Genomic DNA, 536,187 nt, shown 5'->3' with positions numbered 1-536,187 from the left:
TGATATCGTCATTGAGAGATAAAAGGATGAGTCGATGATAACTGTTTTTTTATCGCCCTGTTTTTTTCATGAGTACATGTACATAAGTGTATACCTATGTGATTATTTTCTACGAAAGCATTAGATTTTCATGTACTGAAATACGAATGAGATGTGGTATGTTTTCGAAATATTTCATCATTTGGTAAGACTGACCAAAAAACAACAACAACAATAAAAACACCCAGTGAATCGATTTCAAAATTTTATCCAACAGAGTGAAAAATTATTGTGGCATGATAATCGAAAAATGTGATGAAAATTTGAGTTATTCGAGCCAACATCGATGTGAATTTTCCTCCACCCTCTCTGCCCCTTTTGAGTTGGTCCTCTATTTTTTTGGAGTTGTGATTTTTCAAATTTTTAGAAATTTCGAATACCTTCTCTCCCCCTCCCACCCTACTCCCAAACAACAGTAATATCTTCAGATTATCACTCGAGTTAATCAAATTGCCAAATCAGGTAAATTTTTGGTGTTTTCAAAAATTTCGATGCCCAGAAATCCCAATAAATAATGAGCTGTGTGAGAGATGGACAATTTTCTCTGATTATGTACATATAAGATTCGCTTTCCTTATAGTCGGGGACCCCGCATAAGGATCTATTGCACCCCCCCCCCCGTCGATCCACTGGGACAATTTTTTTCTTAAAGGGGAAGTTCTAAGAAACATTGTGGTGGTTTGGGACGTCTTTACTTTGAGGGAGACGTCGTCAAGACCAGCGTGCATATAATAAGCCCAGGGAACCTAAACTTGCCCGATATCCTTGCGAAAGATATCAAATTGCAGTGATGTTGAGACACCTCATAAATGATCATAAGACCGCTAAATGTTCGTATGATTTATTCACTTCTCTGGTATTACACACGCGAAGATTTATAATAAAACACACTACACATTATTGAATAAAATACACTTGTAGTATCGACTACAAGCGGAAGCTCTGAACTTGCTACCTTACGCTAGCACCAGTGAAAATATACCTAACGAGCTTTCAAAGCTCGAAGCTCGGAGTGGCGCATCTCGAACTAGCTCGATAGAGTGCACTACTCATAAGCAGTGCTGCCACTCCGACAGGAACACAACTTCCCTCTAGGTGGAAGCTGCGGGCGCATCCCCTACCGGTACATATGCCCCGCTTCCATTGAACAGCGTGGACATCGGAGATGCTGGATCATTGAAGCCAAAAATTGGCCAATCGGACAACGGACGGTAGGGCCCCTCTGCCCCGCTTCTATGAACCCGCAGCTTCCAAGATGTTGAATAGCTAGGTTCTTCGGCATCCATCCATGACTTCCAACAAGTCGAATTTTCAATTTTTTTAAACATCTCTGCTGTTTTTTCACGGCACTAGCGACTTAAAATTACCTTAGATGCAAACAATTTGTCATATAAATATTAAAACAGGTTACATCTTAGTCGCTAAAGTGCTACAAAATTCACAAACACAAAATATTTACATAAAAAGCAGAGAAATGTACAAATTCAAAATAAATAAAAAATGAATCAAAATCTACAATTGTGCAAAAAACACGCGCTGAGCTGCGTATCAACTGGTTCGAAGTAAGGCCAAAACTGCGCCAAAAGCTTTGCCAACACGAGATCGATGAATTCTTCTGCTGGAGCAATTAACAGGTACTTTTTTAATTAATTACGCGTTCCGAATCGTATTTCTTGATGTTAAACTAAACAGGGACTTTCTTCTCTTTCTACAGCAACTTTCCCGGATTCAATCAGCATCGAAATAAGCTCACTGGAGCCAAACGGGGATGACTGTTTTCACCAAGGGCAAACGATCCAAAGTTCATTGGTAATTCCAATTGATCAGAGATGCCGGAAAAATACTCCGATAACCGGAAAAGCATCAGAGAAATTACAGGTACGTTGAATCTTGGTTACGATTCATTTTATTTTCTCTAACATGTTGGCGATATTTTTCAACCTCTCTGTTATCAGCAAGCTGACATTTTTCCAAATTGGAAGTTTTCGGAGCTGGAACCGGAATCCTTTTTTATCATCTCTGCTGCAGTAAGTACCCTATTTACACATCTCTATTTACGCGTACAAAGTGATCTTGTTAGCTTTAGATCGCGTCGCGTTTGTTTTCTCTCGTGGTGTGTTGATTCAGTGCCGCGTTATTGTCACAGACAGCTAGTCGCTCGTTGCTATGTCCACACACAGCTGGGAATATTGGGCTATTCCCACGGACAGCTAGGAACATCGCGCTCTATTCACTGACAGCTGGCCAGTTGCGATTTTTCCAAGTTCAAAAATTGCGATTTTCTCTCATTTTTTCGCAATTGAAAACCTTCTTGCGCCTTTCTCGACCTGTGATCGAACCTGGATTTTGAACATCTCTATTTTTTGTGAAAAATTACTCGTTCAAAATTCCCCAACACATGCTCACGCGATTTTTCAACTTCTCTTGGAAAGAAAAAAATTTACAATTATTTACAAAAAATTCTAAACCTATGTGAACTAATAGTTACGATTAGTCAAAATAAATTAAAATAAAACTAGTCATAAATTAAACAAGACTAAATTTTATCCGAAGTGCAACTTTGAAAAAAGAAAAAAAATTCTAATAACAAAATGAATAACAACGCTTAAATTAGCACTAATTCCCAAACTATCGCGAAAAATACACAGTACTACTTAATCTGAGCACATCAAATCAACGAATGAAAGCTCTAATGCTACAGTTGTGTATCGGAAATTCCATAACAATAGATGAGTTTTTCAAAATGGCGATTTTAAAGATAAACTTTCACATAGCTAAAATTATCTTACTTTTAATCTCATCAAAAATGTTGCACTCGGAGATGAAAGTATATTAACGCTACATGTATGCTAAAAGTAGTTGGCCATGAACGTAACAAAAGCTCATTTCTCACTTAGTTTGGCCTTGGATTGATATTTCGTGAAAGCTTTCACAAAATATGCACGTTCGAAACTTTCCAACATCTCTAAGTGAATAAAATTCAAGGTCTTTTTTCGCTTCTTTTTGTTACGAGGATTATCAAGGCCATCCGGTGCATTTTTATCTCGCAAGTTGGAGCTTTCAGCGTTGGTAGGTACCTGCTTCGTTCTCGAACGCGTTTCATATCTCTCCCGCGCCGCTTCCCTCTTCTCTTTGTACTCCTCTTCGTCCGGAAACGTTTGTTTGAGACAATCTTCGAGCTTTTTCTCTAGGAGGGGGGGAAGCTTTTTTCGTAATCTCTTTTTTATCTCGCGGAATTCTGCATCATGTTTTGTAACATCTCTTTTAGGTCTCTCTTTTTCGCAATTTTGGCGGATTTTTTCCAGGGTTTTTTCAGGCTGCTTTCGCGAACCTCTTGGTAAATATTCCGGATCTCTAGGGTCATCGACCTCCTCCTCATCAGTATCTTCTTCTTCCATTTCAGCATTCTGATTTGTGGTTTTTTTCTTCGAAAAATCTCTGATTTTTTCCACCAAATCTCTGTTGTCGAATTTTGATCTCTGCTTTAGGTCATTTTTGAGCTCTTCCAACTGGTTTTTATTGAGGTATGACGTCATTTGGCGAGTGTTAACGATCTGCTCGTCGGTAGGGTCAGCTACATTTTTGACCATGTAACAATTGCTACCTACATGCTGTTCGACTGTATATGGACCATAGCGTTTTTGAAATAGCTTTTTTGAAAGTCCTTTTTCATATGATGACAGACGATGAGAAGTTAACATGACCAATTCACCATTTTCAAAAATGGTAGGGGGCCCATGTAATTTATTGAAAGCGACCTCATTATTTATTCTCTGCTGCATTCTTTTTTCGCGAATGAAATTCACTAAAGCCTGCTGCTGGGTCATATTTTCAATATTCTCATCAACCACTTCTTGGGTATATACAGCCTTTCTGGCCAATTTGTCAGCTACGAAATTATTATGATCGTATTTTCTCGCCCTTACATGTCTCAATTCGAACTCCTTGAATTTTTTAGAGAGTTCAATGACCTGCTGGAATGCTGCTTTGTGATGAACTGGTTTTTTGTTGGTATTTTTCCAGTTATTTTCTACCCATCTCTTTGAATTGTGATTTACCACAGTGACCAAGTAGTTAGAATCCAAAAATACTTTGAGCTTCTCTATCTGGTTATTTAGGGCAATTTCCATCGCTTTTATCAACGCAATGATTTCTGCCAAATTATTCGAATTTTTGTATTCTGGGTGCACAACTCTTTCCGAAACATTGAAGTCTCCACTAGGTGTCCAACTGATTCCGATACCCGCTATTGCTTCATCTGTGCCATTTTGAGAACAAGCTCCATCCACAGCTACCCAGACAAATCCTTTCTTGTCAACAATGAGCTTTTTTGGATCCATTTTGAGTTTTAGAGCTTCTTCTGACATTATAGATGGAACATTATTGGCACGTTGCTCTTCTCGTAATTTACTCAATTCAAATTTGGCATTTATTCCAGTGTTGGGCACTGGCAAGTCTTGAGCCAAGTTATCATGGATTCCCCAAACTTCGTTTGGCTTCACTCCGAATTCGGTAGGTGTGTTATTTATTTCATTTTCCACCTGTTTGGCATATTTGTGCCATCCATGGTGAGTATAATCGAAGTCCTCAGCTGATTGGTTGATTTTTACTCTCAGCCTGTCGCCAATTATTCTCATTGTTCTTTCCACTAAGCTTGATTGTGGATTGTACTTGGTGGTGTGGCCAATTTTTACACCATAGGATTTGAGCAAATCATTCCAGGTATCACTCACAAACTGAGTACCATTGTCAGTGATCACTTTGCGCACCTTGTGCCCCAGTTTCTTTATCTCTTCGAGTATCTCTTTCATCGCTTTTGAGACCTCTTCTTTGGTTGCCACAATCAGGGTTTTGAGCCACACTTTGGCAGTAAATACACACTTTACTACTAGCATGTATTTTGGGTCCTTGGCTTTGTTGGCGATCTGGCCAATTAAATCAGCTGACAAGACATCTGCTATGCCATAAGACTCAATTTGAGCATACTCTAGCTTCTTTTTCTGCCCAAAATTCTTATTGTGCTTGCAATCAAGGCATTCGCTTGTGGCCAATTTGGCAGATTTTGGCACATTTGGCGAATAATACATGCGTCGAAATATCGAGTCAATTTTGGCAGCTCCCACATGACCATATAGATCCATCTTCTCTGATTCGATACAGTATTTTGACACCTTCTTCTTCTTCCAAAATGACATATTTTTTCTTGAGCTGTTTCTTTGCTTTTCTCTGCTTGGAAGTCATGTCAATCTCGTCTGCTTGAAGTCTCCGAATGACTTTTGACCAATTTTCATCTCTGTTTTGGTACAAGTCCAGCCTCTTAAGACAATCAATCAACTGCTCTTTAACCAAATCTTTGTAAACAACGCCAAGTGGCACCATATGAGTCCAATTCGTGCTGTATAAGGTCAATTCAGGTGCCTGTCTATCCCACCATTTTCCAACTCTTTTTGGCAGGTCATAGACAAGATTGTGACAGTTAAAATGCGTTATCCACGCCGCTGCTTTGCGATGTATTTGAGCCAATGTGTTAAATCGGTGCACAACTGACATTATGTCCTTTCTGACGTGCACAGTATATCCATGAAGCCACATTTCGAGTTTTTTTAATGCATTCGCGAGTGAGTACATCTCTTTCTCTATTATTGTATACTTCTTTTGGTGCTCTTTAAATGTGTTGCTCACAAACAGCACAACGTGATCTACGCCATCTTTGTCTTTCTGGTATGCCACCGCATTCATGGCATCTTGAGTGAAACTCGTTTCCAAGTAGAAATCTGCACCATCAATGGGAGTGGCTAATTTGAATTCTTTACGATACTCAGTTTCCAACATCTCTAATGCATTTTGCTGCTCTTCACCCCACTTGAAGTTTTCTTTCCGGGTCACTTCATAAAGTGGCACTGCTAGCTGCTGATAATCTGCGATGAAGCGCTTGTAGAATCCAACAATTCCCAAAAATGCCATAACTTCTTTTTCATTCTTGAGTTTGAATTCGCCTTTCTTGTTGGTGTGCTTCTTTTTGAATTCATCAAGCTTTTGAAGCTTTTTATTCTGCTTCAAAATTGCCCCAGGCTGGAGTTGAAAACCAAGATGGTTGATGCTCTTTTTGAAAAACTTTGATTTTCTTGGATTGAGCCTAAGTCCATTATCTCTGATTATTTTCAGTGTATCAACCAGTAATTCCATCATCTCTTCGAAAGTCATTGCCTTGAGTAGCACATCGTCTACATACTTCGTTCTGCCTTTTTTTGCTTTCATGATCGTGTTTATCATTTTCACAAATAATGCAGATGACACTTTTAATCCATATGGCACCCTTATAAACTGGTGGACTTCTCCATCTACGATGAAAGCACAATATTTCCTATATGCTTCATGTAGTACCATCTGCCAAAATCCTGCCACAAAATCGAGGCAACAGTACATTTTGGCACGTCCGTCTGTTGTTATAATTCTATCAAGCAATGGAGCTTCATTGTAGTCATTTTCGAGTATAGGGTTCAATTCCATAGGATTCAAGCATAATCTCACCTCGCCATTTTTCTTGATATTTGCTACCAGCGCATTGATGTAAGGTGAGGTCGAAGGTTCAACGATCTTTTTGGCTATCATCACTCTGAGAGCTTCTCTCACGAGTGGCATCTGTTTGTTAGATGGAGTATACTTCGGACCATGGAATCTTTTGATATTCTTGGGATCCTTGAATCTCAATTTCATCGGCGGTCCTGTCCATTTTCCCGGATACTTGCTGAACACACAGGCAAATTCTTTGAGTATGTCAAATGCTTTTTTAGCCTGTTTCTTCGTAATGGTTTCTTCATTTACAGCTTGCTCCAAATCCGATCTCAGTGTTTCCAAAAATACTTCTGGACCATCGTCCACATCTTCAGGCTCCATTTCCTGGTACTTATCAGCTGTGTTTGCTCTTTTGGATATGTGATCAATTTGCTCAACGCTCTTTTTCTTTACTCTGATTCGTCTGAGTGTAATCTTCTTTTTGTACTCCTCCTCAGTCATAAAGTTGAGTGTTTCAATCTTCTCTTGGCCTGGAGGGCAGCATGTGGCTCTTTTATTTTCCACGTCAGTCTTAATTCCAAGTACCTTCATGGTTTTAGTACCAATTATAAAAGTCTGGTTACACCCTTTCATAATGTAGAATGGAATTTTGAGCTCGCATTCTCCAAATTTGAGTTTTGGCACAATCACATATCTGTATGTCTCTACCTTTGAATCGTCAGCCAAACAGCACACAATAGGTTTTTTCAGCATGATATACTGAACACTGTCATAGTGATCTCTGAGCAGGATGTTCGCAGTTTCTTCTGATATTACATTAGGGGTTGCCCCGGTATCGAGCTGCGCTGGGTAGGTGGTGCCATCCATCGTAAGTGGCACTACACACGTGTCAAATTTGTCTTTTTCTTTGAGGATTTGCTCTCTGACTCGAGCCTCAATTTCCTCTCTGCGCAGCGGTGGTTTAGGTGTAATAGGTTGCTGGATTAAATTCACCGAAGTTCCTGCTGTCGGTTGTGCACTCTGAGTTGTATTTTGAGGCACATGTGTTGAATTTTTAGATATACGTGTTGTGTTGGGGGGCTCAGGCGTTGCCCCAGTCACGTGATTGACTGTTATTTTTAACTTCTCTGATGCCCCAGCGGATTTAACAGGTGTTTGCAACGTCTCTGATAAGTTTCGTTCCTCCTCATGGGGGGAGGGGATTCCTATCTTGTTGAGTAGCTTTTGGAGCGCTTGAGGTTTCATGAACTTTTTTAACTTCTCTATCTTCTTTACAGCATCAGCGACTTCCTTTTCGATGTTTTTAGGAATGTCTGAGTTTTTCTTTTCGATCAGGGTTTTCTTCTTTACTACTTCATATTGCAAGCCATCTTCCTCAGTTATAACTTCTCTACTCTCTTCAGTCTGAGTGCCATGTTGCTCAGTGCCATTCTCAGGAGGTTTCTTCTGATGCCAATCGTAATTGTACATTTTATCCATCTCTTGGAACAACTCTGTTTTGCGTGCAAATCTTGGATAATATCTGCCATTTTTTCTGCTCAGATGGAATTTATGCATCACTGGCATCATGTTGTAATCTTTATCAACTCGAAATTGACGCTTATATCGATCTTGTGAGTCTCTTTTCAAGTCCAAAAATAAGGCAGCAGGAGACCACCAAAACGACACAACATCATCTTCCAGTGACTCTAGCGCTCTTCTGTATGCAAAATACTTGTCCATTGATACTGGATTACTTGCAGAAGTTTTTGGCTTTACCAGTGGAAACAGCAAAACAATTTTCTCAAATCCTTTCTGCTTTAAATTCTCCACAATTTGCTTTGCATAATTTTTCACAACACTCGAAGCCATGTCTGAGTAGTTCAGTTCATATTGAGCCAGTGATAGAATGGCTTTTTTCTTCGTAAAGGTGGCTGCTCTGATGGCTGTTTTCAGATCGCTGATGTTGATCTGTTCTTTGAAATAAGGCTGAGTGATTTCAGGCCTTCGTCGTGGTATTATGTTTGCTAAAAATACAGCGAGTGAATCTCCAATGAGTTCAAACTCTTCTTGTGGTAGCTCATGGAATTGCTCCACTTGTGCTAATTTGCACGCGTCAGCTACTCGTTTCCCGACGGCAATCCTGCTGAATCAATCGATCCCTCAGGTGAGGTAGGGGGGGATTGTTGCTCCTCTGAGCTTTCATTCTCTGATGGTGTTTCTTCCTTGTTTATTTGATTAACACCATGTGTCTTTTCCTTCGGTTTTTTATACTTAGACTCATCTTTTCTGTCTTTCTGGTAAGTTTTGGCAGTCTCTGATTTGGTCTGACTTTTGTTTTTATCATAGCTAGGCTTTTTATACTTGTCAGTTGTGCGCTCGCCTTTGTTTTCATTGATATTATTCCGCACTGTTTGTGAATTGGAACGCCTATCAGTGCCGCCAAAACTGGATCGGCGATTCTCTGACCTTTGTTGCACATTTCGAGTCTGAGTAGCAGGCCTTTCTGGTTCAGGTGGTCTCTGAGCAAACTCTTCAACACGAGTCATTCCATTCAGTCTTTTCTCGAAAATGTTGATATCTTGCAATTCAATCTCAGTGAAACGTGGTCTGAGACTGGGTGTCATTTTGTAGTATATCATCATAATGATATCCTCGAATGGTGAATTCGTTGTTTTGAGCACTTTCAGCCATATCATCAATTCTGAGCATTGTGTGGTCGAAGATGTTTTGCACACTGGCATATTTCTGAAGTGATTTCTAGCCTCATTTTGTCTCTGAGGACCCCAAGCACAATCGATGAAATCTTTTCTCAATTGGTAATAATCAGTATTATTTTCTTGCAAATCTTTCCAAGGTGCCATATGAATCAGCTTATCATCAATTAGGACCATTAGGGCATCGCAGTACTGACTTTGGGATACTTGGTATGGCTGCATACGTCTTTCAAATCGGTGCAAAAAGTTGTAAACTTGGTACTTATTATCTTCCGAATATCTTACCCCAAATTCACGTAATCTGTCTGGTCTTATGTTGAAATTTGAATTTCCAAACTTGATTCTATAATTTAATCTGCGTTCTGGGGGGTTGTTTTGTTGCTCATTTGCTCGATCATCGCGTCGATCATTTCGTCGATCATCTCTGTTATCGCGATTATAGTTACTGCTATTACTGCTGCCGTCGAAGCTGTTACGATTGTTGTTGTTATAATCACTGCTTCGGTCGCTATTTCGATCATCTCTGTTATCTCGATCATTTCTGCTGTCTCGTCGATCACGGCTGCCTCGATCGCTGTTTCTATTATCTCTGTTTGATCGTGATTCTCTTGAAGATGATCTATCGCGATTATGTCTGTTATCATTTGTACGATAGCCGTTGTTGCTGCTACCGTTATTGCCACATCTCTCGTTACTGCGGCTGTCATTATCAGTGTTGCCCCTGTAGGGGGCGGGGGACCTTGATCGATCTCTAGATCCTCTCCTTCCTCGGAAAAGATCTGCGCCTTTGCCTGGATTTACACTGCTGCGACTGGCAGTGTTATCGGCATTGATACTGTTTATGTTGTGCACAACTGTAGGCACAACAGGGGGCTGGTAGGGTGGTTCTTCTGGATCATGAAGCTCTGCTACGAAACCGTCAACGTGATCTTTCCATGATAAATATTCTGCTCTTTCGATCTGCATATTTTCTTGATCTTCCAAGTACTGCATTTGGATCTGATGCATTAGGTTACTCATGTACATATTTCTCTCTTTCATTTTATTTATGATGAGCACGTGAGAGGTGAGTACCCGATCAGTAGTTTCCCTGTAGGCTCTGAAGGTTGTTCTCATCTCTGATCTTAGGTCATTGATCTTTTTCTCGTGATCTTTTCTGAGATCTAATTTCATTCTGGCCATTTGAGCGCGTAGCTCGAGATATAGGTGGCCTACATCCTCTCTGGTTCTTGAAATTGCCTTTTCAGAGTCAACTACTCGACTACTAATGGTGTCTTCATTTTTATCATGATTATCAGATGCAGCATAGGCCCATTTTCGAAAAATTAACTCGTCCTGAGACAATGGTGCTGGATATTGCTCATCAGGCTTTTTCTCAATTTTCAAATCAATTTTCTTCTCAAAATTCACAGGATCGAAACTGCAAATTTGGGCCATTTTGGATTCAGCAATATTTTTTAAACATCTCTCTGATCGGTTTATTTCATCTTCGAGTTCATATTCCAGTTCATTTTGGTTTATCGATGCATCAGGATTTTCGAATCCTGTCAGTAGTGCACTGCTTCCAGCCACAGCTTCGTCAGCACCATTCGCATCTATTTCGTCTAAGTCAGTTTTTAGAAAATCCAAATCACCATCCTCGAGTGCCTCCTGATATTCCTGGGAATCGATCCGAATTTCAGCACTCCGCCATTCCCTTCTCTGATCCAAAATGTTCTCGTGCAAGCTGCGCAATAATTTTCGATCTCTAATTTTAGGTGGCTTTGATTTAGGTGTTTTTTGAATTCCTAGTTGTTCACGGCGTCGAAAATCAGCATCTTTCGCAGCATTTCTGGTCGAACGTCTCAGCTGCTTTTTACCGTCATTCTGATTTTCATTTAAACATCTCTGATTTACATTTAAACATCTCTGATTTACGCCGTCACTGTCATATTCTCTGATTTCAGGTCGCAATTGTGTCACACGTGTATCCAAGTTAATCGATGGAAAACTGGATCGTCGCGAATTGTCAATTCCAGGATTTGGAGAATTATTTTCAGCCGTCATCTCATATAGTCGTCGCATCCGTTCAGGTAATAATTCAAGAAATTCATCCGATAAATATTCCAAATTGTTCGTAGCCATTATCGAACTTGTAACTTCTCTGTTTCAGGTACGTGGTACAAGCTTTTACAACGTTCGGCGCTTGACCTTGAGCTTTCGTGTCGAGCTTGTTCAACTGTGCTCGGTTTTTCCAAACCAAAGCTTGTCGAACTTGGTATGAAAGCTTTATTTCTTACGCGATTTTCGACACTTTTTCGCGATTTTTTCGAGAATAAAATCTCACGTACCTGTTCTGATGAACGTTGCGGTCGCCAAGTTGACCATTGGTTGATCGTTGCAGTCGCCTGGTTGACTGGTTGGTCGCCTGGTTGACCAAATTGGACCGAAATTTTTCCGAATAAACGATAAAAAAAATTCGCGATTTCTTCGAATCGTCTCTGTGAGGTGAAACCTCAAATGGAAAACTAGTTTCCAATGCAATAAATTGCAATTTGCGTCTTACGAGCGCAATTGTAGGCTAGGCCTGAGAACACGCGGTGTGCCTCGTTTTCGACTAAAACGTCTCTGCTTGCGCCTAAATATTGCAATAAATGCAATTTTGAAAAGCCCTGGGTTAGAGAACCACGCTTGGGCGCCAAATATGTGGTGGTTTGGGACGTCTTTACTTTGAGGGAGACGTCGTCAAGACCAGCGTGCATATAATAAGCCCAGGGAACCTAAACTTGCCCGATATCCTTGCGAAAGATATCAAATTGCAGTGATGTTGAGACACCTCATAAATGATCATAAGACCGCTAAATGTTCGTATGATTTATTCACTTCTCTGGTATTACACACGCGAAGATTTATAATAAAACACACTACACATTATTGAATAAAATACACTTGTAGTATCGACTACAAGCGGAAGCTCTGAACTTGCTACCTTACGCTAGCACCAGTGAAAATATACCTAACGAGCTTTCAAAGCTCGAAGCTCGGAGTGGCGCATCTCGAACTAGCTCGATAGAGTGCACTACTCATAAGCAGTGCTGCCACTCCGACAGGAACACAACTTCCCTCTAGGTGGAAGCTGCGGGCGCATCCCCTACCGGTACAACATTTCTAGCCCTTGTACTCAAAAAAAAAGTGGCCCTACTTACAAAATGGCTGCCATTTTGATTGGCAGGTCAGCTGAAATCGCAGATTTTGCGTTCCAACATAGGACTTGCACGAAATTTTTCAAACCGTACAAAAGTAAATCGAAAGATCAAGCAAAAATTTATCACCTGACAAAATTTCAAGTGCCAAAGTGCGTTTTTCGATTTTTGGTGAATTTTTGAAGATCAAATTTAGGCCAAAAACGAGGGAAAAATCAAAATTTCGCCACATTGACCGAGAAAGCTAAAAATTGGGATATACCTACCCTATTTTCGACATGCCAAATCGATTGGAAACGGTTTCAACCCATTTGAGTAGTTCTGGAGCCTCCAGCAGATTTTTGAAACTCGAAATTTCCAAAAAATTCCATTAAATTGGAGTTGTAAAGCTGAAATTTATTCTAAAAACTAATTTCAATACACTACGAAGTACTGCAAGTGAATTTCGAGTCGTTATGGAGTCTCAACCGATTTTTTGAAAATTACTGGAGCCTCCAGCAGATTTTTCAAACTTTAAATTTATACAAAATTTCATCAAATGGTGATGGAAAGCTGAAATTTTCTCTACACTTGAATTTTAACATCCTTTGAAGACGACTTCAGCCTTCAGGTGGGTTCAAGTCATTTTGGAGCCTCCAGCAACTTTTTGAAAATTACTGGAGCCTCCAGCAGATTTTTGAAACTTTAAATTTCCCCAAAATTTCATCAAATGGAGACAGAAAGCTGAAATTTACACTACACTTGAATCAGTGGGAACAGAAAGGGACCAAGTCACATTTTTGGAAATTTTTTTTTTCACGGATATAGGGGTTTCAAAGTACGGCGGATCGACTGGTGATGTCAGATTTCCGCAAAACTGCCGGGAAAGTGGTATTTGGGCGCAGAAAAAAGGCGGATCCGCATTTATGACTTTTTTGTAAAATTTTTTTAATTCCTTGAAAAATAACTAACATTTTTGAGAAGACCATTCTTTGAAATTTAAGTTAATCTCTGAACTGAAAAATGATGAAAAAATTAACAACTTCGGCAAAAAGTCTTATACCTCAAGGGGTTTTTGGTCAATTTAAACGAGATAGCAGTCTAAATGATGTACTTAGGCAGCAACAGCGCCGGCGCACGTGAATATTTTTTTTTCCAAACAATGCTAAAAATTGTGTCTTGGGGTCCTCTTTCAATGACCTTAAGCATGTTTACCAAAAATTTTTGATTTTCAAATAAATCAGTTTTTTGTTATTCCTGAAAAGTGCGAAAATGGACTTGGCCTTTTTCTGTTCCCACCGATTCACTTGAATTTTAACACCCTCTGAAGACGACTTCAGGTGGGTTCAAGTCATTTTGGAGCCTCCAGCGATTTTTTGAAAATTACTGAAGCCTCTAGTAGATTTTTGAAACTTGAAATTCCCGTAACATTTTACCAAATGGAGTTGGCAAGCTGAAATTTACTTCGCAAGCTAATTTCAATGCGATATGAAGTCGACTACATGGTGGTTTCAAATGGTTTTGAAGCTTCCAGCTACTTTTTGGAAATTTCAATTTTCCAAAAAGCGCCATACGACCTTTCAAAAAGTCGCTGTAGGCTCCAAAACGACTTGAAATCCACCAGCAGTCGACTTCGTAGCTTATTGAAATTAGTTTGCAGAATGAATTTCAACTTTCCATCTCCGTTCGATGAAATTTTGGGGAAATTTCAACTTTCAAAAATCTGCCGGAGGCTCCAGAAATTTTCAAAAAAATCGCTGGAGGCTCCAGGACTGCTCAAAATGGTTGGAAACCGTTTCCAATCGATTTGGCATGTCGAAAATAGGGTGTATCCCAAATTTCAGCTTTCTCGGTCAATTTGGTAAAATTTTGATTTTTTTCCCTCATTTTTGCCCTGAATTTGAGTTTCAAAAATTCACCAAAAATCGAAAAACGCACTTCAGCACATGAAATTTTGACAGGTGATAAATTGTTGACTGATCTTTCAATTTACCTTTGTATAGTTCAAAATATTTCGTGCAAGTCGTATGTTGGAACGCAAAATCTGCAATTTCGGCTGACCTGTCAATCAAAATTGCCGCCATTTTGCAAGTAGGGCCACTTTTTTTTTAGGACAAGGGCTAGAAATGTTCCTTAGGAGCTGTCAAAAACACTGGTTTTGAACAGTGTCTGTCACTACCACTGGTTTTGAACAGTGTCTGTCACTACCACTGGTTTTGAACAGTGTCTGTCGCTACCACTGGTTTTGAAATGTGTCTGTTGCTACCACCGGTTTTGAACTGTATCTGTCAGAAACACTGGTTTTGAACAGTGTCTGTCACTACCACTGGTTTTAATCAGTGTCTGTCACTACCACTGGTTCTAAACAGTGTCTGTCACTACCTCTGGTTTTTAACAGTGTCTGTCGCTACTACTGGTTTTGAACAGTGTCTGTCGCTACCACCGGTTTTGAACTGTATCTGTCAGAAACACTGGTTTTGAACAGTGTCTGTCGCTACCACCGGTTTTGAACTGTATCTGTCAGAAACACTGGTTTTGAACAGTGTCTGTCACTACCACTGGTTTTAATCAGTGTCTGTCACTACCTCTGGTTTTTAACAGTGTCTGTCACTACCACTGGTTTTAATCAGTGTCTGTCACTACCAAAAGGTTTCAAACAGTGTCTGTCACTACCACTGGGTTCAAACAGTGTATGTCACTACCACTGGTTTCAAACAGTGTTTGTCACTGCCACTGGTTCTAAACAGTGTCCGTCACTACCACTGGTTTTGAACAGTGTCTGTCACTACCACTCTGGTTTTAAACAGTGTCTGTCACTACCACTGGTTTTGAACAGTGTCTGTCACTACCACTCTGGTTTTAAACAGTGTCTGTCACCACCACTGGTTTTGAACAGTGTCTGTCGCTATCACCAGTTTTGAACTGTATCTGTCAGAAACACTGGTTTTGAACAGTGTCTGTCACTACCACTGGTTTTAAGCAGTGTCCATCACTACCACTGGTTTTGAACAGTGTCTGTCAGAAACACTGGTTTTGAACAGTGTCTGTCACTACCACTGGTTCTAAACAGTGTCTGTCACTACCTCTGGTTTTTAACAGTGTCTGTCACTACCACTGGTTTTGAACAGTGTCTGTCACTACCACTGGTTTTGAACAGTGTCTGTCGCTACCACTGGTTTTGAACAGTGTCTGTCACTACCACTCTGGTTTTAAACAGTGTCTGTCACCACCACTGGTTTTGAACAGTGTCTGTCGCTATCACCAGTTTTGAACTGTATCTGTCAGAAACACTGGTTTTGAACAGTGTCTGTCACTACCACTGGTTTTAAGCAGTGTCCATCACTACCACTGGTTTTGAACAGTGTCTGTCAGAAACACTGGTTTTGAACAGTGTCTGTCACTACCACTGGGTTCAAACAGTGTCTGTCACTACCACTGGTTTCAAACAGTGTTTGTCACTGCCATTGGTTCTAAACAGTGTCTGTCACTCTCACTCACTACCACTGGCTTTAAACAGTGTCTGGCACTACCACTGGTTCTGAACAGTGTCTGTTTAGGGCTCCCCCCTTGAGAAAAAAGTTGTCCCGGAGGATCTACCGGGAGGAGGGGGGGGGTGCAATAGATCCTTATGTGGGCTCCTTGACTAGATAACATAATTGATATACTTTGCTCTCATTTCTCAAAATTTTGGTCACTTTTTCTCAAATTTTTACTCATCTTTTTGCTGTTTTTCAGTTATTAAAGTCACTAAAAAAATTAAATAGGGGATTTCATACCTGCCATATGATTTTTTAGTATTAAGTACGTTAATCCACATTTAATATAAGATTTTCCTAATTTTGAGCGACTTTTGAAAACATTGAAAAAAAATCAATTTTTCACCATAAATTCTTGAATTGGTGTCAGATTTTTAAAAGTTTTGAAAAAAATGACCGTTGGTCAGCATGAAACATTGATATTATATTTTGTCAGACTTTTGGAAACTTGAAATAAATTGCAATCAATGCTTCAAACAAAACAACATACTATCTATGATTCAAAATTTTCCTTGCAGACCAGACTTCACCTCCCCCCTCCCTTTGTTGGGTACTCATTTACTCAAATTGCACGCATTTGAAAAGAAAACAGTTTTTACCTTATTTATGTTCTTTAGCTTACTATTAGTTTTTTTTCGAATTAAATCGCTAGAATATTGAAGTGGGATTGAAAAAACATGATTTGCGTAGTTCCTTAAACAATAAAGATAGGTGATTCATGTTACACATCAGTATTTTTATCGCTAACGCCGTGTTTTTTTGCTCATTATTTTCGAGCTGATGAAGTTTAATTTCTTTTTCGTAATTTTAGCTTTACAGAATATTGTTGAAAGTTTTAAACTCACTCACTGTCTATATTCGATTTTTTTTTTGTTTGATTTCAAATTTATTCCTAGTCCTGCAGAGTAAAAATCAAACTTTGAATTTAAATCACCGAACATTTTCTAGTGAGCACGACTCTATTACCTTTTAAAAACAAAATTTAAGTTCAAAGTTTGAGCACATACTTTTCAGTTTCCATTTTGTACACTTTTTCAACAACTTCAAAAACTGCATCAAGTTTCGAGAAATAAAATTAAGCAAAGTAAAGAGCTCTCAGTAAAAAAAAAACAAATCAATGAGAATAAAAATTCTGATTCCGTTTCCGTACAGTTTGCTTTTTTAAAACACCTATGTACATATTATGTACTATGTACCTAGAGGTTCTGACTGAAAATTTTGAGCCCAATTCAAACTTAACCCGGACAAAATCCATAAATGAATTTTTACAGAAAAACTCAAAAAATTGTAAGGATGGAAATATGTTTATCGCCTGTAATTTTGAGCCTGATAAATTTTCATGTAAAAGATTGCAGATGAATGATTCACGTTTGATGAATTTTTCGATGAAATTGAAAGAAAATCGTAAAAAAGTTTGAAAATCAAAATAAAATACAGAGTCGCGAAATACTACATAGCATATTTGATTTAGATTAGAATAATAAAAAATTTAAAAAATAAAAAAAGGCGGAGTCATTGAAAACGAACGAATCAATCGTTGAACGACAAAAGCCCAGTAATTACGTCAGACGCGTATATACCTACCAACAATTTCCGTTACAACTCCCTTCAGCTTCAGTGAACAATGACAGTCCAAAGTCCGCTAGTCCAGAGTCCTGACCCCAGACTAGATAGTGACTGCTGACTGGAATTGTAAACGAAACGAAGCCTCAGTGTTTTTCAAGTCGTGAAGGTGTAAGCATCGTTTAAAGTAATAGTAATTTTTCTTTTGCTCAAGTAACAGAAATTTGATGTGAAACTAGTTCGATTATCCACAATCTACATCTGTACAGGTAATCCGCACTTCACCCGGCAAGGTATTATCACTTCAATTTATTAATTCTATGTCAGAATATTCGTTAGCTTGTCTAATTTTATTTTAACGACCGAATTTACATAAATGTATTATACGTCTGCCACGTAGGTAGATAAGTAGTGCACGTTCAATTCAGTAGGTAATACAAACTTACAAAATTTCATTTCATAGTCGTTTCCAAGTACCTACCTACTGAGTATTGCTTACTCAAGTGAAAATAAAATATGCTAGTACAGGATTTTCCTTCGGTATCAAAGTCTTTTTTCATCATTTAACCAACAATTTTCATACGCAATACTTAGGTACGTAGGAATCAAGAAATGATATTGCATACGCTGTTGCAACTAAAGTACCTACCTATGAATTATCGCTAAAATGTGATTTTTTCATTGTATGTAAGTTGAGCACCTACGTGAGAAGTAGAAAAGTTTATAATACATATAAATTCGATCCTAAGAAAATAGAAGGTTCATTCATGGTATAACAACAAAATCTAGCTATAGCCGCATTTTTATTTTATTTTTTTAAATTTAATTTACGAGTATTTATTTGAAAGCGATCATGACTATGACTGCACCCGAGCACCTGCACTGCAGCATAAAACTTCCCATGACAACGCGTGGAAAACACATTGAAACTCTCCGAGTTGGTTTGTTGAGTTTGAAAATTCAAATTTTCAACCAATTAGGCTGAGGGTGCGGTGCATAGATCGAGGCATTTGTGCGGCGGCGGGTGCAAAGGTCGAATGTAGGGTACTAACACACCAGACATGTCAGACAGCCATTTTGTTCCTTGTTTAGGGAACTTAGCATAAGATTATTCAATAAAAAAACATGTGGTCATGTGGTTGAAAATTTTCACCAATTTGTGCAGAGATGGAGGGGGGGGGGTGCAAAGGTCAAATGTTGACTTACAAAGTACCCATGAGTCATGGAGACTTTGTAGGTGATTATCCACAAACAAAAACATTAATCGTGGAGACTAAAGTATAATATAATATATATATTACTTTATAGTGGAGACATTGGAAATTTTGACAACGTATAGACCTACCCATGAGTCATGGAGAATGGAGACTTCGTAAGTGATTATTTGATTAACGTATCAACAAAAATAGCATGGGTTCGATGTTCGATCTAACAATAGAAGAGTCCCCTCTTGTGTGCATGTTTCTCTCATGTTATCTGACAAATGGCGGTTCAACGTGATAATTTACCGAGGCACTCGATGTATTCGCTAAGTTATCTCTCCTAGCTAACTCATTATTTTTCTCTCTTACCATACAGGGTGCCCAGAAATATCAAGTATGTACCCCTAAAAAAGTTTTCTACTAAAATAGAAAAATACTTCGGTTGGTCACAGTGAATGATAATAATGATAGAACATCAAACATGATTGGTTGCTGGACTGGAGAGATAACATTCCACCAATTGAGGAGCTGAGAATCAAAACTCACATTTGCCACCATAAACGATTTTGAGAAAAACGCGAAAAACTGAGTTAGTAGTGTTGCCAGTTGAAAAAACTTATAATACCAAAATGAATCATTAGATAGCGCTACTAGCACACGATTCCGTGTGTTGGCTGATTTTCACCTAGCCCCCTTCTGCTTTAATATCCAAACAAAGAATGGCAAATGTTAGTTTTGACTCCAAGATTTGCGATCAAATTTTTTTTCACTGTTTTAATTACGACGATAGGGAAAAGTTTGATAACATGCTGAATTTTGGTACTCGGGGGTTTTTTGATACGCTGAACACGAATTTGGAGTGTCCAGGTGAATCCGGTGTACGCTTCCCCCTTTTTTGTGGACCTTAAGCCCCCAAATTTGTTTTTTTGCGTTTAAGTCCGAAAATATGCAATTTTATGCAAAATTTATGTTTTTTGGGTCGCAGAATACGAATTTGACAATATTTTTTTTGTAGGGGTGGGGGATGAGGGGGCGAGGGGGGCGAGAAATTCAAAATTTGATTATAATGATGTGTGATATGTCGAAATGTATGTTTTTGAGGGTGTAGATCACGAATTTGACAATATTTTTTTCGTAGGGGCCAACGGTGGGGGCTGAAGGGTAAAAATGGTTAAAAATTCAAAATTTGACTATAATGATGTGTGATATGTCGAAATGTATGTTTTCGAGGTTGTAGATCGCGAATTTGACAATATTTTTTTCGTAAGGGTTGATGGTGGGGGATGAAGAGGGTGAAAAATTCAAAATTTGACCATAATGATGTGTGATATGTCAAAATGTATGTTATTGAAGGTGTAGGAAAGGTGAAGGGTGGGGGATGGAGAATTTTCTATTGGAGAGCCGTCAAAGTCCCTGGAAGAAAAAAGTAACATTTAAACAAAATTCACCATGATTTTTCACTATAATTGACTGTTGAGGTCGCCGGGGCATTCGGGGGCAAAAATGGCAAATGACATCTTAAAATACACTATCTTCAGTACTAGCCCCTGGGATTTCCCGTGCATCTACGTGCAAAAATTTGATCTATTCCTATTTATGTAGCAGAGTAGGCAAAACACGGAGTTTTAACGTAAATTAAACCTCTATAACGACTTTATAACAACTAAAATTGAGTAAATTGATGAAAATTACTCACTTTCAGTTGAATTATTCATACTTGGTACATTTCGACATATCACACATCATTATAGTCAAATTTTGAATTGTTCACCGTTTTCACCCCCTTCATCCCCCACAATTCACCCCTACGAAAAAAATATTGTCAAATTCGTGATGTACACCTTCAAAAACATACATTCCGACATATCACACATCATTATGGTCAAATTTTGAATTTTTCACCCTCTTCATCCCCCACCATCAACCCTTACGAAAAAAATATTGTCAAATTCGCGATCTACAACCTCGAAAACATACATTTCGACATATCACACATCATTATAGTCAAATTTTGAATTTCTCGCCCCCCTCGACCCCTCATCCCCCACCCCTACAAAAAAAATATTGTCAAATTCGTATTCTGCGACCCAAAAAACATAAATTTTGCATAAAATTGCATATTTTCGGACTTGAACGCAAAAATACAAATTTGGGGGCTCAAGGTCCACAAAAAAGGGGGAAGCGTACACCGGATTCACCTGGACACCCCAAATTCGTGTTCAGCGTATCAAAAAACCCCCATGTACCAAAATTTAGCTAGTTATCAAACTTTTCCCTGTGGAATTTTGCAAACAAAACTAAGTTTTCATCAAAACTCACATTTGCCATTGGCAAATGTTTTTTTGGCAAATGTGAGTTTTGATTCTCAGCTCCTCAATTATATGCATCTATTTCACGTTAAGCCAACCTACATATTATATTTTTAATGAAAAACTTTCTTAGGGGTACTCGATATTTCTGGGCACCCTGTACAGACGTTTCTCTGTAGGACTGATTTACAGGTGTATTTTTCTATTTTTTCACATAAAATCACTATAATTTCAAAATATCCCTCATTTAAGCGAGGTACTTTTGACTGCGCGCGCAGCCAGGAGTTCCTTCCAGACTACACAACCCTCCCTTTTCCCCGTTGCCTGCAAACTGACGTATAGCGCTGCCAAGAGCACTCAGCGGGATAAATTTTCCCTACACAAACTTTATGTACCGTTTCCGTTCCCCTCGGCCTGCGGTTGGTTGTCTTACTCCGCAGGTCCAGTGTCTATAATTCTAACCCTTGGTTTTGAAAGTGAATTTCACACCAAAATGACTTTGATCCAAAAAAACCGAATATGTCACATTATAGAGTGTAAAACGGTATATCCAAATCTGCCATAAAACGATATTTTTTTTTTTGGCAAATGTGAGTTTTGATTCTCAGCTCCTCAATTATATGCATCTATTTCACGTTAAGCCAACCTACATATTATATTTTTAATGAAAAACTTTCTTAGGGGTACTCGATATTTCTGGGCACCCTGTACAGACGTTTCTCTGTAGGACTGATTTACAGGTGTATTTTTCTATTTTTTCACATAAAATCACTATAATTTCAAAATATCCCTCATTTAATTTTAAATCTAAACAAAACAAAACCTTCCGTTGCTATTTTGTTCTCTTACTCCTGCTTTTCAAATCGAGTAAAAATAAAGTGTTCTTTTTACTCATCTAATCGAATATGAGCAAAATTGTTTTTTCAAATTTTCTCTTTTGCGATTGGAATTTTTCATTTTTTGATAATTTTTTTTTCTGTTCTGTAACTCCGGAGGCATGCGTTTTGACAAAATCACCAGATTTATAATTTGCGTACCCGAGAACCTCGTCGACCTTAAAAGGGTTAAGCAAAACACTCTGTGAAAATTCAACTTGTGACGTTTTTTCAATCAATTCTTTTATTTTTCAATAAAAATCTTATTATATAAGGTTGGTATGTTTTTACACGTTCATTTCCTCGCGATCTGACTACTAATCGCGGCTGTCAACATTAAAAAACCCACTGCCACTGCAAAAGGATGCATTTGAGCACGTATCTCGTATACTGACATAATTATTTCCATTTGGATCTACTCCTGTGATCAGTTCCACTGAAAATAGAAAAAAGATGAATATTTATTTTTTGAAATATTTCACCTATAAGTATGTGGTGAAGCCCGAAAAAATCACAGATGTACATACTAAACATTAAAAAAAAACTTACCCGGAACATCCTCCCAATCTGCCAACTAATTGCCGCTCAACATTTGGAAAAAAATATAAGTTTACCAATTTTTCGAAAAATCGGTCAAAAATTAGTATTTTGAGGGGTACGTATAAAAACGTTGCTTTCATGGGTAATGAATGAAGAAGTTTATTATTTTTTGCTTCAAAATTTTATAACTTGATTGATTATTTAAAAAAAATTCAAACTTGAAAAAAAAGCAAATGAGCTCGAATGAAGTGAGGTCAAGAAAGCTTTCAAAAATTCATTTTCAAGAAGTAAAAAAAAAGTTTTTTTTTATGGAGGTAAGGGAGTATTTTTCTGATTTAAACTTCAAACATTTCTTGAATTTGAACAATAAGTTTTTTATATTGAAAAAGAAGAGCAAATAGCCCGAGCAAAGCGAGGGTAAAATTTTTCAAAAATATGTAATTCAAGTTCTAAAAAAGTCAACAAATGAGCCATTTTTAAAGAAAATTTTTGTAGTGTGGACCAAAAATTGAAAGTTATATACTAACACTTTACATTATTCCCGAAACCAATTACTAATCGAACGTATACGTTTACCTACCTATAATTTTTTCATTCTCACTTTTCGTAATCAACACCTTTACTTTCAGTCAACCTAACCTTAAACAATTTGATTGCTGTTTTCATCTCAAAAAAACTTTTCGATTCAAATAAGATGAAACAATCAACCGAGGACAATTATCATTTAAAAAAAAAAAAAAAAAACAGAAATAGTAAGAACTTTTTTTTTACTCATCGTTTATCATTTATTTTTTGAAATACTTCATGTATATGGTAAGTATGTGGTGAAGCCCGAAAAAATCACAGATGTACATACTAAACATTAAAAAAAAACTTACCCGGAACATCCTCCCAATCTGCCAACTAATTGCCGCTGTTACCATTAAAAAACCAGCTGCCACTGTGAAAGGATGCAGTTGAGCACATATCTCGTATACCGACATAATTATTTCCATTTGGATGTACTCCTGTGATCAGTTCCACTGAAAATCGAAAAAAATGAATATTTATTTTTTAAAATATTTCACCTATAAGTAGGTATGTGATGAAGCCTGAAAACATCACCGATGTACATACTAAACATTTAAAAAAAAACTTACCCGGAACATCCTCACAATCTGCCAACTAATCGCCACCCTACTGACAAGAAAAACGCGGTTAAACGCTTAAAACTGAGACCGCGTTTTTTGGCGCGTTTACGTCCGGCGTAATCGCGTAAACGCCGTGCGTAATTGCTTTTATGAAAGACCCCCTGGAGTGTGAGATGGCATAAACGCAGTGCGGATGCAGTGGGAAAACGCGGTCTACTTCAACAAAACCGGTTTCAGGTAGAACATTGTGACAGCGGATTTGAAAAAAGCTAGCGGATTTGATAAAACGCGGGCGTAATAGCTGAAAAGTGAGACTAAACGCGTATTTCTTTGTCAATAGGGCACTGTTAACATTAAAAAACCTGCCACGTATGGTGGAACATGGACTGCCATACCACCGCTCCGTAAAGTGCCATCCGGGTTGAATTGTTCAAATAATTCAGCTGAAAATAAAAAAATGACAAAAATTATTAGAATAGGTCTTCAAACATTTTGTGATTTTATTTAAACAATTTGGTGCCAAAAATGTAGGTACCTAACGTTTCACTTCAATTTTTTGTTTTATTTTCTCCTTATCAATTTCAAAAATTGATGAAAAAATATCACATTGTAGTATAGGTCAAGTTAATTGCCTGAATTTATTTAGGTAGACTAACCTATCTACATATTTTTTCTATGATCTTGGGCTTAAGTGATGAGAGTGGGGAAAAATTGAACTTATAGACGTTAGGTAAGTCCTACCTAACGTAGTAGGTATCTTTAGTAATTCGAATGCTGATTAGTACGTACGTTTTGTAGTGTTACGCGATCGCGTTGTAATTAATCATTTTCTTTTTCTCTTTTTATTTTTTCAATTATGTTTCGAGTAAGAATAAAATGAATTAATTTCGTGTGTTCATTATATTTGAATTTTCGATAATGATTTCGCGTTTATTACGATTGAATCGAGCCTAATTATGGAAGAATAAACCTGTGTCACGTAAGGCAGTAATGGCGGTGCTTAGGCACACGCTTAGATAATGGTGTGAATGTAGGGTAAATTCTTCTTAGATAGGGCTTCTATATAGTCATGGAAATTGACTCAGTCTTAGTTTAATAAATCAAAATTGTCAAGGTAATGTCAGGTTTAGAAACTAATAATTAAATATATCAGGTATGATATTTTATTAGCTCTTAGAAATTTAGATAATCGAGTAAACGATTCAATTTCATAATGTGTTTAACATAGTAATTATTCCTTCGAATAATATTTAATGATCGAATAAATATCTATCACCTAAAAGAGGTTACTATCTCAACTTAACATTTTGGAACTTTGATAGGTATTTACCTATTTGTAAATAGTCCTGTTTGATTAACCCTTTTCGATGATAGGAAATAAATTACTCTCATGTTTAGACATTTTAATTATCTGGAGTATAGGCAGGTTCCTCTTTGTTACTTTCCTGTAAAATTACCCACTTATCCTATTTAGTTATACCAGTCTAACTCCTTACCTACCTATTTGGACACGCCAAACTTTCCCCAAAAAATGATTCCTTCTTAAAATTATTTAATCCTATACCACAGATAATTAAAATTGGCGCCCAACGTGGGGCGTAAGTTTGTGTCAATTTAAGTAGGTAAGACCTACCCAAAAAATTTCCTCTTTTGAGAATATGTGTCAAAATTGAAATTCGAAAAGTTTCGAATGATTTGAGCTTTTATTGAATAAAATAATGAGAAGAATTTATTTCTATGGCCATAAGTAAATTTAGATCAAATTTGTGAGCCTTCTGTCTCCAGTAGAACTGGATAGAAAAAATTCCGCCTGTATCCATGTATCGAGTAGGTAGATACATGAGTTACGTAGATTAGTGTTAAGAAGGTTTTTTCTAGCAAGAACATTGTTAATTGTACCTACTTACGAGCATGAAAATGCATAAACGAAATAAATGTACTTGTCTAGATAAAGGTATATTGTATCGAACGTAAATGTATCTAAAATTGACCTTGAATTATGTGTAAATATATTTGTGTTAGTAGATAATTAGGCCAACTAAATTCTCTCCTCCCCCCAAACGTTTTCGATTGCTTTCGAGCATTCGAGTAAAAACTAGTTATAAGATTATAAGAAGTACAGTTTGAGTTGAAAAAAAAAAAAAAAAATGAAAAAAGAATAAAAATAGCTTCGAGTGATCGTATAGAAAAAGAATTCCTAGAAAAACCAAACTGCTAGAGTATCTATTGTATTCGTGTACTGCGCATATCCTTATCAGAACATGTTCACGTTGTATTCTGTTGCGTAGGTTTAGGCAACAGTATTGTAATATCTTTCGTTGCGTGTGTTTCGAATGCTTTTAATGCGATTTTCTATTTCTGTTTAGCAATTTATTGATGTTATTTTGCGATTGTTTTGAGTAATCGAGCATTAATATTGTAAAGTAATTTGCTATACGTAATTCGTGTGTGAAGTGTGAAATAGAAGGTATCGGTGGTATTCGAGTTCCTGATTATTGTTCCAGCCATTTTACGTTTGTTATTCGTTTTGGTAGTAAAGATGGACACTCCGAAGGTATGATAGGTTTCTAGGAGACCTTAATAAAAATATTACATGTATTATTATTTTCATTTGTTTTCTATGTGTTTTATATGAATATTCGAAGGTTGAATAAGTGTCTAAATTTCCTATGTAATAGGATGGCGCCCAACGTTCGAGTATTTTTGATTCCCTATGCATTTTATTCGATCTTCGAGTATATAGGTATTTGTTATTGTTTGTTATGTTCGATTAGTAGGGTTTGCATTACTTTGTTAGACGTTCCTTGACAATTATTAGGGCTTTAGGGTCTAGTTAGGGATTGTTAGGGAATTAGTTAGGGTTTATTCACACCATTATCGTGCTGGCTTCGTGAGTTTCGTATACTGAAGAAATTTTTCCGTAGTGTCGAGCAATTCACGTGAAGAATTAGAACAAGATTCAATTTCGACTGATCGATTGGTTCCTGATACTTCAATTATCGATCCAACGAATCAAGTTCCGGATTTTAGTCGATTTTCACCCGATTACGACGAGTTATCATCAACTGCGGTATTCGTGACTCCTAAAAAGTCACACAGAAGGTGGTCGAGAAGTTTGCCAGACCTATTGGTTGTTTCTCCCAACAATCTCGAAAAACAGTTGGTTGAGAAACTTAATTCCAAACCTTCTTCGATTAAAAAGCTTCACCGGTTACGTAGTCTACAGCATCCTGTTGGTTTTTATAAAGAGACAAGGTTTCGTAAACGAATAAAGCCTACACACGATTCAACCAACGACGACGTTGCTCCGGTGAAATTTAGCGATTCATTAATTGACGATTTAAACGAAGTTTTCAACGTTTCGATATTTTCTTCCCATCATTCGTTCACCGAATCTGAAGAAGCAGCCAGTTCATCTCGAGAACGTCGTATTTCGATTGATGCAGATAAAATCTCAGTTTGTTCAACAATTCGACGGTCTTCGAGTGAATCGGATATTTCAACTATATCGATTAACGAGTTGAGAGTTTCATATCACCGTTCACCGTCTAAAGTTTCACCAACAAAGTCACCTATAAAAATCGATAAAATGGATCCTACAAATATGACTGTCGATGATATTAAAAAATTAATGGCCGATCACGAAAAAGCTACCAGAGAAATGATGGACTGGAAGAAAAGGGCTAGAGAAGCTGAGGAATTCAATAGTACTCGCTTCAAAAATGCTGATGATACTGGAGGTCAATCCAATGTTACCCAAAATGCTACTTTCGTTGGTATATCTCCAGCACAAATGAATGCTATTTTGATGAAACAATCAGAATCAATGGCTAAAATGTTTGAAAAGCATGGTCCTAAACCTCGTCCGATTTTCGATAATACTCCTCAAGAATCGTGTATCGAAATACCTCAACGTCATTTCAATCTCAATGCTGCAGCTGACGAATTTGAGTACCACATACCTGGTTCGTTGTCGTTAATCAAAATTGATCCAGTGGAATTTCGAAATAATGGCGACGGTTCTGAAGGTAAAGGATTTAATCTTCAACAAATTCTCGAAAATACAAGATTAAAATCCTGGGAAGGAGCAGATGATCATCGAGTAGCTGAAGAATTCGTAGTCGAATTTGAAAAAGAAATGAGACCGTACGTAAAGAATAATAAAAATTACAACATTCTTTTTTCAAATAAACTCGATGGCATCGAATTGATTAATTTTCAAAATCAAATGAATTTGGATGCACCTTGGCATGAAAATGCTAAGAAATTTATTAAAGAATTTTCGAACAATAATGTTTATACATCCGATAATACATGTCTATTTAAAGACAAGAAGAATCCTAATCAAAGTGTAACCGATTTCGTGACATTTTGGTTGAAACGGATGCGTTGGAATCCTTGCGCACCGTCTGTCTGGGTTGCTGAAATGATCGTTGAAAAAATTAAGCCATTTGGTTACGAGTTTCGAGAAGTGTTTAAAGAAAGTAAACCTGAAGATTCCATAGAAGATCTAATTGCTCGTATAACGAAAATGGAACAAGCTGGCTCTAAAGACATCGAAAGAAGAGATATCAGTGCTTCTGCATATTATCATCAACATATGAAATCTCTTATCGATAAGTCTTCAAAGAAAAAGAATAAACACGATAATAAATCTTTTTCGTCGTCTGGTTCCAGTGGTTATCAAAAGCCTAAAACTAATTCGAATAATTCCAACAATTCGAATAATAATCGAACAGCTCAACAGAATCAGCTTTTGAAAAAATTCAAGCCTGGTCAGCTGTTTAAAAAGACGATAAATGCGAAAGATCCTAATAGTGCTGATATGACACGAATTAGTAGTATCGAAGAAGTAAAATTAACTGAGAATGTTGAAATTTACATGTTGACAAATGAAGGCAATTTTGAAAAAGTTGATCCAGCCGACGAGGAAGAAAAGCAAAAAGAAGAAGAACCTGAATGCGACTTCACTGTTCGATTGTGTGATTTAAACATGTAGAAGGAAATACTGACGGTCGTGGTATTCCCTTTAACGATCGAAAACCGACCGCTAAAATTATATCGAAAAAAGGCGATCCGATCAAAAAACCAACTATTCCCGAACCACCACCTGTAGTCAAAGAAAAGTTATACATAATGGGTGGAAGAATCGCTTATATTGGTAATCGAGCAGCGCTACAATTCATGAAATATGTTTGTTTTGATACTTCCAAAGACGAATATATTTTATGTCAAGATAGTCTCACAGTTCCTCAAATCAACAAAATACTTGAGGAAAAAACCTTCGATATTCCATCTACAGTCGATACTGTGTTACTGTCTGTTGGTTTGCAAGAATCTGTCTGGACCAAAAAATTCGATAGTTCAGCATTTTATCATCATTTGAAAAAGCTGGTCATCAATCTTCGAGATAAACACCATTTCAAAAAGATTGTATTTATGTTGACTGTTCCATTACGTGGTCGTGAAGAAGATCTTGAATATTGGAAAACACTTCAAGAAGTCAACAGTAAGCTGTTTTATATCGGTCATAAAGAAGAAGGTTGTCGATTTTGGAACCTTTTCTCATTTTTCGTTCAAAGAAATGAATTATGGCCAAATGAGAAGAAATGGTATATTTATACCTATGAAGACGATATTCTGTATAGTGTGAAACAGAATTTATACGAACTTACAAAATCGAATTCGAAAGAAATCAACTGTGTTTATTGGAGTAATGCATGTTTCCAAAAGCTCCAATGGGAAATGCTGAAATTCTTCCGTGGTCAATGTCAAATCGATACCAAATTCGAATTTGAAAAAGATATCGAAGTAAAGCGGATCCAACAACAAGAAGAACACTTAAGTGGCAGCTTATATGGTCACGTTGACGAACCTGTGATATTCAATCTAAATCACAGTGTCATCGAAGTTCTTAATCCAGTCGATATCGAGTATGTGAATAAAGACGTTTCACCTAAAATCACACTCGAGTTTGGCAAAGTCAAAATTGATGCCTTAATTGACGGAGGATGTTCTCATGTGTTAATTCAAGAAAATGCATACGAACGTATCCTTACAGAACATCCTGAACTTCGAAAAAGCGAGGTTAAAGCTGAAGGTATGGGAAAACAATTTTCCTTAGCCGCTGGTAAATCACATCCTAAAATTACCAAAATGTCATACGTTACCTTCAGTTTTCCAACTCAAAAACCTCGTAAAAGCGTCTTTAATATTCAGCTATTCGTTGTAAAAGATTTAAATGCGGAATTAATCGTTGGTCGAAATCTTCAACGTGAGTTTAAAATGGTGACTCATATGGCTGAAAATCGTATTCAAATTCGAGACCCATCAAACAATACCCAGTTCGACGTTTTCTTCAAAGATAGCGAAAAAAATCCACATCGATTCGAATTGAAAAAAGATCCAAAGCAGAAAGATCCAGTCGAAGTGAAATACATCACCGCGATGAAAACCGAAGAAATTTTCTCCATCAGTGAAAATAAAGAATACGTCATCGATGGTGAATTAATGCTGCGTGTCGACGAAACGGTTCAGGATATCAATATTCCTGATCCTGAAAAAGGTGAGTTAAAAGATAGTATTCACGACAATATTGAAATATTCGAAGATAGGATAGGGTTATGCAATATGTACACGCACACTTTAGTCTTCAAAGGTGGAGTTCTGCCTCCTCCTGAGAAAATTTGGGTAAAAACTCGTCCTATTCCGCATCGCTATGAAGACGGTGTATTTAAAATTATTCGACAATGGATTAAAGATGGTAAAATCGTTCAACGACAATCACCTTATAAACTTGGTCTTGTTTTCGTAGACAAAGGTGGTGGAAAGGTCAGAATATGTATTGATGGTCGACCTCTGAACGAGTACATTTTACGTCATTCTACTGAAGTACCTAATATTTCAAATATGCGGTATAAATTTCGAGGCATGAAATGGTTTACGATTTTCGATTTTAATTGTGGTTTTCAATAGGCCTCGATGAGAATCAACAAATTGTATTGAGCTTTGTCGTCGATGGTATTCCTTTTGTGATGACGGTAGTAGGATTCGGTACAGAAGACTCATTGGCCGCTTTTGTGTACGCGTTACTGCTTGTGTTGAAAGGTTGCGAACACTTCACTGGTGTCTATGTTGATGACGTTGTTGTTTTCTCCAGAACGCTTAAAGAACATCTTGAACACATTCGAATATTCATGGAGAAAGTAAAAAAAGCTGGAATGACTCTCAATTTAAAGAAAACACAATGGTGTAAGAACAAAATTAATTACCTAGGAATGGTGTTTTCTGAAGAAGGAGTTACAGCAGATCCAGCTAAAATTCAACCAATTTTGGATTTCCAAAAGCCAATGGAACTCCGAGGAATGCAACAATTCCTCGGAATGTTTCAATATTATCGAGCTTATATGTCGAATATTAGTGCTCTCTGTGAATCGTTGTACGCTATGACCACGAGTAAAGCGAATTTTATTTGGACAAAAGAAAGAGAAGCATGTTTCGAAGAATTAAAGCAAGAGTTGGCTCGAGAAACCATGTTGGTGTATCCTGATTTCGATAAACCTTTTTATTTATACTCAGATGCTTCAACTAAAGCCATCGGTGGAGTTGTAATGCAAGAACAAACGAAAAATGAGCAAAATTTTATGATGCCAATTGCATTTACATCTCGAGTATTAAAAGGTTACGAAAAGTCCTATTCGATAATGGAGTTAGAGTTGCTCGCTATTGTACATTTATTGGCGAAAAATTACTATCTCCTCGCTGGTAATAAAGTTCATTTGTACACAGACAATATCGCTGTGACATATCTCAAGAAAAATGACTTATTACCGAATCGAATTATCAAATGGCTCCTCTATTTGGATAATTTTCGAATCGACATTCGTCACATTGCTGGTTGTGAGAATTCTATCGCAGATTTTCTCTCTCGATACACTTTTCAGATTACTGAGAATGATAAAAATTTTACGATATTTCTCTTTAATTATATACCACCAAAGTGTCTTTATACAGAGTTTCAGCGATTTCGAGCTCTGCAAGATCGAGATGACCAAATCAGAATGTGGATGAGTCGTGAGCCATATCAAACTTTACTCGACGAAAAATTGAACTTGATTATGATCCAGAATCGTAATGATCGAATATGGCGAATTTACGTGCCCTTCAAACTCCGAAAAGACATCATTCATCACTATCACCACGAGTATGGACACGTTGGCATCACAAAACTTATCAAAATTGTTCGTAGACACTTCGATTGGCCAGGTTTGACAGTTCAAGTTCATCAATTCGTTGCAGAATGCATTCCATGTCAAATCTCATCACGTTCATCATCGAGATTATATGGACCAATCACTCCTATTGTGTCTGAACGATTCAATCAAATACTGTGCATCGATAGTTTTGGCCCAATTCCACCGAGTACTGGAGGTTGTGATTCAGTATTTGTTATTGAAGATCATTTCACCAAATACGTTCGTTTGTATGCTGTCAAAGTGGTCACTTCTGAGAATCTTATAAAAAAAGTCGAAAGTTGGATCACCGAATTTGGAAAACCTGAAATGATTTTGTCTGATAATGGTAGCCAATTTAGTTCACGATATTGGCGAAAGTATTGGAATCATCAGAACATTATGCTTCGATATACATCTCGTTATACTCCAAATTCAAATCCTGCTGAAAGAATCATGTCTACGATTGGCTCCAGTATGCGGAAATATATTAGTCGAAAGCAGAAATCCTGGGCCAGAATCTTACCATCAGTCGAGAAAAAGCTAAATTACACCGAAAGTTTAGTCACCGGTTGCATACCCTACGAGGTGGTAAAAAAGACAGTAGTTCCAGATCCATTAATCGATATCATCAAGAAACGACACGTTCCAGCCAATATCGAAAAAATTGTAGCTGATAATCACAAAAAAGATCGTGATCGAAAGATAGAATATTTCAAGAAATATTTTAAACCAGTTCGATTAAAAGCTGGCGAATTAGTTTTCGTAAAAAATAGAGTCCTTTCTAGTAAAGAGAAGGGAATATCAGCAAAGTTATCAGATTGTTGGAAAGGACCTTATAAGGTTATCGTCGAAAAGAAACCAAACGTGTATGAACTCGAAGAATGTGACAAACCGGGTCACGTGATAAGTGAAAATATTAAACATTTGAAAAAATATAATGCAAGTACAGACGTTCAAACTTTTAGGGAAAAAGTCATAAGCCTTCTTGTCAAAATGTCTGCTGGCCTAGTCTCTTAGTTACTCACAATAATTAATATTGTATATTATATTGACATATAAGTAGAGACTAACCTAGAATTGTGTTGTGTTTTTTCTTTTGTTTTAGATTCATAACAACCGTTTCTATTCGAAGTGTAGCGATCATCACGTTCACTTCATCAAACCTGAATTTATTCCTGACGATCGAATCTTCGAGTGTACTCCAGAAGCAGCAGAATTAGACATAATCATCGAGCGCAAAGATCAGAAATTATTCCCGTTTATTGGCTTCAAATTCGAGTGTCCAATTCGTCATCGAATCAACTCCCAAATCGAATCATTGAGCTTCTCAGAAGCTTTGAAAAGAGCTGCGTTCGAATTCTTGCTCAATAAAGTTCGTTTGTATGTCAATGAGTTTCTGGCATTGACTTTTGGCTGTGACCATTTGCTCGATGAATTTAAGCCAACGACTTTCGATCGTTCGTTGATTCGTTCCTTCTCGACATTCGTTCCAAATGAGCTCCTGGTTGTTCCGAATATGGATGATTTCATTGCCTGCGCGTTCAACGATTTACCGATTTTCATCAGAACCGAAGATTCTACCGAAGCTCCTGAAAGGTCGTCTACCTCTAATTCGAGTTCAAGATCATTGGAAAATTCTTCACAAACGACTTCGAGCATTGAAAATCAATTGAAATCATCTTTAAAAAAGTCAAAGCCGAAATCAGATAAAGATGTAAATTTCGATAAAAAGCCAACTGCGAAAACTCCAGCAGTAGCTCCGAACGTTAAGAGCGTTAGTTTTGAATCGAATCCGATGAATTTATCGTTAAATTCGGGCGCATCTACTTCGAAACAGTCTCTCGCTTCTCCCGATGATTCAACACCAGCAGCGAAAAAACCTGCCACTGAACCGGAGAATATCGAGCCACAATTCAAACCAATTCCACCTAACGCCATACAAGTTGCTCCTGAATACGTAATCGATGAAGACGTTATTCCGATCAATCGTATTCATGCTTTCATTCCCTATTATTACGAAGGAGAGCCCATGAATATCAACTTCGACTGTCCAGCGAGTGCTTTCCGCAATTTATATATCGAATTATGGCGTGGTTTGAATAGAGGGATTTACCAGCAGTTTCATATCATCGAACCTATGATCGAGAGTTATAATCGACGTCAGACGTATGAAATACCCAGGATCGAAACAGAGGCTAATGCATGGAAGAACCATTTGAACCTCGTAAGGAATACTTTCGAAAATGATTCCCATGATGCTCGATTCTTGTATGGTCCAATTTGGAGCTATATTAAATTACGTGACGCTCTCGCATGGCTATTTACCATCTTAGGAAAAGTACGCGGTCAACCTCTCGAAATCATATATGACTCTCGTTTGCAACATTCGCTGGTATCCTCAAAAGCGGTCGACTACTTGAACTGGTCTAATCCCGGTTTAGTAACAAAGAAAGCGCTCGAAGCAGAGACGGTTATTTATATTCCGTGGCGTGACGATTTTCGAGTAAAAAGTAGCTTTTCTGTTAATTTTCCGGTGATCTTAAACCCTGGAATGCCCGGATATGAAAATGACGAGCACATCGTCAATTGTTTCGTCGTCCCTCTCCAATCATATCGGATTTCCGGTGAGGTTCGTGGTACCATCATTCTCGGACGTAATTTCACATCGAATGTTATCAAATATGATGATAATAAAGTCGAATTGAACCTCAAGGGAACAAGAACGAATCCCAGCACTCGATCTGTTCGATGTAAGAAGATGTTACCATTAGTACGAGTTGATGGCATCTTGAATACGTTGAGAATGATGTCACCAGATCAACTTCGTGCAGAGTTCGAGAATATCATCTTGTACATTCGAGCAAAAAAGGCAAAGGATGGAGTGGACGATGGTCGCTACGACGGTTACTAGGTAATCGTTCCTTTTTTCGAATATTTTATATATTGTTATGGTTCCTTTTTTCGAGTATTTTTATTTTGATTTTTCTTTTTGTTTTTTATTTTTCTACCGATTCTGACTATGTACCCGACTGTGACTTTCTGTACTCCTGATTATGACTTATTTTTCTCGATTGTGACCTTTTTTATATTAATAATTTTGTTTAAGTCAGCAGCTGTGATTTATGATTTTATTTCTTTTTATTTCTTTTCGAGTTTTTTAGTTTTTGTTTTTTATCGAATGTTTTGTACTTGTTTTCGAAGATTTTATGTTTTGTAATTTTTTCCAAGGTTCAATTTTTTTCCAGTCTCCTCACTTCAGTTTGCCAGGGGAGAATTTTATGTAGTATAGGTCAAGTTAATTGCCTGAATTTATTTAGGTAGACTAACCTATCTACATATTTTTTCTATGATCTTGGGCTTAAGTGATGAGAGTGGGGAAAAATTGAACTTATAGACGTTAGGTAAGTCCTACCTAACGTAGTCGGTATCTTTAGTAATTCGAATGCTGATTAGTACGTACGTTTTGTAGTGTTACGCGATCGCGTTGTAATTAATCATTTTCTTTTTCTCTTTTTATTTTTTCAATTATGTTTCGAGTAAGAATAAAATGAATTAATTTCGTGTGTTCATTATATTTGAATTTTCGATAATGATTTCGCGTTTATTACGATTGAATCGAGCCTAATTATGGAAGAATAAACCTGTGTCACGTAAGCCAGTAATGGCGGTGCTTAGGCACACGCTTAGATAATGGTGTGAATGTAGGGTAAATTCTTCTTAGATAGGGCTTCTATATAGTCATGGAAATTGACTCAGTCTTAGTTTAATAAATCAAAATTGTCAAGGTAATGTCAGGTTTAGAAACTAATAATTAAATATATCAGGTATGATATTTTATTAGCTCTTAGAAATTTAGATAATCGAGTAAACGATTCAATTTCATAATGTGTTTAACATAGTAATTATTCCTTCGAATAATATTTAATGATCGAATAAATATCTATCACCTAAAAGAGGTTACTATCTCAACTTAACATTTTGGAACTTTGATAGGTATTTACCTATTTGTAAATAGTCCTGTTTGATTAACCCTTTTCGATGATAGGAAATAAATTACTCTCATGTTTAGACATTTTAATTATCTGGAGTATAGGCAGGTTCCTCTTTGTTACTTTCCTGTAAAATTACCCACTTATCCTATTTAGTTATACCAGTCTAACTCCTTACCTACCTATTTGGACACGCCAAACTTTCCCCAAAAAATGATTCCTTCTTAAAATTATTTAATCCTATACCACAACATCATGTTCACTCAAAACCAAATTTAACTCAAATTCTTCAATTTCGATTGTAAATATTTCATATGTACTCATTATTATACTCGTATTTGCTTCAAAATTTTGAAATTCAAATAGGTAGTTATTTTTGTTGAAAAATTGAAAATGAAAAGAAAGCAAATGAGCCCAACCAAAGCGATGGCAAAAGCTCTCAAAAATTAGTATTCCAAGAGACATAAAAACAACAGAATTCGAATGATTTTTTTTTTTGTTGAAAAATCCAAAATTAAAAAAGAAAGGAAAACTGACCAGAGCAAAGCGAGTGCAAAAGCTCTCAAACATCAGTATTTCGAGTGGTGACTATATATTATTTCTAGCAATTTATATCGGGTCAAAATTTGAATCAAATTTGATAGAAATAAATATTTCAGTATTATTTTTGATCTTTTTGATAAAACTTTATTTCCCCAGATAATAATAATAATAATAATGAATTATTAATTTTTAGCTTTTTTTCAATTTTAAAAGTTTCATGTTTCACAGAATTTAGAGGATGAAAGTGACAAAATCACTCACAGGGGTAAGAAATTACAAAATATTAAGTATAATAAACGATATAAAGCTTGTATAAAAAAAAAATTACAGAACAAAATTAATTTAAAAAAACTTACCCCGTACCAAATTCCCAGGAGAATTTGCGTTCGCGTTTGCGTTTAACATATTATTAGCATTATTATTAACGTTCGACATGTTATTATTAGCATTTGACGAGATGTTCTTCAAGTAATTCCTTATTCATTAAAATAAATAAAAATTAAAAGATTAATAATTAAAAAACAACAGAAATTTTTGAATAATTGAGTTATTTCAACTTTTTCGAGCTTTAAAAAAAACTACATAACAAAATTAATTTTAAAAAAAAAACTTACCTGGTACTACATAGATTGCTACTCGTATTAGCTGGTACTAGATCGCTACTCGTACTCGTAGCTTCCGACATTATATTTTCATTTGACATAATTATTTTGTGTATTACTCGTTGAACTGTCAGTATTCAAATGTGCTACACAACATCAGTAGCTCACTGTTTACAGTGATTAGAAGAAACATGTGATTGGACTTTGAACTTAAACTTTGCTCTCATACAATGATAAGAACAAATTATTCCTCCCAGGTACATAAAATATACCTAATTATAACGGTATCACAGAACTATCATTTTAAAAGGAAAGCTATCGCTATCGCTCTCTATTCATGGTTATGATACATGCGCTTTTTCAAATTTTAAGCGCTCAACCAAGACTTTGAGTTTTTTAGATTTTTTCAAAAATTTATCAAATTTTTTCCAATTTTTTTTCAAATTTGCATAAAATAAGATTATTGCAATCGACATTTATTAAGTATCTTCAACATTAATACAAAGCGGACACGTTTTTTAATTCAAATTGATTATGTGAATCATTTTTTTAGTTTTTTTTTCAAACAGTGATGAATTTTTTTTATGAAAAAATTTTCCAACTATAAATTAGACTTCCTGTTTTTTTCAGTCTCCTAAAAAAATTTTCAATGCATAATATTATATGAATGACGTAAGAATATTGAGTTGGTATGTCATGACATGGAAAACAAACTCTGCATACATTTCTATATCATACTAATAACACAGAATATAGATAAAATGCAAAATTATACTGAAATTAGTTGGCTAGAAGATTTATTCTTCTCAAAGATTTGTATGTGCATAACTGAATATTTACTTCAAATAAGTTAATCTGTGATAGTTCACTTTATTCTAAAATTCAAACAAAATGTTGAATTTTCCACTTTGGTAGAACTTTGAGAAGGTTCAGATGGCAATAATCTGAATTTCTTTTTTTGCACTTTAAACTTGATGTACCTAGTAACAAATTGGGCAATCAATACTGATTTTAACTATTGAAAAACGGGGGGGAAAAAAATAGAAAAAAAATGTAAATTATCTATATTATGTAGGTATAAATAGTTCTTTTTACTTGTTTGATTTGGTATTGATTCTAAATATTTTATAGATGAACCTTCTGGTTCATTCCAATTAAAATATGCCTCATCAAACTTTATGCTAATAGAGCCAGATGGGACAGAGTCATCATATGGTGTAATGATGAATGCTGGTAAGGAAGGTACGCTTTTTTCGGCTGAATCAGTCCCTAAAAACAATGTAAACAAAGAACAATTATGAGCATTTTACTAATTTGATAGCATTGTGAAGTGATGAAAATAATTTACCAACTGATGTTTTTAACTCTTTTCTATAGCGTAAAACTATATCACAAACTGTGAATGCATCATACTATAGGGTGGTAATCCAGAAGCTTACTGCTAATGCTACCATGATGAAACAAAAGGCTATACTAGGTATCAACTCGTGTATCTCTGTCTGCATGGCGACGAATCTGTTCCCATTGTTGTCAATACTGCTTATGAACTGAACTGAAAATAGAAAATAAAATGTTAATATGAAGCTCGAATCATTGATTTTACATTTTAGACATAATTATATGCTAAAAATTAAAAAAAAAAAACTTAGCTGGTACCCTACTTCAATTATTTGTGTTTCCTTCCACATTTTGCCGATTATTTGTGTTTTTTTGAGTATCCTTGTTTTCCATTCTGATACTGAAATTAAGTAATGATAAAAATTTATTTTTCAGATTATTAAAAAAAAATATTCAAACTTGAAAAAAAAGCGAACGAGCTCGAATGAAGCGAGTTGACCTCGCTTCAAAAATTCATTTAATTAAATTAAAATACATGCACATTAAAAAATTTAAAAAAAATTACAAATTACTTACTGATTTTTAACTCGTAGGTGAAATACAAACATCCAGTAGAACCGACTATATAGAAAAGTAGTTTTTAACTCCGATGTAAAATACTTACAACCATCTAGCAGAAACAATGTAGCACACAGTGGTTGTAACAAACGCATTACTGAACTTTGGACTTCGCTCTCGTAGTCCGGCATATGACAATAGGAGCAATTGCGCCCCCCCCCCGCCGATCCTCCGGGACAACTTTTTTCTTGAAGGGGACATCCTAAGGAACATTTTAAAGCAAACTTGCCCAAAAAAAAGTTGGCCTTACTTACAAAATGGCGGCCATTTTGATTGATAGGTCAGCCGAAATCGTAGATTTTGCGTTTCAACATAAGTAGGACTTGCACGAAATTTTTCAAACTTCACAAAAGTAGATCGAAAGATCATCCAACAATTTATCACCTGTCCAAATTTCAAGTGCTAAAGTGCGTTTATCAATTTTTGGTGAATTTTTGAAAATCAAATTTAGGCCAAAAATGAGGGGAAAAATCAAAATTTTACCAAATTGACCAAGAAAGCTGAAATTTGGGATATACCCTATTTTTGACATGCCAAATCGATTGGAAACAATTTCAACCCGCTTTGAGCAGTTCTGGAGCCTCCAGCAGATTTTTGAAATTCGAAATTCCCACAAAATTACATAAAATTGAAGTTGTTAAGCTGAAATAGGTAGGTTCAAGTCATTTTAGAGCCTCCAGCGACTTTTTTGAAAATAACTGGAGCCTCCAGAAGATTTTTGAAACTTGAAATTTCCCCAAAATTTCATCATACTGAGATGGAGAGTCGAAATTCATTCTGCAAACTAATTTCAATACGCTACGAAGTTGACTGCTAATGGATTTCAAGTCATTTTGGAGCCTCCAGCTACTTTTTGAAAGGTTGCATGACGTTTTTTTTGGAAAATTGAAATTTCCTAAAAGTAGCTGGAAGCTTCAAAACCATTTGAAACAACCATGTAGTCTGCGAGGTAAATAATTTCAGCTTGCCAACTCCATTTGATAAATTAATGTTGGGGAAATTTCAAGTTTTGAAAAATCTACTGGAGACTCCAGTAAATTTCAAAAAAGTCGCTGGAGGCTCTAAAATGACTTGAACCCACCTGAAGTCGTCTTCAGAGGGTGTTAAAATTGGAGTATAGTGTAAATTTCAGCTTTCTGTCTCCATTTGATGAAATTTTGGGGAAATTTAAAGTTTCAAAAATCTGCTGGAGGCTCCAGTAATTTTCAAAAAAATCGCTGGAGGCCCTAAAATTACTTGAACCTACCTGAAGTCGTCTTCAGAGGGTGTTAAAATTGGAGTGTAGTGTAAATTTCAGCTTTCCATCTCCATTTGATGAAATTTTTTGAAAATTTAAAATGTCAAAAATCTGCTGGAGGCTTTTGAAATTCTCGAAATGTTGCTGGAGGCTCCAATAAAACGACTTGAAATTTACCTGCAGTACTTTGTAGCGTATTGAAATTAGTTTTTAGAATAAATTTCAGCTTAACAACTTCAATTTTATGTAATTTTATGGGAATTTCGAATTTCAAAAATCTGCTGGCGGCTCCAGAACTGCTCAAAACGGGTTGAAACCGTTTCCAATCGACTTGGCATGTCGAAAATAGGGTATATCCCAAATTTCAGCTTTCTTGGTCAATTTGGTAAAATTTTGAGTTTTCCCCTTCATTTTTGGCCTAAATTTGATTTTCAAAAATTCACCAAAAATCGATGACCCAAATTTTAAAAATATTCCAAGATTTCTGATTCAAAAATGCTATTAGAAATTTCCGTAAAACGTGATTCTAATTTTGTCAAGAACTCACAAAAAAATTGAACCCCTCAGATTTATGAGCTTTAAGTTTTCTTCAAAATTTTACGAAAGTCGTCATAAAGTAATTTTGTCAAGCTCTTTTTAGGAAGGCTATGCATAGTTATTCGTAGGGTAATGAAGAATTCCAATTTTTTATATCATATCTAAAGTTATTTCAACTTTTTCGAGCTTTAAAAAAAACTACATAACAAAATTAATTTTAAAAAAAAACTTACCTGGTACTAGATTGCTACTCGTATTAGCTGGTACTAGATCGCTACTCGTATTAGCTGGTACTAGATCACTACTCGTATTAGCTGGTACTAGATCGCTACTCGTACTCGTAGCTTCCGACATTATATTTTCATTTGACATAATTATTTTGTGTATTACTCGTTGAACTGTCAGTAGTCAAGTGTGCTACACAACGACGGTAGCTCACTGTTTACAGTGATTAGAAGAAACATGTTATTGGACTTTGAACTTGAACGTTGCTCTCACACAATGATAAGAACAAATTATTCCTCCCAGGTACACATAATATACCTAATTATAAGGGTATCACGGAACTATCATTTTAAAAGGGAAGCTATCGCTATCTCTCTCTATTCATGGTTATGATACGCACGCTTTTTCAAATTTTAAGCGCTGGACCAAGACTGAGTTTTTTAGATTTTTTTCAAATATTTTTCAATTTTTTTTTCAAATTTGCATTAAAATAAGATTATTCCAATCGACATTTATTAAGTATCCACTTTGTATTAATGTTGAAGATATATCTTCAACATTAATACAAAGCGGATGCGTATTTTAATTCAAATCGCTTATGTGAATCATTTTTTAGTTTTTTTTTCAAATAGTGATGAATTTTTGTTTATGAAAAAATTTTCCAACAATAAATTAGACTTCCTGTTTTTAGGGTGGTAATCCAGAAGCTTACTGCTAATGCTACCATAATGAAACAAAAGGCTACTACCAACTCGTGTATCTCTGTCTGCATGGCGACAAATCTGTTGCCATTGTTTTCAATGTCAATACTGCTTATGAACTGAACTGAAAATAGAAAAAAAAATGTTAATATGAAGCCCGAATCATTGATTTTACATTTCCTGTTTTTTTGAGTATCCTTGTTTTCCATTCTGATACTGAAATTAAGTAATGATGAAAATTTATTTTTCAGATTATTAAAAAAAAAAATTCAAACTTAAAAAAAAGCAAACGAGCTCGAATGAAGCGAGTTGACCTCGCTTCAACAATTCGTTTAATTAAATTAAAATACATGCACATTAAAAAATTTAAAAAAAATTACAAATTACTGATTTTTAACTCGTAGGTGAAATACAAACATCCAGTAGAACCGACTATATAGAAAAGTAATTTTCAACTCCGATGTAAAATACTTACAACCATCTAGCAGAAACGACAATATAGTGATGTGCTACGCAACGATGTAGCACACAGTGGTTGTAACAAACGCATTCCTGAACTTCGGTCTTCGCTCTCGTAGTCCGGCATATGACAATAGGTAGGAGCAATTGCACCCCCCCCCCCGGCCGATCCTCCGGGACAACTTTTCTCTTGAATGGGACATCCTAAGGAACATTTTAAAGCAAACTTGCCCAAAAAAAAGTTGGCCTTACTTACAAAATGGCGGTCATTTTGATTGACAGGTCAGCCAAAATCGTAGATTTTGCGTTTCAACATAAGTAGGACTTGCACAAAAATTTTCAAACTTTACAAAGGTAGATTGAAAGATTATCCAACAATTTATCACCTGTCCAAATTTCAAGTGCTAAAGTGCGTTTATCAATTTTTGGTGAATTTAGGCCAAAAATGAGGGGAAAAATCAAAATTTTACCAAATTGACCAAGAAAGCTGAAATTTGGGATATACCCTATTTTTGACATGCCAAATCGATTGGAAACAGTTTCAACCCGCTTTGAGCAGTTCTGGAGCCTCCAGCAGATTTTTGAAATTCGAAATTCTCACAAAATTACATGAAATTGAAGTTGTTAAGCTGAAATTTATTCTAAAAACTAATTTCAATATGTTACGAGTTGAAATTTACTCTACACTCCAATTTTAACACCCTCTGAAAACGACTTCAGGTAGGTTCAAGTCATTTTAGAGCCTCCAGCGACTTTTTTGAAAATAACTGGAGCCTCCAAAAGATTTTTGAAACTTGAAATTCCCACAAAATTTCATCATACTGAGATGGAGAGTCGAAATTCATTCTGCAAACTAATTTCAATACGCTACGAAGTTGACTGCTGATGGATTTCAAGTCATTTTGGAGCCTCCAGCTACTTTTTGAAAGGTTGTATGACGTTTTTTTGGAAAATTGAAATTTCCAAAAGTAGCTGGAAGCTTCAAAACCATTTGAAACCACCATGTAGTCTGCGAGGTAAATAATTTCAGCTTGCCAACTCCATTTCATAAATTAATGTTGGGGAAATTTCAAGTTTTGAAAAATCTACTGGAGACTCCAGTAAATTTCAAAAAAGTCGCTGGAGGCTCTAAAATGACTTGAACCCACCTGAAGTCGTCTTCAGAGGGTGTTAAAAGCTTTCCATCTCCATTTGATGAAATTTTCTGAAAATTTAAAATGTCAAAAATCTGCTGGAGGCTTTTGAAATTCTCGAAATGTTGCTGGAGGCTCCAATAAAACGACTTGAAATTCACCTGCAGTACTTCGTAGCGTATTGAAATCAGTTTTTAGAATAAATTTCAGCTTAACAACTTCAATTTTATGTAATTTTATGGGAATTTCGAATTTCAAAAATCTGCTGGCGGCTCCAGAACTGCTCAAAACGGGTTGAAACCGTTTCCAATCGACTTGGCATGTCGAAAATAGGGTATATCCCAAATTTCAGCTTTCTTGGTCAATATGGTAAAATTTTGATTTTTCCCCTTCATTTTTGGCCTAAATTTGATTTTCAAAAATTCACCAAAGATCGAAAAAGGCACCTTAGCACTTGAAATTTTGACAGGTGAAATTTCAAAATGGCCACCATTTTGTAAGATGGGCCACTTTTTTTAGGACAAGGGTTAGAAATGTACCTTAGGACTCCCTCTTTAAGAAAAAAGTTGTCCTGGAGGATCGACCAGGGGGTGGGGTGCAATAGATCCGTGTACGTGGGCTCCCCGGATAACATAATAAATATATACTTTGCTCTCATTTCTCAAATTTTTGATCACTTTTTTGCTATTTTTAAGTCACTAAAAAAAATTAAATAGTGGATTTCATGCCTGAATGCAAAATTTTACTGAAATTAGATATTTTGCTAGAAGATTTATTCTTTTCAAAGATTCAGATATGCATAACTGAATAGTTACTTCAAATATGTAGGTGATAGTTCACTTTATTCAAAACTTCAAACAAAATGTTGAATTTTTTATTTTGGTGGAATTTTGAAAAGGTTCAGATGGCGATAATCTGAATTTCTTTTTTTGCACTTTAAATAAGAATAATTTATTTTGGTATACATGGTATATCACACTCACACAATATCCCTACTAAACACTTACTTAATAAATAAATTAAATACCTACTTACCTATAAGGGTGTTTACTCTTTTCAAATCTTCAGACTTGCTTGGTCGGAATTTTCTATGATTGTTGTGCTGGATTCGCCTCAGAGTATAAAAACGTCTGAGGGATGCAACATTCCTCAATGTTTATTATTACAATTTTTCATCACTTAATTTGAATAATTTACCCACAGATTTTGCGTTGAAGGTGAAAATAGCTCATATAAGTTGGTACAAACTGAAGTTGTTGGTGTTTGAAAAATAGATATGATTTTAAGCACTAATGTATAGGAAGAGCATATTTTGTGTCAGTGAGTTGGTTTTTAAAAATATGAACACCACAGTTTGCTCAGTAAATATGGACTTTGTTTAACAGACGCAAATCTTGCTGAAATGTGTTTAAAATTTCAATTTGAAAAGCTAAAATGTAAGTGGGAATGTATTTTTTTGGTTATGAATTGCTGGAAAAGGAAAGCATATATTTTCCAATTTGTCTTAGGAATGAAATTTCTACACTGATGTGAGTAGGTACTTTGTAATATGCATTGAAAATTACAATTTTTTACTTCTCTTTTCATTAAATTTGCCATATGGCTAGAAGAGAGCTCATAGGGTATACGATATACATTGGAGTCTCAATAACTCAAACTCCGTTTACTCAAAAACTCCAGTAACTCGAAGCAAAGTCTGTTTCCCTTCCACTCTCCATAAGACTCAATGTAAAATTCACTTCTTTAACTCAAAGTAAAAGTCCAAAAGCTCGGATAACTCGAAGTAAAATTTTTGAAAAATATAGAAAAACCCTCTCTGAGTTGAACGTTGCCAACGTTTTGCCTCTATGACTCTAATTTCTTGTTGAAAAAACTTGTAAATTCAAATCTCATTGATGCAAACCTCTTTTTCAAACACATCGGAGTTACTTAAAGTACATTTATGTCCATAAACATGTACGTTTCACTCAAATACACAGGTATAATATGTGTTTCCACTTCATTCCATGGTTTAAAAAAACTTCATCTAATTTAAACTTTGCTAACTCGAAATATACCAAAAATGAACTTCCATAACTCAAACTCCAATAACTCAAAAACTCCGATAACTCGAAGTCAACTCTTTCTCCCTTCAGCTTCTAGTTATCAAGACTCCACTGTACATACATTTTGTTGAACAGGTGCAATAATTCTTGATATGTAAAATGTGAAGAGATACCTAATTTAAAGTGTACACTAAGTACACTAGTAACAAATGCTGAAAAATTAATGTGTTTTAATTAGCTAAACATGTTTTAAATTTTATGGCTTTACGGCTACCTTAACTAACAGATACCTGATCTACCTATATACATTTATATAATCTATAACTCATTTAAAAATTGAAAATTGAAACATTTATGTACTTACAATTTCGCTTAAAATAAAGTTTCATTCATAACTAAACTAAAAATAAAATGAGTAGCACATAAATTTTTGGACAACAATGTTTTTTGTTGATAATATGATAATGGGTGAATCAATGAACCCAAATCTCGCCAATATACAGTAATTTATGAACAAGTTCAAATGTCTGCCAGGTGTCTGCAGATGTTTGGAATACATAACTACATATTAATATGATTGATTTGGACTATTTGGAGTATTGCTCCATCAATTCCTAAACAAAAGGAAAAAATAAAACTTGGTTATGTGTACCTAATACCAGTAATATTAATTTAAATACCAAATGTAAAATTAATACCGTCAAGCACAGGCTGAGATAGTTTAGAAGAAGCATGTAGATGACAAATTCATACCCATTTGCAATGAGAATGATTTCTGCTGCAGAGGACACAATTTTTCTTCCAGCTGTTTCACATTTGGAATCAAAATCCACTAGATTTCCCGCCAAATTAATGAATACAATACCTGTTACCAAAATTCACGAATTTACTCAAAGTTGAAACTTACTAATTTATTACTGACTCAGAATTAAGAAGAAAAAAAAACAGTGTGAATATGCTAAATTTAGAGTGCTTAGTAATTGTAAATCAACAGTTTGAAACAAGAAAATCTGTTTAAAACACAAAAAAACAGTTTTTTGTTTCTCAAAAAAAAAACACTTTTTTTTCAACACTGATTAAACCCTTATGTTTATAAAATTGTTAAAGATAATGATCGTAATTATACAAAATTTATTTATGTAAAATATTTGTAAGTCTTCATTGTACATATACCTGATGTCCATCAATGAGTTCAACTCAAGTCAAGTCAAAGTTCTATGGAAGAGCCTATCAAGTTGATGGAGATGTCAATTGATACTCTCAGTAAGCATGCTGTGACATTAATATCACAGTGATGTAATTTTGTGATGATGGCACAAATCCTCCAAATGTGGGCCGATTGTTGCAAAAATTTGCATTTTGACTCCCCAGAACATACCATTCAAGAAAATCAAAAAAAAATTGTTTTTCAATTTTTACTGTAGTTGCCCTATTTTTTTAACCTCAGATTTAGGGTCAAGAGAATCGTTCGCGAACGTTTCAACCCCCACAGTCGGATTCAGCACTCTAAGTACTACTAATATCCGCCATAAAAAAGATATCAATTTTTTGGACACTACTCGTGACAGATCACAATTTAGTGGGTCATTCCATGCCAAATCGGCGGATAAGCACGAAGGGTCTTCGATTTTTTTAAAAATCAGATCATGTTCAGAGGTCATCAAACGATGACGAATGACGCAAACCGGACATTTTTTCGATTTTTTTTTTGCAAAGCTGTGGAGCTTTAAAGTTCGTCAAAATGGCCGAAAATGGAAAATTTCAGTTGCAAATTGCTCCGGTTGTACGTAGTATAGAATTTTGAACTATTTTTCAAATTGTACATAGTACTTTGAGAACATTTCGCACCTCCGGAGTAATAAGGTCACACCTCAAAAAAAATCGATTTTGACATTTTTGCATTTTTGGGGTTTGTATGACCCCCCTCAACCAAAAACAACACTTTGAGTTGGGTAAATTATGTGGATCTTGTAAAAAGCGCAAATGGCCTAACTCAAAATTCCAAAAACATTGCAAGTTGTTTGGAGTTATAAGGGTATATCTCAAAAAACTTTGTACATACATACAAAGTGTTAACAAACAGTTTTGATTGGTTTGAATGTTTGTCATTTTTATTGGTTTGTACCAAATGGAAAATTTTTTTTAAATTGATCACTTTTCAGAAAAATGAATTTGCACATACATAATGACATTTTAGTCTTTTGAGAAAAACTCAAAAACTAAGCACTCTAGAAAAAAACTAACGACATTATATCGATTGGAAATTTATTGAAGAATTCGAGTTAAATTTGGTTTTGAGCGAACATGACATGATAATCAATTTTTAGAATTGATAAGGAGAAAATAAAACGAAAAATTGAAGTGAAACGTTAGGTACCTATATGCATGCAAAAATCACCGATATACAATATACTTACTAAAAATTAATTTAAAAAAACTTACCAGGTACAGATGAATTAAACTTGCCAGGTACAGATGAATTATTGACTGGAGTGTACCTTGAAATACTTGATGTTGCTGGAGCCTCCATTTTGATATACTTTTTCCTGAAAATAAAATTTCATTAAAAATTGTTCAACAGTCAAAGATTAAAAAATTAATGATTAAAAAAAAAAATTTAAATTGAAAAGCAAGTACACATAATATTACTTAAAAACATTGAAAAATTACTTACGTTAGATTTTGATAAAGAGAGACAAGAAACAGAACATACACAGGCGTTACACAATATGGAATATTTATTTTCGATATACTATGCAATGTACAGTGTATGGAGAGATGGTAGGTAGGTACGAGGCAGGTAAACGAGATGATGTCCGCAATATGCAACGAGCTTACAATTTATTCCCCCTTAGAGAAAAAAAATCATATTCAATACAAAATAGCAAATTAAAAAAATTAAAAAACAATTAAATAAGATGAATAATCTAAGAGAAGGTACAACTTGCAAGATAAATATAATAATAAAACATTTTTTTTTTGTTTTTTCAAGCATTTAAAAAAATTTTTTTCATCATTTTTTAAAATAAAAATAAAATATCTTAAATTTAATGGTAACTATTCAAACACAATTATAAAATAAAATCATTCCTAAACTACATCGAACAATTGGAAAAAACGTACCTAGGATAAATGTTGATAAAATACAAAAAAAAAAATACCTACCACAATAAATTTTAGCAAAATACAATTTTAAAAAAATGCAAAACATGACAATAATAACGTAAAATCAATAGAATAAATGCTAAGTAGGCATAATAAAAATGGTAAAAATGTAATTTTTCAATTAAATCAAAAAATACAGACATAAAATAAATGCAAAATAATATAAAAAATAAATAAAAACATTGCAAAAATAGCGGAAAATAATCGAAAACGAATTAAGTAGATGATGGCAAGAAATGCAAATAAAAATAATTTCAAAAATTGAAATGCATGACCAAGTCATTAAAATACATCGAAGGTAAACTTCAAAGAAATAATAATTTGATCGAAATTAGCTTGCAGCCTAATACCTTGCTGGCTTTTTAATCTGTCTACCTAAAGAGGTTGTTTTGGGTAAGTCCAAGGTGACTTTTTTTGATTTGGCTGACGAAAGGGGCTTAGAATCAACCGGAGGTGGAGGAGGAGGATGAGGAGGAGGGGAAGGAGCTGAAGACAAAACTGACGCATGAGGCTCAGCAGCAGATACAGTTTCCTCAGCTGGTAACTCCGAATAAAAACTGACCTTTTTTCTTCAAGATGGTAGTTTTAGCTGCTCGAAGTTCTTCCAGCTTGGCATTGTTGATCATTTTGTAAGCAGGCTTCAAACGATCAATAGATATAACGTCAGATTTACCATCCCTATCAACAACAAAATACTTCCTTTTCCTCTACTTCACTTTAAATGGACCTTCATAGAGTGCCTCATGAACCCGAATCTCGCCAATATACAGTAATTTATGAGCGAGTTCAAATGCCTGCCGGGTGCCTGCAGAGTGCAGACGTTTGGAATACATAACTATTAATATTATCGATCTGGAGTATTGCTCCATCAATTCCTAAACAATGGGAAAAGATAAAACTTGATTATAATTGTACCAGTACTATTTTAAATACTTACCAAATGTAAAATTAATACCTTTAAGCACGGGCTACGATAGTTTTGAAGAAACATGTAGATGACAAATTCATACCCATTTGCAACGAGAATGATTTCTGCTGCAGAGGACACAATTTTTCTTCTGGCTGTTTCACATTTGGAATCAAAATCAGCTAGATTTCCAGCCAACAGTTTGAAACAAGAAAACAGTTTTTTGTTTTTCAAAAAAAAGCACTTTTTTTCCAACACTGCTTACATCCAATGTTCATAAAATTGTTAAAGATAATGATCATAAGTATACGAACTTTATTTATGTAAAAATATTTGTAATCTTCATTGTACAATACCTGATGTCCGTCCGTGAGTTCAACTCAAGTCAAGTCAAAGTTCTATGGAAGAGCCTACCAAGTTGATGGAGATGCCAATTCAACCCTTATGAACTTATACCATTTTGTTTTCTTTTTTCTATTGGCTATTGGAGATTGTTCATCAAATTATTTGTCGGGTCTGTGACCCAAACTATTGTTAACTTGGATACATATCCATTTTCAAGGACTTGTAAATTTTGTCTATTCTTGTACGTTGATGTTTTTAAAAGGCACACATTGAGATAAATTTTTTATTCTTGATTACATTTAACTGGTGTGTTTATCAAATAAGCGAGTAGATTTTGGTGAAGGCATTTGCCTAAAATAAAGTAGTTTTCCTGATTTCTATTCAGTCTACTTCCTATGTAATATTAGTCAAGTCCTATTTCAATACGTAAAGTATTGTTTTTAAATTATTCATTGACACTCGCATAATCTGAATACCTACCTACTTATATTGAATTACTTTTTATGTTGAATTATTATTATTATGGATATTTTTATCTATTTTAACTTGAATCTTATAATTTTTCAGTAATAATTTTGGTAGAACTGATATCATTTATTACTTTGCATTTTTCATGCTTTTCCTATAAATATGAGTACTGTTGTATTTTTTCTCAACTTGTACGTGTTGTTGTTTTTTTTTACCCTTTTCTCTGATGTAAATTTTTGCGATGTATTTGGTTCGAATTAAATGATCTTAGAATATTGATTTGGTCCTGATTTTATTCAAAGAAATGAACATGGAGTAATTGGTAAACAAGTTGACAAAGGTATGAGTTTATTTAATAGGTATTGGTATGGACATTCAAAAAGGGTGTTTTTTGAGAGATTTTTGCAATGTTAAAGATGGCAAATTGTAGCTTAAATTACATACAATGGACATGTGTGAAGTAATTTAATATTAACATGAAGTTATTTTGAATACCTACCTAATCAAAGTGAGTAAATAGGTATCTTTGGGCGTATGAAAATATCGAATATTTTATGGTCACAAAATTACTCTCAAATTCCAACTAAATTTGGATTGGTTAATGTTTTTTATGTTGAGTAGAAATTGAATTTATTTTGAGTAAGTGTGGGTTAAATTTTTCTCTGCTTGACTTTATTGGCAATGTTTTCAATGAGTGGTTGAATTAACTCGTACTATTAATAATGAAAAATGACACCTTCGATGTTTTGTAAGAAATAATATGGTGTAATTTAAACAAGTAGGTTCGATCCTATCTTCTTTTTATAGGTTCAAGACTAACCTACAGTTGTAGGAATGTATCCTGGTAGGTAAGTGTTTTTGAATGTACTTATTATATTTCAGAATCTTTTTTGAAGCGTACACCCTATTTTTGAATTTTGGAGCCTCCTGCAACTTTTTTGAAACTTCAGTTTTTTAAAAAATGCTACAAAATCTGTTCGAATTAACTCTAGCACGTAGGTACTGCGCAGAGTGAATTTCAGCTTTCCAACGACATTTGATGAAATTTTGTCTAAATCTCGAGTTTCAAAAATCTGCTGGAGACTCTAGGAATTTTGAAAAATCCCAGGCATCTCAATTGGTCCTTTTTATAAGGAACTTGTCCTTCATTTTCAATCTTGGTCCTTGAAAGTCCTTTTTCCCCTGAAAGTCCTTTTTAGGTCCTTATCTTCATGATTTTCCCTCGCCTTAAAAAAAATTATAATTGCACCTATAAAAAAGAGAAAAAATTTCGTAAAAGTTGACAGAAAAAATTCAATTTGCATTCAATACAGCTACACAATAAATTAGAATTGCTTCACTTCGATTCCAAAATTGGAATAAAAACTCATCACATAAAAAAAGAAAATGTTAACTAGGTACATTATCTTTAGCTAAATCAATATTCAATACTTACATAGCAGTGATTTCATTTTTCTCATGCTTCGAACAATTCACAGTACAAAAAATACATACTCAAAGCAACAGTTCAAGACAGGGTAGGTATAAGTACATGATGTCTATACAAAAATGTTTAAAAATTTACAAATATTGAGCTTCAATATCAGCTAAGTACATATATTACCTATCGAGAGTCGAAAACGACTCATCGCCAGAAAAGTTATTTTCGTGAAGCTGAATTTTGAAATATAGATGAGACGAGAGAAATGATTTTGAATTCTCATAAACACACACCCAATACCCATCGATTATGAATTGAATTTATGCCAACACTCGACGAAAGTTCAGTAAAAGCCCAACCTCAACTCCAATAATTTACCTACATATTTCAAAAGTTGAAGCAAAGATTTACTTAAGATTTTTATTCACAATGATTGAATTGAAATAACTTTTGAAGTTTTGATACCAAAATTCTCTGACTCATTTCGACAGATTTTGGAGTTGGGATTTTTTTGATTTACATTTTTGGTTTTGCATTTGCACTATTCTTTTGGTAGGGATGGTAGGGATGGATGTTGAGGAGAAAACTGTAAAGAGGGTCATTCCATGTCAATTCGACCTTTTTTTTTGAGTCATGTATTTCGATTTCGCTCAATTTTTTTACAATATCTAACCACCCAGTAAGTAAGAAACCCGCTATCAGTTTGGTCCCACCCCCTCAGGGGGCTGGTGGGGGGGGCTTCCATTATTTTCACATTGTCTCGAGATACTCAACTTCAGCAGCGCATTCCTCCAACACTACGATACTTTGATCAAAACTGATTTCACAGTTTGAAAGAGTATTCAATTTTGAACCCTTTGCGCATTTTTAAATTTTCAAAATTTGAAAGTTCAACTTTCAAATTGTATATACAAATTTCAAAATAGCGCTGTAAGTGGGAGCTACCCGCGTAGTTTTACGCGTTTTAAATAGTGAAAATTCAGGAGTTGGCTGTAGCCTGGAAGGGGATAGATGCGGATTGCGGGTAGACCTAAATTGGACTTCATATTCGTATTAGGGGTGCTTGATTCATATTAAAACCGACACCAATATTATGAAAATAGCTCAACCTTTAATACAGTAAAAATTGAGGTGGGGCAGAGGCACCAGAGGGGTGTGGATGAAGGTAGAGCTAAATTGGACGTAATATTCGTGTTCGGTGGGTTCGATTCATATGGAAACGACACTAATATTATGAAAATAGCTCAACTTTAATACAGTAAAAATTGAGGGGGGGGGTAGAGGCACCGGAGGGGTTTGAATGAGGGTAGCATAAAATTTGACTTCATACTCGTGTTCGGGGTGTTTGATTCATATGAGAACGACACCAATATTATTATATAGCTCAACTTTTAATATAATAGTAAAAATTAAGGTGGGGGCAGAGGCACTGGAGGGGTGTGGTTGAGGGTAGCATAAAATTGGACGTCATATTCGTGTTCAGGGGGTTCGATTCATATGGAAACGACACCTCGCTTACCAAAAACAATAATTTGCACCAGAATCCATTTTTACCCCCTCTGTAAGTTTTTTCAATTTTTGACCACGACCCACCAAAAATTTTTTTTGAAAAAAATATATGTATTTTAGGGGTCAAAAACACACTTAAAAATGCTATTCGCATTTTTGTGCAGAATCATGGTCATCGCTAAAACAGGCAAACAAAGCTAAGAAACGCCATTTTGAGGGGAAAATATGAGAGGAGAGGGGGGGTTGTGAGGATACCTCTTCATCTTCATTAAAAAATATATATTTTTTAGGGGTCAAAAACACACTTAAAGATGCTATTCTCATTTTGGATGTTCACAACATACCAAAAAATTAAAAAAATCGGTTCTCATGGTGCTGAGAAAAAAATTTCTATTGTAATTTCAGAAAAGGGGGGGTTTTCAAAAACGGGGGGGTCTGGGGGTCTGAAACTTTTGTGACGGAAGATGCTCAAGGGTACCCACCTTCCATGCAAATATCAACCCTGAAGCTCTCGGGGGCAAATTCGCCATACTTATCCACCTATAGTAGTCCGGCATATGACAATAGGGGTAATTGCACCACCCCCCCCCGCCGATCCTCCGGAACAACTTTTTTCTTAAAGGGGACATCCTAAGGAACATTTTAAAGCAAACTTGCCAAAAAAAAGTTGGCCTTACTTACAAAATGGCGGCAATTTTGATTGACAGGTCAGCCAAAATCGTAGATTTTGCGTTTTAACATAGGACTTGCGCGAACTTTTTCAAATTTTACAAAGGTAGATCGAAAGATCATGCAACAATTTATCACCTGTCAAAATTTCAAGTGCTAAAGTGCGTTTTTCGATTTTTGGTGAATTTTTGAAAATCGAATTTAGGACAAAAATGAGGGAAAAAATCAAAATTTTACCAAATTGACCAAGAAAGCTGAAATTTGGGATATACCCTATTTTCGACATGCCAAATCGATTGGAAACGGTTTCAACCCGTTTTGAGCAGTTCTGGAGCCTCCAGCAGATTTTTAAAAATCAAAATTCCCACAAAATTACATAAAATTGAAGTTGTTAAGCTGAAATTTATTATAAAAACTAATTTCAATACGTTACGAAGTACTGCACGTGAATTTCAAGTCGCTTTGGAGCCTCCAGAAACTTTTTTAAAATTCCTGAAGCCTCCAGCAGATGTTTGAAACTTTAAATTTTCACAAAATTTCATCAAATGGAGATGGAAAGCTGAAATTTACTCTACACTCCAATTTTAACACCCTCTGAAAACGACTTCAGGTAGGTTCAAGTCATTTTAGAGCCTCCAGCGACTTTTTTGAAAATTACTGGAGCCTCCAGAAGATTTTTGAAACTTAAACCCCAAAATTTCATCATACTGAGATGGAGAGTCGAAATTCATTCTGCAAACTAATTTCAATACGCTACGAAGTTGACTACTGATGGATTTCAAGTTGTTTTGAAGCCTCCAGCAACTATTTGAAAGGTTGTATGACGTTTTTTTTGGAAAATTGAAATTTCCTAAAAGTAGCTGGAAGCTTCAAAACCATTTGAAACCACCATGTAGTCTGCGAAGTAAATTTCAGCTTGCCAACTCCATTTGATAAATTAATGTTGGGGAAATTTCAAGTTTCAAAAATCTACTGGAGGCTACAGTAATTTTCAAAAAAGTCGCTGGAGGCCCTAAAAATACTTGAGCCCACCTGAAGTCGTCTTCAGAGGGTGTTAAAATTGGAGTGTAGAGTAAATTTCAGCTTTCCATCTCCATTTGATGAAATTTTGTGAAAATTTAAAGTTTCAAAAACCTGCTGGAGGCTCCAGTAATTTTTAAAAAAAGTCGCTGGAGGCCCTAAAAATACTTGAGCCCACCTGAAGTCGTCTTCAGAGGGTGTTAAAATTGGAGTGTAGAGTAAATTTCAGCTTTCCATCTCCATTTGATGAAATTTTGTGAAAATTTAAAGTTTCAAAAATCTGTTGGAGGCTTTAAGAATTTTCAAAAAGTCGCTGGAGGATCCAAAACGACTTGAAATTCACCTGCAGTACTTCGTAGCGTATTGAAATTAGTTTTTAGAATAAGTTTTAGCTTTACAACTCCAATTTGATGGAATTTTGTGGGAATTTCGAATTTCAAAAATCTGCTGGAGGCTCCAGAACTGCTCAAAAGTGGTTGAAACCGTTTCCAATCGATTTGGCATGTCGAAAATAAGGTGTATCTCAAATTTCAGCTTTCTTGGTCAATTTGGTAAAATTTTGATTTTTTCCCTCATTTTTGGCCTAAATTCGATTTTCAAAAATTCACCAAAAATCGAAAAACGCACTTTAGCAATTGAAATTTTGACAGATGATAAATTGTTGCATGATCTTTCGATCTACCTTTGTAAAGTTTGAAAAAGTTCGCGCAAGTTCTATGTTAAAACGCAAAATCTGCGATTTTGGCTGACCTGTCAATCAAAATGGCCGCCATTTTGTAAGAAAGGCCAACTTTTTTTTGGCAAGTTTGCTTTAAAATGTTCCTTAGGATGTCCTCTTTAACCCTCCACCCTCAACATGAAAAAATGCCATCAACTAATTAATTTTCCTGTGCCAGAACAAAATATGGTATGGCATTGTGGTATCTAGAGGGGGTGCGTAAAGGTTGCACCATTAATTTCTCATGTTGGGCATTTTGCCTACTTTTTTATTTTAAGGGGCAAACATTTTAGAAAAAAAATCGTATTTTCCACATTTACTGATATTTTATTTTTTTCAAGTTGAAGTTAGGTGGAATCATTTTGACTCCTCACTGACAATTGTGTGTCCATGTCCAACTTGTTTGTGCACAGCAATTTGCCTATCCTTTTAATTTAAGGGGCAACAAATTTCAAGTTTCTGGTCTGTGCAAAAATTGTTCAAAAATTTCTGCACCTTAAAATAAAAAAGTAGGCAACCTTCTGAGTTCTGAACACGGCGAATGAACGGCAGAACATACACGCATATGTACCAGGAATCGTTACCAGGGACTGAAAGCTAGCCGAAAGCTGAAATCCAAAAGCCTAAAAAAGCCGAAAGTTTCATATTTTCCACCAAATTTTGGAAGTTGAAAGCTAGCCAAGTTTCATTTTGAAAAAGTCAAAAGCCAGCTAGAAGTTTCATTTCATACGGCTTTTTACTAAGCTTTTTTTCATGGTTTTCGTTAATGTTTTATTTCTACTAACTGAATTTTTTGAAATTTTCCAAATTAATAAATTGAGAAATTGGGCTTCGATGCTCCGAAGTATCAATTTATCATTCTAAAAATATGAAATTTTTATTCGTTTACAAGAAAAATTGAATCAAAATTCACCACTTTTATTTTTCATTCTAAAATTTAATATTTTTCATTCAAAATTTCAGCTTTTAGAAAGCCGAAAGCTAGCCAAAAGCTAGCCGAAATAATTGCAAACGCCAAAAGCTGAAGCCAAAAGTTTCAGTTTTTTCTTCTGGAAGTTAGAAGCCGAAAGTCAAGTTTCATTTTGAAGCTTTCAGTCCCTGATCGTTACTACCAGCTATCACTCGTTCCTGCGGAGCGAACGCAGGAAGAAACCGGTTTGTGACAATTGTCACCATGTTGAGGGCGGCGGGGAAAAAAGTTGTCCCAGATGATCGCCGGGGGCCGGGGGGGGGGGGGGTGCAATTACTCCTATTGTCATATGCCGGACTAATACCCATCGATTATGAATTGAATTTATGGCAACACTCGACGAAAGTTCAGTAAAAGCTCAACCTCAACTCCAATAATTTACCAATTTCTAAAGTCGAAGCAAAGATTTACCTAAGATTTTTATTCACAATAATTGAATTGAATTGAAATAACTTTGTCATTGAAGTTTTCAGTTTTGATACCAAAATTCTCTGACTCATTTCGCTAGAGTTTAGAGTTGGAATTTTTTTGTTTACATTTTTGATTTTGCATTTGCACTATTTTTTTGGTAGGGATAGATGTTGAGGAGAAAACTGAAAAAGGAAAAGAGGATGCGAAAACTTCCCAGCACGCACCCTGTTAAACAAAGCTCGTTTTTTGAAATTTCAATTTTCGATTTCGGTGTATTAATTTTTTTTTTTTTTAAATAAAAATTAAAAACTTCATTAAAAATGTCAAAATGTTAAAATGAAAATGACAGAATCAAGAATGTACGTGAGTACTGAAATTTCAATTTTCATCTAAAAAAAAAATAAAAATTTTCTAATTCGCTTCGAGTTGTTGAAGAATGTGAACGTCTTTCAACCAAAATAAAATCCTATCACATCACACCATTTTTTGCCAGGCCATTGTGTTTCATTTAGGAGGTTGTTTTTATTCCGGTTTCTTATCTATGGAAGATCGAAGGTGTTGGAACTTGTAAATAGAACTGTGAAGTGACTGAGCTTTAAGTTCAAACGGTCATTGTCTTTATTTATGTCACCGTCTTGATCTCTTGATACATAAATTAAAACTATGTTGAAATTTAAAAGGACCATCGATGTTAAAATATTGAGAATTTCTCGCATCAGCTCCAGAACAAAATAGTAAGTAGATCACTACATACGACTACATCTGTTGATTTCTAATTCTGATAATAATACACCTGATTTTACAGCTCATCCACTGACGACTACCAGTTCATACAAAGGAGTATCGTACCAACTCTCCATTTCCAACAATCTCTACCCCGTTTACCCATTCCCGAGCTGCCTAAAACTTGCGACAGATATTTACAATCGCTGAAACCAATTCTCACCCAGGATGAATTCAATAATACGGAAAGTATTGTGAAGAAATTCCAAACCGAAGTAGGTGCTCAGCTGCATAAAGAACTCAAAGATCAAGATGCCGAGAACAAAGATACCAGTTACATTTCCGAACCGTGGTTCCACATGTATTTGTGTGACAGAACACCTTTACCTATCAATTACAATCCAGCTTTGATTTTCGTCAACCAAGGAAGCAGCTTTTACGATAAACAACTAATTAAGACGTCGAATTTGATTATTTCTTCGTTGAGGTAATTCTAATTATCATACGAGTGTGTTTCAGTTTCGATGAATTTTGAGTTTAATGTGCAATGTTTTGGTTTTTTAAGATTCTATAAATCGTTGAAAGATAATATCTTAGAACCCGAAGTCTTCCATTTGAATCCGAAGAAAAGTGATACGTTGATGTTTCGTAGAATAACATCTATGTTACCATCGGCCATTAGTTGGTACGGAGCGTATTTATTTAATGTGAGTAGTTTTTTGGAACTTCATATTATTACGAATAGAATTATCGATTAATTTATCATCTTTGCAGGCGTATCCTTTAGATATGGTACAATACTCTCACCTGTTCGGTAGTACTCGAATTCCAGAACCTGGTAAAGATCGACTATTTCATAGAGATCATCGTAAACACATTGTTGTGTTGAGAAGAGGACATTTTTACTCGGTTGATGTACTGGATGATAGTGGTACGTTGATTTGAACACTCTGTTATTAAAATTCGACTCGAATGTTTATTTACAAGTGTAATCTAATTTTTTTAGGACATATATTGAGCCCAGAAGTGATCCTAACTTCGATTAATGCGATCTTAAGCGACGATTCAGCTCCGGCGGAACACCCACTCGGTATTTTAACTTCCACAGAACGAAATAAATGGGCTGAAACTCGTAAACATTTAGAAAACATCGGTAACGCCGCCTCACTCAATGTAATAGATACTAGTTTATTTGCTGTCGCTCTCGATGAGCCAATTTCCGAAATACCTAAAGACATTTGCAAATGGTTTTTGCATTCCGATGGCATCAACAGGTGGATTTTTCGTTGTAATTTCTTATACTCGTAACACGATAGTGCTGGATATTTATTCGTTTGTTTTTTTCGTCAGATGGTTTGATAAATCCTTCACTCTCATCTGCACCGGAAACGGAATAGCTGGATTGAATTTCGAGCATTCGTGGGGTGACGGTGTAGCTGTACTGAGGTATTTTCAAGATATCCATAAAGACACCAAAGATAAACCCAAAGTTACCGAAATAACGGAGACTGTTAGTTTACCATCTGAAAGTCATAGTCCGAGAAAACTGAGTAAGAATTGTGATCATTTGTGATTCTAATTTAACTTCTTACAACTCGATGCTGATTTACATTTCGTGTTTTAGATTTTGTTATCGATGATCGAATCAAGAGAGAAGTCGATCTAGCCAAGTTTTCCTATAAAAAAGTCTGTGATTCGTTGGATCTGAACGATGTTATATATGATATTGGTAAATCTCAATGTAAGAAGTTCAAAGTTAGTCCTGATGCAATTATGCAATTATCTTTCCAAGTACGTGTTCTTTTTTTGAAAAATTTTCACTTGGAATTGGTTGAATCTTCTCTTAATTTCTTTTTCTTTTTTTTAGTTAGCTTATTACAATTATGCTAGAAAAACAGTCGCCACCTACGAATCGTGTAGCACTGCTGCCTTCAAACACGGAAGGACTGAAACTATAAGACCTTGTACTATGGAAACCAAAGTAATTTTTTTCATTTCAATTTTCGTTCATCTTTTTTATCGTCGAGTTGTAATTTATTTTTTAATTCGCGAATGTACAGAAATTCTGCGAAGCTGTTACTGCCAAAAGCTTAAGTAACGAAGAGTTACGTAAGATTATCGACGAATGTTCCAAAGCACATGGAAATTTAGTCAAAAATGCAGCTATGGGTACGTGTCACAGTGAATGTTTTTCAATCTTGCATTTTTAACTCGTTACTAGTAATGTATGGTTTTTTTTTCTAGGGCAAGGATTCGACAGACATCTCTTCGCTCTGAGAAAATTGGCTGAGAAGAAGAGTTCGACGTTACCTTCAATTTTTACTGATCTGAGTTATCAGAAAATAAATCAGAATATTTTATCGACTTCGACATTATCATCGGAAGTTGTTCTAGGAGGTGGTTTTGGTCCAGTTGTTCAAGATGGTTTTGGCATAGCGTACGTTTAATTATTCTGGAACTTTTTTATATTCTCATAATTACGAAAAATAATGATGATGGTTTGAATTTTTTTTTTTTGCAGATATATGATAAGAGATGATAGTTGTGGCGCTGTGGTAACTAATTATAAGGATCAGACTGATGGATCTAAATTCAAATCATGCCTTGAAGACGGTTTTAAAACAATTCAATCAGTATTGAAGAATAGTTAATTGTAAATTCGTCTCGTTATTATTTTCTTAAATATTATTGTAGCTACGATGTTTCGTTGGGTTTATACGTTAGTAATGAAGATTTTTACCTAGTTTTTTAATTTTAATCGAATCGATCGGTGTTTTTAAAAAAAATACCTGATACTAAATGCTTCCTATTGAATCATTTTCAAATTAAATTTAAAAGTTTATCAATTTCTGTCACAGTATAATTTTTATTTATGATGATAATGTTCATTTCAATAGGCAGATTTTTGAAAGTATTTTCGGTGCTGTAATTTCTCATTATTTTTTTAAAATGTTTTCTCATTTATGCTGCAACTCGTTCAACGATTTTTTTATTTTATTTTTTTTTTATCTTTTACAAAACTGAATCCAGGGTGATCTATGTTGTGATGTTTGAAAACTTTGTTAATTAATTTTATTTTTTATACCCTCCCCTTTTATTTATTTTCAATATTTGTTATCATGGTTTTTATTTTATAAAGGAATGTGTACCTATATCAAATCTATCGGCGAATAAATTCGTGAAATTATCGACGATGTTTATTGTGAAATTGAAGTACAGTTATTTTAATGTACCTACATGTATTAATCCAGGTATGAAATCCACTATTTAATTATTTTTTTTAGTGACTTTCGTGACTGAAAATTAGCAAAAAAGTGACCAAAAATTTGAGAAAAAGTGACCAAAATTTTGAGAAATGAGAGCAAAGTATACTTATATTATGTTATCTAGTCGGGGTGTCGGTCGGGGAGCCCGCATAAGGATCTATTGCACCCCCCCTCCCGGCCGATCCCCGGGAGAACTTTTTACTCAAAGGGGGGAGTCTTAAGGAACATTTCTACCCCTTGTCGTCAAAAAAAAGTGGCCCTACTTTCAAAATGGCGGCCATTTTTATTGACAGGTCAGCCAAAATCGCAGATTTTGCGTTCCAACATAGGACTTGCACGAAATTCTTTAAACGGTACAAATGTAGATCGAAAGATCAGGCAAAAATTCATCACCTGTCAAAATTTCAAGTGCTAGAATGCCTTTTTCGATTTTAGGTGAATTTTTGAAAATTAAATTTAGTTTTTAGGCCAAAAATGAAGGGCAAAAATCAATATTTTACCAAATTGACCTAGAAAGCTGAAATTTGGGATATACCTTATTTTCGACACCCCAAATCGATTGGAAACTGTTTCAACCCGTTTTGGGCAGTTCTGGAGCCTCCAGCAGATTTTTTAAACTCGAAATTCCCACAAAATTTCATCAAAATGGAGTTGGAAAGCCGAAATTAATTCTGCAAACTAATTTCAATACGCTGCGAAGTCGACTGCATGTAAATTTTAAGTCGTTTTGGAGCCTCCAGCGACTTTTTGAAAATTACTGGAGCCTCCAGTGGATTTTTGAAACTCGAAATTTTCCAAAATTTCATCAAAATGGAGATGGAAAGCCGAAATTCATTCCGCAAACTAATTTCGATTCTTCACAAAGTCGACTGCAGGTGGATTTCAAGTCGTTTTGGAGCCTCCATCGACTTTTTGAAAATTACTGGAGCCTCCAGTAGATTTTTGAAACTTGATATTTCCCAAAATTACATCAAATGGAGATGGAAAGCCAAAACTCATTCTGCAAACTGATTTCAATACGCTACGAAGTCGACTGCATGTAGATTTCAAGTCGTTTTGGAGCCTCCAGCGACTTCTTGAGGATTGCGGGAGCCTCCAGTAGATTTTTGAAACTCGAAATTTTCCAAAATTTCATCAAAATGGAGATGGAAAGCCGAAATTCATTCCGCAAACTAGTTTCGATTCTTCACAAAGTCGACTGCAGGGGGATTTTAGGTCGTTTTGGAGCCTCCAGCGAGTTTTTGAAAATTACTGGAGCCTCCATTACAGTTTTGAAACTTGAAATTTCCCAAAATTTCATCAAATGGAGATGGAAAGCCGAAATTCATTCAGTAAACTAATTTTAATACGCTACGAGAACCCGACTGCAGGTGGATTTCAAGTCGTTTTGGAGCCTCCAGCGACTTTTTGAAAGGTGTTATGGCGTTTATTGGAAAATTGAAATTTCCAAAAAGTAGCTGGAAGCTTCAAAACCATTTATTTCGGCTTTCCAACTCCATTTTATGAAATTTCGTGGGAATCTCAAGTTTCAAAAATCTGCTGGAGGCTCCAGAACTGCTCAAAACGAGTTGAAACAATTTCCAATCGATTTTGTAGGTCGAAAATACAGTACATCCCAAATTTCAGTTTTCAAGGTCAATTTGGTAAAATTTTGATTTTTTCCCTCATTTTAGGCCTAAATTTGATTTTCCAAAATTCACCAAAAATCGAAAAAAGCACTTTAGCACTTGAAATTCTGACAGGTCGTAAATTTTTGCCCGATCTTTCGATCTACCTTTGTACGGTTCAGAAAATATCGGCTATATCCAATCACATCGTCTTACATTTTTAATGTTGAACAGTTGATTTTTAAATTGTTTTTAATGTACCATGAAATGAACCCTCAAAGGAGGTAATACATAAATCCAAAAACACTTAACTACTAGGATACATTCCTACAACTGTAGGTTAGTCTTGAACCTATAAAAAGAAGATAGGATCGAACTTACTTGTTCAAATTACACCATATTATTTCTGACAAAACATCGAAGGTGTAATTTTTCATTATTATAAATACCAGTTTATTCAACCACTCATTGAAAACATTACCAATAAAGTCGAGGGGAGAAAAATTTAAATAAATTCAATTTGTACCCCTACAAAAACCAACACTGTTTTAAACATATCACTTGAAAATAACCATAAAAGATAATGTCATTTTTATACAGCCAAAGATACCTATTTAATCACCTATGATTAGATAGGTATTCAAAATAACTTCATGTTGGCATCAAATTACTTCACACATGTCCATTGTAATTTGAGCTACAATTTGCCATCTTTTACGTTGGTAAAATCCCTCAAAAAACACCCTTTTTGAATGCATATACTAATATTAAATGAACCTATACCTTTATCAACTTGTAACCAATTGCTTCATGCTCATTTCTTGAATAAAACCAGGACCAAATCAATATTCTGACATCGTTTAATTCGAATCACATATATCGCAAAAATTTACATCAGAGAAAAAAGTAAAACAAAACACAACACATACAAGTTGAGAAAAAATATAACAGTATTACGTATTTATAGAGAAAGCATAAAAAATGCAAAGTAATAATAATTTAAAAAAAAAAATTAAAATAAACCGAATGAAAAACAAAGGCTACAAAACATGGAATAGGGGCTCAAACCCATACTAAAATCCTCTAAGCATTAAAAAGTTACAAATGAAAAAAATTTTAAGAAAGAGGAAAAAATATAAGAAATAAGTATAAAAGGTAGAAAATCTCAACAATCAAAAAGAGAATAAATTTTGAGATCAGTTCTACCAAAATTATTACTGAAAAATTATAAGATTTAATTTAAAATACTTACATAGATAAAAATATCCATGATAATAATTCAATATAGGTATACCTACTTAGATTATGGAAGTGTCAATGAATAATTTGAAAACAATACATTACATATTGAAATATGATCTGACTATTTTTACATAGGAAATAAGACTGAATAGAAATTAGGAAAACTGCTGCATTTTAGGCAAATGCCTCACCAAAATCTACTCACTCATTTGATAAACATCAGCTAAATGTAATTAAAATTGAAAAATTAATCTCACAGCGTGCCTTTTCAAAGCATCAACATAATATGTACAAGAATAGACAACATTTACAAGTCCTTAAAAATTGACATTCAAGTTGACAATAGTTTAGGTCACAGACCCATCAAATCATCAATGAACAATCAACAACAGCCGATTTAAAAAAATAAAAATAAAATGGCATAAGTTTATAAGGACTTTAAGCAACACATTAGCAATCATAATGGTCTTCTTAACAACCACAGAGTGAATTAATTGCGGTGAATCAATAGCAGCAAAGAAAAAAATACTTACAGGAAAACTATGGACATATAGGTACCTACACAATTGATGAAAAAAATCAACAAGAATAGATTAGAGAAAATTACAAAAGAATAAACATTGAGGAGAAAAATTAATAACAACAATCAAGTAACATATTTTTTTGTATTAAATAATATTTAGTCATCAACTGTGTGAAAACATATTTTTGGCTCAGTATCAATAGTCATCTCCATTGGCTTGGTGTTGGTAGGCTCTTCCATAGAACTTTGACTAGACTTGAATTGAACTCACAGCCATCAGGTATACAATGAAGATTACAAATATTTATTATAAATAATGTTTGTAAAATTATGATCATTATCTTTAACAATTTGATATACCATAGGTTTAAGCAGTGTTTAAGAAAATAGTTTTTTTTGTGTTTAAATCAATTTTTCTGTTTTTAACTGTTGATTTGCAATTATATTAAAAACGTAATTTTAAAAATGAGGAAAGGGGCAGATGCAGATAAGGTAATACTATCACAGGTATTGTGATAAGGACTATGGGGGTAAGTTAAAAAACGTAGGTAATGAATGCAACTACAAAGCAGAAATACATTTTACGCCACGTTCTATCTAGGTATTTACAATAAATAAACTTCAGCTGAATTATTAAGTAAGTATCTTTTCATATTTGACTTTTTTTAAATTTATTTATTGTGTTCTTTTTACACAGATTTTGACAGATTTTTGAGAATCTGGATTTTGGATGTTTTTTAAAATCTCTTTTTTTCAACACTTTTGAGATTACATTCACCAATTTTTCAAGACCTCGAGCCTTATTTTTCAAAGTAAAATCCAAAATCCATTGTAAGGGGACAGTATGTCTTCACTGGCTAGACAGGGACACTTATCGTATTCGTATTTCTATCAGTGGAAATGTAAATCTTTCATCAATAAGGGAAGTACCAGAGAATCCAATCAAATAGATCAATTCTATAGTACTTTAAGTACTTAAGCAAGTGTATCTGATGCATTAAGGTAAAGTGGTTAAGTACGTGGGAACCACCAGGGAGGTATTTTCACACCATTCCATTTAGGACAGATGTGAAAAGCTCGTAAGTTCATAGAGCTCAATTCCTTCTCAACTCAAGGCAAACAGCTGAACAACCAAGTCAAGAAGGAACTGAACTTCACTTGTTGATTCGCGCTTCACCGTGTAGGTCTGACTGTCGGAGATAATAGGGCCACTCACTCCTATGTAAGTTTAGTGCTTGAGTCTCAGGTCCTCTGCCTCGACATAACTTAGTCTTGGAGAGTAAAAGTGTATGTATTAGTCTAAAGTCTTTCTATTCGCATACCCAACGTGGGCAAAGTGATTGTTTACACGGAAGTAGGTAAAAGCGATCCTACTTACGCCACTATACGATGGAATATCCTTTTCTTAGATATATGTGTAGAGTTTTATTCAGGGTTGAAAACCGTTTGGAACCGCAACCATTTGGAACCACCACAACCGCTTTTTTAGGTCAGGTGAAATGGGAACCAGAACCATCAGAACAGTTTCAAAATTTGGAAAAGAGAAGTACCAAAAGAACAACCATATAGGTATATAAAATGATTTTGTAACAATTTAGAACCATTTAGATCCGATTGAGTTTTTAAAGGAAAGAACAACCAGAGCAAGAACCAGAACATGTTTCAAATAAGAAGAACCATCAGAACCCTTTTCAGGAATCGGTTCTTTTTGGTGCCCTCATCATTAAAACTTTGTTATTCTTACCAAAGTGAAATAAGAATAAGCTAGGTAAGGGGAATTTTTTCAAATTTTCAATTTTTTGTCATTTTTAGGACCTGTAACCATTTGGAACCATTTTTTAATTGGTGGAACAACCAGCACCATCAGCAAAACATCAAAGGAGGAGTAAAAAGAACCACCAGAACCATTTGAGTTTGAGAAGAACTGAGAACCATTTTGGAAGAACAATGGAAAAGGTACCTTTTGGAACCAGAACAAAACCATGTCTGAGAACCTTTTGGGAACTGAAACTGGGAACCACTAATATTCTAAGGTTCTAAGAACCACCACCATCACAACCAATTCAATTTGAAACGGTTTTCAACCCTGGACTTATATTTGAATTTAGACTTAAGCGTAACGTGTTATAATTATTTTCAACAATTATAACAAAGTGCTCGTATTTATCGTGTGTTCTTATTTTGCGTGGTTCGAATTAATACAAGGTAATAACGATCAATATACCGTTTAGACTGGTAATTAATGGTACTCATTCGGCTGAGCTAGCATTGGGTAAGTGTATATTTAAAGTGTTGAAAAATACTGCTTAGGGAGTAATTCTCATTTTAACCTATTAGGCATTTGGTATTATCCTAACCCTCTCCCAGGACCAGCTAGTTACCTATCTAACGATACCCTATTTTCGACTTGCCAAATCGGTAGGAAACCATTTTAACCCGTTTTGAGCAGTTCTGAAGCCTCCAGCACATTTTTGAAAATTGAAATTCCCACAAAATTTGATCAACTGAAGGTTGGAAAGCGGAAATTTACGCTGCAATCAAATTTAAACACGCTATTAAGTGGATTTCTGGAAGGTTTGAGTCATTTTGTGGCCACCAGCGATTTTTTGAAAATTCTTGGAGCCTCCAGTAGATATGTGCTGGAGGCTCCAGAACTGCTCAAAACAGGTTGAAATAGTTTCCAACCGATTTGGCTGGTCGAAAATAGGGTAGGGCACCCTGCCCTATGATGGCGCAGTTCCTAAGACGGCGCAATTCAAATTTCTGGCATCTGGCAGCGCTGATGTAAAAACCAACTGCACCCTGTCTTTGTGCTTCACATTCTTGACTTTTTACTGTAGTCATATTCGCTTGAACAATTACCTTGCGTTCTTGAAAACGTATTTTTCTTTTCTTGCTTAAAAATTCGATCATTTCGAATTTTTGGTGGAAGCTCTTTCAAATTGGTTTCATTTCTAAAAGTGACTGAAAGTATCTTATAATGTGCGAAATTTCATCTACTTTCTAATGCGCTACTCAGTTTTTTCATTAGAGTTCATGTTCATTCATAAATTGACTGAAATTTGAATTTGTATAACCAGTCCTATGATGGCGCAGCGCAAAAGCAGGCGCTTTTCAGCAACAAAAACGGGTAGATTTAGGTGAATCCTGTAGTAGTGTATATAGTGTGCCTAATCTTACATGTTTCTGTTCAAAATATTTTATAAAAAGGTATTATTGCGAAAATATTGAAAAAAGTGGGATTGTCAGCCAAATCACTAAAAAAACTTCTAACAGCCTCAAACACAAAAATTGGGGGTAAATTAGGGATCGTAATACATTTAAAATAATAATTTCAATCGAATTCAAACGATATAGTTACAGTTTTACATTTTAATTGAATTTGCGCCATCTTAGGAATGGTTTTGCGCCGTTGGCACATTTGAACTGATTCACAGTTCATTTGATTGAGACAAGAGATTGAAACCAAAAGTTTTACGTTTCTGGTGGTAAGTAGTAGATAGTCTGAGGGACCTTCCATCAAATTTTTGTCCATTTTGTTTGGATACTTTAGGAGCACCAGGCTTCAGAAAAAAAATTGCGCCATCTTAGGGCCGGGTCCCCTATGTCCCAAATTTCAGCTTTATATCTCAATTTGGTAAAATTTTTTTTTTTTTTTTTTTAATTTTTTTTCTCATTTTGATTTTCATAAATTCACCAAAAATCGAAAAATATATTTTAACTGATCTGGTCATGCTTATAGGAAATTTGACGCAGAATAATTTCAGTCCAATCACTTTTTTTCCTCCGACCCTTCATTTCGGAGATATAGCAGAAAAACGTATATGTATTGACAAACGTTAATGACCTTTTGCGGGGGTAGCAGACATGCTGGGGAGTGCAACTTTGGTCATAATATTTTCGGGTCTATTGTGAATCGAGTTCACGAATTAAATTGTCGATTTTCATTTTTTCAAACAATTTTCATAAAATGGACAACTTTACTCCCTCCTCAGTAAGGGTGAAATCTCCATTTTGGGAAATGCTGAACTGGTCATGCTGATAGGAAATTTAGCGTAGAACAGTTTTTGATCGAACATTTTTCCTCTCGGACCCTTGATTTTGGCAATACATCCAAAAAACTTTTATCAGCAAAGGTTAATGACCTTTTGCGGTGGTAGCCGGCAAGTTTGGGGGGGTGCAACTTTTGATGGGTTGTTTTAGGGACCAATCTGAACAAATAATGTGAAATTCAGCTTTCCCCCAATTTTTTCGAGGTTCTACTAAAAATTTTGCTAAAATGACTGTACTATAAGATGGATGAGAAGAAGTCAGCAGGCGCTTGGGGCTGGTGGACCTTCGGGTTCAGCAGGACCCCTCATGGTCAACTATCACGGAAGATAAAAGGCAAGGCGCATTTTATCAAATATATACCTAATATTACATGTATTTACTTAACTCCACCAAAGAGGATTATAAAGTAAGTAAGTAATTTTTCAATTTTTCAAATTTAACCTTTTTTTAAATTCATGGGTTGTTCCTTTTTAATTACCAACAAAACAACAAAAGCAATAAGAAGTCGATTTTTGGAAAAAGCTTGGCTGAAATCCTCGTAACCAAAATAATTCCAGCTGCTCAAACTCATTTTCCAAGACGAGAAAATGAAAAAAATTTACAATACTTTCAATAGGTAAATTTGACATATTTTTGATACTTAATCTAAATTTGACTATTTTCTCTGACATTTTACCGTTTCAACCATTCTCACGCCAAATGCTAGTCCACTTTGAACGTGATGAGAAGGGGACTGAAGGGACACGTATGAATTGCATTTAAGCCGGTGATCACGTCATTCTGGAGCCTCTGGCGCGATTTTCAATTTTTCCAGAATTTATAATTTGCTCCAGGAGGCGTCGCGTTGAGTTGTGTCTGATATAGTCACCTGTTTATGAGCGAAGTTAGTCAATTTTTCAGCGTTAATTACTTATACAATCCGTTAGAAGAAAGTACGTATACTTACGACAGTGTTTTATTGCTCCAACGTTTGGTTTTTGCTCCTATGAAGCTTCTGTGATGAAATTTTACCATCATTGTGAACTGCCTGGGCTAATAAAATCACGAAAACGAGTAGAAAAATTATAATATTATGACGAGTATTAATTCTGGACAGTTTACTAGAAAGACTGAAGAACAATTTAAACCCGTTTTATTGCGCTAGGAGCTGAAAATCGTCAAGTAGGAACACAATAAATTTGTAAGCTGAAAAAAGTGAAAGTTTCTGTTATTAGCTTATCACAATGCAAAAGAGCTGATAAAACAGAACATAGTGTAGCCGTAGTATAGCCGCAGTGTGGTGTGACGTCCACCTGCGTTACATTAAAACATGGACAACACATTGCAGATATACCCTCCGCTACGCCCCCTCCCAAGCTTCTCATAAAAACCACATGTTGAACTTTGAACTGAGCTATGTTCTGTTTTATCAGCTCTTTTGCATTGTGATAACAGAAACTTACGCTTTTTCTCGGCTTACAAAATTTATTATATACCACTGTACATCTACATGTTACCTCTTCAAGTGCTTAAGTGCATGTTTCGATTTTTGGTGAATTTTTGAAAATCCAATTTAGGCCAAAAATGAGGAAAAAAATCAAAATTTTACCAAATTGACCAAGAACGCTGAAATTTTGGATATACCCTATTTTCGACATGTCAAATCGATTGGAAACGGTTTAAACCCATTTTGAGTAGTTCTGGAGCCTCCAGCAGATTTTTCAATCTCGAAATTCCCACAAAATTCCATCAAATTGGAGTTGTAAAGCTGAAATTTATTCTAAAAACTAATTTCAATACGTCACGAAGTACTGCAGGTGAATTTCAAGTCGTTTTGGAGCCTCCATCGACTTCTTGAAAATTCCTAAAGCCTCCAGCAGATTTTTTAAACTTTAAATTTTCACAAAATTTCATCAAATGATGATGGAAAGCTAAAATTTACTCTACACTCCAATTTTAACACCCTCTGAAGACGGCTTCAGGTATGTTAAAGTCATTTTAGAGCCCCCATCGACTTTTTTGAAAATTACTGGAGCCTGCAGTAGATTTTTGAAACTTGAAATTTCCCCCAAAATGTCATCAGGGTCATCCCATGTCAATTCGACCAACGTTTTTGAGTCATGTCTTTCGATTTTGCTCAATTTTATTTTACATTATCTATCCACCCAGTAAGTAAGAAAACCGCAATCAGTTTGGTCCCAGCCCTCTCAGAAGGGGCGGGTGGGGGGGTGCTTCCATTATTTTCACATTGTCTCGAGGTACTCAAGTTCAGCAGCTCATTCCTCCAAAACTATGATACTTTGATCAAAACTGATTTCACAGTTCGAAAGGGTATTTAATTTTGAACTTTTTAAGCATTTTGAAAATTTCAAAATTGCACTGTAAGTGGGAGCTACCATTTAAAATTCTGAAAAAATTTCCATAGATGTACCTTTTGATGTTTTTTTTTTGAAATATTTACGTTTCGAGATGAGATCTCTTGATGGAGAGGGATCACCCCCACCCCCAATTTGGGGCCAAACTTTCAAAAAAAAAATCTGGGGCATATGATATATCGAATTGTATGTTTTTGGTAACGTTGAACACGAATATGACGTTAGATTTTCGATTGGACCCCATCCACGGTCACCAGCACCTCCCCAATTGGGGTAAAAGTTCAAAATAGTGTTTTTTCGTGCGACACATCAAATAGTATGTTTTTGGTGACGCTGAATACGAATATGACGTCAGATTTTTGATTCGACCCTTCCACGGCCCCCAGCTCATCTCCAATGGGGGTAACCTGAAAAAAAAATGGTTTCAATCGTGTGACACATGAAATAGTATGTTTTCGGTATCGCTGAACACGAATATAGCGGTAGTTTTTCAAATTGACATCACCCATGGCTCCCAGAACCGCCCCCAATTGGTAAAAGTCCGAAAAAATTGTTGGAGGCCTTAGATGGGGTCCAACCAAAAATCTGACGTCATATTCGTGTTTAGCGTCACCAAAATATATGTACTATTTGATGTGTCGCACGAAAAAACCCCTATTTTGAAATTTACCCCATTTGGGGAGGTGCTGTGGGCCGTGGATGGGGTCCAATCAAAAATCTAACGTCACAGTCGTGTTCAGTGTTACCAAAAACATACAATTCAATATATCACATGCCCCAGATTTTTTTCCGAAAGTTTTGCCCCAAATTGAGGGTGGGGGTGCTCCCCCTCCATTAAGAGATCCCATCTCGAAACGTAAATATTTCAAAAAAAACATCAAAAGATACATCTATGGGAATTTTTTCAGAATTTTAAATGGTAGCTCCCACTTACAGTGCAATTTTGAAATTTGAACTTTCAATCTGAAAGTTCAACTTTCAAATTTTGAAAATTTCAAAATGCTTAAATAGTTCAAAATTCAATACCCTTTTGAACTGTGAAATCAGTTTTGATCAAAGTATCATAGTTTTGGAGGAATGCGCTGCTGAAGTTGAGTACCTCGAGACAATGTGAAAGTAGTGGAGGACCCCACCCGCCCCCTGAGGGGGCCGGGACCAAACTGATTGAGGCTTTCTTACTGGGTGGGTAGGTAATGTAAAAAAAATTGAGCGAAATCGAAAGATATGACTTTCAAAATCGCCTTTTTTTGGTCGAATTGACATGGAATGACCCATCAAACTGAGATGGAGAGTCGAAATTCATTCTGCAAACTAATTTCAATACGCTACGAAGTTGACTGCTGGTGGATTTCAAGTCGTTTTGGAGCCTCCAGCGACTTTTTGAAAAGTTACATGGCGTTTTTTTGGAAAATTGAAATTTTCTAATAGTAGCTGGAAGCTTCAAAACCATTTGAAACCAGTGAAACCACCATTTAGTCTGAGAAGTAAATGTCAGCTTGCCAACTCCATTTGATAAAAATAATGTTGCGGGAATTTCAAGCTTCAAAAATCTACTGTAGGCTCCAGTAATTTTCAAAACATTCACTGGAAGCTCTAAAATGACTTTAACTTACCTGAAGTCGTCTTCAGAGGGTGTTAAAATTGGAGTGTAGAGTAAATTTCAAAAATTTTAAGTTTCAAAAATCTGCTGGAGGCTTCAGGAATTTTCAAAAAGTCGCTGGAGGCTCCAAAACGACTTGAAATTCACCTGCAGTACTTTGTAGCGTATTGAAATTAGTTTTTAGAATCAATTTTAGCTTTACAACTCCAATTTGATGGAATTTTGTGGGAATTTCGAGTTTCAAAAATCTGCTGAAGGCTCCAGAACTACTCAAAATGGGTTTAAACCGTTTCCAATCGATTTGTCATGTCGAAAATAGGGTATATCTCAAATTTCAGCTTTCTTGGTCAATTTGGTAAAATTTTGATTTTTTCCCTCATTTTTGGCCTAAATTGGATTTTCAAAAATTCACCAAAAATCGAAACACGCACTTTAGCACTTGAAATGTTGACAGGTGATAAATTTTTGCATGATCTTTCGATCTACCTTTGTAAGGTTTGAAAAATTTCGTGCAAGTCCTATTTTGAAATGCAAAATCTGCGATTTCGACTGACCTGCCAATCAAAATGGCCGCCATTTTGTAAGTAAGGCCAACTTTTTTTTGGGCAAGCTTGCTTCAAAATATTCCTTAGGATGTCCCCTTTAAGAAAAAAGTTGTTCCGGAAGACCGGCCCGGGGGGGGGGGTGGGTGCAATTATTCCTATTGTCATATGCCGGACTATTACCATGGCAAATTTGGGAATAAAAACGTTCCATTGAGTGAGCATGAAGATGCATTGAAAGCATTTTAGAGAGGTTCATTTACTAAAATCATGTTCGAAATTTAATTATGTACCTAATCAAACAAGATAGGTGACACATAATTTGACTCTAGAGAGACATTTTACACGATGGGATTATTCAGCAGACCTTTCTAGACACCTAGACAGGTACCCAAATTTATGTACATATGTACCTACCCAGGGGCGTAGCAAGCGGGGGGGTTGGGGGGGGACGGTCCCCCCCCGGCAGGTTTTGAAAAGTTAAAAAGTTGGCATTTTTGAGTTTACGAGGATGAAAATTCAAGAAGTTGGCATTTTTTACTCAGAGTCGAATATGTATCACAATTAAAGCTAAACCAATCGATATACTTGATTTGCCAACTGAAAACTTGAGAACTTACAAAATACAATTGTCAACTGTATTTTCCACGTACTTATTTAGTTGAAAAGTTGACAATTTTCAATTGTTGAAATTAGATTTGATTTGCCAACTTATTTCAAGTATGTATGAATGTATGATGTAGGTTCATCCTTGATTTGCCAACTGAGTAGGCACCTACTTGAGAGTTGGAAACTAAAAATCGCCAACTTTTCAAGGAAATTATTTATTTTGTTCAAAAATCGGCTATATTCTCATCTAAATTATTAAACCTAAAGCTGATTTGTCAACAAATTTCAAATCTATTTGAGCTTGAGATTTGGAAAGTCAAAATCGCCAACTGTGAACAGTTACTGATTTTCAAAATTGCCAACTTTTTATCAAAATGAATAATTTCCTGTGTAGACCATTAAAAAATTATACTCGTCAGTCGTCAGTCGTCATCCTAATTAATAAATAAAAAAATACTGTGTTGTCAAACATACAAAAAAGGTAAAAGCGCACTCTGTGCGTGTCAAAATATAACTACCTATGTCTACGTAGTTGCAATACGCGATACTTGAACGAAAAACTATCCACCGATCTACTATTTATTACTAGGTATCTAATTAATCAAAATACTACGAAAAAGAAAAGAAAAGGAAAATTTTCATCTACTGTAGTGTTTATTTCAAATTCGAATGTGATTGTGTTGTGTTAACTCAGTTAATTGTTGAGTGTTTACTGCTTAGTGTTTGGAATTACATTCATCGTTGCTAACATCAAGAAAATGAAAGTGAATGCCAAAATTGGCAGACGTGAAAGAGTATTGTGTTTGTCTTGCAATCCGCATAAAGAAATTAATTATGAGTACAAGAAAGAACACGAAAAAAATGTGCACGGCGGAGAAATAGTGAGAATTAAAGTTCTTGGAGCTCCAGATGACATATTCAAGGCATGTAAAATTAAAAAAAAAAAAACTGAACCGGCTACAGAAACTGATGAAATCCTAAATCCGATTAGTAGTTCTAGTACTTCAGCCAAAGAAGTAAGTTTATCACATAGTAATAGGTACCTACGTTCACTAAAACTAATGACAGGGTCAGGGTGAGATGATTACAATTAATTTAGAAAAAATTCACTCCAACATTTAAAACCCTTTTTTGCTTTAGATATCAACGGAGACGCAGAACGAACCTATCACCGGGGCTATAGAGGCTGAATCGACTTCTTGTACCATTAGTAAGATCAATATTAACACTGATGAAGAGACACGTGAAAATTTGAACTCGGCACAGCCGGCACAGGTTTGGAATACAAATTATACTTTTTAGCAATTTTCATCAATCAAAAATTGAATAACCTATAAACAGATATACGTAGGTGGATCATGTTGGCGTTTTTTATTTTTAAATTGTGTTTCAAAAATACTTACCTACTTACATTATTTGAACGCATTTGTTTTTTTCATTTATTTTTCATTTTTTTTTGATAGGTAAGAACAAACGAAAATGATCATAGCGCGGCGGTAACTACGAATCACGAGGTTCATGGAATTGCGAATGCCACTGAAACAATTTCACAAGCTCAACCTGTCTCCAATAATGCTTGCCATAGTAAAACAGAACAGACCAAGGTGTGAATGTTGAATATACTACTTAGATATAGTAATTACTATACAAATTCGTCCATGATGTATAAAAATTGCAAATTATCAAGACATAGAAAAAAAATTTATGTACCATGTACCTACTCATATTACTTGCATTAGGTTATTATGTGCAATGTGCATCGTAAGCAATTTTTGCAGAATTCAATTTTTTATGATTCATTCATAATTATACGTATTTACTTTCAATTTACTGTACACTCTTTCTTATATTGAATTTCAGAAAACAGTTACTAGATGCGATTCTGATTTGTTTGGTGATGAGACCCCCAGTAATAAACAAGAATACAGAGCAGCATACATGGGAAAATTTTCCAATGTCGTGGATTCCATTAGTATCGCTAAAAATTTATTTGCCGAAGTTGAAGCTCTAGACACGCACCACGACTATAATGTTTTGTTAAAACTTAAAAGTGAATGATGTAATCCACGATATCAGAAGCAAATGCGAGTCTGCTTTAGTCACGTGCAGCAAATATTTGGAATACCTTCAAAATGAAGAAAATCATTTTGAAGAAGTTGATTGTGCAGACGATGCTATAAATGCTATAATACCACACGATCCTGGCTTACGTGAACCTATCAAATGTGAAAATCAGCGGAATTACCTTATTGCACTAGGGCCTCATCAGCCTATTTTAAAACCGTTTCCGAAGGATTCACACGATTCTCAATTTAATCCAACATGGTACCAACAATATCCTCATTTAGAATACAGCGTCGCGAAAAATGCTGCTTTTTGCTTCATTTGTTACCTCTTTCCATCTACATCTGATGCGGTACAAAACGGTTGGTTTGCAGGCGGAATTCAAAACTTCAACAAATTTAAAGGAGGTAATCGCGGTGGGAAAAAAAAAGGGAAACTTTGCGCTCATTTCACATCAGATTACCATAAGAAGGCATTGGACATGTTCAGAAATTTCCAGATTACAAATAGACACATTGACGTTGCTTTTGACAAAGAGTATGATCGACTTATGACTGAATCGGAAAGGCGTAAGAATTTCCACATCGAAGTTATCTCTACTCTGCTCGATATTACCAGAACGATTGGGAGGCAGGGAATTGCGTTTAGAGGACACAACGACGATAAAAACGGCAACTTTTACCAAATCGCTCAACTAGTAGCTCGACATAACCCCGTTCTAAAAAAATGGTTCGAAAATAAATCAGAAAAAGGATCTATTACTACTTATCTCAGTGCTCAATCACAAAACGAATTCATACAAATGCTCGCCGAAGAAACTCGAAAAGAAGTTGTTTCTACAATTCAAAAATCGTCGTTTTATACAATAATGGCTGATACCACTCCGGACACGTCACACAAAGACATGCTTTCTCTAATCATTCGAACCGTTGATGACGATGCAAGAATTAGTGAAAAACTGCTGAAAATTGCCGAGGCGCCAGATAAAACTGGTGCAGGAATAGCTCAAACCATACTTCAGATGTTGAATTCCTGTCAAATAGATACGAAGAATATGGCGTTTCAATCATACGATATGGCCGCAACAATGTCGGGTCAGTACAACGGCGTACAAAAAATAATTTCAGACAAAGTTGGTCATGTTGTACCTTTCGTTCCTTGTCAGTGCCACAGAACAAACACAGGCGTTGAACACTGTTGCAAAGCGAGCGTGATAGTAGCAGATTTTTTTAGTGTTCTGCAAAGTTTATTTGTATTCTTCAGCAATAGCACCAAACGTTTTGCTTTCCTTAAAGATGCTCTGAAAAGTGTTGAAAATTCTCTCAAGCTGACTGGTATTTCAAAAACTCGTTGGATAGCTCGTGCAAGTACGATTGAAGCTGTAAACCGGTCCTATGAAGCGATTGTTAAACTTCTAGATGAAATAATAGAAGAAATTCACGGAAAAGTGGACAGTAAAACGAAATCTTTGGCGTTGGGACTGAGTAAAAAACTACGAAGCGCAGACTTCATTATTTCCTTGACTTTCATGAAGATAATTTTTTCCAAACTTCGAAAGGTCACTGAGCACTTGGAAAAAACAGAGCTCAACGTTATGGACGCAATCACCTGTATCAAATCTTGTGTTACAAATTTGACGACGATTCGAAACAATTCGGATGTTGAAAACCAAGTGAGAGCTGGAATGGAATTTTGTAAACGAATGGATATTGATCCAGAACATGATTATGCGACTCATCACCGACCTCGACGTATCCCTACACGTATTGATGCAAATCCACAAACTGCTGTTAATCTCAACATGATGTCTTTTTATAAAAAAGAATTTTATTCTGTCTTAGACGTGTTAATCTTATGGTTGAATGATAATGCGACCAAAGCTATTGAGACCATTCAGCCCCTTTATAATCTGTTTGAAATACCATTAAGACGCGAAATCGACCCAGAGAATCTACAGTTAGTTATTGATATGATGCCTAATCGAGAAATGTTTTCAGATGTGGATTACGTAATAACAGAACTAGAAATGTTGTTCGATAATTGCAATGAAGTTACTTCGGCGGATGAAATTTTAAAAATCGCATGTTCAATAAAAACAGTGGCACCTCTGGCTTTTAAAATATGTCAATTTATGGCCACTGCAGGGTACTCTGTTGCCAGTAACGAAAGGTGTTTCAGCATTCTTAAATACATAAAGAGTTACCTGCGATCTACGATGGAAGATGACCGCCTCGACAATCTTATGCTCATACACTCCGAAAAAGAAGAAATCGATAAAATTGATTTAGGAGCAGTGGCTAAGCGGTGGTATATTTTAAAAAACAGGCGCATTAAAAAAGTTGCTTGTTGAAATGTTGATTTTATTCTTCCTTAGACTTTAAAGTTGTTCTTTATTAATAAAACGTTGTTTGCTCCTTATTCATTATTTTCATTATCTTGTTGGCATTAATCAATTTTGGAGTTGGCAAGTTGGCATTTTCAACATTTTGAAAGTTGTCATTTTTTTAAATTTACCCCCCCCCCCCCTGGAAAAACGCTTTGCTACGCCCCTGTACCTACCTATCTACGCAGATAACTTCAAATGTTTTTCAATGTTATCGTTTTATTTTAAATTTATATCGCACTAATAAAACTTATACTAGACTTTACAACTTTACGAAACGTTGAATTTTTGTGAACTGAATAATTGAAAGCTTATAGGATTTTTTATTATCTATTTTTTTTTCAATTTGATGCCGACATCCGACTTTCATTCTTAATTTTCTTCGTATTTATCAACATAAGTACAAGTAGGTATTAATTTTAGGCCAGAATATAAGTACATTTTTGTTTTCTTTTACGTAGGTACCTACCTATGTGTAAGCTGATATTGAATTATAAAACATGTGTACTTACTGAATTGACGTTTATTTGTTTTTCTAACCATATCATCAATCATCATACATCTTAATGATCATCTTAAATTAAATATTTATGAGCAGTGTGCAAAGCAAAATAAATAGAAACACCTCACATATAAAATAAGGTTAGTAAAGTTTTTCAATAATTTAGTGTTCCTCTTCTGAAGACTCTATACCTATGAATGGACACATCGCAAAAATATGAATTGTGTTAAAGTGGATATTAAAAATAATCGAACGATTTTCGCGAATGAAGAAATTCCCAAAGTAGAATCAGATGAAGACGTCATCGTCAAAGTAGCTTATGCTGGATTTTGTGGAACTGATATTCACATTATAAAAGTAATTGGTAAATTGGTTCTCACTACCTACTCTTACATAACATTAACATTACTTAGATGATTCTTTAATCCAGAAATTTAAGATTTTTAATATGATACCTACTTTAACGATGGTATTAAAAACAGGGAGAATTTACAAACGCTAGAGATGGAGTTATATTGGGACACGAAGTTGCTGGAACCATTGTGAATGTATCGGGAAAATATTCTCATCTGGCGATCGGTGATCGAGTAGCTGTAAATCCTAATCTGCAAGTGATCATTTTAGCTATCAATTTTTAGTATTTTTTCAAGTCCTGAATTAACGTGGAATGAATTTAAATATTAAATATCGCAGGAGTTGTGGAATATGTGTTCCATGTAAAAGGCTGAAGAATAATTTTTGCAAAGGAGGAGGTTCAGAAAACGCTATAGGTATTGTTCAAAATGGAGGTTGGGCCGAATATGTAAAAGCTCATGTTTCTCAAGTAACTAAAATTCCTGATCATTTGTCACTGGAACAAGGTACTTAACTTATCTTCCTTTTTTTTTTTATGATTTGAAATGTCGTGGGAGTTTTTACCTACTTAAGTATTCTTTATTCATCTAACAGCTGCTTTATGTGAACCATTATCGTGCATTATTCATGGACTGGATAAATTACACGATTTGGATATGGGTTCGAATATATTGATAATTGGAGCTGGGATCATTGGAATTTTATGGAGTTGTTTACTGCATGCACTAGGCCATAGGAATGTAATCATTTCTTCGTCAAATGTCAAGCGACGCAACGTTCTATCAGAAATAGGTTTGGAAGTCCACCTTTTATATTCTTAAATTTAAATTACAACATTAGAGTGAGCTCACGAGCTGATGGATCGTTTACCCCAAACCCAAAACCCTGATATTAAAAAAAAAAAAATCAAAATCAAAATTAGAGTAGATAGGTATATGTATACTAGTGAATATTTTGTGGCTGTATAGATTCATTCAAATGCCTCGCCTATAATGTTTTTATCCAATTATAGGATTAGGATACAAATGCATGTCCTGGCAAGAAATCTTGCAATATAAAAGAGAAAATCCCGAGTACATGGCTGATATTTGTATCGACTGCAGTGGAAACTCAGAAGCCATGCAAGCAGCTCTTCCCCTGATTGAAAATGGAGGCACTTTATTAATATTCGGGGTGGCAGAACCAGAAAAAACAATAATGTTGGTATTAAAAACTCATTTTTTCTGTAAAAATGAAAATGTTATACTTATCATTAGATAATGCCTATATCTATTTGCATTTTTAAATTTCAGAATCAACCCTTTCAAAGTGTATTCAAAAGAAATAACCGTTTCGGGAGCTGTCATAAATACACCAAATTCTTTTGAAAGAGCAGTATCGTACATCGAATCAATGTCGAAAACGTTAGTACAATTATTTTTTGGTTATTTTTATTTTTAATTCGTTTTAGAAAACTATTGTTATTATTCGATGACATAAAATCTACTTTATTCTTTATTTTCGACCATTTTTATTTTATGGCAATTTTAATCAAATAGGTAAAAAAGGTACTTCGAGCATTTTTTTTTTTTACAAAAGTTATAACATTTACTCTGCTCTTCTTTTAGGTTTTTTTGGTAAATCTTGATATTTTTTTTATTTACAGAATTCGTAATAACTAATAACTTATTTTTCTTCTATTTTTTTTGTAAATCTGAATTTTTTTTATGGGTACGAATTTTGTATCTTCTTGTTTTTTTTTTTTTTGTAAAAGATGTTTTTTAAACATTATTGTTTTGAATCGATTCGTTCGCCAATGATTCATTATTTATGAATCAATTCGTTCGCGAATGGTTAACAAAAAATGATTCAATTTGTTCGCGAATGATTCATCAAAAATTGAGTAGATAAATCGATTCGTTCGCGAACGAGTCACTCATACGAATCAATTCGTTCGCGAATGATTCATCAAAAATTGAGTGAATGAATCAATTCGTTCACAAACGAGTCACGTATACGAATCGATTCGTTCGCGAACGAGTCACTTATACTAATCGTTTCGTTCGCGAATGATTCGTCAAAAAAATGAAAAATTGAAATTGAGTAAAAGAATCGATTCGTTCGCGAACGAGTCACTTATACGAATCTTTTTGTTCGCGAATGATTCGTCAAAAAAATGAAAAATTGAAATTGAGTAAATGAATCGATTTGTTTGCGAACGAGTCACTCATACGAATCTATTCGTTCGCGAATGATTCATCACAATGAAAAATTAAGTAAATGAATCGATTCGTTCGCGAACGAGTCACTCATACGAATCTATTCGTTCGCGAATGATTCATCACAATGAAAAATTGAGTAAATGAATCGATTCGTTCGCGAACGAGTCACTCATACGAATCAATTCGTTCGCGAATGATTCATCAAAACTTGAGTGAATGAATCAATTTGTTCACGAACGAGTCACTTATACGAATCGATTCGTTCGCGAACGAGTCACTTATACAAATCAATTCGTTCGCGAATGATTCATCAAAAATTGAAATTGAGTAAATGAATCGATTCGTTTGCGAACGAGTCACTTATACGAATCAAGGTCTTCTCACGCTAAATGCGTGAGTGTTGTTTTTTATTTATTTTTATTTTTATTTACAGAATTCGTAACAATATTCTTCTGCTATTTTTTTTGTAATTCTGAATTTTTTTATGGATACGAATTTTGTACTCTTTTTGTCATATTTTTTTTGTAAAAGAGGTTTTTTAAACATTATTGTTTTCAAAGAATTTGATAAAATATTAATTTTGTTGGTTTCTTGGCAATGTTGGAAAATTTTATCGATATTTTGTCCAATTTTTTTTGCAAAATTTTATAAATTCTACTAAAATTGATCATCTTTTCCTACCAAGTATTTAATTTTGGGCGAAAAATTTAAATGAATTGAAAAATTCAACGATCATCTAATTGGTATAGCATTTTAAGAAAAGGTAATGCAATTTTTTTTCATTTTGTTGCAGGTATCTGAAAATTGAAAAACTTGGAATTGGAACTTTCTCTTTAAATGAACATGAAAGCGCTGTAAATGCGTTTCAGAAAGGCTCATTTACTAAAATAATGTTTAAAGTTTGAAAATTGAAAGCAAAATAATGTAAATGCTGTTGAAGAGAACTGATTAAATTTTCATTGTCTGAAACATCGCGAGTTTCCTCTTCTTTTGTGGTTTTGTATATTGTATTGCTTATCTAAAAATATTATTTACCCAAAATACGTATACAGGTCGAATGTGTTTCATTTTATTCTTCCTGGTACTTACTTAATCTGAGGGAAAAAAATTACAAATCGTATCGTTGAAAACAATCCATTGCGTGATTGTGCACATTTTTTTTTTTTTTGTCGAGTTAACTATCAAATATACAATAGGTGAAATCGTAATATTGGAAACATTTCAGTCTGAAAGGTTCGAGCAAAGATGAAGATGAACATGTTGCCTATCTCTGAAATCGCAGGAGCAATAGTTACAAGCAAAACATGCAATATTTCTCACATTTTTGACATAGATACTTGATATGCAAAAAGTCACTTTCTGTGCCACACGATATTATTTTATTTTTATACTTACCTATCTATTACTATTTCGTTTTCTATTTCTTTTTTGTTGCAATAAATTTTCCATCTGCCTATTTCGAAACGAAAAACCTTGAATAGTATCTGAAATTTTTCGCTTGAATGGGCATGAAAATTCGTTAATTATATTTCAAAGCGGTTCGTTTATAAGTTTACCAAGGTAAATTTGGTGCTAAATACGAAAAATCATTTTGTTTGATAAAAAATATGCATTTCAAACAGGTAGATTAGATATTCCGAGTATTTACGTATTTCGATCACCTACATATGTTTCACTGATACTTTTCAGTGTCATTGCTGTGTTTTAAATTTTCATTCATCAAGGTCAGAGCAATAGCAATGGTTAAATTTTACGTCAAGTTGAAAAATTGAGAATAGAGGATTAATATTTATTTACGTACCTATCATTTCGTATTTAATATACTTTACCAATGTCCGATACTTCCATTTTAAATACTGTTCAAGTGTACTTATTTACTTAAGGTAGGCGTGAGTGGTTTGTTTTCTCACACGATAAAGTGATAATGATAAAATACATCGTTTTAAAAGTTCATTATTTCGTGGAAATTTTTTTTTGTAATTAAGGTGTAAACACTAGATTAAAGTATTGATTGAAATCATGTGTGCATACGGTTATTAAATTAATCAACCTATCGTTCCACATTTTGAACATATATTATCACATTTTTCACTCGTGAAAAGGACTGGCAGTGTACAAATGCAATGCAAATAAAAAAAAGTGATTTATTGATATTGATATAGGTTAGCGCAGAGTATTTTAATAATAGTGCCCTTGGTAAGAGCAACTGTTGATCATCGAATTCACTTTCAGTACCTAGTATCATTTTGAAGCGTACCTACCTATTTTATTTAACTGCATCTCGAAATGAATTGCGTTAAAGTGGATATTAAAAACAATAAAACAATTTTTACAAATGAAGAAATACCGAAACCAGAATCGGATGAAGATGTGATCGTCAAAGTGGCCTATTCTGGATTTTGCGGAACTGATTTACATATTATAAAGGTAAGTTTTGATAATATGAGTATGAAAAAAATTATTCTTTATATTTAATTCGTTTGAAAATATGAAATTAACATTTTTTATTGAAATAATTAAACTAAAATAAAATCAATATAAATTTTGAATAGGCAATTGAAGGAATAAGATACTATAGGATAGATGATCTTAGATAGGTACCTTATTCTTAAAACCAAAAATGTGAGTTTCGTGTAATTTTTATTATTCAAAAGGGAGAATTTACAAACGCTAGGGATGGAGTTATATTAGGACACGAAGTTGCTGGAACTATTATAAATGTATCGCAAAAATATCCTCATCTTGCAGTTGGTGATCGAGTTGCTGTTAATCCAAATCTGTAAGTGTTTTTTAAATCATTGCTCAGTTGTCTAAATAATGTTCAGAATTTTACCTTCCTTAAATTGATTTCGAATCTATTTAAAAATCACAGGAGTTGCGGAATATGTGTTCCATGTAAAAGATTGAAGAATAATTTTTGCAAATTGGGAGGTTCAAAAAATGCCATAGGTATAGTCCAAAATGGAGGCTGGGCTGAATATGTCAGAGCAGATGTTTCTCAAGTGACGAAATTACCTGATAATTTATCGCTCGATCAAGGTACTTAAATTTTTATCTCATTATTTCTGCATTTTTAACGCAATTAATCGATGTTATAAACCTATTCTTTATTTATTTAGCTGCGTTATGCGAACCATTGTCTTGCATTATCCATGGACTAGATAAATTACACGATCTGGATATGGGTTCCAATATTTTGATAATAGGAGCTGGAATCGTTGGAATGTTGTGGAGTTGCTTATTGCATACATTAGGCCATAGAAATGTTATCATTTCTGAGCCTAATGCCAGTCGACGAAAAGTAGTGTCAGAAATAGGTTTGTAAAAATACATTCTTACCTCTAATTTGAATCCATCTTTGTACATATGATGGATTGGTGGTCGATATGTTCTAATTTTTTTTCCTAATGCAGGTCTAGGATACAAGTGCATGTCTTGGCAAGATATCCTGCAATATAAAAAAGAAAATCCCGAATACATGATTGATATCTGCATCGATTGTAGTGGAAACACAGATGCCATGCAAGCAGCTCTTCCGCTAGTTGAAAATGGAGGCACTTTTTTGATATTTGGAGTCGCAGCTCCTGAGAAAACAATGATGTAAGATTTCAAAAAAAAAAAAAAAAAAAAAATAGAGAGAAAGTTACTTTAGAGTTTAGATTAACTTTATGCCTACCTAATTATGTACCTACTCAAATTATGGACTGTAGATTTATGTATTATTTATTTTTTTACCATCGTTTATTGCAGGGTTAATCCTTACAAGCTGTATTTAAACGAAATAACCGTCTTGGGAGTTGTGATAAATACACCAAATTCTTTCGAAAGAGCAGTATCGTACATTGAATCAATGTCGAAAACGTTAGTATAATATTTCAGTTTTTTTTTTAGGAACGTCTTAATAATGTTTCTATTGATTATTCATGCGTTGACTTTATTTTTCAGACATTTAAACATAGAAAAACTCGGTATTGGAACTTTTCCTTTGAATGAACATGAAAATGCAGTGAGCGCATTTCAAAAGGGCTCATTTACTAAAATTATGTTCAAAGTTTAAATATTGAATGCACTTCTTTGATTTTAATACGAATTGTTAATTTGTTTGTCAACTTGATTCAATGCATTATATTTATTCAATTTTATTTTGTGTATATTCGTATTTTGTCTTTTCTTTCTGTTTTTTTTTTTTTTTTTCTAATAACAGCCTGTCTATCTACTCTTCTAAAAAAATAAATCCATCGTTTCGCAACCGAAAAATAAATTCCAACTGCGATACTTTTTTTCCTTAATATATTTGATAAAAAATTTAACAAAAGAGAAACTGATAAAAAGTGCAATAAAAATATTCAGTCTTAAAAAGATAACATCAACCCAATGAGAAAACTAGGAATGCAGATGATCAACGTGTGCTTGATGAATTCCCTTCTACCTTTTTGTCGCATGAAAAGATCCTTCAAGTCGTTTCTGTCCCTATCACTAATTTCTTTGTCATTATAGATCCCTTCATAATACCATTGGTCGTTCATTTTCAACATTTGTTTCAAGGATTTTAGAGTCCGTGCACGTCTTCTTCGATACGCCCAATCTGACTGTAAAATTGATACAGGCGAAGATAGATTACTTCTTGAATATTGCAAATATGCCCCAAAGGCTCGAGTATTATTTGATATTATACGTATAATTACCAGTTCGATTCTTTGTTTGATATTTTTCCAGACTGCTTCGAAGAAATCTGAGAAGGAAACCTGAAAAATTCAAAGATTAAAATACCAACAGTACGATTTGTGTAATGGAAATCACGTTCTTTTAAAATGAGATATTTTTCATTTCGGTTTCACTGTTGTGTAAATAATAGGTACCTACATTTGCTCGAGTGGAATGAGATTCATCTCCAGTACTTTCAGTAACTTTTGATTCTTCTGTATTGAAATCTGCTCCACTCTCAGCATGAACCTGATGAAACATGAAATTTAAAACCATTATTACAGATACATACTGTAGTAATCAAACCTCAAAGTCATATCAAATTAGATTTTGGGCTTCACTCCAACTTTTGTAGGTCTTACCGAGTAACGTTTTTCAGTTTCGCGTTCCAATATTAGCAATAGTTCCACCTTTTGCCAGTCTTTTAACTCTGGGTTTTTCTCTATTCCTTTCTTATTCCATTGATTATTCGCTTTCAAAATTACTTTCAATATTTGAATTTCTGCGATACGATCTACTTTTTCATTTAATTTATTCTGTAAAATCAAAATTCAAAACACCATTGATTTTCGCAAAACAAAAATCCTCCAGTAACTGAAAATTTCATATGCAATGATCGTATTTTAAAGTGAATTATATAGTCTTATACTAACAATTTCTGCTCTGAGTATTGTGTTATCATTCTTCATTCGAGTGTATTCTACAAAGCGAATCTAGAAGTTGAAGAAAAAATTATTAAAATGCAACAGCAATATTATTTTCTACTACATATTCAAATTAATAAACGAAATTTTACTATAGGTGGTTTAGATAAATAATCCAAATTTTCCATCGTATAATATCTCCAGCTACTGGATGCAGTTTCACGAACATCTTCTGATCTAAAATTGAAGTCGTGTAGATTATCATCATTATAACATAAACATACCTACATTTATTACATAAGTATACTTCATAATCCGTACTTGTAACGTTTAAGACAGCCAATGCAATTTTCAAGTGATGATGATCGAGCTAAAGCACCAGTCTACAAAACAATAGGAAAGAAAACCGGCATCAGTATAGAAAATTAATTGTATATTTAGGTTTAATTCAAGATAGGGACTGCTTAGATACAAAGATCCATACACATTTTTTCAGGTGAATGGATTTTTGGAGAGTGGAGATTAATAAAATTGATTCGATTTAGCTAGGTGAGTCGAGTTCTTCAATCAGAAGAATATTACTTGTTAAATAAAACGTTTAGCTCAATATTTAAGTGTATAGAACATGAAAAATGCTTACTTTTTGCTGGAGTGCCCTGGTTACTAAAAATTTTCTAGCAAGCAGCATTTTTGAATGAATGTAAAAATTCAAGCTAGAAGAAAAGAACGAGATGAAATAAAATCATCACCGATCGGTTGTTCAACAAAAACGAAATTTGTAACGAAAAAATGTATAAAAAATTTGAAAAGTTTGAAAAAAAAATTAAAAACTTATCACACAGCTGACACAGCTCAGCTGCTCAGCTGATGAAATTAGGGAACTGTAACCCAGGTATGTCGGACGGCCATTTTGTTCCTGGTTTGACGAACTTAGCATTGCAGTATATGGGAATTCGGCAAACTTTAACCGCGTATATCTTCAAAACCGTGCATTTTCACAACTTTTTCATAATAACATTTTTGAAAGAGAATTGAACGAGCTTTCCAATGGTATGCTACATGTATCAATTGTAATACATTTAATTGTTTTGAATTTCAGTCATTTTTCAGCACTTCATTTTTGGGTTAAAAATAGTTTGAAATTGTGTGAAATTCACAGCATGGCTCTAATTCAATGATTACTTTCATTCTATGCCAGAAATTCCGTCATAAAAACCCTGAATCAAAAAACAACAATTTTTTTTCGTGAGGAACAAAATGGGAGTCTGACATACCCGGGTTACAGTACCTTAATGAAATAATTTCGAACGTACCTTGTTAATCCCTTCTGCCTGGTTAAAATCGCATGATTTTTTTCGAAAAGCGACCTCTTACGGTAATTTAATAAACTAAAAAAATCAATTTTTCCAAATTCACCTGGCCTTTCACTCGATCAAAAGTCACCAGCGTCAAGTTATCAAAAAAATTTATCAACAGACTCAAAAATGGGCCCTAGTTTCTGTCTCAAAAAAATAAATTGCGAAAATGTACGTATCTTGTGCTCGAAAGTGAAATTGAATTAATATTCTTTGACGTTTTATTCCCTTCAACAATGTCGAACTATCTGTCTTGAGATTCGCCGCCAGAAGAAATGTCTCGTCAACGACTAGCCGATGAAAATTCGCTGAGATTATTCGAGTTTCTTCAAAATGATCTGAAAAATTTATCCATCGAAACGAAGAAGAAGTTTCCCCATATCAAAGAAGTAAGCTCGATTTTCCTAAATATCAGTGGAACTATTTTGAACTGCGTAGACGCCACTGATGAAATATTTCTCTTCAGTGACGATAGCACATAATTCTCAAGTATCTTTTTGTAATCCGTACGTTTGTTTATCGCTTTCTGTTTTGATTAGGCATGCGAAGAAAGCATTGTGAAATTGAGAGATGCGTCGGTCAATTCGCAAACATCGATTTACCACGTAACCAACCAAATCTTATATCCGATCGTTCAAGGGTGTGAAACCAAGGACCAGAAAATCATAAAAGTAATGTTATATCAGAATCGTGAAGAAATTCAGTCTCATCGTGCCTAATTTCCCTCCTTTTGTTTAGCTATGTCTCGGTATGATACAAAAATTAATCACGCAGCAAGCTGTGGATCATAAAGGAGCTAGATTTATAACGAATACGTTATGGATGCTGATGGAAAACGGTACCGAGGAAGTAAAAGTACTCCAAAGTGTTACACTTCTACTTACAACGAATAGTGTCGTACACGGAGACATTCTAGCCAAAGTGAGTCCATTTTTCACTCCAAAAATCAAAAACTCGAACACGATTGTATTTATAATGACGTGTGTGTTTTCTTTTGCAGAACTTGGTGTTATGTTTTCGTTTATATTTTGGAAAAGATCCGATAGTCGTGAATACAGCCGAAGCTACGGTGAAACATTTAGTATCATTGGTATTCGATCGTGTTTTAACCGAAGACGAACAGCATCAGCCCAGTTCGGATTCTCAAGTCAATTTGGAAGAGTTAAAAGTTCCTAGTAATGTGCCACCGAAAACGTTGCGAAGCTGTGCTGCTGACGCTTATCTCATGTTTCAAGTTAGCAAGCATTACTCATTGCCTACTTCTTGGAAATTTTTTACTTGGTTCGAGATTTTTAACGAGGAATTTTTTCTAGGATTTGGTTCAGTTGGTGAACTCGGATCAACCTTATTGGCTGACTGGATTGACTGAGATGTCGAAAACATTCGGATTGCAGTTATTGGAATCAATGCTGGTGAAATTCCCTTCGGTTTTTTTCAACGTACGATGATTTTCATTTCACGATCTCGAAGGATATGATTAATTTGATTTAATTATCGAAATACTCGTATTTTCAGCATCCCGAATTCAGTTTCTTACTGAAAGAACGAGTCTGCGCTCTCGTTATAAAATTATTTTCACCTAATATCAAATATCGAAATTACGGACCAGCGTTGAACGCACACCAGTCTGGATCGTTTGATAAACCATGTTTTTCAATAAGTATCAGGTTGCTGCGTATAGTTTTAACGCTCGTTGAAAAATATCACAATATTTTGGTAATTTTTCATCATTTATTTCATCTTCTCGCCCATCGATATGACTGATATTTTGTACGTGGATGTTTTAGGTCACCGAATGTGAAATATTCTTATCACTGATCGTCAAGTTCGTTGATCCGGATAAACCAGCTTGGCAAAGAGCAGCTGCGTTGGAGGTTTTGTTCAAGATGACCGCACAACCTGAACTATTACTGTCGTTCTGCGAATGCTACGATCTCAAGACTCATTCCACGAATATTTTTCAAGATATTGTCAATTGTTTGGGTGCTTATGTACAGTCTGTTTTTCTCAATCCGCAATTAGCACCTACAGGCCTCTGTAAGATTTTTTACACCTCTTTTTTAAATAATAACTTTTTTCTGGAAAACGAATAATGGGCGGTTTTTGAATGTATTTCAGCACATCACCAAATCCATGGCCAGCCTCCAGCTACACTAGGAGGTATCCCAATGGGTGCTGGGATTTCACCTCAGCCAGGTTTCGTTTCACGAGGTGTTTTTCTCCCCATATATGAAACGTTTGTCGTCGGTCAAGCCAAGACAATAATGTAAGGGGGTATATTACACTCGTGTGTTTTGAATTTTGAAAAAATTTCCGCATTACAACACGATTAATATTTACAGCTTGGAGTATACCGATAAAGTAGAACCACCTAGTGTACCAAATGGACACGGTTTGGCAGTAGCTTTTGCAAGTTTCTTAGAAATAGTACGATCGCTTTCGACGATTTTAGAAAAAACACCGTATTTGCAAAACTTCAAACGAACGCCCGACGAGAAAGAAACATTACCGTCGAAAGAAACTGAAAACAATAATAACTCGAATAAGTTCCCAGAGAAAGAGAAAAAATTGTATTGCCAGTTGATCAATTCAAGCTGGTGTGGAATTCTTTCGGCGCTTGTACCATTGGTCGAAGGAAGGTGTGGATCGAACATTTCTTTTATTTGGGTTTAGATTAGCTTATTGTATAGATTATTTTCTGCTTGTTTAGTACGGACGAATTGATTACGGAGAATATTCTCAAAGCAATGCAAACATTGGCAAGTCTAGCTGGCCATTTAGAGCTGAACACACCTAGAGATGCGTTCATAACTGCGATTTGTAAAGCTTCTTTACCGCCTAATTATACGCTTGCGGTTCTCAGTACGTTTGCCCCGGTGCTCGGTGAGTGGAATTCGTTCAAAGGATAAAATTCATCGATAATTAAACTGGACAGTGATTATTTTTTTTCTCCAATAGGAAACTCCAATAGTAATGGATTCCCGATGCAAGATGGAAATCCTCATTATAGCCTGGGTTCTTATGGTAATCACGAAATGGATTATAAACAACAGGTTGTCGCTGTCGGTACCCCATTGCCTTCGGCTTCGTTACCTCAAGGTAAATTATTCGAAAAGTATTTCAATTCTGTAAAACACAAGTAATCTAAAACGTGAATTTTTTTCCAGGTGTTCAACAAGGTCCTGTTATGTTGACAGCTAAAAATCTTCAATGTATGAGAGCTCTGTTGATTTTTGCCCATTGCCACGGATCAATTTTAGGCTCATCGTGGCAACTCGTTCTAACAACCATACAGGTTCTTCAACATATTTCACATCGGTATTTAAATTTTCGAAAATTCGTTTCTAATTCGGCTAATTTTTTCGCAGCATTTGGTATGGATCCTAGGTCTAAAACCATCTACTGGCGGTAGCCTGAAAGCTGGTCGATCATCTACCGATGCAAATGCTGTAATCACCACAGCAGTTATGGCAGATTTACCGGTACTTTCGGCGATGCTGAGTCGTCTGTTTGAATCGAGTAAATACCTGGATGATGTAGCATTGCATCATTTGATCGATGCGCTCTGCAAGCTATCTCACGAAGCTATGGAATTAGCTTATTGCAATAGAGTGAGTTGATCGTTCACTTTCGTCGTATCAAAAACGTAAAATGGACATTTTTAAATGAAATTTTGTTCCAGGAACCGTCTCTATTTGCGGTAGCTAAGTTGTTAGAGACTGGTTTAGTGAATTTACCTCGAGTCGACGTGCTTTGGAGACCGCTGACGAATCATTTATTAGAAGTTTGCCAACATCCGCATATTCGAATGAGAGAATGGGGAGTTGAAGCTATTACGTATTTGGTGAAATCCGCTTTACAGCACACTTATCAACCGTGTTTGAGGGAAAATCAGGTAAACAGTTGGGAAATTTCCTTCTTCGATGTAATATTGATATGTTAACTCGAATTGTGATTTAATTCCGTAGAAATTACAAACGCTTCTGTTATCTCCGATGGTCGAATTATCTTCTGTACCTCACGGTGACGTTAGACAAAGACAGCTGGAATGCGTTTTGCATATTTTACACAATTCCGGAGAATTATTGACTCACGGATGGCCTTTAATTTTGAACATTGTTGGAGCTATATCTGAACAGCACAGGTAGTCGATTGATTTCACTGATAATCTGATCGAAACCGAATGAAAATTAATAAAATGAATTTTTTCAGTGAAAATCTGATCAGGATAGCGTTCCAGTGTTTGCAATTAATAGTTACCGATTTCTTACCCTTGATGCCATGGCGCTGTTTACCGTTATGTTTAGAAACTACATCGAAATTCGGATCTCAACCTCAAGAATTGAACATTTCTTTAACAGCGATCGGTCTTATGGTAAAGATTTCACCAAATATACCTTGATAATGATAAGTTGTCCAGCGTGGTATTTTAATTGCTCGTTTCGTTATTCTTCAGTGGAACATCGCCGATTATTTCTTTCAAAATCGAGAAAAATTATGCCAGTGTTTACAATCAGAAACACAAATATTTCCCGAGTGTCCTGGTAACGCTGAAATGCCAGCTTTTGATAAGTTATGGATGTGTTTGTATACGCGTTTGAGTAAGTAGATAGAATTTTTGCAGATTAGCTCGAAAAAAAAATATGGAATTTCATGATGGCATTTTTTTCAGGTGCTTTGTGCGTTGATCCAAGACCAGCTGTGAGAAAATCAGCCGGACAGACTTTATTTTCGACGATATCTGCTCACGGAGGACTTCTCAGTCCGACTACGTGGCATTCGGTTTTGTGGCAGGTACGTAAAGAAGATTCAGGGTTTCAGAATTACGAAGAAAAAAAATTTCTAAAATGATATTTTACAGGTTTTATTCCCATTATTGGATAAAGTTAGAAGTATGTCGAGCAATGCTAGTAATAAGAAAGTAGACGCCGGAGGCAGCATATTAATTCATCATTCCAGAAACACCGCACAAAAGCAATGGGCTGAGACCCAAGTATGTGATTTTGATTTTCATCGTTTTTCTAAAATTTATTAATTTTTGTGGTTTGATGTATTTTTTTTATTTTTACAGGTTTTAACTTTAACCGGAGTAACCAGAGTATTTAATACGAAACGACAACTCTTGAAAACGTTGGGTAATTTTAGCAAAGCTTGGTCGTTGCTTTTGGAATTCATCGAAAACGCAGCTCTCAGCGGAAATAACGAAGTACGAAATCTTTCGTATTTTTTTTTCTAATCTGGCTGAAAAGCAGTTTGAACTCACATTCTAAGCTAGATCGAAAAAGCATGGCCTAAAACCCTCGTAAGCAAAATTTCAAGTGCTGAAGTTCATTTTTGGATTTTTGGTGATTTTTTTTGAAAATTAAAAAAATTAAAAAATACGTTTTAAGAGCGATTTTAAAATTTTTTCATAAAATGTAATTTTTTTTAGCAAAGTGAACTGAACCTCAACAACTCTAAATTTGGATCATTCTAGAGCCTCCATCGATTTTTTATAATTTTATCCAAAAATTTGGATACTTGCTGGAAGCTCTAAAAAAATAAAATTGCGATTTTTTCGAGTTGGGTAATTGTGTAGAGACACATTAGACGATGTCTTGTCCAAAAAAAAATTCGAGTACCTTTTTAAACATTTTATTTAATTTTTTTCATTTTTTTCTGTAATTTCCAAGTTGATAAAAAATTTATTTTTGAACACATTCCTGGAATTTTGCAGTAAGCATCTGAAACAATCAAGACTCGAAGCCCAATAACTATCGACCAAAGTTATAGGTTCTAAGGTTCATTTTTGGCACTTCCAGAACGATTTAAAATTTCAGGAAAACATTTTAAAAATCGCTGGAGGTTCCAGAATGGTCCAAAACAACTATTTTTTGATGTTTGAGAGTTGAATTGAAAAGGAATTATTCACAATGGTTCTTTCAGTTGCTCAAAAAAAAACACTTCACGAAAAAATTTAAAAATTGTCCTCAAACAGGTTTTTAAAAATTTTTCAAATCTTCAAAAATTCTCCAGAATAACTTCAAAAATAAACTCGCGAGTTTTAGAGCATATTTTTTCGATCTAGCTTTGTTTCGTTCAAACCAGAGAGTGTAAATTCAATTCAAAATGTTGTTCCTCTTTGAGCATAATTAATTCGGAATTTATTCAACAGGTTTCTTTGGCAGCATTACGTTCGTTCCAAGAGATGCTATTTTGCAACGAAAAAATGGGCGGCGATGGCGAAAAAGAACCATTGCCCGCCGACATAAACCGTAAAGAAATTTGGGACGCTGCTTGGAAAGTTTGGCTACACATTGCAATGGAAAGTTTGAATAAATCAAACATGGAAACCGATCTGGATTACCCTCTGCAATCATTCTTAGCCGCTTTGATTCAAATTTTCCCATCAGTTTTTCAACACATACATTCCAGGTGATTGGAAATACCTCATTCATTAACGTTGACGATAACGAGTATTTTTAATAACACGTACGTGTTCTTTGTGTTGTAGATTCACAGTATCGGATTTAGAAAAATTATGCGGCGTATTGGAGGCTGCTTCTGACGTACCAATTTATGGAGAAAATTTATCTTGCTATTTACCTACCTACGAAACATCACTGACCCAATTGCAAGAAGGAATACTTAATTGTATAGAATTGTTGCAAGAGGTACCTAATTGATTTTTTGAGTTATTTTTTTGGTCTTGTCGATGTCAATGGAAAGGGTTTGGAAAGTCGAAATGCTCGAAAAGCTATCTAAGGCTCTGTTTTGAATGTACTTGGTAAATTTTAGTCGTCTAGGTTAATTTAGAGTGGAGGGGAACCTGACAGAAAATTTTTCAAGGTCAAAAAAACAAGAAAATCTTTAAAAAATTTTCTTTGCTAATTTTTCTAGGATTCTGATTTTTGAAATTGTACAACTTTTGATTTCCTATCGATAGATTTTTATTAAAAATTTTTTTTGCCTATGTTTACTCCTTCTTACCCCCCCCCCCCCCCCTTGAAAATGAAAACTTGGGCACTAAATTTGAACCGATTTTTTTTTAAATGGCTCTGGCTGAGATGACCTTAGTATCAAAAAAAAAAAAAATTCTATTTATATAAGTCGACTAAAAATATTTTTCATTTACAGAATGCTTTATCAAGTCCTGAAAATATGGATAAATTTATTTGTACCATTTTCAAATTATTATTATCGTTGTGCAAATACGCCTATAATCCTCCTTCGGTCGTATACATGAAAAGTGCCGATCAGGTATGTTTTATCCAAAATTAATCGATGAAAAATATCCAACATGATTTCACTACGATTTGATAATTTACAGAAAGAAGCTATTATGATGAAACACGTGCCATTTGGAGAAAAAGCAATCACTATGGTGGTATCCCTTTATCAACAAACCTGTAAAGCGCACCCAGTCATTAAAGGGAATGTATTAAAACTCATCTTAGAAGTAATTATCCATTTTGAATCGAATTTCCCTCCAAAATACGAACAGATACTAATCGAACTGTCTATACAGGTCTTGCATGTTCCTCTGTCTCGCAGACACGACAAGAAAACATTCAGCACTTGGAAATTAGTCGTGACGAATTTCATGAATGTTCTCTCCAGTGGCATACCACTGGCTAGAAAACATCCTGAAGATTTTGAAAGCATGTGGCCTCAATTAGCCGATTCGCTAGATCAATTATTATTCCCTAAAAAGTACATATTTGCTATTCATACTTCGATTAGGTAATGTTTAACTTTGAACAAATACTAATCTCGTAATTTTACAGAACTACTTCGGTCGACGACTCGGAATATTCTAAAGAACAATTGATCGAAGACGAAACCGTCGATTGCCAAATAATTAAATTCCTCAAGAAGGAAATCCTATCACAATCCAGTTCGGTTCCTAAAGAATTCGTACTAAAAGTAGTAATTTTACTTAATAAAGGATCTATATTGTCACCTTCGCACGATGTTCTAATCAGTAAGATAATTCGAGTAACTAATGTACCTGAATTTTGTTTACTTTTTGGAGTACCTACCTAACTTTGTGTGATATATTAACGCAGAACGTGGTAACGAAGAAAACCTGAGGGAAGAATTCGCTAAAACGTGCTTCGAAACGTTACTGGAGTTTTCCTTATTGAATGGACTGAATGGTAAAGACGCGTTACCATCGAGTTTAGAAAGTATCGGTCCTAATGAAGAATTAACCGGTCATTTGGCCGTTACCGCGTTACTATTTCGGTTCCAAGAAGTTATTAAACAGTTCATCAAGGATGAACATCGTGCTGGAAAGTGTCCTTTGGCCAGGTACGGTTATTTATCTTCGTAGATTGATTTTTTTTTCTACCTGTGAAATTAATTCGTTTATTTTTATTTTTTAGGCACAGACTGTCAGAAATCTCTTTCGTATTGAAAGCAATCGCTACGTTGATTTCTTCTCTGAAAAAAGCTTCAGATAAAGGTAATTTTAGGTCGTGAATTTTAATATTTATTACTAAGTCTGACTCTCTCTCGTGAAAGAAATCTATTCATCTAGTTCGGGACGTTGCGTTATTTATTAATGTACCTACGTCGACACGTGAATAATTTTTCAAAACGTGACCATTCTTGAATTCATCAAACGAACGCTTCATTTGCATTCAATTTTCATTTCCAATTTTTACGCGCAGAATATGTGTGGAAATTATAACGAAGCCAATGTTCCTTTTAATTTGAGATGGTTGTTTCGATGATAATTTATACGATTAGACGTACTTCTGAAGATTTTTATCATCGCCCAAATCTTCAGCTTGAAACGTAAAATGGTGAAATGTGTGTTGAAATTTTTCAATAGGTGACCTTGATTATCCTTTTTATACTATATGGTTCAACGAACCATCGATTTACTGCCACTTTAATTTCACGAAGTATTGCTCTTTTTAAAAGCTCGTATTATTTATCGTCGAGTAATAAAAGCTTTATTCGAGTCAGCTTTGAAAGAAAATTGAAAATTCAAGGTAACCTCGACTTGGAAAATGTTCCATTCATCGTATACAATAATAGTAAAATTACCATTATTTGGTATTCGTGTTCACTTTTTTTTTTATTATTAACGGTTACGTGCGGAAATTTCCTAATCGTCGTGTTTTTCTGTTTTTCAGTCAGCATATCTGTTTGGGAACAAGTGATTAGCCTATATCCGCATCTGATTAGCTGTTCGGTTACAAGTTCTAATCAGATTTCGGAATCTTTGCGAGAAGCCCTATATCAATACCACGATTTATTAAAACCACCTGCTAACTCACCGGTCACGTCACCTTCTTAAAATAATATACGAATTGTTAAGTTTATGGTTGAATATTTTTTTTTTTTCGTTCTCTCTTTGTTACCTCGTTGACTGTTTAAATGTATGTATGTACTTGTGAGATATTTTAAAAATAACGTTATACTTAAAAAGAGTTTTAAAATCTCTCCTTTGTAACATGCCTCGATCGTTATACGTTATCACTATATTGATGGATTTTTAATTTATACATATTTTGAGTCCAAGATTTCACTTATGAACGTTTCCTTCTTCTCTTTATATAAATGCTTGATTATTACCTATAATTTTTACTATTTAAATCTGGTACCTATTTTTAAAAATTTTTTATATACACCATTTTTTCCCTCTCTCTTTCTTTTACCTCTATTGTATTATAGATAAATATAATTTCATGTGATATGTATATTATTTCATTTTTTATTTAAGAATCAAAATTTCAAAAAGAAATCCCCCATAATCGTGTAATTTATCGCATATTTTATTCTATTCGAACGTATCTAGGTAATTATTAAGGTTGTTCAAAATCGTAGACTAGACGTCAACATATCCATTACCTATTTAAAAAAAATCATTCGAATCTCGAAGATTGTGTATGTATTTTCATTCGGACAATATTTAATTCGTGTGTAAACGAGCTTTTCCCAATATTCTTGGGAATCGATCTTAACGTAGAAAAAGTTTAGAGAATTTCGATTACAATTTGTTTTAATTTGCTAGAGCAGCGTTGATTAGTTTATTGATCGCAATATTTGTGAACTCATCTGCGAGAGTTGAATTTATTATTGCATGTTTTAAAGTAATAGTATTGTTTGAAATATTTTGAAATATATTTTAAAGCGTCTAATCGTATTGCCAAAGTTGAGTGTTTTTTTTTTTTTTTTCTGCCTCGTGTCGTTTATCATTGATAATGATAACGGGGCGTGATTTGTGCAATTATTTCACAATGTTAGAAAAATTCGTGTTATTAACATAGGTACTTGATGGTTGATTGTGAAGACTGAAGAGCTAAAGTAATCTAGTAATAAGTAATTAGCGATTTTTCTACCGGTTCGAATGCCCTTACCGAGAAAATTACGTACGTTTATAGTGTACTGGCAACGTTGCTTCTTAATTAATAGACGTAAATTATTATTCGTCGATCGCCAATTTTAATTTAGGTCAAGGATCCTATTAATAATATTATTTAAATAATATTAGCCTATGTAAACTGGTTTGCAAAAAATGCTGACGAAGCGTTTTGATTTATTATTTATTACTCTATTTGCATATGTACCTATCTTCGGTTATCAAGATATTCGTTCGATTGTTTATAATATTATTTTAGATTCAAAACTCTTAAAATTTCAAAGAATTTGAATGTGAAGATGACTTGGACTTGGACGAGTCATTGAACTTCGAGTTCAGAAAGGAATTTCTGAGTAGGAATAAGAAATAATGCTCTATATACTTGCTGAGTAAGTGAGCAATCATTTCATTTCCTTCGATAGAATAATCTGGAGTAAGTATTTCTAAATATTCGCCCTTCTACGTTTTCTTCGATCCTTTATCTTCGGTTTCGAGTTTCTCCTTTATTGCTGAGCTTTGGATTTCGAACTTTCGAACTGAGGAATTATATTTCAAATTTCTACTTTGAAGCTAGGTCTGATTTCGATGCTCGAAAAATCTAGAATAAAATTGAGTAAGTATTTCTAAATATTCGTCCTTCTACGTTTCCTTCGATCCTTTATCTTCGGTTTCAAGTTTATCCTTTATTGCTGAGCTTTGGATTTCGAACTTTCGAACTGAGGAATTATATTTCAAATTTCTACTTTGAAGCTAGGTCTGATTTCGATGCTCGAAAAATCTAGAATAATCTTGAGTAAGTATTTCTAAATATTCGTCCTTCTACGTTTTCTTCGATCCTTTATCTTCGGTTTCGAGTTTCTCCTTTATTGCTGAGCTTTGGATTTCGAACTTTCGAACTGAGGAATTATATTTCAAATTTCTACTTTGAAGCTATGTAGGTCTGATTTCGATGCTCGAAAAATCTAGAATAATCTTGAGTAAGTATTTCTAAATATTCGTCCTTCTACGTTTTCTTCGATCCTTCATCTTCGGTTTCAATTTTTTCCTTTATTGCTGAGCTTTGGATTTCGAACATCGATCTGACGAATTGTATTTCAAATTTCTACTTTGAAGCTACTGAAGCTAGGTCTGATTTCGATGCTCGAAAAATCAATAATTTCACACCCAAAGAGAGTAAATATTCAGCACCGGAAAAGCTCAATCATCGAACCAATCTACAAGCTCGTGGAAATTATCTGCAGCTGTCATTTTATTAACCAAATATTTGAAAAAATTTCGAATAAAAATCTCTTACTCTTCATTCAGCTGTTCGCATTACCATATGAAATACAATAACCTTGCTCCTACTTGAAAGAATTCCCCTTCACTGCTTCGTCCACTCGGTTTCCCCCTTTTATCGCGGATTGAGTAGCGAAAAGGTTATTATCAGTCTTGTGCTTGATTACATTCAGAAATGATCGGTTCGTGAGCTGGAGTTGTTCTAATTTTGGTCCAAATTGCTAATAAATTCCACGATGTATCGTCTCTAGATTTGACTTAATTTTTCCCCAGGCTAAAAACCATCGTCAAAATTTGAACTTCGAAGAAAATCTTGTTTAGTGTGATTTTATAGTAAGTACTTTTGATAAGAATTTTTATTTTTTTTTTAGTAATAAGAATCGTACGATTAGTAATACTAATTGAAGAGGGTACGAATGGTGAATTCGTTGAACCTCTTCAATGACATTTCTCTATTTAGCATCGAGAAATTTGAAAGTTTTCTCGTCGACGTTGTAAATTGATAAGATTATCGATGGCTTACAGCAAGGTGTCAGAATATCGAACGTTTAAAAGCATGGGATTGGGATTTTACGCTACTTAAAAATTACATAAGAATAATTGCATAATGTGTAAAAAAAAAAGGCTACGTTTTGTGCGAATAGAAAATCATCGTAGACGTGAAAAAAATCTTAATTTAGCATATCTTGAAGAGAAAGTATCGGAATTGATAACTTTCTACATGGCAGTATTAAATCCGAACTAATGCTAGAATAGAGTAGTGTATCTGTAGTGATTCGAGGCACGTTTGCCGAATTTAATTTAATAATTTTTGAATTTTTTTTCCACCTGTGTAGTGTTGTAAAGTGAAAAGGATCGAAAGATGCAGTGTCCGTTCTTGAGCAAACTATCTCTTTCGTACGTGAGGAACTATGGATCATCATTAATGAAACTGTATGGTCAACATTGCCCGGTCGTATCGTCAATTAGTAAAATTCATACGCCAGCTGATGATATCCATTCGACTGTTTCGCCTCAAGATGGATCTGGCAGCAGAAAATGCCCATTTTTGGCCGAAGTACAGAAGAATAATCATGTCGTAATGCAAGCTAGTAAAGAGATGCAGGAGGATGTTATCAATTTACATAATGAAAGAGGTAAATTCGTCGTTTAAATGCTTCTCATAAATGCCAATTGTGTATTTAATCGTTGGTATTTTTGATGAAATTTAAGTAGCTCGATTAGGTAGTTAGGTTAACGAAATTCTAGATTTTCTGGTTTTGGTTTTCGTGATGATGATGGTGGTGGAGATGAGAAGGAGCTGGGTTTTTTTGTTTTTCTTCATTCGTTTGGTTTAATGGTAAAGGATGATCTCTGACGATGAACGTGATGAAAATTGAGTAAAATTCTTCGAAGAAGAAGAAGAAAAAAAAAAAAAGTTCGATGGTTGAGAATACAAAATAAATGAATCAAACTTTCTCGTAATAAATTATTTATTCTTCTTCAGGGTGCAAATCAATGCTAAACAGGTCCTAGTAACCTCGACCTTATGAAATCAGTCATTCAATGGAAAAAGAAGCAATTATTTGAAAGTATATTTGCATATCTTTCTACCTGTTGGTCACTTTTTGATGTCAAACTTTTTTTTTTATAAAGTTCGTTTTTTTTTTTCAATTTTAATTTCAATTATATCAATAGTCGAATGAATTCTTAAGTTGGAGCATCGAATAATCAATCAAAAGCACGTTAATAAATTAAAAAAAAAAAAAAATTCCAGTGATCGGTTTTGATTCGGATCAACTTTGAATCATCGAATGATCGATCAAATCTCATTCTCATGCTTTTGTTTTCACAAAAATATACATTTTTTTATCTCGTGTGCAAAACACGATTAACTTTTAACCCTTCGTATCTCGAATCTGAATTCTTATTAAGTTATTACCGCGGAAATTGTCATTAAAAAATTCATCACCTCTTTATCTCATCATTTCACACAAAGAAAAAAAAATGCGATGAATTTGCAGCATCATCTTTTTCTTCATAACATAATCACCTGAGAAGAAAAATAACGTTATATTTTTTAAATATTCTACGGTCACTTTCGAGTTTATCGGTAATTCCCATTTTACTGTGATGTAACCTCGCACTTGATTTCATGCCGGTTTCTTGGAATCCATTAGTATACATTAAACCTGAAACGAAATTGAATAACTATTATTCGTACATATAAATAGGTAGATTCGATTGGCAAATTATTAATTATATACGAGTACATCGGTGCTCTCAGCTCGATCGGATACAATTTTTATTTTAATTAAATGCTTTAATAAGTACATATACGAATCTGCTTTGATAATCGTTCTAATTATTTGCTGATAGGGCGATATTTAAAATATAATTAACTGGGAAATAATGTTACGGTTGATTTAAGATAATAAAGATGAAAAAATTACGATGCGCTCGTTCGGTCGTAATTTTTTCATACTTCAAAGGAGGAATTCTGATCGAGTGGTCAAGTGTGGTGTTGATTTAGCTCGCATGTCAAAGATATAATTATGAACGATTAATAGGTCCCAAAAAATTATTATTATTTTTACTTCCAAAGTAAACTTTGACGTGCCAAAAAAAATTAGCTGTGTTGATTTTAGTAATTTTAATTTTAACAACCTGTTGAGAATAAATGAATCTCTGGTGTGTTTGCAGATAATTTCGCTTACGAGAATTTCTTCGAAGAACAAATTATAAAAAAGAAGAAAGATCATTCGTACAGAATATTCAAGAAGGTTAATCGACTCGCCGATAATTTTCCAGCAGCATATGAATACAGCTGGGGAGAAAATGCGGTCAAAGTGTGGTGTTCGAATGATTATTTGGGAATGTCGTGTCATCCGAAAGTTAAAGCGGCTGTGAGGTGATTAATTTTTTTTTTCGATACGTATGCCTACCTATAGGAATTTATTAAAAGGTTACTGTACAATAAATGGGGTTAAGGTGCCTTTGATTGGGATTTTGGTTTTTGTGCTTTTCCTTTTTTCCCATTTAATACTGTTGAAGTGTTGAATGATGATTTTTAATCGCATCAGTAGTTTTCCATACGCTCTGAGAAAAGTGGGAACATCCTTCCCCCTCCCAAAAAAATTCAGAGATTTTACGCTGTTTTTAGCCAATCGATTTGAAACTTGGTGTGAAGATGAAGATACTTATTAGGATAATAACCTGGAATTTTTTTCAATTATTTTTGAGCCCATTAACGACACTGAAATCGATTTTCAAACATTCAAACCAGGGTGGAGGGGAGTCCAAAATATGGAAAATGGTCAAATAAATAATTTAAAAATTTTTCACTATATTTTCTACTGCTGATAATTTTTTAAAAATTTTTTCGAGTGATGGTCGCTGTTCCACAGCCATATAACTATTTGGAAACGTGTTTTTCCCGCCTAAAAAGGTCAATTTCGATTGAACATTTTTAAAAACCAGAATTTGGATCAAATTCTTTGATTTTTCATATTCTATGTTTTATAATTTTATTTTTAAAAATTGGATTGCACCATTTTGAAAACCCCTGACAACCCTTTTGGGTGTCTTATACGACTGAAATTCATTCTAGATTTTTTTTTCCAAGTTATAAAATAATCACATCTAATGAAAATGGGTTTGAAAAAATTAAACATTTTAATTTTGCTGAAATTTCCTCGACGGTTCCCAAAATGGCGCAATATTTCGCTAATAAAAATCATAAAACGTGGAAAAATCGACGATTTTGGTCCAAATTCAGGTTGATGGTGTGGTTCGACGTCTTTGATGATTTGTTTACGATAAAAAAATTTTCGACCAAAATTGATCATTTCGGGCGAGAAAATTCGCATTTTCAAGTGGTTTTATGGTGATGGAAAAGTGTCCACCATTTGAAAAATTCTGAAAAAATTATCAGTGGTAGAAAATGCATCGAAATATGTAAAAAAAAAATTCTTTTTTTTTTTGAATTTTGGACTCCTTTTTACATTGCTTTGTAGTTTTCAAAGTACATTTTGAGGTCGTTGTTGGGGACATAAAAATGTGAAAAAATTCAGGGTCATTACCCTCGAGAACGAAAAGCAGCACAAAAACCAAAATCTTAGTCGAAGGCAGTTTCACCAACCTCTCTTATAGGCATGAAATTCGGTCACTTAAAAAGTGATTTAGTCACTATTTCACTTGCAAGTCACTTTTTGTCACTAATGGCCAAAAAAAAGTGACTTTGGTCACTTTTTTTTAAAAGATTTGTCGTGTAAAAAAGAAAAAGTGCAAAATTTTAGGAAATAATCAATATTTTTCATGAAAATCTGTCAGAATAATTATTACCTACTTAAAAAAAATTTAAAATCAACTGTTCAACATTAAAAATGTAAGACGATGTGATTGGATGGAGCCGATATTTTCTAAACCGTACAAAGGTAGATCGAAAGATCAGACAAATATTTATCACCTGTCAAAATTTCAAGTGCTAAAATGACTTTTTCGATTTTTGGGGAATTTTTGAAAATCAAATTTAGGCCTAAAAAAAAATGAGGAAAAAAAATCAAAATTTTACCAAATTGACCTCGAAAGCTGAAATTTGGGGTATACCCTATTTTCAACCTACCGAATTGATTGGAAACTGTTTCAACTCGTTTTGAGCAGTTCTGGAGCCTCCAGCAGATTTTTGAAACTCGAAATTTCCCAAAATTTCATCAATGAATGGAGATGGAGAGCCGAAATTCATTCTGCGAATCAATTTCAATACGCTACGAAGTCGACTGTGGGTAGATTTCAAGTAGTTTTGGAGCCTCCAGCGGCTATTTGAAAATGACTGGAGTCAGCAGATTTTTGAAACTTGAAATTCTCACAACATTTTTATCAAATGGAGTTAGCAAGCTGAAATGTACTTCGCAAACTAATTTCAATACGAGATAAAGTCGACTGTGTGGTGGTTTCAAATGGTTTTGAAGCTTCCAGCTACTTTTTGGAAATTTCAATTTTCCAGAAAACGCCATACAACCTTTCAAAAAGTCGCTGGAGGCTCCAAAACGACTCAAGATCCACCTGCAGTCGACTTCGTAGTGTATTAAAATTAGTTCGCAGAATGAATTTCGGCTTTCCAACTCCATTTGATGAAATTTTGTGGGAATTTCGATTTTCAAAAATCTACTGGAGGCTCCAGTAATTTTCAAAAACTCGCTGGAGGCTCCAAAACGACTTGAAATCCACCTGCAGTCGACCTCGTAGCGTATTAAAATTAGTTTACTGAATGAATTTCGGCTTTCCAACTCCATTAGATGAAATTTTGTGGGAATTTCGAGTTTCAAAAATCTGCTGGAGGCTCCAGTAATTTTCAAAAAGTTGCTGGAGGCTCCAAAACGACATGAAATACACCTGCAGTCGACTTCGTGGCGTATCGAAATTAGTTTACTGAATGAATTTCGGCTTTCCATCTCCATTTGAAGAAATTTTGGGAAATTTCGAGTTTCAAAAATCTACTGGAGGCTCCAAAACGACTTTAAACCCACCAGCAGTCGAATTCGTAGCGTATTAAAATTAGTTTACTGAATGAATTTCGGCTTTCCATCTCCATTGGACGAAATTTTAGGAAATTTCAAGTTTCAAAAATCTACTGGAGGCTCCAGTAATTTTCAAAAAGACGCTGGAGGCTCCAAAACGACATGAAATCCACCTGCACTCGACTTTGAGGCGTATCAAAATTAGTTTGCGGAATAAATTTCGGCTTTCCATCTCCGTTTGAAGAAATTTTGGGAAATTTTGAGTTTCAAAAATCTACTGGAGGCTCCAAAACGTCTTTAAACCCACCAGAAGTCGACTTCTTAGCGTATTAAAATTAGTTTACTGAATGAATTTCGGCTTTCCATCTCCATTGGACGAAATTTTAGGAAATTTCAAGTTTCAAAAATCTACTGGAGGCTCCAGTAATTTTCAAAAAGACGCTGGAGGCTCCAAAACGACATGAAATCCACCTGCACTCGACTTTGAGGCGTATCAAAATTAGTTTGCGCAATAAATTTCGGCTTTCCATCTCCGTTTGAAGAAATTTTGGGAAATTTCGAGTTTCAAAAATCTACTGGAGGCTCCAAAACGACTTTAAACCCACCAGCAGTCGAATTCGTAGCGTATTAAAATTAGTTTACTGAATGAATTTCGGCTTTCCATCTCCATTGGACGAAATTTTAGGAAATTTCAAGTTTCAAAAATCTACTGGAGGCTCCAGTAATTTTCAAAAAGACGCTGGAGGCTCCTAAACGACATGAAATCCACCTGCACTCGACTTTGAGGCGTATCAAAATTAGTTTGCGGAATAAATTTCGGCTTTCCATCTCCGTTTGAAGAAATTTTGGGAAATTTTGAGTTTCAAAAATCTACTGGAGGCTCCAAAACGTCTTTAAACCCACCAGAAGTCGACTTCGTAGCGTATTAAAATTAGTTTACTGAATGAATTTTGGCTTTCCAACTCCATTTGATGAAATTTTGTGGGAATTTCGAGTTTCAAAAATCTGCTGGAGGCTCCAGTAATTTTCAAAAAGTTGATGGAGGCTCCAAAACGACATGAAATACACCTGCAGTCGACTTCGTGGCGTATCGAAATTAGTTTACTGAATGAATTTCGGCTTTCCATCTCCATTTTGAAGAAATTTTGGGAAATTTCTAGTTTCAAAAATCTACTGGAGGCTCCAAAACGACTTTAAACCCACCAGCAGTCGAATTCGTAGCGTATTAAAATTAGTTTACTGAATGAATTTCGGCTTTCCATCTCCATTGGACGAAATTTTAGGAAATTTCAAGTTTCAAAAATCTACTGGAGGCTCCAGTAATTTTCAAAAAGACGCTGGAGGCTCCAAAACGACATGAAATACACCTGCACTCGACTTTGAGGCGTATCAAAATTAGTTTGCGGAATAAATTTCGGCTTTCCATCTCCGTTTGAAGAAATTTTGGGAAATTTTGAGTTTCAAAAATCTACTGGAGGCTCCAAAACGTCTTTAAACCCACCAGAAGTCGACTTCGTAGCGTATTAAAATTAGTTTATTGAATGAATTTCGGCTTTCCATCTCCATTGGATGAAATTGTATGGGAATTTCGAGTTTCAAAAATCTGCTGGAGGCTCCAGAACTGCCCAAAACGGGATGAGACAGTTTCCAATCGATTTGGCGTGTCGAAAATAGGGTATATCCCAAATTTCAACTTTCTTGGTCAATTTGGTAAAATTTTGATTTTTTCCCTCATTTTTGGCCTAAATTTGATTTTCAAAAATAAGTTCTTTGAAACGCAAAATCTGTGATTTTGGCTGACCTGTCACTCAAAATGGCCGCCATTTTGAAAGTTGGGCCACTTGTTTTTAGGACTAGGGCTCGTAATGTTCTTTAGGACTCCCCCCTTGAGAAAAAAGTTGTCCCGGATGATCGACCAGGAGGGGGGAGGGTACAATAGATCCTTATGCGGGCTCCCCGAGCTCTAACATAATACATATAATATACTTTGCTCCCATCTCCCAAAATTTTGGTCACTTTTTTGCTATTTTTCAGTCACTAATGTCACTTAAAAAAAATTAAGTAGTGGATTTCATGCCTGAATCTGTCTCTTATTGTACTACAGCCTTGAAAAAAAATAGGGGAATTTTTTGCCTATAGGCTTTGGCCTACGATGCTCGATTATTTTCACTGTTTTTGGATTTATCAATGAAAAAATATTACGAGTAAATCGTAAAAAAGGTCAAGGTGTATAATTATTACGTGAAATAGTATTTCATACGAAATGCTGCTAGCGGTATTTAACCTCGATAAAAGATGAACTAGCTGTGATGTCTAATTACAGAGAAGCTTTGGACAAATATGGAGCCGGTGCCGGAGGTACTAGAAACATCTCAGGAAATTCCCTCTTCCACGAAAAACTGGAACAAGACTTGGCCGCGTTACATAACAAACAATCGGCTCTCTTGTTTACTTCCTGTTTTGTCGCCAACGATTCTACTTTGTTTACTCTCGGGAAAATGATACCTGGTAAAAAATTCTTTATTATTAAAAAAAAAAAAAAAAAGTCCAATTCCTCATACTTGTAATATTTTTAGGTGTTCATATCTTTTCGGATGCTGGAAATCACGCTTCGATGATCCAAGGTATTAGGAACAGCGGAGCTCCTAAGCATATCTTTAGACATAACGACGCAGCTCATTTGGAGGAATTGCTTTCGAAAGTTGACAAAAGCGTTCCGAAAATCGTAGCTTTTGAAACGGTTCATTCTATGACTGGAGCGATATGTCCTCTGGAAACATTATGTGATGTAAATGAACAAAATTTCAACTCGTAAAAATGAAAAAATCGACAAACTGCTAAAAAAACTAGTAATTTTTCAGATCGCCCATAAACACGGTGCCTTAACATTTGTCGACGAAGTTCACGCCGTTGGATTATACGGCGAACACGGAGCAGGTATCGGTGAACGAGACGACATGATGTCTCAAATGGACATAATCTCCGGCACATTGGGCAAAGCTTTCGGAAACGTCGGCGGTTACATTTCCAGCACGAAGAATCTAATCGATACGCTCAGAAGTTACGCTGCAGGTTTCATTTTTACCACTTCCCTACCTCCTACTGTTTTGGCCGGTGCACGAGCGTCAATCAGTATTCTACGTTCGGAGGAAGGAAAAGCCCTGAGACTGCAACACCAAGAAAATGTTCGATATCTACGTACGAAACTTATACAGGCTGGGTTACCTGTCGAACACACCCCTTCACATATTATACCCATTAAGGTAGCTACAATATAGACTCTCGCAACTGTATACGAATAATGTAGTATCTAACTAATCGAAGCGTATTAAAATCTAATCACTTGATTGTACGTAGATCGGAGATGCGAAACTATGTACCGAAATATCCGACGCTTTGTTGAGGGAAAAAGGTCACTACGTACAAGCTATAAATTACCCTACGGTACCATACGGCGAAGAAAAACTTAGATTGGCTCCGACTCCTCATCATACCGTCGAAATGATGAACGTATTCGTATCCGATTTAGTATCCATTTTCCACGAAAAGAAAATACCCCTCAAAGGAATGGTTTGCGATCCAGTAAGTATCGAAATTCGAAAACAATCGAATTACTAATTAGAATCGATTTATTTTAATTCAATTTTCCACCTTGTACTCGTAGGAATGTTCATTCTGCAAGAAACCTATACTCTTCGATCATTACGAAGCCAGAACGCGTCAGTTTTCCGATTTAGAAAAATGTGCTCCCTTTTGCTCATTACCAAATTGTCCGCAGATGGTGTCCTGTGCCAACTAAGGAGTTACCCGAACGATATTAGTTACCCTACGTTATATATCATGGTGAAGGAATATATAAATACATATATTGTTGCATTCAACGAGTTTCATTCTTTTAAAACTTTTTCTCCCCCTTTGATGAAAAATAATTATGTAATCTTATCACGAGTTCATCGTGTAAGTATTAAGCAACATTATTTCGACCTCTTACGTGTACATCACATGCGAAAAAAAGAAAAGTTCGCGTTTTATTCTGTTGTATTTAATTATCAGAAGAAGAAGAAGAAAAAAAAACTATATCGAATACGTAGGTAGGTACGTTTTATAGGTTAGAAAAACACTTCATTCAAATCTATCGTTGTATACAGGGGTGCCCAAAAAAGTCAGTTTACTTTACGCCATCAAAAATCACATATATAATTCAAGAACTGAGCCTCCTAAACAAACACTACTGACACAGATCTGATGGGAAATTTTATCCTCTACAATTTTCTTCCATGTCATTTTTCTCAAGAATACACCGTTCGCCGGCAAAATCAACTTTTATGTCAAAAAATGTACTCATGTAAATTAAAAAAAAAAAAAATTGGGTAAAATTTAAAATTAATTCTGCAGTTAATTTCAGCTATTATAACATGATGCCCATAATTTGATGAAATATAAAAAATGATCAACACGTCAATTCTTTTTTTACAAAAACGTCGGACCTTCGGAGGGGGAGGGCTACCAAAATCAAATTTTGTAAAAATGAAAAAAAATCGAGTGATATGACAAAATGTAGGTTTTTTGGGTCTAGAAACACGACTCAGAGGTCCTTTTTTCCCTCAAACCCTTTAGGGAGGTGCTACCAAAATCAAATTTTGTAAAAATGAAAAAAATCTAGTAGTATGTCAGAATATAGGTTTTTTGGGTCGAAAACCACGAATCTGAGGTCTTTTTTTCCTCTCAGATGGGACCCATCCGGGGCCATTAAGAAGGTGCTACCAAAATCAAATTTTGTAATAATGAAAAAAAATTGAGTGATATGTCAAAATGTAGGTTTTTTGGGTCGAGAAACACGAATATGAGGTCCTTTTTTTCCTCAGTACTCTTGAAGGCCCTTGGCGAGGTGCTACCGAAATCAAATTTGGTAAAAATGAAAAAAAAATCGAGTGATACGTCAAAATGTAGGTTTCTTGGGTCGGGAAACACTGATCTGAAGTCCTTTTATTTTCGCTTTTCAGGGATCGAAAACTGAAATACATTGATTTTTGGTTTTTGGTTTTTAGTTTATAGTTTTTTGGTACTTTAATTTGGTTTCTTAGATTTTTGGTTTCAGTTTTAAGGTTTTTTTCTGCCAATTATCGCATTATACCGCCTAATTGTAGGTACCTAGTATTAGTACTTATTATTAATTATTGCATTCATTTCTACTAATCAATTAATGCAGAAAAGTCAAAACATTACACATATTTTGATGATTTAAATTTTAAATTTTTTATAGGTATTTGGTTTTTGGTTTGTTGCGGACCAGTTGCTCACGTTTCTCCATTTTTGTGGGTAAGCGAAAGGGGACATGAAAAAAATGGAGAAAATGTCGCCCAATCGAGCTGAAAATTTTGGCCTAGAGGTTTTTCAAGCTGCTGATTTCATTGACGGTATCAGTTTTCCACCAAACTCAAGCCCTCGTTCGGAAGCTGTGTGGAGATTCACTCAAATGGCTGAAATTCAATGTTTTTGACAAAAATGTGAATTTTTCAAGAATCGAATTCGAGCGGATGAGTTGGGAATGGGATCCAAGAGGGTTTCAGGGTCGAGGAATTCATTGCGATGATCGGTAGCCTGCTACAGTTCGATTGGAAGCCTCTGCTGGGGCGGTTTTGCACAATGAAAAGTACCAAAAATGCCACTTATGCGTATCTCCCAAGAAAATGAAGGTCATATTCGAAATCGGCGACCCAAAATTAGTCCAAAACCGTCTTTGTTGCGGACAAATCGCTCACTTTTCTCCACCCCTCTTCTGATTCCACCATTGCCCACTAGGGGGTGGGCCGAAGGGGCCAAAAAACCACTGGAGAAAATGTCACCCAAACGAGCTGAAAATTTGGGCCAGGGGGTTTTTTGGGACGGCGAATTCGATGCCGCAAACCGCAGCTCGTGAAACCGCTTTGTTCTCCTGGAAACTGTGTTTGAATTCGCCAGAAAGATGAAATTTCAGGTTTTTGACAAAAATGTGATTTTTTCAAGGACAAGAATGGTTACCAGGGGGTTTTCAGGGTCGAGGAATTCATTGCGATGATCGGTAGCCTGCTACAGTTCGATTGGAAGCCTGTGGGGCGGTTTTGCACAATGAAAAGTACCAAAAATGCCACTTATGCGTATCTCCCAAGAAAATGAAGGTCATATTCGAAATCAGCGACCCAAAATTAGTCCCAAATCGTCTTTGTTGCGGACAAATCGCTCACTTTTCTCCACCCCTCTTCTGATTCCACCATTGCCCACTAGGGGGTGGGCCGAAGGGGCCAAAAAACCACTGGAGAAAATGTCACCCAAACGAGCTGAAAATTTGGGCCGAGGGTTTTTTGGGACGGCGAATTCGATGCCGCAAACCGCAGCTCATGAAACCGCTTTGTTCTCCTGCAAACTGTGTTTGAATTCGCCAGAAAGATGAAATTTCAAGTTTTTGACAACAATGTGATTTTTTCAAGGACAAGAATGGTTACCAGGGGGGTTTTCAGGGTCTAGGAATTCATTGCGATGATCGGTAGCCTGCTACAGTTCGATTGGAAGCTTGTGGGGCGGCTTTGCACAATGAAAAGTACCAAAAATGCCACTTATGCGCATCTCCCAAGAAAATGAAGGTCATATTCGAAATCAGCGACCCAAAATTAGTCCAAAACCGTATTACCGCATTGAGTTCCTCGACCCAAAAAACCCCCTAGGAACCCATTCACAAAACATGAACGCGAATTCGATTCCTGAAAAATTCACTTTTTTGCCGAAAAAATGAAATTTTGAATTCTATCTCGGTTTCCGCGAGAACGGAAGGGTTTCATGAGCTGCGGATTGCGGCATTGAATTCGCCGTCCCAAAATACCCCCTTGAGCACCATTCTGGCATTTGGGTTGGCAACTCTCAGGCATCCCTTCATTTGTGATCCTTCCCGTTGCCATTGCGAGTCTTGGGGAGATTGCCTGAATGTATGACTTTGCACTCGGGCAGCAACGTTTTTGGACTAATTTCAGGTCGCTGATTCGGAATCCGGTGGTAGTTTTCGTGTGCACTGCGGGTAAGTGGTGTTTTGGCGAAATTTCATTGTGCAAAACCGCCCCATAGACGTCCGATCAAACTATGGCTGTCTACCGATTACCGCATTGAGTTCCTCGACCCAAAAAACCCCCTAGGAACCCATTCACAAAACATGAACGCGAATTCGATTCCTGAAAAATTCACTTTTTTGCCGAAAAAATGAAATTTTGAATTCTATCTCGGTTTCCGCGAGAACGGAAGGGTTTCATGAGCTGCGGATTGCGGCATTGAATTCGCCGTCCCAAAATACCCCCTTGAGCACCATTCTGGCATTTGGGTTGGCAACTCTCAGGCATCCCTTCATTTGTGATCCTTCCCGTTGCCATTGCGAGTCTTGGGGAGATTGCCTGAATGTATGACTTTGCACTCGGGCAGCAACGTTTTTGGACTAATTTCAGGTCGCTGATTCGGAATCCGGTGGTAGTTTTCGTGTGCACTGCGGGTAAGTGGTGTTTTGGCGAAATTTCATTGTGCAAAACCGCCCCATAGACGTCCGATCAAACTATGGCTGTCTACCGATTACCGCATTGAGTTCCTCGACCCAAAAAACCCCCTAGGAACCCATTCACAAAACATGAACGCGAATTCGATTCCTGAAAAATTCACTTTTTTGCCGAAAAAATGAAATTTTGAATTCTATCTCGGTTTCCGCGAGAACGGAAGGGTTTCATGAGCTGCGGATTGCGGCATTGAATTCGCCGTCCCAAAATACCCCCTTGAGCACCATTCTGGCATTTGGGTTGGCAACTCTCAGGCATCCCTTCATTTGTGATCCTTCCCGTTGCCATTGCGAGTCTTGGGGAGATTGCCTGAATGTATGACTTTGCACTCGGGCAGCAACGTTTTTGGACTAATTTCAGGTCGCTGATTCGGAATCCAGTGGTAGTTTTCGTGTGCACTGCGGGTAAGTGGTGTTTTGGCAAAATTTCATTGTGCAAAACCGCCCCATAGACGTCCGATCAAACTATAGCTGTCTACCGATTACCGCATTGAGTTCCTCGACCCAAGAAACCCCCTAGGAACCCATTCACAAAACATGAACGCGAATTCGATTCCTGAAAAATTCACTTTTTTGCCGAAAAAATGAAATTTTCAATTCTATCTCGGTTTCCGCGAGAACGGAAGGGTTTCATGAGCTGCGGATTGCGGCATTGAATTCGCCGTCCCAAAATACCCCCTTGAGCACCATTCTGGCATTTGGGTTGGCAACTCTCAGGCATCCCTTCATTTGTGATCCTTCCCGTTGCCATTGCGAGTCTTGGGGAGATTGCCTGAATGTATGACTTTGCACTCGGGCAGCAACGTTTTTGGACTAATTTCAGGTCGCTGATTCGGAATCCGGTGGTAGTTTTCGTGTGCACTGCGGGTAAGTGGTGTTTTGGCAAAATTTCATTGTGCAAAACCGCCCCATAGACATCCGATCAAACTATAGCTGTCTACCGATTACCGCATTGAGTACCTCGACCCAAAAAACCCCCTAGGAACCCATTCACAAAACATGAACGCGAATTCGATTCCTGAAAAATTCACTTTTTTGCCGAAAAAATGAAATTTTGAATTCTATCTCGGTTTCCGCGAGAACGGAAGGTTTTCATGAGCTGCGGATTGCGGCATTGAATTCGCCGTCCCAAAATACCCCCTTGAGCACCATTCTGGCATTTGGGTTGGCAACTCTCAGGCATCCCTTCATTTGTGATCCTTCCCGTTGCCATTGCGAGTCTTGGGGAGATTGCCTGAATGTATGACTTTGCACTCAGGCAGCAACGTTTTTGGACTAATTTCAGGTCGCTGATTCGGAATCCAGTGGTAGTTTTCGTGTGCACTGCGGGTAAGTGGTGTTTTGGCAAAATTTCATTGTGCAAAACCGCCCCATAGACGTCCGATCAAACTATAGCTGTCTACCGATTACCGCATTGAGTTCCTCGACCCAAGAAACCCCCTAGGAACCCATTCACAAAACATGAACGCGAATTCGATTCCTGAAAAATTCACTTTTTTGCCAAAAAATGAAATTTTCAATTCTATCTCGGTTTCCGCGAGAACGGAAGGGTTTCATGAGCTGCGGATTGCGGCATTGAATTCGCCGTCCCAAAATACCCCCTTGAGCACCATTCTGGCATTTGGGTTGGCAACTCTCAGGCATCCCTTCATTTGTGATCCTTCCCGTTGCCATTGCGAGTCTTGGGGAGATTGCCTGAATGTATGACTTTGCACTCGGGCAGCAACGTTTTTGGACTAATTTCAGGTCGCTGATTCGGAATCCGGTGGTAGTTTTCGTGTGCACTGCGGGTAAGTGGTGTTTTGGCAAAATTTCATTGTGCAAAACCGCCCCATAGACATCAGATCAAACTATAGCTGTCTACCGATTACCGCATTGAGTTCCTCGACCCAAAAAACCCCCTAGGAACCCATTCACAAAACATGAACGCGAATTCGATTCCTGAAAAATTCACTTTTTTGCCGAAAAAATGAAATTTTGAATTCTATCTCGGTTTCCGCGAGAACGGAAGGTTTTCATGAGCTGCGGATTGCGGCATTGAATTCGCCGTCCCAAAATACCCCCTTGAGCACCATTCTGGCATTTGGGTTGGCAACTCTCAGGCATCCCTTCATTTGTGATCCTTCCCGTTGCCATTGCGAGTCTTGGGGAGATTGCCTGAATGTATGACTTTGCACTCGGGCAGCAACGTTTTTGGACTAATTTCAGGTCGCTGATTCGGAATCCGGTGGTAGTTTTCGTGTGCACTGCGGGTAAGTGGTGTTTTGGCGAAATTTCATTGTGCAAAACCGCCCCATAGACGTCCGATCAAACTATGGCTGTCTACCGATTACCGCATTGAGTTCCTCGACCCAAAAAACCCCCTAGGAACCCATTCACAAAACATGAACGCGAATTCGATTCCTGAAAAATTCACTTTTTTGCCGAAAAAATGAAATTTTGAATTCTATCTCGGTTTCCGCGAGAACGGAAGGGTTTCATGAGCTGCGGATTGCGGCATTGAATTCGCCGTCCCAAAATACCCCCTTGAGCACCATTCTGGCATTTGGGTTGGCAACTCTCAGGCATCCCTTCATTTGTGATCCTTCCCGTTGCCATTGCGAGTCTTGGGGAGATTGCCTGAATGTATGACTTTGCACTCGGGCAGCAACGTTTTTGGACTAATTTCAGGTCGCTGATTCGGAATCCGGTGGTAGTTTTCGTGTGCACTGCGGGTAAGTGGTGTTTTGGCAAAATTTCATTGTGCAAAACCGCCCCATAGACATCCGATCAAACTATGGCTGTCTACCGATTACCGCATTGAGTTCCTCGACCCAAAAAACCCCCTAGGAACCCATTCACAAAACATGAACGCGAATTCGATTCCTGAAAAATTCACTTTTTTGCCGAAAAAATGAAATTTTGAATTCTATCTCGGTTTCCGCGAGAACGGAAGGGTTTCATGAGCTGCGGATTGCGGCATTGAATTCGCCGTCCCAAAATACCCCCTTGAGCACCATTCTGGCATTTGGGTTGGCAACTCTCAGGCATCCCTTCTTTGGGATTTTTGTACCCATTTAAACAAGTTCCATTTTGGTAAAATAAAAGCCAACACGGACGTGAATTTATAACGTATTTTAATCACACAATAAAATGTACAACGAGCGAGAGAGATAAAAATGGAATAATGTACGTACGATACATTGAGTACTCAGCTGGTATAACTCTCAGCTAGGCGAGTGGCGCGCGCATTTGGCGCAGATAAACATGCCGCTAGGTTACGGCGCAAAACCGCAACCGAACCGCCACAGTACTCCCCCCTAAGCGAGGGACTCGTGATACAATAAATAGAAAAATACATTAAACAATAAAATAAATAAAATTTGAACATTGAAAAAACACAAAATAGTGGAAAAAATAAAAATTGTAAAAAAATTGAAAAAAAACAAGAGTATGTACAAAAATGACTAGAATGTTACACATTTAAAAATTTTCGTGAATACAATTCATCGAATATATACGCCTTTAAAACGGACTTTGCGTTTTGGACGACTTTTCTCAGCTTCAGGATTCTGAGTAGGTTCAGGTTTGACTGTATCCTCGATCTGACTCCTGGATTTGACAACGTCCGGCGCAGGTGCTAAATATGCGGGTTTTAAACGGTCAACAGACACCAAGGTTGCTCTTCCATTCACCTCGATCTCAATCGCTTTATCCTTTCGGCGAATTACACGATGCGGACCGGTGTATGGTGGAATGAGTGAAGTGCGTTGGGTTTCGACACGTAAGAAAACGTGTGTACACGTGTCTAAAGCTTTAGGCACGAAAATAGGAGTATCTCCGTGTCGTCTGAAAGCTTTTCCAACACTCTTCAACGCTGACTGCAGCTTCTTGACGAACTCTGGCGCGTTGCTCAGCTCAGGTGTGTCTTCAATAAAATCTCCTGGTAAACGGAGTTCAGCACCGAATGTAAGTTGAGCTGGAGATACCTCAAGTTCGCTGTTGATCGTTGAGCGAAGACCAAGTAGAACTGCTGGCAGAACGTCCATCCAGGCAGTAGTCTGATGCGCCATCACCACAGCCTTGAGTGTTCTATGCCACCTTTCGACCTTTCCATTGGCCTGGGGGTGGTAGGCTGTCGTGCGTATGCGATTTGAGCCAAGAACAGAGGACATCTTCGTAAATAAGTCCGATTCGAATTGACGACCTTGATCGGTGGTGATGGTTGCCGGTACTCCAAATCTAGGTACCCACTCGCGTGCTATCGATTCTCCAACTGCCTCAGCTGTGATGTGACTCAGCGGATATGCCTCTGGCCACAGTGAAGTTCTGTCGATCACTGTGAGAAGATACTCCTTACCACGTGAGGGAGGCAAAGGGCCGACGATGTCCACATGAATATGGTTAAAACGAGGCACCTTTTCAAAATCACCAAGTGGAGAACGAGTGTGTCGCGAAACTTTGGCTTTTTGGCAGGGAACGCATTGTTTTGCCCACTGCCGGCAGTCTTTCCGTACACCAGGCCACACAAAACGCGCACTGACGAGTTTCGCTGATGCGTTGGCACCAGGATGCGCTAAGTTGTGCACACTGTTGAAAACTGCAAGCCTAAATTTCACTGGAACGAGTGGTCTAGGTTTGGCACCGGATGTGTCGCACAGAATTGCTGTGTCATGTTCTGGCAGCTTTCTAGGCTGAATCTTCAGCTTTGAATCGCCACTCAGCAGTTGCTCAATCTCAGCATCAGCTCGTTGTTCGCGAGCAAGTTCGCTGTAATTGATTTCAGACTCAACGCTAATTGCTTCGATGCGTGAGAGTGCATCCGCAGGGATATTGGCAGCTCCTTCAACGTATCGGATGTCTGTAGTGAACTGCCCAATGTAGTCGAGCTGTCTAGCGCATCTTGGTGGAGCTTTCTCTGAGTGCTGATCGAATGCAAACACTATGGGCTTATGATCTGTATAGATCGCAAATTCTCTGCCCTCGAGATGACACCGGAAATGGCGCACAGCTGCGTAAATTGCTAACAGCTCGCGATCGTATGTGCAGTAACGTGTCTCAGCTGGTGACAGCTTCCGCGAAAAAAATGCTAATGGTTCGAGGACTTCTTCACGTTGCTGCGACAAAACTGCTCCGATAGCTGTGTTGGATGCATCAGTTGACAGGATGATAGGTAATGAGCCATCTGGATGATGAAGCATTACAGCATCTTTCAAACATTGTTTCAGCTCTTCGAATGCGCGCTCAGCGTCCTCAGTCCATACAAGAGGTGTTTTATCATTCTTCTTGTTGGTACAAATGATAGCTTGGACGCGCCGCTGGATGTCAGCAATGTTTGGCAGACAACGTCGGTAGAAACCTAGCATGCCTATGAAACGTCTGAGGCCGGATACATCACTTGGCTTCGGATACGTCGTAATCGCCTCTACTCGGCTGGGAGAGGGGCGAATTCCAGCTGCATCAACGTCGTATCCCAGGAACTCAATGCTATTCTGCGCATACACGCATTTTCCAGCACTGAGTGTGAGGCCAACTTGAGATAGGCGCTCAAGCACTTGACGTACGTGCTCGCGATGTTCCTCCATGGAATTTGAGGCGATTAAAACGTCGTCAATATAAACGTAGGCGAATGGTAGGCCTCTCAGCAATCCGTCCATAAAACGCTGGAAAGTTTGAGCAGCATTTTTTAGGCCAAACGGCATAAATGGAAATTCAAACAATCCGAATGGCGTTATCACGGCAGTTTTTTCAATATCGCCAGGCGCCATCGGAATGTGATAATAGGCTCGCGTAATATCCAGCTTTGTGAACACTTTAGCTCCATGGAGCGTGACATTAAAATCCTGGATATTTGGAACAGGGTATTTGTCCGCGCGAGTTGCCGCATTCAGTGCTCTATAGTCACCGCACATTCGCCACCTCTCTGTGCCACGTTTGTTTGCTACATGGAGAGGGGATGCCCAAGGACTTTTTGATGGACGTGCGTCACCGGAGCGCAGCATTTCTTCAAATGCCAGCTTTGCAGCTTTGTATTTCTCCGGTGGCAGGCGACGAGCTCGAGCTGTGACAGGAGGACCTTCAGTTTCGATGAAGTGCTGAGTAGAATGTGTTACGCCGCATTCGCGCTTACGATTTGGCCGAGTCAATGCTGGAAACTCAGCTAACACCTTCGCAAACTCAGAGCTGTGATCAACGGTGCTCACTGCCGTGGTGCCAATGTCAATAGACTCAATTATACACCCTACAGACAGCAAGGTAGAACCATCAATCAGCTTTGCATGTCGCATATCAGGCAGCAGGTGGAACTCAGCTAAGAAATCAGCACCTATGATTGGTCTGTCCACATCAGCAACGATGAATGGTCAAACAAAGTCGCGTCGCAATCCGAGTGACAACCGAAGTAGGCGAGTGCCATATGTACAAATAGGTGTGCCGTTTGCCACATACAGGTTGGTACCTGACTTGTGACGACGATCCGCGTGTCTTGCTGGAATTACAGACACTTCAGCGCCGCAATCTACGAGGTACTTCGTGTTTGTACCTTTATCTCGAATAAATAAACGGCGAGATCGCATTGCCGGCGCACCATAGGCCGCATTCTGGAGCGCGGCTACTTGTTTTCCGGCGTTTTAGGCTATTGGCAACTGCCGACGCACTTTTTCGCTTTCTCAGCCCAACGATTATGGTACCAGCAGTAGTTGGCGTTTCTCGGTGTCCCAGAACGCTGCCTGGAACGTGAACGGCCATTCTCAGAATCATTTCGCGTACGTGAGCGCGATCTGTGTTGTCTATTTTCGTTGACAAGTGTATTGACAGCTTTTGTCAGTGCTGAGATTTGACCAAGTAACGAATTATGGTCAGATGCTTCGGAGCTCGATGCACTGGTCGCACCTGACGTTGCTACTGCTGCTACTGTAGGCAGACGAACGTATTGAACTGCGGCGTCAGCTGCTTGGGCCATTTTATCCGGGTCAGTAACGCATCCGGCAGCTAAAACAAGTTGAACTGGCTCAGGTAATCTGCGTTTAAACAGCTCGGACAATGTTTCGTTGGTGACGCGACCTTTCGCGAGTACACGCATCTCAGCTAGTAGAATAGATGGTTTTTTATCACCAAGTTGACAACCTTCGAGCAGGCGATTAATTTGCTCCGTATCGGAAGGCTCATACACCTCGTACACACGATCACGTAACGCGGAGAACGGATTCAGCTCTGGTGGATTGAATATTATTTCCTGCACGCTTGTGGCTATATCGTGAGGAAGGGAACCGGCGACAGCCTCGAATTTTGTCTGTTCATTCTTGAAAGTGCCCAGACCTAACCTCAGCTCAACCTGACGCCACCATAGACGAATATTTGTGCCATTAAACGGTGGTAATTCAATACGATGAACTGCATTTACAACCTGCGGCTGTGGCGGAGTAGGCTGCTCCTTGTCCGCGTCACTTTTGGAATCGCCAGGTTTGGTCATCTCAGCTTAGAATGGCCAAAAAAAAACAGCTTAAAAACGCTATATAACACTGGTACTTACGTATGTAATTGCTCAGCTAGACTGGAACAAAATACTCAGCTGACTGGAACAGATGAAACTTTTTACCATTCGAATACCTCCGAGACAAAGGACTGGAAACAGGCAAAAAATGGCCGGAAAATTGCTCGAAAACACCTCCGGAAACGTCAGAATATGCGTGAAAACGTAATAACTGCTCAAAAACGAGCTCAGAAAAATAAAAAACGTCAAGGGTCACCACTTTGGGATTTTTGTACCCATTTAAACAAGTTCCATTTTGGTAAAATAAAAGCCAACACGGACGTGAATTTATAACGTATTTTAATCACACAATAAAATGTACAACGAGCGAGAGAGATAAAAATGGAATAATGTACGTACGATACATCGAGTACTCAGCTGGTATAACTCTCAGCTAGGCGAGCGGCGCGCGCATTTGGCGCAGATAAACATGCCGCTAGGTTACGGCGCAAAACCGCAACCGAACCGCCACACCTTCATTTGTGATCCTTCCCGTTGCCATTGCGAGTCTTGGGGAGATTGCCTGAATGTATGACTTTGCTCTGGGGCAGCAACGTTTTTGGACTAATTTCAGGTCGCTGATTCGGAATCCGGTGGTAGTTTTCGTGTGCACTGCGGGTAAGTGGTGTTTTGGCAAAATTTCATTGTGCAAAACCGCCCCATAGACGTCCGATCAAACTATGGCTGTCTACCGATTACCGCATTGAGTTCCTCGACCCAAAAAACCCCCTAGGAACCCATTCACAAAACATGAACGCGAATTCGATTCCTGAAAAATTCACTTTTTTGCCGAAAAAATGAAATTTTGAATTCTATCTCAGTTTCCGCGAGAACGGAAGGTTTTCATGAGCTGCGGATTGCGGCATTGAATTCGCCGTCCCAAAATACCCCCTTGAGCACCATTCTGGCATTTGGGTTGGCAACTCTCAGGCATCCCTTCATTTGTGATCCTTCCCGTTGCCATTGCGAGTCTTGGGGAGATTGCCTGAATGTATGACTTTGCTCTGGGGCAGCAACGTTTTTGGACTAATTTCAGGTCGCTGATTCGGAATCCGGTGGTAGTTTTCGTGTGCACTGCGGGTAAGTGGTGTTTTGGCAAAATTTCATTGTGCAAAACCGCCCCATAGACGTCCGATCAAACTATGGCTGTCTACCGATTACCGCATTGAGTTCCTCGACCCAAAAAACCCCCTAGGAACCCATTCACAAAACATGAACGCGAATTCGATTCCTGAAAAATTCACTTTTTTGCCGAAAAAATGAAATTTTCAATTCTATCTCGGTTTCCGCGAGAACGGAAGGGTTTCATGAGCTGCGGATTGCGGCATTGAATTCGCCGTCCCAAAATACCCCCTTGAGCACCATTCTGGCATTTGGGTTGGCAACTCTCAGGCATCCCTTCATTTGTGATCCTTCCCGTTGCCATTGCGAGTCTTGGGGAGATTGCCTGAATGTATGACTTTGCACTCGGGCAGCAACGTTTTTGGACTAATTTCAGGTCGCTGATTCGGAATCCGGTGGTAGTTTTCGTGTGCACTGCGGGTAAGTGGTGTTTTGGCAAAATTTCATTGTGCAAAACCGCCCCATAGACGTCCGATCAAACTATGGCTGTCTACCGATTACCGCATTGAGTTCCTCGACCCAAAAAACCCCCTAGGAACCCATTCACAAAACATGAACGCGAATTCGATTCCTGAAAAATTCACTTTTTTGCCGAAAAAATGAAATTTTGAATTCTATCTCGGTTTCCGCGAGAACGGAAGGGTTTCATGAGCTGCGGATTGCGGCATTGAATTCGCCGTCCCAAAATACCCCCTTGAGCACCATTCTGGCATTTGGGTTGGCAACTCTCAGGCATCCCTTCATTTGTGATCCTTCCCGTTGCCATTGCGAGTCTTGGGGAGATTGCCTGAATGTATGACTTTGCACTCGGGCAGCAACGTTTTTGGACTAATTTCAGGTCGCTGATTCGGAATCCGGTGGTAGTTTTCGTGTGCACTGCGGGTAAGTGGTGTTTTGGCAAAATTTCATTGTGCAAAACCGCCCCATAGACGTCCGATCAAACTATGGCTGTCTACCGATTACCGCATTGAGTTCCTCGACCCAAAAAACCCCCTAGGAACCCATTCACAAAACATGAACGCGAATTCGATTCCTGAAAAATTCACTTTTTTGCCGAAAAAATGAAATTTTGAATTCTATCTCGGTTTCCGCGAGAACGGAAGGGTTTCATGAGCTGCGGATTGCGGCATTGAATTCGCCGTCCCAAAATACCCCCTTGAGCACCATTCTGGCATTTGGGTTGGCAACTCTCAGGCATCCCTTCATTTGTGATCCTTCCCGTTGCCATTGCGAGTCTTGGGGAGATTGCCTGAATGTATGACTTTGCACTCGGGCAGCAACGTTTTTGGACTAATTTCAGGTCGCTGATTCGGAATCCGGTGGTAGTTTTCGTGTGCACTGCGGGTAAGTGGTGTTTTGGCAAAATTTCATTGTGCAAAACCGCCCCATAGACATCCGATCAAACTATGGCTGTCTACCGATTACCACATTGAGTTCCTCGACCCAAAAAACCCCCTAGGAACCCATTCACAAAACATGAACGCGAATTCGATTCCTGAAAAATTCACTTTTTTGCCGAAAAAATGAAATTTTGAATTCTATCTCGGTTTCCGCGAGAACGGAAGGGTTTCATGAGCTGCGGATTGCGGCATTGAATTCGCCGTCCCAAAATACCCCCTTGAGCACCATTCTGGCATTTGGGTTGGCAACTCTCAGGCATCCCTTCTTTGGGATTTTTGTACCCATTTAAACAAGTTCCATTTTGGTAAAATAAAAGCCAACACGGACGTGAATTTATAACGTATTTTAATCACACAATAAAATGTACAACGAGCGAGAGAGATAAAAATGGAATAATGTACGTACGATACATTGAGTACTCAGCTGGTATAACTCTCAGCTAGGCGAGCGGCGCGCGCATTTGGCGCAGATAAACATGCCGCTAGGTTACGGCGCAAAACCGCAACCGAACCGCCACAGTACTCCCCCCTAAGCGAGGGACTCGTGATACAATAAATAGAAAAATACATTAAACAATAAAATAAATAAAATTTGAACATTGAAAAAACACAAAATAGTGGAAAAAATAAAAATTGTAAAAAAATTGAAAAAAAACAAGAGTATGTACAAAAATGACTAGAATGTTACACATTTAAAAATTTTCGTGAATACAATTCATCGAATATATACGCCTTTAAAACGGACTTTGCGTTTTGGACGACTTTTCTCAGCTTCAGGATTCTGAGTAGGTTCAGGTTTGACTGTATCCTCGATCTGACTCCTTGATTTGACAACGTCCGGCGCAGGTGCTAAATATGCGGGTTTTAAACGGTCAACAGACACCAAGGTTGCTCTTCCATTCACCTCGATCTCAATCGCTTTATCCTTTCGGCGAATTACACGATGCGGACCGGTGTATGGTGGAATGAGTGAAGTGCGTTGGGTTTCGACACGTAAGAAAACGTGTGTACACGTGTCTAAAGCTTTAGGCACGAAAATAGGAGTATCTCCGTGTCGTCTGAAAGCTTTTCCAACACTCTTCAACGCTGACTGCAGCTTCTTGACGAACTCTGGCGCGTTGCTCAGCTCAGGTGTGTCTTCAATAAAATCTCCTGGTAAACGGAGTTCAGCACCGAATGTAAGTTGAGCTGGAGATACCTCAAGTTCGCTGTTGATCGTTGAGTGAAGACCAAGTAGAACTGCTGGCAGAACGTCCATCCAGGCAGTAGTCTGATGCGCCATCACCGCAGCCTTGAGTGTTCTATGCCACCTTTCGACCTTTCCATTGGCCTGGGGGTGGTAGGCTGTCGTGCGTATGCGATTTGAGCCAAGAACAGAGGACATCTTCGTAAATAAGTCCGATTCGAATTGACGACCTTGATCGGTGGTGATGGTTGCCGGTACTCCAAATCTAGGTACCCACTCGCGTGCTATCGATTCTCCAACTGCCTCAGCTGTGATGTGACTCAGCGGATATGCCTCTGGCCACAGTGAAGTTCTGTCGATCACTGTGAGAAGATACTCCTTACCACGTGAGGGAGGCAAAGGGCCGACGATGTCCACATGAATATGGTTAAAACGAGGCACCTTTTCAAAATCACCAAGTGGAGAACGAGTGTGTCGCGAAACTTTGGCTTTTTGGCAGGGAACGCATTGTTTTGCCCACTGCCGGCAGTCTTTCCGTACACCAGGCCACACAAAACGCGCACTGACGAGTTTCGCTGATGCGTTGGCACCAGGATGCGCTAAGTTGTGCACACTGTTGAAAACTGCAAGCCTAAATTTCACTGGAACGAGTGGTCTAGGTTTGGCACCGGATGTGTCGCACAGAATTGCTGTGTCATGTTCTGGCAGCTTTCTAGGCTGAATCTTCAGCTTTGAATCGCCACTCAGCAGTTGCTCAATCTCAGCATCAGCTCGTTGTTCGCGAGCAAGTTCGCTGTAATTGATTTCAGACTCAACGCTAATTGCTTCGATGCGTGAGAGTGCATCCGCAGGGATATTGGCAGCTCCTTCAACGTATCGGATGTCTGTAGTGAACTGCCCAATGTAGTCGAGCTGTCTAGCGCATCTTGGTGGAGCTTTCTCTGAGTGCTGATCGAATGCAAACACTATGGGCTTATGATCTGTATAGATCGCAAATTCTCTGCCCTCGAGATGACACCGGAAATGGCGCACAGCTGCGTAAATTGCTAACAGCTCGCGATCGTATGTGCAGTAACGTGTCTCAGCTGGTGACAGCTTCCGCGAAAAAAATGCTAATGGTTCGAGGACTTCTTCACGTTGCTGCGACAAAACTGCTCCGATAGCTGTGTTGGATGCATCAGTTGACAGGATGATAGGTAATGAGCCATCTGGATGATGAAGCATTACAGCATCTTTCAAACATTGTTTCAGCTCTTCGAATGCGCGCTCAGCGTCCTCAGTCCATACAAGAGGTGTTTTATCATTCTTCTTGTTGGTACAAATGATAGCTTGGACGCGCCGCTGGATGTCAGCAATGTTTGGCAGACAACGTCGGTAGAAACCTAGCATGCCTATGAAACGTCTGAGGCCGGATACATCACTTGGCTTCGGATACGTCGTAATCGCCTCTACTCGGCTGGGAGAGGGGCGAATTCCAGCTGCATCAACGTCGTATCCCAGAAACTCAATGCTATTCTGCGCATACACGCATTTTCCAGCACTGAGTGTGAGGCCAACTTGAGATAGGCGCTCAAGCACTTGACGTACGTGCTCGCGATGTTCCTCCATGGAATTTGAGGCGATTAAAACGTCGTCAATATAAACGTAGGCGAATGGTAGGCCTCTCAGCAATCCGTCCATAAAACGCTGGAAAGTTTGAGCAGCATTTTTTAGGCCAAACGGCATAAATGGAAATTCAAACAATCCGAATGGCGTTATCACGGCAGTTTTTTCAATATCGCCAGGCGCCATCGGAATGTGATAATAGGCTCGCGTAATATCCAGCTTTGTGAACACTTTAGCTCCATGGAGCGTGACATTAAAATCCTGGATATTTGGAACAGGGTATTTGTCCGCGCGAGTTGCCGCATTCAGTGCTCTATAGTCACCGCACATTCGCCACCTCTCTGTGCCACGTTTGTTTGCTACATGGAGAGGGGATGCCCAAGGACTTTTTGATGGACGTGCGTCACCGGAGCGCAGCATTTCTTCAAATGCCAGCTTTGCAGCTTTGTATTTCTCCGGTGGCAGGCGACGAGCTCGAGCTGTGACAGGAGGACCTTCAGTTTCGATGAAGTGCTGAGTAGAATGTGTTACGCCGCATTCGCGCTTACGATTTGGCCGAGTCAATGCTGGAAACTCAGCTAACACCTTCGCAAACTCAGAGCTGTGATCAACGGTGCTCACTGCCGTGGTGCCAATGTCAATAGACTCAATTATACACCCTACAGACAGCAAGGTAGAACCATCAATCAGCTTTGCATGTCGCATATCAGGCAGCAGGTGGAACTCAGCTAAGAAATCAGCACCTATGATTGGTCTGTCCACATCAGCAACGATGAATGGCCAAACAAAGTCGCGTCGCAATCCGAGTGACAACCGAAGTAGGCGAGTGCCATATGTACAAATAGGTGTGCCGTTTGCCACATACAGGTTGGTACCTGACTTGTGACGACGATCCGCGTGTCTTGCTGGAATTACAGACACTTCAGCGCCGCAATCTACGAGGTACTTCGTGTTTGTACCTTTATCTCGAATAAATAAACGGCGAGATCGCATTGCCGGCGCACCATAGGCCGCATTCTGGAGCGCGGCTACTTGTTTTCCGGCGTTTTAGGCTATTGGCAACTGCCGACGCACTTTTTCGCTTTCTCAGCCCAACGATTATGGTACCAGCAGTAGTTGGCGTTTCTCGGTGTCCCAGAACGCTGCCTGGAACGTGAACGGCCATTCTCAGAATCATTTCGCGTACGTGAGCGCGATCTGTGTTGTCTATTTTCGTTGACAAGTGTATTGACAGCTTTTGTCAGTGCTGAGATTTGACCAAGTAACGAATTATGGTCAGATGCTTCGGAGCTCGATGCACTGGTCGCACCTGACGTTGCTACTGCTGCTACTGTAGGCAGACGAATGTATTGAACTGCGGCGTCAGCTGCTTGGGCCATTTTATCCGGGTCAGTAACGCATCCGGCAGCTAAAACAAGTTGAACTGGCTCAGGTAATCTGCGTTTAAACAGCTCGGACAATGTTTCGTTGGTGACGCGACCTTTCGCGAGTACACGCATCTCAGCTAGTAGAATAGATGGTTTTTTATCACCAAGTTGACAACCTTCGAGCAGGCGATTAATTTGCTCCGTATCGGAAGGCTCATACACCTCGTACACACGATCACGTAACGCGGAGAACGGATTCAGCTCTGGTGGATTGAATATTATTTCCTGCACGCTTGTGGCTATATCGTGAGGAAGGGAACCGGCGACAGCCTCGAATTTTGTCTGTTCATTCTTGAAAGTGCCCAGACCTAACCTCAGCTTAACCTGACGCCACCATAGACGAATATTTGTGCCATTAAACGGTGGTAATTCAATACGATGAACTGCATTTACAACCTGCGGCTGTGGCGGAGTAGGCTGCTCCTTGTCCGCGTCACTTTTGGAATCGCCAGGTTTGGTCATCTCAGCTTAGAATGGCCAAAAAAAAACAGCTTAAAAACGCTATATAACACTGGTACTTACGTATGTAATTGCTCAGCTAGACTGGAACAAAATACTCAGCTGACTGGAACAGATGAAACTTTTTACCATTCGAATACCTCCGAGACAAAGGACTGGAAACAGGCAAAAAATGGCCGGAAAATTGCTCGAAAACACCTCCGGAAACGTCAGAATATGCGTGAAAACGTAATAACTGCTCAAAAACGAGCTCAGAAAAATAAAAAACGTCAAGGGTCACCACTTTGGGATTTTTGTACCCATTTAAACAAGTTCCATTTTGGTAAAATAAAAGCCAACACGGACGTGAATTTATAACGTATTTTAATCACACAATAAAATGTACAACGAGCGAGAGAGATAAAAATGGAATAATGTACGTACGATACATCGAGTACTCAGCTGGTATAACTCTCAGCTAGGCGAGCGGCGCGCGCATTTGGCGCAGATAAACATGCCGCTAGGTTACGGCGCAAAACCGCAACCGAACCGCCACACCTTCATTTGTGATCCTTCCCGTTGCCATTGCGAGTCTTGGGGAGATTGCCTGAATGTATGACTTTGCTCTGGGGCAGCAACGTTTTTGGACTAATTTCAGGTCGCTGATTCGGAATCCGGTGGTAGTTTTCGTGTGCACTGCGGGTAAGTGGTGTTTTGGCAAAATTTCATTGTGCAAAACCGCCCCATAGACGTCCGATCAAACTATGGCTGTCTACCGATTACCACATTGAGTTCCTCGACCCAAAAAACCCCCTAGGAACCCATTCACAAAACATGAACGCGAATTCGATTCCTGAAAAATTCACTTTTTTGCCGAAAAAATGAAATTTTCAATTCTATCTCGGTTTCCGCGAGAACGGAAGGGTTTCATGAGCTGCGGATTGCGGCATTGAATTCGCCGTCCCAAAATACCCCCTTGAGCACCATTCTGGCATTTGGGTTGGCAACTCTCAGGCATCCCTTCATTTGTGATCCTTCCCGTTGCCATTGCGAGTCTTGGGGAGATTGCCTGAATGTATGACTTTGCACTCGGGCAGCAACGTTTTTGGACTAATTTCAGGTCGCTGATTCGGAATCCGGTGGTAGTTTTCGTGTGCACTGCGGGTAAGTGGTGTTTTGGCAAAATTTCATTGTGCAAAACCGCCCCATAGACGTCCGATCAAACTATGGCTGTCTACCGATTACCGCATTGAGTTCCTCGACCCAAAAAACCCCCTAGGAACCCATTCACAAAACATGAACGCGAATTCGATTCCTGAAAAATTCACTTTTTTGCCAAAAAAATGAAATTTTGAATTCTATCTCGGTTTCCGCGAGAACGGAAGGGTTTCATGAGCTGCGGATTGCGGCATTGAATTCGCCGTCCCAAAATACCCCCTTGAGCACCATTCTGGCATTTGGGTTGGCAACTCTCAGGCATCCCTTCATTTGTGATCCTTCCCGTTGCCATTGCGAGTCTTGGGGAGATTGCCTGAATGTATGACTTTGCACTCGGGCAGCAACGTTTTTGGACTAATTTCAGGTCGCTGATTCGGAATCCGGTGGTAGTTTTCGTGTGCACTGCGGGTAAGTGGTGTTTTGGCAAAATTTCATTGTGCAAAACCGCCCCATAGACGTCCGATCAAACTATGGCTGTCTACCGATTACCGCATTGAGTTCCTCGACCCAAAAAACCCCCTAGGAACCCATTCACAAAACATGAACGCGAATTCGATTCCTGAAAAATTCACTTTTTTGCCAAAAAAATGAAATTTTGAATTCTATCTCGGTTTCCGCGAGAACGGAAGGGTTTCATGAGCTGCGGATTGCGGCATTGAATTCGCCGTCCCAAAATACCCCCTTGAGCACCATTCTGGCATTTGGGTTGGCAACTCTCAGGCATCCCTTCATTTGTGATCCTTCCCGTTGCCATTGCGAGTCTTGGGGAGATTGCCTGAATGTATGACTTTGCACTCGGGCAGCAACGTTTTTGGACTAATTTCAGGTCGCTGATTCGGAATCCGGTGGTAGTTTTCGTGTGCACTGCGGGTAAGTGGTGTTTTGGCGAAATTTCATTGTGCAAAACCGCCCCATAGACGTCCGATCAAACTATGGCTGTCTACCGATTACCGCATTGAGTTCCTCGACCCAAAAAACCCCCTAGGAACCCATTCACAAAACATGAACGCGAATTCGATTCCTGAAAAATTCACTTTTTTGCCGAAAAAATGAAATTTTGAATTCTATCTCGGTTTCCGCGAGAACGGAAGGGTTTCATGAGCTGCGGATTGCGGCATTGAATTCGCCGTCCCAAAATACCCCCTTGAGCACCATTCTGGCATTTGGGTTGGCAACTCTCAGGCATCCCTTCATTTGTGATCCTTCCCGTTGCCATTGCGAGTCTTGGGGAGATTGCCTGAATGTATGACTTTGCACTCGGGCAGCAACGTTTTTGGACTAATTTCAGGTCGCTGATTCGGAATCCGGTGGTAGTTTTCGTGTGCACTGCGGGTAAGTGGTGTTTTGGCAAAATTTCATTGTGCAAAACCGCCCCATAGACATCCGATCAAACTATGGCTGTCTACCGATTACCGCATTGAGTTCCTCGACCCAAAAAACCCCCTAGGAACCCATTCACAAAACATGAACGCGAATTCGATTCCTGAAAAATTCACTTTTTTGCCGAAAAAATGAAATTTTGAATTCTATCTCGGTTTCCGCGAGAACGGAAGGGTTTCATGAGCTGCGGATTGCGGCATTGAATTCGCCGTCCCAAAATACCCCCTTGAGCACCATTCTGGCATTTGGGTTGGCAACTCTCAGGCATCCCTTCTTTGGGATTTTTGTACCCATTTAAACAAGTTCCATTTTGGTAAAATAAAAGCCAACACGGACGTGAATTTATAACGTATTTTAATCACACAATAAAATGTACAACGAGCGAGAGAGATAAAAATGGAATAATGTACGTACGATACATTGAGTACTCAGCTGGTATAACTCTCAGCTAGGCGAGCGGCGCGCGCATTTGGCGCAGATAAACATGCCGCTAGGTTACGGCGCAAAACCGCAACCGAACCGCCACAGTACTCCCCCCTAAGCGAGGGACTCGTGATACAATAAATAGAAAAATACATTAAACAATAAAATAAATAAAATTTGAACATTGAAAAAACACAAAATAGTGGAAAAAATAAAAATTGTAAAAAAATTGAAAAAAAACAAGAGTATGTACAAAAATGACTAGAATGTTACACATTTAAAAATTTTCGTGAATACAATTCATCGAATATATACGCCTTTAAAACGGACTTTGCGTTTTGGACGACTTTTCTCAGCTTCAGGATTCTGAGTAGGTTCAGGTTTGACTGTATCCTCGATCTGACTCCTTGATTTGACAACGTCCGGCGCAGGTGCTAAATATGCGGGTTTTAAACGGTCAACAGACACCAAGGTTGCTCTTCCATTCACCTCGATCTCAATCGCTTTATCCTTTCGGCGAATTACACGATGCGGACCGGTGTATGGTGGAATGAGTGAAGTGCGTTGGGTTTCGACACGTAAGAAAACGTGTGTACACGTGTCTAAAGCTTTAGGCACGAAAATAGGAGTATCTCCGTGTCGTCTGAAAGCTTTTCCAACACTCTTCAACGCTGACTGCAGCTTCTTGACGAACTCTGGCGCGTTGCTCAGCTCAGGTGTGTCTTCAATAAAATCTCCTGGTAAACGGAGTTCAGCACCGAATGTAAGTTGAGCTGGAGATACCTCAAGTTCGCTGTTGATCGTTGAGCGAAGACCAAGTAGAACTGCTGGCAGAACGTCCATCCAGGCAGTAGTCTGATGCGCCATCACCGCAGCCTTGAGTGTTCTATGCCACCTTTCGACCTTTCCATTGGCCTGGGGGTGGTAGGCTGTCGTGCGTATGCGATTTGAGCCAAGAACAGAGGACATCTTCGTAAATAAGTCCGATTCGAATTGACGACCTTGATCGGTGGTGATGGTTGCCGGTACTCCAAATCTAGGTACCCACTCGCGTGCTATCGATTCTCCAACTGCCTCAGCTGTGATGTGACTCAGCGGATATGCCTCTGGCCACAGTGAAGTTCTGTCGATCACTGTGAGAAGATACTCCTTACCACGTGAGGGAGGCAAAGGGCCGACGATGTCCACATGAATATGGTTAAAACGAGGCACCTTTTCAAAATCACCAAGTGGAGAACGAGTGTGTCGCGAAACTTTGGCTTTTTGGCAGGGAACGCATTGTTTTGCCCACTGCCGGCAGTCTTTCCGTACACCAGGCCACACAAAACGCGCACTGACGAGTTTCGCTGATGCGTTGGCACCAGGATGCGCTAAGTTGTGCACACTGTTGAAAACTGCAAGCCTAAATTTCACTGGAACGAGTGGTCTAGGTTTGGCACCGGATGTGTCGCACAGAATTGCTGTGTCATGTTCTGGCAGCTTTCTAGGCTGAATCTTCAGCTTTGAATCGCCACTCAGCAGTTGCTCAATCTCAGCATCAGCTCGTTGTTCGCGAGCAAGTTCGCTGTAATTGATTTCAGACTCAACGCTAATTGCTTCGATGCGTGAGAGTGCATCCGCAGGGATATTGGCAGCTCCTTCAACGTATCGGATGTCTGTAGTGAACTGCCCAATGTAGTCGAGCTGTCTAGCGCATCTTGGTGGAGCTTTCTCTGAGTGCTGATCGAATGCAAACACTATGGGCTTATGATCTGTATAGATCGCAAATTCTCTGCCCTCGAGATGACACCGGAAATGGCGCACAGCTGCGTAAATTGCTAACAGCTCGCGATCGTATGTGCAGTAACGTGTCTCAGCTGGTGACAGCTTCCGCGAAAAAAATGCTAATGGTTCGAGGACTTCTTCACGTTGCTGCGACAAAACTGCTCCGATAGCTGTGTTGGATGCATCAGTTGACAGGATGATAGGTAATGAGCCATCTGGATGATGAAGCATTACAGCATCTTTCAAACATTGTTTCAGCTCTTCGAATGCGCGCTCAGCGTCCTCAGTCCATACAAGAGGTGTTTTATCATTCTTCTTGTTGGTACAAATGATAGCTTGGACGCGCCGCTGGATGTCAGCAATGTTTGGCAGACAACGTCGGTAGAAACCTAGCATGCCTATGAAACGTCTGAGGCCGGATACATCACTTGGCTTCGGATACATCGTAATCGCCTCTACTCGGCTGGGAGAGGGGCGAATTCCAGCTGCATCAACGTCGTATCCCAGAAACTCAATGCTATTCTGCGCATACACGCATTTTCCAGCACTGAGTGTGAGGCCAACTTGAGATAGGCGCTCAAGCACTTGACGTACGTGCTCGCGATGTTCCTCCATGGAATTTGAGGCGATTAAAACGTCGTCAATATAAACGTAGGCGAATGGTAGGCCTCTCAGCAATCCGTCCATAAAACGCTGGAAAGTTTGAGCAGCATTTTTTAGGCCAAACGGCATAAATGGAAATTCAAACAATCCGAATGGCGTTATCACGGCAGTTTTTTCAATATCGCCAGGCGCCATCGGAATGTGATAATAGGCTCGCGTAATATCCAGCTTTGTGAACACTTTAGCTCCATGGAGCGTGACATTAAAATCCTGGATATTTGGAACAGGGTATTTGTCCGCGCGAGTTGCCGCATTCAGTGCTCTATAGTCACCGCACATTCGCCACCTCTCTGTGCCACGTTTGTTTGCTACATGGAGAGGGGATGCCCAAGGACTTTTTGATGGACGTGCGTCACCGGAGCGCAGCATTTCTTCAAATGCCAGCTTTGCAGCTTTGTATTTCTCCGGTGGCAGGCGACGAGCTCGAGCTGTGACAGGAGGACCTTCAGTTTCGATGAAGTGCTGAGTAGAATGTGTTACGCCGCATTCGCGCTTACGATTTGGCCGAGTCAATGCTGGAAACTCAGCTAACACCTTCGCAAACTCAGAGCTGTGATCAACGGTGCTCACTGCCGTGGTGCCAATGTCAATAGACTCAATTATACACCCTACAGACAGCAAGGTAGAACCATCAATCAGCTTTGCATGTCGCATATCAGGCAGCAGGTGGAACTCAGCTAAGAAATCAGCACCTATGATTGGTCTGTCCACATCAGCAACGATGAATGGCCAAACAAAGTCGCGTCGCAATCCGAGTGACAACCGAAGTAGGCGAGTGCCATATGTACAAATAGGTGTGCCGTTTGCCACATACAGGTTGGTACCTGACTTGTGACGACGATCCGCGTGTCTTGCTGGAATTACAGACACTTCAGCGCCGCAATCTACGAGGTACTTCGTGTTTGTACCTTTATCTCGAATAAATAAACGGCGAGATCGCATTGCCGGCGCACCATAGGCCGCATTCTGGAGCGCGGCTACTTGTTTTCCGGCGTTTTAGGCTATTGGCAACTGCCGACGCACTTTTTCGCTTTCTCAGCCCAACGATTATGGTACCAGCAGTAGTTGGCGTTTCTCGGTGTCCCAGAACGCTGCCTGGAACGTGAACGGCCATTCTCAGAATCATTTCGCGTACGTGAGCGCGATCTGTGTTGTCTATTTTCGTTGACAAGTGTATTGACAGCTTTTGTCAGTGCTGAGATTTGACCAAGTAACGAATTATGGTCAGATGCTTCGGAGCTCGATGCACTGGTCGCACCTGACGTTGCTACTGCTGCTACTGTAGGCAGACGAACGTATTGAACTGCGGCGTCAGCTGCTTGGGCCATTTTATCCGGGTCAGTAACGCATCCGGCAGCTAAAACAAGTTGAACTGGCTCAGGTAATCTGCGTTTAAACAGCTCGGACAATGTTTCGTTGGTGACGCGACCTTTCGCGAGTACACGCATCTCAGCTAGTAGAATAGATGGTTTTTTATCACCAAGTTGACAACCTTCGAGCAGGCGATTAATTTGCTCCGTATCGGAAGGCTCATACACCTCGTACACACGATCACGTAACGCGGAGAACGGATTCAGCTCTGGTGGATTGAATATTATTTCCTGCACGCTTGTGGCTATATCGTGAGGAAGGGAACCGGCGACAGCCTCGAATTTTGTCTGTTCATTCTTGAAAGTGCCCAGACCTAACCTCAGCTTAACCTGACGCCACCATAGACGAATATTTGTGCCATTAAACGGTGGTAATTCAATACGATGAACTGCATTTACAACCTGCGGCTGTGGCGGAGTAGGCTGCTCCTTGTCCGCGTCACTTTTGGAATCGCCAGGTTTGGTCATCTCAGCTTAGAATGGCCAAAAAAAACAGCTTAAAAACGCTATATAACACTGGTACTTACGTATGTAATTGCTCAGCTAGACTGGAACAAAATACTCAGCTGACTGGAACAGATGAAACTTTTTACCATTCGAATACCTCCGAGACAAAGGACTGGAAACAGGCAAAAAATGGCCGGAAAATTGCTCGAAAACACCTCCGGAAACGTCAGAATATGCGTGAAAACGTAATAACTGCTCAAAAACGAGCTCAGAAAAATAAAAAACGTCAAGGGTCACCACTTTGGGATTTTTGTACCCATTTAAACAAGTTCCATTTTGGTAAAATAAAAGCCAACACGGACGTGAATTTATAACGTATTTTAATCACACAATAAAATGTACAACGAGCGAGAGAGATAAAAATGGAATAATGTACGTACGATACATCGAGTACTCAGCTGGTATAACTCTCAGCTAGGCGAGCGGCGCGCGCATTTGGCGCAGATAAACATGCCGCTAGGTTACGGCGCAAAACCGCAACCGAACCGCCACACCTTCATTTGTGATCCTTCCCGTTGCCATTGCGAGTCTTGGGGAGATTGCCTGAATGTATGACTTTGCTCTGGGGCAGCAACGTTTTTGGACTAATTTCAGGTCGCTGATTCGGAATCCGGTGGTAGTTTTCGTGTGCACTGCGGGTAAGTGGTGTTTTGGCAAAATTTCATTGTGCAAAACCGCCCCATAGACATCCGATCAAACTATGGCTGTCTACCGATTACCGCATTGAGTTCCTCGACCCAAAAAACCCCCTAGGAACCCATTCACAAAACATGAACGCGAATTCGATTCCTGAAAAATTCACTTTTTTGCCGAAAAAATGAAATTTTGAATTCTATCTCAGTTTCCGCGAGAACGGAAGGTTTTCATGAGCTGCGGATTGCGGCATTGAATTCGCCGTCCCAAAATACCCCCTTGAGCACCATTCTGGCATTTGGGTTGGCAACTCTCAGGCATCCCTTCATTTGTGATCCTTCCCGTTGCCATTGCGAGTCTTGGGGAGATTGCCTGAATGTATGACTTTGCTCTGGGGCAGCAACGTTTTTGGACTAATTTCAGGTCGCTGATTCGGAATCCGGTGGTAGTTTTCGTGTGCACTGCGGGTAAGTGGTGTTTTGGCAAAATTTCATTGTGCAAAACCGCCCCATAGACGTCCGATCAAACTATGGCTGTCTACCGATTACCGCATTGAGTTCCTCGACCCAAAAAACCCCCTAGGAACCCATTCACAAAACATGAACGCGAATTCGATTCCTGAAAAATTCACTTTTTTGCCGAAAAAATGAAATTTTCAATTCTATCTCGGTTTCCGCGAGAACGGAAGGGTTTCATGAGCTGCGGATTGCGGCATTGAATTCGCCGTCCCAAAATACCCCCTTGAGCACCATTCTGGCATTTGGGTTGGCAACTCTCAGGCATCCCTTCATTTGTGATCCTTCCCGTTGCCATTGCGAGTCTTGGGGAGATTGCCTGAATGTATGACTTTGCACTCGGGCAGCAACGTTTTTGGACTAATTTCAGGTCGCTGATTCGGAATCCGGTGGTAGTTTTCGTGTGCACTGCGGGTAAGTGGTGTTTTGGCAAAATTTCATTGTGCAAAACCGCCCCATAGACGTCCGATCAAACTATGGCTGTCTACCGATTACCGCATTGAGTTCCTCGACCCAAAAAACCCCCTAGGAACCCATTCACAAAACATGAACGCGAATTCGATTCCTGAAAAATTCACTTTTTTGCCAAAAAAATGAAATTTTGAATTCTATCTCGGTTTCCGCGAGAACGGAAGGGTTTCATGAGCTGCGGATTGCGGCATTGAATTCGCCGTCCCAAAATACCCCCTTGAGCACCATTCTGGCATTTGGGTTGGCAACTCTCAGGCATCCCTTCATTTGTGATCCTTCCCGTTGCCATTGCGAGTCTTGGGGAGATTGCCTGAATGTATGACTTTGCACTCGGGCAGCAACGTTTTTGGACTAATTTCAGGTCGCTGATTCGGAATCCGGTGGTAGTTTTCGTGTGCACTGCGGGTAAGTGGTGTTTTGGCAAAATTTCATTGTGCAAAACCGCCCCATAGACGTCCGATCAAACTATAGCTGTCTACCGATTACCGCATTGAGTTCCTCGACCCAAAAAACCCCCTAGGAACCCGTTCACAAAACATGAACGCAAATTCGATTCCTGAAAAATTCACTTTTTTGCCGAAAAAATGAAATTTTCAATTCTATCTCGGTTTCCGCGAGAACGGAAGGGTTTCATGAGCTGCGGATTGCGGCATTGAATTCGCCGTCCCAAAATACCCCCTTGAGCACCATTCTGGCATTTGGGTTGGCAACTCTCAGGCATCCCTTCATTTGTGATCCTTCCCGTTGCCATTGTGAGTCTTGGGGAGATTGCCTGAATGTATGACTTTGCTCTGGGGCAGCAACGTTTTTGGACTAATTTCAGGTCGCTGATTCGGAATCCGGTGGTAGTTTTCGTGTGCACTGCGGGTAAGTGGTGTTTTGGCAAAATTTCATTGTGCAAAACCGCCCCATAGACGTCCGATCAAACTATGGCTGTCTACCGATTACCGCATTGAGTTCCTCGATCCAAAAAACCCCCTAGGAACCCATTCACAAAACATGAACGCGAATTCGATTCCTGAAAAATTCACTTTTTTGCCGAAAAAATGAAATTTTGAATTCTATCTCGGTTTCCGCGAGAACGGAAGGGTTTCATGAGCTGCGGATTGCGGCATTGAATTCGCCGTCCCAAAATACCCCCTTGAGCACCATTCTGGCATTTGGGTTGGCAACTCTCAGGCATCCCTTCATTTGTGATCCTTCCCGTTGCCATTGCGAGTCTTGGGGAGATTGCCTGAATGTATGACTTTGCACTCGGGCAGCAACGTTTTTGGACTAATTTCAGGTCGCTGATTCGGAATCCGGTGGTAGTTTTCGTGTGCACTGCGGGTAAGTGGTGTTTTGGCAAAATTTCATTGTGCAAAACCGCCCCATAGACGTCCGATCAAACTATGGCTGTCTACCGATTACCGCATTGAGTTCCTCGACCCAAAAAACCCCCTAGGAACCCATTCACAAAACATGAACGCGAATTCGATTCCTGAAAAATTCACTTTTTTGCCGAAAAAATGAAATTTTGAATTCTATCTCGGTTTCCGCGAGAACGGAAGGTTTTCATGAGCTGCGGATTGCGGCATTGAATTCGCCGTCCCAAAATACCCCCTTGAGCACCATTCTGGCATTTGGGTTGGCAACTCTCAGGCATCCCTTCATTTGTGATCCTTCCCATTGCCATTGCGAGTCTTGGGGAGATTGCCTGAATGTATGACTTTGCACTCAGGCAGCAACGTTTTTGGACTAATTTCAGGTCGCTGATTCGGAATCCGGTGGTAGTTTTCGTGTGCACTGCGGGTAAGTGGTGTTTTGGCGAAATTTCATTGTGCAAAACCGCCCCATAGACGTCCGATCAAACTATGGCTGTCTACCGATTACCGCATTGAGTTCCTCGACCCAAAAAACCCCCTAGGAACCCATTCACAAAACATGAACGCGAATTCGATTCCTGAAAAATTCACTTTTTTGCCGAAAAAATGAAATTTTGAATTCTATCTCGGTTTCCGCGAGAACGGAAGGGTTTCATGAGCTGCGGATTGCGGCATTGAATTCGCCGTCCCAAAATACCCCCTTGAGCACCATTCTGGCATTTGGGTTGGCAACTCTCAGGCATCCCTTCATTTGTGATCCTTCCCGTTGCCATTGCGAGTCTTGGGGAGATTGCCTGAATGTATGACTTTGCACTCGGGCAGCAACGTTTTTGGACTAATTTCAGGTCGCTGATTCGGAATCCGGTGGTAGTTTTCGTGTGCACTGCGGGTAAGTGGTGTTTTGGCAAAATTTCATTGTGCAAAACCGCCCCATAGACATCCGATCAAACTATGGCTGTCTACCGATTACCGCATTGAGTTCCTCGACCCAAAAAACCCCCTAGGAACCCATTCACAAAACATGAACGCGAATTCGATTCCTGAAAAATTCACTTTTTTGCCGAAAAAATGAAATTTTGAATTCTATCTCGGTTTCCGCGAGAACGGAAGGGTTTCATGAGCTGCGGATTGCGGCATTGAATTCGCCGTCCCAAAATACCCCCTTGAGCACCATTCTGGCATTTGGGTTGGCAACTCTCAGGCATCCCTTCTTTGGGATTTTTGTACCCATTTAAACAAGTTCCATTTTGGTAAAATAAAAGCCAACACGGACGTGAATTTATAACGTATTTTAATCACACAATAAAATGTACAACGAGCGAGAGAGATAAAAATGGAATAATGTACGTACGATACATTGAGTACTCAGCTGGTATAACTCTCAGCTAGGCGAGCGGCGCGCGCATTTGGCGCAGATAAACATGCCGCTAGGTTACGGCGCAAAACCGCAACCGAACCGCCACAGTACTCCCCCCTAAGCGAGGGACTCGTGATACAATAAATAGAAAAATACATTAAACAATAAAATAAATAAAATTTGAACATTGAAAAAACACAAAATAGTGGAAAAAATAAAAATTGTAAAAAAATTGAAAAAAAACAAGAGTATGTACAAAAATGACTAGAATGTTACACATTTAAAAATTTTCGTGAATACAATTCATCGAATATATACGCCTTTAAAACGGACTTTGCGTTTTGGACGACTTTTCTCAGCTTCAGGATTCTGAGTAGGTTCAGGTTTGACTGTATCCTCGATCTGACTCCTTGATTTGACAACGTCCGGCGCAGGTGCTAAATATGCGGGTTTTAAACGGTCAACAGACACCAAGGTTGCTCTTCCATTCACCTCGATCTCAATCGCTTTATCCTTTCGGCGAATTACACGATGCGGACCGGTGTATGGTGGAATGAGTGAAGTGCGTTGGGTTTCGACACGTAAGAAAACGTGTGTACACGTGTCTAAAGCTTTAGGCACGAAAATAGGAGTATCTCCGTGTCGTCTGAAAGCTTTTCCAACACTCTTCAACGCTGACTGCAGCTTCTTGACGAACTCTGGCGCGTTGCTCAGCTCAGGTGTGTCTTCAATAAAATCTCCTGGTAAACGGAGTTCAGCACCGAATGTAAGTTGAGCTGGAGATACCTCAAGTTCGCTGTTGATCGTTGAGCGAAGACCAAGTAGAACTGCTGGCAGAACGTCCATCCAGGCAGTAGTCTGATGCGCCATCACCGCAGCCTTGAGTGTTCTATGCCACCTTTCGACCTTTCCATTGGCCTGGGGGTGGTAGGCTGTCGTGCGTATGCGATTTGAGCCAAGAACAGAGGACATCTTCGTAAATAAGTCCGATTCGAATTGACGACCTTGATCGGTGGTGATGGTTGCCGGTACTCCAAATCTAGGTACCCACTCGCGTGCTATCGATTCTCCAACTGCCTCAGCTGTGATGTGACTCAGCGGATATGCCTCTGGCCACAGTGAAGTTCTGTCGATCACTGTGAGAAGATACTCCTTACCACGTGAGGGAGGCAAAGGGCCGACGATGTCCACATGAATATGGTTAAAACGAGGCACCTTTTCAAAATCACCAAGTGGAGAACGAGTGTGTCGCGAAACTTTGGCTTTTTGGCAGGGAACGCATTGTTTTGCCCACTGCCGGCAGTCTTTCCGTACACCAGGCCACACAAAACGCGCACTGACGAGTTTCGCTGATGCGTTGGCACCAGGATGCGCTAAGTTGTGCACACTGTTGAAAACTGCAAGCCTAAATTTCACTGGAACGAGTGGTCTAGGTTTGGCACCGGATGTGTCGCACAGAATTGCTGTGTCATGTTCTGGCAGCTTTCTAGGCTGAATCTTCAGCTTTGAATCGCCACTCAGCAGTTGCTCAATCTCAGCATCAGCTCGTTGTTCGCGAGCAAGTTCGCTGTAATTGATTTCAGACTCAACGCTAATTGCTTCGATGCGTGAGAGTGCATCCGCAGGGATATTGGCAGCTCCTTCAACGTATCGGATGTCTGTAGTGAACTGCCCAATGTAGTCGAGCTGTCTAGCGCATCTTGGTGGAGCTTTCTCTGAGTGCTGATCGAATGCAAACACTATGGGCTTATGATCTGTATAGATCGCAAATTCTCTGCCCTCGAGATGACACCGGAAATGGCGCACAGCTGCGTAAATTGCTAACAGCTCGCGATCGTATGTGCAGTAACGTGTCTCAGCTGGTGACAGCTTCCGCGAAAAAAATGCTAATGGTTCGAGGACTTCTTCACGTTGCTGCGACAAAACTGCTCCGATAGCTGTGTTGGATGCATCAGTTGACAGGATGATAGGTAATGAGCCATCTGGATGATGAAGCATTACAGCATCTTTCAAACATTGTTTCAGCTCTTCGAATGCGCGCTCAGCGTCCTCAGTCCATACAAGAGGTGTTTTATCATTCTTCTTGTTGGTACAAATGATAGCTTGGACGCGCCGCTGGATGTCAGCAATGTTTGGCAGACAACGTCGGTAGAAACCTAGCATGCCTATGAAACGTCTGAGGCCGGATACATCACTTGGCTTCGGATACGTCGTAATCGCCTCTACTCGGCTGGGAGAGGGGCGAATTCCAGCTGCATCAACGTCGTATCCCAGAAACTCAATGCTATTCTGCGCATACACGCATTTTCCAGCACTGAGTGTGAGGCCAACTTGAGATAGGCGCTCAAGCACTTGACGTACGTGCTCGCGATGTTCCTCCATGGAATTTGAGGCGATTAAAACGTCGTCAATATAAACGTAGGCGAATGGTAGGCCTCTCAGCAATCCGTCCATAAAACGCTGGAAAGTTTGAGCAGCATTTTTTAGGCCAAACGGCATAAATGGAAATTCAAACAATCCGAATGGCGTTATCACGGCAGTTTTTTCAATATCGCCAGGCGCCATCGGAATGTGATAATAGGCTCGCGTAATATCCAGCTTTGTGAACACTTTAGCTCCATGGAGCGTGACATTAAAATCCTGGATATTTGGAACAGGGTATTTGTCCGCGCGAGTTGCCGCATTCAGTGCTCTATAGTCACCGCACATTCGCCACCTCTCTGTGCCACGTTTGTTTGCTACATGGAGAGGGGATGCCCAAGGACTTTTTGATGGACGTGCGTCACCGGAGCGCAGCATTTCTTCAAATGCCAGCTTTGCAGCTTTGTATTTCTCCGGTGGCAGGCGACGAGCTCGAGCTGTGACAGGAGGACCTTCAGTTTCGATGAAGTGCTGAGTAGAATGTGTTACGCCGCATTCGCGCTTACGATTTGGCCGAGTCAATGCTGGAAACTCAGCTAACACCTTCGCAAACTCAGAGCTGTGATCAACGGTGCTCACTGCCGTGGTGCCAATGTCAATAGACTCAATTATACACCCTACAGACAGCAAGGTAGAACCATCAATCAGCTTTGCATGTCGCATATCAGGCAGCAGGTGGAACTCAGCTAAGAAATCAGCACCTATGATTGGTCTGTCCACATCAGCAACGATGAATGGCCAAACAAAGTCGCGTCGCAATCCGAGTGACAACCGAAGTAGGCGAGTGCCATATGTACAAATAGGTGTGCCGTTTGCCACATACAGGTTGGTACCTGACTTGTGACGACGATCCGCGTGTCTTGCTGGAATTACAGACACTTCAGCGCCGCAATCTACGAGGTACTTCGTGTTTGTACCTTTATCTCGAATAAATAAACGGCGAGATCGCATTGCCGGCGCACCATAGGCCGCATTCTGGAGCGCGGCTACTTGTTTTCCGGCGTTTTAGGCTATTGGCAACTGCCGACGCACTTTTTCGCTTTCTCAGCCCAACGATTATGGTACCAGCAGTAGTTGGCGTTTCTCGGTGTCCCAGAACGCTGCCTGGAACGTGAACGGCCATTCTCAGAATCATTTCGCGTACGTGAGCGCGATCTGTGTTGTCTATTTTCGTTGACAAGTGTATTGACAGCTTTTGTCAGTGCTGAGATTTGACCAAGTAACGAATTATGGTCAGATGCTTCGGAGCTCGATGCACTGGTCGCACCTGACGTTGCTACTGCTGCTACTGTAGGCAGACGAACGTATTGAACTGCGGCGTCAGCTGCTTGGGCCATTTTATCCGGGTCAGTAACGCATCCGGCAGCTAAAACAAGTTGAACTGGCTCAGGTAATCTGCGTTTAAACAGCTCGGACAATGTTTCGTTGGTGACGCGACCTTTCGCGAGTACACGCATCTCAGCTAGTAGAATAGATGGTTTTTTATCACCAAGTTGACAACCTTCGAGCAGGCGATTAATTTGCTCCGTATCGGAAGGCTCATACACCTCGTACACACGATCACGTAACGCGGAGAACGGATTCAGCTCTGGTGGATTGAATATTATTTCCTGCACGCTTGTGGCTATATCGTGAGGAAGGGAACCGGCGACAGCCTCGAATTTTGTCTGTTCATTCTTGAAAGTGCCCAGACCTAACCTCAGCTTAACCTGACGCCACCATAGACGAATATTTGTGCCATTAAACGGTGGTAATTCAATACGATGAACTGCATTTACAACCTGCGGCTGTGGCGGAGTAGGCTGCTCCTTGTCCGCGTCACTTTTGGAATCGCCAGGTTTGGTCATCTCAGCTTAGAATGGCCAAAAAAAAACAGCTTAAAAACGCTATATAACACTGGTACTTACGTATGTAATTGCTCAGCTAGACTGGAACAAAATACTCAGCTGACTGGAACAGATGAAACTTTTTACCATTCGAATACCTCCGAGACAAAGGACTGGAAACAGGCAAAAAATGGCCGGAAAATTGCTCGAAAACACCTGCGGAAACGTCAGAATATGCGTGAAAACGTAATAACTGCTCAAAAACGAGCTCAGAAAAATAAAAAACGTCAAGGGTCACCACTTTGGGATTTTTGTACCCATTTAAACAAGTTCCATTTTGGTAAAATAAAAGCCAACACGGACGTGAATTTATAACGTATTTTAATCACACAATAAAATGTACAACGAGCGAGAGAGATAAAAATGGAATAATGTACGTACGATACATCGAGTACTCAGCTGGTATAACTCTCAGCTAGGCGAGCGGCGCGCGCATTTGGCGCAGATAAACATGCCGCTAGGTTACGGCGCAAAACCGCAACCGAACCGCCACACCTTCATTTGTGATCCTTCCCGTTGCCATTGTGAGTCTTGGGGAGATTGCCTGAATGTATGACTTTGCTCTGGGGCAGCAACGTTTTTGGACTAATTTCAGGTCGCTGATTCGGAATCCGGTGGTAGTTTTCGTGTGCACTGCGGGTAAGTGGTGTTTTGGCAAAATTTCATTGTGCAAAACCGCCCCATAGACATCCGATCAAACTATGGCTGTCTACCGATTACCGCATTGAGTTCCTCGACCCAAAAAACCCCCTAGGAACCCATTCACAAAACATGAACGCGAATTCGATTCCTGAAAAATTCACTTTTTTGCCGAAAAAATGAAATTTTGAATTCTATCTCAGTTTCCGCGAGAACGGAAGGTTTTCATGAGCTGCGGATTGCGGCATTGAATTCGCCGTCCCAAAATACCCCCTTGAGCACCATTCTGGCATTTGGGTTGGCAACTCTCAGGCATCCCTTCATTTGTGATCCTTCCCGTTGCCATTGCGAGTCTTGGGGAGATTGCCTGAATGTATGACTTTGCTCTGGGGCAGCAACGTTTTTGGACTAATTTCAGGTCGCTGATTCGGAATCCGGTGGTAGTTTTCGTGTGCACTGCGGGTAAGTGGTGTTTTGGCAAAATTTCATTGTGCAAAACCGCCCCATAGACGTCCGATCAAACTATGGCTGTCTACCGATTACCGCATTGAGTTCCTCGACCCAAAAAACCCCCTAGGAACCCATTCACAAAACATGAACGCGAATTCGATTCCTGAAAAATTCACTTTTTTGCCGAAAAAATGAAATTTTCAATTCTATCTCGGTTTCCGCGAGAACGGAAGGGTTTCATGAGCTGCGGATTGCGGCATTGAATTCGCCGTCCCAAAATACCCCCTTGAGCACCATTCTGGCATTTGGGTTGGCAACTCTCAGGCATCCCTTCATTTGTGATCCTTCCCGTTGCCATTGCGAGTCTTGGGGAGATTGCCTGAATGTATGACTTTGCACTCGGGCAGCAACGTTTTTGGACTAATTTCAGGTCGCTGATTCGGAATCCGGTGGTAGTTTTCGTGTGCACTGCGGGTAAGTGGTGTTTTGGCAAAATTTCATTGTGCAAAACCGCCCCATAGACGTCCGATCAAACTATGGCTGTCTACCGATTACCGCATTGAGTTCCTCGACCCAAAAAACCCCCTAGGAACCCATTCACAAAACATGAACGCGAATTCGATTCCTGAAAAATTCACTTTTTTGCCGAAAAAATGAAATTTTGAATTCTATCTCGGTTTCCGCGAGAACGGAAGGGTTTCATGAGCTGCGGATTGCGGCATTGAATTCGCCGTCCCAAAATACCCCCTTGAGCACCATTCTGGCATTTGGGTTGGCAACTCTCAGGCATCCCTTCATTTGTGATCCTTCCCGTTGCCATTGCGAGTCTTGGGGAGATTGCCTGAATGTATGACTTTGCACTCGGGCAGCAACGTTTTTGGACTAATTTCAGGTCGCTGATTCGGAATCCGGTGGTAGTTTTCGTGTGCACTGCGGGTAAGTGGTGTTTTGGCAAAATTTCATTGTGCAAAACCGCCCCATAGACGTCCGATCAAACTATGGCTGTCTACCGATTACCGCATTGAGTTCCTCGACCCAAAAAACCCCCTAGGAACCCATTCACAAAACATGAACGCAAATTCGATTCCTGAAAAATTCACTTTTTTGCCGAAAAAATGAAATTTTGAATTCTATCTCGGTTTCCGCGAGAACGGAAGGGTTTCATGAGCTGCGGATTGCGGCATTGAATTCGCCGTCCCAAAATACCCCCTTGAGCACCATTCTGGCATTTGGGTTGGCAACTCTCAGGCATCCCTTCATTTGTGATCCTTCCCGTTGCCATTGCGAGTCTTGGGGAGATTGCCTGAATGTATGACTTTGCACTCGGGCAGCAACGTTTTTGGACTAATTTCAGGTCGCTGATTCGGAATCCGGTGGTAGTTTTCGTGTGCACTGCGGGTAAGTGGTGTTTTGGCAAAATTTCATTGTGCAAAACCGCCCCATAGACGTCCGATCAAACTATGGCTGTCTACCGATTACCGCATTGAGTTCCTCGATCCAAAAAACCCCCTAGGAACCCATTCACAAAACATGAACGCGAATTCGATTCCTGAAAAATTCACTTTTTTGCCGAAAAAATGAAATTTTGAATTCTATCTCGGTTTCCGCGAGAACGGAAGGGTTTCATGAGCTGCGGATTGCGGCATTGAATTCGCCGTCCCAAAATACCCCCTTGAGCACCATTCTGGCATTTGGGTTGGCAACTCTCAGGCATCCCTTCATTTGTGATCCTTCCCGTTGCCATTGCGAGTCTTGGGGAGATTGCCTGAATGTATGACTTTGCACTCGGGCAGCAACGTTTTTGGACTAATTTCAGGTCGCTGATTCGGAATCCGGTGGTAGTTTTCGTGTGCACTGCGGGTAAGTGGTGTTTTGGCAAAATTTCATTGTGCAAAACCGCCCCATAGACGTCCGATCAAACTATGGCTGTCTACCGATTACCGCATTGAGTTCCTCGACCCAAAAAACCCCCTAGGAACCCATTCACAAAACATGAACGCGAATTCGATTCCTGAAAAATTCACTTTTTTGCCGAAAAAATGAAATTTTGAATTCTATCTCGGTTTCCGCGAGAACGGAAGGGTTTCATGAGCTGCGGATTGCGGCATTGAATTCGCCGTCCCAAAATACCCCCTTGAGCACCATTCTGGCATTTGGGTTGGCAACTCTCAGGCATCCCTTCATTTGTGATCCTTCCCGTTGCCATTGCGAGTCTTGGGGAGATTGCCTGAATGTATGACTTTGCACTCGGGCAGCAACGTTTTTGGACTAATTTCAGGTCGCTGATTCGGAATCCGGTGGTAGTTTTCGTGTGCACTGCGGGTAAGTGGTGTTTTGGCAAAATTTCATTGTGCAAAACCGCCCCATAGACGTCCGATCAAACTATAGCTGTCTACCGATTACCGCATTGAGTTCCTCGACCCAAAAAACCCCCTAGGAACCCATTCACAAAACATGAACGCGAATTCGATTCCTGAAAAATTCACTTTTTTGCCGAAAAAATGAAATTTTGAATTCTATCTCGGTTTCCGCGAGAACGGAAGGGTTTCATGAGCTGCGGATTGCGGCATTGAATTCGCCGTCCCAAAATACCCCCTTGAGCACCATTCTGGCATTTGGGTTGGCAACTCTCAGGCATCCCTTCATTTGTGATCCTTCCCGTTGCCATTGCGAGTCTTGGGGAGATTGCCTGAATGTATGACTTTGCACTCGGGCAGCAACGTTTTTGGACTAATTTCAGGTCGCTGATTCGGAATCCGGTGGTAGTTTTCGTGTGCACTGCGGGTAAGTGGTGTTTTGGCAAAATTTCATTGTGCAAAACCGCCCCATAGACGTCCGATCAAACTATGGCTGTCTACCGATTACCGCATTGAGTTCCTCGACCCAAAAAACCCCCTAGGAACCCATTCACAAAACATGAACGCGAATTCGATTCCTGAAAAATTCACTTTTTTGCCGAAAAAATGAAATTTTGAATTCTATCTCGGTTTCCGCGAGAACGGAAGGTTTTCATGAGCTGCGGATTGCGGCATTGAATTCGCCGTCCCAAAATACCCCCTTGAGCACCATTCTGGCATTTGGGTTGGCAACTCTCAGGCATCCCTTCATTTGTGATCCTTCCCATTGCCATTGCGAGTCTTGGGGAGATTGCCTGAATGTATGACTTTGCACTCGGGCAGCAACGTTTTTGGACTAATTTCAGGTCGCTGATTCGGAATCCGGTGGTAGTTTTCGTGTGCACTGCGGGTAAGTGGTGTTTTGGCAAAATTTCATTGTGCAAAACCGCCCCATAGACGTCCGATCAAACTATAGCTGTCTACCGATTACCGCATTGAGTTCCTCGACCCAAAAAACCCCCTAGGAACCCATTCACAAAACATGAACGCGAATTCGATTCCTGAAAAATTCACTTTTTTGCCGAAAAAATGAAATTTTGAATTCTATCTCGGTTTCCGCGAGAACGGAAGGGTTTCATGAGCTGCGGATTGCGGCATTGAATTCGCCGTCCCAAAATACCCCCTTGAGCACCATTCTGGCATTTGGGTTGGCAACTCTCAGGCATCCCTTCATTTGTGATCCTTCCCATTGCCATTGCGAGTCTTGGGGAGATTGCCTGAATGTATGACTTTGCACTCGGGCAGCAACGTTTTTGGACTAATTTCAGGTCGCTGATTCGGAATCCGGTGGTAGTTTTCGTGTGCACTGCGGGTAAGTGGTGTTTTGGCAAAATTTCATTGTGCAAAACCGCCCCATAGACGTCCGATCAAACTATAGCTGTCTACCGATTACCGCATTGAGTTCCTCGACCCAAAAAACCCCCTAGGAACCCATTAGTAGATATAAAATGTATTTCCTGGCACTGGAGTAAGAATTCTTACAATACTTTTTAAATTCAAAAGTATGTGGAAACTTATGTGAAAAATTTCACATAAACCTTCACATAGTTTTTCATTCAATCAAATGCAAAAATATTTACAAAACTTAGATATTGAAATGAAATGCAAAATTTTTTGCAATACTTAAACATTTCAAACAAATGCAAAAATTTCATCAAAACTTGAACATTTCAATGAAATGCAAAAATTCATTCAAAACTTAAACATTTCAATGAAATGCAAAAATTCATTCAAAACTTAAACATTTCAATGAAATACAAAAATTCTTTCAAAACTCATTGAACTGTAAAAATCATACAAAACTTTAACAATTATACCACTAGTTAAAGAAAACGTTATCTCTAATAAAGTGGTAACACAAACACCAACACCTTTATCATAGAAACTGATTCTTTTAACTAATGAATTTTTTCCACTGTGAACGAATTTTTTTGCATTTGAAGTACACCATCTTTTAGAAATTGATCCATTAGTTAAAGAAATCAATTTCAATAATAAAATGAATAACTATAATAAAATGGATAACCAAGCACCTTTAAGAACATGTGAGAAGTGTATGTGTAAAATTACATACAAGAACTATGCCAGACATTTAAAAACAAAGAAACACAATGAAGTCAAGATTAATGTGAAAGAATTAAAGACGGAATTGAAGTGGTATGGAATGAAAAATGTTGATAAAATGAAAAAATCAGATTTGTTAGTGAACAAAGATAAAATCAAGGCTATTAATATTGATAGAGAAAAATTGTTGAAATTATCAGAAAAGAATTTGATCAAATTTATTCAGGATAACAAATTTAATATCAATAAAAAATTGGGAAAAGATCAAATAATAGACAGATTGCTTGATTTTCACTCAAACAAATCATTGCCTCTTCCTAAATGGGAATTTGTGGATGAAAATTTTAAATCAAGACATGCTCAATTTGATATGAAAAATAACTGGGATATTAAAGATATGTCAAAGTTTTTACATTTTATGAAAAAACATGTTAGTTCTTTACTTCAAGAATGGATGAAAAAGCATAGTGGTATTAAAGTGAATTTTTGTGTTTCTGCAACTTATGTAGACACTCGAGATGAAACAAAAATTGCATACAAACATTTGCAAACTAAGAATGATAGAATTACTAATAGAAGTGAATTAACAAATGGAATTTCAACTTTAATGAAGAGTGTACTTGATAGACATGAAAATATCATTGATGAATTAACAGGTAGTCCATGGCGAATAATATCAATCAATAGTTTTAGAGTAAATATAAACAAATATGACCCGCTTAGAGCAAGTTCCTATATTGATCTTCCAAAAATTTTAAAAGATAAGAAAGCAATTATAAATGTTAAAAATACTGATAATAAATGCTTTTTATGGTCACTTTTAGCATGTTTATATCCTGCAAAAGATAATCCACAAGAAATAATAAAGTACAAAGCATATGAGAAAACTTTTGATAAAGCTTTGAAAGATATTGAATTTCCGATGAAAATTAAAGACATAGAGAAATTTGAAAATAAAGTGAATGAATTGAAATTGGTAGAAGGTGGATTATCTATTAATGTTTATCATCATGATGATCGTTATAAAATTTATCCCTTACATATTACTAAAGAAGAGAAAACAAAACATGTTGATTTATTGTATTTATGTGAAGAGAGTAATGATAGAAATACTCACTACTGTTGGATTAAGGATCTAACAAAATTGATTAAAAGTCAATTAACCAAAAACACTCAAAAAATACATTTTTTGTGCAAAAGGTGCCTTTGTCATTTTTACAGTGAAGTTAAATATTTAGAACATAGAGAAAGCTGTAAAGTACATGATCCAGTTGCAGTAAAACTTCCTCTTAAAAGTGATAACATTTGTGAATTTACAAACTATAATCGATCAATGAAAATTCCTTTCACAATAATAGCTGATTTTGAGTGTATACTTAGAAAACTTGAAAAAACTAAAGTAGAGGAAGATGCTAAAACACAAAAAATTCAAGAGCACGTACCAATTAGTTGTGTTTATTACATTTTATATGAGAATGGAGAAATATCAGAGAACATGTTTGAATATTTTGGAAGTAATACCCCTCAAGTATTGTGTGAAAAATTATCAGAAGATGCAGTACGTATTGCTAATGAATACATATATAATTGTAAAAAAATGAAGAAACTGACCAATATACAAAAATGTGAATATAAAGAAGCAACAATATGTCATATTTGTGAAAGAAAATTGAGTGATTTCCCACCTATGATGGAAAAAAATATTAATAAATTGAGAAAAGAAATAGAAATTACTTCAAATATTTTAAAGTATCATGATGATCAAACACTGACTGATAGACTAGAGAAATTAGAATTAGATTTGAAAGAGAAATTAGATGATGAAGAAAAAAATAAAAAGAAAGTTCAGGATCATGACCATATAACAGGTGAATATAGAGGTGCAGCTCATAGTCTTTGCAACTTGAATTACAATGTACCTAGTTTCATACCCGTCTTGTTTCACAACTTTTCTGGTTATGATTCCCACTTATTAGTCAAAGAATTTGCTGGAACTACAGATAATTTAAAACTAATTCCAAATAATGAGGAATCTTACATCAGCTTCTCAAAAGTTGTAAAGTTTCAACACTATTCAGGAAAAGAGGGTAAAATAGAACTTAGATTTTTAGATTCATACAAATTTCTATCTGAACCACTTTCTAAATTGGCTAAAAACTTGGAAATGTGTCATTTCAAAAATTTGAAGAAATGGTTTGATAAGACAGTACCACCTGGGAATGATTCATTGTTCAATTTGTTGACTGAAAAATTGGCATACCCTTATGATTATATGGACTCATTAGAAAAATATGATGAGGAAGAGTTACCATCTAGGGAGAATTTCTACAATTCCTTGAATGATGAGCATGTAGATGAAGAGGAATTTTTACGTGCTCAAAAAATTTGGGAACAGTTTAACATTAAAAATCTAAAAGAGTTTACAATGTTGTACAATAAAATTGATGTACTCTTGCTAGCAGATGTGATTGAAAATTTCAGAAAAACTGCACTTGAAATTTACAAGTTAGATCCACTTTGGTATTATACTACCCCCGGATTTGCTTGGGATTGCATGTTGAAAACAACAAAACAAAAATTGGAATTGATAACTGATGTAGACATGTTGTACATGTTTGAAAATGCCAAGCGTGGTGGAATTTCCCAATGTTCAAATAGATATGAAAAAGCCAATCATAAGTACATGGGTGAAAAATTTGATAAAAATAAAGAATCAACATTCATTCAGTATTTGGATGCAAATAATTTATATGGATGGGCTATGAGTAAACATTTACCATATGGAGGGTTTTGGTGGGCAAATCCAAACGATTTTACTTACAGTAGAATTTTGAAAATGAGAGATAACCAAAGCAAAGGATATCTGTTTGAAGTTGATTTAAGCTATCCAGAAACATTACATGATTATCATTCTGATCTACCTTATTGTGCAGAAAATATTATTGATGAAAATAGACTTCCTAAATTATTCACAACATTATATGATAAGAAGAAATATGTTTTACATTATTTGAATCTTAGACAGGCTCTTGAAGCAGGTTTGAAATTGGAAAAAATTCACAGAGTTATTCAATTCAACCAATCAGATTGGATGAAAGTATATATTGATAAAAATACAAAGCATAGACAAAATGCAAAAAATGAATTTGAAAAAGACTTTTTTAAATTGATGAATAACTCGGTGTTTGGTAGAACAATGATGAATGTGCGAAATCATGTGGATATAAAATTGATTAGTGAAGGTAAAAAATATACAAAGTATGTTTCAAAACCAAATTTTGTAAAATCAACATTTTTTGCAGAAGATCTTGCAGCTGTTCACATGAAAAAAACTCACATCAATTTCAATCAACCAATTTATGTGGGTGTTTCTATTTTAGATATTTCAAAAACATTGATGTATGATTTCTATTATAGGTTGAAGAGAGAATATAAAAATGATGTTAAACTTTTGTATACTGATACAGACTCATTAATTTTGTCAATAAAAACGCCAGACTTTTACAGTGATATGAAAGGAATGATTGATGAATTTGACACATCAGACTATCCTGAGAATAATATATATGGTATTCCTCAAGTTAATAAAAAAGTTATTGGTAAATTCAAAGATGAAATGAAAGGAAAAAGTATTGAAGAATTCATAGGGTTAGCTTCTAAATTGTACTCCATCAAAGTATTTGAAGAAGATGAAAAGAAAAGAGCAAAAGGAGTGAAGAAACATGTAATCAAAAATCAAATCACCCATAATGATTATAAAGAATGCTTAGAGAAGAAAATAACAAAGAGTTTCAAGCAGAAAATTATACAAAGTAAAAATCATAATATTTACACATTTGAACAAGATAAAAGAGGTTTATCTCCATTTGATGACAAGAGATGTATATTTGACAATGAAACTTTACCTTGGGGACATTATAAACTAGAAGTAGAAAGACAGAATTTTATCACACATTTGAAAACTCTCTCTTCACTAATATAAATAACTTTGGTTAAAATTTTTTTTTCCTTATTATAAAATAATAATATGATCAATAATGAAAAGGGGCATCTTAAATTATTACTCTCTCATGTAAATTGGTATGATGTTTCAAGTAATCAGGAACTATCAGAAAATTTAATCAGAGAATTCAAAGACAAAGTATATTGGTTTGCAATTTCAGTTCATCAAAAACTGTCAGAAGATTTCATTAGGGAATTCAAAGACAAAGTATATTGGTTTGCAATTTCAGTTCATCAAAAACTGTCAGAAGATTTCATTAGGGAATTCAAAGACAAAGTAAATTGGGAAGAAATTTCACGTTATCAAAAACTATCAGAAAATTTCATAAGGGAATTCAAAGGCAAAGTAAATTGGGAAGAAATTTCACGTTATCAAAAACTATCAGAAGATTTCATCATGGAATTTAAAGATTGTGTAAATTGGCATTGGATTTCAGGTCATCAAAAACTGTCTGAACATTTCATTAGAGAATTCAAAGATCAAGTAAATTGGCATTGGATTTCATGCCATCAAAAACTGGCTGAAGATTTCATTAAAGAATTTAAAGACCAAGTATGCTGGGAATGTATTTCATGGAGTCAAAAACTGTCTGAACATTTCATTAGAGAATTCAAAGACAAAGTAGATTGGAAAGAAATCTTAGAAAATCAAGAACTATCAGAAGATTTCATATGTGAATTGAAAGATTGGGTATCTAGGAAAAAAATGCATTAGTTAAAAGAATTGTTTTCTATAATAAAATGAGTTCTATTATAGAATTGGATGAATTTATAACAAATACTTTAAGGAACAATATTCAATTATTTCAAGAATCTAAGCAAAGAGTGAAAACATACAACATTGAGGATGGAAATCTTTCTCCAGAAGTTGTGAATGATTTTAAAAACATGGACAAGTTTCAATTTTCAGAAAGCATATTGATGTTATATTTGAGAATGAGAGAAAACTTGATGAAAACAAATGTGAATACATATTTGAATGAAATGAAAAAAATCATTCCTTATGAGATTATGAAGGAAGCTTCACAGAGATTTGGTCTCATATGCAATGTATCAAAAAAAGAGTATTATCCATCCAAAAGGTGTCAAAACTGTGGAAGTACTCGAGAATTTTTCAAAGATCGAGATAATATTTTAATATGCAAAAAATGTTTTGCCGAGGTAATTCACTACAAACATAATTCTAAACCTCATTGCTTCAAGAAACAAAATTCAAACTACAATAGGTTAAGTAATTTCAAAAAGTGTTTGGAGAAATATCAAGGAAAACAAACTGATTTTATAAGTCCAGAGGTTTATATACATTTACAAGAAGCTTTATCTACATTTGGACAAGTGAAAAAATCAACTGTTTTTTATTTCTTGAAAGAACTAGGTTATCATAAACACTATGACGATTATATTCTAATTCATTCTAATTTAACAGGGCAGAAACCAAGTGATATTTCCCATTTAGAACAACAACTTCTAAATGATTTTGAAAAATTTTCCAATCAATTTGATTTGATAAATAGCCATAGAAAAAACTTTATAAATATGAAATTTCTTTTACATAAATTAATGTTGAAAGATGGTCACAATTTTGATCCAGAAGATTTCATTTCACTTGGCAACAAGAGGGAATGTGATGAAATATGCAGAAAAATATTCCTTTCTTTAGGATGGAAATATTCATCTAATTAACTGCTTTGTTCTTTTAGAACACTGTTCTAAAAGATATTACCACTTTTTATAATTTTTTGTAACCACTAAAGCTGTATAAAACTCATTGTTTGGACTCACACATCTGTACGCATTTTGATCTGTAAAAGTTAGATTTTTGATTTCAATAAACAAGTCTGTGGTACGAATTCGCTCATTAGAAATGATGGATTCATTGTTATAATTGAACCACTTATTATTTGACTGAAATTTCTCAAAATTATAAACACATTCAATTTTTGTATTGACTCCCTCTGTTTCCATAAGCAATTTTACCCAAGTTTTTGTCACCAAATGCTGTTGACTCTTTAAATTTTGCTGCGACACTACCAAATAATCATAGTAATAGTTACTTGAAGATTCACCAAATTTTTTTGTTCTAATTCGACACATGTATTGTCCTTCATTTATAACTTTCAAAAATGATACAACCTCAACCTTTTTCTTCGATGTTGAATTCAAATATTCAAATTTATTGATACTTAAACGTTCTGGAATGTCAAAAGGAACATCTTTAAGCCATTCCAGCTGATACACAAATTCTTGTTCTGAAAATGTAACATTACAAAATAGTGTAACCCCATCATTGTTGACTATTTTTTGAGATCTGAAGAATAAATCATGTTCTTGTAAAGTTGATACAAAAAGGGTAAACAGAATAATACCAGCACACTTCATTTTATAATAGGAAAAAAAATGTTTCTACTATAAATGAGCAATAATTACAATTTAGTAAATGAAAATGTTAATATAAGAAAGGAATTGAAGGCAATGTATCAGGCAAGTAAAGCAGGTAAAATTTATAAGCAAGAAGTATTGGAAGAACAGTTTAAGCCAATCATTACACCACTAGAAAAAATTAGAAACCAAATAACTCAAAATGTTCCAGAAACCTTCCAAATACCTTCCCAAAATCTTCCAGAAACCTTCCCACAACCTACCCAAAATATGCTTGAGTGGAATAGTTCTCATGAAAATGTTCTTGGCGAAATAGCAAAACAATATTTACAATTTTATGCTGCTGATGATAAAAAAGAAATTTGTGATACTACTTTTGGGATTCGATATGATCCAGACATTAATAAATGGATGATTGGCAATGAAGAAATTAATTTTAATGGTAATAACATCAAGTTTAAAGGTGGTATTGAATTTAAAGGAACTCATGGTTTATGGCAGTTGTTGACATTAAAAAATCCAGATCCAAATGAGTATGATTCTGAAGATTTAAAGGATTTTTGGAAAATTATTGATAAAACCAGTAGTTATAAACAAAATAATAATCCATCTTCCAGAGTGAAATCAAGTTGTGGAATCAAATACATTTCTGTAATAAAACCTTTACTGGATAAATATCTGAAAAAGGGGGGAGGGTTGTATCAAAGTGATAGCATAGATAGTTATCTAGAAAAATTAATCACAATTTACTCAGAGATTCAAAAAGGATCTTTAGATGGTAAGGCAATAGTACCAATTTTAAATCATCTCAAAAAAATGAATTTGTATGCCAACACATCTGGGGATAAATATATTTATTGGGATAACTTGCCTGAATTGTTTGATAAATTAGTTGTTTTGTATGGTGAAAAGAAAGCTGGAAATTCCAACCCTCATTTAAGAAATGAAATTGTTAGGATTTTGCAAGAACTTAAAGAACTTTGAAAAAAAAAATTTCCTATTATAAAATGAATAGTGACTCTCCATGTAGTAGTGAAGGAAATAATTCTAATACACAAAGTGGGAGAACAAGCTCCCAGCATCAAAATATGAAAACATGTATTTTCTTGATGACGATTCTCTTGAAAAGTATTTGGAAATTTAGAAAAAAAGTGATTAGACGCAAAAAGAAGAAATGATATTTTTTTTTCTGTAATAAACATGAATAGTAACAACTTTAAAACTATATTGAATGACAAAATTCGACAAAGAATTCCCAAGGTGATGTTTGATGGTGAAGTGAAAGAAGGTAGTGGTATGTTGGGTACAGTTGCAAATTGGGCAATAAAGAAGCTTCCATTACCTCCCATGCATTTAGAAGATCATAATTTTACTGGACCCTGGACAAATCCAACTTTACAAATATTGAAAGGAGTTGAACCAAGAAATAAACTGGATTATGCATCTAGGAGACATGATGTTGCTTATGAATTGATGGAAGATCCTGCTGAACTTCATGAAGCTGATTATATATTACAGAGAGAAGCTTCAAATATTGCACGTGATAAAGATACAAGTAAAAAATTGGAAAAACAAGCTCAGCTTGTGGATGCTGCCATGGGTGTAAAAAGGTACTTTGGTACAGGTATGAAAAAGGAAAATTATGAAAAAATTCCTGTCAATTTAGATGAAAAAGAACAACTGTTAATTCTAGAGGGAATAAAGTTAGGGAAACCAATTACTTTAAACTTGGATCACAAACAATTGATTCGAACAAAAAACAGTGTGATGAAAGAGACTTATTTACCAGTGACAACATATCAAAAGAAGGAAATCAGTAAAGCGCGTACTAAAAAGAAATCAGTCAAGATAAAGTTGTCTGCAAAACAATTGGAATTTATCAACACAAATAATAAAACTGGAGGTTTCTTACCTGCTCTAGTTGCTGCATTACCAGCTATAGCTGCAGCATCATCCATAATTAAAAATGGTTTTGATGCCTATAGCAATCATAGAGCAAACAATCAGTTAGTTGAAGAAGTTAAAAAAAGATATAAAGAAGAAAAACCTCTTCACAAACAACTAACTGATATACTAGAGGAATCAGTAAAGTCTGGTACAGGTTTGGAAAACAACGAAAAGGTTTTGCAATTTATAAATAATTCTAAAGATATCAAATTAGCTATGAAGAAAGTAGGAAAAGGATTATATTTGAATCCAACTTCTCATCGAAAACCTGTTGAAGGTGAGGGGTTATATTTAAATCCAGCTTCTCATCGAAAACCTGTTGAAGGTGCTGGGGTTAATGTGAAAGCAAAAAAAAAAAAGAGGAAGGGAGGTTAATAAAAATTCCTATTAAACCCTTATCCAATATGGAACTAGAATTATATGCAAAGGAATTGTGTATACCTTATTTTAGGGGAGTGTTTATGAAAGATCAACTACCAAAACAAATTGGAAGAAATGAAAGCATGATTATCAATTTAGATGATTCTATTGGACCGGGATCTCATTGGGTTTGTTTTTTCAAGAAAGATGATTATATAATTTATTTTGATTCTTTCGGTGAAAGACCTCCTAGTGAAGTACTAAACTATTTTCAAAAGAATGTATATTATAATGTTGACCAAAAGCAAAATTTCAATCAAGTTATTTGTGGACATCTTTGTTTGAAATTTTTAGCTGAGTTCTAAGTATTTTAAGAGAATTTCTCTTAAAATTACATTTCTCTAATATCCAATGCTACATAAATTTTTTCATCACCAAAATCCAACAGATTACCATCTTGATCTACAATCTGAACTACAATTTCTCTGAAAGAATGTGTATTTATTTCATAGTATAAGTAGTGATACGGGATTATCCAATATTTTTCACCTGTTGGAGCTGACCAGGGGTGGGAGTATATTACACCACCTCCTCCTTCTCCATTTTCATAATTTGTATTCACTAAATTACATTTTACTTGAATAGCAGTAAGAGGAAAAATGTCAATCATTCTATCTGAATGATGTGTTACATCTTTTTCTAAAACCCTTTCACTATAACCCAAAACTCTACAAATAGAGTTGGGTACACTAAAGTCAACTTTTTTACCTTCAGATATTATCTTTACTTTATGAGTATATGGTGTTAAATTCATTTTCAATTTATCTGCTGCACACCTTCTCTCTTTAATTGCTTGTAAGATATCTTCTACTTTGTACTTATCTCCAGGAATGTGAATGTAATGACGACACTCTTTATCTAATAACTTATCTAGATGTAAATCTTCCCTTTTTTGTATTATTGTATTTAGTTTATCAAATTCCTTTGCTTTGATTGTACTCTCTAGATTATCCACATCATAAATTCCTTCTGGAACTGTAATCATCTTCTTTTCATCTTCTGAAAGATCAAATCGTATATTTTTTCTCTCAACATTATATAAAGAGTTGAATTTTTTATCTCTTATAGCGTTGATAATATCTGTAACTTCGTAGGCACCTTCTGGAATATAAATTTCCTCGTGATTTCCTTGATCATCTACAAGATCAAACCTGTTGTTATGTTTTCTTACATTCATTAAAGAATTAAAGAGACTAAGAATGAGTAAGCAAACTCCATAGAGTTTATTAGAACACAGATTAACTCTATTTTTAAATATTGTGTGAATGTAAGAAGATAAAGTTTCTCCTTTACGTTCGCCTATTAAATCAAATCTCATATTTATAATACAAAAAAAAAAATCCTAATATAAATGAAGAAAAAACGTATTATAAAAGTAGTTAAAAGTGATATACCTATTGAAATTGAAAATTATGATTACAAGGAGGTGGGTCCACGATATAATAGAAATTTTCCAAATGTAATTCGAGCTGGTATATTTGGTCCATCAGGTTGTGGTAAAACCAATCTTTTAATTCAAATCCTAATGGAAATAAATACATATACCCATATTTATCTTTGCTCAAAAACATCTCATCAAGAAAAATATATTCGATTGAAAAACATAATAGATATTATCAACAGAACATCGCCAGAACAGAACATTGGTTTTAGTACTATATTACCTCAAGATTTGAAAGAACCTGAAGAAATGAAACCAAATTCAGTTATAATTTTTGACGATGTTTTGACAGACCCTCAAGATAAAATAGCAAATTTCTATCTGAGAGGAAGACATTACAATATTTCTTGCTTTTATCTAGCTCAATCCTATTCAAAATGTCCAAAACAATGTATAAGAGATAATTTTAATTTACTGGCAATTTTTATGCAAGATCTTAGAAATTCGAGACACATCTACGATAATCATGTCTCACATTTAGTAACACTTGATGAATATTTGGAAATGTGCAATATTTGTTGGAAAACTAAGTATGGCTTTCTAGTAATTGATAAAGATTGTGATAATGTGAATGAAATTTTTAAACAAAGTTTTAAAGGATTTTTTTATATACAATAAATAAATGGAAGAAGCTAAAGAATTACATGCACCTATTAGGAAAAAATTTTGTAAAAGAAGTATTGTAACCAAAGGTATTGACGATTTATGGGCAGCTGATTTATTAATTATGGACAAATATTCCAAAGAAAATGATGGTTTTAAATATATGCTCAATGTTGAAGATACATTTTCTAAATTTGTATGGATTGAACCTTTGAAGAATAAGTCAGGTAAAGCAGCTACAGATGCTTTTGAAAATATTTTGAAAATCTCAAAAAGAAAACCCAATTTACTTCATGTGGACAAAGGTGGAGAATTTGTAAATCAAACTTTCAAGACAATGCTGAAAAAACACAACATTAAAATGTATCATACCAATAATGAGGAAAAGTCTGCAATAATTGAACGTTTCAACAGAACATTAAATCAAAAGTTGAAAATTTATTTTGAGATGAGGAAGAATTTCAGATGGATTGATATTTTACCTAAAATACTAGAAGAATATAACACAAAAGATGTTCATAGAACTATTGGTATGCCACCTATTAAAGTTGATAAGGATAATGCAGAAGAAATTTTGATGAAATTTAACAAAAATAAACCCAAATGTAAATCGAATCAGAAATTTAAGCAGGGAGATAGAGTTAGAATTTTTGCATATAAAAAAGTTTTTGATAACAAGTACAAGAATAACTGGACTAAAGAAATTTTTGTAGTTGATGAAATATTTCACACAACTCCTGTAACTTATTCTATTAAAGATACTGATGGTGAAGAAATTGAAGGGAAATTCTATAATGAAGAACTTTTAAAATCCAAGTTTTAATAAAAAAAAATTTTTCCTATTATAAATATGATACAAAATTACATTGAAAGTGAAGACTTTGTAGTCTACAGACCCTCTCCACAAGATGACATAAATAAAGGAAATAGTAAAATTCGTATAAGAACATACAATGAAGATGTCATTACCCATCCACATAGAAGTGGATTACTTGTGAAAGGAATTGTTACAGTGACTAAAAATTCTGACAAGAGTGCTGTAGCAGAACTTGATTTGAAAAAAATATCATTTGTTACTAATCCACTACCACATTTATTTTCAAAAATTGAATATTTGGAATGTGATAAAATAATAGATTCAGTTGAAGAGCCAGGTGTGGTTACTACTATGAAAGGAATTGTTTCATTTGGTTCTGATTCGATTTACAATGATGGAGGCTGGAATATCTCCTCTCCAAACTCAAATGTTCTGAACAAATCTGGGTATTTTACTTTGTATAATTCTTTAGAAACACTATTTGGTTATCATGAGGATCACAAGGATTATGTATTTCACGTCCCACATGAATTAAGGTTAACAAAAACCCATCTCAATAATTATAATAATATGTTTCAAGTTGATAGTACTTTTGCAAATGAACATACTATTACTATAAAATTTACAGATGTTGCACTAATAATGTCACAGGTAAAATTGAGAAGAGAAATGGAAAACAAATGTCTAAAACAAATACTGGCTTCAAAAGATTTACCACAAATTTTTAGACATTGGGGATATGAGTTTAAAACTGGTATAACAACAAAAAAGTATACATGTGAATATACTTGTGATGGGAATCCAATATTTATTCTTATTGGGATGCAAAAAAATAGAAATGATAACATCAAAGTGGATAATAGTCAATTTGATTTATGTGGCCTTGAAAACGTTCAAGCTGTTCTCAACAATAATGAACATTATCCTAAAACTGAACTAAATATAAATAGTTCAGAAAATGATTATAATAAAATTTATCAAATGTTTAAAAATTTCAAACTAGCTTATTATGGTAATGAAGGGAAACCAATTTGTTCTTTAAATGATTATGTCAACAAATATCCCATAATAGCTATTGATTGTACCTGCCAACCTGAAAGCATAAAGGAGAGTACCACAAACGTAAAATTAAAATTTAGATTCAAGGAAGCTCTTTCTGCTGATACAGTAATACACATTGTAACTATTTATAATGTTGTTTCTACTTATAACCCTTTCACAAATAGAGCTGTTGTAAATTAATCTTACATCTTTTATGAAAAAATTTTTCATAAAAAAGTTTTTTATTCACATCATTAAAGTCTGACAATATGAATATTACTTGAGTCTAAGTTACATAAAATATGTTCAATTAAGCCTTTTGAAATATTGCGATTTACTATGTCTTTAAGTTCTTTTGGCAGTTTTTCATTTTCTGAAATTGCGCACTAATTTACTTTGTCTTTGAACTCTATTATGAAATTTTCTGATAAATATTGATACCTTGAAATTCTATACCAATCTACTTTGTCTTTAAATTCTCTTATGAAATCTTAGCATCTCATACCATGAAATTCCTCTCCAATCTACTTTGTCTTTGAATTCTCTGATTAAATTTTCTGATAGTTTTTGATATTCTGAAATTTCTTCCCAATTTACTTTGCCTTTGAATTCCCTTATGAAATTTTCTGATAGTTTTTGATAACGTGAAATTTCTTCCCAATTTACTTTGTCTTTGAATTCCCTAATGAAATCTTCTGACAGTTTTTGACGAACTGAAATTCTTTCCCAATTTACTTGATCTTTGAATTCTCTTATGAAATACTCAGATAGATCTTGATATCTTGAAATCTTTTTCCAATGTACTTGATCTTTGAATTCTCTTATAAAGTTTTCTGATAGTGTTTGATATTTTGAAATTGCACTCCAATTTACTTTGCCTTTGAATTCCCTTATGAAATTTTCTGATAGTTTTTGATATTCTGAAATTCCCTCCCAATCAACATAATCTTTTATTAATTCAAGGTGGCTCTTTTCAATAGTGTTCATTATTTATTTTATAATAGAAAGAAAAAAAAATGTCAATTTGTTTTAATCAAATGCAAAAATTTCTCTTCAATAACAACCTCCACATCTGGTGGGTGCATTAGTTAAAAGAATCAGTTTCTATGATAAAGGTGTTGGTGTTTGTGTTACCGCTTTATTAGAGATAATGTTTTCTTTAACTAGTGGTATAATGGTAATGTTGTGATGAAATTTTTGCATTTGTTTGAAATGTTTAAGTTTTGAATGAATTTTTGCATTTCATTGAAATGTTTAAGTTTTGAATGAATTTTTGCATTTGTTTGAAATGTTTAAGTTTTGAAAGAATTTTTGCATTTCATTGAAATGTTTAAGTTTTGATGAAATTTTTGCATTTCATTGAAATGTTTAAGTTTTGAATGAATTTTTGCATTTGTTTGAAATGTTTAAGTTTTGAATGAATTTTTGCATTTGTTTGAAATGTTTAGGTTTTGATGAAATTTTTGCATTTGTTTGAAATGTTTAAGTATTGCAAAAAATTTTGCATTTCATTTCAATATCTAAGTTTTGTAAATATTTTTGCATTTGATTGAATGAAAAACTATGTGAAGGTTTATGTGAAATTTTTCACATAAGTTTCCACATACTTTTGAATTTAAAAAGTATTGTAAGAATTCTTACTCCAGTGCCAGGAAATACATTTTATATCTACTCCCATTCACAAAACATGAACGCGAATTCGATTCCTGAAAAATTCACTTTTTTGCCGAAAAAATGAAATTTTGAATTCTATCTTGGTTTCCGCGAGAACGGAAGGGTTTCATGAGCTGCGGATTGCGGCATTGAATTCGCCGTCCCAAAATACCCCCTTGAGCACCATTCTGGCATTTGGGTTGGCAACTCTCAGGCATCCCTTCATTTGTGATCCTTCCCATTGCCATTGCGAGTCTTGGGGAGATTGCCTGAATGTATGACTTTGCACTCGGGCAGCAACGTTTTTGGACTAATTTCAGGTCGCTGATTCGGAATCCGGTGGTAGTTTTCGTGTGCACTGCGGGTAAGTGGTGTTTTGGCAAAATTTCATTGTGCAAAACCGCCCCATAGACGTCCGATCAAACTATGGCTGTCTACCGATTACCGCATTGAGTTCCTCGACCCAAAAAACCCCCTAGGAACCCATTCACAAAACATGAACACGAATTCGATTCCTGAAAAATTCACTTTTTTGCCGAAAAAATGAAATTTTGAATTCTATCTCGGTTTCCGCGAGAACGGAAGGTTTTCATGAGCTGCGGATTGCGGCATTGAATTCGCCGTCCCAAAATACCCCCTTGAGCACCATTCTGGCATTTGGGTTGGCAACTCTCAGGCATCCCTTCATTTGTGATCCTTCCCATTGCCATTGCGAGTCTTGGGGAGATTGCCTGAATGTATGACTTTGCACTCGGGCAGCAACGTTTTTGGACTAATTTCAGGTCGCTGATTCGGAATCCGGTGGTAGTTTTCGTGTGCACTGCGGGTAAGTGGTGTTTTGGCAAAATTTCATTGTGCAAAACCGCCCCATAGACGTCCGATCAAACTATAGCTGTCTACCGATTACCGCATTGAGTTCCTCGACCCAAAAAACCCCCTAGGAATCCATTCACAAAACATGAACGCGAATTCGATTCCTGAAAAATTCACTTTTTTGCCGAAAAAATGAAATTTTGAATTCTATCTTGGTTTCCGCGAGAACGGAAGGGTTTCATGAGCTGCGGATTGCGGCATTGAATTCGCCGTCCCAAAATACCCCCTTGAGCACCATTCTGGCATTTGGGTTGGCAACTCTCAGGCATCCCTTCATTTGTGATCCTTCCCATTGCCATTGCGAGTCTTGGGGAGATTGCCTGAATGTATGACTTTGCACTCGGGCAGCAACGTTTTTGGACTAATTTCAGGTCGCTGATTCGGAATCCGGTGGTAGTTTTCGTGTGCACTGCGGGTAAGTGGTGTTTTGGCAAAATTTCATTGTGCAAAACCGCCCCATAGACGTCCGATCAAACTATGGCTGTCTACCGATTACCGCATTGAGTTCCTCGACCCAAAAAACCCCCTAGGAACCCATTCACAAAACATGAACACGAATTCGATTCCTGAAAAATTCACTTTTTTGCCGAAAAAATGAAATTTTGAATTCTATCTCGGTTTCCGCGAGAACGGAAGGTTTTCATGAGCTGCGGATTGCGGCATTGAATTCGCCGTCCCAAAATACCCCCTTGAGCACCATTCTGGCATTTGGGTTGGCAACTCTCAGGCATCCCTTCATTTGTGATCCTTCCCATTGCCATTGCGAGTCTTGGGGAGATTGCCTGAATGTATGACTTTGCACTCGGGCAGCAACGTTTTTGGACTAATTTCAGGTCGCTGATTCGGAATCCGGTGGTAGTTATCGTGTGCACTGCGGGTAAGTGGTGTTTTGGCAAAATTTCATTGTGCAAAACCGCCCCATAGACGTCCGATCAAACTATAGCTGTCTACCGATTACCGCATTGAGTTCCTCGACCCAAAAAACCCCCTAGGAACCCGTTCACAAAACATGAACGCAAATTCGATTCCTGAAAAATTCACTTTTTTGCCGAAAAAATGAAATTTTGAATTCTATCTCGGTTTCCGCGAGAACGGAAGGGTTTCATGAGCTGCGGATTGCGGCATTGAATTCGCCGTCCCAAAATACCCCCTTGAGCACCATTCTGGCATTTGGGTTGGCAACTCTCAGGCATCCCTTCATTTGTGATCCTTCCCGTTGCCATTGCGAGTCTTGGGGAGATTGCCTGAATGTATGACTTTGCTCTGGGGCAGCAACGTTTTTGGACTAATTTCAGGTCGCTGATTCGGAATCCGGTGGTAGTTTTCGTGTGCACTGCGGGTAAGTGGTGTTTTGGCAAAATTTCATTGTGCAAAACCGCCCCATAGACGTCCGATCAAACTATAGCTGTCTACCGATTACCGCATTGAGTTCCTCGACCCAAAAAACCCCCTAGGAACCCATTCACAAAACATGAACGCGAATTCGATTCCTGAAAAATTCACTTTTTTGCCGAAAAATTGAAATTTTGAATTCTATCTCGGTTTCCGCGAGAACGGAGGGGTTTCATAAGCTGCGGATTGCGGCATTGAATTCGCCGTCCCAAAATACCCCCTTGAGCACCATTCTGGAATTTGGGTTGGCAACTCTCAGGCATCCCTTCATTTGTGATCCTTTACCTTGCGGTGTGCAGAAATTATGGGTCCGCGCGAGTTTGCGAATTGGAATTTGAAAATGGTGTACCTGGGGGTTTTTTGGGACGGCGAATTCAATGCCGCAAACCGCAGCTCATGAAACCGCTTTGTTCTCCTGCAAACTGGGTTTGAATTCGCCAGAAAGATGAAATTTCAAGTTTTTGACAAAAATGTGATTTTTTCAAGGACAGGAATGGTTACCAGGGGGGTTTTCAGGGTCGAGGAATTCATTGCGATGATCGGTAGCCTGCTACAGTTCGATTGGAAGCTTGTGGGGCGGTTTTGCACAATGAAAAGTACCAAAAATGCCACTTATGCGCATCTCCCAAGAAAATGAAGGTCATATTCGAAATCAGCGACCCAAAATTAGTCCCAAATCGTCTCTGTTGCGGATAAATCGCTCACTTTTCTCCATACTTGTTGATTCCACCATTGCCCACTAGGGGGTGGGCAGAAGGGGCCAAAAAACCACTGGAGAAAATGTCACCCAAACGAGCTGAAAATTTGGGCCCGGGGGTTTTTTGGGACGGCGAATTCAATGCCGCAAACCGCAGCTCGTGAAACCGCTTTGTTCTCCTGCAAACTGTGTTTGAATTCGCCAGAAAGATGAAATTTCAAGTTTTTGAAAAAATCTGATTTTTTCAAGGACAAGAATGGTTACCAGGGGGGTTTTCAGGGTCGAGGAATTCATTGCGATGATCGGTAGCCTGCTACAGTTCGATTGGAAGCTTGTGGGGCGGTTTTGCACAATGAAAAGTACCAAAAATGCCACTTATGCGCATCTCCCAAGAAAATGAACGTCATGTTCGAAATCAGTGACCCAAAATTAGTCCAAAATCGTCTTTGTTGTGGACCAGTAGCTCACTTTTCTCCATTGTTGTTGGACTCCACCATTGTCTACTAGTGGTTAGGCGAAAGGGGACTAAAAAAACCTGGAGCAAATGTCGCCCAATCGGGCTGAAAATTTGGGCTCAGGGGTTTTTCAAGATGCTGAGTTCATTGCCGGTATCGGTTTTCCACCAAACTCAAGCCATCCGGCTGAAATTCAATGTTTTTGACAAAAACGTGAATTTTTCAAGATTCGAATTCGAGCAAATGAGTCGGGACACTCAACCACACATTTTCACGCAATCGCGGTTTTACAGCGAGTTGAAGAAAAGAACTTATGCCTTGTTCACTTCACTTACAATTACTCGCGTTAATTCAGTTAAAAATTAAAATGTAGTCTCGTTTGAGATAAGATATCTCAAGAACGGTAGTACTTCCCCAACCGCTCTCAAGGGGTCTGAGGGAATAAAGGCCCTCGGATTCGTGTTTCTCGATCCAAAAAACCTACATTTTGACATATCGCTCGATTTTTTTTTCATTTTTACGAAATTTGATTTTTCTAGCACCTCTCCAAAGGTTTTGAGGGAAAAAAGGACCTCAGAGTCGTGTTTCTCGACCCAAAAAACCTATATTTTGACATATCGCTCGATTTTTTTTCATTTTTACAAAATTTGATTTTGGTAGCCCCCCTTCCCAGGTTCTGGCGTTTTTGTAAAAAAAAAAAATTTGACGTGTTTTTTTTTTGAAAAGATCATTAATATTTCATCAAATTATGGGGAATCATGTTAAAATAGCAGAAATTTACTGCTGAATTAATTTTAAATTTTTCCCCCAATTTTTTTCATTTTTTTCCCGGCGAACGGTGCATTCTAGAGAAAAATGGCATTGAAGAAAATTGTAGAGGATAAAATATCCTATCAGATCAATGTCATTAGTTTTTCTTTAGGAGGCTTAGTTCTTGAACATGAATATATGTGATTATTGATGTCGTAAACCGACTTTTGGGCACCCCTGTATTTCGCTAATGTGTCATTATATCGAAGTCTAAGGAAATGATTAATGACTAGAATGACTCGCCACTTCGCAGGATCGAATTTATTGACCCGACTGAACGGAAAGGGAAAAGCGTCGTAATAGCATAGCATTTCGTCTTAAGTAAGCGAACTTCTATTATCACTCAATCAGTAGCTAACGTTTAATAGGGTACAAAAACCAACTACGTTTCTACCTCTTTCCTACACGAAAAAAAAACTATCGTTCTATCGTTCTAAAAAAAATATGGAAAAACTTTGCAAAAAATTTACTAAATGACGTATAACAATCTCGACGTTTTTTTTTTGTTTTTAATAACAATACACAATACACCGAAAACGGGCGGTACACAAAATCAAAATTGAACTTAGGCTATAAGTATATCGAAACTGATCAAAATTATAATAAAAATGCTAATTTTTAATCAGTCGAGTATTTTGGAACATATTCGAATATACCTTAGATTAGGGGAAGTTTCGATTTAATAATAAATACGTGAAAGCGTATTCACTTTGAGCTCTTAATTAAGCTGGTAAAAATTTCGTGCTTTCTAACATGGACTTTTCAACAACGAGGAAAACAAAAAGGCTTAATATTTAAAAAGAAAAATTTGTGCACTATAGAGACGAAAAATTACACAGGAAAAAACCTTACAATTCTAAATTGCTATATAAAATATTGCTATTAAGATTAACACAAAAAAATGACTTATTACACTCTCGGGTGATTTAGACGAAAAAAAAAAAACATAAAAGCAACTATTACATATCACATCAACAAAAAAAAAACCGAACAAACAAACAAAATCTACAAAAATATTACACAATTGAGTAAAAAAAAAAAAACACGTCACGATTTCTCGGTAACTAACACAATATATCCAGTATAATATTGGAATGAAAATTTTACTAATGTTCGAAAGTCGCACACTAAGGATAACGAAATATTCGACCGATCGATGGTTGACAAATAATTGACGAACTGGATCATAAAAAACTATATAGAGAATGGATAGTCTTAGACGGATTAAAATTGTCTTGGATAAAATTACAAATCGCAATTAAAAAACGAGTAAGAAATTAATTGACAAAAATTTGATCTTTTCATTACACGTACGATTCTCGAATATAATACGTGCAGGTAACATTGTCGCGCGAATGTGGCATTTGCGACTGTAACATTGTTCCCTATTTTCTTTTATCCGGTAATATTCGTAAAGATCTTGCTCTTAGTCGCATTATAAAAAAGTATAACCAAGGGCACAGCGTTCGAATATAAATAACTAAACGATGAGTTAGAGGAGCTATAACTAGTTCTTTTTTACGACCAACTATCGCCCAGAATATTTTGTCTGCAACGTACGGAGCCGGATAACCAGATGCGGTCGTATCGTCTAAAACTAATAAAGCCACAACAACTATGAATGTATGATCTATATAGGATTTAAATACAATATACAGTCTAAACGACTACGACGGTTTTAATTATACATTACCTCCGTAACGTTTACCATTTCCAGTAATGGCGTTTATTGATAAATTGGTCCTTATGTAACCCGGACTGGCGGTGGTAACTGATATATTGTATTCGGCAACTTCAGCTCTCAACGTATCGCTAAATGCTTGCAAAGCGTGTTTCGATACCGTATATGCTGACCTGTTAAAATAAACAATTTAGGATGAGGCGTATATTTTTTATACGTAACTTCCGGTACTGAAATACTCGCAACGATTCGTTATTGTAGGTATAGTAGGTACCTGTAGGGGATAGCGACTCTTCCTTGAACACTGCTAACAAACACAATGTGGCCGTTTGATTGCTCCATCATCGAAGGCAAAAGTGCTGTAAAAAGTACAGGTGAATTCCATATTAATGAATAAATTCAAATCCGACCAAAATGACGAATGTACGACGAATAAAACTACCACCTTTTGTTAAAGCTACTTGTCCCAAATAGTTGACCAGCATTACTTTGTAGTCAACGTCCGTAGATGTGGAAACAATCAATCCTCGGTAACTCATACCAGCGTTATTGATCAATATATCGATACGACCATAAATATCAACAGCTTCCTTGGCAAAGCTCTCTAAATATTGTAAATTAGTGAGATCAACTGGCAATACGACTGCCGGAAAAGTGGATACTTTCTGTATACAAAATTAAAAACCCATTAGAATATAATATCTCTTCCCGAGTATTAATAGATTATCGAAACCTTACGCCTGGTCTTTTGAAAGCTAATTCGTTTTTAACTCTTTGTAAACTGACTTCATTTCTGGAAGCTAAGATGACTTTACAGCCAGCTGAATGGAAAATATGAGCTAGAGCTTCACCCAGTCCAGAACTCGCTCCAGTTATTAGAACAACCTGTACAGATGAAAATGACATTAAAAAAACTGAATAATGAAATACGACCGAAGGAATACTTCATATACGTACTTTCCCATGCAGTAATTTGGAACTTCTATAAAAAAATACTCTGTATATAAAAAATGTAACGAACGAAGGTATCAGGAAACGTCCAAACCACCAAAAGTAATTAGATCGGAAGATGTTTTGAAGGGTGATTTCCATCTTCGAAAGCATGTCAACCATTGAATCAGTTTTCATTAACAGTGCTGCACATAAACTATCTACTCAGCGGTGGGTTTTCTGTAAATGTCTAGCTTCGATAATATTATACAAGATGATTTTCTCGATCAAATTCATCAATATACCTACATAGGAGAACATACAAACGGATACATTAACTAAATTCGAGTACAATAACACAAAGTGTGCTGAAAAAGCTCAACTTACTGTTCAGTTTCCAGGACTTAGCTGTAAGTAGAATTTAAAAACTCAGCTGCTAACTCTTTTTACTCGATATAAACTACTAAAGGCAGTGCTCTACTAACAACCGAGTGTTAGAAACTGGAAACTTTCAACTTGGAAAGTCAAAGAAAGTGGTAACGAAGGGGTCGAATCGGGCGTCGGGCGGAGAGGTGCTTCGCAAGTTCACAATTCGCTAAATTTTACGAAATTTTGTGCTTTTCAGCCGAATGCTCTTTTGGTGTTTCGAAAGCTTTGAAAATAAACGAAGGAAAATTTCGTTCTTTACGTAGAGGTATCGATTACTCCCTTCTGCCTCTTCATCAATAAAAACACGGTCACTGGAGGGTGCAGGGTGAGCGAAAGAATCATCGTTCGTTCACGATTCACCGGATTTCGAACAGAATCGTTCGTTTTGGGCGAAAACAACGTGAAAACAGGTAACTCCAAAAGCTCGAATCTCGATTCGATTATTATTTATTTATCATTTTTTGAAATGAAGCATTCCATATTTTCCAATCCAATGAGCGAAAAATTGATTTCAATTTGATTAGAAACGATAGTCGTGAAGCTGCAGACTGACAGTAATCAGCGTTCAGCGATAATTGTGCTCAAGTGCAGATAAATGGTAATGTTTGAATTTTATTTACATTTCGTTCAGCTCTATCTGTAGCTCTAGTTATTCGTAAAATCACAAATCCGCATCACTGCCACAGGTGATGGAGCGTTTGTACATTTTTTCGGAAAAAAGTGCGTTTTCTAATGTGTTTTTCAACGTTTGTATTTTTACAGAAATTCTACAGTGAATTACAAACAAATCGATACTTGATGTTTCGCAGAATGACTATACTTACAAGTATAAACCCAGCATGAATTGGTATACTGTAATTTTGGTAAGTATTTTATCGCACTGATAAACCAACATGAATATTGTGTTTTAAGCTCGACAATTTAGACGATAAAAAAGTATCCAAAAATGGTAAAAATTAGCTACGCTTGAGTGGCTTCGAATCGCCTGAAAAATATTTAATTTGTGAGAGTGCCAGCTTTAATTATGTATTTGGATTTTTCGCTTTAGAATATAGTCACGTTGCTTTTGCTGTGTTGTAGGTGTTTCATGTATTGAGACTGAATTTGTGTGTGGCTGCTTTAAGTCCAGTTTGCCCCGAACGACAGTTTTTGAACGCCTCAGGAGCATGTGTCGACTGCACCGTATGCAAACAAACGGATAAAAATATCGTTCTACGGCAATGTACCTCGTTCGAAGATACGATATGTGGATCAATTTCCGATTTGAATATAGATTTACCTGGGATCAAGGTTAAATCGAAGTATAAAAATGATATCTCCAATCAGTACCTAACCATCCAAACCGAAGCCGAGCTGTCCAAAGATAATATCACCGAAATACTGAAAAAACTTTCCAGCCCGGTTGAATCTATGAACGAAGCATCGATGGATGCTTCTAATTATTATTATTACGACGACGACGACGATGAATATCCCGATGAAGATAATAATACCAGTACAGCTGCGATAAATTCTACTTCTAATCTTCCAACGGAGAAAAAACCGAACAGTAAACCTTCCAAGAAAGATGCTTCCAGCTCTGCACCTTCGAAACCGATTCAGACCTTGTATCCGGATCTTCTCAACAACGACGAAGTAACCGTCGTAGACCCTGATACTTTGATGAAGAAACCGAAGAAATTCAAACTCAAAGAAAGCACCGTAAAAATGAACGATCACTTGTTGAAAATCGGCGATACTAAATTCAAAATCGGCGAAGAAGAAAAATCCAACGATGGACGATGGTTGCAGCTATCCCATCCTCATATAGTTAACCGTACAGTCTACTTCGATTTGGCCGCAGAGCCGGCGATAAATAAAAAAGGATCTACGTTCTTCAGCTCTGGAGAAAAGTTAACCGATGAAGAATACGCCAAAGAAATGAGTAAACTTCTAAACTCAACATCAGTGGTGTTAGATGAGAAAGATTCCAACGTACAGAATCATTCCATTGAAACGAATACCCAAGAAGATTACCCCGAATTGAGAAATTTGGACGATATAGATGGTGCTGAAAATGACGACGACGATGACGAGAACGAAGAAGATGAAGAAGATGAAGATGCCGAAGACGATAGTGACGATGAAGACGACGACGAGCCCCTGAACTATAACGATATCTTATCCAATAATAATTCTGCCAGCGTTGAAAAACAAGATTTCGATATGGACGACGATTACGATCTGCAGGAAAGCGATTACGCGGAGAGGCCGTTCAATATGGACATACCCAGCAACGATATCATTGCTGAGCCATTCGTAGAATCTTCGGTAAACTGGCAGATACTGATTTTGGTCGCAGCCATGTCCGCTTGCTTGCTGTTTTTCATCGTTATTAGCGCTTACGTATGCATTTACATGAGAAAAAGACAACATTCCAAGACTACTTTTATAGCAGGTACATAATAATACAGTACTTAGTTGAAATACCAAAATGGATGGATGAGTTGTTTCCTGTTGTAATTAGGCGTATTGAATGAGTTTATTAATAGGGCCAATATTCAGACGAGTTTGCTCGCACATTTTTTGTCTTCCTATTTATTGGTTTGTTTAGCTGGTTGTAACTAAGTAAGCGTATTAAAATTAAGTTTTATGAAAGAATTACATTGAATTACCTTTTTTTTCCGCAGATGTTGAAGATTTATCTGTACGTGTAAACCTTATGCAGCATGCTGCCTTCGAACCGGACGAATCGAGTAATATTAGAAATTACATCACGCAGTTGAGAAGTACGTAGAATGGGTAAATTTTATCGATGTAAAAACTAGAGCAGAAATGGCAGCGTTTAGGTATAAATTACGTCAACTTTATGCTAATATTCGTTGGGTTCTGGTTAAAGATGATGAGTCAAAGAAAATTGTTTTCTAATCATATACTTACACGTTCTTCCTGTCTTTACAATTTTTCGATCGACTAATTTTTTCAAACTTGGCAAGCAGCTTAGTGAAGCCATCCAAAAGCATATTATTAAACTTCTGAATTTTGAAAGCTCATTTTCGCCAACATTGTGACCTTGAAAATGGTTTCCATAAAACGAAACTGGGGATTTAAAAATTTGCAGGGTAGAATATTTTTGATTTTTTCTGCTTTGATCCAGAAATCCGTTGGGTTTTTTGAATTTCTGCAGCACTAAAAATTCAGTTTATTGACTTTTTGTAAATATAAATCTAAAATGTCAAAAAAAGACGTAGATATTTGGAATTTTCGCAGTTGTAGAATACAAGGATGGAGCCTATAAAAATCCCAATGTTCCACAATGAAATAAGGCACAGTTGAATTTCAAATTCGAGGTTTGGTTCCACTCTAATTTCAAGTAAAAATAAACTATTGTAGAATCACTCAAAAGTGACCTTGCGACCTGTCAAAAAGGGTTGAAATTTCGCGAGAAATTCGAATATTTCAACGAAAATGTTTTTTGATCATTTTTGAAGAAATTTGATGCCAAAATTGGTTTAGAATTTTTGAAAGAAATTCACGTGACTGTTCAACGAAAATGTTTTTAGCGGGTTTGAAGAATTTAAAGCTCAAAATTGAGTCCATTTTTTATAATTTCTAAAAATCAAAAATTTCTGTCAACTCTGTTTTGAGCAGTTTTGAAGAATTTTGAGGGTAAAATTGGGCTGTGCATTTCGCTATTTTATGAAGAAATTGTCACAAAGCTGAATAAAATGGGTTAAAATTTTGTCCAAAAATTAATTGGGTATTTTGACGGAAATGTTTACTAAGTAGTATTTTTTTGAGCATGTTTTCAGAAATATTGAGTCTGAAATTTGAGGTATGATTTTTGAAAAATTGTCACGTGTCTGATCAAAATGAGTGGAAATTTTATTGTGACGAAAATGTTTTTTGAGCAAGTTTGATGAATTTTCAGCTCAAAATTGAATAAATTTTTTAAATACCTGGTCATAATAATTCAGAAATCGACCGAAAAAAATCAAAAATCTCTATCAACTTTTTTTGGAGCAGTTTTGAAGAATTCTGAGCAAAATTTAGCGTATGGTTTTTGAAAAATTGTCATGAGATTGATCAAAATGAGTTGAGAATTTTGCGAAAAATTCTCTTATTTTGACGAAAATGTTTTTTGGGTAATTTTGAAGAATTTTGAGCTCAAAATTGAGGTAATTTTCTGGGTGGTTATAATTCTAGAAAATAGGAATCAACCAAAAAAATCAAAAATTTTTATCATTACTTTTTTTTGAGAATTTTTAAAGTATTTTTTAGCTTAAAAGCTAATGATTTTTGAAAAATTGTCACGTGTCTGATCAAAATGAGTTTAAATTTTTCGAGAAATTCGATCAGTTTGACGAAAATGTTTTTGAGCAAGTTTGATGAATTTTGAGCTCAAAATTGAATTAATTTTTAGAAATCGGCCAAAAAAATCAAAAATTATTTCTATCAACACTTTTTATGAGCATTTTTGAAGAATTTTGAGCCAAATTTGGTGGATGGTTTGTGAAAAATTGTCATGAAATTGATCAAAATGAGTTGAGAATTTTGCGAAAAATTCTCTTATTTTGACGAAAATGTTTTTTGGGTAATTTTGAAGAATTTTGAGCTCAAAATTGAGGTAATTTTCTGGGTGGTTATAATTCTAGAAAATAGGAATCAACCAAAAAAATCAAAAATTTTTATCATTACTTTTTTTTGAGAATTTTTAAAGTATTTTTTAGCTTAAAAGCTAATGATTTTTGAAAAATTGTCACGTGTCTGATCAAAATGAGTTTAAATTTTTCGAGAAATTCGATCAGTTTGACGAAAATGTTTTTGAGCAAGTTTGATGAATTTTGAGCTCAAAATTGAATTAATTTTTAGAAATCGGCCAAAAAAATCAAAAATTATTTCTATCAACACTTTTTATGAGCATTTTTGAAGAATTTTGAGCCAAATTTGGTGGATGGTTTGTGAAAAATTGTCATGAAATTGATCAAAATGAGTTGAGAATTTTGCGAAAAATTTTCTTATTTTGAAGAAAATGTTTTTTGGGCAATTTTGAAGAATTGTGAGCGCAAAATTGAGTCAATTTTCTGGAAAGTTATAATTCTAGGAATCAACCAAAAAAATCAAAAATGTTTGAGCTCAAAAGCTAATGATTTTTGTAAAATTGTCATGTGACTAATCAAAATGGGTTAAAATAAAATATGACAATTTCCATTTGTGTTTCCACGAAAATGTTTTTTTTTTTACTTTTGAGAATTTTGAAGAATTTTGAGCTCAGTAGCTTCTAAAATTCTATCAAAAAAAAAAAAAAAAAGAATGAAAAATTCCTAAAAATATTTTTTTGGGGACATTTTTGAAGAATTTTGCGTCCAAAATTGAGTCAAAATCGACCCCAAAAAAATTAGAAATTTCTATCAACATTTTCTTTGGGATCTTTGAATGATTTTGAGCCCCAAGTTGAGTCATGATTTTGGAAATCAACCAAAAAAATCAAAAATTTTCATCCCAACTTTTTTTGAAAATGTTTGAAGTATTTTTGAGCTCAAAAGCTAATGATTTTTGTAAAATTGTCATGTGACTGATCAAAATGAGTTGAAATAAAATATGAAAATTTCCATTTGCGTTTCCACAATTTTTCTTTTTTTTGAGAATTTTGGAAGAATTTTGAGCTTAGTTAATTCTAAAATTCGATTGAAAAAATTAAAAATTCTTATCAATATTTTTTTGGGGACATTTTTGAAGAATTTTGAGTCCAAAATTGAGTCAAAATCAAACCCATAAAAATGAGAAATTTCTATCATCATTTTCTTTGGGATCATTTGAATGATTTTGAGCCCAAAGTTGAGTCATGATTTTGGGAATCAACCAAAAAAATCAAAAATTTTTATCATAACTTTTTTTGAAAATTTTTGAAGTATTTTTTAGCTCAAAAGCTAACGATTTTTGTATAATTGTCATGTGACTGATCAAAATGAGTTGAAATAAAATATGAAAATTTACATTTGTGTTTCCACGATTTTTTTTTGTTTTTTGAGAATTTTGAAAAGTTTTGAGCTCAGTAGATTCTAAAATTCTATTCAAAAAAAAAATGAAAAATTCCTATAAATGTTTTTTTGGGAACATTTTTAAAGAATTTTGAGTCCAAAATTAAGTCAAAGTCAAACCCATATAATAATTAAAAATTTCTTTCAGCACTTTCTTTGAGATTTTTTGAATGATTTTGAACCTAAAATTAAGTCATGATTTTTGAAAAAAGGTACCATGCAACCTTTCAAAATGGAGTAAAATTTCGACCAAAAAAAAGAAAACTTTTATCAACATATTTTTGAGCATTTTTGAAGAATTTTGAGCGTAAACTTAGTCATGATGTTGAGATTTTTGAAAGAGATGCCGTGTAACCTTCTAAAATTTTTGAAAGAGATGCCGTGTAACCTTCTAAAATGAATTTAAATGTCGGCAGAAAAATCAAAAATTTTGAACAAAATTATTTTAAGTAGCTTTTCATGGAATTTTGAGCTCAAAATGGAGTGAATTTGGAAGTTTGTCTCCCTATTGCAGAAATTTTTCATTATTCTTAATAAAATTCCAAAGCATTTTACATAATGTATTTTCTTATATAATTTCCACCCACTTTGATCTTCGATAGGTTCCAAAAATCAACCAAATTTAAAGCTGTTCTGCGATTTTTCAAAAATTGAAAAAAAGTTTTGATAGAAAATTTTTTATTGTCTCCTGAAATTGTGACCCATTTTGATAGGTCGCATGGAACCTTAATTCAAGAATTTATGGCACCAAATTTGTGCTCAAAAACTATCAAAAGTGCTCAAAAAGTGTTGATTGAGATTTTTAAATCAATTTTGATAAGTCTTTGACATTTTTTTCAAAAATCCCAAAAATTATTCACCAATTTTGGGCTCAAAATTTTTTTTTTTAAATGCTCACAAAACGTTTTTATTGAAACATTCAAATTTCTCGGGAAAAATTGTAACCAATTTGGATGAGTCACGTGGCATTTTTCATAAATCCGAAAAATAATGATCCAATTTTGAGATTCGAATTCTTCAAAATTGCTCAAAAAAAGTGTTGATAGACATTTTTGGATGGTTTTATCACACATTTACTTGAAATACCAGGAAACCTGACCGGTTTCGACGCTCAAAATTCTTACAAAAATGCTGAAAAAACATTTTTATTGTAATATTTGAATTTCTCGCGAAATTTTAACCTATTTTGATAGGTCGCAAGGTCACTTTTGCATAATTCTGCAACCGTTTATTTTTACACATAGATGTGGGGGGAGGGGGTTGGTTCTCGAGGTGTGTTTCATTCTAATATTATTTGATTTCTACCAATACAAATTTCAATTATGTCAATTCGATTCTCATTTTACGAATTTTATTTTCCACAGGAGTGAAATTAATCAGCGGAAAACCACCGATATACACTCGGAACTAAATGAAAGAAGTAGGTAATTCGTCATTTCCCTACCGCGATTGAATACGTCTTTTTGTACTTCTTTTTTTTTTTATTAAAAACTTGCCTAGTTTTAATGTTAAAAACGTACATTGCATTTTACTTGCGTTTTCTTGTTCTTACTTTTTTATATTTAATTATTATTTGATTGTTGACTTTTTTTTCCATTTTTAAATATTTGTGATAAGTAATTTGTATTACTTAAATTAAATTGTTACTCGTTATCCTGCATTGATTTTTTTTTAATTTTTTAGAATTATTGTAACCTTAAGATTCTTGCCGCCTGCTGGTATGGTATGATTTTGTTATAAAGATTAGGTGTGTGATGAATCTCTTCTTGTTTCAATCATAAAATGGATTTTTCCTTTTTTCTTTCCTTTTATGGTGCGTTCTATGAATGGAATATGTACGTAGATACCGCGAGTCGAATATTATAAAGGTAGTTAAAGAATGTGTCTATCGCCATATCGTTTTCTTATAAATACTAATATTTTTTTATTTATTGTTTTGTATTTGTTTTTTTTTCTTTTTTTGTATAATCTAACTACAAAACGAAACCAGTATTAGTATTTGACAATCATTGTCTTTGTTTTAATTTTAGCTTACTTATGTTATGGTTATAAGTATTGAATGGCGGTGGGTGGCTTCAACGTGTAGTCTATATAGAGAATGATGAACGAATATAGTTACCTTTTGTAAAATAATCTTATCTTTTTAGTAATAAAATGTTGTGAACCTGAAAGATGTTCAAGTTTGGTTCTGGTCTTTTTATGGTATTGGTGGGAAAATTTGAGAACCAATGGATTTGAAAATGTCTTCTATAAATTTTACATATCTTCAAACCTTCGAAGGAGTATTATAATTTCGATTTGAATATTTTGTTGTGGATTTTTACATAAGTTGGAGTAATCTAAGCTCATTGTTGCGCCACTCACTGCCGATTAATCTATATTTTTATTGATGTTTGCATTGTTGATTTGTTTAATAAAAAAAAAAAAGAAAACTCACCGTCACAAATTAATAAAAAATGTATTATATTTGTCTGAATCGCATACATTTAAAAAAAAATCATAATCATTCGAGAAAAAAACCCATGTACAAAAGAAAAAACATAAATAATAAATCTGAACAGTGACTAATTTTTTCTTTATTGAGCACTCGAACGTCGTTTTTCTTTTTCCGATAATCTCAGCATTCTCTCTCGTAACGTATTCAATAAACTCGTATTGGGCGAAGGATGCTTGGTTTCTTCGATATCAGCATCTTCGGTAGTATTACGAGGACCGAGTAGGTAATGATCTGTGGTACGATTACAATAAAGTCGAAGCAACGAACCCCAATTATTAATATACGGATGAAGACGTTCTAATTATTTCATTATTTATATACGATGTTTATTGTAATGTATTTTTTACTCGCTGAATAATTTGATCGCATGTGGGACTGAAAGTACAAACAAATTGCATGAGTTTGTTATCTTCTACTGAAAATACAACTTTTCTTACAAAAATCGATTGTCTTACCTAATCTTATAATGCCAATTGCTACGAAAAATGTGGTGATATTGGAAATAACGATTTCACGGACTTTCTTCTTCTCTTCTGCGACATCGGCAGAATCGGGAGGCTGTAGTCTCATCATGATTTATACGAGTTGATAAAGCTGCGAATGTGAAAATACGATATTGATTTTCAAGAGAAACGTATCTTAGACCAGAATATTTTCATCAAAGCGTAAGATTTACTTACCCTTGCTCTTTGGACAACAGAATCGGATTACTTTAGGGTATCTAATACTCGTTTTAAACCACAAATTTGCACAATTTTACTCGAAATTTTATGCTGAAATTAATCAAATCCTCAAAATTCATGGAGTGATAACACTTTTTTATCACACCGAAAACCGCATGCGAAAAATTCACACAGCGCATGCGCAAGACCAATGGACATCATTCGTTTTCGAACCATTGACGTAATCAAGAAATTCCATCATGTCATTCAAAATTAAAATTTTTTAGAAAATTTGAATTGAAAATTGACTTATGCTAAATAAATTAGACAATTAATTCGATATTTCATTTCATTTATGGAGAAAAAAGTTGAAATAATTGTGAAACGAATCTGAAAAATGAAATATTCGATGTTCTATTTCAAGTGTTTCTCATCCCCTCCATCACACACATTTTTGGCTGCCTTTCGCATGTGTTTTCGACATGTGGTTGCATGTTTTTTTTTCATTATTTGGAAACAATCTTTACGCCATTTTCAAAGGTTTTAGATGCGATTTGAATGCGTTTGTGTGATTAATTTTGAGTAAAAACTAATTAATGCGGTTGTTCGATTACGAGTTTTAAGAAATTGGTTACGTTCTGTCGATGGTAACCGCATATGGACCTATGTTATGTACCTCCACCTACCGACTGCAGGTATGGTTAATATATTTTCTATTGTGAATAATATGCTTCTAATCGTAGCACTTTGTTGTTGTTGAAATGATTGGTGATTATTTATTGCAGGCGATTCTATACAGATCAATTTAACTACCATTATAATTATTATTTTAATTGCATCATGGAATACCAAAGTCGTTTGCGCAGTACCGGTGTAACGGATGAAGATGCGAGAAGTGCGAGATATGCAAGTCGCCGAGTCCGAGAAGATCAACCTCTCTACAAACCTCCGCAGGCTCAGGATTCCGAAGGGTACGTAATGAAATAGATAAGTTATCGAATACGTTTTGATAAGAATAAAAATAATGGTTTGGACTTTGGAATTTCGTACTGAATAGGTATAAATCAGTTCGCGAAAGTCGAGACAGAGTGACTGCCATTCCCAAGAGTCGAAAACTTCATTCGAGCAGTAAAATCAAATCGTCTTCGCGTGATTTACGTGATAGGATCGGAGTGAGTTTATTTCGTGTTTACCTTTTCCTTCTTAAATCATATGTGGTCGTATAATGTGTTGAATTGTTATAGTCGAAAAGAAGTTGTGAGCCTGAGCCTGACCGTGTGCCATATCAACCAGAACGGATAGTCATCAAACCGTAAGTTTGGTCCTACACTTGGAATTTTATTTATACCTTAATCCAGATATGTTCTACGTATTCGAGCTACGAATTGATTAAGTAAATCATGTTTATCCCTGAATGTGTTTGTAAAAGGAAAATAGAATGCAGCACACCTTTTGAAGATTATGACCCCGAACAAAGCGATTCAAATGAAATTGAAACAGAAGAACGCGATTTCAATCTCAACAATCGAAACGCTAAAAAACCTAATGTCTTGTAAGATTATTTTAGTGTGTAACGAACTTATCATTGTCGACGATTCAAATCATATTTAAAATCATTTGAATTTTTTCAGTATCTTGAAGTACTGTTTGGACAAAAGAACTCAACGTATCATTGCCCGTTTGCAAAACGATTTCCGTATGACGAATAAGTACGTAACATTTTCTATGTACGAGAAACCTAAAATTCCGGAGCTGAAACCTACTCCAGTAACTACTGCTAGAACAATGAACGATCGTTTTAAATGCTTGTTCACTGACCTTTCGCGTGAAATGGATATAAACGCTCAAAATGTTGATCTCACGTAAGAATTATTAAATTTTGAATTTTTCATGTAGCTTGTAATGTTTATTGAATTGTGTGACTTGAGAATTTTAACTTTGAGAATACTACACCTACCTTAGACTGTTGATTTTGCATTTTTTTTTTTCCCAGTATGGAACTCGAACACGGTACTGAAAAAGGAGTATTGGAGACTTTGACTGCTGAAGTTGAAAATGAGCTTTGTAACCCTTGATTCTAAACGTTGTTGTTATAAGTTGGAACCATAAATAGTCATTAGCTCGTATGAAGCATAAGAAGTTACAATCGTGCTCTATTCGTAAGAACGTTGTTCGTTAATATTGTTCGAATTGTTCATTTTGTACTGCTTATGAAATACCTATCGTTTATTTTCATTGAATTTATACTTTTTTAAAACCTTGTTCGTTTTTCATTTTTGAATTAAAATGGTTCGTTGATCACGTATGACTTATGAGTTTGTTAGTATTTTCAATTTATAACATTCGTTATCCTTTTTTTAATTCAATTTGAATATAAAATCAGCAGGTTTTATGGGATACTTCGTATGAACGTTTACCTATCTGTATCTACTGAATTGTCTGAATTGAAAGTATAGTTCTTTCATTTTTATTGAAAGCTCTCATCACTGATAATTGTGTAGTTTCTTGCGAAGTTGATAAACGGTGAGAAAATCTGACTAGATGCATTTTTTGTACAAAAAATAAGTGGAAAAAAATGAAAAATCTTTTAATTTTTGCTTTTTCAATTTTCTGTCAGTGGAGCTGGCGCCAGCCAGAGGAGATGCGCACTTCGATGTGCGCAGCCTTCAGCTTATCAAAATCACCTTCTACTGATATCAGTGAACAGAAAATTTTGTGTGATGAACGTCGAAAAAAATATTGTATTCTTACTTTAATTTGAGATTCATTTTTTTAAACTAATAACTGATCGTTATGAGTATTTTATGGCGAAATATTAGATCAATTTTTGCTACCAAACTCTCATCTAGTGTACGACAAATTACCATGTATCCTGCTCTATCCAAAGAAGCTGTCGAAACTCTGGGGAAAAATCCATATTTTGATAAATACGCCGGAAAACTCTTGGAAAAACAGAAGTACGTGATAATTGCTAATTCTCTTAATTATCTATCAATCTATACTCGTAGAATTGCCAATACTATAACTTGGATTATTATATTTTGTAGAGTTGCTCCGGAAGAATTCAGTTCTTTATTGGATAACTTGAAGAATGAGAAAGAAAAGCAGAAACAGAACGTTGCTTCTGTCGAAGAAACTATAAATCCATTACCTGCCGGTCAGCCACGTCCAGCTGGTTCTAACCCATTGAAGACTAGTACCAAAGTAAATGACTGAAATTTAATTATTAAAAATGTGAAACCATCGTGAGTAAAATCGCTGAATTGGAATTCATTTTTTCCAGACTTTGAACGATATTTTGAAACTTGACAAGGTGAAAAATGAAGAACCACAAGTCATAGAACAAGTAAGAATATTCAATTAGAACGAGCTTTTCATGTACCGATAACATTTCTGTATTTATTTCTTCGATTTTCACGTTCGCAGATGTGGTTAGAATACCATAAAACGAAAGATTCTACCATCGCTGCTTCGGTTCCTGTAAATATATATGAAACTTTAATTCAGAAATCAAAAAAATTTCCTATCGTAAGTTCTCGTAATCAATTTTCGAGAGTTGATTTATTTATTATTAATTCATTTCGTCGATTTTCAATTTCATCTTTTTGTGAATTTCAGTTTCTAGTTGCATTGCCCAGAAATCAAGGATATGAATTTATCATGCTTCAGTTTAATGGAAATGAAGTTCATTTCACTCCTTTGATTAGTTACCAAGTAATTTTATTTCGTCGAACGATTTTATTTATAAAATATTTTATATTATTTATTCATTTTTATGTAATTTTTTTTTTTCGTTAGACTCACAAAGAAAATGCTCCAGGATGTTTGACTTTAGTTTACTATTCTGATTTGAAAGAAGAAAAAAATCTTATATTACTACGCGGTGAATACGATAAAAATGTTATCGTAAGTTTCAAGTCAAGTTCAAACTTCTAAAATGCTCAACGAAAATTCGAAACGAATAAAGTAAAATTTATCTTGATTTTTTTCCCTTTCAGAATGCCATGGAAGCTCAATGTTTGGCCAATCAAATTCAATTATATTACGGTGAAAATGATGAAAAAAGAACTAAATTGATGGAAAGATTTACCAATCATCCGGATGAATTCCAACACATGGATTTAATTGGAGAACTTAACACGTTATCCATTTAATTTTTATATTCAATTGTAGATCAACGTTATCAATAAACGTTGAAATTATTTTTACTACACAGCTGAGTCAGGTGCTTATTTATTGAATAATTTTCAGGAAGCTCAAAAAAAAGTTCGTATTCCAACAATTTTTTAAATATTATACGTAGCATTATGCCTAGCTTAGAATTTCATTTCTTCGCCGAATACGAGAATTTACTGCTAACATTCGAGATGCTGTCGAAGCAGAATAATGCGATAAAAAAAAAGGTTCTAAGGGCATGAAAAAATACGAACTTGACAACGTAACAGAAATTATAATACCTTTTTAGCGAAGGTATGAATGGGATGCTTGGTGAACCGTAATAAGGGGATTACTAAATGAATTATTTAAAGTTAGTTTGGCTATTTCCACTTCACACTTTCGCTATTCGCTATACAACATCTTCGTATCGCGTAAACAATAAACAGATTTAATTTTGAAATATGAATCGTACAGTTTGCTGGAATGGAAAATTTTTGAGCTTAACCCTTGTTTTGTATCAAGAATGGTAAGGAATAATGTACCTAAATTTACGCTTCGTTTCATTATTGATTATAAGTAGGTAAAGTGCAACGTAATGGGGATCTTATGCCTTGAACGAAGTGACTCAGGTAGGTAGGCTTGAAATTTAACAAATCAAATAACGTGTAAATAATAACATATTTTTTTTATATTTAAATACATTTAAGTTGATAGTTATAATCAAATGAACTCACAACAGTTATAATGGAATGAACTTACACAAATAATTAATAATGTTTCAGAAATCTATAGACTAAAATTAAACACGGTAGATTTTCAAACAATGTAAAACAAATAATAAGAAAGCATAAGTCACAAAAAATATTACCTAAAAGTTCTTTTTTGGTTCAACTTATAATAGCAATTCAACTTTCACAAATACTTATACGATACATTAAAAGAGGTCATCTTCATGTACATTTTATGAGGAAATTACAAATATTTGAAAGTACAAATTATTTTTCAATAGGGATCTTACAAAAAGCTGATAACAATAGGTTAGGTAATAACGTTGTACTTATTTATTGCACTTTTGTCTTTGAAATTCGAGTTTATTTTTCAAACGTTTGTTACTGTAGGTACACTTCTTGTACTTATATTTCAAGTTGAAAATGATGGCACAATTATCGCATGAGCATAACTCGATCTGAAAGCCGGTATCACTGGAGAAGAATCATTGGAATTTTGATAATATTGTCTGCTATTTTTAGAAGTATTTTGATCGTGTAATTTTCTCATGTGTTTTTTTAAATCGAAATTTCGACAGAATCCTTTGCCGCAGATGTCACAAGTGAATGGTTTTTGTTCGTTATGCGTATGCATATGGAATGTCAAGTTGTATATTTGGTGGAAAGCTTTATTACATACCGAGCACTTGTAAGCTTTTACTCCTGTGTGGGTCAGTTTGTGGTTTTTATAGTTACCTGAAACAAAATAAGAATATTGTAGTGAGTTAGGACGTTTTAGTAAAAAAATGAAAAGTTTGATCGAGTGAATTAAAATTTATTTGAATAAATTGTTTCAGCTAATGGGTTCCTTTCTACGAAAAGTTTTTTTTGTTTGCTGACTCGGTTTCCTTCTTACTTCACTAAATTCAAAACATGGGCTGATTGGGAAAAAATATTCAAGTTGTCGAAAATAGAGCAATGATGGAGAAAAAAAAGTAAAAATTGTACTCATTGGAAAATAATGATGATTGGGGGGGGGGCTAGTTCTAAAAATCTCCAAAAACCACATACATTTCAAAGTTAGGTAGGTAAGGTACTATTGAAACGTTAACTTTTGTGATTTTTAATTTCTAATGCAAAAAATAACACGAGCGATGGAAGAATTGCATACTTTTAAAACTGAAGGCAGTATTAATAACAAAGCGATGCTAAACTTGCGTGAATTATAATGAGTGTTTGAAACAGAACAAAAATAACACAACAATAGGCCTAACTGAAAATCAAATTCCAAAAACTTAATGCTAATCAAAAAAAAAAAAAAAATGTGAATTTTCTTTAAAATTTGGTTGGTAAGTAGAAACTGGAATCAAATCGATAAGCAAAATAATTGGAATTTAATTATGAGAGTTCATGAATTCTCAGGTGTTTTAAATATCAGAAAAATAATAGTTCTTTCTGTATGAGGGAGGGGGGGAGGGTAAGCTGATGAAATGTGCCAGAATAGGCTCATAATTTTTCAGAAATTGCGTAATTTATTGATCATTATTAAAAATTAATTGAAATACGTAGGTAGAAAATGAAAAAAAAATGACCGAAAAATGACCAAAAAGTTCGTAAAGTGATCAAATATTTTGAAAATTGAAGGAAATTTCGCCAAATTACATTTTTAAAGTGATTAAACTGATATTAAAAATCATATTAATATGAAAAATTACCAAAATTGAGCAAAATTTTGTCACAATTTATTCAGCATTTGTTGAAATGTCACGAAAAGTACATATTAAAAATTAATAAAAAAAAATACGAAAAAAATATCATGAAAATTTTGAACGAAATTTCGCAAAAAATGCTTAAATATCTCATAAATCGCGAACGAATTGATTCGTGTAAGTGATTCGTTCGCGAACGATGAACGAATCGATCCATTTAGTTAATATTTTTGGTGAATTATTCACGAACAAATTGAATAATTTTCTAGTGAATCGTTCGCGAACCAATTAATTCATTTAATTAATTTTTACGTTTTCACTCAGTGAATCATTCATTCATTCATTCATTCATTCATTCACGAACGAATTGAATAATTTTCTGGTGAATCAATCTCGAAAGAATCGATTCACCTAGTGAGTCATTCACGAACGAATTAAATAATTTCTGGTAAATCATTCGCGAACGAATTGATTCGTGTAAGAGATTCGTTCGCGAATGAATCAATCCAGAATCCACGTATTAAATTTTTGGTGAATCATTCACGAACGAATTGAATAATTTTTTAGCAAATCCGTAAATCGTTCGCGAACGAATTATTTTATTTAATCAATTTTTACTTTTTTAGTGAATCATTCACGAACGAATTGAATAATTTTCTAGTGAATCGTTCCCAAAAGAATTAATTTATTTAATTCAACTTTTATTTTTTTAGTGAATCGTTCGCGAACGAATTAATTCATTTAATTAATTTTTACTTTTTCAGTGAATCATTCATTCATTCTATCATTCATTCACAATCACAATACAAACGAATTGAATAAGAATAATTTTGTAGCGAATCAATCGCGAAAGAATCGATTCAGTGATTCACCTAGTGAGTCTGAGTCATTCACGAACGAATTAAATAATTTCTGGTAAATCATTCGCGAACGAATTGATTCGTGTAAGAGATTCGTTCGCGAATGAATCAATCCAGAATCCACGTATTAAATTTTTGGTGAATCATTCACGAACGAATTGAATAATTTTTTAGCAAATCCGTAAATCGTTCGCGAACGAATTATTTTATTTAATCAATTTTTACTTTTTTAGTGAATCATTCACGAACGAATTGAATAATTTTCTAGTGAATCGTTCCCGAAAGAATTAATTCATTTAATAAATTTTTACTTTTTTAGTGAATCATTCACGAACGAATTGAATCATTTTCTAGTGAATCGTTCCCGAACGAATTAATTCATTTATTTAATTCAACTTTTATTTTTTTAGTGAATCGTTCGCGAACGAATTAATTCATTTAATTAATTTTTACTTTTTCAGTGAATCATTCATTCATTCTATCATTCATTCACAATCACAACACAAACGAATTGAATAATTTTGTAGCGAATCAATCGGGAAAGAATCGATTCAGTGATTCACCTAGTGAGTCTGAGTCATTCACGAACGAATTAAATAATTTCTGGTTAATCATTCGCGAACGATTTGATTCGTCTAAGCGGTCTAAGTGATTCGTTCGCGAACGAATCGATCCATGTATTTAATTCTTGGTGAATCATTCACGAACTTGAACGAATTGAATAATTTTCTAGCAAATCGTTCGCGAACGAATTAATTTATTTACCTTATTAATTTTTACTTTTTTAGTGAATCATTCACGAACGAATTGATTCATGTAAGTGATTCGTTCGCGAACGAATCGATCCATGTATATAATTTTTGGTGAATCATTCACGAACGAATTGAATAATTTTCTAGTAAATCGTTCGCGAACGAGTCAATTCATTTACCTTATTAATTTTTACTTTTTAAAGTTTTTTAGTGAATCATTCACGAACGAATTGAATAATTTTCTAGTAAATCGTTCGCGAACGAATTGATTCATTTCATTAATTTTCAGTGGGTCATTCGTCATTCATGAACGAATTAAATAGTTGTTGGCGAATCATTCGCAAACGAATTTGTTCCTGGATTTGGGAAAATATGATGGATTATTGTTGGGTACCTCTAAAAGAATTTCAGATTTTTTGACTGAAAAATTCACCCCCCCCCCCCGGTCCTACTCTCATGGCAAATATAATTAAAAAAAATATCATGAAAATGCTCAATATTATATATATACATATCAAAAAATGAAAACAATTACTGAAAATTTGAAAATCACCAAAAATGAAACAAATTTTATTCGAAATACCTAGAATGAAATTTAGAAAAAATAAAGTAGGCACCTATCTTAAATATTATGGAAGTGACTAAAATGTTTAAAATTGCCAAAAAAATAACTTCGCAAATAATCCTATCAAAATAAAAATAAAATTTGACAAAAAAATTCTGAAAAAAACATCAAAGATTGTAAAGTTGAATAAAATTTACAGAAAAATGAAAAAAAAAGCTGAAAAAAATCAGGGAAAATTGCTGAAAAATTATAATTATAAAATGTCACGATTTATGAAAAAAATTCAATAAATGATTGAAAGCGATTGAAAAATTGCAAAATTCAAGTAAGGTAAAGTGCCCTAATTCCAACCACTTTTTTTTAAATGCATTTTCGGATATCTCCATTTTAATTTTTTTTAAAAGTTGTGTAACCATTTGATAAAGTAACTATTCAAAATTCATTTGGCATTGTCACCTTGTGGAAAAACCATCCCCAGAAAAAAAGAAATGAACTTTAGTGAAAAGTGTCAAATCGCAAATTTTCATTTTTGGGTCCCTAATTCCAACCACCTACTTTTACTATAAAAAAAAGTAGCGTAAATTGCAAAAAATACAAAGTTTATTGATTAAAATACAAAATTAATTAAATCTTCATTTATTATTAAAGTGTCACATGCCGAGATTTGCAAATTTGAGGGCAGTAAAAAACAAAATTTCAAGATTCTCCATCATACCTGAATTTAAAGACTCAAAAATTCATTATGTAAAAAGAGGTGTATCTGACATCGTTTTTCCCCTCAGAGGCCTTAATTTCACTCAACAATGATGACGGCAGCTCTTTTCTCCTACCTACCACTAATTTACTGGGTATTGAAAATTTTTGAAAATGAATTATCATGTTGTACTTGCTGGTGATTGGAATTAGGACCCCCACAGAGATTTGAAAATTGTGAAATTAATGGACCTTCCGTGAGTGGTTCCTACTGATGAATACCGCACATATGTTGAAAACTATCTACTTTCAAGATATATTCATCAAACTTGACGAAAAACTTCGTTAAAAAAATTCCATTGGTATTTTTCTCCGAGCTTCCTTGCAACCGGCAATTTTGAAATGTGGTTTTTCGGCGATGATTTTTTTCCATTTGGCTTTCAGGTGCTGGCGTTTTGTACGTCATCATTTAATCACTTTAGCAACATAATTTCACAAACACCCGCTAGGTAGCGTTATCAACGGACGAGAAATTGAAAGTGGTTGGAATTAGGCACTGGGTGGAATTTGGGCACTTTACCTTAAATAAAATAGGTACCTCTGCCTGACTAATTGAAAATACGTAGCAAAAAAAAATTGACCAAATATTATCGAAATCGAATGAAATTGTGCAAAAATTGGATTGAATAGTAAATATTTTCAAAAATGTTAAATTGGCACAAATCACTAAAAATTACCAAAAATTGAAAAAATTTATTCATTAAAAAAAAAAAAAAAAATAACTGAAAAAGTAATCCAACATTGCAAAACATCGTTTAAACTTCTTGAAAAAGCAGAAAAACATTTGAAATTAAATCACTAAGAAGTAAGAATTGATGCTTTTTTTTTGAAATTCGAGATAAATTGATCAAAAAATGCGTAAAACGTTCGAAATTTACAAAATTTTCATTAGGTACCTGAACGTAAATAAGAAGTAATACCTACCTAACAAAGTAAAATGAATTTTGGCGAAAATAAAATATACTCACTAAAAAAAAAAAAAAAAAACATTAAACAAAAATTTTTTTAAAATCAAATCAAATAGGTACTTAATTTATTATTGTGAAGGCGAAAATTGCTCATATACTTGTCAAAAAATGATTGAAAGTGTAAAATACCAATTTCCAAGTATTTCTCTTACCGATTGCTTTAGTTTCATGGTTTAATTTCTGATCATTTAATAATTCTAATAGGAGGGGCACAGGTGGCAATTTTCCTCAAGCTTCACTTTTTCTTGAGAGGCCCAAAAAATAAAGCTCTTCAGATGAGTAATAAAACGTTAGTCAAGAAGATATTAACTTTCCAGAATTTATTCTTTTTTTTTTTTTTTTTAATTAACAATGTGCTTATCGATTTTATTAGGGTAGGTAGTCGGGATTATTCAAATGATTGCTATAAAAAAAAATACCAAGTACACTAAGTACAGGTCAAGTCAACATTGAAAAGAAAATATAGTTTAGGTATATACCTTTTTGATGGAATCCTTTTCCACAATACTCGCAAGTGAATGGTTTAACACCGGCGTGAATTCTGGTATGGGTATTAAGGGTAGAACTCCTATTGAAAGCTTTTCCACACGTTGTACAGGTATGAGGTTTCTCTTCGGTGTGTATAATTTTATGTCGACAAAGCGTGGATGCTTGTCGGAACCCTTTACCGCATACTTTACAAACAAATGGTCTTGCCCCTGTGTGAACTGGCATATGTCTAGTAAGATTATAATGGGCGTTAAACGTTTTGCCGCAATCTTGGCACGTGTACGTTTTAGGTTTTAAAAACTGCTCGGTACTATTTTTCTTATTATTAACACTTTTATTATCACCACCACCGCCGCTAGAAACGCTCGTTGGTTTTTCATTCTGTTGCTGCGATGATCTTTTCAACAAAGAAATGGAAAATTGATCTAGGTTCTCTTTGCGTTCGTTGCAATAGGTGTTCGTGTCTTCGTAATTATAAGATGAAGACTTGAGGTTCTCGAAATCGAACATGTTGAAATTGCTAGGATAGTAGAATACGAGCGGGTATTGCCATTGGTCGTTTGGTTGGACTACGGAAGGATTGAATTTCTCGTTATTCGTATCGTTCGGTAGCATGTAAGGACATTTGTAGTAGAAACAGTTTTTCGGTTTTTTATCCGGTTCCATTATTCGAGCGATGGAAAATGTGAGAGTTTTCGAATTTATCGAACATTTCGTCGATTGCTTTTTACCGTATTCTTCTTCTATTTCTTTCATCGGTGGTCTTAAACAGTCGATTTGATTCATCGATGAATTAAAAATATCCGGTTCTGGAACAAAATTAAAAAAAAAAAAAAAAAAAAAACGATGAGTAGGTAACTAAAATTCTACAATTTCGACGTAGGTAAATAATAAATTAGGTAGGTATCAAAACAGCAAAGAGTTGAAAAAGCACACATCGTGGAGAGAATAAACCCAGCTCCCTATTTTATTAATATCACGCCACCTTTATAACTGCGCTGCTAAATGCGAAGATTAAAATATAACTTTCTGTATAGGTAGACAGAGAGATAGGTACTTTGGAGTTGTATACTATAATTTTACCAAAGTATCATTTTTAACTGGTGGCGTTTAAACGATTCGCGCTTTTTATCGAGATATTATGTAACAGTTGTGTAATTTTATTTATTTACAAAATGGGCGGGCAATTTGGCGCGAGATCGATGCAAAGGTAGGCTTTTGAGGGCGTGTCTGCTCAATATAAGCAAGGGATTTGCATAGCACATGTTTACTGCGAAACGAAAGTTGACACACAATTTACAACGTTCGAGAGTAATCTTAAAAATAAAGATTGTTTGTACTGTCGGATGCGTCGACTGTTATGCATTGTTTGTTTTTGCTTCTTTTTTTTCTTCTTCTTAAACTTGTCGTTATTTTACGCTGGTATTTTTTTTTTCAAGTTGTTGGGCGAAGGTTTTTTAAAAGAAATGTTTAGGCTTGAGAGGATTTTCTTGGGGAATTTTTTTTTGTGGAAAATTTTAAAGATGAGATCGTGGAATGATTGAGTTATTGGAGCGAGTATGAGAATGGTTTGATGGACCATTCAGGCATGGAAATTGATCGATTCAGATTACCTATATATCTGGTATCAAATAGGCTATTTTGAACTTCTGAAAAATGGTCTTGTAGGCTGAAGAAGTGTTGAAGATGCCTAATTGGAATTTAAGGCAAAAATTTGCTGGGATTTTTTTGAGATTTAAACAGAAAAAAACCATTTTTGTGCCTCATTTTTATTTTTATTATTTTAAGTAATAAAAAAAAAACAAGTATCTAATGAAGAAAAATTATATTGCATTTGCATTTACTTAGATGAGTAATAATTTTTCTGGCATATAGCAAAACAAAAGAGTAAAGCCAAATCAAATAATTTTTCATCTTGGAATGTTTTTTTTTTTTTTTTTTTTTTTTTTTTCAACAAAAATATCTAAGTACGCTATACCTAAGCTTATTTTAGATGATTTAAAAGTTTCTCCTGACAATTTTGAGCGCATTTGTCTCAAAATTACCAGATAGAATCAATTTCTTGCAAGATTATTCAAAACGTCCACTTTTTGGAGTGACCAGTCAGCAAAAAACCATCCCGCATAAGCTTAAGTCAAAAATGAAGTTCGATCCCTTTTTCGTTCTTCAATCTTCTTTTTTGCTCAAATTTTTCGAAATCCTTTTACCTACCTAATTTAAACTAAGACACATTTGTAATTTTTTACCCCAATTAATTTTTGAGAAAAAAATAGAATATGGACTGGGATCAATAGGAACAGATTTTGGAAACGTGTTCTTAAAATGATGAAAGGGATCACGAGTGTAATAAATCTGAGTTTTTAAGGGCTGATTAGGATTTTATTTGGGCCATTTGGAAGCTTTGAGACGCCTCAAACTTGAACCCACTCACTTTCAGATTGGAATGTTGAAAATACATACGTAGAATTTAAAGTAAAATATCAGCTTTCTGCCTAGATCTTGTCCTTCTGCCCCCTCCCCATTTTTTGAAAGCTTGAAAAAAGAAATCTAGTAAATTCCAAAATGAGGAAAGGCGATCATTGTGCCTGAAAGAGATCTACATTTTTTTTTCAAAATAAGGCATCTACGTTCTTTTTTATGGAAGCTAAAAAAAAGTTTTTCGGGCTATTTTATCGAGATTTTTCATCTATTAAAATTTAAAATATTGAGAAAATAATGGTGAAAAATCGCAAATCAACTTGCAAACGTTTTCAAGCAGTTCTATAAAAAATTCAAAAAATTTTAAAAACTTCAAGTTGAAATTTCAGAGTGAAAGCTCATTTTTTCACGATACGTGCCAAGTACAAAAATTGAAAGTCAACATTTAAAAAAGTTTCAAAATTTTTAGTTCAGAGTTTAGACTTCTTCTAAAACCTTTTCAATGCAAATTAATTTTTGGAAAAGGATCTCAGAGTTCGTGGAGAACTCATTGACCTTCAATTTTGACCACGTAAATTGATGATACATTCCTGTTGCAAATTTGAATGCGTCATTCAAGTTCGAGTGGGTATTGGCTTTTTTTAACCAACCACTTCGAATCACTTCCTCCTCCTCCCGCACCTCATTCACCGTTGTCCTTGAATTACCTAGCTCAAAAATACACGAAAGTGAGTTGGAATATTCACGTATTTCTTGGATGCAATGCTTTTTAGTGCCTAACTGACCATCTATTCTAGTCTATTTGATTTTGAAAAAATTGAGTGACTGGAACACATCGAAGAGTAAAGTCAAAAAGAAAATTAACAATTATGTACGTGAATTTCAAACTCAGAATCCACAAGTCACATCATATCGTATTTCAGAAAGATAAGGCCAGAAAATGAGTTTTTTTTTCAAAATTTTGAAAAGCCTTCAATTTTGAATAATTTAATTCTCGTTTTCGAAAAATTGCAGCTCAGTTTAAATCCTTTATTAGGTATTTCTTATTTTGAATTTGGTGAATTTTTTAGAAATATTTCTTACACATTTTTTCGACAAAAAATTGTCTTAATCTTTGGAATTTTTCATGAAAAAAAGTTGTTTAAAATATTCTGAAAAATCTTGAATTTTCAACAATTTTTTTTCATTTATTGGAAATTTTAGATCACTTAAAAGTCCTTTAGTACTTTTTAATTCAAAAAAATATCCATCTAAAATTTCTGAAAATATTCAACCATTTTTAGCCAAATTTTTGTGAAAAATGGCGCTATTTGCGGTAGGTCAGACATTCAAGTTTCAACACCACATTTTATGATCTGGAACCTGTTCTTTCTGATCAAATAAGCTCAAACTTGGGAAATAGGATTTTTTTGCAAGGTATATTTGACCCCAGGAGTTGTGAGGGTCAATGTTGAAAATTACGGAAAGGTCATTTTTTTTGAGAAGCATAATTTGGCCCCAAATTGATAAGAAAGAGTCCAAATTCATACCACTGGTGAGTACTGCCATTGTAAACCATATATCCAAATTTCAGATTCCTAGGTTATCCTCACCTTATTTAAGGTGGAAAAAACTGGATTGTGACCCTATTTTTGCCCGATTTTTGACCCCGCCTCACTCTTAAAATTGAGCTAAAGAGCCTCAATGCCTCAATGTCTATTGTCTAGCATACAATAGGATGGTGCCAGTTGAGGTCTTTTGTAGGTTTCAACCATCCAACCCTATTTGACCCCCCCCCCCCCCGAAATTTTTTTACAAGGAATTTTTGTTTTAAAACAGTTTTTTTTCTTGTTTTAAACGCGTTTAAAATGTGTTTTTAAACACAAATTCATTTGTTTTGGATATCACCAGTCATCAATTTTTAAGGCTCAAGAAAATTGAAAAATTTAAATCAAAAAAAAAATTGGTCTCGAAAAATACAGTTTATTCAATTCTACTTTTTTTTCAACGAGAAACTGAAGAAAACATATTTTTTAAACAGAAATTGGAGTTGAAAAAAACACGTTCAAAACAAAAAAAAAGTTTTAAACGGATTTTTTTGTTTTAAGCATGTACAACACTGTTTAGAATACAATGTTCAAAAATCTGACTTGGGATACCTATACTCGAAAATTATGTTTTTAACTACTCTACCTACGTATCTGAAAAATTTCTCGTTGCAGTTTCCTAATTCAAGACTGACATCTCAGGAAAAATTATTCGACCGAATCTAAGCTTTTCAAGTAAAATTTCCTCAAAATGTAAATTCTGAAGAGTGTAAACTCGAAAGTAAGACAAGTAAACCATACTTTCAGCTTTCAGCTATAGTTACCTACATTATAAATTTGTTGGATGCTCCAGGACGACTAAAAACTACGACCAATCGATTTTGGATTACAAAATAAAGAATAAGTTGAGAACTTTTTTTTTGTAAACGCAAATTTTTAATTTAATTTTTTTTCAAAAATTTGTATCAAGATAGAAAAATTTTAGATCCAAATCGGCAAAAACAAATTAGAAAAATCTACCTTTGCTTAAACTCATACAAAGGGTCATAGAGACATAAATCTGAGTTCACTGGTGCTGAATTCCAAATCTGAAAAATACAAGAAATACTAAAGGCCCCTAGCATACCGTTCAAAATCACCCCCAAAATCGATAGAGGAGGTGGTCGAAAGTAGGGAATGAACCAGATTTCCATTTTCCCTTAATTTTACAAATTTTGATTTTTTTTTCAAAAAAAAAATAGGCCAAATTTGATGTTTTGAAAAGTCACCAAAAATCAAAAAATGAAATTCAACGCCAAAAAATAACCCTGCGGTGATGTATTTTTAGATCCTTTTTCGATTTTTTTCATTCGGGGGGGGGGGGTGTGTTTCTGCTGAAAGACTGTCTACCTTTGTCAGAATCTTTCCAGTCACTGACTTTTTTCAAAATGACGAGGCATTAATTCGAACCTGGCACTTTTGAACTAACAGCAATCAATACTATTTGATTTTTGATCAAAATTTAGAGCTTTTGCATCTCGAGTTGAAAAAAGGCCTCTTTTTTCAATAAAAAATGTTTAAAACACGCCTGAACCGATTAGTTCGACGCACAGATGTCGAATTATTGGTACACAACTTACACATTTAACAAACTCGTCAGCTTGTCACGATGATGCACATATTGTATGCACACATACGAAAAATGAACGATGAGAAATTCCAGCAGAATATTATAATGAAGGCGTATCAGTTTCAATTTCACTAAATAAATGTTTAAACTGCGTTTAAGTATAGCAACAATAGCGTGTACAAAGATTGATACAATAGGGTACATCCAACTCCCTTAGGAGCAGCGTAGAATATAAGCGATTTGTAAACACGTTGATGAGGACATATGGCTTTTATTTACATTAATAAATGGCGTACCGAATCGCCTGTTTTCGCTTCAACGCTGCGTACTAATTGTCGTAGTCTAATGATTTTTGACGTGAGATTTTTTTTATCATCATTATTTATCTATGCTCAGTACACTTGGAAATTAGTGCAGATATTTAACCTGGAATGGAAAAGATGAGAGAAAGACTGTACTGTATCAGGGTGATTGACATTTTCGATTTTATACCATATACGAGTATTGTCACTTTAAAATTATAATTTGGTTCATTTTTATAGTTTGAAAGTCAATCTCGCCCATATCGTGAGACTGCCTTTATTTTTCCCTCTCACATTGGCAGGCTCTATATCGTCTAAATAACGACACAAAATAAAAAAGATGACCTCTTCTTTACACCTAAGGCAAAAAAAAAATACGCCAGCTAGAAAAGCACAGCGTAATACAAGTAGGTAGGTAATTCAAGAAAATACTCGCTGAATAGAAAAGCCATTCGCGAGAAAAAAGACTACCACACTATACGAGTGGATAAGTATGTGCAAAACGTAATTGAAATATAACGCAGAAAACGTCACCTTGGTTCATATTTTTCACCATAGATATAAATATACTCGTAATAGGCTTATATATCCTTCTGTTAATTTCAAAACTCATACTCGCAATAGAAATTGTGAACTGAGGAATGGCGAAACCAGCACCACGTCGAATTAAAAGGAAATAATTTCATTTCTAAGCTCTGTGGTAGTTTTGTCAGCAACGATATTTTGTAAACATTCAGCTAATAGACAATCATGTGCGGTGAAAGTTTCGTATATCTGGGCCTATTACCAGTTATCGAGCTGTAAAGGGAAGATTTTTTCTATTATTAAGACGATTAGATTTTTCAAGTGCGTGCAGCACTTCCATACATGTCGCTTGAACACAACACATACACGCAGGACAATAACAACATCGCCCAGCATCCCCAACCCAACCGCTGTGTATGCTTTTTGCTTATTTAATGCTGGTTCTCTTAGCCGGATTGAATGGAAAATTGAAGCGGATGAAATGGTATAGAAGACGGCACTCAGATTGCTTTTCAATTTTCCTGCGTGTGAATCGTTCGCGTCGCGATGAAATGAGATGATGAAGAGGAGGACGAAGGGGGGAGGGGCAGATGCCTATCGAATGTAGGATTTCTCTCTCTTTTTTTTCATTCTTTTTTATTTGAATGAGATGATAATTATGGTAATTAGAGTTTAGGTATGGGGAATGTGTGGTTCGAGATGAATGCAGTTTACGAGTGATGTGTGCGTAGGTGTTCATATTGTGTTGAAGGATGAATTTTAGCTTTAATTTGGGTGTATTTTTTGAAATGGAAACGATGTGTGAGTGTTTTTGTTTTGACAGGATCAGATTGATAATCTGATTCGTTTGTTGAGTCGATCAAGACTGGTCAGTTTTGAGGTAAAAGTTATGACTTTTAGATAAAAAGTCAAAAAAAAAAATTATGATTTTGTTGATATAAATTTAGGTAGGTAGGTACCGCAAAATATAATGTACCTATTGAAATCACAAAATGATAGTTGAATTTGACAACATTTTTTAAAATGAGCTTCGAGCTTCTCACATTTAAAAAAATTATTTTTTTTATTTATTTTGAACGGAGAAGGTCTGGAACCCCTATAACCAAAATTTCAGCACCTAAATTGATTTTTAGATTTTGGGTGAATTTGTGAAATTTCCAAGATTGACCATTTTCAGTGATTTATTGATATTTAAAAAATGTAGGGCTCCTATTCGTTTAGAAAAAATAGTAATAATTAGCTCTGAAGGCTGAAACTGATATTGATCCTCCCGGACCAAATTTCATTATTTCTGGTTATTCTGGAACCTCCAGCAAAATTTTTGGTTTGTTCAGAAAATTCCTGGATTTCGTAACAGGGCCCAAGAAATTAATTTGGGCGCCTTGAAATCCAGGTTGCTGCTAATTATCGACCTATTTAACAACATTGTGTTCGCATTCAACTGCCATTGTGACAACATCTCTATTATACGACCTATGAAATTGGAACTAATGCCTAGCAATGCTTTTCAAGAAGAATCGTTTCGAACCTCTTGTGGATGCAAATACCGATGGTGATGATGAGGAACCACCAGAAACAAACAAACCACCTAAAATTCCGCCAATCGTTCTATATGAATACAGCAACTACCTCTCTGTAATTAAAGAAATCAACAAAGTGGTCAAAAAGACATACAACACCAAAATTCTTGGGAAATCGCTAAAAGTTCTTCTCACTGACGTCAATGACTTTAGAAATCTCACAAAGATTTACGACAACAACAAAATGAAATACCACACATACCTCTTACCTAAAGATCGCGAAGAAAGAACCTCTGTTGTTATCAAGGACATTCCTGTATCTATTACTGAAGATGAACTCTTAACTGAACTTCGAAAAGACCTACCTGTTATCAAAATCTCCAGACTGTATAAAAAGAATCTCCCAATTCCAGTCTGTTCAATGCTCGTTGAAAATAATGAACTTGGAAAGAAAGTCTTTGATATCCGTCATGTTTTTCATGCAAAAGTTCAGATTGAGGAACGCGGCAGATCAAAGAAAATCATCCAATGCCAGCGATGCCAACGCTATGGTCATTCTAAAAATTTCTGTCGACTAAATGCTCATTGTGTTAAATGTGCCGGTGAACATCTGACCTCTGAATGTCAAATCCAAGAAAACCCTAAATGTGATAACTGCGGAGGATCACACACTACCAATTACTTGACAGCTAATTATAATATAGGTCGTAGAGCTATTAATTTAAGACTTAGACCTAAACTACCACAAGACCTAATGTAAAGTAAGGTACCTTTGTATTTTGTGTATAGTCTAAAAGGACTGACCCAAGTAATAAACCTCTCATCATCAACAATATTATCCATATTTGGGCTTTTTTAAGGCGGATTTTGATTTTTTTTGGCCTGCATTATTTAGGCACCTGTTGGGAAAAATTCAAATATGTACCTATTTACTTAATTGAAAATTTTCTATTGGCGGAGAAATTTTCGAAATTTGTACGAATATTGTGTGTTTTCCAAAACCTGCATCACTCCGAATCATAATTTCACGATTTCGGATGATACTGGAGCCTCCAGCAAGATTTTCAGTTCCTTCAGAAGAAGCTGAAATTGAATTTGGGCCGCTGATGAAAATCCTGGAGTGGATTTTTCTCAACTTGTTCAACGAATTTATTCGCATTTGACCCAAAATTCTTTGGCGGAAACGTTATAAAGTATTTTTCAAAGATAGGTATATTATTCAAGTCTACCTACTTTTAAGCAGCCCAAATTATTCCCATGATAATTGGAAAGCTTTATAGGAACATTTTTAAACTCTCGGAGAATCAAAAATCTTGCTGGAGGATCAAAATTTTGCTCGAAATGATTAATTTGGGTTCGGAGAAGTCGAAATATTAATTTTGGGACTACATATAATTTCCACCATTTTTATTTAATAATAAATCGGTACAGAACTACAGTTATTTTTTTTGAAAAAAGCTTAAAATTGCCTAAAATAATCAATTTTAGATTTTCAAAAATTCACCAAAAATCGAAAAATCAACTTGAGAAGATAAAATTTTAGAGTTATGGGGGTTTCAGATGATGCTTTTTTCAAAAAACGTGGGTTCGTTCAAATCGAAGACGAGCCACGAGTTGTTGCCTCGCCAGTTTTTTAACCAATTTTTTGGAATAAAAAAACTGAAAAAAGTTGTACTTTTTTTTACAAAAAAAAAAAAGGTTTTTGAAAAGAACAAAGAGTCTCCCCTCCCAAAAACTGAACAGAATAAATGGGTGATTGTAATTTTTTTATAAAGTTTTTATTTTTGATATTTATTCCCTCCTCTCTCTCTTACTCAAAAATATTGAAATTTCAGTCGTACGAATTAGTGAATTTTTTCAAATTTAAAATATTCATCAGTTTTATTACTTTGTAGAAAGAAAGTAATATTTTTGAAACGGAGAATCAAGCTGGTTTTTCTTTTTTTTAGTAAAATTGAAGGAAACTTGATTCTCTGACCAAAAATCCACCTTTCAAAATCAAATTTATTTTCTTCCTTCTGATTTGGAGACTTCAGCCAGATTCCAATTCTCTCCAACAATTTTTAGAGGTTGAAAAGCGTGGAAAGAGAAAATCCAAAATCCAAAACTTTCTGGAGAACTTTGAAAACTTCACCATGAAAATTAAAATCTTGCTACTCAAGATTTGCTGCGAAATGTAAACTTGGTCAGAAGGACGAGAGAGGAGGAAATGTTGAAAATAATTACTTTGTACTGTCTGAGCAGACAATTGGCCATTTTGGTCGTTTTCTGATTTTTTTTTTTTGTTTGAAATTTAGCACTTTTGAGATACATAGAAGGGAAATTTTCTATTTTCAAATTCGATTGTCTCATCTTATTCCTCTTCTTTCAACCTTCAGAAAAAACTAATTTCTCCTTATTGTTCGGTATATGGCATAAATGGAGTAATTGCAACCCCCCCCCCCCCAACAGAACTTCTGGAACAACTCTTCTAAGGAGAACTCGCGTGGAATTTTTTGAACTGGACAAAGATATGTAGATTGAAAAAACATGCAAATATTTACCACCAGCCAAAATTTCAAGTGCTTAGGTGCATGTTTCGAATTTGATGAATTTTTGAAAATCAAAAATCAAAATTTTACCAAATTGACCTAGATAGCTGAAATTTTAGAGATATCCTATTTTCGACCCGCAAAATCGATTGGAAACGGTTTAAAACCGTTTTGAGTAATTTTGGAGCCTCCAGCAAATTTTTGAAACTTGAAATTTCCCAAAATTTCATCAAATGGAGTTGGAAACCCAAAATTTATTCTGTAAATCTAATTTCAATACGCTATGAAGTCAACCGCAGGTATATTTCAAGTCGTTTTGGAGCCTCCAGCAACCTTTTGGAAATCACTGAAGCCTCCGGCAGATTTTTCAACGCTCGAAATCTTCATAAAATTTTACCAAACAGAGTTGGAAATCCAAAATTCACTCTGAATTCCAATTTCAACGTTCTATCAAGTCGGCTGCAAGAGGGTTAAAGTCATTTTGGAGCCTCCAGTAACTTTTAGGAAATCACTGGAGCCTCCAGCAGATTTTTTAATGTTCGAAATTTCCATAAAATTTTACCAAACCAAGCTGGAAATCCAAAATTTACTATGAATTCCGATTTCAACATTCTATCAAGTCGAATGCGTGTGGGTTCAAGTCATTTTGGAGCCTCCAGCAGATTTTTCATTGCTCGAAATCTCCTTAAAATATTACCAAACGGAGCTGGAAATTCAATGTTCACTCTGAATTCCAATTTTAACATTCTATCAAGTCGACTGCGAGTGGATTAAAGTCATTTTGGAGCCTCCAGCGACTTTTTGGAAATTACTGGAGCCTCCAGCAGATTTTTTAATGTTCGAAATTTCCATTAAAATTTTACCAAACAGAGCCGGAAATCCAAAATTCACTCTGATTTGGTGATGTTTTGAAAATTTTTGTAGGAAACTGAAATATTACTGGAAGCTTTAAACAGAATGAAAATGATGAAATTCGGCTTTAAAAAGTCGATTTCATCAAACGATGGTACCTACCTACTTATTGCAGGAAATTCAAAGCGAGAATGCATTTAAACTTTTTTTAAAAAATCCATCAAAATCAACAAAATCAATTTGGGCATCTGAATTAAGTTGTGCCTATTTTAGGCCTTTTGGAATTTCTTCTCTTTAAAAACCTGACTTTTATTTAAATCATAGTCGGGCACCCTCCAAATAATTCGCTCAAGTATTAGTACATTTTACTTATACAGAGGGGATCTTTTTACAAAATCTACCTACTTCGATCGAATTGAAAATGTTGGCTCATTAAGAGAGCATTTGACTGATTTGATAACGAAGAAAACAGTTTGTTAATTTACAAAAAGAGCAGATCTTGAGATCAAAATCTGAAAATTGATTTCTGTTTTATAATTTGCCCATCAAGTAGATTGTAACCATCTTCGAACAGATCTTGAGTTTCCAGTTGATGAAGTTTACCTACTTTTCTCCAATGCAATGAAATCAAATGCAGAAAGTGCTGTCATCAACTTCAGCAGCTGAAAATTTAATCCTGACAATTGACATGAATTTGACAATAAATTAAAATTTAAGGTTACTGGCTAAAAAGGTGTTGATAAAAAAATTCTGTCTGTTTTTGCCTCAAATGACCTCTAAAATTCAGTTTTCAAATAGATTCCAGCCACTTTTGAACCAATCTCAAGCCTGTAGCAAAAACTAAATCGATTGTAATACCTTTGGAAAGAGTCAGGATTTTGCTGGAGGATACAAACTGGACCAAAAGTTGTCATAATCGATTGTCGGAGGGGGAGAAGGGGTTGATATATAGAAATAAATGTTCAATCTTTCACCTCAAAATACTGTTTTTGTACAAAATTTATTTTGTGGATGAACGAGTACAGAGTTCTCAATGATTTATCAAAAATCAAAAAATCCATCTCGATATCTCGATGATTTTAAAAAGTGAGTGTGATGATATGACTTTACAATGAGCCAAATTTCAGTTCAATCGAGCTCGAGGCTTTCTAAATGTTTCATAATTTTTTCCAGAAGTACTTTTGATCATAACTAGAACTCGAGCAGTGAAAAATGGCCCATATTGCGAGCTAATTTTGTAAGAAATACACATCCATGTGTACAACTAGCTACACGTATGAAATCATACGTTATATAAGAATCGATTCGCCCATACGTCGCGTCGCTCTCGGTTGAATTAGAAGTCTCGCATTGAATTATTGAGTTTACAAACAAGCCGTCAACATCATACCGAAAGCTCTGTCAACATTCCCCTTGTATCTGAAATCATCCCTTAAACTACGACGCTATTATGACGTGTTAACCAACTTGTCAACATCAACCAGCGTTAGCTGTATCCTCTTTATCCGTCGACGAGTCTATTATATTCTTGTACCACAACGTCCGCAACGCGAGCTGTGAAGCCGATACACATCAATCCCATTTGCAGATTAATAAGCGTCATTTCTGTGATTTAACTTCCGCCTTTCATCCCTTACTATTCCTTCTCCTCCTAACCCCACCTTTGTGACATACATCACGCCAATATAGCCTAGCCTAGCCTGCTTCTCCTTGAATTCTCGATCGTCCGCGAGCGACACTTTTCGCTGTCACGTCTCTTTCTTTTTTTCCTTTTTTTTTTAATGACGATGTTGAAATGACAAAAGTGTTTTTCATTTTTATGACATTCGCTATAACCGCGATGAGGTTAATTTTCACGCGTCATTGATGGTGCTTGGAAATTAACAGGTGTTGTAGTCGTAGATACCTACTCGTATACTTGTGGAGGATTTTCAAATATATAGGGGTGCAAATTTAGACGTTATTGGCATCTCGATTGTTTCATCGATGTCGAGCATTTATTGAAACGTTAATTAATCGAGGATATTGCGTGATGAAGAAATCGTGTCGTGGTTTTTGAAATTAGCGTGTAGCTGGTAAGCTGATGGTTAAGGGCCGGATTTTATTTCAGGCAGTTTATTTTTTTTTTAATTTTCAAACGCACTTTGGATTTTGTGCAAATTTACGGATGGGGTGTATTTTTCACTTTGAGTTGAGTGACCCCGAAAAAAAATTGAGAGCTGAGACCGCCTTCTGTCGTTTCTTTAATAATGACAAAAATTCTTCATTTTTAGAGTATTTGAATGAAATAATAAAGATAGGTACTTGAATTATCAGATAATATTATTTTGAAAAAAATTTGATTTTTTATATTTTATTCAGTTTTGTCAATTTTTTGTTGTTTTTTTTTCATCAAGTGTTTTTCTTCAATTTTTTGATGTTTTATAAAAAGTATCATAAAACCTGAGCTGTGAATTCATTGTTTTCAATTTTGGATTTCTTTAATATAATGGGCACACTTTTTACAAATTTTGTAACATTTTGGTTTTTTTTTAAAATTTTCAGTTTTTTTTTTTTTTTTGAACAAGGTACTTAAACATTATGGATGATTGTGTGAAATTTTAAGTCCCAAACAGATAAACTAATATTCTAGAATGAATGATTCCAACGGATCCTTCAATTTTGATCAAAGGGCAGCTGCTCCTGAAAAAATTAACCAGCTCAAAACAAAACTTGACCGTACTATGGGGTCTTGAGCAGCTCAAAATTATTAAAAAATTGCATGAACTGATGGAAAATCAAGTGATCAGTCATTATCCTGGAATTCTTTACTTCTAGTCATGCTTGAATTCCTTGCATATTTTTGGAGGACCAAATCCTCCCTCCCTCCCTCCCTCCCTCCCTCCCAAAAAAAAACATTGCGAAGTATCAAAAAATATACATCACTCATAATGAGATTTTAGGACATTTCTTTTAAAAATTCTGATTCAAAAAAAAGTTTTCATCCAGGTACTCTTATGTCAAAATTGGTTCCCAAAACATGTTCGTACCTATTTAAAATACGATCTAAAAAAAAATATTCCTGAAGTTGTATTTGCCCAACCGCCATTTTGGAACTTTGAGTAGGCCTCCAAGAAATTTTCAATGGAAAATGATTGGTTCTAATTTAATCTGATCAAATCCGTAGATTTCCTTGATCCTATTTGATTCAACAAAATCTTATCAGATCAGAGTTTTAGTTAGATTAAATCTGTGCAGACCTCATCGTCAGATCCAAACAGATCTTATCAGATCAAAACTTGATCTGATTAAATTTGGTCAGATCAGATTGAATCGAGGGAATGACCGGATCTGATCTGATCTGATCTGATCCAATCTGATCCAATCTGATCAAAAGCTTGCTCTGATTACTTCTGGATTCAGTCACATCAACTTAAATTTCACTGATTGTAAAATAAGGTCCAAATCTGATCTGATCTGAACAAACAGGTCTGATCAGAGCTCATAAGATCCTATTGAGTTTTTTATTGATGTATTTGATCAGCTCTGAACAGATCCAATCCGTTCGAAGCGCTTATCCGATCACTCGTAGATTTAGTCTGATCAAATTTGATCAAGGGAATGTCCGGATCTGATCTGATCTGAACTGATCTGATCTGATCTGATTTGGATAAAAATGTCTGATCAGATCTGATCCTGCCAACGAGGTTTCTCCTATTGGATTTGATTTGATCAGGTCCAAACAGAAAAATTCTGATCCGAACTCTGATCTGATCACAACTAAATTTCATCATTTATCAAATTTAATCAAAGGGACGTCAAAATCTGATCTGATCAGAACAAACAGGTTGGTTGATCAAATAAAATCAGATCCAATTATAGGCAGGTTTTCCCAGAAGAAAATGATTAGATCTGATCAGGTCGGATCATATCTGGTCGAATCCAATCAGATCTCCTTTATTCATAGTAAGTCTACTTAGATCTAAACAGATCTAATTGGATGCAGGAAATATCTGAATCTGATTAGGTCTGATCCAATGTAACCAATCAGGTCTGATCTGATCTGTTCAGTTCTGATTAGATCCAATCAAATCTCCCATATTGATGATTCCGATCAGGTCTGATCAGATTTAAAACCATATCAAAACTTTGATCATGAGCTGATCTGATCAGATCTGGTCATGTCTAATTAGGTCAAATCTGATCCAAAAAATGTCTGGGTTTGATCAAATCTCATCAGATCCAGTCATTTTTCTCTGGGATATTGGATTTGATCAGGTCTGAACAGATCTACGTAATTTCATCAGAACTTTGATCTGATTAAAAGTAAGCAGATCAATTAATTGAATTAAAGAAAAATTGGATGGTCAAATCTGATCACATCTGAACAATCAGGTCTGATCAGATCTGATCACTTCTGAACAGATATGATCAGATCATTTCTGAACAGATCTAATCTGATCAAACAGATCTGATCTGATCATTTCTGAACAGAACAGATCTGATCTGATCATTTCTGAACAGATCTGATCTGATCATTTCTGAACAGATCTGATCTGATCATTTCTGAACAGATCTGATCTGATCATTTCTGAACAGATCTGATCTGATCATTTCTGAACAGATCTGATCTGATCATTTCTGAACAGATTTGATTTGATAATGTCTGAACAGATATCAATCAATCAATCAATCAATCAATCAATTTTATTTATTTATTTTTGTTCAGTTTTCACAACTTTGTCACAAAAAGATGATCTGATCATTTCTGAACACATCTGATCTGATCATTTCTGAACACATCTGATATGGTCATTTCTGAACATATTATCTGATCTGATCTTTTATGATCTGAACAGATCGTATCTGATCATTTCTGAGCAAATATGATCTGGTCATTTCTGAACAGGTATGATCTGATCACTTCTGAGCAGATCCAATCTGATCACTTCTGAACAGATCTGATTTTATTAAAACTATGATCTGATTCACCTAGTCACTTAAAATCGATCATCTGATCTGATCTGATCTGATCTGATCTGATCTGATCTGATCTGATCTGATCCTGACGAACCGGTCTGACCAGATCTAATCATGTCTGATCAGCTCTCTCTCATTGAATTTTATCACATTTGAACAGATTCAATCTCATCAAAACTATGATCTGATTGCTCTTATAGATTTAATCTGATTGATCTTACTGATCTGAACCAAACAGACCTAATCTGATCACAACTTTTGTACTGATTAAGGGAATGTCCGGATCTGATCTAATATGATCCGATCATATTCCATTAAATCTCATCAAAATGGTCTAATCTGATCCAATCCGGCTTCTTCTACTGAATCTGAATTAGGTTTGATTTGAATAGATCTAATCTGATCATAACTTTGATTTGTTTAGATCTGGTCAAATCAGATCCTACGAGTACCACTTTCTAGGGGGATTATGATTCAATAATGTAATCAGGACAGATGTAGGTAATCTTTGCTCCAGGGGTCTGCTCAAAATTTTATGGCGCCGATATGTGATTTTACAATCTGTCATATCAGATCAGTCATTAGGCTTTTAAAAACTTGGAAAAATAATATGTGAGACTGATCAACTTCTGACTTCACTTGAAGCCCAATTTTTCATTCCTGGCGCAGAACCCTCCTTTTTTTCAATTTGGGATTTTGCATGACAACCTCATAGAAGCCCAGTTTTTCATTCCTGGCGCAGAACTCTCTTTTGTTTCTCAATTTGGAATTTGGCATGACAACCGTTTGGAAACTCAATTTTTCATTCCTGGCGCAGAACCCCCCATTTTGTACTCAAGTAGGAATTTCGCATGAAAACCTTTTGTAAGCCCAGTTTTTCATTCCTGGCGCAGAACTACCTATCTTTGTTTCTCAAGTTGGAATTTCACGTTACAACCTCTTGGAAATCCAGTTTTTCATTCCTGGACTCTTTTGAGGCTCTATATGACATTTGACACCTCTAAATAATTATCCCTTCCATTTTCAAGGTCATCAGAGTAATTTACACCAGTGCACTTTCTGTTTACCAACATTTATTACTGATTCGTCAGGAAATCCATTTTCAATAGGAACCTAAGTACAGAAATTTGAAAAAATTAGCCCAAATATCCCAAAACGCCTCGAATGAAAATTATTTTCGACGCGTATTCCACAAAGTTAATCTAATTCGTGATTTTGGAAAATTCGACCTAAAAAAAAGAACCCAGCCTATTCGACGAATTCTAATAAATAAATTGATCTTTACTTAATGGTTAATTTTTTCCCTCGATTAATTTCTTCGTTAATTTTCCTGCTTTTCGAAAAGAACCCACCAAGACAGCTATTCACATCACACAAAACCAAACCGCAGACGAAGATTTAAAATGCAAACAACACGCACTTTAATTTCACGTACGTACTGCTCCTCGTACGTATTATTCGCTTTATCTTTAACACAAATCGAGGAATTAATGGTTAACAGCGTGTTCACCATTTAAACATTACACCGCTATTGTTTTACTTATACTTTGTAAACGAGAAGAGGCGAGCACGACAAAAGGCAGGTAGTAGGGTAACTGGTAAGTAAAAAAGCACCTAAAAAAGAAACTGTTAACTGATTAACAGTTACGCGATGAGGGGGATAAATGGAATTGAAATTTCCAAAAGGGTATTCGTTTAATATGTAAAACTTCGTTCCGGTGTAGAGTTGTTATAATATAGCATCAACCTTTTCGTGAAAAGTACTAAGAACTTGATTATCTGTGGAAATTGATTACTCGACGACGGTTCGGTTTTATTATTTTACTTACTCTTAGGCACGCGAACAACCCCCCCTTTTTGTGTGATATCGCGATAACCCATCTAATCATCAACTTTACCTATTCAATCATTTAAACGGCTTTTCGTAATCGATCGTCGGCAATCTGTCGTCTAAGCGGAAAACAGCCGAGTTTCGAGTACTCCTGTACTATAGTCTTGTATGTACCAGTACCAGTACTCGATGAATTTTTTTCCAAGTTTCACTACGAGAATTTATATTATCGCCATTGAGTACGTATATCTATAGCGAACTCGAGTACCTACCTACCTAATTTTTATGCCAATTTTATAAACCGTTCACTCTCGAGGATTAAGATGATCATTATCGAGTTGAAATGGGTACCTATAGATTGAAAAGCTGCCAGTGATAACGTTGCTTTTCCTTCTGATACTCAAGTTGCTCTTCTGCTGGAGTGAAGAATAAGGTTTTATAAGGTGAAATTAGCCAATATAGAGTTGAAACCTGTGTTATGAACATTCGTGATTCGATTCGTGATATGTGCTGATATCGTAGAATTTAGAGATTTTTTAAGTCGATTTTTTTGTATCATTTTACTGCTTTACGGATTCAAAAGTTTTTAGATAGGAATAAAAAGTAATATTACGCCTATAAATTTTATGTTTGTAAAACTCCTTTGTACGTACCTATAGTAATTTGTCTTGTTAAAATTGAATTAGGGCATCAAAAACCATCAAATAAGTTGGTATAGGTAAGTCAAATCAAATTACTATTTTTCAATTGCTGAACATTTCTACCGAAAATTAAGAAATCAAAATCCAATGGTAATATTTTAAGATATCACGTATCTGTCAAAATTAAGCATTTGAATAACAAATTATGGAATCATAAGTCCCTACTTAATGAGTTGGTGACACGTCTTTCTGGTACGGATTCCCTCAAAATCTAACCTACCTACCTATATCCTTTATCATCCCAGAGTGATTCAGCATAATGGATTCCCAAAAAATTTCATACGAGAATTGGACAAAAAAATTAGGTTGTATTATTTGAAAAAAAAAGAATTTGTGAGGAGCAGGATGCCCATAACTGCCTTAGCGATTATTAGTAAAACTCCCTTTTTGCACAATATTACTCGATCTATTTATAGAGAGAGACTTCGTTACTTGCTCTCTCTAAAATTATATCTATACCTACTAGAAGTATGGGGAATGTGGGGGATTCTCTGCTCGTGGATCCAGCAGCTGTTGCAAGATCACGAGCAAGGCTCTTCACCAGAGTACTGCACGGTGTAGTTAAAATAGCCGGATAACCGCCGGAGCTATTGGCTAATTTAACTACAGGTTACCAACTGCAGTTATTTTTGTCGGCGCGTGCAACCAGCGGTAAGTTAGGTTAATAACTACACGTTAACTGCATTCGGTTCTCTGGTGTCTCATCAATACATTTTGGTGACTCATCAAACAGATAAGACAGAATCGAACATTGCATTTCCGATAAGAACGCGGTATAATCGCAGGTAGTTTAGTTATTTTAACTACAAAATTATCCGCATAGGCTAACGCGGATATAACCGCTTTTGGATGAGTTATATTTGGTAGCTTACCGCACTCGACACGCGACTAACGCAGATAACTTTTAACTACACCGTGCAGGACTCTGCTCTTCACTTAGCACCAGAATCTTGAGCTCTCTGGAGCTAAGTCAATGTTGTAAATATGCATTCTTGCTTCGGCACTGGAAAATGTGAAAGTGCATGGTCCTTAAGACAATGTACCATTTATTGTGTTTAACCCACTTCTAATGTGGTAATTAGTGTTTCCCTGAACATATTGATTAATTCTACTTAATCAATATAGTTCTTTTGGATGCATATTTGATCACCCTGGGCATCAAAGGCATTTCTCGCAATATATCGAACCTCGTGTAGTATGTACCTATCAAGTACCAGGACTTAGTGAGTACATCGATTGGATGGGTAATATGTACAGTGTCTTTGGTAAGTATTGAGAAATACTTATTTGGGCCCCATGGTTCCCTCAATTAATTATAGTTTATTATTAATTAATTGAGTTAGTGGAAGTAGGAATATTATATTTATGAGACCTACCCAAATTAACTCGTAATAATTGTAACTACATCTCAATTATTAGTGACATTCTGATTAGTTACGTATTAGGTACCTACTCACTTGATACGTAAATGGTTGGGATTATTATATTTATACAGGTTGTAAGTGGCAGGTAACGCGCCTGACCATTTCATTATGTTCAACTGTGTAGTTTGTAATTGCCCTCTACATACCTTTTCAAATGTAACTAATATTTAATAAAGACATTTTAGTAGTCATCGCAAATGTGTTTTATTATTATTAGAGTACAGACGTGATTAGTTAGGATGGATTATCTACCCCCATATCATCTCTTGAGCTATCCAGGTAAGTGGTAATTATTCCCCACTTAGGGAATAATTATTGTCCCGATCCAGTAGGAATAAAATACAACTATTCCCACCATCTAGGTAATTCCTGAAGAAACTATATCAAATTTATTTTGGAAATTACGGATTCCCCCCCCCCCCAATAATGACCCAGAGGGAAATGAACGAACAAATTGATAGAATTTTGCTACAAAATCTGAAAATGTTTTCAATTTTTTTTTAGAACCAGCAAAAGAAAAATTTAAACACAGCCATTTCATTCCTTTTTTTTTTGGCAACTTTGACAAGTCACAAGGAAAATTTTTCACATTACCTATAACAAAATTAGAATGAAACAAGGTCAGATGTCGTTAGAGTAGGTACTTATAGTCGATTTCAAAAAATTTTAATTTTAAAAATCTGGAAAAACTTGGTAAAACATTGAAATTTTTAACAACTAAAAAAAATATAAAAATATACCTAGGTACATTCCTGAATTTGAAAAGAAAATTCAATTTCTGATGAAATGGAAATCAGACATTTTGAATATTTGTTTAAATTCTGTTTTGGAATTTTTCACAGAAAATTAGCTGAAATGAGAGGAATGTAGGATACTTGAGCATCTCAAAAATTGAGAAATTATCAAATTTTCAAAATAAAATTCCAAAAATAAATTAAGGTAGGTAGGTGCCAAGTACCTTTTGAAAAAAAAATTGTTAAAAAAAGAGGAATATAATGCTGTGTTTTGAGGACTTGAATTTTTCTTTGTGGGCCCAGCCCCCAGCCTAATGTAACTATTGGGGAATAAATCAAAAAATTTTAAAGAATGATTTACCTATCAATTTGATCTTTTGCTCGCATATTCCTCTTTAAATTTGGCCTACGATTTCCAGACTGAGTGATGACTCGAATTCAATTTTTTTTAAAAAAAACATCACAATCCAATTTTCCAGCTCAACTTTCTCGCATTAAAATCTCGTATCCATTGAGCTTTTGTCAGGACTTGGAAAAAAGTTAGCTTCGATGGGCTTCAAATTTGGAGTTTTTTTTGTTGATAATTTTCGAAAATCACCTACTGTAAGGTATCTAATAAATAGGGACTAATTCAGCGAAAAATGACTCGATTTTATAAGATCTGATCAAATTCAATCGTTTTTATTTCAATCAGAGAATAAAAATACTAATTGAAAAAAAATTGGACCGTTCAAAATCTAACAAAATTTCATCCTCCAAATTTTGACAATTTCTTGAAAATTCAAATTTGACTTCTGATAGTTACTAGAAAATTTTATCTGCTCAAGGTCACTCAATGGCGCCAAAAATAAAAAACTAGAATTCACTCCGAATTACACTTTTGACCTCCACAGTCATGAATTTAAAAAAAATCCCAAAATCGATCAAATTGCACGAAAGTATACAATTTGGAATTTTTTAAACAGAGTTTTTTTCATTCATCAGCCTTCTAATGGAAATCTTAACATTTTACAGGGTGCCCAGAAATTTCGGGTACCCCTAAAAAAGTTTTCTAACTAAATACTTCGGTTGGTCACAGTGAATGATAATAATGATAGAACATCAAACATGATTGGTTGTTGGACTGGAGAGATAACATTCCACCAATCATATGCATCTATTTCACGTTGCCAACCTATATTTTTAATGAAAAACTTTCTTTGGGGTACCCGATATTTCTGGGCACCCTGTATTGTTATACCTTCTCTCCATCGATGAAAGGGGGGGGAAGGAGGGATTCATGACTTTTTAACTTTTATAAAATCTTGAGAATTTTTTGTTCGAATAATATGGGAAAGAGGAAATTCGACGTATTACGCTCTCACAAGTAGGTACCTACCTATGTAGTTTTTTTAAAAACATTTCCTAGTTTTTTTGGGCTTTAAAGTCGATCCGGTAATTTGTAAATCAATGCTTAGGTACGGTTCCACCTTTAATCTGTTCAAAAATTATAATTTACCTACCTACAAAAATAATGTTCCTCGATGTATTCTTCACTTTCATCTCAATTACCTATCAGCATTATTATTGCTCAGAATAGTGTTATTTTTAGGGAATTTTTCCCTTTTTAAAAGGTTCTCTCCGAACGAGAAATTTTTCATCGCCAGATTCGATTTCATCGAGTCAAAATCTTGCTGCTTGCAAATAAGATATCCCAACCCTCTGATAATTTTTTGGACCAGGCAAAGCTAAATTGAAAGAGTCACTATATAGTCAAAATTTCAGATACGAAAGTGCATTTTTTGACTTTTTATAAAATTTTGAAAATCGAATTTGGGTCAAACTAATTTCGATTCTAAAAATTAATTGAGAATAGCTTCGAACCATTTTGAGAAATTTTAGAGCCTGAAGCAAATTTTTGAATGATGAATTTCTCCAAAATTTTCCACAATGAAAATTGACGCTGTACCTTAATTTCAAACCTGCTGCGAATCAATTTGAAATGATTTCACACCATTCTGAACTCTCCAGCTATATTTTGGAAATTCTAGATTTTCCATAAGTGCCATAAAAATTGCCCAAATTAACTTCAGCATGTAGTATGAACTCAATTGGTGCTTTTAGTGACTCACTCGACCGATCTCACAACATTTTTCTAAAATAGATTTCTGCCTGGAAGCTCCAGAACAGCTTGAAACCACTTCCAATCGACTCAGCATGTCAAAATTAATTTCAGATTTTCAATTTCACTGGGAAAAATTTTGTAGAAATTTCAACTTTCAAAAATCTGCTGGAGACTATAACAGAACTACTCAAAAACTGTTTCCAATCGATTCCATTTTTGAGGTGAGAAATAAATAGGTAAGCCACATGAATACTGAATTTCAGCTTTCTACATAAGTACAACAATTTGGTAAAATTTTGATATTTTTCACATTTTCATCTTTTGGACCAAAAATAATTTTTGAAACTTCACAAAACATCGAAAAATGCTCTCTTAAGCCCCTGAAATTTTGGCTGGTGATGGATACATTTTTTCACGCTCTTTCGATTGAACTTTCTCGAGTCCAAAAATTTTCATGCCGATTGGTACACCTCCCTTGTTACATCGTTGAATTAAAAACAGTCTTCTAACCACTCCTTTTCCCTCTTCGGGGGTTCCAAAAATTTGAAAATATACGTACCTAAAAAGTCTTTTTTTCTAATAACATAGGCAAAATTTCATGTCTCAAATTTCGACTTTTCAAAAGGAACAAAATTGTCATCAAATTATGAATTATGGCAATGTACTTCTCATTATTGCCATTCAAGATTCACAATTTCAAATATAATAATGAATCATTTTAGTCCAGCACATGCCAGTAGGAATAATTGCACCCCCTCCTCCCGCTGATCCTCTGGGACAACTTTTTTCTTAAAAGGAGCATCCTATGGAACATTTTAAAGGCAAGTTGTCAAAAAAAAGTGGCCATACTAACAAAAAGGCGGCCATTTTGAACTGTACAAAGCTAGACTGAAAAATCATACAAAAATTCATCACCAGCCAAAATTTCAAGTGCTACAGTGTAAGTATTTTTCGATTTTTGGCGAATTTTTGAAAATCAAATTTAGGCAAAAATAAATGAGAAAAAAATTCAAAATTTTGCCAAATTGACTTAGAAAGCTGATATTTGGGATATACCCTATTTTCAACCTGCCAAATCGATTGGAAACTGTTTTCAATCGTTTTGAGCAATTCTGGAGCCTCCAGCAGATTTTTGAAACTTGAAATTCCACAACATTTTACCAAATGAAGTTGAAAATTCAAAATTAAACACGTTATTGAGTCGACTGCTGGAGGGTTTGAGTCACTTTGGAGCCTCCGGCAACTTTTTGAAAATTTTTGAAGCCTCCAATAAATTTTTGGGATTTGAAATTTCCACAAAATGTCATCAAATGGAGTTGTAAAGCCGAAATTCACTCTGCAATCTGATTTCAACACGATATGAAGCTCATTAAAAAAATTTGCAGTAGATACTGAATAGTTTTCTGTTCGCCCAAATTCTATTTTTTTGACATTTTCTTCCAAAATGTAGGTATAAATACCTATCTACCTCAGTAGAAAAATTACCAACCATAATAAAACATTGATAGGTAATTGATAAAATTCCTGTACTACAATAAGGTGAGAAGGCATAAAAAAAATTCGTACAGAATCAAATCATCTCCTGCCTAACTCTTCGTTTTAGAAGAAATTTCAAAAACTTTCAAACTTTATTGATAAAAATAGTCACAGTGTGGATGTTTTTTTTCCAAATAGATGTATTCAAAAATACCTTTACAAAAATATGATTATTCACCCCCACTTTTTTAAATCAAGTGGCAAAAATATCATTTTTTCGTTATTTTTTCTTGAAATATGTATTTTAGAAAATTGAAGCAATTTTTTGTAAAAATTATTATGGATGTACATGTTTTAAACCTCCACTGCCTCCCTCTGCTGTTCTAAAGTCATGTTCATGGGTCATTTTGAAACTAAGAATTTCCAAAGAATTGAAATCTAGGATAGGGAAAGGGAGGTGGTGAATTGTAATTTAAGAGAACTTGAAATTGAGAAAATAAAAGGCTTCAGGCTGGCATTGTGGAACGAATTTTGCCTAACAATATTAAATAAGTGAGTAAATAGGTACGGTAAATCCGAAATGATTTTAAAAAAAACCACACAAATTAAATCATCCCTTCAACATTATACCTACCTATTAGGACTGTTTATTGAAAAGTCTGTTTTAAAATAGTATGGCCTAGAGTGACTTGATTTGAGTAAAATTCTATTCAAATGTGAGGGAACTGAATAAAAAATGTTGCTTACATATTGAGAATTTATTGACTTTTTACTCAAATTCGAACGATTTTGTTTAGTTGAAATGCTAGATTTCGAGTAGGTAAGTAAGAGAGAAAATGCTCAAGAGGATTGCTATAATTTTCTCGAAATGGCAAAAGAAGTTATATCTCCATCCTGTATTAGGAAATTTTATTTTAGTATGTATAATTCACTCAAGGTGTGATCCTTCAAGATTTATCAATTTTCATTGGAATGTAAGTTTTGAAGAACTCAATGTTGAAATATGCAGTAGAGAAAATCATAGGCAAAGATTATACCTAAGTATACCAAGTATACCTTATTGAGGAGATTGTTTTTGAAATTGATCAAGGAAATTTTCTTTTCAAATGTCTTATTGTGTTTGAAATCCAAAATTGAAAAAACCAATTCATGATTTGAAAGCCTTTTCTGGCAATTTTTCTAGATTTAATTAGATAGGCATGATAAAAAAGTGATTACAAAAGTATAAGATGCTTGGTATTGACATTAACCTGTTGAAAATATGGAATTAGGTAGGCTATAATAATGAACCATAAAAAAATCAAAACTTCACCTCTACCATTAAGTATCACACATTTAACTTACCTATAATTAAAAATACACAAGTTGAAAACAAAATCAAAAATAATATCCAAATAAAACCACAAAACATACCTAATAATACAAAACCAAATCCAAAAAAAGACACCAAAAATACTTACAAAAAGATCGTAGTAGTACGTTGGGTAAAAAGCGAATAAAAAAAAACCACCTCCTACTCGTCGTCGTCGATAAAAAAGCACAAAAATTGTACAACGCTGAACGGCGACGAACCTTTTAGCTGGAGAAAATTCGTCGAAACGAACGACGAAAATCACGCAAAAAGCGATTCGATTTAATTAATGAACAGCGCGAATTAGAGATAAAAAGGGATACCGGTGGGTAGCCCCAGCCCCACTGCTGAATATGCGTTAAAGCTGAAGACCCCGAGATAATAAAAAAAAAAAACTGATACCTCCTTTGCAACGAATAAACTTTTCCAAACCGAATAGATCTTGCGCGTTTCCAAAGATACCGCCCTTTTGGTAAAAGGACGTCGTGTGGGCGTGGAAAATAGGCTTTTGAAAAGTCTCCGCTTTCGCACTCTTGAACAACGCGGAAACAAAAAAAATTCCTATTTGAATTTTCGATATCTTTTTAACAGTTTATATCTATATATTTTTGTAGTATTATAGTATGTATCCGCGTCGTCGTTTATGGCAAACACCGAAAAATGTATTATTCATTCTCGATTGCGATTGTTTTATTCCTTTTAGGGTGATTAAAAAAGGATGGCCGGAATTGTACAGATATTAGAATGCATTATTATCGTGTCGTCTCATTCGCTTCGTACTCGTACCTACCTACGTCTTTTACAAGCAGAAAGTTTTGAATATTTTTTTCTTTCTCCTTTTTCTTTATGACTTACAAGTGTCATGCGCATCTTCTCTCGACGATAAAACGGCTAAAAGAACAAACAATTAATTAAAGCCTAAAGGACTGCATTTTAGCTCTATATAACTTACGACTTCTCTCTTTTGGCTCGGCTCGACGCTGTGAAAAATGGGTAAACCTTTCAGCCAGTTTTTAATTAAAAGTTTTCTTTCGTCGTCGATTTGTTTTTGCTCGTTTCAATTTCACCATCGAGGTTTTCCAAAGTCGCAGGGTTTCGTAAAAGTTTTCGGTTTAGGTAAATATTCGTGCTCGCAAAAAGGTCCATCATGCCAGACCTCCCTATTTCAATTTTCAAAATCCTTTCTCTTCAAAGAGAAATGTTTCGAGGTAGATGATACCTAGTTATGAGTTTCAAAATTGCTTTGCGTGGAAATTAGTTTATAGTAACTTTCTTAACAGCATTCAATGAAATTTTATTGTTTTCCTGCGGCAGTTTTATTTTTAAAAAGCTCCAAGAAAAGCAAATATACTTATCTATCAATTTCTTGTGACAGTACAGCATAGGTATGGCATGTATGGAATAACTGAACCCCCCCTCCCCTCCCAAACTTCCGGAACAACTCTTTTCTTAAAGAGAACATCATAAGGAATATTTTAAAGCAAACTTGCCAAGTTGCCATAAAAAAGTTGGCCCTACTAACAAAATGGCGGCCATTTTGATTGACAAGTCAGCCAAAATTGAAGATTTTGCTTTCAAACGTAAGACTCGCATAACATTTTTCAACTGAACAAAGCTAGATCGAAAGAATATACAAAAATTCACCACCAGCCAAAATTTCAAGTGCTATACTTAGTGCATTTTTCGATTTTTGGCGAATTTTTAAAAATTAAGCCAAAAATGAGAAAAAAAATCAAAATTTTACCAAAATGACCTAGAAAGCTGAAATTTGAAATATGCCCTATTTTAGAGGTGTCAAATCGATTGGAAACGGTTTCAAACAGTTTTGAGCAGTTCTGGAGTCTCCAGCAGATTTTTGAAATTTATTGTCCACAAAACTTCATCCAATGAAGTGGGAACTCCAAAATTCACTCAGCACCTCAACTTAAACACCCCATATTAAGTAAACTGCTGGCGAGTTTAAGTCATTTTGGAGCCTCCAGCGACTTTTTGAAAATTCCTGGAGCCTCCAGCAGATTCTTGAAACTTTTAAAATATGTAGATTTCAAGTCGTTTTGATGATATTTCTCGGAAATTTCTTGTTTCAAAAATCTGCTGGAGGCTCCAGTAATTTTCAAAAATTCGCTGGAGGCTCCAAAATAACTTGATAGAGTGTTGAAATTGGAATTCAGAGTAAAATTTGGATTTCCAGCTCTGTTTGGTAAAATTTTAATGGAAATTTCGAACATTAAAAAATCTGCTGGAGGCTCCAGTAAATTCCTAAAAGTCACTGGAGGCTCCAAAATGACTTGAACCCACTCGCAGTCGACTTGATAGAATGTTAGAATTGGAATTCAAAGTGAATTTTGGATTTCCAGCTCTGTTTGGTAACATTTTAAGGAGATTTCGAGCAATGAAAAATCTACTGGAGGCTCCAAAATGACTTGAACCCACTCGCAGTCGACCTGATATAGCGTTTAAATAGAAATTCAGAGTAAATTTTAGATTTCCAGCCCTGTTTGGTAAAATTTTATGGAAATTTCGAATATTAAAAAATCTGCTGGAGGCTCCAGTAATTCTCAAAACGTCGCTGGAGGCTCCAAAATAACTCGTACTCACTCGCAGTCGACTTGATAGAATGTTAAAATTGGAATTCAGAATGAATTCTGGATTTCAAGCTCTGTTTAATAAAATTTTATGAAGATTTCAAGCAATGAAAAATCTACTGGAGGCTCCAAAATGACTTGAACCCACCCGCAGTCGACTTGATAGAGCGTTTAAATTGAAATTCAGAGTAAATTTTGGATTTCCAGCCCTGTTTGGTAAAATTTTATGGAAATTTCGAACATTAAAAAATCTGCTGGAGGCTCCAGTAATTCTCAAAACGTCGCTGGAGGCTCCAAAATAACTCGTACTCACTCGCAGTCGACTTGATAGAATGTTAAAATTGGAATTCAGAATGAATTCTGGATTTCAAGCTCTGTTTAATAAAATTTTATGAAGATTTCAAGCAATGAAAAATTTGCTGGAGGCTCCAGTATTTTCCAATAAGTTTCTGGAGGCTCCGAAACGACTTGAATCCACTCGCAGTCGACTTGATGGAGTGTTGAAATCGGATTTCAGAGTGAATTTTGGATTTCCAGCTCTGTTTGGTAAAATTTGATGGAAATTTCGAGCATTGAAAAATCTGCTGGAGGCTCCAGTAAATTCCCAAAAGTCGCTGGAGGCTCCAAAATGACTCGAACTCACTCGCAGTCGACTTGATAGAATGTTAAAATTGGAATTCCAAGTAAATTTTGAATTCCCAGCCCTGTTTGGTAAAATTTTAATGGAAATTTCGAACATTAAAAAATCTGCTGGAGGCTCCAGTAATTTTCAAAAAGTCGCTGGAGGCTCCAAAATAACTCGAACTCACTCGCAGTCGACTTGATAGAATGTTCAAATTGGAATTCAGAGTGAATTCTGGATTTCAAGATCTGTTTAGTAAAATTGTATGAAGATTTCAAGCAATGAAAAATCTGCTGGAGGCTCCAGTATTTTCCAATAAGTTGCTGGAGGCTCCAAAACGACTTGAATCCACTCGCAATTGACTTGATGGAGTGTTGAAATCGGTTTTCAGAGTGAATTTCGGATTTCCACCTCTGTTTGGTAAAATTTAATGGAAATTTCGAGCATTGAAAAGTCTGCCGGAGACTCCAAAATGACTTGAACTCACTCGCAGTCGACTTGATAGAATGTTGAAATTTCAATTCAGAGTAAATTTTGGATTTCCAGCCCTGTTTGGTAAAATTTTAATGGAAATTTCGAACATTAAAAAATCTGCTGGAGACTCCAGTAATTTCCAAAAAGCTGCTGGAGGCTTCAAAATGACTTGAAATCTACCCGAAGTTGACTTCGTAGCATATTGAAATTAGTTTACAGAATAAATATCGGATTTCGTCCAACTTCATTTGATGCAATTTTGGGGAAATTTCAAGTTTCAAGAATCTGCTGGAGGCTCCAGAACTGCTCAAAAGGGTTTGAAACCGTTTTCAATCAATTTTGCACGTTGAAAATAGTGTATATCTCAAATTTCAGCTTTCTAGGTCAATTAGGTGAAATTTTGATTTTTTTTCTCATTTTTGACTTACTTAAATCAAAAAATCCATCTTAGCACTTGAAATTTTGACTGGTGGTAAATTTTTGCATGTTCTTTCAATCTAGCTTTGTCCAGTTTAAAAAATTTCATAGGCCTACGAGTCTTAAGTATGTTTGAATTGGAAAGCAAAATCTGCAATTTTGGCTGACTTCTCATGATCAAAATGGCCGCCATTTCATTAGTAGGGCCAACTTTTTTTTTGGCAAGTTTGCTTTAAAATGTTCCTTAAGATGCCCCCTTTTTTTTTAGAGAAGAGTTCTGGAAGTTCTGGGAGGGAGGGGGGTTGAAAAAAATTAATTTTTTCTGACAGTTGGAGGAAGAGGAATAATTAGGTGAGTACCTACCTATGTAAAAAATACGTGACTTTGAAAGCTTATTTTGCGAAATAAACTTCTAAGCATTTTAAATGCTTCCAAATACTATACTTTAAATTTTCAAAAAAAAAAAAAAAAAAAAAATGAAAAAATTGAAAAGAAAAGAGAAAATTTGAATTTACCCATTTGCTGCCATATTTCATAATTCAAACATTCTGTGGTATTTTTGTGGAGGGATAAAAGACGTTTTTCTATGTCCTTGCTTGCGTGTTCTTTTAATTTTGAAAAAAAATTTATTTTTCAGAAAAAATTTCGAATGATGAAGCTCACTCGAAGTAATTTTCAGCTTTCACAGTCATTTGTAGTGAAACCATAAAACAAAGGAATATTTTAGGAATCCCTTAAAAGTGAGTAAAAACAGCTTCAGATTTGGATGAAAATAATTTTGCTGCTTTCATCGTAAGTATACCTATTATTTGAAATTTCTCAGCTGTGTTGAATATTTTGTTGAAATTTCAGGAATACGTACCCCCCCCCCCCTTCACTTCAAATATCGCCATAAAATATTCGAATATGACCATTATCTGAGGTTGCATTACTTATTAGAACGTCTATGAGCTGCCTATATACCTATTTTATGCACTCGTAAGATCATTTATACTGGTTTAATGAAACCATCTGACAAACTATATAACAACCAAGTGAATACCTTGGTTGATTTACTTGGCCTATAGCTATATGAATTGAAAAAAAAAAAAAACAAAAACGAAAGAGAAAAAAACCTAAAAACAAAACCATTAAAAGCTTTGATAAATATTTAACGAACTACGACGATGAAGTACTATTTTCCGAAGCAAAGGCAGAGCAGCTTTACAATTAGTTGGTATTCGTTTGAAAACAGTCGAATGCGTGTCGAGATTTTATCAGCTCTTCGTTCGGATGTCTTTTTAAAAAGATTGAAATGCAAAAAAAGCACATTCTTTCAGCTCGAGCTCGTGTTAAAAGATTAAAAACGTTAACAATCTTGAGTAAATAATGAAGATTGAAGATTTTTTTTTCTTCTTCAGCTCATGCGGAAATACGAGTACAACATACAGACGTGTTTCCGTCTACAGGTTATATTACTCGTATAATGCTTATGATACTGGAATACATACCATAAGACCTACCTAACCCACTACCCATGAAAATTACCCTCAGCAATGTCTCGCCCTGTCTCACGCGTCATCGTCGCGTATTCAACGACGATGATTATTAATTAACGCACAGAAAAGCACAAATAATTAATACGCAGCGTTAAAAAGATCAAAAGAGCGCAATAAAAAAAAAACGACGTCTTGTTTGTAGGAACTTGGAAAAGCGCGTATTTGTTCAATTTGTGAAAATAACAACGTTTGTTGTAGTCACGTTGAAGAGTACTTGTCAAAACATGAATTCTTAAACATTGAATGGCGGTCTCTTTGATATCTGTTTCCCTGTTAACAACGTCTTGGATGGCCGGCCTAAAGGCTCTTAAAAAGCTTTCTCGTTTGGCAATACAATAAAATAAAAAAATTGATTCCGATGATTCTCGCCCCGTGTGCTTGTATGTACTACTACACTACGTGTACGAGTTTCTCTTTTTTCGATGGCTTTTTTCTTTCTTTCAACTTTTTTGCGACGATGACGATTGCGTTGGCGGTACACTTTTGTAGCGTTTTTTTCTTATAATGATGACGAGCGGATTTACATATTTTTTCAAGTTGACTCGTCGGTCGTGATAATTTGAGAGTGTATGACTTTTGGGATCACTTTGACAAAAAAATTTTCTATGTCCTGTTAGATAAAATAAATACCTACTCCTACTATAGTCATCACCATCCACTAAAAAAAAGTTGATTCCAGCGGTGAATTATTATTTTTTCTAAACCATTGGGAAATGATCATGAAAGTTTTGGGTTGCTCGAGCAATAACGGTACTTAGATTTTTTAAAAGTAAGAAGAGTTTACATTCAAGCAAAATTTTTATTGTATGTCGGCAAAATTGAACAAAATCATGCAAAAATTCTTTGAAAATAAGAAATTAGTTAAAATTAAGAATGGTTAAAAGTTCATGAAAAATTGAAAAATTTTAACAAAATATCTAAAAAAATGTCTAAAATGGCAATAATTTTTTTTTCGAATTTCTGATGACTTCTTGGTGACAGATTCACCAGAAATCACCAAGTGGGGGTTTTGTCTTATTTAAGGCGAATTTTTTGAGAAAAATCCCCTGAATGTCCTCAAGGTACCTACTTGAAATGGCGATTTCTTGGTGACAGATTCACCAGAAGTCACCAAGTGAGTTTTCGATTTTTTTAAAGGTAACATAACAATGAAAAAACCACCCGAGTGTCCCATGACTCTTTGGCGAATCCTGGTGACTTCGTGGTGACGGATTCACCAGAAGTCATCAGGGGTAAAACATCGCTCAAATATGGGCACTGCCTGGTGAATCTGTCATCCTAAAGTCACCAAGGGATAAAATATGACTTTTCTGTGTACTGGTGAATTCTGGTGACTTCTGGTGAGTCAGTCACCAGGTGTACAAAATTGTTCAAATATGGTCACAGCTTGGTGAATCTGTCACCCAAAAGTCACCAAGGGATAAAATATGACTTTTCTGTGCTCTGGTAAATTCAGGTGACTTCCGGTGACTTCTGGTGAATCAGTCACCAAGATTCACCAAATGTCACCAGGTGTACAAAATCGCTCAAATATTGCCACTGCTTGGTAAATCTGTCACTCTCAAGTCACCAGGGGATAAACTACATAGAACGTTTCTGTTTTCTGGTGAATCCTGGTGACTTCTGGTGAATCAGTCACTAAGATTCACCAGATGTTACCAGGTGTACCAAATTGCTCAAATATGATCACAGCTTGGTGAATCTGACACCAAAAAGTCACCAGTGGATAAAATATGACTTTTCTGTGTTGTGGTGAATTTTGGTGAATCAGTTGTCAAGATTCCACAGAAGTCATCAGGTGCACAAAATGGCTCAAATATGGTCACAGCTTGGTGAATCTGTTACCCAAAAGTCACTAGGGGATAAATAAACACTTTTCTGTGTTCTGGTGAATTCTGGTGAGTGATTCACCAGAATTCACCAGAATGTGGAGAAGTCGTATTTCATATGCTAGTGACTTTTTGGTGAAAGAAGTGGCCTTATTTGAGCGATTTTGTAAACCTGGTGACTTCTGGTGAATCTTGTGGTGGGAGAAAAAACTGGAAAAACTCAAAAACTACCATAAAACAAAAAATTCAGAAAATTTTTTCGTTTTGAGGTTTTGAAGTTTTTGATTTTTGGAATTTCTGATTTCCTTGAAGATATGAGAGTCGATGATACACAACTTAATTGTAACTAATAACCTCATATCCACTTTGGTGTACTGGATATCCTATTATGCACTCTCCTGGTTCTAATGGATGTAGTCGTGTGTATATAATTAATATCTCTCCAGATTCGTATGATAGCTCAATGCATAATCTTAGGGTCGTATGAATTGTGGACGAGGAATTATTCCTAATTCCCACCGGAATATTTAAATTTATTTATATTTTTGTGGAGACACGATACTTCGTGCAGGTTACGAATACGCAGTCTTAAACGCCAAAATACCATATTAACTCATTCCTACTGTAGAAATACTTACTTTTGTCCTAGATGGAATGATTTACCAAGAATAATAATTTGACAATTTGGCAATCGTCAATAAATAAGAAAAGAACTCGTGTAATAACTTATATATTATAATGCCAAGAGAAAATTGTGGACATTTTGATACAAAATTGTCCTTTTTGATTTGTGTACTTATCAGAATAACTTATCAAAATAAAGGGATTTTTATTGGGAAAGGGGAGAACTTATCAGAATAACTTATCAGAATAAAGGGATTTTTATTGGGAAAAGGGAGAACTTATCAGAATAAAACTTATCAGAATAACTTATCAAAATAAAGGAAATTTGAGAAAAAAAGGAAAAATAAAGGCCCTAAAGTGCCTACCTCTGTACTAAATTGTCAGAAAGCGATCCGAGACAGAGATGAAAATCACTAACTTATCCCCAATGGCAATGGAAACGGTGCTAAGGATAAAGATCGTCTATGGTGACAAAGATGCCCGAGTGGTGGATGTCTGATCCATTTAGTATCATAGGTTTCATATGACCGAATTGCCTATTTAACTCAAACACAAACTGTACTGGATCTAAATTTATCTCTTGGATTGAGCTGCAGATCAATCCAAGTAGATAGGCTGACGACATCGGAAGTTGTAGTACTTACCAACTAACAACTTGTAATGTAGATTATTACAAATTCTTGAAGAACGACTCATTGATAGCTAACCAAAGCTATGGCGCTTGTGCGCCAGTTAGCAAATATTATTCAAAGCTATGGCGCTATTGAACAATACCAACGATTTCATCTCGGATCTGAGTATTTATAGTCTACGGTAACCAAAAATCATGCAGTAGCTGGGTGGGGTAAGTGGCGCATGCGTATATCGTGTCTAGCGGCGCTAACATAGGCGGCCGGCGCTTGTATTACGTCATATTTGCGTATATACGGCGATACTCGTAAAAAACTTGATTGTTATTGGTTAATATATCGGAAGTGGAGGTAAACTTGGTGCCACTACCGGAAACACGAACTTATAATCGTGTATAATCGTCGATATTCGATAATCTCGCGACTATAAATGGTCGTAGGCGCCACCACTACTAAATAGGTTGGGAAAAATGTCGCATTTGGTCACTGACGTAATAAATGGTCATTAAAATGGTTGAATATCCGTTGCTAAGGGAACAGAAAAATATTCATTCGCCTAAAAGACTGGAGAAAATCTATTCTATATAGAGATAGAATTATTTTCTCCCACATTAGGAGACTGAATCATGACAAAATAAATTTCTCCCAGTATATAAATAGCAGAAAAATTCGAAAATAGATTTCTCCCGGCTTAAGTGACAGAAGAAAATTATTTTCTCCCACCAAAGTGGGAGAAAAGGCTGTAATTTTCTCCCACTACAATCTTGATGACTGATTCACCAGAAGACACCAGAATTCACCTGAACATTGAAAAGTCATATTTCATACCCTGGTGACTTTTTGGTGAAAGATGTGGCCTTTTTGAGCGATTTTGTAAACCCGGTGACTTCTGGCGAATCTTGGTGACTGATTCACCAGAAGTCACCAGAATTCACCTGAATGTTGAAAAGTCATATTTCATACCCTGGTGACTTTTTGCTGAAAGAAGTGGCCTTATATGAGCGATTTTGTAAACCTGGTGACTTCTGGTGAATCTTGGCGACTTGTTCAAAACAGGGCTTGAAAACCGGATAGATATCACTCTCGGTTTTGGTTTCCGTTTTATGTTTTTTGAAAAAGTAAAGGTTTTGGTTTTGGTTTTGGTTTAGGTTTTCAAAAATAATATCTCTCTCGTTCCGGACCAGGAGTCACCAGGTCTATTGAATAGCTCAAATATAGTCACTGCGTGGTGAATGGTGAATCTGTCACTCTCAAGTCACCAGGGGATAAAATATGACTATTCTGTGTTCTGGTGAATTCTGATGACTTCTGGTGAATCAGTCACCAGGTGAACAAAATTGCTCAAATATGGCCACTGCTTGATAAATCTGTCACTCTCGAGTTACCAGGGGATAAAATAGAACGTTTCTGCGTAGTGGTGAATCTTGGTGAATCAGTCACCAGATGACACTAAAATACACCAAGGAGTCACCACACATTCAAAAATTTTTTCAAAGGCTCTAAAGACATTCTTGTGGTAATTTCATCATAAAAACACCTGAAAAAATGTCATAAACCCACTTGGTGTCTTCTTGTGAATCTGTCACCAGAAGTCACCAGAATCCACCAAGGAGTCACCAGGCATTCAAAAAAAATGTCAAATGCTCTGAGGACGTCCTTGTGGTTATGCATTCTTATTATTGAAAAAATCACCACAATATCCTCCTGACCCTAGAAATTGTTTTAGAGTGTCCAGTGACTCCTTGGTGAATTATGGTGACTTCTTGGTAACAGATTCACCAGACTTCACCGATTGAGTTTTTCACATATTTATATCAAAAAGTCACCAAAATGTCCAATGAATGACGCTGGAGATGTTTTCGAATGTCTAGTGACTCCTCAAATTCTGGTGACTTCTTGGCGATAGATTCACCAGAAGTCACCAAGAGGTTTTTTTTTCTTTTTTATGGTGAATCACTTTTTAAGGTGTTTCTAGTCTTTTGTCTGACTTTTAAGAAGTCGGAAAAAATCCAGATTAATTCTCAAAATTTACAATTTTGTACTTGTCTTGCTCGCCCATTTCTCAGCAGTGGAGACTTTACCTCCATTTTTCAACTGTTTTAATTACATTGCATCAGATTTTAAATAATTTTTTACAAAATGTTGGCAAATTTTGTTTTTTTACATTGTTTTTACGGCCAATTTCAGTGATTTTAATATGTACCAATTCTACATTTACTTCAAAAATAACAGCATACATTTTTACGTAATAGGTAATATAATCCATTTTCATAAATTTTATATTTTTTCGTTCGTTGTATTGTTTGGTACTTTTGCAATGCACAAATACGTGCTGTGAAAAATTAAAAAGTGAAAAAATTCTTGCGCAAATATTTCTTTATTAAAGGTATAGACGAAATATTTCTGGACACCCTGTATTAAATACACATTCCTTGATGTAACACTTGCAATATTTAAAACTGTACAGTATATACTACCTACCTATGTATGTATTTTATTAATAGCTTTTTGAAAAACATTTAATGTTTTTGATCGGTTTGTCCTATAAATGCATCAAGTATGATTCATGAGCAAATGTGACGCGGCCAGCGATACCATACCATATGTCGGAAAACTTTTTTTTGAGATAATCGCGTTTTCATGGAAAAAGTCAGAAAATATCAAAAAAAATTTTTCTATCAATTCATATACTATGAAGCCTATACTTTGGAATGGGTGTACCCACCGATCTCAAACACGTCGTTTTAGTGGTGAAAAACCGGTTTTACAAAAGTGCTTTTCATAAAAAAATGTCAAAAAAAAAAAAATATTATGATGTAAAACCATTAAAAGATGAAGAAAATCAAAAAAAAAAAAAAAATTTAAAAATGTTACAAAAATAACCCAAACTTTCAAACACGTTTTTCTCAGAATTTTGGTTTTTGAATTTCAAAAAATACGCAACTTTGAAATTTTGAAAATTTGTCAGATTTTAATATTTTGAAAATCTGTTTGCACCATTGAAAAGAGGAAGAAAAACACTACCAGAAACCACAATAAAACGAAAAAAATGTTTGCCGACATATGGTATGGTATCGCTGGCCGCGTCTCAAATACTCATTGAAACATTTTGGCTATAATTTCATATTCTCAACGCCGATCGATAAAGACTAAAATTAGATATACGATTCAAGTTCATGGTACACGTATTACGTACCTCTACCATCTACCTATACCTGCCATACGTTTACGTACCTCGCTACTTACCCATGAATATTGCTGAGTTGAATTGAATTTTATTACAATTTTTTGCCAGTTTGACAATTCACAAAATTTCTACTGAATCGTCAAATTTCACGTCTAATTTCCCTAAAATTTCATCATTTTTTATAACTCAAACTCAAATTGCACCTATTCAAAAGTATCCAACAGCAATATTCTCTACCCCTCCAGAAATGGTGACTATAAAGCTATGCACATGTAGCAGCCAAGCCCCATCCTATACTCAGGGCATGAAAAATTGATTCATTACATGACAAGTTCGCCTAGAGGTAAACGTATCCAGTTATCCACCGTGCAGTCACAACTTTGGTAAATTACAAAACTACTGCGAAAAAAAACATCGAACACGTGGAAAAACACTTGTACAAACAGATCACTTCGAACTTCATTTGTATCAGCGTACAGGTAGATCCAGCTATAGGTAATTGATTAAACGAATTATACGATTGAATTCGATGATGATGTTTGGGTGCGAGTGCGATTCACGTCTACGTTGAGTAATTTTTTACGTATCGTCAAATTTTCCGATCACTGATCAGGATTACGTATAAAATTTACTATTTTCGTTTTTCTCGACGAAAACGAAATATTAGTAAATACGCGACACGACGACGCTCGATGGATGACTCATCACAATCACTTATTACTTTAACGGTACAAGGTACGTTCAAAAATTTAAATTTTTACAGGCATAATCGTTCTTTGATTTAGTACTAAAGTTTCAAGTCTCGTAAAACTACCTACCAGTAGATTTGTGTGTTGAAATTTTTTTTCCCTGGTCAAAATGGAGATCATTGAAGTGAGTACCGACTAAAAAACCGCTTATATTACCTTACGTACGTTTCACCAGCAATGTAGTGAGTAATTTGTGTGAATAGTACGGATAATGATGATTCAAACGTGTGTCGAACAGATATTTCCCCCAAAGTATTCGTAATTTGTTGCATGGTAAAATTTCAGCACAGCTAACCCATGTACGTGAAACATTCGTAATCGTAACTCATCGCGTCAATTCGTAGTTGGTATCACTCGTACTTGGTCGTGCATTAATTTTTTCTAAAAAATTTAGAATGTTTAAAATTATGTAAATTTTACGCCTATAAAAATCAGTGTTTTACTCGTTAGGAAGCTGAGCAAAAAAATGTACAGTATTACTAATTTGATGTTACCATTTTACCCAAACTTACCTACCTATCTCTATTATACTTGTTCCCTATACTCGTATTGTGTATGCAATACCTATCTAGATTTTCACTCATCAGTTTATCACTGATCGTCATTTTCTTATGTACATAACGTCATAATTATTGAAAATGAACTTGACATATTCACCTACTTTTTTTTTCTCTTTTAATCACCCACGCGTAATTAAATACCAACCTACTACGTATATTCTGATTGATTGCAGATTGGTCATGTTGCATTTTACGTACAGACATATTCACGAAATTGAAACGATCACGATATTCGTAATCATTGTAGCATCTTTTAGTATTTGTTGTTTCACTGCTTACCTAATGGGTTTAGGGCTGTGTTGTTTAATGAAACGGTTTAGAAGTAATTATCTCATATTCTATTTTATTTTTCAATCATTTGAGCAGCACTTGAAGAAAAAATTTGGGCTGTAACCCATTTACTTATTACTTTGTTTTCAAATTTCAGACAAAAATACAGCGTACACTTTGACTGTAAATTTTAAAAATGCTATCGGCGGAGCTGAAGAAGACAGTATATTTTTTTCTGAAATTTTACCATCTTCTGATAGTTTGACCAGAGGTTCGTATGATTGGCGAATTCATTTTGATTAAGAATTACAAAAAAAAATTGCAAGAAATGGAACGAAAGGGGGTGTATAAGCATTAAGGATAAAAACCTGACGAGAAAGTTTTTAAAAATAATTCTAACGAAAAAACAACGATTTCGTCGAAATTTTTTTGCGAGAAAAATAGGTAAGTTATTAAATTTGAGAAAAATACCTACTTCAGGCTCATCAAGTTCAATAAGAGTAACCAAAAAGACAATTTTTGAAATTTATTTCTTTTCTCAGAAGAAATATCAAAAAGTAGAACAAGTATAAATTCGAATTTCTGCATCTTTTCTCACTCATGTTCAAAATGAGCCTCAAAATGTGATGGAAGTTGAAATGTGGTCGCAAAAAAATATTTTATTCTCTGATTCAGTCGGACTTGTACCTAAGTGTCCAATCGTAATCCTCCAAATCTGGACCGTTTTGGGGGGGGGGGAGATATTGAACTTTGTGACTTTTGGTGAATCAGTCACCAAATACATAGAAAATTCAAATTTCACTGTGTGGCGATTTCTTGGTGACATAATCACCAAGCAGTGATCATTTGTGATCGATTTTGAACTCGGTGACTTTTAGTGAATCAATGACTAAGAAGTCACCAAAACATAGAAAATTCATATTTGACTGTCTTGTGACTTTTGGTGAATCTGTCACCAAGAAGTCACCCTCACCAAAACATGGAAAATTAATGCTTGTCTATCTGATAACCTTTTTGGTGACAGATTCACCAAACAGTGATCATTATTGTGATCGATTTTGGGAGATTGAGAAAAATTTTTCTAAAAGTGACTCACAATTCTTCTTTGATCGTCTTGCTTCAATGTCCAGGTCTCCGCTCCATATAAGAAAACTCGAAAAACTAGCGTCCTGATTAGTCTCATCCTCATTTTTATGGAGATTTTCCGGGTGGTGGTGGGTAACTTTTCTCAACCGAGACACCGCTGCTTTTCCAAGAGCTATTCTTCTTCTAATTTCCTTGGCTGATGCTCCATCAGCATCCACAAGTGAGCCCAGATAAATAAATCAGTTCACTTTTTCAAATTCATTCAGGGCTTCGGATTCTGGTGGTAAGTATCCAGCTCTATCAACAACCATGATTTTGGTTTTCCCCACATTTATGAGGAGTCCCATGTCCTCACTGACCATCCTGACCCGCCTGATCAGTTCTACCAGTTCCTCTTCATTTGCGGCTATTAAGGTGGTATCATCAGTGTATTGGAGATTGGAGATTTTCCTTCCCTCTATCTTGATGCCACCTTCCCAGTTCTTCACAGTTTTTTGCATGATGTACTTGCCATAGATGTTGAACAGCAGATGTGAGAGTATGCAGCCCTGCCTTACTCCCCATTCTGGCTGAAACTGGTTTGACTCTTCTCCTCCTACTCTCCCATCATCTAGTTCTTGTCATACAGCGATTTGATCAGCTCAATCAGGTGCTCTGGAACTCCCATCTCCTGTAGTATCTCATAAAGCTTTGTTGTCAAAATTGACACAGTCAAAGGCCTTTGCATAGTCAACAAAGCATAGTACCGTCGAGATGTTGAATTCACAGAATTTTTCAATTATTTGTCTGATGTTAAAAATCTGCTCTCTTGTACCTCTTCCAGGCATAAAACCTGCCTGTTCAGGTGGAATCTGCCTATGCAAGTATGCCTTGATCCCCCAGTTGTTGATTATTTGGAGCATCACTTTACTGGCATGTGGAAGCAGGGCTATCGTGTGATAGTTAGCACAATTTTTTGTATCACTTTTCTTGTGTAGGTACCAGAATTAACACTGATTTGCACCAATCTTCTGGCCATTCTCTATTGTGCCATATGTTGTTGCATAACATTATCTGCATATTTTCCATCAACTATTACTGCTACACCAGTGTGTCCGCCAGCCCCTGAAGAGAAAACTAGATTTCCCTCCTGAGATCTGAATTCTCTGCATGTCTTCCAGTGAGTCTCACTGAGGCCCAGCACCATCAAGTTCAGCCTCTTCATCTCCTCTTCCACAATGGCCAGCTTTCCCATCGAATTTAAGCCTTGTATATTCCATGTGCCCACCCTGCTGCACATTTTTGCAATTGGGAGACGATTTAGTGTGAGAACGGATATTCTTAGCTCGTATCACACTTGTCATCTAGGGTTTCTCACAAATTGATTGCACTGGGGTTTTGTGTTGCTTTCAGTGGAGCTATTTATCCTCTAGCGAAGAGAAGTCCATGTCTGTCCCGTTTCTGATATACATATATTATATATAGTACCAAATAACTATTGCTTCTTAATGGTTTATACCCTATTGACAAAATTATGCTGAAAAGCATGCATAACAGTGCGGGATTTTGAACTGGTGTAAAAGCGTGCATTTGCATTATTGCGTTAAAAATGTACATTTTCGCATCCTAAACAGAAGCAATCTAGCAACCAAGTATTTTCTAAAATGCACCAGTGAGTAAAAATTGTTCCAAGTCCAAAAATTGATAACATTTATGCAAAAATAACCTCTTATCTATTAAGCTGAGAGGTGGCCGAGTGAGTTAAGCGGCCGCACATTGCAGGAACCCGGGATCAATCCAGGCACGCGCTGGAAATTTTTAAATTTTTTTTTCAACTTTTTTGAAAAAATTATCTATTAGAATGTCTTAAAAGTCATAATTAATCGGTAGATAGTATTGCAAGTGAATTTGAGCAATTTTTTTGCTAAAATTTCCACACTTTTTGTACATACTTTTGGTTTACTTTTGAGCATGCTATTCACTGGCTGAATAGCATGCAATTTTTTGAAAAAGTCCAAATTCACGCATACGTGTGATATACAAAAAAACATGCATTTCAGCATGTTGTACGCACAATTTTTGTCAATAGGGTAATTTGTATGTACATATTGTATTGTGAGCTATGGACTGAGTAGGTGGCTGGCTTACTCAGTTCTCTTTTAGTCGCCTTTTACAACAAGCAGAGACTATCATGAGAATATTCTTACCCATTTCCATAGGTTATAATATAAGATCAAATGAATCAGTGACCTCAAAAACCTTTAATTGTGAAATCATGCCTTATTTTTTTTGCAATTTTTGAGAATTTGAACTCTCTTGGGACAGTTAGTTGATTTTGGATTTTAAAATACAATAAGGAGCTAAATAATGTAAAAATCAACGTTGGTATTTTTTTTCAAAGTGGAGCCTTAAAAGTACATTTTTTCTCTGTCATGTTTAAAATCGACCATAAAACAGTGTGGTAAATAAATATTTGTGGCATTTTTTTTGGGGGGGGGGGGGTGAAAAATTGTGACTTTGAAAGTGATTTTTTTTACTCCTGTGTAGAAAGTAGTTTCTCCAAACCAGATATTAAGTTGGGTTATGTTTAGGTATGAAAAATTCATTCTCAAAAATTTTGATTATTGCTTCTAAATTGAATTTTAAATTTTTTGAAAATTTTAAAAATAAAACAAAAGTTAAGTATTGAAAATTGAGAATTCTTTACTTATAATTTTGAAGTTGTTATTTCTTCACGAATTTTTGTAATTTTAATACCTCGGTACCTAGATTTCGTGTTGAGAGAAAGTCAAAATACACTTTGATTTCAAAATTTCAACAAGAGAGGCATCTCAAACTGACAGAAGCAGAAAAATTTTCCAACTGGGCGAAGCTATAAATCAAAATAGCATGAACAAATAAATTGCCATGCCAAATCACATTTTTCGATTTTTGGTGAATCTTTGGAAAATCAAATTTGGGTTCAAAATACCGAAATATCAAAATGCCACCAAATTGACCTAGAAAGCTGAAATTTGATATGTTCCCTATTTTAGATCCTCTCCCTTCCTCTGAATTGATTAGCAACAATTTTTAGATTTTCGCTCATTTTATCAGCAGTTCTGTAGCCTCCAGCTGATGAAATCGTCAGAAAAATAGTGTAAAATTGGTCAAGTGGCTCACTTACAGGCATCAATCGCGTTTATACTCTTGCTAAACTTAATGTGGTCCTATTTTTATGACACTTTTTGGAAATCTGGAATTTTCAAAATGCAGCTGGAAGCTTCAGAATGGCTTAAAACCACCTCCAATTGACTCGACACGTTAAATTTTTGGCTGAAATTTGATTTTTAAAATTCACAAAAAATCATGAAATGCACTTTAGCTTTTGAAATTTTGAGTGATGATGTATTTTTAAATGCACTTTTAATTTAGCTTCGTCCGATTTAAAAATTTGTCCACCAGGTCAAGATAGGTATGGTTCCTTTCTTGTGAGAACATCTCGATTTGCAACTACCTACACATCTGCAGTTTTTTGGTTGCTAGATACCTACTTATCTAATTACAATATTTATGAATAAAAATATCAATTTTTTTGGAAAAAATGTTCAAAATATCAAGGATAATGAGGGATTTGACAACTAATTTGTAAATGACGTACACGATCCTTCATAAAAATAAATATACCTATGTATTAATTTTGTTTTGATCTCCCACGCAGGTGGTTCATTAATAAGTTCTCGTACAAATTCCACTACCAGTACATTATCAGAAGGAAGCACAAAAACATGGTTCCCAATGGTAAGTACGTAAGTCTGCTCGTCAGTCATCACACTCGTCACTCTAAACTGCCGCAATTAAAATTTAAACAACTGTAAATGAGCATATGTCGGTACATTTCCATTCAATTTCAGACCATAAAATGTAAAAAAATAGGTTGGAAGCAAAAAGCTGAAATTCCGCCTGCATCGGTCTACCTGAGCGTAAAATTTGTACCACTTGACGAAGAAACAAATCAAAATGGAAAACTCCATATATCTGTCAAGGTGCCTAGCCTTTGGTATTCTTTTTTTGTTTGTGTCTAGGTATTCGTATTGTATTATACTTTTTTTTTTGTCATTTTACAGAAAGTCGTTTCGCTTCCTACTAAAGATTATCCTCGGTATACAGAAGCATATCTTATCTTAGAAGTGATTCGAGCTCAGCGAACGATAAAAGGAAAAACAGAAAATAAAGTTTACGAATACAGGACTCGTAATTTCAGAAACACCAGAGATATAGAAATGGAGGAGCATTTTGTCGTTGAAGCTAAAAAAAATGATATTAAGGTTCATTATTTTTCAACATTGTCGTTATACTTACCTACCTTACCTACCTAAAGCTATACGGAGTTCATTTTAATGATCAAATTCCGTTACCCATCCTGCTACGAGACGTAAAAAATAACGAATACCTACCCAGATCCTACCTATTTTCTCGTGCGTGATTTTTGGATTTATTTTTGCACCTACGTTGAGAATAATTATTGTTTTTTTGGGGCTGATTTTCAGAATCTTAGTATTAATATAAAAGCATACGATCAAGACATTTATACAAAACCATCGGAATTAGCTTCGGCTGTCATTTCGCTGTCGCCCAAGTGTAAAGAAATATGTGTTCGACGAGAAGGTTTGGAACTGATGAGTCATTTGAAGCAGGTTCCCAAAGTACGTCAATATTTACCTATTACATCGTCTTCTACGGGTTCATTTTATGTTTTCATTCGTGTTTGATAGATTTATAATGTTCGTATGGTTTTGTTTTTCCATCGAATCATCGATGCTTGAAGTTTTTCGGAACGGAAGGATGTGATCTGGTTTCCTCTTTTTCTTGGTTTTGATGTTGATTTGATATGCAAAATTCTCCTCCCCTCCCCCCGTTACAGTTGAATCACTCGTTTGCGTCTAAAAAAAATGTAGTAAAATAAGGAGATTTTTAAAATTTTGGTCAATTTTATGAACCATGTTCATCTCCTCTGGTACCATAGTTGAATCCAGCAGTTGAACAATTTTGTATAGTTTTCAATTTTCAAATGACATAATTATTAATTTCAACGAATGTTATAATTTCGAAAGTGTAGCCCAACTTAAGTACATATTTACTTTATAGGCTTACCTATATTCCAATTCGATTTCTTCAACTTTTCCAAGTTTTTAAATCTTTTTAACAGTTTTTTTGTTTTACCCAAAAATTGTTTATTTTGGCCAAAATGTCAAATTTTTTGCCATCACTAATCAGTTTGGTTTTTGAAAATATTTTTATACTTGTGTAATTCATTTTCTTTTTAATTTTCTTTAGAAAAAAAAAATGCTATTTTTCAATACAAAATTCCATTTTTTTAGATTTTTCTGCATTTTGTTTTTTGTTAATTATTAAACTTTTATAAATGTTTCTGTTCAACTAATCACTCCCTTTATCAGAGAAAAACGTTTAAAGATTCACAAAAATAAAATTGAAACATTTTTTTTGATACTCAAGTTTTGTTGTGAAAAAAATTGCAAAGAAATAACACTGCTTTATAGTAGAAAATCTCCAAATTAACATTATGGTAGAGGGGGAGGGGAGGAGTAGAAAGGTTTATCTATAATTTTTTCAAATCTTCAATTTTTTTTAAGGGCATCGATTTTGAATATTTTTTGATTCTACTCGAATTTTTGCAAGTGAAATTGAAATTTTGATAACTCGAGAGAGACCAATTATTCAAAAAGCATTTCAACTTGAATTTCTTCCAATTTCTTCAACTGAATGTACACATTATTTTGTCTATTTCCCAACTTAAAGTACTGCGTACCTCTACCTACCCACCACTTTTTCATTTTTTTTTTTTTTTTTTTTTTTTTTTTTTTTGGACAACAGGTGAACGATTTGTTTTTGTAATAAATGATTGATTGATTGCCTTGATTGGGCTTTAATTTTGAAAACGTTTTTGAAAACTTTGGAAATTTAAGAGATTTGCAAGTTTTGAAAAATTGCTTCAACTCCTTACAATATTTTTAAAAAAAACCTACCACATTTGATTTAAAAAAATTCTTCATTTTTTAAATTTTTTAAATTTATTTTTTTTAAATTTCATTTTGTTAGATTGAACTATTGTAATGCTCAGAATATAAGTACCTACATTTTTTTTTTCACAAGGGAGGTATTCAAGTCAACCAAATGCTTGTTGGATCAAATGAATAAAAATAAACAAAGTAATAATCACATTCCAACTCTTGGACAAATTTTTGAAAATTCAAATTTTGACTCATTTTCCAATAAGGAAAACTCAAAATTAAACTTGATCGGGGTAAGGCTGAAATTTGGTCTATGACCTATTTTGTAACCTCCAAAATCCATTAGTGATAATTTCAAGCCATTCTAAAATCTCCAACGAGTTTTTGGATTCTCTAGTTTTAGAAAAACTGTCATAAAAAAGACCAAAATGCACGAAATTCAGTATTTTTGAACTCAGATCCCTTCGGAGTTCGAATTCACCTTCTTTATGATTTTTAGGTGGATTTTAATGCTTAAATTTTTCAAAAATCGTTTTTTGGACAAATACTATATATACGTATTTATAAGTTTCAGCAGGATGGTGATTTTTACATTTTATGACCTGGAACCTGTTCTAATTGATCAAATAAGATCAAACTTGGAGAATGGGGTTCTTTTAGAAGCTGGAGTTGACCCCTGCCGTGAGAAGGGTCAAAGTTGAAAATTACAGAAAGGTCATTTTTTTGAAGGGGCATAATATGACCCCAAATGAACAAAAAGGGTCCAAAATCATATCATTGATGAGTACCCTTACTGTGATCAACATATCCAAATTTCAGCTTCCTAGGTCATCCCCACCGCATGTAAGGTGGGAAAACCCACATTTTACCCCTTTTTTTGACCCCCTCACCCCTCAAATTTATCTAGGGGGTCCAAATTTTCAGCATACAATGGGAAGGTGCCCCATGAGTACATATTGCAGGTTTCAACCGTCCAACCCTATTTTACCTCTCTCCAGGGTCAAAAAAGTGGGTTTTTGGTCTACGAGTATTTTACGTGTTTTTTGACGTTTGGGAAAGCTTACAGCCCTTCCAAATTGACCTAGAGGGTCCAAATTTTCACAGTACATTGCGAGGATATACCTGAAGTACTTTTTGCATATTTCAACCTTCCAACCCCATTTGATCCTTCTCCAGAATCAAAAAAGTGAATTTTTGGGCTATTTTACTTTGTTTTTCGACTTTCCATCAACTTTTAGGAAAGCATACAGCCTCTCCAAATTGACCTAGAGGGTCCAAATTTTCACAGTACATTGGTAGAATATACCCAAAGTGCTTTTTGCATATTTCAACCTTTCAACCCCATTTGACCCTTCTCCAGGGTTAACAAAGAGAATTTTTGGGCTATTTTACTTGTTTTTCCGTTTGTTTTTCTTTTTTGACTTTCCATCAACTTTTAGGAAAGCATACAGCCTCTCCAAATTGACCTAGAGGGTCCAAATTTTCACAGTACAATGAGAGGATATACCCGAAGTGCCCTTGGCAGGTTTCAACCTTCCAACCCTATTTTACCTCTCTCCAGGGTCAAAAAAGTGGATTTTTGGTCTACTCGTATTTTACGTGTTTTTTGAAGTTTGGGAAAGCCTACGGCTACAGCCCCTCCAAATTGACCTAAAGGGTCCAAATTTTCACAGTATATTGGGAGGATATACACGAAGTGCCTTTTGCATATTTCAACCTTCCAACCCCATTTGACCCTTCTCCAGGGTCAAAAAAGTGAATTTTTTGGGCTATTTTACTTTGTTTTTCGACTTTCCATCAACTTTTAGGAAAGCATACAGCCTCTCCAAATTGACCTAGAGGGTCCAAATTTTCACAGTACATTGGTAGAATATACCCAAAGTGCTTTTTGCATATTTCAACCTTTCAACCCCAATTGACCCTTCTCCAGGGTTAACAAAGAGAATTTTTGGGCTATTTTACTTGTTTTTCGACTTTCCATCAACTTTTAGGAAAGCATATAGCCTCTCCAAATTGACCTAGAGGGTCCAAATTTTCACAGTACAATGAGAGGATGTACCCAAAGTGCACTATGGAGGTTTCAACCTTCCAACCCTATTTTACCTCTCTCCAGGGTCAAAAAAGTGGATTTTTGGTCTATTATATGTGTTTTTTGACGTTTGGGAAAGCCTACAGCCGCTCCAAATTGACCTAAAGGGTCCAAATTTTCACAGTATATTGGGAGGATATACACGAAGTGCCTTTTGCATATTTCAACCTTCCAACCCCATTTGACCCTTCTCCAGGGTCAAAAAAGTGAATTTTTGGGCTATTTTATGTACTTATTTTTCGACTTTCCACCAATGGTTAGGAAAGCCTACAGCCTCTCCAAATTGACCTAGAGGGTCCAAATTTTCACAGTACAATGAGATGATGTACCCGAAGTGCCTTTTGCAGGTTTCAACCTTCCAACCCTATTTGACCCCTTTCCCGGGTCAAATGTGTTTTTCGACATTTAGGAAAGCCTATACAGCCCCTCCAAATTGACCTAGAGAGTCCAAATTTTCACAGTACAATGGAAGGATGCATCCTAAGTGCCTTTTGACCATCTATTAAAAAATTAGTAATTACCTATGAAATTAAATCATCAAAAAAAAAAAAAATTAAAGAGAAATAAGGAATAAGTTAACTTTCTCTTTCTGTAAATTTCATACAGAATGGTCTTGAAATTTACTTTTTCCAGCTTCAACTTCAAGCATCAAAGTTTTTGTAAAATGATTCAGAGTAGGGAGGGAAAAGAAGAGAGGAGAATGAAACTGAAAAGTATTTACTGTGAAAGATTACCTACCTTTGCATGCTTTCTTAAGTTAGTTTTTTTCATTTTTTTTTTTTACAGAATGTTGGAAATATACTTATAGGTCTGAGTTACCTACCAACATCTCAAAGATTATCAGTCAATATAGTAAGAGCTGCTAATCTTCCAAATATTCAAAAAGAAAAAAACACAAGTAAGTACATAATTCTTTAAGACGAACAATCAGCCTATAATTTTTGTTCATTTTTATTTTTAAAAATCCCATAATTTTCATTACAGATTTATATGCACAAATCTTCCTCTTAACCGGTGTAACTGGAAGATCGCTGAAAAGAAAAAAATTAGACTTCACGACTCCAGAAAACGATCCATGCGAATTAAACGGAAACCTATCGTTTGACATAACACCAAATCAATTAGAAAACGTAACACTTCTCATAATACTCTACAAAAAGGTCATTATTCGAATTCACTTTATTCTCTTCTTACACATGAGCTGCTTATTACTATATGTTCGCTGTCGAGTGTTTATCCCCTTTTACAGTACATACACATACTTTCTTTCTGTCAAGCCTACTTCTGTATTCTATACTCGATTTCATATGTACCTACCTATGTATTATTGTGTGGTCACAACGCGGAAAAATCTGACGCGAATATGACCCACAACTCGGTCATAGTCGCCTGGTATAACTAATATCTTAAATGTTAAAAACTGGCTTTGAAAATTCCTAGAATTCTTGACATACCAAATAAGTGGTATGTGCGCATGATTCGAAGGAATATTTCGCAAATCTACCCTAGTTCGAAACCTAGGTGGTGGTTTTTTGCGTAGCGGAAACCGTTATAACGGCATTTTAGCCTCGTTTCTTTTACTAGTATCAGGGTAGTAGGATGTATTCGAGGGTGAATTGGGGCTTTTGAAAAGGCCGCCTTTTTCTCTGCTTGCGATTGGTGTATAAATATACGCTGTGCGGTGGTCGAGGCTTCTGCGTGCTGCTGTTTTATTTCTAGCAAGGGTAACTTTATTCGAGCTTGGCGTTTCAATTCCAATACCTATACGTAATAGTATTTTATTTTTCGTGAAATTTCGCAGCCTGGAATTATGTTTGCTTTTAATTTTGTGGGGATTTTTAAAAATTGAAGTTCAGTTTTTGTTGCTAATTATTGTTGCTGAAATTTTAATGTTTTTTTCAACAATTTCTTTCTTTCAGAAACTTGTTTTCTAATAAAAAAATCACAGTACCTATTTAGCCAAAAAATATTTCAAAACTTGAAAGCATTTTCAATTTCACTCCTCTTTTTTTGCGGGGGGGGGGGGGGAGCATCAAAATTTAGCTTCAACAACGAGATGAAATTCGATCAAAAATTTTTGCACATTGTGTTTCAAATTGAAAAAAACAACAACAACAACGCTCAAAAATGACACTTGTGATAAACTTCTCAAAAAAGGGATGAACTTTATTCATTTTATCAATTTTCTGAAAATTTACCAAGGAGAAGAGGGCGAAGGGAATCGTTTCCGGTACTAATTTTTGAGTTTTTAAAGACAGTTGAAATTTGATTCATCGAGTCATTAGTCATTGTTTGCTACTCTTGAACTTCTCATTATCCTCCCTCTCCCCTTCATCATTGAATTTATAAACATTAAAAATAGTGGCAAATACATAATAATGGGAAAAGTTAGGTACCTTCTCTTGATGGATAAAAGTGTGAACAATGATCTATCGTTAATAAAATTTCAAAAACTGTGTGAAAATTAGAAAAAAAAACACTGAAAATAATATTTTTTTGAAAACGAAAAAAAAAAATAAGAAATAAACTTATGTATTTCTAAAAACAAAAATATTTCATTTTTTAAAAAAATTAATAGATAAGTAAGTAATGCAAAACTTTTTAAAATCGCGCAAAAAACCTCCAAAATCGAGCAAAATTACAAAAAATTTCACTTAAATTTTGAAAAACATCTAGAAATCTCAAAAAATGGTCCAAATTTATAAAAATTGTTTGAAATTATAACAAAATATGATGCAAAAGTTTTCTCAACTGTAAATGATTTTATATAAAATAAGCTGACAATTGCGCAAAACTGCGTCAAATTTGAATGAATTTCGCAAAAGTTCAAACTTCAGAATTGAAAATATAATTTCAAACTTTTAGAAAATCATCCACCTCTTCAATAAATCCCTTTTCAAGTCGAAGGTCCCAAAAAAACTATCATTACAAATTCTACGATTTAAATACCAATAAAAATTTTACAATTTTTATTAGCGAGCCAGTCAAAATCTTCCAAATTGTTTTCCAATCTTATTGAGTTGTTTTGCTGGGATTTTCAATTTTTTTTTTCAAAATTTTGTACTTATACTTTGGAGTTTGATTTTTGTTATTTTTTCCCTCGCCAAATCGAGGATATTGATTGATTTTTGTGCAGCCAATCAGATTCGTCCAAATTGAAGAGTCACCTGCTCTTATGCTTGAAATTGCATACCCAATGTTTTTGCAGGAATTTTTCATTGTGATTTTTCAAAGATATAAAATATTGGAGCACTTTGATGTTAGGAACAGAGAAAGAGGACTCAAATTTCTGGAAAAATTTTTCCCCACATAAGAGACGTAATCAGGACTTATTTTCTCTGTTTTTCCCATCGAAGTTGGAAATTTTTTACATTAAAATCAGGATGGAATTTTTTTCATGAAATTCAAGACAAGAAGTTTATGAAAAATTATTTCAATAGATGGAAAAATGATTTTTTCAATTTAACTAGTGAGTTGGATTTTCTCAGGATTGAAGTTTTTGAAAAGAAAAATTACAAAACGGGAATTATTTTTTCAGTTGAGAAAATTAAAAATTTTGACTCTTAATTTGTTTTTTTTTAAAAAGGTATTTTTAAGAGAAAAATATCTTAGAGAATTTATTTTATTACATTTCAATTCAAGAAGGTACAATTCATTGATTTTTTTATCGAACGTTAAAATCCCAGATCTTGAGTATGAGAAATGAAAAAAAAAATAAGAATAATTCAATATTGTGTTCCCCTTAAAGTGAAAAATGTTAGAACCATGTTAGACCCAAGTTTGACCCAAGTTTTGCGTTCGAATACTGAATTTGTAATTTTTCTGTCGTAAAATTCAAACAAATATCTCCGACTGAAAATTAAAATCGTACTACGAGTGTCAATGTAGAATTGGCAACATTGCGTAATAAAAATATTTCATTTCTGTTCAGCAACCTTGAAATTTTCACGATCAGTTGATTGCAACAGACATTGTCATGTCAGTTCAGCAACATTTTGAAAAATAGTGTTCGATAAGTTGCCTACAGATTTTTGCAGAGGGGCATTTTAAACATTTTATTTTGAATTCAGAGAATTACACAATTGTCTTGAGTTATCAACCTTTTATTTAAGGGCCGATTCCGCATACTTTTTTGCATAAGCAGCAGGCGCTAAAATTCACACGTTGCAAGTTTACTTAATTCAAGTACATTTACTTTCAAGTACTTGATCATGTCTGATCAAATAAATTTACTTGTATTTATTATTTTTCATCGTGAAATGGAATGGATAATCCGCCAATTAATTGAAAAGTCAAGTTACTTGCGGTTGTTTGAATTGAATAAACTAGCCACGTGTAAACTCCAGTTGTCACCTTGCATCTTCAGATCTGGAGATCTACTGAACAGAATTGAATGAAATTTAAAATATATATACTTTGAAACAATTAAAAGAAAATGTCGGATGGGATTTTCATTTGATTGAATATTTTTCGTAGAATTTGAAATTGAAAATCAACGAAATTTGAACACTTTTCAATCGTTGTTCATTCCAAAACTATTCAAGTAATTAAAAATCCCCTCCGACATTTTTTTCTAATTGCTTCATAGTATCTATATTTCAAATTTCATCAATTTTCGTCGGATAGATCTCGAGATCTCAACACTCGAAAATCAGGCGGATCGGGTATGCAATCGTGTATGCGGAATCGGCCCTTAAGTATAAAAAAATTATATTAAATTTACGTAATTTGTATTATTTTTAAAGATGTGACGAAAGAATAAGCCCATCAAAGTCTTAAATTTTCAAATTAAAACCAAAAAAAAAAAATCATGACTTTTTTTCAATTTTTTTTTGTGTTCAATTAATTTATTTTTAGGAATATTCAAAATAAGCACCAAATTTTGGACTCAAATCATGACAGGAAAATGAAACAACTTCACATTTTTCGTTCTTAATATTTTATCCAATTTTTCATTAAGAAAATACAATTTTTTTTTTTTAAGGTCTGAGGAAAGAAGGAGCCCAATCAATCTTGAATTTTCAAATTAAAAAAACTGAAAATTATGAAAAAAAGTTGGAAAGGGTCTAAAAATGTCAAGAAATTGATTTTTCAGGGCATATTTTGACCCCTACAGAACCCAATTGGTTTAAATTTTTGGAATCAAAGTTAAAACACAGTTCAAAAAAATCGTTTTTTTTTCAAAAAATTTTTACGTAACTTATATTTTAGGATTTTACTTCCCGAATTTGGAGTCTTGAAATAAAGATAGGCCCTTTGCTAATATTTTCCATTCAATTATAAAAAAAAAAATCAGCATTCTTGCTTTAGGTGCCCAATGAAAATTCTTAGAACTTTGGAGGGGTTTCTATATTCGATTTTTGGGGATAATATACGTATACCCCTATGGAACCAAATTTTTAGTTCAAATTCTGTGTTTGAGATTGAAACGTAATTAAGAAAAAAAATTGTAATAAAATTGTAGTATTAATTTTATGACCTTTCCTCCCAAATTTGGGTTATCCCGTTTTAAAATCAAAATTGATATGAAACAACTTCACTTTTTTCGTTCTGAATAATTATTTTATTCAATCTTTATCAAGCTCATACAATTTTTGCTGATTTTTAAAGATCTGAGGAAAGAAGGAGCCCGAACACATTTTGAATTTTTAATTTAAAAAATAATATCAAAATTATGCCATTTTTTCATTTTTTTTCTGCGTTTAATTAATTAATTTTTAGGAATATTCAAAATAGGCTCATTTTAGACTAGAATCATGGCAGGAAAATGAAACAACTTCCCTTTTTTCATTCTTAACATTTTATCCGATTTTTAATTGCTTTCTCAAGTACATATTATTTAATTAAGTATTAAGCTTTCACAGTTTTTGCTGATTTTTAAAGATCTGAGGAAAGAAGGAGCCCAAAAACATTTTGAATTTTCAAATTTAAAAAAAAATTAAAATTATGAAATTTTTTCATTTTTTTTTTGCGTTTAATTAATTTATTTTTAGGAATATTTAAAATAGACACCAAATTTTGTACTCGATTACGACAGGAAAATCAAACAAATAAAAATAATTTTGAAAGGTTCCAAAAATTTCAAAAAATTGATTTTCAGGGCATATTTTGACTTCTACAGAAATTCAGAAAAATCTTTTTTTTCAAAAATTTTTCATGTGTAACTTTTAAATGTATCTAATTAAGAAAAAATAACTATAAAAATTTTTTAATAATAATTTTATGGTCTTTTCTACTAAATTTGGATTCCATTTTAAAATCAAAATTGATCCTTCGCTATAGTTTTAAATCGAGTTCGAACGAAACTTATGGTGAACTTTTTCGTCTTCAGGATCAGGACCTTTTTAGACTATAATTTGATTAATTTGATTTAATTAGAAATTTCTCTCAACTGTTACAGAACCCGGACGAATTACCCTTCCAAACGATAGAATCAGCCAGAGCGTCTTTGGATTTCGAGAAAACGCACAAATCTACATCAGACCATTGCTTCGGATCTGTAGCAATAGGCAAACTGGTGAAAAGCAATAAAGGCAAAAAACACTGGCGAATGATGACAATGGCTCCTCGACGAGTAGTCACAATTTGGCACTCTTTAAAATAATTCCTCCGGATAAAAAAAATCAATTGGATTTCTAGACACGTATAAAAATATGTACTCGAAAATATTCGCTTCCAAAAACGAATTTAAAAAAACTTCGAGTACCAATCACTGAATTTCAAACCATCAGAAATAATTTAACGCACACAAGTCGTAAGATCACATTTTTCATTATTGCGAAACACGAAGAACATCTATAAACTATAAGTAGACAAAATAACATATTTAATATAATAAAGAAAAGAAAAAAAAATACACCTAAAATTTTCACTATAATGCTCAGAGCGTATCGTATATAGTCGAACATTTTAGTCTCGTCTCTAAATACACAGTTAAATAGGTATAGTATAATATCGTTGTATAATAAGTAAGATCACAGAATCAGGAAATGAAAACGAAAAAAAACCTCTATCGCGAGTCGAGAGCATTTTTCGCGAAAATACTATCATTATTATCAACAGCTTTTTAAAAAAATTTCTGCGTCATTTTACGAAGAAAATTGGTAACTGAGATGTTATTCATCATTATACGAAGGTAACGTATGCTACGCACGTTATAGTATAAGGCTTACAACTTGATTTTCAAAAAAAATCTTTCACCGAAGGAGAAACACTACACAAGGAGACAAACAATAACAATAATAAAATCAAAAAAAAAAACAAACAAACAAATAGATAAAACAATTAAAAAAGAAAACTTTCTAAAAAAATGATATGATGTTGCACGACGAATTGCACTAAGATAAAATATTATTGCACTATTTTTCAAATTTTTCATCGGTAAATAATATGATTATCACACGAGTTCGTTGAACGTTAATTAATGTCGCCGGAATGCTACCTATATTTATACCTATTATGTAAATTAAATCTATGATTATTTTTTAGTTTTTTTTTTCATCTTCGTAATTTATCAGGTAGGTAGAGATACAACCTACGAAAGGGAAGAACGTAGAGGAATGTTTGTCACAAAAGTACGAGTAACAATATAGAATAATTCGTTGTCTGTTACACAATTATTACGTCATTATTATTATTACCATCGAATATAGTACGTATTTCGTTGATGTATAAATATCTTGACTTGATTGTTCTTCGTCGAAGTCGATGAGGCAAAATTCATCTCACACAACACAATATTTTATATGGATAAATTTTGCATATAGGTGGAAGTTGAATTCAAAAGTCCAATTCTCTGTCTATGTTTTCTTTGCTCCGTCATCTAGAAAAACACACAAAAAAATAACGCAGGATTATAATACATGATGGAAAATGATCTTCTATATAGACACATACGTCGTAATTCTAAATTAACGCACACAAAACAAAATCAAACTCGATTGTCAATGAGCAATGATTTGGGGCTCGGTTTAGAAATATTTTTATGCTTAATTTAGGTAAGTAGATTTTTATAAGTCTATATAGAAAATTGCGTTAGGAAATCTGAATTAGGTACGTGTTGTTATCAGTTTATCAGTAAAGCTCAGAAGGTATTATTTATATAGCAATAGCGTTGAGAAAAGTATCGTAGGTAATTTAGGGCGCTGTATAATAAAGCTGAAAGTGTATTACTCTTACTCATCCATCGTTTTGTTGATTTTTCACCAAATTGGGAGAGATTATTATGAAATTTCAAAGATAGCCAGAAAGAAAATCATGAAACGGTGAAAGGAGGGCTGAACTAGAATTTAAAAAAAAATGCAAGTGAAAGTGTAATTTTTTTGATTTTGGGCGATTCTTTTCAACTGTTTTAAAACAATGAAATAATATGAAAAAAATTTCAAGCGGAATTCAATCACGTATGTTGGTGAAGGGGAGGGAGGTATCATTTGATCAATTTATTTTCATTTTTGAATTGTTTCGTTTATTTAAATAGGTAGGTACTAGGTACCTAATTAATTTACTAATAAATTTGGAAACACAATATTATTGAGTTAGTTCAGAAGTAGGTATAAATGTACAAAAGAAAAGCATCAAAGATTTACAAAGCAAATCAGTAGCAGGAGTGTCAGGGTCAGAAGTACTAACAAAAAAAAATAATTAAAGAACACCCTTTTATGGTACCCCTATACCTACAACGTTTTACAGAACTAAAAATTGAGTCGATTTGATTCATTAATAAGACACGAGTCACCTTTTGAGAGATTCACAGAAAAAAATCACTCAAATAGAAGATACCTAATTTGTGTTTTTTGAAACCCGAAGGAAAAATTCTCGATAAAACTACATTCAAATGCACCAAACCAAAACTGTCAAAATCCCATCGGAAGTGTTCCATGGAAACTAAAAAGTTATTTTTTCAATAATTACCAGATAAATAAAATTTATATTATTTTTTTTTAAATCTTAAAGTTATTTTTCTCGATAAAATTCTTGAAAAATCCAAAAAAGTGTATCAAAAAAATCCATTTTTTTGCAATATCTCTAAAATTTCAAAATTTATTAAGTAAATTTTTTTCTTCTTTCAATTATTTAAAATTCAGATAGATAGGTCAGTTTTCAGAAAATTTATTTTATTTTTTTTTGAGAAAAGGAGGAAAAAGCCTAATTTTTTTTATTAATTTTTTTCTAGACCGAATTATTTTTTAAAAGAAATCGATAAAGTTTTAAATTTTTAAAATAATTATTCTTTACATTGTTGAAGTGATAGGAAAAAGGATTCTCAATGGTTCATTTTACGTATTTTTCAAATTTGGTTGGTGTTTTGGGAGGAATAAGTGAGGAAAATAGAAGGTAAATTTTTTCAGCATTTTTTGACAAAATCATTTTTTTTTTAAATCTAAAAAATCAAGAAAAATGTTTTTAAAATGAAAGATTGTTTTTTTTTTCAAAAAATGCACTTGAAAATTATTTTTTTTTTCAAAAATTTTGAAAAAAATTGAAGTTTTTTCACGAGAAAAGAGAAGAAGTAAGTTCCATTTTTCCAGAATAACTGTTCTAGTCAAATTATTTTTTAGAAATGAAAAATCAACCATTTTTAACAAAATAAAACCTTTTTGAAATGAAGAAAAAATGTGAACATATTAATTTATCCAGTACGTTTCCAGAGACCAAGAAAATGTATCTTAAAAACCAATTTTGTGAATAAAGTAGGTATAAACAGTACCTGAAGATTTTGAAGTTGTTATGAGAGAAGAGAAAGGGTGGAGTTCCATTTTTACTTTTTAGACAAAACTATTTCTTAAAACTAGAAAACTTCTTTATCAAAAAAAATTATAAAATTTAAAAAAACACAAATTTTTCACAATTTTTGTAAATTTTGGAAAAGTGCATCTAAAAATTAGTTCTTCAAATGAAAAAATTCATTCTTCATCAATTTTTAAGTTCTTTTGGAGAAGAACCTGGGGAAGAAGGTTTCATTTTTCCAGCATTCTTTTTTAAACCAGACGATTTCTTAGAATCAGATAATCTTTTCCAACAAAATACATCATTAAATTTAAAAAAAAAATGGAAATTTTTTCAAAATTATCTAAAAATCAATTTTTTAAAATTTAAAATTCATTTTTCATTAATTTTGGAGTTCTTTTGACATGGAGTGGAGAATTTTTCAAAAATTATTTAAAAATCAATTTTTCAAAATTTCAAATTCATTTTTCATCAATTTTGGAGTTCTTTTGAAGAGGGGAGGGGGAAGGTTTTCTTTTCCAAAAATAAAACTTTTAATCAGAGTAAATATAGAACTAATCTTCGAATTTGGAAAATATTTTTCGACCAAATACAAATATTTCAAAATTCAAGACATTTTTTTTTTTCAAAATTAGGTATCTAAAAATCAATTTTGTAAAATTTAAAATTCATTTTTCATCAATTTTGGAGTTCTTTTGAGATGGAGGGGGATTTTTTCAAAATTATTTAAAAATCAATTTCTCAAAATTTAAACTTCATTTTTCATTAATTTCGGAGTTTTTTTGAGAAGAGGGAGGGGAGGGGAGGGGAGGGGAGGGAGAAGATTTCACTTTTCCAAAAATAAAACCTTTTCTAATTAGAGTATAGAACTAATTTTCGAATTTGGAAAATATTTTTCGACCCAATACAAATATTTCAAAATTTACAAAAAAAAAGAATACTTTACTCGTAAATTTAAAAAAAAAGAAAATACAAGCATTTCTCATCAATTTAGAAGTTTTTTAAGGAGGGGAAAGAGAAGAAAGTTCTATTTTTTCAGTATTTTTTTTTCATACAGAAAAAATTTCAAATTCAATGAAATTAATGTTTTTTTTAACAAACTACACTTTAAAATTAAAAAAGGTGTTTGAGATTTGATTTTTCAATTGAAATAAGTAAGTAGGTAATGTAGGTATAGAACTAAATTTTCGAATTTGGAAAATATTTTTCGACCAAATACAAATATTTCAAAATTCAAAAAAAAAGAATATTATATACTTACTACTTAACTTATAAATTTTTTCAATATTTTTTTACGTTTAAAAAGTGCATCTAAAAGTAGTATTTTTAAATAAAAAATACAACCATTTTTCATCAATTTTGAAGCTTTTTAAGGAGGGGAAAGAGGAGAAAGTTCTATTATTTCAGTATTTTTTTTCTCATACAGAAAAAATTTTAAATTCAATGAAATTAATTTTTTTGAACAAACTACACTTTAAACTAAAAGAAGCGCTTGAGATTCAATTTTTCAATTGAAATGAGTAGATACTTTTTTGATAATTTTTTTAGAGGGGTGTAGGGAGGGAGAGAGGGAGATAGGGAAGTATATCAGAGGCGATTTAATTTTTGAAAGATGAAAAATTAATATTATCTTATCAGTTTTTTCAATACCTACTCGTAAATAGGTAAAAAGTATTATTTTGCAATAAAAAATTTGAATTTTGTTTCGAAGAAAACGAGGGTGACAGGAAAGGGGAAGAGAATTTTCCCGACATTTTTTTCGAGTGAGGAAAAAAATTTTCTTTTATGTGTGATTTTGTTTTCAAATTTTATGGTGTGTTTTTCTTCGATGCTTTCATCATTTCCTAAAAGGGCATTTTTCTGAAATGAAGGGGAGGGTGGGGGGGGGGGGTCAGACGACTTCAATTACGAAGAAAATTCACCAAAACCAAAAAAATATTTTTTTAAAATTTGGCTTTAATTATGTTAATGTTTGCTCTAAAAAAAGGCATAAATTTGTTGACAATTTCATCAAAATTTGAAACTGCACAGTCATTTATTTATTTTTTTTGTAGAAAAGGCGAATTGTTCAATTTTTTCAAAATGAGGCTATTTTACTATTCAACTATTCTTTTTTAGTTTCTTTCAAGTGCTCGTAATTTTCAAAGTTTTTCAATTTTTTGGAAAATTACTTCGGTTTTTTGATTTTTTAAATATATTTAGCAAAGTGATTCATAATTTTTCCACTTTCAGCGATGTTTTTTATTTTAAAAGAGAAAAAAAATTAATGAAATTTCAAAATATTCAAATCTTATTAACGTGTCAAATTATTTTTTCTTTTTTTTTTAATTTGAAAAAATTTATTATTTTTGTATACTTATTTATGTTATTTTAACGAAGTATTAATCATTTCATTTAAAAATGTTGCTTTTCAAAGTTTTAAAAATTTTTAAAAATAGTTTCCAAAGTTTTTCAATTTTTTTTTTCAATTTATTTCAATATTAGTTCGATATTAACAAATCCTATAACGATCAGTCAGGAATAACATTTCCTCATAATTTACCCAAAAGGTTTTTTTGAAACAATAAATCGAATGAACAAAATACAAACAATTAAAATAATTTTCGTTATAATAAAAATCTCATTTTTTTTTTTTTAGCAATATGACAGTAGATTAATACCTACAAGAATCTGAAAGCATACCCACAATAATTAAAAGGAATATAATTCCGGACGAGTATAGCAATATTGTACAGCTTACAGCACTCCTTATTGTAATCATTGTTAGTGGTATTCTAAAGCGATCTGCAGTAAGTAATTAAAATGGTACAGTAAATTTCCATTTTGTAGTACACGTATTGTTTTTCATCCACACTACTTTGATAAACCTGTTCACTAATTTAAATCGAAGTAGTCAACTATTTATAAGTAGTAGATTCGTAATTTACTAGCCAGGATGATTTCGCAGCCCTCTAGACCTTCGCATAAGGTCACAATCACAACTACATAAACTTAAGTAGGTTCATTAATCTATTCTGTATAATGTGAACCTATACAATGGACTGAACATCTTAACCATTAAACTGCTCGTCCTCTAAGCAGCCAAATACACAGGTAAAAGATCATTTCATCATCAAAAACCGTCAATCAAAGCGTAGAGACAACAAAGAAAAAGATAGTAGAACAAGCGATTGAATTAATTCGTACACCATTAAGTAGGCTAGGTAGTAGATAAGTAGTATGCAGAGCGTATAACAAAACTCGATAGTAATCATATAAACATGCGAGATAAACAGACAGAATGGAGACGTTTACTTGAAATCCAAAACACGCAAAAAAAGTGGACTTCGCGGTAAACACCCTTCTTTATAATTTTTCGGGTATTTTCTCATTTTTGGAAATTCGCATATAATTTGACGACAAATAGGAACGTAAGCGATCTGCAGAAATAACATAATCGCGTCAACTACGTAGGTACGAGTAGATAGATAGAAAAAATACAGCACGAAAAAAAGAGACACTTGTGCGGGTGTGTGCGAATTACCCCGAAAAATTAAAGCGAAAATATTAAAAATGTACGAGTACGCGACACCTCTTGCTTAATATTGTGCTCGTGTAATAGGTATAGTAAAGTTAAAAGTTAAGTAGGTATAATGCACCTTTTATTTTATAATGCTAAATTACTACCACTATAATGTATAATAATGTACCTATGAACCGGTGCTAGGGAAAATGCAGGTGAGTAATTCCTAATTTCGAGTATAAATAATTATACCTCGTACGAGTAATGCGAGTATAGTAGGTAATTTAAAAATAGGTAAATTAATTTTGCCATTTAATTGGTTATTATGTAAATATAAAAGCTTCGTTTTACCTGTTCCTTTAATTCTGTAAGCTGGCGAGATAAGATTTTAACTAAATCTTGAGTGACTTCCAATTGAGATTGTAAAGTACGAAGTTCGATTTGTTCGCCTTCGCTTTCGTCAGCAGCCAATGACATCGCACGTAATCGAGGGAACCAATCTAGATTACGATCCTGAACATAAAACAATACAACTAGTTAATGATCTTAATGCACATGCGCGCCACTGACCAGCGACAGCGACCGGTTGCATCTACAAAAAATGTAATCTACGTTGGCAAACTAACACGTTTTGCTACTCTTAGGTAAGTTGTCGCGCAACATCTATATAGGCGAGTAAAACCACCCTTCTCAGGTAAGCCTAGATGAAGTTACATTTCCGTTTTCTCGGCAGGCAGAAGGTAACTTTCATCTAGGCTTGAAAATATCAACCCTTCGGGGTGACTGAATCAATGATTCTGAGAATGATCTATATAGGGAGAGGGTTGAAAATCTGTGATCGGTCAAGATCATTGATTATTCAACACTTTCACCCTTGATCTTACTCCTCAAGGATATTCATATCGTGAATAAACCATGCATCAACCCTCTCAGAGTAAGACAGCATACCGTGAAGAGGGTGAAATTAACATAAGGGATGAAAACGAAAAAATGAATAAATAAATGAGCAAAAAAACTCGAAACATTCATGAAAAAAAAAATTAATTTCAGATGTAAAAAAAAGCATTTAAAAAATTCTAAAAACAAGAAAAAAATGTTCAAAAACTGAAATGGAAATTGGAATTTCTCATTAATGAAAAAGTTATTTTTTTTAATTAATTTTTTTTCATGCAAATAAGCCCATGGATGAGAAAAAATGAAAAAAAAATGAGAAAAATAAAAAAGAAAAAAAATTAAAAATAATAAGAAGGAAATAATGATATTTTTTGAATGCAAAAAATTCAAAATAAGTTACAGTTCTGGCGTTGAAAAAATTGATAAATAAAATAAAAAATTTCTGAAAAATTTGTAAAAAAAACTTTTTTTGTTTTTTGAAGAAAAAAAATTTTCACCATAAAAATAATTCTACCAAAGAATAAAAATAGAAGCATATTTTTGACGAATCGATAAAAAATTTAAAAAAACTTACATGTGTACCTCCCCCTCCCTCTCAAAAAAAAAATAAATAAAAAACATAACTTTCCATAAAAAGACATTGAAACCTCTTCATTTCAGATTTTTTTTTGAGTAAAATTGGGCGTTTACAATTTTCAGAAAAACAATTTTCTTTGACTCCCCCTTCTCAGTTTTCCAGATGAATTTTTTCTCAAACTGGATTTCACGCAAAATAGAGGAAGGAAGAAAGGGTGAGAGGGGAGGGGAATAAATTTTTCTCAACATATGAACGGCGAATGTTATCAATTAATTAACAAACTTTCTTGACTAGTACATATTTTTATCGTAGGTCATCTAAAAGTTTCATGGAACTTGTCAAGAACTTCTAAAGTTCAGTTCGTCAACTTGAACTGACCTAAGGTCACTTTTTTTAAAAAGAACTTATGAACGAGTTCATTCATTGCGAACTCTGAAGTTTGAACTGAAATAAACTGAACCATATTTCGACGAATTTCACTAATTTTTTTGCATTTTTGTCAATAAATTTTGCTATTTTGGGATCAAAATAACATTTCAAGTAGAATAAAAAAAATATTCGGTAACATTTTGAACCCAGAGAAAATTTTGAGAGATGAAAGGAAACCGATTTTTCTGAAAAAACTCTGCCTGGTGAACTTCGAATGAACTAATCGTAAGTTTGTGAACTGAACTCTGAAAGAGAGCTTTTGAACAAATGAACTGAACAATTGAACAAAGAACTTGAACTGGAACCCAGCTTCAAATGTAATGAACTTTTAGATGCGTGGGTTTTCATGAGTCTAGGACAGTGGTGAGGGAAGAGGAAGAGGGAGGGGGGAGGAAGTGCGATTTTGAATTTTAAAAACTCGAAAAAATGACAGAACTAGAAAATTAAATTCAAATCAAAAAAAGTTTTAAAAATGATGAAAAATCAAAATGATTACCAAATTGAAAAAAATTAAAATTTCTGGCCTTTTTAACGATCTTTCTCCCATTTCATCTCTTCCCACCGTTAAAATCACTCGAATTTTTTTCCGGATAGAAAATAATAAAACATTACTCGTTCATTTTTTTTAAAAAATGGGAACTTACCTATCCTTCAAAAATCACTTTTAAAAAAACAAGACGTGAAGATATTTTTGCCTTCAAATTTTTGAAATTTCCAACTTTGAGTTTTTGAAGTGAGTTTCAAAACATACTTTTTGAATATTTTTGGCCGATTTCTGGGATTTTTAGTTATTTCTTGGACAGATTTGTCTTTTTTTTTTTTTTTTTTTAACCGAGTACTTCTTGACTTAAAAAATTTGATTTGTAGACCATTTCATTTTCTGAATTTTTTACGAGAAATGGAGTACAATTTAGGTACATACTTAAATTTCTTCAAATTTATGAAGACTTTAATTTTTAAAATTCTCTAATTTTGGAGTAAAAATTGAAAAATAATCCAACTTTTTCAAAAACGCAAAATTGATCAATTTGGATACCTTGTAAAACGAATTTCTAGCTTTATAGCATCAAAATCAAAAAGAAATAAAAAACAAAAAAAAATTTGAAAATTTGAAAATTTGAAGCATTTTTTTACAAAAATGCATTTTTTATCAGTTAGAGAGTTGGACAAAAAAATTTTCAATAATAAACCGTATAAAAAATAAAAAAAAATAATTTGCAATTTCAAAAGCATATTTTACACATTATCATTTTTATTTTTTTCCTCAAATTAATGAAAAACAAATTATACTTACTTACTCATTGTGAAAATAATTCAAAAAAAGGTAACTTGATTTTGAAATTTTATCGAAATAATTAAAAAAATGATTAGACTTCAAACATTGCAAAAAATCTAACCACCCCACCCCCCCCCAAAAAGAGAATTTGAATAATTAAAACCTCAAGCATTTTTTTCATAAAATGAAATTTTTCATCTCAGGACTTGAAAATACAACAAAAGTAAGTATAAAAAATTTATAAAAAATGAAATGAAAAAAGTTGCCATTTCAAAAGCATTACACATCATTGAAAAAAAACTGTTTTATATGTACATTTATAAAAAATAATTAGGTGCTTATGAAAATAAATTTAAAAAAATTCTAAAGAATAAAATTTTGAAATTTCGTTGAAATAATTTAGAAAATGATCAAGTATATTTCAAATTTGAAAAAAAAAAAATGAAAAAGAAATTCGAATAATCGTAGTAAAAAAAAAACAAAAAAAAATTCAGAAAAATATTATGACGTTTCCAGTTTCTTTTCAATTTGCAATTAAACTAGAATTTTTTTTGTAATGACTTACGACTATCGAAATTATTTATCAATTACGTAAAAATGATTAAAATGATCGAATTTGCTAACCAGAAACCGAACAAGCTAAAGCGAAAAAGGGTTAAATTGTTTGAAAAATTAAATCTTAAAAAATAAAAAGAGTTCAATTTGAGACTTTCAAGATGAAAAATTTTCGACAATGAAGTTCGAGTCAATTCAAATCACAGATCTAATCGTTTAAGCTCAACTACGTACCTAGACCTACCTACTACGTCAAGAATAATACAAAACTTCGAAAAACTCACCTTGACCATCGTATAAACGTAGCTCTCAGGTCCGGTGAATTCGGTAGGATCTTTAACTTTCACCAAAACAATGAAATATAAATAATGCCACATGTTATGCTCGTTGACTATATGTTCTTCGAAAGTCACCGTTTTATTGTCAAATGCCGAACGATTCAGTCCTAGAAATGATAACGTTGAAATTAAAATTAATTCTAGCTAAATACAACAACAACAAAAAAAATTCTCTATCTATTTCTTTACGAAATATCGAATAACACTAATAAGCTCATTAAAAACACCACACTTTACGAAGAAAAGATCAAAAATTCACTCGAAATTTCTAAAAAAAAAAAAAATATATGCACCCATTTTCAAAAACTTGTTAAAACTTCATCCTTACCGCAAATAAAACAGGTATTCTTCAAAGTCGACTCTTTCTGTTGCTTTTCATTTCTCAAATCAGCGAACGTGTCGATAATCACACCAAATATCACGTTCAAAACGATAATAATCAGTATAAAGAAGAATAAACAATCGTAGATCACTCGAGGAAAAAATAACGGTTCCTGTAAAAAAAAATCACAACTCAGCATTTGAAAATTCAATAATTCAACGAACTTAATTTCAGATAAGTTACTTACTTCGCTGCTAGGAGCTCGAAGCACGTCACCGATACCTCCTCCGTTTCTCAAACCTTGATTCAGAGTAGTAACTATACACATTCTTAACGTATCGCAAGCTCTTTCTTTCGTTTCACCGTCTACTTCTACGGTTTTAGGATCCGAAATGGATAAATCATCATCTGAAATTGTGAAAATGAGAAAAAAATGAAAAATATATTCGAGTAAGTAGGTACTCGATTGAAAAAATTGCAGCTACCTTTATCGTCGAGATTAAAAGGAGATCCTGAATAAACGCAATCTGTTCTATCTGCTGGGCATGATCCCATGATGGGACTTTGTTGTTCGATTTCAGCTGAGAAATAAACATGATGGATTTGAATAAAATAAACTCAATAACGGAGTAAAATTATAAACCAAGTTTTGAAAAATTCCACTTACGAACTACCATTTCATCGACATCGATTAGGAAATCATTTTTGAAGAACAAGTAACCGACGAATGAGAATATGTATACCAGTATTAGGGCCAGGAAAGCTGTATAAATAATCGACAAACCATTACGAGTGACCGAGTTGATCACATTTAATAAAGTTTCTTCTCTGTATATCATATCCAGTAACTATAAAAATCCAAACACACACAGCGTTAGCATCAAAATCAAGTCTAACATCAATTTCAAGTTGAATTTGCACTTTTTTACTCACAAGAATACAATAAAAGAAAGGATGTAAAACCAGGCCCAATATAACTAACGTGATGTAACCCATATGGTACCATAATCCTTTATCGGTGATCACTTCGTTGATATTTTTTTGGAATGTTCCTTGATTACCGAATATACTAAGAATGTGAACAGCTTTCAAGACAACCTGTAAAATGAAAATAACGTACAAAGCGTTCAGATTTTTCCAACGGAGGGGGTAGTGGGGCTTTGAAACTCGTAAGAACCTACCGTCACTACACCGAGTAACGCCACTGTTAGCTGAGGCCCGAATATAAATATAATCACAGCGATCGTAGTCAGGACAGCAATGATCCCACTAAATGATTTAAATTTTTTCACCGTCGTCGTCAAACCACCCGATACTACGGCGATCAAAAAAATCACAGCGAGCCAAAACCGACTAATTTCTGCAGAGTAAGCGAAAAATGATTACGAACGATCAAATAATCACCGAGATGCTAGTTTTCGTTGCTCTTAAAGACTCACCAGGGACGGTGCTTTGAAACGGATAGAAAAATCCGACGATAAGATTAATCAATACAGCGCAGTAAAATACAATACTACTCCACAACGACATACCGGAACTAACTTTGAATAATTTTTGTTGTCCTGTAACAAAAAATACCTACAAGTTGAAAACCCCGCCGAGCAATCGATTACATATGGCGTTTTAAAAAAATTTTTGAGAAAGTAACCTCTTAGTTTTTTTTGCCATTTCATTTCGTTGAACATATCCTCGGATTTTTCGAAAAATGCAGACACCTTGGAACCTTGGTCGTCGGTTTCGGCCGTATGGAAGACTTTCACTTTGGTGTCGTGCGTTAGGTATTCGCATATTTCTGGTATAGGGAAGACGATCTGTTCGAGAGTTCTGTCATGACGTACGATCTGAAAATAACGAGCAACGAAATGTAAGGTAAAATAGTCGTAAGTTGACACGAGTGAGTAACAAAAAAGGAAACGGTTGAATGGAAATTTTACTTCAATTTGAGCTGTGTGCGTCGCGTAATGTCGAAGAGCTTCGTTCACTTTTGGATCTGGATTCAAGTCGGAGGGTTTGAGCAAAGCTGCGAGATCTTTGTTGTGTTGAGCCAATTGGTGACACAAAATGTAAATATTGTGACCAACCTGTGGGCAAAAAAAAAAATACTCGTAATTGGTTCTCTGTTATTGAAAGCAAATACCGGACAAGGGGTTTAATAAATAGGAAAACTTGCTAATGCAGGACAAAAACAAGACTTCTGACAGGTTTCAATTTAGAAAAGAGGAAGGATTAAATTTTTTCAAACCAAGATTTTTTGGAGTCAGAATATTTCGATTTTCAAAGAGAGTTGGGAAAAATTAAAAGAAGGACCTTTTTACACAGCTGCAGAAAAAAATCAATGTTTTTAAAATGTTTTTGCAAAGAGGAGAAATTTTTTAGAAATATTGGCAAAAATTTGGATTTTTTGACAATTTTGGCAAAAATTGGACTTTCTAGACAGCTCAGAAAAAGTCGATACTTTTTTAGATGCTTTGGTAAAAAATCAAGAATTCTTAGAAATTTAGGCCGAAATAAGAATTTTTGAATCATTTTAACAGAAAAAGGACCTTTTTTGAGAATTTTGGCAAAAAATAGACCTATTAGACAATTGCTGCCAAAAATTGGAACTTTTTCACAATTTTGAACGGAAATGTAATTTTTTGATAATTTTTCCAAGAAGTCGGACTTTTTGACAATTTTGACAGAAAATAAACTTTTTGACAAAAAAACAGCACTTTTTTGACAATTTTGACAAAAAACAGGACTTTTGACAATTTTTCCAAAAAATGAGACTTTTTGACAATTTTATTGTTCCAAAAAAAACGGTCATTTAGACAGTTTTGACAAAAAATAAACTTCTTGACAAAACAAGCACTTTCTTAACAATTTTGACAAAAATTGGACTTTTGGATAATTTTTCCAAAAAAAATGGGCTTATAAACTTTTTGACAAAAAACAGCATTGTCTTGGGAATTTTTCCAAAAAATTGGTCATTTTGACAATTTTTCCAAAAAATGAGACTTTTTGACAATTATTGTTCCAAAAAATTGGCCTTTATGACAATTTTGACAGATAAACTTCTCAACGCCAAAGAAACATTTCTTTGACAATTTTGACAAAAATGGGACTTTTAGACAATTGTTCCAAAAAAACTGTCTTTTTGACAATTTTGACAGAAAATAAACTTTCTGACAAAAAAAGCACTTTCTTGACAATTTTGACAAAAAAATGGGACTTTTTTTGACATTTTTTCCAAAAAATCAGGCCTTTTGACAATTTTGACAGAAATCAAACTTTTTGACAAAAAAAGCACTTTCTCAACAATTTTTACAAAAAATGGGACTTTTTTGACAATTTTGACAAAAAACAAACTTCTTGGCAAAAAAAAAATTCCTTGATAATTTTGACAAAAGTGGCACTTTTTGACAATTCATCTCCCAAAAATTTGGTTTTTTTACAATTTTGACAAAAAATGGGACTTTTAGACAAATGACAATTGTTCCAAAAAATCCATCTTTATGACAATTTTGACAAAAAATAAACTTTCTGACAAAAAAAGCACTTTCTTGACAATTTTGACAAAAAAATGGGGCTTTTTTGACAATTTTTCCAAAAAATCAGGCCTTTTGACAATTTTGACAGAAATCAAACTTTTTGACAAAAAAAGCACTTTCTCAACAATTTTTACAAAAAATGGGACTTTTTTGACAATTTTGACAAAAAACAAACTTCTTGGCAAAAAAAAAATTCTTTGATAATTTTGACAAAAAATGTGACTTTTTGACAATTTTGACAGAAAATAAACTTCTCGACAAAAAAAAATTTCTTGACAATTTTGACAAAAATGGGACTTTATTTTGACAATTTCCCCAAAGACTTGTTTTTTTTGACAATTTTGACAGAAACTAAACTTTTTGACATTTTTAACAAAAGACCAGATTAAAATTAAAAAACCTTTTTAGGCAATTTTGGTTTTAAAAAGAGATGGAATGTTTGTTCTAAAGAATTTGGAAAAAATAGGAGTTCCCATAGACAACTGAATTATTTCTGGATGTTTTGCACAAACCCAAAAAGATGGATTTTTTAGGAGCTTTTTAAACAATTTTGCCAAAAATGTGGGATTTTTGAAATTCAAAACGGTATTTTCGTGCGATTTGAATAAAAATTAAAACTATTCGACAATTTTGGCAAAAATGTAACTTTTTTGAAAATTGAAAACGTTAACAAAATACTATTTGGTCAAGAAAAAAAACGGGATTTTCCAAATTTATTTTGATAAAAATCCTGATTGACAATAAAAAAACAGAAATTTTCAGGAAATTAAGCCAAAAATTATCATTTTTTGACCATTTGACAAAAAAAATCCGGATTTTTTGGGCAATTTTTGCATAAAATCAAATTTTTATTTGGCAATTTTGCAAAAAACAGGGATTTTTAAAATCAATATTTTATGCACATTTCTTTTGTTTTAGCAAAAATAAGAACTTCTTAATAATTTTTCCAAAAAAAAAAGACTTGAAAACTTTGGCAAAAAATTAAAAACAAGGTATTTTTGTACATACATGTTTTATGAAAATCAAAATTTCTCAACAATTTTGGCAAAAATGTAACTGTTTTCAAATTTGAGAAAAATTTAGGATTTGGTCACAATTTTGAAGAAAAGAGACTCGTCTTTGACAATGGCGAAAAATATGACTTTTAAAAGGCAGTTTTACCAAAAAATTCGTCTTTTTTTTAAAAAAAAAAAAAAATTAATTTCCACAATCTTGGCAGGACGGACATTTTTTTTGAAAATGCAGACAGAAAAACAGGATTTGATTTTCTGCATTTTTGTCAAGAAACAATATCTTTTCTAACACTTTTGACGAAAACAAAAACCCAAAAAAAACAAGACCTTCTATTAAGCAATTATCAAGACTTAAGTATCTGTCTATTTTGAAAAATAAACAAGACTTTTAGGCGATTGAGGCAAAAGTTGGCACTTTTTGGATGTTTTGGCAAAGAAGAGCACCCTGGCAGATCAATTTCAAGAATTTATGATAATTTCTCAACATCAAAAACTTGCTACACTTTACTCACGTCTTTCGGAGATACTCCATCGTCTCCATCGATCGATACATCATCCATAATAACATCGTCGTCATCGTCATCCAAAGATTCCTGATGAAAAGCTCGACAGGCAACGTCAACCTAATCAAATCACAAACCAGCATTACACTCATCATTTTTTCTAAACATCAACATCGATTTTTTTTTTTACAACTTCTACTCACCAATTGCTTCGGATTCATGTTATACAAGATCCTCTCAGCGTTCTCGTTATCACCTCTACTCTCCATAATAGCTAGCAATAACTTGGACGCGTTGTTTTTCAACTCCAATACCAAATCCATCCTGGTTCTACCCAAAGGATTGATATCGTTCAATACCAGAGCTGTAATGATATCCAATCCATTGGATTCGTGAGACGCGATACAATTCTGATTATCGTGACACGGTCCTTGGCAATACTCGGTCAATGTCTCCAGCGTTTGATTGATCAACGAGACGTTATTTTCATTAATGTATAATCCGAGTAGACCCAAACCGCCTGTAGTCGATCCGCAAATACAATCGAGAAACGTTAATGTTTCCGAGATCAAATTGTAATTATTTTTGTTGTTCTGATTTCGAAGCAGGTTTTGCAAATCTCTGTTGTGGTTTTCGCACAAGAGTTGCAAAAATCGCTGGATTGGTTTCATCACCAAGACTTTAGAAGATAGTTTGTTTTGTTCGTCTTTATCTTTTTGTTTGTGGTCGAGTTTTTCGGCCAGCATGTCTTCCAGAGCTGAGGTATGGCTGATGGTGAAGTTACTAGGTTCTTCGCCAACTAAAAAAAATTCAGAATTAAAAAAAATTATCGCATAAATTATTCCAAGATTGTACTTTTTTGTTTGAAATATTCACCTGAACATAGAGGAGGGCAACTGGCATATGCTTGGTTCGTTGCCAAAGCAGCTTGATTGAGTTCTTGGCGTAATTCTTCAGTAACTATCGTAGCGGTCAATTTGGCTGAAATTTTAAAAATTTGAACAATAATTAAAATTCGAATTCAAAAACCGATTCGAGATTTGATTGATTTACCTTTCCTACTACGAGACATTCTTTCGATATCTTTAACTGCGTCTTTATCTTCGTGCGCTTTAGCTGCCATATCCGACGTATTGACCGTAACAGTGGATTTTATTTCTTGCTGAGAATCTCTCATTTTATCGTAAAATACCTAATGAAATAATTATCACGATTAAATTCAACGTTTACTCGTCTATCAGAGTATCTATTATACTGAAACGTACTTTGAAAAACGCTTGACTCAAATCGCCTCCTAATAATTTACTATACATGCTTTTCTGTATCACCGGATTTCCTCCTTCTAGTAAAGCAATTCCTAGGGAAACCGCTTCTGTGAAAATGGAAGGCGAATTGACCGAATTTATGACCAGCTCGACGACAAGATCAGAAGCTCCTTCGCTGTCTAAATGACATTGAACTTCGTGTAGAGTTAAACCGGCTCTATTTAGTAGTCTCGCTGAAAAAAAAATCAGATTAATTTACTCTTAATATCAGGTATGTAAATTACGAGGACGAAATTTTTCATAATCATTTCAATAATACCTCCTGGTCCGTGAAATATTATAGTATTTTTTTGAGGACCAACATCGACAGGAGTTTGTCGTACGCTCATCGATTTACCGAAATATCGAACTAATAAGCTATTCCTTAAATGATCACCCTGAAATATCGAACAAATAATTTGTTTTAAAACGCCTTTCATTTCATGCTCGGCAACATGATCAAATGATTCTTACTTTTTCACCATATTCCGAATCTACAGTCATCATTTCACGCAACGTGTTCAATATTTTAACGCATAATTTCTCTTCTTTCTCTTCTAGTAATTTTTCTGTATGAGTGATTAACCTAAACAACGAGAATTATTGTTGAAATATGTCGAATGGCGATTTTAATTCCGTATTTTGACATCTTACTTGCAAATAAATCCTCCATTTTCGCACCTACTCCTGGCATCTGTACCAGAGGGGAAGAGAAGCTCGGGTCTGTAGAGGATATCTACCAGTAAAGATTGCTCAGCCAACATTAAAGGTTTCAACTGATCTTCCAGCAGCAGAACGATGTCTTGGAGACCTTCGATGATACTTCGATCTATTCTCATCAACTGGAAATAAAAATACGTGAAATTAATTCCGATCTGAACCTGATTCGTGTCAAATAGACCAAAAAAAACACAGATTTCGAAGTGAGACGATTTTTACTTCTAATATTTATATTTTTCACTCTCGAGATCTGAAATTTTTATTTTTCGTGAAAAATTCAGTCAAAAAAATCGAGTTTAGGAAAATAAGGACATTTTAGTGCAATTCTGATCGTTGAATACGAATTACAAATTTTATAGGTTGATTTTCTGAGTGAAAAAGTGAAATATTCAACATTTGATTCTTCGGCTCGATTTTCCATGAAATATTGAAGGGATACTCGAAAGTTGAAAAGCCTTGTCATTGTGAAAATAATGAAAATATTGGTAATTTGACTCACTGAATACAAAAATGGAGATGAAATGAACTTTCAATCGAATGGGACCGTCTCTAGGGTGGAAAATACCGTCGAAACTTTTTTTTTGTTTAAATAAAAATATGTGTAAAGGGCACATGTTGGGAGGGGGGGGAATTGTTTTTAGAATTTCAAAATCAATGTAGGAGGTCAAAAAACTAGGAAAAAACAAACATTGAAAAAATTGGAGGCATTTAAACCGGGAATTCATGATATTTGACCACAAAGATGGAGTTACAAGGTGTGAAAATTCTTTTTTTTGAAGCACCCTCCCTTCTAAAGAAGATTGAATTTTACACAAAAATTTCACCATTATAAACAGTATCAGAAAGCTGCAAAAAAAAAAAAATGAAAAATTTCCGATGAAAAAGTTCGTTCAACTTTCAATTTTTGATAACTTAGATGAATGTTTCTGAATCAGATTTAAACGAGCTTTCGAACAGTAAAATAAGTTTGGAGGACTCAGTTTTTGAAAAAGAGCATGCTTTGAAACCCCATAAACAAAATTTCAGCTGTACAAATTGGATTTTTTGGTAATTTTAAAATTTTTTTTGACATTGAATGTTTTTTTTATTTTTTATTTTTATAATTATTCAAGAAAGTGAACCTATTTAGTAAAAATGATGAAACGTTTCCGGTCATTCTAAACTTTCCAGTACGATTATCGATTTTTCTGAAAGGCGAAGAAATTAATTTGAGCAGCTGAAAATCAAATTTGGAGTAATTTTTTGACCATCATCAGGAAAAACTCAAAAATTTTCTGCTCATGAGCCATTCTAAAGCCTTCAGCACGATTTTCGATTTTTCCAAAATTTTTGAATTTCTTCAGAAAACGCGAAAATTAATTTTGGGTGCTAAAAATCGAGTGGTGAATTGTTCTTGATCTGATTAACGAGTTTATTCGCATTTGAGCCAATTTCGATGAAACTGAAACCTCAAGTGTATTTTTTTGACCAGAATACTTATAAATGAGGAGAAAAAAGAGGAGAGAGGGGGACTACAAAAATCCTGCATAATTTTAGAACTCTTCAGGATCTTTGAATTTCTCCAGAAGGCGAGGAAATTAATTTGGGCTGCTAGAAGTTGAGCTGAGGGTTATTGTCGATCTATTTAATAATTGAATCCACATTTGGCTCGATTTAAAGGCGAATACCTCAAAGTGAATTTTTTGACCAAAAATATTTGCAAAGAAAAAAAATCAAAAAATCAAAAAATTTTTTGGTTTGAACGGAAATTTTTGAAATCAGGATAAAAAGCTATAATTTGTCAAAAACAAGCTTTGGATCAGAATTTCATTATTTTGAGCCATTCTGGAGCCTCCTGCGGAATTTTAGAACTCTCCAGGATTTTTAAACTTCTCCAGAAGGTGAGGAAATTTATTTTGGCAGGTAGAAGTCGAGCTGAGGCTTATTGTCGACCTATTTAACGATTTCATCCACATTTGGATCGATTTTCAAACGAATACCTCAAAGTGTGTTTTTTGACCAAAAAATATTTTTTTTTAAAATTTAAAAAATCAAAAATTTTCCATTTGAAGGGAAATTTTATGAAATTTGCACTAATGGCCATATTTTGTCTAAAAGCAACTCTCGGATCAGAATTTCACTTTTTCGAGCCGATCTGGAGCCTCCAGCTCCAGCTGGCAAGCACAATTTTAGATTTCTCCAGGATTTTTGAATTTCTCCAGAAGGCGTGGAAATTAATTTAAGCAGCTAAAAATTGGGTTGGGACTCGTTCTCGACCTGTTTAACGAGTTTATCTTCACTTGAGTCGATTTCCAAGCGGACAGCTCAAGTGTTTTTTTTTCAATTTTTTTTTCTTCAAAAATATGCATGTCAAAAAGAAGCACATTCGAGGTGTCTGCTTGAAAATCGAATCAAATGTGGATAGACTCATAAAACAGATCCAAACTGAGTCCCTACTCAATTTCTCGATGCCAAATTAATTTTTTTACCTCCCGAATAAATTCAAAAAAGCGCTGGAGGCTTCAGAAGGGTTCGAAACGGCGAAATTTGGTTTGTAGAAGTTGATAAAAATTGCAGAACCAATTTTCATCACTTTCATTATATTTTTTTGAAGCATAAATCAAAAAAATTGTACATTTTTCATATTCAAAAATTTTCCAATCATTAAAAAATCAGTTTGGGCATCTGAAATTTGAATTATAAGAATTTCAGACCAAATACATAAAAAAAAAAAAAAAAAACATCGAAATTGAAAAACGTGACATCAAAATCCGATCGAATCGTCATAAAATGACCCACTGGAAACTTACATGAGACGATGTACGTTCGACTTTCGGTGATTTCACAGCCTGTAGCCATTTCGACGTCTGTCTCGAGAGTAACGAGGGCTTCGTAAATATCGCCTGAACTTTGCTTTCTAAATGCGAAGGTATAGCTATCGATCTACCTTTGGCTAAAACAAAAAAAAATCACCAATCAAATGAAAAATCATCTTCCATCACGAAATCAGTACTTCTCAAATTCTCAAAGTCAACTTACCAACATCTATCAACGTTTTTATCGTATTTTCTACGGTGTACGCTTGCGAAGCAGTAATCCAACTGCACTGAGTGATCCTATAAGCGGAATCCAGTAATTGGATGAAAATCGGTTGCCTAGTCTAAAAACACACTCGAATTAATATTCTGAAACTCACTTATCGCCTCATCATTATTGATTAGTTTCATTTTTTTTATTTATTTTTTTTGGTAGAAAAAACTTTACACCACATTGTATAAGAAATAAAGCGTTAATTTCAAAAGTAACCTGTACATAGAAGAGAAACAGAGATCCATCCGAAGCCATAATATTGTATTATTCACATAAACCCGCTTCAAGCGTACCCCGATGAAAGTTATACAAAAAAGAGAAGATGGAAGAGTCAGCATGCAAAATATTTACACTTACACTTACTTGCAACGTTGTACTTTGATCGGAAAAAGGACTATTAAAGAACGTGTTAATCAACATCATTACGCTATTCGTCACGTACGACTCCAGAGCGGTATCAGCTTCCGATCTAGACATCAGATACGCGCTACTGGTCACGTGATTCATGTCGACCAAAAAGCTCTTCTCGAATAAGCTCCACATATGGTTCGAGGTGTAAATTTCTTTCATTTCGACTTCAGTGTCGATATAACAATGGTTCAGGAAACTAATATACGCTTCTTTAACCTAATCAACGGATTGAGGCAATTATTATCTCGAGAATAAATTTCTACGGTGAGTAAATGTATTGAAATTACTTCGGGAATGCAATCAGGATGAGAAACGACAGCTACTATGTCGTCTAGAGGTAATAAACTATGGCATTTGATCTCCGTGTACACATTTTTACCCATTGTGCAGCAGGCTAATAACTTAACGAGTTCTATATGGTACCTAAAATGTAAAAATTTTATTATTTTATTCAAATATTGTACTTGAAGGAGAGGAAGGTGAAAATCTAGACGTACTTTAACGGGCTGTTTTCTTCGGAACCGTTTTTTTCTGTACGCATCATTTCGATGAATTGATTAAACGATGATTTATCGTTATAAAAAATCAGCACATCTTCACCAGCGTTGACCAACTAAGAAAAAATACGGTTTTATTATTAATAAAAAGTATAGAAAAGTCTCCCCTGCCCTCCATTTATCGGTACTTCACGAAACGTACCTCCTGCATGACCATATCTTGACATTTACGTAAAAATTGATTCTCCGCTTTGACAATAGTTTGGAAAAATTTCAAATACTCGACGTGACGACCGTGGGTCTCGATACAATGGATAAAATGCTGTATCACTTTATCGTCTACTTCGCTACAAAGCGTATAATTATCTTTGAAAATACTGCAGACAGTTTCAGCTTCTCGTACCTGTGTAATTCGAAAGTAAAATTATTACAACCTCGAACAGATCAGTGCCTCAGCTTCCATCGATGAATTTTTAAACCACTTACTCCCGGATTTAAAAACAAATCCAGATGTTTGTGCAACAAAACTTGGTTCTGTTGGTTACCCAGACAGAAATTCTGCAAGAATTGATGAGCCAAGCGCATCAATTCGTTCATTCTGATATCTTCTTTCTGATCGTAAGGTACTTGAAGTAAATCCAGCACGATCGTATGAACTCCGACATTCCTCAGCAGTCTTTGTTCGTGTTTTCGCGGTTGTTTCAAACCATTGGGAGCGTAATTAATGCATAATTTATTCATACGGATAAGTATCTGAAATAATTCGAGATTTCAATTAGTCGAATGTGTGAGTCGAAAGTTGAATATTTTATAGAAATGGCTCACTTGTTGAATTTTTTTATACTCTTCGGCTTGATCATTGTGTATGGGAGGGCCGATATCTAAATCAATGGCGGAATCTTGTTTACCGATCGAACCGATCGAATGTTTAATTGATTTGGAGTCGTTGCTTATGCGACTGGTGTCGTCTTCGTCTTCGCGACTGTTTTTACCCAGCTCTTCGTCGCTTTTAGCCTTAAATACCCACAGTTCTGATTTCTCTACCGATTGTCGTAGTACGTCCAGGTCTGATTTTATTTGTTTGTACGATTCTACGTCGCTATCGGATACCAATAGTTGAACCTGGGGGGGGGGGATGTCAAATTGAGTCAAAAAACATTTTCTAATAAAAATTCGTTGAAAAAAAAAAATAATAAAACGAGCAAAATCATGACACAAATTATTTTATTGCATCGAACTTACCTGCTTAAACGCCTGCAAGACTTCTTGACGTTGACTGAAATGCCTAAACAACAAATGTAACGCTCCGGATACCAAAGAAGGATAATCATGCATGGTTAAATGGAGTAAAACCCTCAGGAAAGTTCTACCTCCATACCCATCTAAATCCAACACGACGCACTCTTCGCTAAAATAAACATAAATAAAATCTCGTTCAGTAAATCGTGTTTCCAGCTTTAAAAATTCAAAATTATCGCTCACCTGTTACCGAAGATTCCTTCGGCCTGCATTCCGATCAATTCTAAGTCTATGTTTTTGTGCATCGGAACCGTATCGCCAGCAGTACGTTCCGATTCGTCAAACTCTCGTTTAAAAATCGACAACAAGCAACTAATACGGTAATCCAAACGCACATCCAAAATAAACTACATAAAAATAATGTTAAGGTGCAAACAAAATTCAAAATTAATCACACGAAATCGTTACAGAAAAAAAATCATTCAAATTCAACGCTGCGAAATGAAAATCCTCTAGTCACCTGTAAAATCTCGATTATTTTCAATTTCGTATCCATGACCAAAGGATAGGCTTCGTTTTTCAATAAATTAAGATTCTTGTGTTCGATTAAAGGTGTCGCCGTGTTTGGTCTACTGATACCGGATGCTCCTAAAGTCAAACCAGTCATTACTGCTCCCATATCGCCTATCGAACGTAATACTCCACCTTCGGCTGAAAAAAATACAGCAAAATGTAAACTTGTGTTCGATTTTTCAAATAACTAGAAGTTGAAATTAAATCAATTACAAATAATATCTCCGGTAGGAACCGTTCCTTTGCTGAAATCGTTCTCCGAAATACAATCCAAAATACGAAGTAGTGTTTTAGTCAATCTTAATAAATCACTAAAGCTGTAGAATCCGAAATAGATCAAATCTCTGGCCAGTTTGACTACCTGTGGGGAAAAAATACTCGTTTAATCGCAATATTTTTACAATTTTTAGTAAAATAATCGATCATTTACTTCAAACGTCAACTTATTCTGATGAGGATCGGTAAAACTCCACGTTTTAGCCACAACGTTGAATAAATAATCTTCGACGAACAAAATCGTCGAACTGAATCGCGCTCTGACAGCTTCTTTATTCGGATCAGGGGTTTTATTATTGTCATATCTGCAAAAATACCTCCTTTATCAGCAAATACCTCGATAATTATACAATTTTTTCAGAATTTATCAAACTTACACATTGATAGACATCCTTGTGGGTATTTCCGACCATAAACGAGCATATTTGACCGGAGTAACAGGTTCTTGAGGATCTCTATCGACGTGACAGTGCAACATGAGACGGCAAAACGACGCACGCAACTCGTAGGGGACATTTTCATCCGACATGCATCTAAATCGAACAAATTCGAGTAAATTTACAAATCGATCTCGAGTAGATTTCCTCGTTTGTGGATTTTGAGCTTACTTTAGAATCAAATCGATATCTAAATGAGGAGATAGGCTGTTCAAAGCCAAGTATTGTCGATTCAGGCACATATTTGAAAATAAGTTCAACTGATGTCTGTAGTAATCTAGTAATCCTTGGGCATTTTTATCACCGTGTTTGGAGTCTTTTGAAAGCTCCACGAGAAGTTTACTTTTCTGTAATTGAAAAGTGGATTCGATTAGTGGGATTTTTTTTCCAATAATGAAACTGAATTGATCGTCGATTGGACTCACATTTTTATTACTCCAAACGAGAAGTACTTCTTTCTTTTTTGGATCTCCATTTGAACCATCAGCAGGATCTATTATTCTACAAAAAAAAAACAATAAAATTTACATTAGATGGGGGAAAGAGAGGAAGGTACTCGTAATCATTAACCTAGTCCTACGATGTGATATGTAAATGATACGTGTTCGTTAATTTTTATCATCTTTTTTTTTTTTTTTTTTGAAAATTTGGACCATAGCGAAAAAAAATTGTAAAAATTAATTCGCATCAAACGAATCAAAAAAACGAGGTGAAAAAAAAATATAATCCAGACGTTTACACGCGTTAACGACGACGTAGGTATTCGTTCACCTTCACACAAGCGCCACGTAAATCGAGACATATCGCGTCTCGTCGTCGTGACGAAATTCAAATATTTAATTTGCAATACGTCTCGCATTACGAGCACGCATCGATCGACTTAATTAAACGGTTGAATTGGAACATGTGGAAAAAAGAATGAAACGTGATATGTACCTAGTTTCAATCAATATATCCGAATTCTTCGTACTGAGCACACTTTTACAGATAAGCTCTTGTGTAATAGCTATGGCTTTCTTATTCGATATGCACAAATCGGATAAATAATCTAGAAAACGCGAATCCCAGTTGTGCATATTTTTTCGCACCAGACCGACGAAAGTTTCTATTTCAGCGGCTGTGATATGCTTCTCGAGTAGTTTACGATTATTGTGCAGCAGAGCGGTGATCGTGTCTTCGGCCAAGATATCGTAACCGATTTGTTTCTGCATGAAACCAAAATGCTTGGCGATATATTCCTAAAAAAAAAAAACTGTTAATAGAAGTCCATCGAATGCTTATTTTTTAAAAATCAATTCGACTCACTTGATTTTTTCTGTAATCTTGCTGGCTCACTCGAAGAATTCTGTAGCATAGTCTGAATATATGTTTATAAGCTGCGTGTTTTTGATCATTTAATTCTTCTATTTTAAGAAAAGGTCCATCTCCAGCCGATGTTTCCAGAAAAGGAGCTTGTAATATTTTAAATAACTGTTTCAAAATCGATTGTTCACGAATCAATTTTTGACGATCCCTGTGAAAATATTTCTCGTAAAAAATCTTATTCGTAAATTAAAAAAAAAAAAAAAAAAAAAAAAAAATAGAAGAAAAAAAATCCAACCTATTAGGATTAGCTACAATAACATCCAAAGCTTCCGATTTATTTTGTTCATTTTCCATTCCGGCGATAAAATAAACAATATCTTGTAAAAGATTGGTCACCGCTCTGAAAAATAAACGCAAAGTTGAAAATTAACTAGAATAAAAATTCGTTTCATCGACTAAATCATGATGCAAAATCACTCAAGCCAGCGCAAATAATTCAAAGAATACCTTCGATCGTTATGGGAAATCGGACCTTTTTCTAATTTAGAAGAAATCGAAGCTAAAACTTTACATGCATCGTTAGCAAAATCTAAATCTCTAACTTCAACCGGCGAAACTGGAATTAAGGCAAAAGCTTCTTTATCTTCTTTAATAGGTGCGCAACCAACCTATTAAAGGAAAGTAAAAAAAAACGTCATCACACAATTCGAAAATCAATCACGGAATCAAAGTTCGGTACCTTCGACATGACCGGTTTCTCTTCATCTTTATCGATTGGAATCGAAGTACTGTGAACCCACGAATCGGTGCATAAATGATGTAAACGTACGTAAGATGATTGAGGTACTAAAGAGTCACCTCGAGTTAACGTCGTAGGATCCAATTCGAACAAAGATGCGATCTCGTTCGAATGTGGAACCGATACCAAATGATAAACTGGACTGTTGACCGTAGCTAAATGGAGTAAAAATCACGATTAGTAATTTCAAATCATCGTGGTCGAAGAATAATAATACGTGTATAGTTGATTACTTCGTAGTTTAGCTCGCATAGGATCTTCGGTGATGTCATCGTCGATTTCGGCTGCTAAATAATGACCGGTTGCTAAATGCTTGAAACGAAATAAACAATTCCAATGACCAGCTCCACCTCGACAAGGATCGTGTTGAACGACCTAAATCAGAGATCATTTTAAAATCAGTTCGATTCACTAAATTACATCACAAATTTTGAAAATTAGCTCAGCAACTTGAGAGAAGACTTTTTTGAAAATAAATCTTACTTCAACTTCCCACAAAGCTTTACTACTGGTAGCTGCGGTAGCCGAAGTTCTACCAGTTGTACGTAGAAAAACGTGCTGTTTTTTCTTGTACTCGTCCATGGTGAGAAATTTCTCATGTTCGGCGTGAAATAATCGTATGACATCGCCTCCTTTAAGAATATCGTCAACATTTTCTCGATGTTCGATGAACAATGTTATTTTCCAAGATGTATTCGTATTCAATACATTCACCTATAGAACAAGGTGAAAAATCCAATATAAAAAAAGGAATCGTAAATGAGAAAAATCAACGAAATTGAACAAAAATGAATCGCTCACGTACCTCTTTACATCCGGCATTATCAGGTAATTCGTAATTCGGTGCAACGTGTAACACTTGCTGACCAGCGTTGACCGGATTCAAGATGACTTTATCTCCGAGCACAACGTTATCACCAGTTGATCGGAGTTTGTAAAATGGCAGTATGTAAAACCACGAACCTTCGTTGCCATTGGCATCTAAATATACTCTCATCGCATTTTTCTCCAACGAAGCCGGTAATCTTTTATTTACGGTCAAGTATTTATTGGATTTTAAATGCAATATCTGGAAAGATAATTACGTGAAAAAATCGTCCAAAAGACGTAATCTAGATCAATTACTCGTTGATTAGTTAATTACCTGAGCAACGCTACCATATTGAACGACATTACCGAAAAGCTTCTTACTTTCGGAATCATTTTGCTTCTTTTCTATTTCAGCTGCGTGCTAAAGTACAGTACAAAACACTTTAAAATCCGGTTCTAGAATTCGTAATGAATTCAAATTGACATACTTACGTGTAAACGTTTAATTAGAATCGCATCCGTTGAACCGGAATTCGGTTTAGCTGCCTTCCAAAATTGCTTTTGGGCAGAATATCGATTCATAGGACATACTTTGAATAAACAGTCTGAAACAGACAAATATTACGAACGATTCGTCGAATATAGAAAGAAAAGAGGATGAAATTTGAATACATACCTCTGAATTTCTTCGGAGGACTGTTTAAATCTCCAGCTTCGGGACATACTACCGTTCGATCGTCGACCAACCTGTTGAAAAGTAACGTAACACATTTTACTTTCCAACTGACAGTTGACACAGATAAGTGAATTTTCAACTTACCCCAAAGTACTAAGGAAGCCGCTGACACTGCCTTCGGCGAATAACGATACTATGTCCCCAAAATGCAGAAAATTCGCAGTGCCCATCATTTCATTCATTCGCACACATCGACCACATAATTACGCTGGAAAGTGGAAATCAAACAACGTACAATTAATCATCACTATACAGTACAGCTGAACGAAGAAAATCATCCGAAACTGTACTATTATTACCATTTAAGGCGAAACCGTGTGTACGAAACACGAATTATAAAATATCGAAATTCAATTCGAGAAAACAACACCGAAACAGACACAACAGCTACCTCTCATACTTACTACCGAATGTTATATTTGTTTTTCACACAGAATCAACGTACATATTATACTCGCGTGATAACACGATAATAAATTATTACAGAACGTAAGGTATTTTTTTTTTCTTCTTCTGAGTTTTGTCTTATAATCTAAAGCACTCTGTTTTACTCTACCTTGATCGAAGAGATGGTATAAGATGAGTGTTTACTCTGGATATAAATTTTCGTCTATTGTTGAGTTATATTTTTAATGAATAAACGTTATATAACAAACTGGATTTTTTAGTTTTTTTTTTTTTTATTTCGGTAACCTTGAGAATCTCGGATTTTTACTAATATTATGCTATGGTAATATGCATAAAATTTTCAACCACTACACCAGAAACATACTAGCAGCCTTGAAACTTGAAGAGGTGAAGTCTCTGTTGAAGGTTTAGAAATTCATATCATTATTATATACTTTCTGTAGTTTTTCGAACGTATTTAAAGTATTGAAAATCGCGAAACACGAGACATATTTTGCAGAATTTGTACTTTAATTTTTGGAATCACAAATCACACGTACTCGAATCGTTATCTCTTCTTATCACTTCGCCAATTCAATCATAACAACAGCTAAAAAATTTAAAATGGCAACTTGTATACAGGTCAGAAGAGATTTTTCTCCTCCATTTTTCATCCTGAGTTATTTTCTCAATTTACCTAGCCTTGGAAATAAATTTTTCTTTACCTTTTTTCGAATCTTCGACCAAGATTTAGGAAGCTTCGAACAGCTCAAAGCACAGCATCACGATGATCAGTGTAAAATTTTTTGGTTGAATTAGATAAAAACTGAAACAAGAATGGGGAAATTATGTACATATAAATTTCGTAATTATAGAACTTGTTACAGTAACCATAACAGTCATAAATTGTTGATTTCACTCCCAATTACTCTTCGTAGGAAGTAATGAATGAGTAATCAATACGATGACTTTTCAATGATTTTGATTGTAGGAGTTCCAGGAATTCTGTAGGTACCCTATTTTCAATTTTTCTGATGAAATTATCCAACTCTACGTAGAAATTCACCTACCTATACTTCTACCATCACATTTTCAAAATGCTGATTCTAATTCTATGATACTTTCATTTTCATTTCAAATCACAACAACTGTAGGCATCGTCCAAGTGAGCCAAATGTTCGCCAAAAAAATTCATCTCAATTTGCAACATCAGAACATTTAGAAGAAGTGATGATTGAAAAATGAAAAGTTAAACTGTTGAGAGATAAAATTTCATTTTCATAGAAATTTTAAATGAGTAATGAGTGATAATTACCTATGCTTGTTCATTATATATTGAATAGGCTCGTCTAAATCATGGCATGGCAATGACATATGGTTTTACGTTCGAAAAAGCAATACACAAATTGTATCGCTGAGAGCGAAAATGGGTCATTGAAGCGTAGTAAATCTATAGAGATTTCCATGCTGGATATCTTCCTATCTTCCATGCAAAAAAAATTTCAAAAGTTAGCTGTATAACACATTGAAATTGAAATCCTATACCTACTCATGGGCCTAAGCTTAATTGCAAAAATATTTAGGTATACCTCCTTTTCTAAACTTCAAAATTGGTTCAAAATTCTGAAAAAGGGCCTATGATTTCTAAAAACTGAAATACCTAATTACCTATACAACTATTATACATAGACATACATACCCGAAACAGGCCACCAACAATACGACGAATGTATTCTCACAGAATAGATTGATAACCGAGATGATTAGAATCTGACAGGTTCACTTGAAAAAAAAAGAAGAAAAAAAACAGAAATGTAAATTATAAAATTGAAAATAAATAAAATTAACCACCATTGTAATGTAAAAAAGACGATTTCGGCGTCACCGTCAATTGTAACTACACTGAAAAAAGATTAACAAAATATACCTACCTAGCCGCTTCTTAAAATTCTTATGTTATGCAAACACGATGGAAAAATATTTTTCTCGAAAATTTCATTACTATACACTAGGTAAATATTATATTATAAAGTTGAATTGTTATGTGAACTTTTTTTTTTTGTTTTAAAACGTATGAGAATTACTCGGTAATTATTACGAACAATCGTGGGTTGTTTTGATCATTTTCACGAAGAAAAAAAAATCAACGAAGAAGCGTGTAGTTACTAATGTCGCTAACGTTGGTTTATTATCTCTAAGCCTATGACAAAAAAAAAAAACGAGATGACTAAATTTAAAAATTATGTGGAAACACCGATGACGGTAATAGAACGTCAAATTTGAATGTAGATAAAGATAAGCGGTTTTACATTTTTCGAATAAAAATCATACATGCATCGTGCATTTTGAAAAATTATTATTTGATTAAATATCGTTGTAAGCTTATCGCATCGCTCATGTTTTGATAAGCGATGCGCAATTTTACGAATTTGAAACTAAAGTGAGTTTGATTTAATATAAAAAACAGAAATCAAATTAGATAATGAAGAACGTACCTATAAATAAGTTGACGAGGAAGGTTGAATTTTAAAAATTTAATTATTCAGATGGAAAAATTATTTAAATGGGAACTGGGAACTAAGTACTCGTACAACTTAGTATGTGATTAGGTACCTACCTACTACCTAGATTATGAAATTTCTTTCTAATGATTTTCTTTTGTTTCACTTTTTAGAAATAATGCAATTACGAAGTCATATAATTTGAGGGAAACTAGAAAGAATATTGACTGAAAAAAAGGAATTAAAAACATTTTTTGAAATGAAGATAACTTTTTGAGGAGAAGGCTCTTTTGCGACTTGCAATGAATAAGAAGGGCTTCATGAAAGTTCAGCGAAAAAGTGAACTGAAAGGCAATTGACCAAATACGTAGGTAAGTACACATGATTTGTAAATTCAAATTCCAAAACTGTGGTAAAAATTAAAATTTCAATCAGAATTTGTTCCTGAAGAAATAGGTAAGCTCTTTTTGAAGAACAACAAGAACTAGGAATGAAATGAATATGTAAAGAAATGGGAAGGACGAAGGACACAAAGACTTCATGAAAGTTCAGCGAAGAAATGAAATGACAATATTGAGCACCTACCTATTGACATTTTATTTTATCAAGTGTAGATTGGAAAATAAAATACTGAAGCTCTAATAGAGCAAAATTTCAGTAAAAATTTGAGGTTGAATTAAAAATTTCTCAATTTCATGGATTGCAAAATAAATAAATACATATTAGCGAAACACCCTAGTCCTAGACTTGCTTTGATGTTGATGAGTTTGACCGAAAGGCGAAAATTTTCAACTCTTGACGTCTTGAGTTAAACTTAAATCATTAAATTAAATGTGAAAAATGAAGAATTGAAGAAACATTGCACTCATTTAATATTTTATATCATATCTTCATTTCAAAATTTTTCTCAGGTAAAACTAAGGCGAAGGATGAAACGAAATTTAAATTTTTAATTAATTATAAAAATGTGAGAATTGAAAAGCGCTATCTACATTCCAACTTTCAAAAGATATTTGAAAACAAAAACATTACAGAAATCTGATAACGTTATCACCCGGTGAAATTTTCCATTTTTTAAAAATTTTGTGATGAAATTTGCAATTGTTTTAATACTTAATTTTAAATTCTATTCTTTTGATCGTCGCTAAAAAAATGCAGAGGAATTCGTTCTGGATATACAGAAAAGCCATCGACTTCACTACACAATATAGAAAATTTTTCATCCTAGATTTTGAAGCTACATGCGAGAAACACATCGTACTCGATCCTCAGGTAAATAATCACGAAACACAATTTTCAATTCAAATAATCATCAATCACTCACAAATATTCATCTCAATTTCAGGAAATAATCGAGTTCCCTTGCCTAGCAGTCGATACTCGTGATTTCACAGTCGTTTCAAAATTTCATCAGTACGTGAAACCTGTAAAGCATCCGGAAATTACTCCCTTTTGCACATCTCTCACCGGAATTAGTCAAGTAATATCTCCCCATTTCACCTTCAACCAGAAACTGAAATATGAAAAATTTTTAATTTATGATTCTTGATCCACACAGCACGCAGTCGATAACTCTAAAGAATTCCCTGAAGTTTTGGATGATTTCAAAACATGGCTAAACAAACATTATGGCGAAAACTCCAACGAATCGATTTTCGTCACTTGTGGAAATTGGGACCTGAGGACCATGTTACCGAATCAATGCCAACTTTGTAATTTAGAAATTCCACATCAAATGAAAAACTGGATCAATTTAAAAACGGTAATTAGAACATCACGTTCAAGTATCGAAAAGTAAACAATTATTATTGGGAAACTGAAATGATAAATTTTTGCAGGCTTTCTTTCAAGCTACCGGATATTACCCTAGAAGTCTTTTCGATATGGCTAGTCGACTCGGAATTAAATTAGAAGGAAAATTACATAGTGGAATAGGTAAAATAACATAAAATTGTACAAGTAATGCATTTTAATTATATTAAAAAAAAATATGTATTCTAATATCAGTCACTTTTACATTACAGATGATTGTACAAACATGCGTAGAATAATAAAGAGATTATCGGAAAAAAATTTCGCATTTCAGGAAACGGATTCTTTATGAAATCAAAATTGAGGCCTCCGTTGTGCTCAACTTTTATATTGTATTGTTTTTGTTCTAAAAATGTTTTTGATGTGATATTAAACTATTGAATAGAAAAATTGACAAAATATTGCCAGTTTTTAAAATTAAATTTTTATAAAATGACAAACTAACAAATGAAAATTTAAGAACAGGTTTATAGATCTATGAAAAGAGACAGTGAACGAAGAAAAAAATTAAGTTTTAGCAAATACGTAGGTAAGTACTTTGGGTTGAGATCAAAGTTGACTTAAAATCTAAATAACAATGAAAACATTTGGTTCATATTCAAAATTTGCTGTGACTTTCAAAGTAATAAGATGAGAAAAACTTACAGAAATATAAACGAAAAAAACGAAAACACCTATAGAACAATAAATAAATAAATAAATAAATAAATAAATAAAACGTCAAAAAAAAGAAAAAAATTGGTGAAAATTTCAATACGATGAAAAATTTCACTCATAAACAACGAGAACTTTAAACCAACAGGAATAGAAAATAATAACTACTCTTGCTGCTTGCAGCTGAAAAAAAGCTTAATAAACTAAAAAAAAAAAAATATCAAAAAATCGTCAGTAACACAAAAAAATACAGAAGACAGAACAGTTGAAGATGAGAAGAAAAATAAATAATACTAAAGCTAAGTACAATGAAAAAATAACGAAAAACAAAAAAAAAATCACTCGAAATTATTTGGTATGTAAAACAACAAATCTTCTAAAGTGAAAGGTGACGACTAAACAAAAAAAATCACATTTTGCATTTAATTTAACTTAACATGAAAAATTTATCACAAAACACTGAGTAACGTTTGAATCAGACTTGCAAAATTACTAAATATAGTTAACGAATTTTTTAAATCAAAGGAACCATTGCACGAATTATAGCTAATTTTAAACTAACTTCATTTTTGGTTTTCTTATAATCATAATCACAAAAATAAATCACATAACGAAAAATTAAATGACATTCGTGAAATGAGATCATACGGTTTTCGAAATAATTAAAAAAATCAAAAATCAACTCAAAATATTACTCCTAATATTTTTGTCAATTACTTCACGTTCGCTCAAAATCAACATCATTTTTATACTCTATCTATACCTACCTAAACAAAAACAAGAATCTCAAGCATTAAAATACTCGATCCTTCGCTATAACTTAGAAAAGAAAAACCTCTCAACGTATTTTAAAAAAGCAATATACGATTAATAATATCGGTGAATGGTAAATTGGTTTTTAATTCTTCGGGAAGCTCGTCTTCGTCGGTACGGAAACAAACTTTATTATCGACATGCAAAGAATACCAACCTTTGTATCGAAACTCCTTACCACAATTTTCACACATAAGCTGAGGCTTATGATGAACATTCTCGTGTTTCCTCAATTCACTTTTACTAGCAAAAAATCTAGGACAATCTTCGCAAGAGTAAGTCTTCCTCTTACGACGAGGGTTGTGTCTGTTTTCATGGATACGAAGTAACTTCTCAGATGCGAAATTCTTACCGCATTTGCAGCAGATTAATTTCTCCAAATTCGAAAGCACACGTACGACAGGTTTCGATTCTTTGACAACCACCGGAGGAATATTCTCTTTGTTTAAACTCTGAACAGCTAATTCGATCTCTCGTTGTTTGTATTTCTTCTCGGTAACTGTAGTAGAACGAGGTTTAGGGCTGGATTTGCTCTTCACTTTAACCACTTCTTCAGCCTTGCTACGTTTCGGACTAGATTTATCCTTCGGTACGAAATGTTTCGAATGCTTCATGTGGATATTATAAGCGGTATATTGTTCGTATAATTTATCGCAATATTTACAACAGAAGTATTGCGGGATGATGAAACTATCCGAGCTTTCGAGACTGGCGCTGATCTGCAAAATATGTGTTTCGGTGTTGATTCCATGAGATAGCTTGTGAGTAACCAGACGAGAGTACGTTTTGAAGTATCCGTTACAAAGGCCACAAACGAACGGATTTTCAGTCGTGTCAGGAGCGTGGGTTTCTCTATGCGAATGCAAAAGCGATGGCATTTCGTAACAATTGTCGCAGAATTCGCAACGGTATAATTTATGCAAAATCGACGTCTTGGAATCGTTCTCGCTGTTGTTGTGAGTTTTGACATTATGCTCCAGTAGACGTTCGCTGGAGAATGAGACGAAGCCGCATGATTTACACGTATGGCATTTTTGAAAATTCGTACTATTCCTGGCCGAATGCACCTTCAGATGGATACGTAAACGAGACGCTCGAGATAACGATTTTCCGCAGATATCGCACTGGAATGGTTTAACGTTCAGGTGCGATACACGATGCTCTTTCAGAGTAGCCTGGTTCAAGAAACGTTTACCGCAATCCGAGCATTTAAACTTACGTACGTCGTCGTGGTACATTTGATGCATACTTAAACCAATACGAGTAATGTACGTTTTGCCACACGTGTCGCAGCATAAAGTCTCAGATTCGTGACTGAACCGGACATGGTCGTAGCAGGTCGTTTCGTCGTTGAAAGTCAACATGCACACGTCGCATCTCAACGTCATCGAAGGATCGATATGAGATTGTAAATGGAACACGAGCCTCTTCTTCGAATTAAACTGCCTGTTGCATTCCGGACACACGGTTGTGTGTAGCTGACGACAAGCGTGCTTGGTAACCTTGGTCTGGGTGCTGAAACCCGAATTGCAGATCGTACAACGATAATATTTAGGTTTCTCGAACGAAATTACCTCGTTTTCCGATACCAGAACTGTATTCAGATCTTTAAGCACTGTATTACATAAAGGGCAAGTGTCTTCGGCGCCGTCTACTTCTTCGATATAGGAATTCAATAGCTCTGGCTCAACGGTAGGGCCTCCGAAATACGGAGCTGAAGATTTAGGATTCTTACACAGCAGGCAATTGGAATCGGCGACCATTTGATTCGTATGAGTACCGATGATATGCTTCGTTAAGTCATCGATATCGTGAGCCAAATAAGTGCACGAAGGTAGCACGCAGAAATTACCGCTTTGCTGGTAATCGGCATGTTGCTGCAAGTGGTTGCGAAATTCACCCTCTGACGAATAGCTACCCTGAGGAAGAACACATAACGGACATACGATAGCGACACTGGATATATCTTTCAGCTCACCAGACTGAAAAATTATATGTTTCAGAAGGCTTTCTTTCGACGTATGAATTTCGTAACAAAAACCGCAATCGTATTGATGGTACGTTGAATTGAAATGATTTTTGCAACAATGGTTGGCGAAATTAACCAGTTGCCGGAACTGAATGTTGCAAATATTGCATTGCAAATGGTTCACTCGTTTTTGATCGATTTCGGCGACTTTCTTAAGGTTTACGGATTTGACTACGGTTCGAGCACCGAGGGGACGACCACGTCCGCGAACAGTTTCTTCGTCGAAAGATTCGTCGTTTTTGTCCTGTAAATTGAAATTAAATTTTATAGAACGTGTTTCATTTTAAAATAATTGAGAAGAGAGTTGGAAAAAATCAAATTTCTACGATTGAATAAAAAATAGGGTTATTTTTTGAAATATACAAAAGAAATGCAAATTGAATTAGAGAAATTACGTCTTCGAATTCTGATCTCATAGAACGTAGAAAGCTAGGTACCTACTGAGTGAAATTTTTTCCCCTAAAAGTGATACATATCACACAGAACACTTTTGTACGTAACAAATATTATATTTTAAAACTTAATAAACACACTTTATGAACAATTTATATACTGGTGAAATATTTAATTTAAACAAATATTAAAATACACAAGAATCACTTGCATAGAAAACCTGATGAAAGAATTTATTGGAAGATCAATAAGAAAAATGGAAGAAACTGATGAATCAGTATTTTTATACGAATATTCAGAACCTACTTAAAATTGAAAACTGTATCAGGTAAGTTGGGTTCTTAGAATTGAGGAAAATTGCATTTCAAGTGTGAAATAATTTTATAACTTTTTTTTCTAACTACAGAAAGAAAACTAGCTACGTATTCAAAAAAGTTCTAACTACTGTAGAGAAAGAGAAGAACGGATTTTCGAATAATACCAAGTCATACCATTTTTTCGATTTAGCCAAAATAATATAATAGGAAATTGAACGCAGGATAATACAATACAGATATCCAACAAGATGGATATAAATGCGAAAGAACATAAACAAGAAACAAGTGATTCGTGGCTGTAAAATCAAACAAGAACAAGTAATTAATATATTAAAAATGCTATATTCAATGTACTCTTTTTTTTTAAAAAAGTACGTAGATATTATACTAAATTATTTTACGTTTAAATACAAAATACGAACACATAAAAAATCGTAGGAACGATCATGCATACTGCAACATGTGCCAAGCATAATGACAAATAACAGTCGACTAGGAGAACGAAGAAAGGTAGAAAATAATTTAAATGAGTAAAAAAATCTCCTCTTTGAAGAAAATTACACACAAGACTCGAAAGATTAATTTTATCGCTATTTCTCGAATGCAGATACAAATTAAGCTGTTGTTAGAGCAATTTCAACAACCACTTAGTTGCGATGTTAATCTCATAAATTAGCTTCGATTAAACACTTTTAATTAATAACCATTAAATAATTTATCGTATCGAAGCGCTCATTATGAATTTATTCGTTGGACTGAACTTTCCTAGTCTCTTTTCTGACGGTTCGTATGGAATGTGCTAAAGCTTCGGGGTTAACTCCCCGTTCGATTAATTTACAACATAAATGTAATTGCTCCGGACTCAGACCGGTGTTTAGGAAGCTCGATATTTCGCATAATTCGCGAAATTTCACCGTAGTCTTGTTGGTTGCCGAATTCTTATTCACAGCTTCCATTATGCAAATTGGAATGTGAAAACTTATAACCAACAATTAACGTACGTAATAATTGTCGGCAACGTTACCAAATTCTAACAAATGAATGGTCACCTAACCTGTAAAGTAATAATAATCTAAATTAAATACCTGTTTATCGAGTTGAAACAATAAGCGATTACAAAAAAATTATTTTACACTAGAAAAATATGGACCCTTGGCAGGGACAAAACCGTTAAAAACGTTTCTATTCAAATAATTACCTTCTTTGTAACGAATTTCCCTTCGTACCGGATTTCTAATTTTTTTCAGAAATTTAAGAAATCAGCAAATTTAACAGCCAACAATTTTTTTGAAAATTTGAAAAATCATTATCAAAATCCAACGAGTTGTAACGAAAATGTGTATACTGGATAGCTGCGTTTTGTCGTGATTTTAGTAACTAGCGCTGCATTTGGCGCTTTTTCAAACTAAAGTGAAAAACATCACTCGTTTACGCGCATGCGCGTGAGAAGAATTTTGAAAGCGTGAAAATTTCTTATCATTTTTTATCAGGTGTGAAAATGAGAAATTTCATGGTCGAAGTCTAATAATTAAGAGATAAGTTATAATTTTCTACGATAATTTTCATAAATAAACGTTTTATTTACGTTTCAACGCTGTCGTAATACATGAGCTTAGTTCTGTGCAAAACAAAACAGTAAATATTTTCCATCGCAGCTTTTCAATCAGTATCCGGCAAAATGATTCTAACATCGCGAAAAATCTCCAACAAATTGCATTTCAACAGCCTATGCAAGGTACTATAATATATTATTCTATTACTTGAAGTACGTACACTTTTCTTGAACTAAATTCTTGCTACGAAAAATGCCTCCTTTTACAGAATATTTCACTGAGGCATTTAAGTTTATTAGAATGTAGAAGTAAAGAAATCCTTCAGAAGTTCGACGTGAATATTCAGAAATTCAGAGTCGTGAATAATGCGGCTGATGCAGCTCAAGTACCTGAGATCCTGAGTAAGTTTATCGAACGTTCTGAATATGTTGTAGAAGGAAACACCCAATTGATTGTAGTTTTTTGTTTGTTTTTTTAGAGGCAAAAGAGTACGTTATTAAAGCTCAAGTTCATGCCGGTGGTCGAGGTTTAGGACATTTTAACAATGGATTCAAAAGTGGCGTACATATCACTAAAGAGTTGGTATTTTTTTAATGTGATTATTCGTGTGTTCTTGAGACTAATTTTTCAAGTATTTACAGATGTACTTTTATCACGAGTATTTCTCAAAAAATGGTATTCATGTTGAAAATTCAAGGCTTAGAGTACCTATGCTTACTTATTTGTATTTGTTATTGTTCACAGTCCAAAAGAGATACCTCCAATATTGAATAATATGATAGGATATAACTTAATTACCAAACAAACTCCTAAAGACGGTGTTCCAGTCAAGGAAGTTATGGTTGCTGAATCAGTTGATATCAAGAAAGAGACTTACTTCTGTATTTTAATGGACAGGTTATTGCATCCGTCAATAAATACTAAAAATATCCGTACAACATCGTTCAACTATTTTCATTTCTTTTAGAGCTCACAATGGCCCAGTAGTGATTGCCTCACCTTCCGGTGGAACTGATATCGAAAATGTGGCCGAAAAAACACCACATCTCATAAAAACCATTCCAATTAGTATTTTCGAAGGTATTACAGACAATACCGCCAACGAGATTGCTTCTTTTCTAGAATTCAGTGACGATCTTAAACCAGTTGTAAGTATTTTCCTTTAAATTTCAAATTCGACATTTAGATGAAATATATTTGTTAATCGTACGTTTACTTTGTAGGTGGCTACTCAGGTTAAAAGGCTGTGGGACGTGTTCTTAAGTATTGACGCGGTTCAGGTTGAAATCAATCCATTAGTTCAAACCGGCGATGATAAAATTATCGCTCTAGATGCCAAAGTGCAATGTGACGATAACGCTGCATTCAGACAAAAAGAAATTTTTTCTAAGCACGATCACGCCGAATCTGATCCCAAAGAAGTGGAAGCAGCTGCTCATAATTTGAATTATATTGCCATGGATGGAAATATAGGATGTTTAGGTATTTTACTGAAAAAACCAGTCGAGTTCAGAAACGTGTTTTCGAAGACGTGTTTTAATGTTGATTTTATTCCACAGTTAACGGCGCCGGTTTAGCTATGGCTACGATGGATATTATCAAATTACACGGTGGAGAACCAGCCAACTTTTTGGATGTAGGAGGAAACGTTAACGAAGATCAAGTTCTTAATGCATTTCAAATTCTACTCACCGGTTAGTTTACCTACGTTCTTCCACAAAATGCATAATTTAAAAAGAATTGTTTTTTTACTCGCTTTCTTATTTTTACAGATCCTAAAGTTAAATCGTTGTTAGTGAACGTTTTCGGTGGTATCGTCAACTGTGAAACTATCGCTAAAGGAATAGTTAACGCGACGAAAAAACTACAATTGACAATACCTCTTACGGTGAGATTAGCTGGTACTAATGTGAAAGCTGGTCTTAAATTACTCGAGGATTCCAAACTTCCAATTCAGTTCGCCGAAAATCTCGACGAAGCTGCCAGAAAAGCTACCTCTTTTTAAATGTCTCTATTTATCACGATGTGTTCAGTTTATATTGAGAAAAAAAAACAGTATCTGATTTTTATATTGTTATTTTTACGTAGGTCAGTTCGGTAATCGAGTTGTTGATTGTTGAAAAGCGGTAATTTTTTTAACAAATATACATATTATGGTTTTTCAGTTCTTATGCTCAATTTTTGCAGTTCTTGGTGTCGTTTTTTATGATCTGCAGTAATTTCAAATTTCAATTACTTACCAGCAAATTCTGAAAAAGAGAATTTGAAAAATATTCGTAAAATATTCGGTAGGCATTTCGAATATCCGGAAACAACGGATTTTTTTTTTTTTTGGAAAAGCATTTTTTGATCTAAGAAAACACCAATCCAATTAATTGTGTTTCAATTTGAAAAAATAATTAAAAATTTCGGTCAACTTTTTCATGTAAATTAAGTTGCCTACAAATCCTACGAAGGGGTGAAAATTTCGACAGACAGAAATATCGTACCACAGTAAACATTTAATGATAAATATAATATTATAAGCACAAAGGTGGTATTAATAAGTATAATAAGTACAGATTATTTTTTTTCTCTACAGTAAAACGTAATTCTATAAAGAAATTCTGTATTTAAAAAAAAAAAGAGAGAAAAAAGAAAAAGAAAGAAAATTAATTATAACAGAAAAATCAGTTAAAGCCAAAAGCTTATGCGTTCTGTAACAAGATCTGGCGAAGTTAGGCAAACAACAGACTATTATGCTTTCAATCTCTACATTTACTTTAAAGAACATCGCTTCGTCTAAATTGTAAAATGAAAAAGAAGAAAAAAAAGAGGAAAATAAACAAAAACAAACAAAACCAAACATAAGGCACGTAATGCTTAATGAATACATAAATATTATATAACAATAACAACAACATCAACAATTCAATAACATGTACAAAATACTCAAAATAGTAGTATAAGCTTATGGTTAACATTTTTTATCTTTTGGTTTTTTTTTAAATTCTTGGACTAAATAGAAAAACGTTATGGATTTTTCATTTTTCATTTTTTTTTAAATTTAAACGTATAGTTCAGTTTTGAATTTGAAAGACGACTTTGCGTTAGTTATGTATTTTTTTCTTCTTCGTTGATATAGCAAGCATTAGAAACTGAATCGCGTTTAGGTAAAAGAATTTAAATTTCATTCGTTTAAAAATTAGATGCCGTTAAAATTCTTATAATTTAATACTCTAACAAATTACTTGGCAGGATAAATGGTTCACGAATTGTGAATACGGCATGTGTCGCCTATCCTTCGTAAAATTTACAAAATAACATAACATGAATAAATAGTAAACGGGGTACTATATATACAAACGAAAAAAATACTAATTTACAACGATATAGTATAAATAAATTACAAAATTCAAGCTGTACAAATTATTAATTTATACATGTGCGGTGTGTAAACTTAAAATAGCAGTTCGAAGATTCCATAGGTTTGATTAGGAATACCTATAAGTATGTATTTTTGTTCGATGAGTATACGAATTTTTCGATGGGAGATGTACAAAAAAATACATAATAGTGTTGGAAGTTCATCTCACGAGTAAATAAAAGCTTATGGTTCGTGCTGATACGCATTTTTTTTTTTTTTTTTTACCGGTGAGCGAATTTTTTTCGAGGTAGACGTACCTACCTATGTATCGAATAATATCGTCGTCGATAAAATAAAATAGGAATAACGAGTTCGAACAGTACCTATTGTATGAGGGTTTTCCTTGTGACATATCGTATTAATATTTAGGTATCACTAAATAAATCTATAATCTCGCCAATTTATAAGCTCATCAAAAATACTTAACTAATCTATAGTTAATCGCCGAATATTAAATGTCCATCTCCGTTGGAACACTTGATGCCAAAGCAGGGCTGTTAGACACGAAACGTAAAAGTATCGTTTCGTTTCGGTTGAGCTCTTTGAACCAAACTGTTTCGTTATACCGTTTCGTTTCGTTCCATAAAGTGGTATCATTTCGTTTCGTGTCGTTTCGTTTCGTTTCCTTTCAGCCAAAAAAGTGAGAAAAGCTGACATTTTCATGAATGAATGAAGACAAGAACCCCTCTAGAGGCTCTAAATGGATGAAATTTGAGTGAATTTGACAAAATTTGGCCGAAATTTACAAAAAAAACTTGCAATGAAAAATCAAAAATTGAAGAAATAGAAATGATTCGTTTCGTTATAACGTTTCGTTTCGTGTAATTTTTTTGATTCGTTTCGTTTCGTGTCTCATTTCGTGTCCAGAGGGAAAATTTTCCGTTTCGTTTTGTGTCTTTCGTTTCGTTTCGTTTCGTATTAACAGCCCTGTGCCAAAGTATATTGGGTATGATAATCCTACTCTCATTTCAGCAATTTTTCATAACGTAGCTTCTAAAGCTAACTTTTACTGTACTACGACGCAACAAATGCAAACAAAACTTCGAATAAAATTTAGAATTGCTTTTGAATGGAATAATAATTTGATTGATCGAGAATACACCGAAGAGATTCAAATTAAATTTAAATATTTATGAATCAGATCTTATTACTTTTTCTGAATAGATATGATTTCTTCTGACCAGATTACCATTTTCCGGACCAAATCCTCCCCCTGGCTACCTACGACTCAAGTTTACCTAGTCTTACAAAAAATCAATTTTAAAATTTAATTCACCGTCGATTTTGGAAAGATTAAAGATTTTTAATTCATTTATTTTCATCGAGATAAATAATAAATTTTATCACAATCGATAAGTAAACAATATGTTTTCACCAATAGATTGTATTGTACATCATGATTGATTATAAAGATCACTCAATTCATTTCTTCGCATCACACTCATGCTCATCATAGAATAATATTTCCTCATCTCCTTTGTAAATTTGAACGATCAAACCCTTCTCTGGAAACTCAAAAGAAACAATAGATAAGTACCTAGGTAGTTGATTTTGTTCGCAATGATTGGGATTTAGAACGTCCTACCATTTTCTAAGAGGAAAAAGATTGGATCCATGATTAAGGTCAGATAATTGGCCTCATTTGAGCAGGTCTGACTAAAATATGGGCTGATCAGATCAGATCTGATATCATATCAATCAACCAACAAAAAAATAATATCTTATCATATTATTTCAGATCAACTCAGATCAGTTTGATTAAATCTGATAAGAGTTGTTTAGACTAGAGTTTGATTAGATCTGATGATAACAGCTGATAAGACTGGTCAAAAGTGATAAGATATCATCAGATGGTTGTTCAAATCGGTTTGATTAAAGATCTGATGAGAATGAGATCTGAGATCTATTTAAATTTAGACTGGTTTGACTACATTACATCTGATAAGACTTGTAAAAGTAATGAAGTCTTCTGTCTTATCTTATCAGATTTGTTCAGATCAGTTCAAACTGGTTTGATTAGATCTGATCTGATGAGAACAAACCGATGTAGATTTAAACAGGTTTAATTAAGTAGATTTGATTGGACCAGTAAAAAGTGATAAGATCTTATCATTTAGCTCAGATTCAGATTAGTTCAAAAGTTCAAAGTTCAAACCAGTTTGATTAAATAAGATGTGATAAGAAGAATGATACTGATTTAGATTCATAGATTGAAATTGGTTCAATAGATCTGATAAGACACTTGATATTTTTCTGGACCCAATTTGATCCGACCATGCCTAATCAGATCCAATTATTTTCGAATGGCAGATACCGAACTGATTTAGAAGAAGATTCGAATGGAATTCTGATGACCAAAACCAAAATTAAACTTTCTGTTCCTCCAAGTTGAAATACATTACATAGGTAGAATCTAAGTAGGTACTTAACAAAGCCTTAAAATAATAATTTCACAATAATTATTGCTGTACTTAGGTATGTATTATTTGAACAAAAAATTGCAAATATTTAGCCAATTAGAATTAATTTGTCATTTGATAAAATTATAGGTAGGTAGTATTTTTTTGTATTATCATTTTCAAAGGAAAATTATCGTTGCTATCAGTTTCATTGAAAATGAAAACCGCTGATCAAAATTGGAAATTTAATTGCAAACTTGGTAAGTTCAAACTTCAAAGACCAAAGTTAATTGAAAATTTTTTTGAATAGAATAATTTTCCAGGTGAAAATGGAAAGGAAAAACAATTGGATCTAATAATACTGTAGTAAGATCAAATTGGATCAAGGAAATATCCAGATCTGATCTGAAAAGTAAGTCCTGTAAGTCTGAACAAATCTAATCAAACATGTCACGATTAGATCTGATAAGAATGATTATGATTTTATATGTTCAGATAAGATAATTGCTTATCAAATCAGATCTGCCCAGCCCAGATGGGCCAAAAGTTAATTTCATAATCTGATCAGGATATCAGATCGAATCTCCCCCCCCACCACCCGAGTTTCCAGATTCATTTGTGAATACAACTCCGATCATTATATTATTTCAATTTTTTTTAAATCTATTTTTCAAATTGAATAGTTCAGTGGGAATTGATTGAATCTGATCAGATCCGAACCAGATTAGATTTAGTCAGGTTGTAGTTGTGATCGGATTAGATCTGTTTATCCATGATCAGATTTAATGTGGAAGATCTGATTGGATCTGACCACATCTGCTGATCAGATCAGCATTTTGACCTGATCAGGTCCAATCATTTTTCCAGTCCCTGGGAGTGGGAGACAATAGTTTAAAATTTTCTGAAATTTTCAACGAGTGATTATTTTTTTAAATTTTCAAAACAAAATAGGTACCTACAGGTAAGTATAAAATTCAAGTTTTTAAACAATCTCTAAATTCAAAACATAACACAAAAACAATTCAGCAGTAAAAATATCCTAAAGAAATGCCCCAATAAATAATTTTTTCATAATAATTAAAAGAAAAAAACAAACTCATTCATTAACAAATTATTCTCATCAATCTCGCCCTACTCATACAATAAATCACTCAACTTTAAATCATCACTACAGCGGCTCCATCGACTGCACAGAGAGGTAACATTCACACCGCCCTAGCACAAGGAAAACCCATATTAAAACAAATACGCTGTGACTAGAACAATATAAAAAAATGGTATCGCATTGCCTTATGTTTGCTGAGAGAAAAAACATCCATATTACAAGCCTTCTTAAATTAAAATAACGCTTAAAAGAAAAAAAATTTAACAATTAATTTAAAAAAAAAAAAAAAAACAAAACAAAAATGTTAAATACTGAAAAATATAACATTCGAAAAGCATTAATACGCTAACACTCTTGACTAGACGTAAAAAAATTACCTTTGTTCATTAAAAAAAAAGAAAGAAAAAAAAATATATAGAAGAAAACTGAATTTGGAATAACAATTTTGTCATTATAAATGTTTAAATTACACAAGTAATAAGGGAGAGAGAGTAAAACGATAACAATTAAATTACACGATAATGATAACTTTTATAAAAATAACAATAATATAAACGAAACATATTCGTAATGATAGTAAAAATGAAATGATTCTAAACACGTAATTAATATTTTTTATAAGTTAAAATGTACGTTATATGTATGTATAAACGAATGATGAAAAATATTAAAACGTTCAAATTTTACTTCCGTTAATGATTCGATTACTTGTTCTTTTTTTTTTACGTAAATAATTATAAAGGTAAAATTCAAGTACACATACAATGAAAATTAAAAATAAATACTTTGGCAGTGCAGCATCTCGTAGTCTTGTGTACATCATTGTTGGATTTTTTTTTAAATTTAAATTTTCCCCGATAAAGTACTTTTACACCGAGTTTCATTCATCACGTTTTAAAATACACGATAAGTTATATATTTTAAATGCCAATAGAAGAATTTTGGTGTTAAATTTTCATTTATTTATATACTCATCAAATTGTGCAAAATTTATTATACGAGAATCGTTCGAATGAAAGTTTTTTTTCATTTTTATTCTGTAGAAAAATAAAAACAACATCGTATAATTCTCGAGTATTCAACGTGTGTAAGTAAATGTACGTAGCTTAAATCGTCATAAATCACGACTTTTATTTAACCTCAAAAGTAAAATTATCACAATCGATGCGAACATTTTCATCAAAACGAAAGATTTTTTTGTTTTTTTGTTTGTAAACGGGCATTTCTTCTTTATTCATATCCTCGAACCGTATAACTTTTGGACGAATCACATCATCGACCTTTGCAAAAATTTCATACCAACTTCAGTAATTATAATCTCGTTCTATCGCGAACGAATTCTCATCCTAAGGCTACAATACCAATTTAAAAAAAAATTGCACCGCGATCTGAAAACAAAGCCTGTGTATTGAAGCTGCAGGTTTAAAACGAGGGTAACCGTTGAAAACGCTATTAAAAAGGAAAACATATATCTCTAGGCAGTCGAAAGAATAAAAATCCGGATCTTTTTCCATTTTTAAAATTCGAAAAAAAAAACGCTTAAAATATTAAACGTAATAGGCTTGTATGAATAAAATTGAGCAATTATAAGTATCAACTTATATAATATAAGAATTTTTTTTCACCTCGTGGCACACGCGAATATGAAATTTAAAAAAACGGAGGGGGTACGGTATAAAGAAAGATGCCAACTCGAATTTTATTCATACTCCCCGCTAATTATACAAAAAATTTACAATGATATAAGCACTCATACGTAAACGATGGTGTTCGAGTCCGCTAAAATGAAAAAAAAAAAGTCGACTATAATCTACATTATTTACAAATAAATACATTATATAAGAGGTAACATTAAAATAGAAGAAAAATTAAAATATTTGTAGGAAAAAAGAATCGAAGTTATAAATAAGAAATGCCTGTACTTAAAATTTACAACTATCAAGTACACCCGTAAATAGGTAAAATGTAATACAAAGAGAAATACTTAAAAAGAAATATTAATAAAGGAAGATTATAAACTAAAACAAAAGAAAAAAAAACAAAACAAAAGAAAGAAAAAAACAAAAGTGAATACACGATCGCAATGTACGTATAACCCCTCTACGTCTAGTTTTTTTAAACATTTTTTTTTTAGATCCTAAATACTTAAACTTTACCATGGCACTAATTAATTCATTTTGTTTTTTAAATTTAAATTTAATGGTTACTAAACTCGCTTTTTTTAAATTATAGGTAATTTTTTTTTTTATTTAAAAAAAAAACTTTTTTTTTTCGAATCACTCCCAAATATCAACATTGTTTGCGCCCGAATCAGCGCAAAGAAAAGTCGAAATGCGCATCGGAGGCATTGGAAAATGTGTGATGAAAGTACGATATTTTTATAGGTAGGTATCTATGTAATGAGAATGTACATTATACAGCTGTTTCTGTATGACTGTGTGATGAAAGTCTTTCTACATCTAGTTCTGGAATCATCAGCTCTGAGTCTTGAACGTTATCCACGTAGTCGAGCGAAGACGTTTGCGAGAGTCGTTTGCTTAGCGATGTCTGTTTTCGTAATACTTCGGCCAGCGATTCGCCGTAACGAGCGTCTAAGCCTTGGCGAAATGCGTTAACCACTCGAATCTATCGATGAGAAAAATCAATAATTAGTTCATATCGTAAAGAATATTATACCGGCCAAGTAGGTACCTATATACTCTAGTAAAGGTAGGATACGAACTATAACGACGAGTGATGTTGAATCGCAGGATATAAGGATACATGTAAAGCGATATGATTGTATACATTACAATGTGATTCTATTAAAAGTTAGCCCGATGAAGAGTTACCCAAAGCAGGTAACTTATTCGACGCCTTTGAAAAAGTAGGTAATAATCGCCAGGGTTTACGATGAAGGCGTCGAGTTTGGCGTTTTCTAATAGTCAATTTAAAGCGATTGATGAATAGGTAGGTATGGTAAAGGTAAGGTAAGGTATTAAATAAAGGAATTCAGGCGTCAGCCAAATTAAAAGGATTATACAGGTAGCTAAGTGATATTATGGAATGTGTACATGTAAATGGAGATTGTTTTGCACAAATGTGTCACATAAATTTAAAGCAATTTAGTATGTTGACTGTTCTGTTGATGATATATTTTGTTCGAATTATTTTAAATATTATCATTATCTATTGGTCATCAAATTGATGTCTGGCAATTTATGATTTTTACTCTGATAATTTGAAGTGCACCTCTTTCCAAGGTCAGAATGCAGCGTCTCAAGTCGCAAAATCAGAATGTGTACAACTTCTTAAATTTTTTAAAAACTAAATCCAAATCAAAAATTATCCTTGGGACCTCTTCGAAAACTTTTGAAATTTACTCCAAGGTAGCAGTTGACTTTTCAATACTTAATCAAACGTTGCAAAAATTTGAAAAAAAAAAAAAAATTAGAAATCCTGTTACAAAATTAGGTAGCCAGTAGGCACCTACGTTAAATAAATTGCCTAACCAGTTTGCCGTAAATTCGCATCATTATGTTTTAGACAGCAATAACAGCATGCGAGATATCAGCTTGAACCGAATCAGGTGCTCTGATTTTGCTAAATTTTTTCCACTGTCTTCTTTAGATGATCTAGAATAATTTCTGCCCTAATCGTTCAAAGAGATGGAGGGGTAAGCTGAACTTTGAACGCTTATATCCCAAGACTGCTTAAATTTTGAAGGGGACCAGTTTGCTGAATGTAAAGATCAGAAATGTAGGTACCTTGGGTGTTTTACAGTAAGTACCTTACTTTTTTCAGGTCTCAACAAACAAGAGCTGATAAAAAGGTCTGATCTGATAAGATCAGATCCAGGAAATGCACAGATCTATTTTATTTGGTCTGATCTGATCCAACCTGATTAAACAGATTTCCTTCGTTGGATTTTATTAGGTCTGAGCTTTGATCAGATCCAAAATTTTGATTTAGTTTGTGGAATTTCTGCATTTTTAATTAATTTTTTTTGGTTTTACATACTTATATCATTTTATTAGGTTTGTCATCATATTTTTTGCAATGATTACCAAATTTTATCACATCTTAAGGAAATTTCGATAGTTTCTGGAAATTTTTACTGGTTTTAATGTATTTTTTTCCATTTTAATGCAGTTCTGCCAAATTTTATGACTTTTTCAAAAACTTTAGATACCACATTTTCAAAATTTTGATCAATTTTCCAAAAATCTGATAAATTTTCCAAAAATCTGACCAATTTTCCAAAAATCTGATCAACTTTCCAAAAATCTGATGAACTTTCCAAAAATCTGATCAATTTTCCAAAAATCTGACCAATTTTCCAAAAATCTGATCAACTTTCCAAAAATCTGATGAACTTTCCAAAAATTTGATCAATTTTCCAAAAATCTGATCAATTTTAATTTGATTAATTTTTCAAAAATCTAATCACTTTTAATTTGATCAATTTTTCAAAAATCTGATCAATTTTAATTTGATCAATTTTCCAAAAATCCGATCAACTTTCCAAAAATCCGATCAACTTTCCAAAAATCCGATCAATTTTTCAAGAATCTGATTAATTTTCCAAAAATCTGATCAATTTTTCAAGAATTTAATCAATTTTAATTTGATCAATTTTCCACAAATCTGATCAACTTTCCAAAAATCTGATCAATTTGTCAAAAATCCAATGAATTTTAATTAGTCTGATCAACTTTCCAAAAAATCCGATCAACTTTCCAAAAATCCGATCAATTTTTCAAGAATCTGATTAATTTTCCAAAAATCTGATCAATTTTTCAAGAATCTGATTAATTTTTCAAAAATCTGATCAACTTTCCAAAAATCTGATCAATTTTTCAAAAATCTAATCAATTTTAATTTGATCAATTTTCCAAAAATCCGATCAACTTTCCAAAAATCTGATCAATTTATCAAAAATCTGATCAATTTTTCAAAAATCCAATCAATTTTAATTAGAATCTGATCAATTTTCCAAAAAATCTGATCAACTTTCCAAAAATCTAATCAATTTTAATTTGATCAATTTTTCAAAAATCGGATCAATTTTCCAAAAATTTGATCAACTTTCCAAAAATCTGATCAGCTTTCCAAAAATCTGATCAACTTTCCAAAAATCTAATCAATTTTTCAAAAACCTGATCAATTTATCCAAAAATTTGATCAATTTATCCAAAAATTTGATCAATTTTCCAAAAATGCTATCAATTTATCAAAAATGTTATCAATTTTTCAAAAATGTGGTTAATTTTATAAAAATTTCTGGGTACCACTTTTTCAAAAACTTTGGGCATTACTTTTTCAGAAATTTCATCAATTTTTAAAATTTTGGGTACCATTTTTTCAAAAATGTTATCAATTTGTCTAAAATTTTATCAATCGACAATCGTTCAAAAATGTCAAGTTTAAAAAAATTTTAGGAATCACTTTTTCAAAAATTTTAGGCATCACTTTTTGAAAAATTTTGAGTATTACTTACTTTATAAAAAACTTTATCAATTGTTCAAAAATGTTGTCAATTTTTCAAAAAATTTTAGGCATCACTTCTTCAAAGACTTTGGGCATTACTTTTTCAAAAACTTTATCAATTTTTCAGAAATATTATCAATTTATCAAAAATGTCATCAAATTTTCCAAAAGTTTCATCAATCTTTCCAAAAGTTTCATCAAATTCTCCAAAAGTTTCATCAATTTTTTCAAAAGTTTCATGAATTTTTTCAAAAGTTTCATGAATTTTTTCAAAAGTTTCATGAATTTTTACAAAAGTTTCTCAATTTTTTAAGAGTTTTATGAATTTTTCAAAAGTTTTATAAATGTTTATGACTTTGGAGCGATTATTGATGTATGTTTTTTTATGGTTCTGCCTAATTTTATCAAGTTTTTATTAAAAATTTTTGTAATGTTCACCAAATACCACGTTTTAAAATTTTTTCAATAGTTTCTAGTGACTTTTTATTGATTTTGATGTGTTTTTGTTTTTATTTCTGAACAATTATAATATTTTTAACGCATTTTCATGCAATTTTTGCAAAATTTTTTCAAGTTCTATAATTTTTGGTTATTTTTATTGATCTTGTTGCTATTTTTATTGAGTTGTTATACCGTTTCAATCTTGAAATTTGTTGCGTGATTGGGCATTAATGTCTTCAGTTTAACAGATAAAAATTTGATTGACTTTGTGGTATTTTTTTGTGATTGATTGATTGATTGATTGATTGATCGATTTTTTATGTAGGTATTTATACAACATTTCAACTTGTTAGTGAACTTTCTTTAGATAATTTTTGCCAAATTTTGCCAAAATACCTTCAGTTTATGGTAAGTAATTTTTATTGTAGATTTTTGTATTTATCTACCAAAATTCCTCCAAGTCAATACAGTTTTCACTAAATTGAAAATTTTTATAGAGTTTAATGCTAATTTCATGTTTTTCACTATTTTTTTTTTTTTTCATATTTTTGTATCCTTTTTGTCAAGTTTTGCAACAATTTTTACAACTTTTGTTAATTTTTATTAATTTTAATTATTTTTTCATTTTTTTTTCAGAAATATTATTTTGACACGTTTTGAACTCTTTTTTATGTACCTGTTTTTCTGTCTAAATTTTAGTAAAATTGCATTATTTTTTGCTGATGTTTTAATAATTTTTTTTTTCATGTTTTCAAATTATTTCAACAATATTTCATACTAGTTTACTAAATTTTGTCAAAATTTTACTGAAATTTTTGATTAGATCTGATAAGATTTGGACATTCTATTGATCCAATTTTTGACATCACTGGATCTGACCTAAGAATCTAATCAGATCTAATCAGATCAAAGTTCTGATTGGATTAAATCTGTTCACTCCTGATCAAATCCAAGAAGGAGACCTAAATGGATCAGACCTCATAACATCTGGAAATTCCTCGAACCCAATTAGATCTGAGCAGATCTAATCAGATCAGAGTTTTAATCGGATTAGATCAGTTCATACCTGATCACATCTTATCATTCTCCACGAGACAGATTTGATCTGTTTGTACATGTTGGATCAGATATGATTGGGTAAGCTCAGAACTTGACATTCTCTAGATCAAATTTGATCTGATCAGATTTCAGATCTAATTAGATCTGATCAAATCAATCAGATAGATTTAGCTGAACTAATCAGATCAGAGTTTTGATCCGATTGAATCTCTTCAGATAGGATCAGATCCAATCTGCATTTTCTCCAGGTTTAGGTAGTGATTGATTTTAAACATAAAGTTACGTTAGGTATGGGAAATAAATCACACAGAATGCAAATTTTCCCCTACAATTTTCAGAATCGTCAAATCAACCAACACTGATGAACTTGAGGCTGCTGCATTATAACCTAAAGTAGATGACGTATTTCAATTGAAACACACTTTAGATTTAATTAAATTTGCAAGTTGAAAAAAAAAATAAATGAATGGAAAATCACACGGCATTTTACTGCAGTTTCAGTATAGGTAATCAGGAATTAAGGATTTTCACGTTCAACATCAATAATAAAGCACGAAATAGTAGAATAAAATAATAAATTAAATTTTTTGTACTTCATTTTTAGCATTTCATTCAGTATCAAATCGTGATTTCATATATTCACCACTCCCCTCCCCTCCTATCAAAAATAAACATCGTTTCCAAATCAAGATTAAATTTAAAAACGAAGTACAAAAAAATAAAATACGCATCACATAACTTAATGAAAAAAAAATACCAATAATGAGATTATCAAACCGATTATTTTATTCCAACAAAATAATCGATTTGAAAATCCTTTTAAATTTCTCGACGAAGAATATGTCAATCGTTAGTACGCAACAAAACAAAATACCACACAATAATAATCTTGTATCATGCACAGATCTACCAATACTTTCATAAAATCTGTTAGTAGTGCTTTTACACCTCCACCTGTCAGTTAATATAGGCCTATACCTTTAATACTTAAGCCAGTTAATTGATTAACACAAAAGCTTACCTACTTACGCCGAAAAAGCCAATCTACACTTGTTCTTTTCTGTTGTGTCTTTTTTTTCTTTTCAATAATTCTTTCGTTTTTTGTTTCTTTTTTTTTTTTTTTTAAATGTACAATCAAATCATGAGCTTCACGATGACGACGACGATGGATCATCATCTCACCAAGAATAGATATATAGGTACAAAGCACGAAGCGTGATTATCGAAGCTGTGTAGGTTGATGAAACAGCGTGTTTGTGATGTTCGCCTAAAAATGATCCTACTGACGAAAAAAAAAGAGGATTCGCTCGTTCTATCCTTTTTTTTTTTTTTTTTTTTGGTTTTTCAACAGGGCACTCGCACGTGTCTCGAAATGTAAGTATTTCAGTACATATGTAGAATTACCTTACGATTATATACAAGTACTGAATTAAAATTTATACACTTACCATTTCGCAGAGGTATTATGGTGTTTGTACTTTCAACACACCTATAGGAGAAACATACGAATTAAGCGAAGAAGCATCTTAATGCTCAGTTAATACGTTACAGGAACTCATCTACTTAAAAAAGAAAAAAAAAATACGTTGTTCGCTCACCGCTAAACATTCTACAATAGATTACCAATATAATGTAATTACGTGTATTAAAAAAATTATCAAAGTAGTTTTCTACAGTTTTGTGCCCTATAATCTTATGTTGTAGGTACGAACTCTTAGTAAAACTTAGTACGAGTAGATAGGCTATAAAATAGGCAAAAAAATTGTGTTGCGAGTTGCAATGTGTAAGTGTAAAGTTTTCGGTGGAGTTTTGGGATCTCGATTACGTCGTTGAAGTTTCAGAATATCGTATTTTGTTTATTTTAAGGATGAGAATATTCGAAGGAAATATTTACCTAGTCAAATGATTAATTTATTAGACACCTAGTCAGATTTTGAGTTTTTTTTTCGATGATTTTAATTTTGCAAAAAAATACCTAATTTTACTCAAACATTTTATCAATTAAACGAGCATTATCGTGATAAAAAAAAATGATTCCAAAATTTTCCAAAAAAAAAAAAAAAAATAGTTTGATGAAACATTTACACATTACAACGTTCTTTCGAAGATCAGGAATTACATCCTAAGGCTAATATTTAAGAAAGAATTCCGTAGAATTTCATGATTCACGTGGTAACAAAAAAAGTAGGTACCTAGTTCTGATTTGTCTTATTCACCTATCTCTGTGAAAAATCCCTTATAAAAAAATGATGCCGAATAAATTGCCTAACCAGTTTGCCGTAAATATGCAACTTGAACCAAAAACGAAGTCGAGATCGTCGATTTCGTTCAAATCTTTGCACAAGTTCCTTTCAATGGTCCAGTAAAATAACTTACATCATTCTAGTCGTGATATTTTGGAGTGGGCATAAGATCTTAGGACTAGCCTTGTAATTAGATTTTCGTGCATTTGGAATTTAATTTAAAATGACCGAACTTTGAAAGCTCATATCTCAAAACTGGTTGAACTTGAAGTAAATCTGCTTTTGGAGATTCAAAGAGAATAAAAATTGAAGATTCAAAATCTGTAATTAAAATTTGGAAAATTCGGAATTGAACTTTCAAGGTGAAAGCTCAATTTTTTATGATGATTGCAATAATTGAAAGTTACGTTTTGAAAATTGAACAAAATTATTGTAAAGACATTTTTATTTCCATTAAGCTAAATTCCAAAATGAGATTGCAACTTCTACAGGGAGAAGGAGGAGGAGGAGGAGGAGGGGGGGCAAAAGTGCTCAGGACCCTCCAATTTTGAACAAAATTTGATTTAAAAAGCATTGAAAACGTTAAGTTCAAATTTCGGGTTATTTTTCAACTCAGCCCTTTGACCCTCCCCCCCCCTCCTTCAATAAAGCCCTTAAACATGCTCAAAATCCAAAAAAATCAGAATGACTTGTGACATATCGTTTGTTGAGGTTTCAATAGCACCGAGTTCGAATATCGACTTATTTTTGGAGTACGACCCCTCTGCCCCTCTCTACCCCCCTCCTGATCAAAAAATCGAAATTAGAGAAAAATGGAAGCGTGAAATATCGATTTCCACGAATTTTAAAAAATTGAATTCGAATTTTGGACTATTTTTCATCCTTTCTCTTCAACCCCCTCCCCCTCATATGCCCTTTAAATATGCTCAAAACTCAAAAAAAAAATCCAAATGACTTATGATGTGTCGTTTGTTAGGTTTTCGATGGCGCTGAGTTCAAATATTTGCTTATTTTTTTGGATACGATCTCTCTGCCCCCCCCTCAAGCGTCCCTACTGATTGAAACATTGAAATTACTCGTATAACAAAATTGTAGCGTGATATGTCGATTTGAACTAATTTTGAGGTCTCTGAGTTCGAGCATTGACTTATTTTTATACCTGACCGACCCTTTTGACCCTCACTCCCCCTGAGTGACGCCCTAAAACATGCCAAAAATGCCAAAAATTAATAAAATGACGAGTGACGAGTCCTTCATCAAGGTTTTGATGGCACTGAGTTCAAATATGGACTTATTTTTGGAATACGACCCCTCATTGCCACGCTACAGCTCCCTCCAAATTTGAAAATAATCTCATTTATGGTGAAAATGTGACATGACAAGTAGATTTCTACTAATTTTAGGTCGCTGAGTTCAAAAACTCCACTAATTTTTTTTGTTTTGACCCCTTAGTGTCTTCCCAATCCTTGTTTTAAAAAATTTGTGGAGGGGGACTTTGTTTACAGCGAACTTTAGTCTATTGATTGTTACAGATTTGAAGGCGCTGAGTTCGAATATTGACTTATTTTTTCGATCCGACCCCTCTGAAATCCCCCCTTCTCCTCTCCTTCTTCGATGTCCCAAAACATGGACACTAAAAATAGGAACCGAAAAATTTTTAATAATTTGTGACGTTTCGTTTGCTGAGATTTCGAGTCCACTGAGTTCGAATTTCGTGTCTATTTTTTGAATACTATTCGTCGGTCCCTTCAGCAACCCCCCCTCCATTTTGGAAAAATTCAAATTGTAATCAAAATATGATGTGGCATATCGATAGTCATCAATTTGGGGTCGCTGAGTTCGAATATCTATTTAATTTTTGGGTTTAATTCCTCAATGTCTGCCAAATCCCTTCTTTGAAAAAATTCTCGATGAGAGGAATCCGGTGGATCGAAAAGTTACATCACATTTTTACATTATTATTTTTTTTACACCCCCGTGTAGGGACGGGTCAAGAATATCCTTATGGTACCCTCTGCCTGTCGTAAAAGGCGACTAAAAGAGGACCGGGCAAGCGCGGAGGCCTAGATAGCAGCCCTATCACCGTGATATATCTGGCATGGCTGGTAACCAAGTCAGACGAAAATCAACCTTACTCAAAACTCACAAACAACAGGAAACGGATGGAACAATGGGATCCCAGGCGGAGGTGAACCCCTGGTTAAAATAAAAACGCACGCTAACGAAAGGAAATACAAATTCGGAAACTGGAATGTAAGAGGATATGCAGCCAAGGAAGCAGAAATAAACGGAATTCTAAGCAGCAGAAATATAGACTTTGCCGTGATGTCTGAAACAAAGAAGAAAGGAAGTGGAACAATCGAATCTGGAAATTACATCGTTATCTACAGTGGAGTTGACAAGAAAGCCAGAGCTGCAGGTGGAGTGATGTTACACATACACAATAAACACCGCGAAAACATCGACTCATACAACATATGGCATGAAAGAATTGTATCAGCAAGGATGAGATTGAAAAAAGACTTTCTTACAATAATCGGAGTATATGCACCAGAAGAGGGAAGAGAGGAACAAAGCGAAGAGTTCTACGAGCAACTACAGAAGGCAGTACAAGCAGTAAATCCAGAAGATAAATTGGTAATAGCAGGAGACTTGAATGCTCAGGTAGGAGATAAGCGTGTAAAGACAGTAACTGGTATGTATGGAACAGAAGGAATGAATACAAATGGGAAAAGACTGATAGATTTTTGCACTTTCAACGGATTAAGAATCATGAACACATTCTACCAACACAAGAAAGATCACAAGATGACATGGAGCAATACAAGAGGACAAAGCTCAATGATCGACCATTTCATAGCCAATGAAAATGCCGCAAAGAAATTCTTGGATGTAAGAACATACAGAGGCCTAGAAATAGGCACTGACCATCATTTTGTTCAAGGAGTAATGAGAATGGAAACAACAAGAATACCAGCAAGGAAAAATGAAAAGAAGATCAACACAAGAGCCCTGGATGACCCAACCAACCAATGGCTGTACCAAAGACGGATGAACATCATTAGTCAAGAGATACCAGCAAGCCAGGACATAGAAGAAGAATGGAAAAATATCAAATCCATTGTGACAAAAGCGGCAAAAGAAAGCTTAGGAATGGTTCCTTGCAGAATTGGGGCAAAGCGAATAAAGAATTGGGACAACGAAATCCAAGAACTCATACAAAAGAAAAGGCAGGCATTCAGAAAATTCATGAGCACAAAAAGCGAGGTTGATGGTGAAGAATATCGAAAACAGTCGGCAAAAGTCAAGAGAAAGTCCAGGAAATTACAGAGAGAGAGCTGGGAAAATTTCATCACATTCCTGGAGCATGACACATACAAGTTACGGCCAAAGGTGTACAAGATCATAAGAAGAATTGACACAAATTTTAACGAAAGAGTGGGTTTGCCAAAGATTAAAATCAATGATGCAAAGGAATATTTTGAAGAACTCTGGAGTAATGAAAATGCACAAGATACAAAGATAGAAGATGAAATTGGAGAAATAGAAGACAGAATTTCAATTAAAGAGCTTCAAGAAGCTTTGAGAACAGCAAAAAATGCAAAAGCTCCAGGAGAAGATGGCATACCAACAGAATTGTACAAATATGCAAGTGGTGAATTTAAAAGAAGACTTCTGGAATTCCTAAATAGGATGTACCAAGAAGAAAGGGTACCTGAAGATTTCAAAACAGCAATTGTAATACCGCTGTTCAAGAAAGGCGATATGTCAAACCTGAAAAACTACCGAGGAATAAGTCTACTCAACACCTGCTACAAGATATATGCGAAAATACTGGCAAAACGACTGGCAGAGCATGCAGAAGAAAAGCTGTCAGAAAGTCAAAACGGATTTAGAAAAGGAAGATCATGCACTGATGCAAGTTATACAGTAAAACTACTGATGGAAAAACGGATCGAATACAACCTAGAAACACACATGTGCTTTATAGACCTGGAAAAAGCATATGATAGGGTTAATAGAAAAAAACTGTTTGAAGTCCTAAAAGATGAAGAGATAACATATAAAATGCGAAAGGTGATAAACAGCATATATAAGAACACTAGAATAAGAGTACGAATTGGAAATAAACTCTCAGAACAAGCAGAAATAAACAGAGGAGTTCGCCAGGGATGCCCACTGTCTTGTGTTTTATTCAACATGTATATGGATCACATGGTAAAAGAATGGCAGAAAATGAAGCCAAAAGGAATCAAGACAGACAGAAGACAAGAAATATCAACAGTATTATTCGCAGATGATCAAGCAGTACTAGCCGAAACAGAAGATGACCTACAGAGATCAATGTATAATTTAACAAAGATATCAGAAAAGTATGATATGAGAATATCTTCAGAGAAAACAAAAACAATGGCCTTCAAAGGAAAGGAGCCAGTAAGAAGCAAGATTGTAATAAATGGAAAAATCATTGAACAGGTCAACAATTTCAAATACCTGGGAAACACGATATCATACCAGGGAGAAGTAGATGTTGGTGGAAAGATTGCAAAGTTCCTGAGAGTCACAGGACTGATAAATAGGACCCTGAGAAGCAGTAAGGTGCGAAAAGAAACAAGATTGAAGGTGTACAATACCCTAGCAATACCAATGATGACGTATGGAAGCGAGGTATGGGCACTGAAGAAATCTGATAAAAGAAGAATAACGGCAGCAGAGATGAAGTTCATGAGGAGAACGGCAGGGGTGACTCTCAGAGACAGAGTCCCATCCGAGAAAATAACAGCAGATCTCGGAGTGAAGCCAGTCATGAAGAAGATAAAACAGTATAGGAAAGATTGGAGAAATCATGTCAAAAGGATGGAGGAAACAAGATCACCAAAACAGGTCCTCCAATATACACCAACGGGGAAGAGAAGCAGAGGGAGACCAAGGAGGAAACTCACGGATACCTCAGGCTCATCCTCAACAGGTTCCACACCGCAGCAGACAGGCCAATAGGCCTACCGCTTATAAGGAAACGACGACGACGATTTTTTTTACAATCACGAGAACTTTGGAGGGGAAGTGAGGGACATTATTGGGGGGGGGAGGTGAAGGGAGGTCATATGATCAAAAATTCCAAATTTTTCTTTACACTTTTTTTTAGGTAAAATTCAACAGAAAAATTCTACAAATTTGATGGAATTAAAATGGCAAACAATTTATTGAGCTACAAAACCAAAGGCAAATTTTACTCAAAATTTTACTCGAAAGCTATTGACTCATTTTTTTCATTTTTTAAGGATTTTCAAAGTTAAATTGCACAGTCTAAGAAGTTGAGCGAGAGAAGGGAGAGGAGAAACTACTCTTGGATCACAAATTAAAATACTTTTTGTCCAAATTTTGAATTCTCATTTTTTTTGTCAAAATGGACAATTCTGAGGCGTTCTGCAATTCAAAATTGTAGGAAAATTTCAACCCAAATTTAAGGACTGCCCTAAATAACACTAAAGGGAAAGATTTATGATTTATAATTTGACGTGGACCAACCAAAAATACGAAACTGGAATAAAACACGCTACCCTACCTTGGTCAAATTTGGATATTCAATATGGGAAAGGGGAGAGGGAATGGCCAAATCGAAAAAACGAGTTTATACAATATTCCAAATCAGTGGTTCAAAAAAAAACAAAAAAAAACAAAAAAAGGATACTTTACGTTACATAACAATTCTATTTTCAAGAATTTTGGCCAGAATTTAAAATTTATTTGCCCCTCTCCCACCCTCCCTTTCTTCTAGATCAAAGTCTCCAAAATGAAAATTACATGTCCAGAATGTGCATAAAAATTTCAAAATTTTGTATTTCATTCCTATACAGATTCTCAACTCATTAGGAGGGAAGGAGAGGGGGAGGGGGGAAGGAGAATAAATATTTTTTCAGCTCATTTAAAAATTTCAAGTCGAATTTCTGCAGACACTTTGATTAAAATTTTGTGACGATTAGATTCAAAAACTGTAAACTTTTAAAAAAATCACCGAAGTAAAAAAAATTAACCCTTTACCTGACTTTCAACATAAGAGTGCTAAAAAAAACGTGAATAAAATCACCACAATTTTTCTTATCATTTGACAGTATGAGCTTTCAAATTTTTAAAAAATGAAATCGATGAATCAGTGCAGAAAGATGAGTAAATATATGAATGGATCGGATCCTACTTAGTTCAAGCTTCTTTTCTTGTAAAGAATATTTCAATTTTGATACAGCAATCAAATCATATCATCTCGACAGGATGTTTGCTTGAAAAAATTTCACACCCCTTTTTCGAAAAATTTCTCATCGAATACAGAAAAAACCCCTGGTACATTTGATCGCTATTTTCTTACGTTTAATTACAACATTAAACATTATTTTCAAGTTAATAAAATTCGAAATAAAAAATAAAATTCTATCATTCCACTTCAGGAGTGAGTATTCTTCTTCTCTCCTCTCTTCACATCTTGACAAAAACCACAAACTGGCAACATTTTTACACGAACGTAGCGACAAATAGGAAAAACAGCCATACCTAACCAACTACCTACTCGCTTAAAAATAATAAACAACATAAAAAGGAAAAAAAAACTACAAAAAAATTGGTTTAAAAAAATTCAAAGAATTAGGACAAGGTGTCAATAAAGGCATTTAAAAAAAATATATATCCCAGTGCGAATAATCAACAATAAAGAAAAAGATATAAATTTTAAACGTAAATAACGAATTCATAATTTATTATATAATCAACACATTACAAGTCGAGTTGGAAAGCGAATACAATAAAAAATCGCAAACATTATACAACTAATTTTTTGAAATGAATAAAATTACAAAAAAAAAAGAAGAAGAAAAAGGAAAAAAAGAAAGAAAAAAAAAGAAAAGAGAAAAAAAAGTAACGCTAATATAATATTTACTGCTATATCCTGAGCATACATAAAATCACTACTTTAATAAAATTCTAAAATAAACGGTTAACACTTTTTTTCTTTTGAAAATTTTTTCAATAAGTAAATAGATATTATGTATTGCACAGCTACGTATATAGAGTATTTATAAAGATAAAATTATGATTACGAAACTATTTGGTTTGATCAAAATTTGATTTGATTTTTTTTTTTTGTTTTTTTAATTTGGTCAAAGTGTTAAAACCCATTCTACTTCATCATGTGTTGCAAATTCCAAGCAACAAGATCTACGATCGAATCATTTTTACGAACGAGTCTGCTTCTGTGTAACCGCGAAGGTAATCTGATTTTTTCGGTTTATTATTTTTTTTTAAATTTAAATTATTTTTTCATATTTCTGAGTTTTTTTTTTCGCTCTTGAAATACAACAACAATATACCACTCAATCATACCAAATAGTTAATTTACCTGCAAGCACAGCTACGAATCCGCTAAAAAAGTATAGGTAAATAGAACGGTTTACATACAACACGAGTAGGCTACTATATCTAGATGAGATAGAGGACTTATGTAGAATGGGTTTTACGCAATGATGAATGTTGTGAATAATTTTTCACTACCTGTAATAAGAAAAATAAAAAGGAAACGGGTTACACCTCTGAAAAATTACTCTTCTCGCTTATTTCTTATATATGTAAAACACCATTTCCAGCTTACGAAATATTAAAAATAACGATAGTAAAAAAAAAAAAAAACACAACTAAATGCAAAACTGAAACACAAGTGAAATTTTTCTCAATGGTAACAAATAATTCGAGTTCTTAACGCTAAAAAAAATAAATAAATAAATAAATGCGTACGCAATCATTAAGTCTCTAATTCACACAAGGCGTCAAAATAATAAAAATCATTCGAAAATGGCTCAGCAATCACAATATAGTTTCAAAAAACAAAGCCATAGCATCGTATATAAACAACGCGTTTTAAAAACACTCGAGTAATAATTTGGTCCTTAGTTAATTGTCGATTGTTTTCGTTTTCATTTGGTTTGATTTTTTTTTTTTTTGATTTTTTAAATCGAATTTGTACATACGGAGGTTCAGTTAAAATGAGTTTGAAAATTCGTTTACCTTAAAGTATGGGTACGAATTTAAATTATATGTATGTATGTATGTGCAAGAGATTAATACTTACAAATTACGTAGGTAGTTAAATTTAATAACCCAAGCGCTGGTATCTCGATTAATAAAAGATTAGCTAGTTAAAACGACGAATAATTCGAACAAAAAGTTGTGATAAAAAACGTATCGTATAGAAAATATACACATAGTCTACATCACAGTTCTGCAATATTTATATCTGTATACAGAGAATACCTACAATGTATTCGGTTATTCACAAAAGACCTACTGAGTCGTCGTTTAGAATTATACGAGTAAGTATAGAACTTGGAAATAAAATCATCATTCTTAATAGCGTATTTACGTATCTATAGGTACAGTATTTCGAGATGACTAATAATCTTTGAACTTGGAAAGTATTTGTAATCGAAATTTGATTCGTAGTAGATTTTATTCTTATATTCATTCAAATGAAAAAAAAAAATTGTCAACTTTCAATTCATTGAATCAGCATTCATTCAGGAAGTAGGTACCTATCTAACCAGATTACCAGAACAACTTACCACAGAACACAGAAGGATAAAATAGGTATAAGGGAAATTAGAACATTATACCTAGTTAATAAAAAAAAAAAAAAAAAAAAAAAAAACCTAGTTAATAATCATAACGCATATTTAAAAAAAAATGGTACCTAATAATAAAAATGCAAAAATGAAAGATAGAAAGCAAAAAAAAACTGCATTATTCACTCAAGAAAATGGCAGAGTTTATGAAGGGAGGAGGATCCAGCATTGTAATTAAAAATTGTATGTAAATTTCAGCTCATGTCAGAATCATTGAAGGGCATGAGGGATATAGTTAGGTGAGGGTGTCTTCCCTTCAGGTATACCTAGATCCCCAGAGAAAAACCATACCTACTCAATGATGACCTAAAAAAATTTTCATCGTATTAAAAATTGTTTTTTTTTTAAATTTCAAATTTCCTCTAAATTTTTTTCTCCAGCAGAGCTGACTCAAAAGAGAATGCAAAAATATATCTCCAGCCAAAATTTTAGGCACTCAACTGCATTTTTAGATTTTTGGTAAGTTTTGGCAAATTTTTGAAAATCTGCTTCGCTATGCCAACAACACAACCCTCAACAAGTCAACACCTCAAGTGTCGAAAATATGACCAGTTTTCTGAAATGTCTGGAAGAGGTTAGCGCAAAATATGGATTGCTGATAAATAAAGCGAAGATGAAGATCATGATTGTGAATCAGCCTGAGAACAACTCCCCTGATATCCAGGAAATTGAGGGAATCAAAGTGGTGAATCAATTTGTGTACCTGGGATCCATTGTCGATAACAAAGGTGGCAGTAAAGCCAAGATAAGAGGTAGAGTCATTGACCTTTTAGATATGGACTGCTAGTGGTAAGGTGCACCGGGGCAAGTCAGAATGATTTTTCGCAATTTCAACTTTGAGCAGCTGTTACTCACCTTCTAATGAACCAATATGGATCAAATTTATTATGTAGGTTCCCATAAGGGTTCTTAACCTATGGTAAAAATTTGAGCGCGATTGACACAGTAGCTTTCGCTCAGTGGAATAAAATATAAACTTTCCTGACTTACCCCAATTGGGGGAAGTCAGAACAGGCTAAACTTTGCAGAGGCGTAGATCACAAACCGAGCGTCCTAGAAAAATTGCATAGAAACAAAATTGTAGAGAATTTAATTCTCTTTGAGATCACTCTCATCAGATTTTCACTAGGACGCACGGTTCGTCCGCTATATGCGAAAAACTAAGAAATAGAAAGTCTGTATTTTAGACCAAATTCAAAATAAGTTCAAAACAACAACAGAATACAATTGAACCAATGACATCTAAAATGAAACAGAATCGCGAAAATTTTTATGCCGTGATGAAATAGGGGTAGTACCCTCAAGTCACCTTTAATGGCACTTGGCCAGATATAAACCTCTAGGTGCTAGAGCAAGTTTTCTAACTTACCCCGAATTCCAACTTCCCCCGGTGCACCTTACATAAGCCAATGGTCTTGAACATAGCTCATCAGTTAGTTGAGGTTTGGCTTCTGCGCATGAGGGAATCTGAAAGATGATGTCATACCAGGTGACGATGTTATACCTCCCACACCTCCGTGTAACTATACCTGGATGGTATAACGTCACAACAGAGCTGGCGCATGCACAGATCGCATGCCCTCGACTAAGGCACTATAGCTTCACTCAGGTGAAATCGCTCGGCCATCTTTGATGCAAAATAACAATAGAATTTTTATGAAACGTCACAGTGACGTCACTTGCCAAGCAGCTGTACTGTGCTGTGATTATGGCTGACATCGTCATTTTGCACCAAAGATGGCCGACCAATTTCACCTGAGTGAAGCTATAGTGCCTTACCTCGACTTACTATGTTCAAGACAATAGCTATATGTTAAGTTTATGGGCCGCTAGCAGTCCATATCTAAAAAGTCAATGAGTATAGAGTGCAAATCACATGAAGCACCATGTCTCGCCTAAAGAAGATATGGTTAGTGCTCACCAGGGTTGTTGCTATTTGAATCACGCAAAGAATCACTAATAGAAAAACCGCAGATTGCGGCTCTTTCATCAAGAGAATCACAAAACACAATTTTGCAGTTCTCTGCAATTGCGGTTCCCAAATTTTTAAGATTTAGCCAAATAAATGTGAAATTCTTCGGCCCAGTTGGGTGAAAATCTGCCCTTCTGCCAATAAAAACGCCTTAAAGAGCAGTTTAATTGGCGTTTTATATCTACTTAAAACGCCAATTCACTGGCGTAATTTGAAGCGACTTTTCAGGTTGTTACATTTTCTGCACGGCTTAAGTGGCGTATTTCTGCACGTCTAAAGAAACCAGCTACAAAATATGCTATGAGAATGTTTTGTAACGTGTTTATTTGCGTACTCCCTGAAAAATGTGCACATAGGTAAATGTGGTATTTTTTACATGTGTTCTAGCTTAGTATATAAATATTTATTCTCTTGTTATCATCTGCCCTGATGGTTAGGGTATGAGAGTTCTCATTCTCTGATCTAGAGTCCCGAGTTTGATACCGGGCTTGAGCCAAAAAAATTTTCATCAACTAACAGCAATGGCAGATTTTTACACTTAGGGGCATAAAAACTAAATATGCGCTGATTAATGGGCAGACATATATTGGCGTTAGAGATGATAAATTTCAGGAAATTTATTTTTTGGAAACTTTCAGAAACTTTCGGAAACTTTCCGGAAACTTTATGGAAATTTATTTTTCTTCTATGAATGAGGCACCCCATACCTGTTTTTAACAAATACCAGTTTTAAAATGCTATTGGTCAACTACAAACTGACAAATTTCCAATATTTCTGTTTTTTTCATTTATTCTTATATTTCCTGCAATAAAATGTCATTTGTGTGGTGTTTTATGAATTATAAAATGTGACCAAGTTCAAGAATTCAATGATTTCTTCACAAAAAATAAAAAAACTGCACCAGAGAAATTCTAAATAATGAAGAAAAAAAATGCAGGGATGTAAACCAAAATTTTCAAATGTAACTGGAACTGAAATCAAGCAGAAAATTTTCGGGGAAATAATTTTTAATTTTTTATCCTATTAGCCTTCACTGAAATCAAAACAAAAATTGGAATTGGAACCCTTTGAAATTTTCATTTCTCCAACCATAAACTTGTAACCTTTGAATAAATTTGGTTAATTATGGTCCATGAAATTTGCGAAAATTGAGACAACTCTATTGCCATTTTCTCTCATTAGTCATTGAATAATTGTTTTATTTTAAAAAATGGATTCTTGAATCATTGACAATGCATGTGTGTAAAAAAACAAAAGTACATATTAATGAATTTCTCATTTTTCACATTCTGAACTTTGTCTGGATGGAAATGGATCTGAAGAGTTCTTGAACTTCTTGGAGGAGACAACTAATTATAGGTACATATTTATTTTTGAAAAAATGTGCAGTATTTTTTTAAATTTCAAGAAATTGTCTCAAAATGGTTCATCCGCAGGTTTGTTATTGTTACACCTATTGAAAAAATGATACCAAGTCAAGTATATACGCGTATTTTGAAAATTTCATTCAAATTTTTTTTTAAAAAACCAAGAAAACCATATTTTATTGTTTTAAATGTCATAATCTTGTGGTGTTTGTTTACTGTTTACAAGCATTTCCTTATTATGAATGAAAATGCTGAACTCTGGTGAGTGTGGTGAGTGTTTTGGTAAAAATTTATAAATTTCATAAATTCCCATGAAAATGGAAATTTAAAAATTTGAAAGTTTCCAGAAAATTTCCAGAACAATTTCAAGAAAGTTTCCATTGAAAGTTTCCTCTCATCTCTAATTGGCGTAAAGTTCTGAAATTCCTGCCCACGTTTTTATATTGTGTAAGGGCAGATTTTCACCCAACTGGGAGTTACAGTTGGATTCTTCAATTTTTCCCCTAATTAGTATATAGGTCTAGAACTAAAGTGTAGGTAATGCAAAATTTCTTTTCTTGTTTTGCTCCATATTGGTCTGTTTTCAAAATTTGAAGAAAAAAAATGGGAACTGCTAATGAGAACCGAGAGAAGAACCGTGGTTCTTATGCATAAGGAACCACAAACAAGTGATTCTATTATAAAAAAATCATAGAATCGCACTATTGAGAACCACAATTCTTTTTAGTCTGTGAATCGCAACATCTCTGGCGCTCACCTACATAGCGATAAACCAAGTAACTGAGCAATCAAATCAAATTATTTTGTTTTGGTTGCTCCATTGCTCCAATCACCAAACAGCTTTTGAAGTTGCTAATTGCTTGGTTGCTCGGTTGGCTCACTATGTAGGTGAGCACTTTGATGCAGCAGTGAGCAAGACTCTGAAGATAAGGCTCATAAACGCTCTGGTTTTCTCAGTTTTCTCTATGTGTCAGAAACCTGGACAGTATACACAAGGGAGACGAAGGAAAAATTGATGAGCTTGAGATGTGGTGCTGGAGGAAAATGCTCCAGATCCCATGGATGGAGAAGAGGACTAATGTGTCCATCCTGGGGGAAATCTGTAGGTATCCAGAACAGGTTGTTGGCAGTGGTACTCAGCCGAATTCTCAAACACTTCTGGCATGTCACAAGGGCAGATGCGATGGAGCCCTATTCATTCAAGGAAAGGTAGAGGGAACAAGATGGTGTGGATGCTCTCCCACGAGATGGTAGACTCCATCTGGAAGGCCATTGGACGCAGCTTCCCAGCATACGCTAGGAGCGCCCAAAACATAGACAGTTGGAGGGAGCTGGTGTATCGAGTCACAGAAATGGCGGCTGTTGCATCATAGTCACGATACCCCCTTAGGGGTGAAACGGCACCAAGAAGAAGTGGCCCAAAAATACAAGCAAAAAATCAAAATTCTACCATAATAATTGACCTTTAAACCTGAAATTTTGAGTTTAGCTTATTTTTGACACCCCAAATCGATTTAAAACAACTTCAAACCGTTTTCAGCTCTTCTGGAGCCTCCAGCAGGTTTTTGAAAGTAGAAATTGGAAAGCTAAAATTTAGTTTATACCCTAATTTCAACATGTTGGGTCGAATGGAGCTCATTTCAAGCCATTCTGGAGCCTGTACCCTACTGATAAGAAATACACGGTCAATTGCGTAAAACTGAGAACACGTTTTTTGGTGCGTTTATGCCCTGGCATAATCGCGGTTAAATGTAGAGTGGAATTGTATAGGTATTTGAAAGACCCCCTGGAGTGTGAGATGGCAGAACCGCAGTGGGAATGCAGTAAAAAAACGCGGTCTACTTCAACAAAACCGGTTTCAGGTAGAACAGGGTAATAGCGGATTTGAAAAAAGGGAGAGGATTTGAAAAAACGTTGGCGTAATAGCTGAAAAGTGAGACTAAAACAGGTATTTCTTGTCAATAGGGATAGCCATATTTTGGAAATTCCAGATTTTCAAAAAGGGTCATAAAACGTTATCGGTTTAAAACCACATGTTTCTCTATAGCAACTTTATTATTGAAAATTTGAAAAATTCACTGCAGGTTCCCACGTTGCTTGATGAAAAAAAACTGAAATTCAGTTTATGCCTCTTTTTTGATGATCCGAGTTGACTGAAGATGGTTTCAAGCTGCTTGCTTTGAAACTTTTAGCAACTTTTTGGAAACTCGAGTTTTTGGAAAAAAAACAATTTAAAATTTGTCAAAATGAACTTAGTTAGGCACCTACAAATTCAATCAGTGCATGCTAGTGATCAATTTGGCGATTATTAAGATTGAGCACACAATTTTAAGGTGTTTTTTTGGAAACTGATAATTTTTTTTTTAAATTTCTCGAGGCTCCGCCTCCAAAATGATCTAAACTCATATTTAGTTGACTCAGCAGGCCAAAAAAAGCACCTAATTTTAATTTTCCAACCTCATTAGGTAAAATTTTTGTGAAAATTTCTGATTTCGCTTTTCAAAAATCTCCTTGGAGGCTCCAACAGTGCTCGAAAAACGGTTCGAAATTATTTCCAATCGATTAGGGCAGGGGAAGGGCTCGAAATATGGTACCTACCAAATTCCAGCTTTTATGGGTGAATTTGGGTATCTTTTCATGGAATAAATAAACCTGATTCAGGTAGATAAATATCGAATAAAACAAACATTAACAATATTGGAAACGAATTCGTCAAGTAGGTAAAAAATTATGATAAAAATAGGTAAGTCAAGTATCAAGTAGGAACGACAAGATATAGTATGTAAGATATGTGTAAATAAATGCATGAGATGGCAGATCATAAGATAAGTTAGGTAATAAATATTCATTTAAAAGAAATTACAAAAATAAAAAAAATTAAATGGGTAAAATAATAAAAATGGAAATGTAAATGTGTAAACAAAGAGACTAGAAAGACAGTGGATAAGTTTTTCTCAATTAAAAAAAATCCGTTCGTGTAATTAAACCGAAGCAGCGTAAAAAAAAACTGAAAAAATTAAAAAAGAAAAAATCAAAATCCAAGGGGAGAAAAATGAAATGAAGAATTTTTAAAACGCAGACATAGGTACCAGTATTCATAGGACAAAGAAGATAGTTAATTATCATTTTAATATTTCTGAGAATTGTTATTTTTACGTTTCTTATCTCAAAAAATCATCGTAAAGAAATTTTCAGTTTTCTGTCGTTACCCTACATTCCAAAAACTAAAAAAAAGTAAATTTTGAGTTGATTTATATATATATTTTTTTATCTCTAATCATAATCAATTCAGATTATGAATCTCTTGAGAACCAATTTTTATGGTCTGGGGGTAAAGAATGAGTTATATCGATTATTATTTTTGGTTTCAGTTTCAGATTTTATAACACAATGTAACAGAAATATTGCTTTAGAATAACTGATTTTTGAGAAGAATTTCAGCAAAAAAAAAATATGATCAGGTAGGTAAAACAATAAAATTAGGAGTAGCTTGGGAAAATCCAGAAGAACTTGAATTAACAAACATCAAAATTGATAATTAGCAAGTCACCAGACATACAGAAAGTAATTTTTAAAAAAAGACACAAAACGAGCATATTCAAAATTAAATCCAGTGACACTGGCACTTGAAAAAAAATTAATAAAAAATAAAAACAGCACAAAAAAAAGAAAAACAGCGGAATAAGTCGTTATCTCGAATTAGTTAATGAGTAATTCTGGCTTTTTTCATATTTCAATAAAAGACAAATTTTCACCCATCCTTTTCCTATTATTTCTTATTATTATTATTATTTTTTTTAAATTTCAGGGCTACTCTCCAAGAACAATAATTTTAATTCTTAATTAAAAACAAAAAAAAAAAAAAAATGGAAAAAAAACTTAATATTAACGTAGATAGTAATTTTAATTTGTACTTTTTTTTTCGTTTAAAAAATATTAATTTAATATTGCGAGAGTTACCTATTTGTATTTACAAATTAATTTCGACAAAACTTACGAGTAGATATAAGAGTCAATATTAAACGCTATAACTTAAGCAATAAGTATACGAGTACGTTTAAATTTTTTTCTGTTTTTTTTTTTTTTTTAATTATCATTTCCTTTTTGAAATTTGAGATCAACGTGAAAAAAAACTTAAATAATTTCGTTTCTCAAGGTAAAAGTATATACGAATCAAATAATTGAAATATCTACAGCACGTGTATCGCATTTACCTCTACGAAAATAATTTCGACTGAAATAAAAAATGTCACCTATCAATCTTTCTCATAGGTCACACTATTAATTTCAGAAATACACATTTAGTTATTAGGTAGATCGACAAATCAAATGTGAAATAAGCTCGGTAAAGCGAAATGCATTTATGTATAACTATTACTTCTATATCATGAATAGAAAATACAAATTGAAAAAAAAATATTGCTTTCTTAATAAAATACTTGAAAAATCGCGTAAGTATATACTTAATACGGTAGCTATATAAGCGGTAATTTTCATAGATAATCGAAGCATCTGTACTGATTAAATTTCCTCCGTTAGTACGAGCTTATGTAATATGAACCAAAAAAAAAAAAAAAAATTGGAAATAAAACCAAAAAGCGGTATGGAAAGATAAAGCATCGTGTAAATAAATTAAAAAAAGTATGGGTTCGTAAAATATACATCAATTGATACCTGAATGATTCCGGCAAAGTGTAATAATGTGCCTTGATTTTTCCGATCACATTTACATGCATTTTTATTGCACATTTAGCTCGTTATAAATGTCTCCATTTTGAACCAAAAAAGAAAAAAAAATCACTCCGAATACGGATATTAAATTTTAATAACATTTATGATAGCTTTGAAAATGTCGATAAAATGCATGTAAATAATGCTGAGAATTTGATTAGAATACGTATAAAATATAATGTAAGGAATACTAATGTGTAATATAGTGAAAGATAACGGAGGGGGTAGCTGCAACTATGAGCATATATAGGATACATAAATACATTATGTATAAGATAAAGGGGGTAGGTAAAGGTGGTATAGATTTGGAAATATATAAAGCGAGAATATAATATCGTTATCATTTTATATAAATGTTAAAGTGTCGAATTTTTTTAAATATATCTTCTTGCGTATATTTCTTTTTTTTTTTTTTATTAAATCATTACAAAACTACGCAGACGATCAAACAAATAAGGAAAGAAAAAAGCTTATAACGAGTAAAATAAAAGTGCGTATAGAATATACATACCTGGTTTAACAAAATGCACAAAATTATTCCACAACAAAAAAAAGTCAACAACACAAACAACAACAACAACAACGACAACACAACAACAAAAACACCAAAACACGTATATGTACAAAATACACACACGAGTGCTAAAATACGTAAGTACAAATTTCACATACAAAATTCAGCGTCGGCTCAAGCAAAGAGCTAAGCTAATAAGGTACACACTATTAAAAAAATGGCAGGAAAGAGGACGAAAATATGGTTTTTCGACCAAAAAGGAACCCCAAATTGTGTACACGGGCTCACTTTGAATAATCAAACTTAACGGTTACAACGATTGGTTGACCAGTGTAACCAGCCTATGTAGTAACCGCCAAGAATAATTATATTCAAATGTCAAAATTCAAAATACGCAGTGAGCGGCAAAAAGCGAGCGGAAAGATTTTTTTTAAAAAAAAGAGTGCAGCTTACAGCTTGATCAGTAGAACTCTTGCTGTATGGGACTGGTATCAAACGTTCTTGCAATTCACCGCCTATCACCTTTAAGAGACAGCAAAGGGTCAGAAAGTATTGAGAATTGTGAATAGAAATTATAAAAGAGTGAATCAACAACAAAAAAAAAAGTAAAATAAAATTAAACAGAAATAAACATTAACGAGGATTGTCGAGTGTGCCAAATTTCAAACAACGGTTCACATTGGTATACTGGAGGGAGAGGTTGTTTCAAGGTCATCTACAGGTGACCTGGGTAAGTTGCAGGATGCTTAACCGTACAAGAATTTAGATTAGAATAGGGTCATGTTTTGATTTAAGCCCCGGTAAGTTTTTGAGACAGATCCAGTCTGAATATCCCGTCTAGCAGGTCGTTCTGCTGATTCTTATATTCAAGCGAGAAATTCAAGGCTTCATTGTACTGGGTGTTCGGTTATAAAATGTCGAATAATTTGACTGGAAATACAGAAACCAAACTACTCAAACTAAAATCAGAATGTGGCGCCTTTAATTTTAAATTTAGACCAAAGATGAAAATAACTCGAAAAATAGAACATTGAAGAATGTTCTAAAAAAAAGTTCAAGTTCATATTTTGCCTAAATTTAAAATTAAAAACACTAAAAACTCTCTGAAAAAAAGTCAATCACAACTTCTTCAATTTCGAAGTAGGACTAACCTCAAAAAACTAGCACTTCAGGTTTGCTGCATTTGCAAGCGAATTATTCGACACCTCGAACAAAACACCCAGTACCAAATTGTAAAAGACAGAGAGAAAGAAGAATTAACTGATTTAATACGGAGTAAGAAGATTTACCCAAATCCAACAACTGATCAACTAATAATAATACAGTAGGTTAAATGCACAGACACCTTTCAAGTATAGGTACGAGTATTAAGTCTATGATAGAGAGAGAGAGAGACAGAGAGAAAAACAATCGAAGAGACCAAACTACCAAAGAGAAAGAAGAGTAAAAATTCAAAAGACATAGCAGTCTGAATAAAATTTAGATTTCTCACCAATTTTTTATTATTCTGTGATCAAAATTAAGCTTATCTCTCCTCCAAGTGGCTTTCGACGATACGATAATTCAATTCTGTGACAAAGTAACACAAGTTACACACTAGTAAATAGATTTTCTAGTAAGAAATAATTTCAAGAGGATAATATTATCGATATTCGTAGGTAGGTATTTCTTAAAATGATATCGTTACGAGTTATCAAATTCTGAATTTTTGTGAAATAATTCGTCTAAGTAAGTACCTAATCAATCGCGATTTTAAGAAAAAAAAAACCTTTACCAGTAACCTGGGTCCCACAAGGTTGGGAAAAAGGTGTAAATGTAACCTATCCTTCTGAATACTTTAGTTATTTTTCAAGTATCCTCGGGATCTTTCAAACACTGTTGGCCTCATTTTTGATCCCACATTCCCACTTGTAGTCTTCATAGCACCTCCCACCACCAAAAAATTATTGCACTCTACTTTCAGACTTATTGTAGGTATGATTTAAAAATTTTTCATTTCGGTTTCCAGTTTTTAACTGACTTTTTGGTTTTTATTTTAAAAAAAAAAATAGTTTTAATTTTCCTGGCTTTGAATTCAAGTTTCTTATTGTTTTGTTTCATTTTCAAACAGTCTGAATTCAATTCTCAAATAATTTCAATTTTTTTTTACTTTTTTTGTGTTAGTAAATTTTGATTTATTTGGTTGTAGGTTTCAATTTTTTTGATTTCGGTTCAAGTTTCACATTTTTTGACTTTCATACTCTAATTTCAATACGAATTTTTTTCAATTTTGTACTCTTGTTTTTCATTCTAGTTTTCGCTGTGGTTCATTTTTGTTAATTTTCAGTTTGAGTTCCAGTTTTTTTTTCTCAACTTCAGAGTCAAATTCTTTATTTATAGTTTTCAAATTTCAGTTTCAATTTTTATTCAAATTTACTGTTAATCCTCATTTTTGAATTTAGCTTTTTTCTCTATTCTCACTTTCCCTATTTTCAACTTTCAGTTCGAGTTCAAAAGTTTTTTTTTCAAATTTCAGTATTCATAATTTTTAATTCTCATTTTCAATTTCAATTTTTTTTTTCAAATTTCCAAATTCACTCACTTTTTTAAGCCTTTAGTTTCGGGTTTTTTCAATTTTCAGTTCTTTCATTTCAATTCAAATTTTCTTGATTTTTTTTTACTTTTGTTTTCCATTTCAGTTTTTTCTCACGTTTTCAATTTCATCATGTTTGATTTTCAGTTTTAGTTTGCAGAGTCCCACTTCAGCTTCAACTTTTTTTCCTGATTCTTCAACTTTCATTTCCGTTTTGTTTTTATTTTTTCAGTTTTCGGCGTTACTTTTTTAGCAGCTTCAGTTCCTGTTTCTTTAGCTAAAGATTCCAAGATTTTTTTTCAATTTTTACGTTCTCTCTTCAAAAAAAATTTGAATGCCAGTTTTTTTGAACTTCAATTGTTCCAATTCAATTTTAATTATTTTTTGATTCTTCCACTTCCATTTTTACATTTTCGACAGTTTGAGAGAGTAGCTCAAGACCGCTGTGAGTGGAGTAGGCTGAGAGAGACCTTTGCCCTTGGGCAATAGTTGAATGGACATGTACTTTCTAGTCCAAGTAACAAACAAAAAAAAAAAAAAAAAAAAGTGTTAAAATAATTTGTTTTACTATTGACTAATGTTTGTACTGTCAATTCGCTAATAAAGGTTTGTTATTGTTATTGTTTCTACAAATTTCTACTTTTAAAAATTGTTAATTTTAATTTTTTTAAAAATTTTTAGTTTTAGTTCCAGTTTTTTCAATTTTCAGTTCTTTCATTTCCATTCCAATTTTTCCCAATTTTTATTTGTTTTCTGAAGCGGTAGCATACCGTGGAATAGCCACTATGATATTACCAGGGCAAATTTGCCGTCCCAAATAGCTTTAGTCATTGAGACGTTTGAGAGTTCGTTCACGTTTGCGTATTTTTAAGTCTATTCTGACTTCTGTTCACTCAATTATTTAGCTTGTAAGAGTTGAGATGTTTTTCTAACATTCGTAATAAAAATTGTGTTAAATAACCACTTTATTTTCTATCCCTGCAGATAATTATATGTACCTATTGCACAAACTGTCTCATGCAGTATTGGCGCCCAACGTGGGACCAACTTACCTTTTTTTAAGGTTTTGAGTTTATTTTTAATCTTTAGTTGAGATGTTTTTCCAACATTTGTGATAAAAATAAAATCATGTTAAATGACCACTTTATTTCCTATCCTTGCAGATAATTATATGCAGTAAAAGCCGCTTATTATTATAACGGTTAATGTTATAAATCGCTTAATATTATTAAAATGGTTCGGTCCCAATCTTTTATACCTCATTACATTAAACTTCCATCAGTTATTGTAATAAGAGCATCGGATAATGTTATAATTTTTAACTGATTTTAATGCATTTTTCGCATTTGTATATAATTTTACAATGTTTTCAACACTTTTTCACCCAGTTTTTATCTAATTTTTCTGAAATTTCAGACTTTTTTTTTACTAACATCATTTTTAATACTTTTTTCATAACTTTTCGAAGTTTCAACCTATTTTTAACACTTTTACTCGCAATTTTTGCAAAATTCTAGTTCAATGATTGTATGTATATTTAGTAAAAAATTGATAATGTTCAAACTTTTGACAAAAAAATACACTTTTTTTTCAATCGGTTTGTGTTATAAGTCGCTTAATGTTATTAAATTGGGCTGGGACAAATGTTATAACATTAAGCGGCTTTTACTGTATATTGCACAAACTGTCTCATGCACCCATACAATAATGACCATGCTAATTTTGATGTGAATGTCAACGCATCCACATCTGTCACTTTTGGATGCTATATGTCGATGTGAATTTCGACCCTGTGTCAAGCTAATTGTCGCTTTGTTGACTGATGTTGTTCTGCATTCGTGTCGACAATTGGCTCAACACAGGGTTGAAATTCACATTGACATGGGGAATCCAAAAGTGACGGATGTGGATGGATTGACATTCACATCGAAATTTATGTCGACCTCCTGCTTTGTAAAATTATAAAATTTGAGTTTCAAAATTAAAGAAGTACAGACGAATGTCTGTATAATCTGAAAAATGAACAGACATGCCTTATATCAAAGATGGTGCAATACTTTATCTAAGAGTACTAAACTAATCCATTTTCATGTCGACATGTTGATGTTAATGTTGATGTGAAATTTGACATCAACATCAACATCATATCATCTACAACTCCAAACTGTGGAAAAGTGAATAATTTCATCAATGCCCTAAGAAATTTGTTTTCCTCATTGAACAAGATCATATTTTTGAATGTTTACTAAACTTTTAAACACTAAAACAAAAATTTTAATTCTGAAAAATTGGTCGACATAGTTGTGGGTTGTAGATGTAAATTTTGAGCATTGAATTTTACATACATCTACATGTTGAGATGGCATGTCGAGGTATCAGAAATGATGAGAAAATTTCAAAACTTTTCATTTACCTGGCTTTTGTACAGACAGAAGATTCCTACTAAATAATTAACTGACCACTTTTCCATCATTAGGTATGTTGGAAAAAAAATGTAGTCGATGTAAATGTCGACGTCGACAATTGTTGTGCGGGCAATATTGGCGCCCAACGTGGGGCCAACTTACCTTTTTTTCTAAGGTTTTGAGTTTATTTTCAATCTTTGGTTTCAGTTTCCATTTTTGTATTTTTTTTTTCAATTTCAATGTGAGTTTCAATTGTTTTCTGATTCTACAATTTCCATTGCAATTTTTTCTTTGTTACAGTATTAAAATTTTCAGTCTTCCAGTTTAGGTTATGAGCGTTTTTCCTAAATTTCAGTTTCAGTTTCAATTTTTTGGACTTGAGTTCAAAATGCAGTTTTTTCAATTCCAATACTTCAATTTTTTAAATTTAAGATTTTACTTTTCATCATTTTCAGTTTCAGTTACCTATATTGCTAATTACTGTTTTTTAAGTTACAATTTCAGTTCTTAATTTAAATTGCTGTGTTTTTTAAAGATTTTTTTTGTTTTTATTTTTTTAAATTTCAAGTATAATTTTTTTTCGACTCACCCATTCTCATTACGGTTTTGCCATTTTAGTTTTTCCATTAAGTATCTAGAATTTCAACATCTAAAATAGTTTCTTCTCACTTTCAATTTTGATTTTTTTAGTTTTCAGTTTCACTTTTTGGCACTTTCTGTTTTGAATTCAATTTTTCCAATTTTCTATTTTTTTCAAATTTTTTTTCAATTTTCAATTTCCAATTTTACTTTTTCTTACTTTCAGTTTTTTTTTTTCAAATCCTAGTTTCTTCGAATTTTCACTTTTTCTAAGTAGATATTTACAATTTCAATTTATCAATTTCTTAAATTTCATTTTCGTTTGTTTTAGCATTTAATTCCACTTTTTTGGATCATCAAATTCAATTGTAGTTTTTTCAAAGAATTAGGTCTCAATTCTAGAGCTTTTAATGTTAGTTTGTGCTTTGAGTTTTACTCCTTTAGTCCAGGAAAAATAACATTCCATTGGGAAAAGTGAGGTAGAAAGCTGAATTTTGGTATACAGGTCCATTTTTTGGTGCTGAACACGAATCCGATGAGTCCCCGGTCGTCCCTGGTGAGCTTTCTCCCCTATTGTGGATGTAAGCCCCCCAAAACCAGTTTTTTGCAATTTTCTCCCCCGCATTGCATTTTAGCGAAAAATGAGGTTGGACACAAGAATCTACGTCAAATTTCCGATCTAGTGACATATCAACTTTTCTTCTACCCTCAAGGGGGTTGGAACCACAACCATTCAAAAAAGGGGGGTTCCCTGAAAAATACAAAACGTCTATAGGCGCCTAAGAGGGGTGAAATGGTCCCCAACAGCGTTCGAGTTGATATTAGCATGAAAAGTGGGTACCATAGAGAAACCTCCGCGCAAAAAATTTTAGATCCACACCCCCTCCCCTTTTTGCGGAACCCTCCTTTTTTGAAATTTCAGTATCACTTTCCTCAGCCCCATATCAACCGATTTTGAAAATTTTTCTGGAGGTTATGTATATGCTTGATAGGTAACCCCACAAAAATTTTCAACCCCCTCCCCTCATATTTACCCCCCAAAATGGCGTTTTTTTCATTTTTTTAGGCCTATTAACAATCAAGATTGCGAGGTAAAATTTTGTAAACACGTTTTTTGGATGTATTTTTGGCCCCCAAACATCATATACTATATTAGAAATTTTTGCTTTGGTGCGCCGTGGTAAAAACTTGAAATAATGTATCGTAGGGGGGTGGGGGGTGAAATGGCAATTTTGAAAAAAACAACTATCAATGAGTAGGGTATCGTTTTCATATGATTCGATACCGCTGAGCACGAATATGACCTCAGATTTTTTGCTACACTCACCTACCCCTCTCCAGAGCCCCTCAGCCCCCTCAATTTTCACGATTTTCGAAATATAGTTATTTTGATGATGTTGGTGTCGTTTTCATATGATTCGATACCGTTGAGCACGAATATGACCTCAGATTTTCTGCTACAATCACCTACCCCTCTCCAGAGTCCCTCAGCCCCCTCATTTTTCACGATTTTCGAAAGAAAATGACGATTACAACTATTCCAGCGACGAAAGTTATACCACAGATGATGACATTAGTGATGATGACGATTAAGTGAATCACAAATTAACATTCTTTACTTTTTTTTATGAGTATTTTGTTACCATATTTTTTTCTTGTGATTTTTTATGTAGGTAGTCATTGAATTATAAAATACATACTCATACATACTCAAGTTACAGTTATCATGAATAATTATTATGCCACATGGCACATATGCTCCGCATACCTATACAGTCCAGTACACATACAGATTGTTACGTTTTCTGCGAGGAAAAAAATTGAAGGGTCCACCCCCCTCGAGGGGGAGCCATGTGCTGTAGCTCATTCTACGAGAAATTTTATGTACAATAACAATGAACTTATGTAATTTTCCCATAGCAATGATACCAACATCACCAAAATAACATTATTTCGGAAATCGTGAAAATTGAGGGGGCTGAGGGGCTCTGGAGAGGGGTAGGTGAGTGTAGCAAAAAATCGGAGGTCGTATTCGTGCTCAGCGGTGTCGAATCATATGAAAACGACACCAACATCATCAAAATAACTATATTTCGAAAATCGTGAAAATTGAGGGTCGTGCAAATTGAGGGGGCTGAGGGGCTCTGGAGAGGGGTAGGTGAGTGTAGCAAAAAATCTGAGGTCGTATTCGTGCTCAGCGGTGTCGAATCATATGAAAACGCCACCAACATCATCAAAATAACTATATTTCGAAAATCGTGAAAATTGAGGGGGCTGAGGGGCTCTGGAGAGGGGTAGGTGAGTGTAGCAAAAAATCTGAGGTCATATTCGTGCTCAGCGGTATCGAATCATATGAAAACGATACCCTACTCATTGATAGTTGTTTTTTTCAAAATTGCCATTTCACCCCCCACCCCCCTACGATACATTATTTCAAGTTTTTACCACGGCGCACCAAAGCAAAAATTTCTAATATAGTATATGATGTTTGGGGGCCAAAAATACATCCAAAAAACGTGTTTACAAAATTTTACCTCGCAATCTTGATTGTTAATAGGCCTAAAAAAATGAAAAAAACGCCATTTTGGGGGGTAAATATGAGGGGAGGGGGTTGAAAATTTTTGTGGGGTTACCTATCAAGCATATACATAACCTCCAGAAAAATTTTCAAAATCGGTTGAAATGGGGCTGAGGAAAGTGATACTGAAATTTCAAAAAAGGAGGGTTCCGCAAAAAGGGGAGGGGGTGTGGATCTAAAATTTTTTGCGCGGAGGTTTCTCTATGGTACCCACTTTTCATGCTAATATCAACTCGAACGCTGTTGGGGACCATTTCACCCCTCTTAGGCGCCTATAGACGTTTAGTGTTTTTCAGAGAACCCCCCTTTTTTGAATGGTTGTGGTTCCAACCCCCTTGAGGGTAGAAGAAAAGTTGATATGTCACTAGATCGGAAATTTGACGTAGATTCTTGTGTTCAACCTCATTTTTCGCTAAAATGCAATGCGGGGGAGAAAATTGCAAAAAACTGGTTTTGGGGGGCTTACATCCACAATAGGGGAGAAAGCTCACCAGGGACGACCGGGGACTCATCGGATTCGTGTTCAGCACCAAAAAATGGACCTGTATACCAAAATTCAGCTTTCTACCTCACTTTTCCCAATGACCCTTTTTTTTCATCTAATTTTCCTGGACTACTTTTGAACTCAAGTGTCAGTTTCTATTTTAAGTTATTCCGTTTCAGTTTCACCTTGTTTTAATAGTAATTTTCAGTTTTGATTTCAGATTTCCAACTTGTAGATATTAAATTAAGTAACCTAATTTCTGATCGTAAAATCTATTCACATTGATGTGAAATTTGTGTCACTGAACCACCAAACTCGTACGAATTTTTGATCAAAACAGTACAGTAGCAGAATGTCTACCACATATTGGCAGACAAAAAAAAATACATAAATAATTTTTGAAAATTTTCCTAAATTCTCATACAATTAATCACACTACCCAAAAGCAAGGCCTCCTGTAAAAATTCCATCAAAATCTCATCCTACGCAGGAAAACCCCCAAACAAATTTCCACGCAATGAATCATTATGCCCATCTAATTCAGTACAGAACAGGGGAACTGGGAAGAGATCGCTATTGCTTTGCTACAACGACGACGCGACACAACAACCAACCAACCAACTTTCCATTTATGTTAATAATTTTGCATACTCGATCGTATTTCAGGCGCCAGTTCCTCTAATCCCTCTCTAACACAATAATAGTACATTCTGAAAAAACCCCGGGTCGATAACAGAAGCCGATACCATCCGCCATCATCATATTTTTCAGTCACCAAAATAAATAACTATCTACTCTACGATAGTTCACACGGGTACAGTACACGTATTATTATATAAGTTACACGTACAAAGAGCGAGACAACAGAGAGCGAGAGTGAGAGAAAAAAAAATTATGGCAAACTCGACATCCGTACTTGAAAATCTACGAGATTGTCACATGTTTACAAACATACGACAATAATTATTACGAATTTACCACTATATAATACACAGATAACTACTACTTTTTTTTTTTTTTTAATATCATACAAGTAGATACGAAAACTAACCAACTAAATAGAAATAAAAATATAAGATAAAATAAAAGACAAATTAGAGAGTACTGGTTACGAAAGTAAAAAAAAAAAAAAATGGAACGAAAAAGAAATAGTTCTGGAACAAGTAAAAAAAAAAAAAAAAAAAAAAAACGGCGATAGGACTAAAAAAAACAAACTAAAACAATCACAAGCGTTATACGTTCTTTTTACTGTTTATTCATTTTTTTTTTTTTTTTTTAGATTTGGTTTTAGTTTGATTATATATTTAATTATTTTTTTTAATAATCTGTTTATTAAATCAATGAATACACATTGACGAGGATAGAGATTGTTAGTATTAGGTTGCAGATACCCTCTCTCGTACACATCTTGTAATATTGGATTGCGCTCTTGAAAAAAATCACGGTTAATCGAGGGAGCTTGGGAGGGAAATAGGGGTCGAATACGCTCAAAACGCAGCACATCATTACATCGTACACTGTACCAGAAGACACAACATACTCTTTACATAAAAGCACATTTAAAAGTACAGTCACCTTGTACCCGTTTAAAAAAGAAAAAACAGAAGTAAAAAAAAATTGCCAACATAAACTTAACACATATTTTTTAACAAAAAAAACACCCGATCGATACGTCGTCGTTAATGTATCGTAGTAAAAAGTACTAATAAAGGTGTAGAGAAGAAAACCACACACAAAAACACTTCGATAGTGTAAATCCCCATCACCGAAAGCGTTGTTTTTTTGTTTTAAATACTTGTCTCGTACGGTATTTTTGGTAACGTATAGAACAAATAAGGCGTAGAATGACCCTCACAGTAATGCGGGCGATGGGGATTTTCGCATGGTGGCGTCTTCAGAATCGGGGGACCAAAGGTGGCGGTAATTGTAGACGGATTATATGGCGCTTTCCCGGGGTCCTCATCAATGTATGTGATGTCAGAGAGAGGGCGACTGCGCGTACTGCGCAAACTATGGATAGATCGACGTTCTTCCAGATCTTCCAACGTTGACTTGAACGCTCGTATAACACGAAGCTGTAAAACACACCGCATATAGGACGAGTGAGGAGATGTCCGAATTCATCCCAAGCACACGCGCCCCATATTATAATTGTATGTACAAGGTATAAGAGAGAGTAGAGAGAGAGAGAAAGAGAAAGAGAGCGAAAGAAAAACAGCACTAGGTTGTTCACACACCGAGAGTTAAATGTGTGCCGCAATTTTCAAAATGTGTATTCGATCGTTATTTGTTTTATGGGTAAAAGAAGAATTTTTCGAATAAAAAAATGTTTAAATTTGAAATTAAAAAAAAAAAAAAAAAAAAAAAAAAAACTCGAATACTAGGTAGGTAAATGTACGAATATTATAGGTAACTTAAATATGGTATAAATACGTAGCTAGATAACTTAGCTCGGCTCAGATGCCAACTCTCACACAGGTCATGATTTTATTAAATCTATGGTGGTGCTCGATGAAGATGGTAATAGTGATCACGATTGTAATAAATATACAACACCACAGAATTAATCCATTAATCAAAATATTTCCTTTATGGTCAAAATTACTTTACTTACACACGTCAAGATTTTCAACTACCTAAGTCAAAATATTATCACACACAAATCTAGGCTACCTATTATGTTATCGTTTATGTATTGAATGTGCGATGAAACGATGTAATTTTACGAGTATGTGGTGCATTGTTCGTCATCTCTTTGGTGGATTTTGAAAAACAGAAAAAGAAGATGAGTATTTTTGTAGAGTATACGATGATTGATGCGGGGTAATAAGTGTACGAAATGTATTTGTGTTGTGTTGAGATTTTTTTTTTTAGAAATCTCTGAACCTTTCAATGTCTATCACTAAACTTGAAAAAAATGTTGCTTTGGTTTTTCACTGTTTTTTTTTTTTTTTTTTTTTTTTTTTTATAATACGAAAACGGAAAAGTGAATCAAACTTTATCTTAATAAACCACTTTTAGAAATGAAGATTCACGTTTTTCTTTGATCTTTTTGAATCTTTAATATATTTTTTATGCGTTTCTTGATCCTTAATGAGTAATTTAAATTTTTTCACAATTCATAAATACTCAATAATTTTCTTATTCTTATTAACAAACATTTTTTTATTTCTTTGAAGAATATTTTTATACATTTTCAATAAGTATTTGATCCACTATCCATGATTCAACACTTTTTTTCTTTCTGTTCAATTTTCAATATAAAAAAATGTAAAAAAAATTTTTTCTGAGAAAAATTGATGTTTTTCAATTTTTTGTTGTTTTTTAAATTTGTAATTTAAAAAAAAATATTTCCTAGAGTAAATATTGTTGTTTTTGAAAAACCTGACCTATTCCAATTTCTTTTTTTATCATTTATTGGAAATGCATTTTTTTAATAGATATTTATTTTGTTTCTTTGGTTTTTGAAAAACTTTTCAACTTTCTTCAATTTCAATATTTTTTTTCAGTTTTGAAAATTCTTTTTCTTCTTGAAAAATTTTCCTTCAATTACTAAGTGCATTATTTTAGAAAATTGTATTCCAATGTTGTTGTTGTTGTTGTTTGTTTTTTTTTTTGAAAAACTGTGTCGATTTTTTTCAATTTTTAAGAAATTGATTTTACTTAATTGATTTTTTTGGAAAAAATTTCATATTTTTTTCAGTTATTTGTTTAAAAGTGGTTTTTGAAATCTTGCCTGTAAAAAAAGCTTCCATTTTTGAACATTTCACTGTATTTTTTTCATTTTTAAATCTAGTTTTCAATTTGTTCATTTTTTCATATTTTTGAAAAATGGATTCGTCAAAATTTCTTGTTTTAGGATATTGTATTGTGATTTTTTTTTTGTTCTTTAATTAGAGCGTCTCTATTATTTTTTCAATTCATCGAATGTAATTCTTCAATTTTCACAATTTGAATCGGTTTTTGAAAAAGTTTTCATGTTTTAAAATTTCTTTTTCATATTTCTGAAAAACGGTTTTTGCTTTTCTTGCCCTCGAAAATCGTTTTCTAAATTTTTGGTTTTTGAAAACAGCTTTTCCAACTTTTTTCAATTTTCCGAATTTCTTCAATTTACACTTTTTTTTTTATTCAGAAATGTTCTCTCAAAACTTGTTTTTGAAAATCATGTTCATTTTGAGATATTACATATTTTCTACTTTTCCAATTGTTTGTTGTTTTTATTTAAAAAAAAAATGATTTTTCAATGCTTCAATTTGAATTATGCACCAAAAGTTTAATTTTTTAAATTTTTTTTAAAATTTTAAACTATTTTATTGCATTTTTTCCATAGTTGAAATTGGTTTTCAAATTATGCTTTTTGAAAAATCGTTTCTTCAAAATCACTTGATTTAAAAAATTAGAATTCTAATTTTTAAAAAAATTCAAATTGGACAAATTTTTTTGAAGAAATATCAATTTTTTATGTTTTTGAAAATGTTTCTTGAATGCTGTTTTCAAAATTTATGTTTATTTTGAGAAATACTGTTTCCATTTTCCTAATTTTTCTGCTACTTTAATTTTTTTTAAAAAGCTCCACCTTTTGTTTTTATTTTCTCAAAATGGATAGACATAGACATTTATTTTTTAAAGTGCTTATAACACAGTAATATTTTGGTTTTAAAAGCACTTATACTATTTTGGATTATTTCTTGTGGAAAACTGCATATTTTTTTGTATGTTTTCAAGTCCCATCTTTGAAATATTTTCAATTTTAACTATTATTTTACATTTTTTGCATGTTTTTCAATTTTTTTTCTGATTTTTAAAATATAGACTAATGCTTTTAATTGTTCTTCAATTTTTTGATTTTAGATTATTTTTTTTTTTCAAAAACCTTGATTATGAAAATTGTTTTTCAATAATTCTTTTTTTGAAGAACACTTTTTTGATTTTTCTAATTTAGATCGTTTTTTTAAAATTGTATTTCAATTTTTTTCTTTACGAAAAATGTTATTTAAAATCGTGTCTTCGCAAATTGTTTTTTGCTAAATTTTTTTTTTCAAATTTCATGTTTTAGAATATTGTTATTTACCAATTTTTTTTTGTTTTTTTTTCTATTTTTCCATTTTTAAAATTATCAAAACGTCATAATTTTTTCAAGTATAAATGATTTTTTCAGTTCGAAATGACCAAAAATTTTTCACTGCATTAATTTTTGAACTTTTTTTCTACATTTATCTTCAATTTCTCGAAAAAATGTTGCTTCATATGGAAAAAAACTTCAATTTTTTGTCATTTTAAAAAAAATAGGCACCTGAAATTTTTTAATGAATATGTGTTTATATTTTTTTGATTTTAGCTCTGTTTTTCAAACTCCAAACTTGGGTTTAAAAATCAATAAATTGGGGTCTTGAAAATTAAAAATTTTATCACTATTTCAAATTTCTTCTATCAATTTAAAATTGTGTATGAAGAAACCATTTCTGTCAAAAAATTGCCATAAAAAATGAGCTGATGGTAAAAAATGAACTTTAATCACTTAAAAAAACACAGTTTAAAAAAATTGATGAAAATAAAAAACTAAAATTTTCCAATAATAATTTTAAATTTTAGGACATAAGGAAAAGACTTTCAGCAACCTTGAAAAAGTTCAGCAACACGACAAGAAGACATCACAATAAACGTTTTCTCGATATTTATGATGCGATGCAATATATGTAGGTATTTCCCTCTTAATTCGTGTCTTCGTCATTTGAAATATGTACATCGGTACAATTTTATCAATTAGCGTGTGTTTCATACTCGTAGGTCACAAAGGTTTGTGATTGTTTTGCTCGTGTGTTTGGATTTTCAAAAAAAAAAAAAAAAAAAACATTTCAACACCTAATAAAAATAATTTCAAATTTGATCATTCCTTCATTTTCTCATCAGATTTCATTATCATAATTCTTCAAACTCCAAAATCACCCAAAAAAATCCACCACCCAAACTTTCAATAACAATTTCCACACTTCTAACACAATTTAAGTAAACCTGCTCACGGACGGTTGAAAATCGAAAAAATCATCGCTATACAATCGAACTATTAAACCGATTCATAATACAACATACAGTAAAAAAAATCTATAATAACGATTAAAAGCCAATTACTACTTTCAGCATAATTAGCCACCAAATCTGAGGGGATAATTCTCGTTGTTATACAAGAACGACTACTTATATATTTGTCAATTAATTTTCGGCTCATTATACAACATAATAATCGTAATAATACCAAAAAAAAAAAAAAAAAAAAAAAAAAAAATACATAATTAAATTCTAATAAGGTGAAATTTAAAACGCAACTGACCTGAGTTTGTAAACGCGTTAATCCTCTTATCCATAAAATCTGACCCGCTCTCGGCTTCTTGTCGGCATCCGGGTCGAATTTATCTTCCCCGAGAGCGATAGCCTCGGTATATTGTTCGGGATGACCACGACCCCATCTGGGTAACAAATTATTAGGTACAATATTAACCATAAACCTGAAATCGCCAATACATGCAGTCGTTGTCGTCGTTGTTGCAAAACTTACGAAAGTAATTTTGGTAATTTTCTGGTCGGTATCGTGGTAACTACTTGACTCCATAATAAAGTGCCTACGCCGAAGAATATGCACCACAGCCATTGTTCTAAGGATAATTCCGCAGTAGAAAAAGCTTGACCTCCGAATTGGATGATGACGACCTGTTTTCGATACACAATTTCCACGTAAATGATTTTCAAAAATATTACAATTTGTTTGAAAATGGCTGCCAAACGTACCTGAGATGCTACGGTACCGATCCAAATTGAATAAAAAATAGGATTAGAAAAAAAACCTTCGAAAACGTTACGTTGTCCGTGGATTTTTCGAGCGTTTATTTCATTGAACAAAGTCATCATAACGAATGTATTAAATATTATGGTAAAATGTTGAGACGGCTTAGCATTCGGCTCGGCACCTCTTCCGGTAGGAACGTCCAGCCATACATCACCTAAATCGCAAAAAAGCGAAAAAAAAAACACACCCCAACGTCATTAATTTACTCTAAAATGAACTCAGTTCGTTCTGCAGCAACTTACCGATAAATAATAATGTAAATATGACGGTAATTTGATAAAAAGCTTGACCTATGATGTTTTTCATCATAGTTCTGGAAATTAGAGGTTTTGTTCGACCATAAGGCTTTCTTAGCAATAAGTCTGGTGTTGGCATTTCAGTAGCCAAAGCTAACGACGCCAACGTATCCATAATTAAATTAACCCATAACATTTGTACAGCCTGGAATAGGTAAATTACAACATCAATATTATAACCTATCCAGCTTGGAGAAAAAAAATCACTCCAAAGATACTCGTACCTTTAGAGGACTGTCACGAACTGCGCATGCGCCAATGAACGCGACGATTACTGCAACTACGTTTACAGTCAGCTGAAATTGTAGAAATTTTGCAATGCTGTCGTATACGTTTCTCCCCCACATGACAGCTTTTACGATACTGCTAAAATTATCATCAGTCAATATAATATCAGATGCTTCTTTCGCCACATCTGTGCCGGCAATGCCCTGTAATAAATCAAACAGTTCCATGCGGTGAAAAATGTGAAAATAAAATGAAAAGTGTATGTTGTGAAAATATGTATAGGTACCATAGCGAAACCGACGTCAGCTTTTTTCAAAGCTGGACCGTCATTTGTACCATCTCCTGTTACAGCTACCACCTCTCTTTTATCGTTGGCTTTACTGTCGATCATTCCTTTCACTAAAGTGTACTTATCAGTCGGCGATGATCTGGCAAGTACTCTCAAATGAGGCCATACTTTATCGAGTAAATGTTGCTGAACCTGTATTAGAACAATAATCGAACATTTTTTTAGTCGTATTCGCCAATTAGTAATGATTAAATTAATATTTATCCTCAAATCGCAACGTCAACCACAGAATTAGAAAATTAGATCGAATTGAAATTTAAAATACATAATAAACGCTCAATGTTATGCAATTGCGTATCCTGCTATGAGCAAGATTTTGCCGAACTGGTACTTTGAAGGAAAAGAACGAAAATGGCCAACAATCAAAAGTTGCATACAACATAACTTATCAAAAATTAATGTCTTAGAATCATTTAAATGAGAAGAAATCTAGGTAAGTACATATCTTTGTTTTTTTGATCTTGAAAAACCTTGAGTCGCTTCCCTCCTATCCAAATTGACCTGCGAGGTTGATGCACATTTAAGGATGCACTTGTTAAAATTTTCGATCGTTTAGAGCACATCATCTGATTTTACAATATTTTTTGTACGACTTTAGAGATCTTGGGAAAAGGGCGAGAAATTCTAGACATGTGGGGGGATTTTAAAAAGTTTGAAAAAAATATCGATTTGAGACATTTTAGTAGACTTTTTGGCTTTAAAAATCTTGGGAGAAAAAGTCAATGAATCATTAAATGACGTCAAAACTCTCAAAAAACGAATTTTTGACAAAAAATTTCTTATGGAGTAGGGTATAGCGCTTTAGGAGTCTCAATAAATATTTTTGGTAAATTGGTGGTAATTTTCTGGTAAATTAGCGCTAAATTATGAGTCATTTTTGGTAAAACACTTGTCATTACAATAACGAGCTATTTTTGATAAAATATTGAAACTTTTTGATAAATTTCTGGTAATCTTGGTAAATTATTGGTAATTTTTGGTAATATCCTGGCCTGGTAATTTTGGATAAATTCTTGATAATTTTAAATACTGAAAATCTTTTGGTAAATTACAGGTAATTTTGAGTAAATTTAAAGTTTTTACTTTTTTTGCTCAATTCCAGGTAATTTTATTTTTGGTAAAGCACAGGTCATTTTTGATAGATTACTGGTATTTCTTTGATATATTACCAGTAATTTTTGGTAAATTACATATAATCTTTGGTAAATAACAATAATTTTTGGTAGATTACAAGCAAATTTTTGGTAAATTACAAGCAAATTTTTGGTAAATTACAAGTAATTGTCGCTAAATTACAAGTAATTTTTGGCGAATTACAAGTAATTGTCGGTAAATTACAAGTAATTGTCGCTAAATTACAAGTAACTTCTGGTAAATTACAAGTAATTTTAGATAACTTACAAGTACCAAACTTTTGGTAAATTACAAGTAAAAGTAATTTTAGGTAAATTACAAGTAACTTTTGGTGAATTGGGTACATGTAATTTTTGATGAATTACCTGTAATTTTGGATAAATGATGATTAATGTTTTCTTAAACTATACCAGTAATTTTTAAAAAATAAATTACCAATTTTTTTGGGTAATTACAGAATTGGTAAGGTCAATGTACATATATTTAGGTAAATTAACAGTAAATTATAGTGAATTACCGCTGATTATTTTGGGAAAATTTCTGGTAATTTTGAGTTACCTAATAACTAATATGTTTCAGTTAATTCAAGATGATTCAGGTTGGGCGCCATTTATTGGCACGACAGATTGATTGATTTGAATGACAAGAAATGAGTGTTTTGCATGACAGACGCTAATGTCTTAATACCACTTTTTTAACGACAGAAAGAGTTTTCAACCACTGCATGACAACAAAAATTCAAGTGCATGCTGGTGTATGCTCGACAAATTGAATGAAATGCATCGACGACTTTGGTAAATGAACGACAAAATTATTATAAAAAGGACATATTTATTCACACAGTCCTGATCTTTTATGTGTGATTACTGATTACATTAAAATTCCATGGATTATTGTAATTAAAGCTTCGGTTAATGTTATAATTTTTAACTAATTTTAATGTTTTTTTTTCACATTTTTATATAATTTTAAAATGAAGGGCGGTTTTCCAAAAGTGGATAAGTCAATTTTTTTGAAAATTGAGTTTTTCACGCCATTGTGTTCTATAGGTTGTATCTCACCTATCTAATGCCTAACCTACCCAAAATACCAATTTATTTACTCGCAATTCAGCTTTTCTGTAAGTTGCAGATCGCAATCGTTTTTCCAAAACGTGATAAGTCACAATTTATCCAGTGAACCTTTGAATTCGGTGTTAAAAATATGCGTTAAATTTTTTGTAACTACTGTAATACTTCGTGTTTGTTAAAGTAGAGCTGTGAAAATTGTTTTTTTTCAATACTTAGATGGTACCGTAATATAGGTACTTTTTGTTTTTATTTGATTGCCAAAATGGATAATTTTTGTTAAAAATACAGGTTAAATTTTTTGTAATCAATTTTTTTTGGTCTTCTACTTTTGTATCGTGAATTACAGTTGACTTACATGGATTTGCACCACTGGTTTTATCATATAAATGAAAAACTGAAAAATCGTTTTTCCAAAAGGCGATAAGTCAGTTTACTTTTTCTGCCGCAGAAGCGCTGCGAACTCGAGTTTCACCGTGAAACCAACACGTATGTGTTGAGGTAGACCTAATGCAATGCAACATGCAGGACAGGTTGCATTCTCCAAGTGCATCATGGCTTCAAATAAATGGGCACTAAAAACGTCATTTATCTCAAAATCATGATTTTTGACTTATCGCTTTTTGGAAAACCGCCCTTCAAATGTTTTCAACACTTTTTCACTCAGTTTTTGCCTAATTTTTCTGGTGTGAATTTTCTATGTTTGTCATTCTAGATCTGTTCAATGCTGTCATTTTAATGACCAAAACTGTCGTTAAATTGCTGGGCTTTCCCATGTTTGTCGAGCATTCCTTTTCTTGCAGCGTGAATTTTCTATGTTTGTCATTCTATCTAGGTCTGTCGTTCAATGCTGTTGTTTTAATGACCAAAACTGTCGTTAAATTTCTGTCATTCAAAAACATGATTTTGTCATGGGATTTTCCTTCCCATTCAAGTTTTAATAAATGCTTGGTAATTTTAGGTAAATTACTGGTAATTTTAGGTAAATTACTGGTAATTTTTGGTGAATAACTGGTAATTTTTGGTGAATAACTGGTAATTTTTGGTAAATTACAAGTAGTTTTTGGTAAATTTCTTGTAACTAACTAATTTTTGGTAAATTACTGGTAATTTTTGGTAAATTACTGATAATTTTTGGTAAATTACTGATAATTTTTGGTAAATTACTGATAATTTTTGGTAAATTACAGGTAATTTTTGGTGAATTACTGGTAATTTTGGTAAATTACTAGATAATAATTTTTGGTAAATTACAAGTAACTTTTGGTAAAATACAAGTAGTTTTTGGTAAATTTCTGGTAATTTTTGGTAAATTTCTGGTAATTTTTGGTGAATTACTGGTAATTTTTGGTGAATTACTGGTAATTTTTGGTGAATTACTGGTAATTTTTGGTAAATTACTGGTAATTTTTGGTAAATTACTGGTATTTTTTGGTAAATTACTGATAATTTTTGGTAAATTACAAGTAACTTTTGGTAAATTACTAATTACAAGTAGTTTATGGTAAATTTTTGGTAATTTTTGGTAAATTACAAGAATTTTGGTAAATTACTAAAATTTTGGTAAATTACTGGTAATTTTAGGAAAATTGCTGGTATTTTTTTGGTAATTTTTGGTAAATTACAAGTAACTTTTGAAATTATATCAGAAAATCTGTAAACTTTGAAAAAATCTTGTCTAGATCCTCCCTTAAATGATATGGGGAGGCTGAAATTTGCCATTCGACTTTTTGGAGGGTAATGTTAGTGAAACCAAAATTTTCAGACGCTTTCATCAGTAAGGGTATGGCAAATTTATAGAAGAACTCAACATTTTTTCCAAAGGCCTTCAGCCCACTAAAAATAAGGAACTTTTTCAGAGAGAGTGAGGGGAACTATTGATAAGTAATTGTTGGACAGCAAAAGCTGCAGCATTGAGAATACGTGAACCGACTTGATTCGATCGTCTTTTTGGGCAGAAAATTGATTCTCCATTTTTACGTTTATTAATCTGTTTCAATTTTTCAAATCATAAAAAAGCTAACCTCCGAACTCCAATTTTATTTTTTCATTTAAGAAATGAAGATTATGGGAGGGAAAAGTATTTCTCGAACCTACGGATTCTACTCCATGGGCAGAATTTGCACAGTAAAACTAACAACTTTTGAACCTTCGTTGATTATCAAAGAAATTTTTTCATTAGGTAGGTACCTTATTTTCAGGGGGTTCCAAATCTCGATGATTTTATTTTTCTCATAAAAAATGTCTCGAGGACGTAAAATGTTTTTCGTCGCATCAAAATACAATTTATTTACCTCTGTTATACTTTTTCAATCGAATTTCTGATAAATGAGAAAACAGAATCAAAAACACCAAACTTGAAAAAAATTCCCATTTCATTTTTTCACGATCAATTATTAGTGTTTTAAGCACTCGTTCCATTTTCCCCTCGAATGTGCGAATATCATTAATATTCTTCAGAGTTACAATTCTTACGAACTTGCGAACCTACAGATTTGAAATTTCAACTTCGACCTTCAAACGTCATTGAGAATATACGACAATACGCCCAACTATAGGCATATATCCATCTTGTTGGTAAATCTACGAAGAGTAAAACCAATGTCTGGATATTTTCAAGGTTAAATTTACGGCGATGAAATAAAGCGAAAAAAAAAACAAACGACCGCGTCGATAAAGTTGGTACGAAAAATGTGGAACATTTGGTAAAATTTGCTTTCATTTGGGTGCGACGAAAGTTTGGCATCGGTGCAGTGTAAAGAAAATCTAATCATATTTAATATTTCACATTGGCTGCGTGTTATAATTTGAAAATTTGCCAGAATCACGGCGAGTTTGAAACATGCACCCAAAAAATGTCTAGAAATTATATAAGGTTGACTGTTGCGGAATGAGCCGGAGAAAGGGGAGGAGGGGGTAGCGTCGCATCGCATCTTGTACTTACCTCACCGTTCGCGTCTCTTATCCGTCGATTGAACTCTTTGCCTTCTAAAATAAGACCTTCTTCGCCCGTCTTCAATATACCGCATTTGGAGGCGATAGATCTGGCAGTGTTAATATTATCACCGGTCACCATTCGAACTGTGATACCAGCTCTTTGGCATTTTTTGATAGCGTCCGGAACCTGTGTAGTAAAAAAAAATAGGTATTATTTTAGAATCGATTCAAATATAATCAATTTTGAGAGGAGAGCAATTTAATTCAAGATCTTACTTCAGGACGAACTGGATCTTCGATACCGACAACGCATAATGCTGTTAGATTACTGACTATGTAATCTTCGTCATCCCAATTTGGTTCGGAGTCTATGTGCACCTGATTGATTTCAGCCTTACCAGGAACAAAATCACGATAGGCGATTGAAATGGTACGAAGGCCATCGCAGGCCATAGGTTCGATCACATTTCGAACCAATCTGTCTTGCATGTCTTTGGTGAATTTCTCCAATGTACCATCTCGACCATAGATAAATGAGCACCTAAACACAAACGAGGTATTATTTGGTTGAAATAGCATTGCTTTTTCGCCTGAAGGGATCGATTTCAACTTACTTTTTCAATACGATTTCAGAAGCACCTTTTGTAAATAACCTGTATCCTCCTCCTTGTCTGGGTATAACCGTACTCATGGATTTTCTCACTGAGTTAAACGTGTAGACTCTGGTTAAAGCCTCTTCTGGCACATCGTCTCTCCAAGTTTGATAATTTTTACCAAGAGCTAAGACGAATCCTAATAAAGCGCATTCCGTCTTGTTACCTACTTGTTTTGGTAACTCGCTGGTAGGGTCATCGGGTGGCTAAAAAAGTTCGCATCGTTAACTCAATCTCACGTCAGTCTCCAATAGAAAATCGTTCAATTGTAAATTCATCATCGCTTACCATTATGCGAGAAGTGTACGCTGAATTTAACGATATAGCTTGAACGATTAAATTACCAACGTTTGGTGGTATCGATGAAAATTGCGGCGTTGATTTACTGAGCACTTCGCAAATGTAAGATTGTACTACCGTCATTCTGCCAACAAAAATCAGACGTACGATTAGGTTTTCGAATGGTTTCAGATTTAAGCCTATTTTTGCCACAATTTAACGAACCTGTTTGTCGTCAACGTTCCTGTTTTATCGGAACAAATTGCCGTCGCATTACCCATAGTTTCGCAAGCGTCTAAATGCCTCACCAAATTGTTATCTTTCATCATTTTCTAGACAGAAAAGTAAAAAAAATCGATCAGGTATGGAGCATTGAGATACAAATGTCAACACTGTGGGAGTGGTTTTTGGATTACTTACCTTGACTGAATAGGCCAGCGAAAGTGTAACAGCCAAAGGAAGACCTTCAGGGACAGCAACGACTAATACTGTCACACCGATGATGAAGTACCTGACGAACTCTTCGATGAATTTATCCGACCATTTTTCTCCTTTGATGACGAAATTCTCGACGCAATAATGTACGACGAGAATTATAACGGTCAAAACAGCGATCGTAGAACCTGCAAAAATTCATCATTAGTTTGTTTTTTTAATAAAGAAAATTTTTTTAATGTTTTAGAATTTTTTTAGTATGAATTTATGTATTTCTAATTCTCCAGGAAAAATGATCAGATCTGATCAAACGTTGAACTGATCAGAGCTGATTAAATCTAAGATTTGGCAGCAAGGCTAAAATGAATCCAGAGAATGTTCAGATATCATATGAGCAAATCAGATCTGATCAACAACATCCGGAACTGTGTTGACCTGTTTGATCAGATCTAATCAAAGAGGTTCAAATAACCCAGAAGATAATAACTGCATCTGACTAAGTCTGAGCAGATCTAATCTGATGATACTCTGATCTGATTGAATCTGATTAGGTCTAATATAGAATTAAGGGGATCAGGAGAGGTCTGAAGAGATCTAATTGCATCAGGAGAATGTCCGGATCTAACCAAGTATGATCAAATAGGCGTAGTCAAACTGGTCTGAATAATCAGAGAAAAATGATCGGATCTGATCAGGTCTGAAAAGTTCTAACCTGATAAAAAAACTGATCAGATCTGATCAGATCCGAACAGATCTAATTGGATCAGAGGAATGTCCGGATCTAACCCTGTCTGATCAAATCTAATCAAACCAGTCTAAACAACCCCCTAGAATAATTGGATCTGATTATGATGTGAACATATCTAGTCAAATAAAAATTCAAGTCTGATTGAATCTGATCAGGTCTGAGCAGGTTTAATCTGATTTTATCTCTGATGTGTTGAAATTTGGTCAGATTTAATTGGATCAGAGTAATGTCTGAATCTGATGAGGTCTGATCAAAAGTAATTAACTAATCTGAACAGTTCAGGGAAAACGAGTTGACCTGATCAGTTCTGAACAGATCTAATCTGATCAAAACTCTGATCTGATCAAAACTCTGATCTGATCAAAACTCTGATCTGATCAGATCTGATCAAAACTGTGATCTGATCTGATCAAAACTGTGATCTGATCTGATCAAAACTGTGATCTGATCTGATCAAAACTGTGATCTGATCTGATCAGATCTGATCAAAACTGTGATCTGATCAGATCTGGTCAAATTCAATTCAGCTTCCGCCATTAAGATTTGATCACATATCTGAACAGACCTAATCTGATCAAAACACTGGTTTGGCCGGAGATCAAATTGAGATCAGATTGATCACATCCAATTTTTTTTAGGAGAGCGGATTGGCTGTAATCAGATCTGAACTTCTTTCTTCGGGTATGATAAGATTTTATGTGTTCAGATAAGTACAGGTCTGATCGTGTAATTAGTTCTCCTTTAAAACGATCATTTTCCTGATCTGAATCTGATCAAAACATAATGTCCTACAAGCTGGGTCATTCTTATTCATTTTTTGTCTAAGATGAAAAGTGATGGCTAATGGCACTAGTGCATTTTGAAAAGGATAATATTTTTCATTGATAAAAGAGGGCGTTGACACCACAAACTTTTTTGTGAGATAATCAAGCTTTTTATGGTCACATTTTTTCTTGGGGGCACGCCAATTCTGGAAAGTGGCACGTTCGTAATTTTTTTGTACCCTCTCCCCACCTGCAAACATCCAAAAAATTGATTTTCGCGTTTAAAAAGTTCTTTTTTTGTTCTAAAAATTGCTGCTTTATTTTGCCAAATTTACTTGATAAGGTTCTGTTTTTTTTTTTTTTTTTTTTTTGTAAATTCACTCAAGTCAAAAAGTGTCAATTTTTGGCAAAATAGTCGAGGAATAACGATTTCTGGCTTAACTATAATGCACAGTTGAAAAGTGTCCATTTTTGTCAACATTTTCAAAAAATGCCCATTTTTGGTGAAATTATCAAAAGGGGCTAATTTTTGGCAAAATTGCCACACAGTCCAGATTTTGTCATGAATGCTAAAAAAAACCTGTTTCTGCTCAAATTATCAAAAAAATTACTGTTTTTTATAAAATAAGTTATCAGAGAGTGTCAATTTTTGGCGAGTTGACGAAAAATTTTAATGTTTTTTCGTCAAAATTCGCAGGAAGTAGTTTTTTAAAAAATAAAATATTCGAATGATCGTCAGATCTAAACTTTCTCTAGATCCAATTTGGCATAACATGACTAGATCTAATCATACAGATAATATAATTATGTTTAAATTTATTTTTAAATTTCGAAATTTTTTTAAAATTATATTTTTTCCAGGTAGGTACCTATTTGAAACTCGCACTATTTCATTTTTTATTTAATGCGAAAGCATACTTTTTGAGTTTAGATGTGACCTTAATAAAATACCAAAGGCTGAAAAAAACACCTAAAGGTGCTTTAATTAAACTTTTAATTTTGATAATTGGTATAGCCTTACAAGTAAAAATTATATTACCTACATTAAAAAAAATTTCATGCTGTTCGTATTTGTGAAAAATATTTTAATATTAGTCAATTCGTACCAACTCGTATTTCTGTTCATTAGTTGAAATATACTTTTGAAAAATACTTAATTAAAGTCCAGGGCCTAACTTTTTCATAAACAATTTTAAAATTTTCATTTCTTTCATAAAGTAGGTACCTACCTATTAGGTATTTCTACAGCTAAATTTGATATTTTACGAAAATATATACCTTACGTTTATAGGCAATGGCAATAAATGAATTAGTAAAAATATATTTTACCCGCGTATCCGATTTGAATAGCCAATTTGGTAAGTTTGGCTTGCAAAACGGATTTCTCTTTTCGTTCCGGTTCCTCGGTGCGTTCACTGGATGGAGCCGGAGCTGAACCGTCAACCACTGGAGCTCGATTTGTGCCATCGACGGGTTTAGGGGCTGCGCTTCGTGGATGACTGTTTCCGAGGGCTGCTTCTTCATCTCCTGCGAAATGTTTGTCAATGGCGATGGAATTAGTAAAGGTAGGATAGGTTTGAGGTGAAAAAGACTTGATATAGTTTGTACTCGTTGGAGCCATGTGCTAATTTTGTGAGGAAAACTCAATCCTTACGGATTATTTCGTTTCAATCTGAATAATTCGAATAATTTTGTGAGTAGGTATAGGTACTGGATGTTCTGTTGATAATTTGGCATAGATACTCGTAGATGAAAAAATTTCATCTGTTTGTCTTCAGCCAGTTTGATTGAGACAAAAGCAAATTTTTCACCTTGTTGTGAGAAAGAGTGACGAAAATATTTACTTCTTGAGTCATTTTACTTTTCAATAATGTTCTTTAATCATCTGTAAGTATTGCTCAGAATCAATTTCTAATCACTCTTACTTACTTTCTAGTAGATGTTTATCTTAAAATCAACTCACATATCGCTGTCAAATACAACTGAGAAATCACTACCTTACTTCAATTCTGAGGAGCTCAATCAGAGATCTGAAGCGATTATTGAGGATGTTGATGTGGATGACTCAAATGCAATTTGTTGTGAGTTGAGTACGGGGAAAATCGAATTATGAGGCCAGTTTCTCCCTAAAATGATGTTATGCTTAAATTGAGATATGTTTTCTATTCACAATAGACGCCAAGTGTGTCATAATGTGCTCCATGTGAAGTTTTTTAATTTCCCAAGACTCAAATAAAATTTTCCTTTGTCTCTTAAATTGCATACTTGGCCTCTTGGAGCTTCTACAATCTCTCTTTTTAGTAAAAGTCCCATCCCCTGACTTAGATATCCACCTTGAAACAGCTCTTGAAAGTTGCACAAAAAAAGAGAAAAATTTGCATTTACTCAAATCTCTGTTGAAACCTAAACAAAACTAAGCATCAATGAGAAAATGATCGAATCTGATCAGGTCTGTACATATCAATCCGATCAAAATTCTGATATGATCAGATCCGCTCAGATCTGATTGCATCTGAAGAATGTATGAATCTGATCAGGTCTGATCAGATCTGTTGGGGATCTGGCCAGATTCAATCAGGTCTTACCTACTGGATCTTCCTGAGGAAAAATGGTCGGATCTGATCAGATTTGATCTTATCTGATCTGATCATGATCAGATCTGATTAGATCTAATGAATCAGATGTCATATACCGCGGATCTGATCAGGCCTGATATAATCTGATCAATAAGGTAAGATCAAATCTATTCAGATTTCACCCAGGGGACTTGATCAGGTTTGCTAACATCTATGCAGTCAGGCAGCTCCCATTATGGATCTGATCAGGTCCGATCTCATCTGATCTAAACATGATCAGATCTGGTTACACATAGTAAATCATGTTTCCTCTGTCGGATCTGATCGGGACAGATAGCATCTGATCAATCAGGTCCAATCAAATCTACCTATTCTGATCGGGTTCGATGTGATCAGATCCCCCATTGGATCTGATCAGGCCTGATCTTATCTGATCTAAACATGATCAGATATGGTCAGATCTACTCATCAGGTTTCCTCAGCCGGATCTGATCAGGTTTGATGCCATATCTGATCAATCAGTTCTGATCAAATATATTCAGATCTGGTTCCATCTAATCAGATTCTCTCCATTGGATTTGATCTATTTAGACCTATTCAAATCCAATGAAAACCTTGATATGACCAGAGATCAGATCTGATGCCATCTGATCAATCAGTTCTGATCAAATATATTCAGATCTGGTTCCATCTAATCAGATTCTCTCCATTGGATTTGATCTATTTAGACCTATTCAAATTCAATGAAAACCTTGATATGACCAGAGATCAGATCTGATGCCATCTGATCAATCAGTTCTGATCAAATATATTCAGATCTGGTTCTATCTAATCAGATTCTCTCCATTGGATTTGATCTATTTAGACCTGATCAAATCCAATAAAAACCTTGATATGACCAGAGATCAGATCTGATCCGATCACATCTGATCCAGTCATTTTCCGCTGGGTAATCCGGTCTAAATAGATTTAATCTGATCAAATTTCCAATCTGATTAAGTTCAATTCCATCCATGAAATGCCTTGAATACAATCTGATATGATCCAACCAATCATTCCCTGCTGATCATAGACTTGAAATATGGCATACAAGTACAACTGTATCCTCCTTACAAAGATCCATGACAGTTGAAAGATGGGCTCTGATCAGGCTTGCTCAGACCGAGTTGTTTCTTGAGAACGTTTGAATCAATCTGATCTAATCAAATATGATTCCAAATGTCTCAATAGGGCTGATCAGATTCAACTAAACAGATCTGATCACTTTTTTTTGTTTTTTGAAGAAAATACATATGATTTTATTTGCCCAGGGAAAAATGATCGGATCTGCTCAGGTCTTGACCGGATCTGGTCTGATCTGATGAGATTTGGTCAAACAGACCCAAACAGGTTTGATGAGATTCAACCCGCCCTGAACACAACCATTCAGATCTGATCACTTTTTTCCAAGTAGACATGAGTTGATTGGGTCAAAGCAGCGAATTTCAAGACCTGATAAGATCAGTTTGAATTCAGCGAATGATCGTCTCTGATCTGATCAGATCCGAATCAGATGCTATCACTTTCTTGGTAGATATTACTTAATCTCATCAGATTGACAAATCAGATCTGTACAAGTGTGGTCCATATTTCCTGATTTGATCAGATTTAATTTTTTTTCTCTTGGAAAGCCAAGATTTAATTTTAAAGATATTTATTTTGAAAATTCTGGCAGATTTTGATGACTTTTTTTTCATTTTTTGAATGAACTTGTAACAGGAGCAAAGAGTTTGGAATTTACACTATTTTTTTTCAGAGAGAAAAAAAAATTGAAAATGGTTCGAAAAATAGTTGAGCCAAATTTTGTTGTTTTTTTTTGAAGAGAGCCCGGTCCATCCAAACTCGTTTCGGCTCTTCCAAATTTTCATTCCAAGAAAACCCATTTTCAATTTCCACATAAGCTAATTTTAAAGTCATTTTAATTTCTATAAAGTCCACAAGGTAATTAAATTTCATCCACCTATTCTAAATATTTACAATTGCAAGCTGCCCCTTCAACGCTCAATTCAGGCAACCCAATCTACCCTAGTGTAAATCCAGTTGCCGCATTACCGGACAATTTATTCACACCGTTCAACAGAACACCCTTCATACACATACCAACAAAATTGTAATTATTTCTCCACCCTACGTTATACACTCTCTTTTATAAACATTAAACCCAATCTCACATATACATAATTTTATCATCATCATCATCATCATCATCATCAGCCAACCACATCCGTATGTTATTTCGCCCTTGATAACTCGATCGATTGGGTGAAACTGAAATTAATTAACCATACAACTTTCTCTCGATTATATTCATATTTTAATCCTCCAACCAGAGCTCCACATACGTAGACGAATTTCAGATTTTCATATTTAAAACCTCGACGTACATAAACTGACGTGTGAGATGAGAACATTTCGACGTCAAATTGTTATACAAACATATACGATATGTTTAAATCAGACACCAACGAGTACACTATATTTTCTCAAATACCTACACGTTTAAATAAAACCCTAACTTAGACGATAATAGGCAATAAATCAAAAACTTATTAACATATCAAGCGTGAAAAAACCACTTCTTTAATAAAAATTTTCATTTTCGCAATCTAAAAAAATGTTCAGCTTGTTATAGTATAATATAAAATAAGTGTAAGTTGTGTAACAGCGTATGTACGTATATGTACAATATAATATATAATAAGTTAAATGGCTGAACAAAAAAAATCAAAATTACTATTTGATTTTTTTCCTACTCACTACGCGTATGCGCGCGTGCATTTACTTATTGAACGAGCTCATTAAAAAAAACTGAAGCATTTGGCATGTATTAGATTCAGAACATGTAATTGTGATTTTTTTCTGATCACATACGTATATATAGGCAATTATATTAAGTATATATCTAGGCTGAAAAGCTTGCTGCGAGGCGCGGATTCGTTGAACTTTTGCTACCCCCTTTTTTTTTTATTTATACACGACTCTTTATAGGTTTAGGATTGGTCGTCGTCGTCGTCGTACCGAGAGTGATGAGGAGAGGGTTCAGAATGGTCTCGTATACGATAGATAGTGTAATTTGTCCAAATACATGGTGCCGAATAGGTCAAGGATAACGGTGATAACCGCCGCGTACGTATTTATAGATCCACTCGGTACCGTTAAATGTTTCTCATTAAAATACAAGTAATTTACGTCATACGCGTTATTAAGTTACGCACATAGGGTAGAAGGACATTTTTACTTTTTCGCCAATATCTATGTACATACATACATACACTACAGCACAAAGTCACCAGCACACACGCTCGCTAGCGAGTGCGATACGATGAAAAAAAAAGAAGAGAGAAGACCTCTCTCGGTTTTTCTATGTATTTTAAATACCGCTCTCTTTAGGAATCCGCGGCGTGTCGAGCGCTCCGAATAACCTACACAGCATTTCGAAGTGGGATTTATGACGACGAAATTGACGTCATCGCTCTCACCCGCGTCTTTTATAGAGTAACACTCTGGTATCTACTATGATATTTGGCCGATATAAAGTTTTCGCAACTTTTATACAATTTTTCCAATTTATTTTCTATTTATTTTTATCTGCATTATTTAAACAAATGAATGGCGAATTTTTGCCTTGCCGGGCTTTTTTCCACAACGAGCATGCACTATATAGATACGGATAAAAAAAAAATAGGTATACTCTCATGTCAGGTTCGCATGCGTTATACGTATACCGTGTTGGGGTGGTTGTTGTGGGATTTATCGATGTGTTTCACAAACACCATTATCGGTAACATCAATACTTACTGCTCGTAGATTTATGAAGTACCTATTTGTTCGTTTTTATGGATGAATTAAATCCCAATGATGTTAATTTGTGCCTTAATAGCTTCCTGGTTTCTTATGGCGTTTAGAATACCTACGTCTTATAGGATTGAATATTATGGATTGTCCCATTTTCAACGTGAATTTATTTTTAATCCAGTTTGACGTAAAAATTTGAGAGAAAAAAGCGAGGCTCATAAATTTAGAGGGCTTTGAACCCATAAAAAGGTATTTTAGAGTAGCCATGGTGACCCTGAAATGGGTCAATTTTCCTCCTAAAATGTAGCTGGTTGCTTGAGGGGGTGAAATTCGCTAAAAATGGTTGAATCTAGTGAGCATTTTTGGATGATCATTTCGCAGTGATCAAAACATCAATATTTTTTGGGAAAATGTATCATTTGAGAAAATTCATTTAGACAGAACAAATTGTAGGGAGTCATGAAAAGACTTATCTATCGAATAAAACAAACTCAGGGATCATTCAGCTTCACTTGGAAGCTTAGAACATACTGATACAGTATCATTTTTTTGACATGAATAACTCAGGAGAAAATGAATAAAACTGATCAGATCTGAATAAATCTAATCCGAACAAAACTCTGATTGTCTGATCTGATTAGATCTGATCATATTTAATTGGATCCGGGGAATTTTAGGGTCTGATTTGATCTCATCATCAGATTTTATCAGATCTAATTGAGTTCAAAGATTGTCTGGATCAGATCAAGTCTGATTTTGTTGATCAATCAGGTCCGATCTGGTCCATTCAGAACTGGTCGGATCATTCAGCTTTTCTTGTAAGCTTAAAACATACTGATATTATTAAATTAATTTGAATAACTCAGGGGAAAATGAATGAATCTGAACAGGTCTGAATAAATCTAATCCGAAGAAAACTCTGATCTGATTAGATCTGATGAGATTCAATTGGATCCGGGGAATTTTAGGGTTTGATCTGATTTCATCAATCAGATTTTATCAGATCTAATTGAGTTCAGAGACTTTGTGGACCAGATCAAGTCTGATTTTGTTTGATCATTCAGGTCGGATCAGGTCCATTCAGATCTGGTCTGATCCATTCAGATCTCTTTAATTGAATCTGGTCAGTTCTGAATAAACCTACATCCAATTGAAAGAAATCTGACCAGATCTGGCCAGTTTGGGTCAAATCAGATTGTCTGACTCTGATTTCATTCAATCAGATCTGATCAAGCAGATATAAACCGGTCTGAGCAGATCTCATCAGATGATTTCACATAGATAGGTATGATCTGATTTGATTTGTTCAGATTGATGCCTATCAGATCAGATATGCTCAAATATCAATCATCAACAGATTTAATATTTGACTTTCATCTGAAGAGTTCCACATTCAATTCCTGGAATGAATCTGATCAGGCCTGAGTAGATCTAATCCGAAGAAAACTCTGATCTGATTAGATCTGATCAGATTCAATTGGATCCGGGGAATTTTAGGGTTTGATCTGATTTCATCAATCAGATTTTATCAGATCTAATTGAGTTCAGAGACTTTGTGGACCAGATCAAGTCTGATTTTGTTTGATCATTCAGGTCGGATCAGGTCCATTCAGATCTGGTCAGATCCATTCAGATCTCCTTAATTGAATCTGGTCAGTTTTGAATAAACCTACATCCAATTGAAAGAAATCTGACCAGATCTGACCAGTTTGGGTCAAATCAGATTGTCTGACTCTGATTTCATTCAATCAGATCTGATCAAGCAGATATAAACTGGTCTGAGCAGATCTCATCAGATGATTTCACTTTCTCCTGAACAGATATGATCTGATTTGATTTGTTCAGATTGATGCCTATCAGATCAGATATGCTCAAATATCAATTATCAACAGATCTAATATTTGACTTTCATCTGAAGATTCCACATTCAATTCCTGAGAGGAAAAAATTAGATCTGATCAGATCAAGAAAACTGATCGAATTTGATTTGATACGCGCTTATCTGAACAGAAAATCATACCTGCAGGGGAAAATGTTCAAACCAGACCAGATCTGGTTAGATTAAATTGGATCTGAAGAATCCATGAATTTGATCTGATCCAATCCAATCAGATTTAATCAAACTGGCTTGATCATATCTTATCAAACAACCCTGAACCAGGCTGATCGGATCGAATGAGATCTCATGTTCAAGATAGGGTCTGATTCGATCAGGATCAGGAAATTGACAATGTTTATAACTGAGCATATTTGATCTGATATGAGCCAGTCTGAATAGATTAAATCAAATAAAATATCTGCTCTGAGGAAAGTGAAAATGTCTTCTGAGATCTGCTCAGGAGACGTGGATATATTTGATCAGATCAGATATGATTGTTTGATCAGATCAGATGTGATTGTTTCATCAGAGCAGATCAGATTATTTCATCAGATCAGATCAGATTATTTCATCAGAATCTGATTGTTTCATCAGATCAGATTTGATTGTTTCATCAGATCAGATCAGATTGTTTCATCAGATCAAATCAGATTGTTTCATCGGATCAGATCAGATTGTTTCATCAGATCAGATCAGATTGTTTCATCGGATCAGATCAGATTGTTTCATCAGATCAAATCAGATTTTTTCATCGGATCAGATCTGATTGTTTCATCAGATCAGATCTGATTGTTTCATCAGATCAGATCTGATCAGACAAAAAATATCAAATTCAGAAAATTTCTAAAGTTTTCATGTTTTTATTGGAGCCATTTTCCTACATAAATGCAACAAAAAGCTTGAACTTCTTGAATTCTGAAGGAAAAAGTCTGAATCTGATCAGGTCTGATGAGATCAGATTGGATTCAGAAAACATCATGATCTGCTAATAATCTAATCAGATTTTTGTTCAAATCGGATTAAACAAGTCTTATCAGATTCAATCTAACAAGTTTAAAAAAGTTTCAACTGATCTGATCATTTCTTTCTTAATGAATACAATTTCATAACTATGGGCGCTTATCAAATTAGATTTGTTCAGGCACAGTCAACTTCCTGATTTAATCAGATCTGATCTTTTTTTTCACTCAAAAGAATGCCAAAGTCACACCCTAGGAGAAAATGATTTTGGAACTGATCAGGTCTGAATACATATATCCAATCTGATCAAAACTCTGATCAGATGAAATTTGGACAGATCTGATAAGATATATGTTGGGAATTTTTGGATCTAATCAGATCTGATTTTGCCTGATCAATCTTGTCTTCTGATCACCGATCAAAACTTTGATTCTGACCAGATCTGAAACTGATTTGATCAGGCCAGATCAAATAGGATCCATGGAATGTCCGAATCTGATCAGAGAGGTGACACATCAAGTGGAATGCTCTCAAATTTGATAAATTCGAATATGACCTTATTTTTCGATTCGTCTCCTCCCAACCCCCTCTTCTCAAAATCTGACTTCTTCACTAAACATTTTCTTTTACAACTCATCTTTGATTTGCTCCCACAAAAAACTTCTAGGCTATTAAGGCACAAATAAATACTGCCTGACAAGACCCCCATCCCCGAAAAATCCAATAATCCATCCATCAAAACGAACAAATACCCATCCCAAATCACAATTCCAACCCATCAACTGCAAACCTCCACAATAAAACAACAACAACACACCCCAACGCAAGTACACAATATAAAATAAATGAGCAAATGATTCTCATTCTTTTTACTCAAAAAAATTACGATTTTGTTAATATACGAAATACGGGTATCGATATACACTTAAATGTTACAAGAACCAACTACGCTGGAGCGAAATTGCAGCAGCATGGAAAACAATTCATGCGCAAGGTAGCCAGGAATTTTTTTGCGGATTCGTTGAAAGTTCATTCAAGCGGATAGGTTTTTCTGTAATGTGCACGAGGTTCTTTTTTCCCCCTCCTTTCTTTATCCTTCCTTATTCGCGAAAATACTTATTCGGATCGAAGCTCGAGCTTCATCGCATTTTCACATACCGATGAAAGATTTACTCTCGGTTAGGTGAGCTCGATAAAGATGGGGTACGATTACACTACAGACTGGAACGTTTTAAAGTATACGGAAGTCACGGTGCTGGGCTCGGATTCGCATGTGTTACCTATACCTACGTAGTATATTAAGTCGAGGGAGAGTTATTTTTGTACCAGTATTTAGGGATCGTTTGCTATTTCCAGGGGTTGATTTGATTCTAGCGTGAAGAATACGAGTACCTATAGGTGAGTTACGTTGGGGAGAAATTATTTTGGTTGAATTGTTATATGGTATGGTATATTAAATCCTCGCTAATGTGAAGTGGAATTTCAAAGGGGTGAGGGAGGGGGGTTGTTTGTGGAGATTGACGGGTTCTATTTCAAAAATATTTTCTCATTCTGACGAGGGAAGTATTCCAACTGACAGAAAAATTTTGAACTGGACAAAGTTAAATTGAAAAAATATGCAAAAATGTATTCCCAGCCAAATTTTCAGACGCCAAAATACATTTTTCAATTTTTGGTGAATTTTTAAAAATGTAGACCAGAATGCAAAAAAATCAAAATTTTACCACATTGACCTAGAAATCTGGAATTTGGCATGTGTCCTATATTCGACCCTCCAAATTGTTTGGAAATGATTTCGGACCATTTTGAGCAATTCTGGAGCCTCCAGCAGATTTTTGAAAGTTGAAATTTTCACAAAATTTTACCCAACGAATTTTAAAAACTGAAATTTACGTTATACCTTAATTTTAACATTTTGAGTTGATTGAAGGCAATTTCAAGCTGTTCTGGAGCCTCCAGCAACTTTTTGGAAATTCCAGTGGGTATAATTTTGCATAAATTTCATCTTTCAAAAATCTGCTGGAAGTTCCAGAGCTACACCCAAAATGGTTCAAAATTGTTTCTTATCAATTTGAGGGGTGGGGGGAGGGGGGTGGGGTCAAAAGAGAGATAAATACAGAATTTCAGTTTTTAGGCCAATTTGCTAAAATTTTGATTTTCTTTCATTTTGGCCTAAATTTAATTTTCAAAAATTCTCCAAAATTAGAAAAATGCATTTTAGCACCTGAAATTTTACCTGGCGAAGTCTTAATAAATGCTTTGTCGATTTAGTGCTTTCTGATTCAAAACTTTTTCCGGCAGTTGACTCATACCCTTGTGGTCTTTTTTGAAAAAAATCGTACAGTAGAATTACTGATTTTTTAACTAAGAAATGCAATTGAATTGGATGAAATTTAACGACAAAATTTAATTGACTATTTTTGAAAAATTTTCAGACTTTGAAACCAAAATCCCAACATTTTTCGACTTTCATAAATTGTTTTTAAAAAAATCATCATTATTCATCAGCAAAAATTCTCTGAATCCATAATTTTCAACCTCAAAAAATTCTCTCAAGTTTCTTTAATAATGCATATTTTTTCAATTTCTTTTTTTGGGAGGGAAGAGAAGGCGAGGGGATGGGAGGGGAGGGGAGGGGAGGGGAGGGGCAAGGAGTGTTTTAATTGCAAACACCAAAGTCATGTCGAGGTGGGGAGATTTTTTGAAAAATAAATAAGTATCTGAAGTATTTAACGTCTTCGAGTAAAATTTCAATCACTGAATTTAATTTTTAGAATTTTGAAACATTTTAAAAAATTTACATGGCTTATAAGAAAAATTGAAATTTTATTTGAGCTCCATTTTCAAGCCTACGACGAATTTTCCAGACTTCAAGCTGCTACATTACGAAATGAAGGTTTCAACTCGGCTCAAAATGACCATAAATTGATTCTAGAAGTCAAAAATGAAGTGTAAATTCAAATCTACGTTTTCCATATCAATTGGATTAAATGTTTACATTTTTTAAACGCCAATTTGGAACTTGGAAAATCCATCAAAACGTGAAAAATAAACTTCCATTCGACTTTTTTAATCCCTCCGAAATTCATCATTTTTAAGTTCAAATACATGAATTCCAAGAAAAATTTCAGATCTCGAGCTCTGCCTCATATCGACAGTGTGTCCCAAAATATCATCGTAGTCAAAATTTCAATGATTAAATCCATTTTTGAATTTTTGGTTAACTTTTTTGAATTCAAAAAAATGTGAATTTCAAATTTTTTCAACCTGTATAATTTTTTTTTTTTATCGAAACGCACAAATGTAAACACTTCTTGCTTCATATCAATACTTCAACTCAAAAACAACGATTTCTTTAAAGCCCTTCTGGAGCTTCTAACAAATTTTCAATTTTTTCTAAAAATGTCAGATGGATTTGAAACGCTTATAAAAGTCCATTCATTCAAAAAGTGAATCCATAAGTTGAAAATTCACTTTTGACTCCTCTAATGTAACTTGAAAATCCTAGAGAAAATTTTAAAATTTGCTGGAGGTTCCAAAGCTACTCAAAATTGGATGTTTTTAGATTGGTGGGGGGGGGGGGGAGTTGAAATGAAAAAATACCTTTAATGAAAAATTGAAAATTTGGAAAAATATTAACCAATCAGCATCTTTAAAAAATTTTTAATGTTCAAAAATTCGCCAAAAATTCAAAAATGAATCTCCAAAGATTCGATTTCAGGGGTTCCAAAACAGGCTCTTTCAATTTAATTTGGTCTCGTTTGAATCGGACGGTCTCAAAAGATTTTTTGTGGTGAGAAAACTCCTCAACATTTTTCAAAATTTTGGAATAATTTCAAAGTTTTTAAAATTTAAAAAAAAATCAAAATTTTATTCAAGTTTTGATTTTTGAAAATTTCGAAATTTTCTTTTCAAATGACGAATGCTAAGAAAATGGCACACCCTTTCGTTCACTTGCTGACCTATTTTCTCAAAAAAATCGACCAGATTTCAAAAAAAAAAAAATCGCCAGGCCACATTAAAATAATTTCAAAGTTTCGTGACATTTTTTGAGCTTCCTATCGACACATTTATTCAATTATTCGTCTGGCTCGTCGAATCGAGCAAATACACGAAAATGAATCATCGCTGAAAAATTCTTTACGCACGTTTAATAGTCGTTTAAGTCTCGAGTCGAGTAATAAATTTGAATTCCTGACAAAACAGCGATACTTTATTGCTACCTATCTGATCTACCCACCAAACCACCGAGATAGCGAAGAAGACAGATAAAATAGCAAATAGAAACAAGGGAGCTAGAATTGTCTCAAACAAGTAACTATGGGTAATATAGCGTTATTTTTGCAACATATTAAAACACAAGACGAGAAAAGAATCGAGAGCTAGCTCTAAGAGAGGAGGAGGGGGGGGGGTCTAATTCCAATACATCAGAAAAAGCTACACCACCCCTTACACACGTGACTTCATAAGTAGGTAAACACCAACACCACCCACAAGACCCGTAGAGAGAAAAAAACCCAGTTCCGAAAATCTTTACAGATGATACAGTACTCGTAGTCGTAGTATTAATACAAAAGCTCGTTCCCTTGCCCTAGTTTTCTTCCCGGTTCCAAAGCGAGAGCTCAGATACGCCGAAAGAAAAGGCCCAGTTAACGCTAAAAAATAACTCCGGGTAACGAACCAACCAACCAACCTACCGGCGTTGGAAATTTATGAAAGGAGAGAGAAACATACCAGAATAAGAGAAACAGAGAAACAGAGAGAGAGAGAGAAAAATGAAAAAGAGAAATCCAAGTACAAAAACGTTATCTATAACTACGAACTGCAAAAGCGTAAGCAATTTCACGGTTAATTCTAGGTAAGTACTATTCACCTGGTAAGCTCTTCTTCTTGCGCTGTTTTTTGGCTTCTTTGTAGTGGGACGCATGCAAAAGGGAAAGATAACAAAACATGAATTTAAAAAAAAAAAGTACATGGCAACAAAACAACGAAAAAAAAAAAATACAAAAGAAAACAATGATTCTCTACTTCTACGAGAAAATAAACGGCGTAAAAAAGCAAACCGATTTAGAACCACACAATACTTTTTTTGGCAATACATTTATAAAATGGCAATTCTCACATGATGTTAATAATTACATCTAGAAGGCAATACTAAAACGGTTTTTTTCTTCTTTTTATTTATTTCTTTGTATTTATTCGTCGTTTTAATATAGGTAAGTATTGTAACCGAAGCCACGATGAGTTTATTTTTTATTTTTTTTTTGTTGATAATTTTTAATAACCGGATATGCCAACCAAGGTAAAGTTTACCTATAGGTTGTGATTTTTTTTTTGCTTATTAAATCGCGAACTAATTATCCTGTTGGTATAAATGGGAAATATTCGATAGAAATATTAGGTATTAAAACCGAAAAAGGCGAACTGAAACATAAACATAATAAATTAATAGAAAACATCCTACAACGTTGTGTGTTGTACCTATACTTAGGTAGATAGGTATAGGCAGACACTGGAGACAAAAATAGGTACATAATGGCTGGAAATTCACTCTTTATAGGTATATCGTAGTGCTACATTTTCCGCATCTTTTCCATCATATTGACTTTTCATACTCTTATATAATACACAAAATGGCGACAAGGTGTTACATTACACGCGCAAAGACGCCCTATAAAATTACCTTTTCGCTTCTTTTTAATTTCTTGCTCTTGTTCATCGACGGCGGCACCCAGTAAAGTGAAGATAATACCGGCTTGAGAATTAACACCCACAGCCGTTACTATCATTTTACCGCTACCCTCCATGACGTGCGTACCTGACGAAAAAAAAAAAATAGAAATTAAGCACATGACGTACAAATAAGGTAAGTAAGCGACGATTTTTTCCCCTCCCTTTTTAACACGTATAATTCCTCAGATTAGTTCGTTCGCGTTACGAAAATAAATTTTTGAAAAGTTTTAGCTCAAAAAATACCTATAACAATTTTTTTTTAAAACGTGCTGTGGGAGTCCCAAATTTCTTAAGGGATTTGACCCAGCTGTGTATTAGAAGCGGACGAGAATGATGAAAATTTCAGCCTTAAAATATAATATTTGAGAGTGAAAATATTATGAACGAGCAGATTTTTGCTTCGAGAAATGGGGACTGGGGAGGGTGGTTCGTTTTGAATGAATTTCTCTATAAAATGAAAACAAAATAAAATTGTTCTAATTTGAAAACGAATCCGAGCTGGAAAAGAGCCATCGTTGATTCAGGGAGGAGGGGGGGGGGTCCAAACAATTATCAAAACAAGAATAAGCAGCCCCAAAAACGAATATTTCGTCACCCATCATATTGCATGTTTCCAAATTTTGGGCTTCGAGCTCTAGCTCTTATTGGAGTCTTGGCTTTAGATGAGGCCCAACGATTATTGAAAAAAATATAGGTATAACCAGCTCTGAAGCCCTATATATTTCGATACCCATTTATGGCATTTTTAAACATTCCGGGCCCCAATGTCTGATTTGGGAGGCTCAATTTTGATTTTGGAGGTCAAACAGATTTCAGAATCTGAATCAGGGTGTTGAAAAAATCTATAATTCAATACCCATGTCGTATTTTTCAAAATTCTAGCTCTCAAGTCCTTCTCTGGGAGGCTCGATTCGGATTTTCCAATTCAAAGAATTTCAAAATCAGAATAAAAGTGCTAAAAAACCTATATAATTCGATATCGATGTTGTATTTTTCAACATTTTTAGCATCAAGTAGATGGAAGTTCAATTTTTATTTTGGGGTCAAGGTCAAACGTTTCTCAGAATCAAAATCATTAATCAGACCCTTCTAAAACGTACATTAAGACTTGATACCCATCACATCATATTTTTCGAGGATTAAAATTTTTTCTCACCCTTCTCGCCACCCCCCCCCATCCCTGACTTGGAAAGTCAATTTTTGGAAAACTTGGAAAAAAATTCCAAAATGAGACGAAGGACCTCAGAAGTACTTTTTCAGTCCAACAGTGGATATTTTTGAATGAGGAGGTCACACCCTTCCAAATTTCAGCCTCCCCCCCAATTTGTTCAAATATTTGAAAAAAAAATGAAAAATCATGTGACACAGAATTTCAGCCTAGATACTTATTTAAAAATATGATCTACTTAAAACTCGCAATAAACCTTCAAATTTTGCAAAAAAAAAAAAAAAAAATTGAAAAACTGGTGTGACCCATGAGTTGTTAGATCCTTTAGGGGCACTGACTTCAAATTTCAACTAGTTTTTTCAAAATGATCCACTTCAAACCTCACAATATAAACCCTCAAATTAAAAAAAAAAATGAAAAATTCGTACTTGTGACCTGTTGTTTGTTTGGATTTCAGAGGAGCTGATTTCAAATGTTGAACTGTTTTTGTGATTTAATAAAGATTCACAAACCCCCTTCCCTTGAAAATAAACCCTAGGAAAATCATATCTTAAAAACTGCAAAGGCTATAGGTGGATAAGTATGGTGAATTTGCCCCCGAGAGCTTCAGGGTTGATATTTGCATGGAAGGTTGGTACCCTTGAGCACCTTCCGTCACGAAAGTTTCAGACCCCCAGACCCCCCCCCCCCGTTTTTGAGAAACCCCCCCTTTTCTGAAATTACAATAGAAATTTTTTTCTCAGCCCCATGTGAACCGATTTTTTTAATTTTTTGGTTTGTTGTAAACATCCATAAGAGGCATCCCCACAAAAAATTTCAACCCCCTCCTCCCATATCTTCCCCTCAAAATGGCGTTTTTTAGTTTTGTTTGCCCGTTTTAGCAATGATCATGATTCGGCACAAAAATGCGAATAGCATTTTTAAATGTATTTTTGACTCCTACAAAACATATATTTTTTTCAAAAAAAAATTTTTGGTGGGCCGTGGTCAAAAATTGAAAAAACCAACAGAGGGAGTTAAAAATGGATTCTGGTGTAAATCATTGTTTTTGGTAAACAAGGTGTCGTTTCCATATGAATCGAACCCCCCGAACACGAATATGACGCCCAATCTTATGCTACCCTCATCCACACCCCTCCAGCGCATCTGCCCCCTTCTCAATTTTTACTATATCAAAAGTTCAGCTATTTTCGTAATATTGGTGTCGTTTCCAAATGAATCCAACCCCCCGAACACGAATATGACGTTCAATTTTACGCTACCCTCATCCACACCCCTCCAGCGCATCTGCCCCCTTCTCAATTTTTACTATACGAGTATTAAAAGTTGAGCTATTTTCGTAATGTTGGTACTGTTTCCATATGGATCGAACCCCCCGAACACGAATATGACGTCCAATTTTTTGCTACCCTCATCCACACCCCTCCAGTGCATTAGCCCCCACCTCAATTCCTACTATATTAAATATTGAGCTATTTTCATAATGTTGGTATAGTTTCCATATGAATCGAACGCCCCGAACACGAATATGACGTCCAATTTTACGCTACCCTCATCCACACCCCTCCAGCGCATCTGCCCCCTTCTCAATTTTTACTATACGAGTATTAAAAGTTGAGCTATTTTCGTAATGTTGGTACTGTTTCCATATGGATCGAACCCCCCGAACACGAATATGACGTCCAATTTTTTGCTACCCTCATCCACACCCCTCCAGTGCCTTAGCCCCCACCTCAATTCCTACTATATTAAATATTGAGCTATTTTCATAATGTTGGTATCGTTTCCATATGAATCGAACCCTCCGAACACGAATATGAATTCCAATTTTTTGCTACCCTCATCCACACCCCTCCCCAGTGCGTCTACCCCCAACTCAATATTCACTATATTGAAAGTTCAGATATTTTCGTAATGTTGGTATTGGTTCCATATGAGTCGAACATTCCGAACACGAATATGACGTCCAATTTTTTGCTACCCTCATCCACACCCCTCCCCAGTGCGTCTACCCCCAACTCAATATTCACTATATTGAAAGTTCAGATATTTTCGTAATGTTGGTATTGGTTCCATATGAGTCGAACATTCCGAACACGAATATGACGTCCAATTTTATGCTACTCTCATCCACAACCCTCGAGTGCCTCTGCCCCAACTCAATTTTCACTATATATTGAAAGTTCAGATATTTTCAAAATGTTGGTGTCGTTTCCATATGAATCTAACACCCCGAATACGAATATGAAGTCCAATTTTATGCTAACCTCAACCACAACCCTATACAGTGCCTCCGCCCCCACCTAAACCATAAATGTTTTCACCAACTCTGATCAATCTTCTACAAATAATTACTCGGGTTGTTATTACTTTTAAAAGTATGTTTCGCGAAGGTTGAAAACTCGTAAAACAATGACCATCGCAAGGTTCAAACTTTAACATTCAAGTTTCGAGGTTTCCATTCGTGCCAAAATGACACCCAGCATTATGAAAATAGGTTTAGCATTTCAAATAATAAAAATTGTCGAGCTGGCTGTAGCCTGAAAGGCGATGGATGAGAGTAGAGTTAAATTGGACTTCATATTAGTGTTCGGGGTGTTCGACTCATATAGAACCGACACCAACATTATGAAAATATCTGAACTTTCAATATAGTGAAAATTGAGTTGGGGGCAGACGCACTGGGGAGGGGTGTGGATGAGAGTAGCAAAAAATTGGAATTCATATTTGTGTTCGGAGGGTTCGATTCATATGGAAACGATACCAACATTATGAAAATAGCTCAATATTTAATATAGTAGGAATTGAGGTGGGGGCTAAGGCACTGGAGGGGTGTGGATGAGGGTAGCGTAAAATTGGACGTCATATTCGTGTTCGGGGGGTTCGATTCATTTGGAAACGACACCAATATTACGAAAATAGCTGAACTTTTGATATAGTAAAAATTGAGAAGGGGGCAGATGCGCTGGAGGGGTGTGGATGAGGGTAGCATAAGATTGGGCGTCATATTCGTGTTCGAGGGGTTCGATTCATATGGAAACGACACCTTGTTTACCAAAAACAATGATTTACACCAGAATCCATTTTTAACTCCCTCTGTTGGTTTTTTCAATTTTTGACCACGGCCCACCAAAAATTTTTTTTTGAAAAAAATATATGTTTTGTAGGAGTCAAAAATACATTTAAAAATGCTATTCGCATTTTTGTGCCGAATCATGATCATTGCTAAAACGGGCAAACAAAACTAAAAAACGCCATTTCGAGGGGAAAATATGGGGGGAGGGGGTTGAAATTTTTTGTGGGGATGCCTCTTATGGATGTTTACAACATACCAAAAAATTAAAAAAATCGGTTCACATGGGGCTGAGAAAAAAATTTCTATTGTAATTTCAGAAAAGGGGGGGTTTCTCAAAAACGGGGGGGGGTCTGGGGGTCTGAAACTTTCGTGACGGAAGGTGCTCAAGGGTACCAACCCTCCATGCAAATATCAACCCTGAAGCTCTCGGGGGCAAATTCACCATACTTATCCACCTATAGCCTTTTCAAACATTTGAAATTTGAACCACGAAGAACCAAATAGTTTTCAAAGACTTAGGGAGGTCAGATGTCAAAAGAAAACGAGTGAATGTGACCTCTAATTGAAGGTCACATCGAATTCCAAAATAAATGCACAATTTTTTGGACGAGTTTTTCTCAAAGAAAAAGTGACACGATGAAAATTTTAAAAATTTTCCAATTCGAATTCTTCTAAAATTTATTATCAGACATTTTGAACAATCATGCAATCACAAACACCCCCTCCCCCAAAATTGAAAATTTTGAAAAAATTGTTACAAAATTTAAAAGCTGGACATTTTTTGCAAGTTTTATAAGAAAATTAAAATGTCAGAGTACTTTGAAAAAAGCTAAAAATTTCGTGAAAATATTGGAGATTTTTGAAAAAATGTTCAAAAAATCAACTTTAATTTATTTTCAATTTTTAAAATTTGATAAAAAATTTTTAAAACTTTTAGAAAAATTGAAATTAAAAAGAAATGCACAAAAACATTTAAAAATTTGGAATTAATTTTTTTGAAAATTGAAAACTAAAAAAATTGTCAAAATTTTGATCATTACGAATAGTTTGAATATTGAATTTCAATTCAAATTGAAAGTTTTCTTTTTTGAAATCAATTTTTATATGTATTTAATAAGTACAAAGATTTCCTTTTTTTTTTGGAAAATTTTTAAAAATTCATCTCAGAACTTGATATGGTTTCAAAATTTGAGCTTTCATTTTTCCAAAATTTAGGTTTTCTTAAATGAAAGTCCCCCCAAATAGAAGGATTTTCAAAGGTCTACTCTCCAAAAAAAAAATTTAGACAAGTTTCACTTTTTTTTCCAAGTTTTTATGACGATGAACTTCATGAAGTCCATTTTAGACTATGAAAATAAGTACATATTGAAGATTCCATCTTTCAAATCTAAGCGTATACTTTCAAGTTTTGGGGTGATATTCTTCTCATCATCAATTCGAAAGTCAGAAAATTACTACAATTTTCAGCTCCCTCCAGTAAAAAATGAAAACCGCTTCAAATCGGCTTAAATTAGCCAAAATTGGCTAAAATTGAAAAAAATTATCGACCACAAACAAATGAATTCAGCTCAACATTTTTACAATAAATTAGAGAAGATTTTTTTCAAAACGAAAAATTACTCTGAAAATTGTTGAACTCATTCTTATAAGAAATCAGATAAAATATGAAGAAGGAGAGGGCTCAAAGTCATTTTTTCTCACAACTTCATCATTATTAAATTCGAATAATTATGAACATCTCAAAACACAATTTTCAGTTTAAAAATGCACAACTTTTTCACCAGTGACTAGACTTCAGAGTCTCTTCAATAACCTTATTTAAAATTTACGTTTTCAATTTTTCATAGAAATAAACAGAGGCTGCAGAATTTTCTCTGGAGGGTAAAAGTGTATCTCAAGATCAATAAATTAGTATCGACGTTGAGTACTTCGACCTTTATAAAAACAACTCTTCTCTCATATGTGAATAATTGACCCGAAGGAAGAAGCTTCGAAAAACTTCACGTATCACCTGCAAATTTGAAAAAAAAAAATCCAACAAGAAGATACAGCAACCCCAAAAAATCTACGAGTTTCGATTTTCAAACATTTTTTCGTCGATTTCATAATACAAATGGGCATACGTATTCGGAAATAAAAAAAAACTTTCATCACTTCAAATTCCGCTTTAGTAAACCATAAGGCATCCAAAGGATAAGTTTTAAGTGGTCATAAACACGATTTTATTCTATTCTTTTGAGTTTTATTGTCAAAGTGCAATAAAAATTGACCAACAAGTCACAGAAAATAAACACCTACGCAGCTCGTACTCAGATTAGTATCTCTGATTTTACTCCCAAATTTGTATACGCAATCTTCGAAAATAAGCTTCGCAAAGCAATTTTACGACAGAGCAACGTCTTTCTCTCTTTTTTTTCTGGGGGGGGGGTGAGGGGATGGGAATGAGAGGTGGATTTTTAACCATTTTATTCAAGTGCTTAAAAATCTGCTCTCTAGGTTACGATTGCATTTTCTCCTCCTAAATTGTCCCTTACCCCACCCTACTATGAACCTAAATTCATGGGAATTGATCTTCGTTCATATACCTAATTTATTTCTGAATATTTATGTCATCAAAATGCACGAAAAAAGAATTCACATCCGGTAGATTTTATCCCCAAAAGCGAACGAATCAAAATCTGAGATGTTCTATACGCATCGAAATCAATAAAAGTAAAATTAAAGGTCACCACAATATAATCTAATCTATCGGTTTTCAGTTTGTTAGTTCGTTTAAAATGAATTGACAGCCGGATTCTTACCGGACAGCACCATCGGGTCGAACGATTCACCCTTCTTGACATGATCCGATTCGCCGGTCAGCGAAGACTCGTCGATTTTCAAGTCATTACTTTGAATTAAACAACCGTCTGCTGGTAGCAAATCACCATATTTAATCTGTAAAATAACGTAGCCGGGTTTTCATAAGCAGGTATATTATACATAATAAAAATTACATGTACGTACAGTAAAGTAACGTACAGTGAACAGTGAACACGGCAGCATATAGGGGGATAGGGAACGATAGTAGCGAGTATGATGTTTAGATATCACGATACGTGAACTATAGAGTCATTAACGTAATGGTTTGTATACGGTTCGGAATGGCAAGTAGGTGCTTATTAATGAATAACATTGGCGATATAGGTATACGAATCCCTATGATGAGGAAGGAGAATAATACGCGAATGTGCGATTACAAAAATAGCGATAGGTAGGTAGGTAAGGTACCATCGAGCACGCACAACGTGCAGGAGCAGGAAAATTTTTCACCAAGCAAGAGCTACCATGGTAGATACTAGATAGATTACTTACTTGGCAAATATCACCGACTACGATATCACCAACGGATATCTGCTTCACTTCGCTTTGTCTTATCACCGAAAATTTGTGTTCGCCTTCGATACGATTTTGTAATCCTCTAAACTGCCTTTCTTTGGTGTAATCGTTAAATGCAGTTACAAATACTACCACTATGACCGATATTAATATAGCTAAACCTTCGATCCACCCGTGCTTCGTTTCTTCATCCTCTGTACGTACACAATAAATCATGTATTAGTATACAGACAAATACGAGTTACTCGAGCAATGTATGTACATATTAATACTCTACCTACATATAGGTATACTATAGCCTACACGACCCTACGTATATTAGACAAATAATACGGTAAGTATAGGTATTCGAGGAATTTCATCGGCATTCGTACGGATGAGTGAAAATTAATATTTGACCAAAATAATGCAGCGAACTTGAACCTTGATTATCGACACAGGATACCACCAAGGGTATTCTATTGTTTACATTACCTACATATTTATTTACCTCTCGTTAGCGTTGAATAGGTTGTTGTATATAAGCCGGAATTTTCAGGAAAAACGTGAGGTAAACTGGGAAAGGAAGGCGATGGGTGGCGGATTAATAAGTGGTTTGATCTGACCAGACTTGGTCAGATACGATCATTTTCCCCTGGGTCGCTTTATTTAACATCCGAAAGGAGATGGCTCAATAAAATCATTTGGTTTGACATTACCCCCCCCCCCTCCATTTTTGCCTCAAAGCAAAATTCGTTTCAATCTTAGGTTGGAGCAAATGCAAAAACAGTGTTTTAAACGTGTTCGAAACGTCGAATTTTGAATATTCTTCCATTTAACAGAATTTTATACAATACATGTTTTATTCACTTTGATACATTTTGGGAACCCCTGACTCTCTTTCGAAGTGACCCACCAAGCTGAAATTAATTTCTAATCTTAATATCAACGTGAAATTCCTACATTGTTCTGATAGAACTTTAGAGATTTTAGAAACCATAAATTTTTTTCAACTTGAAATGGGGACATTTCTCCAAATTGGAAAATTATCACAATTGTGATGGAAATGAGTAGGAAAAAATAAAAAATTTATCAATAATTTTGCTGAAATTTAAAATAAATAAGAATATGCTGACCACAACAAATCAAGCATTCTATTCAAGAAGAGAAAACAGATCACTAGAGATTTTAAACCACAATCACATGAAATCACAGCTGAGGATGGTACAGTCGCATGGGATTTGAATAAGATTCTAGAGAACTGGAGATTGTACTGCAGCAATCTATATTAGAGTGAACCACTGAACCCAAACAACAATGAAGTACCAGAAATTGAAGTGGACGGGGTAGAAGAGCTGGAAATCTTACTTGACAAAGTAAGAGATGCCGTCAAGGCATTGAGAAAACATAAAGCACCTGGATGTGATGGTATTGAGACTGAGATACTACAGTTCATGGGTAAAAAATCAGAGAAGGTGATCTGGAAGATATGCTACAACATATGGCACAAAAGAGAACGGCCCAAAGATTGGTGCAAATCAGTGTTAATTCTGCTACTAGAAATGTGTGTCATTAGGAAATTTCACAGTGGCGGCATGAGGTCAATTTTTATCGGTGTGGCGGCATTTTAACAGTGTGCGCCGAATTTCATGCCGGGTCTAAATTGATGGCAGCACAGTGGGATGAACATGGTGTACAATGGTCGATGATTCAGATGCAATATGTGACCATCCGCAATAAAACCAACCATCCGTCGCAAAAAATCGAAAATTTTTTTTCCTGAATTTTTGTTCCCTAAACCATTTAGGGCCCAAAAATAGGTGAAATACATTTTTTGATTTTTGCGATGGATGGTCAGTTTTATCGTAGACGGTCACATATTTAGCCTGACAAACCCATAGTTTTGTCCGTTGAAAAGAGAAAATTTGGTAACTGAGGTTTTTGAATTTTAGGGCCACACTTTCAACTTTGATCACTATTTTGCCCAAAATCTAAAAACATAAAAAGGGACTTCAATTGGAGAGAAATGAAAATTAAAAAAAAAAATTTGACATCAGTACCAAAATTTGGGGTCTTAAGAGCTCTAAGATCATTTTTAAAGACCATTCTTCACACCATTTCACACTGATAAGATATCGGTGCGTCAAAATTTGAATTATTGGCAGTGGCGAGCCTGCGTGAAATCAGCGGCGCACATGTCTATCCACTATACAAGAGAAATGATACAAAAATATTGTGCTAACTATCGCACAATAGCCCTGATTCCACATGCCAGTAAAGTGATGCTCCAAATAATCAATAACAGGATCAAGGCATACTTGCATAGGTAGATTCCACCTGAATAGGCAGGTTTTATGCCTGGAAGAGGTACAAGAGAGCAGATTTTGAACATCAGACAAATATGTAATTGAAAAATTCTGTGAATTCAACATCCCTGTGGTACTAGGTATGTTTCATTGACTATGCAAAGGCCTTCAACTGTGTCAATTGGACAAAGCTATATGAGATACTACGCGAGATGAAAGTTCCAGAGCACCTAATTGAGCTAATCAAATCGCTGTATGATAAGACCGAGATGATGGTGAGAGTATTTGGAGAAGAGTTGAACCCGTTTCATCCAGAATGGGGAGTAAGGTAGGGCTGCATACTCTCACCTCTGCTGTTCAACATTTATGGCGAGTACGTCATGCAAAAAGCAGTGGAGAACTGGGAAGGCAGCATCAAGATAGGGGGAAGAAGAATCTGCAATCTCCATTACACTGGCAATACCTACCAGCTTAATAGCCGCAAATGAAGAGGAACTGGCAGAACTGATCAGGCAGGTCAGAATGGTTAGTGAGGACATGGGACTCCTCATAAATGAGGGGAAAACCAAGGTCATGGTTGTTGATAGAGCTGGATACTTACCAGAATCCGAAGCCCTGAATGAATTTGAAAAAGTGAACTCATTCAGTTATTTGGGTTGACTTGTGGATGCTGATGGAGGATCAGCCAAGGAAATTGGAAGACGAATAACTCTTGGAAAAGCAGCGATGCCTCAGTTGAGAAAAGTCACCACCAACCAGAAAATCTCCATAAAAACGAGGAAAAGACTAATCAGGACATTAGTTTTTCCAGTTTTCTTATATCAACTGCAAGAACCAACCAGGCTAAATAAAATATGTGAAACCAGGGTAATGAGTTATTTTGGACACGTAGCCAGGAGAGGACTGGAAAACATTGAAAAAGGAATTCTCTTTGGCAAGTTTCTTGGAACACAAGGGAGAGGAACATCTCCTACAAGGTGGATTGATCCAGTCCAGAAAATATTTGGCTCAGTTGCGACTGCGGCCACACTAGCTCAAGGCAGAGAGGAGCGGCAGTTGTTATTGGGGGCACACTAGTCGCTATCTAACTGCCTAGCATTCCTGCAATTTAGAAAAAAATTTGGTTGAGAACTAGGTAGATACCAAAAAGCTGATGTAGCATTCTGAACTTTTTTTCATGAGGATTTTTGGACCTCAAGGGCCAATTTTCAAAGGTCATTTTCAAAATTCCAGCCCAGTACCTCTTCCAGAAATGTACCTATTAAATCAAGATAATAATGCCAAATTTATGAAAAATAACAAGATGATTTTATAAAATTTTGGTCCAAAAAAATTGACATTTTTACAGATTGATCAACTTCCAAGTGTCTTAACAGCTTTTTTAAATCCTCTAGACCTTCTCCCCTTCCCTTGTCGAATTTGTAAATGCACTTTTGAAAATCGCTTCTCTAACTTGGGTATTTTTACACGGGTCATGTGGGAAGAAATCCCATGCACTCCCTCACCTCAAAATTGTCCTTCGCTGTGTTCTTTTTACTTTGAGAGTTTTACTTGTCTTGTTCTTGAACCACTAAAATGTTGAATAGATTTATTCTGGTGTTCTTTTTTGATGGTGAGGTGCTTATTAAAAATTAGTTTGTTATTTTTCACCATCGTTGAGCCCGAATTTCATGATGAGGTGAACATTTCTATGGGAAATTTAGTTGAAAACTTCGGAATTCTAACGGTCAATTTTAAAACTAAGAAGTTTATTGTTGACAAAAAAGAAAAAAAAAACAGAATTTCTGAAAATATGCACAAAAATGTTTTTAAAGCAAGTGTCGCATTGTAAAAAAATAATACAAAAAATACCAGAAAAATGCCAGGAAATTAAACTGAAACCTGTAGAACCTTCCCTTCCTCCCACCGTTTATATTTGTTATTTTTCACCATCGTTGAGCTCGAATTTCATGATGAGGTGAACATCGATTCAGTTTTTGACGAGTTTTCTAATCAAAGCAAATAATTTTACGTGAAAAAAAAAAAAAATGGGAAATTGAGTTGAAATATTTAGAATTTAAATGCTCGGTTTTAAAACCAAGAACTTTGTTGAAAAAAAAAAGGAGAAAAAAATGGAATTTGTATAACTGTGCACAAAAGTGTTTTTTAAGCAAATATCGTATGAAAAAAAAAGATAAAGGGAATATTTTCTCGAAATTAAACCAAAATCTGTATATCTTCTCCCTTCCCCTCCATCTGATGACTGAAGAAAATACGAAGATTAAGTCGTCAAACTCATAAATGCACTTTTGAAAATTATTGTTTTTGTAACGTGGAAGTTTTTAAATAAGCCACTTAAGAATTTTTTGTGATTTTAGCGACCCCCCCCCCTCCACTCTCCAAAATTGTAATTCACTGTTTTTCTGACTTCGCAAGGTACCAGAATATATACCCCTCTCTTCCTCTTCTTATCATGAATTTAATACAAGTACCTCCCAAACACAAGATTTCAATCTACTCGTACCTTAGGAAATCTTCGATTAGAATTAACGAACTTCGCTGTTTCGCTTTAAAATTTAGAGAAACACGACGACGTTCCTTATACAAAACCCATCAAACAAAAGGTTCGATATTCCTACAGCTTCTTGGCAAGTTCGCTGCACCATTGTGTTTAGTTAAAATACACCAGGATTTTAACAACCAAAACCGAGACAAAAATTGCCTTAAGAGATCAAAATTTTTCAAAAAAGAAAATATTAATATCTACTACCTATACAAACATTAAGAAAAAATATACGATGCATCGCACATGGTTCTCTAAAGATTTATAGCATCGTTTTGCAGCTAGGTATATGAGCTATCTCTCGAATGAATAGACGTAGCGTAGGTATTTAGAGATAAAAAATTTCAATATCAAAACCAGTGACGTAAATTATTATCTTTACGTGCGAGCTCGGTTTTGGTAAACGTATATTAAAGGTAGGTATTCGTAAAGATAGGTAAGTAGACAGAAATGAATATATCGATTCGACGGTATGTGTAGCTTTTGGGTTAATTACTTGATGGTACATAGGTAAAAGGTAGGTGTAGTACTAGCCTCATAAATTACTTTCGTAGTGATATACGTATGTAGAGCATCTGATATTTACCTGGTCGAGGACCAGCTATTCGTCCATCCAGCATGAAACAGAGAAAAATATAAGTTGAGAGAAAATTACTATATTACAGTATTACCAGCTAGGGTAGATGGTTTTATATTATTAAATAAGTAACTAGATGTATAAGTTAAGGCGGTATAATTGTAATTAAAACCCGCGCAAAGTCTAATTACCTCGCATTACCAATATTTAACAATTTTACGAGCTAATAAAATATATCTCACCAGTTTCGTCTGCCGGTTTGTATAATGATAGAACTAATGAAACTACAGCTGCTATTTCTAGAATGATAAGTGTTACATCTTGGAGAGCTTCCCAGACTAATTGAAGGAACGTTTTTGGGGGTTTTGGAGGAATAGTGTTGGAACCGAATGTTTCTCTACGATGTTCCAAATCAGCTTGAGATCCACTTAAACCTAAAATTACGTAAGATAACATTTAGGTACCCGCGTCTGCTTCACTATAACCCCGCGTAAGTATATTTTAAATTGTATAAACATACAACAATAAAAATTTTATCGTGTAACGTTTTTTTTTTCTTTTCAGCACACACGAGCGAATAAATTATACCTACTTGTACGCGTAGGTACATAAATATAAATACGAGAGAAAATAATGTCATCGAGACACTCACCTTCGCTGGGCGATGTGTATAATTTTTTACATAATTCTTGAACTCCACCATATTCGTTTAATTTTGCTATTCCTTCCCGCCCTCTCAATTCCATCAACTCCCGCAGGTGCTTGAGGGAAATCCCATATTGAGCAGGTCGACCGTCTATCATCGCCATCGCCTTTCACCTGCTCTGCACCTGCACTGCCGCCTAAATCACAAATAAAAGTGGAAAACAATCGTTAGTTGATTCAATCGCGTCGTTATGGTTGAATAATCTACGACATATGACTAAGCTTTTGAGAGCTTTATAGTTTGGTAAATGAATGAACTACATAAAATTACCGTCAACCGAGGAATTTCAAAACGAAGTGTGGCAATGTTGAGTTTAAACCACACCAGTGATGTGATTTGTATCACTTTCTGATATTTACTGATTAAGTTTGACCCCCCCCCCCACCCATCCTGGATGAGAAAAACGAGGGGTGGGGGAGAGCTCGAATATAAAAAATAAATGGTTATTTTATTTTAATTCAGTGACCTAAAATTGGTGAGAATAGACTTTCATAATTTTTCGTACTCTCTATTCCAAATGAAGGGACGGGCGGAGGGGGCGGGGGTGGGGGGGTAAGCTGGAGAACTGAGACTGGCATTGACTATCTAGACGACTCCCCCTCCCTTGAAAAAATGGAAACCTGCAGGAAAATGCATCAAGAGGTCGGATCCAAAAAATAACAAATATTGAACCCAACCCAACAATCTCAAATTCAGGAAAACAATATTCCAGGGGGGAATTGGATCTGATCAGATTTTCTGAACAAATTTAATCTGACCCAAACATTAACCAGACCAGATGATGAAAAAAAAAACATGAAAAAGATCATTTTTTTATGTAAAAAAATCCTTTATAGAAGACTAAATTGAAAAAGCTGTCATGGAAATTGTTTAAAATTAGCTCATTAAGCATAGATTGATCAAATTACTCCAAAATTTGTTCAAAAAATTGACAAAAAATTCGCCAAAAATTGGAGGAACTGATTAAAAATTTGTTGAGATGTTATTAAAAAAAAAAAAAAAACAGGAAAAAATGTAAAATTGGTAGATATAAAAATCTCTAAAAATATTCAAAAATTAATGTTTCAGAAAACTTGAGCAAAAATAGACAAAAGTTGTGAAAAACACATTTAAAACTTACGTATTAAAATTATACCTGCATGAAATGATTTCAAAATCACTTTGTAGGTATGTATAGTTGATAATATATCACTCAAAATTTTGAAAAAATCTAACAAAAATTTCGCACACTTGAAAATTACAAGCAATTGCAGACAAGTTGTCAAAAAATAGTCACAACAATTTAGTAAAATTGAGCAATATTGAGCAGTATAGTTGCAAAAAAAATGAATCATCAAAATTTCTTAAAGTTGCATTAAAACAATACAAAATTTATTAAAAGTTGACAACGATTTAAATATCTCGAAATTCTAGAAAAATTGTGAGCATCAAAATTGTGTAATTTTTTGAAAATTACAGAAAAATACCATAAAAATCCAACGAAATTCTGAAAAAAGTTGTTTAAATTTCTTGAAAGAGCTAATAAAATGATTAAAAGCTGATAATAAATTAGAAAAAGTGATCAAAACATCACAAAAAACCTAAAATATTTTCAAGTTTTCAAAAATTTGCAAAAACATGGATGCACTCGTAGGTATATTCCATTTTTATTATATTTTTGGTCTATATGCATTTCAGAAAGTGTAGTTCTGGGTGAAAAAATGTCCTCAATTTTTTTTGATTTGTAAAAAGAAAATAATTCTGTCTTCCAAAAAGGAGAGAACGAGAGGAAGCAATGGGAATTTTGAGAACACACGATTTTTTCAATTTTCAGGAATGGGGAGGGGCCAGGGGGTCACAAGGGCGTTACAGGGGCTCAGTAAAAAAACTGATATTCGAACTCAACGTTCCTAAAAACCAACCCTCGATTTCAAACAAAAATTTCGGAGTTTCGTTCTCCTCCCTTCCACTTTATAATATCGAGACCTCATCACGAAAAGTTGATCGTGGTTAAAACCTTGAAAATTCATTACCTACTGGATATTTACCTTTAAAAAAAATTCTAGCTCTAAAACTTGGCAAGATTTTAAAAAAGAAATTTTCAAAAAACATCAACTTTGCAATCTTAAATTTACAAAATTTCCAAGGAATATTAAAACAGTGCAAACAGATTTTCTTCAAGTTCCCCAGCTGCAGCTTTTGTAGGTATCATTAGACTACAATACTGAACCTCATCATGACTAGAAAATGGAACTATCTACTGGTAAAAATAAATTGCGCCCTAATGATGGCAATTCTCCAGCTAAAAACTGGATTAATTTGACATAAAATTACTTAAAACAATTCTTCTTGCTAAAAAGTTGGAAAAAAATCCCAGGAAAAATATGCAAAGACATGGCGGGTTCTGCGCCAGGAGTAATTTTTCAAAAGACTTTACTTTCCATAAATTTCCAATCTACTTAAACATAAATAGATGCACAAATAGGTACCCAAAATAACTCCAAGTGCTTAAAAGTTCAAAGAGAATCCAGGGAAAATCGTTAAAGACATGACGGGTTCTGCGCCAGGAGTAATCAAGATTCCCACAAATTTTCAATCTAAACTAACCTACTTAAACAGACGCACAAATACTCAGAATAATTTCAAGTGCTCAAAAGTTCAAAAAGAATCCAGGGAAAATCAGTAAAGACATGACGGGTTCTGCGCCAGGAGCAATTTTTCAACAGACTGTTCACAAATTTCCAATCTACACAACCATAACCATATGCCCACAATCTAGAATGACTTCACCTGCTCAAAATTCCAAAGAGAACCTTGTAAAAGCAAGCAAAAATTGTGGTGGGTTCTGCGCCAGGAGTGATTTTTTAAAAAACTTGCCACGAATGTCATTCTACGTCAATTCGACCAAGAAGTGGTAAGGGGGAGGGGTCGGTGATTTTTTTTGAACTTTTTCCTGTGGAAAGACCTTCCGAAGAGATGACCAATGGCGCAAATCGCATCCCTCCAGCCCTTTTTTATAGGCTGCTAGGGGGTGTCAAAATTTTCAGGGAACTGGAAATATCATCCATTTCAGCTGTGGATTACTCGATAACCGCGATACCTACCGAAATGAAACTTTCTCCAATAGTTAGGGGTTTTGAAAGGCTTTTTGGTGATATCATAAAAATCAGTGTTGCCAATTTTTTTCGTACGAAAAATTAGCTCGAAAAGTTTCAAAACCTAGTTTTTATATCGTTCCGACACTCAAAAATTCTGGAAAAAAATATATTATGGACAACTTTTTATGCTGAACAACATATTAAAAAATTGGAATGGCATTATTTCGTAAAGTCGATTTAAAAAAATTGAAAGTTTGCGAAAAAAGGTTTTTTTTTTATTCAAAACACGAAAAAAAGTTTTGAGTGGTGAATTTGACCCATTCGACCCCTATTTTTACGTATCCGTTGAAAAAGTGGAAAAAACCTTTCACTCGATGAAATAAACTCATCACAAAAAAATCAAAATTCGAAAAAATTCAAAACATAAACCAATTTTATTTTTTTTTGCCACGAGTGTGATTTTTATCAACTTTTTCATGAAATACGTCAGAAAGAGGTCAAAATAAGGCAACTGAATAAATTTAAACTTTTTTTTAGGTTTGGAATCGAAAATTGAATTTTTTGAAATTTTGATTTTGTTGTGATGAGCTCATTTTGTCGAGTGAAGGGGTTCTTTCAATCCACATCAACATAAATAGATGCACAAATATCCAGAATAATTTCAACTGCTCAAAAATTCCAAAAAAAAAATTGGGAAAAATATCCAGACATGGCGGGTTCTGCGCCAGGAGTAAAATTTCAATCGCCAAATTACGAATTTCTTATCCACAAAAATGTATGCAGAGGCACAAATACTCGAAATACATAATTCAACTAACTCAAAAGTTCCAATAGAATTTTGAAAAAATATACAAAGACGTGGCGGGTTCTGCGCCAGGAGCAATTTTTTTTTTTCATGTCAAATCACACTAATTTTTTTCTTAATCAATTGACGACTGATTAATTGATTTATAATTCGTGAAAATTCTTCCAAATAATTATTTACGTTACATTTCGAAATGTTTTTTGTTTTCTCTACAGAATAAAATATGTACAAGTTATCCATGGGTAGGTATATTTCTATACCATTCATTCATTTACCAAACTCATAAGCAAACTCTAAATTAAAACTAAATCACTAAACACCAAACTAAAAAAAAAATTCACTTCAGAAGCGCAACATTCAAGTACAGGGTACATCCTAATTGAAGGCAGGTACCTGCGTTCGTACACAATATTATATTTTCTTGACTCGAAATCGATTTTAAAAACGAGCCGGGTCGCACTCGTATACGTACTATTCTCACTCGGCTATGCGAATCGATTCGATTGACATCATAAAATACCAATACGTCAGGTTACCCATATTCGAGTATAAAAAGTTCCGTGTTTTAAATATTTACACGATTCGAGTTGTTTCTGACCTACACTAAGCAGATGCATTAAACAAATACGCCGCCGATATCGTTATTTGTTGTTTTTTTTTTTCAACGTACCTACCTATGTATGTAGTATACTTTTTATCGATGAATTAAACCCCAGCGAGTACGACGACGACGATTTACATTTTCACGTATATATTTTTCGACGTTGGTTGCTTTCATCTTAGTGCACGTTAGTGTTTGCTTTTACCTCTTCACTTCATATTAATGATGAATAACGCGATCGTAACACCTGATCTGAATAATTTAACATTACACATTCGACGACGAATCAGACGCGCGTGCTCGTCATTTTAAAAGCAAAAAAAAAACCAGAAGCCCGGCTCGAAGTCGAAAAATTATCCGGCGATCGGCACAATGTTGGCTATGGCGTCGGCGTCGTTGTTTCATTTCAAAATTCTAGGTAGGTACCTCTACGTCTAAACCGTACATTATTTTTCTTTTATTTAACGTTCAAATAATTATATAGTCGTTTCCTTATGGCTCATATACGAGTACGTGTGCGACGGCTGAGCTGCGGCGCGACACCGACACGACGCGTCACATGTTCGTATATTTTGCTATGATTATAATTTCATGTCGTTGTCATGTTTCTTCTTTTCTCTTTTTTTATATCGAAGACCTTTATCTGTCATCGCCATCAATTATTTAGCCCATTTTCACTGTACTACTAGGTACACTAGTATTTCGTATTTTTTTTTTCCTTTTCTCTTTCTATACGTCTTCTTATGTGTACGTATGATTCGTCGTCGTCGTTGTGTGTACGACTAGTTCGAGTAATTTACCGGTTATACGTACTGAGCCCAGCCCCTCTATTCGTATTTATGTACGCGCGCCGCTTACTAGAGTTATAAATTTTTAAATCAATCACCTCGTTATTCTGGACAAATCATCAGTTTCGTTATTTTTATTGCGCTTGAAGGGAGTTGTGATATGAGGCAGTGAAGCTTTCTATACGTATTATGAACATAGGCTACTATTTTAACGTTCACGTGTGTGCATATTTGTGTAATTTTTGAATGGAAGTGGCAGATATTAATTTTTTTGGTGAAAATGGCTCATTGGGAATTTCACAGAGCTTTAAAGTGAGAAAACGAGTCTTAAGATTTCGTCTGTAAAAAAATTTAGCTGCTAAATTTCACTTTAATCCCTTGAACAGCAATTTGAAATTTCTGCAGAAAATTTATAACTCGTCAGAGCCGCTCAGAGGCTCAAAATATCTCAAAATTGGTAATTTTTGAGTCGATTGACTGAATAAAACTCAACAGAAAAAATTTCAAAGAGAATATACCTACGTCATTTTCAAAAACTTGGAATTTTTTTATACGAAAGAAAAACAAAATTTGCTGAAGGCTTAAACTCTGAAAATCAATATTACGAGATTTTCTGCAGGTATCTGCTGATAAATTTTAATTTTTCAATGTTCTATTTTCAACTGTTTTGGATTTTAGAGATGAAGTATTTTCATTTTTTTCAGTTTTCCATGATGACTATTTTGTTTTTCATGAACTTTTAAGACTCTTACATAAAGAGAAAAAACCGAAAATACTTCTGATCAAATGAAGAAATTGGGGAAGCGAGGGGGAATTTCTTGAAACTGAGCGAAACCATATGAAAAATTGTCATCAAACTTTTAATTACATACCTATCCTCAAAAAATTAAAATTTTCTGGAATAAGGTACAGAAAATTTAAATAAAAAGTGCCCAAAAACCTCCTAACTCCGCTCTCTCCATTACACACCTTTCAATCATCATTAAAAAGTAGGATCACCCTTTAAGGTCAATTAAATTTTTATTGAACGAAAATAAAAAATGAAACGAACCAATGAATTGACTTTTGGAGTTCAATTAATCGATTTATGACTTCAATCGATTTTCTATAATAAGAAAGTCTACTGATAGAATCTTATGCAATCAAAAATCGACGATAAATTAATTTTTGAGGTTCAATATCGATAAATCGATTTTCGACCTTGATCGACTTTTGTTAAGGGGTCTCGGTAACGTTATGATTGATTTTTCATTTGAAACATGACCGACCATACGGAATTCAAAATCGATAATGAATCGATTTTTGAAATTCGATATATCGACTTTTGAAACTCGATAAATCGACTTTTGAAATTCGATAAATCAACTTCCGAAACTCGATAAATCGACTTTTGAAACTCGATAAATCAACATTTGAAACTCGATCGATCGACTTTTGAAATCTGATGAATCAACTTTTGAAACTCGATAAATCGACTTTTAAAATTCGATAAATCGACTTCTGAAACTCGATAAATCGACTTTTGATACTCGATAAATCGACTTTTGAAACTCGATAAATTGACTTTTGAAATTTGATGAATCAACTTCTAAGGTTCGGTGAATCTACTTTCGAAATTTGATGAATCGACTTTTAAAATTCGATAGATCGATTTTTGAAATCCGATTAATCGGTTTTCGACCTTGATCTATTTTTGATCGGGAGGATCTAGATAACGTTATAGTTATTGATTTTTCATCTCGTATGTACATGACTGGTCTTGTGGAATCGAAAATCGATAATAAATCGATTTTTGAAGTTCGATTAATCGATGTTCGACCTCGATTAATGCTAAAAGTAATTTTTCATTCCAAACGTGATCGATCTTATGGGATCGAAAAATCACAAATAAATCGATTTTTGAATCATTCAATTTTTTTTTTTTTTATTATATTGTTTAAAAAGTCACAAGGTAATTTTTGATCAGAAGGTCTAGTGCTAAAATCAATTTTTCATTTCAAACATGATCGATCATATGGAATTGAAAAGCGCTAGTAAATCGATTTTGGTGATCGAATAATCGGTTTTCGATCGTGATTGATTTTAATCAAGAAACGTATTTTCAAAGTTTAACTTGAATTTTCATTCATCCCAATTTTTTTCGATTTTTAACGATTTTTTCCAACAGGAGTACTATAAGGTACCATTCAACCCTCTTCTTCTCTCCTCTCCCCATTTTCAAAAAAAAGTACCATCATGTGGTAATATTGGAAGAAAAATTATAAAAATTTGATTCAATTGTTTCATCTTCGCCAAGGAAACCTGAAAATGTGCATCTATTTTTCAAACATTCACCTCTTCTCCCAAAATGATATGAAAAATAGATTCAAAATTTAAAAAAACTTCTAAGTATACTCTTCAACGTATTTTTAGATTTTTTTCATTTAAAACCGAACTTTTTGAGACGGATGAGAGAAGGCAAGATGAATTTTGGTAAAAAAAAATTCACAACGTTCACAAATACTTAGCATTTTTCCAACACCCTTTGTCCCCATTCAAAAAATTAGGTACGAGTAAAAGTGAAGACGAATCTCCAAAAATTACTAAAAATATTCTTATTATGTAAATCCATATTATTTTATAAGAAGGTAGTAATTTTATTTTCAAATTATGAAACCAAACTTTCCACAACACTACGACAGAGAAAGGAAGAGGGGATGAATATTGGCACATCACATTCAAAAAATAGGATTCTTCAAGCACTCCTTATCCCTTCTAAAAAATTTGTATGAAATTGAAAACAAATCTCTGAAAAATTGTTGAAAATATCCACTTTGTATAAAGGGGTCGAAAATTTCTTTTTCAAATTTTCAAATTTCGAAACTGAGTTGTTTTGAGAGGAGGAGGGGATTTATGAGTTTAATATTGGCCAAAACCTCTCAGTCTCAGCACCAAAATACAGTCTTTTTCAAACACTCCCTTTCTTTTCCAAAGGGTTAAAAATTTGTAAAATTATTTTGTACAATTAAATACAATTTTTAAAGAGGGAACCATAGTTTTTTTTCAAACCATTAGAATTTGGAGTTGAGCTATTTTGGTCAAATTCGAGGATTTGGGCTTTGAATCTTGACCAAAAATTTGCCAACCTCAAAAATAGTATTTTTCAAGTATACAAGTTTCCTTTTTAAATTTTCAAAAATCCAAGTTTAGCTATTTTAAAAAAATTGGGATAAAAAAGTTGTTTTTTCCAATATTTTTTTCCCAAATTTTGAACATTTGAAACTAAACTAGCTTTAGTGTGAGGAAAGAGAGAGGGTTAGATTCGCATATTTAGTCAAAATTTCCAAATTTTCATCAGATACAGTCTTTCAATTTTCAAAACGTCATTGATAAAAAATGAATAGACTCATCCCAATGCAAAAGCACGTTCCAGTCATTCAACTTTGATACAGCCAAATAATCCGATCGACTAACACCTCAAAATCGTTCAAATCAAGACACCTTGTATCGACCCAATTAAGCCATCCAAAAATCATCTCAAAACACCAAAACTTCACTATCGACTATCGTAGTAATATTTCATCAATTATTCCACACTTACCAGCCAATACTGCAGTTGCTGTTGCTTACAAACTGTCAAACTAAAAATAAAACATTTCTAGCATTCTTATATAACTTATGCTATTGAACTTGAACACGCATTTGAAAAAAATAAACGTCAATAACAGCCTCTTGACTTTAACAACTTGAAACTTTATCGTGTACACATATATCAAGGTATTCTTAATGGAAAATAAAAATACTCGACGAAATACTCTAGAAAAATGTAAATAGAAATTCAATGGAATAAGTACTTCTAAAGACTAATACATTTCTATGTAGTACTTTATCAATCGTCGAAATGTGTCTTATCAGGTGCCTCATTCACACATGCGTAGATAATACATACAAAAATTAGGTCAATGTGCAATATGAAATCTCGCATCTTCTCAAGTCACATATTTGGAGCAAAATTGTCGTAGTAAATTTAAACGAGAATATCTAATTATATTTTAAAACCATTCCCATTGATAAAAAATTGTTTTTATTTGTGAAATGTTTTGAGAATAGGCTGAAGAGGGGGGATGGGAATCTCATAAATTGTCAAGTTTATCAGTTTTCAGAGTAATTAGATCGTTTGAATTTCAGTTTCGAGACTGAAGCGTGGAAAAAATTGAACCCCCTCCCCTTCTCACTTCGTCTCTACTCGATTAAAAAATCATCAAACAAGCCACATCCCAACGAATTTCCATCCACTTTTTCTCGCTTTTAACTACCTACAACAAAGTCGTGATCAGGCAACTCGACTCGACAACCTTCGAGCGACAATGTATTCACACCCACAACAAACGCACCCTGGTTCGATACTTAATTTACATCAGGTACATAAAAACCAAATACCCGAAAGCGTTCGCGAAACTTTTTCGTATAACTTATCCAACTTGCAACTTTCTTCATCGCTCATAAAGTAAGTAAAAGCGTTAAACACGATACACGCCCGAGATACCCATGTTTTTCTCCATAGTTAATTAATTCATCGATATACTTTTTACCCTCACTCGTACTCGTGCTTATTCTTTCTCATCATCTCGAAAAAAAATAAATAAATCATCGACACGATGGATGGTTTCAGCTGCGCTAATAAAACATCCTCGCGTATTCGATTTTTTCCCCTCTTCTACTATCACTCATTGATATTCCACTCAGAAAATAACGGTAAATCTGGCAAAATTACGAAAAACCAGGACGACCAAAATGTGAAATGAATACATAACAATACTTAATATTTTAAATATTAAACAAAGCAACAAAAATATAAAGATTTATTATAGGTGAATTTTATCCTCAGCTTGTACTGTAGAAACCAACGAATCTCAGTATATATTCCATTCCTAGTACTTTTAGGAGAAAGAATTCAACTTGAGGGAATTAGTATATATGTGCCTTTCCGCTGCTAGTCAATTTAATCCACAGTCTCCGAACGAATCTCTCCGGATGTGTTTATGTACTTTGCAGAATCAAAACTCACGTGTACCTTATACGAGTATATTTCGCCATAAGCGTATTCGTTACAGTATAAATTCTCAGCTTGGCCCTTTTTTCCCCCACAAATTCGGTCGAGTTCTTTGAACAGGCTGTGTACGAAAAGTGGGTCAATATTGATACGAGCTAGAGCATTTTTTTGGCGATCGATTTATTGGTTAAATTTCACTCGATAATGAGGGTACTAGAATGAGAATCATTGAATACGAGAAATGTATTTTTCAAATGACATAAGTAGACATAAAAATAGATAAGTATCCATTTTAAATTCTGAAATTAGCTGAACCAAATCGAATTGTAATAATTTGTAATATTCTACGTCACAATTTTTAGGTAACAAACTATATTATTTTTATAAATAACTCACAACTTTTCTTTTCATAAAAATGTACCTAGAAAAATTCGTATTCATTTTATAAAAAAGGTAACCAGTACGATGAACGAATGTTTCTATGACGTAAATAATTCCTGAACTTGAACGTGCATGATGGCTGAATAAGTATAGTACAAATAAGGAGTAAAAGTTAGCCTATCAATTTAAAAGAAATAAATATTAAATTTGAAAAATTGATTTTCTTTTATTTCTCAGAGATTTGTAAGAAATACAGATATTCGTTCGAAGGTTTCTTTGTCTAATTGTGAAATATTCATAAGCACTTAATTCTCAAGAAAATAGCGAAATAAGTACCCAGCTATAGGTGTTGTAAGCCTATGTGAATTGTTTATGAGAAAAGAGCGAAAATGGGAAAGGAGGGGGAAGAATGAAAATTTCCAAGAAAACTGCCAATGATACCTACAAAGGTAAACAAAATGGTACATTATGTAGTGAAATTATTAAAGGTGTGTTGGTCAAAGAATTGAACGTTAGGTATTTCTGTAAAATTATACACAGGGTGTTCTGCAAAGTGGGGTATTTTGTATTTTTAATTTCAATTTCAAAACGTAAGAGTCTCAATGATTGCAAAATAAGCTCAAATGAGCTAAATAAAAGTGTCAGAATCTGAACCCTTAAAAAGAGTTTGGGTCTAAACCTTGAAAATTCTTTGAAATTTTTGAAAAGTAAAAGATTTTGTGAAAAATTTTGTCGGCACAATACTTGGAAATAAAGCCAATCACTTGTTAAACATTCAAAAATCATGTCAGAAATTGAAACAATCATTCGGGCCGGACACTCACGTAGATGGCGCTAGTGTGCCCATTGTTCTAGAGTTCAGACGGGGCTTTTTTCTTAACCCTTTCTTATCAGTCGTATTTTACCAAAACGTTGGATTTACGAGTTAAAAATGAAAATATGAGTCGGTCATGATTAATATGCAATAATAATCGTAAAAATAATGTTCATCGAATTAATTTTTCAGTTTTAACCCTTGAAATTAATGCTTTCGTAAACGCTGATAAGAAAGCCCCGTCTGAAAAATGTAAACATTCTAGCCAGCTCACTAGCGCCCCTATGTGAGTGTCCGGTCCGAATGTTATAGAAATCAAAACGTTTTCTTAAAAATTGAAAAATCTAGTTGAAAGTAAGTATCAATTCTTTGAAAAAGTAAAACTTGTTGAAAAGTGAAAATTTTGTAATAATTATAGGTAAGTTTTATCAAACACTTTGTTGATAATTTGTTGAAAATGAAAAATTTTCTTGGAAATTTGAAACGTTATTTTGGAAGCTCAACAAAAATCTTTTAAATTGAAAAATTCTTGAAATTTAAAATCTTGATTAAAATTTAAAATGTTGTTAAGAGTTGAAAACCTTTTTGAAAATTGGAAAAAATCTCAAAAAATAGTTCTTCTGAAATTGAAAAGTGACATTTTTTTCAAAAATTGAATATTTTTTCTAAAATTAATTTTTTTTTTTAAATTAAATATTTTTTCAAATTCTTGCTGGAAGTTGGAAGTTGTGTTAAAATTGAACAATCTTGTCACAAATTAAAAATTTTGTTGAAAATTGAAAATTTCTTCAAAAAGTTGATTGTTTTTTTTTTTAAATTTATAATTTTTTCAAAAGTAAGTAGTAATTTTTTTAAAAATAGTAATTTTTTCAAAAATTGTAATTTTTTTAAAAATTGTAATTTTTTCAAAAATTGTAATTTTTTCAAAAATTGTAATTTTTTTAAAAATAGTAATTTTTTCAAAAATTGTAATTTTTTCAAAAATTGTAATTTTTTCAAAAATTGTAATTTTTTCAAAAATTGTAATTTTTTCAAAAATTGTAATTTTTTCAAAAATTGTAATTTTTTCAAAAATTGTAATTTTTTCAAAAATTGTAACTTTTTTAAAAATTGTAATTTTTTCAAAAATTGTAATTTTTTCAAAAATTGTAATTTTTTTTTTAAAAAGTTGACCATTTTTTAAAAATGCTGCTGGAAATTGAAAATTGTGTTAAAAACTAAACGCAAATTCTTCAAAAAGTTCATATGAGTGATTAATTCCAAAATTGAAAGTTTCAGGGAAACTTCCAAAGTGAACTTGCAAATTTAATTAAAAATTGGAAACATTGTTGAAATTTGAACAAATTTTTAAAATTGAAAATGAGAAAAATTCTCAAAATAAAAATTTTGTTAAAAACTAAAAACTTGTTGAAAATTTCAAAATTTTATTAATGTAAGATTGCAAATTTTGTCGAAGGTTGAAAAGAATTGTAAAAATAAAAATCCAAATTAAAACTTAAAAATTTAATAAAGAACTTAAAACTTTGTAAAAATTTCAAAATTTTGTTAAAAAATGAGCATTTTGCTAAAATTTGAAATTTTTTTTAAGGATAAATAATTTGTTAAAAATGAAAAATTTTGATGGAAATGGGAAATTCTGTTGAAAATTTTGTTAGAAATTAGAATTTGTTTACAATAAAAGCAAAAACGTTGAAAATTGAAAAATGTTCAAAAGTAAAACTAAAATTCTCGTTATTAGAAGCATTTTGGAAAAAATAGAAAAATGTTGTTAAAATTAAAAAAATTGTGTGAAAATTTAAAATTTTTTCATTGAAAATTTAAAGTCAACTTTTTCCGCACAATTTTGATTGAAAATTATGTAAGAATGTGATGATTAGCCAAAAATGAGAAATTTTATTAAAAAGTCGAAATTGGAAGTATTATTGAAACATCTCAAATAATGTTGCTGAAACATCAGAAAATTTTATTAAAACTCATAAAAGTTATGTAAAAATATTTGAAAATGAAAGTGGTGTGAATTCAAAAATTCCAAGCCCTCGAAAGGCACATCCAGGACGCCCTCACAAATGCACATATCACATTTTATGTCTTTAAGGTCAATGAGGGGGAGGGGGGAGGGGGGAGGGGCAGGGTCTGGATTCTAAAAAAGAGTGCTGAGATCGCTTTTTTACGGTTGGAAAGGAGTGGGGAGGGCTTGAAAGATGAAACTTCCAATTGCACAAACCTAGGAAATTTTCTGACTGTACATGCTAAATTTAAGCCCCCCCCCCCAGTAAATTCAGAGAAACTTAAAAGATGATGCAAAATCAAAAATCTGAAAAAAATGATTAAAGATCCAGGTTTTTTTGCAGCCGGAAAGGGATAGAAGAGGGTTGAAAATTTGAAACCTCCACCAGGAACATTAAGGGGTATTCTTTAAGCTGCACCAGGTCAACTTTGAGGGGTGAGGGGTAAGAAAAAAGGTCTTTCAAGGTCATATAAACAAGAAAAAACAAACAAATTTCCCCCTCCAAGTTTCTCTAGCGAGAGCTGGTCATCGAATAATATCGCAAAACTCTTCATTTCCTTTCAATTAGTACCCATTTTGACTATTTGACTATTTTTTACTGCCCGCACGTCTTTCTGAAGATTGAAACACTGGCAAAATCTGGGTCAAGGTCATCTTCACTCAAATTTCTCAAATTCAACACCAAACCAAGTCTTATACCTAACAATTTTGTGATCTTGAGCAAATTCCGTAAAAATGACCTTTTATAACTAAAATGTTCTCAAATTTTATCAGAAAACAATAATTTCTGAAAAAAATCAAACATGTCTAAAATTAATAAAAATGTATTTCTGTGACCCTAAAATGAGAGCATGGCCCCACCTTTCATCCTTGGAATGTTGATAGGACGTAAAAGCATGATTTTCTCTTTATTCTGAGGAAAATTAGGTTCAGAAAGACCAGAAATCTTCAAAGAACTGCATTCAACAATTACAAAAATAATGAGTATAATTTACCCAATTACAGCAACGTTTAAATTAATGAATTTTTTGTACTTTTTTTTTGGACCTTTCTCTGTTTGTACTTTGTATGAAAACTGAAAGTTGGTTTTCATCCATGTTACACCATCTTACCCCCACTCCTATGAAGAATCATTGTAAATTATCCAATATCAAAATTTTTTATGCTTTTATTTTTAATTAATTTTTTTTAATTTTTAATTTGAGAAAAGTTTTAAGACCATCCATTGGAGTCTTCCACGCCAACCATTTTATTTGAGAAATTCATAGAAACAAAATAAAATTCTATGTATTTTCATAAATATATTCTCCTAAAAAAAGAAAGCCTCGATAAGAATATCGATTGAAGTTGTTTTTTTTTCATACAAAAAAAAAATCCCAAGCTAAAAATATGCTGCAACGAATTACCATACACCAAGCGAAAAAAAAACGCTCATAAAACATTTTTTACTCTTAGAATATTTACCTCGAGCAAAATATAAGAATTTTTAGGAGACAACCATAAAATGTAGGTTATATTCGCATTCCGTCAATATTAAAAATTTAAGAAGCTATATACTTAAACTTATATTATAGTATCATTTTGTAACCCTTTTCACGGATTTTCAAACTCGTAACAAACATATCTATCCTATTCGTCGATCCTTTGGGACACGTGAGACCTCTTTATTTGACAAATGAAAATTTCTCAAGCTCAATTTAGCTCGATCAGAGCATCTACTTCCACGTAATAAACTCTATGTAGGAAATCAATACCCTACTTTAAGAGTAATTTGGAAAATATCTACGCTGGTATATAATACTCGTATTCCAAAAACGAATAAATCACACCCCTCGACGATACTTCAAAACATATAAAAAAATTACACCCGAACAAATTTATAGGTTTTTTACACGAGTAGTGCGAGAAGACTTGTAAGGGTAGACCGAACCTACTCGTACTCCTATATTACGTACAAGGTTATTGCCAAAAGCTCACCAAGCCAGATTTCACAATTAATCGATACGCCTCCATTTTCGCGTCGTGTCTTGTGAGAAATTCACATATTGTCTCGTGTGCTGAAATGAGATAACTTTTGGACGTTTTTACACGCCTTTATATTTGTGTACTTTGTTGCGTTGAAACCGTAGAAAAGGATTTTTGATTGGATTTTTTTGGGTCGAACGTGTGAATTTTGTGTTACAGGGTGTCCCAGGAAATATTTCTAGAGCTGTATTTTTGATTCATCGTATTCCTATTCTTAGGCTTCGAGCTAGAATAGAGAATAGAAATGGCGGGAAATTTTTAAAAAAAATGTAAAGTATGCTTTTCAAGCAACTTACAGATATAAGTTTTGTTCCATGTTCTCCAGTTATCAAAGTTTACCCTGTTTCATTTACTCAAACAAAATGCTGATAATTATCAGCTCCTAGGGTAGGTATCTGTATATAGTAAACTCAAGTTAGCATATTTTATCACCCTTATAACTAAATAAGCAACACATCTGTGAGAAAATTTTGGCGCAAGAGAGAAATCTGTTATTGATCTTGGTAAGTTAACTTTCACCCAGCCCAGATATGGTGCAAGTTTCATAAAAACAGTGCGTAGAATTCGCAGTAGCATGGCACAGTCGAACTGAAAATGTTAGTTGGTTCTTGTTTCGTGTTAGTATTCTGTATATAAATTCTTCTCCCTATGTATAGTTAGACTTGCGTATACCGAAATGAAATATAGAGTAAAACGTAAACCGCTGGAACGATACATTCAGTTACTGGAACGGAAACAAGAACAGGAAAGGATGTGAAAATACCATCGTTTTAGATAAGTCTGCGCTTATTTCTTAGCTAAAAAGCGTACCACACACATATATGTAGGTACCTACTTCTTGATATAGTATATTTCGTCCTCACAGCAACAACAACAACAACAACTACAACACCACGTTCATCTTTTTCTTTGTCTGCTCTTACTGGTAATTTTGTATAAGCCAACAACTGTGCTCTATGTGGTACATGTATCGAGCAAAGAACCTAATAAAGGAACGCGTCGCGTCGCCTCATTTATCATGATAAAACATTGTGGAGTATGAGAAGAGAGAAAAGTGCTACCTTATATATAAACTACCTAGATAGGTATTCGGTCATATAACCACGTGTAAAATATCGTGGTAGGTGTTGTAGGCTATATAGTAGCTAGCTATGTGTATAATCCGATAAAAGACCTCGGCATGTAATTACTTTTGCAGAATATTATTAATTATAATCGCTGACACAGGTAGACGTTTTTCATTACATTTGAAGAATTTTTTATTTATAATACCTACGTTCTTCTGAGAAAAGCATTACAAGTTCATGTGGAATAATAAACGAGTGTAGACTCCTATAGCAGAGCTATACCTAAACATACACCGAATACTGTAACACGCGAACTGGTATAGGTATATCTATGGCAGGTAAAGGTATATGTACCTGGATATTGTGAGTAGCGTAAATACCTACAGGCTGTCAAGAAAATGCTGATCGGTAGTTCGGTACCTAGGTGGATGAAATTTATATGCAGGAGTAATTCATGGTGAATGAAGAAAGTTGAGAAATGGTGGAGGTAATTTTAGACAGAATCAACTCGAAGAAAAATAATTGAAGCTAATTTGATGTGATCACATCGAATTGGATTAGCTCTAATGAAACACGTATGAGCAGACCTGAGTATAATTAATTCTGATTAGAAGTGATCACCTAATTACTTTTTAAATTGGTTGATCTAGGGATGTGCTAATCTGATCTGATGCAAACCAATCAGATCAGAACTGAACTTATCAGATCTGATCTGACCCAAACTAATCAGATCAGAACTGCACTTATCAGATCGGGTTTGATCAGAACTAATCAAATCTGATGTTATCGGAACTAATCAAATCTGATTTAATCAGAACTAATCAGATCCAATCCAAACTAATTAGATTAGATCAGATCAGATTTGAACAAATCAGATTAGATCAGATCAGATTAGATCAGATCAGATTTGAACTAATCAAAATCAGAATTGATTCAAACTAATCAGATCAGAACTGATTTGAACTAATCAGATCAGAACTGATTTGAACTAATCAGATCAGAACTGATTTGAACTAATCAGATCAGAACTGATTTGAACTAATCAGATCAGAACTTAATGTACCTATCAAATCTGATTTAATCAGAACTAATGAAATCTGATCGGATCAGAACTAATCAGATCCGATTCAAACTAATTAGATTAGATTAGATTAGATCAGATCAGATCAGATTTGAACAAATCAGATATCAGATCAGATCAGATCAGATTTGAACAAATCAGATTAGATAAGATCAGATCAGATTTGAACAAATTAGATCAGTTCAGATTTGAACAAATCAGATCAGATCAGAGTTTAACAAATCAGATCAGAGTTTAACAAATCAGATCAGAACTGATTCGAACTAATCAGATCAGAACTGATTCGAACTAATCAGATCAGAACTGATTCGAACTAATCAGATCAGAACTGATTCGAACTGATAATATCAGAACTGATTCAAACTAATCAGATCAGAACTGAACGTATCAAATCTTATTCCATCAGAACTAATCAAATCTGATTTAATCAGGAATAATCAAATCGGATCTGATCGGAACTAATCAAATCTGATCTGACCAGAACTAATCAAATCTGATCTGATCTGATCAGAACTAATCAAATCTGATCTGATCAGAACTAATCAAATCTGATCTGATCAGAACTAATCAAATCTGATCTGATCAGGAGTAATCAAATCCGATTTGATCAGAACTAATCAGATCCTATTCGAACTAATTAGATCCAATCAGAACTATTGAGATAATGATCTTGTCTGATCAAGTCTGATATGAACTCAAGCTAATCAGATCTGATCTGATATGAACTGAAACTAATCAGATCAGATCGGATCTGATCTAAATAAAGTAATGTGAATTGATCCGATTCAAACTAATCAGATCCGATCTGATTCAAACTAATCAGATCAGAACTGAACGTATCAAATCTGATTTAATCAGGAATAATCAAATCGGATTTAATCAGGAATAATAAAATCAGATTAGATTCGAACTAATCAGATTTAATCAGTAATAATGAAATCAGATTAGATTCGAACTAATCAGATCAGATCAGAAGATATGATTTTATCTGATCAAATCTGATATGAACTCAAACTAATCAGATCAGTTCTGATATGAACTGAAACTGATCAGATCAGATCTTATATAAATAAAGTAATCAGATTTGATCTGATTCAAACTAACCAGATCTGATCTGATTCAAACTAATCAGATCAGAACTGAACGTATCAAATCTGATTTAATCAGGAATAATCAAATCTGATTTAATCAGGAATAATCAAATCTGATTTAATCAGGAATAATCAAATCGGATTTAATCAGGAATAATAAAATCAGATTAGATTCGAACTAATCAGATTTAATCAGGAATAATGAAATCAGATTAGATTCGAACTAATCAGATCAGATCTGAAGATATGATTTTATCTGATCAAATCTGATATGAACTTCAACTAATCAGATCAGTTCTGATATGAACTGAAACTGATCAGATCAGATCTTATATAAATAAAGTAATCAGATTTGATCTGATTCAAACTAACCAGATCTGATCTGATTCAAACTAATCAGATCCGGTCTGATCTGAGCTAATAGGGTCAGATTAGATCTCATCTGAACTAATAGGATCTAGTCAAATGATACTTGATGAAAATTTTGGACAAATCCCCAGCGCAAGTGGATGTAAAGTTAGGGCACTTGGTAAAGTCTCCTCATCTGCAAGGAAAGGTTTAAATTACGAGTATGATTACCTATGGGGAAAAAATGATATAATCTAATTTTATAATATTTGTTCTGTCTTTTGAAAAATTTGAAAAAATTCTAATGGTCTCAAAATTATGTCAGATTTTTAAAAATTTGGAGTCTTATGAACGTGTAAAAAATCACGATGAATACCCATCTAACATTTCATCACATTACTAAAAACTTGAAAAATTACCTATTTCTGACATTTTATTATTAGGTACCTAAATAGGTAATAAATGTTAAACTTTCAAAAAATTCAAGAAAAGATTTAGAGTAGGTAGGTACCTTAACTTTCATGAAGGAACTTGGAAAAAGTTATGACGAGTCTTAAAATTCTTTCAGGCATTTATTATTGATTTTTGATCATTTATGATCCCTTTTGAATTTTTAGGAAAATTTTTAGTGGATTGATTTTTGTAGAAATATGCAATATTTTAGTAAATCATCAATTAATACTTCTTTAAGAGCTGGAAAACAAAAGCATTTTTTGAGTCTCCAATCAATTTTTGGAAAAGATTTTGTGTAGGTAGTTTCCATTTCCATTTTTTTTATTTTATTTTTTTTTAGATCGGATGATTTGGACAAAAGATTTCACAGCAATCTCAAAAAAAAAAATGAACCTCCGCGCAGAATTTCAGATCCTGAATTCTGCTTTATGAGTTTTACCAAATTTTGAAAAATTTGAATTCGATTCATTAAAAATATTATCTATTTGACACTGAAGCGAAATGCTGAAATTCGGTTCACATCCAACACCCCCTCTCCTTCTACCATGTATGTCTCTAAAACCAGTTGGTGATTGTTTCATTATCATGTTTTGTAGCTTCCAGCGTAAAACGAACTCCGGATTTATATATGAATTGAATTTTATACAAGTTTTTCAAGTAAAAATTCTCAAAAACCGTAAAATCAAAAAATCTATTACAGACGTTGGAATCCCTCAAAATCGCCACTAATCCATTCGTAAGGTAAAAAATGAAGTATGAGACTTGATTCGAATTCGTGTGAGCTGAATTTCTGGCAACATTTTCAAGATAAATTTTCAAATGCTCAAGTCATCTCAATGCTCCAGCATAGCTCAAAAATCACACCAATCCATTTGGAAGGCTGAAAATGTATCGCGGAATTAAAAAGTCAGCTATTTATCTCAATTTAATTTGAATCAAATTTTGAAATTTTGAAACTCCTAATTCGAATTTTTGAAAATTCGTCAATGATTTCAAAATTTTCGGCCTCATGATGAGAACCACTTCAATTTATCCTCATCTACTTTCCCCTCACTATTTATGAATTTTTTGAAAACACATATTTTACATTTTTTAGACACCCTGTACGCGATATAAAAATATTAAAATTCATCACACCCACAATAAAAACGATAACTATTAAATAATAAATTGTCGCAATTCGAACCATTAATAAAAAAAACACACCATTCGCGACTTTCTCATCACACTGTAGCACCTACACCTGTCACGGTAGTGGCGTATACCGTGCGTGTGTATTCTCTCAGGGTGGCGACGAATTAATACCCAAGTTTTATATTAATCTATTATTTAACCTTACAAGCACTTCGAAGGATTAAAAAGTAAAACGTTAAAAAACCATTCGTTAAAAGAAAAAGGAATAAAAACCCCACAACGACGCGAGATAGAGAGAAAATATATCTACATTAGAATTGTTTTTCTAATTCGTCGGTCGATTTTTGAAGTTTTGACGCGAGGCCAAGAATCGATGAAATGACCCAGATCGAGGAATATCTCTTTTTTTCTCTCTCTCTCTCTCTTTCTTTCTCTAAAGGTATATAAGATAATAAAAATAGGTAATCTCGGTCAACCTTGAAACGTCATAAAAAAAATCGCGAATTTCCTCATCTATTGCATTTTTTTGCACCTGCAAAAGAATGCACAGGTGTTGGGTAACAGATCGGTGCAGACTGCAGACTGCGCTGATTGGCTCCGACTTGTAATGTAGGTTTGCCACGATTGCTGGTTGAAAATCTAATATATATACGAGTCGAACAGCTCGGTGTACGCTAGAACAATACGTTTAGAGGTACGTAGAGCGTACAATACACGTGATTGATAAATGAATTACGTTCGTGTATTGTACGTACAAAGAGAGGGGATAAATTAAGCCGTCAAAGTGCGGAATATAAATTACGAGCGGAGCTTTTTTTTTCCATAGATACGATGTTAGGGGATAAGGAAAATGTCAAAGCGAATGCCACACTCGATAATGTATATTATAGTAAAAGCTATACGCGAAAACCCGGGCCAAGTTTTAAAGCCGGCTCGGTAATATCGAAATTGCGCCAATTTTTTCCATACCACGCCCATAAACAGAGCACCGTGCCGAACTTTTTTTTCTCTCTACAAACATTAATACGTTTGTGATGAAATTCTACCGACGACGACGACGACGACGATCATAATGCACATGGTTTTTTTTTTCTTCTCCTACAAGTTTTTCATTTCGCCCGTGTACCTACCCTCAGGGTTCGGGTACCCCCCTGGCCCTATCCCTGCGTGTACTTATGCTTTTGCTCACCTACTCGCGCCGTAGCATCGATTTTTAGTGGTTTTACGACTTTGCTAACAAAGTTTTTTTATTTATGAACAAACCGAGCGTACTATTTCTTGACAAATTGATCTTGAACGACGGCGGCACCAGCCGCAGATTTATTAGAACCAGGAATTTAGTACGTCGTTGTATGAAATAAGGCACCCTTATGGTGTACAATGTACATATGTGAGCAGACGAACGATTATAATCATCGAGAACGTGGATTTTTTTCGATAAAATAATATACCTAGACAAGGTGTGGTGGTTGTTGAATAATTTGGGGTTTCCTCAAAAGTCAATAGTCATTGGAAAGCTTTTTCATTCTTCTTTCTCCTTCCCCAATTCAAGATGAAATTCAAAAAAATACATTTTTAAAGATTTTTCAGCGAGTTAAAGGGTGGAGAAACTCTATCAGAGTTACAATAATGTGAACGATGCTGAAAAAATAAAAAAACATATCTGTCAATTGAAAATTTTCCTCGTGGAATGATTTCAATCTTTCCGAATTCAGAATATCCCATTTTTAGAAAATGAATAAGAATTTTAATTTGATCCTAGAAAATTAAATTATTTTCACCCCCTCCCCCCTCCCTTTTAAGATTTGCAACAAAAAATTACACTTCAGAAAATAAAACACTATAAATTTTAGGAAAACAATTTCACAATCCCCTTTCACGACTTGTAACGAAAAAATTGCATTTCGAAAATTGAAAAATGTCTGATACTCCCCTCATCTTTCTTCTTCAATCAGGCTCTAATGAAGACTTCACTTGAAAAAAAAATTGAATGAAGATTTAAAAGTGAAAAACTACAATATTTTATTCCAGAAAAATAAATACAGCTTTTACAATCCCCTCCCCTCTTCCTCATTCAAAGAATTGAGACAAAAAATTGGCACTCTGAGAAATACAAATTTTTTTTACTTTGTAAAAACTGAAAATGAATTCAAAGATTTGAAGAAAATCCTCTTCCCTCAATTCAAAAAGATTTCAGATGAAAAAAAAGCACACTGAGAAGACCGACTTTTCGTCAAATAAAAATCTTTTACGAATTGAATCATTTACGAACGATTGACGATTGAATAAATTGATTGATTTCTTGGTTCGATTTTTGTGAAACTATTGTATAGAAATTATTGATCTCTTTTCAAGCGAAGTGAATCGAATCGAATCGAATGATTCACAACCGATTGGCGATTGAACAAACTGATTGATTTCTAGGCGAATCATTCGCGAACGAGTTGATCAATAGTTACTGAATCATTCGCGAACAAATTGATTTATTTAAGTGAATCGTTCGCGAACGAATCGATTCATATCAGTGAATCGTTCGCGAATGAATCGATTCATTTACTCAATTTTTGGTGAATCATTTACGAACGAATTGACTCGTCTATAAGTGACTCGTTCGCGAACGAATCGATTCGTTTACTCAATTAATGGTGAATCATTCACGAACAAATTGAATAGTTTTTGGTGAATCAATCGCGAACGAATTGATTCTTATTAGTGACTCATTCGTGAACGAATCGTTCACTCAATTTTTGGCGAATCATTCATGAACGAATTGACTCGTCCAAGTGACTCGTTCGCGAACGAATCGATTCGTTTACTCAATTAATGGTGAATCATTCACGAACAAATTGAATAATTTTTGTTGAATCAATCGCGAACGAATTGATTCTGATTAGTGACTCATTCGTGAACGAATCGATTCATTTACTCAATTTTTGGCGAATCATTCACGAACGAATCGATTCGTAAAAGTGAATCGTTCGCGAACGAATCGATTCGTAAAAGTGAATCGTTCGCGAACGAATCGATTCGTAAAAGTGAATCGTTCGCGAACGAATCGATTCGTAAAAGTGAATCGTTCGCGAATGAATCGATTCGTATAAGTGACTCGTTCGCGAACGAATCGATTCATTTACACAATTTTTGATGAATCATTCTCGAATGAATTGATTAATTTTTAGAAAATCATTCGCGAACGAGTTGATTTGTATAAGTGACAAACTGCATTTTAGAAAATGAAATAAGTTTACAATAATTTTTCACCGTTCAATGATTTGAGATGAAAAAATTGCATTTCAAGAAATGCAGGATTTCGAATATATTTACAATCCTTTTCCCCTCCTTATTTAAGGCTCCCCTCCTCACCATTCCATATTTTGGACTAAAAGTTGCAGCCCAATTTAGAACACAAAAGTTTTTCAGATAAAAAACATTCCATTTAAAAAATGAAAATATTACAATCCCTCCTCTCTTTATTGAAAAAAAAAACAACACAAATTTTCCTTTTCAGGCTTTAGGTGGAAAAATTTAATCTCAGAAACCGAAAAATTTTGATTTAATTCCAGAAGAGAAGAAGGCTTACCTCCCTTCCTCCCCTTTCACCAGTTCACTTGAATATTTGAGAAGAAAAATGCAATTTCAGAAAATTTGAGATTCAGGATGGAAAAATTATTTTACTTTTCTTTTCCAATCAAAGACTAAAGACAAAAATGAACTGAATTTAAAAAAATGAAGAATTCCAAAATTTTACTTTACAATATAGAAATGTTTTCTTCCTTCTCTACCCCTCCAATTCAAACATTTGAGGTCAGAAATTCTTTTTCATTCAATTTCAATTTCAATTTGAAAAACAAAAATTACAATTGAACTCTTGAAAACAACAAAATTTGAAATCCATTAATTTTGAAACGAAAAATTACTTTTTTAAAAGTGAAGAATTTCAATAATTTCATTCCATAAAATGGATTTATTTACAATCCTCTTTCTTCTATCCCTCCCTGTTCCATCTCGTTTCCTCCCTTCCCAATCCATTCAATGATTTGAGGCAAATACAATTGTTTAAGAAAATAAACATTTCTGAAATTACGATTCGAGGCGAAGAAATTCCATTTTCAGAGTTCTTTTACAATCCTTTTTCCTTCTCATCACTAAAATGTTTGAGGCAGAGAAATTTAATTTTATAAAATGAAAATTTTTCTTTTTGAGATCCAAGATGGAAAAATTGTGCTACGGAAAATGGAAAATTTCAATTCTATGCCAAGAGATAAATCTGTTTTTAATCCCCTCCTCTCCCCTCCCCTCTAAAAACATTAAAACAGAAAATTTCATCTTAGAAAATAAAAAATTTCCCTATTGAGACTGACGATGGGAAAATTTCACTTACCTCATGTCAGAATATGAAAAATTCGATAAATGTCTCAGAAAATAAAGATGTGTACTACTTTCATACCCCTATACCCTTTCAAAAAAATGACTCGAATCTTGGAAAAATTACTAAATCAGATTTCCACTTAACCCCCCCCCTTTTTTTCAAATTTCAGACAAAAAAATCCGATTTAAAAAAAGTGAAGATCTGGAATAAAATGAAAATTTTACAATCTCTCCTCTCTTTTCTTTTTTGATCAGGTCACATTGATGACTTAATTCTTCAAAAAAATACAAACTAAAATTTGAGATGAGAAAACTTTATTCTTGAGAATAAAAAAATACTTCAACGATTTCAAATTGAACTCTACAAAATGAAATTATTCTCATTAACCTTTACCTCACTATTTCAAAATTACAGAAAAGAAAAATTCAATAATCGATCCTCCATTTGAAAAACTAAGGCAAAAAATTGCGTTCTAGAATATGAAAAATTCTCAAATGAAGGTTTCAGACCAATAAATTTTAGAAAATGAAAAATTTTATCCCTTGTCTACCTACTTCAAAGATTCTAGACGGAAAATTGTATTTCAGGAAATGAAAATTTTTGCAATATTAGTCCCTCCCTCTCCATTTTTAATCAATATCAAACAATCATTTTAATTTTCAAAAGAAAACATGCGCAAATTTAAATTTAAAACAAAAAATATAGCATTTTAACAATCGGAAAATTTTAAATTTTCTTCCCCTTTCTGTTTTATCAGATTCTAGGATGACCAAATTTTCGAAAAATTACAAATTTCCAATGAAAAATTTGAATTTTCAAACTTCACACAGAGCCATGTTTATTTTTCTGTTCTTTAATTTAAAAAAAAAATTTTGGTTTCAAGTAGGTAAGTAGATAAGTAAAAATTAATTTGGCTGATAGAAATACTCGTGAATAGAGTCTAGCTCATCCATTGAAAAGTCAACGACCCCATAAAAACGCGCAGTAAAAATAGACCATGACTCAGAATATTTGTTTTTTCACCACATTTTTTTCGAAATTTTACGACTACTCGTAAGTATACTTATACTCTTCGCATTGTACTAAAAACTGGTCCAATACTGCTTGAAAAACCTCAAAGAAATTATTTCTTGCTCTAAGAAAATCGATTAAAAAATTGACAAAAATTCATCACCCTAAAAAGCAGAAAAATTTACAACTAGACCAAAAAAAAGTATGAATCATAAAATTACAAAAAAAATACCTACTCTAATCAGCCGGATATTTAAAAAAAAGGTGTAACAAGGTCACGAGGTAAAAAGCCAATAAAATTAATCGATTAAATAGTGAAAAAGTTCCCAAGTTATATGGAAATTAAAAGAATCGTACAATGACAAGTTGAACGTAAACTTTTTGATTGATGACTCGAAAAAATGGAATTGGATCTAAAAATATCGTGGAAATTGTCGCATAAATTACATTCATACTTGAAAGTACCTACCCCACCTAACACAACGTAGATACCTACTACCTACTCGTAATACACTAGAAAAAGGTACCTATAATAAGTGTAGATAGATTCACAAATGTGACAAAAAAATACCCCTATTTCGCGAATTCGAATATTTATATACGTACAAGTGAGAGATCGACATCGACACCTGCGAAAGATTATTCGACGAAGCGAATCTTCAAAATATACTCGTACCTACCTTACGTAACAAACGAGTCGAAGTTTTCGACTACGAAATTTATTAGCAAGCAGATATTATAATTTCAAGACGCGACCTTTATTTGCTCAGTAGAATATATATTTTAATCCGATACATATTCGCGAAGAGGAATATATAACACCCTATCAAGCGAAACACACATTCTAAAGTATACATAGTACATAGTACGAGTACAAGGTGGATTTCTGAATCATTAATTTCCCAAAGCATTAGCAGCATTTCGTCGATGCCATTCAACGAGCTCGTTCGAGAGGAAAATCATACATGGAGCTGGATGAGACGTTACAAACTTCATTAATTTTTTCCTAACCTATATATTGTAGTTAATTTAGACGAAAAATAATTTCCAGCCTTCGTACAGGGTACATTGTACATTGTACCTACATAATATAGTATGACTAGTTTTAATAAACCGGCGCAGCTCTTCTCGATTAATTAAAATTAAATTAATGCCTTTTCCTTATAATATTTACATCAAATAGATTTAATTAAATTAGCGACCACACCTCACCTCGCCTCGCCGTTCTAGTACAAGTGCATTTGTAGCCCCTCGACGCACACACAGTTGACATAGAATTAATTAAATTTTTACACAGAAAGAAATTCAATTACGTTCGGACGCGTACGACCTACGGTAAAATTGAATTTCGCGCCATAGCTCAACCTATATAGGTACCATACCCCCCCCCCCCCTTATGGGTTCACAGAATCGTGGTAAAAAAATATAAAGCTTCGACCTATGATCATCGTATCGTAGTAGGTATCCTTTGAAAAACAAATTCATATGTCAAAAAATATATAAAAATAAACAAACCGAGAAACAATTTTTCTTCGTTATGTAAATTTAATAACAAAGCGATCATAATGTACTTGTCGTTTTTCACAACATTCAGCATCCCCCAGAACAATTCATAACTGGAATAAATCTTCTTCGATTGTACCATCTCTTATGTGTTTTTAAATCGACGCCATATACTCGTACGAGTATAATATTGTTCGCGTGTCAATTGACATAAATCAAGGGGTTTGTTTCCTTTTGAAAAAAAAATCTTTTTCATGGAGAACAACTCAACCGAAAAGCAATTCTAAACGAAGGAAAATGTTCTTGGAACTCGAGTGGGGCGCTTATCTATCTCGTAGTAAAGGTGTTAGCGAGCTAGAGCCTCCAAATCTTTCAGTCCTTTTTCGTCGATAGAGGTACTATATCCGACGATGTAGTAAGCGAAATCTTCGTATGACCTTTTTTTATTCGTGGCTTTTTGCGAGATACTAAAAAGGTTACGAGGGTGCTTTACCTACATATATTTTTGGATATCGAAGGGGGGTGGAAATAAGGAGCGTTATATGCCAAATATTGAACGAGTTACCTTCGAAGAGTGCTGCAGACGTTCCTTTTATGTGGTATACCTATAATGTTAATAGATAGAATTTTGGAGGTGAAATTGGAAGAGGGACGATATTTGGATGTTTTGAATAAAAATTCAATTTTTATGAGCATAGATTTCTCCTGCATGATTTATCCTCATCCTAATTCCATTTCGATCCTGATACAGCTTGAAGCGATATGTTTTGAGGAGATAAGGGGGGGGGCTGCAACACTGCAAGAGGAAATGGAGTGTTTTAGTTTTCATTGCTTAATTTTAATTATGAAAGTTGGAGTAGTTTTTTAGGGTGTACTTTTATTGCGCTTCTGAAGAATATTCTTAACAATAGGTAACTTAAAACTATATTATTTAATTATTAATTAAAAATAAATTTTCAGTGTGCTTATTAAAAGGTACCCATGAGTTTAATCAGATCACGAAAAAAAAAAAAACATGTCTGAGCAAATGTGATTAGATCTAATTAGCTTTAATTGGGCTTATCTGAACAGAAGAAGAAATCATTAGGGTGGCTGGTGAAACAAAAATTGTAACCGGATTTTGACCATGATTCAGTCTTGATCTTGAATTTGAGTTGAAATAGACTCAGAAAAAAAAATTAGCTCCGGAGATGTTTCTGAAAAGTAGATATGGATTTTCAAAGTGGGAGTATTTTCAAAAAAATCGTGTTTTTAGCCAAATTTTTGTAAAAAATGATGGCTATTGCGGTAGGCCCAACTTTGGATAAAAAGGTCGGGGGTCAAAAATGTTGATAGTTCTGGACGTTTTGAGCTCAAACTAGACGATTCCCGGTGTGTCAGATTTTATATATTTATATATTTATAAGTTTCAGCACTTTTCAGCACGATGGTGATTTTTACATTTTATGACCTGGAACCTGTTCTAATCGATCAAATAAGATCAAACTTGAGGAATGGGGTTATTTTAGGACCTAGAATTGACCCCCGAAGTTTTAAGGGTCAAAGTTGAAAATTATAGAAAGGTCATTTTTTTGGAGGGGCATAATATGGCCCCAAATGAACGAAAAAGGTCCAAAATCATATTATTGGTCAGTACTTCCATTGTGACCAACATATCCAAATTTCAGCTTCCTAGGTCATCCCCACCACATTTTAGGTGGGAAAAACCACATTTTACTCCTATTTTTGACCCCCCCTCACCCCTAAAATTGATCTAGAAGGTCCAAATTTTCAGGATATAATGAGAGGGTGCCCCATGAGTGATTATTGCAGGTTTCAACCTTCCAACTCTATTTGACCTCTCTCCAGGGTCAAAAAGTGGAATTTTGGTCTATTTAACGCGTTTTTAAATTTTTCAGACAGCCTACAGCCCCTCCAAATTGACCTAGAGGGTCCAAATTCTCACAGTACATTGAGAGGATGTACCCGAAGTGCCTTTTGCATGATTCAACCTTCCAACTCCATTTCTACAGAAAGGCCATTTTTTTGGAGGGGCATAATATGACCCCAAATAAATGAAAAGGGTCCAAAATCATACCATTGGTCAGTACCCTCATTGTGATCAACATATCCAAGTTTCAGCTTCCTAGGTCATTCCCACTCCAATTAAGGTGAGAAAAACCACATTTGACCCCAGTTTTCGACCCCCTCACCCCAAAAATCGATCTAGAAGGTCCAAATTTTCAGCATACAATAGGAGGGTGCCTCATGAGTGATTATTGCTGGTTTCAACCTTCCAACCCTATTTGACCTCTCTCCAGGGTCAAAAAGTGGATTTTTTTGCTATTTTACGTGTTTTTCAATTTTTCAGACAGCCTGTAGCCCCTCCAAATTGACCTAGAGGGTCCAAATTTTCACAGTACTTTGGGAGAATGTATCCGAAGTGCCTTTTGCAGGTTTCAACCTTCCAACTCGATTTGACCTCTCTCCAGGGTCAAAAAAGTGGATTTTTTTGCTATTTTAAGCGTTTTCCAATTTTTCAGACAGCCTGTAGCCCCTCCAAATTGACCTAGAGGGTCCAAATTTTCACAGTACAATGGGAGGGTGTACCTGAAGTGCCTTTTACATGTGTTTCAACCTTCCAACCCTATTTGACTCCTATCCAGGGTCAAAAAAGTGGATTTTTATGCTATTTTAAGCGTTTTCCAATTTTTCAGACAGCCTGTAGCCCCTCCAAATTGACCTAGAGGGTCCAAATTTTCACAGTACAATGGGAGGGTGTACCTGAAGTGCCTTTTACATGTTTCAACCTTCCAACCCTATTTGACCCCTATCCAGGGTCAAATGTGTTTTTCAACGTTTAGGAAAGCCTACAGCACTTCCAAATTGACCTAGAGAGTTCAAATTTTCACAGTACAATGGGAGGATGTACCCGAAGGCCCTTTTGCCGGTTTTAACCTTCCAATCCCATTTGACTGTTTCAGGGTCAAGACAGGTTTGCTACCATACTTTTTGCAGGAGGAAGAACAGAGTTGGGCGAAGCCCGAGAGGGGTGCAGGGGGGACAGAGTTCCCCCCAAACATAGGCAAAGCACAGAAGCGAAGCGAGGGTGCAAGTAGTTCAAGAGCCTTCAATGTTTCTGGCACAAAAATTTGGCTCTTACGTAGCGGCAGACTGCTACGACTTTTTTTTCTCTCTAGCCCCAACTCGACCTGTTTTGTTATCATCAGATCAACGTTTTAATTTTATTAAACCTGATCAGATCTCATCATTTTTTTCTGGATTCTGTCACTTGACAACCAGAAATTTCCCTCAGCTAATATTTAAAAAAAATAAAAATAAGTTCTCTAAGAGAATGCTCCCAATAGAAAAATACAAGATCTGATCTAATCAGAGCACAAAAATAATAATAGATATCTGAGCAGATCAGAATAGATCTGCGCTTATCTGATCAGATAAAATCACATCTAGGTACCCAGAAAGAAGTGATCAGATTTGATTGGGTGTGGCCAGATCTGATTTGAGTAATCTGATCAAATTTGATGAGACCGGTTCAGATATTTTTAATCAAGTTAGATTAGATCAGGTACCTATCAAATCAGATCGAATCAGATCTGAATATTTTCTAGATCAAATTTGGTCTACCTGGATCTTATTTGGTTCTTATCCGATTTGATCAGATCCAATCATAGGTCCTCAGCTGTGTTACATATTTGATAACAAGAAAATTCCCCCATTATCAAAAAATTCCCTGAATTTCAAGTCGGAAAAAAAAAGTTTTCTACAATATTTCCATCGTAAATCGAGGAAATCTGATCAGAGTAGAAATATTCGATCATATCTGAGCAATTCTGATAGGATCTGAAATCTGTTCAGATCTGCGCTGATCTGAACTGATAAAATCATATCTATCCAGATAAAAATGATCAAATTCTGATTAGATCTGAGTATACCTACCTATTTAGATATTATATGATCAGATCAGATCTGAACAAATTATTTTTGTGACTATAGGTATCAAAATCAACGTTTGAATGTAATCAGTCTTAAGAATAGTTTCAATCATTTTTTCTCTAGGTTTTAAAAAGGCTCTCGAGTCAAATTTTATTCTTATTCAGAAAAGGGACAGGCACTCTTCAAATATGCACACTAGTGAGTGTAATTTAGAACTTAATTTACTTAAAATATAAATGAAAATAGATACAAAGATACTTACTCTACTGATTGGTATTTCGATGCAATCCCACGCAGACGGAATGCTCATAGACTTCTCGTCGTCATTTTTGTAAATGAAATAACATTCACTTACCTAGAACACAAAAATAAATTTTCAAATTAAAATCCAAGATATAAAAATAAGTTAATACGAGTACAAGTCGCGATTTTTCTAATTTAATATCTAATAAGGGAACTTCTCAAAGTTTCCACTTCCGATTTGGAAAAGACCACGATTTTTCGAAAGAGCATTAAGCATAATCTGTTATGAAATCCCAAATAACCAAAATCTCAGCTGCCTAAATTGATTAATTTATTGATTTTTTAATCTTTCGGATTCAAATTTCAGCATTTCGAGCTGTTTTAGAGCATCCAGCAAAATTTTCAATTTCTCCAAAAAAAATTCAAAAATATTCAATGTTTATACATTTATTTTGTCTAAAATTACCCTTCAGGATCCAAATTTGACCATTTCGAGCTGTTTTGGAGCTTCCAGCGCGATTTTCAATTTTTCCAAAAAAATCAAAAAATTTCTGTTTGATGGGGAACTTTTTGAAATTTGCAATGGCTATTTCTCGTCTAAAATTAATCTTCCGGATAAAAATTTCACCATTTCGAGCCATTCCAGAGCCAGCCTTCTGCCTCCAGAAGTTTGAAATTTCTTCAAAAAGAGTATAAATTAATTTGGGGTCCTGGTTAAAAATCAAGTTGTGGCTTATTCTCGAAATTGAAATCCTTTTAACAAGTTTATTCACATCGTGATTTCCCATTTTAATTTCTGTGAGCTCTGAGGCTCGAAACGGTGAAATTCGTTTCTGAGGGGAGGGGGGGGGTGTCAGTTTTAGGATTAATTTTCTACCTACCATTTTACAAAATAGACAACCTTCATTTAAAAAACAACAACAACAAAAACATAATTGCCAAAATTCTCAATAATTTTTGATTTTCAAAAATTCTCAATGTTTGATTTTTAAAAATTTGGATTTTCATGCTCTTTCCAAAAATACTACATCTAATTTTAATCGTTCTAGACTGTTTTAAATCAATTACCTACCTACACAAAAAATACAATCAGACCTACATTAGAATATTTGAAGGTGACAAGTTCATTGCTAAAATTTTCCACTATCTGGCCAGCTATTCTCAATGGTAAATTGATTATCACACAATTCCCACCATTTATATGTATTTGCGGAAAATGTTCAAGCCACTCTGCTATTATCGCCTATAATTACGAATAGGCATGATATCAATTTAAATATACACCTAAAATCAGACTATAACATTGGCAGGCCTTCGTATTCCTGCAGAGTTCAATCAAAAAAAAAATGTTTATTTGTCACAGGTGGGCCTAACAGGCTCATATTTACCAAGAGTTAATGATTGAATAATGATGTTATTGGATATTCTGTGCTTGTTCTCCATTTCAATATGTTTTTGTAATTCGCAAAATACTGGAGTAAGTTGAAAATAGAATTTCTATTCTATAGGTAAAAGTAGTCTATTTGTAGATATCAGGTATCCACTATCCACCTACATTTATGTACAAAAATATATTTTTTCTTAATATAAGACTATAATAACCATCCCAATTACATTTTCCTTCAGGGCGTAACATATTTAACAAGATGGAGAAAAATGGGCTTATGTGCTCCTTCAGAGGTGATTTCCTTTACAGGCGGTTCTACTTTATACGGAGTTCAAGAATATTGGAATGGAATAGTAAATGTAACACGTGATTTCACAGCTGATAAGGTAAATGAGACAATTATTTGCAAGCTGCATTCATGCAACTCTATCCACTCAAGTTGAGTAGGTATATAATATTTATTTCTGAAAATGATATTTTTGAATTATTTTTGTCTATTTTTCAGGGAATAGCCCAAATGGAAAAGTGTGGCGAAGGATATTACCCCTGTGAAAAATTTTTCAAACTGGAAGGAGGTAAACGAGTCTTTGAAAATTTACTCAATACACCTAATCAAGCATGGTCAACGCTTAGTAATGCAATCAATCCAAAAATCACGTCGTCTCGCTTTAAGAAAGTATGTAAAAAAATTATTATTCAAGTTATTCGTGATTGAGAAAAGCTAAAAGGGGAAAAAAAGAATTATAAGACTGTTTCTCCCAGATTTTCTCAACTAATTAGCCAGATTCGGTTCGAACAAATTTTGAAAGGGGAAGTTGAAGGTAAAAATGTTGAATTAAGTATTTTAAAATTTCCAAAAACGATGTTTTTATCCAATTATACAAAAATTCTAATTGTTCTATTGCAAGGTTAACATACCCAAATCAAAAATTCGCACTTTTTTCTTGTTGCCAATTTTTAAGTTTTTTTGGTGGGGATGGGGGAGGGGCTTTTGGCCAGTGAAAATAAAATTTGAAAAAAGAACAAAACATTCATTTTTGGACAATTTTTGAAGATTTAGAAAACTCACAATTTGCGAACTGCAAAAAAAAAGTTTTAATGCAAGAAGTTTTAGTGCCAAAATTTTGTGATTTTTTGGTAGATATTTTTAAATGAATTTCCACATCTTTTTTTTCCTATTTTGTGCTACATTATGAAATTTTGCGATGTTTTCGTTATTTCACACTTTTTCTAGCTGTATTGATTTGATATGTTCATTTTTATGAAACTAATTTTCCATTCTTAAAATTTTTTGAAAAATGTGTAGCAGAATTTGAATTTGCCCAAGTGAAGCGAGGGCAGAAGCTTCGAATTTCAGAAAATTATAATATTTTAAAAATATGAATAAGGCTTGAGCGAGGTGAGGGTCAAATCTCCCGAAAATTCACAATTTTTCATTTTTTTCAGGGCATAATTTTTGCATTTTCAAAAAGAACTAATTATGGCAAAAATCAAAAATGGTTTCCGAATTTTCTGCAAAAAATAGTGCATTTCTTGATGTTTTAGCAAAAGTTGCGACTTTCTGGCAGTTTTGTTTGGAATGCATTAGATTTTTTTTGGAAAATTTCAAGTAAAAAAACTTAAAAAAAAATTAAATTCAACCATCGTTATTGGTAAAATTATTGTTTATTTTCCAAGCGTATACACAACTTCTTCCCAACTTTTCTCCAACTTGCCCAATTTTTCTCAAAAATTTCCAATTTGTTCCCATTATTTCTCTGTCGGGGGGGGGGGGGGGGGAATAACGAAAAAGGATATAACAAATAGGGCGATTAATTTCTAATCGCTTCAAAAACGAACCTTTTCGTAACTCTATTTATTTTTCAATGACAACAATAACAAAAACTTTGGATTACTTCAGATAACGGGCCCCGTAGAATATAACTGAATTCACAAAGTTTAAATACAACGAAAACATAGCCAAATAATTATGATCGCAAATCTGTGACACTCCCGACGAAAAACGAATTTTTAAATTTAAAATAATAAGTAAAGGAGAAAAATTATGATGTTTCTAAGGGATAGAATTTGTTAATGGGACAGGTAAGTTTAGAATTTTTAGTTTCAACTATCGCCGACCTGATATTACCGTCCGTGCTAACATTAACATTAATTACTTTACCAACTTTCCACTCTCCTCTAGGACAAAATTTTTTATCACCTTCGATTAATACCATATCTCCTACTTTAGGAACTAAATCTACTACATTTTTCTTTTGTTTTATACTAATATTACATTCACGAAGACTAGTTAAATATTGAAATTTCCAAATGTTCCAAAATTGATTAATTATATCGTTAGATCTTTTCCATAAATTTACGATTACATCGGGTTTAATATTTTTAACATTATCGATATCCGGAATAAAATCGAATTTGGTATTCATCAAATCATTAGGTGTTAATACATTACTATCATTTTCACCGATGTAAACGATAGGGCGCGAATTAATTACAGAAGTTACTTCGTACAACATGGTTCTTAATTGATTTTTTGTTATTATATAATTAAAAATTGTTTTCTTTAGCAACATTTTCACTATACCAATTAACCTTTCTTAAAAACCGCCATGCCACGGGGCATATTCAGGCAACAGTTTCCATTCTATCGAATTATTTTTACAAAAATCTAATACATCATCATCAGAAATTATTATTTGTTGCCAAAGATTTTCAAAAGCCGACTTGGTTATTTTAAATTGCCGCACGTTATCACTTATCACAAATTTTGGAATAGTGCGTAACGCTATAAAATTATGAAAAGCGAGTAGGAATTCTTGAGTTGTCATATTCTCTAAAAGTTCTAAATGAATCGCACGTGTTATCATACAAACAAAAATACTAACAAATACTTTTTTCTGGACTGAGTTATCACTGACGTATAAAGGACCAAATGTGTGAATACCACAACAGGAAAATGGACTGCTTTGATTTACATGAAATTCAGGTAATGGAGGAATTGCCAGATATTTATAAGGACCACCATCGTAGTATTTGCAGTTAGAACATTTTTTTAGAACATAGTACACCGTCGATCTACCTTTCGGAATCCAGAAATTTTTTCTCAATTCAGAGAGAGTATGCGAAGCGCTGACATGATAGTTATCAATATGAATTTTTTCAATTAATAAACAAGTGAAGAATTCTTTCTCAGGTAGAAGTATTGGAAACTTTGCATTATCGTCGAGACATGATTCAACCACGCTCTGCTACCATAACAAAAAAGGATATAATACCCCCTCCCCTTCCATCCAGCACGTCTCTGTCTTTCGATAATTTAATTTTAAATTTCCTTGAAAAATGTGGCTATCTATCAAATCTATAGAACCTGAAAATTTGATTGAAAAGGAGGTGTGGAGGGATGAGTTTTTTATTTTTCAAATTTTTGTTGGAATCTGACATGAGTGGGCTTGAGTTCAATTTTTTTTCAAATTTTGATTCAACGAGTTAAATAATTAAATTAGGTACTTAACTAATAATTATAGTATTCGATAAGGTATAATTATTGAAATTATCATTGATGAAAATTTAAATTTTGTTCTAGGGTATTTACACAATCACTAACGCGACATTGGATATTGAAAAAGCAATGCTTGTGATGCCAGAATTCCCCAAATATTATTGGAAATTAACGGGGAATTGTTCGGAAAAAGGCGTACCTTTGTTTTGTTTTGAGTCAGAATTTCATGTTTTTAAATACACTCAACATGACAGAAAAAGAAACGGCTGAGCGAATTTTCCTATCGAATATTACAATCAACTTATTTTTTGTGCAATTTGTTTGTTTTTGTATAAATTGAAATATTCATCCCCAAATACTACACCACTGACGAGATTTGAGAACCACTTTTTTTTCTTTTTCTGTTCACCAAGTTTCCTTCTTTTATTTTTCCACCTCAAAAATATCCATATACCAGAAATAGTTAAGTACATAATGAATTCGCGTAGGTAAAAAAATTCAAGCACACCGATAATCGCGGTTAAATATACACGGACGACATTTTGTTTTCATTTTCGTCCTTTGTGTACCCACCACGTATTCTTTATAAGTCACGAAAATTCGTAATCACAACAGTGGGTTATTAACTCTTGGGCGACTTAATGCCACGAATGTAACTAGCATGTTTACACTTCGAGTTACCATGGTTTAGCATTATAAACCATAAAGTGCCTATTAGCTATGTACCTTACCTTCTGGCTTCCATAATGAACCTATACACAATGAGGTAGGTAAATTTTCATTCGATTTAACTGGTTCAATTTTCAATTGTTGTGAAAATTACCCGTGTATTTTAAACAATCGAATTATCTATTCATCGATCTTCTACACTCTCCAAGGCCCCAAAAAATATCATCAAGGTATTTCATTAGGTATTTTCAAAGACGACGACAAAAAAAACGAGTACGAACCATAAGTTTCAAATAAAAAATTAAAAATCATTGCCAATGAATGCGTTCAAATTACCTACCAAAACAGTGATACCAATCGTACCTACCTATGTAATTAACCTGTTGTTTTGCGTTGCTTCTCTACTAACATACCTATACGCGATGATAATATCAAATACGGTAGCGTATTCGTGTGTACGCATTTAATTATCGTCGAAAATGAACCTACCGCCGATGTGTACTAATTTCACGATTTTAATCAAAAAAATAAAATATTCTCTCGAAAAGCGTAACTCATATAAAGAGAGCTTGAACTACTTATCCCTTCGATGGTTGAATTCTAACGTTATGAAATTTACCTTTAGTTTACTCTGTTTGACTTTTTCATTTTACGGTTACATCGGTCAACAAATCGGGGTAAGTGGATTAGGTATATTTTGTGTAATAAAAATTCACTCCGGATTGGATTGATTTTTTTCACATTTCGATTGGTAGAATGTCGTATATATTACGAGATGGCACTCGATCGATGTTTGTGATCGGTTTACTCCAGTTACTGTGAATGGTTCGTCTACATTGTATCAGACTTTGGAAGTATGGAATGGGGTTGTGAATGTGTCCAAGGATTTGGTCCTGGAAAAGGTAGATATCTAGATTCTAGATGTATGTTTTTTGAAGAAAAAAAAAACCTATCACAATCAGCTGTATGTACAATTTTATGTGCAGGTTGTGTTTCTCATGCAGAAATGTGGCGATGGATTTTTCGCTTGTGAAAAGTATATTACGATTAAATTCGATAAGAAAAACGTGAGGGATTTTATACTCGCCAAAGATAAAGGATGGGCATCGCTATGGGGAGCTATCAGTCCTCAGCCAAAGTTACCTATGATTCATAAAGTAAGTAAAATTATTTGATCTGATCAGGGCTGGTCAAATTTATTTAGATCTGAGTAGATTCAATCAGGTCTCCCTTATTTAATCTCATCAGATCTACTCCGATTAAAACAGTGATCTTGGCCAGATCTGATTTGATCCAATTATTTTTCACTTGGAAGTGGTCAGATCAGAATGGATCATCAGATCTAGTCAAATCTGATTACATCTGATCAGAGCTGTTTAAATTAATCTATTGAAGTGATGAGTGAAGATCAGAAATCAGCGATGATCAGAACTTCCACTATGACCAGATTCTGATTAGGTACATCTGTAAGATCAAATTGGATCCACAGAATGTTTGAATCAGATCTAAGCTCATCAATTTTTTTTTCTTTTTGTACCCTATTCAACTTATTTTTCAACTTGTTTAATTTTGTGTATCTACAGGGTTTATATACCATCACCAACGCCACTTTCGATGTCAATTTAATGGTTGCTTTTATACCAGAATTAGTCGATCACAGTTGGAAAATCAGTTCGACCATATTCGATAAGAACAACATTGAACAAGGATGCGCTGAAGTACAATTTTACATCGTCAAATACACTCTTCGTGATCGCAAATCAAAGCGAAAAAATCCAAGTTCCAAATAAAAATACAGAATATGTAAAATCATTGTTTCTGAATTTTCAATTTAAAAAAAAATTGAAACCTTGAAGATCTAATAGAATGATAGAATCCAATCAAGTCTGAACAGATCTGAACCCATAAAAAAAACGTTGATAAAAATCGGATCCAAGGAATGTTCAAATTCAATATGATTTAACCACAATCAACTGATTCAAATCACATCACTTTTTGCTGAGTATGTAATGGTAAATGATTTTATCCAGTCAAATATTTAGCCAACAAGAAAAAAATCTTATCTGATGAGGTCTGAATGAATCCATTTGATCAAAACTCTGATTTGATCAGATTTGATTAGATAAAAGTGGATTAAGGAAATGTACAGATCTGATCTGATGTGATAAAACCAGTCTGATCAAACTTAAGCAGCTCTAATCCGACCAATTAAACCTCATCAAATGTGATACGAGTAGATAGATGATCTGATTCTCAAAAACAATCAATTTCTTGCTCTGACCAGATCTGATTTTTTCCATTTTTCTCCTTAATTATGTCACAAAAGAGCCCATAATCATACCTCCTGAACCCATTTGAAATGAAAGTTTTGATCAGGAGAAAGTGATTCGACCTGAACAAGTCAGATCAGATCTATTCAAATCTGGTCAGATACAATCCGATATCCTCTACTGCATCTGATGAGATACACAAGCAGATCTGATGGATCCAGGAAATGTCCAGATCTGATCAGCTCTGATTATGATTCAATTCGGTCTCCCCTATTGAATCTGATCAGGTCTGAGCCAATCAAATCTGGTCAAAACTTTGATCCGACCAAGTCAGGAGGTCTGATTAAGTAAAATTGGGTTCAGAAAAATCACCGGATCCGATCCAATTCAATTATGATATCTCAGCAGAAAATGACTGATCTGATGAAAACCAGGACATTCCATGGCCCCAATCTGGGGTTGATGTTCAATGCAATTTAAAATGGGATGTACACATCACTAATAAATTAACCAGTCGTTTGTCATCTATAAACTTTTTACTCTTTCAGCTACGCCAAATTACAAATCAAAAAACTCTCAGACTTGTATATTTTGGACTATTCTACTCCACAATGGCCTATGGGGTAGTTTTTTGGGGAGGTAATGCATCTTATGTCAAGCAAATACTCACACCACAAAAACGTGTGATAAGAACAATTTATAAACTACCTCTAAGACAAACATGCAGACCCACCTTTGTTGATAATAAAATTCTCACTACAATATCACAATATATTCTGGATATATCTCTCATGGTTTATACTGGGGTTATAACCTTTCCAAAAATTACACATCCATACAGTACCAGATCACGAGGTAACCTCAGAACTCCCCACCACCGCACAAAACTTCTTCAGAGTAGCACTGTATCATCTGCTGCAAAAGTATATAATCGGATTCCAGGGAGTGTAAAAAACCAGCCAACTGCAAAAAAATTCAAACATGTCCTGAAAGAATGGCTGATAACTAGGGCTTATTATACCATGGAAGAATATCTCAGCTCCCCGGATCAATAAGAGTTCAAATTTTTTGAAATAACCTGGAGTAGATTTTATGTACCCATAGTTTTAAATCTTCATCTTTCATGTTTTAATCAAGTTTTTTATCCTATATTTTAAAGCTGAAATTTGTATTCTATGTACTTACATGCTTAACTTGATACGATGGCAGCAATGCTGCCGCATGTATCTCAAATAAAGAATTTGAATTTGAATTTGACTAAATCCAACCAGATCAGGCAAGATCATCAGATTAAATTCATTCAAATCAGATCGGATCTGGACGAACCTCAATATTAGATTATTTTGTTCAGACCAATATTAGATCTGTACAATCCTTTGATCCAAGATGATCTAATCATATTTAATCAGATTAGAGTTCTGATCGGATTAGATCTGTTCAGACCCTATCAGATCAGATCAGATCACAAAAAATAGGTAATTTACAAAAACGAATTTATCCAAAAAATAAACAATTTTCAAATTTTCAATTGCTCAGTACCCGCGTAGCGCTGACAAGATCGTCAGTGGCCTCGACAAAAGTATCCACATGATTTTACGTTATTGTTGATTGAAAGTCGGAACATTATCCACAAAGGGGTTAATCTAACTAAATTTATGATAGGTAATTGATTAAAAATTGACATTATTTTCAAAAATTATGATGGAAATGCTGATGGTCATCATTGCTGTCTACATTTGTATCTACAGTCATGTGCAAGGTTTTGATATATTGTAGATACCTTTGTAAACCTTCTAATCAATATCGAAATTCAGGTCGCGGTCGTCTGGTTGATCCAAACTTGATGTCGACTATAAGATCGACAAAAGCATCTGCAAAATTTTGATCTTGTATAGTTACTTTTGTCGATCTAATAATTGTCATCAACTTTGGCATCAGCAAGACAACCTGAATTTCAATATCGATTAGAGGGTCTACAAAAGTGTCTACAAAATGTTGTCATCAAATAGATACTTCTGTAGATCTTGTAATCAACATCAACCATCTGGTTAATATTGATGAGGAAATTGATGCCAATTACAAGATCTATAAAATATTTTTAGAAATTTTGAAGTGTTGCTGACGCATTTGTCGATGTCTGAGACAACAACACAATAAGACAAATTTTCCAAGTCCAAAATAAGATGGACTGGATATTCTTTTAAGGCGTCTGCACTCAACAGCGGCAATGGTGTAGTGGTTAGAGAACATGACAGAAGCAAGTAGGACAGCGGTGACCTGGGTTCGATCCCTACCCAAGGCAAGTTTTTTTCTTTCAGAAAAAATTTTTAGGGTGAAATATTTTTGAGAAAAACGTTACTTGAATCAAAAAAAGAGTTTTGGGCACATTTCGCACATTTTCAATCAAAATTTGTGTATGTGCATCTAAAAAGGTCCCACATTGTCGGTATGGAGTTATGAGCAGGGTGGTATACTAGACCAAATTTCTAGTCGAATGAGACTTCACGGAGCCTTCCAAGTCCAAATCTTGCTGATACATATATGTGACTTTGAAGTTGAACTTTCAAAAAAACATATTTTGAGAAAAATGAGCTTAAAGTTTTTGCGAAAATTTTCCTCTTTTAGATCGCTTTTTTACCATTTTAACACGAAAAACGCAACAATATAGCACGGATCATGTTAAACAGCTGTCTCTTACATCTAACCAGTCATGTTGCTAGGCAACGTTGTGCAAAGCGAAGCTAGAGTGGTAACACTGGCGCCTGCGCGAGTATTAGACTGGCTTCGCGATGGCAGGAAGGGAGTGTACAGGGTTCACATTTCGTTTCATGGAATACGAACGGAAGGTCGAAGCGACTTGCGGTTTGCAGCATTTGAAACTTGAAAGAGCAAGGTTGACTCTATCAGAAACATTAAAAATCCCAAAAACGTATCATTTGACTTTCCTACGTAAAAACTTCCATAACTCCAAAACTAAAATCGACAAAGTGGGACCTTCTTAGATGCACGTACACATTTTAGTTCTTTTACATTTGAAAAAATGACACCAATGTGGGGACCTTGTCGAGACAAAAAATGAAGGGAGACGACAGTCGATTATGATATCAACTTCTCACTCGCCATGTATCGACATTGGTGTCAACAAATGTCGTGTTGACAAGTGACAGATTAGAGATCCCATCTTTTCCATCGACTTTGGCATTGCTTGTGCTACGCGGGTAGAAGATTAAAAATGGTATTGGATTTTGACGGTAATCACTTAGATCAGAGCAGAATCTCAAATGTCTATGTTTAAAAATGTCTGTATAGGTAAATTAGCTAAGATTAATAACAAGTACATTTTAATGTTTTCATTTGAGTGTACATACATAAATAAACTGAATCAAAACAGAAATAATTTCTGATACTTAGATACAAAAGTTGTTCTGATGAAACAAATAGCCAAAAAATATTACTAGTGTTCGTGATATTCCCGACGCAAAATTGAATGAAAATTACAATTTAGGAAGTTTCCAATGGATAAAGCTTATTAATAGGACAAGTAAGTTTAAATTTTTCAGTTTCTACTATTACCAATCTAACTTTACCATCCGAGCTTACATTCATATCAAGTATTTTTCCTACTTTCCATTCACCCCTTGGAGTAAACTTTTTCTCACCTTCAACTAAGACTACTGACATCACCAATTTTAGGAATAACATTGAATCCCTTTTTCTTCACAATATAATTAGGTATTTCTTTCATTCTTTCACATAAATTTGAAAGATACTGGTGACGCCAATGATACCAAAACTCATCCAGTAACCTATATTTGATCTTTTCCATAACGCGGCAATATCAATATTATTCTTTGAGTCGATATTTGGTAAAGAAACAAATCTTAAATTTAAGAGATCATTAGGAGAAATTACATTCCTATCTTCCTCACTAAGATAACTACACTAAAGGTCGTGAATTTAATACGAAAACGATTTCAGCTGAAACCATTTGCATTTGTGTGTAAGATAACAACACCCTCCAGGGGCACTTCCGGAGCTGAAAATTTTTTGTGGTTAGTTTTCAACTCACAAAATGAAGGTCTGTGCTGAATTTGGTCAAAATCTGCCCACTTTTTTACAAACATGAAGAATAAAAAAAACTTTGCTAATACTCCTTTGATTTTTAGGGTTGACAAACCACTTTACATGTTCAAAGTGTGGGTTGTTCCTTTACCAAGCAAATTATTCAAAAAAAAAAGGTTACTGAACACCCTGTATTACCTGCTTTTAGCCCAGGGAAAATTCGACGCGTTACACATCAAACAAAAAAATATTATTTTATAGTTAAGTATTAACATTAAACTTCCAAATTAATATTCAGCCACCTTGAAACACCAGTCAATTATAATTCTCCATCACACCCTGGATATTAACAATATCATGGAGTGATCGTGTCAATGTCGACCAAAAACCTCTAACACGAATTAGGTACGTAATTTTTAATCTCAGTAATGTAAACAAATTAAACCTGCACAACGTGCACCGACCTCATATAAAAACGAATAAGCTGAAAACGCAGGTCTAGGTACCTACCCACTACACGCAAAAGTGAAACAAAATTTTCATTGAAGAGCAATTAAATTGGTAAAATGGCTCTTTCGTTTGAATTTGTTGGCCTTACGTCACGAAATAAGGCGAAAACAGTAATTCCTCGATGAATAATTTATAAGTAGGTATACCTGCGAAAGAAAAGCTCGTATTGTATAAGTATCTATGTTCAAGTTGCAAAATGCTCAACCCACCCAAAAAAAGATGGGGAAAAACAATGAGAAGCTATTTGTTTTTATTTATTAATTCTCTCGTTATAATGACGAGTTGCTGGTCGGTGATAAAACATAAATGGCTACTGCTATAATTAAGAATATTTTTTTTAACTCAACAAACTCGTCTACTTTTTCATTATTTAAACTGAGCCAATCGATCCGTGTACAGCAAAACAACGTGTATTTTTTTATTTTTTCTGGTTGATGAAGGAGAAACAAAAACCTAAAACTATAGCATTCGAGACTTATAAAAGTTATTTCCCTCATGAGAATGGAATATAAGGGGCACGAATGCAACCAACCAACGTTTCGTATTACTCGTTTGGTTGTATATATTTATCCTCTACGCTGTATCTTGACGCTCTGTGTGTAATCTATCATCGCTAATGTAATCGAAAATGTCGATAGATTTGCACGTAGGTTGATTGTAGTATGCTGCAGAAGCCTTTGCCTTTCACTTGAAAATGCATTGGCGTGAAAACAGCTCCACTTATCTTACGAGTTTTAATCTTAAAGACGTGAAAATAGGTAAATGCTTTTGTACTATAACATAGCCTACGAGACGTTCGATTTTCAACCAAATAATAGGCACATTTGAACTCGTTCATTCAAATTCAACGAGCTCGAGAAGGTTGTAAGTAGATCTATAGATATCTCATCGTACATACGAGATACCTGAGATGTAAAATTTCAAATTTTTTACTCGCTCTTGAAAGTACATCGAGGCACATGCGACCCAGTTGGCGTATTTTTATCGATTTCCATCAACGTTGGTAGGAACGTAGAACACGCTGTAGATGTGTACCTAGCTATATACTAATACACACAGAGTTGTGAAAATATTTGAGGTCCGTTTGCAGTTACGAGTGGAATTTTTTTTCACCCCTTTCGGTCATGAAAATGGTAACGATAGCGTATATTTTAGCCGAAATCCATACACACGAAACGCTCTAAAGCTTTGTTGTAGTAACCTGGAAAATATCTGGTACTTGAAAAATATTGATTTTGCCAGCTCGTGAGATACACTTTCGAGTTCGGGGTACGCGTAAAACAGAACAGCCGGAGCAGTTTTGGAATTTTAGACTGTTTTAAATATATCGCTGCGCTATGCTATGGTGTTAAGTCGTGGCAAGGTCGCGAATGTACTCTACTCTTCATATAGCTGTCTTAGACTGGAATTTTTTTTTTTTTGATGAAATTTCGCGTGTTTAATCGTTGAAGAAAAATTTTGCACAATTTGTCACTCTTTTTAAGTCTTTCTTTTTTTTCTCTCTCTCTCTACTGTACACGTGAAAGACTTTCAAAAGAAATAAATTACTCGACTGTAATACGCTCGTATACGTGACTTGAGCGAGCCGAATTTTAATGCATGAAAGCATATCGATGTAGGGGAGCACTGTGAGCAGAGACAAGATTTCCAATGAATTCGCCGAAATTACGAGGGCGTGAATTTTCATTCCTCTATAAACGGACCAGGGCAGGGAGAGCGAGACGTACGAGAAATATTTTTTATGGCGAGCGTGCTCAAATTTTAGCCGAGCTGTGTAGTTTTTTAAAACTCGAAACGCTGCTGGGTAATGACTCGTTGTAAATTAAATGTAATATTTTTACAAGGGTTTGTATGTGTTTTTGAATAGTTTAAACTGAAATATAATAACGCATTATATATATACTTATGTAGGATAACGTTGAAATTTTACTCGGTGTATAATTTGTACGGCTAAATGAGATTTTTATTGGGGGAAAATTCAATGCGAAATGCTGGACGTTAATTTTGGTAGGTTTTTTATGTTTCGTTAATTGGTAATGTGCGGAAGTTTATTCGGATTTGTTGAAACTGGAATTTGATGGGTAGGGATTATCGAAATTATTTGAATTATGAATTTTACAGATATTGAAATTCATTTTTTTTAGGGATGCTTTAGATGAGAAAATGTCTAAATATTTTTAATCAAAAAAACTTGACTAATTTTGGGAGCAGTGCATAAAAATTACGTTGCATCCCTGATAATTTCAAAACCCCCCACCCCTCACCTCTTGACTAATCTAAAATTAAATCGCGTCGAGAGGTTCCCAAAATCTCAAAAAATTAGGTACCTATTTCATTTTTTTTTCAGCAGTTGATAATTTTCTTCAGTCTGATTTGCTCAAATTTCAAAAAAAAAAAAACAAAAAAAACTGTGGGCATTAAAATTCACATTACTCAGGTACTCTTTATAATGTGTGTTTTCCACGTGATAATTTATCCTCGCGGAGGTAACCTTGCTATTGTTATTCGAATCACGAGAACTGTGTCATTTCCATTTAGGCAGGTACCTGGTTAACGACTCTTATCCCTTCGACGAGATAAACAGGCAACTCGATTTACATTTGTCGATAGATTATAGCTGGCACTTCAGCCCATTCGAGATATCTACCTGCCCTAAGTTAAGTGTGTTTGGCATTTTTTTTACACTTGAGAGAAATGGAATTCGAATTGATTGTTGGAAATGGCGTTGATATGTACCGAAATTTCGAGATTTCAATACCTATATGTAAAACAGCTATGATGAAAATTAAAGCGTGACTTATTTTTGTAGTGTTTAGGTATTGAAATTAACAAAATGTGAGGAGGTGATTCCACGTTTGGAATGGTTTAAGCTGCTATTATGTGCATTTTTGAGATACCTACTTGAGAACTAATTGTTTCTTTTTCATGTAGAATAGGATTGAAACTACCAAAAACTTCCCTCGGTTCCTCAAACAAAGTTGGTTCCTTTATAGAGACTCTCAAAATTGTGAAAATACGTTCCACAAAAAAAAAATAGAAAATTGAAGTTGGTAGAATTTTTTGAAAATTTTGCATTTCTGGTAAAAATCTGTCTATAAATAACCAATATTTATAAATACCCCCTCCTCCCTTTCTTAGGTTCCCAATGATGGTCGTTTTTTGTAAAAGTCCCTGAAATTCAAAAAAATAAAGTCTTTTTTAAAAAAATGTATTCTTCATAATATATGGACCTGCTTTGACTGATTTGATTTTGATAATATCTGATCAGATTTAGACAGTCTTGGATCCAATTTAATGTGATCAGATCTAACTAGATTCAGACAGGAACCTGTCAGAACAGAAATTCAATATGCCAGGGGAAAATGATGGGATCTGACAGGGTCGAAATAGATCTAATCCTATCAACACTCATATCTGATTATGTGCATCTGATCATGGGTCCGGCAAATGTCTTGATCAATTTCCGAATCTGATCTGATCAAACTTAAGTCTAAATTAATTCAATCAAATGTGTCTAATCAAACAATTCCAAACTGATTCAGTAAGATAACCCAACATACAATCAGACCTGATCTTATCACCTATTCAGAGCAGCTCACATTCAACATGCCTATCTTCTTACTACACCTATTTCCCAGTTTACCTACTTATTTAAACTGTTAATTCCTTGCATAAAATCCCATTTTTCCCACTGTAGATGTCACATAATATTCTATTTATGGCGCCCAACGTGGGGCTCGAGGGAGGTTCCTTGAGTTTTTAACCTACTCAAAATTCTTTTTTATTTCGTGTTCAAAAACATATTTGGGTCATGGGTTCAAGCCGAATTAAAGGTATTTCAGAATCCAAGCCAGCCTTATCGGATCTGATTAATTTTCTTTGAGTAGATACAATTTTATTTTTTCAGATAAGTGTACGCCAAATCAGATCAGCTCAGGTATAGCCAAATCATTGATCTAATACGTAGTATCTTATCTTTTCTCCATCAGACCAAGAAAAAACAATTGGATCTTATCAGAACAGTTCAGAGCTGGCTAATTAAGTTATGATCGCATGATTAGACCAGTTTAGAACACTTTGATAGGATCTGATTTTGATTAGCTCAAATCAGATCAGTGCATTCTAACTATAGTCTCAGCATGACTCTGATCTGATTGGAAAATTGGGCGTTTCTAATAACTGATAGAAAAATGTGGAATTTGTATCCAACAATTTTCATGTGGAAGTTTGAAAAATATTACTCATGATGCAAGCAAGAGAAAAATGACTGAACCTAATCAGACCAGGCAACTAATTGCATCTGAGCAGATCTGATTGGATATGTACTTATTATCTGAACACACCAGATTGATTAGATGTGATTAAATCTGATCAGATTTGAACATAATATCCTAAATCCAACTTTATCTGAACAAATTTCATTAGATCAAGTCAGATCAGGATATTCCTTAAACCCAATATCTGATCATTTTATCAGATCTGGTCAAATCAAAGTTTTCAAAATCTATTCACATCAGCTATACTTCATCTAAATATGCCTACAGATATTTTAAAATAAATTAAACATTCTAATTGATTCTCATGTAAATTATAAACAACTCACTCATCATTTTTTCCTTGATTTTAGGTCAACTGTTTGTACTCACCTGTAACAGAAAAAAAAACAATTGTAATTTAAAAGGAATCTAAATTCTAATCAACTTATTTGTACATGGCAAATTACATTTTTTTAAAACCAAATTGAAAATGCATAAAGTCCCCACCCTTCACAACAAAGTACCTACATGTACAATAATTGTACGTCTTGACTCAAAATTTTTTGAATTGAACAAAGGGGAATTGAAAAAAGATCCCCCAAAAAACACCACCAGGAAAAATTTCAGGAGTTCAAATTCATTTTTTGAATTTTGATGGTTTTTCATGCTGATGGAGAAGAGAGGAGAGTACGTATATCCTAGAAACAAACACGTGTATTGTCGATCTGGAGAAGGGGTGTGATCAAGTATAAAGGAAGAAGCTGTTCAAAATCCTGAGGAAAATCAAAGTGAAGGAACAAATAGTACGCTTAATTGAAGATATATACACAGATAATGTAATAAGAGTAAGATCCAGAAGCATGTCGGAAGCAAAGAAGATAGGAAGAGGAGTAAGACAGGGATGTCCAATGTCATGTAGCCTGTTCAACATCAGCTACTTCAACAACATGATTAAATAATGACTGAAAACCAACCCAAAAAGGCTAGACATCAATGACACCCATGTCAATACCCTGTTATTTGCCGATGATCAGGTGGTCTTTGCTGACAATGAAGATGACTTGCAGAGAGCGATGCACAATCTTCAGAAAGTAGCAGATAAATACAGAATGAGAATCTCGTCGTCAAGAACAAAGCCAACAAAGGTGATGGGCTATGAGGGGAAAGAGCCAATACACAGTAAAATTTGTTACCTTAATGCCAAATCCGAGTATGTCCATACAAAAAAAGTACGACTTTACGCATCACTGATAAAGGTTCGGATATGCTTGGAAGGGTTTCTTGAGTTCTGATTGAGCATCAGTCAGCTTTGTGCATCTTCAGTGGTGCATTTTTACTGTACTCAGATGCAAATTTTTCAATTCAGGGCATCCCAGAGTCTTATCAGTGATGCAAAAAGACAATTTTGTTTTTGATGGACATACACCGATTTGGCATTAAGGTAACAAATTGTTGTAAATGGACTGCCAGTGGAACAAGTCATAAGCTTTAAATATCTTGGGTGCGAGCTATCAAATACTATCAACTGACAATACAGGCAACTCCATCGAAAAATGGTGTTTTATCCTCCTAGCGGCCTGGAGTGAAACTAAATTTTACCACAAGCATCTGATTTGCTGATTTGAATCTCACAGACGCGCAAGATCCAAACCAGTTATACCTAAACCAACCAACCAGAGCATTTTTGATGAGAGTTAGTTTCAAACCAGGCCGTTCAGATTGCGCTATTATTGTGACAAAAACACTCAATGTAAGTATTTTAAATGGAGTTGCCAGTATTGTTAGTTGATAGTATTTGGAGCTATGTTATGAAGGAGAGGATGACACACAACTTAAGGTCAACAAATTCCTGAGAGTAAGCGGGGCAATAAGCCGAGTTATCCCTCCAAAAAAAGTCAGAGCCAAGACTTGAATAAGAATCTACAATACCCAGTTGGGTGAAAATCTGCTCTTCTGCCAATAAATACGCGATAAAGAGCAGTTTAATTGGCGTTTTATACTTCAACGCGACTTTAAACTGCTGCCATGCAGCAGATTTTACAGTTTTCAAAATCGCGCTTCAATTCACGGATGTAATTTGAAGCGACTTTTTAGGTTGTTACATTTTCTGCACAGCAGAATAAAATTTCTGCTGATAAACACGCCACAAGAATATTTCGTAGCGTATTTTTATCGCGTAAAGTCGCTACGCTTCTAAATTATGTGGCGTATTTTTGCACGTTGAAAAAACCAGCCACAAAATACGCTATGCAAATATTTCGTAGCGTATTTAATCGCGTATTTGCTGAAAAACGCGCGTAAATGTGGTATTTTGCGTGTGTGTTATAGGTTAGTATATAAATATTTGTTCTCTTCTACCAAGTTCCCTGGTGGAGTAGGTAGTAAGGAGTTCGCTTTCAGATCCTGGGGACCCGAGTTCGATCCCCGCTAGTGCCGAAAAATTTTTCAAGAATATTGATCAATGGCAGATTTTTACGCGTAAATAAAATACGCGCCGATTTATGGGCAGAAAAGGCATTGGCGTAAAGTGTTAAATCTCCTGCCCACGTTTTTATGTCGCGTATGAGCAGATTTTCACCCAACTGGGTATGTTGGCAAGACCAATGCTGCTGTATGGAAGCAAAACATGGATGATGAGAAAAGATATAAAAATCAAAGTAAGTAACTGCAGTGGAAATGAGATTTACGCGAGCCATGGCAGGATATATGAGATGTGACAGGAAAAGGAATGAAGACATCCTGAAGGAGCTTGAGCAGAGCCAATCATTAGACAAGTGAAGGATTACAGAAAGAAATGGTGAAGACAGGTTGATAGAATGCCTGATGAACAGTCCCGTTGAAAAGTCAAAGAATATACTCCAACTGTCAGGAGGAGCAGAGGAAGACCAAAGAAAAACTTGTTGATACATCAGCAAGCAATTCTTCTACAGTTTCCCAGATGGGCTGAACAGCTCACCGAGCCAAAGTTCAATGATGATGATGATGATGATGGTGATAATTCAAAATTCAAAGGCCAATTTCTCAAAAAAAATCAAAATTTGATCAAACTTTTATAAAAGGCTGAAATATTTGGTTTGTACAGTACTTTCGACCTCCAAATCGATTGGTGATGGTTTCGAACCATTGTAGAGTCTCCAGCAAATTTTCAAATTCTTCAGTTTTCGAAAAAAAAACGCTCTACTTGTCAGTAGTATAAAGTAAGGAGAAAATTAAATTCATCATCTTTGTGACTCATTTAATCGATTTGGGCACATTTTTTAAAACTTCTGCTGCCAGTACAAATCCAAAATTGTTTCCAACGATTATTTTTTTTAAAACTTCAAAAAATTCAAAAATTTTGGATTTGAACTGACACAAAATGTTTTTGCAAATATGTCCCTAAAAATCCATCGATTCAGCCCTTCATAAATTTGATTTTTTTTGGGGAAAGATGAATCGAAGTTTAAATTTTTAAAAATTTGCCAAATGAATCCCAGCATCTGAAATTTTTGCTGATGGTGTACTTTGGGGTCCTCTTTCTATTTCTTTTTGTGTGACTGAAAAATTGGTGTGCTGGTTGGAATACTTCCCTTCATAAATAGTGTCTCTCTCAGCTCCCAATTTAAATTGGAATTGCAGAACAATTAACCTAAATTCTATGTTATAATTTGAGTTCGAATTTATGAGATTCCCAAAAATGGTCATTTCCAAAAAAATAATTTTACCAAGAGATTTTTTTCAAATTACAATTATGAGATAATTTTTTTTTCACTTCAAAAATCAAAAATAATGAAAAATTTCCGATCGTTCAGTACTGATATTAAAATGAGAAATAAAGCAACAAATAGGTACATCTCTTCTCTTGTTGGTTCTGTGAAATTCACAAATTCAAATCACGAATGGGTATTTCCCACCTGTTTTTAAATTTTCTAAATTACCTTTGAGGCTTTGAAATTTAATTCAATTCCTATTTTTACCCGTTAATTTGTTCTCGTCAACGTGTAATTTTTATTCGTTCGTTCGCACAGTAAAAAATGTCCTATTCCATTATTTATATTATTACAGCGATTGACTGATGTACCTACCCATTGTACCATGTGCTGTATTCACCTAAGCCTAACTCATATTGAATCATTAATTGATTCCACATCCACTTCAAACTAGGTATAAAATCCAAGCGAATTCCAATCTCGTTTAAAATTTCAGCCTCTCTTTAATGTCAGTTGAAATAATTTTTTACTCAAACCGTTACCTATACTCGTATTTCTGCAGCAATTTATAACATTAAAGTGTAATTACATTTTACTTTTATCGTGACAGCACAGAGGTTAAAAGTGTAACACAAATAGCGTTATAATTTATGACAATTTTTTTCCCCGCAAGATAATACTACCAGTATCGAATTAGTTTTGAGATTTTAATTCGTGCCAATGTCAAATATACCTACCAACGAAAACGTACCTAACATTTGATCGAACTCAACCACATACAATTTATCGTACGCGGTAAAGGGTATCGTATTTGAAAAGCTAATGAAAAATGAGACTTTAATCAATAATAAAATTTTTTATCGCCAGCATAACCATCAAGTTTAGTACAGACTAGCGTATAAAAATGACCCGAAAAACTTGCCATTCCGGGTCGCTGTAAAAGCTCGGTAATTGAGAATTTGGTCTTTTTCTCAGTTCCAAATGGTTGTAATTATTTCATACCTTAAGGGTTATTTTATGAAGGTTGAAAATACCTCGTAATACGATTTTAAAAGAAAATTTTCCTATGATACGTTTTTAACGCGAAGCGATAAAAACTCTTTCAATGAACTTTACCCTGTTTTAAAGATGTTTTTATTACATTAATGGATTTTTTTTTCTAGAATAAATTTCGCCAAACAGTGATGTAGTCAAGACGATGAATTTCAATTGATTTTTTTTTTGCTCTGAGATTTTTAATTAAGTATAAGCTGATAGAATGGAATATGTGTACTTTGGTCTCTCGTATAATTTAAAAGCATTTTTCATCTATCGACGACAAACAACTCGGTATCCTACTCGTATTTTTGGCAAAAAAACGAATAAAAATATTTTAAAATATTCGATCAAATGCTACTGCACGTCCTTATATACCTAAAGGTGATGGGAAAAATCCAGCTTATCGGTATAAATCGCGTACCTTACCTAAGTGTACATGGAAAAAGACAAGAAAAACGAAACAAGCAGTTAAACATAGTTAGAATGAATAAAATAATCATAAGAAATGTTCCAGCGGTACGGTAAAAAGGCGCCGAGCGTGTAAAACAATAACGAAGATTTGCTCGTGAAAAAATAAAACTGAAACATTTTAAGGAAAGAAGCGTACAAACTCGTATTCGAATTATTTATTAACGAAAATCGGCATAAGGAGCCACGAACGGAAAAAAGCAAAAAGTAGGAATGTTTTTGAAGTGAGAAAAGTTGCAGAAAAAAAAACTCTTCTAACCGAACGTTTTTTTTTCTTCAAAGCATTTCAAGCTGAAAAAATAAAGAAAAAAAGAGAAGAAAAGAAAAAAAGTGTCAGTTATAATTTAAAAATCTCGAGACTACGATTTCTATACTGCCCGCGAAATGCAGAACACGAAATAAAAAATAAATAACGACTCGTTGAATCGAAGCGGAAAAATCGTGAAAAGTAAAAAAAAAAGAAGAATGAATAAAATGTCTGTAAATGTTAACAAAATCTGATATAAATGACGAGAAATTATAAATTTACAAAGTATCAAAAAAACTAACAGGAAGCGAGGAAACGGTTGAATAATTGCGCTTATTTAGTAACGAAATTAAAACGAAGAAGAATCGATCGAGTTTAGGGAGATGGAAATAATGTTGTCTTTTTTTTGTATGATGAAAAAAATAGTAAATAAATAAAAGTCAGAGTTCAATGTTGTGGAAATATAAAGTATTCAATTTTATTTTCTCCGATATGCCATCACATCAAATTTTAATGATTTTTTTTTCAGAATTGAAGCTGGAGAGGGATCAATGGATCGTACTCATATCCAGAAGAATCGAGCATCTCCGCGGAAACGTGAGAAAATAATGTGCATAACGTCACTTTCAATTTTTTAGTAAGTATATTTCGACCAAGTTCAAGGTCACTGGCGAGAAGTTTTGAGAAATCACGTTGAAAAAATTGATCAACTTTCAAAACTCAGTAGTGTTAAATTGATAAACAATTCATGTGCTGTCACCCAATTTTATGATTTTTTTGAACTTTGATTAAATTTGGGAATCTTTGTGGCCTCTCTCTTCACGAAGAGGTGTTCACATAACATTTCAAAAATTGGTTCATCTATTTCTTGAGAAAAAGCATGTCAAAAACCCTTTTGAATTTACATTTTTGAAAATTTGCGATAAGTAACCCCTCCTTGCAACGGTTGAAAGAGTGTCTAATAAGCACCGAACAAAGTTATTGGTCCTGAGTTGATTTTTGACATTTCCAGAGTGATTTGAAATTTTGGGAAAACATTAAAAAATCGCTGGAGGCTCCAGAATGTGTCGAAACTAGTATTATTGTTGATGCATGAGAGTTGAATAGAAATTTGACAGGTTAGTGAAAAAGAAGTCAGGTTTGCAATCTCAAAGCTGAAAGCTAAGCGCACGCTAGGGCCAGATGTACCCTCTTATACCTACAAGGATGTGGGAGAATTCTTGATAAAACCCCTTACCTTTATATTTAATCTGATAATTTACAAGAATACATTTCCAACTGGATGGAAATGCTCAAAAGTCAAAAGCCATTCCTGTTCTAAAAAAAGGCACACTAGAAAAAGTCACCAACTCTAGGTCAATATCATTAATTCCAATCCCTGCAAAACTATTTGAAATGATAGTATATATGGCAGACTATATCCTAAAATTAAAAATCTCATTTCATCAAACCAGCATGGCTATGTTGAGGGTGAATCAGTCAACACAAATCTTATCAACTTTGTTGAGTTTTGTCTGAGCTCCCTTGATGGTGGTGGTGGTGGTCAAGAGGATGCAATATATACAGATTTTAAAAAAACATTTGACAGTGTCAATCATAGAATTCTAATACAAAAACCAGGTAAACTTGGTTTCTCTCAAGATTTGTGTAGTTTGTTCAGTCTTATTTGACGTGAATGGAAGGGTGCAATATGTGTCTAATAAAAACAAAATATCCAGGATATACCCCTGTCCATCTGGTGTCCCTCAGGGTTCAAACTTGAGTCCCTTATTTTTTCTCCTGTTTGTAAATGACCTCCCATCTGTGCTGAAAAATTCAGAGAGCCTGCTCTTTGCTGATGATGCAAAGATATACAGAGTGGGCCAAAAGTCAGTACCCTGATTTTCACGTTTTAGTTCTTCTTTAAAAAAATCAAAAACTAAGCATCCTAGAAAAAAACTAACAACATTATGTCGATTGGAAATTTAATTCTCTACAATTTTCTTCTACATAATTTTTTTGTAGGACGCTTCTTTTCATCTCCAGATCAATTTTTATGAAGCTCAGTTTGCAAATTTTTCAAAAGTTCATCTCAACTGAGTTTCATTAAAATTGATCTGGAGACAAAAAGAAGTGTCCTACAAAAAAATTACGTCGAGGAAAATTGTAGAGAATTAAATTACCAATTGACATACCAAATATCCTTAGTTTTTTTCTAGGATGCTTAGTTTTTGATTTTTTATAGAAAAACTAAAATATGAAAATCGGGGTACTGACCCCTATGGGCAAAATAAATTGGAGATGAGGCCGTTTTTTCAGAAGCACCAGTAAATTATGCGGCACTACAAACAAAAACGTCAAAGCGGCTGTTTAATTGTAAAAGCTTGCTTGAAATCTTGTGCTCTCATAGACGTTTTTAAAAAAACTGCTGTCTTTGCGATTATCAGCGGTAATGCCGCATGTTTGTTTGGCGTTTCTGATAAAGATGCTCCTACTACCAAATTTCCAAGAAACACTTTTACAGGCATGTATCAGGTGATATGATTTCCAGGAATGATATGAACTGATAAGGCATGGCAATGTGCAGATTCGAGTCTGGGTTCTAATTCTATTTCACAATTTGATAAGTGTTCATCAACGTCTTTCTTGGTGCGTTTCTGCGTGAATTTTTTGTCTGCTATGGTGTGTTATTCCAGTTTTCAAAGTCCATAGAAATGTGAAGTGGGAACTAGTGTAGTGTATGTTGTTCTGTTCAATTCAAATTTGAGTTTAAGTTTTTAGATCAATGCTTTTTTAAAATGTGTTTGGTTCGGATAATTATTTTGTGTCAATTTCGCGTAATACTTATTGTTGTTAGTTTGCTCTCAATTATTTGCATACGTCTTATCCCTCGAGACCTGACATCACTGAGGAAACCTCCGGGTCCATGTCAGCACCCGGAGGTTTCCTCAGTGATGTCAGTATTTTAATTTTACTCGTTAACTTTAACATAACACGCAGGTTTCCTCAGCAATGTCAGCATAAAAATAAGTCATCGCTTAAGGGATATGCAAGTATAGTTCATTCCAGAATTTTGAATTTTGCATGTAAACAAATGTCTATGTGACTGTAAGAATTGCGGTCTTACGCGCGCAAATGCATATATTTTTTCAACGCTCCAATTAGCGTCACAATTTTGCACGTGTAAGTCTAAAAATTTTTAGTGTCATATAGTTGTCCGTTTACTGGCGTTTTAAAAAAACGCACTTCAAATGCCCATAGGGACTTGGCCCACTCTATATTGTATAAGAAAATTCAAACTATAAAGGATAGCCAAGAACTTCAGACAGATTTGGATAGGTTTGTGGAATAGAGTATTGAAAACAAACTTCCCCTGGACATTTCTAAATGTGCAACAATTACATTTACTCAAAAAAAAAAAAAAATTATAGGATGCGCATACACAGTCAATAGGGAAGAACTTTGTCGCTTAACAACAGTTAGGGACCCAGGTGTAAATCTTGATGTGGGGCTTACCTTCAAGTATCATGCCAATACTGTGTTAGTTAAGGCAAGAAGGATGGCATATTTTGTGGTCAGAAATTCTGAGCACTTCAGGAGGATAAGCATGTTTAAAATTTATATTTCTCGTACCTACATATGTAAGATCAATCCTTGAGTTGGAATACTAGTCGGGTTTCTTCATCCCAAAACATTTATAAAAGAACTTGAAAAATTCAAAACAGATTTCTAAAATACCTAAGGTAAGACCGCCTATTAGTAAGCGGTTAAGGTTTGAGATGCTCCAGCTCCCAGAGTTGTGCATAAAAATTTATGAAATTTTGTACACATAAACTTTGAACCCTTGGCTACATAACTGCTTACTCACTTTTGAGTTTCCCATTGCTGCTTTATTGTAATAACGCAAAAATGAGGGCAACTCAAATGTGTATGCAAACGTCCGCCTATTAGTACGCATGAGTAAATACACGTTGAAAATGGTAAAAAATCCAACAAAAAGCACTGAAAAAGTGTAATGGCATATTTAGAGGGAATTACTGTGAAAAAAACCAAATTAGCAATTCAAATATCCGAAAAAGCAAAGTTTTCAGATTTTAAAAAAATACATTTTTTTGACATCATATTTTTTGTCCATTTTTTTTAAATTAGCGTCAGTATCATGATCAGACTTCATAATCTTGAACTTAGATGGACTAAATACCAATTTCAGCTAATTTTATTCATTTTAATGCAAAATGATCAAAAAAATGAAAATTTACATGCAAAAATGATGCGTACTAATAGGACTTAGGAGGTGCGTACTTATAGGAAGTTTTTTGTTCTGACATAAAATGATGTCTAGCTCTACAATAAAATAATATTTTCGAAATGTCTTTTTTTTCATAAGAAACTACATAAAATTACTGATCGATTGGTATAAGATACTTACCAAATAACATTATTTTAATATGTTCAATCTCATTTCCCATTTTGATGAAAAAAAAATCCAAAACACAGTTTTTCATTCAAATTGTTCCCAGAGACAGAGTTTTCAATCAAACTGCGTGATTTTTTCGGAGAAACTAGGGTCATCAGTCAGCTACGTCATGGTGTGGTCAAATTTTCGATCAGTGTTACCAATCGCGAGAAAAACGCAATGCGTACTAATAGGCGGTGCGTACTAATAGGCAGTTTTACCTTATATTTGAACTTTGAAGACTTTTGAATAAACCCCTCATGACTTGACACAAAAAGAATGTTTAGAAGGATTTGAAATCGACTCTTTAGAAAAAAGAAGAGAAATAATCGCACTTATGTTCCTATATGATGTTATCCATTGTAATATAAATTACAGTAACTTTTTGGGAAAAATTAATTTCTGGGCCCCGAAAATCCATTCTAGACAAAAAAATATTCTCCTTGAGCAATTACTACACATCTAGGATGAAGGTGTCTCCTATGAATAATATCATGGGCATCTCAGATGCTTTTCTCAGTATTTTTAGTATGGGTAGGCCAGCCTTCAGGCGTGTGGTGAGGGGGGCATGGGTGCATTGGGAGTTACTTGTGAGCCACCTTGATATTATTTTTTTCTGGTTAAGTAGTTTCTTTTTTTTGTTTTGTTTTGTTTTTGCTTTGTGTTTTTTTTAGGGGGTTTCTCCTTTTAATGAATCATCATTTATTTATGTTTGCTCATCTTTTGTTTTTAGTATCTTTTTCTTTAGTTTACCTATGGTTATTTTTGGTATTTTTATTTTTTTGTATTTTTTTTTTTCGTCTTCCTTTTCAGTTTATAAAACGATATTTAGTTTTTATTCTCCCTTAGTTATAATCGGTCTCTCAGCTGTAATTGGCTTCTGACTGTTGGAGACACCTAAATTGTAAAATAAAATAAAATGAAAATAAAATAATAATTATTGGTTTATTGTACCTACTTCAAAAAATTTGTTTTTCATGAAAAAATTTGATTTTTCAAAAAAATTCAAAAATCTAAAAACGAACTTTGAAACCTGAAGTTTTGGTTACGGTGGTTTTATGACGTGTTCTTTCAATCTACTTTGCTTAGTTTTGTTCAATTCGGAGAGTGTGAGTTCGTAAGGTTCTCTTCCAAGTAATTTTTGTGGGATGATGAGGGCAGAGGAAGTCGAAAGGTGACATAATATTTGAATTTTACTGATTCTTGAGTCTTTCCAAGGGATGTCCCCTTGTCCAATTTTCAACTACCGAATGATTAAAAATTATAAAATAGCTCAATATTGAATTTTTTACAGCTTATCATTAGTTGAATGACCTCGTGAACATTCTAAATTTCTAATTTTATTATTTTACCAAAGTTTAGGAATCTCTGGATGATGTTCCTGAAAAACCATAGACAACTTTTTGAACTATAACAACGATGCCCCTCTACATGTCTAAAATATTCAGCAAAATAAATGAGTCTTCATCACATGAGATAATCGACCCGTTCCCTCATTTATGGCACTTGACCATATTTTCTGCACCCATTTCAGCAATTTCAAATCGATAAATTATACGAGTTCAACTCCTCCTATTTTCTAGAAAAAAATGTAGACCTAATCAAGTACTCATGTCCAACAAAGCTCATCACGTTTTCATCACTTTTTAAAAATCTACGTGAAACTCGAATCGCCCATCGACCATCGTCGAAAAATCTAGCCAAAAAACTAATAGATATTATTCTTGGAAACGATACAGCCACATTTTCGTTGATTTCAGCTCGCTTGTACTAAATAAATGCCTAAAAATTTCCCATTCCAGATACTCGTACTCGTACCTAACTACTTGGCTCATTCTAAAATTAAAGTTTTTTTTTTATTCGAAAACAGTCGAAAAAATTCCGTTCCCCAAACAATAAAAAAACGCAATAAACTCGCGCATCGCTATAAAATGTGAAAAAGAGCTACGTCAAATAATGAGTAATATTTAAATTATCAAACAATAGCGTTAATAATTTAATGCTGTGACAGTTTTACCTCAAAAAAATACTATTTTCGGATTTCGTCTATACGAATATATAAGAGCGGTCTTATAGTCTGTTTTAGCGAATACTACTCGTATATGACCGACTGACGCAATAAAATCTGTTATAGTGGGTTAGTATTGGTGTATGTATACACGGCGGTAGTACGCTGGTATAAAATAAACATTCTAGTGACTTTATTATTGCACATCGTGTAGATGCGGCCGCTATATAGAGTAGAGAAGAGGCTGAATATACTGAAGCGAGCGAGAAAGTAATGACGATGATCATTGCCAAAATGACGAGACCCGACCACCGCCTTACGCTCTGTAGTGTTCGACTTGGACGTAAAGCGAGCAGCGAGCAGGCCGAGGAGATGGAGAAAGTCGTTAATCAGAATTTTATTCCGTTTATTGAGCTATACACCTAGAACATAAATCGACTGTTTATTATTTTAACCGCTCGATTCGCATTTATTTGTAAATCAATACGCAGCGATACAAAAATAGCGCCGCGCATCGACGATTAAAACGTCAAAAAAGTTTCCTTGACGGTTACGCGTTTTATAGCGTAAAAGCGTACAAATTATCACAACTGTCCCGAATTAGCGAGCTTTTTTCGTATAATGTATTTTTTTGATGGATGAGCAATGTCGGACGTGAAATCATTTTTTTCTCTCGCCGCGGCCTTTATGAGTATTGTATACATTTTCAGACTGTTTTTCAAACTTATTCGCGTTGAAATATTTTTCATTTTTTTTTTTTACAGTGGAGATGTAAGTATTTTTTTTTTTTACAGAAGAGAATTAAATTTTTTTGCGGTATTGCGTGGGCGACTTTGTGTTCTCCTTATAGTACGAGATATATAAGTTGAGGAACATTTTTACTGGAGGTTACAGCAACGTTTGTTCGGTTCAGATTTACTGTGTAGCTTTATGTAAATGATCGATTAATTTTTCAAGAATTTCAAAACTCCGACGGAAATGAGATAAAAGCGTTGAAATTTTAATTTCTTTAGTACGTTTAATCGTTATAGCTTGGCTTTTTGTTAAAGAAAAAGCTTCATCGTAATTTAACAAGCGAATTAAACGATGGCCTAATTTTTAATGTTCGAAGGGTTATATCTATATGAAGCGAAGAATAAAGGTTTAAATTTTCATGCCAATGAATTCGAATGAGTTGGTTGGATGAATTTGAGGACTTGAAAATGCTCCTGGCTCCGGTTGGGGATTTTTTTCAGAAATGTGTTCTGGGGGTCAGTGATTTTGCATCGTATAGATACCAGAATTGCGTACTTGGAGTCGAGCTCATATTATAATTTTTATAGATTTAAAATTGTTGAATTGAGAGCAGAATAATTGTAATTTATGGGTGGGGGGGGGGAGAGGGGTATGCCTTATTTATGTATGATGGAAATTTTTTTTAGTTTTTTCCCACTCGCATCCCCTTAAGTTGTTATCTCGGGTGAGAAAATCGTGTCATGAAATTGTCAGCCCCCTCGGTGAAAAATAAGCGATTCCAGTAAGCTGAGAGCCCCTTCCATTTCGGGTCATTCCATGTCAACTCAACCAACGTTTTTGGGCCATGTCCTTCGATTTCGCTCAATTTTTTTTTACAATATCTACCCACCCAGTAAGTAAGAAAGCCGCAATCAGTTTGGTACCAGCCCCCTCAGGAGGCGGGTGGGGGGGCTTCCATTATTTTCACATTGTCTCGAGGTACTCAACTTCAGCAGCCCATTCCTCCAAAACTATGATACTTTGATCAAAACTGATTTCACAGTTCGAAAGGGAATTGAATTTCGAACTTTTTAAGTATTTTGAAATTTTCAAAAGTTGAAAGTTGAACTTTCAATTTGAAAGTTCAAATTTAAAAATTGCGCTGTAAGTGGGAGCTACCACTTAAAATTTTGAAAAATTTCCATAGATGTACATTTTGATACTTTTTCGAAATATTTAGGTTTCGAGATGGAACTCTTGACGGAGGGGGAGCACCCCCACCCCCAATTTTGGGTGAAACTTTCGAAAGAAAATCTGGGGCATGTGATATATCGAGTTGTATGTTTTCGGTAACGCTGAACACGAATATGACGTTAGATTTTTGATAGGACCCCATCCACGGCCCCCAGCACCTCCCCAAAGTGGGTAAAAGTTCAAAAAAGTGTTTTGTTCGTGCGACACATGACATACAAATATGTTTTTGGTGACGCTGAACACGAATATGACGTCAGATTTTTGATTTGACCTGTCCACGGCCCCCTGCACCTCCCCAAAGGGGGTGACCAGAAAAAAAATGGTAACTTTCGTGTGACACATGAAATATAGTATGTTTTTGATATCGCTGAACACGAATATAGCCATAGTTTTTTAAATCGACCTCATCCATGGCCCCCAGAACCTCCCCCAATAGGTAAAAGTCCAAAAAAATTGTCTGGGGCCATGGATGAGGTCCAATCAAAAATATTACGTCATATTCGTGTTCAGCGTCACCAAAAACATATTATTCCATGTGTCGCACGAACAAAACACTTTTTTGAACTTTTACCCCCATTGGGGAGGTGCTGGGTGCCAAGGATGGGGTCCTATCAAAAATCTAACGTTATATTCGTGTTCAGCGTCGTCGAAAACATACAATTCGATATATCACATGCCCCAGATTTTCTTTCGAAAGTTTCACTCAAAATTGGGGGTGGGGGTGCTCCCCCTCCGTCAAGAGTTCCATCTCGAAACCTAAATATTTCAAAAAAGTATCAAAATGTACATCTATGGAAATTTTTCAAAATTTTAAGTGGTAGCTCCCACTTACAGCGCAATTTTGAAATTTGAACTTTCAAATTGAAAGTTCAACTTTCAACTTTTGAAAATGTGAAAATACTTAAAAAGTTCAAGATTCAATGCCCTTTCGAGCTGTGAAATCAGTTTTGATCAAAGTATCATAGTTTTGGAGGAATGGGCTGCTGAAGTTGAGTACCTCGAGACAATGTGAAAATAATTGAAGCCCCCCACCCACCCCCTGAGGGGGCTGGGACCAAACTGATTGCGGCTTTCTTACTTACTGGGTGGGTATATTTTGCAAAAAAAAAATTGAGCGAAATCGAAAGACATGACTTTCAAAATCGCCTTTTTTGGTTGAGTTGACATGGAATGACCCTTTCGCAAAATACTCGTATGCAAAAATTGCTGTATAGGTAAGGCAACATACCCATTTAAAATTGTTTAACTTTCTAGTTGTAACACCTCAGTCAAGTTCCTAATTAGATAACATCATCTTGTAGGTATATAACCTACAGTGGATTGGAGGGAAGAGCTCTTATTTATACCTATTCGCGAAAAAAATATTTATTGATGCCCTAAAGTTGTCGGATTTTATGAGAAAAATTTCTCCAGTCACGTTATTGGTAAAAATAAGTCCTACCAGGAAGCCCTCTCCCTCTCCCAAAATTCTCAAAATATAAGAAATCTGATAAAGTGAAAATGTTCACGTTTTCTTGTCCTCTAGTTCTTAAATTTGGTCCATTCTAACTGAAAATACTGTTGACTATTTTTATTAATCCCTTTACATAATGAAAAAAGGAACTTGTCCCTCCCTCCAAAAAAGTTCTTAAAAAATGAATATTTCCACGTTTTTTTCTCTAGATTTTGATCCTTGAATTTACCCCCCCCCCCCTCCACCACCACTATCTTCATGATGAAAAGTGGAACCCTTCCTAAGTTTAGAAGGAAAATTTCCAAATAATTTGAATGTACATACCTACAGAGACGAGACATTAATTTTTCATCATTTTCGATATTTTACAACTGCTTTTTAAGCCTATAGAAATGATCCATTTCAAAAAATTTGTACAGAGATCAATTCTTCATTTATTTAGTGAATTTTGCCAACATCATTTGGGAATCCAACAAAGGTTTTTACTCGAAAAGGGGCTCATGTGGATACCTACATAGAACAATTTCTAATGTGGAAGTGAGATATTTTCAAAAATTCTCCCAGATTTTGATTTATTCTCATTTTTTCTGTTTTTTTTTTCCTTCAAATTTGAGGGCCTCTTTTCTAGAGAGCAAATATGAATGAAAAGGTCGAGGAAAATTTTTCCTTGAAAATGGGATTATTTAGAAAAATTCTGACGTAGAAACAAAACATTTTTGTATAAATGGAACTTTTTCGTTTTTTCGATTTTTTTTTTCAACGGGGGAGGGAGAGGGAGAGGTTATCGAGATCACTTTTTTGCAGGTTGGGGAAAAATTAACACTAAGGAATTATTTTGTCACCCGAGGTAACAACTTTCAAAGGTGGGAATGTCCTCATGGCTGTTGAAAATTATTTTTAATGACTGGAGATTCCTTGGTGAATTTTGGTGACAGATTCGCCAGAAGTCACCAAGTGAGTTCATTGTCTTTTTTAGGTGAATTTATGATTAAAAATTCACCAGAATATACTCGTGTCACTAGAGCTTTTTTTTGAATGTCTGGTGACTTCTTGATGACAGATTCACCAGAAGTCACCGAGTGAATTTTCCACTTTTTTTTCAGGTGAATTTATGATGACAAAATTACCGGAATGCCCTCATAGTCCTTGAAAATTTTTTTAATCACTAGTAATTTCTTGGTGACAGATATTCACCAGAAGTCACCAATTGGATTTATCGTCTTTTATATGGCGAATTTTCGGTGGAAAAATCACGAGAATGTCCTCATGGCCCTTGAAATTTTTTAGAATGTCTGATGATCCTTGGTGATTTCTGATGACTTCTTGTTGACAGGTTCACCAAAAGTCACCAAGTGAGACTTATTTTACCTTTTTTCAGGTGAATTTATGATGAAAAAATCACCAGAATGTTCTCACGAGTCTCATGACCCTAGAATTTTTTTTTGAATGTCTGGTGATCCTTGATGAATTCTGGTGACTTCTTGTTGACAGATTCACCAGAAGTCACCAAGTGAGGCTTTCAATTTTTTTCAGGTGAATTTATGATGAAAAAATCATCAGAATATCCTAATGATCCAAGAATTTTGTTTTTGAATGTCTGGTGACTCTTTGGTGAATTCTGGTGACTTCTTGGTGTCACATTCACCAGAAGTCACGAAGTGGATATATCGTCTGTTTTATGACGAATTGTTGGTGAGAAAATTACCTACGAGAATGTCCTCATGGTCGTTGAAATTTTTTTAAAATGTGTGGTGATCCTTGGTGAATTCTGGAGACTTCTTGGTGATATATTGACCAGAAGTCACCAATTGGATTAGATCTGTTTGGACCAGATCAGATCATCCAAAGTACATATGACTGAAAGAAAAAAAAAATAATTAGAACCTCTTCTTTACTTTTAGACTCGGATAGATTGGATAGAGGAGGCCAGATTGCAACTGATCAGACCTGTATAATCACATCAGACTAGATCTGTTCAGTTCTGATCAGATCTAATATTTTGTTTTCGGAAAAATTGCATCAGAATCACTAAAATTTGTTTAAGAAACCGAAAATTGTGGTGAGAATGTTTCAAAAACTATCTACTTTTGAAATTGTTGAAATGTCAAGAAACACTTGAAGATTACTAATAAAAGTTGATGTAGGTAATAACATCAAAATATATGAGAAATACCTTATCAAACGAAAAAAAAAAACCTAGGTACATAAATATTACATATGTAGGTAGGTATGTAAGTACATAGGTACATAAATAGTGAAAGTTGACCTTGTCAAAAAAACACCAAATCTCAAAATTAAAAAAATTAAAAAGGGCACAAATACCTACAGCTGATATGACTAAAAGTTGATCGAGTATTGCAAAATTCAAGAAGCAATAAACTAACAAAAAAATATTGAAAATCCCTCAAAAAAAGATCAAATATTGTTAAAATGAAATGAAACTGTGTAAAACCCACATAAATCGCCACAAATGACTTACTTCGTGCGTGACGTGAGTAACCATTTAATTATTCTTATGGTAGGTATAAATTCGTACTCACCTGAAACAATAAAAAAAAAATAGAACACATTAGTTTTAGTTTATTAATAATTATCTACATACTATCATTTCTCAACTTCACCAAGATATCATTATCATCATTTATTTGTACTAAGTACAATATATTAATTTAATTTTGAAATGGAATCCCCCCCCCCTCTCAACAAAAAATAAACATTGAAGTTTTGTTGTTGTTGTTTTTTTTTACAGAGAAAAATTTAATATAATTATATAGTTCGGTTCCATTAAATTTTTCTCCTTAAGGAAGACCCTTCTTGTTAAAAAATTATCCATTTTCATTCATCCGGAATCATCGAATCAAAATGTTTTAATTTTCAAACTTAAGTTATTATTTAAACTTTGAAATCATACATTTGATAATAAATTACCTACTCGTATTGGTAGGACGATCCATGCTCGTATTTTTTTTTTTTTTTTTTTTTTTTTAATTTCAATAAATCAACAACCCAAGCCTATAATTATTACAATCACAAATTACTGTTTAGTTCATCGAACCACGCAGACTGGTAACTAGGTACCCACGTTTTTGCGTCGAATTCGAATGCATAAAAGTTCGTTGGCGTATTACCGCATAAATAATTACATATTATAAATACTTTATTAAATATTCACAAACGTCGTTTTTCACTACATAGGTATACCAGTACCTAACCTAACCTATCCATGGCGGAAAGCTCGGCTCGAAAGAAAATTTCAATTTTTCAATGCATACATTAAGTAGGTAGTAGGTATAGGGGAATACCCGAGAAGAGAAAATATCATGGTTTTATATTTCAATATCGAAGCTTCGAAGCTCCGAAGGTTCTAACGAGCAGCGTTAGGTATTTCAACGACAGAGCAGAAACTTCTGTGGAAATCCGTTAAAAAGTTTTATTTCTTGAATAATTCATCGACTCCGCGGCTCATTTGTAATTCGTCGAATGGGTAGAGGTGGTAAGTGTGTGTGTGTGTGTGTGTGTTTAGTTTCAGGAGTGGCGCTAGTCACGCATATGTGAACGTACTACGTTACTAAGTACTCGTATACTATGTATTGAGACGATGCATAAAAATGTTTAACGTCTGTCCAAGTGGCAAGTATACTTGAAAAAACCATCGACACCGTACTGTTTTGTTTACGTTCCGATGTTTATGATTGTTTTGTTTATGCAATTATATAGTATAATTGTAAATAAAAATATACCGTGGAATGGGTGAAAAAAAAAATGCAATATTTTATGCAAATTTGTTTTACTCTTTCAAAGTGCCAATGAATCAGTGTCGAGATTCGAAAAAAGATTTATATCGCGATACTGTAGATGTAGGTATAGCTGAAGTTTGAGGAGAAGGGGGTGATTTACTTCGTCAAACACGATGGTTTAGATTTAATTATTTCTTATCGAATGTTTTAGCCGGATTTAATCGAAATAACGAGCTCATATTGAGGCAAAAAAATGTCGTTGAAGGAATCAGCAGGTTTGGAACTTTGTAGAATTGATTTTTTTAAAATTCAAATTCTATTGTTTGAGAAAGAAATCCAATTTTTGATTTCACTTCAGAGGTTGAAAAATCAAAACCACAAGAGACACAGGAATGAAATTTTTAAAACAATCACACTGATCGTTGCATTTTTACAGAAACACGCCGAACGAAGAGAGGGTATCTCGCCCCCTCTCCCCCTCAAAAAATCCGGTGAGTTGGAAAAAGTCAAGAAATTTGGAAAAGTTGGAAAGAAATTGTGTACATAAGCAGGGAAAATCACCGAATCGCCCAAAACCACGAGTTTTTACTTCTTGAATTTTATAAATTTTCAAAAGTTTTCGCCCTGGCTTTTGGCTCGCGGACCAGACTATTTTCCTTTTCCTTTCACTGATCTAAGTTGGATAGTACAAAAATTGACTTTTCATATCAAAAATAATGATGTTTTACCTAGGTACTTGAATTTTTCCAAAAAAAATAGATCTCTCTAATGCATTCCAATTGAAATTAAGTTACTAGAAAATCCCAACTTCTGCTGAAATATCACAACAATTTCCCAGGTATTTTCCGCCGAAAATTCGGAAACTATAATTTTAAATTTTTGCCAAAATTGGTTGTTTTTAAAAATATAAAAAATTATGTCTTGAAAAAAAAGAAAAATTGTGAATTTTTGAGAGCTTCTGCTCTCACTTTACCTAAGCCCAATATTATAGGTATAATTTCCAGAAAACTGAAAATAATACTAAACTTAAAATTCAAGAATGATCTTCACGTTTCGAATTATTGATTTTTCACAGCTTTTGTCCTCGCTTCGCTCTGGCTTGATCATATCTGTTCCCCTTCTCTTCTCTGATCGAAGTATGAGGGTTGAAAAATTTACTTCTGACATCGAAAATAATGTTGCTTTACTTTTAAAAATCGTTAATCTTCAAAAGCTTTTGCCCTCACATCGCCCAGGCTTTTATTCAGCTATTTTTAAAAATATTATAATTTCCTGAAAACTATTGCTGAAATTTTTTAAAATGTTGAAGCTACAAAAACCAACTTTTTGCATCAGTCATTTTACTTTTCGAATTATCAATTCTTTCAACGCTTTTGCTCTTGGTTCGCTCGGGCAGGTTTGAAATTCTACTGTGCAATTTTTCAAAAATCTTCAAGAATGAAAATTAATATCAGAAATTCAACAAAAATAACCAAATCAATACCTATAGGATTTGTACTGATGTGAAAGGGTGCAAAATAACGAAAAAATATGCAAAATTTTCTTCAAAAGTACCAAAAAGCACAAAATTTTGGGCTTGGAACTTCTTATATTGAGAATGATTTTTTTATACATCACAAATTGTAAATTTTCTCAATCTTTCGCCCTTGCTTTGCTCGAAAAAAATCGAAAATATTCTGTTCTCTTTTTGAATTTGATTTTCAAAGATCAAATAATTAAGAAAAAACCACGAAAAATTGCAAATTTTTGATTTCAGTATTGAGCCTGCAGTAGAACAATTTAAATTTTTTGTCAAAATATAAAAGCATTGTAAATTATTCAAAATGTTTGTTTCCAACACCCTCTTCTAAAATTTGTTCAAATGAGGGAGGTGTGCAAAACATGAAATTTTCATGTTTTGCACCCCCTCCCCATCCTCCTTTGAGGGCTCATTCCGAGATGAATGAAAATACGAATGTTAAAATCGACTTTAGTGAGCCGAAAATTTCCTATTTTGATACCCTTGTGAAATCTTTCGAAAAATTTCAAATTTTGCATCCCCCTCCCTTTTTGAGGACTCATTTTGAGGTTCCCTTTTGAGAGTTCATTTCGAGGTTAAGGGGAATATGAATGCTAAAACTCCTATTTTGATACCCATCCACGTTGAATTTTTTCAAAATTTTATGTTATGCACCCCCTCCCCAATTCTCCTCTTAAGGGCTAATTTCGAGGTTAAGGGGCTAATAAATGCCAAAATCGACTTCGCAGCGATGCAAAAAAAAAATCGAAAACATACTATTTTAATGGTCACACGAATGAAATCATTTTTTACTCCTTTTGGGGAGGTGCTGGGGGCCGTGGATGGGTCAAATCAAAAATCTGACGTCATATTCGTGTTCAGCGTCAGCAAAAACATACAATTCGATATATCACATGTCCCAGATTTTTTTTGAAAGTTTCACCTAAATTTAGGGGAGGTGGTGCTCCCCCTCTAATGAAAGATCCCATCTCGAAAATTAAGTATTTCGAAAAAACATCAAAAGGTACATCTATGGAGATTTTTTCAGAATTTTAAATGGTAGCTCCCACTTACAGCGCCATTCTAAAGTTTGAACTTTCAATTTGAAAGTTAAACTTTCAACTTTTGAAAATTTTCAAAATGCTTAAAAAGTTCAGAATGCAATGCCCTTTCAAAGTCTGAAATCAGTTTTGATCAAAGTATCATAGCTCTGGAGGAATGAGCTGCTGAAGTTGGGTACCTCGAGATAATGTGAAAATAATGGAAGCATGCACCCCACCCGCCCCCTGAGTAGGCTGGGATCAAACTGATTACAAATTTTTTACTTATTGAGTGGGTAGATATTGTAAAAAAAATTGAGCGAAATCGAAGGACATGACTCAAAAATGTTGGTTGAGTCGAGGTGGAATCGTGGAATGACCCCTTTAAAATTCGATTTTTGGCCTCTAGGTACTTTTTCATTCAGACCACTGTGCGCACCTCTGCATTTTTAAATCAAATTATGAATGGATTTTAATTTTGCAAAATATGTAGATACTGGTAATCAGCTATAAACGCAGCTGCTTTCATTTTTCGACTTTTGAAAATTTAAAAAGGAGTACATAGGTAACGTATTTTTTTCAAATAAAAATAGGTTTTCGACCAAATACCCACCTATCAAAACCAATCAAAATGTTTTCAAAAACACTCCCTCCTCACCTCACCCAAAATACATTCAAATCAAAAACAACCCTACTTTCTCAAATCATTGCACCACAGCTCAGAAAAGCCCTACAAAAGCTCCTCTACATCCTTAGGATGAGCCTAGCAGCAATTGGCAACACAGTCATATCGACTATGCCGGTCCATTTCAAGGGTATCATTTTCTAGTTGTTGTCGATGCAAAATCAAAATGGATGGAGGTAGGCTTCCAGAGAAATGCACCCTCTTCCGAATCTACTATCGAGATGTTGAATTCAGTTTTTGCTTAAACTGGATTTCCTGAAATAATCGTTTCAGACAACGCTACGATTTTCACCAGCAAAACCTTCTCAACATATTGTAAAAATCGAAGTATTTCCCAGAAATTCATCACGCCAGGTTTTCCTGCTACCAATGGGCTGGCAGAGAGAAATATTCAAACACTGAAGAAACGTTTATCTTCAGCAGACAACTTGCAGCCGATGAATGAAAAATTGCAACAAGTTTTAATGCGTTATTGAGCAACTCTGTTGAAAAATGGAAAATCTCCCGCTGAATTATATCTAAATTGGAAATTACACATTTAATTAGATACAATTTTTCCAGTGATACCAGAACCAAGTAGGTGCCAAATTGATTTTCAAAGGTACTCGCCATTTTCAACCTCGATATTATTCGAATAAGGTGCACCGGGGCATGCCAGAATGATTTTTTGCAATTTCAACTTTGACCAGCTGTTACTCCCCTTCTAATGAACCAATATAGATCAAATTTATTACGTAGGTTCCCATAATGGTTCTTAACCTATGCTGAAAATTTGAGCGCGATTGACACAGTAGCTTTCGCTCAGTGGAATAAAATATAAACTGTTCTGACTTCCCCCAATTGGGGGAAGTCAGAATAGGCTAAACTTTGCAGAGGCGTAGATCACAAATGGAGCGTCTTAGAAAAATAGCGTAATAACAAAATTGTAGAGAATTTAATTCTCTTTGAGATTACTCTCATCAGATTTTCACTAAGACGCATGGTTTGTCCGCTATATGCTAAAAACTAAGAAATAGAAAGTCTGTATTTTAGAACAAATTCAAAACAAGTTCAAAACAACAACAAAATACAATTGAACCAAAGACATCTAAAATGAAACTGAATCGCGAAAATTTGCATGCTGTGATGAAGTGGGGGTAGTACCCTCAAGTCACCTTTAGTGGCACTTCGCCAGATATAAACCTCTAGGTGCTAGAGCAAGTTTTCTAACGTACCCCGAATTCTAACTTCCCCTGGTGCACCTTAATAAAAATCTCAATGGCATCCAGGAGAGATTGTTCAGAATATGGGAAATCTCCACTACCTAGTCGAGTTTGATAGCGGTTATAAAATCAAGCAACACATCAATCAACTTTGGCAAGGTTCGCAAAAAGTAGCATTCGCACCTGAAACAGCTGTACCTGAAGTAGTTCAGTCTCATCAAACGTGGAAAATGCTGGAGACTCCATTAGGACTGAATGATTACATTCAATAATTTGTACATATTTTTTTCGATTACTTTTCTATTTATTTTTCTATTTATTCTCTATTGTGTTTATGTTTATTCTATTTAATTATCAATTTTTGAAATTTTGCGCAAGGGGAGGCTGTAGTATCCGTAAATCCCTCACCTATTCGATTCTTATCTCTACGTATACGTAGCAACATAGTTACCATTTTATACTCGAGAATGTTGTATCATTGTACATAGTTCGTTACCAATAAGTAAATGTATTATTCAAACGTGTTCGAGTTCCTACAGTAGATATTGTAAAAAAATTTGAGCTAAATCAAAGGACATGACTCAAGAATGTTGGTTGAGTCAAGGTGGAATGACCCCTTTAAAATTCAATTTTTGGCGTCTATGTACTTTTTCATTCAGACCACTGTGCTCACCTCTGCATTTTTAGATCAATGAATCGATTTTAATTTTGCAAAATATGTAGATACTGGTAATCTATGAACGCAGCTGCTTTCATTTTTCGACTTTTAAAAATTTCAAAAGAAGTATGTAGGAATGTATTTTTTTCAAATAAAAATAGGTTTTCGACCAAATACCCACCTATCAAAACCAATCAAAATATTTTCAAAAACACTCCCTCCTCACCTCACCCAAAATACCACTAACAAGTTTCAATAAATCAAAACCAACCCTACTTTCTCAAATCTTTTACATGTATTTTGAAAACAACGTATACAGAAAAAATTATTGGAAAATAATGCGAAGAAAACACGACTACTATTAACAAAATTCGTTCGATACACGAAGAAAAGCCAGAAGGCCATTAGTCGTATGTTTTATCCTATGTAAAAAATTCATTTGACTCGAAAACACGTTACCTAGTACCCTACGTAGTACCTACGTATCGTATCGTCGAACCAAAAGTTTGAATCATGTTTGAAAAATTCCACGAACTGCGTGATTCACGTCGTCAAATTCTCGGAACTTATGACTCGTCGTCGTCGCTCGTTTGAATAGTGGAAACACTCGATTTAAAAAGCATTAGGTAGATTCGAAAAGCGAAAGCTCGCGCTGCTGTGACCGGATGGAAGAAAATGCTTAACGGGGTCGTCGCGGCGGCGGCGGGGCAGGCACACAGAATACGAATATTTAAAATCGACCTTTGAAACAGCAACGAGCACGAGCGCAGAGCGGTTCGAGCTGGCGAGAAAAAAACTAGGTATTAAAACGACGAAGCGGATAGCTATCACCTGGGTTATTTGTGAAATTATTCGTTAACTCGATCCGCGTCGCCGTTCATCTTGCTCTCGCCCAGAATAAGGTATACCCAGAATGAAAAGTACAATTCTCCATTTTATACTCGTTTTCGCGGCCAATTTGAGCGGTAACTTTTGCAATCAACTAACACAGTACAGAAGGTGGTGTGTGCGTTGTTGTGTAGCTAAAAGAAAACTCAGCCAAGAGGAAACAACGTTTTTATCGCCATCTTGAATGCGTGCGAATTTTTCGCATCCTCAGAGATTAATTTTTTAATCTAATATCGTGTTCATTGTGGAGGATACTAATTAGCGAAGAAAGGTATATAAGCGAGATACACTCGGTGTGGATTTTTTTGTTTCTCTGTAAATATCACCACCCTTTTGTAATGACCTATATAACGACCGATCGATAAAGAACGTGTTAAATGATAAAATTGCCGAAAGTTGTTTCTTATTTTTAGGTTCGACCACTTCGTTTGGAGGAATACATACCTTGGGGAAAAAAAATCATACCTGTGTAACCTAATTATCTGCATAAATGCAATAATAGGTAAGAGCTAGAGGATTATTAATTTTTTAGAACTTCATTATTGTAAAACGGACTCAACTTTTAACGTCACATTTACCTAAACCTATGCATGTAATTGATGTAATGAAAACTGTGATTAATGTTTACCATTCCATATGTACGTACGTAAATGATCGAATAAATAAATAAACCAACAATCAACATTACCGAACGATGTTTCACTCATACGTACATATTTGAATTCGTTCGTGTTTTTATTTTAAAAGCAATTATATAAGAACACCCATTTGATGAAATCCTTTGATTTGATTTCTTTCTGACATTACCTAACTATTTTTTTTTGTTCTTTTAACTTTCGTTCGAGCATTCGAGTAATGGGTAATGGGTATATAAAATGGATAACCCATTAACGAATATAAAATGTGCAAGGTGGAAAAATTATCGTACTGTTATACTCGATTATCCTTTGAGGTTTAGGTCAATGGTGGATTATAGATTTGTGATGGTAATAATGCCAGCAATTTTACACGAAGCTTGATCTTGAAGGAATGCCAATATTCATTTTTTTTATGCACGGTATTATCTCTCGACTTTGGTGTTTTGCGTTTGGGAATTATTAATGTGTGAAATTCAAACCTTATGTGCTGGAAAGACTTGTGATAAATTTGATGCGAGACGACTTGATTTTGAAAACGAGCTCATTAATTTTAGGATTGGTAATTTGTACTGTATTTTGATCGGTTGTTAGAATAGAAAAATAATATACCAAAAGGAATAAATGTGAAAATTAGATCGCAAATTTAAAAAAAAAACAACAAGAAATGAAAGTTTAATCATAGTGCAACACTGACTGAAAGACTGTGATGAAAAATTTTCAGTAGAAAGGTAAGCGGGTTCTGCGCCAGGAGTAAAAATTTGGTCTCTTAATTAGCTTGGGACGAGAGGAAGTATTTTCAAGTTGGAATTTTCACATTATGAATTTTTGTTGGTCTTCCCTTACTCCTTCTCTTCGTTCAAAAATTATAATTTCATTTCACTATTGTGGTGTTGTGAGTACGTAGATGGGATCAGTGATGGCAAAACTTTTGCATTTCAGTTGAGTTTCAGTTTCACTTTTGCTCACATCAGTTTCAATGTTCAGTTTTCAGTTTTCAGTTTCACTTTTTCCAGTTTTAGTTTTCATTTTTTGGTTTCAGTTTAGCTCATTTCAGTTTCAATTCTCAGTTTTTAGTTTCAGTTTCAGTTTCTATATTTTAGCTCCATTTTCCCCATCAAATTTGTAATAATTTTTTTTTGGAAATTTCTTGAAAAAATGAGCAACTACAAATCAGTTTTTAGTTTTCAGTTTCAGTTTTGCTCATTTCAGATTCAGTTTTACTTTTCGATTTCAGTTTCTTCAATTTAGTTTCAGTTACAATTCCACCCCCCTCCCCCCATCAAAATTGAAATAATGAGCTACCACAAATCAGTGGTTGGCTTTATTCAGTTTTGATCGTTTCAGCTTCAATTTTAGTTCCAATCCCCTCGCCCCATTAAATTCGTAACATTTTGGAAATTCATTGGAACAATTAATTAGCCATTAAAAATCAGTTTTGCTTGTTTCAGTTTCAGTTTATCTTTCTTCAGTTTTTAGCTTCAGTTCATCTTTTTTTAGTCTCAGTTTTTAATTTTCAGTTTTAGTTTTTTCATTTCAGTTTTTTCATTTCAACCAAAAATCAGTTTTGCTTTTTCCAGTTTCATTTTTCAGGTTTTAGTTTCAGTTTTTAGTATCAGTCTTGCTCATTAGTCTTTATTCAGTTTCAATTTTCAGTTTTCAGTTTTTGGTTTCAGTTCATCTAATTTCAGTTCCAGTTTTAATTTCTTTATTTAAGACTCTGTTTCTTTTTTCAATTTCAAGTTCAGTTCAATCCCCCTCCTCCCTAACAATCAGTTTTGCTTTTTTTAGTTTCAGTTTTCTGTTATTTTCAGTCTTGCTCGTTTCAGAGTCAGTTTTCAGTTTTTGTACTTTTGGTTCAGTTTTGCTCATTTCAGTTTCAGTTTTTAACCAGTTTCAGTTTTCCATCACCGCATGTGATGGTTGAAAATTAAGAAAATAATTTTGAAATAAATGTCAAAACACAGTTCAAGAGTACTGAAAGATTAATATTAGGGTGGTCCTTATTTTTGAAGTTGGGATTTTTTCCGCTCCCACGCCCTAAAGTGGGGACCTCGGGTGAGAAAATAATTCCCTATTTTTTATTTTTTCCATTTCCGAAAAATTCGGGCTGCGGTGGGCCCCTCAATTTTCAAAAATTTGAAAAAACCTAATTCAAAGAAAAATTTTCGAAATTTCAAAATCTCGAGTTCCATTGTTATATCCGCATATGCCTAACCTGCCTATGTAGTACTATTATGTATTACTCCTCATGGTAACACTGCGTTGTCCTACTCGGAGCTGCACCCTAGACGCAGCTACGAGCGTGTGGAACGGTGTAGTTCGTTGTACACTGATCACGTCAACGGTCTTCCATGCTAATGAAGTGCTCATTCGATATATGATGCACTGGTTTGTAAATTCTCAGATCAACCCACGTTGTAATCTGTGAATATGTGTTAATTTCGGATAATCTTGGTTTAATTTGGTTTAATTTGTGCATTTATCGGTTAATCGTCTATTGTGACATAATTACGTGATAAAATATACCATTTGTGTAACATGTGCGTGTATTTTATCCACATCTTGTGGTCTATTATTATAACGCCGTCCTGCTGAGCTAGCCAGGTAAGTTATCCTCTACGGAGTATTTCTTAGTTCTCCCCTTTGAAGTAGTGATTTAATACCTCACAATAACAGGCATAAAGTAATAATATTCTCACATTGGCGCCCAATAATTTTCGAAGAAGACAGATTGGTGACTTACACTCGTCATCTGCCTTCAAATTTCCATTCCTCGTTGTTCAATTTCATACCTTTTGTGTGTGAAATTACAACAGAGTGGAAATTTCCCACTGAAAAACCATTGTGTTTGTCCCCTCATAAGGACAATAAATTTAGGTAGAATTTAGTATTAATCAGTGTGAGAAGTCAATTTTGACTTTGTAGGAATATTTACTTATCGTGTGTAAAATATCATAACAGATGTTTATAACACCGTATGTGAATATTTCCATCTCGAATAAAGTTGTTGCTAACTAAAAAACGAGTATTTTTTTTTCTTTTTGTATTCGATCTATTTTAGGTAGGTTTGCATAGTCAAAACCTACTTGAAAAAGTCGAAAACGTGGTGCTCTTATACCTCCGCTACCCCTGCCACCACCCAGCGCAGAATCGCGCCAATTTTGGTTGCAAAAACAGCGCGAAGGTCATAGAAAGAGCGCGAAGTCGCGACGCCACGTTGCGCGCAGTTACAGTCGGCCATATTGTGCTGTTGTACCTGCCGCACCCCTCCCTAACTCCAGCGGACGTGTCGCACTTCGTCAACCAACGTTCCGAGCCGCTATACCACGCCACTCCAGCCTGTTATAGCTACCTCACTCTCTCCACACCAACGGACGCGAGCGCATCAAGCCTATTGTGCAGTAGCCGCGACCACACCCTGGTCTTTTTATTTCATCACTTCGCGCCGTAACTTACTAGTTGTTTTTTGCCGTGTGTTTCGCGTGTCTCGTGTGTTGAATATATTCCAGGTAAGCACCTCGTGTGTTTTTATTATTATTGCTTTTCAATTTATTTAAAATTGTGCATATTTATTTTTTATTCAGCTTATTTTTGCTTTTAAATACTGTGCATATTTCCGCATTTTATTTTTTGTGTCTTTTTGTGAATTTTGTCTCGTGTCAATTTTTCCCAAAATGCCTGTCCATACCCGAAGTAGTACTGGTAGTAAAGCCAGATTTATTCACTGTCTCTGTGTATTAGGTAGACACAAAAGGTCTTGTCCTAATTATGTGGAGCAACCGCAGAATCGCGATTCTGGTCCAATTAGTGACCAATCTAGCGATCCTGCTACCCAACAAGCTGAAATTGCCACCAATTTAAGCCCATTTTCTTACGGTTCACTGTTTAGTAGTAGGAACAATTCCCCAATCACTCCACACGATTCTGATGCGGATGAAGAGAGTTCAGAAGAAATCGATGCTGATAATTCTGAACTCAACAACCAAGCTAAGAATACCCTCCCTCCTCCTTCTAAGCCCAATAAAGACGTAACTCCTGAATCAAATGCACAAGCGGACCTACAACTCCAACAGAAGAATTCTGCTATTGTCGGTACTGACGATTCAGAATTCCCAGAAGTCCCAGAAGACGTTGATACTAGCGATCCACTTCTGGGATTATTCAAGGACACGTGGTCATCGCAAATGCAAATGATTAAGGAAGTTAGGGCAGGCCATGCTGTACATGATAAGTACATTCGCGAGCTAGAGAAGGATAAGGAGGTGGTTGCTAAGGTGTTGAATACTAATACCAAAGCAATCAGAAAGACCCATAAGCAGTTCAAAAAATTTGAACATAAGTGTGCCACGTGGGCTGACAATCTTGTCAAAACCGCCGAAGAACACACTACCCAAGCCACCAACACAGCTGCCGAAGCCCGCGAACTCGCAGCGAGTACTGCACGCGAATTTCGCAAGGATAGGGAAAATAGGGACTTAGTAATGGATCAACACGTGGCAAGTTGTCAGGCATTGGCCTCGGAGTTTGCAAAAATTAAGAAAACCCATGGTGGTAATTCTAACAATTGCAACAACGCTAATTATGCGTCGAAGTCCAAGACCATGCCGTTTGACGCTGCTTCCCTGAAAAGTGCAGGCATTTATTACGATGAGTCTAGGAAATTTTTCCCACACGAATTCGTTTCGCAATTTGAAAAGTACTTCGAGAACTCGAATGTTGTGGAAGCTCACAAAATATTCTTGTTCATCGGTGCTATCAAAGCGAAAGATGCCGATTCCTGGAAAAGCAAAGTAGAGAGCGTAAGCTCGTATGCAATGCTGCTCCAGAAATTTTTCGATTTCTATTGGGACAAGGCTCATCAAAATGCTGCACTCAGGGAATGCGAGTTACGTTTCCGATCCCCCGCAGGCCCCAAACAGATGGCTGACCAAATGATTCGTTGGGCTAAAACGCTCATGAAGCAGAAGTTCGCGATCGAAGAGCGCATTGTCGATCTTCTCGTGAGCAAAGCCCCCCTTGAGTATAAGATTTATCTTAAGCAAGATGGCCAATCTGTGGAAGACCTCATCAGTAAATTGGAATTTTTTTCCAATGATGACGTCGACCCAGAGAACGAGGTACCTATTGTGTTCTCAGGCCCAGCTTACTCCAAGACCAGCTATTGTTATATTCTAAATTTGTCGTTTTTAAATTTTTTTTTTTTTGTTTTTTTTGGTCTTTGTGTTTGTTTTTAAACTCTCTTTCTATTTTTTCTTTTATTTTTACAACACAATATTTCGCTATCATTTTGCCCTCAAGATTTCTTCAATTTTTTTTTTTTAATTTAAATTTATTTCTCATTGTCTGATTTCTTTTTCTCCATTTCATTCATTTCAATTTTGTTTTATATATTTTTGTATTATTTTTAAAATTTTTTCGTTCGAGATTTTCCGCTGGCAGTATTCGCCTTGGAAAATGACGCTGAGCCGCCGGGTTTCGGTGACGGTGCGGATTTTCCATCAACACAAACGGTTTTCGGTTACCTCTTCGATATCACGTGGGTCAAGATAAGATTTCAAACAAGTATCTGTTCTCATCAATGTGAGAATATTATTACTTTATGCCTGTTATTGTGAGGTATTAAATCACTACTTCAAAGGGGAGAACTAAGAAATACTCCGTAGAGGATAACTTACCTGGCTAGCTCAGCAGGACGGCGTTATAATAATAGACCACAAGATGTGGATAAAATACACGCACATGTTACACAAATGGTATATTTTATCACGTAATTATGTCACAATAGACGATTAACCGATAAATGCACAAATTAAACCAAATTAAACCAAGATTATCCGAAATTAACACATATTCACAGATTACAACGTGGGTTGATCTGAGAATTTACAAACCAGTGCATCATATATCGAATGAGCACTTCATTAGCATGGAAGACCGTTGACGTGATCAGTGTACAACGAACTACACCGTTCCACACGCTCGTAGCTGCGTCTAGGGTGCAGCTCAGAGTAGGACAACACAGTGTTACCATGAGGAGTAATACATAATAGTACTACATAGGCAGGTTAGGCATATGCGGATATAACATATGCCCCTCCGAGATTAGCTTTGATGATGAGCTTCTTCATCGGAGACAATTACGGATACATTATATACCACATATGAACTAAGACCTGACTATGAGTAATATCATGGTATATACTTCTGCCCCCCGTACTTTCTACGATGAGAAATTACGAGAGAGACAAAAGTGTGTTAAATTTAGAGGTGTGAGGTTAAGCGTTATCCATGACGCCGCATTGCACCAATTGGCCACCAGTAACTGGCATCCTAAGACACCAAATCACCGACGCACCAACCAATAACAATACCACACCATGAACGCATACAAAACGACACGAAGACAGGATCGAAAGAGAGTTGAAGAAACTCCGGCAGGTAACACCGCGTTTTGATCACAAATGGATCGTGATGTTTTGATCACAAATGGATCGTAAAATGAGGGAGGGGTGTGGAAGGTGAGTTCCTTCCTTCGTAGAACACAATGGTTCGCGGAAGGGTATGAGCTGTTTTCATCTCATACAATGATATGATGAAAACAGCTGATGTTGATAAAGGGAAAACCTCATCTAATTGTGCTAATTTGTGGGAATGGTTGCACAAATGGCATTGCACAAATGGCACTTTGCTACAATGAGCAGTAAGGGGACACAAAAGGTCACAGGAAGTCAAATGCAATCACAAATGGCTGCATTTGAGTAGACATTACAACTTACAATCTAGTTCCAAATGATTTAAAAATAACTTAAACGTAGCTGTTAACCTTTCCAATTTTGAAAAAAAAAGAAAAATAAAATATCCGAAAAAGCAGAATATGACTGTTTTCAAGTTACACGTGATAATAATAAATGATTGTTACTTTTTGAGAAAAAAATAAATTCACATTACAAAAAAGAAAAATAATAAGATAAAATAAATAAAAAAGGCAGTAGAAACGTATAACGAAACAAAAACAGCAATAACGGAGAAAAACAACAGAAAAAGCGTATTGACTCATACAACATTATTTACAAAAGCATTAAGCTCAGGGAAATTACAAAGAGTTTTTTCTGGGGAAATAAATAAAAATCTGGGGGGAAAGAAAAACTTAAGGCTAACATACTATTTACAAACATGGAATTGGATACAATTTCTTGCAAGGTGGGTCTCGCAGCAGTCGAATAAAAACAAAAAAAAAATTACAAAAGAAGAGAAAAAAAAAGAGTTTTGACCTAGTTACAGTATTGCATAAATATAATAACACATACACACGGATAAAAACAAAAAAAAAATACATACAAAAAGAAAGATACAAAAATACATTTTATCGATGTTCCAAGAGAAAGCTTAAAATAATGACATAAATTGTAGACGCCAGACGTGAATGGAACCGAACAAAACAACAGACAGCAGCAGCAGTACATTGTGTCGTTGGTATCATCATCTCTCGAACGAAAAAATTTTAAAAATAATACAAAAATATATAAAACAAAATTGAAATGAATGAAATGGAGAAAAAGAAATCAGACAATGAGAAATAAATTTAAATTAAAAAAAAAAAATTGAAGAAATCTTGAGGGCAAAATGATAGCGAAATATTGTGTTGTAAAAATAAAAGAAAAAATAGAAAGAGAGTTTAAAAACAAACACAAAGACCAAAAAAAACAAAAAAAAAAAAAAATTTAAAAACGACAAATTTAGAATATAACAAGTAATTATTAGGTACCATTGAATCTTTTTCATAATACATTTAACAATTTTACGCAAAACAGTTCATGAAATGAAAGAAAATCAAAAATAAAAAGAATTTGAGAACAAATTTCGAAACGTACGTAAGAACTAAATGACTGAAGTTCGAACAGTTTTCTACTTTTCGCTCACCAAAAAAAAAAAAAAAAATAACTTAAAAATAAAACGTATAGTTAAGTGAATTGAAGTACAAAAATAAACTTTTTTCATTAAAAAAAAAAAATTATTTTCTGTAACATTACTGAAAATAATCCCTGAAGTTACGTACAAATGACGTCCGCAGGTTAAAAATTCACTATTGTACAAATGACAGTGATTTGATTACAAAATTAAACAATTTTCAACTGATTTCTAGCATCAGAAATCGTTGAATAATTGCCTGTCATTCTCAAGTTTCATAATAGAATCGAGAGATAAAGTGACCGGATCGAGGAAAGCGATTGAATTAATGGGATTTTGCACAAATGGCAATTTGGGGGAGGGGAGGTAGTAGAAGATTCCAAAATTGGTCTCCTTCGCTCTGAACTCGATCCTAAAAAAAAAAATGAATAAAAAGAGAAAAAACTGTATCATTTTCTTTGTAGCCGACTACCATAGTATACAAGTAGCAAGCGAAACAAGAAAAAGATTCAGAGCTGAAGGGAGAGCCAAATTTGGAGATCAAACTACACCTTGGCAAAGGAAAAGAGTGGAAAAATTTCCAATTAGGGAGTTGGGTTCAATCGCAGTTGGAAAACTCCTCACTGAGCTTCTAGCCAAAAGTATACGCAACATGCGAGTATTTTGGCCAGAGCGAGTACCGATCGTAATCTGGAGGGAGGGGGGTTGACTCTTCCAGAATCGGTGAGCCAAGACATGGTTAAACAGTGCATAATAGCACGGATGTTGTTGAAAACACGATTGTAGAAGCCATAATAGGCTCCATACAAATACGTGATTTCGAAGAGATGGGACCAAACCTTGATGAATTTACAAGTCCATCGAACGATAATGACTTCGTGGACAAATTCGCCATTCGGTGTACGCATTGGCTGGCGGTTAGGATGCCACCAATAGCGACAGTTTTCGCTGGCTAGAAATCGAAAGCGATTGCGAAACCATCCTCTCAGCCAAATGTCCAACGGGGTATCGCGTTCCATCTCGGAAAGGGGAGGTCGAAAGGGAAAACAGAAAATACGCACAAATGGCGTTTTTGAATTGAAAAGAAAAAGGGAGGTTCCAAAAAGAAGCAGGTTTGAATTTGCGATGATCGAATGAGTCCTAGAACAATGCAAAAAGGAAGAAAAAGATTACTGTAGCATTTTCTAGTTATGCTTAACTACTATACTGTACGTAGTAAGCTGAAGTGACTCTCGATTAAAAGCAAATCAAAACTACCAAAAAAAAAAAAAATCAACAAAAAGAAGAAATTTTGATTTTGGGAAACTTTGAAATGGAGGGGGGAAGGGTGGAATCCAAATTTCGCCACAAATGGGCTACTTTTTGACGGAGGCAAGTTCGTGTACCTATTTCGAGAAATAGGAATAGGTGATGATTTGGGCCATGAGATTCATGTTTCGAAAGAATCCTCGGTAGTATGCGAGAAATTTGCGATAAATAAATATCACGTGAAACATGAAGTTGAAAATCTCAATCATCCCCCAAACCATGTCAACGATTTCGTCACGATGGACGGTTTCGTTCACATTGATTTGGATGTATAGTCGATCTGGATTCCACTCTTGATTTTCTGACATATCTGTAGGCAACAAATGAAATAGGGTAAGAGTTACAGAGTATGTCTCGAGATGATAGAAAGGGGGCGAAAAATTTGGAAAATTTTGAAAGTATACAATGATACTTTTTCTCGGGTGAATTTGGAGCGTACAAATGACGCATTGGACGAGTTTAGGGGGTATGCACGACGCCTTGAACGAGCTTGAAGCGTACAAATGACGCATTGAACGAGTGTGGAGCGTACAAATGACGCATTGAGCGAGTTCAATTAATCGTAAAATTACAATTCTGGTTCAGAGCCGTTCAAAATTGCGTCTTCGGCGTCGTCCGTTAACAACTGCTGAGGAGGGGAGGAGGAGTTGGTGAGGTCGATGTCATCGCTCGCGTGGAGTTGGACGATTCGCCACTCTTCTGAGGTGGAGGTCTCGGTGCGATTAAAGTTGAAAGCTATCGTACCTTCGGGATTCGTTACCGTTGCAGTTCCATCGGGGTTGAGGGTAACATTACCCTGAATCAACGTCTCGTTTAGGAATTCGCTAGGATCAACGACTCTGCGCGAGGGATGGTCTGCTTCGGTAGGCAGTTGTTTGGGTTCAAAAGGTTCAGGAGCGGAGGGGGAGGGAACCGACTGGGAAGAAGCTGACGGCGAAGGTACCGGTCCACAAACGGGAGTTGGTTGCCTTTTCTGATTCTTCGGCGTATTCGGACGAGAATCCGTCTGCGATTTTGAGCTTCGCGCTGAGCGAGAACAAGATGATGCTCGAGAGCCACGCGAAGGTTTGCGAGCTCGACTTCGCGTTTGGCGATCGGCGCGTTCCTGCTCGGGATTGATGTCTTGCATCGCGTCGCTGATTTCTCGCTCGACGTTGACATCGGGTTGCGATTTGGGCTGGTATCGCGGGCACTTAACGACGGGGCCGATGGATTGGTCATCGCCGCTGATGGCTTCGGTGGCAAATGTTGCGTAGGCAACGGAAGCTGAGGCAGAGGCTGAAGATGACGAATCGTTAGCCGAGTCGCTCGTTTGAGAGGCAGCAACGCCTTTCTTCTTAGCAGACTTGGATTCGGCTTTCTTCTTGGCATTATCAGCCTTGAGAGCGGTCTGCTTAGCTTGCGTGTCGGCTTTCCGGGCAGCTTTCTTCTTTGCAGAAGCAGCTTTGGACTGGGCGATAGCGTTAGCTTTTTCTGTCTCGAGACGAATTCTCTCATCATTGAGGCGGATCATTTCTTGACGTTTAGCTTCCGCTTCGGCGGCTTCTCGTTCGATGGCTGCGAGACGAGCAGTTTCTGCTTGGTTGCGATCATACGCTTCCTTGCGTAGGCGCTCGTCTTCAGCTTGCTGAGCCGCAATATCAGCTTCGCCGGCTGATAAGTTGGCGAAGGTCGGGGTGAGGGTAGACGACTGGGTCTGAAGCGGCATCTGTTCGTCGTGATGCTGCGGGGAAGGCTGTGCGTTTTGATTCGTCTGCGTGAAGTACAATGACGATGACGCAGGCGGAATAGGTTGAAAGCCCATGGGAAGGTTCGACGGGGTCGCTACTCGATATTGGCCGGTGGTAGGGTTCTTGACTACCTGGGGAATACTGGCAGAAAATGCTCGCGGTTGACCGAACGTGTACACAAGTGGTCTCACCGATCCTGGTGCCGCTTCCGGTGCCGGTTGCGTGTTAACGGTGACTGGGATCGGGCCTCGGTATACCGGAGTGCGGGGCTGGAACGGTGGGATGTTCTGGACAAAATGGGGGTTTGGGGGAACGATCGGTCGTGGAGCGATTATCGTAGACGGGAGCGGCGTCGTTGCGGCAGCAGCGCCAGTTAACGGTGTCGTCGTCTGCGATGTCGAAATGGTACGTTGGCGGTTTGATGGCGTGAATTCGGGAGCTTGAACGTTCAGAGATGACGTAGACGTCGCCGGGGAGACAAAATTGTCTGTATTCGACGCAACGTTGTAGGATGAAGCAAGCGAATCTTGAGAGCTAACGACTGCGTTAGCATCAACATCGTCGTCGTCGTCATCGTCGCCGCCGCTAGAAGTTTCGAGATCAGAATCGACTTCGATCACTTCTTGGCCGGTAGGTTGGGGAACATACGGGGGTTCGTTCGCTACTTTGCCATCGGGGGTTCGCTTTTCCTTCTTCGTAATAGGGATCATCTCCTCGCGGATACGGTTGGCCATTCGCTGGTAGAGCGGGGGCGGGTAGTAAGCACCGAGCTCGTCTCTACTGGGTGTTTGGTCGAGAAAGTTCACTAAGAATCTAGATGCGTTCTCGACGATGGGGTACTCCGTACTGATCCATTTCTGGTTGGTCGTCTCGGTTATGGCATCAACAGCCGATTTTCGAGCGTTGCCAGGAATTGGTGGTATGAAGTACGCCCGTTGGACGCCAGCTTTCTTGAGGAGTTTCAAGATCCGTATAAACGACGTGTTGAATGATCCCTTCGGAGTTTTCTGGTGAATGTCAGAGGTACCTATCGTGTACATAACTTTGGATGGGAGGCGCTCGAATTCGTCGGATGCGAGGGTGATTACCATGTCCGCCGCTGTCGTTCCTCGTTGGTATAGGAGGGGGTGGAGGCGGTCTACGAACGATTTACCGTGTGACAGGTATTCTGCCAGCGATGCTATATGGCCGTCTCCGAGCAATAATATGTCGAATGCGAATAGCATCGCGGCGCAGTTTCCATCCGGACGTACAAATCCGGCAGCCGTGAAGAAATGCGGGAAACTGTTCAACGGGTAGCAGGGTAGAAGGGGTTGCGATGATACGCCGTACCGCTTCTTGTACTTATCGTGGTTGTCGCCAATTTCGACGCAGGCTTGCTCGGGAGGTGGATTTTCGGGCAGATTGTCGACCTGCATCTGGCCGTCGTCTTGCGGCGCGTTTGGCTGAGGGGGAGCGGGGTTTGGTACTTGGACCGCTGCCGCTGGTTGAGCAACCGAAGCGTTCGCCGCGTTGGCCGCTGGTGGATTGGCCGGAGCTTTCGCTGCGTTCACGTTGCGTTGATTGGCGGCTGGCTGTTGCTGGTTTCGATCGGGTAACGGCTGCTTGCCTTTCCACGGAATTTGGCGGTGCAACAATGATTTACCAGGTTCGTCGACGTTGGCTTCGTTTCGATTGCCGGAACTCTGACGCGGGCGCTTCGGTTGCGAGGGCGGGGAGGGTTCCGGTTGCGGGGTACTTTGCGTACGAGGTACGCGTGACGGATTTACAGACATAAGCGAGGGAATCGACTTAGGCTGTTGTTTGGGCGTTGCGGGCGGTTGTTTCGGCGTCGCTGGCGGCTGTTTTGGCGGGTTTGCGGCCGTTTTTCCGCTGGCAGTATTCGCCTTGGAAAATGACGCTGAGCCGCCGGGTTTCGGTGACGGTGCGGATTTTCCATCAACACATACGGTTTTCGGAGTCTGCATTGTCTGCGAGCCATGCGACGTGGACGGGACGGACGTAACGGAACAGAACTCGTCGGTGCGTTTCTTAATCAGCAGATCATACCGCGATTTCGTTTGGTGTAACTTTTCGGTTATGTCGTCGAGCTGTTTCTTAAGGGTTGCGTTATTTTTGTCCGCGTCGGCCAAATAATTGCGAGCGATAGTGAGGTCGGTACGAGTGTTGTTCAGAAGATCAGCACAAACGGCCAGACGATTTCTGAGCTCATCGTAGTCCTCGTGCATCGGTGGAATGTCAACCCTACGTCGGTGTTCGGAGACTTGGATGACGGACATATTGATGAAAAGATTTGGGGTATCGCAGCCATCGTGGACGCACTTAAAAAATTTCATGTCGTCTTCGGTGACTGCTGGGTTGTCGTCGAAGATTCTCTGCACGCATGATGAGTGGTACAAATGACAACACAACGTAATCATCGGCGGGTCGACAGGGATCGAATACGGGTCATTGGCATTAGCAGCCTCTTCCGATTTCATTGGGCTCGAACACGTGATCGAGAGGTGACAAGATTCACAAAGGTAGTCGAGTATTTCGGCCATCTCTGTAAAAACCAAGAAACAGACGGGGGGGACAGGGGGGTCAGTCAGAGCAAGACAAAGAGAATATCAAAATTTTACCGGAAAAATGCGTGAAAAAAAAATTATAATAATGATCTGGTGTCGGTCAACTTAGCGTCGGGAGCCTCGTTGACCAGTTTACGTTAACACTTTGCATTTAATTTTACAAGCATAAAATAACGTGGTACTTACTCAGAGACAGGAACAAATCAGCTTATAAAAATAAATCAGGAACGAAAAATAACGAAGATTAAAAATAAATCGAGCGAGATATTTTAGAAAAAATTACGTCGCTCACGAAAAGAGCTTAAAAATAAAACAAACGCGTAAATGCAATCAAAGAATCGCAAAACAGGAACGCAAAAATCGAATTCGAAAAAGTAAATTCACAAAAGAATAAAATTTCGCCGTCGAATAAACACGCACAATAAAATCAGAAAACACATGTAAGCGAACAGTGTCGGTAAAATTACCTCAACTATAGCTGCATTAAGAAGTTCAAAATTGAACATAACAATACCGCGATCAAACAAGGAATGATTCCAGTGCGCACAGCAAAGCAGCTCGTCGGTTCGTATGCCTTACTGTCTTCCCCCTACCGCGCACCTCCTCAAACAACGTTGAGGCAGATGGTCGGTGCCAATATGGCGGCAAAAAGGAAGAAAGCGGCCCGTGCCGACGAGCCGGTTGCTGGAACACAAAGGATTGCTACGCAGTTTGTAAAATTACAACGACGTAGTACCAGGGTTGCATAATATGGCGGTTTCGTTAACATGTGCTTTTCTGCTTATTTTTTTTTTTTTTTTTTTAAATTTTGAAAACGCGAATAAACTGAAAAATTTAGTACTCTGACTGACTTACCTGTTACTCTGGATCTAGGGGGTGTTTCAAATTCGATTGTAGGTCTACTTTGGGAATTGGGAATAGAGAACAATGTCCCTTTTTGGAATTTGAAACGAAAAAATTTACGATCAAACCTGACGTGAATGGACAGATTTGGAAACACGAATTTCAATATTGAAATTTGCATTTTCAAATTCGTCTTGGTTTTGGATTTCAGAATCGAAGTCCAAAATCGGTGATGGTTGGCCAATATGCGAGTATTTTGGCACTGGTTTTTACTGAGCATAATAGCTTGATAATTTCCAGTACCAACATCAGCGTGGGTTTGAAGTTTGGTCACCACTGCTTTTACTACTGGCAAGCGTTATCGCTTGTTTTCATAATTCAGCAAATTTCAAGTTGGGAAAAAACATTTCGTTGATAGCATTCAACACGTAAATATTTCTTCTCTCTTGCTAAAAACTGAAATCAGCATTTTGGAGAATTTCGATTACACAATAAACACATGCTTTTTGAAATTCATCCAATTTGCTGATCTTGCTGGTTGATACGTGAGTTTGAAAAAATTCCAATCTCGTAATATCAACACGTGACCAGTGCTATACTGCGTCTTGTCCTAGCCAAAAATGATCGAGTTTGATTTTGAAAAATTTCAAAATTGGTGGTTTTGGCTTTGGGTATTTTTCGGCTCTGAGAATAGGTCACTCTACTTCGACTCAAAAGTTACAGCTAGTGTAATTTTGACTCTTGGGTACCACATATCGGGGCATACGTTATACCGCTTGTTTAATAAAGTGACTTCCTCCCAGAACCGAGAAATTGAGGAAAAATAGGTGATTCAGAATCGATTTCTATTTTTTATGGCTTTTTCGGGAAAAAAGTACATGAAAAACTGTGTAAAAATATACACACGTGATCGTGTTTGCTTTTCAATAAAAAGAGGGGAGAGGGAGGCGTGTTATTTCGGGTACTCGGCCAAAAATTTCGAAAATTCAAAATTCACTTCAAATTTCAAACTTTCTGAACAACCTTTCGACAAAATCGATCGTGAGAGCAGGGGGGAGGGGGTTTTTGCCCCTGCTGAGGGTGTCTGAGGTCAGTTGGAATTTAACCTGGGTAATTTGGAATGATATCTCTGTTAAAATTCGCATAACCGCAATTTAATAACAACAAATCTCAATTTTCCAATTTGGTCAGGGCTGCCAAGCGGAAATTTTCAAAATTGAATTTTTTTCAACTTGACAACTCTGGTGTTTAATTTCAAATTGGAGGGCTTTCGAGTCGAAGATCGAAAATCAAACTAAAAGTCGTAGTATTTTCTCAAAAATTGATTTTTTATACATAACCTTTGGCTTGAAAGGATTTCCGAAAAAAATGAGGGCGTACCAGCACTGACCATGCAATGTTGTCACTCCTCCATTTTCCCGCTAAAAAAAATAAGCTATCCATTCCCTAATTCTTGATTCGGTACATTTCTGAAAAGCCTAGAAATGATGAGCAGTTCAGTTTACTTATGTTGACGAAAAAATTTTCATCAACTGAAACTGAGCTGCTCGTGACAAATTCGAGTACACCAAAATGAATAAAAACCACAAACGAGTTCATTTATTTCATTTCGCTAATGTCTAGTTCGGGTGCTGGTATTTTTAGAGAAAATGACCAGTGTACGTTTAGGTGATGAAGGCGGTGACTTGCGAAGGGAGCTAGGATAACTTATCTTGCTTCGTAATTCGCCATCCTCATCAACGAACTGAATGGAGTATTGATTGAGAAATAAGGTTTTCTCACTTTACTCCATTTTCCGTTCGTTTACTTACGGTCATCGAAGCTCATGAGCGGCTTTTTTCAATCACAAATGAATCGAAAATGCCCTCAATCGCTTCGGTCATCGTTTACTTTGGTACTTAGTTGAAGATTTCAACACAGCATCGCGTATCATTCTCAATTAGTACCAAAACTCGTTCGGAACCGTAGCTAAAATCATCTCCTTCGGTTACCAACTACAAATGAGCTTCGGTTTCCTTTCAGCTTACTGAATCTAACTGAAAATGACTGATTATCGCTTAACTCAACGTAGGTATCTATTTCTTACGTGTTACCGAAGATTACTGAGTGAACTTTAAGAATTAACATTAATTCTAGTATCACTCAGTTGCTTCGGTTTCAGTTTACGAAGCTGTTATTATTCAATATCGTATCCTTACTTTCTAGCTATAGTATTTTGCTCGAGTTTTCTTAGAGTTTTTGCTGCTGTTACGTACGAGGGCCCAGTCCAAAGCTGCTTCTGCAAAGAAGAAAGCTGCCCGGAAAGCCGACACGAAAGCTAAGCAGACCGCTCTCAAGGCTGATAATGCCAAGAAGAAAGCCGAATCCAAGTCTGCTAAGAAGAAAGGCGTTGCTGCCTCTCTTGCATTTTCAAATTCGTCTTGGTTTTGGATTTCAGAATCGAAGTCCAAAATCGGTGATGGTTGGCCAATATGCGAGTATTTTGGCACTGGTTTTTACTGAGCATAATAGCTTCGACTGGGTCTGAAGCGGCATCTGTTCGTCGTGATGCTGCGGGGAAGGCTGTGCGTTTTGATTCGTCTGCGTGAAGTACAATATAAATCTGAAAGTCGCAAATTTCACCCCAAAACAAATTATTTAATTTTAGATAATTGTTTTCCCAATCCAAACGAGAACTTTTCGCGTCAAAAGCACATTTGTTGCTTTTCAAACGACAATTTTCAAGAGATTTTAGGCAGAAAAATTTTAATTCATTTGTAAATTGAAATTTTCGTCGCCTAAAATCACTCATTCCTACCTTCATTCCAACCAAATTCAAATTACCCGCCGAAATATCATTTTCGAAAAGTTCAATTTGAATTTGCCGCCAAACCACCCAAGTTCCGCTTTATACTAGCGATCCTGCCGGTAAAAAGTGAACTACAATGCGCTTTTGGCTCATTGACGCGTGTTATTTTTTCCCGAATTTACCTTCCACTTTGAAATCACGAAGGCGACCTGTTGCTTTCAAAGTAAACAAATCTGCCGGTGATAAGAAAAGTGTTTCACTGATTTCGAGTAAGCTTTGACCAAAGTTAGCAATTTTTGCACGAAATTAAAGCTTAAAGCGTCTTAAAATCTTTCGGAAAGTGTCATTTATCACTTAAGGAAACAATCTCAGTCCATCTCGCTCATCTCCGGTAATATTAATACGATATTTTGCCATGGATAAGTAAGTACAAGTGCAATTACTTCCCAATCCCATCTCGAATGTTTCCCAAGGTATTTATGCACACAGATTATAATTCAGCTGCAATGTTGCAGGAAAAGCTTCTGTGTGCAAAATACACCTCCGAGAATTACGTTCGCGGCAAATATCTCGATATCACCGGAAACAAGAAACTTCGATGGAAGAGAGATGACGTTATTGATAATTACTACGCTATTCTCCGAAAGACGAACCGAACTGTGGATTGATTCTGTTTATGCACAGAATGTATTCCGCTCGTATACGGTATACGTCACCGAAAGTACCACCAACGGTAGATGGACGGCGACAGCAACGGTAATCGATAGATTTACCGAACATAGGTATTATGTTACCCTAGATGCAGTTATCGCCGCCATCATTCGACGATTACAGATCCAGTCAAGATTCTGGAGTCGAGTAAGATACCTTTTTAAACCCTCCCATTTACTCCTCCAAACACACTCGCTTAGCTGCAAAACTGCCAAACAACCGAAGCACGGCAGAAAATACTCGGTACTGGGTAAAATAGTCCGATGCTCGGTAGTAAGATTTGGCTAGAATGCAAAGAAAAGCGAATTACAAGTGCCTATTGTGCCAATGTAAACATTCACTAACCCATTATGCCACTTTATGCTTTGCTTTGTTTGATCTAGTAAACAAATTGGTTTCTTCAAGCGAATGTTCAAGGTGTTTTTTGAGTTGTCGGAGAGTTTGAGTATTCGAGTGAATTCTAGCAGTGTTGTGGAATTCGCCGCTCGTCTACGTCATCATTGTTCTATTTTTGTTTTCTCTCTCGTTGATTTTTTGGTTTTATTTTGCTGTTGTTATGTTCCCCCCATTGTAGAAATCCCCCTTATATATTTGTTTTGCTTTGAAGTTTGAATTTTTGCATTTGTATGAATAAAAAGTGGTTTGATTTACTTTACTTTCATAATTGCAAACTTTCAAAGCTAACATTTCTCTCTGTTTCATAATTACAGACTACAAAAGCTGGAAAACAGATGCAATTTTGCAACTCTGACATAGCAGCAGCGAACCAGAACAGGATTAGAGTAAAATACCGTGGATAGAACGTAATGTTACGATATTGAGTAATAAAAGCTTCGTAGTTGGTAACCGAAGAAACTGAGCAATTCTAGAGTTAATTTTAACTCTTAAAAATTTACTCAGAAATCTCCGGTAACACGTAATGGATAGACACCAACGTTGAATCAAACAATAATCAGTCATTTTTAGTTAGATTCAGTAAGCTGAAAGGAAACCGAAGCTCATTTGTAGTTGGTGACCGAAGGAGATGATTTTAGCCACGATTCCGAACGAGTTTTGGTACTAATTGAGAATGATACGCGATGCTGCGTTGAAATTATCAAGTCTACGGCAAAGTAAACGATGACCGAAGCAAATGAGGGTATTTTCGATTCATTTGTGATTGAAAAAAGCCGCTCATGAGCTTCGATGACCGTAAGTAAACGAACGGAATCAGGAGTAAATTGAGTAAGTTTGATCCGTCAATCAATACTCCATTCAGTTCGTTGATGAGAAAGGTGAACTGCGAAGCAAACTAAGTTATCTTAGCTACCTTCGCGAATGCATCACTTTCACCAACGAAATGTACACTGGGTATTTTCTCTAGCGCTCAGAATTCCAATTTTGAGTAAAACGTGAAAAAGACCAGTACCCGAACTAGACATTAGCGAGAATGAAATAAATAGACTCATTTGTGGTTTTTATTCATTTTTGCGTACTCGAATTTGTCACGAGCAGTTCAGTTTCAATTAATGAAAATTTTTTCGTCAATATAATAAACTGAACTACTCATCATTTCTAGGCTTTTCAGAAATATACCGAATCAAGAATTAGGGAATGGATAGCTTATTTTTTTTAGCGGGAAAATGGAGGAGTGACAACATTGCATGGTCAGTGCTGGTACGCCCTCATTTTTTTCGGAAATCCTTTCAAGCCAAAGGTTATGTATAAAAAATCAATTTTTGAGAAAATACTACGACTTTTAGTTTGATTTTCGATCTTCGACTCGAAAGCCCTCCAATTTGAAATTAAACACCAGAGTTGTCAAGTTGAAAAAAATTCAATTTTGAAAATTTCCGCTTGGCAGCCCTGACCAAATTGGAAAATTGAGATTTGTTGTTATTAAATTGCGGTTATGCGAATTTTAACAGAGATATCATTCCAAATTACCCAGGTTAAATTCCAACTGACCTCAGACACCCTCAGCAGGGGCAAAAACCCCCTCCCCCCTGCTCTCACGATCGATTTTGTCGAAAGGTTGTTCAGAAAGTTTGAAATTTGAAGTGAATTTTGAATTTTCGAAATTTTTGGCCGAGTACCCGAAATAACACGCCTCCCTCTCCCCTCTTTTTATTGAAAAGCAAACACGATCACGTGTGTATATTTTTACACAGTTTTTCATGTACTTTTTTCCCGAAAAAGCCATAAAAAATAGAAATCGATTCTGAATCACCTATTTTTCCTCAATTTCTCGGTTCTGGGAGGAAGTCACTTTATTAAACAAGCGGTATAACGTATGCCCCGATATGTGGTACCCAAGAGTCAAAATTACACTAGCTGTAACTTTTGAGTCGAAGTAGAGTGACCTATTCTCAGAGCCGAAAAATACCCAAAGCCAAAACCACCAATTTTGAAATTTTTCAAAATCAAACTCGATCATTTTTGGCTAGGACAAGACGCAGTATAGCACTGGTCACGTGTTGATATTACGAGATTGGAATTTTTTCAAACTCACGTATCAACCAGCAAGATCAGCAAATTGGATGAATTTCAAAAAGCATGTGTTTATTGTGTAATCGAAATTCTCCAAAATGCTGATTTCAGTTTTTAGCAAGAGAGAAGAAATATTTACGTGTTGAATGCTATCAACGAAATGTTTTTTCCCAACTTGAAATTTGCTGAATTATGAAAACAAGCGATAACGCTTGCCAGTAGTAAAAGCAGTGGTGACCAAACTTCAAACCCACGCTGATGTTGGTACTGGAAATTATCAAGCTATTATGCTCAGTAAAAACCAGTGCCAAAATACTCGCATATTGGCCAACCATCACCGATTTTGGACTTCGATTCTGAAATCCAAAACCAAGACGAATTTGAAAATGCAAATTTCAATATTGAAATTCGTGTTTCCAAATCTGTCCATTCACGTCAGGTTTGATCGTAAATTTTTTCGTTTCAAATTCCAAAAAGGGACATTGTTCTCTATTCCCAATTCCCAAAGTAGACCTACAATCGAATTTGAAACACCCCCTAGATCCAGAGTAACAGGTAAGTCAGTCAGAGTACTAAATTTTTCAGTTTATTCGCGTTTTCAAAATTTAAAAAAAAAAAAAAAAAAATAAGCAGAAAAGCACATGTTAACGAAACCGCCATATTATGCAACCCTGGTACTACGTCGTTGTAATTTTACAAACTGCGTAGCAATCCTTTGTGTTCCAGCAACCGGCTCGTCGGCACGGGCCGCTTTCTTCCTTTTTGCCGCCATATTGGCACCGACCATCTGCCTCAACGTTGTTTGAGGAGGTGCGCGGTAGGGGGAAGACAGTAAGGCATACGAACCGACGAGCTGCTTTGCTGTGCGCACTGGAATCATTCCTTGTTTGATCGCGGTATCGTTATGTTCAATTTTGAACTTCTTAATGCAGCTATAGTTGAGGTAATTTTACCGACACTGTTCGCTTACATGTGTTTTCTGATTTTATTGTGCGTGTTTATTCGACGGCGAAATTTTATTCTTTTGTGAATTTACTTTTTCGAATTCGATTTTTGCGTTCCTGTTTTGCGATTCTTTGATTGCATTTACGCGTTTGTTTTATTTTTAAGCTCTTTTCGTGAGCGACGTAATTTTTTCTAAAATATCTAGCTCGATTTATTTTTAATCTTCGTTATTTTTCGTTCCTGATTTATTTTTATAAGCTGATTTGTTCCTGTCTCTGAGTAAGTACCACGTTATTTTATGCTTGTAAAATTAAATGCAAAGTGTTAACGTAAACTGGTCAACGAGGCTCCCGACGCTAAGTTGACCGACACCAGATCATTATTATAATTTTTTTTTCACGCATTTTTCCGGTAAAATTTTGATATTCTCTTTGTCTTGCTCTGACTGACCCCCCTGTCCCCCCCATCTGTTTCTTGGTTTTTACAGAGATGGCCGAAATACTCGACTACCTTTGTGAATCTTGTCACCTCTCGATCACGTGTTCGAGCCCAATGAAATCGGAAGAGGCTGCTAATGCCAATGACCCGTATTCGATCCCTGTCGACCCGCCGATGATTACGTTGTGTTGTCATTTGTACCACTCATCATGCGTGCAGAGAATCTTCGACGACAACCCAGCAGTCACCGAAGACGACATGAAATTTTTCAAGTGCGTCCACGATGGCTGCGATACCCCAAATCTTTTCATCAATATGTCCGTCATCCAAGTCTCCGAACACCGACGTAGGGTTGACATTCCACCGATGCACGAGGACTACGATGAGCTCAGAAATCGTCTGGCCGTTTGTGCTGATCTTCTGAACAACACTCGTACCGACCTCACTATCGCTCGCAATTATTTGGCCGACGCGGACAAAAATAACGCAACCCTTGAGAAACAGCTCGACGACGTAACCGAAAAGTTACACCAAACGAAATCGCGGTATGATCTGCTGATTAAGAAACGCACCGACGAGTTCTGTTCCGTTACGTCCGTCCCGTCCACGTCGCATGGCTCGCAGACGATGCAGACTCCAAAAACCGTTTGTGTTGATGGAAAATCCGCACCGTCACCGAAACCCGGCGGCTCAGCGTCATTTTCCAAGGCGAATACTGCCAGCGGAAAAACGGCCGCAAACCCGCCAAAACAGCCGCCAGCGACGCCGAAACAACCGCCCGCGACGCCCAAACAACAGCCTAAGTCGATTCCCTCGCTTATGTCTGTAAATCCGTCACGCGTACCTCGTACGCAAAGTACCCCGCAACCGGAACCCTCCCCGCCCTCGCAACCGAAGCGCCCGCGTCAGAGTTCCGGCAATCGAAACGAAGCCAACGTCGACGAACCTGGTAAATCATTGTTGCACCGCCAAATTCCGTGGAAAGGCAAGCAGCCGTTACCCGATCGAAACCAGCAACAGCCAGCCGCCAATCAACGCAACGTGAACGCAGCGAAAGCTCCGGCCAATCCACCAGCGGCCAACGCGGCGAACGCTTCGGTTGCTCAACCAGCGGCAGCGGTCCAAGTACCAAACCCCGCTCCCCCTCAGCCAAACGCGCCGCAAGACGACGGCCAGATGCAGGTCGACAATCTGCCCGAAAATCCACCTCCCGAGCAAGCCTGCGTCGAAATTGGCGACAACCACGATAAGTACAAGAAGCGGTACGGCGTATCATCGCAACCCCTTCTACCCTGCTACCCGTTGAACAGTTTCCCGCATTTCTTCACGGCTGCCGGATTTGTACGTCCGGATGGAAACTGCGCCGCGATGCTATTCGCATTCGACATATTATTGCTCGGAGACGGCCATATAGCATCGCTGGCAGAATACCTGTCACACGGTAAATCGTTCGTAGACCGCCTCCACCCCCTCCTATACCAACGAGGAACGACAGCGGCGGACATGGTAATCACCCTCGCATCCGACGAATTCGAGCGCCTCCCATCCAAAGTTATGTACACGATAGGTACCTCTGACATTCACCAGAAAACTCCGAAGGGATCATTCAACACGTCGTTTATACGGATCTTGAAACTCCTCAAGAAAGCTGGCGTCCAACGGGCGTACTTCATACCACCAATTCCTGGCAACGCTCGAAAATCGGCTGTTGATGCCATAACCGAGACGACCAACCAGAAATGGATCAGTACGGAGTACCCCATCGTCGAGAACGCATCTAGATTCTTAGTGAACTTTCTCGACCAAACGCCCAGTAGAGACGAGCTCGGTGCTTACTACCCGCCCCCGCTCTACCAGCGAATGGCCAACCGTATCCGCGAGGAGATGATCCCTATTACGAAGAAGGAAAAGCGAACCCCCGATGGCAAAGTAGCGAACGAACCCCTGTATGTTCCCCAACCTACCGGCCAAGAAGTGATCGAAGTCGATTCTGATCCCGAAACTTCTAGCGGCGGCGACGATGACGACGACGACGATGTTGATGCTAACGCAGTCGTTAGCTCTCAAGATTCGCTTGCTTCATCCTACAACGTTGCGTCGAATACAGACAATTTTGTCTCCCCGGCGACGTCTACGTCATCTCTGAACGTTCAAGCTCCCGAATTCACGCCATCAAACCGCCAATGTACCGTTTCGACATCGCAGACGACGACACCGTTAACTGGCGCTGCTGCCGCAACGACGCCGCTCCCGTCTACGATAATCGCTCCACGACCGATCGTTCCCCCAAACCCCCATTTTGTCCAGAACATCCCACCGTTCCAGCCCCGCACTCCGGTATACCGAGGCCCGATCCCAGTCACCGTTAACACGCAACCGGCACCGGAAGCGGCACCAGGATCGGTGAGACCACTTGTGTACACGTTCGGTCAACCGCGAGCATTTTCTGCCGGTATTCCCCAGGTAGTCAAGAACCCTACCACCGGCCAATATCGAGTAGCGACCCCGTCGAACCTTCCCATGGGCTTTCAACCGATTCCGCCTGTGTCATCGTCATTGTACTTCACGCAGACGAATCAAAACGCACAGCCTTCCCCGCAGCATCACGACGAACAGATGCCGCTTCAGACCCAGTCGTCTACCCTCACCCCGACCTTCGCCAACTTATCAGCCGGCGAAGCTGATATTGCGGCTCAGCAAGCTGAAGACGAGCGCCTACGCAAGGAAGCGTATGATCGCAACCAAGCAGAAACTGCTCGTCTCGCAGCCATCGAACGAGAAGCCGCCGAAGCGGAAGCTAAACGTCAAGAAATGATCCGCCTCAATGATGAGAGAATTCGTCTCGAGACAGAAAAAGCTAACGCTATCGCCCAGTCCAAAGCTGCTTCTGCAAAGAAGAAAGCTGCCCGGAAAGCCGACACGCAAGCTAAGCAGACCGCTCTCAAGGCTGATAATGCCAAGAAGAAAGCCGAATCCAAGTCTGCTAAGAAGAAAGGCGTTGCTGCCTCTCAAACGAGCGACTCGGCTAACGATTCGTCATCTTCAGCCTCTGCCTCAGCTTCCGTTGCCTACGCAACATTTGCCACCGAAGCCATCAGCGGCGATGACCAATCCATCGGCCCCGTCGTTAAGTGCCCGCGATACCAGCCCAAATCGCAACCCGATGTCAACGTCGAGCGAGAAATCAGCGACGCGATGCAAGACATCAATCCCGAGCAGGAACGCGCCGATCGCCAAACGCGAAGTCGAGCTCGCAAACCTTCGCGTGGCTCTCGAGCATCATCTCGTTCTCGCTCAGCGCGAAGCTCAAAATCGCAGACGGATTCTCGTCCGAATACGCCGAAGAATCAGAAAAGGCAACCAACTCCCGTTTGTGGACCGGTACCTTCGCCGTCAGCTTCTTCCCAGTCGGTTCCCTCCCCCTCCGCTCCTGAACCTTTTGAACCCAAACAACTGCCTACCGAAGCAGACCATCCCTCGCGCAGAGTCGTTGATCCTAGCGAATTCCTAAACGAGACGTTGATTCAGGGTAATGTTACCCTCAACCCCGATGGAACTGCAACGGTAACGAATCCCAAAGGTACGATAGCTTTCAACTTTAATCGCACCGAGACCTCCACCTCAGAAGAGTGGCGAATCGTCCAACTCCACGCGAGCGATGACATCGACCTCACCAACTCCTCCTCCCCTCCTCAGCAGTTGTTAACGGACGACGCCGAAGACGCAATTTTGAACGGCTCTGAACCAGAATTGTAATTTTACGATTAATTGAACTCGCTCAATGCGTCATTTGTACGCTCCACACTCGTTCAATGCGTCATTTGTACGCTTCAAGCTCGTTCAAGGCGTCGTGCATACCCCCTAAACTCGTCCAATGCGTCATTTGTACGCTCCAAATTCACCCGAGAAAAAGTATCATTGTATACTTTCAAAATTTTCCAAATTTTTCGCCCCCTTTCTATCATCTCGAGACATACTCTGCAACTCTTACCCTATTTCATTTGTTGCCTACAGATATGTCAGAAAATCAAGAGTGGAATCCAGATCGACTATACATCCAAATCAATGTGAACGAAACCGTCCATCGTGACGAAATCGTTGACATGGTTTGGGGGATGATTGAGATTTTCAACTTCATGTTTCACGTGATATTTATTTATCGCAAATTTCTCGCATACTACCGAGGATTCTTTCGAAACATGAATCTCATGGCCCAAATCATCACCTATTCCTATTTCTCGAAATAGGTACACGAACTTGCCTCCGTCAAAAAGTAGCCCATTTGTGGCGAAATTTGGATTCCACCCTTCCCCCCTCCATTTCAAAGTTTCCCAAAATCAAAATTTCTTCTTTTTGTTGATTTTTTTTTTTTTTTTTGGTAGTTTTGATTTGCTTTTAATCGAGAGTCACTTCAGCTTACTACGTACAGTATAGTAGTTAAGCATAACTAGAAAATGCTACAGTAATCTTTTTCTTCCTTTTTGCATTGTTCTAGGACTCATTCGATCATCGCAAATTCAAACCTGCTTCTTTTTGGAACCTCCCTTTTTCTTTTCAATTCAAAAACGCCATTTGTGCGTATTTTCTGTTTTCCCTTTCGACCTCCCCTTTCCGAGATGGAACGCGATACCCCGTTGGACATTTGGCTGAGAGGATGGTTTCGCAATCGCTTTCGATTTCTAGCCAGCGAAAACTGTCGCTATTGGTGGCATCCTAACCGCCAGCCAATGCGTACACCGAATGGCGAATTTGTCCACGAAGTCATTATCGTTCGATGGACTTGTAAATTCATCAAGGTTTGGTCCCATCTCTTCGAAATCACGTATTTGTATGGAGCCTATTATGGCTTCTACAATCGTGTTTTCAACAACATCCGTGCTATTATGCACTGTTTAACCATGTCTTGGCTCACCGATTCTGGAAGAGTCAACCCCCCTCCCTCCAGATTACGATCGGTACTCGCTCTGGCCAAAATACTCGCATGTTGCGTATACTTTTGGCTAGAAGCTCAGTGAGGAGTTTTCCAACTGCGATTGAACCCAACTCCCTAATTGGAAATTTTTCCACTCTTTTCCTTTGCCAAGGTGTAGTTTGATCTCCAAATTTGGCTCTCCCTTCAGCTCTGAATCTTTTTCTTGTTTCGCTTGCTACTTGTATACTATGGTAGTCGGCTACAAAGAAAATGATACAGTTTTTTCTCTTTTTATTCATTTTTTTTTTTAGGATCGAGTTCAGAGCGAAGGAGACCAATTTTGGAATCTTCTACTACCTCCCCTCCCCCAAATTGCCATTTGTGCAAAATCCCATTAATTCAATCGCTTTCCTCGATCCGGTCACTTTATCTCTCGATTCTATTATGAAACTTGAGAATGACAGGCAATTATTCAACGATTTCTGATGCTAGAAATCAGTTGAAAATTGTTTAATTTTGTAATCAAATCACTGTCATTTGTACAATAGTGAATTTTTAACCTGCGGACGTCATTTGTACGTAACTTCAGGGATTATTTTCAGTAATGTTACAGAAAATAATTTTTTTTTTTTTAATGAAAAAAGTTTATTTTTGTACTTCAATTCACTTAACTATACGTTTTATTTTTAAGTTATTTTTTTTTTTTTTTTGGTGAGCGAAAAGTAGAAAACTGTTCGAACTTCAGTCATTTAGTTCTTACGTACGTTTCGAAATTTGTTCTCAAATTCTTTTTATTTTTGATTTTCTTTCATTTCATGAACTGTTTTGCGTAAAATTGTTAAATGTATTATGAAAAAGATTCAATGGTACCTAATAATTACTTGTTATATTCTAAATTTGTCGTTTTTAAATTTTTTTTTTTTTTTGTTTTTTTTGGTCTTTGTGTTTGTTTTTAAACTCTCTTTCTATTTTTTCTTTTATTTTTACAACACAATATTTCGCTATCATTTTGCCCTCAAGATTTCTTCAATTTTTTTTTTTTAATTTAAATTTATTTCTCATTGTCTGATTTCTTTTTCTCCATTTCATTCATTTCAATTTTGTTTTATATATTTTTGTATTATTTTTAAAATTTTTTCGTTCGAGAGATGATGATACCAACGACACAATGTACTGCTGCTGCTGTCTGTTGTTTTGTTCGGTTCCATTCACGTCTGGCGTCTACAATTTATGTCATTATTTTAAGCTTTCTCTTGGAACATCGATAAAATGTATTTTTGTATTTTTCTTTTTGTATGTATTTTTTTTTTTTTGTTTTTATCCGTGTGTATGTGTTATTATATTTATGCAATACTGTAACTAGGTCAAAACTCTTTTTTTTTTCTCTTCTTTTGTAATTTTTTTTTTTTTTGTTTTTATTCGACTGCTGCGAGACCCACCTTGCAAGAAATTGTATCCAATTCCATGTTTGTAAATAGTATGTTAGCCTTAAGTTTTTCTTTCCCCCCAGATTTTTATTTATTTCCCCAGAAAAAACTCTTTGTAATTTCCCTGAGCTTAATGCTTTTGTAAATAATGTTGTATGAGTCAATACGCTTTTTCTGTTGTTTTTCTCCGTTATTGCTGTTTTTGTTTCGTTATACGTTTCTACTGCCTTTTTTATTTATTTTATCTTATTATTTTTCTTTTTTGTAATGTGAATTTATTTTTTTCTCAAAAAGTAACAATCATTTATTATTATCACGTGTAACTTGAAAACAGTCATATTCTGCTTTTTCGGATATTTTATTTTTCTTTTTTTTTCAAAATTGGAAAGGTTAACAGCTACGTTTAAGTTATTTTTAAATCATTTGGAACTAGATTGTAAGTTGTAATGTCTACTCAAAGGCAGCCATTTGTGATTGCATTTGACTTCCTGTGACCTTTTGTGTCCCCTTACTGCTCATTGTAGCAAAGTGCCATTTGTGCAATGCCATTTGTGCAACCATTCCCACAAATTAGCACAATTAGATGAGGTTTTCCCTTTATCAACATCAGCTGTTTTCATCATATCATTGTATGAGATGAAAACAGCTCATACCCTTCCGCGAACCATTGTGTTCTACGAAGGAAGGAACTCACCTTCCACACCCCTCCCTCGTTTTACGATCCATTTGTGATCAAAACATCACGATCCATTTGTGATCAAAACGCGGTGTTACCTGCCGGAGTTTCTTCAACTCTCTTTCGATCCTGTCTTCGTGTCGTTTTGTATGCGTTCATGGTGTGGTATTGTTATTGGTTGGTGCGTCGGTGATTTGGTGTCTTAGGATGCCAGTTACTGGTGGCCAATTGGTGCAATGCGGCGTCATGGATAGCGCTTAACCTCACACCTCTAAATTTAACACACTTTTGTCTCTCTCGTAATTTCTCATCGTAGAAAGTACGGGGGGCAGAAGTATATACCATGATATTACTCATAGTCAGGTCTTAGTTCATATGTGGTATATAATGTATCCGTAATTGTCTCCGATGAAGAAGCTCATCATCAAAGCTAATCTCGGAGGGGCATATGTTATATCCGCATATGCCTAACCTGCCTATGTAGTACTATTATGTATTACTCCTCATGGTAACACTGCGTTGTCCTACTCGGAGCTGCACCCTAGACGCAGCTACGAGCGTGTGGAACGGTGTAGTTCGTTGTACACTGATCACGTCAACGGTCTTCCATGCTAATGAAGTGCTCATTCGATATATGATGCACTGGTTTGTAAATTCTCAGATCAACCCACGTTGTAATCTGTGAATATGTGTTAATTTCGGATAATCTTGGTTTAATTTGGTTTAATTTGTGCATTTATCGGTTAATCGTCTATTGTGACATAATTACGTGATAAAATATACCATTTGTGTAACATGTGCGTGTATTTTATCCACATCTTGTGGTCTATTATTATAACGCCGTCCTGCTGAGCTAGCCAGGTAAGTTATCCTCTACGGAGTATTTCTTAGTTCTCCCCTTTGAAGTAGTGATTTAATACCTCACAATAACAGGCATAAAGTAATAATATTCTCACACCATCATCTCTAGAAGGTCCTTTTTGAGTAAAAAAGCCTCTCATGGCGATTTTAGCCCCCTCCCATGAAAACCAAGCTGACCCCCCACAATAGCTGAAATTCGTATATTATGTGAGATGTCCTAAAATTGGTTGTTTTTGGTCTTTCCTCCTTCCAACCCCACAAAGTGGTGTCCTTTGGTTAGAAAATAATTCCCTATTTTTTATTTTTTCCATTTTCAAAAAATTTGGGTTGTGATGGGCCCCTCAATTTTCAAAAATTTGGAAAAAAAACCAATTCAAAGAAAAATTTTTAAAATTTCAAAATTTTGAGTTCCATCGTCTCTAAAAGGTCCCTTGTGAGTAAAATAGACTCTCATGACGATTTTAGCCCCCTCCCATGAAAACCAAGCTGACCCCACCAGAAAAGCCAAACTACAAATTTCAGTTATTCTGGTGGGGTCAGCTTGGTTTTCATGGGAGGGGGCTAAAATCGTCATGAGAGTCTATTTTACTCAAAAGGGACCTTTTAGAGACGATGGAACTCGAAATTTTGAAATTTTAAAAATTTTTCTTTGAATTAGGTTTTTTTCAAATTTTTGAAAATTGAGGGGCCCACCGCAGCCCGAATTTTTCGGAAATGGAAAAAATAAAAAATAGGGAATTATTTTCTCACCCGAGGTCACCACTTTAGGGCGTGGGAGCGGAAAAAATCCCAACTTCAAAAATAAGGACCACCAATTTGGCTCCTGATTACCTTAAAACGAGAAAAAAGGCAACAGAAGCATTCCTTCTGGTTTCTTTAATGTCCAGAAAAATACTTTTCAAGTCGGTACGGTGGCTATTTTCATATTGAAAATATTGTTGCTACTTTTTCCAATTTTCTACAATTTTGGCCATACAAGCCAAAGAAATTGAATTTTTCTCGACTTGAACTTGATTTTTTATTTATTTATTATTTTTTTTTTACAAAAAACTAAAACTTTTTGAAATGTAAGAATCGGAATACCAACTTTTTGGACACCCTGTATTTTCTAAATTCATTTTTACTGGTTCTAGTCCAAAAATTCGTTCATCATTTATTTATTTATTAGTTTAAAACAATCTTGAAAGTACCTAACTTAATACTTTTAATCATAGTTCACGAATGAAAAAATATTGAATGGAATTGTTGGCGGGTTTTGCGCCAGGAATAAATAAATTATGCAATATATGTCAAAATATGGGAAACTTTTGCCAGCACATAGTTTTTTAAGAGTTGTTTCTCGTGTTTTTGAACAAAATTTAATGAGGGGGGGCTCCAAAAGAACCTAAATATCATAGTGGATTCTCCCTGTCCATCCCATTTGTTATTTCTTATGAAAAATAGATTCAATGTCGCGTTTGAAGTGATCATTTTGAGCAATGGGCTTTCATTTGAATGGGTATTTCTTCCTGAAGACGTGTCAATATCTCTATTTCAAATTCATTGGGGAAGGAGAGATGTAAAATACATAAGTAAGTTTTTATTTCTGAAACCCAATATATCTGAGAACAGTGTCGATTTTCCAATTTTATACAGTTTATCAAAAACTTATTGCAAAAAGTTGCGACAATTTTTTTCATTTTCCCCCTCAACCTTCGTAGATCTGGCACTCTTCTAATTTCTTCAAACTGAAAAAAATCCCAAACAGCAACAAATCATACACAAATAATATTATCGGAACCGACCGTTGATGAAAAACAATAAATTACATCCGGCTCAAATATTAACCGCTCCAAATCAAGCCGCTTAACTACTCCCAAGCCAGCAATTTGAAATTTTCGGCCCTATCTGCGTTTTAATTTTACCCCAAACACATATTAGAAACGTTTATCCGCGATTTTCTTACCTATTCGGTGCGTTAGCGAGTAAATTTTGAATATTTAATGTTTTTTCCGAAGCAGGCTAATAGAATGGCTAAGTCGATTTACGAGTGCGGTCGACGAAAACGATTATGGGTATTTTTTTTTCGCGTTTTTTTTTTCTTTCATCATCGCCATACACAGCCACAGCCACCGTATCACTGCGTTATGATTAATTTTCCAGACTCCTGCTGCGGTTTATGATAGCACAATATGTTTCTGTACGGGGGTTCTCTCGTATGGCTTCCATTTTCAACGCGTATAACCGCATGTCCAACGCAATACCGATGGTTTATAAGGAGGAGAATTTATCGTGCAGAATTTATATGTATAGGTAGCTAAGCTATGCTGGAAGAAAATACCTTTAAACGTTTCCATATTTGGAATTGAGGCAATTATCAACATCGAGTGTATTAAAAAATTTTAAACTTGATTTCTTTTGTTGATAAAAATTTTTTAAAATCCATTTTACGTTCAATTCATAATAAATTAACAGGATTAATTGTAATATTTTCTTCTTCGATATTATTTATATTTTTAGAACCTTTGAAACCAGTCAACTCTGATTGAGCTGAATTTTTTTCTCTGAAAGAGGGTGACGTCATCCACACGTCAGAATCAAATTTTGAACTGCCAACGTTTATTTTTCGATTCCAAAGCGTCCTAGAACCTCCAGCAAATTTTTTGGATTCTCCAATTTTGAAAACATTATCGGTATGAAAAAAATCGAAATCCAATTTAATCGAAATAGGAAACTGAAATTTGCCTCACACATCTAATTTTTGGTCTTCCAAATTCGTCAGATGATAAATGGGGACAGTTCTGCGCAACTTTACACAAAAAACTAAAAAAAAAAAAAAAAAGGGAAAAAAATGTCATAAGATGTAATACGTCTACAATTACAAAACGAGAAACATTTTGAATAGACTCTTCCAAGTCTGAACAAAAAGACAAACGTACATCAACCAACAAAACTACGAGTAGGACAAAAAAAAAGACAAACAAAAACTCACAATGTAACTAAGATATATGTTCAGACATCGAATGAAGTATATTTTAAGCTCGGCTTGCTGTACAAAAAGTAAAAATTGCATTATCTCGTGTTTTCCGGAAATTAAATAACCTTGCTCGTTTTTTTTCTCTGTTGTTTTTTTTTTTACTCTGTATGTGTTTCGCGATTATGTAGTAAATTTGCATTGGTATACTAGAATTTTACTCGTTATATCAGATATATCACCATTCGAAGAGTAAAAATTCGTAAAAGCTGCTTCGACTATAACGATGACTATTGTTTTTGAGCGGAAAGCCCTGTGTACTTTTTGGAGTTGTACTCGTACGTAGTATTTTTAAAATGTATTTTTTATTTATTGAAAACAACCCCTTGTGGGACTGGAAAGGTGTGCTCGTCAAGTAAGTAAGCAGTCGTTCCTCGTCCTCTTGTTGGTATGTATAATGTGTACAAGATACAAAACAACTAGGGTGGTTTATCGGGTCATTGAATGGAGTATGTCGTGACATCATGAAACGTTTATTTCTATTTATCGTGAATTCCACGATACGAGGTGAAAAGGTCATCGATATTCAGATTTTTTACACCTTGGATACGAGAGAAGTATTTTAATCAATTGGGAAATTTTTCAATGAAAAATTTTTAAAAATTCCGAATTAAATTATTCTTTACATGTGAAACTCAAAATTGAATAAATTAAGGTACAGAGCTGAAATTTAGTTTATCTACCATTTTTGGGATCCTAAATCATCTGATGATGATTTCAAGTCGGTCTGGAGCCTTCAGCAAATTTTGTGCGTTCTTCAGGTTTTCGAAATATTGCTGCCCATCTTCTCAGTCAATATTTTTGCTCACAACTCTCAAGCGATCATCAAACATATCTATTATACTTCAAGATGATTCCTTTCAAATACCGGTAGGTACTTTTCTTCAGTAGCAATATACATGTAGTAAGATCAGTGAAAATCATCATCGTTGGTTCGGTGGTGGTGGTGGTGGGGGGGGGGAGTAGGATCTGAAAATTCCAATCCGGAACTAATTTGTTTCAACTATACAAACACAAAGAGAAAATCAAGGATCTGACTTTTCACCCTTTTGCTAATTTTAATGCAATTGGAAGTTCAAATTCGTATTCCTGGCGCAGAACCCGCCTATCCTTATTGTCGAAATTTTTTTCTTACAACTCTCAAACTATCATCAAACATACATTTCGAGATGATTTTCTGAATTCCCAATCCGTTTCTATTGTCGTAATACTGCGAAATGAACAAACATCATGGCAGGAGGGGGAGTCATCACCAAGTTGAAAATTGTTTAAGTATACCTACGAATATGAAGGGAAAAATAAGGACGGATTCTTTTGCTCTCATCCTGTCATTTTTAATGTAATTAGAACTCAAAATTCGTATTCCTGGCGCAGAACCCACTCATCTTTCCTCGTTAAAATTTCCTATCATAACCTTTCAACACTCTTGAACTGTATTTTGGCGTTTATTTCAAGATTATTTTCTTAATTTATTTTCCAATCACATCCGCAGTGATGGAAAACTGAGACTGGAACTAAAACTGAAACTGAAATGAAGAGATTGAAACTAAAACTGGAATGAGCAAAACTGAGACTAAAAACTGAAAAATTGAAAATTGAAAACTGAAACTGAAAAAAGCAAAACTTATTTTTGGTAGGTACCTCATTTCTTTCAAATCAAATTTCCAAAATATTATGAATTTGTTGGGTGGGGGGGGGGGTGATGAAACTGAAAAAAAACTGAATCTGAAATGAATCAGAAACTGAAACTGAAATGAGCAAAACTGAAAAAGGCAAAACTAATTTTTGGTAGGTGGCTCATTTTTTCTAATAAATTTTCAAAATATTACTAATTTAATGGGGAAAAGTGGAACCAAAACTGAAACTGAAAAAAAAAACTGAATCTGAAATGAAGAAATTGAAACTGAAATTCAAAACTGAATACTGAAAATTGAAACTGAAATGAGCGAAACTGAAGAAAGATGAACAGAAAACTGAAACTGAAAAAAGTAAAACTGATATTTGGTAGCTCATTTTTCCCAAGCAATTTCCAAAGTAGGTAAATTATTACGAATTTGATGGTTTAAAACCCCCAAAACCAAATTTTCAGCTACCCAAGTTAATTTTTCGATTTTTGGCGAATTTTTGAAAATTCAAAATTGACTGTTTTTGGCGATTTATGCTTTTTTTAAAAGTACGAACTTGATCAGTAAAAATGATCAAGATAAGTCCCAAAACTAATATTAACTACCTAAATCCAAATTTTATCATTTCCAGCCATTCTGGAGCCTCCAGCCCGATTTTTCAATTTCTCCAGAATTTTGAATTTTCTCCAGAAGGCGTGAATATGAAGTTGGGCAGCTAAAAATCGAGTTGTGTACTATACTCGACCTATTTAACGAGTTTATCCACATTTCAGCCGATTTTGAGAGTGACATCTCAAAAGTGGCTTTTTGACCAGCTTTTTTCAAAATGAAAAAATCAAAAAAATCAAAAGTTTCCCGTTTGTGTGGAAATTTTTGAAATTCACGCGAATCGCTGTATTTTGTCCAAAACTAACCCCTCAAATCCAAATTTCACAATTTCCCGCCATTCTGGAGCCTCCAGCCGGATTTTTCAAATTCTCCAGAATTTTGAATTTGCTCCAGAAGGCGTGAATATGCAGTTGGGCAGCTAAAAGTCGAGTTGTGTACTATACTCGACCTGTTTAACGAGTTTATCTACATTTGAGCTAATTTTGAGAGTGACACCTCAACAGTGGCTTTTTGACCAGCTTTTTTCAAAATTAAAAAATCCAAAAAATCAAAAGTTTCCCGTTTGTGTGGAATTTTTTGAAATTCACGCGAATCCCTGTATTTTGTCCAAAACTAACCCTTCAAATCCAAATTTCACAATTTCCCGCCATTCTGGAGCCTCCAGCCGGATTTTTCAAATTCTCCAGAATTTTGAATTTGCTCCAGAAGGCGTGAATATGAAGTTGGGCAGCTAAAAGTCGAGTTGTGTACTATACTCGACCTGTTTAACGAGTTTATCTACATTTGAGCCAATTTCGGGAGTGACACCTCAAGAGTCGTTTTTTGACTAGCTTTTTTCAAAATAAAAAAATCCAAAAAATCAAAAGATAACGGTTTTGGGGGTTTTAGACTATGCTCTTTCCAAAAATCGCGGTCCCGTTCAAATCGGAGTGTGAAACCTCAAGAGCTTCCCTTGTAAGTAAAATTGAAAACTGAAAAAATGGTTTTAAATTCGGCCCTCTCATTGGTAATTTTTCAACCCAGGAAAAATGGAAAATTCAAAAATTCGCTGAGATTGAATGGCTCAAATATGAAACTATTTATTACCATAAATTTGGAGAGGGGGGGCAGAGGTTCAAACTAAAACTCAGCTTTCAGCCTTGATTAAATTAAATTTTCTGTTTCTTATGGTAAAATGTTTCTACAGTTGAAGTTACCAAAAAAAAAACGTTGAAGGCTCCGGAGAATGATTTGAAACTACCAATAATCGATTCAGGAGGTTAAAAATAGGGTACACTTCGATTTTCAGTCTTCTACCGCAATTTAATCGAATCCTGAATTTTACACGAAAACTTGATTATTATTGTAAGTGCCTAAAAATTTTCCAAGCATCGAAAAAAAAATCAATTTGATAAAAAATAATTCACCATTTATTGGTTCAAATCACTCGAATAATTATCCCACCATCCAAAACACATGCCACCCAACGCCATTCACAAAATCAGCAACTCGTTTTTCTTTTTCATTCTCATTCACCAAGACCTCCAAATTACTCGAAACCAATTTCTCAAGTAAAAATTATACAATTTCTGCTAAAAAAAAAAATCCACGAAAAAAACCACAATCAAGCTAAAAGCAGTAATCGAATCCGAAGGCACCTCTATCGCTAAATACAACCAATTATGCCCCACAATAATTATTTATTCTCTCACAACATGCCTGCTAAATACAGTGCAAAATATCTAAATGAGCGAACTTTGGGCATTTACCCATCTCCAACATTTACACCGCGATACTCGGTTCGAAACTTTTTTCTTCAAAGTGCGCAAACGCGAAGACGAACTGTGTGTGCTGTGTGAGCCCTTGCTATGGGCAACGAATACGACAAAGTGTAAACTATAATCTTATTGTTTCTGTTTCTCGTTCGACTGATAGCACAAGTTACGTATAATAATGTACAAGGCCGCAGGATAAATAGGCGATTTTACGATTCTAGAGTAATCATCGTAATAACGATAGATAGATGGCTATAATTTTTCGCTAACGGATTTTTATGGCTATTACGATACGAGAAATAACCATTTAGTTAGCTGACTCTAGAAGAAAATGCATCGAGTCCGAAGTACCTATTTATCGAATAAGCGCAATTTTTAAAGCAAAGATGTCTCATTTTGTTGATATTTTCAGTGTAGGAAATTTATCTACATACTTCACAAACCTAGAAATTCTACGAATGATCATTTTTACGTTAGTTTCGTATCGGAAATGTCACAAAGGTATTTGTGTATCGTGTATTGTGAAATTAAACAAAACATTGTGCTTTTTTTTCTCATCCATGGACCTTTTTTTTTTTGCTGCATTGTTTTGCAACGAACCTTTTCTCTTTGTTGGGTTTCTTTAAACAATAACCCTGTTTACAAGCATTCGATAAAAGAACACCCTTACCCCCTTCCTCAAATTTATATAAATTTAGGGCAGTGCTTAAATTACACCGTAATGACGTTAATTACACTCTGGTTTGATTAATTTATGCATCAATTCTGTTTCATCGTTGGTGAAAATATTTTTAGCAACTTTCAAGCGTGATAAAATAATTTCAAGCATCGTAAAATTGATCGAATCCGAATTGAAAGTTTTCCCCCTCCTCATCTTTAAACCCTGAACTGGAAAAAATGAAATAAAATGATGATCGAATAAAAATATTTCGATAGATTTTCACGAAGAATTAAACAATTGATTAAACTACAAGTATTAGGGTATGGTTGCTAAGGCGATACTCCTAAACAGTTTCTCATTAATTTTCTCGCACACAAAAAGTCACAACCTTCCAAAAAAAATATATAATTTTAACTACTTATATATTGAAGAGTTTTTTCATCGCAGGTACTCCAGTTATTGTAAGTATAAGATACACCTTTTTTTTTTTTTTTAATAACAACGTTTTCTTTTCCCCTTATACAATAAGGAATCGTATCTTTTGTTATTAAAATTCAAGAGTAAAAATACGAGGGAGAAATAATACGACGACGATACAAGCAATTAAATCGTAGAATTACCTTCGAATATTTCTCTTCGCTTCGTTCTCAGGTTTGGTGTACTACGAGTAATATCAATGTATATACAATACGTATAACATGCTTACCTAAAAACAAACAAAAAGAAAAATACATTAGTTGCTGAAAGTACATTCACGTTGTGTATAATTTCGCCTCCGGTTATGGCGTTTAATTTATCAACGGTTCTTGTAAAATAGTAGAACTAACATTTTGTACCTAATTGTATAAAAGTCGTTTTCAGCATTTCCTTCAATTTATCAATTCACAAACGTTTCGCTACGAGGGAAATTTTCAATAGGTATGGAAAATGCTTTTCTTATACATCGTAGTAACGTTTAGATAGGTACCAACAAGTATTCTAAATACGAAATAGGGTTGGGTTTTTTTGATGGAGGGATACAGGAAGGGAAAAAAATAGAGAGAATGAGCTTTTTCAAATTTATCGAATAATTACTTAGGTCCACGAGTAATGTTGACCTTTTGTGAAATGTGGAAATGTTTTTGAGCTTAAAATCGATCCCAGTTCATAAAGCATACTCCATCGAGCTAAATTTTTTACCAGATGAATTTCATTTTTCAATTTTTAGCGAATTTGTAAAAATTCAAATTTGGGTAATTTTTTGTGAAAAAATCAGAATTTGTTGAAATTCAAGTGTGAAAATTTAAATTTGGTTTCTAACATATTTTTGACCTCGCGGATCGACTTGTAGCGGATTCAAGCAGTTTTGCAACTTTTTTGGATTTAATGTGCTGGAAAAATTGTCATAAAAAAGCCAAAATAAAATTTAGCTTCTAAAAAGTGAGGTTGGCACTGGCAGTGCTTATGACTTATTACATCAATTTTTGTTCGAATTTTCAAAATGGATTTCTGACAGGTCAATGAAATCTCATCTCGACCACTAAGTCATTCTTTTCGTTCATTTTGTTGACCAAACCATGAGGATTCATCGCGAGAGGAACGAATTAAGGGTTTTCGATCCTTTCAGCTTGAAAAGATCAAGTATCGAAAAAAAGGAATTTCCAGTCATCATCCCCTAATTATTTTTTGATTTTGGTGGATATGAAATCTCAGGGGGAAAAATGACAAACAGAAAATTTTCGAGTTTTTGAGCTTCTGAGAGGAGGTTAAAAGGACTCTGAGTCTCTGACCCTTTCAAGTTTGAATTTATTCGTGATTTTTTTACTATTACATATTATTATTTTGAAACGTGAGGAAAAACCAAACATAAAAAAATGTAATTTTGAAGCGAAGAATCTGTAGGTACTAAATGGTCATATTGATTGATACAATTTTCAATGAAAATTACTTGATGCTAAGTTTTGAAGGATACCTTTGATTTTTTTAAAAATTTGAATTTTTACCTCATTTTCGAGCTTTCAAACAAAATAGGGGCAGATTCGAGCTGGTTTGAAACCACATGATTGTGGGAAAATACATTCAAAGTATCCTTGATGAACTTTTGGCCAGTTTTACCACGAGATTCCATCAATTGTTGTGACTCTTTCTAATAAATCAATAAAAAATGTTCCGAAATTTTTTCTGATCGATGTCAGTTTAAATTCAGATTTTTTTCGTCAATAAATTTTTGAAAAAAAAACGAATTAGAGACCTACATTTTCCAAAATTGATGAAAAAAATCAAATGATCAGTTATTATTCTATAAGGAACCTCATTTCCAGTCATATTTTTGAATTGAAATCATTTTTAGAACCCCAACTTTGACACATACGTAGAAAAATTGTTGTTTTTTGAAGATGCAATTTTTTAAAAAAAAACGTTAGGTACAAATTTTTAAAAATACAGTTCTTTATTCATATTGAAAATGAGTCTCAAAACGCATCGGTAGTTAGAATATGGCCTCAGAATAATATGCTCGCAAAGCTGTAGTCACCCAATCACACATTTTAATATTTTTGAGGCAATTTTTTTGGTAAAAATTCGACACAAGAAATAAGCCTACAGTTTTTCTAATGAGCATCGAAAGAGGCCTCCAGAACACGTTGGTAGTTGGAAAATGACATGGTACCTAATAAGCAGATTGTTTAGAGTCTTAGCTGCCCAATGGCACATTTCAAGATTTCAGGTCATTTTTTGGAAAAAAATTTTGGGTCCAAAAAATATGCCAAAGGCTCTCAAAACGCATGAATAGGTCGATATGACCCAGTGAGAAGATTCTCAAAAGGTTGCCACCTTGAAAAAGCATATTTCTGGTTTCTGAAGCACTTTTTACCAGAAAAAAAACGGGTCCCCAAAAAATAAACCTTTCAAGAGTGATTGTAAAACTCAAATGTAACTGAAAATATGTTTTTTGAGAGTTATAATTCGGTAGTTTGATTCGCATAGAACGCCTATAAGTATACAAAATTAATTTAGACACATTTAGACGAATTTTGTGAGAAACTGAAATCCTCAAAAATATCACTGGAGACTCCAGAATGACAGGAAATCACCTATAATCTGTCTGCAAAGTTGAAAGTGTGACACATACCAAATTTCAGGACTTTCTAGCTCGATTAGATAAAATTTTGTGGTGGTTGTAATCTCCAAAAGTTTGCTAGAGGCTCTAGAAGTACTTAGAAAAGCTCAAAAATCGATTTGTAGTGAAAGAGGGCCAAAAATAAACCATCTAGCTCTACCTTATTCAACAGCATTTCAATTTTGTACCCACTGACCCAAAAGGGAGTTTAAAGATTTTTTTGAAGTGTAAAAATGAACTTTAGAAGAAGACCCTTAAGTACAAATAGCCCTACTTACCTATAATTATGCTTATTAAAAAAATTTTGTCTTTTTTTGTTTCTTTTTCAACTCTTGAAAGTTGTTATTTTTAATTTTTTAAAATCTCCAGTTATTTTTGCCCTCCCTCTCACCCTTAAATGAAAGTTAAATGATTCCAAAATCTCTCCAAAGTTGAAAAAAAATGCAATAAAAATTGTTAGGTATTAAAAATTGAAATTTTAAAATTCTTCTAAGTAACCCCATTTTTAAGAAAAAATCACCTACAGCCCCCTAAGAAATTCTGAAAAAAATCAAAAGAATTGAATAGTAGTGAAAATTTTAAAGACAATTTTCAATTTTGTTAGAATTACATAAACGTCCCCAATGGTCTTTCAAAAACGGTTCATTTTCTCCGGTGAATCCCCCACTCCATCCCCAGTTGAAAAAAATTCAAATGAAATGGTAAAAATTTTGAAAATATTTTTGGGTCAGTGCTTAAAAAATTTTTTTGAGAAAATGCTGTAAAGTTTTTAAACGTATTTTTGGTTAAATCAAAACTTTAATGGGATAGAAAATAAAAATCAGGAAAAAATTGAATACAAAAATATTTTTACTCCAACAATTGGTAGAAAAATCTACTCGATGTCCCCCTAATACCTGATAAGTTACAGAACAGAAAATTCATAGGTAATATACTTGAAAAATAAACTTATCAATGATGACATACGTTCTATAATCACATTTTCGTACTTAATTGTACCTTTATTTTAATAGATGTAATACATTAACCACATCTTGGACACTCATTCAATCCATATGAATCGCATCATCACCAACAAAACGCAAAGAAATTTGCACAAAAGAAGCAAAACTTCGTAATGAAATTTTACGAGAGATTTATAAATACGAGTACCTACCTCGGTATACCTATCTCACTAAAGATATTCGAGTATAAGGTTAAATACATTCCAGACATCTTGTCTTCTTTGATATCCTCCCATTAGAAATATAATCTCAATCATTAAGAAATTTTAAACAACGAAAGAGACTCGCTCGTATATACGAGTCGCAGTCGTATATCGCTGCAGAAAGCACAAGATTATAGCGAACGAATCCGTTTCACTTTTCTGTACATTTATGTAATTAGAAGCCGTGTGTATGGTATACGAGTAGATAATCCGCACACATATACCTTCCTTTAGAAGTTAAAATTAATATGAAGATTATTGTTTACACGGTGACCTTAAGACAATGGCGATTAAGAGTCGACTACTGGTGCTATTTTTAAGTGCAATCAAACGCGGATTATTTATTGTCAAGGATCAAAGACGTATTGATTTCTTCGGACTTCGGTATAAGTATTCCAAACACCTACATATAAACACCTAGACCTACCTACTTATACCGGTAAGTGTATGGTTTCAATATGATTTTCTACCTGTTCAGTGAGGTGTACCTTATTATTTATACAATAAATATAATATGATGGATTTTTTCATCTTTTTTTCTGCTCTCATGCCCTAAAGTTGTTACCCCGGGTAAGAAAATTACCAATATTGACGTAATGAAAATGAAACAAGAAGCAAGAAAGAAGGCTTTTTCTTGAAGAGAAGTTATTTAAAAGAACTCTGAAAGAAGATTGATTTTTTTTAAAATACTAATTTGTTCAATTTTTTTGATTCTACTATCTTTGGAGGTCTGTATAATGTAGGTGGTCAACATTGTCATGGGGGGGAGGGGGAGAGAAGGTTTCTCTTGAAAAAACTATCCAGAAGTATTCTGCTCATGGAGATGAAAACTTTTTAAAAATTTGTACCTACACAAACATCAATTTATCATCACTTTCGATATTTTTCAACTTTGAATGGAGAGATTTTCTTTAAAATGTGATTATCTATTTTAAAAGTCCTCTACTTACAATTAGAAATGAAACATTTTCAAAAAATTTGTACAAGCATCATTTTTTAAAAGGGGGGGGGGGATAAATTTTCAACAAATTTCTACAGACATCAATTTTTAATTTTTTTTTTATTTTTCCCAAATTGGTTCAGGGGCTCCATACAAAAGAGCCAACATCATTTGACGATCAGACGAAGGTTTTTTACTTGAAAATGGGGCTATGTAGAACAACTCTAATACATACGTATAAAGACATGAGACATTTTCAATAAATGTTCATTGAGTTTGATTTATTCTCATTTAGGATACAACTAGAAGGTGGGTACTCTCAATGGATAAGTTCAAGCTAGAATTCCTCAAGGAAGAGGTTTGGCTCCTTTCCTATATGTGTTATACACACTTGTGACTTCCCAACAAACCATAATGTAGATACATACTAACTGCCACATTTGCAGATAACACTGCTTTTGTTACAGCACACTCTGATCTAACTGTTGCTACAGAAAGACTGTGATGAGGTGCCATTGATGACATTCACTTCTGGATAGAAAGATGGCACGTGAAAATCAACAATGACAAATCTGAACTTGTAATATTTTCCAATCAAAACATCAGTTACACACCTGTGTTCCTAAATGGGCAAATAATACCAGAAAAACCAAGCACAAAGTACATAGGTACCTTGGTACACACCTGGACAGAAAACTTACATGGAGAACCCATATTGAAAAGAAACCAGATGAAGTCAACCTAAAGCTGTGTAATATGTTATGGCTACTGAGTAAACACTTGGTGACGTAGTGAGTTGAGCCACAGCTTTCTGAACAAGAGGTCATGGGTTCAAATTCCGCTAGAGAAGCAGGCATTAACGTGTAATGTATACATTGTAGTGCATTCAACATCTATTACATGTCGAGCACCAGAACAGCAGAGGCAACAGAAATGCACACAATCTGTTGCTGGTATCAAAAAGCAGTAACTGGTTGAGCAACTATAGGTAGCGGTGATTATGGAACTCAGGGTTGTAAAAACCCGGCTAGTGATGTATGAGCTACTTTGTAGATAGCGTAGAAAGCAAGGGGAAACTATTAGGTGAAAGCTCAAAACAACGTCGATTCCCCAGAATAATCACAGTGGCAATAGGCATTTGCCTCACCCTGTTAGGGTACCACAAAAATATGATTTCCAATGTCCTGTAAAGGACAAGGAACCATGACGACGACAACTGAGTAAGAAACATCGCTTCAGAATAAACTGTTGATTTATAAAACAATCGTTGAATTAATTTGGACCTAAAGAGCCATTGACCTTTTATTCTTCACATCTGGACTGCTATTCCAATCCCCATTGGGTGAAAATCTGCCGATGATATGCGAGATAAAACACAGCAGGAATTGCAACACTTTCCACCAATACTTTTCTGCTCATTAATCAGCACATGTATTTTTTTATGCAATAAATTCTGCCAATGTCCTATCCCAATTGACAATGAAAAACGCGATCCGCTGGCGAAAACGCTGGCGGATAGCTAGAAAGTCCTAAAAAGTCGCTAGCGTTTTCGCTTTTCGCCATTAAAAACGCTATCTGGAGTTCTTTTCACATGGCGGAAATGACAGCGGATAGCGAAACTGCTACCGACAGTTTTTATCACAGAGCATTTTTGTGGGGGCGAAAAGCAAAACCACTGGCGTTTTTGAGAGTGAAAAGCAAAAACGCTATTTCAGGTATTTATTTACTTCAGCATTTCACTTTTTTGCTGGCATTTTTGTGATGCATGTTACCAATTGGAATGGTTTGGCTACGAAAACATCTTCTAACATTTTGCTGTTGAATTTTTCGCAAAAAGGAACTTGAATTAAATAATTAATTCTAAAACAGATTTCAATTTAGAAGGTTGCAAAACATTTATTTTGATGCTTCTTCAACAAAGTTGAAAAATTTCATTTTTTCCCATCTCCCTCCCTGAAAAATTTTTATTTTTTCGCCATCTCCCTCCCTGAAGATTGAGTATTTAGTTTGGGATAAAAATAAAATTACAGTTTTCTGACTCAAAAAATCCAAGGAATTAGCTGATAATGCGAATTTCAAAGCTCTACCCTTTTTTTTTTGTGAGGATTGTGAGTGCCTTTAATTTTCAAGTGAAACTGTTGCCCATTTATTACACTTTTTTGGGACTAAAATTTGAAGATTGTTTTTGACTCAAAAACCCCTGAAAATTTGACTGCTATGTACCCCAAATCGCTTGTCTTTTTCTCTTAGTGTGGATATATGTGCTTAGGTATGCAATTAAGTACAATATCTTTTTTTTTTAGTGTGAAGCACTTTCAGTTTCAGAAACCCATAAAAAGCAGCATGATTGTTTTTCTTTTTGCTGGAAATGTTTCAGAAATGACCAATTTCTTTTTTAAAAAAATATTTCACTGTCATAAACATATCACATACTGTTCAAACACATCTCAAAAAATTTGAAAAATTATTGGCTACAGATACATACATATGTTTGGGTGGATAAATGTCTCAAAATTGATAAAAAAAATTACCTCCTGAACTAGGCTCGATCAACACCACCTATAGTAAAAGGCCTGGGCGCACAAAAAGTGCAACGTCGCAAGGAGGCTGAGACTTACATGGTGTCTTATGGAAAAAGCACCATTTTCTTGTTTTTTGCGAATTTTTCAAAATTTTGAATGGGCACATGGGTGTTTAAGGCATGAAAAATGATCTATTTTTTACGCTCTACAACGTCATCTTTCATTTGAAGCTCTAGCACTCATCAATCAAAATATATAAAAGCTCAAAGCTCAAAAATCACAAATACCAAACTTTTGAATGAATGTTTCTCAAAATTTTGATCGAGCACATGGGTGTTTGAAACATGAAAAATAATCTACGTTTCACGCTCTACAATTTGGTTTTTTCCCGAAAGCTCTAGCATCAATAGATCAAAAGTTAGAAAAAAGCTCAACTTTGAACTCACACAACTTTTGATCTATTGATGCTAGAGCTTTCGGGAAAAAACCAAATTGTAGAGCGTGAAACGTAGATTATTTTTCATGTTTCAAACACCCATGTGCTCGATCAAAATTTTGAGAAACATTCATTCAAAAGTTTGGTATTTGTGATTTTTGAGCTTTGAGCTTTTATATCTTTTGATTGATGAGTGCTAGAGCTTCAAATGAAAGATGACGTTGTAGAGCGTAAAAAATAGATCATTTTTCATGCCTTAAACACCCATGTGCCCATTCAAAATTTTGAAAAATTCGCGAAAAACAAGAAAACAGTGCTTTTCCCATAGTACACCATGTAAGTCTCAGCCTCCTTGCGACGTTGCTACCTTCTAGAACTTTTTCTGCGCCCAGGCCTTTTACTATAGGTGGTGTTGGCTCAATTGCCATATATGCTTAATTTAATACCAATTTCTAAACCTGCATCAGTAGTGTACTCCTGTAAATGAAGTTGACAAATATCCCTTACATCTATACCAGATACGTGGGGTAGGAGGAGATCAGCAAGAACCAAACTAAACATCCCAGAGAAAGTAGAGAAGAAAACCAGTTCCATCACTCATTCACTCTTCAGTTGGAGTGTAAGGGGGAGATAATGACTTTTCTGTGCAACTACAACATACTACCTAGGTGCCTACCCTACACATTCATATATCTGTTAATTGTGGTTGTAGTTTTGTCACAAAAGGAATCTTTTTCTTTTGTTTGGTTACTTGTTCCAGCTACACATTACCCCCTACAGTGAATAGTATACCTTGTAGAGCGGATTCGCTATTCGCCAGCGAAAACGCTATAGCGAAGTGGTCCTAAAAAGTCGCTAGTGAAAACGCCCTCATATTTTGTCACTAGGATGGTTTCTTCCAGTGTGAAGAAACACCCCATGTAATTTGAAAGCCTGTGGCCTTATGCGAGAAAAATATGCTACAAAATATTCACATAGCGTATTTTTTAGCAGATTTTTTTTTGGTGCACCACTCCGCCTTCGTAACAGCGCTTTTTCATGCGTATATTCAGAATACGTCAATAAACCAGCTGGTTTTGGCATCTTTTTCAGCATATGGGCAGATTTTCCCCCAATGAGGATGGTACATTTTGGTGCAAACCTTCCAAATCGAGCTTGTAAAGAATGCTTCTGCGCATTGCATGAACTTGTCTCTTACCTTACCTCAATTACCATGTGTATGATCAGAATCATATGTGGAAGTTGTTACCTTCCATACACGTGGTAAGTGGGGTAAGCTAAGAGACGAGTTTGCGCAATGCATAGAAGCATTCTTTACAAGCTCAATTTGGGAGGTTTGCATCAAATATTTGCTTGACTTCTGATTGGAATAGCTGTCCAGATGAGGAGAATAAAAGGTTGATGTACAGAGCTCCCTTCTAGGGAACAGCTAAAAAACATAACATTGAAAAAATACAGTGATGCCAAAATAAACGGCGGCACAAAGCAGGGATGCCATGGATATCAAATGTTGCAATAATTGAATTGATTGATTGAATGAATGAGCTATCACAATTATTGTGATATGATACTAACAACTTGCAATCTTTCCCACAAGAATCGCTAGAGTGCCCAAAGGTCGAAGCAAGACGATTAGTGGATGCACCACAAATTCGATGATTAAAATGATGTAAAACACATGACCTAATACTATAAATAATTTAAAAATTATACTATAGATAGCAATTGCTAGAAAAAGTAAAAAAATGTTGATGATGATGATAATGATGATGATGATTCTCATTTTTCTGACTTTTTTCAACTTTGGGGGCTCTTTACCAGGGGGCCAATATGACTTGAAGGGCTGGAGACATTTTTTTCTTGAAACAAGAAGTATTGTCAAAAAATCTGACTCAAACAAAAAATTTCAAAAAGTTGAACTTTTTTTCTTCATATTATTTTTGATTTTTTCATCTGTTGGAGATGGGGGGGGGGGCTACCAGCACCACTTTTTTTTGCAAATATGGGAAAACTAAAAAATAGGGAGTTATTTTCTCACCCGCGGTAACAACTTTGCAAAATAAGATACACCTTATACTGTTCAGTCGATTGTGACTATTGCAGATTCTCTTTAGGTATACATAGGTGTACTCGTCAAAGCTCGTGCAAAATGATGAAAATTACATAATAAATCAAATTCTCTCGCGAAATTTACGATGAAGTATATGCCTCTACCTACATACTCGTATACACGTATTGTAGAGCACGCATGGTATTGGCCCCGGTCCAAACTCATACAACACCAGCGGTATATAAAAATTAAATTTCGATAGAGGGATAGAGACTATTCGTTTATGAAAACATTTTATGTGGGATTTCAACGGCGGTTATAAACACAACAAAGCTCGACACCCTTCATCGTTCATAAGTTCATCGTGTTGTTAAAATACCATTAGGTCATGCCTGTTGTATAGATTTTATACTACCTACTACATAGTACTACAGGGTGTTCCAGAATAACCTTTCACATTTGTTTTTTTTATTACTCTGAGAGAAAAATGTTTACAAAAATTCTTTTACAACCAAAATGAAGTAGAAATATGCCGTTTTTAGACCGTATATTTGAGTTTTCATTAAAAATGAAGTTTTAAAAATTTTTCCATCGAGATATTTTCCTTCATTTTTGACACATTCAACCGAACATTTTTTCAAATTATTGAACACTTCTCTTCCAATCAGTTGCGACTCGTGAACCTAGAAGCTGTTTCAGAGTCCTAGATTTATCTCGATACACTTTTGACTTGGAATAACTCCATAAAAAAAATCGCAGGCTGAAAAGTCAGGGGATCAAGGTGGCCATTAAATTTCTGGTTCAACACGTCGACCATAACAAAATTATTTGATGACTGAAGTGCTCACGCGCTAAACATATGTGTACATCCCTGGTAGTTCCAACATGTTGGAAGGAAGTAAGTAACTCTATTACGTCGCGTCTGTCTTTTAGTTCGGAACAAGAAACTCGTTTAACATTTTGCCTTACCCCTCACTGTTACTGTTTCATTAAACACACATGGTCCCACTATACCGAATTTAGCCACGCCCAACCAAACAGTCAACTTGGCGGAGGTTTAGATGTTTCTCAAGTATTATCAACTGATTCTTTGTACACTAGAAGCGCACATTCCAATTATTCACTTCACCATTTAGATAAAAATGAGCTTCGTTACTGATGAATAAGGAGTAAAGAGTTACAGGAACCTTTATTTTTAAAAAAGGCCTTCACAGTAAAAGCACACTGTACAGCCATCTACTTCTCCAGGGCAAAAAATAACTATTGAAACATAATTCGGCATGCTTTGGCTACCTAGAACCGCCTTTACCATTCCCCTAGCTCCACTTGAACACAGATCAGTGGTTACCAAAATGTGAAAGGTTATTCTGGAACACCCTGTAGTATGCATAAGAAAATACATCACACACAACCATAAGGGGGCAGAGCAAAGTGTATGGGGCAAAAAAGAGAAAAAAAGGTAGGTACGAGTATACGATAGAAAAACCGCATTGTTTTGTAAATGTCGCAAAGCGGCAGTTTTTACAAAGTGGTATTCGGTTGTACTAGAAGGAAAAAAATGATACATATTGAATGAATATTGGTTCGATTTGTAACATAGGACCTTTCTGCTATATAGTACATGTATATAGGTTTGTACAGGAACGTGTATATTGTAGTGTGTAGGTATAAATGGAAGTAGAGTAAGTAAATCGATTTTCGCGTTTAGAAAATTCTTTTTGAACGAACCAACGCGAAGAAAAGAAAGAGAAAAAACGGGCATAGGTATGAGATGTGTGGAAAAAAAACAATGAAGATTGCCAACGATAATGTAAAGTACGCTTTTAATAAGAATTCCCGTATGGGAATGGCAATGGGATTGGCGTACTGTGTTTTCACGATGTGCACGAGATGAAGGTGTATTCAAAGTAACCCAGTTCGCGTGAATTTTCTTACCAAACGTAAATTTCAAGTTGGGAAAACGGCGGCAGTGGCGGTGGCGACCGGCGAGCGTTAAGTAAGGTGTGCACAAGGCAAAGGCAAAAGCAAAGGCAACGGCACGGCACACATGGAGGAAAAACGATCAATAGGAATCTGGCCTTATCTGTAAAACGAAAATAGCGTTTAGAAACCCCTACATTGTGACTGTCGTTCTGCGCAGTATGTCGTGCATTTAATATCACGAAATTCTCCGGACGACGGGACGAGTTTCTTGTTGTAATACATTGGAAATGCCACACCGGTATATAGGTATATTGAAGGGTGATTATTATTAAAGCCAGTCGTAATGATACGATTTTTTACCTCAATTTAAGTTGTTTTATAATGCAGGTTGACTCCGTCTATATCCTTCCCTTTTTTGTGCAGTTGTAAGTACCTTTGTAAAGAGTTGTAAAATATGTGAGGTGTGGTAGTTGTTTGAAAAAGAAACAAGATTGATTTGAATTTAATCGAAAACCAAGAATATATTTTCCACAATTACCTATGGGTAGTAATTAATGGCATAGAGCTTTCATGTAAGAATTACCTACATATGTTGTAACATAGCAGGTACAAATACCTACCTATTACCTACCCAATATTTTTAGAAAGCGTACTTGTTTTTTCCTTTCATCATCATCATCATCATCAAGTATCAAGGGAAAGACTACCTGAATTCATGAATTTGTTGGAATACGATTAAAATATGAATTTTTTATACTTCTTTTTTTCCCCCAATCATTAATAAATACCTAGCAAAAGTTTACCTAATACTTTTTCGATACAGAAATAATTTGTTGACTTGAAAAAATATATAGGTATTGTGTACCTATGCAGTAAGTATAAAGTAAACCATGTCATAAAACAAACAAAAGTACTAATTTCGAATTGACGTGATGTAGGTATAGAGGTAGGTACGTTTTTTGAACCTTGAGAAATTGTACATCGCAGGTGCTTATAACGATAACAACGTGAAATAAATGTTTGAGAAATATTGAACTTATTTTTTCAAATTAACTTAAAATAAAATTAGTGGCCTGAATTTTTGAGGTTTGAGCTTGATTTTTTCACTCGGTCAATTTTGGAGGTGTCTGGAACACTCCCTCGTGCTTTTTGAGGAGCTCTGGCGTTTGGGGTTTGTCTTTTGGGGAGGCAACAGTCATGAATAAAAATTGTAAATTGCAGAAAATATTCGACAGTTTACTTTTTTGGCTGTGTGGAAGCAGTGAGGAAGGAGTGAAAATTTAAAATTCTCAAATAGAATTTCTATAGAACAATCTCCAAAGTCCAGATGGGTGTGCGAGATTTCAACCGACTGTATCATTTGGAGAACGTTCCAGTGATGTTACAAAACTGAAAATATTCGGGGAAAAAGTGCAAAAATACATCTTAGATCAAGGTTTTGGGTTGTTTTAAATTTTTTTTTAGCACACTACTAAAAGCTCGACAGCACAATGTGATATTGAAAACAGGGATGGAAACCGAAATGAAGAAAGAATTGGTTATTTTTTAGTGGTTATTTCTTTTCAAAATTATTGATGACGGTTACAGTTAAGGGTTACAATTATGACCAGAAAAAATTAAGGTTAAGGTTAAAAATAAAGGTTATGTTTTTTTTTCATTTATCTAAAATTATTTGCACTTTAATGTCAAAAAAGTACCTATATACCTGCAGCCAAAAAAAAACAAAAAAAAAACACCATTTCACAGTCAAAAAATATGTATTTTTTGAGTTTAAAGGAAATTTTAAACAAATTGAGCCCTTTTTTCCCCTCAAAAACCATTTTATGTAATATTTTACACGAAAAAAATGAGATTTTTACTTGATTTTTACTTTAAAAAATAACCTTATGTCCGTAACCAAAACAAAAAAAAAAGAATCAATTATGGTTATAGTAAAAAAATTTTAAAACAATAATTTCGGTTATGGTTACAGTTATGGTTACAGTTTTAGCCTCATTCTAGCAGTTAAAATTCATTTTGGTTGAAAATTTTGGTTACAGTTACCATCCCTGGAAAGCACTACACAAAACCTAAAACTCAAAAGCACAACGTGATATTGAAAGTACTACGCAACACTGAAAGTTTGAAAGCACAACGCAATATCGAAAGCCCTACGTGAAACCGAAACCCCAAAAGCACAACCCAATATTGAAAGCATTGCGCAAAATCAAAAGCTCAAAAGCACAACACATTACTGAAAGCACAGCACAATACTAAAAGCTTGAAAGCTTTTTTTTGAAAATGGAGTCTAGTAAAAGATTACCTACAGCAAAATTACTTCAACAAGGTGTAGAAAAAATTTCAAATTTGTAGGTTAGGTAATGGCAAATTCTCCCCCTCCTTTTGGTAATGAGCGCTCAAAATTTAAGAATTTTTCAATTTTTCGAAAGAAGTTGAAAATATTTTGGTTTCAAGTGATCATTTGATATACCTTATGGAAAATTTTCAAATTTCACTTTTTACCAGTGGGAATGGAATTGAAGAGTGATATTCCAAAACTCGCTTTGTCCATTTTCACAACTTTTCAGGAGAGAGGAAAAACAGTTTCCCTTTAAACGGGTAAATTGGCTTTTTAGGCGAGTTTAGCACTTTATTTGGGTGGATTTATGATGTAGGAGTGTAGGTATACATTTCATCCACTAAATACTGCTGAAAAAAATTTCAATAAAAATGGACAAAACGCGTTTTGGAACATTATTTTTTTTTTTAAATTTTTAGTGAATTGGCTATTTAGGTGAGTTTAACACCTCATTTTGGCAGGTTGATGATGTAGGAATGTAAGATAATACTTCATCTACCAGGTACCACTGAAAACCCAACTTTGATAAAAATGGACAAAGCGAGTTTTGGAATATCACTCTTCAATTGGACATTATAAGTAATCTAGGTAAGAATTTGAAATTTTGAGATAGTTTGGCCATAATTTTTTGCTAGGTCTCGTCAAATTAAAAAAATAATTAAAAACGACCCACCCAATACTGTACATTTTACTGCAGCTGGTGGTGTGTAAGGGAGGGGGGTTTATTTGAAAACATTCGAGCTTAAAAAATACTTAACCTTTCCCTTACTTGTGTGTCAACCTTTTACATTTGAAATTTGAAGTAGCATAGAAAAAAATCGTATATTTTGGAATCTTGAGACACCTTTTCAAGCAAATTTAGCTGTATAAAAATTCCCAGAGTGATTGTACCAATTCCATTGTGACCACAAACTGGTTCCTTATTCATGGATTAATAATTAATCATTTCAATTTTTCTGTCAATTTAGGATATTTTTGAGATATTTTGGAATACTTAAACCCCTGCATAAAACGACTTAAAATCCACCAGCAATTGACTTCGTACCGTATTGAAATTAGTTTGCAGAATGAATTTCGGCTTTCCAACTTCGTTTGATGAAATGTTGTGGGAATTTCGAGTTTCAAAAATCTGCTGGAGGCTCCAGAACTACTCAAAACGGTTTGAAACAGTTTCCAATCGATTTGGCAAGTTGAAAATAGGGTATATTCCAATTTTCAGCATTCTTGGTCAATTTGGTAAAATTTTGATTTTTTCCCTCATTTTTGGATAAATTTGATTTTCAAAAATTCACAAAAAATCGAAAAAGGCATTTGAGCACTTGAAATTTTGATAGGTGATAAATTTTTGCCAGATCTTTCGATCTACCTTTGTACGGTTTGAAAAATTTTGCGAGAGTCTTATGTTGGAACGCAAAATCTGCGATTTTGGCTGACCTGTCAATCAAAATGGCCGCCATTTTGTAAGTAAGGTCACTTTTTTTTTAGGACAAGGGGTAGAAATGTTCCTTAGGACTCCCCTTTCTTCCCCTATAAGAAAAAAGTTGTCCTAGAGGCTGGAGGATCGACCGGGGGGATGTCCCATAGATCCTTATGCGGGCCCCCCGACTAATACTTTTTAGATCCTCATGCTGTGGGGAAAAAATAAACAAAGTCAGTGAATGAGGGATCGACCCTTGACAGAGGAAACTATTAAAATACTCGGATAGATTTAAACTGACAGAAGGGTAGGTATTTTAAAAATTTGTGCACATAAATTGACCTGAGCCCATTAGAAATCCTACAGAAGATTAATCTTACTATGCAGACGCTGAACATAATTTTCAACCCTTTTTAAGACAATTTTTGCAAGACTGGAATTATCATTGATCTTCTGGAGGCTCCAAGAGCAGCTCGAAATCCGCAAAATAAACCAAACTTTATCATTTTTACTTCATAAAAAATCTGATTTTTTTCATAAAAAAAGTCCAATTTTAAAATTTTGAAAATTCAAAATTTGCCAAAAAACAGAAAAATGAAAAGCCATCAATTTTGATATTTTAAAAATTCACCAAAAATCTACGAATGAAAATCCAAACTCGAAATTTGGTCCAGTGATGCATTTTGGGATGCTACTTCAATTTTTTTCGTATAACTCGAAAGATTATAGTGGAGAAGGGAGGGAGAAACAAACTTTAAATAAGCTCAGATGCCATGTGAGATGTCAATAAAGCATTCGTTATGAGACCTCTTGTCCAAAAATTTTGTTATTTTTATGAAAAAGAGGGGTCAAAAAATCCACTCGACACACGTCAGTTCTAAACTGGATCAGAATCCTGATCCTGAATTGACTCTGATTCCAACCTTCACCAGTAATAATCTGTTTTCATAGCTGGAGACACCTTGAACAACATACTCCAAAGGTTCTCAAATGTGTTCCAAGCTCATTTTTCTATCTCAAAATAAGTAACTATCCTGTTTCAAGGAAACCTCAAGAACTTGACCTTTCATTCGACATTTTATAATTTACACCCTCCCCTCGCCCCTCCCTCTTGTTAAAACTCATAAAACATAAATCAACTATAATCAACCTCAATTCACAACAAGATACCCCTCCCTTAAAATTCTCCAAATCCATTAAATTAATTAAAATGCAAGTACTCGACAAAATATGCAATCGGTCGAATAAAATTTGAAAAATTTTCCGCATAAAAAATGTCTCCAAACACCGCCATGCCAGCCATTCACACGTATTAACTCTCAAGAACACGTGAAACAGACAACATATTTCATATTCATCCATTGCATTGTCACATACATACTAGTCTTGTACATAGAACCCATATTGTGGCTCGTGTGTTATCATCCAACACGCTAAAAAAATTCTTCGCGATGAAATTTTTTTCGTATACGTCAACTCTTAGTCGCACACAGGTTATAATAGCAGTAGGTACACGTACACGTAATAGGTACCTATGATGTACGAGTACGTACCATAGGCGCGTACAAAGTTTTTAATTAATTTTACAATTACTATAAAGTGTGGGCAAGGACAAAACGTAAATATTATATTTAATACAGAAGGTAGGGAATGTGTAAAAGACTGGCAATGTTAGCTTGTAGCTTGTAGGCCGAGACAAAATTAAGCGTCTGCCAAGATTTTTCTCCTTTTCGCTGGATCTGGCTAGCCTGATACGAATTGCTCCGCTTTATTCTTAGCAATGAGCGACACTTACAAAGAAATTGCCACTATAAATAGAATTATCTTGCCAGAGAGGCGAGCGTTTAACAATCGTCCCCCGTTTTATTTAAATTTACTTTCTAGGCGAATTATATAAATATTCCCGAATATCGTACACTTTACGTACTCATTACGTGGTCATACACAGTACACTTACATTATACTTACCTATCTATATCTATTTATCGGTTTTATTGAAATTGGGTCAAAGATCACCTTCCATGCTGTTTGAAAAAAAAATCACACATCTCTTCATCCATCCCTTAAAAACACGCTCTAATGAAATAAAACGTAACATTAACGCAATAAAACTTCCTATATATATGAAATTTTCAATACGAGAACTGACTAGAAGGCAGTTTAGATTTTTATACTTCATTTTTTTTCGCACAGTCATAAATGTAGGCGCTATTACCAGTATTACTCGAGTGAAAGAATATTAAAAATAATATTACCCCGTATTTCTCACCTCGTATAGCATCAAATTCATGGCGATTTTTACGAGATCGTATTTTTGCTTGATTAACAAGCTGTACACGTCGATATTATATGTACGAGTATGTTACCTATAGATTTACTTATAGGTCCTAGATATACCCGTATATAAACAATCGTATACTGTACAAGCGACATTTTTACCCCCCCCCCCTTTCCTTGGAATTTTTTTTTCATCTATTCGTCTATGCTACTTGTACATATCCCTATCGGTCAAAACAGCAGTTAAAATTTACCGTTACGTCATACAGTCTGCAACGTTACGTTACTCGTCGTATAATACGTACTACGTAGCGTCTGCTGTGATGATTCAAAATATGTACTATTTCATTGGTCGTTAATTTTAAAAAAAACTCCTTAATGTCAGCGTTTTCTTCTCAGCATCTGGGTAAAAGTGACGTTTACGAATTCAAATTTTCGCTGCGATGAGAGACGAAAATAATCTAAGAATTTGAGACGAACGATGAGGTGATTGTCTTCCTTCTTTTCGATTACGTACGAATGCGATTTTGACTCTCGATAAGATTGCTAGGTACTATAAAATTGCATGTTGAATTAATAGGCTACCTAACGATAAGGATTCGAGGGACTATTCGAATTTATGGTTTTGAAGGTATCGCAATTTAAATGAAATGAGAATATTTAGGTAGGTAGGTAAATGTTCGGGCAGGTGCGTGATTTGAAATGCTTTGGAGAAATTTTAAACCACAAATGGAAATTTTTTGAATGAATGCTGACGTTGTTCGCTCATATTTTTGTGCACGTTTATACGAATTTTTTTTCTTCAGTTCAAGTTCAATGACTTTGCTTCTTGAGATTATAACTTGAACATAGAATTATGATACTTGAGCTTTATTTTAATCCTTTCAATTTTTGAAAACAAACTTTGAAATACGTTTACAAATTTTTGAACCCATCTCCTCCTACTTTCACTCCTTATTTTTATAATAGAAAATCATACGTATAAAAAAAGCAATATTACTGAAAAACACTCGAAAAAAATTGGAGATTATTTTGACGAAGAAATTGTGTGGATGGACAGATTGGGCTAATTTTCATCTTTTCAAAACAGATGCACAAAGAAATTTCAGCTACCCATTTGTGAAATTCTGACCATTAAACATTTTTTAGAAACTTAAAATAGTGATTTTTATTTTATTCCCTCAAAAGCCCCCCTCCCGAAAAAGAAATTGAATTGAAAAGTTGTCACCTACTTGAAATTTAAAAAATTTAAAAAACAGTTATTTTGAGTCCTACTTTCAACATAATTAGGAAACATGAAAAAATAACCAAAGATCGCTTACTTTCGAGATCAGATACATAGAAATTTTGAAAAATTGCAAAATATGGTAAAAAATTTCAATTTTTCAATGTAAATTGACTTCTTTAGTTCCTATACTTATTGATTTGAATCAGTGGGTGTTTTCACGCCCAAGTAAGGACCTGTGGTTGAGAGTTGAGACAGACACTGTTCAGTTGGTGTTTTCAGACCCAAGTAAGGACAGGTGGTTGAGACAGACACTACTTGAATCAGTGGCGTGTTTTCAGACCCAAGTAAGGAGGAAGGACCGGTGGTTGAGATGAACACACTGGGTGTTTCAAATTCAATAATTCAAATAGTGAACTGAACTGAACTGAACTGAATTGAATACTTGACTAAATACTGAATTGAATTCTGAAATTTTATTAGATTTTATTTCAATAATGAAATTTTTTTCCCCCATTTTTTTTTTATTAATTCATGAATTTATTCATTTATTCATTCATTTTTTTCACTAGGTCTTTCCATCTTTCCATCTTTCTGTCTCTTTGTCTTTTCATCTTTTCGTTGGTTTGTCAGTTTGTTGGCTCATCTTTTTTTGTCTTTTCATTGGTTCGTCGGTTGGTCTTTTTGTCAGTTTGTCTTTTCGTCGTTTTGTCTTTTCATCATTTCGTCTTTTTGTCTTGTTGTCTTTTTGTCTTGTCGTATTTTTGTCTTGTTGTATTTTTGTCTTGTTGTATTTTTGTCTTGTCATCTTTTCGTCTTGTCGTCTTTTCGTCTTGTCGTCTTTTCGTCTTGTCGTCTTTTCGTCATGTCGTCTTTTCGTCTTGTCGTCTTTTCGTCTTGTCGTCTTTTTGTCTTTTCGTCTTTTCGTCTTTTCGTCTTTTCGTCTTTTCGTCTTTTCGTCTTTTCGTCTTTTCGTCTTTTCGTCTTGTCGTCTTTTCGTCTTGTCGTCTTTTCGTCTTGTCGTCTTTTCGTCTTATCGTCTTTTCGTCTTATCGTCTTTTCGTCTTGTTGTCTTTTCGTCATCTTTTCGTCTTGTTGTCTTTTCGTCTTGTTGTCTTGTCGTCTTTTCGTCTTGTTGTCTTTTCGTCGTCTTTTCGTCTTGTCGTATTTTTGTCTTGTCGTCTTTTTGTCTTGTCGTCTTTTTGTCTTGTCGTCTTTTTGTCTTGTCATCTTTTTGTCTTGTTGGCTTTCCGTCAGTTTGTTGGTTTGTCGCAAGGATTTCCAGCCAGCCAATAGCTAAAAGCCAAAAGCCAATAGCTGGTGCAAGCCAATGGTATTTCAGCCAATAGCCAAAAGCCAGCTTAATGAAAAATTGCCAGCCAACAGCTAATAGCCAAAATCTAATGAGCTTGAAAGTGATTTTTAAATGTTTCAATTGAAATTTTTTTTCATTTTTTTTTCACCAACGACTCACGTCTTACTCTCACTGATGCCACAGAAATGAAATTGTCCTTTTAAACAATCTCCACGCATCATAATGAGTATTTTAAGGGGTCACAAGTATTTTTTTTTGTTTTCGTAAGCCAAAAGCAAGCAAATTGCCAACCAATTATGTAAGCTAATGAAAATTAAGCTAAAAGCTGATAGCCAGAAGCCAATCGATGATTGGCTGGAAACCCCGGGTTCGTTGGTTTGACTTTTTGTTGGTTTGTCTTTTCATCGGTTTGTCGTTTTGTCTTTTCATAAGTTTGTCTTTTTGTCGGTTCGTCAGTTCTTCTGTTCTGTATTTCTTTCTTTCTTTCTTTCTTCCATTCATTCTTCTGTTCATTCTTTGATTCTTCTATTAATTCTTTGCCAAAATCAAACAATCAGAAGTGAAGACACCAGTGGTTGAGTCATACACTGTTTCAACGGGTGGGTGAGTTCAAACCCACGTAAAGACCCATGATTGGGACAGACACTGTTTCAATCAGTGGGTGTATTCACACCCAAGTAATATTTTGAATTTTTTTTACTGCATTTCAAGAATCATTTTAAAGCAATTTTCGTTGCATTTTTACCAAATTTTATCAGTATTTTATCAATTTTAGACCAATTTTGATGGTTTGAATGCCCATTTTGCAATTATTTTTATGATACCAGTATTAAGAAATTTTTGCAATTTTTTTATCGTTTTGAAAATTTTGAGGAATTTGGAATTTTGCCAATTTTTAGGAATTTTTGAGCTATTTCTATTGCAGTAGCATTCCTCACCTAATTTTACTGTCGTTTTATCAGTTTTTAGCCAATTCTGCAATTTTTATGATATTTTTGGAAATTTTTACAGTTTTTTGGTCACTTTAGGTTTTTTTGGGGGGAAATTTTCTTGAATTTTGCCAATTTTTTGAAATTTTCAACTGTTTACTACATTTTAACATTTTTTAAAGCGAATTTCACAAGTTGCATTTTCACCTAATTTTTCTGCTGTTTTATCAATTTTTTTGCAGATTTCAATAATTTTTGAAACAATTTTTACAGGTAGAATTTTTATTAAATTTTACTGCTATTTTACCAATTTTCAGTAAATTCTGATAAATTAAATGCCGATTTTGTAACTTTTACGATATTCTATGAATCTTTTTGGGTTTTTAGTCATTTTTGTGAGGTTTATTTCTGGTGTTTTGTGACATTCCTAAAACGTTTACACACCGATTTTTTAGACAGTTTTAAAAGCAATTTTCAGGTAGTCAATTTCCTGATCTAATCACTACATCAGATCCCATCCTTTTCCCCTCTAGAAGATTTAGCTTCATGTCCTTCCTCTCATCAATAAAAACCTCTTCACTGAAAAAAAAAAAATGTGAATTTCAACCGATTCATTTGATTATAAAATATTACGAGCTTCGCAGCACAACAAAAGTAGGTGAGTTCGTTTCCAACGCAAACGCTTTGCACGCTTTTAATTTACCTACGCGATATATAAAATATATTATAAGGGTACAAAAACACACCGAAGAAGAAGGGGGGAAGAAATACGGAAATGAAAGTGAGTCAACCCTGTATTTTCGAGGGTGTCAAATCATCGGTGCTGATTCGTACCAGGCGAACTTACCGACATGGAAATTATACACAATGTCAAGGTACTCCACACGTTAACGTATTGGAATAATATTTTTATTTTCAAAACAAAATAATCTATTTGTAAATGTTGCAGTAAAAACTTATGAAATAAGAATTAACGCTTCGGATACGAATAAAAGTATTGGCAGTTATTCAAAAATGTACGATTTTTTCTCACTTATATGAGGCGAATAAACGTCGATTTTTTTTCTCTTTTCTCTTCTCCAAAAAAAAAAAATGAGTAATAAAAATTCATAACGTCGCTGTGTAAGCATCACAATGTTCGAACATTAACGCGAATTATTATTTGGATTGTGGTTTAGCTATTATACGAACAGAATTGTCGTCGTAAATTTATTCTTCGAGCCATCGAGCAAGGATTTTTTTCTGCATAATGGGAATATAGGTACCTAACAGTAAATGAAGATGAAGACCTATATATTTTTATACTATAAAACGATGGTGTTAAATCTGTGACGTTGAGTTATAAGTTGTTATTTTTTCCCCTTAGTTAGGGTTCATTTCTCTCGATTGTTTTTCTTTTTTTTTCGTATATTTTTTTTCTTTTTTTTTTTGCCACCGAAAAATATATAATATTAAGTACTTATTGGGAACTAAAAAACGCTATATTTATGGTCTGTGCGGGTTAAAATCGACGATATTAATTTCTTTCATTTTACGCCGAGAATCGTATACCATACGAATTTGACGCGCACTTAAACGAGTGTTTATTTTCTCACCACATACTTGAGCGAGATTTTTTTTCCCTACACAGCGGTGCCTTTTTTTTCAGCCTTGTCGACCTTTGACGCCGGCTGTCGTTTTGAAAAGGGGTTACTGTAATTGAGTGCTGCCGAGGTTTTGTAAATTTGTTTACTCGACTTGGCTTATTTGCGTGCGAAAAGTTAATTGATGTAGAAAGCTGAGTGGGATGAAGACTGATTAGCCGAGTATCGTCGAATACCGACGAGATGATGGCGTTCTGTTTGGCAGAAAACAGCCGTGTTTGAAGGGTGTCGTGGGGTTGGAAATTGGGCCAACAGGGGCAGGGTTAATGATACTTTGAATTTATTATGGTTTGGATTCTTCTTTTCGGTAGGTATTTTTTCCCTATGTTTTTTTATACGCGTTGATCGAGTGAATCTTTATTTATAGGTAGGTATAACGATGTTGCGATTTTATTTTTAAGAAGTTTGAAGTGCGGTTCATGCGGGGGGAGGGGGAGGACATTGGTCTATCAGAATGTTGTCGAGCTCGTTAGCTCGTAAGATTTACCAAATACAATTGATTTATTTCTACAGTGAAAATTTATCAACCCAGAGAAAAATGTGACATTTGATGATTTCAGAAAATTGACCATCTGAGCAGATCTGATTTGATGCCCTGGTCTTGATAATTCAAATATCTACCTGAGAGAAAGTGATCGGATTTGGAAAAAATTGGGACATCATTCATTGAAATGAAAACTTTTTGAGACCTGAGCTAAGTCAAAGTTCAAAAGAAAAATTAATTTATAACATGAAATGAAATTAGAGGGCATAAGTTGAAATGAATTTTCTATCATAAGGTGGTTGGTATTACATAGTGCCCTAAACAAATTTTATCAAATGAGTTTTTGCCCAACTTCCAAATAGGAAGAGCTACAAATATATTATTTTGAAAAAAATGGTGCATGATTTCAAAAAAATGACTGTGAAAATGAACACACCTACCTACTCGTATTTAACATTGAGAAGACACTTTTTTGCAGGAACTGAAATTTGAAAAATTATTGGTGTTAAAAGTTGATACATTTGCTAAGAGAAAATGTGATGTTCAATACTCACTCTACATTAAACAGAGTGAAATTTCAGCTACCAGCCACGCTAAATATCTGGGTATTCATCTTGACTCTAGTCTTACCTGGAGGCACCATATTGACTAGAAAAAAAATGCAAATCAACCTGAAACTGTACTGGTTGATTGGACATCAAGGTTGAGAGTAAAAGGCTATAATTTATCAAATGATACTCAAACCAGTATGGACATATGGGATACAGTTATGGTGATGTGCTAAACCATCAAATCGAAAAATCATCCAAACTGTTCAAAACAAAACTCTCCAAACAATCAAGGGTGCAAGATGGTTTCAAACAAATGAAGCACTATAAATAAAGATCAGAGCTGAAAACGGTTAAACTACCCACTAACTGGTATCTGGTTAAAATACCGGTGAACCCGCTAATTAGCTGGTATCGAGTTGATTTAGGTATAGATAGTAGCGTAACAATGTTAAATGCACTACAATAGATACATTATACCAGTGGACAAATTTTCACCATTCCACCCTCCACCCCCCTCCAAAAAAACTCTTTCATTTTTGCAAAAGTGAATAAAAAATTCAAAAAAACAAATGAGAAAAAAATAGTAGGAGAAAGATTCTGTGGGGGAGGGGGGAGTTTGAGGATCCCATTCGGTGCATCCGTCAGAGGCCTCCACCAACCCAGTCCGCACCAGCATACCTAGATACCTATGTTGCATACTTTGTTTCATTTTTGGTGCATGTTTTCCTATTTTGAATACACTTGGGAAGATTGGTCTGAAGTAGGTATCATCTGATTAGATCTTGGCGGATGTAAATTAGACCTGAGGAGTATCCAGATCTGTCCGGATCTGGTCAGATCTATTTGTAATTGCATAATACACCTCGTAAGTACTACCAGGTAAAAAATCAAGAAATCCTGCTTGCATCGGCCACACGCGAATCAATCAGCAATACGAATTGAGCTCGTTTCAGCTCTTCTGGGCTTTTAAAGAAACTCACCCTTTGTACGGGATATTACACTTTGGCAAATAACCCGACGAAATTATCTACAGCTTCGTACCTCGTAGAGTGTAAAGCACGTCTTTACGAATTATCGTATTCGATTTTATTCCAGTGTATAGTCAGACAGACAGGCAGGCAGTGGAAGTCGAGCTCGTTATGAAATTCGCATTACCTTTTTTCCTGCTGTGAGATGCGTCGTCGTCTCGCTTTGGAAAACGATAAGATGGGGGAGAAACTTGTACGAGGCTTAATTGCTGCTCGGATTAAAAGACTATTCGTTTGGATTGGAATTTCCAAATGAGGCTATTATAAACGGCGCGGCTCGAGTAAAGTTGGGAAGAAAAATCGCGTATAAAATTAGCGACCACCGTCATCGGTGCGGTCTGTAAAATGGGCTTTTTCCAACATACTCGTATTATTCGGTAATAAAAGCAGCAATCGAAATGTTTCAATCGATACAGCCGTGCTGAAGAATTTAGTCAGCTTTGTTGCTGGAACGCGACGAAGGCGAGAAAAATCGACCAGCCATTATCACAACATTAAAGTTCGTATCCGAAGCGTAATATATAAATTACCACATTGTCCTAGCTATTATATAGCGATTCGGCTGTTTAAAATTCTTTAAGCTCGCCATCGACGTAAATGTTTTTTCAGCACGAATCTATACATGAATACTATGAAGTTATGTAGTGCTTATGGTAGCTGGACGATGAGGCGATAATTAGAAAGGAAAAAAACACACATCGCCGATTTCGTGTTTTCGTGCCGGTATAAATATATGTCCCACGACCGCAAAATGTTGGTACTTTTTTGTTAATACACTATAATACTATAACGTTCATTTATATTTTACAACAAACGGAAAGCATTTCGGTAGGTATTGATTATTTGTGGTGTTTTGTTGTGTGATTCGTATCCATTTATCGACTTGGCGGTGCTACTTTCATTACGTAATCTACGATATTACGGTCCTTCGAGGTGATCGCACCAGCCCATCTTTTTTTATTCCATTCATGTTTCGCTATTATACCGAGTTAAAACGCGAATTGCATTTTAATTCATTCTTTTCTGTCTTATAAATCAATAAAATTAACTGTAAACACGTTCGTTAACGTATTGCTAGAATATTTACACCATAGAGCTCAATTTGTTCGCCGAATAAGGCGAATTTGATGTGTAAGTTGTGCACCACCTTTCTAGTCCGGCATATGACAATAGGAGTAATTGCACCCCCCCCCCCGCCGATCCTCCGGGACAAGTTTTTTCTTAAAGGGGACATCCCAAAGAACATTTTAAAGCAAACTTGCCTTAAAAAAAGTTGGCCTTACTTACAAAATGGCGGCCATTTTGATTGACAGGTCAGCCGAAATCGCAGTTTTTGCGTTTTAAAATAGGACTTGCACGAACTTTTTCAAACTTTACAAAGGTAGATCGAAAGATCATCCAACAATTTATCACCTGTCAAAATTTCAAGAGCTAAAGTGCGTTTTTCGATTTTTGGTGAATTTTTGAAAATCGAATTTAGGCCAAAAATGAAGGAAAAAAATCAAAATTTTACCAAATTGACCAAGAAAGCTGAAATTTGAGATATACCCTATTTTCGACATGCCAAATCGATTGGAAATGGTTTCAACTCGTTTTGAGCAGTTTTGGAGCCTCCAGCAGATTTTTGAAACTCGAAATTCCCACAAAATTCCATCAAATTGGAATTGTAAAGCTAAAATTTATTCTAAAAACTAATTTCAATACGCTACGAAGTACTGCAGGTGAATTTCAAGTCGTTTTGGATCCTCCAGCGACTTTTTGAAAATTCCTGAAACCTCCAGCAGATTTTTGAAACTATAAATAATTTTCACAAAATTTCATCAAATGTTGATGGAAAACTGAAATTTACTCTACACTCCAATTCTAACACCCTCTAAAAACGACTTCTGGTGGATTTCAAGTCATTTTAGAGCCTCCAACGACTTTTTTGAAAATTACTGGAGCCTCCTGCAGATTTTTGAAACTTTAAATTTCCCCAAAATTGCATCAAACCAAGATGGAGAGTCGAAATTCATTCTGCAAACAAATTTCAATACGCTACGAAGTTGACTGCTGGTGAATTTCAAGGCGTTTTGGAACCTCCAGCAACTTTTTGAAAGGTTGTATGACGTTTTTTTGGAAAATTGAAATTTCCTAAAAGTAGCTGGAAGCTTCAAAACCATTTGAAATCACCATGTAGTCTGCGAAGTAAATTTCAGCTTGCCAACTCCATTTCATAAATTAATGTTGGGGAAATTTCAAGTTTCAAAAATTTACTGGAGGCTCCAGTAATTTTCAAAAAAAGTCGCTGGAGGTCCTAAAATGACTTGAACCCACCTGAAGTCGTCGTCAGAGGGTGTTAAAATAGGAGTGTACAGTAAATTTCAGCTTTTCATCTCCATTGATGAAATTTTGTGAAATTTTCAAAAAAGTCGTTGGAGGCTCTAAAATGACTTGAAATCCACCAGAAGTCGTTTTTAGAGGGTGTTAGAATTGGAGTGTAGAGTAAATTTCAGTTTTCCATCAACATTTGATGAAATTTTGTGAAAATTATTTATAGTTTCAAAAATCTGCTGGAGGTTTCAGGAATTTTCAAAAAGTCGCTGGAGGATCCAAAACGACTTGAAATTCACCTGCAGTACTTCGTAGCGTATTGAAATTAGTTTTTAGAATAAATTTTAGCTTTACAATTCCAATTTGATGGAATTTTGTGGGAATTTCGAGTTTCAAAAATCTGCTGGAGGCTCCAAAACTGCTCAAAACGAGTTGAAACCATTTCCAATCGATTTGGCATGTCGAAAATAGGGTATATCCCAAATTTCAGCTTTCTTGGTCAATTTGGTAAAATTTTGATTTTTTCCCTCATTTTTGGCCTAATAAATTCGATTTTCAAAAATTCACCAAAAATCGAAAAACGCACTTTAGCACTTGACATTTTGGCAGGTGATAAATTTTTGCATGATCTTTCGATCTACCTTTGTAAAGTTTGAAAAAGTTCGTGCAAGTCCTATTTTAAAACGCAAAAACTGCGATTTCGGCTGACCTGTCAATCAAAATGGCCGCCATTTTGTAAGTAAGGCCAACTTTTTTTTAGGCAAGTTTGCTTTAAAATGTTGTTTAGGATGTCCCCTTTAAGAAAAAACTTGTCCCGGAGAATCGGCGGGGGGGGGGTGCAATTACTCCTATTGTCATATGCCGGACTATTCAGACGAATATTTTGAGAAGCTACCTACATCTTACAAAATTTATACACAACGATGCTTGATTGCAGGAGAATGTTAGAGAACTCAAGAAACCAATGCAGTAGTTGGTTTTTCGATTTTTTTTACGAGTGTCAAGTTTTTGGCTATTTTTTCACATTTATCTGTAGCCTATTGAAAATAATCACAATGACCTACGCTAAATTGCAAAAATTTATAAAAATTTACTTCGAAATCGAGCTTTGAATTTTATTCATTTCATCTCCTTCCTCCTCTCTTCATTGAAGATTATCTCGATGATCGAGCTACTGTACGTATAGATACCTCTGCAACGTACCTACCTACGTCTATAAGCACATCTAATGCACATAAAAATAAAGACCTTATTTTCTCTAATAACATCCATTTCGCCTCTCGTCTCTTACGTAATTTCATTCAGCGCATTAAACGAAGCAATAAAATATGTACAAGTACCTATCGTACGTTAAGTACTTATATTTCACAGCTTTTAAGTCTATAAACTCGCAGCGCAGCGTATTCTTCGATGTAGACTCGTTAACGTATCAAATTTTGATGAAAACTCGAATCCAATAAAATACTCGTAGCTGGAAAATATTCTATTAATCTGGGCATGATTTCGTCCTTAAATTAATTGAAGTTTTCAGTTCGGTATGGTCGAGGTGAGGGGGAGGGGGTCAATGTTTTTCTATTTTGAAAAATAGGTATTAGTTGTGTCTTTGAGGGTTTCAAATACAAAAAAAAAATGTTTCAATAAACTTTTTTGATGTTTGGACTTTTTGAATGAATTTTTTGATAGTTCATCTAAGTATTTTATCAAAATTCATAGGCTAGTTCTTAGTTTTGGATGCTTCACATTTTTTTTTTTTTAAATTCATGCTTAAAGCAGAAATAAAATTCTCTATAATTTTACGTATTCATTTTCATTAATTATCTGAAAATAAAATCTACACTTGCAACTCGAATAAAATGAGGAAAAAAAGACGACTAGTTACACCGTACGCGTATACGAATACCATCCATTATCATATTAAAGCAACGTTGCAGCAGATTCTCACACAGCGAAGACAGAATTGATTTTTATTCTTTTTGTTAACAGATTATTATCACGAAAGTGTTGAATTTAATCTTATTAAGCGAAAAAATTTATATTATATGGAGAAAGTTTTCGCAACTTTGCTTTGTGTTGCAGGGAAGTAGAATTTTTTCATTTTTGTAATGGAGATGTACGGTTTCAAGAACTCCAAAGATATAAATGGTGTTTTTGTTTCGTTTTCGCCTCATCTTTTTCCTACGTATTTTTCTGTGTTTTTTTTCTTTCTCGCAAAAAAGTAGGTACTCGAGTGCGAAAAATATTGGAAGTATTTCGGATAAAACTTTGTCGAAAAATTTTCTATGCTGTACTCGGGAAAATTTTCTAGGCACGATTGTAACTCAATTCGCAGAATCCAGGTTGTCCACAAGCCTGAAAAACCTGGAAAAGTCAGGGAATTTTGGAAATTTTCAGCATTTTTTACTCAAAAGTTAGGGAATTTTGTGAAAGGTTACTTCAAACAGATGTTTCCATTTCTCATAATGAAAAAATTCACCTTCGCATTGCTCAGGCAATTTTTTCGATGTTCGATTTTGTCATTCCCAGGAAGTTTTGTTTTTTGCGAAAATTGTTGAAGTCTTGCATTTTATCACCTTATCGAGTTATATGAGTACCTATACCTACCCATTAATAAATCTCGCTCTTTTGCGCTAAAATGTTTCGCTTTTTTGATAAAAATGGTTAAGAAGCCCTTTCCGGAAATCAGTGGACACCCTGAGAATCGTACCTAGGTATGGCATTGATCAATGATCACCGATCAGTCAACTTGCAATTTCAATTTTAAAAGTCAATTGTAAGGTTGCCAAACAAATTTTGAGGCATAAGATAAAAAAATAGTTTTTTATCTGTTTTGGAAGCTGCTTGAAAATCTTATGTTTTTTTTAGAGGGCAATTGAAGGAATCGGGGAACCAAAATTTTGGGGCTTTGTTCCTTGGTTTTGCAAATCCCATCATGAAAAGTCGATAATTTGTGAATAAGCCTTATCGTCAAAAAAAATATATGCTTCCTGGATTTTTTTTTCAATTTTTTAAAATCATTTTCCCAAAATTTGACGTTTTTGAAAATTGAGCCTTTGAAAAAAGGTCAACTTAGAACTATTGAAACTGTTGGCCATTTTTTTTTTTTTTTGAAATCAATGTCAATTATTTTTAAGATTTTGCTAACAGACATCTTTTTGACAAATTTTTTGGCAGCAAAGTAAGGATTTTGGCAATTTTTGAAAAAATAAAACCAGGCCGACAATTTTAACAAAAGAAATGGTTTTCTGATCGTTGCTGACAAAAAGTGAGACATTTGGATAATTTTCCTTAAAAAGAGAGTAGATAAAAATTTAAAATTTTCTGAAAAAACGACTATTTTTAGAAATTTTGTTAAAAAGAGAAGATTTTTTTACAATTTTTGACAAAAAGTAGGATTTTGAAAATTTTAGCAAAAAGAAGAATTTTGTGAAAATTATGGACAAAAAGAGATTTTTAGGCAACTTCATTTTTGTAAAAATCAGCTTTATTTGAGAATAAGAAAAATGAGTAAGTAGGTAGGTACATTTTTTTAATATAAAAGCGTAATCTTGCAAGTAGGTACGAGTAGCAGAGAAAGAAAAAATAAGAAACTCATCGACACCTCAGGCTCCTCCTCAATAGCAACCAGCAAGACAAGAAATCGATATGAAAATATATGATGATTGCCTTTGGCCTTAAGAAAAGAAAGGGTTCATTAAAGTGGTTCATATTATTTTTTCCAGATTTCATCTCACACAGATTAAAAAATATAGTGCTATTGTTTTCATGTAAGGTGACTCTAGACAAAAATTATTTTCTTCGATCCCTTTTTTTTTAGTTTGAAAAACAGAGAACTAATGAGAGAATTTGGCAAAAAAATTAGCCTCGACTGAAACGTTTGAATTTTTTGAAAAAATTTCAAAATCACATTTCTTTCACATAAGTACTCTTTTCATTTTGTTCCTCCCTTCTGAAAAAATTGAACGAAATATTCAAGTGTGTACCTACCAGATAAATATAAAATAATAAAATAAATCAGATAGTGAAAAATAATCACACACAATAATTATTAGTTACTCGTAATTTTCCAGAACCTCAACAGTCAAAAAGTCATCGCACTTTCGAAGAGAAGTCAAAAAATACATCTAACTCAAACCCACTCGGATAATGATTCATGTTCGCAATTTTTTTTAAATTTATCGTTGCATTGTTAACCAGAGATAAATTATTCGAGTACCTAAATTTACTCTATTAAGTAATTAATGTTTTGTAGACACTCCCTTGTGTATTTCAACATGAAAAAAAGTTGATTACATTAGGTACAGTAAGTAGTAGTTCAAAAAATTTAGGTAGGTACTCTAAATTAAAATTGAACCGAGTTGCTGTTTTTTTCATTAGAATTAGGTACCTAACTTTCGGAGGCATTAAAATTATTAAATTAAAATTCAAAATCAAAATTGTTTTCATTTTGTTACACTCATTCTGTGAGGATTTTTTCAAAAAGTCACTTCAAATTAACTGTGAGAATCAATTATTGAAAAAACCAATAATTTAACAATGATGAGTTCAGATTCGGTTTCAGTTTTAATTTTTATCAATTCTGTTGGAAGAAAGGGGGATAGGGGGGGGGGTGACGATCATGAATTTTATTAAAATAAATGAATCCGGGCTCTTTTTAAAATTTAGTGACCTAAAATGAGCTTTTCAAGAACGTTTTGAGTAGGAGACAATTCCTTCTTCCTCTACCTCCCTCTATCTCCTTGCTCACTTATTTTTCGACTCGATTCAAATTTGATTCTCCCACCCCCTCTCACCCCTCCACCTCCCAAAAAATTCCCAGCCTATTCTGCTCCTGCAGCTCAACAACTCAAACTCGTGTATTTATTGCTTCTAACATAATATTCGTACGAAAAATTACTTACATCAAATAAAGAACCCTTCGAAAAAATGAACGAATTTCTCCTTTACCTTATTTCTCACAAACCTTTACATTCAATCACCCTCATCCGTCAGTAAAAATAAAACACATCGCGATGAAATAATCTTGACCTCGATATTATGATTAATGACCTACGATGACCTTGTCGAATCAAAACACCGTCGTATATAGGTAGTAAGTGTACGCCGGTATATAAGTAATAATTCGCAACACAATTGGCCCCAGCAGTAATCTCCGATCAAACGATAAATTCGCTTAGAAATACTATAAAAACCACCCTATACAGTAGCAATAATATTAAGGTAAAGAGAATTTGAAAAAAATTGCATTCACGCGAACACCTTCGTCGCACTCGGCGGGCTTCAACCCTTCGAAGTGGCTGGTTTGCCATGTCACACCATCATTAAGACGATTTCAAGTTGAATAATTCTGATACGTACAAGATTTCGATCGGTGGAAACCTTGATCATAGACCGGTAACTAAGTACTCGAATGAGTACGTTAACCTGTGCATACAAAACTCTAAATGTCGTTATCAATAAATAATGAGAACTTTACCATGGTTAACTTCACCTCAGCGACGTCACGAAAGTGCTATACGCGCGTAAAAAACAGTAGAGTATGAAATGAAAATAAATATGTATAACGTTATAATACCTATCGTTTGAAACCGACTGAGAAAGTTCACGGTATATCGAGCCAGGGAGCAAATAGGTATATGTAAAAAAATCATCCAAGATGTACACGAATCAGACCAAGTATAGGTTAGGTAGGTATTCTCATCGTCACGTTCAGAGCCGAGTACCGAACACTAATAATTCATTAACAATCTACACTTTGAACCGGTTGAATGGCTTTTCTAGAGTATTTTTCGTTACAGGGAAATTTATCAAAACACATACGGGCATAGAAGCACATAAATCATCAGAAAGACTCGAGTAATCGTTCAAAATTTAAGACAATATTCTCTATCTTATCTTCCTAAACAAATGAAACGCCACAGAATCGTCTAAGAATTAAGATAAATTAAAAACAGCTTTCCTAGACATCCTGCAACGTTGCCAAATTTTTCATAAATTAATTTTTTTTTGAAAACTTGATAAGTTTTTTTTGCAGATACACGTGTTTGGTTTTTAAAAAAATTATAATCTACTATCGCGAGGAACGGTATCTTTGTGCAAATAAAAAAATCTTCCATTATGTACCTACATCTTTGAATTAATTTTTCATACACGAAATTCATTTTGAAAAAAAAAAAGAAACAATTACATGCTACGGTATAGAGCAGCTACCATACCGAACAAAATGACATTTTTTACAGCACGAATATCTAATTTATTTACTGTGGAATTATTTTTTTTTTCGAATTTCATTCATTCTGTAATATTTTTCACAATATAAGTAGTCGCATTTAAATAACACAGTAAATATACACGTAATTGGGAAATGTTTGAATAAAACTCGAAGCGAAATTATCTTAATCGTTGATTCATTAAATATTTACGTTATCGTTCAGTGGTTATACTATCGTATCGTGCAATTCTTCTTCGTCGTCGTCGTCGGTATACTTCACAAACGAGAGAGTTCCTTAACCGATGAGCGATGATTTAGGTTTATCGTTCATGCGCCCTTAATGATATGGAATATTGACAATTTTTTTTCCTATAAATGGGTATAGCTACCTAATACTTATTTAAAAATTAATTCGTCAAAATAAATGTGCTGTTATAACTAATGAGACAGGTCAATTACCTACTCGAATTCCTAACACATGAAATTTATGCATACCAACTTGGAATTTTTTTTTCATGGAAACTGCACATACTCGTAGAAATGGATATTGGATCTATGCTCGTCTACCCCTACTCATTCCAACGTCGTCGTAAATTTTCCACAAGTTATTCAAATGTCGAATTTATTACAGGCGAAATATTTTTATGAGCTGGCAATTACTTGGGTGAGTTTTTAAGATATACTTAAACTGGCATTTATGTATTTCAGACTTTATTAACACCTCGCTCCAAATAAATAAACCAGGGGGGTAGAGATATAATCACTTTAAAAGTAGATGCTCATTTATTCGTAGAAAGTATACCTCTACGTACGAAATGCATAAAACTTATACTCATTTGCTCACGATGCAAAAATTTACGTCCTAAATTACTGGAGTAGGTATACCTATGGTTTTTCATGCAACATCTGATTAGTATATGTTTATAACCACTACCCAATGCTACTAAAATAGGTCATTTTTTTAAAGAAAAAAAAATACCTCCCACGAGTTTTTGTAAAAAAAAAATCCACGCATTAAACTCAGAAATTTGAAAAATAAAAAAAAATATTGAGTTGACTAGGCTATATACAATGAAGATAATTTACAGAATTCATTCTCAGAAGATCGCTTCAAGGAAGACTGAACTCAACAAGAAAGCAAAGTACAGTTTCATATCCTCTCAAAGTTGACAAAACGGCAGCCAAATTGAATGGAAAAATTGCATAGGTAATTTTGCAAGTGACGATTTTGGAAGAAACTCACAACAATTCCATTAAAAACTGCGCAAATAAGACTCCTCGATCATCTTTGAAAAGATCGATGACTGCTTCTGATCGAAATCGAAAATAAAAGAATCGGTTTTCAAAGGATGGCTTTTTGAGAAGAAGAACGTAATTTTGGTCAATTTTTGCGAAGTAATGATGAAACGAAACAATTCAAAACAGATAAAAATTTGCGAGCATGATCGATTAAGTATACGAAATCGAAAATCAGAAATGAATCGATTTTTGGAGTTCAAGGTAATTTTTGGTAAATTACTGGCAATTTCTAGTGAATCACGGGTAATTTCTGGTAAATTACGGGTAATTTCTGGTAAATTACGGGTAATTTCTGGTAAATTACGGGTAATTTCTGGTAAATTACGGGTAATTTCTGGTAAATTACGGGTAATTTCTGGTAAATTACGGGTAATTTCTGGTAAATTACGGGTAATTTATGGTAAATTATGGGTAATTTCCAGTGAGTTACAGGTAATTTCTGGTATTTTAGTGATTATTTTTTATAATATGGTTATTACTGGTAAAATGCCGATAACCTTTGGAAATTACAGATAGTTTTTGGTAAATTACAGGTAATTTTCGGAAAATTACGGATAATTTTCGGAAAATTACGGATAATTTTCGGTAAATTACGGATAATTTTCGGTAAATTACGGGTGGTTTCTGGTAAATTACGGGTGGTTTTTGGTAAATTACAGATAATTTTTCAATAATGTGGTAATTTTTGATAAGTTTTGGGTAATTTTTGGTAAATTACGGGTAATTTTCAGTAAGTTACTGGTAACTTGTGGTATTTTACGTAATTTTTGATAATCTGGTAATTACTAGTAAAATACTGGTAACTTTTAGAAATCACAGGTAATTTTTGAGAAATTATGGAAAATTTTTGGTAAATTACGGGTAGTTCTTGGTGAATTACAGGTAATTTTTAGTAAGTTACTGATAATTTCTGGCATTTTACTGGTTATTTTTGATAATATGGTAATTACTAATTACTGTTAAAATACCGGTAACCTTTAGAAATTACAGGTAGTTTTTAATAAATTACAAGTAATTTTTGGTAAATTACGAGTAATTTCGGGTAAATTACAGGTAATTTCTGGTAAATTACGGGTTATTTTTTTATGGTAAATTACGGGTAATTTTTGGTAAATTACAAGTAATTTCGGGTAAATTACAGGTAATTTCTGGTAAATTACGGGTAATTTCTGGTAAATTACGGGTAATTTCTGGTAAGTTACGGGTAATTTCTGGTAAATTACGGGTAATTTCTGGTAAATTACGGGTAATTTCTGGTAAATCACGTTTTTTTTTGGTAAATTACAGTTATGTTAATTTTGGGTAAATTACAGGTGATTTCAAATTTTTAGTGAGTTAGTGGTCAATTCTGGTATTTTACTGGTAATTTTTGATAATCTGGTAATTACTGGGAAAATACCGGTAACTTCTGGAAATTACAGGTAATTCTTGGTAAATTACAGTTCTCTTTTTCCACCTCTACAAAAAAAAAGAACTCCAGATTCGAATTCTACGACCTCGAAAACATATTAATCTACATATTACACATCGATGGGGGTTGAATGCTAATTATCACCGTTTTAGGGGGTCAGCGCCCACTGTGGGGGGGATTGAATTGAGGCCAACACTAGAAAAGGCATCTGGGGCACCTATGCCAATGATTCCCATTTGAAATTTTCCAAAAAATAATTTTTGTTTTTCAAAATAATGCATATAAAATTTTTTTTTTTTGAGAATTACTCATTTGTTTATTTATTTATTTAATTTAATGAGCCATATACAGCAACTTAGTCTCGTATTTACAAGTGAAAAGCTTAACAATTTTTTCTGTTTTGACGATTTTTTGGAATCCATCCCCCCTCTCTCCCGGCCCATCTCTTAGAACTCGTAACACGAGTATCGAGTACAATGTATAAAAACTATTCAGTTCATATTTTTAAAAATACTCGGACACTCTCAAGTTCAATAATTTTGCATTCAAAAAAAACAAAAAAAAAATGAAATAATAAAACACACGCGAAACCATTTAAAACCCATTACCAGTCTGTTTCAAATTTCGATTAAAGGTGCTATTTTTAACTCAGTGTCTGTACCTATAACCTACGTAAGTACGTAGCATACAGTGTAATTATTCGAATCGTATATCATCGTGTTAACTTTTACAAAGAACCATGCCAGGCAATAAGAGTACCCGCTTTATACTATTCATTACGTCAATAATCCGATTTACTCTACTACATTTCTTTCATCTGCTGGAAAAAATATATATACCTTAAAGAACTCTCTTCAGCCCATAAATTTCGCGCACAAGAGCCAGATTTACTATACCGTTCAATAGAGTCGTAAAAATAAAATATTCTGATCTGACGACGATGGTGTACATGGAGAAATATAGTATTATAGTAGCTGAGAATATCTTCGAGACTTTGACAGCCATGTTCCATTTATCGATCCGCTGCTATAGCTCGCTGTATAATACTGTTTCTATATTTTCCAATTATTTCTTAAGGCCGTCTACGTACGTAGGTTAGAGGTATAAAAGCTCGATGTTTTATTGTGAAGACGATTTAACGTCCAATTTAATTACTTCGAGTGAGAGAGTAATTAAGTATAATTATTTTCGCTGAATTAAAAATACGAATTAACGATGGATTATGAGGGAAAAAATTCTAAAGAGTGATCGGGTGTTTAATTTTAACAATTTGTTAATTTCAGTTTTCGATACGTGAGTTTTTATTGTCGAAATTTTAGATGAATTGAAATTTTGATTCGCTTTGTATCCCTCCTTCCTACTTTTATCTATTCCTCTACAGTAAAATTTTATACGAGCGAAATTTTCAAAATTATTTTTCCACGATGGAACTATTTCTTTAATAAATTTCATCAAAGGTTAGATTTCTTAGAACACATATTTTTGTACATGCACTCGATAATACTCATTGTTAGAAGAAAATAACTAAATATTTACCACAATCTTCAAAAATCTGGCTAACACAAAAAATTAGCCTCAGTATCTGAAATAAAAATATTGATCTTTAAAAAGTTTTCCAAAAATCAAGCAGTCAACTTCAGTATTCCAAAAGAGAATTTTCAATCTATAAAAACCAGCCCGTAAACAAAAAATCAACTTCATGAGATGTTCGATTTTTCAGAAATCTTTTAAACATGAAGAAATCATGTTTACACAAGATTTTTTTTTAAATAACAAAAGCCCGAAAAATGAACCACAGAAAAATGAAGAATTTTTAAACAGTGTCAAAACTTGGAAAATTAATTACAGTGCTCCAAAGAGGGATTTCGAATGTTCTAAAATTTGTCAAAAATCATCTTTTTAATTGTCTAAAATTAGTCTCAACTCAAAAAAATCAATTTCAATGCCACAAATAAGGGTAAGGGTGCTATATATGGACTGGTGCCTAATATGGACTGATGCCCAATCTCGGTGGTTATTAGCACTACCTGGCAGGTACAAGCTTAATCTGATGTATTTTTCACAGAAAAACACAATGAGACCAAAATCAACTCCCTAAAGTCAAAACTCGCAATTCTAGAGGGAAAAAACGAAATTGAGAACCTCAAAATGTTTTTCATGTGTTTAGAAAATTCGGCTTCTCGAAAAATTTCCCGGGGACACCCTATAATGTTTTTCATTATTATTATTAAGAAGTGGTGAAGTTTTCTGAATCAATCAAGACAATTTAGGAATTATTCAAGGTACATATACTTATGATTTTTCAAAGTTCAAAATTATAGAGTAGCCTAATATGGACTGGTGTACATTTGTTATGGGTTTAGTTAATTTCATGATAAATTAGTCCATATTAGGAACCCAAAATCGACTTTTCAAATTTTGACTACTTTCAGGAAAAAATTCATTTGGCCCACTTAGAATTTACTCATATTGTCTTAATTAAACATATTTTAACAGTGCTTCAGCTATTGAACGTATTTTTAGGAGATTTCAGCGCTTTTTTTTTTGATTTTTCAAAACAGTCCATATTAGGAACCCAAAATCCAATTTTTGATTTTTGACACTTTTCAGAAAATGATATTTTTGACACACTTGAAATTTCTCAAAAATGTTGAGGCTTTGGAATATGAAACTAGATAGATGTAGGTACATTTTGAGCTATCAACCAAGTTTTTAGCTCAATTACAGCGGCCACGGCAATCAAAAACAAAAAACCAGTCCATATTAGGCGCCCTTACCCTTACACATTTGAATTTTCAAAAATCTTCAAGCAATCAAAAAATTAGGTAACTTTAGTACCCTGAAAAAATGTACCGTTTTTTAGGGGAAAGAAGAAAGGAAATGGGCCAAAATATCCCCCCTGGTTCAGTCGGGAGATTATTAAAAAATTGAAAGATAAGGAGAGGTCTAGACAGTTGTTTATTAAAACTGGTCTGCTTGAGCACCAGGAGAAGTTTAAAAGCCTAAGAAAGGAAACAAAAAATATGACTAAAATTGCTCTTGAGGACTATAATTCTAGACTTGAACAGAACTATAATGCCAATCCTCAAAATTTTTGGAAAGAGGTAAATGCAAAAAGAATCTCTAAAAATGACTCGGTTGATATTATGGTTGATATTCATGGAATAGAGAGACGAGTGGACGATATTGCTGACTCATTTGCCGAATTCTTTCAGTCAGTTTATATAAAAGATGATAATACTGACAACATAGTGTGTGATTCAACCCTCCCAGGAGTGTAGGTACCACCTTAGTATGTATGGTGAAAGAAGTTGATCTTGCCATCTCAAAGCTCAAAAATAAACACTCGCTAGGTCCAGACAATGTACCCTCGTATGTCTACAAAGGAGTGGGAGATTTTCTGATTGAGCCCCTTACCTATATATTCAATTTGATAATCCAGAAGAGCAAGTTCCCAACTGGATGGAAATGCTCAAAAGTCATACCTGTTCCTAAAAAAGAGGCATCAGGAAATGTTATAAACTATAGGCCTATTTCATTAATTCCTACGCGGGCAAAACTGTTTGAAATGGTGATATATGGCAGGCTATATCCTAAAATTAAGAATATTATTTCACCAAACCAGCATGGCTTTGTTGAGGGTAGATCAATCAACACAAATTTAATGAACTTTGTCGAATATAGTCTAAGCTCCCTAGATGGTGGTGCTCAAGTAGATGCAATATATACAGATTTTAAAAAAGCATTTGATAGTGTCAGCCATTGGATACTGATTCAAAAACTAGCTAGACTTGGTTTCTCCAATGAGTTGTGTAACTTGTTCTGGTCTTATCTTAATGGTAGAACCCAATATGTCTCTTACAAAAATAAAATATCTAGTATTTACTCCTGTCCATCGGGTGTTCCCCAGGGTTCCAACTTAGGTCCCCTTTTCTTTCTTTTATTTGTAAATGACCTTCCATCTGTGATAGGTAATTCTGAAATAGAGCTATTTGCTGATGATGCTAAGATATACAAGAAAGTCCAAGATATAAAGGATTGTGAGGGTCTTCAAGCAGATTTGGATATGTTTGTAAAATGGTGTATTGAGAACAAACTGCCCCTTAATATTTCTAAATGTGCAACAATGACATTTACTCAAAAAAAAACTCTTTTGGAATATAAGTACACAGTTAGTGGGGAAGAACTCTGTCGTTTAACTACTGTTCGGGACCTGGGTATAAACCTTAATGTGGGACTTACTTTCAAGTATCACACTAACATTGTGATAGCAAAGGCAAGGAGGATGGCCTATTTTGTTGTCAGAAACTTAGTGCACTTTAAGAGAATAAGCACACGCAAAGTCCTATACTTCTCCTTCATCAGGTCAATTCTGGAGTTTGGTGTACTAGTTTGGTTCCCTCATACTAAAAAATTTATAAAAGAGCTTGAAAAAATTCAAACTAGATTTTTGAAATACCTATATCTAAAGACTTTTGAGTATTATCCTTATGACCTATCACAAAAAGAGCTTTTGGAAGGGTTTGAAGTGGATCCGTTGGAAAAAAGAAGAGAAACAATTGCATTAATGTTTCTATATGATCTCATCCACTGCAACATAAATGACAGTAACCTTTTGGGAAAAATCAATTTCTTGGCCCCAAAAATCCACTCCAGGCAGAAAAAAATATTCTCCTTAAACAGTTACAACACATTTAGGATGAAGGTATCTCCTATGAACAATGTCATGGGTATCTCTGACGCTTTCCTCTGTAGGTGTGCAGATGCTGATATTTTTAGTATGGGTAGATCTGCTTTCAGGCGTGCGGTGAGGATGGCATGGGAGTAGGAGTGGGGGTGCAATGGGAGCTGTTTGTGAACCATTTCATAATCTGTATCTTTTCCTTTGGTTTTATATGTTTTGTTTTTTTTTGTTTTTTTTTTTTTATAAGTATCTCTTCTGTTTGGTGTTATACCTTTTTGCTTATTTCTTATCTTCTCTTTTATATATAGGAAGAACTACATTTGTAAATATTCCTTTTGTTTTTTTTTCTCCTTTTTGCTCGCTTTTATATTTTTGTATTTCTCAAACTTGTCTCTCTGGAGCAAATCATAGTCTTATATCTTTAATTGTAAATGGTCTCTCCTGTAATTGGCTTTAGCTGTTGGAGAGACCTAAATTGTAAAATAAAATAAAATAAAATAAATTTTGAGTTTTAAAAATCTGTCAAAATTCAAAAAATCAGCTCAGGTACTTCAAGAAGAATTGTTTTTAATATCTACCCAAAACCCAATGAATCAACTAGGGTGCCTCAAAGAAAACTTTAAATTGTTCCAAGACTCAAAACGTCAACTTCAATTTGCAAAAATCCAACAAATCTCGAGAAATAAACTTCAAAGCCACATGAAAGAATTTTTTTCAATTTTCAAAATTCAAGTAGGTACATAATTAACTTCAGTACTACAAAAAAGTATTTCCAATGCTCAAAAACTACCCAAAACTCAAAAAAAAATAAAGATTTTGAATGTTTGATAATTTGAATTTCCGAAAATATACTAAAAATTAAGCTAAAGTAATAAACTTCATGCCCCAAAAAAAGATTTTATAAGTTCAATAATCGTTCAAAATTCAAGAAACCAATTTTAACGCCTCAAAGGAGAGTTTATTTTAATTTCCAAAATCCGAAAAATCAACTTCAGCTCATCAAACGAGAATTTGTGTTCAAAAATCAACCAAAACACCTTAAAATCAATTTTAATAATGCCTCAATTTTTTTTTAATTCCAATATTCAATAAATGAACTTCAAAACTTCGAAGAATAGATTTTTAATTTTCCAAGACCTGCTATAAAAATTCAAAAATTATGTACCATTTTGAATTTTGAAAAATTCCAAATCTCAAGAAATCAATTTCAGTGGCTTAAATATTTTTTTTTTTGAGAAATAATAAATTCTAATAATTAGGAGGAGGAGGAGGGGGTAGGGGGAAGGGACAGAATTCAATGATGCATTAATTGAATTAATTTCTTCTTTTCTATTTCGTAGCTAATGAAATTAAAAATTTTTCACTCATTTTAAATATGTACTCAGAAGTAAAAATTGACTAGTTTTTAATTCATTTAAATTCAAACTTTGAACTAAAAAATATTTCATTCATAAATTTTTACTTCAATTTTCAAATAAACGAAACAAAAAATATCGATTATAGTCTATAGTGACTCATTTCGAGGACAGTGAAAGGAAAAAAGAAAGTTGAATTTTAACGAATAAAGGAATTTAGGTACAAGGAAAAGATGAACAATAGAATGATAATCTTCCCCTTCAAATTCAAAGGCCTTGTTCGAAATAGCAAAATGAACGATGGAAAAGACTCTCTAAATAATACACCAAATTTATTTTAATAGATATTTAAAAAAAATATAAATTAAAAAGAAAATTGAGAGCATTTCAATTTTTAAATAATTTTTTAACGTTTAAATAAAATTTTTGCATTCCTATAGTCACATTTCCCCTTGAAACTGACCCAAGTACCTAGATATCGTCACAGATACGAAAGTTATTAATTTTTATAGAGTCTCCTTATATGTAGTTAGTCCAGTATATCCTTTTAACATTTTGCAAACAAGCAAAATACTCCTATCAATGTAAACATTCGCCAGCTATATTTACAAAATGATGTAAAATGAGCTAAAATAGGTTAACCTTAAATAAACCACACGTAGTTATACTCGTAGTTCTCGATGCTACAAAAGTGTACAGTGTCCAAGGCTCGACGAGAATCTCTTTTCACACACCCCGTAGAGAAATTTCCAACGTGACCTTTTTTACGACTTAAAGGTTACATAATTTTGCTCCATCTACGTACTTTCGGCTATACCCACCTACCTACACGTACATTAAAACACTTGCGAATCTTCTCAAGTAAAATGTAATTAGTATACCTCTACCTGGTTTACGCACATACTTAAGCTTTTAAATACCTACCTACATTTTTTTTCATCCCCAAACTATACCTATATCGCCTACAACGACACCTAATAGGATAAAATTTGACGACGAAGGTAAACGAAACGAAATGTATTCGTGAAATTCTAAATAACGTTTTTTTGATTCTGCCAAATTTACAACTAGAGCGTAAAAATCCGATATATTCGGTATTTACAAAATATCGTGGAATGTGGAATACGAGCTAGAGCAGGGGGGGAGGGCGATGGGATGTCCAATTATTCCGAAATTCCATTTCGACCACAATAATTCACACAGTTGTGTACTCTAGACTCGTCGTGCATTAGCATTTTAATTCTTTGGCAACCTTATAAGCTTACGCGAATAGAGTTTTAAAAGATTTAAAATCGAATCTGCTCCATGCAGTATCTAGATATTGTACGAAGAAGACGCGAGCGAAATAACATTTCGAATATATGTAGTACACATATGACGTCATACACGAGCTCGTATGCATCGAATTCTCGATACCATAATATAGCTAAACCCTACTCGTATAATTCATTTCCGAGCTCATATAGCATAAAAGTAGCTAGTAATCGATATATTTTCAGCGATAGGTGGATGCAAAACGCATCTGCAGCCGAGAAAAGAAAAATTAAACCTCTTGGCAACCACGTGAAAAATAAAACCACACCTAAGTAAGCATTTGGTACGATAAAATAATTCACGTCCGATACTCCTCGGCCCATATAAAGGTAATACTCGTTTGCATGAATATAAATGGTAAAAAAAAATAAAATAAAAAGGAAAAAGAATAAAGAAGCACTTCTAGCCTACAGATAGCAAAACCAAGTCCCGATGGGCTGGTCCCTCGTGAAAGCCGGTTAAAATAAATCAATAGCGTACGTTTATCTTGCCAACCAACCCAAAAAAAAAGCTTAAATTTTTCAAGGCTAATTTGACTTTGAAACAAACGTATCGGCGCGGATTTTCTTTTTCCCGAGTCCAATTCCTCATATATATAGTACCTACCTATGAATGTATTTCAGCCAGATACCCAGTCAGGTATTTGGCGAAAGAATAAATAAAAATCTGACCGATGAATACAGCTTATAGTACGTTAGGATTGTAGGTACAATATAGAGAGAAAGCTCGTGCTGTGTAAGTTCGTGAGCCAAGCCAAACCAAACCAAGCCGAGCAACGAAAAAATTCTCTACGTGTACGAAGCTAAAACCTAAGCTTGAAGGCGCGATCAATAAATGGCGGTGGTTACGGTGCGCGAATTAATTTATGCAAATTACCATTATTTTTCTACTCGAGTGAAAGTATAGAGAGGCAGCTCGCGACAATTGTAGCTAATAAACAATTTTATAGATTGGTTAGGTGGTTTTTTTTTTGTTGCAGAAGGCAGGTAGATAGAGGTACTTGGCGCGTGCCATTATTTGGATGTCTGGTCACCTCCATCGGTATTGATGGAGGTGTAGTTGTCGTGGCTGGTGTATACAGGGTGTCCTAACTGGTAAATTTATTTGATGTGAAATTCGAGGATGATTGACTACCTGTGAGAGAAATTAATTGTGAGGAGGAGGAGGAGGAGGAGGGGGGGGGTGAATTGACACAAATGCCCGAGTTGGAATGTGAAGAAATAATTGTTCAGAAAATCAAAACCAAAAAATGAAATAATTTTTGTAGTATCAGACTGTTTCAAATTTTTGGCAAAGATACCCTCCTTCCCCTCCCTTCGTTTAGGTACATTTTTCTGCTTATTTTTTCAGCTTGATTACTCAATTTTCTGTCCTGCTGTGGACTTTTGAAAAATCGAAAAAAACACGAGTACGAATTTGAGGTTTTGAGGCAGTAAAATAATCGAAGTCAAGAAGAAAAAATTTCAAAATTTGAAGTTCTTTGTAAACATTTCAAAAATGAAGTCCCCCCTCCCCCCTCAAAAAAATAGTGGCAAGGAGAAGATTGGAAATTTAATTTTCTACAACTTCAGATCTTATCATTTTTATCGTAAGCCCTTTTTTCAGCTTCTCAAGAGTTCCAAAGTTTTTAGACTTCCATCACGAATTTCAGAATCAAGTGACAGATTTTCCCAAATATGTACTTATCTCAAAAGTTCAGCCCCTCTCCTCCCCTCCCCCTTTCTATAAAAAAAGGCATCTGAATTAGGTATTGAAAATTTGATGATCTTAAACTTTGATTCTGATCATTTTTGTAGCTAAATCTATTGTTATACTCGTACATTTCCTCCAGTGGGATTTAGAAAATTTTGAGCCCTTCACTTGGAATTTTACAGAAGCAGCAGTTTTTTCTAAAATATATTTCAAAAGTTCAGAATCCTAGAAAAAAATGAATCGCCCATTTTATTTTTGTTGTAAAACCCTCGGTTTGGCCTCCAGAGCACTTCAAAGTTTTGAGAATCTTATTTCAACAAATCACAGAATTCAGTGGTTTTTTTTTTGTTGTTGTTAAAAATATCTCATTGAAAATTAAATTTTCTTCGATTATGGTTCCAATCATTCTTGCAGTGGAATCCCGCATTCAGCCCCCTCCCTCCCCCCCGCGCTTTTCAAAATTTCGAGCATTTTGATTCAAATTTCAGAATTGAGAGATTTTTTTAATTTTTGTAAATAGGCAGGTGTGTAAAAAATTAAGCCTCTTCGAAAAAATCTAACAGCGTAAGAGACTTGAAAATTAAATTTTCTACAACTTTGGCCCACTTTATTTTAGTCGTAAAATATTCTTTATTCATCCTCCAGAGCATTTCGAAGTTTTGAGCATCCTATTTCGAGTTTCAGAATTTACAGTTTTTTTTTTGGAAAAAAATCACAAAAATTACCCCCCCCCCTCTTGAAAAAACCTAATGGTATCTAGAAACTTATAACTTAGTCAGATTTTCTACAACTTTGTTCTCACAATTTTTGCAGTAGAATTTTTTGTTCAGGCTCCAGAGCATTTCAAAAAATTTGAGCATAGGATTTAAAATGTCAGAACTTGGATTTTATTGAAAATAGGTATCTCAAAAATTAAGCCTTCTGAAAAAAAAATTGATGGGATATAAATGATTGAAAATTTGATTTTTTTTAAACCTTGGGCATCATCATTTTTATCGTAGAAATCTCAGTTTGGCCTCCACAGCACTTAATAATATTGTGCATCTTACTTCAAATTTTAGAATCGACATTTTTTTTGCAATTATCTCAAAAACGAAGACTCTATGAGAAAAATTTATGAAACATACCAAAATGGTTGAAAATTCAATTTTCTACAACTCAAGTTAGTATAGAACCCTTTTTTCAGCCTCCATAATGGTTCAAAATTTGAAGCACCCTCCATAGAATTTTAGGATTTTGTAGCTTTTTTAATGAAAATTTCACAAATTTAAGCCTCTTGGAAGAAAATTAATGAAACACGAATGATTTACAAAAATAAAAAATCAATTTCCTTCTACTTTGGTTCTGATAATTTCTGTTACAAAATCTTTCGTTTAGTCTCCAAAACACTTCAAAATTTGGAGATTTAAAATTTAATATTTTAGAATTTGCAGATGTTTTTTTTTTTGTAAATTCATTATCTTCCAAATGAAGCCCCAAAAGAAAAACTTTATTAAACATAAAACACTTTATTGAACATTTTTGGCAAAGTATAATCATTTTTGATGCAGAGATTCAGCCCTCAGGGTGGCTCAAAGTCTTGAGTATTCCATTTAGAATTTCAGAATTTTGCAGGTTTTTGCAAATTACTCAAAAATGAAGCCTCGTATATCTCAAAACTGATGCCATCTAGAAAAAAAATGCATGATAAAGAGGAACGAGTGGCTAAAAATTCAATTTTCTTCAATTTTGGTTTCGATTATTTTTGCTGTAGAACCCTTCGTTCAGCCTCCGAAGTGGTTCAAAGTTTTGATAATTTCATTTTAAAATTCAAAACTTGAAGTTTTTTTCTAATATATATTTCATAAGTGAAGTCCTCCTCAAAAAAAAAGCATGCAAAATAAATGAGAAATAAATAATTGAAAATTTAATTTCCTTCAACTTTGGCTGTGATCATTTTTGATACAGAAATTCAGCTTTTTCAGATAAGTTCAACCTTTTTGAGCAACCTATTTCAAATTTAAAAATTTTCCAGTGTTTTGCAATTATCTCAAGCCTCCTAGAAAAAAAAAACTAATGGCATTATACTAAGGGGAAATTTAGTTGGTTTTCAACAACTTTGATCCTATTTATTTTTATCATAAAATATTTCACTCTGCCTCCAGATCAACTTAATGTTTTGGCTGTTTCATTTGCAAAATAACTCCAGTATCAAAATTCATGTTTTTGCTAAAAAAAAAAAAAAAAAAAAAAAACTAGCCTAATAATAAAAGCCCAAGGAATTGGATCCCATAATTTATATTTTTTCAGAATTTAAAGTTATGAGCCAAATACTTGAGTTCAACTTCAAGTTACTTAACTCTTGCAAACCGAAACTAAAGGCCAACTTAATGGAAATCTGCAACAATAATAATTTCATCACATGAAAATGTTTTCCAGTTTCATGCATCAAATTAAAAAAAAAAAATTAAAGCTCATAAAAGAAAAATTTCAACGTCTCACGAGGAAAGATTTTCAAATTATAATAAAATTGAAATGAGACGATCTCAAATATTTTAGGGAGGGAGGGGAGGGGGAAAGTCGACTTCGAAAATTTTCATTCTGAAATTTTGAAATTAATGCTGGCAAAAAATGAAATTTTTGGAATTTCATGTAAAAAAAATGTAGGTGTTCAACTAAATTTGAAAAAATATGCATTTCTAATAGAAAAAATATTTGTGTATTAAGTAGATAGTGAAAGCTCAAAAATGTTGAAAATTTGTTGAAATTTATTTAGTAATAATTTGAAATTAATGCAAGAGGAAGATATATATAAAAAAGGAATTGAATTCTGTGCTTTGATAAAACAAATTTTCCTTTGAGGGTGCTTTGAACTTTTTTAGGGCGTTAAGGGTTCAAATTATGTAGTATCTACATCACTGGAATAATTTTAAATTTATTATTGAATTCGATTACTCTTTTCTTATACTGATGCTTCAGAAGAAGGTACTGCATAGTTACGAGGGACGAAGGAATTGGTGAACAATTCGTTCAAATTGAGCAAAAAGAGTTGATATACAGGAGTCATCGATTCAGAGTTCGATTCTTTTTTAAAAATAACTTGAAAATTAGAATTAAATCGACTGAAGAATTGATTCACAGTTTGCTAAGATCTTCAGGATCTCCTCGACACAATTTCATGATCAGATAATTTGAAACAGTCACTGATTTAGACACATGGAGAACTTAAAATAAATTTCCCAAACACCTCCTGACTCTCAAAAGGTCTTGAATTCATTTTTAAAAATGAGAGGATCAGAAACTTTGAAATTTTGAATAATGATTTAATATTTGAAATTCCATTCAACTATGTAGTTCAAAAACAACAGCTGCCAAGCCAAAAAAAATGCATCTGCTTAGATATCCCTTCTAGGATGCAATCGAGCAATTTTCAAACCTAGGCCAGATGTTCTGCTTTATCAATTATTTCTTGATGAGCTGAAAATGAAAATTTCGGTTGCAATGCTGCACTGATCCTGATTATTTGTTCAGTTTAGTTGCCATAAACTTGGTTTTTGAATCCACATTTTATATGGTATTCATTCTAACAAAGTCACGTTCCTATTCACCTATTGGAAATCATAAAAGCACATGTAAAAATGAAACATTAAATTGAACATCACTCCACAAAGTTTGATCAGGTATTGATTTTCTTCCAAAAACATCACACCCGAATTCAACCTCACAATACGAGAATCTTTGATCCTCGAATCTCTCCATTCAGCAAACTAAATTTTTTGAATGAGTACAACACGACCTTGAACACATACCTACGTCATCTTATTCAATCCTCAGTACGATAGAACTGAGAAAAAAGCTCATGAAATTCTGAGATAGGTCAATTTACTCGTAGTAGACACCTCGCCCTTTATCTTGAACAGCTTCACAAAACGCAATTTTCAAAATTATTGTCTCCAAGAATACACCAAAGTAAAGCAGCTGTATCTTCAAATTCGAGAAATTTGACAAGGTGTGAAATTTATATCAAATGGTTGCGTATACTTAGGTATTTCGAGTTTCCGAGCTGAAAATAAGATTCAGTATCGTCAAATATGGTGCCTTTTTGACCTAGAAAAACACACAAAGTTTATAGAAATCCATTTACCTACACCTACTCGGTTTCCTATCCTTTTAGAACAAATCTGTGACATTTCGAGGCATACGTATTGCTCTAATCAGACAGGTACTGCACCCTTTTACACATAATGATCAATTTTACACTCTAGGTCTCTCCTAAATCCATGCAGGCATCCCTAATACAGATTTATTCCCCAATTCGTATCTCTCCACATCCACCCTGCACCTAAAAGCCAATCAGAACCAATCGATATCTCTCAACATCGACTCGATTTCGATTCCAGGAATGTTCTCCCCCCCCCAGACCACCTCATCTCTTTTTTTTCATCGATTCGCCGTTCTACGGTGGTGGATATTTCGCGATGCAAAACTTAGCTTATTCGTCTGGCTGCTCGGTGTATAGTCTGGCTTGTTTCCATATTTTGGTCAATTTAAAAATATCATTACGTGTACGAGAACCTTGCTCGGTGGCTCGAGAGGGCGATACTAAAACTAGCATGAACGCTGGCCAGAGTGATACGCGGATGATGCGGTACCTACGAGTATATAAACGTGTAAATGTCACACTCACCGGTAAACAGCAGCGAACAAAATTCAACAATGATTCTACGAATGATGATACGTCGACGTCATCGTTGGATGGAACACCGAACTGGGTACAGGTGCCTGGATATACAGATATTAACAACAAACAACAAATTACTCACGAACGCTGTGTGTGTGTGGGTTATACAAGGTATAATACGTGTGTGTGTATTTTGGGTAGAGCAAGATTGACAAAGATGGAAATTTTTTTTTTTTTTGCTTCCTCCTTTGCAGTATAAGGTATAGCGAACAAAATCGCGAACTTGAAACGTCGCACAACGCACTGCTTACTTTAAATCATGCGAACCGCAGGCAGGGGCCGAGGATGTCGACAAATTGAAAAAATTTAACAAAACGACCGATGGCGAGCTTGGCGAGTGGTAAAAAAAAAGAACAATTTAACAAAAAAATATAATAACGAGGACGACGACGTTATATAACGAAATATTTAAACGTGTAAACGGCGGGTAAATCCGGCGGCCACGACGACGACGACGATGAAAAAAGAAACTAGAACGTGAAAGCGTCGAAAAATGTTGGAAAAAAATTCGGATTCGGATTCGGATAAAAATTGGCGAACTTGAGCGAGCGCGAGAGACTTGATTGAGTGACGACGGTCGACGGCACACAAAGCTCACCTAATTCTGAGCTGTTTAGCTGTTCAGCTGTTTTAGCTGTTTTTCTGGCAGATCGACGACGGAGTGCCTCGAAAGTGGCGCCCAAACGGTACAATTATGCCAGTGCGTTATAATCGTTACCAAGACTTAGTATAGCCGGCGTCGCGGTGCACTTCCACAATATTACGATATGGGAGAGGACCGGCGTAGTAGTAGAAAACTCGCGAACGCCGAACAGTGCTATACTAGACGACGTCTTTCTTATACAGCGTAAGGCCTGCCTGCCGGCACGCATGCGTCCCATCCGTCCTGTGCTGCTGTTGTCCTCGCACAAACAATAATAATAAAAATATAACGCCTATCTTCCAAATATATATAAAACACGCTATCGAACAGATCCCTCTCTCGCGCACTCGCTCACTCGCTCCGATATGCCTTTGCATTTGCCTTTTCTCTCTCTCTCTCTCTCGCTCACTCGCCGCTATATTAATTATCCTCTCTTAATTAAACGCACGTTCGAACGCTCAACTTCCAAATCCTGCCGATCTGGGCGACGATCGCGACGCGATTTTCGCCTCACACACAATATATATATATCGTATATATATATCGTCGTCGTCGTCGTTAATTCATCGCCCATGTAGGTACATATTATTATGCGCGCCTTAAAGACGGACGACGACGACGCATGGACATACAGATATATTTTTACAACCCCCCCCCCCCCCCCCTCACCCCTCACAGGCAGAGATACGTACTTACTTTACTACAGAGAGAATATATGTATAAGAGTCGCATTGGCGAAAAGAAAGTGATCGGTCACCTCGTGTGCGTAAACCTCTTGCCATGCCACCCTCGAGTAGCCCAACACGAAAGAAGGGGAGGGGGGACAGCCAGAAGGGTACCTACGACGTAATACGGCCTTTTAAAAATGACCTAGATTTTCTCTACTCCTCGTATAGTACGTACGTACGTATACGCAACAACGTTGGCATTTGGTCCGATTCCATCTCCAAGAGCCGGAAAGATTTTATTCCGAATACGTTTCGATGAGAATAAGGGATGCTTTTTTCGACTCTGTGGAATTTTCCTTTTTTTTTTTTTTTTTTATGGTACGCATCTCACGACATACGACGCGAAAACCTCCCCTATGGCCTCTCTTGTCTCACACGTCAATTTCATTTTTTTGCCATGCCAGCCAGAGTGAAACTGTTTGAAAAGATGAGGCGAAAGGGTGACTGAATCTGTCGAGTGGTTACGCAAAGTATGGTACGTAGGGATTAGGTAACCGATTTTGGGAGGTACTATTTTGGGTGAGGAGTATTTTTCCTAACTATGTGATGGTAAGATTTTGATCCCAAGAGCAACGAGGAAACCGTTCTGAGAATAAAATCGGGTACCAAAAAACAGAATACGTTATTTTTGGGCTCAATGATTTCAAAAACATGGTAATCGACCTGACGCAGTATTGACAAATGGACCCTCTTGGTCACTCAGCTATTGATTTTGCTGATTTTTAAAACATTCGACGCACGGGGACCCGTCAGGGAAGTTCCCTCAGAAAATTCAACCGGAAAAATTAAAAATGAGAGATTGAGGTGGGTTTAACGGGGGTTAATACTTTTCAAAATTGTTCAAAAACTGCACAGACTAGTGAACAAAAGAACTTATTATACTGGAATACCTTCATTCTTATAGTCAGATTTTATTTAAAATCAAGTTAAGTGAGTCAGTTTTGACAGTGGTGAAAAAAAATAATATCGTTTGGGACCCCAACGTTTTGAATAAACGTCGTGAAATATCCACAAATGTGTTGTATTTGCTCCTGTCAAAAAAACAACAACAACAACAACAGCAGTGAAAATGTTACCCAGATAGATTTTCACAGTCATAGTTGCGCCTGAAACGTAAAGAACTGACAATTTCTGGTAAATTACTGGTGGTGTTATTTTTGTAAAATACTGGTAATTTAGAGAAAATGCGAAAAATATTATAGAAATACTGATAATTTTGGTAACTGCATAATAAACGGTAATTTTGAAAAAATACTGGTAATTCTCTGGTAAATTACTGGTAATTCTCTGGTAAATTACTGGTAATTCTCTGGTAAATTACTGGTAATTCTCTGGTGAATTACTGGTAATTCTTCGGTAAATTACTGGTAATTACCGGTAATTTTCTGGTAAAATACTGGTAAATTACTGGTAATTTTTTGGTAAATTGCTGGTAATTTTCTGGTGAATTACTGGTAATTTTCGGGTAAATTACTGGTAATTTTCTCGCAGAGCTGTGGGGCTGAAACGATTTTGGGATTGGATTTCGGTTTCAGGCTTGAAATTTTTTCATTTTGGGATTGGATTTGTTTCGTGATTTGTTCTTCTAAATTTTTATTTCGGTTTTGGAATTTGTTTTGGGATTGAAAAAATTGTTTTGGTTCCGGGATGAATCAGTTTCGGTTTTGGTATTTCCATTTCAACCAATTTTAAGCCCAAATTGACTAATGGGCCCTCCAAAGGTTTTAAAAATGGGAGGTTTCAACGTGAAAAATCCAATGTTGTAATTAGATTAACGTTTTAAATACATATTTTGCTTAATTCGTTGAGAAATTTTTATTATATTCTGAATGATTGACATATGACGATTAATGATGTAAAATGACCATTTATTTGTATTAAAATGAAATCGCGGAAACAAGGCAAAAATTTATATCCCAAAACTGAAACAATTTTGTTTCGGTTCTGGAATTGTTTCGGGTTTAAAATTATATCGGTTCCGGTTTTTTTTGGGTTTGGGATCAAAAAAAAATAGCGATTTCGGTTTCGGGATTGGTTTTGGGATTGCATTTAAATTGAGATTTAATCGGTTCTGGTTTTGGGATCGTTTTGGTCTCACAGCTTTGATTTTCTGGTAAATTACTGGTAATTTTCTGGTTAATTACAGGTTATTTTCTGGTAAATCCCCGGTAATTTTTTTTGGTCAATTACTGGTAATTTTCTGGTAAATTACAACTATTACAAGCAATTTTTTGGTAATTTACAGATAATTTTATTGGTAAGTTATGGAAACAATTTTAAAGTAAATTACAGGTAATTTCTTGATAACTAATTTCAAGTAATTTTTTGGTAAATTTTAAGTAATGGTACATAGATTACAGGTAATTCTTTTGGTAAATTACAGGTAATATTTTGGTAAATTACAGGTAATTTTTTGGTTAATTACAGGTAATTTTTTGGTTAATTACAGGTAATTTTTTGGTCAATTACAGGTAATTTTTTGGTCAATTACAGGCAATTTTTTAGTCAATTACAGGTAATTTTTTTGGTAAATTACAAGTAATTTTTTGGTCAATTACGGGTAACTTTTTGGTAAATTACAGGTAATTTTTTTGGTAAATCACAGGTGATTTTTTTGGTGAATCACAGGTATTTTTTTTGGTAAATTACAGGTATTTTTTTTGGTAAATTACAGGTATTTTTTTTGGTAAATTACAGGTAATTGTTT

The 536,187-nt window shown here is 34.9% G+C and overlaps 23 protein-coding genes and 3 long non-coding RNA genes across 40 annotated transcripts; 13 read left to right on the top strand and 13 right to left on the bottom strand.

Annotated features, from left to right (window-relative positions):
- Positions 1–57,355: 57,355 nt before the first annotated feature.
- LOC135842519 (carnitine O-palmitoyltransferase 2, mitochondrial-like) lies at positions 57,356–60,742 on the top strand. Its single transcript, XM_065360016.1, has 11 exons — positions 57,356–57,564; positions 57,636–58,040; positions 58,119–58,260; positions 58,328–58,484; positions 58,560–58,827; positions 58,904–59,103; positions 59,178–59,344; positions 59,421–59,534; positions 59,614–59,722; positions 59,798–59,990; positions 60,075–60,742. The coding sequence occupies exons 1-11, from the start codon at positions 57,494–57,496 to the stop codon at positions 60,202–60,204; spliced, it is 1,956 nt and encodes a 651-aa protein (XP_065216088.1). The 5' UTR covers positions 57,356–57,493; the 3' UTR covers positions 60,205–60,742.
- Positions 60,743–63,268: 2,526 nt separating this feature from the next.
- LOC135842520 (uncharacterized) lies at positions 63,269–69,525 on the bottom strand. Its single transcript, XR_010558136.1, has 2 exons — positions 69,191–69,525; positions 63,269–69,112 (listed from the first exon to the last, which is right to left on the bottom strand). It is a non-coding gene; the product is annotated as an uncharacterized LOC135842520 (long non-coding RNA).
- Positions 69,526–73,164: 3,639 nt separating this feature from the next.
- On the top strand, positions 73,165–77,831 carry LOC135844239 (uncharacterized). Its single transcript, XM_065362387.1, has 4 exons — positions 73,165–74,365; positions 74,490–74,624; positions 74,813–74,953; positions 75,210–77,831. The coding sequence occupies exon 4, from the start codon at positions 75,895–75,897 to the stop codon at positions 77,761–77,763; it is 1,869 nt and encodes a 622-aa protein (XP_065218459.1). The 5' UTR covers positions 73,165–74,365; positions 74,490–74,624; positions 74,813–74,953; positions 75,210–75,894; the 3' UTR covers positions 77,764–77,831.
- Positions 77,832–77,975: 144 nt separating this feature from the next.
- Positions 77,976–82,694, top strand: LOC135844243 (uncharacterized). The gene is made up of 7 exons (XM_065362390.1): positions 77,976–78,655; positions 78,781–78,905; positions 78,992–79,158; positions 79,247–79,444; positions 79,665–79,851; positions 79,945–80,055; positions 81,647–82,694. Exons 1-7 carry the CDS (start codon positions 78,515–78,517, stop codon positions 81,756–81,758), a joined length of 1,041 nt encoding a protein of 346 aa, XP_065218462.1. The 5' UTR covers positions 77,976–78,514; the 3' UTR covers positions 81,759–82,694.
- Positions 82,695–82,754: 60 nt separating this feature from the next.
- LOC135844242 (D-arabitol-phosphate dehydrogenase-like) lies at positions 82,755–84,995 on the top strand. Its single transcript, XM_065362389.1, has 8 exons — positions 82,755–83,015; positions 83,086–83,280; positions 83,508–83,632; positions 83,726–83,892; positions 83,973–84,170; positions 84,267–84,453; positions 84,604–84,714; positions 84,799–84,995. Exons 2-8 carry the CDS (start codon positions 83,140–83,142, stop codon positions 84,908–84,910), a joined length of 1,041 nt encoding a protein of 346 aa, XP_065218461.1. The 5' UTR covers positions 82,755–83,015; positions 83,086–83,139; the 3' UTR covers positions 84,911–84,995.
- A 131-nt stretch (positions 84,996–85,126) lies between these two features.
- Positions 85,127–87,061, bottom strand: LOC135844244 (uncharacterized). The gene is made up of 8 exons (XM_065362391.1): positions 86,842–87,061; positions 86,523–86,584; positions 86,354–86,438; positions 86,211–86,270; positions 85,920–86,093; positions 85,717–85,806; positions 85,539–85,598; positions 85,127–85,442 (listed from the first exon to the last, which is right to left on the bottom strand). Exons 1-8 carry the CDS (start codon positions 86,887–86,889, stop codon positions 85,206–85,208), a joined length of 816 nt encoding a protein of 271 aa, XP_065218463.1. The 5' UTR covers positions 86,890–87,061; the 3' UTR covers positions 85,127–85,205.
- Positions 87,062–87,655: 594 nt separating this feature from the next.
- On the top strand, positions 87,656–97,702 carry mon2 (Mon2 homolog, regulator of endosome-to-Golgi trafficking). Its single transcript, XM_065362386.1, has 29 exons — positions 87,656–87,945; positions 88,096–88,227; positions 88,295–88,477; positions 88,557–88,790; positions 88,870–88,995; positions 89,072–89,272; positions 89,344–89,593; positions 89,675–89,822; positions 89,899–90,195; positions 90,267–90,439; positions 90,515–90,655; positions 90,724–90,851; positions 90,925–91,167; positions 91,239–91,451; positions 91,525–91,700; positions 91,769–91,931; positions 92,013–92,157; positions 92,229–92,350; positions 92,418–92,549; positions 92,628–92,762; positions 93,711–93,970; positions 94,050–94,209; positions 94,673–94,795; positions 94,866–94,994; positions 95,064–95,248; positions 95,323–95,519; positions 95,605–95,848; positions 95,923–96,002; positions 96,682–97,702. The coding sequence occupies exons 1-29, from the start codon at positions 87,832–87,834 to the stop codon at positions 96,843–96,845; spliced, it is 4,998 nt and encodes a 1,665-aa protein (XP_065218458.1). The 5' UTR covers positions 87,656–87,831; the 3' UTR covers positions 96,846–97,702.
- A 1,615-nt stretch (positions 97,703–99,317) lies between these two features.
- Alas (5-aminolevulinate synthase) lies at positions 99,318–108,567 on the top strand. Its single transcript, XM_065362388.1, has 8 exons — positions 99,318–99,521; positions 100,025–100,324; positions 101,871–102,078; positions 107,010–107,194; positions 107,263–107,474; positions 107,548–107,949; positions 108,044–108,268; positions 108,351–108,567. Exons 2-8 carry the CDS (start codon positions 100,051–100,053, stop codon positions 108,483–108,485), a joined length of 1,641 nt encoding a protein of 546 aa, XP_065218460.1. The 5' UTR covers positions 99,318–99,521; positions 100,025–100,050; the 3' UTR covers positions 108,486–108,567.
- LOC135844245 (uncharacterized) lies at positions 100,643–107,102 on the bottom strand. The gene is made up of 2 exons (XR_010558483.1): positions 106,971–107,102; positions 100,643–101,359 (listed from the first exon to the last, which is right to left on the bottom strand). It is a non-coding gene; the product is annotated as an uncharacterized LOC135844245 (long non-coding RNA).
- Positions 108,568–118,866: 10,299 nt separating the features above from the next.
- LOC135845223 (uncharacterized) lies at positions 118,867–119,703 on the bottom strand. Its single transcript, XM_065363688.1, has one exon. The coding sequence runs from the start codon at positions 119,701–119,703 to the stop codon at positions 118,867–118,869; it is 837 nt and encodes a 278-aa protein (XP_065219760.1).
- Positions 119,704–126,128: 6,425 nt separating this feature from the next.
- LOC135845222 (uncharacterized) lies at positions 126,129–126,965 on the bottom strand. The gene has a single exon (XM_065363687.1). The coding sequence runs from the start codon at positions 126,963–126,965 to the stop codon at positions 126,129–126,131; it is 837 nt and encodes a 278-aa protein (XP_065219759.1).
- Positions 126,966–133,390: 6,425 nt separating this feature from the next.
- On the bottom strand, positions 133,391–134,227 carry LOC135845221 (uncharacterized). Its single transcript, XM_065363686.1, has one exon. It carries the CDS (start codon positions 134,225–134,227, stop codon positions 133,391–133,393), a length of 837 nt encoding a protein of 278 aa, XP_065219758.1.
- Positions 134,228–142,037: 7,810 nt separating this feature from the next.
- Positions 142,038–142,874, bottom strand: LOC135845220 (uncharacterized). Its single transcript, XM_065363684.1, has one exon. The coding sequence runs from the start codon at positions 142,872–142,874 to the stop codon at positions 142,038–142,040; it is 837 nt and encodes a 278-aa protein (XP_065219756.1).
- Positions 142,875–167,443: 24,569 nt separating this feature from the next.
- On the bottom strand, positions 167,444–170,272 carry LOC135846053 (dehydrogenase/reductase SDR family protein 7-like). Its single transcript, XM_065365025.1, has 7 exons — positions 169,991–170,272; positions 169,631–169,908; positions 169,412–169,558; positions 169,119–169,338; positions 168,948–169,032; positions 168,686–168,846; positions 167,444–168,589 (listed from the first exon to the last, which is right to left on the bottom strand). The coding sequence occupies exons 2-7, from the start codon at positions 169,799–169,801 to the stop codon at positions 168,378–168,380; spliced, it is 996 nt and encodes a 331-aa protein (XP_065221097.1). The 5' UTR covers positions 169,802–169,908; positions 169,991–170,272; the 3' UTR covers positions 167,444–168,377.
- A 197-nt stretch (positions 170,273–170,469) lies between these two features.
- On the top strand, positions 170,470–177,712 carry LOC135846052 (ESF1 homolog). Of its 2 annotated transcripts, none has more exons than XM_065365024.1 (5): positions 170,470–170,718; positions 170,795–170,895; positions 171,113–172,469; positions 172,702–172,800; positions 177,417–177,712. In XM_065365024.1, exons 2-5 carry the CDS (start codon positions 170,872–170,874, stop codon positions 177,461–177,463), a joined length of 1,527 nt encoding a protein of 508 aa, XP_065221096.1. In that variant the 5' UTR covers positions 170,470–170,718; positions 170,795–170,871; the 3' UTR covers positions 177,464–177,712. The 2 variants fall into 2 exon arrangements, with proteins under 2 accessions (XP_065221096.1, XP_065221095.1); XM_065365023.1 differs by having other exon boundaries at positions 170,471–170,630.
- A 779-nt stretch (positions 177,713–178,491) lies between these two features.
- LOC135846055 (uncharacterized) lies at positions 178,492–179,390 on the bottom strand. The gene is made up of 3 exons (XR_010558875.1): positions 179,230–179,390; positions 179,005–179,143; positions 178,492–178,924 (listed from the first exon to the last, which is right to left on the bottom strand). It is a non-coding gene; the product is annotated as an uncharacterized LOC135846055 (long non-coding RNA).
- A 315-nt stretch (positions 179,391–179,705) lies between these two features.
- Positions 179,706–181,512, top strand: LOC135843085 (uncharacterized). Its single transcript, XM_065360830.1, has 7 exons — positions 179,706–179,906; positions 179,997–180,182; positions 180,269–180,383; positions 180,456–180,523; positions 180,641–180,763; positions 180,843–181,073; positions 181,205–181,512. The coding sequence occupies exons 1-7, from the start codon at positions 179,869–179,871 to the stop codon at positions 181,284–181,286; spliced, it is 843 nt and encodes a 280-aa protein (XP_065216902.1). The 5' UTR covers positions 179,706–179,868; the 3' UTR covers positions 181,287–181,512.
- A 373-nt stretch (positions 181,513–181,885) lies between these two features.
- On the top strand, positions 181,886–183,422 carry LOC135843084 (ATP synthase mitochondrial F1 complex assembly factor 1). Its single transcript, XM_065360828.1, has 7 exons — positions 181,886–182,168; positions 182,259–182,415; positions 182,495–182,557; positions 182,638–182,739; positions 182,830–182,925; positions 183,010–183,117; positions 183,210–183,422. Exons 1-7 carry the CDS (start codon positions 182,005–182,007, stop codon positions 183,363–183,365), a joined length of 846 nt encoding a protein of 281 aa, XP_065216900.1. The 5' UTR covers positions 181,886–182,004; the 3' UTR covers positions 183,366–183,422.
- Positions 183,423–184,154: 732 nt separating this feature from the next.
- LOC135843083 (fez family zinc finger protein 2-like) lies at positions 184,155–216,425 on the bottom strand. The gene is made up of 3 exons (XM_065360827.1): positions 216,145–216,425; positions 190,163–190,981; positions 184,155–184,832 (listed from the first exon to the last, which is right to left on the bottom strand). The coding sequence occupies exons 2-3, from the start codon at positions 190,956–190,958 to the stop codon at positions 184,510–184,512; spliced, it is 1,119 nt and encodes a 372-aa protein (XP_065216899.1). The 5' UTR covers positions 190,959–190,981; positions 216,145–216,425; the 3' UTR covers positions 184,155–184,509.
- A 12,020-nt stretch (positions 216,426–228,445) lies between these two features.
- Positions 228,446–245,858, top strand: LOC135845044 (synaptotagmin-1-like). Of its 3 annotated transcripts, none has more exons than XM_065363501.1 (10): positions 228,446–228,675; positions 229,423–229,571; positions 229,677–229,790; positions 234,285–234,364; positions 234,478–234,609; positions 234,691–234,891; positions 235,114–235,269; positions 239,471–239,582; positions 239,669–239,844; positions 245,085–245,858. In XM_065363501.1, the coding sequence occupies exons 2-10, from the start codon at positions 229,430–229,432 to the stop codon at positions 245,286–245,288; spliced, it is 1,317 nt and encodes a 438-aa protein (XP_065219573.1). In that variant the 5' UTR covers positions 228,446–228,675; positions 229,423–229,429; the 3' UTR covers positions 245,289–245,858. The 3 variants fall into 3 exon arrangements, with proteins under 3 accessions (XP_065219573.1, XP_065219574.1, XP_065219572.1); XM_065363502.1 differs by lacking the exon at positions 228,446–228,675 and adding an exon at positions 228,704–228,813; XM_065363500.1 differs by lacking the exon at positions 228,446–228,675 and adding an exon at positions 228,994–229,157.
- Itpr (Inositol 1,4,5,-trisphosphate receptor) lies at positions 245,435–274,502 on the bottom strand. The gene is made up of 49 exons (XM_065363505.1): positions 274,082–274,502; positions 273,610–273,733; positions 273,466–273,536; positions 273,282–273,394; positions 273,124–273,210; positions 272,785–273,048; positions 272,463–272,693; positions 272,213–272,354; positions 271,920–272,134; positions 271,688–271,848; positions 271,476–271,580; positions 271,181–271,388; positions 270,812–271,113; positions 270,301–270,376; positions 270,047–270,222; positions 269,816–269,971; positions 269,593–269,743; positions 269,376–269,523; positions 269,110–269,300; positions 268,833–268,996; positions 268,593–268,758; positions 268,176–268,472; positions 267,837–268,103; positions 267,553–267,753; positions 267,351–267,466; positions 267,141–267,276; positions 266,806–267,069; positions 266,392–266,512; positions 266,163–266,305; positions 263,308–263,495; positions 263,128–263,239; positions 262,934–263,051; positions 262,615–262,847; positions 262,403–262,541; positions 262,226–262,330; positions 261,553–262,148; positions 261,359–261,469; positions 258,238–258,384; positions 257,952–258,144; positions 257,743–257,865; positions 257,485–257,663; positions 257,237–257,401; positions 256,971–257,151; positions 256,789–256,884; positions 256,551–256,711; positions 256,310–256,475; positions 255,928–256,088; positions 252,264–252,425; positions 245,435–246,506 (listed from the first exon to the last, which is right to left on the bottom strand). Exons 2-49 carry the CDS (start codon positions 273,705–273,707, stop codon positions 246,426–246,428), a joined length of 8,187 nt encoding a protein of 2,728 aa, XP_065219577.1. The 5' UTR covers positions 273,708–273,733; positions 274,082–274,502; the 3' UTR covers positions 245,435–246,425.
- A 2,939-nt stretch (positions 274,503–277,441) lies between these two features.
- On the top strand, positions 277,442–278,624 carry Snp (Snipper). The gene is made up of 5 exons (XM_065363504.1): positions 277,442–277,685; positions 277,759–277,893; positions 277,972–278,175; positions 278,252–278,348; positions 278,438–278,624. The coding sequence occupies exons 1-5, from the start codon at positions 277,566–277,568 to the stop codon at positions 278,515–278,517; spliced, it is 636 nt and encodes a 211-aa protein (XP_065219576.1). The 5' UTR covers positions 277,442–277,565; the 3' UTR covers positions 278,518–278,624.
- Positions 278,625–279,277: 653 nt separating this feature from the next.
- Positions 279,278–283,179, bottom strand: LOC135845042 (zinc finger protein 91-like). The gene has a single exon (XM_065363497.1). It carries the CDS (start codon positions 281,453–281,455, stop codon positions 279,728–279,730), a length of 1,728 nt encoding a protein of 575 aa, XP_065219569.1. The 5' UTR covers positions 281,456–283,179; the 3' UTR covers positions 279,278–279,727.
- Positions 283,180–283,921: 742 nt separating this feature from the next.
- ScsbetaG (Succinyl-coenzyme A synthetase beta subunit, GDP-forming) lies at positions 283,922–286,151 on the top strand. Its single transcript, XM_065363503.1, has 8 exons — positions 283,922–284,166; positions 284,253–284,385; positions 284,463–284,562; positions 284,729–284,881; positions 284,952–285,132; positions 285,208–285,466; positions 285,544–285,678; positions 285,757–286,151. Exons 1-8 carry the CDS (start codon positions 284,110–284,112, stop codon positions 285,987–285,989), a joined length of 1,251 nt encoding a protein of 416 aa, XP_065219575.1. The 5' UTR covers positions 283,922–284,109; the 3' UTR covers positions 285,990–286,151.
- A 314-nt stretch (positions 286,152–286,465) lies between these two features.
- PMCA (plasma membrane calcium-transporting ATPase 3) lies at positions 286,466–532,910 on the bottom strand. 12 transcript variants are annotated; one of them, XM_065363493.1, is made up of 25 exons: positions 532,056–532,907; positions 402,201–402,293; positions 370,364–370,553; positions 369,954–370,145; positions 369,721–369,735; positions 364,284–364,501; positions 363,731–363,866; positions 356,636–356,770; positions 355,826–355,861; positions 343,033–343,230; positions 340,177–340,379; positions 339,982–340,088; positions 339,766–339,901; positions 339,439–339,683; positions 339,101–339,365; positions 338,832–339,011; positions 333,624–333,818; positions 333,334–333,540; positions 333,056–333,254; positions 332,756–332,967; positions 332,526–332,677; positions 332,301–332,436; positions 317,808–317,876; positions 299,312–299,352; positions 293,390–293,519 (listed from the first exon to the last, which is right to left on the bottom strand). In XM_065363493.1, exons 3-24 carry the CDS (start codon positions 370,518–370,520, stop codon positions 299,344–299,346), a joined length of 3,402 nt encoding a protein of 1,133 aa, XP_065219565.1. In that variant the 5' UTR covers positions 370,521–370,553; positions 402,201–402,293; positions 532,056–532,907; the 3' UTR covers positions 293,390–293,519; positions 299,312–299,343. The 12 variants fall into 12 exon arrangements, with proteins under 12 accessions (XP_065219561.1, XP_065219563.1, XP_065219565.1 ...); XM_065363489.1 differs by lacking the exon at positions 299,312–299,352 and having other exon boundaries at positions 286,466–293,519; positions 532,056–532,908; XM_065363495.1 differs by lacking the exon at positions 317,808–317,876.
- LOC135844385 (uncharacterized) lies at positions 403,529–407,494 on the top strand. Its single transcript, XM_065362554.1, has 4 exons — positions 403,529–403,658; positions 403,808–403,954; positions 404,074–404,244; positions 407,152–407,494. The coding sequence occupies exons 1-4, from the start codon at positions 403,590–403,592 to the stop codon at positions 407,335–407,337; spliced, it is 573 nt and encodes a 190-aa protein (XP_065218626.1). The 5' UTR covers positions 403,529–403,589; the 3' UTR covers positions 407,338–407,494.
- Positions 532,911–536,187: the final 3,277 nt, after the last annotated feature.

Source organism: Planococcus citri, chromosome 4, assembly GCF_950023065.1.
Source record: "Planococcus citri chromosome 4, ihPlaCitr1.1, whole genome shotgun sequence".
Taxonomy (NCBI): Eukaryota; Metazoa; Arthropoda; class Insecta; order Hemiptera; family Pseudococcidae; genus Planococcus; species Planococcus citri.
Note: the sequence above shows the minus strand (reverse complement) of the source record. Positions and strands in the feature narration are given on the sequence as shown.

Coding starts and splice junctions, on each gene's coding strand:
- LOC135844242 (XM_065362389.1), top strand. CDS start 83,140: ATGAATTGCGTTAAAGTGGATATTAAAAACAATAAAACAATTTTTACA. Junction 84,454..84,603: donor GCTCCTGAGAAAACAATGAT/GTAAGATTTCAA, acceptor CGTTTATTGCAG/GGTTAATCCTTACAAGCTGT. Junction 84,715..84,798: donor ATTGAATCAATGTCGAAAAC/GTTAGTATAATA, acceptor TTTATTTTTCAG/ACATTTAAACATAGAAAAAC.
- LOC135845223 (XM_065363688.1), bottom strand. CDS start 119,703: ATGACCAAACCTGGCGATTCCAAAAGTGACGCGGACAAGGAGCAGCCT.
- LOC135846053 (XM_065365025.1), bottom strand. CDS start 169,801: ATGAAAACTGATTCAATGGTTGACATGCTTTCGAAGATGGAAATCACC. Junction 169,559..169,630: donor CCAAATTACTGCATGGGAAA/GTACGTATATGA, acceptor TCATCTGTACAG/GTTGTTCTAATAACTGGAGC. Junction 169,339..169,411: donor TAGCTTTCAAAAGACCAGGC/GTAAGGTTTCGA, acceptor TTTTGTATACAG/AAAGTATCCACTTTTCCGGC.
- LOC135843083 (XM_065360827.1), bottom strand. CDS start 190,958: ATGAATCAAATCGACTGTTTAAGACCACCGATGAAAGAAATAGAAGAA. Junction 184,833..190,162: donor AAAAGGATTCCATCAAAAAG/GTATATACCTAA, acceptor ATTTTGTTTCAG/GTAACTATAAAAACCACAAA.
- LOC135844385 (XM_065362554.1), top strand. CDS start 403,590: ATGATGTTATTGGATATTCTGTGCTTGTTCTCCATTTCAATATGTTTT. Junction 403,955..404,073: donor GTGATTTCACAGCTGATAAG/GTAAATGAGACA, acceptor TCTATTTTTCAG/GGAATAGCCCAAATGGAAAA. Junction 404,245..407,151: donor CGTCGTCTCGCTTTAAGAAA/GTATGTAAAAAA, acceptor ATTTTGTTCTAG/GGTATTTACACAATCACTAA.
- LOC135844244 (XM_065362391.1), bottom strand. CDS start 86,889: ATGCTGCTTGCTAGAAAATTTTTAGTAACCAGGGCACTCCAGCAAAAA. Junction 86,094..86,210: donor CAATACTCAGAGCAGAAATT/GTTAGTATAAGA, acceptor TTGATTTTACAG/AATAAATTAAATGAAAAAGT. Junction 85,443..85,538: donor TCAAACAAAGAATCGAACTG/GTAATTATACGT, acceptor TCAATTTTACAG/TCAGATTGGGCGTATCGAAG.
- Itpr (XM_065363505.1), bottom strand. CDS start 273,707: ATGAATGAAATGATGGGCACTGCGAATTTTCTGCATTTTGGGGACATA. Junction 267,277..267,350: donor GAAGAAAACAGCCCGTTAAA/GTACGTCTAGAT, acceptor TTTACATTTTAG/GTACCATATAGAACTCGTTA. Junction 261,470..261,552: donor ACATGAATCCGAAGCAATTG/GTGAGTAGAAGT, acceptor TGATTTGATTAG/GTTGACGTTGCCTGTCGAGC.
- Alas (XM_065362388.1), top strand. CDS start 100,051: ATGCAGTGTCCGTTCTTGAGCAAACTATCTCTTTCGTACGTGAGGAAC. Junction 102,079..107,009: donor AAAGTTAAAGCGGCTGTGAG/GTGATTAATTTT, acceptor GTCTAATTACAG/AGAAGCTTTGGACAAATATG. Junction 107,195..107,262: donor TCTCGGGAAAATGATACCTG/GTAAAAAATTCT, acceptor TAATATTTTTAG/GTGTTCATATCTTTTCGGAT.
- LOC135843085 (XM_065360830.1), top strand. CDS start 179,869: ATGGACCTATGTTATGTACCTCCACCTACCGACTGCAG. Junction 180,384..180,455: donor ATTTACGTGATAGGATCGGA/GTGAGTTTATTT, acceptor GAATTGTTATAG/TCGAAAAGAAGTTGTGAGCC. Junction 181,074..181,204: donor GCTCAAAATGTTGATCTCAC/GTAAGAATTATT, acceptor TTTTTTTCCCAG/TATGGAACTCGAACACGGTA.
- Snp (XM_065363504.1), top strand. CDS start 277,566: ATGCAGAGGAATTCGTTCTGGATATACAGAAAAGCCATCGACTTCACT. Junction 278,176..278,251: donor ACTGGATCAATTTAAAAACG/GTAATTAGAACA, acceptor AAATTTTTGCAG/GCTTTCTTTCAAGCTACCGG. Junction 278,349..278,437: donor AAAATTACATAGTGGAATAG/GTAAAATAACAT, acceptor TTTACATTACAG/ATGATTGTACAAACATGCGT.
- LOC135843084 (XM_065360828.1), top strand. CDS start 182,005: ATGAGTATTTTATGGCGAAATATTAGATCAATTTTTGCTACCAAACTC. Junction 182,169..182,258: donor AAACTCTTGGAAAAACAGAA/GTACGTGATAAT, acceptor TATATTTTGTAG/AGTTGCTCCGGAAGAATTCA. Junction 182,740..182,829: donor AATCAAAAAAATTTCCTATC/GTAAGTTCTCGT, acceptor TGTGAATTTCAG/TTTCTAGTTGCATTGCCCAG.
- LOC135842519 (XM_065360016.1), top strand. CDS start 57,494: ATGTTGAAATTTAAAAGGACCATCGATGTTAAAATATTGAGAATTTCT. Junction 58,828..58,903: donor CATTCCGATGGCATCAACAG/GTGGATTTTTCG, acceptor TTTTTTCGTCAG/ATGGTTTGATAAATCCTTCA. Junction 59,535..59,613: donor CTTGTACTATGGAAACCAAA/GTAATTTTTTTC, acceptor GCGAATGTACAG/AAATTCTGCGAAGCTGTTAC.
- LOC135844243 (XM_065362390.1), top strand. CDS start 78,515: ATGAATTGTGTTAAAGTGGATATTAAAAATAATCGAACGATTTTCGCG. Junction 78,906..78,991: donor GTAGCTGTAAATCCTAATCT/GCAAGTGATCAT, acceptor TAAATATCGCAG/GAGTTGTGGAATATGTGTTC. Junction 79,852..79,944: donor GAACCAGAAAAAACAATAAT/GTTGGTATTAAA, acceptor TTTAAATTTCAG/AATCAACCCTTTCAAAGTGT.
- ScsbetaG (XM_065363503.1), top strand. CDS start 284,110: ATGATTCTAACATCGCGAAAAATCTCCAACAAATTGCATTTCAACAGC. Junction 284,167..284,252: donor ATTTCAACAGCCTATGCAAG/GTACTATAATAT, acceptor CTCCTTTTACAG/AATATTTCACTGAGGCATTT. Junction 284,882..284,951: donor TTCTGTATTTTAATGGACAG/GTTATTGCATCC, acceptor CATTTCTTTTAG/AGCTCACAATGGCCCAGTAG.
- LOC135845042 (XM_065363497.1), bottom strand. CDS start 281,455: ATGGTCGCCGATTCCAATTGCCTGCTGTGTAAGAATCCTAAATCTTCA.
- PMCA (XM_065363486.1), bottom strand. CDS start 370,520: ATGGCGATGATAGACGGTCGACCTGCTCAATATGGGATTTCCCTCAAG. Junction 340,089..340,176: donor CGCTGGCCTATTCAGTCAAG/GTAAGTAATCCA, acceptor TTTTCTGTCTAG/AAAATGATGAAAGATAACAA. Junction 333,255..333,333: donor TTCGTGACAGTCCTCTAAAG/GTACGAGTATCT, acceptor TACCTATTCCAG/GCTGTACAAATGTTATGGGT.
- LOC135845220 (XM_065363684.1), bottom strand. CDS start 142,874: ATGACCAAACCTGGCGATTCCAAAAGTGACGCGGACAAGGAGCAGCCT.
- LOC135845221 (XM_065363686.1), bottom strand. CDS start 134,227: ATGACCAAACCTGGCGATTCCAAAAGTGACGCGGACAAGGAGCAGCCT.
- LOC135844239 (XM_065362387.1), top strand. CDS start 75,895: ATGTTCAGAAATTTCCAGATTACAAATAGACACATTGACGTTGCTTTT.
- LOC135846052 (XM_065365024.1), top strand. CDS start 170,872: ATGAATTGGTATACTGTAATTTTG. Junction 172,470..172,701: donor CAAGACTACTTTTATAGCAG/GTACATAATAAT, acceptor TTTTTTCCGCAG/ATGTTGAAGATTTATCTGTA. Junction 172,801..177,416: donor TTACATCACGCAGTTGAGAA/GTACGTAGAATG, acceptor TATTTTCCACAG/GAGTGAAATTAATCAGCGGA.
- LOC135845222 (XM_065363687.1), bottom strand. CDS start 126,965: ATGACCAAACCTGGCGATTCCAAAAGTGACGCGGACAAGGAGCAGCCT.
- mon2 (XM_065362386.1), top strand. CDS start 87,832: ATGTCTCGTCAACGACTAGCCGATGAAAATTCGCTGAGATTATTCGAG. Junction 91,168..91,238: donor AATTAGCTTATTGCAATAGA/GTGAGTTGATCG, acceptor ATTTTGTTCCAG/GAACCGTCTCTATTTGCGGT. Junction 94,210..94,672: donor GTATAGAATTGTTGCAAGAG/GTACCTAATTGA, acceptor TTTCATTTACAG/AATGCTTTATCAAGTCCTGA.
- LOC135845044 (XM_065363501.1), top strand. CDS start 229,430: ATGTTGCATTTTACGTACAGACATATTCACGAAATTGAAACGATCACG. Junction 234,610..234,690: donor AACTCCATATATCTGTCAAG/GTGCCTAGCCTT, acceptor GTCATTTTACAG/AAAGTCGTTTCGCTTCCTAC. Junction 239,845..245,084: donor TCATAATACTCTACAAAAAG/GTCATTATTCGA, acceptor CAACTGTTACAG/AACCCGGACGAATTACCCTT.